Genomic DNA, 552,947 nt, shown 5'->3' on the forward strand with positions numbered 1-552,947 from the left:
TTCGTGAGTTACGCACAGTGTTCGATGCTCCCGGCCGGTCTGCATCTGCCTCCTCTCGCTTGTTCCAGATCCGCCAAGGTACACGTTCGGTGCCAGAATATGCCATCGAATTCCGTACTCTGGTGGCCGAGACCAGCTGGAACAACGATAGTTATCACGCTGCCTTCTACAACGGGTTGTCCATGCGTCTGAAGGACGATTTGGTTTCACGTGAATTGCCTACTCGTTGGGAAGATTTGGTGGCGCTGGCAGTCAAAGTGGACACCCGCCAAAGAGAGCACCTTGCCGTAAAGGAACGTGTGAGGAAGTTTCAACCTCCCCTGGCTCCTCGTTTCCATAGACCTGTTCTTCCCAGCACTTCTTCTTCTTCTTCTACTCCGGCTTCTTCTCCCTCCACCTCAGAAGAGCCTATGCAGATTGGTCGTGCCCGTCTTTCCGAACAGGAAAAGTTAAGGAGAAGGGCTGCTGGACTCTGTTTATACTGTGGGGGCAAATCCCACTTTGCCCATGAATGCCCTGCGAAGTCGGGAAACGCCAGTGCCTAGGTAAGTTTGGGGAAACTTACCTGGGCGGGATTAATCAACTTCCCCAGGCTTCTACTCATCGTTTCCTTCTCCCTGTACAGTTCCAGTTTCTTCCCCACAATATTGCCTCGGTGATAAGATTTGGCTGTCTACACGGAACATTCATCTTAAAGTTCCTACTCCTAAACTCGGCCCCAAGTTCATCGGTCCTTTCCCCATTATTGAAATCATCAATCCCGTGGCAGTTCGTCTTCAGCTTTCCCCCGAGATGCGGATTCCCAATGTCTTCCATGTCTTCTCAAACCGGCAAAAGATTCTTCTTCTTCCTCGTCTTCTCCTACTCCTGTTCTTATTGATGGACACCAAGAGTTTGAAGTCAAAAGAATTCTGGACTCTCGAATTTCCAGGGGTAGGTTACAGTATTTAATCGAATGGAAGGGTTTTGGTCCAGAGGAATGCTCCTGGGTGAAGGACTCTGACGTCTGGCGACGGCGTCCAAGATGGCGACTCCTTCCTCCATGTGGATCCTGCTGGTCCCTGTGTGATGACGTCGGCTGCCTCCCACTCTCCGATTGGTCGCCGGCGACGGAACGTTCGCCGGCGTCAGAACGTTCGTCGGCGTCACAACGTTAGCGTCTTGACGCCGGCGTCAGCGTCATGACGTCATCGCGTCCAAATCTTGGCGCCAAAACTCGCCTATTTAAACCCCCTGGACATTGCTATCATTGCCCAAGTATAGGTTCATCTTCGTGATTCCTGGGTGTTATATTATTGACTGATTCTTGTGTACCAACCTTGCCTGTTATTCGGATTGACCCCTTGCTGCCTGGATTGAAACCTTTGCCTGTACCTCGACTATTCTTCTGCCTGATCCCTTTGTACCACGAACTTGCTGACTACCTGCCTCCTCCTTGGGCCGCACTTCAACTGAGCCTTCGGGCCCTTACACTTGTCTGTAGAGTTGAATGTAAACAGGTTAAAGTTTATTTTCTACATCCAATAAAAAAACACTTTTGGTTGCCCAAAACACAAAGCAAAGCATAAGACCGCAGCTAGAAATCTGAGGTAAACTGGCTCCTAAATTTTATATCCTCACATAACAAGCAAAACAACATTTTTCCAGCAAGGTAAGTTACATTTCTTTCAAAGCCTGAACATATTTTCCCTGACAGCCATAATTCTTATAGTTGTGTTGCAGAAGATGGTTTCTGTGCCCCCTTTGAAGCTATTGTTCTAAATACTGCTCAAGTATGTGCAGAACTTATATATTGTATATATTGCTGTATTTCTCCAGGCTGGAAGAAGAAGTTTCCAGTACAACTCAAATTTTGGTCAAGTGGCTCTCATTTTCTGTTCATAGCTAACCAGAGTGTAAGGGACTGGTAGGGGACTGGTAGGGGGCACAAGACTAGGACTAGGACAAAGACTCTGGGACAGAACTGAAAGGTGTGAGTCTAGAACCAGGTCAGGATGGGAATAATGCGGAGGATTGAAGCAGTACTGGAAACAAGGAGTCGAGCCAGATAGAACTGGAAACAAGTAGTCAGACCAGGCAAGGCTGGAAACAAGGCGTAAGTGTGGCAAGAGCACAAAAGCTGGAGCAAGGGTCAGGCCACAGTGCTCCAACAGTAGCTAATGCTTAGGCAATGAGGAGGGCTGGGCAATATATAGGGCAGGGTGCCAACCCACCAATAAAGATGCTGGGGTGAATAGCTAAGCCCAGGACCCAAATGACAAGGGAATGAGAACTTGCTGGCTGCTCTCCTGGCCTGGTGGTTAGGGGCAAGCTGCCAGCAACCAGGAAGTCCTGGGATCAAACCCCAGCAAAGCCTGACATTATCCCTCTCCTCACAAGGTGACTTCCAGGTGGCACAAAATTTTACACAGACAATAATGCCCTCTGTGAACTGCTGTAGAGGAGCAGAATTAAAGGCTGACCCAGACAAATGGAAACATGGACAAAGCCACACTTGTGGGTGCCCGGGAAACAGGCTGGAGTACAGACAGAGCCACCCTCGTGGTTGCTAGGGTTTTAGAGGTTTTGGTTAGGGTACCCTTGGTCACTAGGCTAATGCACGGCAGAAGCCCCTTTCCTGGGGCTGCTGGACCAAAGTGGAATTCAATAGCCGGCCCTGGAACTGCAGCAGGCAGCTACTGCTGGGGAAGGCCCTCTGGAGCAGTAGGCAGGTGGCTGCTGCTTGGAAACTAGCTCTGGAACTGAGAGCAGCAGCTGCTGCTGGAAAACTGGCTCCAGAACTGAGGGCAGCAGCTGCTGCTGGAAAACCGGCTCTAGAACTGATACTTGATCAATTGGTGCCAATTCTTGTTCATCGTACCGGGCTGTGATGCATTGCGCCAAGACACTCACACATCGGCATCTATGTGCACATGGGAATTTCTGAGGCTCACATTGACACACTGACATGACACCACTACTACAGAACAGGAGCGAGCCGGACAACAGTAAGTATATTAAAACACAACAGCACTCCTCTTAGTGGTTATTCCAGAAGCAGTTGCGCCCCCTTGTGCATCAGGAGACACGCCTAGCCATGCAGCAAGGACAGGGCCCTGATGTGGGCTGCGCCTACTGCTGCTTCATACACTTGTCTTAGGCACCATGAAGCTTTATGGAAAACTATACCCCCAAACAATGTAGATTTCTATAAAAAATATATTGCATAAAACAGCTTGCTTCATTTAAATAAACCATTTTCATAAAAATATACTTTTTTAGTAGTATGTGCCACTGGGTAATCCTAAATAGAAAATTTGCCATTTTAAAAACAAAGACTACCCCCTGAGATCCTATGATTCACAGTGCACACAAACAGACCAAAGTATTTCTGGTCAGGTAATCTCTGAGTATATCATAAAATGGTGGCACAAGGTAAAAGATGTAAAAGGGCAATATTAACTGATACAGTCATATGAAAAAGTTTGGGAATCCCTCTTAATTCTTTGTTTGAGTTTTGTTTATCATTGGCTGAGCTTTCAAAGTAGCAACTTCCTTTTAATATATAACATGCCTTATGGAAACAGTAGTATTTCAGCAGTGACATTAAATTTATTGGATTAACAGAAAATATGCATAAATTTGGGCACCCCAACAGAGATATTACATCAATACTTTGATGAGTGTCTGGATTCTGGATGGCGGTATTTTTGACCATGCGTCCATACAAAATCTCTCCAGTTCAGTTAAATTTGGACAGCCTGCTTCAAATCATCCCATAGATTTTCCATGATATTTAAGACATTCCAAAATATTGTACTTCTCCCTCTGCATAAATGCCTTTGTAGATATCGAAGTGTGTTTAGGGTCATTGTCTTGTCAGAATATCCAAACCCTGAGTAACTTCAACTTTGTGACGGATGCTTGAACATTATCCTGAAGAATTTGTTGATACTGGGTTGAATTCATTGACCCTCGACTTTAACAAGGCCCCCAGTCCCTGAACTAGCCACACAGCCCCACAGCATGATGGAACCTCCACCAAATTTGAAAGTAGGTAGGAGGTGTTGTTCTTGGAATGCGGTGTTCTTCTTCCGCCATGCAAAGAACTTTTTGTTGTGGCCAAATAACTGCATTTTTGTCTCATCAGTCCAAAGCACTTTGTTCCAAAATGACTGCGGCTTGTCTAAATGAGCTTTTGCATACAACATGCGACTTTTTTGTTGAGTGAGTGCAGGCTTCTTCCTCATCACCCTGCCATACAGATGTTCTTTGTACAAATTGCGCTGAATTAGAACGATGTACAGATACACCATCTGCAGCAAGATGTTGTTGTTTGGAAATGATCTTTTGGTTGCCTGTAACCATTCTCACAATCCTGCATGTGCCACTCCTGCATCTTTCTTGGCCTGCCAGACCTGGGTTTTACAGCAACTGCTTGTGGCCTTCCATTTCTTGATTACATTCCTTACAGTTGAAACTGACAGTTTAAACCTCTGAGATAGCTTTTTGTAGCCTTCCCCTAAACCCTGATACTGAACAAACTTTGTTTTCAGATCTTTTGAGTGTTGCTTTGAGGATCCCATGCTGTTACTATTCAGAGGAGAGTCAAACAGAAGCACAACTTGCAATTGGCCTCCTTTCAAGATTGGACACACCTGCCTATGAAGTTCAAGGTTTAACAAGCTAATACAACCAATTTGGTGTTGCCAGTAATCAGTATTGAGAGTTACATGCATTCAAATTAGCAAAATTACAAGGGTACCCAAATTTTTGCACAGCCAGTTTTTCACATTTGATTTAATTCCATACAACTGAATACTGCTTCACTAAAAATCTTTGTTCAGAAAACACCCCAGTACTCAGATGTTCCTGGGAAATGAAAGACACACCACTGTTATCTTTTTTGTTGAAAGTGGAGTTAATTATTATGCAGAGGGGTTCCCAAAGTTTTTCATATGACTGTATCTATATTCCATTTAAGTAATATTCTTTAATAAACTGTTAAATCTGTTAAATAAATCTGTTGCTTAATTATTCATTTTGGGGTAAAGTTTTCATTTAAGCCCATCCCTGACAAACTGAGAAAAAGTTATTGCCAGCTATAAGATTTATAGTATAGATAACTTGTAATATATTTCCTGTCTAAATTCCTTTAAATAAAAAATACGAAAGAATAAGATGTTAGTACAACAATTTGGCAAAAATATGTAATCTTATGTGCTATATCATGTTTAAAAAAAGATTGGATACTAGTGGGCTGGAAACAGCAGGGAATTCTCATCAAGGGCAATTTTAACTTCCTGACACTTTTGAGGGAATGTAATTAATGAAGAATATTTATAATTATGAGAATTTTTAATCCAATTTTTCCAATCTAATCCCAGTGGTGAATTAGAGCAGAAGATCTGTTGAAATGTAGACCCTTAAAGTAAATCAATCTAAAAGTGCTCCACCTGCTGGTCATTTTGGTTGACTAGCTACAGTTGGGGAAAAGATGAAAGGGGTCATTTACTTACCACACTGCAGTTGCAGGTCCTGTAGTCAGTTGCATGAAAAATCCGATGTCTGTAGTACATATATGAAAACACACAAACTGAAAAATCTGTTTGGAAGCTGAACAACGCCATAATTTCTAAACAGAGCCACTATAGGTAGTTTGCAAGAATGACCAGCAGGTAGCGCTGTTGTTACAATTTCTTATACGTTCGATATATTAAGCACTTATAAATCTTGAAAATTAACAGAAATAATAATTGTAAATTGCAAATGTGCTTAGAAGAGAGGTTTTAGCAATTTTTCATTCATTTGATTTTCTATATATAAAATGTGGAGACTAAGGCAAGAAAGAGAGTAAAAATGAAACATAGAAAACCTAGGATAAGGAGAAAATACCATAAAAGAAGGAGAAAGGGCAAGAAGGTAAAGCAGGTGAAAAAGAGAATTGCCATAAAAATAAAAAATGTGAAGAAAAGAAGGGAACAAGAGGAAAAAGGTTGATGCTTTCCAAAACCCTTAGCTTTGCCTTTTAAATGATAACTAAAGTATGAAGGGATTGTTCGCCCTTGAAATTAACTTTTTAGTATGCTGTAGTGAGTGATATTCTGAGACAATTTGCAGTTGGTTTTCATATTTTATTATTTGTTGTCCAAATTTCCCTAGGAACCATGCACTGATTTGAATAAAAGACTGGAATGGGAATATAAAAAGGTAAGTACAATAAATGTGCAGCCTTACAGAACATTTGTTTTTTGTGACCCCTATTTAAAAGCTGGAAAGAGTCAGAAGGCAAAAAATTCAAAATCTATAAAAAAGAAAAATTGAAGTCCAATTGAAAAATTGCTTAGAATTGGCCATTCTATAACATACTAAAAGTTAAGTGGACCACTCCATTAGCAGTAGGCTAGAAATGCTGCACATCATGTTTTGGGCTTCTGTACCAGCCCAAGGCACCCACAGCCCTTTAGTGGGGAATATCTGTATCTCCACATATACCCCCAGTGGCACATACATGAGCAATAATAAGAATAATGACACAAACTTCAAACTTTCTCCAGTTGTGCAGCCTTGCCTGTAAATAAAATATATGCAGATTGAAGTTGGTAATCTGAGCCAAAGTCAAAACAGAAACATGTTTCGCTTAAAAAAAGATATCCAAAAATGGATTATTCTGAAGAAAACAAGGCAGCTAAATTTAGAGTTGGTTTCCATATCACAACCAGAGCAAGAATGTTTTACTGATTCCGGGAAAGATTATAATGCAGTAATTTAAACAGGAACAGCAATAAAACGAGTGAATAAAAATAGTACATTATTAATGATACTTTTCCTAGGGATTTTTAGTATTACAAAAATAACCATCTCTGTGCATCCCCAATCAATACCTTTGTTTTGTGGTCAGCTTTTTGTTTTAATCTAAAACAAATAATTTTAAACACAGTGTAAACCTTCAAAATTAGTTAATGTAATATTGCTCAGAGTGGTCACTTTTATAATTTACATTCTGACTTCAGTTTCTTTTAAAAGGGTTGTTCACCTTTGAGTTAACTTTTAGTATGATGTAGAGAGTGATATTCTGAGACAATTTGCAATTGTTTTTCTTTTTTTTTTCTTTTTTAAGGTGTTTGCGTTGTTTAGCTTTTTATTTAGCAGCTCTCCAATTTGCATTTTAAGCAATCTGGTAGCGTCCAAATTACCCTAGCAACCATGCATTGATTTGAATAAGAGACTGGAATATAATTAGGAGAGGGCCCAAATAGAAAGATGATTAATAAAAAAATAGCAATAACAATACATTTGTAGCCTTACAGAACATTTGCTTTTTAGAAGGGGTCAGCAACGCCCATTTGAAAGCTGCAAAGAATCAGAAGAAAAAGGCAAATAACTAAAAAAAAAATAATAAAAACCAATTGAAAAGTTGCTTAGAATTGGCCATTCTATAACATACTAAGGGGCCAATTCATTAACTTCGAGTGAAGGAATAGAAGAAAAAATACTTTGAATTTCAAAGTGTTTTTTTGGCTACTTCGACCATCGAATGGGCTACTTCGACCTTCGACTACGACTTCGAATCGAAGGATTCAAACTACAAATCGTTTGACTATTCGACCATTCGATAGTCGAAGTACTGTCTCTTTAAGAAAAAACTTCGACCCCCTAGTTCGCCACCTAAAAGCTACCCCCATAGGCTTGGCTAAGTTTTTTTGGTCGATGGATAATCCTTCGATCGTTGGATTAAAATCCTTCGAATCGTTTGATCGAAGTATTTGCACAAAATCCTTTGACTTTGATATTCGAAGTCGAAGGATTTTCATTCCCAGTCGAAAATATCGAGGGTTAATTAACCCTCGATATTCGACCCTTGATGAATTTGCCCCTCAAATTTGCCTTAAAGGTGAACCACCCCTTTAACTGTAGCCAGTCGGCTAGAATGAACAGCAGGGGGCACTGTTGCTGTTAAATTCATTATACTAAAACTGATAATATCCTGAAAACAAGAAAAACATTTTTAAATTGCTGGAAATTAGGATCAATATTACATTCATTTGTGTTGAGGATTTACATTTTCTTTAATAATTAGACCAACTGCATAAATATATACTGTATATAAAGTAGTGGATTTTGCTTCCACCCACCTCTCTACTGATCATCATCCCCTGCTGTCTCCACTTGTTTTTATTATTATTCACAATCATTCATTTATTCTGTTGCGGCTGTAGCTACTTGGGAACCACCAAAGGATTTTTTGCTGGAAAAGGTAAAAAAAAAACCATGGATGGGTGATAAATTGAGTGTAATGTGCCAACTACATTTTTAGTGAATATTTGATAATGAATAGCACAATATATAAAAGTACTATCAAGCAAGGCAAAGAACCTTAGTCTAAGATATCGACCAACAAGCAGCACACACTGACACAAAGCTGTCCCTAATTGGGTACTGGAAGCTGGTGTAGTGCAGAGAGGCCATGAGGTCTAAAACAAGGTACCATGGAGTAGATGAACAGAGGTCAGACAGCAGCACAGAATCAGAGTTCGGCAGAAGGCTGGTTCAGGCAGTAAGCAATTATATTCAAATAGGCAGAAGTCGTAACAAGAACAGAGAGTCAATCAGAAATAGCCAGGGACAAGCTTAGGGAACTATTTTCATAGCCAAACAATGAGATGCAGGGCTTGACCCCTTTAAAAAGGCCTGGGATTGTGTCAAAATGTGTGCCATATCACAAAGCACATCACATCAAAATAGAACATGTAAAAATGTTTTCTTAGATCCTGAAATCCTACGTTTACATACATCAATACATACCGGTACATATTTCAAATTCATGAGCCCCCAAAATCCTAGCCATGTAGAATGGCAGCAGTTCTTAATCAAACAGAAATTATAATTTGACAGGAAGTAACACTTACTTTTGTGAAATTTGTGTGCCTTAGCATAGCAGATCTCCTAAAGGGTTGCCATATGGTGGCCAAGGGAGTTAATGGAATATTTAGACAGGCTCATTAATTTTGCAACTGTGCCGAGGTAATACATTACTTCCCTTCAGTACAGGACAACTTTGTATGTGAAACATTTTTAATCTGGCATAAGGTGCAGAGTGCATCAGTCCTGTTCTTGACAACTGGTAATGCTGGGTAATGCCAGAGTGACCAATGAATCAGTAGGGTAGCAGGTAGGGGGCTCACACTTTGGTAATGCAGGGTCTACTCTTAGTGATGTTGTCCCATTATGATCTACATCCATAAAAGCATTGTTAGCATTCTGTTCAATGGAAAATATTACTTATATATTGATTTATGGGAAAATGTATATTTCTATATTTAAAAAAACTCTCTTTCTTATGTAACCATAACATAATAAATATCTGAATGAAAAGTATGCAACAGGAGGATGATTTAGACAATTTGTTGACAGTGTCTTGAGATCTACTGATCACCAGCTAAAGGTCTACTGGTAAATCCCGATCTACCTTTTGGGCACCCCTGCTTTAAGAGGTCCAGAAATTCTGTTTTACACCAGCAGATGTTCAAGCGTTTTAAGAGGTTTGTCATTGTACACTGCCCCAGGAGAGTTTATAATTTAGTGTTCAGTTAATCACAAGGAGCCAATTAACCTGTTTGTTTCTGAAGGTGTGAAAACTAGAGCGCTTGCAGCAGGAAGAACAAAGAAGCTCCTGGTTGGAAGAAAATTTAAATACAAAGCAGTAGTACTAAACATAGTAGGCTGCAAGGCACAGAGCTAAGCAATGAGCCACTTTGCTCCCTCTGGATTGTGAAAAAGAATGTAATTCGTGCTTGTAATGATAAGATTTAGTGCTCACATATAGCAATACAACATTCATACTGTAAACAGTGCTCTGACTAGTCAATATTTCTGCTGATAATGCAAATGCATAATACAGGGGTGAGCAGGGTTCAAGCACAACAGTGTTTTATGCAAGATGTTTGTGTGATTTGGATACTCTTTTTAAAAAAAATATAATATACAATCTTATAGAGTACACTACAAAATATCCTAATAGGCTCAGCCACCCTAGACCTGTTGCCTGCTTGGACTGGGGTGGAGGGATCAGTTTGTGGTAGGTTGTCTGGGCAGTGCAGCATGGGGGGGGGCTCTGTGACTGTGGTGGTAGGGTCTTAATGGGTATAAATGCCTGGGTCAGGGCCAGGCCAAGCCGACAGGTGCCCTAGACAACCTGGCCAGCCAGCCCTCTCCCCCATAAAAGTGCACGCGAATGAACACAACCATTCGTGCGCCCGCAAACACAGATTTAACTATGTAACTATGTAACTCTGTACCTCTTGCACTAAAAATCCAGAGTGTACAATGTAACCCTGTACTTACTGCTTGCTGTAGGGAATGCATTAAAAACATGGCTCCTTTGCAACATGAATGACTCACCAGTTAAGGGCAGGAAGAGGACAGGATTAGCCCCCCCCCACCCCCGTGTCTCCCCTATGAATACAGCACTATTGAATGCAGGTAAAATGACACCCATTGTCTGGAGTTAGCCTAAGGCTAGTTGCTCAATAGATTCCTTCTCCACCAGTGAATTGCAGGTGGAGAAAAGGCTGATCGGCCCCCTGTTCTCTTTGTACTGACAAGTGCATATGGTATAGTTTTTTTGTAGAAATGCAAAAGAATGATTTTTTCTTGCCAAAATCTACCTCTAGTAGTCTGCCAGCCAGTGCCCATAGAACAGGGAGCAGGAGCCAGCAAAACAGACTTTTCTCTGCCTTTGTAGAAACACGATGAGGCCCATTGATTGGAGGTCGAATTTTAGTGGTATTAGAGCTTTTTGAAACAGAAACCACGATTAAACTTTATTTCTCTAATATCATGAATGCTGTGAAGTTATTTAAAGATCCAAATAAAAAAAAGTGCAGAAAAAAATCCGAATATTTCTAAAACCTCTAAAACTTCTAAAAATTTTAGTTTTTTGAAAAATTACTAGTGAAAAAGATCCAAAAACCTATACAAGTCTGAATGGTTGGATCAAATGGGACCTCGACTGCTTTTACTTGGAGTTTTACTTGAAGTTTTGTATTAATTTTTTTTGCAATTTTTACACTAAGGGGCAGATTTATCAAAATTGGAGTTTAACTTAATAAATAAAAACTCACCCACTTTCTTTTAATTCCTATGGGATTTTTAGAATTGTATTTATCAATGGCTGAAAGTTAGAACTCAACATCTGATAAATACGGTTCTAAAAATCCCATAGGAATGAATAGAATGTGGTGAGTTTTTGTTTATTAAGCACTAAACTCACATTTTGATAAATCTGACCCTTAATCATTTTTTTTAGTTTTATAGAATTTTTTTAAAAACTAAATTTTTAAGGAAAACAAAAATAAAATAAAATTTTAATAAATCGGCCCCCTAGTGTTGGACTCTAAATACCACAGTAATGTAAATAATGGGCTTCTGATAGCAAGCCTGAGATTTGCTTGCCATTGGTCTGTTGCGACTATTGACGATACATGCTTTGGGAACCCTGGACTTACCAGCACATACAGGACAGCAGTAATTCCAGGGTTCCCTAGCCTTAATTAATTACACTGATTTTGCTTTTTAATGGTTATGCAAGAACACAGCATAGTGCAATATACCAAATACTGCCAGCCAGCCTGCATGCTATAATAAAGATAACAGAAAATAAAAAATAATAAAAGCGTTATTAGAACAACCAGACGAAATCAATATTTAACAGGTATCCAAAGATCACTTCTTCGAGAAATGCAGGTTGTATAAAGTATATTAGATTTACCAATAACTGGAGTCAGACATATAAAACAAACACCACTGTGCAGAGAAAAATAAAGGCAGCTGATAAAACTATTTCTGCTGACTCTTGACTGAGAATGTGTTCATTTATAACAGTTGTTAAATGAACTGTGAACCCACACTGGGTTATTTCAGCTTTATTTGCCAGAGATGCCCATAACTCTAAAATATAGCTTTCTAAAATCACTTTTACAATTACATGCATCTCAACATTTGAATATTAGCAGGCAGGACAATTTAGACCACACCCAACTCCTTGACTTTTGCTCCCAGTAGCCTCAAAGCAGTTGCTTTTCTTTTATGGTTGGGAGGTAAATTTTGGTTGCATAAAAAACAAGTGTAATGCCAAAGAGACACTTGTAGCTGCCAGTCCACATAGGGGCTATGAAATGGCCAATCACTGCACTTCATGTGGCTCACGGGTAAAAAAGTTTGGGGACCACAGCATTAAAGCTTCATTTTATAATGCCAAGGGCAAGATTTGTACTTTATTTTAAAGTACATGAAATCAAACAGCCTTATAAACCAGAAGCACTGAGCATCATCTAGTTCCTCTGTAGGGGGAAACAGCTAGAGCCAAAGATTATTCTGCCAATGGAGCAGTGAATCGACTTCAATAATTTTCAATTCAAAGGCAGTGTCATTTTCTACAGGGGCAAAATTCCTTGGGTTATAGGTGGAATTCTTATAAACAAAAGGGGCTTTTTGGCGTGGGACCACTATTTTGTAGAGAGTGAAAAGCCCAACAAAACACACATTGGGCCAGATTCAATTCAATGAGAAAATTCTAATTCAGTTCCAGTTTTCCAGTTCCATAGACTTCATTAGAGTTTTCATGTGATAAACAGTGAGATGAGGTTTCCTTATTGAATTGCATCTGAAAACCTGGAGCGGGATTGGGAGATAAGATTTTTCATCATGAATTAGGCTAAGGGCACACTAGGCGATAGCGCCGCGATTTGACTCGCGGCGACTTTTCGCCGCGACTTTTAATCCGCAATCGCTGTGGAAACTTTGGCGCTGGCGTCTATGGGGAATCGCGAGCGTAAAAACACACGCAGCGATCTTTTTTCTATTGTCGCTCGAAATCGCCTCGCTAGGCGATTTCGAGCGACAATAGAAAAAAGATCGCCGCGTGTGTTTTTACGCTGGCGATTTGACGCGATTCCCCATAGACGCCAGCGCCAAAGTTTCCACAGCGATTGCGGATTAAAAGTCGCGGCGAAAAGTCGCCGCGAGTCAAATCGCGGCGCTATCGCCTAGTGTGCCCTTAGCCTTAGGCCCATTGTTCTCTAAAATCTGTAATCTTTTGGAATAATGAGTGTGCTGGGGATAAAACACTACAAAAGGCAGATAAAAGGAAGTCTACATTCCCTGCTAGAAGGTAATTATTACATTGATGGCATCAACTAGGTCCATGTCATCAGTAAGATAATTTCTGAGATATTTATCACCTTCGCTTTATACCAGCTGCATATGGGATTGGACTGGATGAATGTTTTACTAAAGACATGGAGTTATTTGAAGTCTTATTTATTGTGAAACAGATAAGATGCACAAACAAGACCTTATCCAAAATCCCAGCTTTCCGATCTCCTTAACTATTTGCCCTCCAGGAATCAGCATTATAAAAGACAATGTGTTGCAGTGAATTATTAGGCTCCATCTGTGCTATTAAACCAGCTGTTCTGTATGTATAGTTGGTCACAGGGGTATTAAGGTGTAGTTTGCAAGTCTCCACCCATAAATTTTATAAAACCGATGTTTGGTTCTTCTAGCGCAGGGAGTGGATGTGACGCAGCCCCCCTAAACCTACTCCAATGTAGGCATGGGACAGGTAAGGGGGGGGGCAGTCACATGTTTCTCATTTAAAAAATAGGAAGGGGCAGCAGCACATTCCGGTGCTTCTCTGCCATCTGAAAACAAGGGTGGAAAATATGGAATAGCCCCAAAAGCAAACAAGGATTTTAGAAGGCTTTAATTGTATTTTCCTATCTCTGTTGCTAACAAGATCGCTCAGCCATACAAGCTTGCAAGCTGATCTTTTGTCACTGTTGGCAATATCAGAGTGCAGCTTCTGAGTCAAACAGGCCAGTGCAAATGTATTGCAAAGAACTAAAGTATCTGACCCTTCCTCATATAAAAGAGAAGACAAAAATACTCACCCGTGCTCTCATCGTATACTGGACATACTACTTTAATTCACTGCTCTGTGAACTTCCCCTGTCTGAACTAACCCCACTTCAGTCTATCTTGAACAATGCTCCCAGACCCATACATCTCTTGTCCTGTTCCACAAGGCTTTCCCCTTCCTCCCCATCTAAGTGGACATTGCCAGAACCTCCAGGCTTTCAAGTGTGCACTAAAAATTCACCTCTCCATCTCCCTCACTATTGTTTAACAGATTATCAAGAAACGCATACTGCCCTTCCCTTTTAGACTGTAAGATTTTAACAGCAGGGTCCTCTCCTATTATCTCTTAACATGATGCAGTTTGTATGTGCTTCTATGAGATCTGTAGGTTGCATTGATCATTATGTATCTATTTATCTTCATTTCTTCACTTTATAAAATAACAAGACATGCAACTTTTATGAGATGTTGGTAGGCAGCAACTTGTTTATCTAAACCTTGTTATCAGGCTAAAATTACGTTCCCAGAAAAATTAAATATTTAACTAGGCAATTCCTTAAATAATGGATAAGCCAAGTAGGTCTAATTTCTGTTCTTTTCTTCATCCAGATACGTAGGAATCTTCTGCAAGGTCCATATTGTATTTGGTTCTGCAGTTAACAAAATAAGAAATAATTAGAATTATTTTAACCATTAAATGGTCAGTATGCCCACTCTTTTATTTTTCCACTTGTTATGGGCAACATGGTGCATTAGCAGATTATATTTCAAAACCTGTCCAATCAATTAAATTATATACATTGTACATAGATATCAGTTGGGATCACCAAGCCACCAAACGTATGAAAAACAGTACAAAATGAACATATCATTTTATAGGCAGATATATGGCCAGCTTTAGACTCCTCAATACTGCCTGTCACCAGAAGACATGGATGGATGGAAAAGTTTGTAACACTGATGATGGTTTTGCAGTGATTGTAGAGAGGAAATATTGCTGGGGTTCTTTACTTAGTGGTGCTCCAGCCACTAGGCAAGGTGGGAACTATATCTCAGGTGGCAGAGCCTCGCAGGTTACTGGGGCAGCAAAAAGCTCCTGGTAATTTTAAGTGCCGAAATTCTGGTTATTGAACCTGGAACTTTGTCTCTTCTAGCACACAATTGATTTCTACACTAGTGATGCAGTGCCACATCAAGCATAAGGAATCATTATTCCTTTACTGTCTGGAAGTGTAGAAACTGATTGACTCACAGTATTCACTTTGTGCTGCAGCTCTTCTGTTTAATAACTGCTATGATTTCCAATTGTTCTAGAAGAAACTGGGACAACCCAACTTGTTGTTGCCTATTAAAAATGATAAAAGTGCCACCCAATACATCTGTAAATGAATCCCAATGATGGCCTTTTGTTAGTCACTAGGGGGTGCCAAATGGGTTTTCCAGTGATTATAATAACTTACTAGATACGTCAGGCCGATGCTCCTGTTTGCTAAAAACTGCTCTGGCCCATGGTATTTCTAAAGCAGCTCCTTATCATAATCATCTTCTACTGTCTTCTCTTCTGTCAGGTCAAGAGGAACATCCGCAGTAGAGTGAAAGCCAAAGTTAGTCATAAAATGCTGACTTTTTTACTCTTTTGCATATGCACCTGTTTGGGCCTAAAGAAAAGACGACAGAAGAGGATAAATATCACACAAAAAGAGTTTCTGCTAACAGGAGCACTTGCCCAGGGTATTGGGTAAGCAATTATAATCTCAGGGGGAGGGGTGACAAACATTTTGCCAACTGTCAACTGCATGTTAAAGTTGGCAAAGCTGACAAAAGAGTTTATTTTAGTGGAAGAAGGAATGGGAAAGCAGAGTAAAAAATGCAATATCAACAAAAAGAGTCTTAAATAAGCCACAGGCCATGTGAGGGATTATTCAGTCTTAATTTGGTAGAGAATGGAAAATGAGGTATTAGTTCTTCCCCAGGAGCATTCACTATGTCATGAGTATTAAACTGTTGCTGGGAATGTTCAATCTTTCCTATAGCAAATAACAAAGCATACTTATTTGCACATTTAACTTCAAAGACAGAGAAGCTGATGTATGTGAGGTATGTCAGACAAGATTTTAACCATATCACAAATATAAAACAATGCACATATTTAAAAAAACTAATTTTGACACAACACACAATTGTGTAAGCTTACAAAAGGTCAAAACTTTAAATCTTGAGTATCACCAAAAAGGAAAATTTGACATTCAGCAATTTACTAATTTATAACATCTCATTGGCAAGCATTCTTTTTGCATTGAAAAAAATTTGCATATTTTGCCAGGGTTCTCCACTGAACCTTCCTCAATTTACCAAGACCGCAAAAACAATTTTTACAGAGAGGTTCAGGCTGGTGAACTGCCATTATAAAGATAAAGCAACCACTTTCATCTTGTCATCTCCTTCATGCTAATAGCAAACATACATAATGTCGTTATGGCAAACTACAGGCATGGAAGGGTACAGGCATCTGTATTAGAAACTGTCCCAATTGCTCGCAGACATGCCTTGAGAAACCCAGACGCAAACACCAACACACTTTCTTGTAGGCTCTACCCTTTTTGTGGACTTTATAACCTAATTTGGGGGCACTTGAAGATATATGTGTCTATGTTTATACATATTGAGAACCATTCAGATTAGTTGGGCTGGCTGAAAAATGTCACTGGTCAACAATCATATAGGAATATAAAGATATGGTTAGTGATCAGCAGCATGCATGGGAATTCCATATACTGTGATTGACAGGCCAAATGATCAGATCTTTGGATGGCCAAATCGGTCAGTGATTTCTCATTTTGTACCAAATCTCATATTACTCTATTCACAGGTTTGCAAACAATCAACTGAGCAGATCCAATTTCATTTGGGGGTAGAATAGGCACATGAGTACACAACCATACATTCCAGGCAGCCCTACAGCCATGAAAAGTTTTATAATGAACATTTATTTACTCTCCTAGATAGAAACTATAACAGGATGACTGTATTCATGTGTATTTATATTTAAGTGTAAGTGGCCCTAAATCAACGTTGTACAATAAAGGCAGGCATACACCTGCTTTCTAACCTATCCCTTTAAGATTTCACTCAAGTGGCACACAGGAAAGAGAATTAGTGTGTAAAAATGACAAATAGATCCCTTTTTTTAATTAAAGTATATTGGAGATAGATTTATTTTTCATTAAAGAAAGTAAAAATGGGATTTTATTTTTTTGCCTTAATAACCCCTTTAAGACAAGGCTAGTTTTAAAATAAATAATGCCCTGAAACACTATACAAGGTGCTTCCTTGTTCTACAACCTACTTTTAAACTATCCACCATTTAAAACTGGTTGTACTGTTATGGACAGAAATTAGAGTATATATAAATGGTTGTTGTGTGCAAGTGTTTATACAGAAGATGATGATCAGTCCATCAATATAGTACCCTGTGTGCATGCATTACACACACCAAAGTCTGGTCCTGCAGCAGGATTCTTAAAGGAAAACTATACCCCCAAAATGAATACTTAAGCAACAGATAGTTTATATCAAATTGAATGACATATTAAAGGATCTTACCAAACTGGAATATATATTTACATAAATATTGCCCTTTTACATCTCTTGCCTTGAACCACCATTTTGTGACTCTATCTGTGCTGCCTCAGAGATCACCTGACCAGAAATACTACAACACTAACTGTAACAGGAAGAAGTGAGGAAGCAAAAGGCAGAACTCTGTCTGTTAATTGGCTCATGTGACCTTACATGTGGTTTGTATGTGTGCACAGTGAATCTTATGATCTCAGGGGGCGGCCCTTATTTTTTAAAATGGCAATTTTCTATTTATGATTACCCAATGGCACATACTACTAAAAAAGTATATTATTATGATAATGGTTCATTTACATGAAGCAGGGTTTTACACATGAGCTGTTTTACTAATTGGCACCATATGTCTGAAGAGCAAACACTGAGAATATTATTTCATTTCTGCTTTCTGCTTTTGAAAATAACTGCTGCTTTGTTATGTTTGTCCTTGCCTCATTTTGAATCTGCATTTGTTTCACAGTAACTGAATATTTACATTGGGGGCTTGGGGCCCTGTTGGATTGGGTGAATTGAATGTTTAAGCTTTAAGCAGAGATGGGCAACTAGTGGCTCTCCATATATTGGTAAACTTAAACCCCCACCCTAGCAATACAATGGCATTCAAGGCATGGCAGGACATCAGTGGGGCCGATCAGGTGGGAAAACAAAGAGAAACATACAAGGTATATTGAGTAACTATTATTAGTTTTGGAATACACAGAAAAATGATTTTTGCTAATACCTTTCCCACATTATTCATCTAAGGTTTGACTATGACCTGTCAGGGGGGGCCTATCGGCTCCCAGCGAGAGTAGTCTGGACCAAGGAGGAAGCTTAGGGGTTAAAGTCAGAGCTTGTAGTAAAATAAGGATCAGGAGAAATCGTAGTCAATATCCAGGTAGGAGGTCAATAGGCAGGCAGATGGTAGCAAGGTCAAGGTTCAGGCAGGGTCAGAAATCCAGGAATCAATAACAGACGCAATATCAAGCACCCAGGTATGCACAAACAAAATCCTATTATCGGGGATGAACCCGTGACCTGGAAGTCCTTTTATTTTCAAAGTTAGCGTTGGGTCGCATGACATCATCATGCCGGCGTCGAGGCACTGGGATGCGCCGGAGACAGGAGCGCCAAAGGTCGCTCCTGACATGACCAAAAACGTTATGCCATACAAAAAAAAGAGTTAAAATCAGCAAAATACTAGAATGATATTGATAACTTTTACATTGGTACAATGCCTTGACAAAACAACACAAACTATTTTCAGATGGTAGTGATAAATGTTGGCAATGTCAAAAGAAAAAACAGGACACCTCTCCATTTCTTAATTTGAAATGTGCAGAAATGCAGTCTGAAATATTATTAAAACATTGATCCTGATCACCAGGAACCTCACTGGCAGATGACTAAATAACTTATTCCTTTGCATGGGAAATAAACTGCAACTCACATAATGGATACATAAAATCAGACAAATTGCCAGATTTGGTAAGCTCTCCTTGGCTCCCATGCTTACTCTTCACAGACACAGGTATATAAAAAAAATAACCTCTGAAAAAAGCCAAGTCTGTATTATTAATTTACAGAACATAGTACTTATTCCCATTCTCTCTATTCTATATGATTTATTTTTCCTTCCCTCTTGCCTTCCCATTTTGTTGTTTAATTTTTTCTTATTGCAGTCTAATATTACAACCAAGCATGATAACATGAGATTAAATACCGATAGCTTCTACTCATCAACGCTAATTTCACATTATATAAATGCATAAGGAGCTTCCCCGTGTATAAGCCTGCTTCAGTAATTAAAACAAAATACTGCACTTTATTTTATTTGTTTTTCCATGTGCTCTACATAATCAGATAATGAATATGTATACAATAAACAACACAAATGATTATAATCTGTTTCTCATTACATTCCTCCGTCAGTATTGCCCTAGGCCACAAGCCTGTTTATTGTCAGCCAGAGAGGAGCTCAGATATCATTCTAAACTGAAACTACATAAAGCCAGAAAACATAGCCAGCTGCAAAAAAAATGGCACGTTCAGACTAGCATTCTAAAGCTGACTATAGAGAAAGATATTAATGGCATGTGAATGCATAAATTGGTACATTGGCACCCATATCCATGGGTGCCAAAAGTTTCTCACTGTGCCATTCCACTCAGAACATCAAACAATGCTTCAGAATGCAAAAACATTCAGTATGATTAAGACAGTATGTTACTGCCTAGCCAGAATGTAAATGCAGCTTCAAGAAAAGTCATTTTGTTTTCCAAACCCTTGTTGTGTAAACAATCTCTAATGTTAGCCATTTGTGTAAAATGTAATACTAAAGTTCTGCAACCAAGAAGAAAAACCAGTGTATCGGGTATAAAAAATTAGCTGGCCCACCCCTCTTGCATTTTCATAGTATTTACTGTGTTTTCAACAGCCATATTGCATTCATTTGTATATCATTCATTATCCAGTTTCATCAAATTCCACAAATGCTAAGTTGGGTTAAGATCTGAAAGGTCAGGGCACTTTATTAACCTGCATTGATTGTCCTGGTTAAATTCTTGACAATTATAGCTTTGTGGAATGGGTCATTACCCTGATGAAAAAAATCCATTGTAGATGCATACTCTTCTGTAATAAAGCAATGCACTTGATAGGCAGTGATTATTTATACTTCCAATGGAAACACATCCCCGTATTGTCACCCACCAACCTGCCTTTGTGACACAAAGCACAAAAGACACACAGATTTTATGCAGTTTTCTCTATACCCTAGTTATAACATGTGTGAGAAACATCAGACTAGATGTGTCATTCACAAACGCAAGTGCTCCGAAATGTATACAAGAGGGAGCACGCACTGATGGAATTCAATTACTTACATAAAAACAGGCTACTGCACTTTGCTACATGGTTGCAAATGTCCATCCTGACTGTTCCGATGAATGTTGCACAACTATGCCTATTGATTTTGGGGAACCCTGGAGCATCTGCTTCTCTGGACCTGGTTCCAGGTTCCCACAGCCAGTTGTGTCAAGATGTAAACCAGACTTATGCCCAGTGAACTTAAAGCAAAACATTATTTTGAAAGATCCAGAAGTGATGCAACCTCCTATTCTGAAAATGCTAATGCTACTTGCACCCGCATTGTGTCAAAATGCAAGCACGGTCATTTGTAAATATTGGACTGCAGTGGACACAACTCAGACTTGGAATTTTACAGAAAGAAATGCTACATTATGGGTAAAAAAATGGCAACATGCATCTAAAATTGCACCTTGCACACTGCACTTGCCTCCAAAAATTGATGTATTCCAGTCCTTCAGTGCCCAATATTTGTGCTCTTGTCCACTGCACCTTCAGTTTATTTTTTCTGAAAAAAGAAAAACTTGTATGGTCATTGGGTCACAGGGTGCCATACACCATTTGTGTCAAGAAATTATTAGCTATGCACTGTGTGATTTATTTGGCAACAATGTAAATATATATGTATACATAAATAAACTTTGACTAAGAGTGCTAGCTGAAATGTTAGCTTTTTACTCCAATAAACACTGGAATTTCTGCATTTAGTCCTGTGAGTGCGATCCTCTGTCTACATCAGGGGTCAGCAACTTTTACTATCAAAAGAGCCATTTTGCCCCTCTCCCTCTCATCTGTTTAATGTGACTTCTGTTTCTGAAGCTCCATACTGATCGTCTCTCTCTTGTCTTGAGTGTGTGACCACGGTAAGGACCATGATGAATCATCTTGCTGTGGCTCAGTCTTGCCACTCCTGGGACGTCTATACAGCCCTCGCACCTGCTGGCGGCTTCTTGAGTGTGCTTACCGCGGTTGCACACTCAAGAAGCCACCAGCAGGTGCGAGGGCTGGAAATACGACCTGACAGGCAAAGCCGCAAGACTGAGCCGCAGCAAGCAGGATGAAGAGCCGCATGAGGCTCTGGAGCCGCAGGTTCCCTACCCCTGGTCTACATTGTACAGTATTTTCTGGCTATTGCACCCAGGCACAATATACCTACTAGACGAGCAGTGCCGGGAAACTATTACTATATACAGTATATATCAAATATCTTTGTAAAAACTTTTATTAATACATAGTATCAAGGTCCAACATTTTGGTCCTCATTAGGACCTTTTTCAATACAAAGTTTTTACAAAGGGAGTGCTGGTTTGAAGATATTTGATATATACATATAGCATTTACATATACATATAGCACCCCTATGCCTAAGGATTTATTAAGCCTTGGAGTGCGGATACTCATTTGGTTGTATATATATATATATATATATATATATATATATATATATATATATATATATATATATATATATCCAGAAACCCATTATCCATAAAGTTCCAAATAAATTCTTATTGGAAGCAAAACCAGCCTATTGGGTTTATTCAATGTTTACATGATTTTCTAGTAGACAAGATATGAAGATCCAAATTACGGAAAGATTGTTTATCTGGAAAACCCTAGATCCCGAGCATTCTGGATAACAGGCAGGGTCAGACTGGGCCCCGCCGGCCCAGATCCGCACCCTGCGATTCTTCCTGCCACTGCCGGCTGGTAGCGGAAAAAACACAGTGCGCACACGAGCGGCGGGGGAAGGCCAGGGGGGGGCCTGAGGCAGCAGCACCGGTGGGCCCCAGTCTGACCCTGATAACAGGTCCCATAGAGAGAGAGTCTAAAGAGCAGTGCACTCATCCCTAGAAAAAGGCAAAAAAGCCCAGGTGCTGCCGCAAAAAGTAATATCAACATAAAGAACACGGAGAAGAAACTTTAATAAAAGTCGACGTTTAGGTCCTGCACAGAAGAAAAGATTTGTCTTGATTAATATATATATATATATATATATATATATATATATATATATATATATATATATATATATATATATATATATATATATATATATATATATATATATTATATAACATGTCTGAGAAAGGAAATCCTGAAACATCACCTGTATTTTGGTATGCTGCTTTTAATGTTTTCAATACAAATGGACTTTTCATATTTAAGAAATGCTGGTGACTGTTGTTTTGTATATGTATAAATATCTATATATATCTATATATATCTATATAAGTGTGAAGTGTGTGCCAAAGCCTTCTACACTGTATATATATATATATATATATATATATATATATATATATATATATATATATATATATATATATATATATATATATACATGTATATATAAATATATATATATATTTATTTATATTTACATATGTATATACGTATGTATATTCTCCCCGTGACTGCATGGGTGTCCTCTGGGTACTCCATGCTCCTCTCACACTTTGTAACCCTGCAGGAAGGTTATGAAATTATGATATTTTTTAAATGACTGTAGTGAGTTGGGTGAATGTGATAGGGAAATTTAACTTTAAGCTTTGCTGGGGCAGGGACTGACTTGAATGATGAACAATCGCTGTAAAGGGTTGCATACATGTGTTGCACTATATAAATAAAAGCTAATAAATAAATACTAAAGTTTACTAACGGTTCACAAACTGTAAGCTGCAAAATGTCTTACCTTTCACTTCTTTTGATTGGAGGCTTTTTGGTGCTCTGCATTTTTAGGTACATGCCAAAAACCAAAATGGAATAATAATAGTATAGAGCTCAGTTTTACATATACTGTATATAGAATTTACAATAAAATGGGAAAGAACCGACACTTATGGAAGATATATACATACACGATATTAACAGTTTTGTTCTTTATAGAATACAAAAAAACGCCTTAATAAATTTCTAAAAGTAAGGGTAAGCATATCTTTCTTTTGGCAAAGTATGGTATGTTTTTTATGATCAAAAAGGATCCATAATTATTGGTTGTATCGACCCGGTGTCTAGTCTGCTGAAGTGTACAGCTTATTTTTTATGTTCCTCAGTGTTGTATTTAACTTCAGGGTGTAGCCTATCTAATATGTATTTACTTTACCAGGTTTACAATATTCGCCTAACTCCATTTTTTTGGGAATCTGAAATAAATCCAAATGGAGTCAATTCTTAGCAATACATAGCAACCCAGACTTTGTTTTTTTGTTCCTCTTTCTCATGTTTTGTAAGAAAATGTAAATCAGCTATTGGCAACCGTGGGCCACTACAGTCAATGTATATTTAGGAAATGTATATGTAACAAACTGGTTCCTCTTTAAGTTCCTCTTTTGTAAATTCTTGCAAAGAATTTATATTATTTCACAACCCGATGAAGTACAGCTCTGCTGTTTCAGTTTGATAAGGCAACTGTTATGTTACCTGCAAGGTTACTGAGTCTGCTTTATTTTATCAAATAAAACACCATGTGATGACTTTAAATCGTCCTTCAGTTAATGCTATACTCTCCAGCTAAAAGTTCTAACCTTGCAATTTATCATCTTGATTTCAGACTACTGGACTTTAATATAATGAACTGAATTCTCACTGAACTTTAATTTAATGAACTACATTCTATGTGTGAAGCATGATACAGCTAATGTATGGTGTTTTTATCTGTTTAATGATAATACATTTATACGATTACACTTTTGTGATGCTTATAAAATGTAATTTGTAAACTGTGACAAGGCCTGATGAACTTTTCCTCCTTAGGATGTGCAGCTGATAACAGCCATAAGCCTACAAAGGGGTTTTCTTCTGCTAGAACAGTAAAATCATGGAAAAGTAATGATCCATTGGTGGGATTTAAATGCTTGGATGGTCAAGATGAAATAACATTCAACGAGTCAATAAAATCAGCAATGATTGATCTAGAGAATTTGTTTTCCCCTGAGAACCACTGGCAGCATGGTTGTTGTTTTGTTAGCCTTCATCTGTATGAACTTTGAGAGTTGGGAATTGGCAGAGTTATATAATTTGTTACTACACATACTCTGTAACTAAATACAATTTATACATTTGTGGGACCTAATCTGGATAACGGATCTTTCCGTAATTTAGATCTTCATACACTAAGTCTACTAGAAAATAATTAAAATATTAAATAAACCCAATAGACTGGGTTTGACTCCAATAAGGAATTATTGAATCTTAGTTAAGATCGAGTACAAGGTACCTTTTTAATATTACTAAGAGAATCGGAAAATAGGAAATTGTTTTCAAAACTTTGGATTATTTATATAAAATGGAGTATATAGGAGACAGCCTTACTGTAGTTTGTAGCAGTTTTCAAGTAACACTTTTCTCTAAGAACCCACAATGCTGGCACTACTTGCATTATTGCTATTGTTGTGCTGTTAGTGCTACCTGCAGACTCAGCTTTTTATTATTTGTGCCACTAAGACATTCTAGATACAGTGGTGGGTGTCCCCTTTTTTGCAAATCCATGTTTCTGCGTGTTCACTTCCACCAAGCTTCCTGAATTTTTATACAGTATATATATTTGTTTTAATAAGACGTACGTGCTCCAGACCCTGTGTGTTTGTTAAAATCAATTCCCTTAGTATCAGTGACAAAAGTAGTGGGCTGCAGTATATCATTACATACTCTGATTATAATAGAGAATGGAATGTTGATAGTTTGTTATTCAAAACGCAATAGTTGTGATTTATGAAGAAAAGTAACAATGGCTGGTGCTAAATGACTTCTTTTAACTGAACTTGATATTGGTTTAGTCAAAAATCATGCAATGATTTCGCAATTTCCTTGCAGTAAGAGTTTTCACAGAAAAAAAGTATGTTTTAGGTCACCACCCTTTCTTTCCTTATATTCATACTAACACGTGCGTGCAACACTGTAAAGCCCATCAATAATCTCGTCTCTCATGAAAAGATTGCAAGTGAGCTCCCTCCTCCTACACTCTCATATAGCTTTTTCATATAAAATAAGATGTAAGCCCACTCTGTTACACTGTGGACTACAAACTGCTGTTTAATTAAAGGGGGTTGCCTTCAGAAGTCATATTTTCACACCATTGGTCTCTGTTCCCTTGGCCAAGATGACATATTAAAGCTAAATGTCATTTAGAAAAACTGACTTTAGCACAAAGCCTGCATGCAGAGACAGATTGCTGAAAGGGGCTTGCAAAGAATATCTAGTTTATTTCCAAAATGGTACATAATAAGTACAAGTGGTCTTGGCCATTTCTCTGCCAATGTTTTTTTAATGCCAGTCTAGAAAACGTGATGTGTGCCATTAGTGAGGCCTTAGAGTTTCCACCTTTTCTGGAAAAAAATAACCAGTCTGCTTATTTCTGCTGCCTCTGTTCCCAACAGATTTCTGCTGGTCATGCCTCTGGACAAGGGGAGTCTATTGTTTGAGCAATTAGCCATGTCTGTCATGTCAAAAATGGTATGAGGAACTGATATATACTAACTATTGCCAAGTGGTATGGAATCAGTCTCTCTATGAGTAAAGGTGACCATTCTCAAGTCAATAAAAGCTGCCAATTCAATCATTCCAGACTGAGTTGGCATGACATCTTATTGACCTGTTTATGGGGCCTTCCAATGGGCCTGCTGGGTCAATATCTGGCCAAAAATCTTGAAATATTGATCGGACAATTTTACAGAATCTCGTCAGGGCAAGGGCCACATTGACTTGTTGATGTGGTCCTTGACCTGACAAACTGTACACTTGAGTTGCTTTTCACTCCTGTTAGCGGCCCAATAGCTAGTCGTATTTGTCAGGATTTCAGCCCAATATGGTGAGCATATCGGCAAAACATATGGCCAGTTTAACTGCAGAGCTTACAAGGGGCTCTGGGGACACTGACAGTCATTGTTGACAATCAAAATTCAACAGGACTCACTGGCCAGAGGTAGGGTTGCCACCTTTTCTGGAAAAAAATACCGGCCTTCCTATATTCTTGACGTTTTTCCTAATAATAACATTGGCATCAAGCATAATTTTTACTGGTCGGGCTGGTAAAATTCCGGCCAGGTGGCAACCCTACCTAATGAAACAGCTTAGGGTAAGGCCTAGCAGTTTTCCTCTACTGGGTTGTACTTGACCCCTACTTGCTCAGTGCTCCCATTCAGTTTACTGCGGCTTTACTTTCCCTGTGTGTTTATTGCTAATGATATTGTTAAGATATTGTTAATAATGAGCCTAAGACTGAGGAATCTCACTTGGAACCCATGGAGGTAAACCACATAAAAAATCCCAGTGTTTCACTCCAATACAAGGTTCCCTAATTTGCCTGAACATACATACAGTTGCCGCCTTTTCAGGAAATAAGTAATGGTGGCGCCAGCCCTCCTATCTGTTACCTTCCCTATCAAACTACTATCTTTATTGGTTAATAAAAAACCTGTATAACTTGGTGGGTAACAATAGGGCTTGATGTTAATGTAATTAATAAGGAAGAATGTTAACAGCGTTAGAAAGACAATATTTTGTGAGAGACACCCTGAAAGAAACAAGCTTAAAACAACTCAGGTGTGTAGAGCAGCTTTAATATTTCAGCGTTTCCCGGGTGAGTGACAGTCACGTGACCAGTACGGCCGCACCCATCCCCCCCCCCTCTCAGACATTCGCTCGTGACACATTCCCAGCCCACGGGCCGCATTTTCTCCTATCAGCCACTCGGTGACCGTGGAAGTTTGGATAGAGTTGGGCGGGGCTTGTGAGTGAGGGGCAGCTGCCGCTCTGTTGGGAGTACAGCAGAAGTAAGGCGGGCAGTGAAGCCGCAGAGAGGAGGCGCTGTGATTGAGCTGATTGTGTGTGTGGGGTGCGAAGGTTGTTAGGAGGCTGCATGGCGCTTGCGGGGATTGGCTCCCTGTCAGTGTGAGGACAAGAAGTCCGGTGTAAGAGGAGCATCATGGGTTCCGGCGGGTGGTGGAGGTTGTGCGACTACTTGCAAGACCCGTGGAAGGTGGCTCGTTTCCAGCGGCTGTGCGGAGTGGAGGCGGCGTACTTTCCCAGCAGCAGCAGCAGCGAGGCTCAGCCAAACGGGGCCGTCTCCTCAGAAGCTCAGCAGCAGGACGCCGGGCCCAGGCACCGAAACAAGGACTGCCAAGCAAATGGCACCGCGCACCCTCCCGACTGCAAGAAGAAGCCCCAGCGCCGCAATTCACTCACCGGCGAAGTGGGCCAGGAATTCATTATCCGGAACCGCTTCTTGTATTTCCTTTTCTGCCTGGCCACCGAGCTGGGCAATGAGCTCTTCTACATCTCCTTCTTCCCCCTGTGCATATGGAACGTAGACCCGGTGGTGGGCCGCAAAGTGATCGTCATCTGGGTGTGGGTCATGTACCTGGGCCAGTGCACCAAAGACCTCATCCGCTGGCCGCGACCCCCTTCCCCGCCGGTCGTCAAACTCGAGGTGTTTTATAACACAGAGTACGGGATGCCCTCTACCCACGCAATGTCTGGCACTGCCATCCCCATCTCCATCCTCCTGCTCACATACGGCAGATGGCAGGTAACTCTCACCATCTCCTGACAATTCTACTACAATTCTACTACTTACTTTGTTCCTCAGATTTTCTACATTTTGGTTGTCCCCCTCCTACACCCAGATAATGTTTTTTTTTCAGACCCATTACTTTTAGAATATTGGCATTGACAAATATATAGTTCCAGTATATTGTTTGCTTGTTAACCCCCCCCCCATCCAATTTGGTTTGGGATCCTCAATAACTGGGATTTACTCTTTAAAACCCAAATATTTTCAGATTGAATAAAGTATCGCCTGCTAATTGTTACTGTCTGGTACATAAAGACCTCTTAAAGTTGACATTTTTGTGTACAAAATAAAAATGTACCAACGCGTTCTACTCGTTTAGATCTAGAAGAATTGTGGTTAAAAAGTAGTGTTTCAGGCTGATTTATTGAATATTTCTGCAAAACCCATAATAATCCCTCCCTTCTCTTCCACTTCCTGCTCCCTGAATTCCCAGGCTGTGCAGGACCTGATAGGGAACTGAATCATGTCTTTGCTTGTGTGACTGCAGGGCTGTGATTGGTTGTCCCCCCCTCCTACTGTGCTTCTGGCAGGTACAGTTAGAACATGCCTCATTTAAAACATAGACAGGGACCAGCGAACATCTATAGCAGGGGTCCCCCAACCTTTTTAACCCGTGAGCCACATTCAAATGTAAAAATAGTTTGGGAGCAACACAAGCATGAAAAAGTCCCTTTGGGTGCCAAATAAGGACTGTGATTAGCTATTTGGTAGCCCTATGTGGACTGGCAGACTACAGGAGGCTCTGTATGTTACTGGAATTCAAATAAGCACCTGGTTCACTGAGAGCAACATCCAAGGGGCTGGAGAGCAACATGGTGCTCGCAAGCTACTGGTTGGGGATCGCTGATCTATAGGGAGCTCAAATAAAGGGGCTATTTTTAAAGATAATATACATTTTTAGCACCATGTAAAAGCAATGCCATATATTACTTATAATTGCCTACAAAATGTATCCTATATGTCTCCTTTAATATATTACAGAGAATCACAATGACCCTTGTGAGACCAACACTGCACTCAGGAACCTTTGGTTTATTACAGGGCAGTGTTTTGGTTGAGTTCTTAAACTTGCATTGTCAGGCCTTTGAAAAAAAAAAAAAAAGGCAGTTGTTTAGATATTCGCACAGCAATATAGATGGATCTGTCCAAATATCTCTCTATTTACTTTTGCTTGTGAGAGTAACCTGAGGACACTCATGCTTGTTTAGGCAGGAACCTACATTTCATCATTTCCTATTATGAGTTCTAAAGTAGTGGTGTGCTGGCTGAACCAATACCCACGGGTCACGCAGGCTTGGCCTTCATTTTGGGTGTCCATGGCAGTCATACTAGGGTAGTGGCTATGTTTTCTGAGACATGGCACACCACTGATGTGCAAGTGTGGGTCCCATAATGGAAACATTTTGCAGGTCAGGGAAGGGTTGAGTTTTTCCTGTCGCGCACATCACTAGTCTAGCGTGCAATTTACGATGTACATTTTTGTTTTATGAAATATATAATACGTTTTTTAACAAGTTTCTATGAAAATTTAACATTTAATTTTTGCCCTCCCACCAAATGTCTCTCTCTTACTCCCTTCTCATGTGCTGCTGGGGCTGTCTTGACGTGTAGTCGACTGTCCAAAACTAGTTGTGCACTGGTGTCTATTGACGGCTGCACATCGGCACCTATGTTCATAAATTGCTGGGTGTGGTTGTGTAGTGCCTTGTATACTCTACCAGTATGACCGTGCGTTAAATGTAGTGTCTTGTAAACTGTTAAGATTATTAAATTGAGTATATCAAAAAAGAACCCGTTTGCTTCATAAAAGAACATATCTAAAAAGAAAGTTCTTTGTAGTTCCCCTTTCAATAAGGTTGCCGTGTTGCTATGGGTTATTGTAATTGTGCATTTGTATTTATGATGCTGAGTCCCAGTGTTGTAAACATGACCTGAATGGCACAGTTAGGGCGGATGGTGTTGCAGTTTGTGTAGTGTGAGAACTGATGCAGGCAAGACCTCATTTATTATGTAGAATTGAATGCCCTATATGTCTCTGACTGCAGCAGCGATTAAATCATGACGAATGTCATGTGATCGACACAGCCCAGCAAATCTGACTTTCATTTAAGAACTATGGAAATAGTTATAAATTGCATCCTACCACATAGATGGATATGAGATGTGCATCTTGTTTTCATGCCACTCGGTTGAGATAATGCAGCTGGTGTCAGAGTGGCCTTGTTGGCCTTTATTCAAGTACCTAAGTGCTGGCCATTGGCTTGCTTGTTGGAAGTGTGACCTGTGCATGTTCTGTTCAGTCTACTGATGATGATACAGGGCTTGAATTGGTTCATTGGGCTGCTCTGTTTTTTGTTTCATCCTGTTGGGAGATAGGGAGCTGCATTCTCAGGCTTGTGAATGGTTGGCATTATTAGAAAATTAATCTCATGCCTACACAGTGCCAATGTTGGTAGCCTCAGGGTTTTTTTTTTTCATTTCATGATAGCTTAGTTGCAGATGAGGCTTTTGCAAGCTGCGTAGTTACCTCCTGTCTGAACAGAGCTAAGGCTGCATTGATTAAAGCTGGCCATAGATGTACAGATTATTAGGCTATATTGGACTATCCACATTTCTGACCTGCAACTAATCATTCAGATTAAAATAAAGTAGTAAAGAGACCAAATCACACAATATCCATTTAATTGTCAGGCAGCAAACGTGCGAAAGTTATGTCCAACAAATAGTGACCGTCTCCCATTGATATCATCAGATAGGCAATACATGCAGAGATATTATCATCAGCTGATCTAAATCTTTTAACCTCTCCAATCGGCTGAACAACTGATTGCCATGGTATGATGTCGAGACAATACGCACACAGTCCGTAAATCGTATGATTGTTCGTTTTGTACGATAGAATCATTGCGGCTTTGTAAGTGTGCTTTTGGGGGTTATTTCTAAGGTCGAATGCTCTTGCCTTCACTGCTGTAACTGATTAAAGGGAACATATACCATCCTTTTGTAGTATTCAGTTGGGCTTGTGTAGGAAAGTTGCATAAACCCTATCTGAACTTTCTATAAATAAATATTAATATATAGTTAAAAAAATTTTTACACAGACGTACCTGATTTTACAGATTTGAAGTGAAGGATTCTGGGACTTTTCAAGTTCCTCTGATTTACAGAGAATCTGTGCACCTACCCACTATGAAAAGCAGAGGAACTTCAAGTCCCAGAACCAATAAATTCACAAAGGTAAAAGCCGAGGAGCTGAGTGTTTATGCAACTTTTTTTCCATAAGTTCACTTGAATGAGCACAAGTCAAATGTATACAGTAATCTGGTTACACGTTCGAATCCCCAGAAACGGTATGTTCCCAGGCCAGCAATTGATAGGGCTCTCCTCTGCCCGTTTAGAAGACAATATCCAGAAATAAATTGCTGTATACCTAAAAAATCACGGATTATTGAGGGGAAAATAGAAAGAAAAAACAGAAAAATGATATAGTGTAGTATTTTTTAAAACTATTATTAGCACCCTTAGTGTTCCGCTCAAAGTTTAAAAATATCCGTGTATGCTAGAGAAACTGTTCTCTCTTTTAGCAAGAGAGTTACTTAATCTAATAGTGAATTACTCAAAGTGAATAAAAAGTTCCCAAACAAAAACTCACACAGAAATCACACTAAAGTTTAATTATAGTTTTAATTATAGTGATAAAATAAACCGAAGTGAATAAGGTACAGTGTAACACACACTTTAAATCTAAAAATGATCCCAACAATACGAGTGGCTTGTATCCGTAATTCAATGGAGAGCCTTTAAGACCGCATTCCTCCCGGTGGTATATCATACTCACAAGATGGCGGAAATTACAGGCATTGAATCTAATTAGTAATTGGCTCTGTTTTCAATCTTCTGTTGTCCTTACTTGGGCAGAAAAAAGTGGCATGTGCAGAAGCGCTTTTAACACCTTTAATAAATAAAATAATTAAAAAATGTACTCACAAACGTCCTTGTAAAACCCGAATTTAAAATTAATATGGAAGTCTCCGTTTTCGACTGCCGGTTTCTCAGCGACTGTGATTTTTGAGGTATACAGCAATTTATATCTGGAAAATGTATACAGTATATTTTTTCAGCTGTAGTGTACATTCAGATTTAATCTTTGTAGGTTTTTCCCTCCAAGAACCAAATTAGGTACATTTCAATTTCACTATCTGATTGCTTTGTTCTTGGAAATTACATACTGTTTGATTGTTTGGATACAGCTCCAATGTCCATTGCCAACTGGCTCTCAGAGCTGCTGTCAATGAAATATAAACCTTACAATTAGGGTTGCCGCCCAGCCGGTATTTTACCAGCCTAGCCGGTAAAACACCTGCCGGGGAAGGTATTACAAATGTACCGGCAATGTAGCTGCCAGTAATTAGTAATACCATTTACAAAATCTCTTGCCCGCCGGCAGTGGCCCCATCCCCTTTGTGCTGCCACCCTGTGGCCCGCCCCTTTTGTGGCATCCCTCATTGGTTCCGCCCCTTTTTGCATCAAATCCGGCCCCTTTATTTCCCGCCCCCACCACTGGCTGGTAATTTTTTTTTTTAAAAGGTGGCAACCCTACTTACAATATAGTTGCATTTATACACAGCTTACAAAGAATACTGTGTGTTATTTTCATTTATGTGCTCTTGAACCATAAAGGGTCAGTCTACACGTTTGTACATCTTTATTCAGCATGAGCAAAATAAATTTGTGTAGAAATCTGTCTAGGATCAAGTGCCTGAGTGGTAGTGGCCTAGATTCTGTTTTCCAGGGTCTTGTTTGGACTATGGGAAAAACGTATTGCCTTTCAATTTGAAGTCATTCTCATGGTCACCGTGAATAAAGTTAATAATCTAAACAAATCCCTTCTTCCCTCCTAGTTTGTGTCTTGGATTTAAAGATAAGGAGGATTTCATTTTATATAGCGTTTAACTCTGAAGCATGTTGCTCTGAAGAATCAGGAAGTTGGGATTGTATAATGTCCCTTTAGCATTGCCAATATAAAAGTAATTTACTAACATGCAGTCAAGAAAAGTCCATGACTCCTAGACGCATATGGAGAGGAACTTGTAATTTTGGATAGGTGGAATAGAGTGTTTATAAAAAAAGGGGGTGGGGTAGGAGAGTAAAATAATGCATTTTTGTGCACTATATTAAATCAAGTAAAAACTACAAACTGCTGCTGAATGGTAAAATGGTTGTGACCTTAGAACAAAAATGGTAAAAGTTTGGAGAGGTTTTGTTTTCTTAGACACAATTTAAAATTCACCATTTAAATAACAGCACTTTTCACAGATTGTGTCTTAATGGATATTTAAAGATTGCTTTTCTAAATGGTTATTCTGTTGCTTATATATGGCTTTACAAATATCCTAACAGTTTTTCTTTCTCCCCCTTAGTATCCATTTACATATGGGCTGCTACTTGCCATAATTTGGTGTTCCTTGGTGTGCCTTAGTCGTGTTTATATGGGAATGCATTCTGTACTGGTAAGGTTATTTTTTTTTTTTTTTATTCTAAGCATGAAATGAGAGGTTTTATCTCAGAATTACCTTCTCAATATATAGTGAATAAAGTACCCCCTCTTGTAAAATATAAGGATATTATAAGTTATTGAGGAGTTTCATGACCATATAAAAGCACAAGGCCGAAGGCAGAGTGTTTTTATACAGGTCATGGAACCTCGAGGTAACTTCTAATATCCTCATATTTTGCAACTGGGGATACTTTATTTATTATAATACATACGTTTCAGTGAGTCATGTGACAGAAATGACATCAGAACTCTGTTTATAAGGATATAATTTACAAGATATTCATAGCTTTTGTGTAATATAAATATATATATATATATAGTGTAGTAGAACCGGCACTCACCCTCAAATCATCGAGCCCCGGGTGCTGCTTCAAGGGTTTGCATATTAGATCATTTAAGAGCACTCACGGGTGTTTGTGAAGAATACTTTTTATTGGAGTGTTACAATCTACCCCACATCAACGCGTTTCGGTTCTTTCTGAACCGTCGTCAGGATGCACCCAGAAGTCATCACGTGATCCATAAATACAAGCATAAACCAATCAGTGAACAGAGTTAATTAGTGAGCAGAGTTGGTTATATATTCACAACAGTGTTCTGCATTAAAGTGTTAGCATAAATTACTGAATCCATTAACAAAAATTCCATATACATGTTAAAAATTCCAAATACATGTTAAAAGATTTTTTATATAAAAAGTGTGAAAAAAGTGAAAAAAGTTAGCCTTGTTAAAACCTTAAAAAATATATGTATATAGTGACTCATATAGTTTCTTTGAGACATAAGGACTGTACAGATGACACATCCTAAAACAAAGTTATCAAAGGTATCCATGTGTTAACACATGGATACCTTTGATAACTTTGTTTTAGGATGTGTCATCTGTACAGTCCTTATGTCTCAAAGAAACTATATGAGTCACTATATACATATATTTTTTAAGGTTTTAACAAGGCTAACTTTTTTCACTTTTTTCACACTTTTTATATAAAAAATCTTTTAACATGTATTTGGAATTTTTAACATGTATATGGAATTTTTGTTAATGGATTCAGTAATTTATGCTAACACTTTAATGCAGAACACTGTTGTGAATATATAACCAACTCTGCTCACTAATTAACTCTGTTCACTGATTGGTTTATGCTTGTATTTATGGATCACGTGATGACTTCTGGGTGCATCCTGACGACGGTTCAGAAAGAACCGAAACGCGTTGATGTGGGGTAGATTGTAACACTCCAATAAAAAGTATTCTTCACAAACACCCGTGAGTGCTCTTAAATGATCTAATATATATATATATATATATATATATATATATATATATATATATATATATATATATAATCTGTTATTGATTCCCTGACATTGTAGTTACAGCTTCCTGCACCCCAAAACTAATTTCAGCATTGTGAAAGTAAATGTAGTCCTAAGCTTCCTTCCAGTATACACTTATTAAATAATCATTTTAAAAGCAATACATTATATCATAGTTTTCATTCTCTATACTCTTGGCTCTGACTCTTGAAACAATGTTACAAGTTAGCTGATTAAAAATCTAGAGGAGAACAAACTCCTGTTACATTGTTTTAAGAGTCCGACCCAAAGAACCGAAAGTGGTGAACAAACGCTGCTTTCAGTAGCAATTGCTTCTACAAATCATTTAAATCATTGAAAATCTATAATGAATGTATACTGGAAAGTTGCTTCGACATATTTTCTTTCATTATGTAATGCAAGCTATGAATCCTGTAAAATGTAGCTTTTTATAAATGATGTGATATTGCTTCTTTGACGTAACTCATTGTAGTTGGTGTATAATTAAAAGAAAAATGTGATCCCCGTTGCAAAATAATGAGGATAAAGGAAAATGGTATCATACTTACTTAACCATGATTTCCTTCCTGGATAACTCCCATGTCATACTTACCAGGATAGCCTCCTCCCTCCAGAGCTTTAACCCCAACTTCATTGAAAGAGAAGAATAAAGTAACACAGAGTATCACCTTCACACTTCCACTACTTACCAACACAGCTGTACCAACCATGCGCCCACCACAAGAGCACTATTGGAAATAGCTCAAAAGCAAAGGCACCTGCATACTACGTCTTAGGAGGGGAAAGAAACATACCATTACTAACATTCTACATGCACCAGATCTGTATAAACATTGCAGATACATAACATCGCCTAGTGTAGATCACAGTTTCTTCTAAGTCTACAGAGCAGATAAGGGATCTGTACTTATCCTGGACCATAACCAATGCACCATGCAAGAAATCACTTGGCGTAAGCCACTAGCCAAGAAAGGAAACACTAGTCCATAAATTCCTTATGCCCCCTAATCAGGTTTCTTAACGATTGCTGCATGGTAATTCTAGAACAACCAGAAAAAGAAATCCTTGTTGCACTGTAAATAACCTACCGTAGTTTGGAATCAGAACAAAAGGGTATACCTGGAAATAATACGGTATATACAACTGGATAAACAGGACAGACAAGGGAAGTACCATATCTCAGCAGAGTATACATCCACAGATTCCTACCCATTCATGCTGCATATGAGATGGTGCTCTGAACACACATTCTGCAGGTTACTCCGTTTGATATGCACACACCCTATTAATGAAAGGTTTGCAGAGACTTAACTGGCATACCTTACTTGCCCTGTGAGGTATCCAGTAGCATAGCAGCCTAAGCAAATCTTCCTACGCGGGCTGAAATTGTTCTTACTACCATATGCTCATGATCCCCACCAAACTAGTTTGGATAGTATTAAAGCATCTGCATGCCACATGGAATGGGCATCCTAACAGAAATAAATGTAGACATGTATAGCCTTTGCCAAGATACAGTCCTCTTGAGTCCTTAAGGATGTCACCTGGACAGAATCAAAGTTTTCATACCCCGTAGATTGGGCCTAGAACCAAAAATCTGTTTGGCATGCTCCAACATGAGTCTACCAAATAGCAAGGAATAAGACTGATGCCAAGAAGTACAACTAGTCCAAGTAATACTGCTAGAAATTAACTCTTCTTTGACTATGAATTACTTTCTTATTCTAGGGCTCCAGCCTGGAACATCAGATAGTTTCTAAGACAATTCTTAAGCATCCAAGATAAGTAAGAATTAATCTAGGTATGGGGATAAAAGTTATCCACTTATTGTTATGGAATGAAATTCCCCTACTACCTATATACCACAATGTCCAAGTCCATGACTATAACCAGGGCCCTACCTAAAGGCAAACACTGAAGCCTTGGTCAAAAAGTATAATCTCCAAAAGACAACCTTTGTAAGGTAACCTATATGAAACTAAACCTCAACTAGCAAGGCAGGTCTATGGCAGTCTGAAAGGCAAATTACAAAGCATTCAAGTAGCATAGGCCCTAAAATCCTGCTGCATGCCGTGATTACATGCCTCTCTGGCTGCCAATTCCCAGCTGCTAAGGAAGGGAGTGGAAGGGAACCTACCTACTCATTACCTGCACCTGACACTGGCCTCCAGGGAAATTACTTACAGCTGCTGTCTATACCCACTGGCATTGGACTATCAATGCTCACGGAACCTACAGACCAGCATTGGACTTGCACTGCTCACAGCATACACATACAAGCATTACATCTGCACTTCACACAACAGCGTGAGTTAAGAGACTTCGGAATCCAGATGGCACTCCGCTTAAAGGGAAACTATCGCGAAAATGAAAATTTAATATAAGCTTCATCATATTGAAATAAGAAACGTTTTTAATACAATCAATTAAATAGTCAGCATTGTTTCTGAAATAATTTAAGTTTATCTTCTTTCTCCTTCTCTCAGCATCTGTTTCTCTTCATTCTGTTTTCATGCAGGAGTTGGGAGTCAGATATTCATTGACCGTTAAATATAATATATATTATAGGGGGGCTTCCTTTCCTAGCAGATGTATTCGAGCTCACTCAAATAACTGATTCCAGAACAAATAAAATCTAACAAAATAACTGCCTTTTACACAAATCCTGCATGTAGAGAGACATGATCTCTGATGATTTTAATAGAGTTCTAATACATCTTCTAGGCAGAAGGAGCTACTGGGAAACATGGGATGGGGGGGCGGGATAATAAACTAATTTATTTTAAAAATGTACATTTTAGATAAACATAAACTAAACATAGTCTTGATAAATATGATACAAATATGGATGTACTAATGGAATGTTGTTTTATCTTTTCCAGGATGTCATTGCTGGCTTTTTGTACGCAATTCTTATTTTAATTGTCTTCCATCCAGCCCTGGAGATAATTGATCATTTCAATTTAACTTACAAATATGCCCCTTTAATTATAATTAGCCTTCACCTAGCATTGGGAATCTTTTCTTTCACTCTGGACACCTGGAGTACTTCCCGAGGAGACACCGCTCAAATTCTGGGTAGCGGCGCTGGAATTGCATGTGGATCAAATTTTAATTACATGCTGGGCCTAATGGTAGATCCAACCCCTGAACAACTGCCTTTCATTCCTCCATCTATCACTGTGACATTGATAGGAAAAGCCATGCTCAAATTTGTGATTGGAGTGGTGGTTCTCTTAATGCTTAGGGCAGCTATGAAGAAAATTTCCATTCCTCTAGCTTGCAAGGTGTTTGGCATTCCATGTGATGATATTCGGAAGGCAAGGCAAAGAATGGAGGTTGAGCTGCCCTATCGCTATATAACATATGGATTTGTTGGCTTTGGGGCCATGGTTATTGTCCCTTATCTGTTAACCTTGATTGGTCTCCATTGACTTGGATGAATGTCTTCTTCAGGCAGAAGACTTTTACAAAAGATGGAAATGCTTGTAGCAAGCAATTCTGTTTCTTCCTTTATACAGACTTAATTCTATTTCCTAGGAAAACTATTTTATGCAAAGGCTTGCTCAAACCTTCCAGTTGTCAAATGCTTCACAGAGCAGGTATATTCCAGACCAAATTTTCAGTTTAATTACTTTCATGCGGTTCATTACATGCCTTGTGTAAAAAGCTACATATTGCTAAAAAAAAATAATATGGATGTTTTTAGATACAAGTACTATATCTATACATATATTAAATTGCTTAATAACTGTGCCTTTTTATAAACAAAAAAAAAAATGAATGCCATGCAGACTGTGATGAAAAGAAATATTCCAGAGAATAATTTTAAAAATGGGTATTGTGTGTGTGTGTGTGTGTGTGTATATCCGAGGAGCTGTGATTTTGTAATGTAACTTCTGTGCAATGAGTTATTATGTAGGAAATGTGCCTATCAGTGTCTACCCACATGCTGCACTTTTCAAATGATTTCCATTTAACTTCCATATTTCTCCAGGTACGAAGGAGTCTGCTTGCTCTTTATTTTAAGCCTTCTGTTCTATAACAAAAAGTAAATGTAAAGAGAAGCTAAAGGTGTAAAGTGCACACACCAATGTGTGTCTATAGTCTTGAAGCGTTTTGGTTAAACGTCTTTATAAAGAAAAAGAAAAGTTAAAAGCAACATGAAAAACTTGAGCTGTAACTACCTGACCCCTGGAATTGTGAGGTCCTGTATACTAGCTGCTTAAAATAATATTCAACAGCTATGAATTGTGGACCTCAAGTTGTGCATTTTTTACAAGGTAATGGTCAAAATGCTCCTATTTCTTTTGCTTCTCAATTATATTGCTCAGTGGCAGGAGTAATAGAACTTTAGTAGAGAAGCATGGGAAGATGCCTCCTACATCAGCAATATAAGGTTTGCCCTTCTGTCCAGCCAAATGCCAGGACAGAACAGCAGGGGGCAATTGTTATACATTCATGATATTCGCTAATGATCATGAAAACAAAAAGAAAAACAAATTGTAAAGCTGCTCAGTGTTCTTTTTTTTTTTTTTTTGAGCACTTTTTGCAATTTAACTTTTTGTGTGGTAATGACCCCTTTAAGGAATCTAGTTGTAGAATCTAGTTGTAAAGGCACACAAGGATACTGTGAAAGGGTCCAAATTCTCAATGCAAAAGGCAGTCTCCTGCTAAGGAGGACCATTTCATAGTCCCTTTATTTTAAGGTACTCTAGAACTAAAAACTATGCATGGTCGCAATATAGTAGGTTGTGACTGAATGTTTTAGGGCTGATCCTCAACAGCTGTAATGTCAGATAAAGCTGGATGGAGTATTTTGTTTATACGTTTACATCCGACAGTCACTGTATTTCAGTGAGGAAAAGTAAAGTTTTTATGTTTGATGAAGACGCCGTATGCCTGGTTCCTATTTGACAGGCGTGTCAGATATCAGTCCCATTATGTTTTAACCCATCTGACTTGTAGTATTTGTTTTAGTGATCGAATACCATCCTACCAAATCCAATGTGGAGTTTAGCCCTTAATCATTACTTGCTTGCTCTCACTGTCACTTGGAAGCACGTTGCCCCATAACACATGCACGTGCCCCATAATACATAAAACATGCACTTACGCAGTATAAACACACACAATATGCTTTGTTTTTGTTTGTTTCTTCTGGTTCTTGATACAAATGGACCAGTCATGGGGAACATCTGCTTTAATAAACATGTTCCAGCGTATGGTTAGACACTGATGTAGCATTTTCTCAATTGTTTGTGACATGTATGGTACGTTAGCATTTCTGAATTTAAACCTTTTGCTCCTAGTGTGAAGACAAAATGTTAAAGAACCACTATGGGCAGTGGCACATTGGGAGATTAAAGGCAAAATGTGCCCCTTCTTTGTCGGCAATGGCAGTCACCCAAACTCACTAGTGCAAGCTGTTGCCAGGTGACTGTGGCTTGACAAATTGGAAGGTGGCTATCAGACCATTTCACACAACCGCTTGATCTACTAATAGTAGCAGGAACTAAATAATGCAAAATCGACTCTGTTGCCATTGCCCTAATAGCTCGTAATTTGTAACTACATTTATACTGTTTGACACACCTTTTCTTTACCCCCATTTTTTGTTTTGTTCTTATCTGCCTTTCAGTTGCTTAGATTTTTTTTACAAAGAATAAGCAATATTTCTTTGTGTTCAATAAGCGGCTTTGGAGAAACATGACTATAAGACAGTAATTTATGGTACGGTTATTTTGAAAAACTTTAACCGCTGTGGTTTACCCTGCAAGCATTTTGGTAAGCTAAATGTAATGTGCTGTCAGCCTGAATATGTTGCCTTAGTCAGTGTCTGTATGCACGTAGCCTTTACCAAAATACTGTTCTGCAAATTCTTGGCTTTGCCAACTCACTTTTCTAGCCTTATGTTATTGGGATTTAATTGCTGTCTTTCATTTCAATATATTTTGTCTAGACCGCTTTTAACAAAGTGCATCTTGAAAGAGATTTCTATATTCTGTGTGTTTGGGAGTGTTCAATATAATTGAAATATGTTGGGTTTTACTGTATAAAACACTGAAGTATTTTTATTATGTAAAGTTTCCTCATCCATTTGATTTGGGGGGGAAAATGCACTCTGGGTAACAAAGGTCCTGCTTTTAATAATCACAGTTGAGAATCTGTTCATTTTGCATAACGATATATTGCAATTAAGTCCATGGATTTGCTATTGTAGGTTTTGTAGAACACCAGTATTAATGCACTGTATGAATAAATTATATAACCATTTATTTGAATATAGCTATGATATTTAAGCACAAACCAGTTAAAGCTCCATTTGTTTCATCAAAGGATAACCCCACTTATGCCCAGGGCGGTCTGAAGGGATATGAGTTTTTTTTCAGCTTCAGTGGTCATTGGGGAGCATTGTCATTGGAAAGGGATGTCCAGTGTTTTGAATACATGCGCTGCATGGCTGCGATGAAAACACTAAATGTGGCATATTTTTAAAGATCTATAGGTGGCCATACATGGGCATCTTATCTGTGTATGGACCTACCTGAACGATATCTGGGCAAAAATGACCCAGTGTTGATCAGGCAGGTTTGGATTTTCCTGTTGGATTGAGCACTTTGATGCGTTCCTTAATCCGATGGCTTGCATATCGTCAGATCAACCCAGTACTGTCCACCTCACAGTGGCTTTCGTTTTCCAGGAGAATTAGGTTTGTCATTGAGCTGAGGGAGATTTTATCCTTAGACTGTAATACAAACAGAAACCTTACTCAAGCATACTATATAATGGGGCCGTCCCCAGTACAGCGTAATTGACTGTACCAACTAAAGTGCATAAAACTTCTAGTGCAGAATAGGAGGCTTAAATCACGGCAGGGTGGTTTTGAATGTGGTTTTTGCTATACTGGATAGCTGTGAACAATGTTTTTATAATGCATAGCATATCCAAGTTGCACTGTAACATATTTATATTTCTTGGAAGCTGTATTGTGTGTGTGTGTATATACACGAGTGCGTAGTTTGCTTTCACAGTCTGCATTTCCTAGTTCCTTATTCTGTGATACGTGCTTCTTTGCTATTGTCCATCGTTTGCTTTCCATTCAGTCCAACAGGAAGAAACATGGCTCCCTTGTTTGAAGACGTTGGTTAGTAGGAGGTAATGGTAGCAGGTTGTTAGTTTTCCAGTGGATATTTACCCATAACTGTTTAAATTTATATCTACGTGAGCTCAATTAAAGGTGTGGACTAAAGCCCACAAACAAAGGTTTCCCTGTTAGTGTGATGTTTCTCGGTGCAATTTAATATATGCCCCCATGATCTTAAGCACACATCTTGGGTTTCATTCATCCAGAAGGCAGTACAGCTACCATATGCAGTTATTAGAGGATATAGTTCTCCTTAAATTTTTATATCAAGATCAGCTTTCTTTGTTGGGATTCTTACAGAGGAGCGGCTATTTTTTCCCTTGTTCCCTGCAGAGGGATATATTTGCATTTTACCACAAGGCAAGTTAAAGGGTAGTTCGCTTTTAAGTTAACTTTTAGGGCTCTTACAGACGAGCGTTTTTACCTGCGCTCCCCTGCGTTCCGTTTTTCTGTGTTCAGCCGCAGGGGAGTGCAGGAATAGACGCATTACATTTTTTCCAATGGGGCTGTATTCACACAGGCGCGTAACGCAGGAAAAATGCAGCATGTTGCGTCTCAACCTGCGTTCGGCGCCTACACGCGCCTGTGTACAGCCCCATTGGAAAAAATGTAATGCGTCTATTCCTGCGCTCCCCCGCGGCTGAGCGCAGAAAAACGGAACGCAGGGGAGCACAGGTAAAAACGCTAGTCTGTAAGAGCCCTTAGTATGTTATCGAATGGCTAATTCTAATCAACTTTTGAAATAGTTCATTATTTAATATTTTTTAACTATTTGCCACCTTTTTCTGACTTCATTTCATTGACCCCATCTAAAAACACATGTTCTGTAAGGCTACAAACGTAGCCGCTTTTGTTCAGCATATTTGTATTCAGACCCTCTCCTGTTCATATTCCAGTACCTTATTCAAATCAATGCATGGTTGCTAGGTTAATTTGGACCCTAGCAATCCGATTGCTGAAATTGTAAAGAGCTGCTGAATACAAAGTAAAATAACTTGAAAACCACAAATAATAATAAAAATGCAAACCAACTGCAAGTTGGTGCAGAATAAAACATTACAAAAAATGTAATGCAGCTATGTAGCTTTTTGAAATCCTATTGATATGTTTAATAACAATTCTCTCATTTTATTGCGTTAAAATTACAGCTAGATTTAAACCCCTGTTTTCTCCCAGTGTAAAGTATCCACTTTGTACCAAAAATATATGCAGACCTGTAACCCTGTGTTCTGCTCTGTTCTTCCATAAAGGTGGTCTGTAAACGGAAACCTGCCATGAATAATACAAGCTGAATATAATAAACAAGTGGCAGCTTATTTAACAGAATAGTAGAAATTCAGATTCCTGCTACCAACCTGTAATGAAATAATAAATGGCTTTGTAACAAATGCATTTCAGCATCTGCCTTGGCTCCTCAATAGAAGCATTGCAACTCTATAATAATATGCCATGGTACAGGCCTAAGCTATGAATGCTCCATATATATGACCGCAGCTTCTGTATGCACGTCTCCATGCATTAGAAGAGCTCTGCTCACTCCAGTCCCTGCTGCAATTGTTCAAGTATGGTACATAATTGTCACTGCACCCAGTCTGGCATGCAGGAGACCTCTTTATTGTTAGTCATACACTGATTTCTGTGGAAAGTCTGAAGCATGTATGATCAGCACTGCACTGCTTAGTAAATGAAACCTCTGGCCTGAAACGCTTGGCCTTTGCTATAGAATGCACATAGGAAACACAACTGCAATTGCATGTTTCTAATATAAAAACCACTTGAAGAAGAGTTCATGCTTTGTGTTTTTTTTTGCTTTACACCTCTTCAGGACTGCTCATTGCTACTGGGGTGATATCCACTGCAATATGTGAGACGTGTGAGTGTTTGTCTGAGGGTTAGCAATTCTAGTTATTGGAAAATAAAGGATGTATTAAGTCTTTCACATTTCTTGTGCCGATGCTTCTTGTCTGCTAATGTGCTTCTGCTGCAGCTTATGAGACCACTGTACACAAGTATAATATGAATACTGGCAAATGATTGTGTTCACTCAAAATAAACTTGTTTACATACATAAGTGGTGTTCTTACAATTATTTACGCCTTTTATTATACACACTTTAATTACAGAACATTAAAGCACTTTGATACAAGAAATCTATAGTTAATTATAGGTACAGCCAATTAGCTCACAGTGACATGTCGACAATGTTTTGGTTGATAAATTACTCCACGAGGCTGAGCCATGGGGGTGTATTTATCAAAGAGTAAAGTTAGAGCTCACCACAGTCCTCTAGATATATGCCACTGTAAACCAAGAAATCACTTGTGTGCAAAACAAAAACCCAGTGATATATAAATATATATATAAATATATAATAATATATATATATATATATATATATATATATATATATATATATATATATATATATATATATATATATATATATATATATATATATATATATATATATATATATATATATATATATATATATATATATATATATATATATATATATCATGGTACAGGTATGGGAGCTGTTATCCAGAATGTTCTGAACCTTGGGTTTTCTGGATAATGGATATTTCCATAATTGCTATCTTAAGGCTACTGGAAAATCATGTTAACATTAAATAAACCTTATAGTCAGGTTTTGCTTCCAATAAGGATTCGTGATCTTTGTTTGGATCAAGTACAAGAAAGTTTTTTGTTTTTTTATTACAGAGAAAAATTAAATAAATAATTTTTAGTAATTTGAATAAAATGGAGTCTATGGGAGACTGCCTTTCCATGATTCAGAGCATTTCTGGATAACTGATCCCATACCTGTACCTACAAAAAAGGTTCCTATGTTCATGCTGCGAATTCCTGGGGACAAAAACATCATTTTTTGGACAATGTCCAAATATTCTTGAATTCCCCCCCCCTCAAATGTTTATATTTTGCAACTTTAGTTTGTAATTCTAACTGCTCTCCGGTTTATAGGGTTTATTGCTATTGTTTAGTGTATAATCTCTAACATTAGACCTGAGAGGGCTTGTCTCCACTGAGAACAATGTGCTGGCCCAGGGTTTCTTTTTTTTTTTTTTTTCTCCAGGCCAAAAACTGTATTATAGTGAGCCTGTTGGGAGAGGCGCATATCAATAAGCCAATGTGGTCCCCACCCAATGGTATTTTTAAAACTGCCCAGTAGATACCTTCCCTATTCTCAGCCAGATATATATGGGATAGGCCCTTGGGCAGGGTCCAGATAAGATGATGTCTCCTTTTAATGGAGTCAAATTGACAATTTAAAGCCCCTTACACAAAGGTGTTTCTGCCTGCGATTCCTGTGCTGTGGATCTTGTCTGTGTTCCAGAGCAGGGGAACATGGGAACAAATAAATAAGGGTGGCTAAATGCACTGCCAATTTATCTAAAGCATGGATTACCCAAATCTAGGTGGTGCTAAGACAAACAATTAGTAGAAATGTAACTTTTGGTCACCAGCGACCAAACAGAAGCCATAAATACAGCACTCTCCAGGGTACCTTTAAAAGCTATTTTTATCCATAAGATGCATTTAAAGCATAAACTCACCACACTTAAAAGGACTGTTCACCTTTTAGTATGATGTAGACCGTGATATTCTGAGACAATTTGCAATTGGTTTTCATTTTTTATTATTTGTGGTTTTTGAGTTTAGATTTTTATTAAGCAGCTCTCCAGTTGCAGTTTCAGCATCGTGATTGCTAGGGTCCAAGCAACCATGCATTGAGTTGAATAAGAGACTGTGATATGAATAGGAGGGGGCCTTAATAGAAAGATGAGAAATGTAAAGTAGCAATAACAATAACTTTGTATCTTTATAGAGCATTTGTTTTACATGGGGTCAGTGACCCCCATTTGAAAACTGGAAAGAGTTAGAAGAATAAAGCAAATAATTCAAAAACAATAAGAATCAAAAGAACCATATTAGAATTGTCCACTTTATAACATACTAAAAAGTTAACTTCAAGGTGAACTATTGCTTTAAAGTGATAGTCATGGGAAAAAAATGCATCAGTTAATAGTGCTGCTACAGCAGACTTCTGCACTGAAATCCATTTCTCCATAGAGCAAACAGATTTTTCTATATTTAATTGTGAAATCTGACAGGGGGCTAGACATATTGTCGGTTTCCCAGCTGCCCCAGTCATGTGAAGGTGGCCATACACGGGCCGATAAAAGCTGCCGACAGACCGAGTCGGCAGCTTATTGGCCCGTGTATGGGGGCCCCCGACGGGCTTCCCCGATCGAGATGGGGTTAAAAATCCCGTCGGATCGCGGCCGCATCTGTTCGTTGATGCGGTCCCGCGATCCGACCGCCCGTTTGCGAACGTGAAGGATCCGATCGTTGGGCCCTAGGGCCCACGATCGGATCAGCCCGATATTGCCCACCTCAAGGTGGGCATATCGGAGGGAGATCCGCTCGTTTGGCGACATCGCCAAACGAGCGGATCTATCCGTGTATGGCCACCTTGAATTGTGCTATGACAAACTTCAGTCACTCTTTAATGCCGTACTAAGAACAGCACTCAATGGTAAAATCTAGGTCCCACTGTGACACATTCAGTTACATTGAGTAGGAGAAACAACAGCCTGCCAGAAAGCAGTTCCATCCTAAAGTGCTGGCTCTTTTCTGACCAGGCAAAATGACCTGAGATGGCTGCCTACACAACAATATTACAACTAAAAAAAATACACTTGTTGATTCAGGAATGACATTTTATATGGTAGAGTGAATTATTTGCAGTGTAATTTAAAAATAAAAACTACATCATGAAAATCATGACAGAATCATTTTAAAACATTAAAAATACATAATACCTTTACCATAAATAGAATCTATATTGGAAGCTTCCAGTGCACACTTAAACTCAAATTGTCACACCAGCACCCAAGCTTTTTTTTTATATATGTAGAAAACAAGTTAGCTTATATTAACTCATTATGTTAACTGCAATTTTTCATGATATGTCCAGTCCATACACCCACAATCAAATGATGTCCAGATAACGTGCATTAGCTAGTTATTGTGCATGTTGTGTCTCAGTATGTGGGAGTTGTAGTTGCAGCCAGTTCAATCCAAAGACACAATTCAAACTGTCTACCAAAGTGTTGCCATTTTTTTTATTGGATACCACTTGGGTCATCATACAGAATATGGAACTATATCCTTGTGGTACCCCCCGTCCATCATAAACGTTGCTGCCAGATATAATTACACAGAACTAATTGTAACTAAGCAAACCACTGAGTATTTAATTGCTATTTTAAAAAATGTTTGATCAAAAGTGTCACTGTTTTCAGAGAAATCATTGTGGCCCACCCAATACAACATGGGAACCTATTATTGAGTCCTGACTAGTGATGATTGAATCTGACCCTTTTAGTTTAGCTGATAATTGGCCGAAGTGCATCAAAGTCTATTGGCAACAACATTTTTTTGTGACACAAGACAATTTTTTTCACCCATAGGAGTCTATGGGTGTAATTTTCGCAGCTATATTTGGTGAAAAATGTCACTCCTCACTAGTACCGACCAACAGTTTCAGTGACAAAGAGTCTCTGAGTGACCTGTGAGCCCCAAACACAGTAGACTTGTTCCCTTCTGACAACTACCTCTTATAGTGACTGAGTATGGTACCAAGCTACCAGCGCCTTCTGGACCTACAAGCTTTAAAGGATAACTTCACCATCCTTTGCCAATCAGCAACTTTGGGCAGTGTGCTAGTGAATGGGGAAAAAGGCTAAGAAGCTTAAAGGAGAACCAAACCCTTGCTAATTAAAACCCTACCCCATACCCTACATTGACCCCCTCCCTGCCCCCCCCCCAGCCTAAGTGGTACCTTTGGTAAATGCCCCAACTCTTTACTTACCCCTCAGTGCAGATTCAGGGCACCAGAGTTCACGGGTGCCATCTTCTTCTCTTCGGTAATCTTTGGGTCTTCTTCTGGTGCTTCGGCAATTTCTGTGACTTTCAGCGCATGCCCACTTGACAAAAAACAGACGATTGCCCCAAAGATTACCAAAGAGAAGAAGATGGCGCCCGGGAACTATCATGCCGTGAATCTGCACCGAGGGGTAAGTAAAGAGTTAGGGGTATTTACCAAAGGTAACACCTAGGTTGGGGGGGAGCAGGGAGGGGGTCTATGTAGGGTAGGGGTATTTATTAGCAAGGGTTTGGTTCTCCTTTAACAAAGAAGTAGGCTAAATATACGCACATAACTAGAGTAGAAGAATTATCCCGCTTGATCCACAGCTCGTTATATAATTTTCAGTTAGGCTCTACAATGTAGACTAAGCAACTAGAGAGCCTTTTCAAATCATTGTGTAGTTTTATTTGAAGCACTACATGTTTCGGACCACACAGGTCCTTCTTCTGGTGCAGTTAACAAACAATCAAAAAAAAAAACAGTGAACTTTTAAAGCAGTTACTTTCCCGGAATTCCCAAATGTGCATCCCGAGCTCCATCTAGTGGCCAGAGTTAGAGACATCTGGCTAACATGATGTTAAACCCTATACCCTATCAGCAACATTGTTATGTTTGGAGCCCCTAACCATTTGTAGCAAGATGTTACTATAAAATCGACTGCACTGGCTATGGAACCAGCATTGGGATGTGTAGTGCTTTTATGGTGTTATGCACATATTTCACCAGCAGGTGGCTCATTGCCCCAGATAATCATTGTGACAATGCTATGCACTTCTGTCTGACTCTAACAGATGATACACTGACTTCCCACATTATGTAAGCTCAGGGCTAGTTACACAGCCTTCCAAAACACATTTATATTTCATGTGGGGCTGCAGTGGTGAATATTGTCTCATCTGATGTTACCCAAGCTGCAAACAAGAAGCAGTATTCAACAATGCAAGCAATTCACAAGGGACCAAATGAAAAATAAAATATGCATAAATATTAAGGATTTTGTTTCCTTAAGTCCAAATGTTGTTACTTAGTCTATATTTTCAGTATTAACATGCGATAAACATCACTAGTGATGTCGCCTATAGCAACCAATCGGATCTTTGCTTTTGTTTTCTAACTTCTAGGTGACCAAATCTATTTGCTGATTGGTTGCTATGGGCAACATCACTGGTTATGTTTGTCTCCAGAGCTAATAAATACGTCCCTTACTGTTTTTCTTGTCTCCTCCTATTGTATAATATAAAAATAAAAAACGTTCCACAAATAGTTTATATAGTGAATAAACGACCCCCTCTTATATAAATGTAAGGATTTTATAAGTTACCGTGGAGTTCCATGACCATACAAAAACACCAGGCCGAAGGAACAGGCCATGGAAGTCTGAGGTGACTTCTAATATCCTCATATTTTGCAATAGCGGGTACTTTATTATAATACACAAGTTTCAATGTTTCAGTGTGCAAACAAGCTGCCGACTTTTGGATTAACCAGTTAAATTCTTTTCTAGCCACACTGCATGTTGTGTGTGAAGCATTCACCTACATTGCAACATTCCTTGTGTGACTTTTGTTAGGAAGATCCTCTGTTTCCTGTTTGTCTCATTTGTACCTACTGGGGCTGCCGCTACAAAGCTCTCCTACTTGCTCCTCTTAATAAAAAGGAAGAACAGGCGCCTGTTGCTTTTCTTTTTTTAGGTCAGATTGTTTTTGTGTTTACATCATCAAACATATTACTGTATATGCCGTAGGGCTTTCAGACGATTAACCACTTAACTGCTGCAGATTGTAAACTATGCTATCTACTGCAGTTCAGGGTTAGGAAGCATTTGCCATAGACAGTAAGCAGAGTGGGAAGCAAGTAGCCTCCGCCATTTTTGGCCCCATAGCGGTTCTCCTCCTGGACCTGCAGCCTTTCTGCATCAGGTAAGAGGCACAAACAGCCTTTTTACAGGAAGTACATTTCTTATCTGCTTCTGAATTTTGGAACCAGAGACACAAGTATAAGTAGCTGGAAGTACAGCTTGAAGGTGGGATCCACAATGACAGCATTTTACAGGTTAGGGTTGGGGGTAGGTTAAAGATTTGCTGGTTAGGGTTAGCCACAGCTTGAGTTTTTCTTGATGTGCACATCACTAACACCAATCCCCAACACCAATTTCAGTGTTGTGATCGTCTTTCCTGGCTGACAATTTTTCGTGTTCTGGTTTTCTTGTTCCTGATTGACTCCTTCAGCTTCTTCCTAATTCTTTTCCTGATTGACTCTCTAGTTTGACCTAGACTCGCCAGTCTTCTGCCTACCCCAAACTCAGCCTGTTCCTTGTCTTGTCTGGCTAAAGGATTTTGGCTTCCAGATACCTGCAGCAGATTTATTGGCACCTCAATGGACTTATTGGCTCCTCTACTTCTCCTTACTTGAGCTCACCTTGTTCACATCCCAGCTCCTCAGTACTTAGTACGAGACCGTCTAAGGTTCCTGTCCACCAGTGAGGTAAGCCTGACATTTATTTGGCCAAATTCATATCTGCATTTTAGCCCAGTACAATTCTATTGTTTTTGCAAATTCTATGTGCTGGATCTTTATGTTTGATGCACTAAATGAAGTACTCTTTGCCAAACTTAGCTGAATCCACGCAGAGGTATTTATTTTTATTGATGAATAAACAACTTTTGATGATGATTTAACTTTTCAAGAGAAGGGAATTCCCATCTGGAATGGTTCTGCATGTACATTATGCACAAACCCATTCCAGTGATATGATAAATGGATATAGAAAGTAGAAGTGACACAGGAACACAGCCAATAACCACTTTGTACAGCTCTGACTTTTGACATCATGTACAGGGAAGTAGAGCCCTCTTTGGAAGTCTGGATGGTACAGTTAGAAAGGGGTCTTGTATTTGTCTATATGTATTTTGTGGTCACACCCTCATTGCACCCCTGCCTAATGATTTTAAAAACTAGTGGTGAGCACAACTTTCCCTTGTTTGTTATAGTTATACAGGAGCAGTGACCAGCTCCATGTTGTAGCTCCCACCCCTCCCAGCTATAGTCAGGTGATCCCACTGGTGTCTAATAAAAGGGCAGCCAAGTTTGGGAGTTTTACTTTGAAAGCAGCTAGTAAGTTGCAGGTAAAACGTATTCGTCCCTTTTATAAAATGTATAATGAAACTATAGAATTCTTAATGAATCAAATGAAAATTGAGCATAGGACTGGCCAGATATGGGATGACTTTGACGTAGTTGGCCAGCTTAAATATATTGCAATATATGGACAAACAATCCCTGTTTTGTTTAAAGGGTAAGGCATTTTTCAGTAGCAGTCTGCACAAAATGTCTCTGTCTTAAATATATTGATAATGGGATGAGTGCAGAGGAATCTTGTATTTGGCTACAGTTAGAAAGGGGGGCCTGTGCAGGGGCGCTATGCTTTACAATTGACTTTAATATGTAATTCCATTAATTTAAGTGTACTGCTGTGACTGACTGTGGAAACCATGGAGCTACCACCTGTTCAAGAAGTGGCGGTGGCTCCAGGGTTCCCCTGCGTCAATAGGTGCAACAGTACCTGATTTGGAATGGAAGGAAGGGCTGGTAGGTGGCAAGCATAATGATACAGCAGCGCAAAGAGTGTATTTTGACAAGTAAATTTAATGAAAGTGGTTTTATGCGCAACTGACTGCAGGGAAAGTGCAAGTTGCTCATTGCACTTGAGTTCATAAATGAGCCCTTTAGTCTAGTCACAGTACATCAATACAAATACAATCTACCTTTTCCTGAATATTTTAGACTTGCAGACTAGCTGATATCAGCTGGGTACATAGGTATGATGCAGTATTAGCCCTAAAGTGGGTATCATAATGTACAGAGCACTAGAGAATGTGTGTCCATGTTAATGGTGTTATTCACTGCCCAAACTCTTTTTTTCAGATTCTTTACCAGATATAAAGATTTTATATATTTTATTATAAGCATATATCAACAAATGAATAAAATCATAGAAGTATATAAAAAAAAGTAGATGAAAAGTACAGAAATAATATAATCCAGACTAAACAAAGTCAGTTACCCCCCATCCGACCAGAGCTGCTTTAGAAAGACACAAGACATTGAAAGTTAAACTTCAGTATTAAAAAATGATCACAAATAGAAAATGATTGAAAAAAAAAAAAGTTTTATTTCCGGCAAATGATCTGAAAACAACTGAACTAAAAAAAAGTGTTGGAAGGTGAACAACCCCTTTAAAATTGCCTAAATCGTATGGTCCACAGTGTGTGAAACAATAATTTTGACATGAACAATAAAATGTGAATTTTAATAGGACATTCTCTGGTGCTCCATATAAGTTTATATGGATTTCTGTGTTGTCTGGGAGCTCAGTGGTTACCCAATACTTGCTACTACTAGTCAGGCATTCTACTTCCTGTAGGTTACTTTCCCAAACTGCTCGGGAGAACCACCAGCATTTATTGCTTTGCAGTGTAGGAGTTCTGACCATCATCCTGAGGCAACAGCTTGGTAGACCTGACAGGGGACTGCAATTTATATTCCCTGCCTGAGAACAGAGCTGAACTGGCTACCCATATTCTTCTGGAGATTTATGTTGGCATTTGCCTAAACTTTTTTTCTGACACAGACAGGGACCAGAGAGGATCTATGAGAAGCACAAATAAAGGTGTAATTCTCAACTTTAACTATCATTTTATCCCATATATAAACCAGGTACCATAAATGTATTATGACATATGATAAGGGTGATTAAAACCAACCTCTATGTCCCCTTTAAGGGCATTTAATATTTTATATATAATATTACATTTTTGTACCAACAATGTCTTTACCAGGTAACTTTTGTTACTTGTCAGTGTTTAATAGTAAAATGTCCCAACACTTATTTTACCAGGTGGTATGTGTATATACGTGCTTGCCAGAAAACACTTTAATTCTGGCAGATAGATGAAGCAGATAAAGGGAGCAAGAAAATGGCATATGTAATGCATACTGTGAGTCTAACATTAGCTCCAGAGTCACCATGGCCTGACCTCAAGCTGGCTCAGAGCCCAGGCTTTTCCTAAAGTTGAGGTGCTCACATTTCATGGCAAAAGGCTTGCTATGCACACTTAGCAAATGTTTGTGGTTGTAGTATTTAACTGCTAAGTTCATCATACTTTTTACCAGTATAGAATACTTTATTTTAAAGAATGGTTCCGGTAGAGCATTCTGCTGCTAAACACATAAGCATTCCAGAATTCTGCATTTCAGTCACACCTTTCTCTTTACAAAAGTTTCTGCTCCTTTCTCGTTAATCCCTACAGGAAGCCAGGGTGTCATGTATCCCTTCTTATTAGCAGTTGCCTGGCATCTATATTTCATGTTGCAGAAACACTGGTCCCATTTCCTATCTTATCAGTTATCCCTTCCCCCAGAATATATGTATATCTTTATTTAAATATGAATATACAGTAATGGTTGTAGGATAATTTGCAATTTTTTTGATTTTACAGGATTTTTGAAAAGAGTACTACACTTATTGGCAAAGTCATCAAAATGTGAGTTTAATGTATAACATCGGAAAAAACAGCTTCAAGGCAGTATTTTCAAACTGCATGTGTTTCTTTTATTAGCAGTACAAAAAACTACATGTTTCGGGTACAACCCTTTTTCAAGTGTATTTTTATACACTTGAAACATGTAGTGTTTTACACTGCTAATAAAAGAAACACATGCAGTTTGAAAATACTGCCTTGAAGCTGTTTTTTTCTGACTTTATACATTATCCTATTACTTTTGGGAGTGTGACACAAGCTCCTTGGAATTTACAGCGATATACCTCCTGAATTTATACGCTGGAACCAGCTTCATCATACTGAAATACAATCAATTAAAAATTCTGCATCAATTCTGAAATAATCAAGTTCATCTTCACTATTCCTCTCTCAGCATCTGTTTCTCTTCATTCTGTCTTCATGCAGCAGTTGTAATCACTGACAGTTAGATCCAATATATCTTATAGGCGGGTCCTCATGCCTAGACAAGGTATTCAAGCCCGCTCTATGAAAATTACCAGAAATCCTGTCTCTCTACGTGCAGAATTTGTGCTAAAGGCAGTTATTTTGTTAGATTTTGTTTGTACTGGAATCAGTTATTCGAGCGAGCTCTAATTAATCTTCTAGGAAAGGAAGCCCCCCTATAAGATATATTGGATCTATCTGACACACAATTGCTGCATGAAGACAGAATGAAAAGAAACAGATGCTGAGAGAGGAATAGTGAAGATGAACTTGATTATTTCAGAAACAATGTGGAATTTTTAATTGGTTGTATCTACAAAGTTTCTTCTTTCAGTATGCTGAAGCTTATATTAAATTTTCATTTTCGCAGTAGTTCCCTTTTAATAAATAAAAACTAAAGTGTTGGAACACATCATGGGTACAATTGTGTTCCAATGGAGAACATTAGAAAACGTATGGATTGATAATGTAGTAAAGTCTTTGGTGTGGGTAAAGAAAATCCCTTTCCCAATATCTGAACACCTCTTTATTGGCAGTGGTCTTCACGTTTAGCATTCCATAAACACCCAATACCAACTAACCCCTATCCATCCCCTCTAACCCTAATTAGAAACAATGTTGAGTAAATACCAGGAATACTAGGCGCTGGCTGCAAAATGGCATTTAGACCCAAGAACGTGCAACTTAGACACTTCCTAATTTCTGAGAATGACCCCGTATTCCTTTGCAGTAAAATGAAAGAACTGTGGTCAACTAGAGATCAACGGACGTACCCTACAAATACAACATTATGTGAATGACAAACACCTCAAAGATGCTTAATGTAGGCATTTAACATCCTTTATACAGTATGCCTTCGAAATTTTCATTAGACATGGCCTATCCATTTTATACAAGATTGTTTTGGACTATAAATATCCAATCCCACCTTCATATGTGTGTAAATGGTAATCAAAATGAAATCCTAAACTCTCAGGAGAAGAGCAGAGTTGTCGGGGGGGGGGGTCACTGACTCTCTAAACTGTTCTAAATTGATACATTTAGTTGATACCTTTCTTATAGTGTTGTGCGGCCCGGCATGAATTTCCTAAAGAAAGAGCTTTTCAATGTAAAGCAGTTACATGAACTGACTGCTACACTTTTACCTGACAGCACTCTCACAGTCAAATATGCTACATGCACTATAGTCCTTTGCCAAATAAAACATCCAAACAGCTTGTGCCTCAAAGTAAATGTTTCTCATTAATTGTGGGAAATTAACCGATTCATTACAACAGAGAGATCCCTTCTGTATATGCAGTTTCTCTGAATGGCTTATTAACATGCACCACTCACCAAAGCAGCTTGAAACCACACAATATAGGCATATATACAATGTATATATATATATATATATATATATATATATATATATATATATATATATATATATATATATATATATATATAATATGTTCAAGGGTACCAGCACTCCAACCACTTAGATGCTTTCACGGGTGCTTGGTCAAAAACGTATTGTATAATAGTCGAAGGATGGACCAGCACTCCAGTTCAAATAAATAATCGTGCTTTTATTTAAATATCACCGTGCATCCAACGTTTTGGCCCACATCGGGGCCTTTATCAAGGAGGCCCCGATGCGGGCCGAAACGTTGGATGCATGGTGATATTTAAATAAAAGCAAGATTATTTATTTGAACTGGAGTGCTGGTCCATCCTTCGACTATATATATATATATATATATATATATATATATATATATATATATTAGAGAATATATATACAGGTATGGGACCTGTTATCCTGAATTCTCAGGACCTTGGGTTTTCCGGATAACGGATCTTTCCGTAATTTGAGTCTTCGTGTCAACTAGAAATTCATTTAAACATTAAATAAAACCAATAGGCTGGTTTTGCTTCCAATAAGGATTAATTATATCTTAGTTGGGATCAAGTACAAGCTACTTTTTATTATTACAGAGAAAAGGGAAATCATTTTTAAAAATTTGGATTATTTGGATAAAATGGAGTCTATGGGAGAAAGCCATTCCGTTATTCGGAGCTTTCTGGATATTGGGTCTCCAGATAAGAGATCCTATACCTGTACTGAGTGTATTAAACAGAAGAGCTATACAGTTGCAATCTTTGGATCAGAACTGATTATCTGAGCTAAACACTAGAATACATTGAATGTTACAGTGCACCAAGTACTAACCAAAAGCTAGACGGCTCTTAATTTTCATAGAATCAGTATAAGCAGCTTCAGGAGCTACAAATGCTGATCAGCATAAGCACATTTATTGGCTCATAAGTAAGCAGCAGTGACATAAATCTAGAATAGGGAGTATGTACAGTGTAGACAGCACATACAGCTGTAAAAAAGCTTGTACGTTTTGTTACTTTCCTATTGTACTTTGGTTCTTCAGTGCTGTCCCACCTTCCTCCTCGATAGACTCAAGCCAGGATACTTGATCTTTATAGCTGGGAGATTACACTACATTATAACAGCCGAGGCTTCCGGACACTGCAAAGATACAACTGAAGCTGGCAGCTGTCAGAGAAAAAGCAGGTTGGCTGAGCTAAAACCTCTATAGACATGCTTTGTGAAACAGGAGTCACTGTCCCTCTTAGGGTTGCCACCTTTTCTGGAAAAAAATACCTGCCTTCCTATATATTTATCTTTTTTCACTATTAATAACATTGGGATCAGCCATCGTTTTTACTGGCCAGTGGCAACCCTAGTCCCTCTCTTCACTTGTCTGTCCCAGCCTGCTAATGTTGCTTCCACCTGAACAGGGCCGCTTCTGCCATCAGGCGGCAGCGAGCAGCCAGTTACAAGGGGCGGCAAAAAGCTGCCTCTTGTAACTTTAAAAGCCCAACTTCCGGGTTTTAACCCAGAAATTCGGCTCCACTAGTGCAGAGAGCGCCATTGCACTTAATGCACTAGCGATACTGCCCCCTTAGACCCGCTCTGACGCTAATTTTTAAGCACAGAGCGGGAGAGAAGGGGGGAAGCATCTGGGCTGCTGCCTCAGGCGGCAGCAGCCCCAGAATCGGTGCTGCACCTGAAGTGCAGCCAGCTCTTTCCACTGCTTCCATCTCTGACTGCACTTGCTGCCCTAGAATAGCCGAGGCAAGATTCTCACCTTGCCTCATGGCCAGGGCGGCCCTGCATCCAAAGTATTGATCTGTGTACAGGCCCGACTAGCAATCTGTGGGTTCAGGCAAATGCCAGAGGGGCTGCTGTAAGGTGCCACAGAAAGTGACTATTATGTGGGCTGGTGGGGCCTCTGTATACTAGGAATGCCAGGGCCTATTTTGAATCCCAGTCCAGTCCTGTCTGTGTGTCACTGACAATAAAAGTTGCTTGTGATCAGGGCCGGATTTACACAGTGGGCGCCCCTAGGCCCACTCACATTCATCTCCCCCATCCCCTCCCTTATATTCCCGCAAATTTTCATCATCGGGACTGCAGCAATGGGGATTGGAGCACGGGAAATGTTAAAAACGATTTTATCTCCTGTGCATCCCGGGTGTTTCTGAATCAATGTGGGTGTGGCTGGGCAGCATGCCGCCCCCTAAAATCCTGCCGCCCTAGGCCCGGGTCTTTCCACAAATCTGGGCCTGCTTGTGATTATATTACATAAGCATAAAGGATTGTATCAAGTTAATGTCTTCAAACTCAGATCTGAGATCATTACTGTAACTGACAATGGTCAATAAACGTGGCATAAATATACCACAAACTAAAATGCTGACAATTTCACTTGGCCTTAGTCTGCACAAAAAAACGCTTTTCTATTTGATCAAATTGTGAGAAGAGGTTCATATTGCAGCAGTTACTACTGGCAACAAGGGAAAAAAAGATTTTTATTAATTTCTTGCCACACAGGTGTAACTATAAACTGAAATTGTAAATGACTTCTAATGAAATGGGGAACTGAGGTAGCAGAGGGCACAGTGTAAATGGAACACCAAGTTACGCAGGCTCGTCACGCCCACAAGGCGGCTACGTGTTACGTCACTGCGCCTACGTGTAATCGTGACGCTAGTCTCGCGCGATGAGACTTCCGGCATTGGAATTTTCTATCATGGAGCATGTGGTTTAACAGTTTTGCTTGTGATGTAAGTAGCGATCCGGGTCTGCGGGCAGTGTTAGCGCAATCGGGCATAAAAGCTGTGCAGGGGGGAGAACATGCGGGTACCCTAATAGTCGCCTTCCTGAAGTCTGCAGCTCACTGACAGCAGGTGGGCCGGTAATCCGAGTACGTGCAGTCTGCCTCGCTTTAGACTCAAAACCCACTGGATCTGGGACTGTCCCCACTGATAGCGGCCCTGGCAGCATTTCTTTAAATTTAGTTCTCCTTTAACTGTGATGAATTAACCCAAATAAGAGTCTTTTCATATTTAGCTATAATAACATGTTTACTAACATTGAAGATAAATATCTGGAGATGTTGGCCATGGCAACCAATCAGTAATTAGATTTAAACAGCCTATCAGTTAGAAAACAAAAGCAAAGATCTGATTGGCTGCCGTGGGCAACATCTCCAGATATCTATCTCCAATGTTAGTAAACACGCCCCTTAAAAATGTTCTTTTGAGACACAATATGGGTCTATGTGCCTTGTTTAAAGATTTAAATAGGTAACCTTTAATTTTATCTTTTTTTTTTTTCTGTAGATCGAAAAACTGATCTGCTGAGTGAATAGAACCATGGAAGTTTTAGAAGAAAAGCTTTCTCATCTTCACCTGGCCAGGCGATGCGCCGTAAAAGATAAGGTGACTTATGTTGTTGGCATTGACGTGTCAAAACCTACAGAGGGACAGAATGATGAGAAGATTGCGATTTTATGCTCAAATAAATCAGTTCAGTTATATGATAAAGGAACTATGGATTTTATCCGAGAATATAATGGGCATCCTGCGGTGCTAAGTGAGGTAAAATTCTCTCACTCAAATAGTCATCTATTGTCTTCAGCATGTAGTGATGGTACAGTAAAAAGCTGGGATACACGGGTGTCTGGAACAGATGCCATGCAAATATTTACTGGCTACCCGTCCAATGCCTTCATCAGCTTTGATATAAGTTGCAATGATTTTGTCGTTTGTGCTGGGACAGAAAAAGTTGAAGAGGATTCCTTCCTCGTTTTTTGGGATGCCAGATATAATTCTGGAAACAAGTCTGCACTCCAAGATCCTCTTGGAGTTTATGCAGAGTCTCATTTTGACGACATCACTAAAGTGTGCTTTCATCCCACAAATCCAAGCATGGTAGCATCTGGATCCACCGATGGCCTTGTCAATATATTTGATATCAGCAAAGATAATGAAGATGATGCATTAGATGCTACATGCAACTCCGACTCTTCGGTGAGTTTCCTGGGATGGGCAGGACGAGATTCTGACCAGATTTATTGCCTCACACACGACGAAGGTTTTTATTGGTGGGATCTTGCTCAGATAGATACCGACAAACCAATTACATTGTCCAAAATTCAAGATATGAGAGAGGAATTTGCCACACATAATATTGATTATATGATTGGTGGAATCTATCATAAAAAGGAAAATACATTATTTCTTCTTGGAGGATCTCACAGTGGCAGTGTTAACCTGTTAAAATGTGACAATGATGGTGTCAAGCACGTAAAAACCTCACATGGAGGGCATTCGTCCACCGTACGATCTTTTTATTGGAATTTTGAAGATGACTCTCTCTTGACTGGTGGAGAAGATGCACATTTGCTATTCTGGAAACAAGGAAGTTCGGGTACATCACCCCTAAAAAAAGAATCCATGAAAATCGCATCGTCTGTGCAGCAGCGAGTACGAGTGCACAATAAGAAGTCTTACAGGACTAAGTAAAAATGCCTGGAATTGTTTCACAATTTCATTTACATTTTTGTAATTTAAAAATATTGGCTTGTGGTTTTTAACATAAAGTAATAAAATCTGTTGTTACAAATAATAGTTTGCCAATTTAAAATACAATTATTGTTCACTGCTTCGACAAGTTTCATCGTATTGTAATTGTATAATTGTCTTTCTGATTTCAGAAATGATTTTAATATTTACAGGGGCACGTCACCTTAAAATGTATTGTTTTCAAATTGTTCACTGCAAATTACTTTCCCCCCACAATATATCCATTTTCAAATGAATTGGAGTCATTTTTATCCATCCTTTGTTGCTCAGTAGCAGCTCAGTAAGCTTTGCTGCTTACTCACCAAACTAGGAATTTGATACATTCATTGATACATTTTTCAGAAGCACATTCAGCACCTAGTGAGCATGCACCTTGAGCTTTACTAAAGTCTGTAACAGAGGAGCATCACACAAAGTAATGAAATGTATCAGTTGTAACAGTATAGAATGTCCTATGACCAAAGAGAGCTGCCACTGGGAAAAATATGTGGGGCAGAAATGAAACTATTTATATTAAAGCTTTTTAGAAAATAATGTGAACTGCCCCTATAACATTTCTGATTTAAATCTTTAGGGTCAATAAAAAAATCCCACTTTTATTTCTCCAGTTTAACAACAGCTGTAGTTCGACACTCAATTTTTTTTTAACAATTATTATTATTGGAGTTTTAAAGATACAGGCATACCTGAACATGATAATGTATTAAAAGGTTACAACAATGAGTTATTGTCTGAGTTTTCTTGTACATAAATGTTGAATTACTCAAAGACACATCTGTTGTGGGACTTGAGTACAAGGCAATCTTTAACAATACATGTGCATGTTTTAGATCCTTGTCCTTAGTTATCTGTGTATTGTAGGTAACCCTGTTCTTTGCCCTTAGAAATATCCCAGTTGATTACTCAAATTAGTAATGTACCAACCAAAATGGATAAGGCTGTAAGAACCATGATATCCAGTCTGGAGTCCAGCAGCTATTTCTCAATATACAAGATTAAACGTTTTGGCGTTACTGGTCCATTAATACAGTTTTGTTGCTAAAGCAATGCCTATTCTTGCAATTGAAACATTTGATTTTTAAATATACCATATGGCCATAGAGTAAGCTTACAAGATCTGTCAACAGAAGTATCTTTGGTAAGTGGTGAGTGATGGAAAGGGATGGTAAGACTGACACTGTTCTCTGTCTGATGGCAGCAGTGGTTAGAATACCCCATTTGACAGCCTATAGACACGTGTACAGTATACTTTTACAGTGCCTGCTCTTTACTCAACCTCAATCCCTTTTGTTGGTAAAGACTGTACCCTTTTGTAAGTGGTTTGTCACATGTTGACAAGAGCATAAGTGTTTGATGCATAAATATGTGTGTGGCCAAATGAAATGCATTGAATTTGTGTCCTCCTTCACGCTATTTATGGTCCATAAGATTTCACTTACCAGCAGTCTGCCAGCAGATCCAAAAAAACATAACAGAGATTGAACAAAAGATAAGCACTGTCAATGCATTTATTCATATGTGGACTTAGTCATGTGAGAGAAAAATCCTCTCTTACATCTAAGGGCTTAAACAGAAACTGCACTAAACCTGGCTTTGTATTAAAATTATATTATGTATCAATGTTTGTTGCTTTTATGCTAATATAGTGGAATGTTTCTCTTAATTTCATAGTATAACAAAAAAATGTAATTTTTAATTTAATATTAAATATTTTCCTGTACATAGAATAATCTTGCTATGACATAGATGCCTTGGAGTTTGTTTGCCAAGAGTTTTGTTGTGTTAGGCTAGTGCCACACAGGGGCAGAAATCAGCCAGCGGGCAGTAGCCTTCTCTCTCTTTCTCATTGAATCCGCTTGGCGCAAACAGACTGAGCAGGTTTTGGTGAAGAACTGCATATTGAGCCAAAATCCACCTAAGTTTGATTGCAAAAAGCCAATCTGAAGAGGCAGGAGGGCAGAAATCAGCCTGTTTTTTTGTGATAAATTAAACTGACAGAAGCAATACAGGTATTTTTATAAAAAGTCTCTTGTTTTCTAAAAATGGTGCCACATTTATAAAAGACATGGAGGAGCACACCCTTCTACTTTAGCAACTTGTGCTGGTAAATAAAGTGACATAGTACGGCACTCAACGGGAATACTTGTGAAAAAAATCAAGATTTATTGAAAAATAAGAAAAAGTCTCTTGTTTTTAGAAAAACAAGAGACTTTTTATAAAGTTGAGTGTTGAGTGCAGTATATATATATATATCTATATATATATATAGTGAAAAAGGATTGCGGCACTCACAGGGTTTTAGTGAAAAAACAAAAAATGTTTTATTATTAAGCCTCAACGTTTCGATCCCCCACAGGGATCTTCGTCAGGAGCAAAAACAAACAAAAAATTTTTTTTTTTTTTTTTTGCTCCTGATGAAGATCCCTGTGGGGGATCGAAACATTGAGGCTTAATAATAAAACATTTTTGTTTTTTCACTAAAACCCTGTGAGTGCCGCAATCCTTTTTCACTGCTTATTTCCCATGCTGGCACCCAGGTATTAATTTTGTCTACGTAGTGCACCATTCCTTTGGTTATATAGATATATATATATATATATATATATATATATATATATATATATATATATATACATATACATATATATACACACACACAAACATCTTTTAGGGCCCTTTTGGTGTTATTGGCCTTTTAGATATGTTGTTCAATGGATAGTAGACTCTTAATATATTTATATAAGTAATACTTAGAGTAATGGCAGACCGAGCTTCTTGTTTTTTAGCACAAAAAACAGTCAAAGCCCCTTAAACTGTCCTTCATAAAATTGTAATTGGCTGTGGGTGCCTCTGTACACATTGGTCAGGGGATAATTGGCCTGGTAACACTTACCACTGTTTTTTCTGACAAGCTGGCACAACTGTTTACTGGTAATAGTCACTGTAATCCATGTATGCAGTTCTTTGGTGTAACCTTGGTCTGTTAGAAAAAGCAATGCTTATAGCACCAACAATTGAACTGTGTAACACTGGTCTTAATGGGCTACTTAAAACGCAGCAGCAAAGTGCCCAAAATCACCCCACGAAGACTTTCTGAGAACAAGCCCTGGCACAAATATTTGCAGGAAATTTAATTTAAAGTAAATAGTGCAAAGTGCAATTTTAGATGCAAAGCATCATGTTTTTCTATTGCAGCTGTGCATCAGTTGTGCTCGATCCATAAATAAAGGCGGTGTTGTGCGTGCATTTTCAAAGAAATCATGTGAGTTGCGTCATTTACTTAGGGCTGAGCATTTCGGGTGCCAAACAGATTAAATGACTGGGGCAGTTACTTTTAGTATATCTACCCCAACTCTTCCCCCTAATTGGTCTTAAGGATGGGCCCTAGGATTGACACTTTTTCAAAAGTAAAGAAGATTACACTTTTTTTCTAAAAAGTAGTTTTTTCTAAAGTAGTTTCAGAAGTCCAGCTGCCCAATGGGACCCTCACTCTTTATTTTCCACAAGCTCAGAGATGGTAGTAAGTGCACCATAGCAGCATCATTCATGTATAGTTATATCTTGCACATCCTTTCACAAATAGGTGGTTGCCTGACAAAACATTTTTTTCTATGGTTATATTTGAAAACTGCTGTTTCCATTTTAACCTCCGGAGACCAGAAAACAATAGCATAACCCCTCCCCCTAAAAAATAATCAGTGAAATTAAGAATAAACAAATTCTTCCTGGAGAGTCCCCTCCTCTTGAGAGTACAGGATGGAGAATCCCATTCTATGTAAACAGTTGGGTAAAATCCCTCTTATAGTAGAGGGAAGTACTGTATTTTTATGCAATACTTTATGAAGAATCAAGGGTGGTGTGTGTGCTCTCATCATACATGTACAAGTTACTGTAGATTAATGTGTTTCCCATACCTGTACTGAGTTCATTTTATTTTGCTAACAATGTTGTGCACTAACAGAAATATTAAACTATTTCACTAAATTAGGAATAATAGGTGAGAGACCATTGCTTTTTGGCAAAATGAACAGCTAGTTCCAATAAATAAATAACATTGCAAAATATGCAGCATATATGTTTGTGGAGGTTGAACGTTTGAAATGTAAAAAGGAACAGCTATTAGCATGTACTGTTATTTGAAATTTAATCTCACTCATGGTCCCTTTCAGCTATTCTTGGTAGAAATCAATACTGACAACATCTCATTTTACGTGTGCCTCTTTTTATAACATAAGGCTGGCTTGAGCGTCTTTTTTGAGAATGCTTACTTTGGGTTGCACAGCAATATATTATGTATACATGAAATACTAACTTCTGCTGCAGCAACTACTACAAGAATGCTAGCTCTCTCTGTGCCTACACCTTGTTGCTTTCTGCCCAATATGCCACCACCTTCTAGATGGGTCCTAAGAGATCAAATCTGACTCATCCACTGCTTTATAGTGGCTCTGTTATGGGGCATTTTTGTCCAGGGCTAAATACAATTGTATTGTTAATTTTATTAAGGAATAAATAAAGGCAATCTTCCACCAGGCAGTTAAATCAAAGTGAAATGGTTTATTGTGTCCACAGCCTTATCCGTTTCAAGTTACAAACACTTACAGTAGTCATGTGCCTATGACTAAGTGTTTGTAACACAAAACGCGTAAGGCTGTGGACACAAAAAAACATTTCACTTTGATTGAACTGCCTGGTGGAAAATTGCCTTTATTGAGTGCCTATTCCAAAGAATGTTTGGTTGGTCCGCTCCCCGTGCTAAGGGCTCAGGGTGGTGCACCTGGGCTCTTCCTTGATATGGTGAGTTACTATATACTATTTGGAAACCCCACCTTTAGATTTTATTATAATTTTATTAAGGGTCTATCATATTGCTATGTAGACAGAGGCATAACTAGATATCACTGGGCCCCCACAGTAAATCATTTTTCAGGCCCTATAAAACCTATTTTACCAATATTTATTGAAATCGTATATTAATTAGGGCCTCATTGGGCTCCTGGGCCCTCCTGCAGCTACAGGGTCTGCTTTATCTGTAGTTACGCCCCTGTATGTAGATATTAATATTGTGTTTGTATAGTTCGATGCCATTAGTGATTGGAGCTCAACGAGCTATAGATAATACAAGGGACAGAAAAGCAAGATAGGACTATACTATACTGTACATGTGCAGAGCGCCTTCCATAAACCATAGGTTTTATTACCATGACATGAGTTTGAAAACATTAAAGGGATTCTTTCGTGATTTTTATTTCTAAATTACACTGTTTACACTGCAAATATAAAATGTCATTCCTAAACCAGCAGTGTATTTTTTTTTTTAGACCTCTTGTCAAAGGAGAAATACAAATGCTGTACTTGAAAGATAAGGGTAGACAGAGGGAGTGGCATTAAGAAACTGATGGTGACTGAGGGCAGGTCAGGAGTGAGATTAAAAATAGGTCCTGGCATTTCAGTATACAAAGGCCCAATAAAAAGTGAATGTCTATGGCATCTTAGGCTCTTGCCAGACGAGGTTAATTATTGGCTTGAGTGTACACAAAGGTTAGAATTAGCCCAGCTGCTGACCTCTGCTTCCTCCTGTGTCTGCACATAAAGGCAAAACTATGCTCTTGGCATGTCTGCATCAAGGCCAACACAGTGCCTCTAAGTGCAAAAACAAGAGGGAGCAGAAGTCAGTGGATCGACTAATGCCTGGCCTACATTTATATGCAGGATGAGAATCCACACCATTTGGCAGCAGCCTTTCTGGTATTTGCCAGAATCTACAGATTGCCAGTTAGGCCTGATTGGGGGTGAAAATTAGAGGCACAGGGTAGAGTCCTGCAGCGGGTCGGGTACCCGCAGGTTACCCACAAAAACCTGCGGTACCCTGCGGGTTGCGGGTAGAAGTTCCGAGTGCGGGTAAAGACACGGGTTTGCAGGTCTGGGTTGCGGATAAGGTACTGGTGGGTAGGGTCGGGTAGCGGTTCAAAGCGTGTAAGAATGCGGGTCCGGGTTGCGGATTGCAGGTTGCGGGTCCCAAAAGATTGACCCGCGCAGGACTCTAGCACAGGGACAGATCTTGGGTGTATGATTACACCTTTCCAAAATTACAGGCTCAACAGGTATTTTCTGAGGCTGCTAATTAGCACAAACTAAGCATTTTGACCTTCAATAAACAGATCATGGTCTGGTACCAATATTAAAGTACTGTAATTATGTAAATTATGTAAAGCACCTTTTCGATGTCTGCAGATGCTATAGTGTCAGAACATGGAACAGAGATAACCTGCAACTGTTCCACTAAAATATAATGCACTCTAGGGGGTAATCATTTTTAAAAATGTGAATTATTTGATTAAAATTGAGTCTACGGGAGACTTCCTGTAATTCTCATGTATGGCGCTGCTGCTACTTTCGTACCTCCTCCACGACGCACATCCGCCCCCACTCACTTCCTGCGGCGCAATATCTCCATCGATTCCAGTACAGTAAAGTACATTTATACACACACAATTTTAGCAAAGATTTGTATTTTTTTGATTTTAACACACTTGGTCCCTTTTGTACACGTATTTGCACACTCGGACAACTTTTAGAAGTGCACAAACATGTACACAAAAACTCACAAACAGGTGTGTTTTTGTTTTTTTACTTACTCATTGTACTCTTATCTTTTGTTTGTTTTGCCTAAAAACTTATTTTGACAGCGTGACGATTAGATAATCGATATTGGCCACTAATTACGATGTCGTATTAATTATTTTATTTCATTGATTTATGCTATTTTTGTGCTTTTATTGCAATTTTATTCCTAAACTTTCAGCAGGTTATTGAATGTCCGATTCTAAGAAACTTTTCAATTGGTCTTCATTATTTAGTTTTTGGGTTATTTGCCTTCTTCTTCTGACTCTTTCCACCTTTCAAATGGGGGTTCACTGACCCCATCTAAAAAACAAATGCTCTGTAAGGCTACAAATGTATTGTTATTGCTACTTTTTATTACTCATCTTTCTATTCAGGCCTCTCCTATTCATATTCCAGTCTCTTATTTAAATCAATGCATGGTTGCTAGGGGAATTCGGACCCTAGCAAACTGGTAAGCTGCTGAATAAAAAGCTAAATAACTCAAAACCCACAAATAATAAAACATTAAAACCAATTGCAAATTGTCTCAGAATATCACTCTTTACATCATACTAAAAGTTAACACAAAGGGGAACAACCTTTAGCAAAATTATATCGGGGGGTCTTTTTATAGTTTGGGGGTCTTACGGCACATAACACACAGTTGGGGATCTATACCAGTGAGAAATCTCCATAAAACTATATATATTTGGTATCGCCGCGTTCAGGAGACATAGACCTTTCCAAATCGGCTTGTACATAAAATAAATGATGTTGCTGACATATGCGATTTTTCTTTGTAAACATGTTTTGTTTTTTGTTTTTTTTAATTTTATTAGACACTTAGAAGCCTATTTTTTTTTTTGTTTTTTTTTTTTACAGAAGTAGAATAACGCCAAAATTCTTACATATTTTCAAAGCTCAGGTTGTCCTGAAAAAAAAAAATATATTATTTTCCTGGGTAAACTAAAACCAGGAAAGGCCCTTAAAGTGAAAGAGTACAAAATGTCTAAAAACTTGCCAGTAGAGGTTTTCAGCTAGGACAGAATGGCTGGCAGGGAAAGGGTTAACTTATGCAAGTTAGGTAACATTGTCTAAACGATATATGATCATTGGCAGAGGACTCCATTAGGTCTCCTTTTTTCTCTAATATGTTAAATAAGGTGCAGTTCTAATTTACATTTTTTATTTAGTATATTCACTTCTATATATAAATTAAGTGCTATGCATGCTGTGTTCATAAAGATATGTGTAGAGAGTGTAATTAACTGTATCATGAACAATTGTTTTAGTAAAATATAAAGCTTTGTTCATTTATTGCATTTTGTTATCTATCATTTATTTTGTCCTTGGTTAGTGTCAATTTACATTAATCTTTAAAGGTTTATTTATATTAAACAATCTTACATATTTTTATTGAACAAATTGTTCAACAATCTTTGTTCTGTATTAACATTTTCCTATAATTAATTTTTCACAAAGGGTCGAATATCGAGGGTTAATTAACCCTCGATATTCGACTGCGAATTAAAATACTTCGAATATCGAAGTCGAAGGATTTTAGCGCAAATAGTGCGATCGAACGATTATTCCTTCGATTGAACGATTAAATCCTTCGAAGCGAAGGATTTTAATCCAACGATCGAAGGAATATCCTTCGATCAAAAAAACTTAGGAAAGCCTATGGGGACCTTCCCCATAGGCTAACATTGAGTTCGGTAGCTTTTAGATGGCGAACTAGGGGGTCGAAGTTTCTTCTTAAAGAGACAGTACTTCGACTATCGAATGGTCGAACGATTTTTAGTTCGAATAGTTCGATTCGAAGTCGTAGTCGAAGGTCGTAGTAGCCCACTCGATGGTCGAAGTAGCCCAAAAAACACTTCGAAATTCGAAGTTTTTTTACTTCGAATCCTTGACTCGAAGTTAGTGAATCGGCCCCTTGGTGTTTATATTTGTTTGTATTTGTTTAATTGTCCGTACCTTTTACTTATCAACACTTATTTTTATTTGTAGGAGAAGAGATCATAAGAGGCCTATTTTGCAATGGACACACACAGAAAGAAATCATTTGGATACTAGACAAAGTTTACAGCTACACAATATCGTTAGTAATAAATGTGTATGTATGTGTGTGTGTGTGTGTATGTATATATATATATATATATATATATATATATATTCACACACACCATTTTGTTGTTTTTAGTCAAATCTAGATAATTAATTTATTGAAATTTTTTCTACATCTGTTTAAAGTGACCGTCATTTACGCCGAATTTTAAAATCGTATTCCTTGTGTCGTCGTGCACTCTATTGAAGTCTTTACAGACATGCCTGAGGCACCACACGTCATCAGCACTGATACAGCGGGGACCCACATCTACCCCCTGCCTATCCATCACGCAGATCTCTCTAAGGGAGATTGGCCATGACTGACACAGCGGAGAAGGCAGTTCTAGTCAAATCCTCTGCACCTGCCCATATACCCGGGTGTCTTTACCTTGCCTGTGCAGTTTTCACAACCAAATTTTCCACTGTCTTGGCTGACCCTATGCTTCCGGCCTGCAGACCCATAATTGCTCCCCCATTCCCGCACCCACTCGTTCAAAGTCAGTATCACAGATGGAAACAGACAGTGATCTAGTGCGGGCATTATCTCTATCCCTGGCGGGGTTACAAAACCTAGCTTGCATTCCAGAGACTTTGGACAGGGTCCTAGAGCAACTGTCAAACCCATCACAGGCACAGGGCAGACCCCAGCTGCGTACAGAATGCATTTTAGGACATCATCCGTGGAAATCATTATCCTGCATGCGCTGTCCTAAGCAAGAGGAATGCGACATTGCATGCTTCTTTACTCCCCAATCCCCCGTGGCTGATGTCACACCTCGCTCCACACCTCCCTAGTCAGCCATCCATTGTCGCTCCTCACTCTTCCCTCCTGGGTTCTAGCTTCTCCTTCCTCAGTCATCTGCTCTTGCTCCTCACTTCTCGGGGTGTGCATATTCAGCCCTGCACCCCGATTACAGTTACTTGTTTTTTCCATCTCTTTTAGCCAATAGGCTTTTTTACGTTTTTTTTTTTTTAATTGCAGCAATCAAATTCTAGCTACAGCTGAGGAGGGAGAAGCTAGGACCCAGGACTGATGGCTGAGGAGGGAGGAACCAGGACTGATGGCTGAGGAGTGAGGAACCAAGTTGAATGTCTGAGGAGGGAGGAGCGAGGAGCAGGTCCTGACAGCTGAGAAGGGAGGAGTGATGTCTGCTTTGAGGAGGGGTGAGTGAAAAAGCAGGAGACGTTGCATTCCTCTAGTATAGGAGATCACATACAGGAGATGGATTTGCCCTGAAGATGTCCTAATATGCGTTCCGTAAGAGGTAGTCGTGACTCCACTCCGGTGTACAGCAACTTTGGCTGGTGACGCTTCACTGCTTTTTTGTTCAGCTCGCCTATATGAGCGCATCCACAGGACTCTCTTGTATGCACTGCACTCTCTAAGCTGCTCTCCAGGCACATGCCAGCAGCAACCAAGTGGTGACAATGCCTGCAGACACGCTCCAGGCTCTGTGGGAAGCTTCTTCCTTTAGACAGCAGCATCCCACTACCTACAACTACCTGGACCAAGTTCCCTGCGTAACATGGTGGAAGATAGGAGGATAGGGGCACCTTCAAGGGAGAGGGGAAGAGTCCCAGCCACAGCTCCCATGCAAGTCACTTATTTTGCCTTCACCAGATGCCATGTTAAATTGTCATTGGGACAAAGTGATCTCCTCTGCAGCTCATGCTCTCTGGCAGAAGGAGGGTCTTCCCCACAGCCACTAGCAACCAGGGCCCTAATGGCAATATTTTTAGGGGCTTCCTCCCAGGTCACTGCAGGTAAAGAAGACAACACAGAGTGGGGTCCCTACCCATTCCTCAAGGAAGTGGTAGACAAATGGAATGTTGCTCCAGCTGTGGATGCACCGGTGCCTATGGTGTCTAAATCAACCACCTTGTCATTCACAGATGCAGTGGCCTTCAAGGACCCTAGAGACCAGCGCCTGGAAAGTAGATTTTTTTGTCATCAGGATGCAGCCTCTGACCGGTCCTGGTTGCGGCTTAAGTTAGCAGAGCCCTGGAAACATGTTCTGAATCCTTCATTAAAGGCCTACAAGAAGGGACTAGCAGGGCTGAACTCCTTAAGATGGAACATCAGAGGCCAGTTCCTACATATCCTAATCTACTCTTGAGACTGCCCAAGTTCTAGCTAGAACATCATTCCTAGCAGTAGCAGTCCAGAGGATGCTCTTGCATGAAAAACTGACGTCCCTTACTTCTCTGCTATTCGAGGGTCTTAAGCCATTTTGCGAGGAACTCGAGAAAATAATCTCCCAGACCACAGTACTGAGCAAAGTCAGCCTTCTAACTCGGCGAGAAGAGGGAGATTTTTTTCGTAGCTCCAGCACAAGAACATGCCAACTGGCCAGCCCTCCCTGTAGATCTTGATTTGGCCTCCTGACAAGGGCAGGTCAGGATGGAGATCCAGCAAACCTCAAGGCAAAGCCGCATCAGACAAGTTGACCACAGCCGGATGGGGCACCCCCTGCGGAGTTGCAGGAGCCAGTAGAGGGGAGGCTTTTGCGATTCTGGGAGATATGGCTTCTCCATTCTTCAGACACCTGGGCGCAGGAAGTCTTCAAAAAGTAATACCACCTGCAATTCCTGTCATCCCTTCCCGGAAATTTGTCATGTCAAGGGTACCCGTCCAACCCATTAAAGGCTCAAGCCTTCCGGGATTGCGTGCAGGACTACAAAGAGAGGGAGTGATCGTTCCGGTTCCTCCCCAGGAGAGTTTCTAAGGTTTCTACTCCAATCTCTTTATAGTCCAGAAGAAGGAACTTTATGACCCATACTGGACCTGAAGGGAATAAAAAAAGTTCATCAGATCAGTCCGATTCAAGATGGAAACGCTTCGATCGTCCATTAGAAGAATGTAACCAGGACAGCTCCTGATGTCCCTGGACGACTCGTATCTACATTTTCCGATACGGCCACGTCACCACCAATACCTCAGATTTGCCTTCTCCAATCAACACTTTCAGTCTGTGGTTTTACCTTTTGGCCTTTCCTCTGCACCGTGCATCTTCATTAAGCTGGTGGCAGTCACAGTAGCTACCCTCTGAATCAACGGAGTGTCAGTTACTCCTTACCGTGACGATCTCCTGATAAAGTCAAGGACAACAGGGCAAGCTCACATTGACCTGAGACAAGCCACAAATTTGACTCTCTACAATCAATTGGCGCAAATCCACTCTTAACCCCAGCCACAAGTTTACTTTTCTGGGAATGGAATTCAATACACCGAGCCATCGAGTAACCCAGCTGAATGAGAAGCAGAAGCAATTGACTAATAAAATACAGATGCTCCTGTCTGAATTATGGACCCTTTCCTGTGCCCCACCCTTCCTGGTGTTTCACTATGACAAGGCTGTATTACGCACTGTACCATTTTTCCTACTTAGGTGGTCTCTGCCTTCCACATTAACCAGTACATCAAAATTCCTTCCTTGTGGCCAGATCCGAGGTACCACAAGGAGAGGAGACTCCACAAATTGGATGTAGGTTGAGCATTCAAAATGTATCTCCGAAGCTTTGTCCATTTGACAATCCGACATGTTATTTGTCATACCTTCAGGCCCTCACGCAGGCAGGGCTGCTTCTAAAACCCAATGGATCTGAGATGCCATCTGCAGTTTCTGTGGCCTAAGTGAAGCCCTCTCCAATACAGGTACGGGTGCACTTCACTAGAGCACTGGGAGCTTCCTGGACCTGGTTCAACTTTGCCTCCCCAGAGCAGATCTGCAGAGCGGAGACATGGTCATGCAAACACACCTTCACAAAATCAACCCAGACGCTTCCTCAGATGCGGCTTTTGGCAGAAAAATGCTCCTCTCAGTGGTGCAGTAATTCAATGCTAACATGTTTAAAGGTTTACCCTGTTGTTCCTGCAGAAAGGTTCCTTTGTTTTATTCTTCCGTTATTCTGCCTAGGGCCACTTGGTCTTGGGTACAAACTAAAGAGGAAATGATAATGCTAGGTGGTATAAGCACCCTCGGCATGCCTACTTTTGATTACCTCATCTTTCTCCTGTGTCCCCCTGTCGACGAGAGAAATGGATTTTACAGCGAGTATAATAAATCCCATTTTTCTTACGGATAAGCATAAGAAAATCTATATTTTTGACCAAACATTTCTATTGAGTATCCCACATAACAATACATCTTATTGTCTTCTTAGAATGAAATTCAAATTTGCTCCCCCATGATTGGTGTAAAAGCAATGCATAGGAAAATCAGAGATCTCAAAGGCATTCGACCATGCTACAGGTTAGTTTTTCTGAAATTATAGTTACTTCTATCTTTCACATTTGTAATCATGTTCTGCTAAGATATTGTCTTCATCAATTCCTTTTGTTTTAATGAAAAGTCCTTCAAATATGAATGAGTTTCTGATTTTTTTATATACAGGTATGGGACCTGTTATCCAGAATGCTCGGGACCTGGGGTTTTCGGATAAAGGATCTTTCCATAATTTGGGTCTTCGTGCCTTATGTCTACTAGAAATTAATTTAAACATTAAATAAACCCAATAGGCTGGTTTTGCTTCCAATACGGATTAATTATATCTTAGTTGGGATCAAGTACAAGCTACGGTTTTATTATTACAGAGAAAAACGAAATCATTTTTAAAAATTTGGATTATTTGGATAAAATGGAGTCTATGGAAGACTTTCCGTAAATCCGAGCTTTGTGGATATCGGGTTTCCGGATAAGGGATCCTATACCTGTACTATAAAATGTTTTAATTTTTTTATTCATGTTTGGGAAAAATAGATATAAATTTCTTTGCACATCCATGTTTGTGAGATCGAAAATTATATTTATAACAAATGAATTTCTTTCTTGGATATATTTAACTAGTAAATATTAAAGTTAGCTGTGATAGAAATTCAGAGAAAGCAAGAGAATTTTTTTTATTGAAGTGTCATTAATTTACAGTTTTAATTAAACCAATAGGAATGATGTAAATCAGGTAATGAGAGTGCTCGACCCATATGGACTACAATTTCGGCGTCCAGGACAGTGTCGTATCCCTCGAATTGTTTATAGCTGCAGAGGCCCAAACGATGTCTGGCATATTGATGGTAAAGTGTAAGACATTTTTCACGTTTCACTGTGTACATTAAGGGGCAGATTTATCAAGGGTCGAATTTCAAAGTAGAAAAAGCTCTGAAAATTCTACCATCGAATTTGAATACTTTGACTTTGAATATCGAAGTCGAAGTTTTTTTTACATCAAATTTGGCAATTTGCGGTCGAAGTAAAATCGTTCAAACAATTTCATCCATCGATCAAACGATTTTTCTTGATTTCCAAAAGCTTAGTAAAGTGCTCTATAAGGTCCCCATAGGGCAAGGCTAACCTAGCACGTCGGCAGGTTTAATTTGGCGAAGTATTGAAGTCGAATTTTTAGTTGGTTCTCTACAAAAGTTACATTTTGGGTCGGATTTGTAAATTGGAATAATTTTTTTCTTAATAATCTTGAAATTTTTTTTTACTGTCATAGCCTGTATAAAAAAAGTACTCCATCTCAAAAATGCAGAAGTCAATGGCAGATTTCCCTTTTACACTTGCAAGATATGATCGCACTGGGTTTCGTAAAATTTGAAGATATCCTTGTTTTCAGTCAATATTACAGAAAAATCACACAAATCAGATTTTTTTTACTCTTAACCTTAGTGATTAACTTATTGATTATATTTATTGATATTGTGCATACGAGTTTGCACAGTGGTTTTAAGAAACTAGTGAGACATTTTCTGTTTTTAATAAATAACCCCCATAATGTCTTTTTATTAAAAAAAACAAAATAACACTCCTTAAAGGGATACTGTCATGGGGAAAATTTTTTTTTCAAAATTAACCATTTAATAGTGCTGCTCCAGCATAATTCTGCACTGCAATCCATTTCTCAAAAGAGCAAACAGATTTTTTTATATTTAATTTTGAAATCTGACATGGGGCTAGACATTTTGTCAATTTCCCAGCTGCCCCTGGTCATGTGACTTGTGCCTGCACGTTAGGAGAGAAATGCTTTCTGGCAGGCTGCTGTTTTTCCTTCTCAATGTAACTGAATGTGTCTCAGTGAGACATGGGTTTTTACTATTGAATGCTGTTCTTAGATCTACCAGGCAGCTGTTATCTTGTGTTAGGGAGCTGTTATCTGGTTACCTTCCCATTGTTCTTTTGTTTGTTTGCTGGGGGGGAAAGGGAGGGGGGTGATATCACTCCAACTTGCAGTACAGCAGTAAAGAGTGATTGAAGTTTATCAGAGCACAAGTCACATGACTTGGGGCAGCTGGGAAATTGACAATATGTCTAGCCCTATGTCAGATTTCAAAATTGAATATAAAAAAATCTGTTTGCTCTTTTGAGAAATGGATTTCAGTGCAGAAGTCTGCTGGAGCAGCACTATTAACTGATTCATTTTGAAAAAAATTTTTTTTCCCATGACAGTATCCCTTTAACAAACCTTTATTTCAATATATTTTTTTTACAAAAATTTGTAAAATATTTATACATCTTTAGTTTATTGTACAGAAACAGAAGAATAATTAAATATTTTTATTTTTGGAAATGATAAATTAAAGTTCTATGGAATTTGGATTCACTTATGTATTGATGGGTAAGCATGTTATTAACCAAATTTGTAAAGAAATTCATTCTCATATGTATCTCTCTCTTCCATTCTGGATGTCCTAAAGTATATTCAAAATCAAAATAATTTATTACAAATATTTTAAGCCACCCCTAATTTATTATAACTTTTACACGTGCAGTGTAACTAATGTTTGAATAAAAGTATTAATGGCCAATTTAATGGATGATCCAGATTAAAAAGTATGGCCCTATTATTTATAATATACAGATTTAAAAATGTAAAGTTAAAATCAAAATATACTTGTATTATTTTTAATCATAGTCATGTAAGGATAATAAACATGTAAACAGCTATGTAATGCTTCGTCTTAATTATGTTTATTTTGATATTTTTTTAGGTTGTCCAAGACTAGTAAAATCGGATCGTGGGATTGAGAATGTCCTGGTTGCTATATTTCAGACATCTTTTCGGTACTATCATAATGACTCATCATCTGGTTCCAAGAGTTTTCGCTTTGGAAAATCTGTTCACAATCAGGTAAGCAATCAATGTTGACATACATCACATTAACGCTGTACGTATGTAATCTGCAAATACAAGTCTTATGACCATTTTATGTCATCAGTGTTAAAAATGCACTGTTACACAATGTAATGGCAATATATTTTAATTTCAATATATTTATTTGTAGCGCGCAGAATGTTTTTTTGGCCATCTTAAGAAGTCGTGGATATCTATGTGGCAACAAAATTTTGAGGTACTGCTTTTATTGTAACATAATTTCACAGTGTAAACTAGATAGGGTACACAGGGCCGTTTCTGTAGTGCCGCCACACATCACCCACTTAACTATCCTGTGTGGGGTCTGGGGGGAGGCTGCAGCACTTGTACAGAGAGCTTAATTGTGCTCTCACACTAGTAAAGCTGAATTTTCAGTTTTAAAAATGGAATTTGGCTCCTGAAGGTACCAGGATAAACTTTTTTCCGCCCCGGTAGCCTATTTGTCGCTGATGCCTGAGTAGCGTTTTTCAACTTGCCTCATTGGAGCAGTGTCCCTGATGGTGCACTAGGATTTTAACTAGATAATACAGGTCTGACCTGACACCGCACTGACATATTTTTCAGTCCATGGTGGAGATTTTAAATAATGAATGGCACGTAAGAAAATTGTAGAAAAATGTCATTTAATTCTAACATATTTTATATGTTTTTACATATTTAACATATTTCTGATTTTATATTCCTAATGAGGCAGTACTATTTACAGTTAGGGTGCATGCAGAGAATAAAGTTATAAATAGTATGTATATATGACTTAAGCTGAGGGAAGATGGAACATTGGCTCACCTCGCCAAAATGTATGGCTTCTGATTGCATACAAGCAAACACAGTGCACTGGAGCAGGTGCTGGCCTAAAACACAATAGCATTTTCTGTGCTAACCTCCATTCTGCGACACGTTCCTGCATACAAGTATATTTTTGACTTTTAATATATCAACAGATTTGGAGCACGGAGTGGATCCTCTTCTCTTGGCTGCATTAAAAATAGCATTTAAGCCAACAGTCTGTGTGCCCTGGTCCTTGTGGAGCATGTAGAGCTTTCATTTTTTCCCTGTGGATTTCCTAAAATCATCATTTTTATGCTTAGCATTACAATAAGATGCCTATGATTAAGGGAGTGATTCCCGAAGCGCATAGGGCGTTGGATCCTTGCAGGAGTACGTAATAAATCTGTATTCTTTTGTTCGGAATGCTGTCCATCTTTTTAGTGCTACACGGATTTCAGCAGTGGGGACGCTGCGGACAGAGCACCCGACAGGAACAGCAATGGGGGGGTGAACTTTGAGCGGTCCGTTGTTTTTGAGCGACATTACAATAAGATATCTATATATTGTACTGAGTCTCTACACAAAAAAAAATTTAAATTATTAAAGTCCATATATATATATATATTATAATATATATATTCAATACACAGCAATATATGTATACTGTTTGCATTTGTGTTCTAGATGATGTATTCACAGAATTAATATTTTTTGTTACTGTTGTATTAATTATTTTTAAGCCAATTTGTATTCCACATTTTTTTAATTAAAAATCATTTAGAATCTAAAATGTTTGGTATCTTCCTTCAGATTGTTAGGGGGGTTCTTAAGAGTAACAGGATTATTTCATGTATTGTAGTGTACTTTACAATCATTTCTTTCCTGTATATATATATACTTATTTTATTCCATATTTTTTTAATTCTATGTCTAATTTTTTTTTTCCTGTAGACAATGGTGGCAGCAGAGATACTCGATTTGTCCAATCCAGTTAATATGTAAGTCTTTTTTAATTTCTAGTTAACCAGTGCTGTGCCAAGTCAGCCAGGCTCCTGTGTCACCCCCTTCTAATGCGTGCAGACGCAGAAACGCACATGCGTATTTGTGTCCAAGCGGACAGCCAGAAGCTGTTTGTGTATGCAGAAGAGCACATGCAGCTTTTGCAGGTGGGGGAACCAATCCCCTGAACTTGGGGAATGCAACAAAGGTGTACAGACCACAGTTTTTTCAGTGTTACCCTGTTTATAGTTCCTGTTATATAAAGGTGCTTTTGTACATTCTTGGTAGTTCCAGGCCCCCAAGGTGGTGTAGCCTGGTCCCCTGGCAGGGCTGACAATTTTTTTTTCTACTATTCCTGTCCTTTACTCCCAGAAGTTTTTGTTAACCTTTCGGTGCCTGGGTTCAACTTTCGAAGACTATATTCTACATTTCAATAGACCCTATGAGAAAAACCCATCTTCATTATTTTAAATGTTCTGAATTTTTATTTTATAAAACAAACCCATTAAAGTCATTCGATTTCATACCTATTAACTGTTCTTATATAACATAATGGACTGTTGGCCTGGCAAGGTTAAAGGGGTTTGCGTAGGCACACAGGTGTCTTCACTTTCTCCCCTCCATTGCAATTCATTTTCCTAATTGCTGGATGGTGTGCATAATTTTTAATTGTGTGCTCAGAGCAGAGCACAGTGTTGTAGTTTGGGGAAAGAAAAGCAGTACTCTTGTACTGTATGTACCAATTATACCAAATTGCTCTTGCATGTGTGTCCCCTGTAAAAGATGCCCAATGTACATTGTAAATGTCAAGCATATTTTCAAGTATAAAAAAAGAACTGTATGTGAGAAACTACACTGTACTTCCTTGACTTACAAAATATTGTTTTTTTTTTTTTATCGATACAGACATTGTCTCCAGTTCTGTTTTCTTCCTCTCATTGATCAAGAATTTAAATTTGAACAGTGTGAATGGAATGGACACCTAATTAGAAAGCAGAGAGGATCTCAAAATTTTTGTGCAAAACCAGATGTGCTTTACTTTGCTCCACCCAACGGTTAGTGACTTACTTATAAAAAAATAAATGTATATTTTTACAACTGTTATAGTAATATTGAATTTTTTAAAATAGTCCTATCACATGCATTTATTTCTTCATTTGTATACTTTATTATGAACTCTATATAAATTTTTTTGGCTACAGTTCACTCATGAAAAACTATAATAAAACAACAGTGGCGTGTTTCATATAAGTTTGTCATATTGCTCACAGTTTAGTACATGTCACAAAAGAACATGGATAAAGTTTTGTTTTAGTATAGGATGCAAATGTTAGGCACCTCCAGTGAAAGAAATATTAAATTCTTTTCATAAGGGCTCTCATTGAACTTCTCGTGTTAAAAATTAACCACCCATGTATTAAAAATCATGTTGAATTTTAGTGAACTAGTTCAGAGCACTGACACTATGGAGTTGATTTATCAAAGTGTGAGATTAAAATTAGAGAGAAAAACTCACTTTCTATTCATTCGTATATGATAAAAAAAACCCCCCTAGGAATAAATACAAAGTAAATGAGTTTGATTTTAGTGAGTTATAATCTCACAATTTAATAAAGCTGCCCTTATATTTTCAATAGAAGAAACTTATCAGTTTACTCTACTATAAATCCAACAATTATTTTTAAAGGAGAAGGAAAGGTAATTTTTAATAGCTATTCTAAACTGTTGGTTGCATGCCCCCCTCCTGAAACGCCATACTTGAATTTCCCAATTCGAGGTGGATTTCTTGTACTGACAGAAGTAAATCCCAGATGCTGAGTTTGCGGCCGTCATTTTGATGTATGCGTCACATCCTGTGCCTATGTTCCGAAAGTATGCATGCGCAAAATGTATTCCTCCCCCGCGACAACTCGCGTCATGCTTTCAACGCTCCTGAACGCTTACCTGGGGGATATACAGAAACTGTTTGTACATGCGCAGGGCTTGGATGATTGATTCTGTGCATGTGCAAGCCTTTATAGAAGATTTGGATTGGCAGAGGGATGTCTTCTATTTTATAAGCACTTTAGCTGTATTCCAAGAGATGTCAAAAATATTGTAAAGGGGAAATCGTATAGCAGCAGCATTTCCGTAAGTAGCTCTTCACTCAAGGCGCAATATATATAACTGTATTTGTATTTTACCTTTCCTTCTCCTTTAATTAAAAAAATGGCACTCCTATTATTTTTCAACTGTCAGGTTTAGTATTCTATTAACAGCCCTTTGCAAAACATATACATATTACTAATATTTGAGATGTTTACATTTTAAAGTTTAATTTAATGTAAACTAGATTTAACACATGCAGATTACATTAAACTTAACACGATCTTGTAATGCACATCCACATTAAAGAAAATACTTATGAAGTGGCAGCAGAGACATCTTATCTGTAAGGGTTGGTAGGGGTGACCCCTATGTGCCTCACACATTTGCCCCTTAACAATACAGACCTACACAACTTGTCCTATAGTTTTAGGTAAGGGAGCCTCAGATCTCCATTCTCTAGTGTAATTTGTTTATGTTCACCATGTGGTTATTGTCAATAACATAATTTAAATGTTTATAATGCAATTAGTTCAATAACATTTGTTTTCTCTTTTTTTATTTAGGGAAAGAAAACAATATTTGTTTGTTAGATCCAGCACTGAGAAATTATGCTGAAAACTTTGCAGCAGTAGTGGGACAACATCTTGTAGCCAGTGAAGAGTTTAGAAATTTATCTTGCCAATTATTGCTCCAGCGTGGATATACTATGCCAAAGACACGTTGTCAAGCTTTTGACTGTTATCAAATACTTTCTGCATCTTTTGACTTCATTATAAATAGATTGCAACTGTGTCCACCCCAAACTTTTGTGCAAGCTATTAATGTCTATCATACTATCTTTCATTCATATGATTGGTCTCTGACATCTAAAGGCTGCTATTCAACTATTCCTACTATATAATCAATAGTGTTGAATCCTGTCAAATATTTATCTTACAATTATTGCTCTCTTTAATGTAGAGGGATTTTGTATTCACCGCAAATTCCCTTTCTAGTAGTCCCAAACTGTAAGTGCAGACATTAGTGGTCTTGTCTTCATTTATCTCTGGAGGCACTACAGAGAATTAATTTTTTTCTTGTACCTCCTGGTTTCCTCAAGCTGTATATATAGTTAAGTCTCTACCTCCTCATATCCTTTCCGTTGTCAAGCTCAAGATAGAAAGATGTCCCTGTGCCCAGACTAAAAATCAGCCTGGGTGGGACTTACTGCACTCACAGTTTGTGCCTACTAAAAACGTTTTTTTCTGGTGAGTACAAAATTCCTTTTTATATAGTCGACCCTACTGTCAGTACAGATGTTAATGGACATCCAATAGCTGTCTTCGGTAGTTAATTTTAATTTGTGGTTGGATTTATGTTTATTGTGCCACTGTCACAAGTCTGCTCCAAATAGGGACTCTCCTGTGAAATTAAGAGAAGTCTAAAGCTGGCCATAGACGCAAAGATCTCATTGTATGAATCAAGGATTCGTACGTTTTTCTTAACGTGTGTGGAGAGTCCCGACATTTTTCGTCCGGCGGAGATCGGTCGTTTGGTCGATCGGACAGGTTAGAAAATTTCTGTCGGCTGTGGGTAATATCTCTGCATGTATTGCCGATCATACAATTTTCAGTGGGAGACTCAGTAGCTTTGTCTATCGTACGATTGCTGTCAGGGGCAGAACATCGGCTGATCTGTTCTAAACTACTGTTTTTTGGTCGGAATGGTAAGACTTTGATCTGAATGGTTAGTGGCAGGTCGGGAGATGGGAAAGTCCGATTGTACATTGATTCATACGATCGGATCTTTGCGTCTGTGGCCAGCTTTAGTTTGGATGCGGTTTCTCCTGTCCAGTTTCTTAGACACGGCTCCTGATGCCACCACATTTGCTTTGGTTTAGGCTAGCAGTTTGGTGACCTCCATTGCGGCCTCTGCTAGAAATGTTAAGGCAGCGTATAGCTTTGCTACCTCGTTTTGTAGTTGCTGTGTCGGTGGACATTGGGCTAACTCTTGCACCCAATGTCTGCTTCTGCGGGTTAAGCCAGTCCCACTTCTTTTGTTGTTCCTCGGGTTCCAGATACGTTTCAAAAGAATTTCGGTGTCAAATCGATCCTGTGTTCCGGTTGTGACCACTCTGTCAATCGCATGAGTGATGGAGTTCAAAATTTGAAAGGCTTGTTTTTTTCCAAAATCCTAGAAGTCTGGCTGCCCTTGACAGTGCAGCTGTCTCGTCCTTCATCTCTCTGCATCATCTCCCTTTAGTAGCCTTTTAAACACCTCAGGGGTTGCCACTGAAGTACCCCTCCCTCCTCTTCCTGTCTGTCTGAGTCTGTTTGGAAGTACTGTTGTTCTGAACTATCTGTATCCTGATCTGTATCTTCCCCTGCTGTAGAAGCCAGTCCCTTTTCAGATTCTGAGTAAAGAGTGAGTGTGGTTGTAGCCCTGTGTTTCACATTATCTCACTCCGCTTTGGGCCCTCCTTTTCATAACCCATTGGAGAAATTACCTTGTCTGATGTTTGGACAATCGGATCAGTCTACCAGGCTATTGTTATAGGGCTCTCATCTATAGGCCTCTGGGGGTCGTTTTGTGATGAGGCCAACTCCTGTCAAGGCTGTGTCTGAGTAGTATGTGGTGAAAGTACAGGAGGCTCTGGTATGGTTGCTTCCTTTGGAGTATGTTGCAATGAGGGCAATAATTATGTTTTGATTTTTTTGGGGAATGGCTGCACACTCTACATGTAGTTAGCTTATTATGTTTCTCTTGCTTTTTAGCTGACTGTACTAACTCCATGCTGTCTTTTTGTGAGTCTGTCTGCTCCAGGGTTTGACATGTTGCCCAGCAACACGATTGTGTAGTTTTTTTTGTTTTGTTTTTTTTTTACCAGTTTCGGCATTTTCACACCACGCGTCTCTGAACTAACCAGCTCTCCTTTCCCTCTTTACCGCTTCCTGTGCATTCTTTTAACGCATCTGGTGTCCGTACCACCTATGTTTTATATTACATATATTTTTCCTAGTGGACAGCTCTTCCTGTCCATGACCGTCCGGGTGTCTTATTCCACTCGCTCTTATGGATACAGTTCTAGTAGCACAGCTCTGCGTGCCCTTCACTCAATCCACACTCCATTATGGGATAGGTGCTATTAAAACAGCTCTGCATGTCCCTAGTACCCAGGGAAGGTCTCAATCCCTTCATGATCCTGACTGTTATGAAGTAAACTTCTGCTTGTCCCCTGTCTGAAGTCCTTTTTGTGCCAGCAGACACTTGTTTTAAAAAGGTCAGCACTGTGTGACACTGAACAAGTCCTTTGCGTCTAAAACAAGACAAAGAACTTATGAGATATTGCAGACTATATTTACAGTGTGAGGTATCAAAACTCAATTGTCTGTCCTTCCTACAGAGGTGAATGAAAAACGAAAACACCTAACATCTAGACTGACACTAGGGCAGACAAGAGAAAGCTGTGCACATCTAACATTGTCTTAAACCCTCCATGCATTAAATTAATAAAAATTTGTTTGACACAATAGTATGCATTTCTGTATAAGGACAAATACATTATTCTAATTGTGTATGCAATGATGAAAGCAATATTGCACTGAGCTACTAGTATGTGATTTGTAGATGCCCCAAAATGTACCTTGTGCATACTAATTTAATGGGTCACATCTACACCGCTTCATAAGACAACAACTGATTCACATAGTAACATAGTAAGTAAGGTTGAAAAAAGACACGTCCATCGAGTTCAACCTTTTTTTTTTTTTTTGTTTATTAACTACCTATCTGCCAGTTGATCCAGAGGAAGGCAAAAAACCCATCTGAAGCCTCTGCAATTTGCCTTAGAGGGGGAAAAATTCCTTCCTGACTCCAAAATGGCAATCGGACTAGTCCCTGGATCAACTTGGACTATGAGCTATTTCCCATAACCCTGTATTCCCTTACTTGCTAAAAAGCCATCCAACCCCTTCTTAAAGCTATCTAATGTATCAGCCTGTACAACTGATTCAGGGAGAGAATTCCGTGTGGTAAAAGCCCAAAAAAAGTACAGCAAACTATTTTAGTAAAACATTTTTTGTATACATGGGTGTATACTTGTAAGAGATGGGACACTGTGTATAAGTATATATTTAAATGTACATAATGTAAAAAAAGAAATATTATTTTAAAATAAAGTCAACTTAGACCAATCCTGGAGCAGGAGTTACGCTTGCCTGCACAGGGTCATGGATGTCCATGAGTGCAAAGCTGCTGTTGGAGATTAGGCCTGCAAATATTAAATTGCAGAACATAAACGACAGCCACCAGACTCGTTGACAAGGGTGCAGTCACTGCTGTTTCCTCTGCGGTTGAAGCTGCCAAATAAGAGAGACACTCATCTGAATGAGAACATTAATAGTACGTTCTTGGTAGATAGACCACCAGTCGACCATTGAATTGGTTACTTCGACCTTGAATTGAACGTTTCGAACTAAAAACCGTTCGACTATTTGACCATTCGATAGTTGAAGTACTGTCTCTTTAAAAAAAAAAAAAAAACTTCGACCCCCTATTTCGCCACCTAAAACCTACCAAGGTGCAATGTTAGCATATGGGGAAGGTCCCCATAGGCTTCCTAACAATTTTCTGATTGAAGGAAAATCGTTCGATCGTAGGAAATGCGGTAAATCCTTCGACTTCGATAATCGAAGGCTTTTACTTAGACAGTAAATGTGCCCCTAGATGTTACACTATTTAGCAGCATATTTTTAAGTTAGGTAATATTGGAATTTTCATGTAACTTAAAGTTCAGGCAACATTATTCCTTAGGATACTCGCAATTCCCTTTATAACCCATCCTGTAGACTTGTGCCTTTATATGGTGACAGAACAACCCCTCAGTGACTTCTAATATCCTTATTTACAGTAGGGGGTACATTATCCCTTAAAATACAGGAGCGATACTCAAAAGTTCCCTGTATAACTGAGCCTGCAGCCTTGTGCCTTTAAATGGTGACAGAACAACCCCTCAGTGACTTCTAATATCCTTATTTACAGTAGGGGGTACATTATCCCTTAAAATACAGGAGTGATACTCAAAAGTTCCCTGTATAACTGAGCCTGCAGCCTTGTGCCTTTAAATGGTGACAGAACAACCCCTCAGTGACTTCTAATATACTTATCATTTACAGTAGGGGGTACATTATCCCTTATAATACATGAGTAGTGATACTCAGAGTTCCCTGTATAACTCAGCCTGCAGCCTTGTGCCTTTATATGGTCACATTACAACCCCTCAATGACTTCTAATATCCTTATTTACAGTAGGGGGTACATTAATCCTTATAATACAGGAGTGATACTCAGAGTTCCCCGTATAACTGAGCCTGCAGCCTTGTGCCTTTATATGGTCACAGAACCCCTCAATTATTGAAAAATAAATATCAAGAAATAAGGTAAAATGACAGGTCTTCTAGAGATTTTAAAAATATTGTGCATCGTTTAATCAAATTTTATGTCACCTAAAAAGGACAGAAAATCTAAATAAGAAAAAATAATGTTTTTGTTTTAAATAAAGCAGTGTGCAATTTGTGTAAAATAGTGGATTCTGCAGTTAACTGAAGCAAATAATCACATAGCAAAATGGGAAAATTAAATTTTAATAAATATAGTGCAAAGAAAGTTAGGTATATAGTTAAATACAAACAAATATAATAAATACGGAGAAGTTACAGGTAAAAAACTTAGCGAGTAATTGATGCAGCATGAAATACTTCCTGCCAGGGCAAAAAAAAAATCAAAGCAGCCCACATATAAAGACGCAATGGTCTGACTTGTTGTACACATCCACTCATATATTGGGGTAAAACTAAAAAAATTTATGCGCATAAAGAGCTGCCTTTCTCACTTAAAGGGGTTGTTCGCCTTCAATTTAATTTATAGTATGATGTAGAGAGGGACATTCTGAGACCATTTGCAATTGGTTTTCATTTTTTATTATTTGTGGTTGTTGAGTTATTTAGCTTTTTATTCAGCAGCTCTCCAGTTTGTAATATAGAGCCGTCTGGTTCCTAGGGTCCAAATTCCCCTAGTAACCATGCATCGATTTGATTAAGAGACTGGAATATGAATAGGAGAGGCCTGAATAGAAAGATGAGTAATAAAAAGTAGCAATAACAATAAAGTTATAGCTTTACAGAACATTTGTTTTTAGATGGGGTCAGTGACCCCCATTTGAAATCTAAGAAGAATCCAAAGAAAAAGGCAAATAACTAAAAAACTATAACAAAAATAAATAATGAAGACCAATTCAAAAGTTGATAATTACTGTCTATTCTATAACATACTAAAAGTTAATTTAAAGGTGAACCACCCCTTTAAGTGTAATTCAGAGAGAGGGACAGAGAGAGACAGAGATAAAGTGCAGAGAGAGAGGGAGAGACAGTGCAGAGAGAGGGACAGAGTAACAGAGAGTGCAGAGAGAGGGAAAGAGAGAGGGACATAGTAACAGAGAGTGCAGAGAGAGGGAAAGAGAGAGGGACAGAGTAACAGAGAGTGCAGAGAGAGGGAAAGAGAGAGGGACAGAGTAACAGAGTGCAGAGAGAAACAGAGAGTGCAGAAAGAGAGAGTGACAGAGAGTGCAGAGAGAGCAGAAAGAGACAGAGTGACAGAATGCAGAGAGAAACAGAGTGCAGAAAGAGAGTGACAGAGAGAGAGAGAAGGGGGGAAGAGAGGGACAGAGTGACAGAGAGAGAGAGAAGGGGGGAAGAGAGGGGGACAGAGTGACAGAGAGAGAGAGAAGGGGGAAGAGAGGGACAGAGTGACAGAGAGAAGGGGGAAGAGAGAGGGACAGAGTGACGGAGATTGCAGAGAGGGGGACAGAGTGACGGAGATTGCAGAGAGAGGGACAGAGTAACGGAGAGTGCAGAGAGAGGGCAAGAGAGAGGGACAGAGTAACGGAGAGTGCAGAGAGAGGGCAAGAGAGAGGGACAGAGTAACAGAGAGTGCAGAGAGAGAGGGACAGAGTAACAGAGAGTGCAGAGAGAGAGGGACAGAGTAACAGAGAGTGCAGAGAGAGGGCAAGAGAGAGGGACAGAGTAACAGAGTGCAGAGAGAGGGCAAGAGAGAGGGACAGAGTAACAGAGTGCAGAGAGAGGGCAAGAGAGAGGGACAGAGTAACAGAGTGCAGAGAGAGGGCAAGAGAGAGGGACAGAGTAACAGAGAGAGGGCAAGAGAGAGGGACAGAGTAACAGAGAGTGCAGAGAGAGGGCAAGAGAGAGGGACAGAGTAACAGAGAGTGCAGAGAGGGCAAGAGAAGAGCAAGAGAGAGGGACAGAGTAACAGAGAGGGCAAGAGAGAGGGACAGAGTAACAGAGTGCAGAGAGGGCAAGAGAGAGGGACAGAGTAACAGAGTGCAGAGAGAGGGCAAGAGAGAGGGACAGAGTAACAGAGTGCAGAGAGAGGGCAAGAGAGAGGGACAGAGTAACAGAGTGCAGAGAGAGGGCAAGAGAGAGGGACAGAGTAACAGAGAGTGCAGAGAGAGGGCAAGAGAGAGGGACAGAGTAACAGAGAGTGCAGAGAGAGGGCAAGAGAGAGGGACAGAGTAACAGAGAGTGCAAGAGAGAGGGACAGAGTAACAGAGAGGGCAAGAGAGAGGGACAGAGTAACAGAGAGGGCAAGAGAGAGGGACAGAGTAACAGAGAGGGCAAGAGAGAGGGACAGAGTAACAGAGAGGGCAAGAGAGAGGGACAGAGTAACAGAGAGGGCAAGAGAGAGGGACAGAGTAACAGAGTGCAGAGAGAGGGCAAGAGAGAGGGACAGAGTAACAGAGTGCAGAGAGAGGGCAAGAGAGAGGGACAGAGTAACAGAGTGCAGAGAGAGGGCAAGAGAGAGGGACAGAGTAACAGAGTGCAGAGAGAGGGCAAGAGAGAGGGACAGAGTAACAGAGTGCAGAGAGAGGGCAAGAGAGAGGGACAGAGTAACAGAGTGCAGAGAGAGGGCAAGAGAGAGGGACAGAGTAACAGAGTGCAGAGAGAGGGCAAGAGAGAGGGACAGAGTAACAGAGTGCAGAGAGAGACAGAGTGCAGAGAGAGAGAGAAGGGGGAAGAGAGGGGGACAGAGCGGCGGAGATTGCAGAGAGGGGGACAGAGCGGCGGAGATTGCAGAGAGGGGGACAGAGCGGCGGAGATTGCAGAGAGGGGGACAGAGCGGCGGAGATTGCAGAGAGGGGGACAGAGCGGCGGAGATTGCAGAGAGGGGGACAGAGCGGCGGAGATTGCAGAGAGGGGGACAGAGCGGCGGAGATTGCAGAGAGGGGGACAGAGCGGCGGAGATTGCAGAGAGGGGGACAGAGCGGCGGAGATTGCAGAGAGGGGGACAGAGCGGCGGAGATTGCAGAGAGGGGGACAGAGCGGCGGAGATTGCAGAGAGGGGGACAGAGCGGCGGAGATTGCAGAGAGGGGGACAGAGCGGCGGAGATTGCAGAGAGGGGGACAGAGCGGCGGAGATTGCAGAGAGGGGGACAGAGCGGCGGAGATTGCAGAGAGGGGGACAGAGCGGCGGAGATTGCAGAGAGGGGGACAGAGCGGCGGAGATTGCAGAGAGGGGGACAGAGCGACGGAAGAGAGGGACAGAGCGACGGAAGAGAGGGACAGAGCGACGGAAGAGAGGGACAGAGCGACGGAAGAGAGGGACAGAGCGACGGAAGAGAGGGACAGAGCGACGGAAGAGAGGGACAGAGCGACAGAGAGAGGGACAGAGTGACAGAGAGAGGGACAGAGAGAGGGACAGAGGGACAGAGAGAGGGACAGAGGGACAGAGAGAGGGACAGAGAGAGGGACAGAGAGAGTGACAGAGAGAGTGACAGAGAGAGTGACAGAGAGAGGGACAGAGTGACAGAGAGAGGGACAGAGTGACAGAGAGAGGGACAGAGTGACAGAGAGAGGGACAGAGGGACAGAGAGAGGGACAGAGTGACAGAGAGAGGGACAGAGGGACAGAGGGACAGAGAGAGGGACAGAGGGACAGAGAGAGGGACAGAGGGACAGAGAGAGGGACAGAGGGACAGAGAGAGGGACAGAGAGAGGGACAGAGGGACAGAGAGAGGGACAGAGGGACAGAGAGAGGGACAGAGGGACAGAGAGAGGGACAGAGGGACAGAGAGAGGGACAGAGGGACAGAGAGAGGGACAGAGAGAGGGACAGAGGGACAGAGAGAGGGACAGAGGGACAGAGAGAGGGACAGAGGGACAGAGAGAGGGACAGAGGGACAGAGAGAGGGACAGAGGGACAGAGAGAGGGACAGAGGGACAGAGAGAGGGACAGAGGGACAGAGAGAGGGACAGAGGGACAGAGAGAGGGACAGAGTGACAGAGTGACAGAGAGAGGGACAGAGTGACAGAGAGAGGGACAGAGTGACAGAGAGAGGGACAGAGTGACAGAGAGAGGGACAGAGTGACAGAGAGAGGGACAGAGTGACAGAGAGAGGGACAGAGTGACAGAGAGAGGGACAGAGTGACAGAGAGAGGGACAGAGTGACAGAGAGAGGGACAGAGTGACAGAGAGAGGGACAGAGTGACAGAGAGAGGGACAGAGTGACAGAGAGAGGGACAGAGTGACAGAGAGAGGGACAGAGTGACAGAGAGGGGAAGAGAGAGAGAGAGTGACAGCGAGAGAGACAGAGAGAGGGAAGAGAGAGAGTGACAGAGAGAGGGGAAGAGAGTAACAGAGTGAGGGACAGAGTGAGGGACAGAGTGAGAGAGAGAGGGACAGAGTGAGAGAGAGAGGGACAGAGTGACAGAGAGAGGGACAGAGTGACAGAGAGAGGGACAGAGTGACAGAGAGAGGGAGTGACAGAGAGAGGGAGTGACAGAGAGAGGGACAGAGTGACAGAGAGAGGGGAAGAGAGAGAGACAGAGTGACAGAGAGAGGGGAAGCCTAAAACCTGTTGGGCCTGGGACTTATAGAAAATATACAGCAGCCCCTCGGGAATTAGCCCGAATTGAGAGATTGAGAATCTCTGCTGTAGGCATAACACATTATGCACAACTAATGCTGCACATGCAAAATATAGCATGAATGTGGCAACCCCACAGCAGAGAGTTAGTATCTCATGTCCAGTCCAAGCTTACACTAATTACAGATACAGCAGCTGGGTTGTACTTGGAAAGAAGATACAGTACAATGGCCTAGCCGTGTAAATTCCACCTGACTCCTGTTCCCAGAACACTATGTCTGACCTTTAACCCACAAATGCAGCTCGTCTTCTTACCACATCGGCTCAGTTCACACTTTGGGTCTTCAGCTTCGGGTCTTCGACTGGAGCTTCAATTCTTAACACCTCAGCTACATTTGAGCTTCGGGTCTTCACCTGTAGCGATGTCCACACTCTTAAGGAGGGCCCAGCTAGTCCAGAATGCGCATCACAGAACCCTCCTTTAAAGCTAAATTTTGCCAGGCCGTGGACAACGGTCGCCCCATGGTGGCAGGCCTGCATTTACGATCTGAGGTTACTTTAAAACTCGTAAAAACAATACTTACATTTTATTGGTTGAAAAACTCATTATTGAATTGCTATTGGATATTACGTAAATATAGGGAACACGACTGATAAGAAAGGAGGGCACAAGACAGAAATATAGATGAAATTAGATGAAAGCTGAAAACTAAAATGGCAAGCCTGACGAATGAAGGAGGAGGGCAGAAGGCGGAGATATGTACTGTACAAGAAGTGAGGGGTTACGGATAAGGGAGGAGGGCTGAGAGGGAGTGGAGGAAATTAAATTAGGAAAGCTTAGATGTGAAGGCTGATTTACGCGACAGGAGGGGTTAAATTGGAGCATTATGTGTGGCCAGGACAAAGGTGTGACTACAGCTTTTTTGGATATGTGAGTGAGGCGCGGCCGCATTACGGTAACTTAGAAAAGCGCATATTGGAGAGTTCTCTAGAGGATGTACTTAAATGGTTTCAGTACTCTATAACATACTGGTTTTATTGATAGCAGCAAACTTCCTCTCCTAGACGTAGAGACCTAATTCAAAAAGAAGAGACAGTTGATGAACATAATGTAATAACTTTAATTTCAAAACCAAGTTCGAACAATTCAGCACACATTAAAACCACACTAGCAGGTCTGGACTGATAATTAACCCTTTCCCTGCCAGCCATTCTGTCCTAGCTGAAAACCTCTACTGGCAAGAAGTTTTTAGACATTTTGTACTCTCACACTTTAAGGCCTGGTTTTAGTTTACCCAGGAAAATATAGTTTTTTTTTCAGGACAACCTGAGCTTTGAAAATATGTAAGAATTTTGGTGTTATTCTACTTCTGTAAATAAATAAATAAATAGGCTTCTAAGTGTCTAATAAAATGAAAAAAAAAACAAAACAAAAAAAAAAAAACGTTTACAAAGAACAATCGCATATGTCAGCAACATCATTTATTTTATGTACAAGCCGATTTGAAAAGGTCTATGTCTCCTGAATGCGCAATACCAAATGTATATAGTTTTATGGAGATTTCTCACTTGTATAGATCCCCAACTCTGTGTTAAGACCATGGCGCATCGGCTACTTTGAAGTTGGATCTGCGACAATCGCGACGTAGATCCGACTTGATAGCCCCCCAGCCTGGTTGCCCAGGGGGCTGTCAACCCTCCAGACTCTCTGCAGAGGCGGCAAAAGCCGCCGATGCAGAAAGAAGGGCTCAGCTGCAGGAGAACGTACGTTCTTGGCAGCCTGAGCCCTGAACCGCCAGCACGTACGCTGTACGTGCTTGGCAGTTGAAGGGTTAAAATAGGCCCTGGCATTTCCGGTATGCAGAGACCAATTCAGCCCACACAGAAGCACAAAGAGCCCCCACCAGGCCACCAAATACTGACTTTCTACGGCACCTTATAGCAGCCCCTCTGGCATTTGCAAGAACCCACAGATTGCCAGTCCGGGCCTGGACACTACAATATCTGAAATGGATTGTTCACCTTTGATTTAAATTTTAGTATAATGTAGGGTGTTATGTTCTGGGACAATTTGCAATTTGTTTACATTTTTTAATCTTTTTTTTTGGTTATGTAGCTTTTAATTCTGTAGCTCTCTAGTTTGCTATTGCAACCATCTGGTTGCTAGGGTACAAATACCCCTAGCAACCATGCATTGGATTTGAAAAAGGTGGAAAATCAATGGGAGATGCCTGAATAGGAAAGGGAGTAAACCTTAGCAATGCATTTGTAGCCTTACAGAGCATGTTTTTATTTTATTTTTTAGACGTGGTCAGTATTTGAATGATAAAGTTAGAATAGCGCAAAAACTATAAAAAATAAAAGATAAAAGGACAAGTAAATCGAACATGGGTAAAAACTGTTTTATAAAACAAACGAGCAAGCTGCAATGCTATGGTAAATACCTGTAACGACAATAAAATAAATCAAATAAAAAAATTCTACCGACATTTCCGGTATGCAGAGACCAATTCAGCCCACACAGAAGCACAAAGAGACCCCACCAGGCCACCAAATACTGACTTTCTATGCCATCTTGTAGCCGCCCCTCTGGCATTTGCAAGAACCCACAGATTGCCAGTCCGGGCCTGGACACTACAATATGTTAAATGGATTGTTCACCTTTGATTTAAATTTTAGTACAGGTATGGGACCTGTTATCCAGAATGCTCGGGACCTAGGGTTTTCCAGATAATGGATCTTTCCGTAATTTGGCTCTTCGTGCTTTATGTCTACTAGAAATTAATTTAAACATTAAATAAACCCAATAGTCTGGTTTTGCTTCCAATAAGGATTGCTTATATCTTAGTTGGGATCAAGTACAAGGTACTGTTTTATTATTACAGAGAAAAAGGAAATCATTTTTAAAAATTTGGATTATTTGGATAAAATGGAGTCTATGGGAGACAGCCATCGAAACGCAGCCTTTGCAATGCATTTGTAGCCTTACAGAGCATGTTTTTTTTTAGATGTGGTCAGTATAAAGTTAGAATAGAGCAAAAAAATAGAAGCTAAAGGACAAGTAAATCAAACATGGGTAAAAACTGGTTTATAAAACAAACGAGCAAGCTGCAAAGCTATGGTAAATACCTGTAATGACAATAATGGCAATAAAATAAATAAAATAGAAGAAATTCTATTAAAAAATTAAAACCGTATAAAATAAATAAATAAAATTAAGGCAATAAAACTAGAAAAATATTATATATTATAAAATATAAAACTAAAACACAAAGCCATGGAAGGTAATTAAAGTACAGAGAACCATGCTCTCTCTTGTGCAATGTAAATTATTTGCAAACAGCAAACTAAATTATTTTAAAATATAAAAAAAAACAACATAAACACGAATTAATTAAAGTATATGCCACATTTCAGTTCATTAATTATCTAATTACCAGCACAAATGGGGGTAAATAAGTGAAGCCGGCCGGCGTGCCTTGCCAAACAATGTCTGTGGAACGAAATGGCGACGCCTACAAGTGGCAGCTTTAACTTAATTGGTCAATACCTAAGACTCCTATTGGCTGGGGAAAAAATGCGCCAAATAGAAAACCGGAAGTTAAAAAAATGTGTTAAAAAAAAAAAAGTGAATAAAGCAGCCCAGGACAGAATACGGTCGCCCGATGCCCGATGCCCGATGCCCGATGCCCGATGCCCGATGCCCGATGCCCGATGCCCGACAGCTGAAGGAGGAAGGCTGAGGGCGGAGCTATGATGAGTGACGTCTGAGGAGGGAGGCTACAGAGCGGAGGTGTGACTACGCATGCAGCAAAGGTAATTAGGCGCATGATGTCCTAAAAGGCGTTCCGTAGTTAGTGCAGCTGTAGAGCAGGACTTGTGTCCAATCGGAGAGCGTCTTAGCTCTTTCGTCAGCGAACCCCGGGCGGGGCCATGCGTAAGCAGGTTAGACAGTCTCTGTGTTGTGTGTGTGTGCCATGGACTCAGCCCAGTGATATTGACAATAGAGAGAAAAAGGGAAAGTGACCGGGGGGAGGCCAGAGTCACCAGTTAGAAACCGAAGCTTTACACCCCCACCAGCATCCCTACGAAAGTAGCCGGCTTCCCCCACAACTCACACAACACAGTCCCCCCTCCCGGTTCGCCGGGATATCCATAGCCCAGGCCGCTTAGGGAATGTGAATCACTTCTGTATGTAAGAAAGATCTCGAGGTAATTGGAAGGGAACTCCCGGGATTATCCCCAGATTCGCGGGAAAAAGATACCGGTTGGGATCGGTGTGTGTTAAGGCCTAGATTCTGCTCACCAGGGGAAAATACTCCACATCTCTAATCCCTATCAGGAGCTCCAAGGTAATCCAGCCACATCCCTTCCTTCCTCCCTCCACACAGCCTGACCCACGAACAATCCTTCTATATCCTTATGTAATGCTCATAAACTCACATTTACTGTCTCCCTTTATACCCACACAGCCTCATTGATATCTTCTTCTTTATCTTTCTACCAATGGCAAGCTCTCCAAAAGAAACAAGACTTACCTTCCCCCACTCATTTAATATAAAATGTATTACATATGGTAATGTGCCAGCGCTCACCGTATGCACCCCAATATGTAATACATTTCATGTTCAAAGGGGTTACCCCTGAATTTCCTTCTTTATTAGTATGTGACCTTAGAACACCTAATTTGCAACTAACTTGGAAGTTGTGAGAGAGGAATGTCTACAAATTGTAGCAGTCTTGTCATGTGTAATGAGCTTTAATGGCACGATACAAATGCATTATCCTGCAATTGTTAAAGCCCAACTTCCAGAATTCCTCAGGATATTGCGAGCCCTAATTTAATACCTGAAGAGCAGTAGGAGGAGGAAGCCTGATCTTGTCATTAATATTTTATGGCATTTGATATACTTTAAATAATCTTATGCTTTACTATAGTTCTTATGACTGTTTTACTTGGTAAAATTAATGTTTTATGCTAGATTTCTGTTTGTACCACTTACATATTTCATAAATGCCGATACACATCGCTGGATAACTTTTTAACATTGTTAGTATGGGGCCTTTGGTTTCTTAGTTGTATTCCTATTACTGGGCCCCAGTTTGAAACTGTCAGGCCTAAAGCCTTAAGGGCTATTATACGTGTATATATAGTGAATAAAGTACCCCCTCTTGTAAATTATAAGGATATTATAAGTTACTGAGGCGTTTCTTGAACATATAAAAACACGAGGCCGAAGGCTGAGTGCTTTTATACAGGTCATGGAACTCCGAGGTAACTTCTAATATCCTCATATTTCACAACTGGGGGTACTTTATTTATTATAATACACAAGTTTCGGTGAGTCATGTGACAGAAATGACATCACTACTCACCGTTTATAACTGATTACATCAGAACTCACCGTTTATAAGGATATCATTTTCAAGATATTCATAGCTTTTGTGTGTTATTTATATATATATATATATATATATATGATATATATATATTTTTTTTTGCCTACATTATGTATTTAAAATCATCACAGAAGTTTAGTCATTGGAGAAGCAACCTTTGCTGGCTGAGGGAAAGAATTTGTGACAGCGTGTAGTTAAGGAGGCGTTAATTATTGATAACACCAGTGATGCTTCTAAGTATACAGTAAGGAATAAGGAGCAGCGACACTCCCGGTCCTGCAGTCAGCAGTGAGATTCTGGCTCTTCCAGTAAGATGGTTGTACTACGGTGAACGAAGCCATTGCGAGACTTTATTACAAAATGTTCAATTTTATTTTTCCCTGGATCCTGCAGTGATGAAAGGTAGTGTTTGCTCTTGGAGTTCTCTAACATTTTAAGGCCTGTGGTCCAATAGGTGTTTGCATACCTTTATTGGGAAAAAGGGGGTTAATATTGCTAATGAACTTTGTGTTTTTATTGCTTTATTAACAGAAAATAATTGGAATTAAAGCTGGAACAACAATTGGTGCAAGGAGTCCACTGAATAAAAAAAAATGTTTTTGTTTAACTTTTCTGCAAAACGGTGGCCCAGGAAATTCTAAATTGATGGAAATTGTATGTTTTTGTTTTTCCCCCCCCCCCCTCTAACCGCACTTCATATTTATACAAGCATTGAATTCCTAGAAATAACTAATTTCATGTTAACTGTAGTTGGTATTTGGTTGAGCGGTGTTTAAAGTAAAATCCTAGAGTTTATTTATTTTTTTTTTTCTTACATCCTATTTTTGGATTATGATTTATATGATTGATTCATATTGATGCCTTGGCTATATTAGTATTGTTTTTTGGTTATTACTTATTGTGTCAAAATAAGTTTAGCTCTCAATATCTCCTGGTAATCCACCTGTTTAAACTCGTACGATACATATATTTTTTTTTTATCAGGAAAGGGCAATTTAAATATCCTAAATTGATAGAATTCAGGTTTGAAAAGTCTACACAGTTTTCAAATATGTGCCTTGTTCCTATTATAATGTAATAATTTTGGTCCAGCCCTTGCACTCGGAAACACTCATTCATCTCAGTGGACTTGTATAAACTCTGATGCACATGAAGTAGTCTGATACATTGTTTTAAAGTAATTTGTGTGCACGCATGCACTGTTTTTATATGTACAGCAGCCCCATCCTGTATTGTATAGATTTGTAGATGCCCATAATAAACCCTATCAATGTCTCTTGTTCTCAATGAAAATATGTCCTCTTCCACAGACATAGATCTGCCACAACAGCTATACTTTTCTTTCTTCTTTTACTATAATAATAAAATAATAATAAATAGGCATTGATGAAAATGGCCTCTTATGAGAGTACATTGGTTTGAATGTATTTGAGTCCATGGCTGGTGAGTGTCTGCTATAGTTTTCCAGCCTGCAAATAGACATGGATAAATGTAAACATACTGATTTTCATAAATATATGTCTTCTTAGACATGCAGCATCTGGCTTTATTCTATATTAATATGCTGGACGTTGGGCCCATAGAAAGGGTGAATATATTTCATATAAAGTTAGAAGCTTAATAACACATTTACAAATATAAGAAAGCATTGATATATCGGCCATAGTTCCAAGACTATCTATAACCGCAGAATATTCATTACAAATAAGTATATACAGGTATATCTAGAAAACAGAGGAAATCTTCCCAGGTATCAATCCAAAGTGCTGTTTAGACTGACTCCCACCAGGAGGGCCAGGCTCACAGTAACCTGCCTTAAAGGGAAAATGCCCTATTTCTAAGGATAAAGCACACTCTTTTGAAGATTACAAGTATTACAGTGAAACCCTGCTTTTACATTGTCCCGGGACGGCAAAAAAGGTGTAAAACTTGAGTATGAAACCAACACAGCTTACCAAGTGAAATAGTAATTTCCATGGACTTTACATGAAAGCTAGGTGCAACTGTACATATACATAAACCAAATTTATGTGCATAATTGTATATATAGATATGTGGGAGTCGTTGCACCCCACATTTAAAGAGACGGGCATATGTGGGTTTTTGGTAATCTGCATATTCTGCCAATGTGAAATAAAGATTTAAATGAAGAAGTGCCCCAGGGGCCAAATGATTATATCAGTGGCAGAACACCATTTTTGCATTAGGTTTGCTTCTGAGTGTCATACTCAAGCAAGCGTAGATATCTAAACATTATCTCTACCATATTAGATATTTGCACTAATGATCCCACCTTATTTCAGGGTTGTGTGTAATGGTGGCCATATACGGGCAGATAAAGCTGCCGATATCGGTCGTTTGGACCGATTTGACAGCTTATCTGCCCGTGTATGGGGGCTTCCGACGGGTCTTCCTGATCGATATCTGGCCACGATATCGATCGGGAAGGTTGGATTTTTACCCGACCGACCCGTCGGAGCCCCTTGGCGCATCGTAATTCGATAGTTCGGCCATACGGCCGAACGTTCGAATTACCCCCGATATAGCCATGCAGTTAGTGGCATATCGGGGAAAGATCCGCTCGTTTGGCGATGTTGCGAAACGAGCGGATCTTTGAGTCTATGGCCACCTTAAGTCAATGTGTCAGGAATCATGAAAGCGACACAGTCAGATATTAGTGAACCCTACATATGGAGTCTGCCATTCCATTACTAGTGTTGCTGTAAAATTTAGGCGGATCTCGTTGCCAAGGTAATGTTAAAAAAGTATTGTTATGATGCAGTTATTTTAAAATTCGGTTTGATGACATTTTCTGCCAGTGTTTACAAATCTAATTTGTGGATTTCAGCAATGATATGTTTGTAGCTGGCCCATGGGTTAGGAAGGCTTCCTGAGATAACATAGACATTATAGGGGGTGTATACCCAGTTTATAAAAAATTTTACATCCAGGGATTTCGTTTTCAGTAAAACAAACCGTGTTGTATTCACAAAGTATTTCTTTTTATTTGCTTTTATAAATGAGTTTGAACTGCAATAATTCTAGCTCAACATGCATATAAAATGGTCTTTGCATATAGTAAACTATTTTTGGTAACTTATTGCATGCCCTAATATCTTGGTTATCTCATATCTTTCTCTTCAGGGATATGTCCTCAGCACCAACCACTCCTCCATCAGTGGATAAATTAGACGGATTTTCTCGGAAGTCCGTCAGAAAAGCCAGGCAGAAGAGGTCACAAAGCTCTTCTCAGTTCAGATCTCAGGGCAAGCCAATAGAACTAACACCTCTGCCGCTGCTTAAAGGTAAGGCCTGAATAACACTGTGTTGAAAGGCAACATTTTCCTGTGAACTTTAATTTACTGGACAAGGAAAGTGTTTGGAAGGCAAACAACCCCTTTAACTCTTTTTATGATATAGATGAGTTTAAAGGGATACTGTCATGGGAAAACATGTTTTTTTCAAAACACATCCGTTAATAGTGTTGCTCCAGCAGACTTCTGCACTGAAATCAGTTTCTCAAAAGCACAGATTTTTTTATATTTAATTTTGAAATCTCACATGGTGCTAGTATATTGTCAGTTTCCCAGCTGCCCCAGTCATGTGACTTGTGCTCTAAAAAAACTTCATTCACTCTTTAGGGTTCAAGCACGCGGGGAGATTTAGTTGCCTGGGACTAATCGCCTCTTCTGCGGGGCGATAATCTCCCCGAACTGCCTTCCCCCTGTGTGCCGCCTGCTATAAGGACAATACACCAGCGCCAATGCACTCGTGGCGCTTTGATTTCCAAAGCCGCCCGAAGTTTCCTCATGAGGCGACTTCGGAAATCGAAGCGACGCAAGTGCATTGACGCTGGCGTCTTGTCATTTTTGCAGGGGGAAGGCAGTTCAGGAAGATTGTCGAACCCGCAGAAGAGGCGATTAGTCGACAGGCGACTAAATCTCCCCGAATCTGCCGTGTGCTTAAAACCATACTGCTGGAGTGATATAACCCCCCCCCCAGCAGCCTAAAGGTCACCATAGACGCAAAGATTTCTCTTGCCGAACGACCGATTTTAGCGAAGTCTGACCAATCCTTCTAAATTATCGTGCGGATAGTGGGTTTCGAACGATCGTACATTTTATGATTTTTCGGCCGACTTCTGTCAGAAAAAATTCTTTATCGGTCCCAGTGCAATCTATCTGTTGCAGGGACAAGCAGGCAGCTACCCTTTGTTTTCCTGGCAATATTGCCTGAAATGGTCTTTTTAGTTGATGGACAATTCGTACGATCGTACAATCATTTTGAGATAATCGTGGTCTTACGATGACGATCGGATCTTTTAAAAACCTTAACATCTATGGCCAGCTTAACAACAGAACAATGGGAAGGTAACCAGATAACCGCTCCCTGGTAGATATAAGAAAGGCACTCAAAAGTAAAACCCACTAATACATTCAGTTACATTGAGTAGGAGAAACCACAGCCTGCCAGAAAGCAGTTCCATAGTGCAGCACTGGCTTTTTGTGAAAGCACATGATCAGGCAAAATGACCTGAGATGGCTGCCTACACAACAATATTACAACTAAAAAAAAATACACTTGCTGATTCAGGAATGACATTTTATATTGTAGCGTGAATTATTTGCAGTGTAAACAGTGTAATTGTAATTTAGAAATACAGGTATGGGACCTGTTATCCAGAATGGACGAGACCTGGGGTTTTCCCACATAACAGATCTTTCCATAATTTGGATCTTCATACCATAAGTCTACTAGAAAATCATGTAAATATTAAATACACCCAATAAGCTGGGTTTGCTTCCAATAAGGATTAATTATATCTTAGTTGGGATCAAGAACAAGTTACTGTTTTATTATTACAGAGAAAAAGGAAATCATTTTTTTCATTATAATGGAGTGAGTCTATGGGAGACGGCCTTTCCATAATTCGGAGCTTTCTGGATAATGGATCCCATACCTGTATAAACTACACCATAAAAATCATGACGAATACCTTTTAAGTTCCTAAAATGTGGGAAGCTTGGGCAGCAATGGTCTGCAATCATGCTTACTTTCAGAAATTAAAATATATTTTTGTAATATTACCTATGCTGTAGTTCCAGGAGTAACCAGGGCCTTCATTCTTATTGTTAAGGCTAATGACTCATGGGTAGGATGTACTACAACAGAGAAAAACCGATACACTGCATTCCTCTACCTAAAAGTGTGTGGGATCTGCCAGGCACGGGATTAGCCCGTTGGAATACACACTGGAGTGGATTTTGGCATGGAAACGCATACTTTAGTGTTTGCGAAATCCATGGACACACATTTCACTAACGGGTTGACTTTTCACTATTCATATAGAAATGCCAGCAGAGAAGCTGACTGGTGTCCCATTAGCCTAAATGACCTTCGGACTGGGCTGACCTTATCCATTGCATTGACCCTGCTCTGCCACTGTGATGGAATGAAAACAGTGAATAGGTCAGCCCAGCCTGAGGGGCATTTACACTGTGATTAGTGGCCTTGGACACTCATAAACAATAGCAGAGTTAGAAAAACGACACATGGAATTTTCTCAGCCGGCAGCGAAATGCCTCAATACTTCCCCTGACGTCCTTCTTCATGGGAAGGAAGTGGCAGCACTGAAACATTTGAGCTGTAGCTTCTTTGCACAGAAAAGATGCTGCTAGGTGTTTCTAGATAAAATGAATGGAAGGCGGTAGGAGCAGTTTTAGGTATTTCTGCCTGCAGAGAAATGTAGCATTAGCTTTAGTGTTTAAAAAAAAAAAAATTTTTTATACCTGTAATTTAGCTTACAGGTGCTTTGGCGAGCCCTGAAGCTGCACTGATGTAGGCTGTGGTATTCCAAAACAGTGCACAAAGATTTAAAGCTAACTTTAGAATCTATGTTCTAGTTGGTTAGATTGTTCCACATTAATCTCCTTTTGATTCCATCTTCATTCATATCTAAATGCTTTATGGTTATTTGTAAAATCAATTGCTATTGAAAGCAGCATTTGCTTAACTCCTGGTTGTAACGTTTTAAACAATGTTGCAGAAGTCTTCGTTCCCCAGCAAAGACAGGTCTGTTAATCAGCTACCTTGCCCTGAGCCACCAGGGCAGAGAATAGACAATAGACAAAAAAGGGACAAACACTGAAAATTTGTTATAAATGTATATTACAAAGTTACTTAGAATTATGCTTTCTTTTATTAGGCAAAAACTTCCCTTTGAGCTTATACTTAATGCCCGGCTTTATGATGGAACAAGCAGTTTACTTTTAACACATTATTGATTTTGTGATGGGCAGTAATGGGATGGTATGTTTTTCGTTCCCCGTACATTTATGAAACTGAATGTTGCTTATCTTATTGATGTGTTTTCACATTAGTAAGTGTTGATTCAAATACAGTTACAAATAGCATTCAGAGACTTACTAGAGACATATGTCATGGAAATTCATGATGTGTCTTTACCTATGGTTTTGGGTGGGTTTCGGTTGAAATCTGGGCGACACCATCATCTCATTCTATGGCAATGCATGTGATGAAATTATGGCGTTAACTGGTAAAATGGATTGTGGAGTATTTGCCACGATTTATATGTTTTAGACACAGCCAACAAACTATTGGGCTTGAAGTGTTGATAAAAAGTCTGACAAAAAGTCTGAGGAAGTGATGGCTAAGACACTCCCCTGAATATTCTGAGCATTATTTGTTTTGTCTTTACATTCTATAATGTTTCAAGCAGTGACAGGCATGGTTTGACCACTGCTGTTTTTCTCCCCAGAGAGCAGCAGCGGGCCACAACATATGCCATTAGCCTTAACGCACAAAATACTGGAGCTACATTAAAGCTGCTGTTTGATGCACATATAGATGTGTTTGCACCCTTAAATAAAGTCTCATGCCTTGCATGTATATAACCTAGCTCGAAAAGCAGTGTCACAAGGAGCATTTAGCCTTGGATGACAACACTAAAATGTTCAACATAAGTGAGTACATCATTTCAAATCTTGCCATTTTCTTCCTCTCTTTCCACAATTCAAATGAGCTGTAATTAGAATTCTAGAATAAAAGGGTATCTATGTACATCTATGTACATATATGTCTGTGTATACTTAAATTGGACCTATCACCCAGACATAAAAAATCTGTATAATAAAAGTCCTTTTCAAATTAACGAAAATAAATGTGCACGCACTCCTACAGCCATGGTAATTGAGGTTAAAATTCGTAACTTTATTCCATCTTGTTAAAAAGTATGCGTCCTTAGGAATAAAGTTACGAATTTTAACCTGAATTGCCATGGCTGCAGGAGTGCGTGCACATTTATTTTCGAAGATTTGTTTAGCCTAAACTACGGGTTCGGGGCACGGCACACGGGCCACCTAACAGATTTGGTGAGTGACAAGCTCTGCTGATTTACTACCACATTTGAAATAGAATTGTTCATCCTTTAAGTGAAGGGCCTGGGGCTTGGACACCAAGGTCACCCCTTTCCACTCGGTGAGAATTACCCAGTGGCTTGCTTTTTTCTATTGATGTGTTTAGGTATCTAACAGCACTTAAAGGAAAACTATACCCCCCAAACAATGTAGGTCTCTATTAAAAGATACTGAGTAAAACAGCTCATGTGTAAAACCCTGCTTCATGTAAATGAACCATTATCATAATAATATACTTTTTTAGTAGTATGTGCCATTGGGTAATCATAAATAGAAAATGGCCATTTTAAAAAATAAGGGCCGCCCCCTGAGATCGTACGATTCACTGTACTCAGATACAAACCACATGTAAGGTCACATGAGCCAATTAACAGACAGAGTTCTGCCTTTTGCTTCCTCACTTCTTCCTGTTACAGTTAGAGTTGTAGTATTTCTGGTCAGGTGATCTCTAAGGCAGCACAGATAGAGTCACGAAATGGTGGTTCAAGGCAAGAGATGTAAAAGGGCAATATTTATGTAAATATATATTCCAGTTTGGTAAGATTCTTTAATATGTCATTCAATTTGATATAAACTATCTGTTGCTTAAGTATTCGTTTTGGGGGTATAGTTTTCCTTTAAGCAAGTTTATAATGGAGGTCGTTAATTAGTCCATATAGAGATTGGAGCCAGCCATTCATTTTGTGTGTATGCCTTTTCAAATTAAACATGAAATACAGTTTCTATTTTTTATTAAAGCATTCGTAGCTATTGTAAGCTCATTTAAAAATCAATCAAATATTGCCTGCCCCTCCTCTATGGCTTAGGCATAGAAGTGGGGAAGACAATTACTTTCACTTTCCATTTAGTGCTTCCTAGCTGTCCTTGCACTCCCCACATTCCCCTGTTCTCTTCACCATTTAATTGTGTAGCCAGGGCATGAAGATGGACATAAGGTCCCCCGTTCTGGTGCACAAACAAGATTTTGAGATGATGCAAGGCTTGCCATAATCACAGTGTCCACACAATGGCTCCTGCCTGCTTGCTATAATTATGAATTCCCAGACGGAAGGAATCCAGGTTCAAATAATTTATATAGTGTAATTAAAGTTCATTTTGTTTGACTAATGTGATAAAATAGGATTTTAAATATTTTTTTTTGGGTGACGGGTCCCCTTTAATAATAGTTAAAATAACTGCCCTGTGTTACTTGCGACCCTAGGCTCTCTTGCTGATTACTGCAGATGAGCCCTGGAATCTAGATCCAGATTGACCTGGCACCTGAAGTACATGACAAAACACTTTGGCTGCCAACTCTGTTATGCAGTTCTGTATTTTTCAGGCTGGTACTGGGAAACTGCAGTTTTCGGGAAGTGCTTTGATGCAATTGGGGAGGGGTAAAGGGGACTGTGCAGAACCCATACTGGTTACAATGTTATGGGGGGGGGGTTACAAAACCAAAAAAAGCACTCTACCAAAACCAAGCTATTTCATTAACTAAAGCAGAGTTTGATGTATACTATTGAAAAAATGTTTTAAACCCTACCCTAACACTTCTAGGTGGTTGGTTTTCCTTTAACACCAATTAATGTCAAATATGACACCCATATCATAGTTGGCGGACCAGTTGATCAAAAAAATAAAGTGCGACTTTTTTTTTGCAAACAAAAAGAATATTAATTTCTGAGCCACTTTCCCATATATTAATTAAAAATCAATAACTGTAGATGTGTGTAAATTAAATTGCAATTGAGAGCTGATTGTCTACTCTTTGGTATCAACTGGAAAGACAAAAGCAATGTATCTGAAATAAATTGAAGTACAAGACCTTTAATTACCACACTTAGAATGACATTGATTTCATTAGAATGAATTCTAATTGTCTAAGGAAATGAATGTGTACAACTAACTTGCAATTATTGGGTTTTGAGAATTATATTGGTTTCAACATATTGCAAAACATTACAACTTAAATGTTTCTTTTTATGAATTACTTGTTAAATAACGCTTTTGCAGACATGTTTTGTATTCCGCAAATAAAACTGGCTCTTGTATTTTTAATTTTACCCTCCTAACGTACCTGTAAGATCCAGGTACCACCTTGGCCCATTGGTTCTTGATATAATTAAATTTCTGGCCCAGCATATACGGTACTATTTATATTTAGTAGGCCCCCTAGTAAAAGGTGTGGTGGTGGTTGTTGTGGGAGTCTGCTGCCTTAACTTGCTGCTTTATCTAGTACCACTAGTTTTACAACTTTACCGAATACTAGTGTGGCGTTCTGCTGATCTAGAATTAATGTAAGGAATATACACAATGCATTCAATGGATCACTTCATTTATTTCCTATTGATTTTGGGAGTTGAGTAAGAATAAGCAGAACAAATTCTCAAAGTAAAGTATCCTAGTGGTATTACTTAAGCCTGCTTCATCATAATTTCTGCTCTGCTGTTTACAGTGTGACGAAGCCATTGTTGTTCATCTATTTGTTAACTACCGTAATCTCAATTTACCTACTGAGGCTTTTCTTTTAAAAGTTTCATTACTTACGGGCAAAAAGCTACAGCTATGCCATCTGATATTATCCTTTATTTTAATGTGTTTAGCAGCACTTTACAGAGATTATACATCATTCACATCAGTCTCTGCATCACTGGATCTTACAAAAACAATTTAACTTAAAACTACCTAGTCCATGGTTTTACATGCCCCCCCTTTAGTAGGCGTTTACTGACCTTCTGCTCCACTATCGTGCAGAGCTCAGCAACACGCCATCTACTAACAGCCAGGGCAGCGTGAGCTTCTAGTGCTACAGCGTGTGCACTGTCTCATCCTTGATCATTTGCAGAGTATTTAAGTTGTGGTTAACCTTTAAATTAACTTTCAGAATGTTATAGGGTGGCCAGTTCTGAGCAACTTTTCAATTAGTCTTCATTATATATATTTTTACAGGTTTTTAATTATTTTCTTTCTGCTTCTGACTCTTTCCAGTTTTCAAATGGGGGTCACTGATCCCAGCTAAAAGACAAATGCTTTGTAAGGCAACAAACTTATTGTTATTGCTACTTTTACTATTTTATTTATTCCTATTCATACTCCAGTTTCTTTTTTTAAATCAATGCATGGTTGCTAGGGTATTTTGGACCAGATTGCTGACATTGCAATCTGGAGAACTGCTGAATATAGAGCTAAATAACTCAAAAACTACAAATGATACAAAATGAAAACCGATTGCAAATTGTCTCAGAATATCACTCTCTACATCATCCTAAAAGTTGACTTTAAAGGGAAAACCCCCTTTTAATCATATCAATTTTATTGTGGAAGATAATGTTACCCTGCGTCATCCACAGTCATCGGCAACAAGAGCCCTTGACCATTGGACTTTGTTGGAAATGTGGCTCCCTTTAAAACAGGCATGTCCAAAGTGCGGCTCAGGGGCCAATTGCGGCCCGTATTCAAATTTACAATGGCCCTCAGCCTCCGTCATGAAATTAATGATAATGAGGCCCCCAGCACAGTGCGATCAGGAATCACCTAGCCGTAATATTTGGGCACATTAGTGAAATGATCTGCCACTCGGTCCATACTCCTGCCTGTGTACTGAAGGTGTTAGCAATAGACACGTACTGGCACGTAGAGACGCACTATTTTTGCATACTTCTTTAGGGCTGAAGGTGCAATAGACGTACTGACGTGCCAGTACAGTAAAATAAATTATGGCGTCACTATGTTCCAGTACGTGTCTATTGCTAACTAAGTGGCAGATCATTTCACTAATGTGCCCAAAATATTACTGCTACGGTAACTTGATTCCTGTAATTTAATGTTAATGGTTCAAAGAATGTCAGGCTGAATGGTCGGCCCCCACACATTTTCACCTAACCAAGTCTGGCCCTTGTTGCAAAAAGTTTGGGCACCCCTGCTTAAAAATAAATTAATTGAAAAGCCTGTAGCCAGTATGTATTTTTTACCAATACACAACATGAAGACAATTTTTAAAAACCTGATCTCCCCCCCCCTGAGTTACTAAAGTGCTGTGTGTGTATGTAGAAGCATTGTGACATGATACATGCACTTCTCAAACCTCTACCTTTTGTCTCCAACGTGAAAATTACTTTTTAAAGTTCTTTTGTACTTTCCAATACTAATGTGTTGATCAATTTGTTCGGCTGACAAGCTATTGGCTGGCATGTGGTTGGATTGCTTTATTATATTGCAGATGTACTGGTTAACCCGGTTATAATTAGCTATGCAGAAATGAGAAACAAGCCAGAGAGAAACAAGCAACCTGTATTTCAGAAACTGTCACCACCAAACAATTAGTAGTGAGGTGCAGTGATAGCTCATGTATGTCTTCTATTTGGGCGTACATTCCCTTACTCCGTGTAGACTCCCTAGGCACTACATTGTGTACCCCTTCCTTCCTTCATTCATTCATTCATTCATCCATAATTGAAATGCTTTTACCCTTTAATGAATCTAAAAATTCTTTCCTGACTCCAAACCTGCAATTGAACATGCCCATAAAACAGCTTAGTACTAAAAGCTAATTCCTGTATCCTTGTATTTGCTAGCTTTCTAAAAAGGTATCCAACTCTTTCTTGTGCAAGCAAAACCACTTCAGATGATAAATTCCACACCTTTATAGATCTTTCCAGATAAAATCCTTATTCTTGGGTATGGCATTGGGTTCACTGAATAAGGCATCGGTGTTTATTGTACAGTCCTTTATACATATCAATGATTATATCACCTTTAGCTCTTTTCTGCAGTGTAAACAGCCACAACTTGGCCAGTCTTTATTCCTAATGGAGACGTTTCATAAGCATTATCCAGACCCCTTTCTGGGTTATAATTCAGTAATGTCCCCTTTGAATACTGGAGACTTGAGTGTCTGTTTATTGTAAATGGGGACTTGACAGTGCTTTGTAATGTGGAAAGATTAGCTTCTCATCCTTTGAGTCCCTAGTCCTTTTAATGCAGAAAAGCACCTTGCTAGCTGACTAATTGTATTACCTACAAGTACCGCTAGGTCTTTCTGCGTCACAGATATGTCTTAAGATGCCCATAGACGCAGAGATCCTATCGTACGAATCGACCCAACCCGACCGATCCCACTGGAGCCTATTGCACATCGTAATTGGATCGTTTGGCCATACGGATTACCCCCGTTATAGCCATGCTCGTTATTGGCATATCGGGGAAAGATACGCTTGTTTGGAGATGTCGCCAAACGAGCGGATATTTGCGTATATGGCCACCTTTAGTCCTCTCTCAAACGTATAAGTAGCCTGCATATTTTTTTCCCGTCAGGACAGGCCCTGTAGTCCTGCTGGTTTGAGGAGATCAGTCTCTCTATATAGAACCAGTAAGTTATTCAGCACTTTACAATAATTTGTAAGAAAACATGGGTTTTAAAGTAATTTAAAGGATAAAGGTTACAGAATGAAATTAGGATCACATGGCCCTGCCCTTCAATCCCTATTGCAACTTTTTTTTGTGAGATGCTAAACTTTCTTGCATAATCCATGATGGGAAGAAATATAGGGATAGCAGGAATTGTTTACACAATATTTGCTTATTTCTGGAATGGGTTTTCCCAATAAGGGATCTCTCTGTACCGATACCTTAACTATGTTAAAAATCATTTAAACAATAAATAAACTCAATAGGATTGTTTTGGCACTAATATGGATTCATGCAGTTTAGTTAGCATCAAGTATAAGATACTGTTTTATTACAGCAATAAAGTAGATCATATTTGCTTATAATGGACTCTGTGGGAAATGGCCTTTCCCTAATTCCGTTTTCTTCATGATGTATCTGGATAAGGGATCCCATATGTGCCTTTTGTCTATCTGCCCATTTATCTAACTCTTTGACTGAGGAAAATAAGCTGAGCTGTGATGGTGCTTCCAGGCAAACCATAAAAACTTGCTTGTCTGAAGCTCTGCAGAAGGCAACAAAATGCATTTGATAAGCAAGACTTGAATTGCTTTTCTTTTAAAATAAACATAATAAAAAAGATAAATAAAACAAAGTAGTTTAAATGGGAACTGTCGTGTTCACATTTTTTATGTTCTTTCAAGTTCTGTCTTAATATACATGGTTTGTCACCTTAAGCTATTCTGCATTTTGCTCTTAAATTGACTAATGCAATAATTAAGGTCTTAAAAAAACTTATTACATGTATTGGAACTCTCAATTCGGCACCCAAGTTTTCGAAAGGCTCCAAATACTGACATTTGCGGGAGCCTGCTTCAAAATCTGCCATCGACTTTTTAATCTTACCAGATCTAGAAAATCCCTTCCAAAATGCAGAAAATTAATCAGACATCAGGTCACCAACCCATTAATAAAAAAAAAACAACAAAAAAAAAAAACAGAATAATACTGGCTTTCAAACAACCCTGGATTCTAGTGGTATGCACTGATGGGATGAAAGGAAGAATGAGTTGGGCATTCTGGCTGCAGGTCAGCTCTCTATGTAGCATGTACTTCCTCCATTACAGCTGCAGCATAGCTTTCTAAAGAAGAAAACAAACCTAGAAAACCTAGACACTTAAAGGAAAACTATACCCCCAAAATGAACACCTAAGCAACAGATAGTTCATATCATATTAAGTGGCATATTAAAGAATCTTACAAAACTGTAATATATATTAAAGTAAATATTGCCCTTTTACATCTCTTGCCTTGAGCCACCATTTCGTGATGGTCTGTGTGCTGCCTCAGAGATCACCTGACCAGAAATACTTCAACTCTAACTGTAACAGGAAGAAGTGAGGAAGCAAAAGACACAACTCTGTCTGTTAATTGGCTCATGTGACCTAACATGTATGGTTTGTTGGTATATTTGTGAGTACAGTGAATCCTACGATCTCAGGGGGCGGCTCTTATTTTTTAAAATGGCAATTTTCTATTTATGATTACCCAATGGCACATGCTACTAGAAAAGTATATTATTATGAAAATGGTTTATTTACATGAAGCAGGGTTTTACATATTAGCTGTTTTATGCAATATCTTTCTATAGAGACCTACATTGTTTTGGGGTATAGTTTTCCTTTAAGTTTCATCTCTTGTTGCTAGCGCACTTTACAGATGAGTATAGCCACTATTTCTAAAAAGTGGCATTAAATTATAAAGCTCACCTGTTGCTGGCACAGGGGTACAAGCACACAGATCAAAATAAAAAATGAACTCTGGAGAACCACATCAGATTCTGTGTATTTTATTCAATCACTGAATTCAAGTGATTGAATAAAATACACAGAATCGCATGTGGTTCTCCAGAGTTCATTTTTTATTTTGATCTTGGATATATTGTGGCTTGGACGGTGCAGAACCTTGATACATTTGGAGCGAGAAACCACCCAACAAACAATATAATTATCTGTACAAGCACACAGCCTTTCCATCAAGCGACATAAATTAGATTGTCCATTGGTAAGCCACAAAACTTACAGCAAAAGAACCACTGGGTACATAATGAATCTCATGCGCTCTGCTGAATACTTGCTGTAAGCAGTGTCCGCACAAGGACTATTTATTACAAACTTAACAGGAATGGTTTCCATGGGTGAGCACCCACACAAGATTAACATCATCATTTGCAGTGAAATAAACTGATTGGAGTTGTGCAAAGTTTGATTACATTGGACTCCGGAGCAGTGAAAATGTATTTGTTGGAAAAAAATCACAATGCACCAACTAGTTATTGGGGTTTGGTGAAAGCAGTTATAGAATGCCTTAGTCCTAGCAACTTTAACTTTATTTTTGCATAGTTTTGTATTATTAGCCTTCCTGACCCCAGCAGCCAAAATCTATTGCTCACTGATGCTATGACGTTAGTGTTACTTTTTTTAAAAAAAAATTGCAAATATCAGTGTCTACATCGTTCTTAAATAGAATCCCATCTCATTCGATATTGATATTGCTTTAAAGAAAGGAAGCCAACAATCGATTAGTCTCTGGATGATGTGCAGAACAGTATGGTGTGAAATAATTTTTATATTTTTCTTTTGAGACCATTAATCCTGAAATCAGTACAAATGTAGATGTTTCATGTCTCCAAATCACAGCCTGTGCTTCAGTCCCTTATTTTTTTTTTTTTTTTTAATGTCCAAGCGAAACTCACCAGATTTGTTTGCATCCTGGATATGTCTCTTCTATTGTTTTTAGACAGTGCCACACTTCCTTCCTATGGCTTCCTATGTGCTGTTAACTCTCTCACAATGATAACCATCGCTTGAATCCGTCTTACAGGGTTTTATGTCCTCTTTTTCACGCGTGTGAAATGTTAAATTGTGTGATGAGCCGCATTGCTCTATTTACATGTGCTGCATTAAGGGAAGTTGTTGAACTTAGAAAAAGCAAGAATATAAAAGGTACAGTGTAATTTGTTCTAGGTCATGAAAAGTCGACACAGGAAGGCTTTCCCAAATGAAAGCATGACATCATAATTCCATCTACTTATTTAAAGGGGATGTAAAGTGAGATAGAAAAAGTAAACTTGTTCAGTGTGTTAGTATCTCTACTTTGTTAGCAGATTTCTAGTACAAGACTGGGAACTTTAGGTTGAGACTTTCATACAACATTCAAGAGCAAGTCCAGGTTTTCCTCATTGATTCTACATTCCCTTTAAAGGAGAAGTAAAGCTTAACAAAAGAAGTAGGATAGAAATGTTGTACATTATGCTTTGAGCTTCTATGCCAGCCCAAAGCAACCACAGTCCTTTCACGATATAAGGCTGGTTAGTAATTAATACAGATAATTACTACAGATAATTACTACATGGCAGAACAGAAACCAGTGCAATTAGCATTATAATTTAATAATCAGCCTTGTAGCACCTGCTTATATCACAGGCCAACCTCATTTTCTGCTTGATAATTTGCGACGACCCCTAAGCTTAACTTCTCAAGAGCTGCTCAGAGCCCACTGAGCATGTGAGTGTCGCAGACACTTTCCAAGATGGTGACCCCCTGTGACAAGTTTGAAGTCCTGGATCATTGCTGCTATTGGGAAGCTGAAACTTTAGGCTGGTGAAATAAGTGCAATTATTAGGGTTTAGTTCTCCTTTAAGCCAAAGAAACTGTGCACGCTCAATTTAGAGTAGATGATAATACCTAGTGCCACACGCTTGTCATAATTTTTGGACTCCAGGCTTTGGCTGCCACATGCCATATTTGCTTTAATATTGATAATTTCCCTGCATTGATGGCCACCAATCTATTCCCACCTCAAAGAAAATTAGGGATGTACCGAATCCACTATTTTTGGATTTGGCCGAACCCCCGAATCCTCCCCGAAAAGATTCGGCAGAATACCGAACCGAATCCGAACCCTAATTTGCATATGCAAACCAGGGATGGGAAGGGGAAAACATTTCTTCCTTGTTTTGTGACAAAAAAGTCAATGCTTTTCCTCCCTGCCCCTAATTTGCATATTCAAATTCCGTTTGGCTGGGCAGAAGGATTCGGCCGAATCCTGAATTCCGTGCATCCGTAAATTTTGGAAATACCTAGCCATCCACATAAAAATATTCCTATGCCCTAAGCCCAATGTAACTCGGTGAGCGTTTTGAGCTAGCATTTGGACATTGGCAGAAGCTTGCAATGTTCTAGACCTCTTTAAAGAATGCTTTTTGTAAGTCCTCAGGTTGATGGGAAATATCAAGATTGCCCTAGAAAAAAGTAATTAAAACAATGTGAATAACTAACAGCAAACCAATTTTTGGCTCACCAAGACAATTTTGTCAAAAACCCAATGTATTTTATGTATAACTTGATAATGATTCAGTTAGCAATATTCAGGTTCTTCCTACTTTTCCTTTTTTTCCCTCTTTGACCGTCTGACATGTTTTTTCTCTTAATTGAGCTGTATTGCTATGTTTGCCAAGTTGCTAATGGTATTGTGGTGGTGCGTGGGAGCTACAATGGCTTTATTTATTAACAAGGTGCAGTAATCTAATCTACCATTCAGCATATTGGCTCAGCATGTGTTACTGATCGCTAAAACACTACAGCAGTAGAAGCCATCCAATAAATAATGCACACATCATTGTACGGTTTTACTGGCTTTGCCTTAGTTTTGAGAATCAGCTGACCTCTTGGACTTTCCTGTTCAAATTCCAAGAATTTAATGCTGGCTGATGTTTTGTAACAAATTGCCGAACTGGGCTTTCACTGAAAGTGAAATAAAGTGTAGATATTGAATACACAGGTATTTTATGTTCCACTGGCAGAAAAAAAATTTCAAGCCACTGGTCATTTAAATATTTGATGGTAATTATTCTAATCTGTGCACATCTGAACAGGTGGTGAAGTAGTGGGAAGTTGCCAGAAAAAAAAAATGTATATAGGGTGGACAAATAACAAGTTCTATTGCGTATAATACTTCCTGTGTGGTTCCAAACCACACCTTTAATTTCACATAAGCAACACTTGCATTTAATTTTGAGATTAACTCAAAAAAGATAAAAGAATACACATAATCCATATTTGTGGCAAAACAATCCTATTGGATTGATGTTTACATGTTTTTCTGGGCTGTGGAGTCGGTACATAAATCTTTCCACTCCAACTCTTTATTTTATGCCACCCCTTGAAGTAGACTCCTTGGTTTTTTTAAAGGAACAGTAGCCTAAAAATTGAAAGTGGGTCAAAGTAATTAAAATAAAAAATAAAAATGTTTTTTTTGCTTCAGAAAGACTCCTATAGTTTGCTTCAGAAAGACTCCTATAGTTTATATAAACCAGCTGCTGTGTAGCCATGGGGGCAACCATACAAGCTGAAAAAAAGGAGAAAGGGCAAAGGTTACATTGCACATAACAGATACTCCCTGTCCAATACAATTTTGTTTTATCTGTTATTATTTAACCTGTGTAAACACACAGCTTTTAGCAGTGCATGCTAACAGTATATTATATGTAAATTACTTTAAAAAGCATTCATATTTTGGTGTAACTGTTTCTTTAATTTACTAATGTATTTTCCATGTTGATTGCAAAGGACACAACATACAAAGCATTTTATCACTGCAAAAGCTCAAAAATATAAACCACATCCTTTGGTAATTCTAACCTCAAACAACTTATATATTAACGGAACCTGTCATATAGCTGTAGAGTATCTGTTAAAGGGATGCTGTTATGGGAAAACATGTTTTTTTTGTTTTTTTTTTAAACACATCAGTTAATAGTGCTGCTCCAGCTGACTTCTGCACTGAAATCCGTTTTTCAAAAGAACAAATGGATTTTTTTTATATTTGATTTTGATATCTGTCATGGGGATAGACAGTTTACCAGGTACCTCCAGTCATATGACTTATGCACGGATAAACTTCAGTCGCGCTTTACTGCTGTACTGCAAGTTTCAGTGTTCACCCTTCTCTCCCCCCCCAGCCGATCAGCAGAACAACGGGAAGGTAACGAGGTAACTGCTCCCTGGTTATCTGACTTATTTATATTTATATACAAGGTTATTCACTTTGGTAGAAATAATATAAATGCTAATATTGTAGTGTTTTGGAGACATGCTTAATTGAGGAGATTGGGGAATTTTGTGGGTAACAAACTGTGTAAAGCTAGGCAGTGTTGGTCCATGGCTACCAAAGCCAATAAAGTACTGTCTTGCCTTAAGGCATTCATTTGAGGTATGAAAACGTAAGTTTTAGAGATCACTGGAAAGGCTCACCTTTAGTATTGATTGCAGATGTGGACAGTCTGGGCACAGACTGGATAAGCTAATGATCTTACTTTCAAGTGGGGGGCATTTGCAGTCCTTGTTCATTCATTAATCCCCTACATATATGGGGATTGGGCACTTCTTTTGGTTAAATTGTGTCTTACTGAGAGAATGTTTTAGGCTACGTACACATTAGGGATTTAAACATTACCATGAAGTGCAGTTTTTATGTATTCTTCCACATGGCCGTGTTATGTCAACTCTGACCAACCTTGTCACACGCTGAACTTTTCTCTGAAGAAAAGGAGAAATTATACCACCTGTACAGTCTACCGTTGACTTTGACTGTCTGCCACAGCGTATACTAGCAGATTTGATCCCCAAAATATTTAATGTGTTGAAATTGTGGTGCGCTTGTGAGACTTCGTATTTTTCTAAGAGAAAAGGAGACGCATTAGATAGTGTATTACCCTTTAGTTAAAAATAACCGTAATTTGAAAAAAACCTACTCACATTCTGGGACAAAATTGGCATATAGATGGTGGCTTCCTGAGGTTGTGGAACGGAACCTGCACCTGTTGGTAAAAAGGGCTACTATAGTGAAGTACCGCAAGTGATCCCTTTCAATGGCCCAGTAATTTTATACTTACAGGATCGCAGTTGTCATTGGTGTATTAAAGCTGTTGCGGATGTTAGCGGTCTTGGATAGCGGTATCCTTTTGTGTTGGCCCTGGGGCAGTGATGTTCTTTGCGCAATTTCACCAATAGCCAGTTCCAGTTCACCAATAGCCGTTTTCGGATAGCTTCCACGTGCTGTATCCGAGTCTCAGTAGGGTTACTCTTACGAACTCGGCAAACTTTTCTAAGTTGTTTCGTGTGAGTGGTAGCAGTGTACGGTTAATTAATAAAGGGGACTCATTCTTCTATTAATAATTATAAGAAGATTTAATTTATTGCATGTGAAAATATTCTTCTGTACACACACGGACAGGTGGTTGACATTAAATTCAATATTAGGCTGCACAAGGCAGTATTGGGAGTTTCTGAGCCAGTAGAAATACTCTGTATAAAAGTGTTTATTGGAATAACATCTCTAACAGAGCCTTATGTGTTTCATACTAAGTGTAGTCATAGACTGTGATGGTTAAGTGCTCTTCACACAAATTTTGTAGGGCCTCAGATGTTTTTTCAATAAATACTTTTTGTGCTTTATTTGACCTAAATGTAGATATCATGGGAGCACACCTCTGTTTTTGTTTAATGCAACATTACATTTTCCCCAAGAAGAAAGTTAAAAAGACTGCATGATCTGGGCTTTGCCATGGCAGCAATTTATTCCATGCAATTTTTATTCTGTGTAAATATAAACTATAAATAATATGATTCTCTAACAAGAACTGTGGAAAAGCGTAAAATAAATCAAGGTTTTCTGTTTTCTCTTGCAGACATCCCAACCTCAGAGCAACCTGAGCTATTCCTTAAGAAGCTTCAACAGTGCTGTGTCATTTTTGATTTCATGGATACACTGTCTGATCTTAAAATGAAAGAATACAAGCGCTCCACTCTGAATGAACTGGTGGATTACATTACAATAAGCAGAGGGTGCTTGACGGAACAGACTTATCCTGAAGTAGTTAGAATGGTGAGTAATTATGAATACAGAGGGGAACTGGGAAACTGCTGTAATAACAAAAATGGAAGAGTCAAGCTTTTTCAGGAATATTGATTTTCATTAAACGTTCACTGTGCCTCGTGCTTTTCTTGCATCACTGTTCTTTGTGGGAAAAAAAAACACTTTTTAATATTAAAAAATGTACGATATGAGAGACCTATATCCATAACACACCCTTAAGATTAAGGAGTCCGTTTACTAAAGTGCGGTAAATTTGACATTGTTTCCGCATGTTATCGATGTGAATATCTTTCCGCCAGAATATTCGCAGCAACTAAAGTTTACTAAACAGCGATGTGCTCAGAAGTCATTGCGGTCACTTGCGGTAACTACATTAATGAACCAACTTACGTTAGCGTAATTTTACCGAGTTGAGAATTTTCTACCTGCAAATTACGTTACGTGGTGGTTATTGAAGCAATTTTTACTGTGACATTTATGGCCAGAAATGCATCTTAAAAACTCATAAACTTTATTGACTGATGATAATACCATCCAACAAGATTACCAGAGTAACACCAATCAAACATGTCTGCATCATATAAACCCTTCTGCCAATATGAACAAGAAATCATACCAGTCAATCTCTTTGCTTCATAGAAATGCACAGTTTAATGTAGCCAATCACAATGAAACAAAAAAGCGTAGAGGCTGACAAATCCTTGGACTGTGATGCCGCTGCCAATAATACATCTCTGAGCTGAAACTGCTGCTTTTGCAACAGATAGAAGCAGAAGCCAAAACCTCCTGTCAGCAATAGCTACAGATCTCTCTCCTGTCAGCAATAGCTACAGATCTCTCTCCTGTCAGCAAAGAATGATGGGTAAAACAAAAAAGTATTATGGGATATTTCCTGCCCCTTGAGAATTTTCTGGCCAAAAAAATACTTTTGCGCCACTACATAGGTGGTGGTAAAATTTTGTGAATATTCTTGCGTAAATTTTTGTCTTTTGCCCATTTCGCTGTTTAGTAAACCAGCCATTAATGTGTACGTAGCGTTATATTCTTGCGCAAGAGAATTCGCAAATTTATATTTACCGCAGGTTGGTAAACCGGTGATACATTTTCTGTATTTTGTGCGCATATTTTTAGTGCGCTTTAGTAAACGGACCCCTAAAAGCTATATAGCACATAGTAAGAGAGCTGGGCACTACTCCCCACCCCCTCACACACCCAAGTTAATGGTAAGTAACTTTAATCCCTAATCAGCTGAATCCTTGGTTCCTGTTTGATGTAAACTGCATTAACATGGCTCTGGGAGAGGATGGGCTGGCTTGGGGCAAGCAGGACAGCTTCCAGAATGTCATTGCTATGCTGATGAGCTGGCAATACCCTTATAATCAACATTCCTAGCAGAACTTGCGGCTTCCTATATGTTGGTGACCATTGTTTCCTATATTTTGATCTGCAATTAAGTCAGAAGGGTGTTCTAAGCCCTATAATTTCTAGCTACAAGGAACATAACACCATTATTGCAGCCAAAGGTTCATGAGGAGCTAATGGCTCCCCTCAGCACATTTGGAATTTCATTTTTTTTTGTTGTCAGCGATTATGATAGTTAAATAGTTCTCTCAATAACCGACACTGTGATATTGTGAAGTGCAGATGTTATGTAAGAAAATGATTGAAGGTGTCCAAAACATTGGATCCTTAGTCATCACACCCTGTGTGACTATTCCATTTTATCAACAGGGTAGCAGTCTGTTCCTAATGCTGTACGTAAGGATAGTAGCATACAAACATGCTATTGTGAGAACCCAGCAATTTAGTATCCAGCTGAATGTCTGACGCATCTGAAGTTGCTACTCTACTTGCCAGCTGATGGAGAGGAACAAACTTGCACTTGCATCAAAACCAGAATTCATTTTACCCACATGTTTGCTGCAACTTTACTCCCAGGCTTCTCTTTCCTGAACTTTTAACTATTGATGGCTTTTCCATCCTGTGCTTTGAAGGAGGAAACACCCGTGCGTTTATAATTAAAATGGGACTTCCCATCCTATGAAGTGATGATACATGGAATGGTGATGTGGAGCTGCCTTTTTTAACATTTGTTTGGGATGCCGCTCACATTAACCATTGAGAATGTATAAATGTTTAGTCCTGGTCTCCAGCTGTGCAAATACAAAAGGCTAATATACTTTTTACGTTCAAAATGTTTGCTTTTTAGCCATCATTATTGCATTATATAGCACTGTAAGATTAAAAACTAGTATGCTGCCTTTTGTTGCACCACCAAGTTCTTGATAGCAGAATAGCACTCAGTAGTAAAAATCCAAGTCCCACCATGACTTTCATTTACAGTGAGTAGGAAAAACAATAGCTTATCTGAAAGCAGTTCCATCGTGGGGGCAAATTCACTAAGCATCGAAAATATGCTAGCGACGCCTTCGCCACACTTCGCCAGGCGAATTTTGAATATGTTAGGAAATGTAGGGGGGAAGGAGGGTACTCCCAAAAAAATTTACAATCTTTTTCAGCCTATCACCCTTAAAAAAGGAAAAAACGCCAGCGTTTTTTGGGACTTAGAAAAAATTTCAACAATTTTTGAAGCAAGCCCTAGCTACTCTATTGCACTTCGGCTGGTCTGAGGTGGCGAAGGCAAGTCTGGCGCAAGAGGTAACATTCAGTAAAATGCGCAAGTTAGTGAATTAGCGTAGTTATGTCCCATTCGCCATAGCGCAACTTCGCCTGGCTTAAGGGTGCGAAGTAGCGCTAGAATAGGTCTACTTCCCTAGCGAACTACTAAAAAATTTATATATAGATATATATAAAATTTTATATATTGTACAGTGAATTATTTGTAATGTAACAGTGTAAATTAGAAATCAAAACTATACCATAAAAATCTTGACCGAATCCCTTTAAAGACTTGCTACCCTAGTTATTCTTGGAACAGTTGCTACATGGCTGCTACGCTAATGTTTAGTGAAACTGAATAATTATTTTTACAATTGACATATGAGTGGAATGTTTGTACTTTTGCTGCTACAATAAATGCTAATATGTTCTTGTATGCTGTAGGTATCCTGCAATATATTTAGAACTCTTCCCCCGAGTGACAGTAACGAGTTTGATCCTGAGGAAGATGAACCCACGCTTGAAGCATCATGGCCACATTTACAGGTACTGTTGTGCATTCACATGACAACTCCATTATCCATAGATCTGCTGTGCACTCATGATAATAGTTGTAAGTCAAGTTTTGTTAGTTTTGTCTAAAAATAGGCGTGCCACTCCCACTTATGGCTACTGATTTTGTTGCTTTAGAAACGCATTGTTGGGCCTTTCAATTTGGAATTGAAACTTTGTTCTTTATTTTCACTGCCTAAAGTAATAGTCAAGGCAAGTTGAAACATTACTTGCCTACATAGTAGTACAGGAAGTACTACTTGACTACATAGTAGTACAGGAAGTAGTACACCACATATTCAATTTAGAGCCTCAAAACATTGGTTAGTTGAATTTTACCAAGATTTAATTTGTTTAATAGTTAAGGCCTTACTGGGCACCCTAAGCTCCTGACCCCCCCCCCTGCACTCGTAGGGTCTGCTTCCTTTGTAGTTGCGTCCCTGGGAGAAAAATCCATAAAGCAGGGATTGCTAATTTACTCATGTACGGCTATTTATCGGGCAAGAGCATGCTGCTGTGAGATTGGGTTTGTGAAAGCTAATCTTGTAAATTGTATATTCATGGCTTGAAACACTTCTCTTTGTTCACCTTTCTTTCAGCTTGTATATGAATTTTTCATACGATTTTTGGAAAATCAAGAATTTCAACCCAGTATTGCCAAAAAGTATATAGATCAAAAATTTGTCTTACAGGTAAGCATAAACATTTCGAAAAAAGTTCTATAAAATGTACTTTAATGCAAGGATTGCCATTTTTCAGACCCTGTAGTGTAACTTCTAATAAATTAACCCTGACATTTACTCTCATTGTAAAAGTTGGATCTGGTCAGATGTTGAGCATTCAGGAACTAAAGACATAAACTGTTAAATACACCCACTTTGGTTGTAATATCTACAGGGCATCCTTAATCTTTTATCTCCTGCACTTCCTATTTGTTACATGTATATTTTTATCTGCACAATTCCTGAAAATAAAACGACACCTACACACAATTCTGTGAACTGGAGCCCTCCACCCTCCTGTTGTACATTCACCACAATGGGAGTGACAGTGTTGTATCCCTGAGCCCATGTTGAGCTGACAGTAGTCTGCCAGGGCTCTGCACACATAAAGCAATATAGAGGTAGCTTGAATCTGAAGTAAGATGTTACTACCAACTAGTGATGAATGAAACTGACCCATTTCATGTTATGCACTGCAAGGACTTTACTGAGCAGTATGTAAGGTCGGCTGTAGGTTACAAAAGGTTCAGACTGGCAACAGGATCTCCCAGTGGGCCTCCGTGGCATCAGTCATTTCTTATTCCCAGCACGGGTCTATATAAGACCCATTACATTTAGCACTATCCAATTGTTAGAGTGGGACCTCAATGTTGGATTATCTGGAGCCTTAAGACACTAAGGGGCAGATTTATTAATGTTCGAGTTGTGTTTTCCACAAAAGAAAAATGGAGTTTTCTAGGTTATTTATAGTAAAAATATATTTTTTTCCCCCAAATTTTATTATATTAGATTTATTATACCCCAACCTTGGAAATAGATTGAATCAGAAAATACACATCTAAAACCTGTCATGGTCATGTAGAAGTCAATGGCAGCGGTCCCTTGAACCATTTGAAAATGTATATATCCTTCATGATGATGTTTTTTTTCAGAGGGTTTCGCCTGAAAACTCAATCAGTTCAAGAAATTCTATTTTTTTTTCTCTGAAAACTCGATCAATGCAAGTTTTTGGGTTGGTAACCCCCCGATACAAGTTTTTCCATTCATGTTTTTTCTTAAGTTAGAAACCATTCAAGTTGAGTTCATTTGAAGTCTAAAAAACTGTAAAATGTGACCTTTGATAAATAAACCCCCTAAATGCCTCTCTCTGATGGCAGAAGTGTTTATTAAAAATGTTATCAATTACTGAGCCTCCATTTAATATATTTAGAAATAGAAGTTATTCTAATATAAATGGCTCTTGTGTGCAGGGTATATTTTTTATTTACACTTATTTCACTTGGTAGATTTCCCTATAACAGTTCAAAGCAACCAGTCATTTTCTTTTCAGTTTCTCCTCACTATTAAATAACCGTTATGCTTTCTCTTGTAAGTTTATTTGCTGAAACCACATATATATATAAAGATGGGGTTGCTAAGAGACAAATATTTTTAGAATCTCTTTTCTCATGTAGATTTTAAAACGGCTGCTGCTGACTTTGCCTTCACTTTCTCTTTACAGAATGTTCTATAAATGGCATTTAAGTTATTCAGATGCCTCGGCCAACATTAGAAAAAAATTATCTTTCCATGAATATTTAACTTACATGAGTTTTTTCTGCACTGACTCCACTGATTCTTATACATTTAAGGAGGAAGTTTATATGGGATGTTATTATATTACAAAAACAAACAAAACATGAATAATATGTAATACAGGTATGGGACCTGTTATCCAGAATGCTTGGGACCTGGGATTTTCTAGATAACTGATCTTTCCATAATTTGGAACTTCATACCTAATGTCTACTAGATAATCACGTAAACATTACGGTAGGCTGGTTTTGCCTCCAATAAGGATTAATTATATATTAGTTTTGAAAAAGTACAAGTTAGTTTTATTATTAGAGAAAAATGAAATCATTTAAAATTTGGATTATTTTGATAAAATGGAGTCTATGGGAGATGGCCTTTCTGTAATTCGGAGCGTTCCGGATAACGGGTTTCCAAATAACTGGTTTACGAATAACGGATCCTATACCTGTACAGGTATTAGGACTTGTCCATTCCTCCCTCATGTGTAACCAATTGCTGTTGTTTTAGTATATAATTATACAGTTATTTAAATGTTACCCCTTTAAAGAGAGAGAACAATAATGATACATTATTTATAAATATAAAGCTTAAAGGGATCCTATCGGAAAACATGTTTTTTTTCAAAACGCATCAGTTAATAGTGCTACTCCAGCAGAATTCTGCACTGAAATCCATTTCTCAAAAGAGCAAACAGATTTTTTTATATAAAATTTTGAAATCTGACATGGGGCTAGACATTTAGTCAATTTCCCAGCTGTCCCTGTCATGTGACTTGTACCTGCACTTTAGGGGGCAAATTCACTAAGCGCCGAACGCTAGCGTCAATTCTCTAGCGTTGGGCATTTTCGTTACTTCGCAGATTCACTAACGAACGCTGGCGTAGATTCGCTAGTGTTACTTCGCACCCTTACGCCTGGCGAATTTTCGCTACGGACGTAACTACGCAAATTCACTAACGCGCGCAGTGTACTGAACACTACCTTTTACGCTAGACTTCCTTCGCCACCACAGACCAGGCGAAGCGCAATAGAGTAGATAGGGATTGCTTCAAAAAAAGTTCACATTTTTTCTAAGTCCCAAAAAACGCTGGCGTGTTTTCTATATTATGGGTGATAGGCTGAAAAAGATCGATATTTTTTTGGGGCTCCCCTCCTTCCCCCCTACATTTCCTAACTCATGGCAACTTAACTATACAGTGCGCACATGTGTAGGGCAAAATAGAAATTTTATTTGATGTTTTGAAGGTTTTCTAGGCATTTGTAGTGCTGATACGTATTCCTCCATTGAAATTTGAATTTGGCGCCGTATGCAAATTAACCTTCGCTAGCGTAACTTCGCTTCACTTAGAGAATCAACTCTAGTGCAACTTCGCAACCCCTGTGCGCAACTTCGGATTTTAGTGAATTTGCGGAGCGCTGGCGAAACTACGCCTGGCGAAGTGCGGCGAAGCACGGCGAAGTTGCGCCTGGCGCAACTACGAATCTTAGTGAATTTGCCCCCAGGAGAGAAATGCTTTCTGGCAGGCTGCTGTTTTTCCTTCTCAATGTAACTGAATGTGTCTGTGGGACATGGGTTTTTACTATTGAGTGTTGTTCTCAGATCTGCCAGGGAGCTGCTATCTGGTTACCTTCCCATTGTTCTTTTGTTTGGCTGCTGGGGGGGGGGAAGGGAGTGGTGATATCACTCCAACTTGCAGTACAGCAGTAAAGAGTGATTGAAGTTTATCAGAGCACAAATCACATGACTTGGGGCAGCTGGGAAATTGACAATATGTCTAGCCCCATGTCAGATTTCAAAATATGCTCTTTTGAGAAATTGATTTCAGTGCAGAATTCTGCTGGATCAGCACTATTAACGGATTCATTTTGAAAAAAAAAATTTTCCCCATGACAGTATCCCTTTAACCGTGACAAGTCGTAGCAATACAATACAGCTTTCTTCAGGCAAAATTTATGGGAAACATAATGTGTTGGCAACTGTCTCCCTAAGATGCAGAGGTCAGCATTCAAAATGCATATAGAATCTCTGCTCAGCAGCCTTGGTAGATGTCATACTAACAAATCTCCATATGCTGCATAAGCCTTATACTGGATATGGGTGAAACATTTGAAACCCCGAGCTGAATGCATATTGATCTTGTTACTAGTCTTATGAGGCTCTTGCTCTGTTATAAAGATGTTTAGAATCTGTACAAACAGCAGGACTCAAGTGTTTTTGTCCGGCAGATAATAGAGACCATACCATGATTAAAATAAACTACATTTATATTACAAAATAATACAGGTATGGGACCTGTTATCCAGAATGCTCAGATACTGTTTTTTTTTAGATGAGGTATCTTTCCATAATATGGCTCTCCATACCTTAATTCTAATAAAACAATATTTAAACTTTAAATAAACAGTATTGTTTTGCCTCCATTAAAGCTGAATTATATCTGGGATCAGGAACCATATACTGTCTTATTATTAAAGAGAAAAAGGAAATCATTTTTAAAAAAGTAAAATTATTTGATTAAAATATTTGCAGCTTTCTGCATAATGAGTTTCAGAATAATGGATACCTGGGGTTTTCCTGATAACAGATCTTTCTGTAATTTGGATCTTGATACCTTAAGTTTACTAGAAAATCATTTAAATATGAAATAAACCCAATAGGCTGGTCTTGCTTCCAATAAGGATTCATTTTCCCGTAATTTGGAACTTTCTGAATAACTGGTTTCCGGATTACGGATCCCATACCTTTGGCAAACTATTCAAGGTATGAAATCACTTGGATATTTATGGATCATGGACTGGTCAGGTGTGTGTATTTCTACAGACTCTGCTGTATTTGCACTCTATTTCATCTCTTGTATTCTGGTTTCGGCACCTTTATTTTGGAAAAATGTCCGTACTGGAGCAATGAATATATTGGTGCAATTTCACCCAATTTTATTTTTTTGGGAATGGCATGGGGCTGATATATAAGATTTGAATGCCCTTCCTGCCTTTACAAATACATGACTTTGCCAACTACTAGATGTAAGTGATCCTATACTGTGCTAAGCATGTGACGGCCTGTGCATTCTCTGAATAGCTTGGTGCATTCTGTGAATCTTTAAAACTGACAGCGTAATTCCAATCAGTCACTGTAAGGCTACAGATAATGGCACACAGGATTCTCATGCTTGGCTTTACTTCGCCAGCATTTTCCAGGCAATTGTATAGAGTCCAGCAAGTTAATTGTAGGGGTATGTTATAGACCCCCTAATGTAAGTGAGAAGGAGGAGGCTAAGCTCCTGATGCAAATAGAAAAGGCTGCTAGTTTGGGTAAAGTGATGATAATGGGGAATTTTAATTACCCTGATATTGACTGGAGCAACAGTACTGCCAGATCAGTTAGTGGGAACAAGTTTATAAACTTGTTGCATGACAATTTTATGGCACAGGTTGTTGAGGAGCCAATCAGAAAAATGCTATTCTGGATCTAGTGATCTTTAATGACCCAGAACTTATAGCAAATGTGCAAGTTATTGAACCCCTGGGTAATATTGACCATAATGTTATATCATTTAATGTCTGGTGCAAAAAACAAATATATGGGGCAACAAAAACCATGAATTTTAGAAAAGCTAATTTTAGTGCCTTGAGGGCTGCCGTTCAGAGCATTTTTTGGGGCATTACGTTTTCAGCTAAAACACAGAACAGAAATGGTTGTCATTTAAAATATTAAATCATTACTTTTCTCAATTTATTTCCTTAAGGAGTAAATGTAAAATCTCTAAGAATCACCCTATGTGGCTTAATATAGAATTAAAGTAGTTACTTGGAAAGAAGAGAAAGGCATTTAAAAACTACAAGTCTGTGGGGACAGAAGCTGCATTTAATGAATATAAACACTATAATAAATGTTGTAAAACAGCAATCCAGAAGGCAAAGAAAGGAAATGAAGAGTGCATAGTGGCAGAGGCTAAGACTAACCCCAAAACAGAGTGTTGCTCCTATAAATAATGGTACCAGTATGGTTGTAACAGATACAGAAAAGGCAAATGTGCTAAATCAGTTCTTTTCTTCAGTGTATACAATAGAGGAGTCTGAGTTCCCAGGCTCACTTCATAGCTGCACTGATGGCTCAGCTCAATCTAATCAGTGGCTGATTCAGGATAAGATTCATAAAGCTTTAATAAAAATGAATGTAAACAAGGCTCCAGGGCCTGATGGCATACACCCCCGGGTTCTAAGAGAGCTTAGTTCAGTTTTAGACCAGCCCCTATTTCTGACTTTTTCCGATTCGCTTTCATCTGGTATGGTACCTATGGATTGGAGAAAAGCTGGATCAATTAGCAGTTCAGCAGGTTAGAATAGAGTTTAAAGGCTGAACTTATGGACTTTTTTAACCTAACTTACTATGTATAACTTACTATGTACTATGATAACCTCCCATCTACTGCTTCCAATATCTGTACTGACATACACATCATTGGCGTGTATGAAACACATTGAGCAGATGTCACTTCAGAAATTTGCTCCATGTGTCTAAACACAGGCTGACACTCAGCCTGTCGGTGCAGATACAGACAAACCAATTATATTACAGGTATGGGATCCATTATCCGGAAACTCTCCAGAAAGCTCCAAATTACGGAATGCCCATCTCCCATAGACTCCATTTTATCCAAATAATCCAAATTTTAAAAATGTATATCGTTTTTCTCTGTGTTAATAAAAACGTACCATGTACTTGATCCAAACTATAGTATAATTAATCCTTATTGGAAGCAAAACCAGCCTATTGTGTTTATTAAATGTTTACATGATTTTCTAGAAAATTTACGGTAAGAAGATCAAAATTACAGAAAGATCCATTATCTGGAAAACTCCAGATCCCGAACATTCTGGATAACAGGTCCCATACCTGTGCTAAACTTTTCTGTGAAAATGATGTGCAAGGAAAACAGATTAACGTGTATATATATATATATATATATATATATATATATATATATATATATATATATATATATATATATATATAAATCCAATGTAATGTTTTTTATTTTGTCCAATGTACTATAGCTGCCAGTAGAGATTTATGCCTGGGATCAGTGGTTTTTAACTCACAAACTTTGCTAAAAGCCTATGCCAAGCCTCAAGGCATACATATTGGAGTAGTAAATGGCAAGGGGTCCTTTCTATTCCCTTTTACTTATGCATAAGGAACACACACACATATGGGACTGTAAATATTTGAAAACAAAACTTAAAGGGGAAGGAAACCTAGTCGGCGCAAACCCCCCACCCCCACCCCCGTTTGTTGCCCACCCTCCCCCCTTGCCTACCCGTCCAGCTGGGCAAATGCCCCTAACTTGTTACTTACCCTTCTGCGCAGGTCCAGTCCAGGGAGTTCACCGACGACATCTTCTTCCACGCGATCTTCTTCCTGCTGTGAACGACGCATGCGCAGTAGGATCGTTTCGCTGGTACGATCTACTGTGCATGCGCGTGACTTTCGGCGCATGCGCAGTAGATCCGTACCGGCGAAATGATCCTTCTGCGCATGCGCCAAAACGCCGTTCACAGCAGGAAGAAGATCGCGTGGAAGAAGATGTCGTCTGTGAACTCCCTGGACTGGACCTGCGCAGAAGGGTAAGTAACAAGTTAGGGGCATTTGCCCAGCGGGACGGGTAGGCCAGGGGGGAGGAGGGAGGGTGGGCAACAAACGGGAGGGGGGGTGGGGGGTTTGCGCCGACTAGGTTTCCTTCCCCTTTAAGTCCTGCTGTGAGTGGAAACATACTGTAAGTGATAAACAATGCTGATTTTAAAACAGGTACATAGTTGTGCTCTTTGATATATGGCTGGGATGTTTCTTACGTGCATAAAACACAATGTTGCCGGAAAACCTGTTGGCAAATCTTATTGTCTGAGTTTTCCCATGTAATATTGTCTGCTGACAATGGTATGTATTTAAAGGACCTTGCACCACACTAACTCAGGATATTTTTTTCTACATACTGTACAAACAAAACATAAAAAAAAACTTTATTTAGATTTAAAGCCTAATAAAATTGGAGCAACAAGTGGGATGCAGCAAATCCAGGATTTGGTTCGGTATTTGTCCGGTATTCAGCCCTTTTCAGCAGGAATCCACAGAATCCTCGTGCCTTGCCAAACTGAATCCAAATCCTTAAAACCATGTGATTTTCATCATAAAACAAGGAAGTAAAACTGTTCTTAACGGCACGCTGCTGGCACGGTTCTCTCTCTTTTTTTGCCTTTTTTCCCCCTTCCTGTCCCTGATTTGCGTATTCAAATTAGCAATCAGATTTGGTTTGGTATTAGGCCGACTGTCATGAAAGATTCGAGGGTTTGGCCGAATCCAAAATAGTGGATTCAGTGCATCCCTAAACAAGTATTTGCACATATACATGTACATTACTATTCATGCAGTCAATGTACTTAATTATGTTGTTTCCAATATTCATATTTAGTCTGGACTATGATACTAATTACTCCTCCTTTTAGCTTTTAGAGCTGTTTGACAGTGAAGACCCACGTGAAAGGGACTATTTAAAAACAGTCTTGCACAGAATTTATGGCAAGTTTCTGGGACTCCGAGCATTTATTCGAAAACAGATTAACAATATTTTTCTACGGTAAGTAGGATTTTACTGTATAAATATATAATCCATGAGGTTATATTAACACAAATTGACCTTTAAAAATGAAGTGCTTCAGTAAAGGCCTCACTAGACTGTGTTCCTCACTAAAAATGTTAACTTTTGGCCATACTACGCAATTTTTTTTCACAGGCTTACAAATCAACTTGGTAATTACCTTCACATATCGCCTATATATATATATATATATATATATATATATATATATATATATATATATATATATATATATATATATATATATATATATATATATATATATATATATATATATATATATTAAATATGCTTTCTAGAAGCGTGCAGACTAACTTAATTCTAAGTTCCTATATGGTGTTATGTTTTCTGGCCCCTGCAATTCAGAGTCCCTATTCTAATTATCTTCTGCTTTTATTTGCTAGATTTGTTTATGAAACTGAACACTTTAATGGAGTAGCAGAATTGCTGGAAATATTAGGAAGGTAAGCTCTAATAATAAATGGAATGCGGTGGTGGGGGGGGAAACGTGTGGGCAAATGATAACTGAATTAAAGTGAATGGTGATATTCTTGTGGCAGAAATAAGTGTTGCGATTATAATGATAATACCTGTTTTCTCCATCATCTGCTTGGGGGACACAGGGAACAGTGGGTTATAGCTGGCACCACTAGGAGGTAGGACGCAACATGAAACAAACTAGCTCCTCCTCTGCTGGCTATATATTTATGTTCAGTTGATTTCACTGACATTGGAGATGTTCAGGAAACCTACACTGAGTAGGTTGCCACATTGACATCTTACAGCGTGGGAGCCTGTCATCGGGGTTATGTTATACTTGACCACCAGCCTAATTCCCTCTCCTTCTCCCTCAGGAGGAGAGTTGGCTGCCGGGAAAACAAAATGGCACAGAAGGGTCTTGGGGAAGGCGAGTATACTTTACTGAAGAAACACCCACTACCCATGCATAGCCTTCTTGTGCATCCACCACTGGTTGACAGTCCATTGGTGTAGTGTTGGGCACCAGAGGAACAGCCCTTATGCCTTAGTGAGATACAAGGGGAGCAGTGACTGCAGATTCACTCACTACCATCTGGCAGCAGATGCCCGTTCACGGTGTGGAGACCGCAAGTCCGGCAAGCAGAGAGGGAAAATGTATTTTCCTCAATCTTCTTTTCGCGCCGCCATTTCGAGATGAAGCATTGCATGAGTGCGAAGGCGGCACGTCGCATAGGTGCCATTTTATAACAGCACATCAAGTAAAAAGAGTTCAGCAAAACGGAAAGAGCTATATATCACTCTCACTCCCCGCATAGTGCCAGGCAGACCCCTCGGTTCAGTGGAGACCAACTGCAGGGAGTTACATCCCCCTCATATACGTTTTTCCTGAGGAGGAATTAAAAAAAAAAACTCATTTTCATAAGTGAGACACGTTTTCAAAGGGTCATCCAGCCTTTATATCTTTGGCTACCCCTCACACTTGGTACACCTCTCACCATGTCCAAAGGATCCAGTGAGGTACCTTTTTCCAGGGGGCCAGCATCTGTCACAGTCAAATTCTGGCAAGTGCCAAATGCCACAAAAGACTGCCAGCAGGCCACAAAGAGGCTCTCTGTGCAAAATGTGAACCAAGAGAGCATAGCCCTGAACACTCAGGCTCTCCTCCTCCCCAGGTGCATCAGCTCCACTGGAGAAAACAGCCCCTCTCTAAGAACTTCAGCAGCCGTAGGGGCGCAGGCAGCACATCTAGCCTCAGGTATCCCAAAGCTAGCCCTATCCTTGGATAAGCTTCTGGCTAGACTAGACACTCCCAACACCAAGGACTTCCAAGCGCAGAGCTCCTTCTTCTTCGGATGAGGAGAGCGAGGGTATGTTGAGAAACCCTTCCCCACCACTGGCAGAACCAGAGGAGGAACCTTATCTCTCTGAGGGGGAACTCTCCCAGATACGCAGGGGGAGGAATCCACAAAAATTTCTTCTAAGGCAGGAGGCTCCTTGATTTTATCAGTCATAGAGACACTTAACCTGCAAGATCCGGGAGACAATCCGGATATCTCTAAGACACTATTCAAGCGAAATAGTATATTTTCTCCAACGTTCCCCTCACATTCGCAACTAGATCAAAGAGTTCAACAGGAATGGGACAAACTGGAGAGATGTTTTCAGGCAAATCGTAGATTCCTAAAAATCTTTCCATTCTAATCAGATCTGGTAGAAAAATGGTCATCACCACCCTCCGTGGATGCCCCTGTTTCCAGACTTTCCAGGAACACAGCCCTCTCTGTCCCGGATGCCTCTTCATTAAGGATTACATGGACAAGAAATTAGATGGTCTCATTCGCTCCTTATTTTCAGCCTCAGGGACCTCTCTCCGCCCAGTTTTTAGCCACAGCCTGGGTGAGAATGGCTATCCATTCTTCGACAGAATCCCTACTGCAAGCTACTCTTGCAGGAACACCTTGACATGAACTCCCCCAATGGGCATCACAGATCAAGGAGGCAAATGATTACATTTGTGAGGCTGCCCTAGATGCTGCTCAAGTGATTTGCAGAACATTATCGGTAGCAGCACGAAGGTCTTTGTGGATGAAGCTCTGGTCTGCGGATTTTTCATCATAAAAGTCCCTGACCCCCCTGCCTTTTGAAGGAACTCTTCTCTTTGGCCCCGATGTTGACAAGATCATTAGTCTAGCTACAGGGGATAACGGTACTCTCCTACCTCAGCAGAAGGTTCGCACCTTTTTTGTAAAGGAAGATTTTTCGTCCATCACAAAGTAAGACCAACAAGTCATTTCCTACAAGACAGTCAACTTTAAACAGAAGACATTTTGGAGGCTAGCCCAGATCTTAATGGCAATCCCGCAAGTCTTTCGCTGGACCGATGGACAAACAGGCCTCGGCTTGACGGGGTGCTTTCTCCATCAGATCACAGACCATTGGGAGGAAGACTAAAACACTTTGCGGATACTTGGCTCACAATCACACAAGATTCCTGGGTACACTAGGTGGGAAGCTGGGGCTACCATCTAGAATTTTCCTCCCTACCTCCCTATCGCTTCTTTGGTTCTTGAGGCTTCCTCAAGAACCTAGAAAAAGAGCTTTTCAGGAGACGGTCAACAACCTCCTGTACACAAGTAATTATACCAGTTCCAGCTGGAGGAAAATTCAGGGGCCACTACTCAAACCTATTCGTGGTACCAAAAAAAAAAAAAAGAAGGGTCGGGATGTCCGGTACTAGACCTCAAGGCTCTCAACAAGTTTATTCGGCCATGAAGGTTCAAAATGGAGTCCCTCAAATCCATCATTGCAGCAATGGACCTAGATGAGTTCTTGGCTTCCCTCGACATAAAGGATGCATATCTACACATTCCATTTTCCCTTCCCATCAGAAATACTTACTCAGAACCAGCATTTTCAATTCATGGCCCTCCGGTTCGATCTGACGTCAGCCCAGCGAGTATTCACAAAACTCATGGCGGGATATCCATCAATCCCTATCTCGACGACCTACTAATAACGGCACCCTCCCTCACGGAAGCCTACCATTCACTCTTCATCTGTGAAGCAAAAATCTCTACTGCAGAGGATCTTCCTTTCACGCACAACTCGAGAATCTCTCCTCTGGGTGCTTCAGAACCATCATCTTTCCGTGGGCAGACCTCTGGGCGAACCCCAGTGGCGCCTGTTGACAGATGCAAGGCACTTCGGATGGGGAGCAGCACTGAACGGACATCCTGTGCAGGGTCAGCGGTCCCAGAAAGATCTGACTGGGGCTAATTCACTGGGAAAAGGACTTGGCAAGACAAGTGATAAATATCCAGTCGGACAATTCTACGGCAGCAGCCTATATAAATCATCAGGGAGGCACAAAAAGCAGAGGAGCCCTGAACGAAGTAAACCTCATATTTCATGTGGCAGAACTTCACCAAGCTCAACTGTCGGCCATCTACATTCCGGGCCTCCAAAACTGGGAGGCAGATTTTCTCACCCGGAGAACACTAGATCCAGGCGAATGGGCACTAAAAGAAGAAGTTTTCTAGAAATAACACAAAGATGGGGATGCCAGAGGCAGACCTCATGGCAACCCGAGAAAACGGAAAGGTGCCAACCTTTTTTGCACGGTATTGGGAACCTCTAGCATCGGCGGTAGACGCCCTGACAGCCATGTAATTTTCGCCTAGCCTATGCCTTTCCATCATTTCAGTTGATTCCCAGAACAATCAAGAGAGTATTCCGAGAACAGGGCAGAACCTGGTTTTCCGATCTCCTAAATGTTTCCATAGAGGAACCATGGACGCTAATATCTCAACCGGATCTCCTTCAGTAGGGTCCAATCCAGCACCCGAACCCAGCAAGTCTACGCTTGACTGCGTGACTCTTGAGACCAAGATTCTACAGAAAAGGGGGTTTTCGGACACTGCTGTTGTTAACATGCGGGCAGCAAGAAACCTTGTTTTTCTGCCTAAGCATACCATAGGGTATGGACCACTTACCAAGAATGGTGTCTAAAACACAAACTAAGTTTTGAAGTTTTTCCCATTACCAAATCTGCTATAATTTTCCAGGAAGGATTGACCATTGGTCTATCTCTCGGCTCTCTCATATCTCAAGTGTCTGCTCCTTTGGTTCTGTTTTCAGAAGAGTTTAGCTCTATTACTGGATGTCAACGATTTTTTCAAGGGGTAACTCACATGAACCCCCCGTTCAGGGTGCCAGTACCTACGTGGGACCTTACACTTGTACTTAAGGCATTACAGAAAGCACCGTTCGAACCCATAGCCTCGGTCTCCTTCCAAGTGGGTCACTTGGAAGACGGTTTTCTTATTGGTGATTGCATCAGCAAGACGCGTATCTAAGCTCATTGCATTATTGTGTAGGCCTCCCTTCTTGACCTTCCTCCACGATAGAGCAGTGCTCAGGACAGAACCTTCCTTTTGCCAAAGGTAATTTTGACATTTCACCTGAATCAGGAGATAATTGTTCCAACATTCTGCCCTTCCCCGGCCAACCCAAAGGAAGTGGCACTCCAGTTAGAGCTCTAAAATTCTATCTGCACAGAGTGCAAGATGTTCGCAAGTCAGATTCCCTAGTTATTACATTGCCATGGGACTGAATCCTCCATTGATAGTTAGAGCTCATTCCACCAGGGGGATGATCACATCCTGGGTTTTCAGAAAGCAAGCTTCAGCGGACCAGCTATGCAAGGCCACTAAGTGGACTTCCATCCACTCTTTCTCAAAAGTCTATCATTTCGATACTTTTGCGGCATCTAACGCACGCTTTGGGAGGAAAGTCCTCCAAGCGCCTGTGGCTATTTCTACTTAGGGCCTCATCCCGCCCTATTAATCGGAGACAGCTTTGGTACGTCCCCATTGTTTCCTGTGTCCCCCAAGCAGATGATGGAGAAAAGGAGATTTTTTGTATTCACCGTTAAATCTCTTTCTCTTCAGTCACTTGGGGGACACAGGGCTTCCCTCCCTGGATGAGGGCCCTCTCGGTTTTTTCTGACAGGGTTACCCGTTATTACAGTTAAGTTTCTTACTTCATTCTTTGGTACAAACTGATTAGGCTCCGCTTACTGCTGAGGGGTATAGTCAGCGGAGGAGGAGCTAGTTTGTTTCATGTTGTGTCCTACCTCCTAGTGGTGCCAGCTATACCCCACTGTTCCCTGTGTCCCCCAAGCGACTGAAGAGAAAGATATTTAATGGTGAGTACACAAAATCTCCTTATTTCTCATACATATCTTACTTTTATACTTGGGGCCACAGACTGGTCGGCAGTCGGATTTAGGATGAAATATTTAGTATTTCTTTAACCACAATAGCATTTGATCTGTGAACAAATTCTGTTATGGATCTGTTCTAGGAATAAACATTTTTCCTCTCCAGAAATAACGTTACAATGAGTGTTATGTTTGTTACACTTCTGTTTTGCAGTATTATCAATGGCTTTGCATTGCCCCTGAAAGCAGAGCATAAACAGTTTCTTGTTAAGGTGCTGATACCTCTGCATACTGTCCGAAGCTTATCCCTCTTCCATGCACAGGTAAGCTTTCTGCAAACTGAACTATCAGTCTAACCTATAAAAGCAATTACGCTCATCGGGGCAAAATAGCACAACTGTGAACTAAGACAACAAAATATTTCAGTGGAGATGATTTTCAGATTTTCAGGACACCATAGAGATTTTTTATTTATAAGAAACCCTTATTGAGTTTTCCTCTGTACTCCTTTGTAAATGACAAGTCATCCATTATTATTAGCAAGTATTACCAATTAAGAACCCAATGGAGGTTAATTTGTAAATTGCTATAGTGGAGAAATTTGTTTGGTTTGTCTGTTATAATTTAGACATAGAAGCAAACATCTGATATGTTGCTATGGCCAACTTCATGAGTGCGGTCTAGCCAGTACATTAATACAACACCCCGGGGATCTTTCACTGTATATGACTATGAAATGTAAAACTGTATAGCATTCCCATTTATAATTGTGTTTTCTTTCCTTTATTACTTTTGGTAGCTGGCGTATTGCATAGTACAGTTTCTAGAGAAAGATCCTACTCTCACAGAACCAGTAAGTGTTGCCAACTAATCCTAGAACTAGGATGTTTTGCCTGTTTTCATGCAGAAGGGAAACTTAAAAATGTTTGCTTTTTCAACCTTTAATAGGTCATTAGAGGGCTTATGAAATTTTGGCCGAAAACATGCAGCCAGAAAGAGGTAAGCTGCTTGATGATGTGTAATTGTGAGGGTTTTGTCTGAAGCCTTTATAGATGTCTTTGTAAGATAATCAACAGATTTTCATGTAGCTTTTTGAAGCACAGTTTTTTGGAGCATACTATGTGATTCACTGATAACAGAAAGTAGTATTAATAGGCTGTATGTTTTTCCTTGCTGTTTATGATACAATTCCTGGTTATGAAGTAGGTGTAATGCTCACATGTATTTTGATCATCGTTTGTAGCCTCTTCATATTGCCCCAACATTGTTATGCATCAGCTCAAAACCAGACCAACCAATGAGCCTGATTTGACTCATTGCTCAGACACATATATGCACAGATCTCACTTTCCCCACCCACTCAACTAAGTAATATTAGTCCATGGGCTGATGCAATGTTTCCCAACCAGTAGCTCGTGAGCAACATGTTGCTCTCCAACCCCTTGGATGTTGCTCCCAGTGGCCTCAAAGCAGGTGCTTATTTTTGAATTCCAGGCTTGGAGGAAAGTTTTGGTTGTATAAAAACAAGTGTACTGCCAAACAGAGCCTCAATGTAGGTTGACAATCTACATAGGGGCTGCCAAATGGCCAATCACAGCCCTCATTTGGCAACCCAAGAATATTTTTCATGGTAGTGTTGCTCCTCAACTCCTTTTGCTTATGAATGTTGCTCACGGGTTCAAAAGGTTGGGGATCCCTGGGCTGATGTGTCAGATCTGTGCCGTTGGTGTTAGTAGCCACATTGCAGTGACATTCAGTGTCCGACTGGGACACCAGGGGCCCACCCAAAAATCTTAGAACAGGGGCCCACCAAAAGACCTTAGATCAGGGGCCCACTCTCAGTACTATTATAATTCCTCTTCTCACGCAACCTCTATTCTGCTATTATCTTTTCTTTACCTGCTATAATCTATTATTCAATCTATTTAGTCTCTTTGTTTTCATAGAAATAGGTAATGCCCATGAAATAGACCAAATGTTTTGAAGCAGGAGGGCCCACTGATACATGGGCCCACCAGGAGTATCCCTGTGGGCCAGTCCGACATTGGTGACATCTGCCAATTCACCTGGCTCAGTTTTATTGCTCAATTTGACAAGAGTGATAGAATTGAGCAGGAAAGCATCAGGAGGGGCTTCCTGCATCAGTAAATTGTTAATTATGTTTTATTGTTCTGTCCAGTTCCCACCTGTACAGAACAATAATAGTGCTTTTGTTACACATTCATAATATAAGCAATTTAAATCCCCAAAAATCACATAAATTGTGGAGTAGCCTATATGGTAGGCACATTATGACATTATGTTGCTGACATCCAACAGAAAAAAGTAAAATCATGGAAATCCCCCCTGTCTGTCACTTCTCCTAGTTTATTGGACTCCATTTGGGTCAGCCAGGGCAATTTCTAATAAACACTAGTGTATTGGCTTCATGAGCCAATACACTTAAAACTAATCTTGCCAAAAACTAGGTTAACTTGCTGAATTAAACATGCCTGTATTAGAAAGCAGAGAGCTACATACGAGTCTAAGGTTATGTATTAAAATCCGAATGCTGCAAATCCAAAAATCCGCTATATCAGATCTGTCGAGGTCATGTATAAGTCAATGGGAGTGGCACCTATCTCAATTTGAAGTTTTTGTAGTCTGTGCTTTGTTTAGCCTGAAAATTGGCCTTTTTCATGCAAAAACTCAATCATGCAATTCAAGGAAAAAGCCTGAAAAATTAGATTCTGGTTTTTGCTTGATTTTATTGAGTTTTTCCGTGATCCATTTAAATCGAGTTTATTAATAAATAAGATAAAATCGGGCATGGGAATTTGGTCGTAGTTTTTTTTTTTAAACAAAATTAAATATAAAATCAATTCGGATTTTAGTAAATAACTCCATTAGTATTTGAAGGTGTTGAAGGGTCTAACATTTAATGCTAATTTTAGAGAGTTAATTGTGGGTTCTTTAGTTTTATTGTTCTGTCTGTAGGAATCAGAGCTTGCCAATCTCTTATCTGTGCTAAAGTTTAAATTCTTTCCTTTTTGAAATGTTCAAAGATGTTCTGCTTTATTCTGCTTCAGGTTATGTTCCTAGGAGAGCTGGAGGAGATTCTCGATGTGATTGAACCCTCACAATTCGTTAAAATTCAGGAACCTTTGTTTAAACAGATTGCCAAGTGTGTATCAAGCCCTCACTTCCAGGTGAGTGTTTGTATGAGTGGCAGTGACAGCTGAGAGCAGATGCTTATATTATGTGATTGCCAGTGAAGAAGTACAGCTGAGCACTTCTGCATTTCTATTACCTTTGTTTTTATTAAAGTTGAAGCTAGTCCAGTCCATCGCTAAACAATGTGTGACATATATTCTTGCCCTGCTAGAACTGGCATGTTTTTGTTAGTAGCTGTTGCCATTTTCATGCTACTTCGGCTTTATTAGGGAATATGCAAAGCTGGCTGTTTCACTCTCTACTAGTGAATGATTTTAGATTATACATTTTATAAAACATTCTTATTATGTAGAGTTTATTGGTTTACAGAGACTCTTTAGAGAGTCTATAAAGGAGAAGGAAAGGTATAATCTCTGTGGGTGCCAAATGTCAGGACCCCCCCCCCCCCCACACACTGAACATTATCACTTACCTAATACCCTGGTCCAATGCTCTATTTGGCTGACAACTGCACTGGCCCAGGGTACGTCTCTACGAGCACCACATCTCAATCTTCTGCTTCTTCTTTTTCATCGGGCCAATGTATGTACAGTAGATTGAAAATGGTGGGTCTTTGCTTTAAAGGGGTTAAGAAGGGCTAAAGAATTGCTAATTCTAAGCAACTTCTCATTTGGTCTTCATTATTTACTTTTAATAGTCTCTTCTGACTCTTTTCAGCTTCCAAATGGGGGGTTACTGACCCCCATCTAAAAAGCAAATGCTCTGCAAGGCTAAAAATGCAGTGTTACTGTTCATTTTCATTACTCCTCTTTCTATTCAGGTTCTTTCTTGTTCGTATTCCAGCATTTTTTTCAAATCGGTGCATGGTTACTAGAGTAATTTGAACTCTAGCAACCAGATTACTGGAGAGCTGCTGATTAAAAAGCTAAATAACCCCAAACCCACAAATAATAAAAAATAAAAAACAATTAGAAATTGTCTCAAAATATCCCGCACTACATCATACTAAAGTTAACTCAAAGGTGAACAACCCCTTTAAATTCACCTCTTTCACTTTATTTAGCATGCACACTCGGCAAGAAGAATAATAGGAAGAGGATCAGACTTGAGGTTTATAGGGTTAATGAACAGGAGCACCAGCCTGTAGTTTCAGATAAGGGATTATAATCACAGGAGGGGATCTTTACATTTGCACCTCCCAGTGATTATAACGTGCCTTCTCCTTAAGGGCAGAGAAACACGGTCAGATTCGGGGAGATTAGTCGCCCGACGACAAATCTCCTCTTCTTCGGGGCAAGTAATCTCCCCGAACTGCCTTCCCGCCAGCTAGAATGTAAATCGCCGGGCGTGATGGCACTCAGAACGCTTCGATTTCTGAAGTCACCCAAGTTGCCTTACGGGGAAACTTCGGGCGACTTCAGAAAATTAATCGATCTGAGTGCCATCCTGCCGGCGATTTATATTCTAGCAGCCGGGAAGGCTGTTCGGGGGCATTACTCGCCCCCAAAGAAGAGTCGATCTGTCGCCGGGCGACTAATCTCCCCAAATCTGACCGTGTGTCTCTGTCCTTCAGATGAAATAGCATTATACTATTCTGCTAATTAAATAAAAACAATTCCTGCCTAATTCTTTTCATTTGAATGGTGGATAGGCACATGTTATTTTCCACTAAGTATGCAGACTTCACTTAATTCCACTTGCGGGCTTTACTAACACACACAAGTAAATAAGTGGTGTTGCTTTTATCCTCCTGGATTTTAGTTTTATGTGATTGCAATTTGTAAAATGGAATGTTCTAACAAAAGGTGCAGTCTGGTGTCTGCAAAACCAACATGGCACTGTTCACATTCAGAAATAGTTGAGTACATTTTTAGCCAATATTTACTTTGCCTTTGAAAGATATATATTTGAAACTGAATTTAAACCTCTGAATTTAAACCTGGTCATTTTTTTTTTTTTAACCTCTTTTTCTGTCTGTTCAAGGTGGCTGAACGAGCGCTTTACTATTGGAACAACGAATACATCATGAGTTTAATAGAAGAGAATTCAAATGTCATCCTTCCCATAATGTTTGCAAGTCTTTACAGGATTTCCAAAGAACACTGGAATCCGTAAGTGTATAATGCCGTTCATATTCCCGCTCCCTGATAAGCAATGTTTGCTGTCGTTGTCTGACCTCTGCTGGATATAGCAGAACCTTGCCAACATGTGCAGCAGTGTAGTAATGTAACTTTATTTAGTGCTTGCCATGAAAACTAACATTGGAGTCTGTCCTGTTTAGCCCAACAAGAATGAACATAGATATTTATTTATGTGCCTTTAGTCAAAGGCAAAATGGTTTCTCTACAGTAAACTACCCCTCCTTATATCATTGAGTGATTATAAGTTATCTCCTAATGCCGTCTATCATTTAGTAGTAATTATTCCCAGACAAGTCTGCATATTTATCTAAAGCTGCCATTAATTACAGCCAGCAGCCAATGGATGTCTTGTTCAGCTGGGAATTCTAGTTCAGTAGTGTTTAACTAAACACACTTACATGTTAAGCTGCACACACCTATATACCATTCTACAAATATAATGATGATTACATTTTTACCATTATTTCTATACTAAGATTTAAAGGAATGACGTTACTTTGAATGTTTCTGTCGCTCTAGGTCCCTTAGGATGCCTGTGATTTTATTATAGAAGTAGTTGTGGGTGCTTGTTTCTAACCCAACTCCATCCCAACTATGGATTATCACCTTAGAAACATGACATTTTAGTCAGGGGCTATAGGTACAATAGTTTACAATCATCCAGTTAGTATTACCCCGATTGAATCTTCTTGTCTTCCCTCCAGGGCAATTGTGGCTCTCGTGTACAACGTGTTGAAGGCCTTCATGGAAATGAACAGCACATTATTCGATGAGCTGACAGCCACTTACAAGTCAGATCGCCAGCGGTAACTCTTAATAGTTTGTTTTTTTTTCTTTTCAGTCAGCAGTTGGGAAAGCTTCTGATTAGCTTCCTCGGCTGCGACGTCATCCCTTGCTGCTTTTACCTCTACTGCACTTTCGTTTTATTGCCATATTATGCATAGACATTACTCTGCTTTTATTTAGCACAGGGGTGCCCAAACTTTTTGCAACGAGGGCCAGATTTGGGGAGGTGAAAATGTGTGGGGGCCGACCATTCAGTCCAACATTCTTTGAACCAAATGAAATTACAGAAATCGCGTAAACGTAGCAGTAAATATTTGGGCACATCAGTGAAATGATCTGCCACTTGGTCTATACTGCTGTCTGTGTGCTGAAGGTGTTAGTAATAGACACATATTGGAACGTAATGACTCCATACTTCTTTATTTTACTGTACTGGCACATCAGTACGTTTATTGACACCTTCAGCCCTAAAGAAGTATGCGAAAACAGCGCGTCTCTACGTGCCAGCATATGTCTATTGCCAACACCTTCAGCACACAGGCAGTAGTATAGACCAAGTGACAGATCATTTCACTAATGTGCCCAAATATTACTGCTACACAGTAATATTTCACACTGTGCTGTCGGGCCGTATTATTATTAATTTCATGATGGAGGCTGAGGGCCAGTGTAAATTTGAAAAAGGGCCGCAATTGGCGCCCGGGCTGCACTTTGAACATGCCTGATTTAGCACAATGGTTAAACGATGGTTTCATCTGAACATAGATCATTCAACGATTATTAAGGACATTAGAAGGATTTGTGCTTAATTCAATTATAACTATATAGTACATGGCACCTTTACATATTTTTTCTATCATACTTATCATTCAATAATTTGCAAATGCATTTGCATAAATATACATAAACAATATATTATTTTAGCTTCAAATGAATTTATTCTGTATACTGGATATCCTTCATTGTGGTGCATTGTCTACAGAAGAAGGGTCATGTATACATTGTCAAGTGTGAGATACAATAATATTAACCACCGTAAAAAGGCGGCACGGGATACAAAATATGTTGATCACTCGTCACGTGGAACTGGAGGTCCAGTTGCGCTGGCCCCAGAACTTCAGCTCAGGCAGCGGATAAACCAGAAAAGTACAGGAAGAGGGGTATTGCGCACTCAAAAATACTTCACAAGGGGCGCTAAAAATAAAGTTAAAAATGTAATTTATTGTAGATTCATTAACAAAGGAACAGTATCTCCACTGGCCCTACGTGTTTCGCCCCCCCCCCCCAGGGCACCCCTCTTCTTGTACTTTGCAAATGTGATACACACACATAAAATTACACACACACGTATATAAAATTACACACACGTATATAAAATTACACACACACAGGTATATAAAATTACACACACACAGGTATATAAAATTACACACACACAGGTATATAAAATTACACACACACAGGTATATAAAATTACACACGCACGTATATAAAATTACACACGCACATATAAACTATACACACACACACACACATATAAACTACACACACATATAAACTACACACACACATATAAACTACACACACATATATAAACTACACACACATATATAAACTACACACACACAAATTTAAAGCTGTTGAAAATGTCAATTTTTTTTTATATTTGTTTATTTCTCAAAATCATTTATTTCATTAGGCAAACTGAAATTGTACATTACTCTTCATGTCTGCTTATCTGCTCACTTTTATCTGCCAGGACTGTGTGTGTACGTGACATTTAACATGCAGTGTTCACTTAAGAAGCCAGGCATGGGTTAAGCTGATCTGACAGTATCTGTTCTTTGCCAAACAGCTTTATATTAGCAGAGGAGTCAATTGCTGTCTGTTCACACATGGGCCACGTGGGGAACATTAGCTCAAGACGAAAACAATGAGTGCTTGTATTAGGACGTTAAACAAATTAACCAGCAGAGATAATTTATGAAGGTTGTATAAAGTTATTGAAGCATAGAAAGGCTCAGTTATAGGGTCACACATACTTAAAAGTGTCTGATTATTAGAATATTATTTCATACTTAACTTTTGGAAATACAATACATAAAGTGAGCACATGCTAAAAGCATGTTTCTGTTCTTCTAGAATCACATTAGGCATCCACAGCAAGCTTAATTTCTAACAATGATAATAAATCTTTGTTTCAGACTACTCCTATTTGTAAAGGCAATGTGCTTAAAGGGATATTGTCATGGGAAAAAAACATTTTTTTCAAAATGAATCAGTTAATAGTGCTGATCCAGCAGAATTCTGCACTGAAATCCATTTCTCAAAAGAGCAAACAGATTTTATTATATTCAATTTTGAAATCTGGCATCTGACATGGGGCTAGACATATTGTCAGTTTCCCAGCTGCCCCAAGTCATGTGACTTGTACTCTGATAAACTTCAGTCACTCTTTACTACTGTACTGCAAGTTGGACTGATATCACCCCCCAGCAGCCAAACAAAAGAACAATGGGAAGGTAACCAGATAACAGCTCCCTAACACAAGATAACAGCTGCCTGGTAGATCTAAGAACAACACTCAATAGTAAAAACCAATTCCCACTGAGATCCTTAATTTACATTGAGAAGGAGCAGGCACAAGTCTCATGACCAGGGGCAGCTGGGAAATTGACAAAATGTCTAGCCCCATGTCAGATTTCAAAATTAAATATAAAAAAATCTGGTTGCTCTTTTGAGAAATGGGTTTCAGTGCAGAAGTCTACTGGAGTAGCACTATTAACTGGTGCGTTTTGAAAAAAACATGTTTTTCAATGACAGGATCCCTTTAAACTTTGTCTTTTTTCCAGAATTAAATTTCTGAATTAAAAGTGCTTCCTTGTACAGTGTACGTAGAAAAAAAATATTATTGACCTTGAACATGAAAGAGTTATTCTTGGTACTAGTGACTATTTCTATTTGCTTTATAGCAAAGCATGTTTCTTTGTGGCAGGGATTTTAAGTATAAGATCAAAACATATGTATTCACAGACACACAAATCAGAATAAGTTGCCCTTTTATAGGATTCTCTTCTAAGGGCAACAGGGTGGCTGAAATGAATTAAACACAGAAGAATTGGGATTCACACATTGCCATACAGGTTTTAAGGGGTTGTTCACTTTTATATTTACGTTTAGTATTATGTAGAGAGTGATATTCTGAGGCAATTTGCAATTAGTTTTTATTTGTGATTTTTGAGGTATTTAGCTTTGTATTCAACAGCTCTCTAGTTTGCAATTTCAGCAATCTGGTTGCTAGGGTACAAATTGCCCTAGGAACCATGCATTGATTTGAGTAAGAGACTGTTATATGAATAAGAGAGACTTGAATCAAAAGATAAATAATAAAAAATAGCAATAACAATAAATGCGCAGCCTATTTTAGATGGGGTCAGTGACCCCTATTTGAAAGATGGAAAGAGTCAGAAGAAGAAGGCAAATAATTAAAAAAAAAAAAATGAAGACCTATAGAAAAGTTGCTTAGAATTAGCCATTCTGTAACTTACTGAAAGTTAATTTAAAGGTGAACCGCCCCTTTAATCACTGGGAAAATGTGGACATTGCAAAAAAAACAGTTGCCTGCCAGTACATTAAGGTTAAATCATGCTTTTATTTACTGTTAAAAAGTGAATACGTTTGGTTTGTTTAACAATATCTTTATTGCCAATACTATCTCGTCTTTGGTGTGTATATACAAAGCACCATCTAGTGGTCACAATTTGAGTCCAAGTTCTGTTCAATTCATACGGTCTTTATATAAACCAGCAAGCTTCCACTGTGGCTGAGTTACAGGATACTCTGGTATCCTAGTGAATTTGGGTTAAAATAGGATGTCTACTTCCTTGTGAATATTGGGTATCCTCAAAAAGTAGTTTAGGCTTATGATAGAAATCAACATATAGGCTTTTATTAATGGATTCCAGACTTATGTAGGCTGGTTGACCACAATCTTGATTACTTTCCATGAACTTGGGTATTAAAGGGAGTATTTTTCCTTTAAAAGTAAGAATTATAGAAGGATTCTTTCTGTACCCACTCCCCCATACTAGGCCCTTATTCTTCACTTTGTGAAGCACCATAATGGAAATGTATCTGTAGTAATACAGCACTGCTTGCCTTTTAAAGAACTCGTTTCTATTCATATTTCTGTTAATGTACACCTGTAGTTTATTGGAAATAGGTCGCCATTTGTTTGATCCTGTTAACAGGTTACTTCTATTTCTTAGTGAGAAGAAGAAGGAAAAGGAAAGAGAAGAATTGTGGAAAAAACTTGAGGACCTGGAATTAAAGCGAGGTCTTAGGAGTGATGGAATTATCCCAACTTAACAGAGGGACCATCTTCTTCCTTTCCTGTGGAGTCCCATTTATGTAGTAGAAGATGGAGCAACAGTTTCTGTATTGTGCAACTTTACAGTAGATCACATTTGTTTCATTATTACAGCAGCACTGTATATAACTGTCTAAAAACAAAAATTATATGGACTTCAATCCAAAGTTTGGACAGTAGATGAACTCTTCAGAACTTTGCAAGCATAATCATTGTTTTAAACTTTCTTTAAACCTTTGGATTTCTTGATAAAAAAAAAATTGACAGTGTCGAATTCCCATTTTAAGGCACTTGGTATCTATGGCATAAAGTATGTTGGCGTTTCTGATCAGACGACCTTGTTCAAATTAACTTCTCTTTCTGCTCAACAGGTGAAAACTATTTATATAGAAACAAACACACAAACCTTTAATAGCAGAGTTTGTGGAACAACCTCCTCCTCTGGAAAACGTTCTCATTGTTCTCCATGACTTTCTTTGCACATCTTCAAGAGCTGAATGTCTTTGCAGGACTGTTCCTGGCAACGGTTTTGTATGCTGGTGATATGTTTTGGCAATGCCAGCCAAGCTCTGGTGCTTTTTTTTTTTTTTTTAATTGCAGTTTGGGCATGTATAAGAGAAGTGTATGGATAGGTGGCGTTGAATATAAGATTGCATCCCATGTACAAGTCTATCGCAGTGCAAACCACAAGTACCCAACCAGTATTAGTATTTGCGCCATCCTTAAGACACGGCTGTTTTAGAGACTCCCATTTTAACCATTATTATCCTTCAAAATGTTATTGGAACATTTTGAAATAAAGTTTAAAAAAAAAAACACTTTACGAACAGGATGAGTCCTTGAACGGATAGGATTGTATTCAGAGAAGGAGAAAGAAACTGTTTAGCTTTGTTTTAGAGCATAACATGCTGTTACCAAGTATTCCAGCAAATAAAATAGGGAGGGTTTGTTTCTTAAAACCCATAACATTGTTTCTGTGGACTTTAGAGCTTATCCAACCTCACAGTGCCTGCCCTCTGGGAAAAGGCCTCCATCACACCCTTCTGCATTCTGACCTGGATGCACATTCTTAACTACTGTATTTATCACCCAAAGTGGTTCTGCAAATGCTACTGAACGAAATCCTGGAATTCCTGTTGTCCTGAGTATTAATAATAAAGTTTAAAAATGCTTTTATATCAAAGGTGCATTGTGACCAAATTGTTTAAAGCAAGAGAGAGAGGGCTCTGTTATAAGTATCTAGCGTTCTGCAGAAGAAGGAGTAGAAGAAAGCAACACACACATCATCTGACCTCTTGGTGGGTAAAAGTGCTGTCAAAATTTGTGTACAGAATATATAAATATATATATTTTGCTGATGCTGTCATCAAGATTTTTGTAATTTCAGGATGCTGTTAAAAGAAACTTGTCTGTAGCTGTATCTGTATTTCTGTATATCTGTCTAATTATATAGGTATACAGATACAGCCATATCAGGTGAAATTGATAATCCTTCAGACCAACGTATTTTACATATATATGTACTTTAATTAGTTATCGAAGACATTTAATAGGCCTCTTGTATTTGTAGTTGTTAATGGTTTTCCTTTATATGTTTAGAAACATTAGGCTGGCGTTTTTCTTTCCATTCTCCGCATTATAAATAACTATGTCTCTTATTTTAGTGTTCCAGGATTATCCGCTCACCCTCTCTGTACAATTTTACTTTAAAAAACAAGATGGATATTGTAAGCTATTTCACTTTGTACATAAGGCTGTTCATTCTGAAAACAGCAGCTATGAGCAGAAAATGTAAGCATACACCTGATGTATGGCGTAATATAAATATGTCTTTAGGGGGGGGAAGCAAAGTAAAGATTTTTTTGCAGCCATATTGGCCTTGGATAAAAGTGAATATTTTGTAGGGTATGTGGTCATGAAGGAAAGGATTTAGAGCATGGGACATCAATGCTTGCGGCTGTTGTGAACTGCCTCTCCTAGCATGGTGACCGTAGGAGTCAACAAGAGCTGCAGAGTTGACAGTTTGAAACCCCTGTTATAGGGCACTGGCATATGGAACATTTTGCCACTTACACCAAATCATACACGTGGTTGGGCAACTAAAACCTGGAAATGTAGTTTGTAACCTATAATCTCTGTATCCAGCCTGTGCATTTGTGTTTTCCATCAATAATATGAATGCTCTGGCCAAAATACAGCAATAACCATATTCAATTGAAAGGTGTTTCCAGGAGCTTTGTTGTGTGTCCACATGAGTGATAAAATGCCCCATTTGCCATAACCCTTAGAGCAATAAATTAGAATTCTGTATCCGATATACCTTAGCAGCCGAATAGTGAAAGGCTTGTTTCTGCAAAGGCTCTATGATTTGTTTGGCTCTCTATTGGTTACAGAACTACTCCCCAAATAAAGTACAGTGGTATGGAATTCTGAAACGAGAGTGCTAAGGGATTGTAACACATGCTTTGAATTATTATGAACAACCTCAAATGCTCTTCCTACAAAGATCTCTTGAAGCTAACTTTTACGGATTTATTGCAGTGGAGCAAGAGCCATTGTCACGGGTGATTTGTTTAGCGTGATTATACTGTTAAACAAAAAATTTTAGACTGTCAAATGTTTTCATTTACATTGCAACTTCAGTGGATGCAAGGTCATTGAAAAAAATAAAATAAAATAGGCATTGCAAAATATATCGTCCCGTAAATGTCAGATATTGTCCCATCACAAAAATTAGCTGCGTGATATTTTAATAAAAAAATGTACATTCAAAAAGTTGTGTTGTGGCTTAAAATACAAATGTGATGTTTTCTTGTTTTAATATTTGTTGCGGTCTAGTGAGTGATTTGTATAATTTGTACATATACAGTTACCACAAAGCACCATGGGGCACAAAGTTAGCAGAGATCTTCAAGATGTGAGATATATTAGCTTTGAGACCTTCCAGAACTCCTATCTTCTGCATACAGATGGCCCCTTAACTGAAATAAGGGGCAATTCACTAAAGATAAAACTGTTACCCTTGCATAAATGATCACTTAAAACAGGGCTGTGCTGGTGCAAGTCCATGGGTGAGATGGAACCCTATCGGGTCTATACTGGCATCTTTGTATATGTTGACATTTATTATAATATGTCTCACAAACATGCTATATAGTGGTTAAACAGTCATCCGCATATAGCAATAGCCCTCACTTATAAGGAGCATAAAGATGGCAGTATAGGGTACTATTCCTGAGACTGTTGCTAAAGTGAAATGTAAGCTGCTAGTGCTCTCTTGCACATCCAGCACTTTAATGCTTTAGCTGCATTAGATCTGATTCAGCTGGTGGCCAAACCCATTAAATCCTCAAAATCCAAAGCTTTGGTTCTTAAAGGGATCCTGTCATCGGAAAACATGGTTTTTTTTGTTTGTTTTTTTTCAAAACACATCAATTAATATTGCTGCTCCAGCAGAATTCTGCACAGTATCCCTTTAAATTATATTAAGGCAGTGTTCCCCAGCCAGTGGTTTGTGTGCAACTAGTTCCTCAACAACAACCCTTTGGATGTTGCTCCCAGTGGCCTCAAAGCAGGTGCTTATTTTTCAATTCCTGGTTTGGAGACATGTTTTAGTTGTATAAAAACCAGGTGTTCTGCCAACCAGAGTCTCCTGTAGGCTGCCAGTCCACATAGGAGCTGCCAAATAGCCAATCACAGCCCTTATTTGGCATTACCAGGATCTATTTTCATGTTTGTGTTGCTCCCCAACTCTTTTTACATTTGAAAATGGCTCAGGGGTTGAAAAATGGTTGGTGACCCCTAGATTAAGTGATATCTCAAGACTGGTTGTCATGTGTTCACCCTGAATTTTAAGTACTTATCCCTGTTCTACTACTTGGATGCCTAACCCCTTTGTTCCATTAATAATGACTCTACTCGATCGGTCAGCCTACCTAATTACAAACTCTTTCTCTGGTCTCTATGGTTTATGGACTTTATGCACCAGGCTGCTGTATAAAGCACAAAGATCATCAAGTTCTTCCTATTTGTGTATCCCACAGTATCTCTAACCCACATCTTGGACTATACTGTTGCCATGTGACAATGAAAGGCCCTCAGAAACTTTTGTTTAGAAAGTATCCCTCCGCAATAAAGGCCAGATATATGCAAATACTCAAAATTAGAAATGAGGGTGCACACCCTTAAAAGTATGTAATGCGAGGTGCTCATCCATAGGGAGACTCCCCATGTGGGTCTCCAAATCTCGCGTATAAAAAATCAAGAAAGGATTGCAGTTTAAAGAAATTAAATTATATAAAAAATATATTTAATTTCTTTAAATTGAGTATGCAATCCTTTCCTGATTTTTTTATATATGCAAATACTCGTTCTGAATCTCTAACATGGTAGGTTTGTTGTCAGAATATTTCCAACAAACTAAAAATGTAAAGTAAATATATAAAAATATAGTAAAATGCATGCTTCTCCCCCCCTCAATTTTACTCATATTATCATTGATTCCTTGACAATCTGAATATTTTATTTGAATATTTTTTTCCTATGTTCACAATCCTTGCCAGTGATCTAATTTTTTAAATATAGTTGAAGTTGCTAATTTATTGCCTTTTCCACCCTTCACGAAAACCACCAATTTACATTTCAGTGAATAATGTATTTATACGGCGTATGAAGATTGTACCTATGGAGGGTATTCCATCTAATACTCTGGATATAAAGCAATATTCAAATATATTGGCATGGTAAATGGATAAGCTGTTCAGTGTATGAATGTTTCCATGAATTCATATAGTTGAATGATGTAAGATATAGTGATAGGAGAGGAAATGACTTCACTTTCATCCAGTATGGATCATGGGTTCAAGTGGAAAGAGGGATAGTGGCAAAATCACTTTAATGGGCATATTTGTGACCCCTTTATATATGTCTGTATGACACAACAAGAGGATTTTACCACCATTAGTTTCCACAGTGGTAAATGGATGCAATGCCCCATTTTGTTTTATTACTTTCAGAGTGGTGGTAGTGTGGGCTCATCTGAGAATCTTACCCCTGGGGTGAACCCAAATGAGCCCTTTCTCTTGCCAGAAACCACTGAAGAGACTTTTTTTGTGTTCCTCTCAAACATATTCAGGGCTGCTATTTGCAAGAGAGAGTGAGAGTTGACTCTTCCATTGCTTTTTTTTCTTATTAAGTGTGTCTGCACCATAATGTGTTCTACAGTATGTTGTCTTATTTCTCTCATACATAGTTTGTCTTGGTTCTACCGTGTGGCCTCCTCAAGAACCATCTCTGTTCACCAAGTGCCTGTTCTGTGTCCCACAAAATGCTATGTTGAGCCTATTGGCAGTTTTTTGCGTAGTGCTTCCTCTTGTGTATCTGCTGAATTGCCAATCACAGTGTATTCTTGAACAATCATACAAAATCATGCAGTTGTACAAATTGTGCCTACAGTTGGTTTGTCTTAGTTGGATACAACTTAGTCGATCCTGCAATGTGATGCTGTATATTTTCTGTAAACCAATGACTTGACACTGCAAGGTATAAATGCTTCTCTTCCCAACAGATACAGAAAAGGCTAATGTGCTAAATCGGTGTGCTGATGGCATACACCCCCGGGTTCTAAGAGAGCTTAGTTCAGTTTTAGACCAGCCCCTTTTTCTGATTTTCTCAGATTCACTTTCATCTGGTATGATGCCTATGGATTTGAGAAAAGCTGATGTCATTCCAATATTTAAAAAGGGATTACGATCTCAGACAATAAGTTATAGGCCAATAAGTTTGACATCTGTGGTGGGCAAATTATTTGAAGGCTTATTAAGGGATCACATTCAAAATTTTATCCTAGTGAATGGTATTATGAGCAGCAATCTGCATGGCTTAATGAAGGAAAGGTCATGTCAGACAAATTTTATGTAGATCTGATGTTATCTATTTGGATTTTGTTGATACCGTGCACCACAAACGACTACTCTCTAAACTAAAGTCTGTTGGGCTTAATGAAGTCGTTTGCACATGGATAGGAAACTGGCTACAGGATCTGTACAGAGGGTGGTTGTTATGGTAGATTCTCTACTTGGAGTAATGTTATTTGTGGGGTCCCTGTAACAACTTACCCTGGTGGTCCAGTGGTGCGGCGGGGACGCCCGCCACATGCTTCCTCTGCCATTGCTGGTTGTTAGGGCGAATACTTGTATAATGGACAGCACCACTCACGATTCTCTTTTTCTTTAAAAAGCCTTTATTCAGCCATGGGCTCTGACCCCAAACAATTCGGCAACGTTTCAGACCGCCATCGGCCTTTTTTATGGTTGTTAGGGCGCGCACGTCTCGTTTCCTTTATTGACGCGGACACGCTGGCGTGATGACGCCGATGCCCAAAGGGACGCAATGGCGCGAAAACACCAGGGTATAAAAGGGGAATTCAGTCTGGTGCAAACTGCCCATGATAGGATTTGTTTCCTGGTGCTGTAAGTTGTTGCTATTCCGTTTGAACCTGATTCTGATTACCCTTGCCTGATTACTGACTTCGATTCTGCTTAACCCTCTGATTGACTATCTGGTTTGACCCTTGCCTGCTATGATTATTCTCTGCCTGCCCCGGCCTGATCTGACTACTCTATTGCCTAACGCCTTGTACCTTGACCTTCTGCCCAAAAGACTTTATTACAGTTATGCCCCTCCTATCCAGAACCTCTAGCCTTGCACCTCTCGTTTAAGTCCTGGTGGCATCCAAGTAGCTGAGGGCTCCTCCCGAGGCCAAAGGCGGTCACACTACAGGTGAAGCACGAGCCGAGACCAGGGTGCTTGGCATTTGTTCTGGTGTTGGGTGCCAACCATTACAGCTCCTCAGGGTACAGTATTGGGTCCACTTTTATTTAACTTGTTCATTAATGACTATGGGGAGGGTATTGTAAGTAATGTATCAGTGTTTGCAGATGAAACAAAACTATCCAGCCCAATTAATTCCATCCAGGATGTGGCATCCTTGCAACAGGATCTTGACAAACTGGCAATCTGGGCAGCTAAGTGGCAAATGAGATTCAATGTTGATAAATGTAAAGTCATGCACCTGGGATGTAAAAATATCCAAGCCACTTATACCCTTAATGGGACTGCACTAGGCAAATCCATAATGGAAAATGACCTTGGAGTCCTTGTAGATGATAAACTTGGCTGTAGCAAGCAATGCCAGTCAGTAAAGGGCAAATAAGGTCTGGAGCTGTATTAAAAGGAGCATAGATTCCACTGTATAGAGCACTGGTAAGGCCCCATCTAGAATATGCCATACAGTTTTGCTCTCCATCACTCAAACAGGACATTGTTGTATTAGAAAGGATACAGGGAAGGGCAACTACGCTGGTAAAAGGTATTGCAAATCAGCTTTATAAGCTTTGAAGAAAGACTGGCCAAATTGGGGTTGTTCACGCTGGAGAAGAGGCGCTTAAGGGGAAATAGGATAGCTATGTATAAATAGATAAGGGGATCATATAATAATCTCTCTAATGCTTTATTTACCAGTAGGTCTTTCCAGCTGATGCAAGGTCATCCATTCTATTTAGAAGAAAAGAGGTTCCGCCTAAATATTGGGAAGGGGTTTTTTAGTTGTGAAGATGTGGAATTCTCTCCCTGAACCAGTTATACAGGCTGATACATTAGATAGCTTTAAGAATGGGTTGGGTGGCTTTTTAGCAAGGGAGGGAATACAGGGATATGGAAGATAGCTAATAGTACAAGCTGATCCAGGTACTAGTCCTATTGCCATTTTGGAGTCCGGAAGGATTTTTTTCCCCCCTCTGAGGCAAATTGGAGAGGCTTCAGATGGGTTTTTTTTTTGCCTTCCTCTGGATCAACTGGCAGTTAGGCAGGTTAAAAAAAGTTAGAAGGTTGAACTTGATGGACGTGTGTATTTTTTCAACCTAAATGCCATTAAATGAGGTAAGTCATTTTAACTTAAGGGTGCCAAAAGTTCGGCACCACCAAGTGGTTATATTTACTTGCCTGACATCCGGACCGGTGCTCCTGTCAGCAGAAAACTGCACCGACCTGGGTTTCTGCCACATAGCACTAAGCGGTCATCTTCTTCGCTTCTTCATTCTTCAAATTTCCTGGGGCAGATGCATGCGCAGTAGAATGAAATAGATGTTTTTTTACGCTAGTTCGGCTTTTCGCTCTACTGCGCAGGCGCAGCCGCGAGAAGAAAGAAGAATCCAGAAGAGGATCACTCCGTGGCGCTCACTGGAGTTTTCTGCTAATAGGAGCGCCAGCCCAGGGGGGTCAGGTAAGTACATACAATCACTTGGGATTGCCTACATTTTGGCACCCCAAGCAAAAAAATACTTTCATTTTCTTTTAATTTCTTGAAATATGTTTTAATGCTTATAGGTAGCCTGCCATGCATAAAACCATAGGTTGATAGATAAGCTTGGAATAGGGAATGGGAATCGGCTCTTAGTGGCCCACATTAATAATATGGTTCAAATAGCTTATTGGTTCATCAACCCAAACTGTCATGTTATGTAAGTGCAAGAAATTTCCTCACCCAAGCTTAAATCTTTAGATTAGTGGTTTCCATGATGGTTTGAGGCTGGCTCCCAAGAAGGCCTGGAGATTAGTTTGAAAAAGATTTGGGGATAATGCTTCTATTTTAATCTCCTAGATACACCTTAAAACAAGCTTTTGAAGGCAAGATCTGGGGCAAACACTTATTTGTTGTCTTGATATTCTTGGAACTATGACTATTATGCCAATGGTATCCTGCATGAGTAACCTTGTTATAAGCTTAGAGAGGCTCAACCACTGCTTTAGATAATGCAGCAAAGACAACTATGCAGCACTAGACTTTCTAATTACCTTTCTGGAGCCTAGCGTCTGAGTTGCCCTTACTGAATTCCTACACCTTTTTGGCACAGCTCCATTTATTTTAATTACTGTATTAAGCAGTGTTACCAGAATTAAAGGACTGCTAGAAAAGACTATTTTTTTGTATTCAAAATTATATGAATTCTGTTGGCGATGATGGATCTTCTAACAGAATCTTGCCTTAAAAAAGGGAATTTACATTTTCTGCTTAGTTTAGTTTACAACTTGGTAATAAAATGCATCTCCGCAACCTCCAGATAGAGACTGCCTAAAAACCACCTGTCAAAAGTTGCTTAATTCAGAGAATAAAACCTCTCAAAGCCTCTTTTGTAATGAGCAGACACAGCAGCGAACAAGTCTCTGAGGGTGGGATCATTAGACAGCCGTACCTGTGGCCAGAATTTTGATTCACATATTAGTTACCCCTTTTACAACAAAGTGTGTGTGTTTTTTTTTCCCCTAAATTTAAGGGGTCATTTATGTCCGCTGATTCACTGAGCAAAGCTCAATTTTGAATGCAATGGCCATTTTCCCCCCCATAAAGCAGTTTTTTATCCCAGCTTTGTTGCAGTCACAAGGGGGTGATGTATCTGGCGTGATTGCAGCCAATTAGTCAATGGACCCAATTAGACACAGGTGCACTGCTCCTATTGACTTATGGTGTTGAGGAGTATCCTGGGGCTAAAAATCAAAACTGCCCACGCACACCCAGGCCTTCTCGAGGATATACTAACCCTGGTGCTCGGAAAAAAAGGGGCTTCGGTAACCCCGCAACTGTACAAAGAAAAGATTCACCGGCACACAGGTATTGCTGGCAGGGTGAAAAACCCTTGCTTTAAAGTTTAATGGTGCGACATGCAACGTTTCGGGGACAACCCCTTTATCAAGCATACTGAAACAGAATGCACGAAGCAATTTAAAGCATAGGTCAGTGACGTAACAATTACATACATGTGCAAATAATTAACATCATGAATTAACCATCACAAGTGAAAAAGAATTAATAAAAAACTAAAAAACTTTCCAAAAAGAATATAGCAAGAAAATATTAAACACCCAAAAAAATTTTTTTTATATAGTTAAGTGTCCAATTAATCGATATCCAAAAGTTCATTAGAAAAAATCACTAAAAAATAGAAAAATGATTACAGACATTATTTCAAATCCTTAATTAAAAACCAGTTATTCAAAAGTCTTAAAACATGAATGTATTACAAAATATACAAAAGTTAAAAACATAGTATCCAGTTAATCTAGAAGGGAGTAGCAAAGTGATAAGCAAGTAAGTAACAATTTTTTAGCTATTTTTTATTTCTTGACAATAAAGGAAACAAAGTTACTAGCTTACCCTACGTAGGAGAAGGAAGCTGTCCCTGGCAAATAATCTGGCTGTAATTATTATCTACAAAAGAAAGTATCCTGGGGCTACCACTTTGCCTGGAGTTGGTGGTAACTCCAGGGTTCATTGGGTCCATATGTGCACCATTGCTTGATTCTGTAAACCGGAAGGACTGAGCAATGCTGAGTGCAACTACAGGTGTGGGACCTGGGGTTTTCCAGATAAGGGATCTTTCGTTAAATTTTTATCTCCATACCTTGTCTACTAAAGAGTCATTTAACCATTAAATAAACCCAATAAGATAGTATCGTATTATAAGATTATGTCTTAGTTGGGATCAGGTAACTGCTACTGTTTTATTATTGTAGGAACAAAAAATCATCTTTAAAAGTTAGAATTATTTGCTTAAAATGGATTCTATGGGAGATGGCATTCCTGTAATTTGGAGCCTTCTGGATAACGGGTTTCCGGACAAGGAATCCCAAACCTGTATCTAGAAATGCAAAGAGAGCAAGTACATTTAATGATTGGGGTTTAACCAGCAACTGACTGCAGGGAAATTTGAAGGGACACAGCTATGGTAGCCGCCATTAGTGACCCCTTATGTTGTTTGAACCCTTTAATTGCCACACAATGTACTTTCTGCTGCACTTCTGTGTCGCAAGTAGCGTTCTGTTCTATTTTGTTAAATATCCGCTCACTCCAGCCTTTATACATTACATTTGCGGCTAACTAACTATATAAGATACATTTTTTTATTTTGTGCAACCTATCTATTTACCCAGTTTTTATTTTTATACTGAACTGTTCCTTTAATATAACTTAACTTTTTTTTTTACATATGAGTGATAAATGATATCCCTGCAGTGAGCACCAATCATTTGGTCTTTTGGTTTTTATTTTTACATTGAACTGTTCCATTAGGACTTACCCATATGCCTCCTCCCCTGTGGATAACACAGCACCCCCCCCCCCAGCACATGATTAAACACCGTAGGGCTTCCTAACAATAATTTTCAAATGCTAACAAACCCCCAGAACAAATACCAGCCTTATATTCAACAAGCAGAGCAGGGCACACACAGGCAGAGTATGTCACACACTGGGGAGAGTAGGCCAGGCCAAGATTATGTCACACACAGGGAGCATAGGGAAGGCAGAACAGAGCAGGAGACAGGAATCAGGACCAGTCTAATATGTACTACATACAGTGACACAGTGCTGGTGCTCCATTAGCATTTTGTATATAAAGTGTGAACAGATGAACAATGTGGGCAGTTTTAGTCTGGGTCTCAGGTGTGAACAAAACACAGGATTACAGTCTGAATTTGCAATGCAGGTGGGTCCAGGCTTGTGCCAGCCTCTTTTCAAGTTTCCTGGTATCTGCTCCCCTTGCTGAAGGTGTGGGGCGTGTGCACCCGGGCCCACAGCGGTAAGCTCATTTAACGCATTTAGACTTAGCACATAATGGTTATATATTAGTATAATTTAAACAATGCGGGGGCCAGTTATCTCTGTACTGATGCCTATTAAAGCTTATACATGGTAAGCAGACACAGCAGGCAGACTTTCATGTGGAGGGCCACACAAGGGGGGCGCGCGGGCCGCCAGTTGGACAACCCTGATTTAGGTATTTAAAATATATATGATATGAAATGAGTATGCACTTACTTCATTTTGGGGTCCCCAAGCACCAGATACTTTGGTAATCCTATGCACAATTGGCATCAGACTATTCAGTGGACCATTGGTGTTCATATTTAGGATGTTTTTTCTTGGTACCTTATGCTATGTGGGAGATACAATGCTAGCAAGTGGAAGCTTAGAGGCGATTTTCCGGTATTTCATCAAACTGCCTATTTTGGAAAAGCGTTTGGAGTAGAAAGACATGGTTACCCATTTTGGATTTGTCTGAATGTGTACTTTACAAAAATATATAGTTTTTGGGGGTCAATGTATTGCAGTAAATGTGTTCATTTTTCAGTTGCTTAAAGGAGAAGGAAACCCCCAGGGCGCTAAACCCCTCCCCCCCTCCCCTGTGCTGCCCCCCCTCCCTCCTCCCCCCTGGCCTACCTGTCCCCCTGGGCAAATGACCCTAACTTTTTACTCACCCCTCTGCGCAGGTCCTGTCCACGGAGTACGCAGTCGCCATCTTCTCCCACGCGCGTCTTCTTCCTGCTCTGATCGGCGTTTTCTGGCGCATGCGCAGTAGGAACAGGTACCGGTACGGCTCTACTGCGCATGCGCCGAATGTCACGAAGTGAAATCGGAAAACTTCGTGACATTCGGCGCATGCGCAGTAGAGCCGTACCGGTACCTGTTCCTACTGCGCATGCGCCAGAAAACGCCGATCAGAGCAGGAAGAAGACGCGCGTGGGAGAAGATGGCGACTGCGTACTCCGTGGACAGGACCTGCGCAGAGGGGTGAGTAAAAAGTTTGGGGCATTTGCCCAGGGGGACAGGTAGGCCAGGGGGGAGGAGGGAGGGGGGGCAGCACAGGGGAGGGGGGGAGGGGTTTAGCGCCCTGGGGGTTTCCTTCTCCTTTAAGTGACCTCTGGCACAATTTGCATGCACTAACTTCATTTTTGGGTTTCTAAGCGCCAGATACTTTGGTAATGCTATTCGCTATGGTCATCAAACTGTTCAGTGGACCCCTGCATTCATATTTAGGATGTTCTTTCTTTGTATTAATGTTATGTTGAAGACAAAAAACTAGAAAGTTCAAGCTTTGAGGTGATTTTCCAGTATTTCATCAAAACCATCAGTTTTGGGAAAGCATTGCGACTCAGTAGTTTGGAGTAGAAATAAATGGTTACTCATTTTGGATTCATCCAAATGTGTACTTTCCAAAAATACATGGAGTAAATGTGTTGAATTTTCAGTAGCGGAAATGACCTCTGAAACAATTAGTATGCACTAACTTCATTTTGGTAACCCTATGGACAATTGGTATTAAACTGTTCAGTGGACCCTTGGCATTCATATTTAGGATGTCTTTTCTTTGTACCTTATACTATGTGGCAGATAGAAACTTTCCTTTCAGAAACATGAGGCTTTTCAAATCAGTCAAATGTTTGTGCATAAAATATTTTTCTGGTATAAATCCCTATATCATGAAAAATAGCAATTATTAATTTTTCTTTGGTATTTAGAGCTAAATTGCCATTTTGGAGTTAGGAAGGATTTTTTCCCCCTCTGAGGCAAATTGGAGGCTTCAGATGGGGTTTTATTTGCCTTCCTCAGGATCAACTAGCAGTTAGGCAGGTTAAAAAAAAGTTAAAAGGTTGAACTTGCCCGAAGTCCCAAATGTGTGCTGGAGATGCCAGATGGATGTTGGGACTATGCTGCACATTTGGTGGGCGTGCCCGATTGCGCAAAATTACTGGTTTATGGTTAACCAAATAATAACGGACACCACAGGTATTTCCCATAAGCTTTTGCCGGAAATGGCCCTACTTAGCTTGTTTGCGATTCGAATGGATAAACCATCTAAAAGACAAACCATCCAAATATTGTTGGCCAGTAGAAGCCTGCTGGCTAGGAGCTGGAAAAGTGCCTCATTGCAACTGCTGAGGAAGTACGGATGGAAGTGGAACGCATACAACTATATGAAAGAATAGCTTCATGGACTGTTTAAGTCATTCTTGCACTGCAGTTATATCCCTTTTATTGCTTTTTTTGTTTTTTAAAATACGAGCATGTCCGCAGTCCAGTGTATTGAGCCTTTGCCGGCAGTGAACCGGTATGCCAGTGACTTTTCCCCAGGTCTCTCTCTCCTCCCTCTCCTCTTCTCCCTGCTCTCCTTCGTCTTTTCTTTATACTTCTGTTTGAGAAATGTGTTAAATCACTTGACAAATTGTTAATAAAAAAAAAAAGGTTGAACTTGATGGACGTGTGTCTTTTTTCAACCTAATATACTATGTAAATCTTGCTCCAGAAGTGGAAATACACAAAAACACAGGTTTGGAAAGCTCAAGTTCTCCTAAAATAGTAAACAATGTATCATTTTCTTAGATAAACTATAATTCCCCCCAGGAAATGCCCCTAAAGTGAGAGAGCACAAAATGTTGGAAAAAACTGCTGGCACTTAGTGCAAATTAAATGGGAAATTCTGCTGGCACTTAAAGGGTTAATGTGTTTAACTGCATGTGCTATGTTTGTACACAATGACCATAACAGAAAGTTTGATGGTTTTGTTTATGTTTTTTTGTCCTTTATGTGTTAGGCTCTGTGTTAGTGCTGCATTTACCATGTGGTTATAGAACATTCTGTGAATGGTCTTCTATTCTAATAGTCCTATTAGGAGCCCCTGCCTATAATCACCTTATGCACCGAATCCAGGATACGGTTCGGTATTCGGACAGGATTCGGCCATTTTCAGCAGGATTCGGAATCGGCCGAATCCTCATGCCTGGCTCCACCGAATCCAAATCCTTAAAATCAAGTTACTTTTCGTCACAAAACAAGGAAGCACTTCATGCGCGGCTATCTTTTCCCCTCCCCCTCGCTGTTTTGCATAGGCAAATTAGGGTTCGGATTCGGTTCAGTATTCGGCCGAATCTTTCACAAAGGATTTGGGGGGTTGGCCAAATCCAAAATAGTAGATTCGGTGCTTTCCTAATTTCCGTTTTCTCTGTATTAATAAAACAGTACTTTGTGCTTGATCCCAGACATGATTATTGGATGCAAAACAATCCTATTTGGTTTAATTAATGTTTTAATTGCTTATTTTAGTAGACTTACGGTATGGAGATGCAAATTACAGAAAGATCCCTTATTAGGAAAACGCCAGATCCCGAGCATTCTGGATAACGGGTCCCATATCTGTATGTGGGACATTGCTCATGATTTATGAATCTTTCTACATAGCCAGTTTCTGGATAAAACATCTGATATCTGACATATGCTGTATTCCTAGACAAATATATCTCCATGATTACAAAGAGTTAATCACTATAGAAAGAGAGAGCACAGCTCATTTAAAGAGTACATTTGTTTGGATTATTTGCCAGGGAAAACATAATGTACAGCTAAGCCATGGAAAGCCGCACTCACATTTTTCTTTTGAAGACCATTCATGGAGCCACTTACATTTAGGAAATCCTTGTTAAACTAACTCCTTGGGATGTGCTGTGGGATAAAGTCAAGAGTGCTGCTATTAAACCTTGGAATGAGAAAAGAGAGTTTTCAAGATCTATTAAACAAAACAATTACTTGCACAAAAGTATCTTTTTTTCTGGGTTATTTTGAGAGATGAAAAGATCAAACAGGATGATCAGATCTAAAACAGGGACTGTTTAATGCTTAAATACAACATCATGATCACGGCATCCAGATACTGAAACATGGATCCTGTCCCCACAAGGTATTAACTGAGCGCTTCTATTTTCCAAAACAAAAACATTTTTTTTTTACATTTTTGGAAAGTAAAATATTAAAACGCACTTTTATGCTACAGAGCAAACCTAGAGACTTTTATTAACTATAGTTTTATTAACCTTTTTCAGAATACACAATGGATTTCCATATAAAAAGATATAAACCATTGTTCTCAATGATCCATTTCAAATGGGGGTGTGGGGAGAAAAGAATGTAGGGAAAAAAGGTAAGGGGAGAGAAAGCTCCTCTCTCATTCTAGTATCCTTATAAGAGAACTAAACCCCCTTTTAGGCATATTTTTTGTTCAGTTATTTTTTGAAATTTTCTCAGAAAAGATAGTCTTTTTTTCACATCATTGTAAAAAGAAAAAAATGTTCGTAAATATATATTTTTTTCCTGTTCATGATATTTGTTTATATGATGTGTTGCTATTTTTATAAAAGGAAGCAATTTTGAGGAGGTGTCTTGTAAATTCATAAACATCCTATAAACAATTCCAAATCAGATCTGTAATATTTTTAAATCACGTGGCGCCATAGTGAGATTGGTATTGGATCACCATTATTCCTAAAAAAAAAAACCTCTCCTCCATTCTATGCACATTTTCTTGCACCTTTTATTTTATTTTCTTCTATATGGAAATTCTATGCTCAAACTGGAGACATTTAGGGGGTTATTTGCTAAAATCTGAATTTCTCATATCATATTTTATTTAAAAAAAAAAAATCATTACCAAACTGCCATGTCAGATTTGAAAAAACTCAAAATTGAGCGAAAACCTGAATCTTTCGATTTTTTTCAGGATTTTACCAAAATTTTTTGAATATTTTTGGGCTTTTTCCCCCCGAATTTTTCAAGCCTTAGCCCGAAACCACAGAAAAAGTTGGATTTTCAGGCTAAACCCATCGCAGACCACGAAAACTTCAAATTAAGATCATAGCCTCTCCCATTGACTTATACAGGACTTCAACAGGTCTGTATAATGACTCTCAAAAAATTTGAGTTTTTTTTCACTATAAAAATTCTAGATTTTAACATTCGGATTTTAATAAATAACCCCCTTAATTTGTAGTTTAAAACAAATAAAGTATTCGGGATTAGTGACAGCCTTACCAATCGTTCCCTTTGTAATTCTATGATTAACTCTCCAGTCACCAAGGCAATGTAGAACATACCATTCTGTAAACTCTCTAGCACAGGGGTCCCCAACCTTTTTTTACTCGTGAGCCACATTTGAATGTAAAAAAGAGTTGGAGAGCAACACAAGCATGAAAAATTCCATGGGGATGTCAATTAAGGGTTATTGTTGGCTGTTTGGTAGTCCCTTCATGGACTGGTAGCCTACAGGAGGCTCTATTTGGCAGAACACCTGGTTTCTATGCAACCAAAACTTGCCTTGAAGCTGGGAATTCAAAAATAAGCACCTGCTTTGAGGCCACTGGGAGCAACATCCATGGGGTCGGTGAGCAACATGTTGCTCGCGAGCTTGCTCTAGCACATAACATAGGCATATAATGGGGTTTCCAGGGAACTGGGCACAAAGAATAGGCAACATTATAAACTGTAGATACAGAAAACTGTGAAATCAAGGTTCCACCACAAGCATTGTGCCTAAAGGATGATGGGATTAATCTGAATCACTCATTAACAGTCAGGCTTTTAATAAGCTTTACTTAAGAATCCATCACAGTCAACTGTAATAATTCAAAATTGTTTTCGCTTAAACAGTTTATTGTGAAGCCTGTGGAGTTTATATTCCAAAACGGATGCTTCCTTCCAAGTTGATTTAATCAGCAGTGCAACAGAAATTATGTTAATGCAGCAGCAGATCCCTGGATGAACAAAGAGTCTACAGCAGCTATTTTATTACAGGGATGATAAGAATTATTTGATCACATTATACTGTATTCTTATAGATCACTTCAAGTTCTGTGCTTCTAAACTTATAAACTTCCCTGTTCTCCTATTATACACTGCCCTGGTCTCCTATTATATACTGCCCTGTGCTCCTATTATACACTGCCCTGGGCTCCTATTATACACTGCCCTGGGCTCCTATTATACACTGCCCTGGGCTGCTATTATACACTGCCCTGGTCGCATATTATACACTGCCCTGGGCTCCTATTATACACTGCCCTGGGCTCCTATTATACACTGCCCTGTGCTCCTATTATACACTGCCCTGGGCTCCTATTATACACTGCCCTGGGCTCCTATTATACACTGTCCTGGGCTCCTATTATACACTGCCCTGGGCTGCTATTATACACTGCCCTGGTCGCATATTATACACTGCCCTGGTCTCCTATTATACACTGCCCTGGGCTCCTATTATACACTGCCCTGGGCTCCTATTATACACTGCCCTGGGCTCCTATTATAAACTGCCCTGGGCTCCTATTATACACTGGCCTGGTCTCCTGTTATACACTGCCCTGGGCTCCTATTATACACTGCCCTGTGCTCCTATTATACACTGCCCTGGTCGCATATTATACACTGCCCTGGGCTCCTATTATACACTGCCCTAGTCGCATATTATACACTGCCCTGGTCTCCTATTATACACAGCCCTGGGCTCCTATTATACACTGCCCTGGGCTCCTATAATACACTGCCCTGGGCTCCTATAATACACTGCCCTGGTCTCCTATTATACACTGCCCTGGGCTCATATTATACACTGCCCTGGGCTCCTATTATACACTGCCCTGGTCGCATATTATACACTGGCCTGGTCTCCTGTTATACACTGCCCTGGGCTCCTATTATACACTGCCCTGGTCGCATATTATACACTGCCCTGGGCTCCTATTATACACTGCCCTGGTCGCATATTATACACTGCCCTGGGCTCCTATTATACACTGCCCTGGGCTCCTATTATACACTGCCCTGGGCTCCTATTATACACTGCCCTGGTCGCATATTATACACTGGCCTGAGCTCATATTATACACTGCCTTGGGCTCTAATTATAAACTGCCCTGTGCTCCTATTGTACACTGCCCTGGGCTCCTATTATACACTGCCCTGGGCTCAAATTATAAATCACACTGTGCTCACGTTATACTCTGTATATACTGTCCTCTACTCATATTACACGATTACTTGTACTCAGAATAATATGGCACTTTAGAAGTCTGGAATTTTGAAAAGACTGTATTTAGAGTTCACAGAGTTGAGTTTCAAACCAATAAAGCATTCTCATCTAACTTATTGGGCTTGTGGACTCAGTTTCATTGGCATCTGTGGAAATTATTTCATTTTATATTGCCACTGCAAGTCATATACAGTAGCAGCTCTTAGTGACATTTCTAAATACAAGTTAAATCTTTCATTCTAATAAAGCAGTTTATATTTTGTCTGCAAGGCTTAATTTTAAATCCCTTAACTAGAGTCGCTTTAGCTAATGGCAGCTTATTAGTAATTAGTTGTGACCTGTCTAGTGAATTATAGAAGGAACTGTCTGTTTACTATGGTAACTACTTTGTTCAAGCTACTAAAAACAAAGTAAAAAAAAAATATTTTGGTGGTCGTGTAGTAACATGAGCAAGTTTTCCCCAGCCCAGTTTGCTAAAGAAAACAGACAGTTCCTTTAATTATTCTAGATCAGGGGTCCCCAACCTTTTTCACCCGTGAGCAACATTCAGATTTAAAAAGAGTTGGGGAGCAACACAAGCACAAAAATGTTCCTGGGTGGTGCCAAATAAGGGCTGTGATTGGCTATTGGTAGCCCCTATGTGGACTGACAGCCTACAGGAGGGTCTGTTTGGCAGTACATCTGGTTTTTATACAACCAAAACTAGCTTCCAAGCCAGGAATTCAAAAATAAGCACCTGCTTTAAGGTCACTGAGAGCAACATCCAAGGGGTTGGAGAGCAACATGTTGCTCACGAGCTACTGGTTGGGGACCACTGTTCTAGATCAATGGTCCCCAACATGCAGATGTACAAGGAGTTCAGGAGCAACACAAGAATGAATAATGTTCCTGGGGGTGCCAAATAAGTTTTGTAGTTGGCCATTTGGTGCCCTTATGAGGACTGGCAGCCTACAGAAGGCTCTTTTTGGCAGTACACGTGATTTTTATGCAACCAAAACTTGCCTCCAAGCCTGGAATTCAAAAATAAACACCTGTTTTTGAAGGCACTGGGAGCAACATCCAAGGGGTTGGAGAGCAACATGTTGCTCACAAGCCACTGGTTGGGTCCACTGATCTAGATCATTGATCCCCAACCAGTGGCTCAAGGCGAGCAACAAACTGCTCACCAACCAGGGACGTAACTAAAGAGGAAGCAGACTTTGCAGCTGCAGGGAGGCCCAGCAGGTATAGAGGCCACATGAGTCATATACAAATTTAATAAATATTGGTAAAACGAGTCAACCTCTAGATATTTGAGGGGCCTGAAAAATAATTTGGATGTTGCTCTCAGTGGCCTCAAAGCAGGTGCTTATTTTTGGATTTCTGGCTTGGAGGCAAAATGACAACGTGTACAGCCAAACTGCACCCCTTAGGAACTTTTTTCATGTTTGTGTTGCTCCCCAACTTTTTTATATTTAAATGTGGCTCACTGGTAAAAAAAAAAAGTCTGTGGACGGCGATTTTAGACCCTAGACTGTAGGTGTTGGGAGATCTTCATACTCCTTGCGCAGCTGCAGCTCTGGGTAGGATTAATGATGCTCAGTAAGTATGGGAGGGAACGTATCAGATAGGTAAGTGTAGCACGACCTGCAGCCAGTTCTACTTAATATGAGTAAATGGGTATTTGCAACAAATTAAGACAAACCTGCCTTCAGTTAACTAACATATTTTTGCCCCAAAATTATTTTATTCATAATCTTACCTTGCCGTGCCCACCCTGACAATGTACTTGTACGATCCGATCCATTGTGATCCCTTTCATTTATTCACAGGAGGGTTAAGTTAAATCCCTCACCATCACTCTTTCCCCTGCAATTATGTCACCATTCGATCCTGATGTTAGCATGCTTTGTTTCCTATGTGTTGTTAAGAACGGATGCCCTTAATATTGTTAATGGGTTTAGACAGGAGCCTTTCCCTGTGTGTGTGCAATCTTTGATGTTCTCAGTAGTTCATGTAAGGATCTGCCTTTGTATGATTTGATTGACAGGACCCCCTGCACCTATATAAAACAACAGTAAGTGAAGAGTTTCTGCAGAGACAGAACAAGGAAGATACGGAGACTGGATTAAAGGTCTGTATGTCTTTATTTGGTAACATATTTCAATATTTTGGGGATGTCAATTTTTATACATATATTAGATAAGTGAAGTTCTTTCTGTTAGATATACAGGTAAGGGATACGTTATCCAGAATGCTTGGGACCTGGGGGTTTCCAAATAACGGATCTTTTTGTAATTGGGATCTTCATACCTTAAGGGGGTTATTTACTAAATCCAAAAATCACGAATAATTTGTGATCATTTTTATAAAATCAGATTTTTAAAAAAATCACAAATTTTTCAGAATTTATTAAACCCTGAGAATGGAAAAGTCAGAATCTGAAAATCCGGCATCTCAGACCTGTCGAGGTTGCATATAATTCAATGGGAGAAGTCCCAATGATTTTTTGGCGTGCGCTGTTTTTTTGACAATACACCGAAGTTTTCTGGCAAAATTCGGAGTTTTCGGTTGAAAGATCCGAAAAAATTGTGATTTTTTTCCTGCAAACAAAATTTTCAGGAAAGTGTATTAATAAATAAGCCCAAAAAACCTGTGCGTATTTGGTCGGAGTTTTTTTCAGAAAATATTGAGATAAATTTGGACTTTGATGAATAACCCCCTAAGTCTACTAGAAAATTATGTCAACATTAAATTAAGCCAATAGGCTGGTTTTGCTTCTAATAAGGATTCATTATATCTTAGTTTGGATCAAGTACAAGCTACTGTTTTATTTTTTCCGAGAAAAAGGAAATCATTTTTACAAATTTGGATTCATTTATTATAACGGAGTCTATGGGAGACTCTCCGTAATTTGGAACTTTCTGGATTACAGGCTTCCGGATAACGGATCCCATATCTGTATATATAATATACACACTTTGGTCTATTTAATGCAGTGCAAATTCCAGTATTCTATAATAAGATGCTGTTGAGTGTTTCAACGGGTAAAGGATGCGACTTACACATACGTATGCCGGATATTTGTTTATCTTAGTAAGTGGTTACATTTAAATATTCCCCGTGATTTCATTTTTTGATTAAAAATATAAATTATTGTTAAGATCAAATTGAATATTCACAAAATGCTAGTATTTTCAGGAGAGGTATATAAAAATAATATGAAGTTAAATTATGAGAAATGCAACAAAACAATAAATGGTTTTAGGGCCTGATACAGTCCTATGGAAGCAAATCAAGATGATTAAGGTTGTAAATAAGGTTGTTAAAGAATGAATGTACTTTACATATAATACATTTGGGGGCACATTTACCTAGGGTTGAATATCGAAGGATAATTAACCCTTGATATTCGACCGTCGAAGTAAAATCCTTCGACTTCGAAGTCTAAGGATTTCGTGCTATTCCTACGATCGACCGATCGAAGGAATAATCGTTAGATCGAACGATTAAATCCTTCGAAACGAACGATTCGAAGGATTTTAATCCATCGATCGAAGGATATTTCTTCGATCGGGAAATTTTATAGGAAGCCTATGGGGACCTTGTATTTGGTAATGGCTGCAGCCTTAACTTTTTATCTTTGTTATGTACCGGTATTCAAGAAGAATCTCCTGCTTATAGGTAGCAATTAGATTTAATTAAAGGAAGAAAGTAATTGATAGTTGGTCTGTTTACCTAGATAACTTATAAGATGTGGACAGAATGTTAATCAAATAATGTATGTTTACTGTAATTACCCAGGTGTGAATTAAACTTAATTGACTTCTTAATTGCACCTAATTCACTAATTCACTAATATTCTCTATTTTGCTATTTCTTGACTATTCCCTTAACTTTCCGCTACTGTACTTCCCTGAATTCAGCTTTTTGGTTGCAAGTGGAAAGAGAGATAATTAAATACTTTTTCAACCTTCTATATTTTGCTGTAATACACTGCTGTTTTATATTGGTTCGTTTAGTCAAAATATTCTGCCGTATACTTTAATGTTTATGTTAAAAGCTCAGTAACAAGTATTTGGAAAAAAAAATTGCTTCTTAACTGTACAGGGTATGGATTTAAGATGGGTCCAGGTTGAGAGGGGGTAGGTGAAAACTTGTGATCATACGTTAAAGGAGGTACCAATGACTTCTTCATAAACGACTGAAACATTAGAGGCACAGCTGTGGAAAGTGACTAAAAAAAAACACTGAATTGTGATGTACAAGAGTGCTGTTTTTCTGTGCGTGTGTATAAAATAACACATCTTCATATATATGGGCAATCTCATGATATACTGGAAACATCGCAGAACTTTCAGTTTCCTTTACATCACAATGAATTGAGAAAAGGTACAAAAGCAACAGACTCCTTTGTTCCCCCTGTTATCAGCTTGCAGATAAAAATTAATAGAGTATAAATCAGCAATTTTTAGGGCTCTTACAGACGAACGTTTGAAGCTGCGCTCCCCTGCGTTCCGTTTTTATGCGTTCAGCCGCAGGGGAGCGCAGGAGTAGACGCATTCAGTTTTTTCCAATGGGGCTGTACTCACACAGGCGCATGTAGGCGCCGAACGCAGGTTGAGACGCAACATGCTGCATTTTTCCTGTGTGAGTACAGCCCCATTGAAAAAAACTGAATGCGTCTACTTCTGTGCTCCCCTGCGGCTGAACGCATAAAAACAGAACGCAGGGGAGCGCAGCTTCAAACGTTCGTCTGTAAGAGCCCTAAGCCATTCAGCAAAACTGGACTGAGAAATAGGCTGTTTTAACAAGCCCTAACGCACTTTATAGGGAAACAGATGGTCCAACTAGTTCTTTCCAGAATGCAATGTTTATTTAACTACTATTCAGTGAATTATTGATTGTAGATCATGGAATGGAAACCTACATTTCTCACTGCACTGTTATCAGAACAGAGCTATTTAGTAGCAGCTACCTTAAGGGTGGTGGCAGACGTGGCTACTCAGGGGGATTTGTCGCCCAGCGAGGTGACTAATAGAGATGTCGCGAACTGTTCGCCGGCGAACTTGTTCGCGCGAACATCGGGTGTTCGCGCGAACATCGGGTGTTCGCGCTCGCCGGAAGTTCGCGAACGTCGCGCGACGTTCGCCATTTTGGGTTCGCCATTGTTGGCGCTTTTTTTTGCCCTCTCACCCCAGACCAGCAGGTACATGGCAGCCAATCAGGAAGCTCTCCCCTGGACCACTCCCCTTCCCTATAAAAACCGAAGCCCTGCAGCGTTTTTTCACTCTGCCTGTGTGTGCTGAAGAGATAGTGTAGGGAGAGAGCTGCTGCCTGTTAGTGATTTCAGGGACAGTTGAAAGTTTGCTGGCTAGTAATCGTTTTGATACTGCTCTGTTATTGGAGGGACAGAAGTCTGCAGGGGTTTGAGGGACATTTAAGCTTAGGTAGCTTTGCTGGCTAGTAATCTACCTTCTACTGCAGTGCTCTGTATGTAGCTGCAGTGGGCAGCTGTCCTGCTTCTGATCTCATCTGCTGACTGCTGCAATAACAGTAGTCCTTGTAAGGACTGCTTTTATTTATTTTTTTGTTGTTTTACTACTACTACTACTACTACTACTATAAGAGCCCAGTGCTATTAGTCTAGCAGTGTTGGGGAGTGGGACTGGTGTGCTAATCTGCTGCTCCTAGTAGTTCAGCAGCACCAACTTTAATTTTTTTTTTTAATATTCATTTTTTTTTATTTTACTTTTTTTATTTTACTACCGCTGTAGTAGTGTATAAGTTGACCTTTTAGGCATTATTTGCCCTGTAGGCATTATTTGCACACTGTTTTCTTCAACCCGCCATCGAGCTGTGTGACCTTGTTCACATTCTGTCTAAATATCCATAATATTACCGTCTCCAGAAAAAACACCGGAGTCACTTTTTTCAAGCAGCCATAATATATTTTACGTAATCCGTATCCACCGCTGTAGTAGTGTATACGTTGGCCTTGTAGGCATTATTTGCACACTGTTTTCTTCAACCCGCCATCGAGCTGTGTGACCTTGTTCCCATTCTGTCTAAATATCCATAATATTACCGTCTCCAGAAAAAACACCGGAGTCACTTTTTTCAAGCAGCATTCATATATTTTACGTAATCCGTATCCACCGCTGTAGTAGTGTATACGTTGGCCTTGTAGGCATTATTTGCACACTGTTTTCTTCAACCCGCCATCGAGCTGTGTGACCTTGTTCCCATTCTGTCTAAATATCCATAATATTACCGTCTCCAGAAAAAACACCGGAGTCACTTTTTTCAAGCAGCATTCATATATTTTACGTAATCCGTATCCACCGCTGTAGTAGTGTATACGTTGGCCTTGTAGGCATTATTTGCACACTGTTTTCTTCAACCCGCCATCGAGCTGTGTGACCTTGTTCCCATTCTGTCTAAATATCCATAATATTACCGTCTCCAGAAAAAACACCGGAGTCACTTTTTTCAAGCAGCATTCATATATTTTACGTAATCCGTATCCACCGCTGTAGTAGTGTATACGTTGGCCTTGTAGGCATTATTTGCACAGTGTTTTCTTCAACCCGCCATCGAGCTGTGTGAGCTTGTTCACATTTTGTCTAAATATTGATAATATTATCGTCTCTAGAAAAACCACTTGAGTTACTTTTTTTCAAGCAGCATTCATATATTTTACGTAATCCGTATCCACCGCTGTAGTAGTGTATACGTTGACCTTGTAGGCATTATTTGCACACTGTTTTCTTCAACCCGCCATCGAGCTGTGTGAGCTTGTTCACATTTTGTCTAAATATTGATAATATTATCGTCTCTAGAAAAACCACTTGAGTTACTTTTTTTCAAGCAGCATTCATATATTTTACGTAATCCGTATCCACCGCTGTAGTAGTGTATACGTTGACCTTGTAGGCATTATTTGCACACTGTTTTCTTCAACCCGCCATCGAGCTGTGTGAGCTTGTTCACATTTTGTCTAAATATTGATAATATTATCGTCTCTAGAAAAACCACTTGAGTTACTTTTTTTCAAGCAGCATTCATATATTTTACGTAATCCGTATCCACCGCTGTAGTAGTGTATACGTTGACCTTGTAGGCATTATTTGCACACTGTTTTCTTCAACCCGCCATCGAGCTGTGTGAGCTTGTTCACATTTTGTCTAAATATTGATAATATTATCGTCTCTAGAAAAACCACTTGAGTTACTTTTTTTCAAGCAGCATTCATATATTTTACGTAATCCGTATCCACCGCTGTAGTAGTGTATACGTTGACCTTGTAGGCATTATTTGCACAGTGTTTTCTTCAACCCGCCATCGAGCTGTGTGAGCTTGTTCACATTTTGTCTAAATATTGATAATATTATCGTCTCTAGAAAAACCACTTGAGTTACTTTTTTTCAAGCAGCATTCATATATTTTACGTAATCCGTATCCACCGCTGTAGTAGTGTATACGTTGACCTTGTAGGCATTATTTACACACTGTTTTCTTCAACCCGCCATCGAGCTGTGTGAGCTTGTTCACATTTTGTCTAAATATTGATAATATTATCGTCTCTAGAAAAACCACTTGAGTTACTTTTTTTCAAGCAGCATTCATATATTTTACGTAATCCGTATCCACCGCTGTAGTAGTGTATACGTTGACCTTGTAGGCATTATTTGCACACTGTTTTCTTCAACCCGCCATCGAGCTGTGTGACCTTGTTCACATTTTGTCTAAATATTGATAATATTATCGTCTCTAGAAAAACCACTTGAGTTACTTTTTTTCAAGCAGCATTCATATATTTTACGTAATCCGTATCCACCGCTGTAGTAGTGTATACGTTGACTTTGTAGGCATTATTTGCACAGTGTTTTCTTCAACCCGCCATCTAGCTGTGTGTATTATCGTTTCCAGAAAAACCAACTGAGTTTTTGTTGTTGTTGTTGTTTTTTTAAAAATAATGCCAGGCAAAGGCAGGCCGCCACGCAGAGGCCGTGCTAGGGGCCGTGCTGCTATGCAATCCTGTGGCCCTAGCAAATTTCCCAGTTTTAAAAAGCCAATGACCCTGAACTCCCAAAATGCTGAAGAGGTAGTTGACTGGCTTACACAGCACACCCCATCCTCTACCGTTTCTAACTTTACCACAACATCCTCCTCATCCTCCACTGCTATGGCCACCCCACGTAACACTTCCTCCACCACCGGTGCCCCTTCTTCACTGGGGTCAGAGGAGTTATTTTCCAATGAGTTTCTTGAACTGAGTAATGCGCAACCATTATTGCCAGAAGAAGATGAAGGAGATGAGGACCTTACACCAGATTTAATTCTGGCAGAGAACACGATAGAGATGGACATAATGAGTGATGAGGAGGAGGTCCCCGCTGCTGCTTCCTTCTGTGATGTGTCAGAAGAAATTGATGCATCTGAGGAGAATGATGATGAGGAGATTGATGTTTTGTGGGTGCCTAGTAGAAGAGAGCAAGAGGAGGGTAGTTCAGATGGAGAGACGGAGAGTCAGAGAGGCAGTAGGAGAATAAGACTTAGAAGAAGCAGGGAGGACAGCCCGCAGGGATCAGCAGGGCAACAACATGTATCGGCACCTGTGTTCAGCCGGCCAACGCACCCGCCATTGCCGCCAATACCGCCAACTCCGCCAACTTCTACTGTTACCGCCAGATCGCACACTTCCAAAAAGTCAGCAGTGTGGGATTTTTTTAATGTGTGTGCCTCTGACAAAAGCATTGTAATTTGCAATGAGTGCAGTCAGAAACTGAGCCTTGGTAAGCCCAACAGCCACATAGGTACAACTTCTATGCGAAGGCACATGAGCGGCAAGCACAAAGCACTTTGGGAGCAACACCTCAAAGGCAACAGGCAAACTAAAAGCCACACTCCTTCTGGTCCAGCATCTTACTGCTCTACCTCTGCTCTCCTTGACCCGTCTGAACCACCCTCCACTCCGCCTTCCACCTTGACCACCTGTTCCCATTCCCAGTCATCTGCCACCAGCCAAGTTTCTGTGAAGGCCATGTTTGAGCGTAAGAAGCCAATGTCTGACTGTCACCCCCTTGCCCGGCGTCTGACAGCTGGCTTGTCTGCACTCTTAGCCCGCCAGCTTTTACCATACCAGCTGGTGGACTCTGAGGCCTTCCGCAAATTTGTAGCAATTGGGACACCGCAGTGGAAGGTACCCAGCCGCAATTTTTTTTCTAAAAAGGGAATACCACACCTGTACCAACATGTGCAGAGCCAAGTTACCGCATCTCTGTCACTTAGTGTTGGGCCAAAGGTCCATATGACTACTGACGCATGGTCCTCCAAGCATGGTCAGGGCAGGTATGTCACCTACACTGCCCACTGGGTGAACTTGGTAATGGCTGGGAAGCAGGGAATGGGTAGCTCAACAACAACAGTGGAGTTGGTGTCACCGCCACGGATTGCACGCGGTTCTGCCACCACCTCTACTCCTCCATCGCTCTCTACCTCGTCTTCTTCTTCTTCTTACTCTGCTGCTGGGTCCTCCTTCTCCTCCTCCACACCTGTGCACCCCCAGCTCCCCCTAGGCTATTCGACGTGCCAGGTACGCCGTTGTCACGCTGTCTTGGGGATGACGTGCCTGGAAAGCAAAAACCATACCGGATCTGTACTCCTGTCATCTCTGCAGTCACAGGCCGATCGGTGGCTGACCCCACACCAACTGCAGATCGGAAAAGTGGTGTGTGGACAATGGAAGCAATCTGTTGGCAGCGTTGAGACTAGGCAATTTAACACATGTGCCCTGCATGGCACATGTGTTAAATTTAATAGTCCAACGTTTTGTCTCCAAGTACCCAGGATTCCAGGACGTTCTCACCCAGTCCAGAAAGGTGTCGGCCCATTTCAGACGTTCCTACACAGCCATGGCACGCCTTGCTGACATTCAGCAGCGCTACAACATGCCAGTCAGGCGTTTGATTTCTGACAGCCAGACTCGCTGGAATTCAACGCTCCTTATGTTGGAACGTCTGCTGCAACAACAAAGGGCCGTCAACGAGTACCTTTTTGAACTGGGTGGTAGGACTGGATCTGCACAGCTGGGGATTTTTTTCCCCCGTTACTGGGTGCTTATGCGCGATGCCTGCAGGCTCATGCGACCTTTTGAAGAGGTGACAAATATGGTCAGTCGCACCGAAGGCACCATCAGCGACCTAATACCCTTCGCTTTCTTCCTGGAGCGTGCCGTGCGACGAGTGACAGATGAGGCTGTAGACCAGCGTGACGAGGAGCTGGAAGCGCACGATTTCTGGTCGGAATCACCAGAACGAACCCAGGCACCTGCTGCAACGCAGGGAGAGGTGCCAGAAGTGGAGTCAGAGGAGGAAGGTGGCTTTGTGGAGGAGGAGGAGGAGGACCAACAGGAGCAGGCTTCCCAGGGGGCTAGTGGTGACCTTTTGGGGACCCCTGGTCTTGTACGTGGCTGGGGGGAGGAGACCGTGGATGATGCAGTCCTTGATAATGAGGAAGCGGAGATGGATAGCTCTGCATCCAACCTTGTGAGAATGGGGTCTTTCATGCTGTCATGCCTGTTGAAGGACCCCCGTATCAAGAGGCTTAAGGAGAAGGACCTGTACTGGGTCGCAACGCTACTAGACCCTCGGTACAAGCATAAAGTGTCAGAAATGTTACCAACATACCACAAGTCCGAAAAGATGCGGCATTTACAAACCAGCCTGCAAAACATGTTGTACAATGCTTTTAAGGGTGATGTCACTTCAGGAACTCATCAACATTCCAGGGGCAGAGGTGCCAGTAATCCTGCCACGAGCACACCTGCAAGGACAAAGCCCTTTGGCCAGTCTGTAACGTCAGACATGCAAATGTTTTTCTGTCCAAGGCAGCGCCACAACCCTTCTGGATCCACCCTCAAAGAACGCCTCGACCGGCAGGTAGCGGACTACCTGGCATTAACTGCAGATATCGACACTCTGAGGAGCGATGAACCCCTGGACTACTGGGTGCGCAGGCTTGATCTGTGGCCAGAGCTGTCACAATTTGCCATGAACCTCTTGTCTTGCCCAGCCTCAAGTGTGCTCTCAGAAAGGACCTTCAGTGCAGCAGGAGGGATTGTAACTGAGAAGAGAACTCGCCTAGGTCACAAAAGTGTCGATTACCTGACCTTTATTAAAATGAATGAGGGGTGGATCTCGGAGGGTTACTGCACGCCGGAAGACTTGTTCTGACTTCTATGCAGCTGTCCTTCTCTTCAAGCCTCATGACTCCACACACAGCTGTCCTTTAGCGTCCTCCTCCTCCCTCCGCCACCGTTACAAACTAGGGTGCAAACCCTACTGGTTTAATTTTTTCTGGCCTCTGTGCTTCAGTGGCTGCAACCAAAAAAACTGGGCAAACAATGTCTACAAGGTCAACGTATGGCAAAAAATGACTATTTTCAGCATTTATATGGCATATTTTTTCTGGCAACTGTGCTTCAGTGGCTGCGTCCAAAAAAATGCATATTTTCTGCATTTATATGGCATAATTTTTCTGGCAACTGTGCTTCAGTGGCTGCGACCAAAAAAATGCATATTTTCTGCATTTATATGGCATAATTTTTCTGGCCTCTGTGCTTCAGTGGCTGCAACCAAAAAAATTTATATTTTCAGCATTTATATGGCATAATTTTTCTGGCCTCTGTGCTTCAGTGGCTGCAACCAAAAAAATTTATATTTTCAGCATTTATATGGCATAATTTTTCTGGCAACTGTGCTTCAGTGGCTGCGACCAAAAAAATTACTATTTTCAGCATTTATATGGCATATTTTTTCTGGCCTCTGTGCTTCAGTGGCTGCGGCCAAAAAAACTGGGCAAACAATGCCTACAAGGTCAACGACGTTGACCTTGTAGGCATTGTTTGCCCAGTTTTTTTGGCCGCAGCCACTGAAGCACAGAGGCCAGAAAAAATATGCCATATAAATGCTGAAAATAGTAATTTTTTGCCATACGTTGACTCAACGTATATGGCAAAAAATGACTATTTTCAGCATTTATATGGCATATTTTTTCTGGCAACTGTGCTTCAGTGGCTGCGACCAAAAAAATGCATATTTTCTGCATTTATATGGCATAATTTTTCTGGCCTCTGTGCTTCAGTGGCTGCAACCAAAAAAATTTATATTTTCAGCATTTATATGGCATAATTATTCTGGCAACTGTGCTTCAGTGGCTGCGACCAAAAAAATGCATATTTTCTGCATTTATATGGCATAATTTTTCTGGCCTCTGTGCTTCAGTGGCTGCAACCAAAAAAATTTATATTTTCAGCATTTATATGGCATAATTTTTCTGGCAACTGTGCTTCAGTGGCTGCGTCCAAAAAAACTGGGCAAACAATGTCTACAAGGTCAACGTATGGCGAAAAATTACTATTTTCAGCATTTATATGGCATATTTTTTCTGGCAACTGTGCTTCAGTGGCTGCGTCCAAAAAAACTGGGCAAACAATGCCTACAAGGTCAACGTATGGCAGTTGTTTAAAGAGAACAGTAGATTACTAGCCAGCAAAGCTACCTAAGCTAAAATGTCCCTCAAATCCCTGCAGACTTCTGTCCCTCCAATACAGAGCAGTATCAAGCAGATTACTAGCCAGCAAGCTTACTATCATCTGTCCCTGAAATCACTAACAGCTCTCCCCCTACACTATCTCTTCCAAGCACACACAGGCAGATTTTTCAGATACATTTTTGCCCTTGATCCCCCTCTGGCATGCCACTGTCCAGGTCGTTGCACCCTTTAAACAACTTTAAAATCATTTTTCTGGCCAGAAATGTCTTTTCTAGATGTTAAAGTTCGCCTTCCCATTGAAGTCTATGGGGTTCGCGAACCGTTCGCGAACCGCTCGCATTTTTGCGCAAGTTCGCGAATATGTTCGCGAACTTTTTTTCCGACGTTCGCTACATCCCTAGTGACTAATCTGCCCTAAATGCCTTTCCGTCGGCTAGAATCGAAACCAGCGGCTGGATGGCACTCGGAACGCTTCATTTTCTGAAGTCGCCCAAATTTGCCTCACGAGGAAACTTCGAGGCAACTTCGGAAAGCTGAGGGGCCTAAAAGGGATGTACACTTTCACTACTTTTTTCAGTCCTGTTGTTTTTAGAAAGCTCACCCAGAAAAAGACTTCTTCGCTTATTATCTATTTTCCATTTGTGACCTTTTTTATAATATTGAAGTTTAACATGTCATTATTTCTGGTCAACAATCTGAAAACAACTGAACTTAAAAGGAGGTTTGGATGGTGAACAACCCCCTTTAAACCCCTGAATAGGAGAGTCTGGTTATATATAAACACTGTGTATTACACTGGGGGCCCATTTACTTAGCTCGAGTGAACGAATAGAGGAAAAAAACTTCGAATTTCTATTGTTTTTTTTGGCTACTTCGACCATTGAATGGGCTACTTCGACCTTTGACTTGACTTCGAATCGAACGTTTCGAACTAAAAATCGTTCGACTATTCGACCATTCAATAGTCGAAGTACTGTCTCTTTAAGAAAAAACTTCGCCCCCCTAGTTCACCACCTAAAAGCTACCGAAGTCAATGTTAGCCTATGGGGAAGGTCCCCATAGGCTTTGGTAGCTTTTTTAGGTCGAAGAAAAATCGTTTGATCGATGGATTAAAATCCTTCGAATCGAACAACTCGATTTTTCGTCCGATCGTTCGATAGCGTTAAATCCTTCAACTTCAATATTCGAAGTCGAAGGATTTAACTTCGACAGTCGAATATCGAGGGTTAATTAACCCTCGATATTCGACCTTAAGTAAATTTGCCCCTGGGTGTTTAAAAAATGTAGAAGACTTGCCAATCACTCACCGTCGCTGCTCTGCTTCTACCGGGAGAACAAAAATGAGATCTGCATTCCTTATGCAAATGTAAAGACAAGAATTTATTATAAAACTAAACACATACAGTGCTACAGTGAAACACGCTTTTGTTTTTAACTTTGGATAATGCAGTGCGGATCTCATTTTTCATTTTCCTGTTTAATGGGAATTTTAGCTTGTAGTGCTGCTTATTGTATTTATTTATCTGTTAATAGCATTAGTTCAGCTCAATGCTAACAAACTGTTTCTTGTTTTATAAAAAAAATCTGATATTTACCCAAGATTGCTGACTGTCTGATAAATGTGATCATTAAAGAATTTTTGCAATGCAAATATAAAGCTAGAGATGTAACTGGTTTTAACTTCCTATTCTGTTCTCTTTATGATAGAAGCAGGCTCAATAAACGGCAAAGGCATTACAAAGAGCAAGAGGTAAAATAAGAACAAAAAAAGAATAAATAAATCTCTGTTTCCTCAACATCAGCATTACTACAAGGAATTGCACTGGGGCCATGGGACTTGTGTGCAGATTATTAGATTTTTGGTATATAACTAGAACTACATTGCAATTAGTGGAATAAAATGAGTGAACATATTAAAGATTAAAATATTAAGGAATAAGGCAGCTGCCTGACTCAGAAAACCAAATATAAAGGTAGGTAAATAAAAAAAAAACAACATTTACCAAACTGGGAAGTTTCTTTGTTTTTGAGTGTGATGGAAGGTTTTATTTTAATGGATTTAACTTATTAGCAATCTCCAAAACTGCACTGATAGGATATTGCAGAGAAATCATTATAAGCACCCATAGATGTCTTGCTGTCTGCAGCAGTACAACCCTTTTTTGGACACAAAATGAATTTTCCATAAAATATGTAGCATTGTTGGCAGACAACGATGTTTATATTGGGAGGCACATTTATCAAAGGTCAAATTTGATTCTGGGTTTATTTAATAAAAAATCGAATATATAAAACTTGCACAAATTTTATCGTCTCAAAAACTTGAAAAGAATTTGAATCGAATTCAACAAAAATCAATTCGAGTTTTTTCTCCAATGTCAGAAAGGCTACAAAGATGTCAACATGCTACTAAATTGGTCTCCCATTGACTTATACATGAACTCGGCAGGTTATCGGTGGCGAATAGTTAAATTCGAGTTCTTAAAGGGACACAGTATGATAAATCTAGGAATCCGAATTAAAACTCGAATCGAGTTTGTATAATTCACAATTAGAATTTGAGAGTTTTGACCAAAAAAAAAAAAAAACGAAAATTCGAATTCGAATTTTTAATTCGAACCTTAATAAATCTGCCCCTAAATGTTGGTGCTATTATCCTATAGGGGCATTAATAGAAGTAATACATCTCTGTGCTGGGTGGCAATGATTTTATTGAAGTGGTAGCCATAAATGCAGAGAACCTGCTGCCAAACCAAACAATAAACACCAAAGGAATCCTCTTATGCTTATTTTACAGCAATAGAAGTGAGTGGAACTGTTGTGTTTGAGAAGAATGAACAAGAAGAGGGTGATGTTCCCTGTCCTGCAGCTTCTGGTTTTAGCCCTGTGTCTCAGCACCGCTGCAGGATCCAATATAAGTCTGAGAACGTTCATTGGATGTGCTGTGAGGGAATTCACATTCTTAGCAAAGAAACCTGGCTGCAGAGGTCTGCGTGTGACTACTGATGCCTGCTGGGGGCGCTGTGAGACCTGGGAGGTGAGATCTTTTTAAGTTTTTATCATTTTTCGAAAAGTGTCGAATGAGCAAACTGCATCTCTATTATATTAGATTTTAAAGGGGTGGGCAGGTTCACCTTTTTGTTACCTTTTAGTATGTTACAGAATTGCTAATTCTAAGCAACTTTTCAGTTGGTCTTCATGTTTGTTTTTCTTTATAGTTTTTGAATTATTTACCTTCTTCTTCTGACTATTTCCAGGTCTCAGATGGGGGCCACTGATTACTCATCTTTCTATTCAGGCCTCTCCAATATATATTCCAGTCTCCTATTCAAATCACTACATGGTTGCTAGGGGAATTTGCATCCTAGCAACCAGATTGCTGAAATTGCTAACTTGAGAGCTGCTGAATAAAAAGCTAAATAACTCACACTGAATATTACTCTCTACATCATACTAAAAGTTCATTTAAAGGCAAGCAACTCATTTAATTGCTAATATAAACTCAGATAAAAAATAAAGTAATTTTAAAAATTTTAATTAAAAATTTTAATTTGACTAGCCTTCGCCTACATATCAATTAATTTTGTGTATGCTGCATTTACTTTAACTGTGATGCCCATAGAATTGGAGTTATACTACTATATGCATAGGATCAATTATCCAGAATGCTTAGGAAATCATTTTTAAAAACTTGAATTATTTGCTTAAAAGGGTTGTTCACCTTTGAGTTAATTATTAGTAAGATGCAGCGAGTGATATAAGACAATTTGCAATTGGTTTTCATTTTTTATTATTTGTGGTTTTTGAGTTATTTAGCTTTTTATTCAGCAGCTCTCCAGTTTGCAATTTCATCTGGTTGCTAGGGTACAAATTTCCATAGCAACCATGTAGTGATTTGAATAAGAGACTGGAATATAAATAGGAGAGGGCCTGAATAGAAAAAGGATTAATAAAAAGTAGCAATAACAATACATTTGTAGCCTTACAGAGCATTTGTTTTTATGTGGGGTCATTGACCCCCCTTTGAAAACTGGAAAGAATCAGAAGAAGAAGGCAAATCATTGAAGAACTATAAATAATAATACAATAATTAACAATTAATGAAGATCAATTGAAAAGTTGCTTAAAATTGACCATTCTATAATATACTAAAAGGTAAACCACCCCTTTAAACTGGACTCTATGGAAGACGGCCTTCCAAAAATGTGGAGCTTTCTGAATATCAAGTATCCAGATAAGGGAGGTTAGATATTTATATGTAAGATATTTTTAGAGGTTAGATATTTACCTTTATGTGAATAAGAAACAAATATTTTGTTGTAATTATTTAAGGGAGAACTAAAGCGTAAAAATGATGGCCTGGAAATGGTACATTTTATATACTGAACCAGCAGAGAGCTTCAGCAGCCCTATAACAGTTATGATACAAGAACATTATTAATCATGGAGCCAGTGTTGGCCTTTGGTTGGTACAGAAGCCCAACATATTTGGTGTAACGTGTGTACATTCATTTTTATGTCGACCTTTAGTCCTGCTTTAGGGTAGGGACACATTGGGCGATTCGGGGAGATTTAGTCGCCTGGCAACTAATCGCCTCTTCTTTGCGGCGACAATCTCCCCGAACGCCTTATCTCTGTCTTGCGCCGGCTATAATGAAAAATCACCTGCGGCACGGCACATGCGGCGCTTTCCTTGTGAGGCGACTTCGGGCGACTTCAGAATACGAAGCGACGTGTGTGCCATGCCGGCGCAAGACAGAGGTAAGTCGTTCGGGGAGATTGTCGCCGCAAAGACGAGGCGATTAGTCGGCAGGCGACTAAATCTCTCTGAATCGCCCAGTGTGCCCCTACCCTAAAAGTGGACCTGTCACCCAGACATAAACACCTGTATAATAAAAGTCCTTTTCAAATCAAACATGAAAGCATTCATAGTTGTTGTAAACTCATTTAAGAATCCAATCAAATATTGCCTTTGGCATAGAGGCGAGCACTTACCAGATGTCACTGCTCTCCCCACATTCCCCCGTTCTCTTCACCATTTAATTGTGTAGCCAGGGCATGGGGATGGACATCAGGTCCCCCATTCTGGTGCACAAACAAGATTCTGAGATGATACAAGGCTTGTCTTAATAACAGTGTCCACAAAATGGCTGCTGCCTGCTTGCTATAATTATGAATCCCAGACTGAAGGAAACAAGATTCAAATCATTAAAATAGTGTAATTAAAGTTCATTTTTGCTTGACTAACATGATAAAATAGGATTTGGAAACATTTTTTTGGGTGACGGGTCCCCTTTAAGAAGAGGTGGTTGGTAATGATTACTTTTGCTATATTCAGTAAGACAGTTAACGAAAGTTATCTCCCCTAAATGTAAAAATATTTTGTGACAGTGTTGCTTCTTTTTCTCCCCCCTAACAGAAGCCATCCCTAGATCCTCCGTACATAGAAGCCCACCACAGAGTCTGCACTTACAATGAAACTAAACTGGTTACTGTAAAACTGCCAAACTGCAGCCCAGACATTGACCCATTCTTTACCTACCCAGTTGCCATTAGATGTGACTGTGACATTTGTTCCACTTCTACTACAGAATGTGAGACATTTTAAGGTGTGTCTTCTAACAACAGCTTTCTCTAGTGGCTTTGGATGGAGCAGTGCTGGAACCCCATATACAACTGATAGCGGAAATAATTGTATTCTCTATTTGCACAAAGTTATATTATAAAAATATCTAATGTTTATACTGTAACAACCAAACATGTCTCATCGTTGTTATGTGTTTAGTCTGCTGACTCAATGTATTTACATATAATAATAAAATCATCATGAATATGTCCCCTCCTCTGAGTACAATTACTGCAACGTATTCATCCGTAACAGAACATGTTTTTTAAAGGACCAGCAACATCCAAACTCAAGAAAGGTATTGCATGTCAAAAGGCTATTTGTTTTTACGAGTAAAGGTTTAGTTTTCGTCTTCCTATAGTAGAACCTTTAATAATATGGTAATCAGATCCTAGCCCAAAAACCCTGAAAAACAAAATATAAAGGCATATTTAAATACGATTATATACTTTTATGATGCAGAATTTTTCAGGGGTACAGACTTGGGGATTGATTTATTATTAATGGAGGGTTGGGACTGGGTAAAACAAGGTATAGAAAACAGGTATGAGACCTGTTATCCAGAATTCTATGGACCTGGGTATTTCTCGGATAAGGGATCTTTCCGTAATTTGGATCTTCATACCTTCAGGGGCACATTTACTAAGCTCGAGTGAAAACTTCAAATTTCAAAGTTTTTTTTTGGGTACTTCACCCATCGAATAGGCTACTTCGACCTTCGACTTCGATTCGAACGATTCGAAGTAAAAATCGTTCAACTATTCGACCATTCGATAGTCGAAGTACTGTCTCTTTAAAAAAAACTTTGACTACCTACTTCGCCACTTTAAACCTACCGAGCTACAATGTTAGCTAATGGGGACCTTCCCCATAAGTTTTCTAAGCTATTTCTGATTGAAGAAAAATCGTTCGATTGATGGATTAAAATCCTTCGAATCGTTCGATTCGAAGGATTTAATAGAACGATTTTTACTTCGATCGTTCGAAGTATTTGCGGTAAATCCGTCGACTTCGATATTCGAAGTTGAAGGATTTTACTTCGAGGGTCGAATATCGAGGGTTAACCCTCGATATTCGACCCTTAGTAAATGTGCCCCTACGTCTACCAGAAAATCCTGTAATCATTAACTAACACCATTAGGCTGGTTCTACTTCCAATAAGGATTAAGTGTATCTTAGTTGGGCGCAAGTAGAATGTACTGTTTTATTATTACAGGGAAAAAGGAAATTATTTAGAAAAATTTGGGTCATGTGATTATAATGGAGTCTATTGGAGACAGCCTTTCTGCAATTCGGTGCTTTCTGGATAACTGTTCCAATGCCTGTACCAGAAATTAAACCTTTTTTTTTATACATCTATCATAACATTGCCTTTGCATGCTATTTATAATTATTTGTATTTGTCTGATGCTTTTACATTACTCATCTGTAGAATTTATTTAGCAGGTGCGAACTCATGGTGAATTTTCGGGTTTCGCCGCCACCGAATAAATTTGCGAAATTACTGTGAAAATTAGACTGCGCCGAAATTATATGATTAATATAATTAATTATATTAATTATATTAAATATATTTTGACACCAGGAACAATTTAGACGCCGGCGACAATTCTAGATGCCCATTGACTTTAATGGGCGCCGGAATTTTCGACAGTGTCAGAACTGTCACTGGCATCGGGATTCACGTTTCGGACGAAGCGAAACGGAAGAAATTCACCCATCACTACTCATGTGATCCCCCCAAGTTCCTCTATGAGGAGGCTGCCATATTTGTGCAGCAGGTTGACAAAAGACAGTCAGGTTGGCAAAACAGTCAGGTTTAGGAACTTCAAGTAACAATTACTTACAAAAGCAGTAAAAAATGATCAACGTGACCTACAGGTGACAATAATATTTTGAAGAATAATTTTTTAGTGTCAGTATCACAATGCTAAATATGCAAGTAACAGAAAAAAGTCACTTGTGGTGTATTACTTTGTTTTACCCAATCCCATCTCTCAATTAACATTAAATCAACCTCTAAGTGAACATCCCAAGCCTATTTAAACACCGTTAATGATGATGCAAATCTTTCTTCAAGCATGGACGTATGGTGAAATTTCATGGTTCGCCATTGGCTAATTTATTTGCAAGACCGTGGAATTTAATTTGACTGCCAAAACTTAGGTCATTAAAGAAAATGCAGAAAATACAATAGACACCAAAAAACACCCTTTGACTTCAAGGCATTTTTCATGAAAAAATGCAGCAAAGAACGTACCAGGATTCACTGAATTTTGTGCAGAAAAACGCCAAAAAATAAAAATGATGCGAAAAATGCCCTGGAATGAATGTGTTTTGGAATTATTTTGGTGAAAATGGGACAGATTTGCTCATCACACTGTAGCTGGAAAGATTTATTTTGATATGATTTTTAATGTGACTTCAACACCCCTCTGACGTTGCAAAGTTGATTCCAAAATCCTTTCCATCCAAATGCTACAAAATAATAATGACTTACTGGCTCCTTACATGTAAATAAATTGCAGCAGTATTCACTCTCTGCTCCTAGTGGCCCTTTAATGAGAATTTTGACTTCTCACACTGTCACTGTTCTTTATTTCACAGGGCAGTTTAAACCTCACTCGTCAAATAACCAATCAAAGCAACACCCGATGTGAACAACTTTATATACTGTACAACTACAAGTCCATATTTCTGCAAACAAAAGTTTTTTATTGTTTCATTTTATTTTTGCACACTTTATCTAGGCAAAGTCACACATCCATACAGTTATGTAGGAAGCGCAGAGCCTTCATATAATGTGTGTATATATATATAAAGATATCATAGAACAATAATAGATCCTGATAGCATTCTTACATTAGGGATAGAGTATCTAATGTATGTAGTTTAACATTTAGTTGCTGGAAAAAAACAAACACCACCATTGTGACATCAATGTTTATGGTTGAAGTTATTGGAGATTAGGTCTGACATGATTTATTAAGTTTTATACAATAATTAGTATGATATAACCAAATCATAATTCTCAAGTATGTGCACTCAAGAACATCCTGTGCAATTGTCCTGTGTGGATCCAAAAGTCCAGACATTTCTCAATGAAAGTGATTAGCAAGGCTGTTCCCACAATGGGGATCTCTGGCAAAAAGCAGTGTTCACTTTCATCTGCGCCACACTTGAATACATCAAGCTTTTTTTTGTGTAAATGATCAGGTATTATTTTCAGCAAACATTTTAGAAAATAACTGTATAATATTGTATATTGCCGGGAGCAACTCATGAACGACTAAGCTGCTTTTGTAGGCTTGTCTTCTCCAAACAATATTGTAGGGGAAGTTTTACCCTCTAAATCAAGATGGATTTTACATTTCCACCTCCCTGAGCTCAAGGGAAATAAATATTACCACTATGGTGTTTTAATTAGGCTGTAGGCCACACAGTATGAACACCATTAAGACCAAGAAATAGAATAGAAATGTTGTGTATGCTGCCATGTTTGATTAAATACAGCTTTCCTGGTTCTTGTGTCCGGATGATGTTGCATATGATAAAGCAAGCCTGACTACACTGGCTGTCTCACTTGTTCTTCTAACATTGCTTGCTGATACAGTGTGCTGAAGTTTCGGTAATTATTAGGAGTTCTTAGGCATTTCCCTAAGCAATGTCAGAATATGGCACAACAAGGCACATGAAGTGGACAGAAGGTTCCCACGGTGACACTTTGGCCGATGCACAAGGCCCCAGCGATCACTTGCTTTGCTTCTGTTTGGATGGAGGTTGCTAATCACAGGTGTAATACAAATGTTGCACCTTCAAATAAACCTACTTACCTATGATTTTCTCCAGTGTAAATTAATGGGTTAGTCATGTTGTGTCTACCCATTCCTACTATCAAAGCAGCACTGGAGGTGGGAAATACAGGTGACCTGCTGGGCTAATACTGCTTCAAAAGTGGTTTCTAAAAGATTCAACTCCTTGAACCCCACCCAGGATTCCCCCTATGCCCATGTCTTCCTTTGCCTTTGGTACCGAGCAACACTGAAAAGTTCTATCCTAATGACATGGCCATACATCAGACATACACTTATCATGTAGTCCAAATGTGGCCTGGAGAACATAAACAGAAAAAGATACAAAGCAGAGGATTAATGGGGTGATTCACCTTAAAGTAAACTTTTAGTATGTTATAGAATGGCTAATTCTAAGCAACCTTTCAACTGGTCTTCATTTATTCTTTTTAACAGTTTTTAAGTTATTTGCCTTCTTCTTCAGACATGTTCCAGCTTTCAAATGGAGGTCATCAAAAAGCAAATGCTCTGTAAAGCTACAAATGTATTGTTATTGCTACTTTTTATTCCTCATCTTTCTATTCAAGCCCTCTCCTATTCATATTCCAGTCTCTCATTCAAATCAATAAGGGGGTTGCTAGGGAAATGTGGACCCTGCTGAAATCGAAAACAGGAAAGTTGCTGAATAAAAAGCTAAATACCTCAAAAACCACAAATAATAAAAAATGAAAACCAATTGTAAACTGTCTCAGAATATCCCTCTCTACGTCATACTATGAGTTAATTTAAAGATGAAAACCCCCTTTAAGTTTTATTTAAAACATCTTTCCACCATATAAAATTCACTTAGGTTTGTGCAGAGTTTTATTTTTATAAAAAGCAATTGTCAGCTGGAAACTGACTACAATAGGGAACACTTACTTTTTCTGTCTGTCTGGATTTAAATCCCATGGGGAATATTTTCCATTGGCTGTCAGCGTGTATTTCATTTATAAAACAAACAATAATTTTGGCTTAATATAGATTTAAATGATTTCCTTCTGAGAATTCAGGTCTATAATAGCTGTGCTTTATACTGGCTCATCAACAGTATAATACAATCCCACTGAAACTTTCCCTTTTCTTATTCACATATTTCTACCCTATACCCCTTCTAAATACTACGCACATTTTTTGTCATGTGTATTAAAAAAACACATGAAATGGCAATGTTAGCTGTAAAGGGTTGCATAGCATATACTGCCATCATGAGACGTAATTGACAGATTGTATAAAAAATGGCAAAAAAAAAAAGCAAAATATCAACTGTATTTTCCAGTACTGTAAAAAAAGATGAGCGGAGCTTCTGTGATGTGTCGTAACATGAAAGCAGTATCAGACTGGCCCTCATTGGACCCACCAGAGAATCTGGCATTTAGGGCCCAAGAACAGTTTGATAAATGTTTCAGGTGTTGTATTGGCCCATGGTGGAATTATGAAGGGGCTGATGGGAAGTGTCCTAGACTGGGGTTCACCAGGAGATCCTCTGGTAGGCCAGTCTGACCCCACGTGAGACATGTAAATGAATAAATGCCTGTTAATATGAACAAGGGGACATGGCTTAAACGGACCACCACCGGACCTTCAAACATCAAATGAATAACATAATTTAATATTCAACATTCTGGTCCAGCTTTGAGAATAAAAAGTCTTTCAGGACTGAATATACAAAAATATTACAAGGATTTGTACTAAATTGCTAGGTGAGTGGTGGCGCAGCTTCTCACAAAACATGGAGCTAAAATAAGAGAACATGGAGATCACAGAATGATACAACTGCTCAAGTGAAATATAGTGTTCTGAGTGCTTGCTGTAGTGTAGTTTGTGTCATGTCAACATTTCTCTTTAGTTTGTTAGTGTTTAGAAGATTATTGCCCAATAAAGACAAACAGCAGTGGGCAGTACCATTTAGTTACATACAACGATGCATTGTGTGGTCTCTAGTTTGAATGCCCTGCCAGTAACAGTGGGGTGGTACCTCCCTCATTCTCAGCTCTGGGTTGTACAAGAAGCATTGGTAAATAACCAAGAACAAAGGAGACTAGGGAACCCCATTCTGCAATGGCTTTGCACATGCATGGAATTGCAATCAGTCTCAAGGGCTTCAGGACAGACTTTATATAAATGCACTACAATGGTTATACAATCCCATTCCCCACACGTCATAAGAACATTATAAAAGTAAAAAGGCACATATTGTGTTTTATCTCAGCTCAGTGAAATATATCACAGTGTGTGAGAGAGAGACAGCAATAAACATCTTGGCATCGTCCCAGGTCCTAACCACGGGGCTAAGGAATATGCACTGCTCATATACTCCATTATGATTGGTTCATCACAGACAAAGCCAAGTTTCCAACTTGTGATGCTGGAGTTTCGAGTCTTTGCTCCCATTTATGTACAGTAGCACCAGTTATCCCGTAGACGATGACCTTATACTATTGTGCAGGAGTTGCGACATTTAACACAACGCCTCTTCTTCTTCTTCTTTGGGTGGAACACCGTAAGGATTGCTTCATCAAAAACGTTCTTTAGGCCCTTTTGAGTCAAGGCGGAACACTCCAGGTAACACTGAGCTCCGATCTAAAATTCAAGACAAAATATAGACACATTTTATTACCTTCCCTTGCGCCATTGTATTAGACAGGGTGTACAATACACAAAACTTAAGTGCAGTATGGGCACAAACCATGAAGGGTTTGGCTAACACTGAAGGTGTATCCCCCTCAACACTCAATAGTGTAGTACACCTACATCTTGAGGATACTTCTTTTATAGGGGGTGCTTCATAAAAAATTGGCGAACTTGTTATGCCACAGACCTGGGGATGTATTAACATTACGCTTTGCTACAATTAGATTGGATATCAGCATTGGACTTTTCGAGACCACTAACCTACTCATAAATTGAGACTACTGTTCTTTATTGAGGTGCTCTGGTCCAATCCTAAACACGCTATTTCATACTATAGCACTAATTGTCTTCTATACTGTTGTACTGTATGCATATAGATTATAGCAAGGGATCCCTTTTGCACATGCAGCGCTGCCTAGTTCTATTTTAATTGGTTTTAATTTTGACAGTGGCATAGTGTTGAATAAATATTGCCTTTTATTCCATATCTAGGTGCATTTATTTATAATTGAGCTATTTGGGGTCACATGTGCAGGGGGAGAAGTCCCATTCTTGTTGTGTATATATTAGACAGGGTGTATTTTTTATGTGCTATGTAACCTGAGCCTTTTCTCCTTTTTTCCAGCAGCTTGAATGGCTGCCCTCATGGCTACACAGCAGCTTATTTATATAAACTATAGTGTTTCTGAAGCAAAAACACAGCTTTTACCAGTGCATGCCAACAGTATATTAAACAACATTTAAAAATCTTTCATTTTTTTGCTGTTACCGTTCCTTTAATGAAAGACCCAACATAAGTGAACCCCTTCCATAACTAAGGTTAATGTGGGACATCCTACATTGGGAGCTGATGTTCATGATGATAGAGACACCCATATTATTGCATTATCGTTGCATTATATGAGTGAAGCAAATGCTCTTATGTTTTTGCCTTGTTTTAGTACTACGGTTCCCAACCCATCAATGCTGATAAAAAATATGTAAATTATAAATGCATAGGTTTCAGCCATGCTGTGACACAATGTATTATCAGCAATTAAAGGCAAATAAAACCTTTAGCATACTAAAGGTACTGTAGCAAACACTGGCCTGAACCCATTTTTGACTTTACGTGCAGAAATTTGCAGGAACAAGGCTGCCTTTGTTTGGATTTGCCCTGTTAGGCATCAGATTAACCCAACTGGGCTAACATATCTAAGGCTCTATTGCTAATGAGATCTAGCAGCTTGTTTTCTGACGTGGCCAAGGACTCCTGAAACATACCATTTTTGAAAGCTTCATTCCCTGTTCTTGGGTGATTGGTTTCTCTTTCATATGGAGAAGTCGAGCCAAAGTTATAGGGTCATCGCGCAGATCAATCTGTAAAAAAGATGTTTTGAAAAAAAAGTGAGTCTTTTACAGGGCAGCATGAAGCAAGCCTTAGCTAGGTAGGAATATACATTATTTATTACAAGACTGGAGACCAGGGCGATATTTTATTTATATATCATTTAAGAGGTCTCCTAGAGATTATAGATGTATAATTGCATTGGGCGTTACATTCTGCTCCTGGATGTGAAACAATCTGTGCATGTTACAGCATGTGTGAGGCACTGACATTCTAGCAGTTTTCGTAAACACCAAATGGAAAACTTCAAGGTAATCAGTCTTCGTAGAGTGGTCTGCACTGATTGTTCCTCTGTCATACATTATATCATATAATATAGACGGGTTTCTGTTTCTCCAGGTGACATGAGGCTTGACAATAAGGCCTGATAAAGTCACATAGTCAAGTCTCAGTTTTAGCCACCCATTAATTAAAAACTCTCAGCTTCGTTTTCAAGTTTTAAAAAATTGCTTTTGGTTACAGTTCCCTTTAAGACAGATCAGTTCCACTTATAACATCAATGCTTTCCAACAAGCGACCCTTTTATAGGCAGCTTTGGTGCTCCTTCCACCAGGAAGGCTTATTTGCTGCCTGCAAAGATTTTATAAAGAGCCTAGAAATGTTTGTATGAATGATCAACGCGTTAAAAGAATGTGAAGCGATGAAACTTCATTTAGTAATTGCTTGAAAAATCTGCCATACTGTAGACACATTACTTACATTTACAAACACAGTTGCAAAATTCAGCGTTCAGTTCCGGCTATGGATACAACACCCTATGGGAATGTAGGAATTACTGCCAGGTCCAGACTACCAGTAATTCCAGGGATCCCTTGCATCCATGCACAGAATTCAGCAATAAAAGCTGCACAGGTGCATTGGAGCTCACCATATGTTGCAAAGGAACACGTGTGGGTGCAAATATCTTTGCCAATATCATCAATACACGCTCAATTGTGCATCCATTTTAGCACTTTACACATCTTGTATTTGTAAAAAAATCCTTGTTCTTTCTAAAACGATGGGCAATATATTGTGTTTGATAAAATGTATTGTATAGAGGCCTCTTCAACATGAGATATAATGTGCATACGTGTCCTTTATCTATGGCAGTAACATTCATAACTTCCAATAAAGTTAGGGAACTATACTATATACAGTATTATTACATAAGGCCTGTTTGTTTGGCCGGAGTTTGGACAGAGGCAGGAGGACTAGTTATCTTCTGTTAAGTTTCTTTAAAATAATAAGCTGCATCTAGTGTCACAAAAAATAGAACTGAATCTTCTGTGTTTGGGTCACACAGTGTAGATACTTCCACCATGAGCACTACCTGTGTTCCTATGAGGACATATGGAACATGTGGCATACAGGCCCTTAGCTCTGAAACCCATTCCTCCTGGACATTTTGATAAGAAGCAGGGTTGACAACAGAGAAACAGATTAAGAACACGTCCGTGTTGGGATACGACAGTGGTCGAAGTTGATCGTAGTCTTCCTGCAATAAAGGCAAATGCAAGGTTCTGTTATCACAACAACTCATGAATAGACAAAAAACTTTAAAGGCATAAACAAATCACCCAGCCACTTAAGAGCGCAGTTGTGAAAGTATTGGCAGAAGATGAATATTACACTAAATAACAGTCTGATTACGGTGTGAAGTATTATTGCTGTGTGTTGAATCAGTTAGTGGTAATTAGTGATTATTATCGGTGATTAGTAGGAAGACTGTAAATCACAATCCTCTTGATGTGTTAACAGTAGTGATTGGTGAATAAATTAGCCTGGCGCAAATTCACAGCGAATTTTCGCCGACGGCAAAAAAATTTTGGCCGCTCGTCAGAAAAGTCTCTTGCTTCAAAATTGCCTCGACACTATTTGCGGCCGTCAATTTTGAAGTTTCACACATTTTTCTCAAATATTTTGCAGTTTCGTGAGTTTCCCGGGAAATTCACAAATTTTTCCCTGCCCTGGTACAGTACTTGACAGTATCACACAGCACCACAGTTTTCTTTTCATTGGTCTGTGGACTGGAGCAGTTAAAGTGTCAATAAAAGATTAAGAAGAGGATAGAAATGCTGAACCTTGAAGGTAAGGTCACACTGGGAGTTCGGGAAGATTTAGTTGCCAGGCGATTTTTCATTCTAGCAGGCGGAAGGCAGGGGAAAGCAGTTCGAGAAGACTAGTTGCCCCAAAGAAGAGGCGATTAGTTGCCGGGCGACAATCTCCCCGAATCTCCCAGTGTGACCTTACCCTAAAGGGATTCTGTAATGATCTTTATGGTGTCGTTTTTATTTCTAAATTACACTGTTTACACTGCAAATAATTCACTCTACAATATAAAATATTGGTGTGTAGGCAGCCATCTCAGGTCATTTTTTCAGAAAAAGCCAGTGAGCACTATGGAACTGCTTTCTGACAAGCTATTGTTTCTCCTACTTAATGTAACTGAAGGAGTAGTCACAGTGGAACATGGATTTTTAAGTCACATGACTTGGGGAATCTGGGATCTGATAAAATGTCTAGCCCCATGTCAGATTTCATACTTAAATGTAAAAAAATTAGTTTGTTCTTTTGAAAAATGGATTTCAGAGCAGAATTCTGCTGAAGCAACACTATTAACTGATGCGTTTTGAAAAAAAACATGTTGTCCCAGGACAGTATCCCTTTAAGCACACAGCCTTCTGTATTCAGTTACATATATAACAATCATATCACAATGAAGATCCACACATAACTCTGATGTGATCTCCCCGGCTTGCTGATGTTATTAAGGACTTTCTATATACCCAGTGGCCTTGCACATGCTCAGTGGGCTCTGCATTCTTTGCTTTGGGACTGAGGCCAGAATTGCTGGTAGAGAATTGAGCTAGGTTAAATAAATGTTTTACCTAATGCACTAAAATGCAGGTCTAAGCAACAGTCTAATGTACATTAGTTGTTTTAGCAACCCCCCTGTGTGGCTGTGCAGAAAGCCTGATCTATTTACACTGTGAGTATCTGAACTGTTTGTGCTGCCAGTAGGGGCACTTTTGGGCACTTACAGTAGATGTTGAAATTTTGTATTTGAACATACAAAACATCACAGATAGTTATAAAGCTGTGTAATGAAGTATAACATGTGTATTGAGGAGTAAAACAGTGGTGTCGAAAGTGGCATTTGTGATTCTTATACCACTTTATATGCACCACTTTATATGCACCACTTTATATGCACCACTTTATATACACCCCTTTATATACACCACTTTATATGCACCTTTTTATATACACCACTTTATATGCACCCCTTTATATACACCACTTTATATGCACCACTTTATATGCACCACTTTATATACACCACTTTATATGCACCACTTTATATGCACCACTTTATATGCACCACTTTATATGCACCACTTTATATGCACCACTTTATATACACCCTTTATATACACCACTTTACATGCACCACTTTACATACACCACATTATATACACCACATTATATACACCACTTTATATGAACCACTTTATAGACACCACTTTATATTCCATAATTTCAGTGCTGTCTGATTGTGTCCCATTGACTTGAATGTGTTATGTCTGAGGTGCAAAGTAATGATGTAAATAATATGTTGGTGAGGCAAATCTTTATTAATATCAGTCCTTTATAAATACTGTACATCATTCATTTTACAGCAGCCTTTACAGAACTTGTATCTGGGGTTATATATTGTACTCAGCAATATAAATATGCCTCTTATTGTATCAACAAAAAGAGCTACACGCCAAAGACCAGTTTGTCAATTCAATGAAATCCCTTACTCTGGGACCCCTAGATGAATTTGGAAAGAAAATGATAGCGCAGTAATAGTAGAGTACATTTATATATTATTATTTATAATTCTGCCAGTAGATGGCAGCAAATAGACATACATTCCTGGTTTTCCTTCAGTTTTTGGTTTTGTTTACTAGCATCGTTGTCGTCATTGTTTGTAAACAGAACATTCCCAATGTAGAATTCTGTAGGCATGAGGGCATGTGCTGGTTGACTTGTACTGGGCTAAACCTGCCAACTGCTCAGGGTGACAACTGACAAACCCAGACGTGGCAAAAACAGGACTTGGCTTTTCTTGCATCACTCCATCCCTGAATGCTGGGAATAGGATTGTCCCGAGATGATTTTACTGCGTCTCACTTTGGATATCATCACCCAGGGCAGGAACTAGGGGTAGGAAGAGTAGGCACCCGTCTAGGGCACAATCATGGGGGGGGGGGGCACACTTTTAAAGGGAATTTTATTTTCTTTTTTTTAAACCCTGGTTTGTTTCACCTTTAATAGTTTTTAAATTTTCTAAACTGCCTGTTCCAAACCCCTCTCGCCCTTGTACTGCGGGCAGAAACACTCCCCACCTCCCTCTTGGCTCCTGCTGGCAAAAGTACATATTTGGGGGACATTTTGTGGATTTTTTGGCTGCTGCTGGCACAGGTATAGGGGCAATATGATGGCTGGGGGGCAAAATGCTGGCACAGGTACACAGATGTTTGGGGCAATATGATGGATTTTTGGCTCCTGCTGGCACAGGTACAAATTAGGGGCAATATGATCTTTTTTTTTTAGCTACCTCTGGCATAGGTACAGATTGGGGGCTTGGGAACAATCTGAGAGATTGTTTGCTGTTGGAACAGGTAAAGATTGGGGCAATATGATAGGTGCTGGCACAGGTACATGGGGCAATATGAATGTTAAAGTGGGAAATGGTAATGAATGACCGGGTGGGGGCGGGGGAGCACTGAATCCCTTGCCTAGGGTGCCAAAACACCTTGGCCCGACATCACCCACTGCAATAGCTTAGCCAATCTGCAAGGTCTCAATGTATAGTCCGGCATACTGGGCCAGGGGACAACTAGCCAGGCATCCACTCACTGGAATACATTCACTGAATGTCTAACAAACTTTCCAATAATAAACTGAAAATCATAACAATGAACTCTGGAACTTTGTTTATCATCATACTGTACTGTACTGTACTAAACCACTGCATTCTAACTAGTTTAGTACATTTTTTTTAGTAAACACTGGTGCAAACTATAAAATGTACGATCTTTTCTCCACTGGCTGATGGGATTGCTAAATACCAAATCTATATTAATTATACTTCTACTAAAAGAAGGGTCTAGTAGGGAACATATATTTTACTGGCTGGTTAAAGGGAAAGGAAAGCCCACAGCCCCTATCCCAAAACTTTCAATCATTTTAAAACTTTCCCTGCACAAACTGATTGATATTTTTAGTGAGAGCTTTCAAAAGCAAGTGCCCTGATAATCACCTTGCAGGGCCCTCTCCCTGATAGGCCTATGATATCTATACCAACAGGTAACTTCACCGGTAAAGGTATGGGATCGGTTATCCGAAAACCCGTTATTCAGAAAGCTCTGAATTTCGAGAAGGACTGCATTTTAATGGAATAATTCACATTTTTACAATTGATTTTCTTTTCTGTAATAATAAAACAGTAGCCTGCACTTGATCCTGACTGAGATATAATTAATCCTTATTGACGGTTTAGGGCAGAGACACGCTGAGATTCGGGGAGATTAGTCGCCCGGCAACAAATCTCCTCTTCTTTGGGGCGACTAATCTCCCTGAACTGCCTCTCCTGCCTTCCCGCTGGCTAGAATGGAAATCGCTGGCGGGATGGCACTCGGAGCGCTTCGTTTTCCGAGTGCCATCCCACCAGCGATTTTCATTCTCTGCCAGTGGCGGAACTACCGGGGGAGCAGGGTGTGCGAGCGGGCCAGGGCCCTCACCCCCTCAGAGCCCCCCGGCAGTCCGCGCGGCGCATATTCCCAGCCAGTTCCGGGTGTACGGAGGGGGGCGGGGGGCCCGGCTGCGCGTCCTGCCCCAGGGCCCGCCCCCTCTAGTTACGTTTCTGTTCTCTGCCCTTAAGCCTTATTTCTTCTTAGAATACTTATTTCCAATTATTCAACATTCCTTTTCATCTTTAGCTACCAGCAGTATTATACTCTTGTAACCTTTCAACTTAAAAAGAAAAACCAAACCGATGTTGGTCCTTCATTATGCCTTTCTGCTTCATCATATCCATGCTACTGAGAGTCCCATGTCTCTCCTCCTCCTGTGTCTTAAGAACTCTTTCCTACACAATCTGAGACGTTTTCACTTCTCTCAGATTTTCTCTGCTTTCTTAATACAACCATGGCTTTTTTTTTTGCTTTTGCTGAACTAGACCCTGCAGAACCATTTCTATAATAAGAAAAAATAAACAGAATAATATTAATTCACAGAACCGGGATACACTTAAAGTGCAATGGACACAGACACACACTATTCAATTCATTTGTTCATAAATGGCTGGATGCATTAACCAGATATTACACAGAGAATCAGCAAAAACGCCCCTTTATTAGCATATTTAAACACAGCCTGAACCAAACAACCATTGTAAATAAAATTGACTCTACATTGTATCCAAATAAGCTGAGAGGGGCTGGATTAGTTCAGTTGGGATAATATTAAATTAGTAGCCTATTATTTAGTATAAAATAAGTTAAATTATTTATGCAGTTTAAAATTATTTTAATGTATTTTTTTTACAAAGGACACGTAAAACTATGTGTTGTAAATAGGAACGTCACTTTCCTGTGTATTAGAAACTGAGCAGCTGTGGGAAGTCCCTTGGTTCATTTTCTCTTGCTGTAACGTTGCTGAGCACTCAGGACTAATTGTGACTTCCCTGGCTAACACATTTTATTTAGAAATCCCTGACTCTATCTAATTTAACACCATGCCAAGGTGTAGCTTGAGTACTGATCATTACACAGAACTGCTTTTCCTTCCAAATGGGAAAATGCTAATATAAACTTAGTTTTTTTGGCTTTTGTATTCTTATTGTGCAAAACATGAGTTCTGGGAGCTGACACCATCTTTTCCTATAAACAAGAGGATGTTAAGGCAGCAATACACACGTAGAAGGGCTGAAGCATTGGCGCCAGGGTGTAAGTAAAATTAGTCTCAGGAAGACTATATTTGCTATTTAATCCATCCGGAATCAGTTACACTAATGACCTTGCACACTTAGAGGGTTGCTGTCCATTGTCCTGCTTTGCCTTATGCCCTTGTCCATTCCATGAGTATGAGAGAACACAGTGATATGTAGTAAATATCTATAGCCCAGGAGGGCCCTGGGTTGATATTGTCTAAAAAATGTATTTGATGGAAGGGGAAGCACATGGGTGGACCAAGAGGGAAGAAATAAACAATTCTTATAAACCATTATAACAGGCTGCACTATGGGAAGGATTGCCACTTGCCCAGTATTTTACTGACCCAGCTGGCATATAATGTACTTGATGGCAGTTGTACTGATATGGAAGGAAAACAACAGAGATACAAAGGGCAGCATTTTGTTATGGTGGCAATCGTATACTGGCACATGGGGTGAAATTTCAATACAAAATAGTGTGTTACCTGTTTTTTCATCTTTGATCTTTATACTAAACAGGTACTGCCAAAATAATTCTGCTCGTCCAGTTGCAGTTACAACTCTTGACAAACAACAGTGTATTGCAATCAGTGCTAAATTTTGCATCATAGTAAGAACATTCAAGATAAGTTTTGTCATATGTACAGAGTACAGCATATACAGCACATTAAAATTCTTACTTGAATGCCTTCTTCACTGACAATTAATTTATTTATTCTTGCTATATAAAATAAAGTTACAAAAATGTCTGTCTTTTAAATACAGTAAAGTTACAATAAGTCCTATCTACTCTAGCTAATGTACTGTTATCAAAATGAGCATAACCATAAAGTATGAGTGTAAAATGTAGTGTTTAACAGTATTTGCACTATATTTTAGCAATATTGCACCGCTATCTAAATCCGGCCCTGTTTGTTAAATTAGTGTGTGTTATACAGTCTGACAGCACTCGGGTCAAAACTGTCCCTGAATGAGGACAGGAAAGAGAAAAGTGGCAGTACAGGATGACTAGAGTCCTTCATGATAAGCTCTGTCTTTCGGAGACATTGTGTGGTGTAAATGTCTTGAATTGCTGGAGGGGTAGTGTCAATGATCTTCTGAGCCATTTTCACCACTCTTTGCATTTTCACCACTCTTTTCTTGCGTGGAGCAGATGCTGTACCAGGATGTAATACAGCCTGTGAGGATGGACTCCACAGTGCACCTGTAGAGAATGGTGAGGACTGTGGTGGACAATCAGGATTTCCTCAGATGCTGGAGAAAGTGAAGGCATTAGTGAGCCTTGTTGATGAAAACAGCTGTGTGCTCTGTCCACTTGAGGTTAGTGCTGAGGGTGACCCTCTCCACAGCGTCTCCTCCAATGTAGATGGGAGCATTAGCTGCACAATGTTTCCTGAAATCCATGACCAGCTCTTTAGCTCTCATCCTAAGTCTAATAATATTTGAGTTGTTATGCAGTTCTGGATTTAGTGGGCGGCCGCCCCGAGGCCGCTCGGTCCTGGTGCCCGGCTGCGTGGTCCTAGCACCCACCCACATACCCCCCTCCGGTGCGAGCATGTATGTGTGCCTGCAATGGAGTGCTGGGGAGCTGGGCTTGCCGCCCCTTATATTCTGCCGCCCTAGGCCCAAGCCTTTGTGGCCTCGCCAGAAATCCAGGCCTGTTGTTATGACTTCTGCTGCTCTCTGGCTGGGAACAATGGTGGTCAAAATGTCCCTATCAGCCTCTCACGGCTCCTGATAGTACAGAATGTAGAATGGCCCACTGATTGCACACAGAGCAGTGATATGTGGAACTCAGAGCCCAAATGATCAAGTGTTTTTCCTGCTACAAGGAAAAAGGAAATGAGTAGAACCTGGGGATCAGAGGAGAAAGAGGCCCTGGCACATTGAAACGATTTTCTTAAAAGGAGTGGTTCACCTTCAGGTTGACTTTTAGTATGTAATAGAATGGACTATTCTTAGCAACTTTTCAAATGGCCTTGATTTTTTATAGTTTTTCCTCTTCTGTCTCTTTCCAGCTTTCAAATTGGGGTTACTGACCTAGGCATCCAAAAACCTATTGCTCTGGGAGGCTACAATGTCTTTGTTATTGCTACTTTTTATTGCTTATCTTTATATTCAGGTCCTCTCCTATTCCTCTTCCAGTCTCTCATTTAAAACACTGTTTGGTTGATAGGATAAATTAGACACTAGCAATGAGATATAAGTGGAAATGCCAAAGAGCTGTTGAAAAATAACGAAATAATTCAAGGCCAAATGCAAATTGTCTCACATTATCACTGTCTGCATCATAATAAAAGTCAATTTAAAGTTAAAATTGAAAGATTTTTTTTGCTAGTTGGTGTTTCATATGTTGGTGGCCATATCTCAGGAAAGATAGAATATTATACTAAGAAGTGAAAGTGTACACAATTGCACACATATGTACACAAGTACATTCTGTCTTATAAACAAAAAACCCTGTATTTTAGTATTTCAAGGCTTTTGGGGGCAAAAAATAAAAGGCTCCATTGAACACAACTGACCAGGTAAAGCTTTGTTTGGAAGAATTTGTGTGGAGTGTTTTCTACACCAAAACACTGTAGAAAACACAATTTTCCTGTACAACATAGAAAAACTGGTATATAACGTACATTTACATTATTTGCATAACTGTTGCTTTAAGTCAAACAAATGATTTATTGTAGTTACATAATTTTATACATTACTGTCCCTTTAAATCCAATAATACAAAGATATTTGGAGACCCCCTACCTGTCCTGCAGTGTCATAGAGTCCCAGGAGATACTGCTTCCCTCCAACGTTTACTGTTACTGAAATGCAGAAAAGAAATACATGAACATCAGGAGCTGTTTGAATGGAGGTTAATACTCATCCATCATTATGTTCGGCTTTTAAGTCTCCGCAAGTCTGTGCTACAGTATATTTCCTTGGATGGTGACAATTAAACCAAACTGACAGATATCGTCTTTAACCAGAGACACTAAAGGCCACACTTACAACAGATGGTCCTAGTCAGTTTTTACAGTGACTGGAATATAGATTGAGTCGGTTTGTCATTTAACACACTCCCGAGACATCGTGTCTGGTCTGTACAAATCAGCTTGAGTACAAAACAAAAAACTCATTAGTCGACTAGATTAAAAATACAAACGCAAAACTGCCCATCGGAATGGAAAAGGTAAGGAAAAGAAATGATGCAGAAGTGCTAAGTCTCCATTTCAGGATAACCGTAGCATGCATTCCTTTCTTCTTGGGTATCCTTTATCAGCCTCAGCCCCTACACTAATAATCCATTTCACTTATTGATTCTACTTTATGTTTACTAAGGTAATATCCATTGAAGGAATTATGTGTTGGAGCCATATTGGTGCCATTGTAAGCACTCTGGCTTGGGTGTACTTCTAGTTCTGTCTTTGAATATTACATGAAGCATAGAATGGAAGACATCTGGAACTGGTAAAGCAACTGATATAAAGTAAGAATTAGCTCCATATTCATCTTTTGATTGTTTGGACAAGAACAGCAGAGCTCATATTTATTATATTAAATAGACCATCTCCTGTAAAAAGCATATTTCTTTCAGCATAACAGGTGGACTTTTAACTTTTATCTTTCAGTGTGTCACATTGTGGAAACAACGGAAATACAAATACAAACACTACAGACTTCAAAGTTTAGGAAAATCCTTAAAGATAATAGGCCTTAATTAACACTGTCCCAGTCACAAGTTCTAGAGCACTGTGTTAAGTAAAATCGCTCCTCTTAGGGGCCTTGCATGTAGCAGTTGCTCTTGGATCAATGGTCCATCAAGGCTGTGCTTTGCACTCAGTACTGTCAAGTGGAGGGGAGCAATAATGGCTGCCATACACAGGCAGTAAGTACAGAGCTCTCCTGTCCTTGCAGGTCCTGGCACCCCATAGTCTGAGCATCTGAAAGTTAAGTGGCTTTCTACATGCCACTCTCAGCCCACCCTCTCTGATTGCAGAGCTGCCAAATGCAGAGCAAGATGCAACTCTATGCATTCCATTTAAGGTGCACAGAGTGTTGTTGCTTCGAGGCACAGCATACAGGAAAGTGCAAAAACAGGAAGATATGTATCCTTTTTTGGCACATTGCTCCATATATTGTAAATAAGCCCTCATGTATGTTGTGTCAGTGAATGAAGGTTTAAAATCTGTGAATGCCCCTTTTTAAATCAACATATGAATCATATTTCGGTGTTTTTAAAAAACAGTTAAATAGGGGGCATATCAGCTTTCGTATGTTTGTAAAGCTCCTCTAGCTGATTAAAATGAGGAATGTGCAATTTGTGGAAGATTTTGTCCACTGTTCAGTTGCTGCCAATGACAAAACTGTCTGTTTCCTGAAACTGTTTACAAAGTGCTGCTGCACAGAATTAGATCAGACCTAGTTTTCAACTTTTATCTGCAAAAATTAAATTTTTCAATAGAAAATATGTTATCTCAATAAATAACTAGTCATTCTATTCACCTCCATACATTGGTGGGCACAAATAAAAGTTCCAGTGGGAAGGCAGAGCTGGCAGTTCAGGGATTAGTCTCCCTAAAGAAGAGGAGATTTGTCGCCGGGCGATTCATCTCCCTGAATCTGCCTGTGTGCCCCGACCCTTAGACCCCACACTAAAAATGCATAAACTTGTAAGCTCTGTAAGATTCTGTTTTCTATTTGTTCAGATTGATTTTGGACAGAGCTCCCTAATTAGTTGAACTGCCAATTATTTTCTCCAATGAGATGAATAAACTTTAATGTGTTTAGTTTGAACAAGCAAAGATCTGTTTGGATGTTTGTATACCTGTCTCTTATCTAGGGCTGGAACTAGGGTAGACAGAAGGTCGAAATGGTGGTGGGGGCCACTAGGCATGTACCTCCTCTGTCTGCCTTCTCCTAGTTTTGACCCATCTGAAACTTTGGGTGCATGTGTGCGAGTTGTACCCACATGGCGGGGAGGGAGCGTGTTGGGCCAGCCGCTTGCCTTGGTTGCCATTAAGCTGAGGCCCAGCATTGCTCTTATCACTAAAAAAAGGGCTGCATCTACAACCACCTTAGTGATTCCCCAAACATGATCTTGTTCTTACTGACGTGTTCAGTGTCAGGTATAAGTTTCTCAGTCCAGTGTGAACCTGAAGGCAGCAGGATTAATGTCACTTCACTGTAATCTAATTTCTGTGTGCTGCCTGTGCTATGCAATGATATTTATGAAGGCTGCATACAGCCTTTCCATACAAAAGATGTCTAACAGTTTAGTACAGGGGTGTCCAAACTTTTTGCAACGAGGGCCAGATTTGGTGAGATGAAAATGTGTGGGTGCCGACCATTCAGCCTGGTAGCTAGCTTGCAATCAGGATCATTCACTCCTGGAGATGGACGCGTACACAGCGTTTAGGAAGTGGAGAAGTGGAGTCTGTTTGGATTTATTCTCCACGCCTCATTTAAACACGGAATCGCATAGCCGTAATATTTGGGCACATGATTAGTGAAATGATCGTCTATACTGCTGCCTGTGTGCTGAAGGTGTTAGCAATAGACACGAACTGGCACGTAGTGACGCACCGCTCTCACATACTTCTTTAGTTTACTGTACTGGCACATCAGTACTTCTATTGCACCTTCAGCCCTAAAGAAGTATGCGAGAATGGTGTGTCACTACGTGCCAGTACATGTCTACTACTATCACCTTCAGCACACAGGCAGCAGTATAGGCCAAGTGGCAGATCATTTCACTAATGTTTCCCAATATTACTGCTACAGCTACACGATTCCCGATTGCACTGTGCTGGCGGGCTGCATTATTATTCATTTTATGACAGAGGCTGAATGCTGGTGTAAATTTGAAAATGGGCTGCAATTGGCCCGCGGGCCAGACTTTGGACATGCCTGGTTTAGTTCATACAGATAGTTTTATTAAATAAAACCCAGAAAGGTTAAAATAGTTTATATGTTTCTCCAGGTTTTCAGACGACATTCACTGAAACCCAATGCTCAATTTATGCTCAATATGAGTGATTTGCTACAAAACCCACAAAATAACATTTATATAACTTAATTCAATACAGTACATTCCAGGAATTGAATGCTCATCAAAATAAATACTCTTAGCACGGCAGAGTATTTTAAATGTATGTTCTAAAGGCCCTCATACATGGGCAGATATAAGCTTCCAGCAGATTACGTTGGCTGCTTATTAGGCAGTATATGGGTCCCTCTGACGGGCTCCTCAGACCAATATCTGGCTGAAAGTTGGTCAGATGTCAATAGGGCGGGTTTAAAAAACCTGTTGGACCGAGGACCACCTCGGTTTGTTGATGCTGCCCTCGATCCGACCGCCCTAGTGCCCACGATTGTGTCAGCCTGATATCGCCCACCTCAAGGTGGTTATATCAGGGAGAGATCTGCTAGTTTGGAAACGTTGCCAAAAGAGTGGATCTCCCTATGTATGGCCTGCTCAAAATACACATTCAAATACACTTTTAAATACATGTGGATTTTTTTATATTATTAATTAAAATAAAAACCTTACAATAGAATACAATAAAAATTCATTAAATATCTGCTCATTCATTATGTATTGAACATCCTTGGAGACCTCTAGTTGGTGTGAAGATCATGGGTTGCGTATAGTCTAATACACATGAACACCAATCATTCAATCTGCACCTGCATTCATGGATTTAACTTTTTGTACACATTTATGATTAATTTAGAACATGGTGTTATAACACAATTCTATAAACAGGACAGCTACAAAATTACTACATGTGGGAAAACTATGCCTTTCTCTGACACCCAACACCCAAAAAAGGGCAAACTAAAAATCCCAAAAGATTCCTCTTGAGAATGACTTACCATCTGTGAATTCTAAATAACAGTGCATTTAAAATAAGACATATATCCGAGTTTGAGGGTAGACTGTCACGGTTGGGGTTGTTTTCTCTGGAAAAAAGGCGCTTGCGAGGGGACATGATTACACTTTACAAGTACATTAGAGGACATTATAGACAAATAGCAGGGGACCTTTTTACCCATAAAGTGGATCACCGTACCAGAGGCCACCCCTTTAGACTAGAAGAAAAGAACTTTCATTTGAAGCAACGTAGGGGGTTCTTCACAGTCAGGACAGTGAGGTTGTGGAATACACTGCCGGGTGATGTTGTGATGGCTGATTCTGTTAATGCCTTTAAGAATGGCTTGGATGATTTCTTGGACAGACATAATATCAAAGGCTATTGTCATACTAAGCTCTATAGTTAGTATAGGTATGGGTACATAGAATTTAATTAAAAGTAGGGAGGGGTGTGTGTATGGATGCTGGGTTTTCATTTGGAGGGGTTGGACTTGATGGACTTTAACTATGTAACTATGTAACTATGTAACATAAGTTACCTTGCAGAAGGCACTGAATAGGCTGTAAGATTTTCCATAAGCTTTGTTGATTTGACATTTGCACTCTCATCTCATTCATAGCATTTACCATGATGTCACTTGTGCACAGATACCATCACTTCACTTGATAGATTTATTTTTGAGGGAAGTGCTCTTAAGCAATTGTTTTGCTTCGGGTGTGTTTATATGATTGAGATTCAATCAGCACTTCATGTTGCTGGCCTACGCAAAGCAAAGTGTGTGCCAATATAAACAATCCTGGGGATGCTATGAAGACTGATTTGTTTGATCCATGCAAACCATTCATAAATAACAAAGGTTAAATGAGTTTCTAACTGTGTGTTTTTAATTATTAAACACCTTTGTTTTTAAACACCTTTAGAAAGTCAACTATTTGAAGCAACGGTAGAGTCTAAAGTTAAGAAGCCATTGAGCTAAATTCGTAGTTTTTTAATGAATTTTTAGGAATAGATTATGGATTAAGCTAAACAGTCATTACTTCATGGATAACTTCAGACAAAAATCTTACAGCAACATTATAGGTGTAACTAGAGGTCATATGTGCCATGTTTGGTGCAAATCCTGACATTCCCACCTACGGAGATGGTGCTTAATACATAGATGATCTTTACTGGTTTCGGCATGAAGGATATTTATGACTTTCAGGATCATTCTCCACAGAGAAATGCTAAGGCTCATGGTAAATGCACTGGTTTCAACTCCAGTTCTTTGCGCTGGAGGAAAAACACCTGTACCCAACAGTGCTGTCTGTCATTGACTATGATGGAAATCTGAATAACACCAATGGAACCAGAAGATTTCCACTTCCTCTGTGATGTATATTACATATTACAGCTCTCGTGCTGTGAGATGTTTACCCACCTTTTTGCAATTATCTTCTTGAGGAACCATCACAGAATCATCACAGACTAAAGCTGAGACAGCTGCACACAATCAATGCCCATTTCAAGTGGGATTTGTACTTAAGTGAATGTCTACTATAAATAAAACATCTCTATTTCCTGCCAAAGATGTCTGTCACTGGGTTGACCTGTTAGGGAAGGTGCAGGCCATTTGAAATATGGACCTCTTTGACAGTTGTTAGATATAAAAACTGAAGGGCACTGTATCAAAAGTCATTTACAGAAACCTCCTATATACATGAGCTAGCTGTAGCTACAATTATTGAACAAGAAGTTAAAAGGTGTTTATGGAGGATCAAATGTTAATTCTTTTGAAGGCTAGACTAGGATGTTTGAAAGAATTTGGGGGTTAAATTGTTTTCTAGTTAGCAACAAGGTCGTTGTTGTGTTAACTAGGTGCAATATATAAGAGGCAGATTATAAGAATATTTCTTATAATGAATTGTTATTGTAGTCAGTAGCTGTTAGGTAGGAGAGTTTTTAGGTAATCTATATAAGGCTGAACACAGTGAGTCACTTGTTTTTGTTGACCTAAAGAAAACAAGAGTGGATGATGCTAGAAGTCTGTTACCTCAGAGAGGTGCCAAGGTAAGCCAAATGCAGGGCCGGTGCTGCCATGAGGCAAGATGAGAACCTTGTCTCAAGCATCAGTGAGTGTCAAGTTACCAGGAGCTGCAAAAAGCCACCTTCCGCAACTTTAAAAGCTGAATTGCTGTTTTTTTAACTGTAAATTAGACTCTGCTAATGCAGCAAGCGCAATAACACTCTCTGCATTAGCAAAACGGCCCCCCTTTGACCTGCTCTGATGCTAAAGTTTTAAGAGGGGGTGGCATTGAGGCTGCTGCCAGAATCAGAGCTGGCCAAATGCTTAGGTTAGCTAGTGGGAGGCAATATTTGTATAGCTCACTGAAGATGGTGACATATAGGGTCTAGTTGAAGAGCACGGAAGGTGGATCAGCTTTCCGGTGGTACCTCACCAATCAGGGAACCAGTGTAGGAATAAGAAGGTCCTGTTGCCAGATAGATAGAGCCATAAAGCCAAATTCTGTGGCAGAAACCTGAAAGCTGTATAGCTACCTGATCTGAAGAAAAAATATCAGGACGGTACCCTGCATGAGAGAGCCAAGTCTGGGAATCCTTGTACTGTGATTTATAATATTATTATTGTTGGGAATTGTGAGAAGTGGAGAAACTGTGTGTAGAGACCCTGAGGGTAGGTGTTTTACTCAGCAGTTTCCCCTACATGTTGGGCACCTAAGTGTCCTTTTAATCCACCCAGGCAGCTATTGCCACTTTTCCTGGGTCATTTGTTAGTTGATTTAATTATGGCTTGCCCAGTAGGTGGCAGCGCTTAGAGTGAGAAGCAACGCTAGCGTCTATCTCCTTCGCTAACGAAGTGACGCCCGTTAGTAAATCGGCGAAGTAACGAAATGCCATTACGCTGGCGAATCATCGCCAGTGTTAGTCACTTCGCCCTTTAGTAAATGTGCCCCTTTATATTTACTACAAGCAGTCTAGGTTATAATAAAGACAAAAATCAAAAGCAGACCCAAATGCTGATGGAATTAATTAGGAAAATCCTATATTGGTCTTTTGTGTGCAATCACCTGCCCTTTCTCCTAACTATTTGTAGGGACCCATAGAGTTAAATTTGTCTCTATGGCTTTAATTCCCTATACTTCCTGATCTCCCTTGTTACTGGGCAAAAGCTCATGTATCTAGTTTAAGTATTTGCATATCCCAGCTATTGGCCAGGAAGCGCTTTGACCACCTCTGCCTCACTTTGGTATAGTACTGGGAAAAGAGTCGCACTTCCTCTTTGCCTTCCACCTGAGGAACAGGGGGGATGTGTGTTCTGAGCCTGGGCATGAGTCCAGTAAAGTCGGGGTACAGGGCCCCGTGAATGAGGCATTTGATAGTGGCAGGTGTAGCTCCTGTAATAGTACACTCTAGGGGGTATATTTATCAAAGAGTGAAGTTAATAGTGAAGTTCCGCCACTAGAGTGAAATTCCGCCACTTTCCATTCATTTCTATGGGATTTTTAAAGGCGTATTTATCAAAGGGTGAACTTTCACTTTCACCCATTGATAAATATGCCTTTCAAAATCCCATAGAAATGAATTGTGAGCTGCGGAATTTCACTCTAGTGGCGGAACTTCACTCTTTGATAAATTTACTCCTAGGAGTGTAAGTCAGTTAGGGTTGAGCTAAAAAGAGCAGTTCTGAGCTCCAACATAGGAGTGGCAGTTTGGAGGTATCTCTCCCAGGCCATATCGCCTGTAGTAGAGTAGAGTAGAGTACCAGTGGAGAGGGAATCAAGACTAGAGGATTTACCTGAGGTGATCCAAACTACTATGGGGATATCTCGCAGAGGTGAAGTGAGATTCCTGCCAAGTCTGTCCCCAGGGAGTGTCAGCCTGTGTTACACTCTGTATGTGATGTGCCTGTACCACTTGTCTCTGAACCACTGTGATGTGAGTAAGCCCTGTGGATGTTCAATAAACCCTTTTTGTTATATTATTTTCAAGAACCTCTGGCACCCTCTGTCTTATTTTTCTGCATAGCAGCATGAGAGGTGTAGTTGCACAACACCGTTACCTTCCTTTTCCACTGTGCGAAGGCCCACTCTGGGTGAGAGAGTCCAGTGTAACCGGTGTTCTATTTGTACTAGTCCGGGAACTTTTTGAGCCCAAAAACGTTTTACATATTCAAAAAATTTGGCAGAGATTCAAATACCATTATTCTTTATATGGAGGAACGCTGGTGGTTCTGCTGCCCCAAACACATATGCTCCTAATAACTGCCATTTCTAGTTCCAATCCTCTCAGCCTATCCATTACTGTCAACCCATGAAAGTGAAGCTGTTTAAGGCCCTTTCATGCTTCGAGTCCTGGGTTCAGTCAAAACCCCTGTATCCACTGTAGGGCCCCCTTTCAGAAATCTTCTTAAAGGAATAAGGTTAACTAAAGAAGTAAGGCAGACATGTTGCAATGTTTTGGGTTTTTGTACCAGCTTGATGCAACTACAGCCCTTTAGCAGGGAAATTTTGAAAATTTTTACGTAGTTTTGTGAATTAATTTGCGAAATGCGGATTTGCCGCTAATTTGTATCTATCGCATTTATTCGCCCATCACTACCTGTGACAGCTGTGAAGATCGAGATACTGAACCTTTAGGCTGGTGCAGTAAGTTCATTATATAAAATATGGAATTTCTAGCCATACTGTATTCATTTTTTAATATACATTTCCTGTTATTTGCATAAGTTCTGCTATTGACATTCACAGTTGCTGTACAGGAATCTACAAGGTTCTAACTGAGATTTATATTCCAGATATCTCCACCAGAAGCTACAAAGTAATGTATTATAGTGTCCCCTTGCTGTTTTGGCCAGCCAAACACTAGCTAGTCTGTATATTCCTTTCAACTATAATTGAAACATTCCAGAGCATGCCATCATCAAACAGTCCTTTTTAAAACAATACAGTGAAAATGGAACACAATGGCAGCATAAACACACTAAGTTTGAACGATAATGTAATTATTTTCTGTTTCACTGTTGCTGCAAGTATGCTATTATAACAAAAGCCATATGGTCAAGTGTGTTATTCGGATCAGCTAACTGAGACAGATTAATGATGGCTGGGAAGGAATGGAGCTTTTATACATGGTATATTATTTGCATGAAACGCTGGAAAAATGAAAGCCTGTGAAATGCTATTTTGCCAGCTTGGATGAAATAGCAAACTACCTCCTGTGACGGGGCGTCAGCTTGATCTCAGGGAGATCTCAGCTGGATATTCAGGGAGCCACTAGAGAAAATAGAACCATGAAACACAAAAAAAATGCTGAACTGCTCTGTGATAATAAACTTGAAGGATAAACACATAATAAAGGTTTGCATCTGTGAGTGCAGAACTAGCAGTTTCCCAGGAGGAGCATTGAGGTTTGGGAGTTACAAAAAACTGGTCCCATATGACTGCTTTCCTATGCTTGTGATTTCCAGTATCTTGAGGTTTACAGTCTCTGCCATTTCTTTTGCAGGTGCCTCTAGTAGGCAATGGTTAAGAGGACTTGCAAATAGCAAGTCTTGGGCAAGCTGATGCACACTGCAACATGACTTTGCTTCTGTCTGACAAATAGGACATTTCTAGTTTCTAGAGTTCTCAGAATAACTTGGTCTGCTGTGTTATTTGGTAAAGCAAATACAGAATGTTCCCACAATCAAGAAAATTTAGCCTCATGGGTTGTGATCTTTAACTAAATGTATTTTTTTTACTTTTACATTGTTTTCTAAGGAAAGAAGAGGAAAGGAAAGAGGGAGAGGGTGTATAATAGGGTGCAGAGAGCACTCATATTATATAGTGGTAGGGAGTAGGCACCGCCCATAGATTGATGAAGAAAGTGAGGTTCATTTGCAAGCATAGACAGGTATAGTTCAGTGGTCTTTGGAGTTTTTGCATATGAGTCCCAAAAGGTAAATTTAGCATTTAGCTTGGCTTGTTGACAGGCATCCAAGGTCTTTGCATTTTTTCAAAATCAAAATTTGTGTTTTTTCAAAATCAATAGTTGGAGATTTCAGGCATTACCCAAGTGAAGTCCAGGAGTTGCTTTTGCTTCTGATTTCTAGATAGGATATTGCAGCATACAAATATCATGAAGAGCATGATGGAGCATTGGTCCTTTTTGAGAGATTTATGTAGCTTGTTCTTTAACAGGCATTGCCTAAAATGTTTTACTAAGACTGAGCTACCAGCTTAACTACACGCTTACATAAAGTAGCTGGTTAGTAGGAATCACATTTCTTCCACCAATCTCACACTGACTGGTAGATAGGCTTGAAACAAATATGCTTCCACCTTCACTGCATAAGAATTTACGACACAGATTATAGGTTCTTATGTGCTCAGCCACACAGTGTCTTTATCGCCAACAAGCCAAACAGCTGTTTACTGGCAGTAGTCAAAAGGAGTAGAATTAAGGATATATTCACATCATTTATCACAATCTGTTTAGAGAGAAAAGAGTGTTTTGGAATACTAATAATTTAGACAATTACTTTTCTCAGTATCAACAACTTCTTCTCTTAGCTCTGTTTTTGTTTTATCTCTATAGGTTCTATGGCACACACAGCATTTCGACAGGCCCTACTAGTAGCTTGATCAAACAGGAGTTGGTAGACCCATGGCAAGTCCCACTCAAGTGAGTAGCAGCTGTATAACTTTGACTCCTGGTGTAAACTATTTCCAGCCTTCTTTACAACCATGTATCTCCAATACTTATCTCTGCTATTACTGATAAATCTGTATCCCTTCTGGCCATCTATTTACCTAGTACATGTAGTATGTATTCATAAACTTTAGTTTAAACCCCATTTGGGCTAATGTAACCTCAGAAACCAATTAAAAATGAGTTGTGCAGAAGAATGCTCTGGTTAACTATTCATGCCATCGCTCCTCCATTTAAACAGTACATTTTCTCTATTTCAAAATACTGCTTGTTTTCTTTCATTATTTTGCGATAAAGATAATCTTGCATTCTGGCTTTTTTACTAAAGCTTGACAAATAAACTCTTGCACAGAAAGGGTTTGCATCAATTCTTCTGAGTGGTGGAGCAGGAGGCCTGGTCTTTGGGCAGATCATAGATATGTGTACATATTCCTAAGATGTTGTATAGAATACTTTCTGTGTTGGCTGTCTCCACTATCCTTTCAAAGCAATAAATAACCAGGCTTAAGGGAGTTCAACAGAACAAGATAAAGGAAAATATACTACTATTGAGAGGGTTTTATGGTGATAAATATCTAAGCATGTAAGAATACAGAAGTTAATCGTAAGCTGATATAAAGGAAGGCATTCTGATTTAGTATGGCCAGGAATTCCCGCTGTACTGATTTATTCCATGGAAATCCCCTTCTCTTAAATAGGAGAGTCTTGTCTAAAGTTTCCAGAACAACACAGAAATCAGAGCTACCTCCTCCAGAGCTGATAGGGAAGAATGCCAGGGGATGTAGCACCATGCTTTTAAATGCTCTACTTGCATTTATACATTCTCCCCTAAAAGCACAAATTGCTTCCACTTTTCTGAATAAGGTACAACTGTGCAAGGTTCAAAATATCAGGAGTACAAACACAAAGGAGCCCAAGTTACCACCTTTAGTAGATGTTTCTTTAGTTGAAACTACAGAGGCCTAGATATTACAAGCTAGTGCCATTTCCAGCTTCATGAGCATCATCCATGAACACAAGAGATGCGTGATTTATCAGTGTAGATGCTAATTAGAGTTCATGTTGATAAAATGGTTGAGTAATTATACTAACGAGTGCCTCGAACACATCTGATACTCATTTCACTTTGCCCTAATGAGTTTTTCTTAAGCATGCTCTTTTAGGCATTATCTGAATCTGGCCATTTAAAAATGGGGAAGATTTTTAATTTATTTGCTTAGTGGCACCATTAGGTAGTAAGATGTTGCTTGCTATACTCATACATCCCATCACAGCATCCATTTAGATTCTCTGATATCCATTGAAATTAGGGATGCACTGAATTCAGGATTTGGTTTGGGATTCAGCCAGGGCTCAGTCTTATTCAGTAGGATTCAGCCGAATCCACGTGCTTGGCAGAAGCAAATCCGAATCCTTAAAATTATGTAAAAGTTCGTTAATCAAACAAGGAAGTTACATTTTTAACCATAATTTGCATATGCAAATAAGGATCCAGATTCAGTTCGGGATTCAGCCAAAACTTTCATGAAGGATTCCGCTGAATCCAAAAATAGTGGATTTGGTGCTTCCCTAATTGAAAATGCTTATCCTGTATATACTGTAACAGGATTCACCCATGAGGCGTCATCATATCCACATAATAGCATCATGTTTCTATTCATGCACTTTTATTTCCTTATATTACAAATCACATTTTAGTACTTTCTTGCTATTTAACTGTGAGCTAATATGAGTGGTTTGTGCAACATTTATGCCACTTTTTTCATCATTTGACTGGTGGGCCCCAATTGCCCTTGTCCGATATTTATTCAAAATTCTTTTATAGCCTTGGTAAAAGCTAAGTGCCATTCGTATATATTTAAAAGTGTTGACACACCCATAACATAATTAACAACATACAGAAGAATACAAGTTGTACTCTAAATGCTGGACAGACACTAGGGGTCATTTACATCTACTACAGCAATTGTGGTTGTGCAAATTTCCCAACAGTCAGTTGCACATAAAACCCCAGAAGGTATCAAATGGAGCTCTTTCAACTCCTTATAGTTGCGCTTTGCATCATTCAATCCTTCCTGCCTCCTGACCTGAATCAAGCACATTTGTGCCTATTGATGCTCCCTGGAACTACCTCCACCTCTGGACCAGGCAGCAGCTCCAGGGTTCTCTCTATACTCTGCATCAATAGGTGCAAAGCCCTTGTGTGTAAAGAATCAGGTGCACGTGTCACTCTTATACTGAACACTGGATATTGTGCCAACTGGTGCAAAAATCTAGCTGTAATTGCATTCGGCACAATGCCCCCTGGGGAGCACATTGATGCTGGAATTCTAGGAAAAAAAACTGTATTATGGGAAAGAAACATGGTGATTGTGCTTGAAATTGCACTTTGATCACTGCACTCATAAGTGCCCCCCTGTAGTACTGGAACTAATCTAACATGTTTTTCATTGCTACAACATCTAAAAACATTTCCCAAACCATATCATTTAATGCAACCTGTAGTTCCTGCTCATGTGTTAAAGTTAATTGGAAGGCCAGAAGAAACCTAAAACAAAACTCAATTGAAAATGATTGTTTCCTGCAGCATGCAAATGGGCTGCAGCTTATCTAAATAAGGAAATAGGCAATAGTTATTGAAGTGAGAGCTCAAACTTCCCAATGGTGAAAGCAGGACTACTCCTACATTGAGTAGGACTTCCAGGAAACAATAACCTCATTTTGTGCGCAACAAAGAGGGACTTCTGACCTTCATGAATTTACTGAACTAATTACATTAACACATGACTCCTTGTAAAAATAACTATTATTGGTACTAAGTCTAAAAGACACAAGCTACAAGAGCATTTGACAATGCAACATCTTACAGTACTGGTTATATAGTAAGCATGTATGTCTTTATTTATATAGTGCTACATGTATAGGCAGTGTGGTACAATTTTAGCTGCACAGTAACACTACAAAGAAGGAAAACAAAGGTTTGCCCCCATTTCTAATAAATGGCACAAAGTTTGCCCAAGTGCAGTAATCAATAACAATCACGAAAATGTTTTAAATGTTATATGTGTCAAAGTTAACACATTTGCTTTAAAACAGGTGACCAATAAATGTTACCTGGTTGATATAGGTTACTGCATCCGGGCAAACCTAGTGGGGCTCATTTATAAACACTGGGCAAGTTTGCTCCTGGGCAGTAACCTATGGCAACCAATCAAATGTTTGCTTTCATTGTTCAACTGCCAGCTGCCTGTAAAAAGCCATTCACTGATTGGTTGCTAAGGGTAACTGCACAGGTGCAAATTTGTCCAGTGTTTATAAATGAGCCCCAGTGGGCTTTCTTATTACATAACCCCATAGGTGCCTTGTATTAGGAGACACAGGAGGAAGGAATTTTCTTCTCAGTAGAGCTGAGTATATGAGTTATTTTCAGTACAGGTATGAGATCCATTATCTGGAAACCTGTTCTCAAGAAAGGTCAGAATTACTATAAGGCCATTTCCCATAGCCTCCATTTTAATGAATTAAAAAGCATTTTCTTTTTCTCAGTAATAATAAAATTGTTCTTGGTTCCAACTAAGATATAATTAATCCTCGCTGGAGGCACAACAATCATATTGTGTTAATTAATGTTTAAACTTTTTTAGTAGACTAAAGTTATGAAGATCCATATAATGAGAAAATCCCAGGTCCCAAGTATTCTGGATAACAGGTCCAATACCTGCATTGTATTGAATATCACAGAGCAGTATGTAATGCTTGACTAATAACTAGCGCTTTATTGGGTTGTTTTGAAATATGCATACATACAATTTGTAAAACAATTTCCCCACAAACTTCTTTTTAAAGATTAAATATATTCTATTTATATAGTGGTTGTTCTGATTATTAAGTACCATGAAGTCCATTACAGCAATGAATATTTGCAGGGTTCTTACAGAATTCCTCTTTGGATGAACGTATTAATTCTCCTCTTTTCCATGGTACTTCCAAAAGTCTTTGCCTACACAAAAAGTTCAGAATGGGACCCTGCTCTGCTTCATTATGTTATCTTCCCTTCTCTGGTGTTCATTCCACACTCCAAAACATACAGGCAGGTTGATTAGCTCCTGTGTACAGCAGTATCCATAGACTGTAAATTCTAAAAAATCTGTACTAAACAACTGTATACTTTTCTGTGGACTAGTCTGAATCAAGTACATAGTACAGGATGGGATCCGTTATCCGGAAACCCGTTATCCAGAAATTACGAGGCCATCTCCCATTACTACTCAATTTTATCCAAATAATCCAAATTTTTAAAATTGACATTGTACCTGATCCAAACTCAGATATAATTAATCCTTATTGGAAGTAAAACCAACCTATTGTGTTTATTTAATGTGTAAATGATTTTCTAGTAGACAAGGCATGAAGACCATGGAAAAGATCAATTATCCAGAAAACCCCAGGTCCCAAGCATTCTGAATAACAGGTCCCATACTTGTACTGTTTTATTATTACAGAGAAAAAGAAAATAATCTTTAAAAATCTGGATTATTCGGATAAAAAAAGAGTCTATGAGAGACAGCCTTTGCTTAATGCAAAGCTTTCTGGATAATAGGTTTCCAGATAATGTATCCCATGCATATTTTCCTTTAAACAAGTATTTTTTTTAAGACATTAGAAACCCAGTATGGACCAAGACTTTTTCGATCCTGAACATTTGTATAACAACATCCATGCTAAATACAGAATTTAGAGTCATTTTGAGCTCTGCAGGGCACATTGTATTTGGCTTGCACTAGAGCTCTCACCTTAATGGCTTATGTCTACTGTATATAACAATTTGAAATGCAAAACCATAAATTACATTTTCACATGTTTTACAACTCATTTACTGTATGTTCCATAATCTTTGTGAAAAAACTCTAGAGGAAACCCCATCTTTACCCAGAAGCCTCAAAAAGCTATAACATTGGACCCACAACTGAAATGAATTGTACTTTATGCACCAGAAACATACATGCTCTAAACTTCAAAAGCAACGGTTTGATTATATTCGCCTAAAGTACCGTGAGAAAGCTAGTTTGCAAGTGATGTTTGGGCTGTTCCAAGAGATCAGGGTCTGTGTGGTCCTTGACCTCCACATTACACAACTCTCATGTAAAACATTGGTGTTTATCCAGTAATACAAAATGTAAAAAAAAACAATTGGACACAGTAGGGTTTTCCCGTGGAATGAAATAGTTAGATGTGTGAAATAAATGATGAACTTCTAACTTTTTATGGGTGGGGATTAGGCACACAATGAAGACACTATGCTCCTGTAAGCGGAGAAGGCCAGTTTCACATATCATGCAGGAAGCACATGTTGCTGTGATTGTGCAAGCAGAGGGGGTGATAGCTCTGTCCCTAGATGTTCCAGCCATAACAGTGTTGTTGAGAAAATAGTGGAAGGCAGAAACACGGATTGTGATGGCAGACAATCCCCAGCTGGCTTAGCTAGCCTACCCAGTCTTTTACTTTCAGAGTTCAACATATTTAATATCATTTGAAGCCAACATGGACAACATCAGATAGTTTCCACCTCTCTGCACTATAAGTTCTTACCACATCCAGTCCTTCCTGCTTTGAGAATCATACCTATTCTTACATAGAAGTATGCCTAGTTCTTTCATAGTATCCTCAAATCCTTTGGCTTTGTCTAGCAGCACAACTGCATCTCCTGAATGCCAAGGGCATATGGCTGATAATGACAGCTGTACAGTTGGAATAGAAATTGCTGATGTGAATTCAGGCCGTTGACATACAGATAACTTTTGAACTATTTTACAAGCAGAGCTATCAAACATCTATAGAAGATAAAAAGTTATACCTAAATTTCTAACACCGATTTTGGCAAAGTTGCTAAAGGGACATAGCAAATGCATTCATTAAACAAGTAAACACAGATTGGCAAATCTGTCAGTGACATTGTGATTCAACTTTAGCTAGATAAGCGATTCAGCGTTAGTTTTAGGTGCCCATTTACTTAGCTTGAGTGAAGGAATAGAGGAAAAATAGTTTGAATTTCGAATGGTCGAATATGGCTACTTTGACCATCGAATGGGCTACTTCGACCTTCGACTACGACCCTCGACTTCGAATCGAACGATTCAAACCTATATTCGTTTGACTATTCGACCATTCGAAAGTCGAAGTACTGTCTCTTAAAAAAATTCTTCGACCCCCTAGTTCGCCACCTAAAATCTACCGAGGCCAATGTTAGCCTATGTGGAAGGTCCCCATAGGCTTCCTAACAATTTTCTGATCGATGGATTAAAATCCTTCGATTGTAGGAATAGCAGTAAATCCTTCGACTTCGATATTTTACTTTGACGGTCGAATATCGAGGGTTAATTAACCCTCGATATTCGACCCTAGGTAAATGTGCCCCTAAATGTGTTTTGTTGTTTTTTTTTTCGTTTTTACTGATTTATGGTAACAATGCTCATTTTACAGAATGAACACACAATGTATGGCCTCCTAGTCAGTGAACAATGCACCCATGTTTTACACTTTGCACACTGTCTTCCAGCCTACCAAATTGTTCTGCTCCTTATTTTAAAAAAATATAGCACTGACTGTGCTATATTATTAGTTATTATTATTAGTACTCTTTCACAGGGGAAATTGTAAATCACCCCACAGTTTAACATGGTTTTCAAGAACAATGCTATGGGAGAGAAATCCATATAACTATAGAAAGAGTACCAGTAACAGACTTAAGTAATATCTTTAGATACAGTCTGCTACCATTTCTCTAATACATCCCTCCTACTCTTATGTTTGATAATATGACTGAACATTTCATGTCTAATAATTTCCCACTTTGCACCGTCTGTAGATGTATACCCCATGCTGTCACAATAGTCATGGATTCTATTGCTCATCAAAGGGCATGCAAGAGGACACAGGCAAAGGAGTTAACATTTCACTCTTCTTTGAGTTTGCAGTCTGTAGCATGTTCTCTTTGTGCTTGGATGGGATTCCTCCGGGTACTCCTGTTACAGTCTAAACTTAAGCATAATGGCACGTTAATTAGCTCCTGATGAAATCATTCTTTAGAGCGTGTATAAGCCCCACTGGGGCAGGGACTGATGTGAATGACTAAATATTCTTTACAAACTCTCAGTTTGTGCTTTTTGTTTGTCTTTCTTTCCTTCTAGATGAGATTTTGTTAGAAATTGTATTTGATTTGTTATTTACTTCAACCATAGATACACTTTATAGGAAATACACCTCCAGAATGCATTTTTCTAGTGAGATAATTTTTGTGATTGAGCCAGTTTCTTTCCAAAACCTTTGTGCTACAGTTTGATTTGTTTTTTCTTCATTTAATTTTCTTGTTTCAGTATCAGCTTCTCATTAAATGCAAGTTCAGGGTTGATGGACTATATTATATTCGTACTCACTGCGATCCCTACAAAACTGTGATCAGGTTCAGTTCTGTGGGGGAACGTCCATGCAAAATCCTCAGACACAGCATCGGCTGTGAGCACACACATGAAGTTGATTTTGCAATTAAATTTTTTCTGCACAGAAATGCCGTACGTGCTCCCAGGCTGTTGCAGTGCATTGATAACATGGAGCTAATGGGAGTGGATCAGCCTTCCCTCCACCTACATTTATATGCAGTCAAAAAATGCCTAGTTTGCCATTGGCCCAAGTGTTTTTTTTTATTCAATAGATGTCTTTTACCATTTGATTTCTTTTTTGATTTTCTTGGTGAAAACATAGCTAGACCTAATAAAACCACAACCCATGGGATTATCATTCCCTAGACAGCAAATGTTTTTCAGTAAATTTCAGCATCTCAGGATTAGCAGGCAAATAATAATTGCTTCACAAAAGAAAAAGAATACATTATACAGTATTAAATGGGATTTATATGCCCGCATGACAACATCTTTGTCTCGGTGATATATTCATTGGAGTATTCAAAGCAAATCTCTACTTTTAAAAGTATCTATGTATTAAAGGGGTTACAGAGATTTTAAACAGTTGATGGGCTATTTAAGTCCTTAAGTACAGTATGCAAAGTATAATTTGGGAAGCAATTCACCATGTTTTTACCCAGAATGCAGCATTTCTTTCCAAAATGGAAATATGACATATGCAAATGGGTGGAGAATGGGAGGCAGAGGTGCAACTGGCTTTTCAGTCACTTAATTTGTGGAGGGTGTAGCTAGAGGTCATTTGACCCAGTACAAAATTTTATTCAGACCTCCTCCGTAGCACCCCCAACAAATACAAGTTGATAAACTCATATTCCTCAGATCCTTCTTGTGAATTGGCCCCTTCAGACTACAGCTGATTTTTCTTTTGTAGTGAAAGGTCAAATTGTAAGTGCTCATGCTGCCCATGGTACTTGCATCTGTGGCAAACCTTCTTGAATTATGTATAGCTGTTTCTCACTAACACGGTACAAGAATGAGAGGAGATCAAGGTCAATGTCAGAATTGTGTTGGTAGCGTTAAACCACACTGTGTTAGTATCAGACCAAGCATATACCCTTGATAATGTCCTAGACTTATTGGGTCACCTAGTGGTTCTAAACACCCAGTCTAAACCCTACTACAGTCTCTTATTTTGTCTAACATGCTATTTAGTGGTTTTGCCTTCCCATAACATTGTATAGCTTTCATAGATTTTCCTAGTGTATACATTTTGCTAAACTATTCTTTTAGAATACATCAGGGTAACAAAACAGCAGTGCTGCAGGAATGTTGTGCTTTAGAAATGTGCACATGGTTTTCCTGTTGTTTTTAAAATGACTAATGTCTAAAGCTGATTGTACTGCTCATACTAAGACTAAATGTAAATGAATTTCTTGGAATAGAAATGTTATAACAACACACTTTTTACCATTAAGGGAATACTTTTCAAGCTTGTTATAAAATAACATTCCCTGAATGTGTTCTGTGTTAAAGTACCGGTTTTTACATGCAGTGGCTGTAACTTCTGGTGAATGCACTTTAACATACATGTTATTCTGTCAAAAGTGGCTAAAACACAATGGCAACATTTAGAGCAGGCAGTGGGAGTATTTTGCATACAGAGCTGTTTGCATTCCCTTGCAACAAAAGAGACCATAGTCTGCAGCATTTGTGCCTGACCTCAAATGTATACTGTACATCATCGCTTGGAACGGCTCTGACTTGAATCATGTAAAATGAACCCATATGGGTATTAGAATTCCACAGAAACAATAGCATGCTTAATAACTGAGGAATCATTTGCTAAGGATTGCACAGTGCAAAAATCTGGCATATTGAGCTCAGCATTTTCCCCCAAAATTGAGGCAGAAAACCAGAATAATTGCACCCACTGCAATCAGGCACAAACTACATTTTATGTCAGATACTGGTGCACAAACATATATGCCAGTTACCGAGGCATAAGACATGGGTGTTAATGTACATGCCCTTTAATTTACACTTGATTCAGCCTCGCCCCAATAGGCACTCTTCCATTTACTGCTTGTTTAGGTAGGTATTAGTTACCCCATGTACCAAAGTAGGTGCAATGAGCAAACTGACAAGCACAAGTCTGTAGAAGCTCATTATAAATGGCAGAATCATGTACCAATTCTAGAGTGAACAGCAATGAAAAAACAAGCCTTTGTTCAAAGTAAATCCAAGATTTAAAAGAAGAAAAAAAAAAGTAATAAACAACAACAAACAAGAAAAAGCATACTGTATGTTTATGTACCACAGCTGGAGCCTTTGTAATAAAAGTAGCAGGTTTTATATTCAACTGCCTGATAAATATTTTAATTGATTCATGATGGAGAGCGCAAGAAACAGATGCAGGAAAGAGAAAGGAGAACATTTTTCTGGGCTAAATTTGAGTCTCCTCCTTAAGAAGAGAACTAGTGGCTTAAATGAGTGCAACAGGCAAGTAACTACAAGTCATTTACTGAGGTGAGATACCTTTCTGATGACTCGTGGCTTTGCTTGCTTCTCCAAGATTTGAAGTAGCTGTCAGTGCTGTCTATTCTATATCTTTTTAGAGCTGTGGTAAAATGTGTAATAGTTATAATTATTATTTATTATTATTAATGATAATAATAATAAAAAACAGGCATCCAAGTGCCCAGGCAATGAGACAGCTATTGAAACTGTACATCAATCAGGACTCTAGTCTCAACAGCTGCTCTATATTTCATGGCACCTCAGCAGATTTAGTTAGTTACACCCTAATTATTCATATGTAGCCTTTATGGAGAGGGAGTAATGTGGTCCAAATGCATCTGGGCCACCTGATAGGGTCCCATGAGGACAAAGAATCAGACAAACTAAAATTGTAACCCACCTCCAGGAGGTTTGAGCCACACTTTGAGAAAGCTGTTATACTGGACACTCAATGCGATACGAATAACAGGGTCAATATCCCTGGGAGGGATGCCCCTGATGAAGTATGCACCATATGAAACACGTTGGGCTTGTATGATACTATAAAATTACTTTTAAACAAATACTGGGTCTTGCTGATTACGTGATCCCTAGTGACCAAAGACGAACCACTGCCCAAGCTACAGAAGGAGAACCCCCACGAAAGAACATCTGTTTACATGGACCACACGAGAATCAGAGATGCCGCTTGCGGTCGTCACAAACCAGCTGAAACTGGCAAACCTGGGGAAGAACCTACGATTCAAATAAGGCATTTTTCTTCTGTACAGCTTGGTAAGTTTAACTATCTAGGAACCTAGGAGGAAGCAGCGTACCAGCAGTCAGCACACCAAACCCCTAAACTACCTTTGTTTTTTAAATTGTGGATGAGAGGATCCACATATACATTTGGTGCTGCTAATTACCTCTAAGATCGGACCTCGTGTGGAGCTCACACCCAACTGTTGCTTTTACTTAATCCCTGGGAGGGAAGTGATGCTTTATGGCACCTAATAACACAGTCAGACATGGTAACTGATTGTGCTTATTTTGCTGTTTTCCTCCATTTGCATACAATGCATTTTCCCCAAATAATTTTTTTCTTGTTTCATTGGATGGCCCCAGAATAGTTGCTTCGCTTGGACCATGAATGCATTTTGTAGCACAGACCAGTAAGTATGACTAATAGGCTCTATTTGTAGCTATTTTGAATTGCCTGTCTGAGCATGGTTGGCAAGCGGCAATACTGTTTGTGTGATGCCAGTGGAAATCTTGCTTAGCACCAGAAATAAGATATCACTCTCTGAGAAACTATAGGCAACTGTAAATTAACAGCACCTGTCCTGAGTATCCGCAGCACAGTACTGTATTTAGCTAAACAGACTATAGCATTACAAGGGGTGGATTTAAAGTGTTCTATATTGCTTATCTTATTCTTCCCCCATCTCCATCAGTTATTTATTAAAACTTGATTTTTTGGTCGAGTTTTTAAGGGCTATATTATACCCCAAACTGCTAAAAATCCAAAAATACTCCAGCTAAAACCTGTCAAGGTCATGTAGAAGTCAATGGCAGATGCTCCTGAAGATGTTTCTTGACATTGTGATCTGCGCTGGTGTTCGTACAATAATATGAAAAAGTAGGGATTTTTGGGGCGACAACTTTTTTTGTTTTTAATAAAAAATTAGATAAATTAGTTTAATAAATGCCCCCCACATGGTTTGTTAGTGTGATTCCTCATAGAACAGTTTTTTCTGTTGCAAACAAGTCAGCCATGTTTATTATATAGGTATTTTCCTTTGCCATCTTATGCTGAAATTGAAATCAGTTGACTTCTGCTACACCGTATCAAGAGTCAGAAAATATAAACAGCCAGACATATACTGCTTTAATTAAAAAATTAATTTACAAATAACTTAAAAATGTATAAGTACAATGTATTGGGAAGTTACATAAAAACTCATTTTCTTTCATAATGCAAAGTATTTGGGTAGAGACCACCTATAATGATGATTTTGGCCAAAATTTTGTTTGCAGTTAGCCATTGCACTTCCTGCTGGTTTCCCAGGCTTTACAGGAGAGAGAGAACACTTTCTGCACTTTGAATTCTATAATGTCAGCCAATTAGCAGCTAGGCACACCTAAAGAAAACTGCAGCATATGTCCCCCCAGTGTGAAGGCAGAGCTGTGATTGGCTACCCACACCTTACTCTGCTTATGGAGAAGTACCATTAGGCTTCAAACATGCTTGGATTCTTTCTAAGCAAGTGAGGCTTCTGATATTAACACTGTTTAATATTTATAAAGCTGTGTAAAAAAAATAAACATATTTTTATACACAAAGCAATGGCACATTGATGCCAAGGTACACTGTGTAGAATCATGTATATTATAAAAATGGGTTATGGTTTTATGCAGTTATGGGCCCTAGTGTAAAATTCTGTTATTAAAGAATACCTGTTTGTCCCATTGATTTAATAAGTCTAGAGTAACAGAAAACATAAACCACAATTAGCAGGGTGTATTACGATTTATGGTTACATGGGATAAAGGCTGAACTTGATGGATTTCTATTATTTTTCTATTGTATAACTGGCACAGTCAGTTGTTTTTAATTCATTGTAAGATATCAACCCCATGTATATAGTACATAGTAATAAAGCCTCAGGATTCCTGCAGGTTGTTTCTGTGTGTATGTTATATAGCAATACATTGTGGACACTCTAGGTTTTATTAAAAAGTTAGTTTGTTATTTTAATTTGAGAAAAATCAATTGAAACATGAAATGACTGCACTGTGGATTAATTAAAAAAACACAAAAGCTATAACAAAGAGTGAACCAGGGCCAATGGAAAGATCCCCTCAGGTCAAGAGACACTGCTAAACCTGCTAAACTACTTAAAAAAACACATGCCTTAAAACAATCATCATGGCTAACATGAATTAACATTGTTTGTTGACAAAATCCCCACTCAATCCAGACAATCCAAAACCACAGCATCTGTGAACACAATATGGAGTTCTAAAGACATACCAATAAAATACATTGCTCTCATTACAGAAAAATGCTCTTCATTACATAATTTTCACCATAAGTCATACAAACTACTTCAGATCCTGTCAAATTTACCAAGTTAGAAAATATTCTAACTGCTGGGAATCCTTTAACCTTTACAGATAGATCATAGGCCAGGTGGGTGCATAAGAATGGTATATTGATGGGCAGTTGGAGCTTACGGCTTTACTTTTAGGATGGTATTAAGGGTTAGTTTGTTGTTAAAACTGAAATAGCATGAGGCATTCTGGTAAAGTTAAGCCCAGAAAAACCTAATGTGCCAGAATATGATTTAACCTTTTAAAAGAGAGGTTACATCAATGGGGGGTGCCAAAATTTAGGCACCCCCAGTGATATAATGACTTACCTGATACCTCATGCCAGGCTCCTGTTATCAGAATATTTGGCTTCTGATAAACCTGGCCCTAGTGTGTAAATGTGATAAGGACTTTAGCCTGAAAGCTCCACTGGGATATAGACCGATATGACTGATGGACAATTTCCATCATGTAAAACAAAGGAGAATGCCATTTTCTTTTTCTGCTTAAAGGAGAACTAAACCCTAAAAATAAATATGGCTAAAAATACCATATTTTACATACTTATTGCACCAGCCTAAAGTCTCAGCTTCTCAATAGCAGCAATGATCCAGGACTTCAAACTTGTCACAGGGGGTCGCCATCTTGGTAAGTGTCTTTAAAACTCACATGAGCAGCTGTTGAGAAGCTAAATTATCCAGCAGAAAATGAGGTTGACCTGTAATATAAAATGATGCTACAAGGCTGATTATTACATGTTGATGCTAATTTCATTGATTTCTGTGCTACCATGTAGTAAATATCTGTATTAATTAGCAATCAGACTTATATTGTAACATTTATATTCTGTGTGTACTGTATATTGTGAGTGGGTCCCTAAGCTCAGTAAGTGACAGCAGCACAGAGCATGTTCAGTGAATCAGCAGAAAAGAAGATGGGGAGCTACTGGGGCAACTTTGGGAGCACAGATCTTCCCTGTGCTCCCAAACATAATGTACAACATTTCTAGCATACTTCTTTAGTTAAGCTTTAGTTCTCCTTTAAGAGGTTTACTGCAATGCAAAGGAATATACTTGGTTATGTATTGATTTCATTACCCCACAACTGGGTAATTTCCAGTTGAATCAAAATAAGTCTAGAAATAGTGCTATAAATATAAAAGACAACACACTTGCTAAGTACAGTAACAGAGCAACAAATTTGATGTTTGTTTTCATTATGCTAGCCACATTGGACTAGTGCAAACGATTCCCTTATTGGTTCCTATAGATTTTTGTGCAAGAGCAGGGCTTGTCCATATTCAGCACAACACCCCAAAACAGCCAAAAGAAATAAGGTATTCTATATTATTTGCTGCATGTTTTTCAGACATAAGACTTTTATATATATAAAATCAATTCCCTCACACATAAATATTTATCCATTTCCCTTTTAAAAAAAAGTCAGCTAGTCTAAAAAATGTCTGTAATGGGGGTCGGGGATGCTAATTTGCTTTTCAGGGACCCCACAAGGGAAGCAGTGCCCTGTACATTTGGACTGTGCAAATGAACTTATTACCTTATGAATCATTAAATTACTTTGTTTCTCCCATCTGAATTTTGGAAGCAGTTGCCAACATAGCTGGATTTCCTCATTTCTCTGCAATCTGGTAATTATTCTAATTGCTATGTTCTTAAGGAATCCAGATTCTTGTTCTGAAATGCACAGAGATTAACTTGCTTCAGTGCAGTGCTTGATATACGGTGGGGAATTCCACCTACATATACTATAAGTCTATGCACTTTGGTGCTGCAGCTCAGGGTCTGCATAATGGGAAAGCATTGCAATGAGATGAAATGATGGTATTAAAGGGAGTTTGTTGCACCAAATTAATAGATCACTCTGAACTTGAATGCTTTTGTGCATGTACAACTGCCATTGTTGAATGAGGTGTTGGTTATCTGGATTGTCTAACACAAGAATTGTGTGTATTAGCTTTCTAGCAACTGATATATGCTAGAGACTGTTCTAGTAGCTGACTAGTATTCATGGTGGTAAATCAGTTCTCTTACTGATCAGTTCTCTTAGTAGTCATCTGATAAATCATTTACTAGAGACTAGTAGAATTACTTTATCTTCAACTGAACTGTCCATTTCTTTGTAGCACTTCCCTTGTGTTGCCCATTGCTTCCTTCTCCCTGCTACAGGCATGAACAGAGGGAAACTAACCTTTGTTTACTACCAGTGGCCTAATGCTCTAAAGTCTAAGTCCACCAGACGCTTCTCTGCATTTTCTTGTCTGCATGTGCTTTTCAGATAAAGCAACAGATAATCTGCCATTGATCCTTTTTGAAATATGAACCTTTCCAGTCACTTTCTAAAGAACACTCAATTGTTTTTCCTGTTGAGCTCTATCTTCATCACTTTGCTAATGTTCTTCTTTACCATTTGGTTATACAGTCGGTGACATCTGTTCTATAAATGATTTTGCTTATTTGTAACAATCTCTATACTGCATCTAGTCTTTGAAAGGGGAAACCATCGTGTGCTTGGCTTCTTTGGATTCCACCTGCTGAAGATGGTGGATCGTACTCAATAAAGACCTTAATATCTGAAGCATGCTTAAATTATCTGTGTTATCTGACATCAACAACTATTAGTTCCTGGGTTAAAGTATTCTCCTGGCAATTATGTAGCTGGTGTCATGGGTCTAGTCTTTAAAAGGGGAAGCCAACATGTGCTTGAGTTCTTTGGATTCCACCTGCTGAAGAAAGTGGATGGTACTCAGAACCCAGGCAGAGGTAGGTCCAGTAGGTGTAGATAGTATGAAGTGAATTCTATAGTAGTTCACTCCAGGATTGACAGATAGGTTCAGGTTAGTTAGTAAGCAACCTGAAGCTCCACCAAGGAGAATTACAAGTCCTCGGTGTACTATGCTTAGATTAGGGATTCAAGTGTACAGATTTAGGGACTACTGTAGGTTTTCTAGTTTTCACTTGAAGGACCTGATATCTGGGAGTGGAAACTTCTGAGTTGATTCAATCAGTTTTGATTTTGACCCCTGAAGATTAAAGCACTGTTATTTGTACGTGAGTAAATGGTTAACAATTGTACTGTGTACTATTCTCCTGGTGATTGTGCTATGTTCTGTAAATAAAGAGTTATAATTTGTTTATTGCCCATTGATTTGTTCAACCTGAGGGCTGAAGCTCTGCAACACCCTTCCTCCATTAAGTCCATGAGGACCAATCCCAGAGATCAAGAGTCATATGTATTTGTATGGTTAATGAATAGTTCTGGAATACAGTACTTACATCTGGTTAAAGGTGATTGCCCCAAAGTAAATCTGCATCATGTAGTAAGTAAACAAAAATAACATTTTATATAAATGATGGCTTTTCATTATGTCCTGTCACTAATATAAATGCACTGCATGGTCAGTTTGTTCTGTGGGTTACTGGTCTACTTTCATGAGTGTCACACAAAGTGCTGAGCTGCTTTTCTAGAAGCATTCCTAAATATTTTAGCTTTATAAGCAAGTGTGCCTTAATGGACATTATCATTAGTTTGCTTTTTTTGTCTTATATTCTTTCTTATATATTTTGAAGGGATCCATGTATTTTATTGCAATGTTAAAACAGGGTTTTTTATCAGGAGGTCAGTGAGACAGATGTGGCCCTCCAAGATACGTTTATGGCCCACTGGCAGCCAAATAGCTCAACTGCATTGTTTGTATGATATTATTTTCATATTATCTGCCCAACCCAAACATACAGTATAGCAGCATCTTTTGTTATACTGTATGTTCGGTTGGGGCAGATAAAATGACAATAACATCGTACAAACTGTCTCACTTTCTTCTAGAAGTTTCTAGAATTTTCAAAAAAACCTTCTTACAGTATTATTCTCTGACATTTGACTATAGAAAAAGATCAAAAGTCACACATGAAAGCTGCTTTTTATTGTATTTTCCATATATAAATAATACATTGAAAAATAAAGTGCAAAATGTTATTGAAAGTCAAAACTTTGTAGACACAAACACAAAAGGCCTTTGTACAGTACTGGAAGTATACTGTTTTTCAGTATATTTGAGTGATGGTTTTGCTCTTTGCAGAAAGAACAGTTATACGTTACATATATTTTTGTATAATATAAACTGCACTATTCATGAAAGGTTTTATTAAAGAACAAGGATGCATGAAGTGTAATCTGTCAAGCCAAACGCTTGTGTATTTTACCTCTACTTCCATGCTTGAATTATTTAGTATTTAAGGTACAGTATTAAATTGTGGAACAACATTCAGCCATGAAAACTTCAAAATATTATATTGTCATCAATGTCTATGACTCACAGGACAGATGGAAAAATACTGAACTGTTATCTGAAAAGCAGACACCCTAATGCAAAAAGCATAAGAAAGAAACTTTATAGTTTTATTTAATGCTTTAGTGTGGGGGATATGGTGGGAGAAGAAACTTGGGCATTTTGGAAAAACAATTCCATACAAGATAAAAAGCGAATAATTAAGCGATGATTAATACCATGACGATGCTACCTCCTACACGGAGTATTACTGATTCTGACCTGGTCATTCTGGGGAAAGCTAAGAATGCTCTTACTTATCAATTAAGAATGTCTTTTTTTCAGCAGACAATATGGTTCTCTTTCTGCACACAAGAGACGCTTAGAGGAAAGAATGCAAGTCAATGATAAAGGACAATGGACAGAGAAAAAACTGACTTTTTAGAGTAGTATTAAAATCAAAAAGAAAGACAGATTGAAAACTGAAAGCTTATACATTCCTCTGTCTTCTTATAATTGGATCCATTTCGTAATTACTTGATATATAAAACCTTTAAATAAATTTCATCTGACAAGCACTCTCCTGGCCCTTGTTTTCTACAAATATAAATTAGACATCTGGTTTGGTAACAGAGAAACATATCATGGCCCGCACTCCCTGAATACAGTTTGCTGAAGTTATACTTTACAGTGCACAGACTTCAGAGAAATTCAAACTTTAATGTCTCGCCCTGGATCTTATGCATGATGCCGATTAGATTTATGTAGTGTATGTGTTTTGCAATGCATGGGCTCCCAAGACACACTCCAAGCATATGGTTAAAGCAAAAAAATAACATTTTGCAGCTGTAACAGCAGCTGAAAGCAATATTTGTCCATACCTTATTGCATAGCTGCTTCTGAGTCTTGAAACAAAATAGCAGAAGTCAATACTCCTCCAGCCAAGACTCCATTTTCCTCAATGCTTTGCATTCTTCTTATCAGGTTTGTTTTCAGCTTGCTTCTGCTGCATTGTTTCCTTAGCCAGAACCAGTAGGGGGTTATTTACTAAGCTCCGAATACCTGAAATTCCCTGAAATCTTTTTTTGTGTTAAAATAGGCTTTTAAAAAAATCACAAATTTTTCAGAATTTATTAAACCCCGAGCGCTAAAAACCCGAAAATAAAAACACGGCATCTCAAACCTGTCGAGGTTGCATAAAAGTCAATGGAAACAGTCCCATTGATTTTTGGTTGTGTCGGGGGTTTCGGGCAACTTCACAATGTTTTCAGAGCTTTCGGTGAATACTACGAAAAATTCTGAGTTTTCGGGGAAAATTCACGAACAAATCGTGAAAAACTGATCTTTTCCCGTAAAGGTAATTTTCGGGAAAATGTAATAATAAATAAGCGTTAAAAACCCGAGTGGGTTAGATCAGAGTTTGTAGCAGCCCATATTGAGATAAATTCGGAACTTGATAAATAACCCCCGTAGTGTACAGAATAGGCAGCTACAGACAGATACTGCTTCCAATACCAATTACATTTACAAATAATTTTAAAACCACTGAAAAATTGTAATGAACATATAAAGAAAAGTTGCTTTGAACTGCAAAATTTTCCAGTGATGAGCAAATGTAATAAGCACTTGCAGACATCTATTGCTCATATACTGCCATTATGCCACATATTTGTCATTTACATAGAAATGCATTTCAGTAAACAAGTTACATAAATACAGCAGATGCTAAACCAAACTTAACCACCTAATTATATCCACAGAACGAATCATATGAATCAACATGAAGAGGTCACACAAGAAAGTGTACCGAACTAAATGGCAGATTGAAAATTATAATAAAACTGGCATCCAGCTCCTAAGTGTCAGTTGGACAGCCTTTACTAAACAATTATGTAGTTAATCAGCCTGATAAGCAGAGCATATGCATGTGCTATGACAACACTGCATGATAATGTCATGTGGCTAATGCTTCATCTACGAACACACAAGCCAATTAAAAATCTCTTCTGCCCTATGAAATTAATGTATATGTTAGTCACAGGAATTACAGTTGTATAGAATAAAAAGAGAGTTCTTCACAAAACTACTTTATGTTATTTATTATTTTATTATACTTGTGTTCATTATAAAGCCTCACCCAATAAGACACTGTCAGTGAGGCTAAACATTAATATTAAAAAAAACTATATTCTTCCTAAAAGAAGAATGTAATTTACACACAAAATTATTTTTTTAGTATATAAAAAAATTCTGTTCCACACCAGCCAAGAAAAATATAAATTTTTAGTGTTTTGAGCTCAAGCTCCATTATTAGCTTCCCTTAGCTAATAAACTGTTACAGATATATGAAAATAACCCTGTAAAAGCCAGCCTGCTATGGCATTAGAAGAAATAAATTACAATATTAAGATATTTACACCAAGTCTCATTGTATTGGCCTTTTATCAGATAACAGTTTGGGAAATGATGATGCAGTCCATAAAGAAAAAGATTAGACGCGCAGAGAAGGTCAAATAGTTGTGTTATATGTAGATATATACATATATATACAGTGTCATTCATAAGTTTGGGCACCCCTGGTCAAAATCCATGTTTTGTTAATTTTGTAATAAAAAGTAGGAAATAATAACTGCAGAACTCAGTCTATAAATAAACAACATATCTGCAAACAGTTATATATTTTATTTCACAAACAATAAAATATAAGAGTAAAGAAAAAAACAATTGTGGCAGGTGCAAAGGTTTGGACACCCTTCCGCTCGTCTAGTGACTTTTTCACTGACCATAATTCCCTCATTATTCCTTAATATCCATTAGGAGTTGACACCTTTGCAGAGGTTAATAAAATCTTTGACACTCCAAACTTTGAGCTGTCATTCAATAATCATGGGTTCCTCAAGGCAACTGAGAGGATCTGAAAATGAAGCAAATTGATTCCTATAAAGTAAGGGAAGGCTATAAAATTTCTTGCAGATATGCAAGACAGCATCTAGACAAGCCAAAGGCCTTTTGGAAACATGTACTCTATAGTCACAATCACCAAAGGTTTGTTTGGAGAAAAAAAGGAACAAATTTGAAGAAAAAACTGTAAATGCTTTTAAAATCTGTTAGGGCTCAATTTAAGGATGATCTAGCCTTTGTGTATTAAATTCATGTGAGTCCCTAAACTCTTGCATGGTTTCTTCATCCGAATACCTCAACTCCTGCCGAGCAGATTTTTTCTCCCGAGCAGGTTTTAGTACCCAAATGCAGAGACTGAAAGCATGAGCATGAGGGTCCTTAGAGTCCTCTATAAAACTGGGGAAAAAGAGCTTGAGAATTTATACACGTTCTACTACTAATTCCTGAACTGTCATGTGCCTTCGACTGATGTAGCCACCAGCTCTCATTTGTTATCCAAATCTCCTGTCCAACTCACTGTAAAAGTGAAGTTTTTTGTGTTACATTTTTTTTCTTGTACAAAAATATGATCTGTTCTTGTGTTGTCACATCTCTACACAGAAGAACTCTACTAAATAATAATGAATCAACCCATGGCTGGAACTAGGGGTAGAAAAATTCACTGGCACACGTGGCAGATTCAAGCAGGGCCAAGCCCTTGCGATTTATTCGTGAAAATCAGCTGAATTTTTCTACCTGTTGGATTGGAAGGGTGCTGATCCCTCCATCATTGTGCACCGGGCTTCTATGATTTTTATAGTCCAAGCCCTTGCCCCCCTGTGGCAGGTAGCTGCCGTGCAGTCTTACCCCACCCACTTGTCCACACGCACATGGGGAGGGGTCTCCCAGGTTGTCTAGGGCGCCTGACGGCTTGACATGACTTCCCAAATATGCTGTGAGGAGCGCCCATTGGCGATCCCTTCCTCTTTAGCGCCATGGGCAAGATGGCAGTGTCCAGGAATCCCACTCGCTACATTGCAGAGCTATGACACCAGCACATCAGTCCGTCAGCGTGCAGCATCATTATGTCAGCGCCTGATGACGGCCTGTCCATTTTTGACACCAAATTTGAATTTAAAAAGATGACAAGTTACTTGCCCAAAAGTAGGTTCTACTTCTTGTACGTTCCTGGGTTTGATTCTTCTGCTTACTAATTACTGCTCCTGACCTCGGCTTTGTTTCTCAAATACGTTCCTCTTCTGCCTGAACTGACCTTTTGCCTGGATACGACCACAAGTTTCTTTAACCCCTTGGATATCTCCAAATTGGACTTTATTGCTACAGCTTCCTCCTTGGTCCCTACTTCCCTCCTAGACCTTGACACATGCCATCATTACCTTCTACAACTGTGAAGATTTAGCAAAGTGTAATTGTAATCATCTGCATTTCAGTTTTCATAGTTTTATTATCACTCTTCATTCACTCAAACCACAAACATTCCATTTAATGACATCTACATTTATTCCTTTTACTTGCATTATTTACAGTTTTCTTATTATAGACTTATTAACTGAGAAAGAAAGTTAAAATCACTGTGGGGGTGCCAAATGTCAGGTTACCCCCCAGTGATTTTAATAGCTTAGCTAGGTTGTCACTCCATAGAAAACTGCACTGGCCTGGGATATTTCTGTGCAAGCAGCGATCCTCTTTTTTCCTCTTCTTCTTTCTTTTGTTGCTGGGGTCCGTTTCATACATGATACAGTTTTGTGCTTTCGCTCTATTGCATACAGTATGCAAGACTGAAGCAAAGAAAGAAGATGTGGAAGAAAATCGCTCCATGGTGCTCCTCCAGAAATGACTTGGACACGAAACCCACCACCCCAGTGATTATAACTTTCCTTCCCTTTAATGCACTGTTAATACACCCTATGCACTAAAGGTGGCCATGCACAGGCTGATAAAATCTGCTGACAGAAGATGTTGGCAGCTTATTTGTCTGTGTAGGGGGCCTTACGACAGGCTTCCCCAATCAATATCTGACCCAAAATCGGAAAAATATCTATTGGACAGGTTTAAAAATCCCGTGAGAGCAAGGACCGCATGTGGCTTTTGCTTTGACCTTCTGTATTCCTGTTATTGTTATCTGATCGTTGAACCCACCTCTAGGATCTTTGTGTGTATGGCTACCTTAAGGGGCTTATATAATCCATATCAACTAATAAGCAGTTAGTTTGGGCTGTTGCAGTAAGAATGATGGAAGCAAATTTCTGGTTACTATTTATTTACTTAACTTTTACTCATTTTACTGCATAACTTAAGAAATATGCTGACTTGCATGTTCCACTGTTATTACTGGAGATATTATTCAGATAAAAACTAAAGGAATTTCCTCAGTCTTTAGCTGATTAGCTGAATGCAGCTGTGCAGCTTGTCAATTGTATTTATCATTTTTGGGAAACAAGCACAATCACTTAAATTACTGAAATATTTATATTTTTTTCTTTTTTCGCTTTCTGGAAGGTAACACTTTCCTAGTACAGGATGACCAAGATGGTTCAACTTTGAGTGCAAAGCTCTGATTGTGGCCCATGCCAACCTGGCAACATCTCTAATAGGATCTTTTATCTCAAAACCCATTATCTAGAAAGCCACGAATTACAGAAAGGCCATCTCCCATAGACTCCATTTTATCCAAATCATTAGTGATGGGCGAATTTATTCGCCAGGCGCGAATTCGCGAAACGGCTGCGAAAAATTCGCTGGCGTCAAAAAATAAATTTCGCCGTCATCCATTTTTCGCCGTTTTTCAAATTTCTCAGGAAATTCGCAAATTAGCCCATCACTACAAATTTTTAAAAATGATTTCCTTTTTCTCTGTAGTAATAAAACAGTACCTTGTATCTGATCCAAACTAAGATATAATTGATGCTTATTGGAAGCAAAACCAGCCCATTGGGTCTATTTAATGTTTAAAGGCAGCTATTTTGCTCAAATGCGCAATCGTTTGCCCCAGGAAGAAAGAAGAAGACGGAAGTGGATCGATCTGTGGTGCTCACTGGTGTAACTACGGGTTGGTGCAGTTTTCTGCTGATAGGAGCACTGGCCCGGGGTTTCAGGTAAGTCAATACAATCACTTGGGGGTGCCTAACATTTGGCACCCCCAAGTGCTGCAAGCCTTTCCTTCTCCTTTAAGGTATGAAGATCCAAATTATGGAAAGATCCATTATCCGGAAAGCCCCAGGTCCCTAGCATTTTGGATAACAGTTTCCATACATGTATTTGTTGTAATGTTGTAATATCTGGCTCCAAATATGCCATATGTTAATTTCCAAATATTGCTCTAACCTAGTGGCCACCAGAACTTCTCTGTTATACACCACCAAATAAGCAGGTCAATTCACTAAGAAGTTTAAAGGAAAAGATACAAAACACTAACCCCCCCATTAGTAACAAAATGCCACAGTTGGAGTAATCCATTATTACCAATAAAATGTTTTCTATTGAATAGGTGAGCAGTAAATTAAACCTGTGTATTGTTGTTATAGCTTACTGCACCTGGGCAAACCTAGGAGCATATTTATTAACATTGGAGACAAACATCACTGGCGATGTTGCCCATAGTAACAAGCATAGTAACAAGCATAGTAACAAGCAATTATATTTGAACAGTCACCTACAAGCAAACATCTGATTGATTATTATGGGCAACATCACCAGAGAATGGTTTTCTCCAATGTTAATAAATATGCCCTAAAGTGTGTTTTATTACATAACCCCATAAATACCTTATATATCTATAAAGGGGATCTAAACCCAATAAAATGAATTGATGCAAACTTACTCAGTGTGAGTCTCTGAGCAGTTTTTGAAATATTTCTCATACCAGGCTTTAGGCTCAACCGAGAGCCAGCAATCTGTGGGTTATCTGACTGCAGTTAACTGAATTAAAATTAGATCAAGACCAATATTTTTTGTGTTAATGTCTGTTTCTGTGGGTATAGTACTGCAGGACTAAAGTAAATTAAATTAAAAATAAACACTGGTTATGCCAGTGATGCCACTACACCATGCATTCCATTACTGGCAGCTAAATGAGAGCTTGTAGCTGAATTATTTGTGCAGCACTTTGGGAACTACATATTCTAGTTTGTTTATAGCACCACATGTAGTCATTAGACTAATTCACTACTATGGATCGATACTCTCAGGGATTAAGATGTAAGATAAACTCATAACAGAACAAATAATTAAGACCCTGCATCATTACAAAGCGGGAGGGCTGAATTGGAGAAAGTACTACCTGTGCTGCCATTCAATGCATTTTTGGGTATGAGCTCTTAATGCCACTGACCTCATAAATATTGCAGTGCACATTAAATGGACTGGTTAACAAATTAATATTTAAACAGGCTTGGAGTTCACAAATCTGATTTTGCAGTGTAACACCCCCCCATCCTTTATTTGGCACACCAGGACTTTTTGTGGGCCTTGTCCCATGTGGCGTTCACAATCTAACTGTGATTTTTGGGGGCATAAATATCATAGAGTAAAAGCTCACCACAGTTCCCCAGAGTAAAATTCCATCACTCTTTATTCATTCCTATAATCCAAAGGGCCGATTCTCACTTTCACCCATTAATAAACAGATCTTTAAAAATCCTATAGAAATGAATAGAGTAGGGGAATTTCACTCTGGTGAACTGTGGCAACATACCATAGCTTGCATGTCATTCAGACGCATGTTACTACACAAGTTGCTACTAAAACCTGTACTTACCACCTGTCTACTTGGTTAAAGGAACAATAACATCAAAAAACAAAAGCGTTTTAAAGGAGAAGGAAAGTCATGCTGCACTTGGGGGTGCCAAATGTTAGGCATCCCCAAGTGATTGTATTGACTTACCTGAAACCCCGGACCAGTGCTCCTATTAGCAGAAAACTGCATCGGCCCGGGGTTATAACAGTGACCACCACAGATCACTTCTCTTCCGTCTTCCGCTTTCTTCGCATGGCTGCGCATGCAAAGTAGAACAAAAAGCTGAACTTTAACTAAAAAGTCGTCTATTTTGTTCAACTGCGCACGCGTTGCCCTGGGAAATTTGAAGCAAGAAGAAGCTGGGTGAGGATTGCTCAGTGGTATAATCCCGGGCCGATGCAGTTTTTTAACCTGTGCCATTTAACCCTATTTCAACTGTCTCCATTGCTACCTGCACTAGATTTTTTAATTGACACAAACAATCCTGCTGTGCAAGTCTGAGCCATATCATTTTTAGATGGGTAAGGAAAGTTGAACTCTTGAAGAAAAGGCACAACATAGTAGTGTAACACTGTTATACTTGCGCACAAATATCTGCACTTTATATACTAGTAATTATTCTGAGATCTGGTTTCCTGCCCCCTTTACTTTTATGCACCATTCTGAATGTGGCATGACTATTTGGAAATAGATTATTATAGATGATTATGTCTTGCCAGCTTTTGACATGTTAGTTCACGAATAGTTGCAAGTTAAAAAAAATAATAATCCACACAGCTGTCAGTGGTAGTGTGAAATGGACTTAAACCACATTTATAAAACCACCAATGTGTGTGAGCACACAATAACAGTGGTAGTGTTTCCTTACCTGCATAGTGGTCAAATACAGTGGGAACGTATTGCTCAGGGAAAGCATCATTGGCATAACTCATCAACAGGCAGGTTTTGCCAACTGCGCCGTCTCCAACCACCACACACTTCAGCATCCTCTTCATGCTGCTCATACTGCTGCATCCCGTGCGCTCATTTTCCTCTCTCATATTCATTTCTCGCTGCTGCTGCACACGGCTACCACAGCGCACAAACACCAACTCCAAGTTCAAGTTTCTATTCCTGGGAGACTGAAATTTCAGGAAATCATAATAAACTGTTATTTGCTGTTGCAATATCCTCTGATCATGGTTGTGTTTCAGAGAGGGCTGTGATGTGGGGGGGATACTTTTTTCAGACACTTCATTGCTACAGTTACTTGCAGGATGATCTCATTCTGACCCACGCAGCACACACATTATCTGTGCAAGAAAAGAAATACACAAATGCAATCAACCTCTTGGATATAGGGCGTCCCTCCTGCTGTGTAACCCAAGAGATCACAGCTTGCTGTTAATCCACTTCATCCTTCACTTGTGTTTGGGGGACTAACATGGAGGAGCCCTGAAGATTTTAATGGAGTTTTCCCCCCTGCCTTTCTCGGGTTCGCTCTCTGTCAGGAAATCATGGGTTTCCTGCTGAATTCCATATTAGGATCAGTGGGCTGGTGAACTGCTAGAAACAATGGAAGCTCTGTGTGTGTTTGTATTGTACAGGAACTCTGCCAGGACATAGAGTTAGAAAAACACTAGAGGTCTCACTGCAGGCTCCACAGTGAGACTTCCTGTTCCTTATCCTGCACACAGAGCTGGCTGGAGAGAGGCACATGATGTCACCTCAGTGCGGCTGTTAAACTGGCTTTGTTCTACAGGCAAGGAGGGAACAGCACACACTTTATGTTTAACCCCTTTCGCTGCCAGAGCAGGGGGATACTAGCAGGTGTGCTCCCTTCCCTCAAATTAATTCTATAAACTTTCATTCCTAGTGTTTCTCTGGTAATCACTGACCTCCCCCTCATTACAAAGGGCAGATGGTGTGCTTTACTTTGCCTTTATCTTGTGAGGTAACTGGAGGTTAAACCATGCACCACACCAGTACTCGAGTATTTAGATAGGCTTGAGAGAGTTGCATATATTTGTGGCTCCCTGTGTTTCACAGCAGAGTTTATGCCTCCTCAAGTGATACAAGAGCCACAGTGACAGCTGCATTCATCTACTTTCCCAGGCTCCAGATCCAGTGTGCAACAGGGGTGGGGGGAGAATGCTGATAGGACTGCGAACAGTATGGCACACATCTGGCCTCATAGGTAGGGTTGAATTATAGAAATGCCTCTGGGGATTGAGTCAGTAATATGAAACTGGGAAGGGAGAGATCAGGGCTGTACTCTGTACCCCCTCCAAAAAAACAACAGCCCCTCAAATCTGTTGCAAAAACTGCATGTTCCAAAGCTGCACGAGTGAATAAAACCTAACCAACAAAAAGCTAGAAAAGAAGCTATAAACACAGAACGCATGATAAAGCCAAATAAAGACATAGCTCAGCATAGAGCTGAAAGGATACGAACAAATGTATTCATCTGAGCTCTAATAAAATGAGTAAGCAAGTACTGGAAGAGTTCCTTTTTTATCAGCTTTCCATTTATTTTGTAAGTGGGTGAGTGCAGTAGATTAGCTTCCATCTGAATTGCTAAAATGGGGCATTAATTATAATAATCTGAAGAGAAGAACATTTTGTTTATCCAGCCTGTTGACACAGACATTCAGTCAGATGAGGTCTGGCCTTGCTTTGATTCGATCCAACCTCCCCTCTGGTTCTGGTCCAGCCCCCACCCAGGTGCATTTGCTCAGTTATTAATTTAGTATCAGAACCTGTTGAGTTTTTGCACTTCCTGACCATGTTCCTGGCTTCCAGATTCAGCTTTGTGTCCTTTCTGTGCTGTACTTCGTGTCGGACTGTCTCTTGTGTATAACCCAGATTGCCTTCAACTGCTGCATTTGTCTCAAAGTTACAGTTTAATTCTACTGTGTGTAATATTTGTAACTCCTGCTATCAATCAACGCTTGCCATTATTTGTCCTACTTGGTGTGGCTACTTAACGTGAAGTTTTTGTGTGTCAGCTCCAGTTGTGCTTCTTCAACCTGCAAATGTAAAGGCATTGCTCAGACTACTGTGAGTTATCACTTATCTATTTCAGTGAACTACAACTCCCAGCATCCTCAGCCATCTGCTTACAGTTGTTTTCCTGCAAATTATCCTGTTGCAATTCCATTATTTTGAGCCAACAGAAGAACTTGTTATTAATGCATATTGTTACCTGTAGCACTGTTTCCAGTTACCAGCTCAGTTTCCTATTCTCTGGCACCTTTGTGGAATAAAGACTATCTTCTGAATAATTCCTGTGTTGCAAGTTTAAAAAGACAAATTACTGATACTTACCTAATACCTAAAATTTGAGCCTGAGTTCTTCTCTTGTCATGGCTGCCGGCAGCCTTAAGGCCTCTAAACTTTTGGCTGGTCTGAACCTGGCACATGCATCACTTTAGCAGTTTCTGGTAAGTGTACATTTCTGTTAAATCTAACATAAGACCCTGTGAAAAAATGCTATATTAACCAAAGAGAACATTGATATAAATCTTTACAGTATAGAAGATCTTTTAACTGGGTAGTTCATGTTCTATGAATCAGCTTTGCAATCAGACATTATTTTTTTAAATATGTTTAATTATTCACTTTTTGTTTTCTGCATCTGTCCAGCTTTCAAATGGGGGTCATTGACCCAACAAGCAAAATTCTATTGTTCTGCGAGCTTACAATTTTTTTGTCCCGTTATTTCTTATATCCCTTTATTCAGTCCCTCTCCTATTCATAATCCAGTTTTTATTTAAACTTCTGCTTGGTTGCTAAGGTAAATAAGACCATAGCAACCAGCACCATTTAAGGATATCTTTTACATTTGTGGCTCCAATGTAAGCCTTTAAAAGGTGCTTAGTGATGTCACATATCAAATTACTTATTGAAACTTATAAAAAACAATAGACCCTCTGCTTTAAAATATATTAATAATCACTTTATAGTTCCGTGACGTCAATAAAATCACAAGGCTATTGGCTTTGTGATTTTACATCGTCCAGGGACTCCTCACTTATTACGATAAAGTTGCATTATTCTGAATATATTTCTCATTCTGTGTTTTACGTCTAAGTATATAATCTGCTCCTTCACACAGTTTATCTATACACTAAATAACCTTAAGGGTAATGTAAGGAAAGAAAGTGGGCCCAGGTCTAGTAACCCAGCCTTGTTTTCAGTTGCTCTCTGATGTTACACATTTTATTACATCCATGTGTTAATGGGGTAATGTAACCCATACTATAAAATATAAGGATATGAGGAATTACCATATAGTGTTTTCTGATATCCTTACTTTTCACTGCAAAAATACACCACATTCCTAGAGAATAAGATTCTGCATTATTTTGGTCAAAGTTATTTTATAAATGTATTGCTTCTGTGCATATACATTGATTTATTTAATGATAGTGGGGTGTCTTCCTATGAAACAGATAACTCTCTGCCAAAAGTAGAAGCATAATGAAATCACACCATACTTCTAAATATTGCACTCAGTATGCAACATTCTTCATTGGAAAACATCTTAGTGCTCATCAGTTCTCATGCCTGTGTCCACAGGAGGATCTTGGCTAAAGCACTTTGTCCTCTATTATAGGTCATTGATAATGACCACAGGCTATGATCAATGTGCAAGGGACTAGTTTCATCCTGTGGTTCTTTTTTTATTTTTAATGACATACTGTATGATACTAATAGTTAGCTTTTATCTTTTAAAACTGCTGACAACCTAAAATTACAAGCAGAAGATGGATATAGACATATAGTAGGTGCTGCCATAGATGCAGGAAAAAAGTGCAAGTACCATTTCTCTGTACTCCCTGCAGGTGGTGATTTATAATAAACTGTAATCTCATTAAAGGGGTTGTTCACCTTAAAATTAACTTTTAGTACAGAGTGTGATAGTCTGAGGCCATTTGCAATTTGTCTTCATTTTTTATTTGTGGTTTTTAAGTTATTTAGCTTTTTATTCAGCAGCTTTTCAGTTTGCAGTTTCAGCAATTTAGTTGCTAGGGTCCAAATTACCCTAACAGACATGCATTGATTTGAATAAGAGACTGGAATATGAATAGTAGTGGGCCTAAATAAAAAGATGAGTAATAAAAAGTAGCAAGAACAATAAATGGATAGCCTTACAGAGCTTTTGTTTTTAGATGGTGTCAGTGACCCATTGAAAAGATGCTTAGAATTAGGAATTCTATCATATACTAAAAGTTTACTTAAAGGTGAACCACCCCTTTAACATACAGGATGGCAACAATAACATTGTGCTGTCCATGATCCTTGAATTACATATAAGTAAATGTGGAATAATTGTTACTTTAAGGCAGTAGTTTTTTTATTTATGCCCCCTTGGAGGAAAAAGCTTTGGTCAGTGTCCCCTTTAGCTCTTAACACAGTAACATATGTAGGAGATCATTGGTGTATCGGCCAGTCCCTATAATATCTAGAACAGCAAATAAGAGTTCACCCAAAATTTAGCTCCAAACAATCTTCTAGCTGAGAATTATTAGATATTATCCTCCAAATCTCACCCTTAGGTACAGATTTATCAAGGGTCGAAGTAAAAATTAGAATTTCAAATTTTCAAGTTTTTTTTAAGTGAAATCCGACTAGGGAATAGTTAAAATTCGATTAGAGTTTTTAAAAAAATTCTACTTAGATTTTCGAAATTTTATCATGTATTGTCCGCGAGTACCATTTTGCGAATGTGCACCATTTCGCGCTTGAGTGCCATGAGCGCCATTTCACGCATGCGCGCAACCAGCCTGGCCTTGCTCTGGGGGGATGTCCTGGGATCAATTTGGAGTTGTTTGCAGCCTTCCTGAAAATCTCGTTTTTTCGGAGAAAAAACTCAAATCAAATTATTTTCTAATATGATTCGAGTTTGCAGGTCGATCCCATTCACCCGAGTTTGAAAAATTAGAAATTGTAAATTGCAGTTGGTCGAATTTTGGTCAAATGTAGAGTTTATGGGAGTTTTAAAAAAAAACTCCCATGAACTCTAAATTCAACCCTTTATAAATCTGCCCCTTAGTGTCCTTCAGGCTGAGTCTCCACCCCCTCCAACTGCTTTAGTCCCCTCCCTAAATAATATTTCTTGTATTTTCCTTGAAACAAAGGTAAGTAAATTGTGCTAATAAAGTAAAATCATTAAAACTCAATTTCTATTACACATCTGCTGAAAACATTAGTGAGTACTGAGTCAGGCAGCCAAATGTGAAATCACCCACGACAGACCGATCTAGAAGAGCCAGATGTTGCAGCCTGGAGAATGAATTTTATAACTTGGAATCGGTAAGCTGCTGCTTTAACATATATCATGTGGCTTCAGGTAATAATTTTCAAGAGCATTGGGACAATGATGGTGAATGTACATGTAAAGCAGCTGCAATATAGATTACCAAAATGTGCGCTCTGCTATACATACTCACTGTGTGACATTAATAGGCATATATATCAAAGGGCAAGTATCCAGATACCACCAAATTGTCTTGCAGTATAACTTGCTCTTGTCTTCTCTTTTTGTTCTGTATACTCCTAAGACTTCCTTTATTGTAGATGATTGCACTACTGATATTTTAAATGAGTTTTAGAAAGAAAGCCGTAACATATTTATGCTGTGGATTGACTGCTGTATGGGGAAACTATGAGTTTTCAGAATGACCAGAATACTTACAGTGGAACCTATTTTTGTCAGAGTGGACCTTCTGAATATGGTGGCAACGTAGTTGTCTCTCCAAAGTCTCCATGTCTGCCACGTTTTGCTTTGCTTTGTATTTGAGTCAATGGGAGAACAAAATCACATGCATTTTTGCTCCGTATAGTCTGCTAAACACATGCCCTATATTGCTAGAGGGCCTCCTATCCACTATGCTACAATTGCTTTTTCAATAGGAAAAAAGGCACCCATGTTGCCAATTTCTTAAAAACATTTCTGATTTTTACTGGATCAGTAATAGTATCTACGTACTAGTAACCCTGTTGCTGTTTAACCGAAAATTACCTTTTATAGTTTATATATTACTGCCTTACAAACACAGGCACACCAAATACATCCTACCACAAACAGATCTGGGTGCTCCAATCCCATTGTTTAATGTGGAAGGAGATGGGATGATTTGATGTGTGACTTTTTACTCCACTACGCAACTTTTTTGTTGACCATGTAGCAAATTTTTGGTAATGTTACGCCAAACTTTTCACCAGTGGCAAAACTCAGAAATGTACAGAGCTGGTATGCAGACCCATGAGACTTATAACTGCCGGCACCAATGTGGCTAGAAGAGGATGGGGGTGTTGGGGGGTTTAGTTCTCCTTTATTGGACATACACTTGATAAGTGGTCCTTTTGCTATTTAGTTTGTGCCTAGTTCTTTCTACAGGGAAGAAAATGAATGCATACCATACCAACTTGATTTTCAGTAGATGTTAGTGAATGCTCTCCATTGATCTTCTCTTTGTTCTTCCTTCATAACGTATAACTGGAGACACCCACACTCCTGCACAGATAGAGATTCAAGTATAACATGTCATGAAAGGCTTAATTGTTACTGTTCCTTCAGCAGGCAACGACAATTTTTTTTCACTTTAGGATTGCTCTTTGCTATTTATAACAATGATACTCTCCACATTTATAAAGTCCATTCAAAAGGACCCATTGATAGCTTCTCAGCAAACCCACCTGATGTCGCTAATATACACTTAAATGTTCCCACTGAATCTTATCACAGGGAGAACCCATCCTGGCACAGCTTTATCACCATATTTCCTTTAAATATCTGTGGTGTAAATAATCCTCCTGGGTAGCCAGATCTGTGCATTTGTGACTACAAATTGGGCAACATTTTTAATGTTAAAAGGGTTAGTGTTCAATTTGTATTCTTTGCAGATTTCGAAATTATTTAAGCAGTTCTCCGTAGGTTTGTCACCTTCCGCTTCAGTGAAGTGGGGCAGGGTGGTGTGGGTGACACTGGGGGCATGATGATGACATGACAATTGGCCGATCATTGCATCAATCTAATCCCACTCAGGTTCCCTAATTAGAAAAACCGGGCAGGCAGTTTTGACCGGGCTGTCCGGGTCAAAACTAGTCACGTGGCAACTAGGGTTGCCACCTGGTCGGTATTTTACCGGCCTGGCCTGAAAAATTTTGGTTAAATCCCAATGTTATGAATAGGGGAAAAAAGATAATTATATAGGAAGGCCGCTATTTTTTTCCAGAAGAGCTGACCACCCTAGCTCTCCAGTTCAAACTATGCAGCCTCAGGGTTTAGCAACCTTGCCAGATGAGTGAATATTCACATTTATGGCCTGCTTAAACATTGTAGTCTCACAGAACAATACTTTTTGGCTTTTTGTTTTTAAAGGGGTGGTTCACTTTTATATTAACTTTTACTATTATAGAATGGCTAATTCTAAGCAACTTTTCAATTGATCCTCCATTATTTGTTTTTTAATGATTTGTCTTCTTCTTCTGACTCTTTCCAGCTTTCAAATGGGGATCACTGACCCTAGCATTAAAAAAGAAAAAAAAGATTGCTCTGTGAGGCTACAATTTTATTGTTATAGCTACTTTTTATAACTTATTTTTCTATTAATGAATGCTCACATTCATGAATCAGCCTTGTATTCAAACCATGCCCTGGTCGCTAAGTTAATTTGGACCCTAGCAACAAGATAGCTTCTGAAACTCCAAACTGCACAGCTGCCAAACAACAAATGAAATAATAAAAAAACTACACATAATAAAAAATGAAGACCGGTTGGAAATTGTCTCAGAATATTACTCTCTACATCATACTAAAAGCTCAAAGGTGAACAATCCATTTAAAGTTAATTGTAAAAGTACCTGTCATACTGTTTTCATTCTTTGGACTCCTGGCTCTGACTCGTTGTCTATCAACTTTTAGTATAACATAGACATTGATAATCTGAGACAATTTGCAATTGGTTTTCATCTTTTGTGTTATTTCAGTTACAAAAAACATTTCTTCCTTGGTGGAGAACCCCTTGCAGTTTTCTGTATATGATGAACATTGAGACTGCATCCTGTATGACAAAGCCTTTGTAAAACATATGATTCATATCATATTGTTTCTGAAATTATCTTCAGGGGCATAACTTCGAGGACCCCCATGGGAAAAAATTCTAGGCCCCTCTGTACAAAATCGGTGTGACCCACAATGGGAGCAACTTTGTGGATAATTGCTCCCCCTCACAGAATCTTGGGTGACTACCAAGAAAGCAGACTCCTGCAGGCCCTCTGTACCCCCACACACCTGTCGAGTCTGCTTCGTCGGTAGTTAGACCAATGATCATTTTGTATAAAAAAAAATTCATTGAGCAGGTACTTTAACCGAAATGTACAGATGTGCTTATATTAATGGGAGTTCTGTGAGCTAGGGCACTGACTGTTTTTTGTATCCTACTTTGATTAATAATGTATTTGTAGGATTCTGCAAAGATACTGTATAGGAACCTACATTATTCAAATATAGTAATTTTATTTAAAAATTGTAAAAAGCAAGCGGAGAGAGGAAGGACACAAAAACCACGAGCCACTAATGGCCCTCCACTACACCCCCATCCTATTAGGCAGTTTGATGGGAGTGATGCTATGAGCTTGTCCCTGAGTCTGCACGCTGACGAAGAGGTCGAGAATTACCATACTATTATGCTAAAGATACAAATTTCTCGATTGCAAGGTGAAATCATAAGCAACCTCTTCCTGAATCTGTCTGAATGTGTAAATGTACAAATAAAATGTGGAAGCCGTCTGCACTGTTTGTTCTGTGTTTGTGTGGTCTCCAGAACAATCATTTTATTCTTACTGAATAATTTGTTTAACAAACTATTCAGTAAGAATAAAATGATTGTTCAAACATTTGTGTTTGTTTGATAAGAGCTATTTGACTGAGATGAAATGTCAGCATAAAGCCAATGTTCTAGTACACCAGTCTGATGTGCTTTATTAAATAACACTGTGCACATACGAACACTAGTGTTATTTAGTGCTTTCTGCCAATAAGTTTTAGAAGTAAGATTACTTTTATTTAGGAAACACTGCCCCCTGCAGGATGATATTTCACTTGATTGAGTTGGGTTTTTCTTTCACTTGCCTTCATATGAGCTCAATGAATTATCTGTGCGTCGTGGCTATACTAACCACTACTATTTTAAGTGACATCGCTTTTGAAAAAGCTTAAAAAGCCATTGCATGGTGATGACTGAGAGCCCTAAGGGTACTCTATAGGTGACCACACATGAAACAATGATCAGTTGGCCAGGATGCAAGACAAGCAGATCTTTGCCTGTTACAGTGTTTTGGGGTAAATCAGCCAGGTTTGAAAGTTCCACCTTCAAGTGGTAAATTGTTAAAGGGTGCTGGTAGGTGACGATCAATAAGTTGCACGGTGCAAGACTTGGAATGGCCTGTGAGAGTGCCAGACCCTAGTATGCCCCAGCAAAAGACATTTCCCGGAAACCCTTTCTTATTACCACCATAGCCCTATAAATACCTTTTGAGTATCTACACTTACATACTGTAAACATTGGCACTAAATGTCACTTTTTTATCTATCTATCTATCTATCTATCTATCTATCTATCTATCTATCTATCTATCTATCTATCTATCTATCTATCTATCTATCTAATTAATATATCTATCTATCTATCTATCTATCTATCTAATAATAATACATATATATAATATATATATATGTATTATTATATATATATTAGTCCAATGAAAATTAATCCGCACTCCAATGAAAAATTAATGTATAATTGGGGTGCACCAATATATTTGATATACATCGACAAAATTGAAAACCGGCACACCCATACAAATCTTCTGTTTATTTTAAAACATCATATTTGAGTCCAACGTTTCGATCCTCATTAGGACCTTTTTCATACATGTCACTGCTGAAATACTGCTGTTTCCGTAAGGCATGTTATATATTAAAAGGAAGTTGCTACTTTGAATGCTGAGCCAATGATAAACAGAACGCCAAAGAATGAGTATAAGGTTCCAACGTTTTGGTCCCCATTAGGACCTTTATCAAGGATCCTTGAGAAGGATGCTGTTCTGGTACAGTACTAGGTCCCACTATTCCAGATGTACTCCAGAAACATAATCTGAGTCCGCTGCACGCAACAATAGGCCTCAAGGGGAATAGCCTGTTGCAAGAGAATTTTCTTTAAATTTCTTGATTATTCTCTTTCATTTTTCAAGCTGAGGAAATACACATAAACAATGGGCCTGGAATAGGACCACAGCATCTGTTAGGAATGCCTTAAAAGTGCTGACTCTTAATGAATAAAATGGCTGTATTTTTTCATTCTTATCATAGTGCCGTATAATTGGGTTAACATTCACCCAATGTTAAATAAAATATGAGATATAATGTACACTTAAGTGGATAATTAATCAAGCTGCATACCTCGCTTAAGAGGAAAAGCATAATTTGCTTAATCTGCATAATGTTTCCCATTCATAAAGCTTCCAATGGAGCAATTAATGTAAAGTCATTAAAGCCATTGTGACACAAGAAAGGTAACATGTCAATTTCACTTTAAAAACTTTTCTGGTGCTATTTTTCCATTTTAAAATGAAACTTAACTGACCTGAGGCTGCTGTAGTGTATATTGGAAAAGCCACGCTGCCTGGAATCTTTTAGCCGTGATAAGAAACGGACATGACTTTTTAATATTCCGGCATTATTTCTGCCTATATTATTTTAGATGTGAAATATGTTTTACAAGAAGCACCAGGGGACATGGCAGCAATGAACTGGAAACAATCTTAAACAATTGTAGACAGAATCTCTGTGTGGAAATTCTTGGGAAATCGTCCATGCAGCCTAATATATTAGCTAATAGCAATGTGTTTAAATAATTATCTAAATTGGATCCTAAAGGGGCTTCACTGTTTAAGGTATAGTATTAACAAGACACAGCATGACAAAGACTTTGTACGAAACCTCTTATTAAAAGAGCATTACATGAGCCAATAATATAGCAAGGCATTGGGGAAAAAATATATACAGTATACAGTATATGTTGGCTTGACCTGCCATCATTTGGCAAGTATTACTTATTTTAGAAATAAGTCCCCAAGTTGTGTAAAGATGTACTCTTATTTATTTTTATTTCATTCATATTAACAGTACATGTATCCCTTAATGTCTTGGAATGAAAAAAGAAATGAATTTCAAAAGTACTTAGAATAGCACACTCATCAGTTTCATATTCACTTATTTTAAAGGTTTATTTATCCTATAAAGGGATTGTTTAAGTTAAAACTGTGCTGAAAACTCCAGGAAAATAACTTTAATATACTTTCACAGTGGTATAGAGTCCCTTCCGCTGTGGCTAAGATGTATGAGAATTTGACCGATAACTGTTGGAGATGCAATCATTTAAATAGTAATCTAACCCATATGTCCTAGGATAAGACCATATTGGCTGGAGATTCAACAATTGTTAACCAAATTTACGGATATGGAGATCGAAGAATCTTTTTCTCTTTTACATAAAAACAAATCGACTACATCTCAGTATAAAAAGTCTGCAGTTTCCATTATGATCAATGCAGCTAAGTCATTAATACCAAAATATTAGAAATCTCTGAATGTTCCAATGACTAAGGAATGGTTACTCAAAATACAAGAAATTTATAAGTTCGAGAAGTTTAAAAGCAATAAACTGGAACAAATTCAGTTTTCTCAAAAATGGCGATCCTGGCTCCTCTTTATAGATTCTAGTGAATATCGAGAATTACTCAATTCCAGATAGAGTAAATAAATAAGGTAGAGCTGAAATTTAAAAAGTGCAATGGGAGTATAAGAATAAGTCAATCCTTGGTCCTTTCTGATATCTAATTGTATATTAAAAAAAAAAAATTTCTTTATATAGATACGTTTTGTTCTCTATATGAAGCTGTATAAGAAAATCAACAGCAAAAGCTAAGATATTTATGTGTCTTCCTGGAAAAATACAAATAAAGAGTTCTAAAAAGAAAAAAAAAACTGCTGAAAAATACGCTGCCCTACATTAGGCTAATATAATTTTTCCATTTTCATTTTTATCATGCCTGCAGGATTCCTAGACATCTGAATTCTGAAGGAATTTTTTGCCAGTTCAATAAATGTCTATGTATCATGGTCTCTGCCTCAAATTCCATTTTATGGTCCATGATGATTTTGCCTTATTTATGGAATGATTGCTTTCCTGTTCGATCAATCAAAATTAGAACTATTCTGGTGTAATGCGATCAGATTTCTTACAGACATGGTAAATGTCAACTTTCTTTTTATTGAAATCAGATTTCACTTTTAATACCAACATTTTTAAGGATTACCAAAGTATCTGGTGCTTAGCAACCCCAATATTAAGTTAGTGCATGCACATTTCATAGCATACTGTATATTTCTACTACCAGAATAAATACTGCCTGATTTATGTAGGATAAAAGTGACAAATTAGTTAGTCAACCCCAGAAAACCATATATTTTCTGAAAGTACACATTCTGAATACAAAATAGGTAAATATGCCTTTCTACAGAAACTACCTAACTGCAAGGTCATGCTAAACATAGCAGTTTTTATGAAATGTCTGAAAATTGTCACAAAATTGTCACAAAGCTTGCAATTTACCCCATTATGTACTACAGATTTCATAAGATGCCAACATAAAACATCCTAAATAAGCACACCAGGAGTCTAGTGAACACTTTGATGCCCAATATGCATAGATTTACCAAACTATGTGGCACACAGAGACCCCCAAAAGGATATATAGCAGACACAATTTCCATGGCCAAAAACAAGTAATAGAAGAAGGCGTATATACAAAAAGATACGATATCGCTCAGCTCCAATGTATCAATTATAAATGATAAATTATGTGAAGCGTTGAAAATATTCACTTGATTTTTAGGTGGGCAGCAAATAAAAAACTCTCTTTTCCAGAAGTATATATTCTTTTCTAAATGTACATATACGTATACATGCTCACCCTGTTTTTACAATGACCTGGGTGTATATACCCCAGGTCTTGCACTTCTGGATAACCAAATGTTAACAATCACGGATTAAATGAGGGCATGCTTTTAGGGAAGCACTGTGACACAACTTAATGTTGGGGTCTCTTAACAACAGATACTTTGGTAATCCTGTACATAATGGGTATCAAGCTGTTCAGTGGACCCCTGGCATTCATAGTGAGGATGTTTTCTCTTGGTACCTTATGCTATTTGGGGGATAAGATACTAGAAACTGGAAGCTTTGAGCCGATTTTCCAGCATTTCATCAAAACTACCAATTTTGGGAAAGCATTGCTCCTAGTTTGGAGCAGAAATACATGGTTACCCATTTTGGATTTGCCCAAATGTGTACGTTACAAAAATATATGCTTTTGGATGTCAATGTATTTTTTGTGTTTTTACCCCCCAAAAATGCAGTAAATTAATAAGTTATTTTTTTTAGTAGCTGAAGTGACTCTGGGACAATTATTTATGCACTGACTTCATTTTGGGGTCTCTAAATGCCAGATTCTTTGGTAATCCTATACAGTACACAATGGGCTTTAAATTTAAACTGTTCAATGGACCCCTGGCATTCGTGTGTAAGTGTGTGGTACCTTATGCTTTGTGGGAGATACAAACTTGCAAAGTGAAAGTTTTTGGGTGATTTATCAGAATTTTCACACATTTTTATATAAACTGCTAAAGTCAGAACTAGTGACGGGTGAGTAAATTCGGCAGACACAAATTTGCGGCTGAAAAATCTGGCACTCCAAAATAAATTGTTGCGCATCAAAATTGCATCGTTCATAAAAATTGACGCTCGTCACAATTATTTGGACGCCCACTGACTTCAATGCATTTTTTTTGCCCAGATTCACCCATCACTAGTACAGTACAGCTTTGATGTTAGGTAATTAGGAGTAGAAGGACATGGTTATCCATTTTGGATTTGGCAGAATGTGTAATTTTGAAAAATATATGGTTTCCTGGGGATATTTCCAGGATTTTTTAGCATTGGAATCGAAAGTAGGCCGTATTCTGCTGTAGTGCTTTGAAAATTCATTTATTTACGGCTGTGAGTTTTTGATCTATAGAAGTCAGAAATCTCCATAAAACTATACATATCTGGTATTGGCACATTCAAGAGACATGAGGCTTTCCAAATTAGTCAGATTTTTGTGCATAAAATATTTTTTTCATTATTATTAGTAAAATATTTTTCTGGTATAAATCCCTATATTATGAATAATAGCAACTTTTTATTTTTCTTCGGTATTTAGAGCTCTACATTTTGCTCCAGAAGTGGAAATACACAAAAACTCCAGCAAATTGAGAAAGCTCAGGTTCTCCTGAAAAAAAAAACCCAAATATTATTTTCCAAGGTAAACTTAAAACACCCCCAAGGAAATGCCCCAAAAGCGAGAAAGCAAAAAATGGGAAATTCTGCGTGTACTTAAATGGTTAATCCTTATTTGAGGCAAAATAACCCTATTGGGTTTATTTAATGTTTAAATTATTTTCTAATAGCCTGAAGGTATGTAGATCCAAATTACAGAAATATTAGTTATCCAGAAAACCCTGAGGTCCTGAGCATGTAAACATGTTCTATAAAACAGAGATCATGCTCATATATTTTATATATTCAGCAATGTGCAGTAAAAGCATGTCATTTATGTGGTTAGTAGTAAGTTTAAGTCACGTTAACACCAACAAAAATGTGTCTCCAAACATGTATTGTAAAGTATTAATACTTCAGTTTATGAATACTGTTCAGGTATACTGCATACACAATTTATAAAATACAGGCATGTGATTGGTTATCCAGAAAGCTCAGAATTAACGGAAAAGCTGTCTCTCATAGGGGCAAATTTACTAAAGGGCGAAGTGACTAACGCTGGTGAAAATTCAGCAGCGTGACATCATTTTGGTACAAAGCCGATTTACTAATGGGCGCTAGCGTAAATTCGTTAGCAAAGGGGATAGACTCTAGCGACTTCGCACTCTTAACGCCAGGCAAATTTTCGCTCTGGCAAATGTATGTAAATACGCAGATTCACTAAGATAAGGATTTTACTGAACGTTACCTCTTGCGCCAGACTTGCCTTCGCCAACTCAGACCAGGTGAAGTGCAATAGAGTAGAGTTTTCTTCAAAAAAAAGTTAAAAATTTTTGGGCGCTGGCGTCTTTTACTTTTTACAGGGTGATAGGCTGAAAATGATCATAATTTTTTTTTTTTTTTTGGTTCCCTCCTTCCCCCTACATTTCCTAACATATGGCACCTAAACTATACAGTGGGCACATGTGTAGGGCAATATAACACCTCTATTTTATTTTATTAACGTTCCCTGGCCTTGTGTAGTGTAATGTAGTTACTGCAACAGACACATCCATTGTACTTTAACTTCACGCCGTATGCAAATTAGTCATCGATAGCGTAACTTCGAACTGCTTATCGTATTATCGCTAGCACAACTTCAAAAGCGTTCGGAACTCTGGACGCAACTTCAGATTTTCATAAATTAGCATTGTCCTGGCGATTCTATGCCTGGCGAAGTGTTGCGATGTCAGCGAAGGTGGCGCAATTTTGCTGGTAAGTAAACTTGCCCCATAGACTCCATTTTTAAAAATACTTTTTTCTTTGTAATAATAAAACAGTACAGGTATGGGATTCGTTAACCCTGGAAACCCATTATCCAGAAAGCTCCGAATTACGGAAAGGCCGTCTCCCATAGACTCCATTATAATCAAATAATCCAAAATTTTAAAAATAATTTCCTTTTTCTCTGTAACAATAAAACAGTACCTTGTACTTGATCCAAACTAAGAAATAATTATCCTAATTGGTAGCAAAACCAGCTTATTGGGTTTATTTAATGTTTACATGATTTTCTAGTAGACTTAAGGTATGAAGATCCAAATTACGGAAAGATCCATTATCCGGAAAACCACAGGTTCCGAGCATTTTGAATAACAGGTCCCATACCTGTACCCTGTACTTGATAGTAATATAATTATATATAGATATAAAAAAAATAATCTCTAGATGAATAACAGCTGTTTTGGGTTACATTAATGTTTATATTTTTTTTGTAGACTTAAAATAGGAAGAATCAAATTACGGAAAGACCCCTTTTTCGGAAACTACCAGGCCCCGAGCATTCTGGGTAACAGGTCCCATACTCCTATTACCAAAATATGTTAAAAAATTTTATTTTGCTCTAAAAGCCTAGTTTATCTAAATATTGTGTTTATTTATGGAAATGTTGCAGCTAAACTGTATATCCTTATTGGGGGGGTCTGTTCAATCCCCACTCTGGGGATCACATTTACGTTAACATTGTAGAGTTATTATTTTTAACGTTGCTTTTGGATTCAGCACCTCTAGGGCATGGGTGTGGTATTGTTTTACTCAGCAAGAATCTCAATAGCATTTAATTGTTTTTATTGATTAATCAGCATAATATTTCTCACTGGTAATACCATATGGCTTGTGGGGAAATTGACAGAGTTTTGGTACTTGCATCTTTTAGTAGCTTGGGGAGATGCACAAATTAACTTTCTACAGAAATTTCCTAAAATCTTTAAAATCTCCTTAGGGGGTGTCCACTTGCCAAACAAGACTATTATTATTATCATAAAATAAGACTATTATCATATTGTATATCTGATATGATATTATTAATAAAGCAGTGAGATAGTTTATTAATGTTATCTTTTGTGATGTTACCCATGATGTGAAAGAGGCAGCTCAAAGTGAATTAATACAATACAAATTTGCTTATGAAAATAAATGAGCGTTATCCTATACCCATAAATTTATGTATCACTGTCCCTTTAATATAGTTGCTTCCTAAGCAAGATATTGCAAGTGTGTTTTTATATGTTTATCTATATGCCATATTTACACTGCAAATAAAAAGCAATGTGCTTGGGTTTTGTTGATGGGAAAAAATGATGGCTTCTAGTATTATTACAAATCCTGTTTCGTGTTTTGCTAAAGATTTGTTACAGTTTCAAATATTAACATGTTTAGGGATAAGAATTTTGAAACCACTAAAGATGATTGATTTAGGATTTTAGAAAGCCTCACAAGAGGGGGGTTTAAGTAATTAGAGCTAGTGGGGAAAAAAGTATTGAAAATCTTGGCTTAGGACCAGTCATGATAGAACCTTATGGCCACAATACAGGCAGCTTAGGTTATAAATATAAGGTATGAGAAGGAGGCTATTAGAAAGAATTATAGTTAATGATCTACTTCTTTATTGACATATTTTTGTCCTGTTATAAGAACACAGTGGAACAACATATTCTCTTCTTTTACAACTATTAAATATTTTAAACATCCTTAGCACAATACATTGCCAGCAAATAATGCAATTCAAACTCGGATTTCGTGCTGGCTGTAATGGACATAATGTTGTTTTACAGAATATAATCACCAATGAACTGTAAATCTTCTTGGTTAGTCTTCCACTTTTAAAAGACATGCAGTGTTCTTATGGAGTAATGTAAATTATATTTAACCCCATTATGGCACTTGCACAGAGACACTAAACTCTCAAAATCATAGGTGTACCAGTACCCTTAAAGGGGACCCGTCACCCAAAAAAATATTCCAAATTCTATTTTATCACATTAGTCAAGCAAAATGAACTTTAATTACACTATATAAATTATTTGAATTTTGTTTCCTTCAGTCTGGGAATTCATAATTATAGCAAGCAGGAAGCAGCCATTTTGTGGACAGTTTTATTAAGGCAAGCCTTGTATCATCTCAGAATCTTGTTTGTGCATCAGAATGGGGGACCTGATGTCCATTTCCTTGCCCTGGCTACACAATTAAACGGTAAAGAGAACGGGGGAATGTGTGGAGAGCAGTGAAATCTAGGAAGTGCTGAATGGAAAGTGAAAGTAATTGTCTGCCCCGCCTCTATGCCACTGGCATAGAGGAGGGGCAGACAATATTTGATTGACAGCTGAGATTTTTAAATGAGCTTACAACAACTATGAATTCTTTAATAAAAAATAGAAATTGGTTTTCATGTTTAATTTGAAAAGGACTTTTATTATACAGATTTTTGTGTCTGGATGACAGGTCCACTTTAACTCCTGTGTATATTCTACACCTGTGAAGTATAAGATCAGGTAGAATGAAATGTGACTGTGTAAGACTCAGTGCCACATTACATTTATTACAGTTTATGATGATGAGGTGTTACTTATTTTAAAGTTAACCAATAATAAATCATCTCTTCTTACGGGAAAAAGAGAATGTATCCGCGTATATTTTTATTTATGCAGTTGTTATAGGATTGTCTGCTAGAAAATCCACAAACTGATTAAATGGAACATTGAATTAATTGCAGAATTAGTCATTTCTGAAGTACTGAGTATTAATTAATCCCCAACTGTCATGTATGGATTCTTACTGTATGTGACCGAGGGAAGATTATATCAAGATTAAAATTTAAGATTAAAACATAAGAAGGAAATTTTCAATCCATGGGTGGTATCAAATGTTAGCGCACCTCCTAAGTATTGTAATGACTTACCTGATACCCCAGGCTGGTTCTCCTGTTAGCAGAAAACTGCACCAACCTGGGGCACTTGTGAGTGAGCAATCCTCTTCCTTCCTTCTTTCTTCATACTGGTGTGCATGCCCAGTAGAATGAAAAGCCTGACTTTAAAGGGGTGATTCACCTTTAAGTGAACTTTTAGTATGTTATAGAATGGCTAATTTTAAGCAACTTTTCAATTGGTCTTCATTATTTATTTTTGTCGTTTTCGAACTATTTGCCTTCTTCTTCTGACTCTTGCCACCTTGCAAATGGGGGTCACTGACCCCATCTAAGAAACAAATGCTCTGTAAAGCTACAAATTTAATCTTCTTGATACTTTCACATACTTATATTCCTTTCTCTTATTAAAATCAATGCATTGCTGAAACGGCAAACTGGAGAGTTGCTGAATAAAAAGATAAATAACTCAAAAACCACAAATAATAAAAAATTTAATCCAACTGGAAATAGTCTCAGAATATCACTCTGTACACCATTTTACTATGTTAACTCAAAAGTGAACAACCTGTTAAGAAAAAAATGGCTTTTTTGCTCAACTGTGATAGAAGAAGAAAGAAGATTGTTTTCTGCTAACAGGATCACTGGCCTGGGGGAAAAGGTAAGTCATTACAATCCTTGGGGTTGCCCTAACATTTGGCATCCCCGTGGATTGGACATTTCTTTCTCCTTTAAACAGGGTCGGACTGGGGGGCCTGGGGCCCACCGGGACTGCTGTCCAGGGCCCCCCAGCCCCCGCGTTCCCTTGCTGCGGCGCCAGCGCCGCGCTCCCCTTTGGCGTTGTCCCACGCCGGCGCGCATACGCAGACGGCACCCGTGCCGACGAGAATGCGCAGACAGCGCATCGCGCCGGCTACGTTTTTTTTTTTTTAACTACTACGATTGGGGGTCTGGCCCGGCGGGGCCCCTTGAAGGTCGGGCCCACCGGGTATTTTCCCGGTGTCCCGCCGGGCCAGTCCGACACTGCCTTTAAAGTTAGGGTAATCTGATCTGCCTATTCTAAGAATGTATTAGCCCTGGTCCTTCTGCAAAAGAAATTAAGAGGGGTTCCCAAGCTTTTTCATTTGACTGAAGTTGAATCCTGAGGGGCATAGACAAATACCATGATAATCTATATATAAAACCCATGTTATTTTTTCCACTGTTCGAACCAATGGTTCCCAATGTAAAAGGGAACAGGGTTTCCAGTTTCTATCTCACAATGCACAAATGTCTGACTCTATTCTTATAAATATCTCATTGTTGGGTTGTATATAGCTTCCAGCCTGAAACACTCATCATAGGAAACCACAGGTCATATCATATTAGTTTTCCTTCTGTTCTGAAATGTAATTTTTTAAAGTTGTTTCTTTCTGTCTTTTTTGCTGGGGCGTATTCAACTGTCAACGCATATACATTTAGCTATGATCTATCATTATGCATTCTTTTTTGTTTATGGGTGAAGAATGAACATTGTTTGCGTTAAAAAAGCTCTCTGCTTTATCTTTCCAATAATTTGTATTGGACTGGGGGATTCTGTAGAATTTTAAAAATGGTTCAGACTAAGAAGATGATATAAAAGAGCAATGTATGCACAATATTTGAATACACCTGTATGTAAAACCTGTAAAAGTGAAGGGTGCTTCAGTGGGCTAAAGCAACCTTTCGTGCATGGCCCAAATTTTTCTATCGTCGGATCACGTTGACCTTTTGAAAAAGTCACTTTAACTCCCTGTGCCTCAGGATACATCAATATTAGTTTTAGAACAAAGCAGAGCTCAATAGGCCTGAAGTTATTTGTGTACAGATGTTCAAAAATAATAGCTTTATTATATAGTACATTCTAAAGGCCCTTTATAACTAATTTAGTTACATATACTTTTACTGCTAAGTCTAGTGAAAAGAAGGAAAATAAATAGGTGTCTGTTTTCTCTATATAATACATCCCTAACTTTAATTATATGGTGCATAGATGATGTTGGCTTTAAAGAATTGATTACGCGGTTTCATACTATATCCATATAGTCTGGTCATTTCTTTACAGTTTTTTTTTTTTTTTTACAGCAAAATGCGTTTATGGCTTAGAGGCATCATACTTTAAATTGATGTTGTGACTGTATCATATTTCTTGCAAAGCCAGCAGTAAAATCTAATATGCTACCAAACAGCAAATTACACTGGCCTTTATGCAGGCCGTCACAGCTGTTTTGGATCAGGGTGGAAAAATCTAATTTTTTTGTTATATCAAAGCACTCTGCTTGCAAGTGTTAAATCACATTACTGGCTTACAGAATCCTAAGGTATCAACAATGCAGGGATTTATGGAATACTTTACTTACCATATTGCTAAGGAGGCCTACAAAACATTGCAGCATTTGTTGGCAGAGGGTTTTGATCTGAATAATTTAACAACTACTGGTTGAAGGGATTTAGGAACTGGCCTAAATATGGAAAGCAATTAAAATAGTAGTCTCCAAGCAAACTGTTCCCTTGCTTGGAACCCAACATAATTTATTAAATGGTATCGGTTTAAAGGGGAGGCCAGACTTGAAACTCTGTATAATAATAAATGTTCTTTTCAAATTAAACATAGAACCCCTTCCATATCTGTTATGAACCCATTTAAAAATGTCAGCTGTCAATCATATACTGCTTTCCCTGCCCTATGCCTCAGGCAGAGCAATTACTTTCATTTCTGCACTTTCTCTGTGTCACCTCCTCACATTTCTCCTTCTTCCCCACTGTTTATTATTTAGAACCAAGGCATGGGTATGTGCAGCAAGTACTCATTTCTGATGCATACATGAAATATTGGGATGATGCAAAGCTTGTCTGGATAACAGTTTCCACAAAACAGTGCCTGTCTCTATGCTGTAATTGTGGATTTTGAAAGCGTGAAATGAACAAAATGTAAATAATTTGTACAGTGTAAGTCATTGTTCCTCAACCTTTTCTACCTGAGAGCCACATTCAAATGTAAAAAATGTTGGGGAGCCATACAAGCATAAGAAAAACAACCACAAGTTGTTAAATAATGGACTTCCAGCTTGCAGCAGGCTCTCTTTTGACATAAACATTTGTTTTGATGCCTCCAAAACTTGCCTATAAGCCAGAAATTTAAAAATAAGCACTTGCTTTGAGGCCAATGGAAGCAACAATGAAGGGGTTTGAGGGCAACATGTTGCTTAAGGACCACTGGTATAAGTAAAATATATTTTGCTTTACAAAGACCATAAAATAGGATTGGGAATCATTTCTTAGGGTGACAGGTGACAAAGATGCACTAGAAGTGGCGTGGCATAATATGTGGACTATCATTGGCACCTTTAGAGGCTAACAGAGGAGTCCAGAGAAGATTCTGGGTTTTTAATTCTATTTCTTATGTTATTATTATTCATTTTTGTAACATTTTCAGGTCCATTAAATAACATAGCGCTCTACACACATTAACTTCGACCCTCCAATTGTTTTGTAGTGCTGTGAGCAACAACTGTTACTTTAATGTAAGGAAGAAAGGGTTGCTAATTCTGCCTTTAATTAGATCATTAATTATACATCTCCTATTTTCCAGTATTATATAAATTACCACAAAAAGATAACATTATGGGGGTTATTTACTAAAACTTAAATTTATTTCATATTTTTATTAAACCAAGCCCGACCAAAATCCCACCCGAGATTTTATCTTATTTATCAAAAAAATTACTTGGGTTGGGAAAAAACTCGAATTTCTCGAGTTATTAGGTTATAGCCCAAAAACCCCAACATTTTCAGACGAAACCTGGTGCAGATCACATCTTCAAATTGTTAAAGTGACATCTGCCGTTGACTTCTACATGACCTCGACAAGTTTGAGATGGCAGATTTTCAGATTCTGACTTTTTGCAGCTTAGGGGTATAATTTTTTTTTTTTTTAGAGTTTTAGTAAAGAACTCCCTATGAATAATACACTGGATCGAGGCAAGATCAGAGCACTGTCACCTACTGTATCAGCAGGAAGATGATTGTAGCAGTAGGTCAGAGAGGCAGCAATCAAAATAATTGCCAATGGGATCACTGCAAAATATGTGCCACCCCTTCCAGCAGTACTGTTCTTGGAACCTGCACATCCCCCCCGACCCCAATTCCCAAAAAAATTTCTATGCTGTTCTGGGTTTAGGTTGGGGTAGGGTTGCCATCTTTTTTGCACGTCTAACATCTGGGCAGGGGGGCGTGATGGTGATGATAGCAGTGTCGGACTGGCCCACTGGGATACCAATAAAAGTCCATGTGGGCCCAGGTGTCAGTGGGCCCTCATGCTGCTAAACATTTGGTCTATTTCATGGTCATTCCCTATTTCTATGAGAAAAAGAGGCTAAATAGTTGGAATAGTGGATTATAGTATGTAAACAAAAGAGCCTAGGAGAATAGAGGTTGAATGAGTAGAGGAAGACTAATAGTACTAAGAGTGGGCCCCTGGTCTAAGATTAATTGGTGGGCCCCTGGTCAAAGGTTTTTTGGTAGGCCCCTGGTGTCCCAGTCTGACAATGGATGGCAGGGCTATAACTGGCTGATCAGTGGTTGGCCAATCGCTGCATCAATCATGGAAAATCCTGCCCAGTTTTCCTAATTTGGAAAACCGGGCAGGCAGTTTTGACCCGGACAGCCATTCAAAAATCAAGACAGGTGTCAAAACCAGACAAGTGGCAACCCTAGGTGGGGGATAGAAGGATTTGGGAAACACACAAGTTCTGGTGTTTCCTTACTTAATTCAATGTGATGGCAAAGCATGTGTTACAATCCCTTAGCACTCTCATTTCGGAATTCCATACCACTGTACTTTATTTGAGCAGTAGTTCTGTAACCAAATGCACCTTTGATATAAAAGCATTTTTAAACTTTATTATTAATACTCAGGACAACAGGAATTCCAGGATTTCGTTCAGTAGTATTTGCAGAACCACTTTGGGTGATAAATACAGTAGTTAAGAATGTGCATCTAGGTCAGAATGCAGAAGGGTGTTTCTAAACTATTTCTTTCTGCCTTATCTGAATACAATCCTATCCGTTCAAGGACTCATCCTGTTCGTAAAGTGTTTTTTTTAAACTTTATTTCAAAATGTTCCAATAACATTTTGAAGGATAATAATGGTTAAAATGGGAGTCTCTAAAACAGCCCTGTGTCTTAAGGATGGCGCAAATACTAATACAGGTTGGTTACTTGTGGTTTGCACTGCGATAGACTTGTACATGGGATGCAATCTTATATTCAACGCCACCTATCCATACACTTCTCTTATACATGCCCAAACTGCAATAAAAAAAAAAAAAAAAAGCAACAGAGCTTGGCTGGCATTGCCAAAACATATCACCAGCATACAAAACCATTGCCAGGAACAGTCCTGCAAAGACATTCAGCTCTTGTGAATACCATCCAATCAGCCTACCCACAGCTAAAGTAAAGTAGAAGACCAAGAGGCAAATGAGATCTGTATAAATCATGCCATTAAATTGCAAAGTATACAGATCTTTGTTTTAAAAAATTATAAACAGCAGATGCATGGACTTTGATATCGTATAAATTTAATAGGAGTTCATTTTCTATAGAAACCTGCAAAACCACAGTCCACTAAAATTATTATGACATACTCTCTCCTGCGCTGAGCTTTCATTGTATGGTTTTCACCACCAAATATTCAGCTCAATTGTTGGCTTGTTTGTTATCACTTGTTGTTTTTGCTTTTATGAGAGCAAATGTATCTATGTGATGAAAACAATGTATAGCTTACAAAATGCAGCCCAATAAAAAATGTCAGTCTCTTAGAATATTTCTTGCCGACCCCTTCACAGTCTCTCAACCGTATGTAAATCCAAAAAACAAGCCTATATATGCCCCCAGAAAGGGATATATATAAGAAGCGATCAGCGCCTGTGGCAACAGAAATAAAAAACAGACATAGCGCAGTATGTTCACAATGTGGAATATCACCCTGTGCATACACTGGATGGTAAGTAGATGTGTTCTTCCCTTCTCCTTTAAATGGCCACTTATAAGGGTGTAGAGTGGCAATACAGGTGGACAGAAGAAAGGAAAGGTATTTTTTTCAATGAACTTTCCTGTGAAATGGAATGTGTATGCCGAAGATGCAGATGCCTTCACCTTATATATAAAAAATGCCTACTTACAAACCACTGCCGTGGTATGGTGTATTTAACATGAAGCTCTTTCAAGTTCCTCCTTCAGCGTTCACCACTCCTTCCGAGTTTCTCAGCAGGAATACAAATCGATAATAGTATAACACCGTTTATTTAAAACATAATTAAAACCAATTAAAAATTCTCACTCACATTTCCCTTGCGGGTTTTTGCGCATTGAGTCCAAATAAAAGTCTTTCTGGGGTCCCCCAAAGGCAATCCTGTCCGCTCACTCCAAATTCTTGCCAGCTTGCTTCAGGTGCCTTGGTCTGGATTGTTGTGTCCCCCAAACTCTGCCTAACGCGTTTCGCTGGGTGTTACCAGCTTCCTCAGAGGCGTCTCTTGCCATTTTCGTTTGTATCCTTCCTTTTAAAGCCCATTCCAGCGTGTTTGTTCGACTTCCGCCTTCACTTCCGGTTTGTGCGTTCCAGCTTATGCGTTCCAGCGACTTCACTTCCGGTTTGGCGCATACAACTGTCAGTCTTCTCAGCATTATAATGAAGACAGTATATTTCTCTCCTACACATTCTTTTCATCACCCCTCTAGCTTTGATGCCCCACCTAGTCCCAATACAACATCCTGGCTCAAAAAATATATACAAAAACAAGGTACATTTTTAACATTATACAAGGGCAATGATCAGGGAGGATCATGGGAGATGTAGTTCTCCCTTTTTTTGTTCTAAATCAGTGAACTTCGTTTTTATGCAAATAATGCATGCTTTTTAATAGCATATAAAAGCAATAACTCAAGGAGAATCATGGGAAGTGTAGTTTTTTTTGAGTTTTTGCATAAAAAACTTTTTTTCATATGTTTTTTCATTAATTTCTTCTCCATGTATTTTCCTTGTGTTATTGTCTTGCTTTTCAATTGCCTGTTTGTATTTTGTATGTTTTTATATTAAGTATTTTTCATAAAAAAGCTCTCAGATTGATGTCTATGTTTAACCCCTGTGGTATGAATGTGTGCATTTTATAAATCCATTTGCTTTCTTCTTGTAATGTTTTCCTTGTTAAGTCTCCCCCTCTCCAATCTTTTTGTACTATGCTTACACCCCAAAATTTCAAACCTTTGGCTTTCTGATTGTGACACTCTTTAAAGTGCTTTGACACACTATGGTTCATAACTCCCTTTTCTATGTTTCTTATGTGTTCGTTAATTAACGAACACATAAGAAACATAGAAAAGGGAGTTATGAACCATAGTGTGTCAAAGCACTTTAAAGAGTGTCACAATCAGAAAGCCAAAGGTTTGAAATTTTGGGGTGTAAGCATAGTACAAAAAGATTGGAGAGGGGGAGACTTAACAAGGAAAACATTACAAGAAGAAAGCAAATGGATTTATAAAATGCACACATTCATACCACAGGGGTTAAACATAGACATCAATCTGAGAGCTTTTTTATGAAAAATACTTAATATAAAAACATACAAAATACAAACAGGCAATTGAAAAGCAAGACAATAACACAAGGAAAATACATGGAGAAGAAATTAATGAAAAAACATATGAAAAAAAGTTTTTTATGCAAAAACTCAAAAAAAACTACACTTCCCATGATTCTCCTTGAGTTATTGCTTTTATATGCTATTAAAAAGCATGCATTATTTGCATAAAAACGAAGTTCACTGATTTAGAACAAAAAAAGGGAGAACTACATCTCCCATGATCCTCCCTGATCATTGCCCTTGTATAATGTTAAAAATGTACCTTGTTTTTGTATATATTTTTTGAGCCAGGATGTTGTATTGGGACTAGGTGGGGCATCAAAGCTAGAGGGGTGATGAAAAGAATGTGTAGGAGAGAAATATACTGTCTTCATTATAATGCTGAGAAGACTGACAGTTGTATGCGCCAAACCGGAAGTGAAGTCGCTGGAACGCATAAGCTGGAACGCACAAACCGGAAGTGAAGGCGGAAGTCGAACAAACACGCTGGAATGGGCTTTAAAAGGAAGGATACAAACGAAAATGGCAAGAGACGCCTCTGAGGAAGCTGGTAACACCCAGCGAAACGCGTTAGGCAGAGTTTGGGGGACACAACAATCCAGACCAAGGCACCTGAAGCAAGCTGGCAAGAATTTGGAGTGAGCGGACAGGATTGCCTTTGGGGGACCCCAGAAAGACTTTTATTTGGACTCAATGCGCAAAAACCCGCAAGGGAAATGTGAGTGAGAATTTTTAATTGGTTTTAATTATGTTTTAAATAAACGGTGTTATACTATTATCGATTTGTATTCCTGCTGAGAAACTCGGAAGGAGTGGTGAACGCTGAAGGAGGAACTTGAAAGAGCTTCATGTTAAATACACCATACCACGGCAGTGGTTTGTAAGTAGGCATTTTTTATATATAAGGTGAAGGCATCTGCATCTTCGGCATACACATTCCATTTCACAGGAAAGTTCATTGAAAAAAATACCTTTCCTTTCTTCTGTCCACCTGTATTGCCACTCTACACCCTTATAAGTGGCCATTTAAAGGAGAAGGGAAGAACACATCTACTTACCATCCAGTGTATGCACAGGGTGATATTCCACATTGTGAACATACTGCGCTATGTCTGTTTTTTATTTCTGTTGCCACAGGCGCTGATCGCTTCTTATATATATCCCTTTCTGGGGGCATATATAGGCTTGTTTTTTGTATCTATGTGATGCACAGCTTAGTTTTTGTTTGTAAAAGATTAGTTTTTGTTTGTAACAGATTAATGTGGCATTTTCTGATTTACTTTTCATATGATTCCATTTTTATCTATAACATTAAACATTAAACACCCATTCACAGAAAATGAAATGGTTATAGTAAAAGGTTATGCGTGTAATATTATTATTGTGCTATGATCCAGCAAGCAAATGTTGGTTTATGTTGTATAAATGTTCCACAGCAAAACAGAATGCAAACCATTGCTCCCATTTATATATGCAAGAGCTCTCTTACACAAAGGTGGGACTAGGTAAAAAAAAGTGTAAGAAAATGTTTTTTATATATTATTATTTTACTGTTATATACTGATATATAATTGATTATGAATGTTTAATAAAGGGGTGAACACATATTGTAATATGTCAGCACTACTTATGTAATCATTAAAATGGCATTTGTAGATCATGGATGTCCAACCTGTGGCCGTCCAGCTGTATTTGAAGTTAATGTGTTTTATAAATGCTTGTTAATGATAAATTGTCATCATCCCACCACCATCCTCAGCTATGGGACCATTGGTTGGACATCCCTGACATGAATAATAAAATCCTATGCATATTCACCAGGGGCCCTAATAAAGAAAAACTTGCTCCGTACAAGGCAGAATTTCACCCATGTTTCTGAGTTTCTCTTAGGACCTCAGGGGTCCCCAATCCTTTTTACCCGTAAGCCACATTTAATTATAAAAAAAAAGTTGGGGAGCAATACAAGCATGAAAAAAGTTCCTAGGGTGGTTAATAAGGGCTATTTGGAACTGGCAGACTAAAGGTGGGTCTGTTTGTAAGTACATATGGTCATTATACCTCCAAAACTTGCTTTTAAACCAGGCCTTGATAAGCAACATTTTGCTCACAAGCCATTGGTTGTGGATCATTGCCCTATTACATTGAGGTAAAAGAGGAAAAAGAGAGCAACAGACAATGAGAAAAACGTTTAACATTGGACTATCTCATATCTTTATTTATAAAAGCTACACATCAGTGCCACTTGTCAAAAAATAATTGTCGTAGGAATGTAAAAGAGAGATCAAACTGCTTGGCATTCTTCAGGGTTTGCCTGTTAAATCTTGTTGAAATAAAATGTATCCCATTGTACCATGCACCCCCATTTTTTTTCTTTTCCTATTCCCCCTTCATCCTCTCATCCCAAATCCTACACTGCCTTACCCTAGTTCCCCAGTTAAATCAGATCATTTGTTTTGTTTTTTTAAACAAAATTTCTGGACAATGGCAAGTATGACACTTGTTTGCTTGCTCCACTTCCACTGACGTTTCCATTCTGCCTATGTATCTTAGTCTGATAAATATAAGAAAAAAAGAATCTGCTTTTTAGCAATTTGGCATTAAATACTGTGAAAAGCAGACCATAAAGGAAGCAGTTCTCCTTGAAACAAACCTTCTCTGTTATGTAGACAGCAGTCATCAATGGATACTTTATAATTAGTTAATTTTATGGTGAACATAAATTAAAAACATATGCTAAATCTATGCAATAGCTTGCTTATTCTCATTATGTGCATGAAATATAATGTATGGAATAGAACTGCACTTAAGAGCCCAGACATTTCTAAAGTAGTGTTTATTTTCTGTTCAAAACCCCAGAGCCGCTACAACTTGCTATTTTTCCACTGGGTAATAAAACTGCTGTGATAAACTGCATATCTACAATTACAGAACTAAGCTATTTGCTTCGTTTTTCAGAGTAACGATAGCGGTGATCCCTAAAGGGAGATCTGCCCACTAGATAAGAACCACGGAGCCAAACACATTTCCAGGCACAGGGACTCTGCCCTATCATTACAGTGATAGTAAGGGATTTATATTAAACTTTGAAATACAGAAAGTAGCTGTGGTCTGACTGTTTATCCTCATTCACTAAACTAACTGTATAGACTATGTTGGAATGGGGCACCAAGGGCTCACCAGAAAACCAGATATCAAGGAACTTTTCCTCTTACTGAAAAAACTCTTGTAAGAAGAGTACAGCATCTGTGTGCATACTTCTAGTTCTACTATACCTTTCACATGGTCATCACATTACTGCTGGTAGAAGCAATACAGTGGATACAGAACAGACTGCCAGGATAGCACAAATACAATGTGCAGGATAAACCTCTCTATCTCGTGCTTTTTACAGCTTAGGTTATATGGCTGTGCTGCATAATCTTCGAGCATTTGTTCTCTCAATTATACTGTATAACTTCTTCCTGAGAACTCCCCCCACCACCAACACCAGCACTACAAAATTAACAGCCTTCCTGGATTCTCCTGCTTCTCTGTGGCAATAAATTTGGCCTCTGTCAATTCCCTGATCCCATCATAGCCTCCTAAACTAACTCTTCTCTTTCTTACTCACTGCTGGGAATAAATAAAACCCAAACAGAACCTGTAAAAGATAGTTATGATTAGACCCACTAAGATCAGGATTCACCAGGAAAAATCATGGCATTCCAGCAGGCCAGTTCAACACTGATTAAAAGGAAAATTTTTTCTTTAAAAACGATGGCGGTGGCCCATTTTAGTCATTACAGTTACATACATGGACATAAAAGAGCAGCAGTGCTAAGTTGTTAGCAATGTTGCCCTGCAAAGCAGGGGTCCCAGGTTTGATTCCAACAGAACTGCAAGGAGCTTGTATTTTCTAAGAGTGGTTCCATGGTTTTTCTCTATGGAACTCCAGTTTCTTCCCACACATTTCAAAACATAAAGCCAGGGTAATTAGCTCTAAAACAAATAAGCAGGGCCGGAACTAGGGGTAGGCAGAAGAGACAGAAGAGAAGAGCCACAGCGAATTGTGGGCGCCAAACACTTACCTCTTCTTTCACCTACCCTTGGTCTGGAGCCTTGTTCCCCCACTGACACTTGTCTCCGGTGTGCCTCTATTCTGACTCCCCCCCCCCCACGCATCATCACCTCGGCGCACGTTTGCGCACACTGGGTTGGGTGCCCGGGCTTGCAATTAACCATACTGTGGGTTAATGTGATGGGGATATACAATTTGTTTGGCACACCACTTACTTTATTCAGGTGCATTCAACTCCTCAGGCTACTTCCAAACCAGTCATCATATTTGATTTCCCAAAGAGAGGAAGCACACCAATACCTTTGGCAATACCTTTAAATCAGTTATTCAGCAGAATATGGCACATATGATTGAATTGAATGTGATGGGGACCTTAGCAGGGTTGGGCTGGGCCGACATGGGGGGAAAAACTCAGTGGGCCCCAGCTCTTGTGAGGGGCCTGCCGACCCAGACCTGCTCCTGGGCAGTTATGCAGCTCTCAAAGTTCCCAAAGTTCCCTGGCCCGGATTGCGCTGCAAGAGGAGAAGGTACGCACAAGCATGCAGGGAGTGGAGATGTTGCTGGAGGTTGCAGCTTGGGGGAGGTGGCCCAGAGGAGTGTGAGGGCCCCTGTGCTCCGATGCTGGACCTTAGATTGCAAGCTCCACTATGTAAAGCCCTGCAGAATGTGAGCTCTCTATTTCATAAAGGATAAGAATAACAGATAACTGTCTCAAATGTTTTCTAGTTTGTCCCTAAAACAGCACTGTTTTTTAAAACAGTATTATAGAGGTTAATTTTAAAAAAATTAGTAGATTTGAAAATAATGGTGACCAAGGAAAGATCTACATCTGGTGTGATAAATTAGCAACTTGCTTAGGCAGAACTGGTAGGAATTTCAAGCTCTTGCGATTAACAGCCAAGCTCATTCTGTGGCCGGTTTACTGTATATGCAATAGTAGTGGTGAACATTGATGATCAAGGTGAGTTGTTCCTTGTTTTTCACTTTTATTAAATGTGTCCTTGGGTGTATGCTCTTTATATCATACTTTAATCATTCAGCTATGTTGTAAATAGTTAGTGAGTCTCAGCCCTGCTACATCATCTTTTTTTTTTTTTAAGTTCAAGCTATAACATTTTTGATGAGTCTTGATCATAGAAGATTTGTCGGCAATTTCATGTTTGGTCCTTTAAAAATCTCCAGGATCATAGATTTTTAATATTGTCCATATCTGTTCTTTTCTTGCCCAAAACTATAAATAGACAATTATTCAGAAAAATGCACTTATCTAAATGAGAAGAGAAGGCAGATGGATCCAAAATACAATTGTGCTGACTGCACCAAAAACCAGGCAGAATCAGTATTAATGGAAAATCAGCTGAGCAGATATAATCAATTACTGGCACTGATAACTGTTTATCAAACAATTCATGACCAACAAATGGGAAATAATATAATATTGTTTCCAATAAATATTACATTACATCAGAGTGTGGCTTATTGGGTGATCTGTTATTAGTCTTCCAAGTGAAAATGTTCTGTAACAATTAAAATGATATATTATTTAGAGTATGCAGATATATTATTATTTAAAAATTAAAGAATATTTAAAGGAAATTGCTAAATATTGTATAGATGGTAGAAGTCATTGCATAGCCGATCAAAGGTAATGTTTAGTATGCCAATTAATCTGTGTTCGCAACTTGTCAGAGAATAATCACTTTATGGTCTGGAATGTTTAGGACCTGCTGCTTTCTGGATTAGGAATCTTTCCTTAATTTGAATCACCATACCATGTCTCCTGAAAATCATTTAAACATTATATAAACCAAATAAATGCTTTCTGGATAAGGGATCTTTCCTTAATTTGGATCACCATACCTTGTCTGCTAAAAATCATTTAAACGCTATGTAAACCAAATATATGGTACAGGAATGCTCTGAACCTCGGGGTTTATGGATAAGAGGTCAATAAGATTGTTTTTCCTCCAATAAGGATTACTTATATTTTGGTTGGGATCAAGCACATGGTACTACTGCTTTTTAATTACAGAAGAAAAGGAAAAAATTTAAAAACTTTAATTATTTGATTATAATGGAGTCTATGGGAGATGACCATCCTGTAATTCGGAGCTTTCTGGATAACGAGCTTCCAAATAATAAAACCCATACATATATGTATTTTTTATATTCATTGTTTGTGCCTCATTTATTTATTCACTGAGACTCTTTTTATCTAGATGTCATAATTTGATATATTCTCTGCTGTGGTAAGACTAAATATTATCCACAGACCCACTTTATTACTGTGCGGCCAAGTTTGTCCTTACCCGAGTTAACCCACAAATCCAATCCAAGGACAAAATATTTACAAGGATGATGCACTAAATGTTATTACCTGCTCTGCATTAGCAGAAGGACCAGTTATGCTACTTTCTGTAGGGAACTTACCTTATGTAAACCCACTTTAATGATCTTCATGGTATCACCTTGGTAACTAGATCAGTAGAAAAAGGTCATGAAATGACAATATTGTTCTGGCATGCCACCAATTTAACAAACAAGAAGACAATATTTAGGTAGAGAAAGAGTGACAAGAAGTCAATTGATCTTAAGATGTAAACAAATATATGTTTCAGTAACAATTACCCATACATGTTGTGCCATAAAACAAAAAAAAATCTGCAGGCAGTTCTAACAATAATCTTAATCATAAAAGGGAATTTATGGACTGCAAATATAAGGCCTTGTGGACCTTGCTAGCCCAGATTTGCTCCCTCTCTCCAGATTTTTGTGGCGCAGATTAGTAAAGTATGCGGTGGGGGATCCCGGGCCTGAGGGGTTTGTGGCTGGGGCTGCATGGGCCAGATTGTGGTAGCAATATCAGGAGGGTACACATGGGGGCAGGAGAGTTGAGGCTGGTTGGGGTGGGAAAGTTAAGGCTGGTTGGGTCAGGGGTCCAGGGGGTGTGGGGCCCCTGAAATAGCAGCCCCGGTGGGCCCCATGCCCCAGTCCGATGCTGATTGTAAGGCATGCAGTCTCTTGCTAATTGTTGATTTAAAGCCTTGATTGATAGATCATTAGCATCAGTTTCCCTTTTTGACAATCCAGAAGTTACTCGTTAACAGATATTCACATTGATTTAGCCATACATGTAAAACAATGGTACGAGTACTTATTTCTGAAGTGAAAAAGAAATGAAGTTCACAAATAATGTCAGTATAAAAATCAAAGTGTCACATTTTAATAAGCATTTTAAATAGAGAAGTCATGGCTATTCCATCCTCTAAACCCTTCAGCATTGGAGTAGGAGGAAGCTGAATTATTATTAAATGTGATTTCCTAGGGCCCAGCAGACTCTACTCTACTTGGATTTATTAATTTCCAAACAGCTATAACTTTGCACTGTACTTGCAGTGTGTCTCATTCCTCAGCTGAATTTTCAGATACAGTACCTCGTAGACCTTGACAAACACCTGCTTTATTTTTTAATTGTCTGTCATGGAGTGGGCTATTATTTGGTTGCTGTACACTTTTTACTTAAATTTTCTGCATATTCTTTTACACGTGACTGTGAATCTCAGGAGACCTCTGTTAATACAGTAACTACAATAACCCTGGCTCACATTTTGTTTATGCTGTTTGCTTTTATAAAAATGACATGCCGTATATACTCGAGTATAAGCCGAGTTTTTCAGCATCCAAAATGTGCTGAAAAAGTCTACCTCGGCTTATACTCAAGTCAGTGGGCAGCAGCTGAGATTGCAGTCATTCCTATACCAACAGTTCGCTTTAGGAGAGACTGCAATATCACACAGCGCCCTCTGTTGGTTATATGAAAGAATAACAGTGCGCCCTCTGTTGGTTATATGAAAGAATAACAGTGACTGCAATATCACACAGCACCCTCTGTTGGTTATATGAAAGAATAACAGTGACTGCAATATCACACAGCACCATCTGTTGGTTATATGAAATAAGAACAGTGACTGCAATATCACACAGCGCCCTCTGTTGGTTATATGAAGGATTAACAGTGATGGCAATATCACACACCGCCCTCTGTTGGTTATACGAAAGATTAACAGTGATGGCAATATCACACAGCACCCTCTGCACATGGTAGTGGGACAGTGGGACAATGCACACAGTAATCCGTTTGGCAATTCTCTGTCACCATCAACTTTGCAAAGAAGTCCGGTTGATCGCTGGTGGGGTCGCTTTGGCGGAATGTGCCAAACATTCTCAACATTTTGTATTATAATTCCTATTTCAGGACCAAACTGGCTTGCTTTGCACTAGTTAACTGGAATTTACGAGACCACTCCAGTGGTGTCTGTTCTGGAGACTGCACCCTCCATTAAATCTAATACGGTCAAGGCTCCCTGTACAGAGCAGTAATCAAGGGTCCAGGTTACTATTAAGATATTGATTTTCCCACAGTGGTGTATTTAACCGATATTAATGGAAAGATCAGTTTCATCATCCTAATGCCTCCTGCCATGCATATAATGGAGTCAAATATGCCTTTAAATGTAAAATTGGCTCTATAGGTTCTTTGGACCATTCTTATGTATCTCAGACTTAAATACCCCAATAGTAGAAAACCGCTAAAGATCCAACATGCATTCAACGCATGGTGGGAGATTATGATTATATAATTATAGTAATATGGCTTAAACTACTGCCAAAAATGAAGAATGGAAACATGTTGTTTCGGTTAACGTGGTCAGACATATATACAACTCTTGGGAAACCGTTCAGTTGCTATGCTATTCATATAACATTACCACCGTAAGTGTAACCCAAATATAAAATAGCTGGGCTTTTACACTAGCTAAGTGTCCACATTGATTTTTGTGTTTAATATAGAGATCAGCCTTAAAAATTTCTCAGGTAAAAGCCACTTCCTTTAACTGATATTGCAAATCTTTAAAAATAAAACTGCTGCGCATCTGAAATCCCCCAGCACCAATAAATGTCTGTCTGTTAAGTCCTCATTTGGCTCTGTTAATGATGCAGTTATATTTATTGATCTGTTTGTGCTCCAGTGGAGGTATCTTGAAAACCTTGTGTAAAACACTAAATCAATACTGTAAACAATATCCACACAAATACAAGCACAGACATAAACATTCATAATCCCATTGATAGTTTACTGCACTTCTATAGGTCTATCAAACAATACATAGAAATCCAATTATTCATTTAATTATCAGTGTATTACAGTCTGATGCGCCAACAAATGTAAAACCAACGATTGTTGTAGACATGGATATCTATTTGCTTTATTTATATTTGTCTGATTAAAGATGGCCCCTTTAATGAGGATAGAATGAAAATGTATTTTTTGAATATTGACTGCGCACCATGATATATAAAAACTGCACGTAAAAAGAAAACTTGCGGCGGAGGGCAGGGGTCTGGAGGGGGGCCATGGGACAGCAGCACTGGTGGGCTCCGGGCCCCCCAGTCCGACCCTGATACTATAATGGGGGGGTAATCGTTTGCCATTATGGGAGACCAGACACGCTGCCAAGCGTGCACATCATTCCAGGTGCCCGTGACGTTGCAAGATGAGGAGGGTATAAGGTTGCCACCTTTCTTCTGGTTAAATTCCGGACTGGGAGCGGGACAGTGACCTTGTGGGGGTGGGTCACCAGGGGGTGGGGCTAAGATGTGGCGGTTAGTTGTAGGGTTGGCAACCCTACGAGGGTAAGCGACTCCCCCTTTTATATCAGCCCTCCCTTAGTGACCTTAACCAGTCCTTTCCCCCCACATAGCCAGTCCTAGAGTTCCCTCCACTTCCAGCACCTCCCCACAGTCCCGGGCACCCTTGTATATTATATATATATATATATATATATATATATATTTATATATATATATATATATATATATATATATATATATATATATACAGTATATATATATATATACAGTCATATGAAAAAAAGTTTGGGAACCCCTCTTAATTCTCTGGAATTTTGTTTATCATTGGCTGAGCTTTCAAAGTAGCAACTACCTTTTAATATATAAAATGCCTTATGGAAACAGTAGTATTTCAGCAGTGACATAAAGTGTATTGGATTAACAGAAAATATGCAATATGCATCATAACAAAACTAGACAGGTGCATAAATTTGGGCACCCCAACAGAGATATCACAAAGATACTTAGTTGAGCCTTCTTTTGCAAATGTAACGGCCTCTAGATGCCTCCTATAGCCTTTGATGAGTGTCGGGTAGTGGTATTTTTGACCATTTTCTATACAAAATCTCTCCAGTTCAGTTAAATTTGATGGCTGCCGAGCATGGACAGCCTACTTTAAATCATCCCATAGATTTTTGATGATATTCAAGTCAGAGGACTGTGATGGCCATTCCAGAATATTGTACTTTTCTCTGCATAAATGCCTTTGTAGATTTCAAAGTGTGTTTATTGGGTCATTTGGGTCATTTGGGTCATTGTTTTGTTGGAATATCCAACCACTGTGTAACTTCAACTTTGTGACTAATGCTTGAGTGTAGAAAGGGCTTCTTTCTCATCATCCTGCCATACAGATGTTCTTTGTGCAAATTGAGCTGAATTGTAGAACGATGTACAGTACAGATACACCATCTGCAGCGAAATGTTCTTGCAGGTTGTTGAAGGTGATCTTTAGGTTGTCTAGGTTGTTTAGGTATTTTTCTTGGCCTACCAGACCTGATTACAGTTGAAACTGAAAGTTTAAACCTCTGAGATAGCTTTTTGTAGCCTTCCCCTCAACCATGATACTGAACAATCTTTGTTTTTAGATCTTTTGAGAGTTGCTTTGAGGATCCCATGCTGTCACTCTTCAGGGGAGAGTCAAACAGAAGCACAACTTGCAATTGGCCACCTTAAATACTGTACCTTTTCTTATGAATGGACACACCTGCCTACGAAGTTCAAGGCTTAATGAGCTAATCCAACCGATTTGGTGTTGCCAGTAATTAGTATTGAGCAGTTACATGCATTCAAATTAGCAAAATTACAAGGGTAGGTACCCAAATATTTGCACAACCAGTTTTTCAGATTTGATTTAATTCCATACAACTGAATACTGCTTCACTAAAAATCTTTGTTCAGAAAACACCCCAGTACTCAGATGCTCCTGAGAAATGAAAGACATACCACTGTTAGCTTTTTTGTTGAAAGTGGAGTAAATTATTATGCAGGCAGTTTTCATATGACTGTGTATGTATGTATGTGTATATATATATATATATATATATATATATATATATATATATATGTGTGTGTGTGTGTGTGCTAATGTTGGACACCTGTATCTTGGCTGTCCAAGGTTGCCTAATTGCTCTACAGCATCTGTGAATTACAATTTAAAAAATTTAAAGCAAGGGTATTTAAAATCCCTGGTTTAACGTGTCTCCCTTGCCAAGAACTAAATGCATTTAGCATATGTGATTTTACTTTAGGACTACCATGGAAATACAAATATTTTACAATTATTTGAATGAGTGCAAGTATTTGGTGGCAATGACTTACAAATTATATATTTAATAAAATTCCTAAAATAAATTGGATTGCACAGCTTAAAAATACTGTACATTGAGATTAATAATGTTAACAGTTCACTGCATCGCTTGCACCCATGGGTAGTTTTTGGAGACTTGTCAAAAGACTTGATGCCAGTGACAAAATTGATTTAATTATAAAATAAGGCTGAACGTGGATGGCTGTTTTTGAATGGACAGGGTATGAACCATATTATGTCTGCTGTCTCCAGCCAAATGATCTTGATGGCTAACTGTGTAGCATGGGATGTAGAAAATTAGCTTGGCAACAGACTTCATGATTAGTTGGTTGGGATCCAGAGAAAAGGATGGAAGGCATGCAAATACTGCATTGCAAAAATCAATCAACAGCAAACCAAACCAGAAATAATTTGGAAGTGTGTCACTGATATAATTTATAGTAGAGTATCATATTTACTGTGATTTTTTTCCCCTTCCTGGACTAACTCCATATCAGCACTATTAGAATAACCCAACCCCTATGCTCCCATCAGATTGACCCTCCTCAAAGCTTTAAATGGCCACCCCCTCCAGGGGTCATAGTGGCAAGCTTTTAGCAAACCACAGAAGGGATGGGAAAACTCACTGATGTGAACCATGCAAGGTTGAGGGATATGTGCACCACCTTCCAGAAAGTAAAGAACACACAAAAGCACTCAACATAAAATGGTCTTAGATCTTGATTAAGAGCCTGAAACATATGCATAGCATCACTAAACATATCCCACGTACTCAGTGTGTTCACCAAAAGAGCAGAGAGAAGCCCCTGAAAAATATATTACAGTGTAGGTGAAGAAAATGGATAAAACCTTCGTGACAGAAAATTACAGTCACTAAAAAGGTTTTTCATGTTAGGATTAATGGCTGCCCAGTCCTCTTCGGCATGAAAATAGAGAGAGATCTATTGCATACCATCCTTTTTTTCTACTCTTAGAAACACCAGTTAATGAAGAGAAGACAGACCTGAAACACTCCACACTGAACGAGAACAACATTTCTTATGCCCAATACTGTAAACTAATTTCATTGTGTCCTGCCTTCTCAGCCTTTCTATCAACTTTTGTGTAAATAGAAAGTATTCTGAACAAGATAGCCAGCATGTAAGATAACCAGGTACCAATTAAGCAAATATATGCAAATATTGATTTGTATACCCTCTAAAGAGTGAGAAGTCTTATGCCTGGAAAAAGAAACGTCAAATAGTCTACTCACTGCAAATTAAAAAGCGTTGTTTTCTCAGACATCAAATTGTGAGGTTGTACAGCTATTCTCATAGAAAAAGCACTTGGTTTAATGCATCTATTAAAGGGGACCTGTCACCGTAAAAAATAATTCCAGATTCTTTACTATCACTTCAGTTGTGCAAAATAAACTTTATTTACACTATATTTATTATTTAAATTTTGTGTAAAATTGTGTATCTCCCCAAAATTTTGTGTATGCACCAGAATGGGGGACCTAATGTCCATGCACAGTGCCCTCTACACTATTATATTGCCTAAGGAGGGAAGGGGAAATGTAAGGAGTGCAGCGACATGTAGGAATTGCTAAATAGAAAGTGAAAGTAATTGACTGCCCCACCTCTATGCCTCAGGCATAGAGGCAGGGCAGATAATATTTGATTGACAGCTCAGATATTTAAACACCTTTATAACAGGTATGGATATTTTACTGAATAATTTGTGTTCCATGTTTAATTTGCAAAGGACTTTCATTAGGCAGCTTTTTATGTGTAGGTGACAGGTCCGCATAAGTGTGCTTTTGCTTTAAGAAATTATGGTTCTATTTTAGAACAGTGTTTCTGTATTGCATCATAAATGGACATAGGGCCTTAGTAAGCCATCATTTGAAACATGGTACTGTAACAGTTAGTGGTAATGTGTAGCTATTCACAGAACAATAAAAAAAAAAGATTCCTGCCCTTCTGATCTTGTATTCTAATTGGTAGTGTAGACCTACATCAAGGATAGTGGTGATAGGACAGCTGAGGTATTTAAGAAAATGAGAAGAAGAAAAGCACTTGTGTACCTATATAGTAATCTCATGCCAAAGGCGAAACCAGGAGATGGTTGTTTTATCGATGAGTATCAGATTAATGTTTACCTTTTCCAAGGTGGACAGAGAAATTAAGAATTTATGATTCATGGTTGTGTTTTATTAAACTGGTCTAGAAACAGAAGTGTCTAACTTTGCCAAAATGTATTATCTACAAGTTTGGAATGATAAAGTTGCTGACGTATATGAGGTCTAGTTGATTACATAAATGCTTTAAATTAAATATGATGTAATAATATTAGAATGGGCAGTTATCCAAATGGGGAAATACTGTGTAAAACTAGATGCACTGGAATCATATTGCAGCCTTAAAGGGGATGTAAAGGCAAAAAAATAAAATCCCATTTTTACTTTCTTTAATGAAAAAGGAACCTATCTCCAATATACTTTAATTAAAAAATGTGTACAGTTTTTACAAGAAATCTGACTGTATGCAGTGAATTCACCCTTCGTTTTACTTGCTCTGACAGACGCAGTTAGGTCGCTAACTGCTGTGCGGGGAAACGATCATACTTTCAAATGACAAGGGGAGCCCCCCCACCTTACTTCCCAGAACTCGAGCAGCTTTGTTTGTTTCCTTGTAACAACTGTGTAGATTTGTATCCACAGACCCAGTGCAGTCTGTATATTCTGATTAATAATCAATCTTGCTGTATCGTCTTCTGGCAGATATTATTTGAGTAAGTGCTGTTTTGATCATTTATGACGATCCCTAAGCTTAACCTCCAAACTGAAGCCTTTAAAGAGCCATTTTGAGTAAAATTTGTAGTAGTTCTGGATTACACTGGGAGCATTTCTTTAGTTCTTTTAGGAGTTTCAGACCCATTATCATGAATGAAAACCAAAACTTGGATGGTCACACTGTATATACAACAATTCAATTTACTCTATTTGTATATTACAATAAAACTAAAAGGGGAAAGACGTGATTTTGATACCTCTGTCCAAATACAGAAGGGGATCATGCATTGCCATACTCCTTTAAACATTTACAATATAAACCTTGACTGTATGTCAAAGCAGACTTCATGATTCTGAGAACCTACCTACTTCTTCTTAGGAAGACATTTACTGTATACTATAATCTTTATATTGAAGAATTTTATAGAATGTTTTTGCACAAGGCAAGGCACCTGGTAGTTAATTTCACACTCTTGGATAATTTAGGAAATGTGTTAGTCAATACCAAGTGTAAGAGCTATGCTATTTATATAGTATTTTTCATTTGAATAGTGTTTCAGTGACAGGGAATGCCTGTACAGACAAGAGTATGAATCTCTGATTCCATATCCTTACATTCTGTTGCAATTTTTACTACAGTCTTGGTAACCTGGTATTCTGTAACCTTATGAGTCATAGCAGTTCATGGCAAGCTTGGATCCACACATTCTCATATCACATTTTACAAACTATACAACATATCAACAATGTGAAACATCAAGAATAGGCTTTATATCTTGAAAAAGTAGAGGTATCCCAAAGTATGTGCTGACAGGTATGTGCTGACACGTATGTTGTTTCTAAAGATTAATACTGTTTCATATTTGCAGAAAAGTGCTTCATGTACTATTACATGCTGTGAGGTATACTCTGTACTAAACATTGTGCTGCTGTTTTGAGTTTTAAGATATTTTTCTAGAACAGCATGAAAAGATCTTGCGTTGGTGGCAGGGGAGTTATTCAAGACCTAACGCTCTTCTTTAAAGCCTTCTAGAAAGTGTCTCTTCTGGTTACCATTTTTCTTTCTTTCATCAGCTTTTTACGGGGGAGTTTCAGCTTGATGATACAACAAAAAAGCAAAGGCCTGTTTACAAAATAACACTGAAGACCTGCTTCTGAATATCTTTCAACTCATGTTTTCAACACACAGGGCATTTGGAAATTCTGTCATGAGGTACCGTATAGCAGGGTTATTGTAACAAGGATATATTTTATTATGTGTCATTGGCAAAGTAATGGGATTTGGTTCTCTTCCCTCAGAAAAGAAAGAGAATATATATGAAGGCAATAGAATAATTTATTTTTTAAAGATGGAGCCCACAATTGTATCCTTGCATAAACAAAGAGAAGTCACACCAGGGAATCTATAATGCATAATAATACTTTTGACACTCAAGTGCAAGCTATTTTTATAGAACTGATTGCTGTGTTCAGCTAAGCCCTGGCACTTTTCAGGATACCTTTTTTTGGACCTTTACTGTTCAGCCAAAATCTAATCTAAAGCCAGAATCTCACAGGACATTAATGCAATGGACAGATAAAAGCTAGTATTTTTGGAAGAATTTTTTCTTAAATTTAAATACGGAATTTAAATTTTTTTTAGGATTTAGTATTTGACCAAATGTTATATGGATGATTTGGTATTCAGTTGTGTGCAAAATTGATTAATGTGTCCCTATTAGACACCGACTATCTAGAATTGCTATCAGTTATTCACAGTTACCTTCAGATCCTTCTCAGTTATGTATGTATGTATAACTTTATTTGTAAAGTTAAGGAGCCACAGCGCTGTACACTACATAAAAGCACAATATATATAAAAGTATACACAGGGAAGACAAATCACATAATAAATATATACATTTATATTAGGACAAGGAGCTCAAGTGCTATGTGGTAAGAGACATAGTGGGAAGGAGGTCCCTGCCCCTTAGAGCTTACAGTCTAAGTGGATGGGAGGCTAACATACAGGCACAAATTGGAGATGAAAAAGTGCATAAGGTAAAGCATAAGCAGTAGGCACAGGACTAGGCTAATGTTTTAGTGCTCCAAAGGTAGGCTCTTGGTTATTTCTCAAAGAGATTGAGAGAGGATTCCTTACAGAGGAATTCAGGGACGGAGTTCCAGAGCTAAGGAGCAGCAATAAGTGATGGGTGAATTTGCGCCGTTTCACCGAAAAATTAGCGCGAATTTTGCGAAACGGCGAAAAATTAGCGAAACGGCGCCGGCGTCTCGTTTTTTGCCGCCGGTGCCCGTTTTTGATGCCGGCGTCCGTTTTTTCGAAAACATTTTTTTTGACGCTGGCGAATTTTTGACGCAAATTTTCGCGGGCGTTTCGCAAATTTATTCGCTGGCGGCGAATTGCACAAATTCGCCGCGAATTCGCACCTGTCGAATAAATTCACCCATCACTAGCAGCAATATAGAAGGGTTTGAGACGAGAGGTGGCAGTGGATGTGAATGGTGTGAAGACATGGTGGCTCTGAGAAGAGCAGAGAAGACGACTGGGAACATATAGCGAGACAAGAGAAGAAATGTAGGGAGGAGCAGAGGAGTGAAGGGCTTTGAATGTTAGTAGAAGGGTTTTATATGCTATCCTTTCCTTAACAGGCAGCCACACTAAGGATTTTAGTTGGGGTTGAGCAGGTTCCCTTTATAGAGGCTTTATATTTAGAGTATAACTAGCATTCATATTATATTTTACAAGTGCATAATTTTTTTTCCACACCCCATATTTCCTAATTTTGGTACTGTATCAAATGGTTTAATAAAATCTAAGTTGACAACATTTACTGCAACCCCAAGGTCTAGTTTTATGCTCATTTCCCTCTAGAAGGCAATTTCATTTGTTTGGCAAGATCAATCATGGATAAAACAATGCTGACACAAACTCATAATATTGTCATTTTAAATTAAATGCAATGTGCTTCAGTAAAGCATCCCTTATTAGAATCTATTGTGACAAGTCTAAACTAGTTTCCCTTTTTAAATATTAGCCCCACATTAGCACACCATGCCAGATATTAAAGAATCATAGAAGCAACTTGGCAACCACAGAACTTAAGTTATTTTAATACCCTGGGGCAAATACCAGGTTTACATTCACATGTTCCACCAGCAACGTTTTAGATTCACAGGTGGTGAAGATATTTTGACTACTTTGCAAAGTATTGGAAAGGCCTCATCTAGAAATACTATGCTCTCCAGTATTTAGAATGGCTTATTGTAATAGAGATAGTCCAAAGAACTAAGCCGATAAAGTGTTAGCAGAGTATCTGTGTAATCTGGAGGTGCAGTGACAGTTAGGACTCTTGTCAGTCAGTATGATGCCGCAAGCATGGCTGATACTTTATTCTCCTTACAACATTCAGAGGAAAGAAGGAGAGACTCTTCCCAGAATTACACAAGAACATGGACATTGACATCTTCTGGCAGAAGTCATCAACAGTATAACACAGTATATGAGTGAGAAGGTTTTTTGTTGCTAATTGATAATGTACACACACTAGTCTAAAATAAAGGGTATGGAAAGTCTCCATTATGAAGACAGGTTGGCAAGGTTGGGGTTGTTTACACTGCAGAAGAGGCCCATGAGGCTGCATATGATAACATGTAAAATATGTATGGGGACCTTACAAAAAACCTCAAAAAGTCATGTTTTACAAAATGTAGAACTTGATGGACCCGGTCATGTATCTACTATGTATAAATGTTTCTGGAGCTCATCTGGAATGAATGCCTACAATAAGGCTGTCTGTATAGATGAAGCCATTTTTAAATCTGCATGTCAGATCTCCTACAGAAGCACAATCCAGTAAGCATTTCTAAGGTTATAAAATCTGGAATCATACCAGTAAAGTATTTTAGTTCTGTAAAAGTTTTTCATTTTAAGGTTTACAAAATCATCATAAATGCAATGCATCCATAGATTCTGGATTACATAGTATACCAGATGCTCCTATACTGTTCATACTACCAAGGCCATAGCTAAACAGTATTTGTCAATGTGTCACAGTACGTAACGTCAAAAACTACTCTTCTGTATTGTACTATTTTCTCTCTAATACTCTGATACAACTCACAACAAATGTGTAATATTATTATGGTACCTGTATTGCTTTTTGTACACATTATGTTTGCAAAGTCCTGCTAACACTTTATTTTGTTAAAAGCAAAAAAAAAATATTGGTAACCCTGAAGTCAAAATACTCTAGAAATAAATACTTTATTTTAGCAGTAGACTTTCTTTTCTTTGGATTTTCAAAATAACATAATAAAAATTATGGATTTGATGTGCATTTGCTCTTCAGTGCTCTGTTGGCACCAAGCAATTTAAAATGCCCTCCTGCAAAAAGTAATGGGTAAAAAAATCAAGCTGGTATGTATCTACAGCCCAGGGGAACTGCTGAGTGGGAGAGATTTTTATTTAAACTAAAAGTAAAGGTTATCATATAAAAGAATTCTATTCGTCTTTCAAACTGCCCTCACAAATCCTGTTTTCTATACAGATTTAACCTTTATTTTTATTTGGAAAAACATTCTTAGTTGTAATTAGAAGCATTTGAATTATACTGTTGCTTTAGCAATGAGATTTATATATTAAAAATAATTATGCATTACCAGAAATTTTTAGTACGGCACAAACAAAGGGATACTACTAAAAATTCGGTAATGGGCTACAGTAATATGGAGTTGTGGCACTGGGTAGGGCAGGGGGTTCAATCCTACGGGAAAGGCTGCACTGAGAAGATTAAGAGGGCATGCATAAGTAAAATTTAATGAACATGCAGTACCAATTATTTAACTAGTGTTTTTTTTTTGAACTGTTAGTCCTGTAAGTATTACACTGTATTTTTATCTACACTGATGTCTAGAAATATAGTCATGTGCATTAATCCGGTTTCCTCATGAGCTGATTCTTGTGAGTTTTGCTTGTAGAATTGACATGGCTCAGGCAGGCTCCTTGCTCTACTCCCTGCCAACATGTTACATGACCATTACTCTGCCTTAACATTAAGGGACATTTTCATAGTGATTTGACACATTGGTGAGGCCTGGCTGTTAGCGATAATAAAATGCAAGGCCTGGGAGAAAAATCAACTTCTGCTGTTCTTGAGCTAATAGTCCTTAAAACTGAATTTTGTCATTCTTCCATCTATATATATGTTATTTGGCTAAATTGTGCAACACTTACAAAACACTATAATACAATACATTACACTTACATTTCTGTACAGGTCACAGTGGTTAATTATTATTGTCTCTTTGTAATACACCTCCTTAGGCATTAATCTTTAACGCACCACTTTCCCTTTCCTGCCTCATCTGCAACACTTTTGCCCTTCATCCTTTTTTAAGTGTAAACTGTCCATTTAGCTGGTCAATACTTCTTTAGACTTGACAAACTCATTGACATATTGGTCTTGCTGAAAGCATCTCTCCTGCAATTGACTGTTTGTCCAATAAGACGTATTAATAATTACTGCTACTCTTCTTTTGGGAGGCAAGTAACTCACTGCACAATCTTAGGATCGTTTATCATTTCCTGCAACCCTACCCTTGTCCTTTCAGCAGGAATGTTGATTAATCCCATCAGAAGCATCTGTTTATACTAATGTTGTTCTTTTTCTCTCTGCTTGATCTGGTACAGCCTTCATTATTTAAATAGCATTTTAACTTACAGGCCATCGAAAGTCTTGAAACAACATAGGATTCATGTGCCCTGTGCAGATGTACTGCATCCTCTCTAAACTGCTTTTTGTAAGTACTTTCCAGTCATTATAATGACATGTATAGGCACATGTGCACTGGGGTTACCGCAGTCCAGGAGCACCCAAGCAATAGGGAGGAGAAATAAGTGCAGGCACCCAGAAAATGTGCTGGGGAGATTAAAGAAGAATGTTGTCTATTGCTGCTAACATTCAGTGGGCTATTTATCAAAGGTCGAGTTTTAGAGCTTTGTGAACTTTTTTAAACCTCGAATGAACTCAATGAACGAATGGTTTCTAATTTAAGAAAAAACTCGAATGTAAAAAACTCAAATCAGTGAATTTGAGTTGAGAAACCCGAAAACTCAAGTTGATCGAGTTTTTGGCGGAAAAAAACCCCTCAAAACTATCTAATTGATTGAGTTTTATCAAACATCATGAAAGCTATTCAAATGGTTCAAGCGACCTCGGCCTTTGACTTCTACATGACAGGTGTTTTTTTGGATTTGAGCTATTTCCAGGTTTGGGTTATAATAAATTTAGACATTTTTTTGTTTTTTTAACCTGAAAAATCTTTTTTGACCAAAAAAATACCCTCAAAAACTCACATTTTTCGTTGAAAAAAACAATTGACCTTTGATAAATAACCCCTTCAATATTGAATAAAGTGTGTGACCTCTGGGGGGTAAATGGTGTGGGGGGGGGGATTGCTAACTGGTGAAAGTGTAAATTGCAATGCAGAGTTGTGAGCACACACACTTCACCTGGGGGAGTTTTACAGCATGCTACGTTTGTTGACCCTTGATCACTCAAGCCAATGGAAACTCTCAATAAGCGAGTCTTTGTGCACATCACTTGAATATTTGTCCTTCTTGGAAATTTAAGCACCTTGAAATCTCATAGGGAATATAACATTGTGCCTTAGTCAAATAACCGTGCACCCACAGCAGAAATGCAAAATCCAATAGATGTTACATTTTTCATGAGGTTGATTGTTTTTATTAGTTTTATGCCACTAAATATAAATAATAATCTGCTGGACTCTTAGGCACATATATTAAACTCCTGAAAATCTGAAAATAGCATTTCCTTTAAAAGGGAATGCCTTTTATTAAAAAAGGGAAATATGGTAGCCATTTATTGGCTTTGTCTATAAATAACTGCACCCATGCTGTGTATATTGGACTGCAGCTGACTGACACAAGGAGAGATGTTCAGTTAAAAAATGATTGCAGTTTTTTTGTGTAATTGTGTAACTTGTGGTTCATTACAGTACCATTTCTACCACTGGTCAGTAACACCATGCCACCATTCTTATTTAAAAATATAAATGTGATATAAAACTATCATAAGAAAAAACCTTCATATATAGCAATGCCATTGATAAGTTGGGAATGTTATGCAATAATAATTTCCGCAACATTCTCTGAGAAATACTAAGAACATAAGTGAATTGAGTGTGGGGGTTCTTCTGGTAAATTTTGTGAAAATCAGTCTTTTTAACCTTTCTGTTTTTAAAAAAATTGTTCTGACAAAGCACTTTCATAGCACTAAAATTGCACTTTGCCACATACGCCTTGGGCTTCACTTATAATTAAAATGGAAGAATATTGCTGACTGCCTCTGATAGGGTAATATTTAATTAAAGGTGCAAATTATCTTGCGGATCTAACAATCAATCAGCAGTTGTCTGATTAAAAGCAAGCATCTTATTGGCTGCAATGCGTTACTGCACCTAAGCAAACTTAGTGCCTTGTTAGCGTGTGTAGTGATGTGCAGGCCAGGCCAATACCTGCGGGACCCGCAAGGCTGGTGGGTTCGGGCAGACCTCGCACCCCCATTTGCGGGTGGTGGGGTCCGGGCTGAGCTCTTCTTCCTTCTCTCCCCGCCTGCCACCTTGCACTGCCCGGGCTTCCGACTTCCGGCTTCCTTTTTTTATAGACGCACGCCTGCTCACCCGGCCCTTTTGTGGCATCATCGGTGGTCTATAAAAGGAACCGGAAGTCAGGCACAGGCGGGCGCGGGCTGAGGGCGGGTTAGAGTCAGGTGCAGGTCAGATTTTACTCGACCAGCACATCACTAGTGTGTAGATTTTAGCAATGAGTGCATGTTAGGAACTGTCCTTTTAACAGTGATGTGAGTGTTTTTTTTTTCTATTAAAACAAACCCAAGCCTGTGAGTGTGACTCCCAATAACAACATACATGTAACACTTATTTTACATTCCCTGACTGCAGGAACAGTAAATCAGTGTAGATAAAATGATGTCCCTGCTACTGGCAAAAGCACAGGCAGCTCAATAAGGAAAAGCAGAGTTGATCTTCCACTCCCTTTGCTGTAATGTGTAACAGAACATTCCTTATCTGCAGTGTTATACATGAGCTCCCATTTATAGTTATAAATACAAACATGCATAGAATGCGTTCTGTGTGCACAACTGGCTATGCCCACATAATGTCTTTTGTTCAGATTAAATTAAATGAATAGGAGTTTGTGCTGAACTTACTTTTTTTCCTATTGTGTGTCTTGCGCTAAACAGGGCAAATTAAAATCAAAAGCTAATATCTCTGTGCATGGATATTGCAAGGTTGATACTTGAATTACCAGTACACAGATAATTTCCCTGCATAATGGACTTCTGCTAACAAAATAGTCACAACTAAGGGTGAATGGAGGAGGACATGTACTGGTAATCTAATTATCACAAACATGGAGTAGCTTCAGTTTCCGTGTTTGCTCTGTTTGGGAGATTTCTTGATTAAAACAACAGGCAACATATATGTCCACTGCAAACCCTATTCATTGAACTCATGTTGCACATGGAGGTATACTGCCTGTTTAAAGTCACTAACTCATGGTGGAGATAACAGAAGAGATCCTCCTTCAGCTAAACAATAGTTACATAGTCCAGCCAAGTGCACATGCCATCAGTCTGGAACCAATAACATGACTGGATTATTTGCATCAGGTAAATAAAGATTTTATGATAATAACTGATCCCCCCACCCATTTATGCACTGCTTTCCATTTAGTGTATCTTAAATTACAAATTAGGGTTTTCATGCATTGAATTAAGGTGCAAATAAAAACATTTTTTTTAAAAAAATTAGGTTTTAGTAGGAGCAAAGTAAAATAAATAAATCATAGGTTGAAAAATCTAGACACGTTTACTAACAAAAAATGGGTTGGCCTGTCTTTGACCTTCAGAGAAGTTTCCCTATATCATGGAATATCTATAAAATTCTGATCTATTGCTTGCTGGATATTAGATCTTTTCTCTAGAGGAGCAATATCCATTATTCGAGAGGTGAAGAAAGTAGAAATATATTTCCAAGCCCATGTTTCAGAACTCCATGCTTTACTGTGTTTGGTGTAATCCCCCTTAGTTTATAAAAGACAGTTCAACTTAATCATAAAGTGCCAGAGCTGATTTTTGGGTGGACATAAGCAAAGGTCACTGCCTTGATCTACAGTTGTTGTAGGCTCCTGGAGAGCATTAGCTGCATGCAGAAAGAAAATGTAATTTTATTACTACTAACAGCTATTATTAAACAACATCCAGCTGATGGTTGCACAGACCTACTACAGCTTAATGGGCTGTAAATGGGAACCCGATGCTTGCTCTGTACTACGTTGTGTTGCTTTAAATAATGATGCAACCTCTTTATGGTCAGCTGTGGCCCTCATGGTCAAGTCTCGTGTAATAAAAGGCACTAAGTTTGCCCAAGAGCATTTACCCATAGCAACCAATCAGCAGGTAGAATTTAACGGTCACTAAACGTCTTATTGGCTGCTATCAGTTACTGCTCCTGGGCAAAAATAGTGCCTTTTATTTCCTATGGGTTTAATGCAGTGATCTGATTGGTCAGCCATCATACCACACTATACACGTCTATTTCATGGTCATTCCCTATTTGTATGAGAACAAAGAGACTAAATAGCTGGAATAATAAATTATAGTATGTAAAGAATGAGACTATGAGAATAGAGGTTGAGTGAGGAGAGGAAGAATAATAGTACAAAGAGTGTCCTTAGACCAGGGGCCCACCATAAAACCTTAGACCAGGGGCCCACTCTCAGAACTAATATTCTTTATCTCCTCAATTAACCTCTATTCTGCTAGTTTGTTTTCTTTACATACTATAATCTATTATTTCATCTTTTTAGCCTCTTTGTTCTCATAGAATAGGAAAAGTCAGGACCATGAAATAGGCCAAAAGTTTAGCAGCATGAGGGCCCACTGACACCTTGGCCCACCAGGAGTTTTCCTGGTATCCCGGTGGGCCAGTCCGACACTGAATTAGTGGGCCCCTGGTCAAAGGTTTTTGGGTGGGCCCCTGGTGTCCCAGTCCGACATTGGCTGTTACATATGAGGATGCTTGCTGTAGAGCTGCAACTAGTAGCAATACAGTAACTGTCCCTATTTCCCAATGTAAGGTTTTGCCTTTGCTATTTGTACAATGCTCTGGGCAGTTTGCTTTGATCCCTTTGATTATTTTTTCAATTCATTGTGGGTACCAGCTTCTTTAGAAACCTGTTAGATCTCGATGTTTCTTTGGATAGTCTGACAATAAAGGATTTTTTCAAACCTCATTCATTGCAGTGATACGTGGATATGATTACATTGATATTATAAATATAAGCAGAATGCTCTTTTATGGAAATTTAGTTACTTTAACGTACAAGACTTTTTTTTTTTTCATTATATTATCATTTCCCATCAGTGGGCAGATTTACTAAAGGGGCGAATAGTCGCCAGCAACCGTTTCGCACACTTTGCCAGGCGCAAATTAGTTACCACTACGCTAATTACCTAAAATGCGAAGTTGCGTCCTGGGCGCCAAACGCTGGCAACTTTTTGCTAGCGATACTTCTTCAGTGCGAGCATTACATAGCGAAGATTTGCTAGCGTTGGTTTATGCCTAGCAAAAAGTTGCTAGTGATCTTATGCTTAGATCAATTTGAATAGGATGGGTACATTAAAATTGTATGGATGTCTTTATTAGAGATGTTGGTGCAAATGCATAAAGGAGAAGGAAAGGCTTCGTACATTTGGGGGTGCCAAATGTTAGGGATCCCGAAGTGATTGTATTGACTTACCTGAAACCCCAGGCCTGTGCTCCGATCAGCAGAAAACTGCACCAGCCTGGAGTTATTCCAGTGAGCACCATGGAACGATCCTCTTCCGGCGTCTTCTATCTTCAAATATCCCAGGGCAAGTGCATGCGCAGTTGAACAAAATAGCCAACTTTTTAGTTAAAGTTCTACGTATGCACAGCCGCGGGAAGGAAAGAAGAAGACGGAAGAGGGTTGCTCTGTGGTGCTCAATTGTATAACCTTGGCACGGTGTAGTTTTCTGCTGATAGGAGCTTAGGCCCGGGGTTTCAGGTAAGTCAATACAATCACTTGGGGTGCCTAACATTTGGCACCCCCAAGTGTACGAAGCCTTTCCTTCTCCTTTAAAGTGGCCACTTTTTATTACAAATGTCCAAGGAACCTAAATAAAGACAAAATAGTTCATATTATGCCCTACACATAAGCCCACTGTAAAATGAATGTTCCATGGCCCTCAAATGTTAACCGAAAAAAGACTTAGGTCTTTTGCAGCCAATCCTGCTTAACAAAAGGAAAAGTCGCCAGCGTTTATTCAACTTTAATGCATTTTCGGCAGACAGGATATGATGTAAATTACATAAGATTGAGGAAGATCTAGCTTCATTTTAGCAGTTCGCCTGGTCCGAGGTTGTGAAGGCAACTCTGGGAAAGAGAGAACGTTCAGTAAATTCTGCACTATAGTGAATTTGCGGAGCAACGACCATACGCCTGAGCGAAATGTTACCTGGCGATGGAGTGCGAACGAATGCTAGCGAAGGTCTCTTTTGCTACCGAATTGTCGCCTGTGCCTGTTAGTGAATTGGCGATGTCTCTGTGGATTGGATTTCTGGCAAAATTTTGATGGCGATGGCCACTTCACCCTTTAGTAAATCTGTCCCAGTGTCTCTTGCTAAAGGGTTAAATTTGTTACCGTGTTTGGGCAGTAACGTAGACTTGGTCTCTAGGGAGATGCTGCTGGGTCTGTAGTTGTTCAGGTGTCTGAACATTGTCCACACATTTATTAGAAAGTGATGGAAGATTGGAGGTGTGAATGTCTGCATGAAACACAAGGCTTTTACCATTCCTTTTCTTAACGAAACGGGTGATAGAAATGGTTCTGTCATTAGGGAGGAGGGGTGGGTGTGGATTGTGGGAGTTTATCCTAAAGTGGGGTGTGGCTTAAGTGGGAGGGGTAGCCTTGCTGATACTGGGACTATACTGCAGAGGAGGAGGGCGCAGTATTAAAGGCAAGGCAAAGAGTGACTAATGTAAATGAGGATACAAAGTAGCAGACAGGAGGAATGGGAGGGAGCTGATTGTTACATCAGGGGAAGAGAGCCCACAGGACTTACAGTAACTCAAGAGTCAGAGTGTGTAGGAGAGTGCGAGTGTATGGGAGAGTACATTGGTGTTTTCCACAGGTGCTCTGGGGAGCCAAAAAGGACTTTCCCAAATTGAGCTGGGGAGGAGAGCGCAACACATGAGCCCCTTGCTTGGAATGTGATGAGCACAAGAAGAAGGCGTGCGAGCAACTGAGCTGGAGTTGAGCAAAGTAATGCCGGGAAAGACGCGCAGACCCGTCAGACGGTGCCGCTAACCGGGCAGCAGAGGGGCAGGTGCAAGGCGCGTTGGGACGCTGGCCATGGTGCTGGCGGGCAGCCACATTACGCAGGCGCACTGTCTCCTGAGCCTGCAGCTCCTTAGCCCTGTGTGCAGCCCTGTCACAGTCTCGGCAGCAGCAGCCAGAGGAGCGTTACCATGAACTGCTTCATCCCACCCAAGTCTATCAACCCGGACTCGGTCACAAACACTGTCACAAGCTGCACCGCGTCCCAGCCCAGGAGCTTCCCAAGCGCAGGATGCCGGGGGGAAAACGAGGGCTGGTGGCACCGCAGAACACGTTTTTGGAGAACATTGTCAGGCGCTCAAATGGTAAGCGATCCCTCTCTAGCAGCTCTTCCCTAGTCTTTGATTTGTACAACTTTGTGGGTTTGATTGGGCTCAACAACAATTAGGCACACATTCATCCATTATAAGTTGAATATTATATAGTGGTTATCTCTAACTATTTAATGACCCCCAACTGGATATAATGGTATGCTCCCCTAAATTCTAGGCTCCTTCAAACTATTAATATCCCCATTGATGCCACTGGCTATGCACCCTGCCTCACAGAATAGCTGTACATATTATAACTACTCTGTTTTGGCAAATTAAATCTGCTGAAACCGGTTTCCCTTTGTGACTCCAAAAATGATGGGGTCCTGTATGGCATTGACTTCTGTGCTCCACGTGAGCTTGGCTTGTGCACTAGAAACCTACCAACTACAGGGTCATTAGTGGTCTTCATATTATTTTATGGGGTATTACTGTGGTTCCTATGCAAAGTTTTCTCCTCCTATGGATAATCCAGTATTTTGTTGCCAGAACAGACACTGTTGACTATTCCTATATCACAAATAGGCAGTTTAATCCTCTAGCAGTTTTAGACCATAAAGTCCTACATCTTTTAGCAGGAGATGCTGCTGATTGTGGTCCTGTAGCTGGAAAGCATAGATTTGACACAGAGCAAGCTTCATCTTCTGCATCTTTTCACTGGACACTTTTAAATATAAAGGTACTAAGAGATCCCATTTAGATCCCAGCTTGTATCCCAGTTTTGCTTATTCATGTAAATAATCCAGGAGCAGTGTATTTGGGAATGTGTATTAGGATCTGTAGCATGGTGACTGCTCAATTCAAATTACTTTGTATAATAATTTTTTAAATCTGTGATTATTCCATATGTGCATTTATGGAGATAGTTTGATGTACGGCTGTGTCTATTACTTTTTTTGGACAGATGCAGACAGAGTATGGTTGTATTGACTAATTAAATTTTTATTGGGAGCCAAATTATGTCTTGGAACTGGTAATATGCTTGTACGGTCAGCGTAGCCTTCCATCTGTGCTTCAGATCAACTGCAATCCATATGCTGGAATGAGATGGCTTCAGCAGTTTTATTGCACAAAAGTATATGTATTTTTAGGGATATACATAAATGGCAGTCGCTTTTTTGCAGTAAGCAGGTACAGGTATGCTGAATGTCAAGGTGAATATACTCCAGAGAGGACAGACAACCTGTCTACAGACTGCTGCTGCTATATGTCCCATTTATAGAGACAATTAAAACTAAACTTTAGGTGACCAGGCTTGACAGAGTTTCTACTGTTTTTAGCAACTGATACATAGAGAGACTGGAGAAATCTATTTATTTCAGATCTGTTATTTGTATAACGCCAACACTTATAAATTGAAATGTAGTATTATTATGCTAATAACCTATAACCAGAGTTTTAACCATGAAAAAGCCCAACTGTTTGCTATACATCCTAAACAAGTGGATATATGGCTATGTATGAGCTAAAACATTTCCTACAATCCCATTACTTTGTACTACTTTTATTGTTTGCCACAAGAGGTCATCATAAGGCTTTTTTTTTTTTAAAGTTGGAAAACACTTTTGCCGTAATTCATACTGCGTTAAATGCTCTACTCGTTTTACAGATCTCTGCGATAGAGATGAATAACACTTCCAAACTTCTATAAATTCAAATTAGTATCAAAATGAAAATTAGCAGAAGTCAATCTTTTGGGGTAATGACTGTATTCTGTTATACTAGGAGAAACAGGAGCCCACAGCATATAAACTGACTTATTGTGTCAAATAGCAACTATATTTATAAATATATGGAACATTTCTTAGAATTACATTTTATTTCCCCTTTAACTTGGAAATGGACTTTAAACCAACCAAGGTGATAAAATGCATTCAGATACATTAACAAAACTCTCTCTGGTACATGGGATTTACATTTTTACTAGTCTGGGAGATGTAATGGTTATTTCTTTACTATGGCATATTAGCAGTAACTTTCCCCAGACTCCTGAAAATATGTTTCATGAAACCCACCAGACACTCTTACCAACATAAGTACTTTCTTAAAAAGAAACTGGTTTAGGTTACATTTCATTTTTATTTGTAGCGGTTGTCCGTTGTGGTGCAGAGCTTTCTGCATTAAACTGTGTTATGTAATGCTTGTTTCCTTGCATCTGATTAATAATACACCAGGCTGCTTAATATACATCTTTTATTTATTGATCAGACCTAGATCACAAATTCTGGAGCTTATAACCTTATTTGGCAAAAACTGGCAATTTTGACGCAACAATTTTTTTTGTTGCAGCAAATTTTTCACAGAGAATTAAGGAAATTCGCAGCAAATCCATGCCTGCCAAATAAATTCACACATTACTACTTACAGATTCAAGCTCTCAATTTATTTTAACTGAATGTCAATTTGGCTGATGTCCTGTTTGTGTTACACTGTGTCATACTGATAAAGACTTCATGCATCTATTACAATGACCAACTTGAGGCCCTCCAAGAGATTTTTATGACCCCCCCATCTGATTAAGCATTTAATAGACCTTTTCAAGTTAATATGGCCCTCGAACCTGCAGTATCATAAATAATTGGCCCACTATAAATTTGGACAGCACTATGATGTAGGTTTTTTTTTTACTTGTATGAAGGAAGTCATTTCACATTGCACTCCTGGTAATTTTTGTACTATGCAGCTTTTAAACAGATATTTAGTTCCTATTAGGTATAGTTAAATGTTGTTTTATTTATCATTTATAGATCTCTGCTGGGTTTATGCAGTGTTTTTTACAGTCGAAAATCTTAATCACATTAGATTCAGTTTCATCAGGTACCAGTTCACCAGCAGTTACTGTATGATTTAGAGTGTGGGAGTAAACTGACAGAGATAAGGCAAAAACATACAAACTCCATGCATATTGGGCCCAGGTTGTAATTGAACTGAAGACCTCAAAGGTGCAAGACAGTAGTGCTACCCACAATAAGATAATTGCAGGGCTTTGAATGTGAATGTTATTAGTTTGACTTAAGTTGAAGCTCTGGCTTCAGGATTTGTTACTGAAAGCATAAACTCTATTATCCAATAGGAACAAAAAGTTAGATTCCTTTGTTAAATTCATGTTTTAATAAATATGGAAACTGGAACTGGTTGGTTCAAATATTATTTGGTTTGTAGCTTCTGCATGGTTATGCAATCTTCCTTTGCCTTATTAATAATACACCTATGTCTGTTTATAGTATATCTTTTATTTACCGAACAGACCTAGATCACAAATTATAGAGAATATATTTTTAATGGCTTGAAGCGGCAGTAGCCGAGGGTCACGGGGCTATTATTTATTGGCTCACTGTACTGTATCTGTATGTAACTTGTGGTGTTTATACAAATAGCCTGCGGGTGTCACTGTGCACATGACTTGTACTATGCATACACAGGACTTTCTGTACAGCTTAAAAGTGAAAGGGAAAGCTTACTGTTGTGTAAGGCCTGCATGAATCTGCTAATAAAGCACTGTTATACTCTACTTATCCTCGGCTGCCCAAAACATAACATAGCTGGGACGGGCATAACAACTGGGAAGCCTACACAGCTCTGTTAACTACCTTTCCTAGGAGATCCTAGCACAGGTTCAGTCTTGCATGTGTGCATTAGAGTTAAATATGAACATTTTACTCTACTATGTTTGCATGAGTCTACCTGCCAAGGAATGCCTGGGATAGGTTCGTAAGATGGTGGTACCAGTGGAAAAAAAAATTATACTAACAGCACTTGGGGCTTGGGTCTGACTGAGCTGTGAACCTAGCAGCTTGTTGGAGAGAACAGAACTGGTGGGTGCAAGGCAGCTCCCTTTCTATGGCAGGCTGTAAGTACAGGTATGATTTAGATCATTATCCAGATCTGAATTACAGGAAGGCTATCTCTGTTTTAATAAAATGCTTTTTTTTTTTAATGATTGACTTTTTCTCTATAATAATAAAACAGTTTGTTCTTCATCCTAATTAAGATATAATACATCATTTTTGGAGTCAAAACAATGTTTAAATATTATTTTAGTAGCCTTAAAGTGATACAGACACTAACATTTTTCTTTTCAAAATATTACTCTACATTGCTGATAGTTCTGCTTTGTAAGTAATTGTTACTTGAAGTTCCTAAACCTGACTGTCCCTTCTCAGCCTGTCAGTTAGAGTTTCTAATGTTAGCCGTCTACTGCTGCACAAATATGGCAGCCCCCTCATAGAGGAACATGGGAATAAGAAAGGTAATATAAAAGGCTTTCTCCTCACCATACACAAGGCAGTATTTTAGCATCCCATCCATGATCATGCATTCTGTGCATCAGTGTGTAATGTATTTACAGTCCTGTTTAAAGAACAGAACGGCTGGAGAGAGGGGGTAAAAAATGTATAATAAGAGCTGTGTTACACTATTCCAGAGAATATACAGCAAACCACTGGGTGGTAATATGAGTATGAATCGAAGAAACATATCTACAGCAGACCAGGAAAACAAAGAGTAACTTTCACTTGCTGTGACTTACAATCTTTCTCTGAAAATAAATTAGGTTCATAGAGTGTGAATCACATTGATACACTGAAGCCTAGGAAAAAACTTTTCTATGTTTCCAAAGTGTTAGACCCTCACAAATTCTGCCCTATAACAAAGTGCAGCAAGATTTTATTAAAATACATACAGGGGAATGTAATAAGAGTCTGTAATGGGGAAAAAATATTTGCAATGCGAAAATATAAGCCTCTGCATGAACAAATTTTCCTTTGGTCATACTTAATATAGTTTTTTAAAACCTGGAATCTGTTCAATGGCCATTTCCGACAGTGGAAGAAAGATTGCAAATTTTAGAGTTTGCTCCAGTGCACAGTCTATGTAAAAATATGGGTTTGCACCAAAATATTACACCATCTTCAAGCATGCCTTAAAGGGTTGGTTTACCTATATAAGTTAACTTTTAGTATGTTATAGAATTGTGAATTCTAAGCAACTTTTCAATTGGCCTTCATTTATTTTTTTTGATAGTTTTTGAATTACCTCTTCTTCTTCTTCAGACTCTTTCCATCTTTCAAATGGGGGTCACTGACCCCATCTAAAAAACAAATGTTCTGTAAGGCTACAGATGTATTGTTACTGAAGCTTTTATTACCAATCTTTCTATTCAGGCCCCTCCTATTCATATTCCGGTCTCTTATTTAAATCAATGCATGGTTGCTAGGGCAATTTTGACCCTAGCAACTCGATTGCTGGAGAGCTGCTGAATAAAAACCTAAAAAACTCTCAAACTAAAAATAATAAAAAATTAAAACTAATTACAAATTGTTTTAGAATATAACTCTGAGTCTACACCATACTAAAAGTGAACTTAAAGATGAACAACCCCTTTAAAAGTGCAGAATTAACATTCACAATGCAACAATAGTCTAATGACGATTATTACATTGTGAAATGCAGAATTTTAATCCTGTTTGTGTGATTTTCTTTCCTTTATTATTACATTTCCCACATTGTGTTAACGATTAGTTAAATCATGCAGATATTTAAAGGTCTATGATAAGATTCACACAATCTCTGCCTCTTAAACTCTGCAGAAGTTCTACTGTAACTGAATCATTCTATTTTGTGGTCATATAAGTTAATGCTTAGAAGAAACTGCCTATAACTGTTTTTATTCATCTGAATCATCCTTTAGTAATAGTTTGTCTAAAAGAACTACTAGTGCTAAACTGAAGCACCTATTATATTTACAAGGAAAGGGAAATAAAAAAAAAAAAAAGAAACTGGTTTTGTTGAAGTGGAACTCAAGGCTTGACACAGAACTCATGTAATGCATTATTAGCAAAGCTACAATCCCTATAGCCTTGTTCTTCAGTCCTATGCGGATGTAGTGGCACTTCTCCAAACTGCCTCCATCTTTTGGACTCTGTGTGCTTAGCTTGCTGGGTCCACACCCTTGAGGATAGCACTCAGATATTCAAGAACTGCAAGAAGTTTTGGAACAGAGACAATGGGCAAGTGATCAGTAGATGTGCCAGTATGTACAGCTGTAAGGATAGAGGCAGTCAGAGGCATGTTACAATTGAATTACTACAGAATTAGAAACAGAAGTTATTAGACATTACACACATACAATTTATGAATAAAATATCCCAATCAATCAATTATCATTTGCTAGTTGTACCAAAGGGTTAAAGGAGAATGAAACCCTTAAAATTAATGTGGCTAAAAATGCCATGTTTTATATACTGAACCTATTGCACCAGCCTAAATTTCAGCTTGTCAATAGCAGCAATGATCCAGAACTTCAAACTTGTCACAGGGGGTCACCATCTTGGAAAGTGTCTGCGACACTCACATGCTCAGTGGGCTCTGAGCAGCTGTTGAGAAGCTAAGCTTAGGGGTCATCATAAATTATCAAGCGGAAAATCAGCCTTATATTGTGACATTTTATATTCCATGTGTACTGTATATTGTGAATGGGTCAGTGACTCAGCAGAAAAGAAGATGGGGAGCTACTGGGGCATCTTTGGAGACACCGATCTTTACTGCTAAAAGGCTGTGGTTGCCTTGGGCTGGTACAGAAGCCCAAAACAGAATGTACAACGTTCCTACCATACTTCTTTAGTTAAGCTTTAGTTCTCCTTTAAGCTTTATCCAGATCCCCCAACTCAGAGGATAGCCTCGTTTCAGCTTGATCACGGGCAGTGTTTTATAGATACTGTCGTGGAACAGTAAAAAATATTTTACACATCCATGTAATTGCTATCAAATGCTTACCGTTAAACAATCTGGACCATAATAAGGTACTGGGTTAGTTCAGAAGAACTAACCATCTTGTTTTTACAATGGCTTTCTAAATGCAAGTATGTGTATATTTCTCAATATCCTTCATATGAAGAGGCAAAGGGAATTGGATTTTATTTCTATATTTCAATAAGATAATGAAACACTAATGACTAAAGTTGATACTTCTACACAATTGCAGTAAAACGCTGAAGAATCACTAATTTGCGAGTAATTAAGTTACCGTTGTGCCAGCTAAATGTAACATAAGAAAAATGCCTACTACCTGTAAAGTGTAGCACTTCCACCATCATACTTAGTTATTCTGTGATAAAAACATTAGAATGAGAAAAATTAGACTAGAGAATGTAAAAAATCCTTGGTCCAGAAATATTTAAATTAAGTGGAAAATGATACAGTATAGGATCCCTTATCTAGAAAGCTCCAGATTAAAGGAAGTTAATCTAACATAGACTCCATTTTGATCAAATAATTCCAATTTTTAAAAAACAGTACCTTGTGCTTGATCCAAACCAAGCTATAGTTAATCCTCAATAACGGCAAAACAACCCTTCTGGGTTTAACTGTGTTTAAATTTGTTTTTTAGTATGGAGATCCAAATTATGAAATTATGAATTATTGAAAACTCCTGGTCCTGAGCATTCTGGATAACAGATCCCATACCTGTATTTGATTTAAGTTTATTAATGCCATATATTCTCAGAATGCTTCAGTAGTGATATTTGTTTCCAGTTCATTGTGAACAAAGCAATAATGCATTTTTATGTTAATTTTACTGCACTTTTCAGTAACACAACAGCTGGGAATTGTGCCATTGCCATTCTGTAAACAAAAGATCATATAACATTAGTTGTATGACAATTGCTGGATATTTTTAGTAAATCCGCCAAGTGGTACTGGGAGCTTTAACACAAAAGCAGCTGGGGAGTGGCAGGTAAATGAATGCTATAATCTCATGCTTTGTTTGTTGTCCTTTCTACCCCACTTTTCCATGTGCGGACCAATCATCAGACTACTGAACTGGGATATAAAATAGAACTGACTGTAGATGTACTCTATAATCAACAAGGCACAGAGCCAGGCCAACTCAGATGACCACCCAAGGCAAGCCCTGGCCTCATCTGTGCCTCCCTGAAACTTCCACCCCACCCCACTCTGCTCTCTCTCTCCTAACAAACCCTTCCCCAGTTACTGCCACCACTGCTACTGGTCCCTGCTGCTCTCTTCTCTGTAGTGTCTCTCTCTTCCTACCCTCTACACTTGAGCTGATAATGTGCAAGGTTGTAGTTAGAGGAGGCAGGAGAGGTATATACTAAGGGTCCTTTGGCCCCCTGCCGTTGCCTCTTCTGCCTACTTTAAGTTCCTGACCTAGCATGGCACCTCACTGAGTAGGGTCTATGATTAAAATGACAGTAGAACTCATTGTAGCTTAATCTGTAAAAACAAAACCTGTGGAATCAGGTAGCACTTGTTGGCTGAAGATGAAAGCCTTGGCCTTCTTACACGAGGCCATTGTTGGGATCAGTTACATCCGCGTTGGGTGCCCTAGGCATGTGTGTGGCGAGAGGTAAACTACAAGGGCCCAGACTAGGTAGGTGACAGAAAAGGTACATGCCCAACAACCCCCACTGTTGTGCCCTAGGCACGTGCCACTTCTTTTCTGCCTAGTTCCGCCCCTGGGTTATCTACATTGCTAATTCCACTAATACAAACTAACATTTTCCCTAAGGAGGATCAACTGAACCATTTTTTATATAATATTATTACAGTCTGTCCAAATGTGTGTTGTTCTTCATCTTTTCACCATTAATATCTCAATGTTCTTTATACTGAGACATGATGTCTAGTTTGTCCTTCCAAATATTCTGAATTACATCTAAAAAGCAGACTACATATGTATTTTAAGTCTTAAAAATACTTAAACTTTTCAATTGTGCAGCTCTAATTCCTAACTCCTGTGTCATAAACAGCATCATTTCAGCATAGCTAGAGGTCAAAATATTGACATTTTACATGAGTTAAGACCACTGGACTCTGCTTCTCCTATTGAAACTCCTCTTACTACCATGCAACACAATGGAAGGCAGCTTCCATGTTTTAAGATTATGTCAAAATGCTGTGTTTTTACCTTATTATAAAATCTGCAATTTTCATGAAAAGCTTTATTTATATGAAAGTGTTTTTACATGTGGTCTGTTTGTGTAATATTTTTATAGAAACCTACAATATTCAGGGGTATAGTTTCTGTTTAAATACTACAATGAGTAGATTGTGATCATGTGGAGCATAGTTATGAACATGATTTACTCCAAAAAAATTGGAAACATGGTGTTGCATTATTGGTGATATTATAATGATCTGTTGCTGTCTTTACACATGAATTAACACCATGCAGCAAATGAATGCAATCATTGCACCATTATTTTACTCCACCTGAGACCTGATAATCATTAAAGTTATTGGGACATATAGGGGCAGATGTATTAAGGGTCGAATATTGAGGGTTAATTAACCCTCAATATTCGACTGGGGAATGAAAATCCTTCCTAAGGCATAGAGGAGGGGCAGGCAATATTTGATTGTCAGTTGAGATTTTTAAATGAGCTAGCAACAGCTATAAATACTTAAATAAAAAAATAGAATTTGGATTTCATGTTTAATTTGAAAATTATTTTTTATCATACAGATTTTTATGTCTGAGTGACAGGTCCACTTTAAGAGCTGCTGAATAAAAAGCTAGATAAGTAAAAAACCTTAAATAATAAAAAATGGAAACCAATTACAAATTGTCTCAGAATATCCCTCTCTACATCATACTAAAAGTTATCTCAAAGTTGAATAACCCCTTTAAGATATATAAATGTTCCAGTATAAAAGCATTGGAATCCAATTTAGGACCATTTGTGGTTTCCATGGAGCTGGTTAGATGATGCTTTAGGTACAGTATATGGATAGTATCCAGTTTTCGCAAAGTAATGGACCATTTCTGAGAGAGCTCTTAACCTATGAATAAAATGTTCTCAATACAGAATGACAGTGCGGCCCGTGGGAAGCCCAATACACTGTATTTTTTTGGAGGAGCAGGGAGAGAGGCAAATGCCCTAAGATATGTTCTATCATAAGGAATAGGCAACAGTTCCGAATTTAGTTAAAATCATACATTGCTTGTAGAACTGGCATATTAGCAATGTTGTTGTTTGCTTAGATTAAAGGGTGGTTCACCTTTAAAGTAACTTTTAGTATGTTATACAACAACCAATTCTAATCAACTTTTCAATTGGTTTTCGTTATTTATTTTTTATAGTTGTCTTTTTCTTCTGATTCTTTGCAGCTTTCAAATGGGCGTCGCCGTCCCCTTCTAAAGAAACAAATGCTCTGTAAGGCTACAAATGTATTGTTATTGCTACTTTTTATTGCTGATCCTTCTATTCAGACTTTCTCCTGTTCATATTCCAGTCTCTTATTCAAATCAATGCATGGTTGCTAGGGTAATTTGGGCCCTAGTTAGCAGATTGCTTAAAATTTAAATTGAAGCGCTGCTGAATAAAAAGGTAAATAACTCAAAAACCACAAATAATAAAAACCAATTGCAAATTATCTCAGAATATAACTCTCTACGTCATACTAAAAGTTATCTCAAAGGTGAACAACCCCTTTAAGTAGCAATAGTAAGCACTACTATTTATATTTATATTACTTATATTTATATTATTTATATTTTATTTATATTACTTTAATCTAAGCACACAGCAACATTGCTGATATACCACTTCTGTAAATGTTACATTTTCTTCTATGAAATATATATCAAAACGTTCTTGATTTCAGGCTTGTTTGTATCAGTAATAGAGAAGCACAGCTACAGCAGATCCAATCCCTATAAAGCATCAACTCATTTACTAGATTACATAACTGAAAATGTTAACGCAGGTCATCAAAGCAATATTACATTAGAAATGTTCTTTCTATTAGAAATTGCCTTTTCTGTATTTATTTCTTTAGCACAAGGTGAGGATTCTCTGCTTAATGGGAATAGTTTGCAAAGGCATAAAGAAAATGTCCAAAAAACTCTCTTGCATTGTGTAAGAAAATGTTATTTTAAGCACATTTCCTAAATGTATTAATGGGGAACTAAACAAATTGAAGTAAAGTTATTGAGCCTGGTCCTCTGTACACATTTGCAGTTAGCTTTAATTTTCTGCTTTTAGTGTTTTTTTGAGATTTCAGCAGATTTAGACTGCTAATGTCAGGCTTCTCCTGTCTATGCCCTTTTTTTCTCCGTTAAATGGGCAGTTCACCTTTAACTTAACTTTTTGTATGATGTAGTGATATTCTGAGGCAATATGCAATTGGTCTTCATTTGGTGTGGTTTATTATTATTTAGAATTTTGTTTAGCAGCTCTACAGTTTGAAATTTCAGCAGCTATCTGTTTGCTAGGGTCCAGTTTACCTTACTAACAGGCAGTGGCTTGACTAAGAGACTGGAATATAGATAAAAGAGGGACTGAATATAAAGATAAGTCATAAAACATAACAACAATGAAATTGTAGCCTCACAGAGCTGCCAGGGTCAGTGTCCTCCATTTGAAAGCAGGAAAGAGGCAGAAGAGTAAGGCAAATAATTCAGAAACTATAAAAAACAAATACTAGTTTCTATGAATAGGTCGTCCTATATACTAAAAGTTAACTTAAAGATGATCAACCCCTTTAACCCTAGAGTTGCTAAATCAAGAAGTGCCAATATCTCAGAAAAGTATGTAAAGTATTCAGAGAGGAACTTTACATTCATTTCAGAAGCAAGTTTACGTCAATTCAGTTTTTGACTTTAGATCCCATTTAATTAACAATTGTTTCTGAATGTAATTGCCTTTGAAAGCAATATGTGCCTGTACTTTGCTGTTCTTGTCATTGTTTGAAAGACTTCATGAATATCTTCAGGATACCTTAAATCATTTTTCATCCAATTTCTCTTTTATTAATGAAGAGAGAACAATATAGGGCAAAATGTGCATAGAACACTTCAAAAATCTGTCTCGAGCATCACTTAAACAAATGACTTAATAAGCCGAGTTCTAAAGTATGCACCAGTTTCACTATTTAATATGTTTCTCTTTGTTGTAACAACTTGTCAGCCCAGATCAGTTGTTTGCAAACAAGCAAAGGGAGAAAGGCAGGCACAGAAGCACTTGAGCTGACATTTGAGAAGGCACCTTCTTAGTTTTTCAGTGCCCCAGTAACACCTCGTGTTAAAACCAAATAATGGACTGCTCATCAATATTGTACAGGATAACAGTCAAGGCCAAAGCTAAAGAACACCAAGATCCTGAATAGAATAACAATACATTACTCTTGTTTTAATAGACTTAATTGTACTCCTTGCTGGTTGCTTGAAAAGCATCATTCATGTGCCTTTGTTGTATAAAAGCCACCCCATCTCAAGTTGCTTAAGTACATTGTGCTTTTAAATAGAATCCATTTGTTTAGTAAGCTTTTTTGCCCTCTCAGCGTGTAAGCTGTGTTAACTTACTGTGCTAACTGAATGAGTGGTTCCATCACAAGCACTAATTCCATCTATTACTATATACATAATTTATAAATGAATCTTGCTTTAGTCGGTCATGACAAAGCTTTAACACCAGCTGCTATATATATGCACATCTTTGAACACTAAAAGGAAGCTGTGGTTAGACATAGATGTGAGTTTATTTAATGCACCTCAGGCTTTCTGTTAAATAGTGGGTAGGATGCTGACTTGGCTGTAAGACAGGACATTTTATGCATCATTAAAAAGGCCTTCAACACCATTTGTAGTGGTATGTGACAGCCATATGCCCATCACAGACTAGGCTGGTGACTGGTAAGTCATTTGTGATACAGTTGGTAGTGATTCTGTTGCTTCCATTTCTCTGTGCCAACTTTCTTTCTACGTTTTGTCTTGTGTAAAGCTCACCATACACTGGTAGATCCACTTGTAAGAGTAATCCTTTAGCCATCCTTCCTAACTGGTATGTTACCACCCTCATGTGATAGGTTGATTGGGGAGGCCATTATTTGGGCCCCACAATTGAATTATGCTTTTTTGAATGATGTTTTAGTGCATAGGAATGTTCATTAGAATTAAAATTTAGAACAAATTTAAACCTGTTGCCCTCTAGTATACATAGACATACATGACACACATATATATAGTCCGTGTCCAACTGAGGTACTTTGGGTCCATCAAGAGCCCAACCTCTAGAGCCCCCAACAATTACCATCCCCGACGCAACTACTGCTGCTGGCTACTAGCCACCCGCAGTTGTTGACTTTGGCCAAGGCCCCCTTTCTAGGATCTAGGCAGAAGGACTAGCAAGGGGCAAGGGCCCAGAAGGACCAGTGGGCCCCACTGGGAACAGCCCTGGTGCAGCTGCTCCCCCATCCCCTCTGTGGTTGTTTCACCACTGCTTGCAGGTATTTTTTTTACTCTAGCCTGTCCATGGACTACAGAGACATTTTTGTATGACATAACATTTTAATATAATGTGACTTAGCATAATTTTATTCAACAGTCACTTGAATCATATATTGTAAGATGTCTTCAATATAAACAATAAAGAAATTGTAAAAAGAATCTAGGTGCTCAGTATTTTTGAATGCGGGACTCAATGTCTCTTTTCACCAGAGTGCAGTTTAAAGGGGTAATGTTTAAACAGGTGTGCAGTTTGTAAGGCCACTTGTTTTATTTTTTTTTATTTAGTACCTGTGTCTATTCCTATGGATACAGACAGGACAGAGAAATATTAACTTAGTGATGGCATTGCTGTGCTGTTTTAATGAAATGTGGCCATTTTAAAAAAATATATATATACAAATTTTGTGCTCTCCATGGTGTTTGCTTTAAGGTGGTTCATATATGTTGCCATTACTATGGAAATCACCAGAAACTGTCATTTCCCTTGGTCAACACATGTTATGCAAACTGGGCAATCAGGGAGTGCAGTTTTCTATTCATGCTTTTAAAAAATATCAGGAGGCTCATCTTCTTCATTTCTAGGTAGAAAGTAGGCTAGGGGATGCTTTACATTGATCACAGAAGTCAACTGGCGCAGTTTAAATTTACAATTATAGACCATTAAAGTGTTTTTTTCTTTTGTATCTGAAACTGCTTTATGCAGTGGCTTAGATGTTTATTTGAAATAACCAATTCATATAAACTAGGCCTTCAGAAAAGAGGCAGCTGAAGATTTCTTGTGTTTTTCAATAGGTATTGAGTTGACCCCTTGTGTTCTGCAGGGTGTGAGAAGGCACAGCAGCATAGTCGGAGTTGTTCTTTGGCAGCCTCATCATTGATTGTTGGGTTGTTTCTAGACTCTTATTACATTAGGCTCCTTGAATTGTATTGTATTTTTTAACACATGACAAACATGTTGCTGACACCGCTGGCTTGCTGTAATACAAGAGTCAGCAAAGCTTAGTGAATTATCTATTTTATTCAACATAAAAGCAGCTTCTATTCCTCTTGCATACCTCCCAACTGTCCCATTTTGGGTGGGACAGTTCCGCTTTTCTGTTATGTTTAAAGGGTAAGGCATTTTTTAGTAGCAGTATGCACAAAATATCGTTGTCTTAAATATATTGATAATGGGTTGAGTGCAGAGGACTCTTGTATTTGACAGTTCCGCTTTTGACTGCTCAACCTGCAGTCCTGCTTTTGTATTGGAAAGTCCCGATTTCTAAAAAAGATACAATGTTTCTAACTTAATTGGCTTAATTGGAAATGTGTTCAATCTTTCATAACCTGGCAAATTTTGTAAAATGGGCATGGTAATTAGGAGGTGCAGCTGCAAAAAGGGGCGTGGTCAAAAATTAGCAGTGCTCCGCGCAGCAGCTTTTTTTGTCCATCTTTACATTTCCAGAATGTTGCTTTACTGATCACCTTAGCACATTGCTTATTCACTTCCTAGCAAGAATCTCACTATACTTAGTTCAGTTAAAAACCCAATAACTTTTAAGGCCTTGATTATACAGGTATGGAATCTGTTATCTGGAAACCTGTTATACAGAAAGCTCTCGATTACGGGAAGGTCATCTTCCATAGACTCCTATAATTCAGAATTTTAAAAATGATTTCCCTTTTCTCTGTAATTATATACAATGCCTTGTACTTGATTCTAACTGACATATAATTAATTCTTATTGGAGGCAAACAGTCCTATCGAGTTTATTTATTGTTTAAATGGTATTTTTTAGTAGACAAAGTAATAGAAAAATCCCTTAAGTGCAAAACCCCAGGTCCTGAGCATTCTGGGTAACAGGTCCCATACCTGTAGTTGATTTCAGTTTATAAATGCCGTATATTCTCAGTATGCTTCAGAAGTGATATTTTCCAGTTCATCATGTACAAACAGTTATCTCAGTGTTTGTTCAATTTCTCATTCATATTTATGTATAGCAGCAAAATAAATACAATGGACAGAGTTTTACCATACTGCAGCTTTGATCCAATGGAATAAAATTTGACAGCTGTATGATTGTAGTCACCCTTTTGGTACTTATAAAGGACTTCAGTGCCTAATGGTTTTATCAAATCAAGTGGTATCCAAACATATCTCATCAGATTTATGCAAACAAGGATTATTGAAAATTAGGAACTGTGTACTGGGAACTGTTTATATCCAAAGCCAAGTAGGAACCATCTGTAGCATCACTTGCAGAATAGTTTCTCAAATAGTTTACTTTGTGCCATAGACATTGCTAATGCTATCCCTTCCCTTCTGTAGTTTCCTGTTGCTATCATTCTCATTCCTCTACCTCGGCTAATGTCAATGCCCCGCCATGTCATCCTTCTGAATGCCAGTTGTTGTATAGTCTCCAAGAACAAAAAACAGTGATGAATGAGCTGTAAGAAGGATTATAATGGTTAGAAAACATGCATAGATGGAGCACATTGTATACAAGTGTGCACAAGTGATAATTCTGAGAACATGGCCTGCAAGAAAGTATAGTGAATGCTAGGAGAATGTGCAGGAGGCACATAATACCTGCTTTGCAGAGAAAGGAGTCCTCCATAAAGTGTTACTTCATTTATTTCAGAGCTTTATTCTACCATGTATTATCAGACACTAATGCTGGAAGAATGTGCAGGAGGCATATAATACCTGTTTTTCAGAGAAAGGAGTCCTCCATAAATTGTCCCTTCATTTATTTCAGAGCTTTATTCTACCATGTATTATCAGACACTAATTTTGCTGAACTGTATTAATATCTGTATATGTATTCATCATCATTTGGTTTTGTATTAAACATTTTCCCTTAGCAATTCTTTTACTAACCTTAATTCTGATTAATAAAATTGAAGTGTTATTAAGAGTGCCGTTTGATTGTTAAACCTTTCAAAATATTGCTCTGCTACTTCTACTCTGCCATCCTTATTATCTCCCAGTTGTCTGTCTTGTTCATACTGTAGCATTCTCCCTTTTTCCCCAGTTACCTATTACCAACCCTACTATCCTTGACTGATGCTCACTGCAAACCCCTTTTGCTATCTGCCCTGTTACCAATTATCCGAACTACCACCCCTCTGCGCATCACTTACAATTTGATCTGATCAAACTGTCAGTCGAAAAAAAAGTAGACATTACTCTTGTGCAAATGAAGTCTAAGACAAAGAATTATGCACCATCGGCTAAATGAGAAATCAATATAACAAGCCATTGCAGCTCTTTAACTTTCCAGTTGCTTCCTGTGTGGTTAAATGAGTAGTCATCCTTTGTTGGACACCTTTTAAGGTGCTTTTGGGTTATGTCACATAATAATAGGGCTGTAAATAAAACAGTTTTTTTGGTTTTGCTTTGTCCCAGCCAGTACATTGTTCTCTAATCATATATTTTTTATATATATATATATATATATATATATATATATATAGATATGTATAGATACTGTATGTATAGATATGTATAGATAGATATATATATATATATATATATATATATATATATATATATAGTGAAAACGTTTCGATCCCCCATAGGGATCTTCGTCCGGACGAAGATCCCTGTGGGGGATCGAAACGTTGAGGCTTAATAATAAAACATTTTTTGTTTTTTCACTAAAACCCTGTGAGTGCCGCAATCCTTTTTCACTGCTTATTTCCCATGCTGGCACCCAGGTATTAATTTTGTCTACGGAGTGCACCATTCCTTTGGTTATATAGATATATATATATATATATATATATATATGTACAGACTGTCTGCTGCAGCATAACTACTTTACATTATCTTAGACCGATGCCTGATGAGTATTAGTAAAAACAGTATCAGCAAGTAATAAGGTTTTAGCAACTTTGTGGAGTTTTCTTAGAGTTTTTTAAGCATTTTCTGCGCAAAGAGCATTTATTTCTTCATATTTGAAATTAAAGGCAACAAGAACTTCCGAAATGATCTTGGCTAGCCCATTCTGCATATGTTTTTGTAAAATATTGTAATCTTTGTTTATGGACATAAATGATTTGAGGATTTTTTTTCCAGATGTTTAGCAGCTGCTTCCTCTGCACGGGTAATAAGGGTATGAAGTCCATCTCCCTTTAGTGTTTTCTTTTAGCTGCTTCCCAATTATGATTTATACGTACCTGTATTTCTGGTATTGTTGCTTGCAGGAATTCAATGTTAAGTAGGAGAATATCTGAACAATGAGACAAAACCATAATGACTAGATGCTTCTCTTCTCAAAATGCAAATGGTTTTCTGTGACATATAAAACTTGTATTTTAGTGCAGCTCATACGTTTTAAAAAATGAAGAAAAGCAGAACTGCTGCTGATAAATAGCTTCAAAACTATTTGTTTATATTCTAGCACTTTTCTTTTTAAAGGCTTCCTATACTGCATTGAGAGACCCCTTTATAAATCTACATCAGTAGAGAAGTTAAATTTCTTTGGGAGTAATGTTGCATAATTATTTTATTACAAAGGGGCTTTGTTTCTTTGTGATGCAGAATAAAGGAGGCAAAGGTTTCTAAGTGACTAATGGTTGCCTGTGCTGGGATTCCTTTGAAACTGTGGAATTGCAATCTTGCACAATGTCTGTTTAGATATTTGTTCTTGAAAGACTGATATTAACTGAGAATTTTCTTTAAATGACCCCTAGCTTGTGTTAAATGAAAAGACCCTACAATTATTTTTTGCATAGGAAATAGGCTAAGATGGGATAGGAGAGCATCTGTGCAGTTTAACTGCAGAATTACAACAATTGACATCATAGGCAGGAGTTTGCAATCACCCAATGAAATGCACTTTTGTTGTGATGTACTGATGGTTACTACTGACCAGTAATATATGGGATCTATTATCCGGAAATCCATTATACAGAAAGCCAGAGTCGGACTGGGCCAGCAGGATACGGGAAAAAACCCGGTGGGCCCCGCTCCCCCTGCCAGACTGAAAATATCACCCACCCGGTTGATAGTAGAAATGCAGAAGAAAATCAGGTGCTTTCTGGGGAAGGGGGGTGAAAATAGGTGGAGGAGGGTTGTGCCTGTCATGTGGGGGCTATGGAGTTGGTGGAGGGGAGGTCAGGGGCCCGAGGTGGCCGGACCTTTTCAGTCCGACACTGCCGCAAGCTCTGAATTACAGGAAGGCTTTCTCCCATAGACTCGATTTAATCTAAATAATTCAAAATTTTGAAAATTATTTAATTTTTCTCTGTAATAATAAAACCGTACCTTGAACTTTATGTAAACTAAGATATTAATCTCTATTGGAGGCAAAACCAGCCTATTGAGTTTATTTTATGTTTAAATTATTTTTTAGTAGTCTTAAGGTATGGAGATCCAAATAAGAAAAGATAAATTATTTGGAAAACCCCACGTCCTGAGCATTCTGGATAACAGGTCCTGTACCATTATAGCGGTTTTATACTGTGTCAGTTGATACAATATAATTGTTTTTTTCATGTGAGTAGGATCATCAAGATGAAATATGGTAATTAAAAAGCTAAAATTTCATCAGAAGGAAAGTAATTTTATAATTGGGGGTGCCAAAAGAAGGGCACCCCCAAGTCTATTTACTTAAAGGGGAACTATCGCGAAAATTAAAGTTTAATATAAGCTTCAGCATACAGAAACAAGAAACTTTCTTAGTACAATCAATTAAAAATTCTGTACCGTTTCTGAAATAATCAAGTTTATCTTCACTATTCCTCTTTCAGCATCTGTTTCTCTTCATTCTTTCATTCAGGAGCTGGGTGTCAGATGAATGATCCAATATATCTTATAGGGGGGCTCCTTTTTGCCTAGAAGATGTATTAGATCTCACTCTATTGGAATTACCAGAAATCCTGTCTCTCTACATGCAGAATTTGTGCAAAAGGCAGTTATTTTGTTAGATTTTGTATGTACTGGAATCAGTTATTTGAGTGAGCTCTAATACATCTGCTAGGAAAGGGAGCCCCCCCCTATAAGATATATTGGATCTAACTGTCAATGACTCTCTGACACCGAACTCCTGCATAAAGAGAGAATAAAGAGAAACAGATTCTGAGAGAGGAATAGTGAAATAAACCTGATTAGTTCAGGAACAATTCAGAATCTTTAATTGATTGTATTTAGAAAGTTTCTTCCTTCATTATGAAGAAGCTTATATTACATTTTCATTTTTGTGATAGTTGCCCTTTAACTGACACTCCGGGCCGGTTCTCTTATCAGCAGAAAACTTCACCGGCCAGGGATTCTTCCAGTAAACATCAAAGAGCGATCCTCTTCCTGCTTTTTCTTTAAACTTTCAGCATGCGCAGTAAAGTGAAAAGCTGACTATTTTGTTTTACTGCAAATGCTGAAAAGCTTAAAGCAAAAGCGTCTGCCCTGGGAAATTTGAAGAGCAAAGAAGCAGAAAGAGGATGGCTCCGTGGTGCTCATTGAAGAACCCAGGCCAGTGCAGTTTTCTGCTGATAGGAGCGCCGGCCCAGACTGTCAGTTAAGTAAATACAATCACTTGGGGGTGGCTAACTTTTGGCACCCCCAAGTATAAAATTACTCCTTTAAGTCATCACTTTAAAATGACCTCATATAGAAATTGCATATATATATAACTCTATTTGGCTTAACACAGGAAATGTAGGGTAACATGATAAGTAAAAGTGAAGAGTATAATATCGAGTTTGAACATCTTTAGCATATGTGAATGCAAGCTTTAGGACTCAACTGTAGGTACTTATGTCACAATCATGCTGCATTATATTGGTGCATGGAAACATAAGGAATAATTGCCAATATTAGGTGTTAATTCATATGCAGTGTATCATAAACTGTTTGGACAGATAGACCCCATGATTTTGAAACTGTTAAATTATGTGAATATATGCCGTGATTTTGATGGGTTATCTGAAGCTAAAGGTTTACATATTCTATTTAATAACATATATATTTGTATTATATGCAAATATCGTGCTTACTCATTGGGTGAATACAGTCTGTAGAGAAATGTTTGCTCTCGAATTCATTTATTTAAATTACACTGATAATTGGCTAATGTATTGCAAAGTTTGCCACAAAGTCTTTAGTTGGCATCCATTCTTGTTTACTTCTTTACAAAGCTCAGACCTTCTGTTGCATCATGTTTAGGATGAGGTATTCTTTAAACACATTACTAATGAGCAACTGTTGAGCTTATGAAACAAACAGTACAATATTGGCTCCCCATGCAATTTGTTTGTTGGAACTTTTTCTCACCAGAGATTTAGTGTTGTACATTTTCAACCTGTTGTACATGTTGGTTTAAATTATTTAAAGTATTAATGAACAAGTTCAATAAAAGTGTAACCATGAGGCACCCCACTAAAAACTCTACAACCACCCTGTGTAAATAATCCTGTAGCCAGTTTCCTATCCATGTACAAACAGTATAAAGACCAACAGCCCTTAGTTTAGAAAGAAGCCATCAAAAGCTTTGGCAAAATCCAAATAGATCATATCTAAGTTCCTAATTAATTCATCCTAAAAAACAAAAGTTGTTTGGTGTATCGGCCCTTCACAAGCTCTTGCTATTACTTTGTTGTAATTCTCCAGAACGCCAGAACTATGCTCTAAAATGGAACCAACTGTGCTTCTACTGATTGGTACTTGAAACTCTGAATCTTCTATTGAATACACTGAAAAGAGCTGATTAAGCACATTTTCGTCTTTTAAGTCCTTTATAACCAAATGAATAACATTTTTTAATTGATCCACCATCTTAACCTGCATTTTTTTACTACTTCTATACTTAAACATTTTGTGATTCGTTTTTGCCTGCGAATCAATCAGTTCCTCATTTTCTATATTTTCCTTCCTGATTGCTGTTTTACACTTACTCTAGTTTTTACATACACTATTCTTCATTCAAGTTACCATTCTTACTTCTGAGTCAAGCCACATAGAGTGGTCCTTAATGCTCGTAACATTTCCTTTTTTAAGAGAATAAATTGAGAATCAGAATTATCATATTTTTAAAATGACAACAGCTGTAGTTCTGTGTCAACCAGTGGCCCATATTATCCCTCATATTTGCAGTTCTCCTCAATTTTGCAAGCTGAACCCTTAGATTTTCCAGTTCAGATTTCAAGAAGAAAAACCACCTGCATCTCACAAGTGAATACTTCCTGACAAGACGTCTCCGAGATTGCACACATGCAACAAGATGCCCAAGATTACACCAACAAACCCACTGAAACTCATCCTTAAACGACATTCTTACTGCAGACTCCCAAGTGCAATTCCTACCATGTGTGACATCTTTTTGCTTCTAATGCCTGCTAAACATGTATTTACATGCAACTTTTTGAGGTTTCAAAATCTTATCCTTATTTTTTTTCTTTAAAAACTGGTTGCTCTAGTTTACCTTAAAATATTTGCTACAAAGAGGGTTATACAATATGTGCCTCTTAGATAATTCTTCCAGTGTTAGGAAGGCATTCTCACACGTCTAAACCTACAGTATATCGTAGTAAATGTACCTCTATATGGAAATCAGAAATGCCGTAGGCTGTGTTTTCATGAGTGATTTCATCAGTCACAGTTTGTTAGAAGCCACTGTCTCATTGTGTTTTAGTCATTTTGTTCATACAAATAACAGCTGTCTGGGGTGGGGATTGTGGGCTCCCATATAGAGCTGTAACATGCTGCATTTTTTGGACAGCTAGCTGAAACCCAAGGATAATACATATCCAGTATAGAGATAGCATACACAATTTTGTTATATTGATTTTTCAAAAATGAGACTGATAAAATCATTAGGGTAATAAGCACCCTGCTGCACATAAAAATGCATTGGCACATTATGCAATGCAAAAGAGGAATTTTATAGCAAAGAAAAAACAGGGTTATATTTATCATGGAGCCCCAGCTCTGTATTAAATTTGATAAGCTTTTTCGAAACCCTTAAATAAATGTTCACCGTAGTGTTGTAACTGCTGTGATAACTGCTTGACCCAGTGGCACATTCTTCCCTTGTATACTGTGTAGGACGTTTACTGCCTATGTAACACTTAAGTCAATATTGTAAGGAAGGTGACTTGCCTTTGGCACGTAGAAGTAGATGGTGCAGACATTCAATGAGACTCCTCAATTGACACTTTACCAACCCACTGAACCCCATTGTTACATAACTTAATGAAACACCAGGAGCCAGAAATTGGCCACAGCATTTATTCACATTTTATTAAATAAATAAAACCATGCCAGCCTAATCCAAGGCAGCATTCAAAAGCCAAAATTTCATAAGAGATCTCTACTATGCTCTGCTATTCCTCACTGAAGACTTGAGATCTGCACTATGTCATTATATCAACCACTAACTCTTAGGCTGATGCATTCCCCTGATCTCTGACGATTTCTAAATATTTGCTGCCAAAAATCTTGTGTGCGCATGTGCAGAAAATTTCACAGTGTAGCAAAATTGCTCATGCACAGTGCAGTTTCGGTGGGTGGTAGCCAGATTTGGAAGATACTGGGCTTTGCTGCCTTGTGTCATCGAAAGACCAATAATACCCCCTTATGAGAAGATTTGTGATACATTTTTTTGTATACTATGTCAAAATGATAGTAAGCTTACAATGGAAATTTATAGTAAGCTTACCTACTGCAAGACAGCCTTGGCAATTTTCAGTCTGGCCCAAGTTTTTTCATCTGAAAAGAAAGGCGTTGGTTTGTAAGTACAGACCTCTCAATCCTAGGGAGTTCAATAACCTTTAAGATAAACACAATTTTTAATTTCTGTGGTTTGATTCCTTAGGTGTTAATCAAATTTAATCTGAACTCAGCCCCCACTGCTCAATCCACAGTAGGCTGGAAGAGTTGTACTACATTATACTACATAATACTGTCTGAATTATTCTGTTCATATCTGTTCAGTATGCTGCTCCTTATCTGCCTTGTTTTCCATTTGCCTGGCCTTGGTGCTCAATAATACACATGCACCCAAATGAGCACTTTGAATCCTCCATTATATTTCAGGGGTGCTGTAATATTTATATAGCATGGCAGGGCTCGGAGTACTTTGGACTGAGAACTAGCTAAAGAAATTTTTACCCATTGACCACTGATAATTAATCCATACGACAAAGCCAGGGCTGAAGTAAGCCCAGCTATATGATTGTTTCTGTTTATACAGGCAACTGGAGTGGCCTTTATGATGGACAGTATTTATTTTTAAATTTGGCCTTTAATGCAATTTGTAATTGACATTTTGTTGCTAAACTACAATTCATAAAGCAGAACAAATGCACATTATTCACGGTATTATTAATAAAATATAATACTTAACATCTTGAAAACACATACTGTAATGCTGTAAAAGCTTGCCTGAAGGGTAATCTGTGACTACCTTCTGCTTCAACTAGTCAGAATGTATGGTTTGCTCACTGCATTTGCAGCAAACTCACCATAACATGCAAGTCTAGAGGCAGGTGTTCACCCTAGGGTAATGTGCCCCCAGTAATACATACTGAATATAATGTGAAAAGCTGAGGAGCTCTTTTTATGCTAGTTCTGATACTTATAGCTTTTTTGCCTCCTTTATGTTAAGAGTAATACCAGCTGTTGATAGCTATAGGCCCGGCTGGTGGCTTAATACTGACTGGATAGGTAGGCTTAGCATGGATAGTGCTTTCTCAGCTCCTGCATACATGCAGGGCTTTATTATCATCAATTTATCATGAATGTGCACATTCTCATATTCCCCATCTGGATTGGTAGCTTCTACTAAGCTGTGGGTTGTGTGTGTTGGAGTCCTGCAAAGGTCCAATCGGGCAGACACATGCTGACTCAGACCCACTGAACTGCAAGCCGACCTGCACCCCCCAACCCATTATGCTCAGCTACGCAGATCCGCTACCCAACCCGACCTGCAAATACATTACCCCCAACCCGGCGCCTGTGAAACTGGAAGTGACTTCACTGGTTACCGAGATGGGTTGCCCACAGACTACCCACACAATAAGGCAATCACAAATTTCTGCCCAAAACCTGACCACCTTTTGGGTATTCAGTGGATACCCAAACTGATGCAGGACTCTAGTGTGTGTACACATTGCAGTTGGCTGCACACAAATAAGTTTTTTTTTTTTTTTTTTTTAAATGGTCAAAGTCAGGTTTTTGGGTACCAGATCTACCACAAGGAGTTTTAGCTGTACCCCCAGGCAAGCCATATTCAATCTACTAAAATACTGGGCATGCCTGCACAGACCTGTTGCTCTCATTAGGGTTAGGGAGTTTCATAAGTTCTTATGTAGAAACAACATTTTTGGTGCTACCCCATGTTCATATATGACCCCACGAGTTCACTTAGTGCGTGAAAGGCTGTGTCAGTGCACATTAATCACATTTCTCTTGAATCCTACAAATATAATCTTGCTAATTATGACTGTAGCCATTTCATTAAACATGAGCTGGCATTGTTTTGTACACAATAGAGCTGAAAGCCCATTGAGCTGCTTAGGATATTTTGATGAAACATGCAAAAATGAAATTAAATGAGAAACCATTTAGAAGTATAATATAATGCTTTTGTTTTGTGAAAATCCTGGTACTACGAGGCATAGATATATCCTCAAAAGCTAAATTTAATAATCTTAAATAAACTTAATAATCTTTAGCAATTTTGCTGAAATTAATCAGGAAAGAAACTCCTGCACTTGAAAAAGGAAGATTTTTACCAAGTTATGTTGCCTAAGTATTTGTATTTCATTCTCTTGCAAAATAACTATGGCGTGCTGTACTTTTACCATTTTTCTCTATTACCTATAAAAAATTACTGGTATCTCTGTTTCTTTCTTCTGTCCATCTATTCATATTTATTTTTTCAATATGTGATAATATGGCAAGATATAACTTCAACAATTCTGCCTCCATCTGTAGGTTATAATATTAGGAATTATATGATACTTCCATAGCATGATTAATAATAAAATTATCTTTTTTTAGAATCAAGCTTCTTGCTGGGGAATGCACAGATCGTGGACTGGCCTGTAGTTTATAGTAATGACGGATTTTGCAAGCTTTCTGGATATCACAGAGCAGACATCATGCAGAAGAGCAGTACTTGCAGGTATGCATTTGTCTTTCTTTTAAAATCTTTATCCAGTGGCTTTTTGTTTAAACACAAACGTCCACATGCAATAAAAGGACAAACAATCATTCTTTTCTCTGAGTCATGGAGCTCTTTTACACTTAGCCTTATGCACGATGAACATGCACTTCATACTTGCTCATAAGATTGCTGCAGTATTAGATTTCAGTCACTGTATTCCTATTGCATGTTTGTAGTATTAATATCCATACCCAGTCACTAAAGATTAAATAGTTGTTGAGAAAAGGAAAAACACGTATACATATACACATATACTAACAGAATAGAAAAATGTGTGTGTTTGCTTCAGAAGACTACTATAGTTTATATAAACAAGCTGCTGTGTAGCCATGGGGGCAGCCATTCAAGCACAAGATTCACAGTAGATAACAGAAACATTCCAAAGAATCCCATTGAATACAAAAGCACTTATCTGTTTTCTGTTGTGTATCCTGTGCCTTTTCTCCTTTTTCAGCTTTGAATGGCTGCCCTAATGGTTACACAGCAGCTTGTTTATATTATAAACTATTGTATAGTATCTGAAGCAAAAACGCTGGTTGTACCAGAGCAGCGCAACAGTACATTATATTCCCATTACTTCAAAACACTTAATTTTTTTGGTATAACTGTTTTAAATGCCTTATTGAAAAACAAAAATTGTCATATCATTGAATCTGCTAGAGGAACAACTGAGTATGTTAAATTAAATCTAACATTCTGCTTAGTTGGTGGTGGTGGTGATAATGGATATGTCTCTTCCAGACCACTTGGATCACTTTATATTTTCTGTGCCATGTACATTTGTCTGTTGCCAACGCTCCAGCCTTCTAAGGGTTAGAAAGATTACAGTTATTTGCAACATCTGTAGCATGTGGATATTCCAACCAAGTATTCTGTTTTAATCCCTTCATTAATCTTAATAGCTTCCGATTTAAGCCTTTTTCCCCCCACCAACCATTTATTATGTATTACTTTCTCATGTTTAGTAATCCTCAAATTTATTTGAAAATTTAGCTCATTACCATGTTTTTTTTATTTCATTTCATCTGAAAACACCTTACAAGAACTAAACTGTCCCTTATAAAAGCTTAGAAATAAAGAGAATGTCCCCGTCAATTAGAAGGGTCGGCCTTTCCAGGGTCACAATTATAATATTTAGGGGCAGATTTATCAAAATGTGAGATTAGAGTTTACCACAGAAATGCACCCACTGTCATTTCCTAGAATTGTAATTATCAGTGGGTGAAAGTTAAAGTCCCCCATTTGATAAATGCATTTCTAAAAATCCCATAGGATTAAATAGAAAGTGTGGGAATTTTTCTGTGGTCAATTCCTGGTTGGACCAGGCTTTCGTGATACAGAGTAAAAACCTGGGCCCCACTGACCCAAACCCACACCTGTCCCAGAGGGGGTTCCAACTGGCACAAGGGGCCCTGAGGGGGTGTAACTGGCGTAAGGGGCCCTGAGGGGGGTGCAACTTGGGTGGGGTGCCTCCAATCCGACACTGGGTAAACTCTGATCTCATATTTTGATAAATATGTCCCTTTATGTGCATCTAGGCCTTTTTTTTCCTTTTTTATGACATGAGTTCCCCATTTAATAAATACACTTTAAAAATCCCATAGCCATGAATAGAAAGTGGGTGAATTTTTCTGTGTTAAATTCAATATCAGACTGGGACGGCGGGACACCAGGTAAAAATCTGGTGGGTCCCACTGACCCAGACCCACACCCGACTGAGACCCTGTTCTGCCCTATGATCTCCCCCCATGGCCCAATAGCTGCAGAAACTAAAGAACAGTTATGTGTGGGGGGTGCGACTGGGGTGGGTCGCTTGGTGGAGGGTTGTGGCTGGGGTGGGAGGGGAGGGGCATAAGGGCCCCTGTGGCAGAAACCCCCCTGTGGCGGAAGCCCTGGTGGGCAAACTCTGATCTCACATTTTGATAAATCTGCCCCTTAATTTGCATCTGGGTCTTTTTTACATTTTTGATGACATGCAGCAAATTAAATTATGATGCTTTTAAGTGTCACTTAAATGTGTAGTATGTCACTTGTTCTTTCTTGCCAATAAACAATAGCTACATAGAAGATCCTTTTGTTTAGAGGTAAATCCAAAAACAGCGAGCAAGACACTGTTTTGAATAAATAGAATGTGATTCTCAATGTTTCTTTTGGCATGGGACCCTCAAAAGTATTTAGAGCTTTTATCAAATACCTAACAACTACTAATTGTACAACAGTGGAGGTGGCTCTTCACAGTGAGGACAGTGAGGTTGTGGAATGCACTGCCGGGTGATGTTGTGATGGATGATTCAGTTAATGCCTTTAAGAATGGTTTGGATGATTTCTTGGACAGACATAATATCAAAGGCTATTGTGATACTAAGCTCTATAGTTAGTATAGGTATGGGTACATAGAATTTATGTGAAAGTAGGGAGGGTGTGTGTATGGATGCTGGGTTTTCATTTGGAGGCGTTGAACTTGATGGACTTTGTCTTTTTTTCAACCCAATCAAATTATGTAACAATGTAATTGCAAAATAGCTATACAAAATCTGTACTTGCCAGTGCTTATGAAAAAGAAGCACTGTAACATGCTGACATTTCCTATAATATCAGAATCCAAAAGACATGAGACCTGATCTGTTTTAGAAACTCTGCACATACAGTAAATGGGCTGGAAGTGAAGAAAAACAAACAGAGTAAACAAATAGAAAGAGAAAAAAGAAATGCAGAAGGGAGTCTATGGATGTTGACAAGGGACGGGGTAAAAAGTACTCTACTTTTAATTACTAAAATATAAAGGTACTTGTGACACTTGGGGAATACTAGTTCAAACAACAAAAGAAGCAGGGAAACCTCATAATGAGCACAAAGAATTCCCTTTGGCCGACAGATCTGTGATAAAGCATTATAAAGCATAGACAAATGCAGCAGCCAAACAGCTGAAACTGCTAAAGGTTCCATAAGTCTAAAAAAAAAGACAGAATCACAGATGAAGTTAAAATAAGGAAGTGTTTTAAACTGTTGCAAATGGGCAAAATGCAAGAAAGATTGCCATTGTTTTATTCTACCCCCACCCCAAGATATTTTAGTCTAAGTTGGGTTTGCTCAAAATAAAAATTTGCCTTTCCTAAAAATATATATTCCCAGCAGTTTGACACAAACTCTACTTGCTAACCCACACAGACGCCTTAGGCATAATGTCAACTGTCAAACAGCAGTGCATTGACTCTAAAATCATCTGCATTTTCTAAAATTGAACGTTTGTCAAGACTACATCTTCCGATTGTACAAGAAAAGTAAAAAAAATAAATAAATAATATTCCAAAAATACTTGGAGCATTCAGCAAAATGCCATGAAACATGAAGCATCTGTATAAATGCACATGATCTATCATGTTAACCCCTAGCAAAAGGTTTCCAACCCACCACTGAAAGAGTTAATATCTGTGAACATGGCTTTACTTAGAAGCAAGTGGAGATCAGTTGGAGATTCTGTGCATTAGTGCGAGATCAGTGTGGATATGGTTCATTTAATAGCCCCTGCAGCCACATTGACAAGGAGGTTAAAATGGCTTAAGATGGTGCCAGAATGTAGTCTTCAGATGTGTTGCTGGGCAGGAGCAAATTATATAGTTTTTAATATGCCTTTTACATGGAGGGTTTTTATTACCATGTTAATAAAATGGTAAATTGGTGTGTTTGTTTTTTTCTAATGAGATTGTCTTCTACAACAATTATTTACGGGGCAAATTCCAATCCTATTGTTCCTAATGTATACTTTTTATTCCAATAAAGATAATTGTATTTTGTTGTTCTAAGGATCATTTTGACTGCATTTGTCTGCTAGAGAAGTGAAGCCCACCGTGGAAGAATAGGGGTGGAAAGTAAAAGATTTTCCTTAAAGAGATACTGATTGATATAGGCAACATCACCGGTGATGTTTTTCTCCAGCATGATAAATAGGCCCCTTAATGTACTCTTATATTTTGAAGAGTAGTTTTATTAGTGTCAGTATCACTTTAAGCTATGTTGAATTTTTTTTTTATTTTATCATTGAAATTTGGTGTTTAATTATTCACACTCAAAAGAACTGACTATCATTGGCAGGGTGAGCTATTAAATTAAGAACTTTCCTGACCAAATTTGTCACCCATCGGATTGTATATGGAACTAAAACCATTGCCTCTCCCAGTCACTGTCTGATCAGGCCATTTAAGTCAGGTGGAAATTCATTTTTGCTAAAGACTACATTGGGTTTTTGTAAGTTTGTTGACAGCTGACTCCATATATATATCCACTAGAGTTATCGAAAGATTGACTGATCAGTCCAAAGCAGTTAATAAAATAATTATTAACAACTTTTCAACTGATTTTTGGAATTTGCAGAGTTGTAATAAGGTTAACAGAAGACAAAAAAGACCACCTTGATATCCCTATGTTTATAGATTACATTAGTCAAGAGCAAATCAAAGTAGACCATTTACTTGTCAGCATCAGTAGTCTTGGTCTCATTCCAGCAATACAGTGTGTATACTAATATAAAGGGAACTTGCTTCCCAGCCTGAAAACATAAGGGTTTTAGTTTAAAATAGGCAGACATGGTAATAGAATGTAAGTGTAAAGATGTTTGTAGCCTATGAAAGAAAATTGCTGTCATGTGTTTGGCACATGGCTGATAGCACGTTGGTTGCTTTTGTGATGAAATAAAGCTTTGTCAGGTTATAAGACTTATTACCTAGGTGATGTGTCAGACTGGTTATAATGCCAATACACAGATAGAAAGTATTTTGCCCTCTCAAACTGGAACACCAAATTTGAAATTAACCACTACACTCTTCACTTAACACATTATCAGTATATTAATGCCATTGTGACATTTTGTGCATTAAGATACTAAGCAAGTTTAACTGCAACTTGCTTGCTTTCAATGTTAAAACTTAGTTAAGTTTCAAAGTTAACCTTGAAAGCAAGCAAGTTGCAGGTAAATCTTAGTCCCTGTGTAGAAGCTGGAAAACACAAAATATAATATTTAAATTGTTCTACTTTGTTCTCCAATGGGTGGTTACATTGGGGTATGGATAAAGTAGATTGGGGAAGGTTATCTGCTGTGGTAGTGGGGACTAGGGCAGATTGGGGTAGTGGCTACATGGATGGGGGGCATAACTTGGTTGGATGATAGAATGGAACTGAATTTATGGTAATTGCCCATCTTTAGATGTTACACTGACTAAGCAGGTAAAATAATGGCTGACGACCTTATGTGCTATTCTGAAGAATGACTTCCTACTGTTGTATTTTAAGAGAGTTGTGTAATAGCAGGCAGCATTTATTGGCCAACCTTTTGAAAGCAATCATCTGGTTGATATAAATAGATATGGCGCAGGCCCGGACTGGCAATCTGTGGGTTCTGGCAAATGCCATAGGTGCCATAGAAAGTAAGTATTTAATGGGCTGGTGGGGGCTGATTGGGCCTCTGTGTACCTGAAATGCCAGGGCCTATTTTAATTCTCAGTCCGGACCTGTGCCCTATACATTCAGTGGATGGAATGTAGTAACAGTCTAGGGTTTCTTTGAAAGGACAATCTGTTCCTAACAATGTATAGGTTTTGTCCTGAGGCCCAAAAAGGAGCATAAAAATTGCACAAATGTATATTTTACCCATATACTTATTCAATTATAGAATTACAGCAAATATATTTAAATTGTTTAACTGTTGCTGTTTGTGATGCTACATTAAACAAGAATTGACTTTTTAACTACCCACTTTCAATCTTAACTGCATATTGCTTTTTTGTTAAATTGCTATCAAACAAGTGAAAATGAGACTGCAGGACATCTCTTAATAGATAATTATTCTGAAATTAGAAAACCTGGGCTTTAACAGCCCATCACCTATCTTAATGGCTAATTACTCTTGCTTATTCCCTCAATTTTTCTGCTTGAACAATTGGATGTAATAATAATGAAACAAATCACTGACTGTAAACAGCCGCCTTTGCTTTCTCATTTTTTTGTATTGTGCATCTGAGGCCTGCAGCATAGGTGTTCGACATGCCCAGGACAGCTGGATTTTAGGGAGGGAGACCATTGCTATTTTGATATTAGTTCAATTATGAAACTGACAAAGTGCCTCTCTGCAGGATACTCATTACTTAGCAATATTTTGCCTGATTTTCATCCCACGCTTCCATGCTAAAAAAAGATAAAACATTTGTGAAATGGAATTCAATAATATGTCAGGTTGTTATATATAACATTTTATATAGGATATTACTTGATCTATAAGTCAAATCACAGCAAGGGGACATTAGAATAGAAGATGAAGTTCATGTTGAAATTAACTTTTAGTATAATGGAGAAATAAAGCATTTTCATCAGGTTACGCTGTAGCACCCATAGACTCCTGTGATTGAAAAAGTCACCTCAAAAGAAGTTGCAGCGGTGAAGAAGAAGTCACCACAATAAAAAACCCATTGAGTTCAATACATTTTACATTTTGAACTCTTCTTCATATGATAATCATTGCTTTTTCCTCATTATACACAATCTAAGGATCAGTACCTTTATTATATAGGTTTACTCTCAACAGACGATTTAAGATATTTTTGGTAGGCTAGCTATTCTCTTTAACTATCTAGAAAAGGATTGCCCGTCTGCAGACCTAGTGGCCGGATATAATCATTTTAATACTCATTATGCCAGTGCCCAACTGAATTGAGTGCTCATAATGACTGACCTCTTCCTTACCCCTTCCTTGAACAGAGTCTTCATGAGTCCTCCCACCTCCTGGACTTTCCCAATCAATAACTGCCCTGTAGCACCAACTCCTGCCTGCCAATATCTACTCATCAGCTACAGTGGTTCTTCTTAAAGGAGAAACAAACCCTTTATTAAAATAAACCCTACCCCACATAGACCCCCCTCCTTCCTCCCCCAAGCCTAGCTGCTACCCCGGGCAAATGCCCCTAACTTTTTACTTACCTCACAGTGCAGATTCAGGGATCGGAGTTCATGGCAGCCATCTTCCGGGTCTTCATGTCTTCTTCCGGTGCTTTGGCAATTTCTCACAGTTTCAGCACATGAACAGTTGTCACGAACCGGGAAATTGCTTCAACTGCATATGCGCAGCCACAATGGTCTCATTCTCAGATTACCGAAGACCCGGAAGATGTGCAGTTTAAGGCTCTGACAAAGTGTTTGCTATGGGTAGATACTTGGCAAGACCATAAGTGAGTGTAGGGTTCATTTGGTTACTTGTAACAACATTAATTGAATCTATTAAGAATGAAGGCTTAGCACCAGTGAAAGGAAATAGGAACTTGTAAGTGGTGAACCTACTAAGATGTACCCCCATGTAAGACAAAGTTTGGAGGTTCAAGCTGGTAGCTTGTGTACCTGCTGAGTACAGGCAGGTGGGAGTAGCATAATTGGGAAGTGAGACTCCAGTATGAAGAGTGCTCAGGGATAGATCCTGAGGAAATTGTCGTACTGTAAACGGAGGTGCCTTTGATATTTCTGTATTGAAATACTAAGCTTGTAATAAAACCATTAATTCAATCAGTAGATACAAGTTTCACTTTTTTTCAGTGAACTGTTTGACCACAAGCAAGAGCTGTTGGGTTTGATAAATTAAACAACATTTTGCAGAAACCCCGCCCCCTATATCAGGTCTGCTATAAATCTAGCCATTATAATTCTGCATAGATTAGGGGATACATCTGATTTATTGCTGTATTGGTGTTGAATTGCTGCACATGTTGTACATGGGTGGTATGGTGGTGCATGCATTGCTGCCCTGAAGAACTAAGGTTTGGAGGTTGCTTGTTCCTGCATGGGTTTTCCCAAGAGTTTATATGGTTTCTTTCCCCAATCTAAAAAGATACTGGTACTTTAATGATCTTCTAATTAAAATGTCTCTAATGTTTGTGTGTGTGCTAATGGGAAATTAGTTTGCAAGCTCCACTGGGGCAGGGGCTGATGTGAATGATTAAACAATCTCGGTGAAGCGCTGCATAATATGTCTCTGCTTTTTAATTAAAGGATAATAATAATACTTGCTGCACAGACCAACTGTAGATGCTGCATAGCACAGCAGTCTTCTTTGCACTTTTATGTGGTAAAAAAAAGAACCAGAGAGCACACAAGGAATGCCCTGAGGTGAATGTAATCTAATTACAAGTACATGATATATGAGGAGATACACATATTCTGACATTTGTATAAAGACAGAATTTGACAGCAGATAAGAACTGCTGATCCTAAATAGCTTTCCACTTTGCTATTGGATTTGACCAGTTAGGCGCCAAAAGACTAGAAATCTCCCACTCATTCTGCATACACTGCCTGAGTTCTCCCACCTTGTCTCATTGTTAGACAAATAAAAGAATTGCAATAATCTACTCTTGAAGCAGTTCCAGAAGAACCATAGTGTGTATATCTATAAACACCTATGCTAAAAATGTTCAAGCTAAGTGTTTTACAACTTCACCCTTATCATGTCACCATAAATTCCAAGACATCTATTTGAACTCTTAGAGCAAAGGCACATGAAGCAAAGGCTCTGCTGCTCTCAGCCTGCATATTTTTGACAGGCTGAGAGACGTGAATCCATTCTTTTCTGCACCTCAGAAAACTGCACTGACAGGTACAGCTTCCACCTCTGTTCAGATGCATGAAGTGGAGCGGGGATCAGCCGGAAATCCAAAAGCAGGCATGAAGCCTACATAAGGAGCCTGCCCTCCATGTGCCTCTGCCCTTTCATATCATGGCAATGATCATTATGGCCAACCAGTTCTGTTTTTATTTCATTGGACCAGGGATCCCTCATCCAGAAGGCTAGCTATTTGTCCTCATAATCATTTGCAAATTTCTGTCTGGCATATTTTGCAGGGCCACAAGTAGGGTTTGGTCCCTCCATCTCCTTCACCAGTTCCTTTGTTGTTATATTGGGGTTTATTGGAACCTTTTGAAGTGATTCCTGGGCATTAATGCCTCCTTCCTGTATGATACATATAATTGTTTGTATAGGTCCATAAGTTTGTTTCTGAGAATTGGCTGAGCTGCTTGGATTTTCCCTTGGTATCAAGGGCAAACAGGAATTGGGTATATGGGGCATATCCTTAAAAACAGCCACAGGTGCACTCTAATTAAACAATAATTAAGACAATTGGACAATCATCAGCTTCTACAACTCATTACATTACATTCTGGAATCTTCAAGACTGTTTAATGACACCTGGTGAATATTCATATTTGATTGAAAGGAAATCAGATACAGATGTTAAATACGTTGGTCTAGCTATTACTAAGCTATTACTTATATATACCACATATAGAAATAAAGTAGTAAACAAAGTACTGTTTGATGTAACATATACAGTGTATGGTAACAGTGTGGGTATGTATGCAATGGCACCCCTTGCCAAATTACATATTTGGCTTGAAAAAATAAATGCACCATAAACAGTATAAATTCAGCTGACAGGATCAACTACGAGGTACTGTTAGAGAGAAAAAAGACATTTTAAAAATGATTAATGAGTGGCCTTCCCATAATTCATAGCTTTCTGGATAACAGGTTTCCTGATCTCATACTTGTAAGTGTTGGCTGTGTTGCTCCTGTAAGCAATTTATAATGTTTGCCTTGAAGCCAAAGTTACAAAACAAAAAAAGGTTCAATTAGATCAAACTTTTCTTTCGGAAGATGCCTTTATGCAGATATGTTTTAATGATCTGCTATTTATTTTCATTTCTAGCTTCATGTACGGAGAATTGACGGACAAGAAGACCATTGAAAAGGTCAGACAGACGTTTGAGAACTACGAGTCAAATTGTTTTGAAATCCTTCTTTACAAGAAAAGCAGTATGTATACTTCAACTTTGTGAATTTCGGATAAATACCATTTTAAGTGGACCTGTCACCTTAAATGAAGTGCATGAAGTTTGTTTCCTTACCAAAGTCATTCAGGAGTGCCAAATTAAATATTGCTAGCATTAAGGTGTGTAGAGTGAAGGCTTGTCTGTACCTTGTTGTTTTGCATGGGGTTCCAGACCTGTCATTATTGGATGTGTTGAGGGGTGAGACTGAAACTTGAGACTTTTGCAATAAAATAGGTGTTAATTATGCATTTGGTTGATGATAAACATATGAAATGTCAACTTAGTATATAAAAGCAATGTCATTTTTTAACAATGGAACAATGGGTTTGCATATATGTGTAGTAGACCCTGTGATTGATGACAGCAGTGCCATACCTGTCATAACACTTGTGATTGTTTTGGGTAAAGCAAAGCCGATGAGGAAATACATGCTGCGTAGAAATATATTAGTTCAATAAATGATGCGTATTCCTCAATATTAACACAGGTTTGTTGCATCTGTCATGCTGGTACTGCTTTAATATCTAACGGAGGACTACAAAGCCTTAACAGTAAATCATTATAAGAAAGCTCACGTTATTAAAATTATACTCCGTGTAGTAATCCTAAGGGAGGGTATGTGACCTCTGACAGCCACGAGATGGTGTTGTGTTTAGCTCAACTAAGATGTAGTGAACAGATCTCCAGTTGTTTTCACAAAGCCCTGAAGGGAGATTTAATGGTCACGACATTTCGAAACTACTCTTGTATTGATCTATTCTATGGTGTCACACTCAAAATTGAGTCTGCAGGGCCCTAAGGACATCTGGAATGGAACACTAAATAAGAAAGGTTATTAGACAGCTTGTAGGAGTGTTCAGAGTTGCCTTTAAATTATGCCTGTTAATTGATTTTGTTGAATTTTTCTCTGTGTGCGCTAATGCTTTTTGAAGTTGATGGTAATTTGTTTATTCCCTGTGTACTTTATTAATTTAATAATATGAGTAAACGATCTTAAGCCGATGACTCTTAAAACACATTGGTGTATCTGATTGAAGATATACGCATCGCAAACCTCCAAGATATATTATTTTTCACAACATTCTGTACCACAAGATAGCCTTTTCCCTCTGCAACATGTCAAACTTGTTTGATACATATGATAGCAGTAAAGCTGTGCATATTTGGGGATCCACTCAAATGGCCTCTCTTTTTCAGGGAGACAGCAACACCCAGTGTAATGTCAGACAGGTCTGTGCCAGTATTTTATTCACAGCAGGGTTTTCCACAAAACCGAGTACTTTTTACAATTCCATACAGCACATGCAAACAAACTGATTAAAGTTCATTTTTCTAAAACCAGCTGGTCCACAGGATGTTCGAATATTTAGAAAACCTGCTTTTTTCAATGTGTCTCAGTCATTATTAGTGAGATTATTTTTGTTGTTTTCTCTTTAGCTCCCCAAGCTACACCACTTCCTATATTACTTCTTGAAAAGAGAGTACACTCCCAACCCTAACAATTTTCCAGGGTGATGACTAATTCCAACACCTGTACTGCCTTTTCAGCCTGAGTAAACACAGCCCCTGTTGTTCTCAACATCTGCTCTATCTCATACAACATTGTGTCAAAGACATAACTTGTCTCTAGGGTTTTTTTTCCTGTTACTGTGCTACAATATATATATATATATATTTCTAACATTCTTTAAGGAGTGGTTCACCTTTAAATTAAATTTTTATTTTATAGAATGGTCAATGCTAAGCAACTTTTCAATTGGTCTTCATTATTTATTTTTTATAGTTTTATAATCAATTTGCCTTCTTCTTCTGACTCTTTCCAGCTTTCAAACGGGAATCACTGACCCCATCTAAAAAAAACAAATGCTCTGTAAGGCTACACATGTATTGTTATCTGTACTTTCTATTCAGGTCCTTTTCTATTTATATTTGTTTCTTATTCAAATCAATGCATGGTTGCTAAGGTTATTTGGACCCTAACCACCAGAAAAAACGCTGAAAATGCAAATTGGAGAGCCTGAAATACATAACATTACCTTTTTTACTTTTTTGTTTTCATAGGAACTCCAGTTTGGTTCTATATGCAGATTGCTCCTATAAGGAATGAACATGAAAAGGTTGTGTTATTCCTGTGTACTTTTAAAGACATTACTTTATTCAAACAACCGATTGAAGATGAATCGACTAGAGGTAAATTTTTTAATACATATGCCTAATTATTGGAATGCTGTAGCATATACACCATGTCATTAATGCGTATGTTTAAATGCGTAAGTTCAGATCTTTATATCTCATAAAGTATTTTTTTCATACCCTGCTAAAAATGCAACAGCGAACCTATAATTCTGTTTTAATAAGGTTACCTGGGATCTTAAAAGGATATATAGGAGCCTATTTTTCATGCTGTGTAAAACATTGGAGAAAACCATCACTGGTGATGTTGCCCATATCAACTAATCAACAATTAGATATCTGCAGTCACTACAAGTTAGAAAACAATAGCAAAGATCTGATTGGCTGCTATGCACAATACCACCAGTAATGTTTGTCTCCAATGTTATACACAGCATTATAAATATATCCCATAGAGTGCATTGATTACAGTTTCTGCCCACCTTCAGAGGGGCTGCAGCCCCCGGCATATTCAGACATTAGTCATACATTCAGTCATTAGCTATAGCTAGTTATGATTATGGGAGCTGTTGCTCATAAATGAAGCAATATGTTTTATTAAACATATTAATGTATATTTTATTATTTATTGATACCTCATGAAAAACAAGATATCATAGTTAAGGAAAATATTTTAGAACTTAAAATATAAACGGGGGAATGTAAAAAAAAATCGTTAACGGAAAAACTATTCGCAATGCGAAAAGTTATGCCTTTGCGCGAACAAATTTTGCTTTGTGCGAATTTAATATAGCTTTTGCGAGCCTGGAAACTGTTTAGCGACCACTTCCGACAGTGAAAGACCGTTTGCGAATTTTATAGTTTGCGCCAATGCGCAGTCAATGTAATAAAACTTCTTACTGAAAAAGTCGTTATGTTTGCTCCAAAAGATTACGACACCTTCAAGCACTTCTTATGATTGCGCAATTAAAATACGCAATGCGCAATTAAAATTCGCAATGCAATAACAGTTTAAGGAACAATATTACATTGCGAGATGTGGATTTTTAGTCTTATTGGTGCTCTTTGCGACTTTTATTACATTCCCCTGAAAGAGAGGAATTTTGCATACGTCGAGGGCTTTTCAAAGACTGGTACAATTGTTACAAAAAAGAGACATTCTCTGCTATGGAGAGCATTGATTGGCCATGCCTCCAACTGTCTTATACCAGCGTCTACAATGCTATTTCCCTTCTGGTTTCTTGTTTCGAGAGTTTTAGAACAATAATGGGTAGTGATGGTCGAATTTATTCGCCAGGCGCGAATTCGCGGCGAATTTGCGGGATTCACCGCCAGCGAATAAATTTGCGAAACGCTGGCGTCAAAAAATTTTTCCCAAAAAACGGTGTCAAAACGGTGGCCGGCGTCAAAAAAACAGGCGCCGGCATCAAAAACGAGACGCCGGCACCGTTTCGCGAATTTTCCGCCATATCGCGAATTTCGTGCGAAATTTGCTAATTTTTCGGCGAAACGGCGCAAATTCGCTAATCACTAATAATGGGACTATGGCTGGTGATAAAAAAAAGACTATGGATAGTCAGCTGGGACAGCACCTCCATAGAAGGATAAAGTGGGCAAAATAAATGAAAATACATTCAGGTCATGAAAAAAGTGAAATAAAAAAATGACAGAAAGTAAATTTTGACCATTTTTAGCTTAAATGCAAGCCATTCAAGCAAGCATCCTTCCTTATACTACATGTAATGTAGTAATACAGATGGCATACAACATTTTTAGCCGCAAGTAGAAATATTTTTTTCCCATGTCAACTTCCTTCGAATAAATCAGGCTGACGGAAATGCCTGATTTCTTTAATGTTTGTGCTTTTATAGATACCTGCTAGGGATGTAGCGAACTGTTCGCCGGCGAACTAGTTCGCGCGAACTTCGACTGTTCGCGTCCGCCGAATGTTCGCGAACGTCGCGCGACGTTCGCCAATTTGAGTTCGCGTTCGATTCGAATAAAAATCGTTCGACCATTCGACCATTCGATTCCTTCGACCGCTAAAATCGAACGATTTCCATTCGTTCGAACGATTGTAAGCATTCGATCGAATGGCTTCGATCGTTCGATTCGAACGAAAATCGTTCGATCGAACGATTAAAATCCTTCGATCGTTCGAATCGAACGATTTTGCGGGTGTTCGAAGTTCGCAAACTGTTCGCGAACTGTTCGCATTTTTGCCGGTGTTCGCGAACGGCGTTCGCGAACACCAAAACGGCAGTTCGCTACATCCCTAATACCTGCACACATAGTGCTGTGGTGAAAGCAAGAGCTGCAGAACCAGCTATTTATATGTAGACTTTGATTTTGCTGCAGATAGCTGCATGTTGGTTTGCAGACCCCCCTTCTGTATCAGGGAATCTGAACTCACTTCAGACCCCTAGCTGCAGCCAATGTTCTGTTTCCAACCTCTCCAAACAAGTTACAGCAAATGAATGTGTACAAAGAATTCTGGGAGATTATTGTATTGATATTATTCTGGTCTGTACATATGGATAGATGGGCCCAGGATATATTAATTGGTTAATGTGCAGGAGGTAAATTTTGTGGCAGGTCATGTTGCCCAAACCTTTCTGGTAGTTGGTTGTCAGTGTTTCCTCTGTGTGTGTTCATATAATTATGATACCTATGCAAATTTTGCAGGGAATTTTTTTTAAGTACACATGTAATTCAGCATAAGTCACAACCATTGTGCACACGAAATATTGTTTGCAAGGAATTAGACAGAATATTGCTGCCTGCCTCTTATAGACCAAGGAAATGTTCAGGACTGTTAAGGGAACCTGTTAGGTGAGCTCAATTATCCTTGTTAAAGGGGTGTCTCACCTTCCAAACACTGTTTTCAGTTCAGTTGTTTTCAGATTATTCCCCAGACATAAAGACTTTTTTCAATTGCTTTCCATCTTTTATTTTTTTTTTTGCAAAATTGAATGTTTAAATTTTAATGTTACTCCCTCTGATGTTTTAGTCTGGCAGCTCAGTAATCCAGGTGCAGAATCTAAACTGTTACAATTTGTTAGATTAGTCGATACATTTCTCAACAGTATCTGTGGAATATTGGCAAATATTGTATCAATTATAATAGCTGCCTTTAATGAAACTAATTTCTCCTCAGCAGGGCCAAAGATAAGAAATGTAATAACTCATGTATCAATTTAGAACAGTTTAGAGTCTGCGTCCCACTTCCCAGAGCTGCTTTAGAAAGACATAAGAAGGTGAAAAATGGAGCAAACTACAGTATTAGAAAAATGCTCACAAATAGAAAATACAAGGTAATTTTAAAAAGTCTCCATTTATGGTGAACAATCTGAAAACAACTGAAATTGGTGTTAAATAATTACTTTTTAACATGTAATTGCTATGTGGTACTGGCAAATAAATAATCTGCATACGTCTTTTTACTTTTAATGTTATGTGCTGGGGTTTTGAATAGTGATGGGCGAATTTGCTGAGACTTCCCGCGATTCGCCACTGGCGAATAAATTCGCAAAACTGCAGCGAAAATTCGCCGGCGTCAAAAAAATGGATGCCGGCGCAATTTGGCAAAAATGGACAGCGGCGTCAAAAACAAGAACATTGCGAATTTTTCACCATTTCTCGAATTTCCCGGGAAATTTGTGAATTTTTTGCCGAAACGACCCAAATTCGCCCATCACTAGTTTTGAATACTGCCCTCTGCCTAACTGAGAGAGAACTACATGGGGTCATATGGGGTTCCAAGTAACTACATATTGAAGTGTCTAAAAAAGACACATGTTCCCTGATGCTTGGAGGCAGTTGGGATATTAGTGTAGAAGACTAGCTAGCAGGAATATAAGCAAGTTGTTTTTGGGGTGATTATGGTGACATTATGTCAAAATGAATTTTTTTTTAATATAGTGAAAAACACATATTCGTACTGAATATAAGTAGATAGGAGCATAGCGCTACAAGTATAATACATTCACCAACAGTACAAGAGGATGTCACATTGCTGGTTAGAAGACACTTGATTTCGATACGGGAATCTTTAGAAAGCAGCGAAGATTCATTATGATACCCTCTAGCTATTTTGCACTGTTTGATAAAACTGACATCATTGTAGATTCTTACATTAGTTCTGCCTAAAGTGCTACGCAGAGAATGCAATTTTGCTGACTTAAAAGTACAATGAATTGTCAGTTTTGCGCTGAGTCTGCAGCGTGCCTTTGTCTCATACATCAAGTGATGGAAGATCTGATGAGGCACATGGCTTGTATCCATGGACTAAATTATGGAAGTAGGCCGGTGTGCCTCTGCAGCCTCTACATATTATATGTACTTGAGATCTACATTGATGGTGTAATTTTGCTGAATCTGCTTTATTTCTTCATTAAAGTGATACTGTCATGGGAACATTTTTTTTTCCAAAATGAATCAGTTAATAGTGCTGCTCCAGCAGAATTCTGCACTGAAATCCATTTCTCAAAAGAGCAAACAGATTTTTTTATATTCAATTTTGAAATCTGACATGGGGCTAGACATATTGTCAATTTCCCAGCTGCCCCAAGTCATGTGACTTGTGCTCTGATAAACTTCAATCACTCTTTACTGCTGTACTTCAAGTTGGAGTGATATCACCCCCCTCTCTTTCCCCCCTGCATCCAAACAAAAGAACAATGGGAAGGTAACCAGATAGCAGCTCCCTAACACAAGATAACAGCTGCCTGGTAGATCTAAGAACAGCACTCAATAGTAAAAACCCATGTCCCACTGAGACACATTCAGTTACATTGAGAAGGAAAAACAGCAGCCTACCAGAAAGCATTTCTCTCCTAAAGTGCAGGCACAAGTCACATGACATGGGGCAGCTGGAAAATTGACAAAATGTCTAGCCCCATGTCAGATTTCAAAATTGAATATAAAAAAATCTGTTTGCTCTTTTGAGAAAAGTATTTCAGTGCAGAATTCTGCTGGAGCAGCACTATTAACTGATGCGTTTTGAAAAAAACATGTTTTCTAATGACAGGATCCCTTTAAGGAAAAAGACACCTACACAAATTTTCAGTGACATTAATTAAGAATACAGTAATATTCTACAAGTGTTTCTGAAGCAATACTTCTTCAACCTGTTCTAATGCTTGGTGATGTCACTTTTTTCTGTCAAAGTAAAGGAGACGTGATGGGCCCCAGTATGTATGAATTAGAACTAAGGCTGCGTGATCAGAGCCACAGTTGATTAGGGCGACCCATTGAAATCATTGACATTTGGAGGTGGCAGATCCAAAGAAGAACTCCTTTTTCCCATTAAAATGTTGATAATCTAATTTACTGTAGAAGGCTTATGAAGCTTTGTAGGGTAAACCCAAAAAAAGGCATACCTAGTGATTTTTAGTAGCTTACTTATAGCAGATATAAAGTAGGGATCCACCAAATCAGGATTCAGCAAGAATTTGAATCCTTAAAATCATGTGACTTTTCGTCACACAAACAAGGAAGTAAAAAAATTTTAACCATGAGCTGCATGCGCAGTTCTCGTTCACCAATCCTTGCCTTAGTTTGCATATTTAAATTTGGTTTCAATTTCAGTTCGGTTTTTGGCAAAATCTTTCAAGAAGGATAATATTGGGGGATTTGATGCTTCCCTATTATTAAGATCCTTACAAACAGTATCACAATTCTAGTTTCACACGACTAAATTAATTTCATACGAGCCAAGCCCATAAGCAGCTACTGTATATAATGCATTTGTGTATTCATTGATCTACCATTCAATTTAATTGTGGATGAAGGGTGGCAAGGCCTTCAACACAACGAAATGGCTTACTTATAAAGTAAACTAGAGTTTACTTATAGAAACTATTAGAATTTATTTGCAGGTATCTATATCAGGGGGGGGGTTATAATTTCACCAATTATAAATTCAAAGCATATATTGAGATTTGATGTTATTTTGCACTAAGTAATGGAACGTGTTCAACCTGAGACATTGTTTTGAGGTTTTAGGTAGGATGCCTGCTCTACCTATCTATCGATCCATTGATCTATCGATTTCTAACTTTCTATCTATTGCTCTCTCTTTTTCTATATCTGTATATAACAGGCATACAGTACAATTGTGTCTGGTTGTCTTTGATAAATTTGTTAGCTTCTGGGTATTAAATCTATATTTAAATGGCTGCATTTATAATGCCAAAGAGAACCACTCTCCTCATTCTCTCTGACATAAAAATTAATTTGCTATGTTATGATCACCAATTAAAATCTTGTATCTTGCTTTTAGTAGAGAATCTCCCATAATAACATCATCCCTCTCTGTCCAGTCCCATTTTGCAAACACATTTTACTTTACTTTCAGCCTCCCTGCTTTTCCATGTGTGTGTGTGATTCATATTGCAGGATAACTAACAGTAAAGCACAATTTATTTTTGCATTTTACTTTAATTCAAAAGAGAATGCATGTTAGAAAGGACAGAGATTTAGAAAATGGAAATTAGGGAACCCCTAGGCCATTTTAATGAAAACATTAAAACACAGCTATTGCAGTTAAACCTACTCTATCTGTAGTTGTTAAATTGTTGACCATTGGAGGGTGTGTGCTGTTTCTCCCATGAATGAACCGTTGATCAAAACCTGCAAAATTTAATGTAACCATGGTGCATATTTGCGCTTTTTTTGCAGTAGGTTGTCATTTTTTTCATTGCCACCCTCTTCTTTTGGACCTTTGAAATTAGAATAATATATATACTGTAGTATAGGAATAATCGATTATTTGCAGCTTCTCCTTTTACTGGGTATTGCAATCTTCTGCTGATCATATACACTGGAATACCCCATTTTACATTTTATAGGGCACTAAAAAAATGGTATAAATTCTGGGAAAATGTAAAATATTTTGGAGGAACTACAAAAAGATTAGAGCAAAAAGAGGTAAAACTTAGGCTATGCAAAATTAATGTTTCACTGTATTGTAAAATGCCTTCTTTTAGTCTACAACTTTTCAATTGTGTACTTGTAATGAATTTATGCTAATGTGTAATATTAATATATTTGTCAATGAAATAAAGACAAAGAAAAACAAAACAGGACTTCTTTTTTACACAGCTACCCTTGGACCACCTCCGCTAAATAATCCTCAAAGTAAGTTTCCGTAGCTACGAGTATTTGCAGAATATGATATTTTCTTCATGGTCTGTGCAGTAGACTTTTTAAGGGTGTGTGGTGCAGTGCTTCCCTTCCAGACTAGAAATATCTCTTGGCATGGCATATTTGAAGTAAATGGTGTTATCTCCAAGACTGCCTGTGATTCCGAAATCAGCAATAATTGAAAGTCAGTGGAACTCTGAATTGAGAAATGTTGAAAGGTCACAGAAAGGATAATGAATGAGATAGGGCACTGGGTTTATTCTCTGAACATGAAGAGTGCTTGGAAAGCTGATGAAATTTGATGAGACTGGAGGATAACCGACCCTTTTATAGATAACCCATTTCCTGCAAATTGACACTGTCTTTTCTATTGTGTGGTGCATAAAATAGTGTGGATAAGCAATGTAAAGGTGTGTTGTGCTTTATCCTATCCTAGAGTAGCATATAAAAGACTTGGTTTTCATAATGACTTTTTTTCCCCAAGGCATGGCTAAAGTTGAGAAAAACTTCCCCAAGGAAATTGACTTGTACTCCAAATACTTTAACTTATCAGTTTTACACCCCATAGGACAAGTTCATCGCTATCCTCTAAGGGGCTTATTTAATAAAAGCTGAATTTAACTCATATTTTATTAAAGAAAACCACCACCAAACTCCCATGCCCGATTTTAACTTATTCATCAATAAAGAACTCGATTTAATCGGATCACGGAAAACTCGATAAAATCTAGCAAAAACCCGAATCGCTCTAATTCTTTGGCTTTTTTCCTGAATTGCTCTAATTTTTCTGACTTTTTCCCCTAATTGCTCAAAACCATGACCAAACTCCCATGTCTGAATTTAAAGTATTTATTAATTAAAAAAACTTGATTTAAAAAAACCAGAGTTGCTCAAATTTTTCAGACTTTTTCCCCAAATTGCTGGATTTTTTTGCGTTTTTGCCTGAAAACTCCCAAAAAAGTTGGATTTTCGGGCTAAACCCAGCGCAGACCTGGTGCAAACCACGACCAAACTCCCATGGCAATTTTAACTTATTTATTAATAAAAAAACAAATTCAATCAGATCACGGAAAAACTCAATACAATCGTGCAAAACCCGAATCGCTCTAATTTTTCAGGCTTTTTCTCTAATTGATCGAAGTTTTTGGGCTTTTGCCTGAAAACCCTCCAAAAATTGGATTGTAGCGCTAAACCCAGGGCAGGCCATAAAAACTGCAAATTGATATAGGTGTCTCTCGCATTGACTTATACAGGTTTGAGATGGCATATTCTTGAATTGGCTTTTTGCAGCTTTGGGGTTTAATAAATCTCAAAAAATTTGAATTTTTTTTTCCTCTAAAAATTGTTTAGTGAAAAAAAAACTAACATTTTTCAAGTTTAACATTTGGATTTTTAATAAATAACCCTCTAAGGGGCAGATTCACTAAGCTCGAGTGAAGGATTCGAATGAAAAATACTTCGAATTTCGAAGTATTTTTTTGGTACTTCGACCATCAAATTGGTTAAATTCGTTCGAATTCGAACGAAATCGAACGAATCGAAGTAAAAATCGTTCGACCATTTGATAGTCGAAGTACTTTCCCTTTAAAAAAACTTCGACCCCCTACTTCGGCAGGTAAAACCTACCGAAGTCAATGTTAGCCTATGGGGAAGGTCCCCATAGGTTTGCTAATCGCAGGATTAGCGCTAAATCCTTCGACTTCGATATTCGAAGTCGAAGGATTTCAATTCGAGGGTCGAATTTCGAAGTATTTTTAACTTCGAAATTCGACCCTTAATGAATCTGCCCCTAAGTGTTAAAAGTAAAATAAACCAAGGTGCAAATTTAAAGGTTAAGACACATCTTATCTACCTGTATACAACTTTAGCCATTCTTACATTCATTTGTGCATTTGTTTATTATATGTTTGGACATTGCCTTTACACATGGTATGTATTTCAATACCCTCATTGTATAAGCCTGGGTTTTTACCTACTTTACCCAGTCCAATGATGTTTTCACACTGTGATTTAATGCAGTTCTGTAATAATTTGCCTTGTTCTAAATTCTCTCCTATAATAACAATCAAACCATTTTCTCACGCTGTTTTGTGCAATAACCTCATGTTGCTTTAACATTTGTAGTGAACATGTGCTTAACTATGTATTTTTTATGTGTATTACATTTTGTCTTTAATTTTTTCTATACTTGTCATTTGTAAGGCAATTGTCTGTGTTAAAAGGGTGAGAGGCTATTTTAAAACCAGGACCCATGGGATTACCTTCAGGGATATTATAACTTAAAACAAAGCATTCTTGTTTTTAGTTAATTTTTTATTTCTGTTTTAAAATGGATTTTTTAAAAAACCCTATTTTTTCTAAAACACGCAGCATTAGATTGATGTGATATTGGTAGGAAATGAATACACCCTTTTATTATGCTCTGTTACAGATGTAAAACATACATACAGTTAACAACTCTGTAACAATATTTACTTAGCATTAGTTTGTTGATTCTAGCTTTGCAGATTTGTTTGGAGAACTCATTTTTAGATAATTAGCAAGGCTAGCAGTTTTACTGGCAAAGCTGTCTCTCTGGTGCAATATGTTGTTCCAGAGCATAGTTCAGTGTGCTGAATAGAGCAAAAAAAGAAATGCTTTTGTTTAAAGGAGAATGATAAATTAAAGCAGCTAAAGATAGTGTACAGGTTGCATTTTTAACCCCCTTAAAAGTTGACCATCACAGGTTGGTTGTAATTTAATAAAACACAATCTGTTTAATAATATACCTCTTGGCATTCCCAATGGGAATATCCAAGAAACTGGACTGTCCTAAAAAAGAGAGCAACTGTAAAGTATGCAGCTAAATTTTCTGTTCCATGAAAGCAAACATATATTTTTTATTAGTCAAATGCAAATTATGGAACCTTGATATGGCGCACTAGTCTAGATGATTAGATACTGAAAAGGTAAAATGCTCATACAGGCATGAGACCTATGTTATCCAGAATGCTCGGGGTTTTCTGTAACTTACTTTTCTGTAAATTTAAAACATTAAATTAACCCAATAGGATTTTGTTTTGTCTCCAGTAAGGATTAATTATAGTATCATCTATAGTATAGATTAATTATAGTACAAGGTACTGTTTTATTATTACAGAGGGAATAATTGTTGAAAAGTTGACTTATTTGGATAAAATTAAGTCTATGGGAGATGGCCTTCCTGAAATTTGGAGCTTTCTAGATAATGGATCCCATACATGTACTTTAGTAGAAAAGAGTAGAAAAGAATGGCTGTTTATGTTAGACTAGGGCCAATCAGAGAACCTAAATTTGAGGACCTCATCTCTGTACAATCAGATGTAGTATTTAAAATAATGTGTGTCATATTGACCCGTGGTGGATGGGTTGGCTGGGGTTCACTAAGGCCTGGGCCCACCAAGTGATAATTGGATTGGCTGGTTTGGCAAACCAATCTATCTGGACTGGAAAAATAGAACCTATTTTAACTATTTGGAAACCGGAAATATAGAATGAAATTTGTTTCCCAACCCAGGATTAAAAATGTCTTCTAACCCTGCTGAAAATATCACATACATATCCATATCTTACATTTAACATTTGTAAAATGTAATTGCTAGCTTGTTATTAAATTGCTAGCATGTTATTGAAACCATGGTGTGGGGATCTCAATAAAACTTCTACCATTTAGCACGAATGCTTCTGTGTGTGCCATCTGATTTTCTATGAATATATGCCCTATACAAATGATGCTTGATAGCAATGTTATTTATAGGGTAGAAAGATAGAAATAATAGAAAGGCTGATGTTTTTTGCAGGAAAGATGGCAACCCAGTCTGGGGTTGTTCCTTGATTCCAAAATGACTGACTTCTTTGAAAAACAATGAGGAATAAATAATAATGAGGAATTCTTATTAAACTAATATAACATGAGTTTTTCAATTAATAGTACAACAGTATATATTGCACTGTATGCTAAATACTCCTAAAAAATGTCTTTATTATTATTGTTGTGATTTTTCTCCCCCCCCTCTCTCAAGGATGGACCAAATTTGCGCGGTTAACACGAGCTTTGACAAACAGCCGGAGTGTAATGCAGCAGTTAACTCCAATGAACAAAGCCGAGGTGGTCCATAAACATTCCAGATTAGCTGAAGTAAGGATGAATCATTTTGTTTATGTGATGTTAACTGAACTGTATGTAAATGTATTTAGAAAAAACACTATAAAATATATTTGTATTTAATGTTAGTGACTTTATGGATCTGCAGAAAACAAAAACAGCATTTGTTCTTAAAGGAACAGTAACGTCAAAAAATAAAAGTGTTTTAAAGTAATGAAAATATAATGCAGTGTTGCCCTGGACTGGTAAAACTGCTGTGTTTGCTTAAGAAACACTACTATTGTTTATATAAATAAGCTGCTGTGTAGCAATGGGGGCAGCCATTCAAAGGAGAAAAGGCTCAGGTTACACAGCAGATAACAAATAAGCTCTGTCTAATGGTGTTATCTGTTATCCATTAGTTAACCTGTGCCATATAGCCATTTTTCAATTTCCGCCATTGCTCCCCAGCAGCTTTTTTATATGAACTATAGTAGTGTTTCTGAAGCAAACAGATCAGTTTTACCAGTGCAGGGCAACACTACATGATATTTTCATTACTTTAAAACACTTACATTTTTTGGTGTTACTGTTCCTTTAATCAAGGCAACCACCAGAAAACATGTTGTAATGGCAGTGGTAGTCAGATCCTTCCTAGCTGATGTTATAGGTTATACAGTTTGGTGCAGGCAAGTAGTTAATAGCCAAAGAATGGGTTTGTTTAGCTGGAATACTCACAGGTTGATTGTACTGAGGCAAAAGGAAGGGTCATGTGTCTATAGACTCAAATATTTAAGCTATATGTACCTGAGCTCTGGAGCACCCATTTGATGTCTCATAAGGTGAAATCAGACCAGTAAGGATCCATGGGGTATATTTATCAAAGAGTGAAGTTAATAGTGAAGTTCCGCCACTCTCCATTCATTTCTATGGGATTTTCAAAGGCGTATTCATCAAAGGGTGAACTTTCACTTTCACCCATTGATAAATACGCCTTTCAAAATCCCATAGAAATTAATTGAGAGCTGCGGAATTTCACTCTTTGATAAATTTACCCCCGTGTCTTAGGTTCTTTTTAAGGAGAAGGAAAGTCGTTTAACATTTGGCACCCCCAAGTGATTATATATACTTACCTGAAACCCCAGGCCGGTGCTCCTATCAGCAGAAAACTGCACCGGCCCGGGGTTAATCCCATACCTCCCAACATTTTAGAAGTAAAAAGAGGGACAAAAAATTTTTTCCCGCACGTAGCACAGCAATTTTTTACCACGCCCCTTTCTGTGGCCACACCCCCTAATTACCATGCTTGTTTTACAAAATTTGGCAGGTTATGAATGTTTGAAAATATTTCTCCTTATCTAAACTGTGTTTTTGTGTCTCAAAATTGTTACAAAGTATCTTATTTGCACCTGTTAGGTGTTCTGGGCTCTCTGCTAAAAGCCAATTAAGTGAGAAACTTTGTTTCTTTTTCTGGCTGTTCAGTGCAGAGAAAAGAGGGACTTTCCAGTACAAATGAGGGACTGCGGGTTGAGCTGTCAAAAGAGGGACTGTCCCTCCGAAAAAGGGACAGTTGGGAGGTATGTAATCCAGCGAGCACCACAGATCGCTTCTCTTCCAGCTTCTTCTTTTGTCGCACGGCTGCTCATGTGCATTAGAGTGAAAAGCCGAACTTGTTAACTAAAAAGTCGGCTTTTTCATTCTACTGCGCATGCGTCTGCCCCGGGAAATTTGAAGAAAATAGAAGCCAGAAGAGGAGTGCTCCGTGGTGCTTGCTGGAATAACCCCAGGCCGGTGCAGTTTTCTGCTTATAGGAGCACAGGCCTGGCATTTCAGGTAAGTAAATTACTTTGGGGTGCCTAACATTTAGCACCCCAAGTGGTAAACAACTTCCCTTCTCCTTTAAGCATTAAATAAACCCAATAGAATTGTTTTGCCACAAATATTGATTCAAGCAGCTTAGTTACCAAAAAGCTGCTCTTTTATTATTTCAGAATTATTTGCTTAAAATAGACTCAATGGGAGATGGCCTTCCTGTAATTTGGATGTTTCCGTATAATGGATCCCATAACAGTATTTGCCTTTGTTTTCTGCCTCTTTACATCTTAAAGTATTGCTCTGTGAAAATAAAATGTTACTGTTATTTGACTTTGTATTGCAAAACCAGGGCTCAAGTTGATGATGTTAAGTAACAAACCCTTTATAATCATTTGATCACATTGCCCCAGAGGCCTCGGTGATCAAGATTCATACATCAAAGTTTTCCTTGCATAAAAATAGAGGCCATCGTTGCAGCTGTTGGGCTAATGAAAGCGATTGATCATATTCTCTGATTAGGATTTTGAGAATTTTTTTCAGTGCAAGGGGAATGCTCTTGTTAACAAGCACAGTGTAGATCACATGTTCCTTTTGCTCCAAACATATAAGGCCTAAAGGGTCTTCAATCAATAAAGCTATGTACTGCTGAATATTAACATTTTCCCTACTAAAGAGCTATTTCTACTGTATTGCTACCTGTTGAGATGGCTGAGTGCATCAGGTTATATAGTACAGTACCTCCTGTAATTAATCCCTCCTGGATTTGGGTTACACTCCCAGCCTATCTTTCTCATAGTGTGTGTGTGATATGATGCTGACTGTCCTTTCCTGCATGATTCATCTGTTGATGAGATCTTTAGATTAACCCATTAAATAATTCAGTGAGCATTATTAGCCCTTGGAACCTCATCAAAATGTGAGATAAAAGGAGCTGTTTTGTTTTCTTTTCACACAGCCAATGTGAGAATTGTGTGCATGTGCTGTACATAGCAGTCTCTAAATATTTAAAGAAAACAACCATAATCCATATGCTTATTTTCCCTTTGAACAAACAATGTCAGTTGTGCTGCTTGATAATTAGGGATGTAGCGAACGTCGGAAAAAAAGTTCGCGAACATATTCGCGAACTTGCGCAAAAATGCGAGCGGTTCGCGAACGGTTCGCGAACCCCATAGACTTCAATGGGAAGGCGAACTTTAACATCTAGAAAAGACATTTCTGGCCAGAAAAATGATTTTAAAGTTGTTTAAAGGGTGCAACGACCTGGACAGTGGCATGCCAGAGGGGGATCAAGGGCAAAAATGTATCTGAAAAATCTGCCTGTGTGTGCTTGGAAGAGATAGTGTAGGGGGAGAGCGGTTAGTGATTTCAGGGACAGATGATAGTAAGTTTGCTGGCTAGTAATCTGCTTGATACTGCTCTGTATTGGAGGGACAGAAGTCTGCAGGGATTTGAGGGACATTTTAGCTTAGGTAGCTTTGCTGGCTAGTAATCTACTGTTCTCTTTAAACAACTGCCATACGTTGACCTTGTAGGCATTGTTTGCCCAGTTTTTTTGGACGCAGCCACTGAAGCACAGTTGCCAGAAAAAATATGCCATATAAATGCTGAAAATAGTCATTTTTCGCCATACGTTGACCTTGTAGACATTGTTTGCCCAGTTTTTTTGGACGCAGCCACTGAAGCACAGTTGCCAGAAAAAATATGCCATATAAATGCTGAAAATAGTAATTTTTCGCCATACGTTGACCTTGTAGACATTGTTTGCCCAGTTTTTTTGGTTGCAGCCACTGAAGCACAGTTGCCAGAAAAAATATGCCACATAAATGCTGAAAATAGTCATTTTTTGCCATATACGTTGAGTCAACGTATGGCAAAAAATGACTATTTTCAGCATTTATATGGCATATTTTTTCTGGCCTCTGTGCTTCAGTGGCTGTGGCCAAAAAAACTGGGCAAACAATGCCTACAAGGTCAACGTCGTTGACCTTGTAGGCATTGTTTGCCCAGTTTTTTTGGCCACAGCCACTGAAGCACAGAGGCCAGAAAAAATATGCCATATAAATGCTGAAAATAGTCATTTTTTTGGTCGCAGCCACTGAAGCACAGTTGCCAGAAAAATTATGCCATATAAATGCTGAAAATATAAATTTTTTTGGTTGCAGCCACTGAAGCACAGAGGCCAGAAAAATTATGCCATATAAATGCAGAAAATATGCATTTTTTTGGTCGCAGCCACTGAAGCACAGTTGACAGAAAAATTATGCCATATAAATGCTGAAAATATAAATTTTTTTGGTTGCAGCCACTGAAGCACAGAGGCCAGAAAAATTATGCCATATAAATGCAGAAAATATGCATTTTTTTGGTCGCAGCCACTGAAGCACAGTTGCCAGAAAAAATATGCCATATAAATGCTGAAAATAGTAATTTTTTTGGTTGCAGCCACTGAAGCACAGAGGCCAGAAAAATTATGCCATATAAATGCAGAAAATATGCATTTGTTTGGTCGCAGCCACTGAAGCACAGTTGACAGAAAAATTATGCCATATAAATGCTGAAAATATAAATTTTTTTGGTTGCAGCCACTGAAGCACAGAGGCCAGAAAAATTATGTCATATAAATGCAGAAAATAGGCATTTTTTTGGTCGCAGCCACTGAAGCACAGAGGCCAGAAAAAATTAAACCAGTAGGGTTTGCACCCTAGTTTGTAACGGTGGCGGAGGGAGGAGGAGGACGCTAAAGGACAGCTGTGTGTGGAGTCATGAGGCTTGAAGAGAAGGACAGCTGCATAGAAGTCAGAACAAGTCTTCCGGCGTGCAGTAACCCTCCGAGATCCACCCCTCATTCATTTTAATAAAGGTCAGGTAATCGACACTTTTGTGACCTAGGCGAGTTCTCTTCTCAGTTACAATCCCTCCTGCTGCACTGAAGGTCCTTTCTGAGAGCACACTTGAGGCTGGGCAAGACAAGAGGTTCATGGCAAATTGTGACAGCTCTGGCCACAGATCAAGCCTGCGCACCCAGTAGTCCAGGGGTTCATCGCTCCTCAGAGTGTCGATATCTGCAGTTAATGCCAGGTAGTCCGCTACCTGCCGGTCGAGGCGTTCTTTGAGGGTGGATCCAGAAGGGTTGTGGCGCTGCCTTGGACAGAAAAACATTTGCATGTCTGACGTTACAGACTGGCCAAAGGGCTTTGTCCTTGCAGGTGCGCTCGTGGCAGGATTACTGGCACCTCTGCCCCTGGAATGTTGATGAGTTCCTGAAGTGACATCACCCTTAAAAGCATTGTACAACATGTTTTGCAGGCTGGTTTGTAAATGCCGCATCTTTTCGGACTTGTGGTATGTTGGTAACATTTCTGACACTTTATGCTTGTACCGAGGGTCTAGTAGCGTTGCGACCCAGTACAGGTCCTTCTCCTTAAGCCTCTTGATACGGGGGTCCTTCAACAGGCATGACAGCATGAAAGACCCCATTCTCACAAGGTTGGATGCAGAGCTATCCATCTCCGCTTCCTCATTATCAAGGACTGCATCATCCACGGTCTCCTCCCCCCAGCCACGTACAAGACCAGGGGTCCCCAAAAGGTCACCACTAGCCCCCTGGGAAGCCTGCTCCTGTTGGTCCTCCTCCTCCTCCTCCACAAAGCCACCTTCCTCCTCTGACTCCACTTCTGGCACCTCTCCCTGCGTTGCAGCAGGTGCCTGGGTTCGTTCTGGTGATTCCGACCAGAAATCGCGCGCTTCCAGCTCCTCGTCACGCTGGTCTACAGCCTCATCTGTCACTCGTCGCACGGCACGCTCCAGGAAGAAAGCGAAGGGTATTAGGTCGCTGATGGTGCCTTCGGTGCGACTGACCATATTTGTCACCTCTTCAAAAGGTCGCATGAGCCTGCAGGCATCGCGCATAAGCACCCAGTAACGGGGGAAAAAAATCCCCAGCTGTGCAGATCCAGTCCTACCACCCAGTTCAAAAAGGTACTCGTTGACGGCCCTTTGTTGTTGCAGCAGACGTTCCAACATAAGGAGCGTTGAATTCCAGCGAGTCTGGCTGTCAGAAATCAAACGCCTGACTGGCATGTTGTAGCGCTGCTGAATGTCAGCAAGGCGTGCCATGGCTGTGTAGGAACGTCTGAAATGGGCCGACACCTTTCTGGACTGGGTGAGAACGTCCTGGAATCCTGGGTACTTGGAGACAAAACGTTGGACTATTAAATTTAACACATGTGCCATGCAGGGCACATGTGTTAAATTGCCTAGTCTCAACGCTGCCAACAGATTGCTTCCATTGTCACACACCACTTTTCCGATCTGCAGTTGGTGTGGGGTCAGCCACCGATCGGCCTGTGACTGCAGAGATGACAGGAGTACAGATCCGGTATGGTTTTTGCTTTCCAGGCACGTCATCCCCAAGACAGCGTGACAACGGCGTACCTGGCACGTCGAATAGCCTAGGGGGAGCTGGGGGTGCACAGGTGTGGAGGAGGAGAAGGAGGACCCAGCAGCAGAGTAAGAAGAAGAAGAAGACGAGGTAGAGAGCGATGGAGGAGTAGAGGTGGTGGCAGAACCGCGTGCAATCCGTGGCGGTGACACCAACTCCACTGTTGTTGTTGAGCTACCCATTCCCTGCTTCCCAGCCATTACCAAGTTCACCCAGTGGGCAGTGTAGGTGACATACCTGCCCTGACCATGCTTGGAGGACCATGCGTCAGTAGTCATATGGACCTTTGGCCCAACACTAAGTGACAGAGATGCGGTAACTTGGCTCTGCACATGTTGGTACAGGTGTGGTATTCCCTTTTTAGAAAAAAAATTGCGGCTGGGTACCTTCCACTGCGGTGTCCCAATTGCTACAAATTTGCGGAAGGCCTCAGAGTCCACCAGCTGGTATGGTAAAAGCTGGCGGGCTAAGAGTGCAGACAAGCCAGCTGTCAGACGCCGGGCAAGGGGGTGACAGTCAGACATTGGCTTCTTACGCTCAAACATGGCCTTCACAGAAACTTGGCTGGTGGCAGATGACTGGGAATGGGAACAGGTGGTCAAGGTGGAAGGCGGAGTGGAGGGTGGTTCAGACGGGTCAAGGAGAGCAGAGGTAGAGCAGTAAGATGCTGGACCAGAAGGAGTGTGGCTTTTAGTTTGCCTGTTGCCTTTGAGGTGTTGCTCCCAAAGTGCTTTGTGCTTGCCGCTCATGTGCCTTCGCATAGAAGTTGTACCTATGTGGCTGTTGGGCTTACCAAGGCTCAGTTTCTGACTGCACTCATTGCAAATTACAATGCTTTTGTCAGAGGCACACACATTAAAAAAATCCCACACTGCTGACTTTTTGGAAGTGTGCGATCTGGCGGTAACAGTAGAAGTTGGCGGAGTTTGCGGTATTGGCGGCAATGGCGGGTGCGTTGGCCGGCTGAACACAGGTGCCGATACATGTTGTTGCCCTACTGATCCCTGCGGGCTGTCCTCCCTGCTTCTTCTAAGTCTTATTCTCCTACTGCCTCTCTGACTCTCCGTCTCTCCATCTGAACTACCCTCCTCTTGCTCTCTTCTACTAGGCACCCACAAAACATCAATCTCCTCATCATCATTCTCCTCAGATGCATCAATTTCTTCTGACACATCACAGAAGGAAGCAGCAGCGGGGACCTCCTCCTCATCACTCATTATGTCCATCTCTATCGTGTTCTCTGCCAGAATTAAATCTGGTGTAAGGTCCTCATCTCCTTCATCTTCTTCTGGCAATAATGGTTGCGCATTACTCAGTTCAAGAAACTCATTGGAAAATAACTCCTCTGACCCCAGTGAAGAAGGGGCACCGGTGGTGGAGGAAGTGTTACGTGGGGTGGCCATAGCAGTGGAGGATGAGGAGGATGTTGTGGTAAAGTTAGAAACGGTAGAGGATGGGGTGTGCTGTGTAAGCCAGTCAACTACCTCTTCAGCATTTTGGGAGTTCAGGGTCATTGGCTTTTTAAAACTGGGCAATTTGCTAGGGCCACAGGATTGCATAGCAGCACGGCCCCTAGCACGGCCTCTGCGTGGCGGCCTGCCTTTGCCTGGCATTATTTTTAAAAAAACAACAACAACAACAAAAACTCAGTTGGTTTTTCTGGAAACGATAATACACACAGCTAGATGGCGGGTTGAAGAAAACACTGTGCAAATAATGCCTACAAAGTCAACGTATACACTACTACAGCGGTGGATACGGATTACGTAAAATATATGAATGCTGCTTGAAAAAAAGTAACTCAAGTGGTTTTTCTAGAGACGATAATATTATCAATATTTAGACAAAATGTGAACAAGGTCACACAGCTCGATGGCGGGTTGAAGAAAACACTGTGCAAATAATGCCTACAAGGTCAACGTATACACTACTACAGCGGTGGATACGGATTACGTAAAATATATGAATGCTGCTTGAAAAAAAGTAACTCAAGTGGTTTTTCTAGAGACGATAATATTATCAATATTTAGACAAAATGTGAACAAGGTCACACAGCTCGATGGCGGGTTGAAGAAAACAGTGTGCAAATAATGCCTACAAGGTCAACGTATACACTACTACAGCGGTGGATACGGATTACGTAAAATATATGAATGCTGCTTGAAAAAAAGTAACTCAAGTGGTTTTTCTAGAGACGATAATATTATCAATATTTAGACAAAATGTGAACAAGCTCACACAGCTCGATGGCGGGTTGAAGAAAACAGTGTGCAAATAATGCCTACAAGGTCAACGTATACACTACTACAGCGGTGGATACGGATTACGTAAAATATATGAATGCTGCTTGAAAAAAAGTAACTCAAGTGGTTTTTCTAGAGACGATAATATTATCAATATTTAGACAAAATGTGAACAAGGTCACACAGCTCGATGGCGGGTTGAAGAAAACAGTGTGCAAATAATGCCTACAAGGTCAACGTATACACTACTACAGCGGTGGATACGGATTACGTAAAATATATGAATGCTGCTTGAAAAAAAGTAACTCAAGTGGTTTTTCTAGAGACGATAATATTATCAATATTTAGACAAAATGTGAACAAGGTCACACAGCTCGATGGCGGGTTGAAGAAAACAGTGTGCAAATAATGCCTACAAGGCCAACGTATACACTACTACAGCGGTGGATACGGATTACGTAAAATATATTATGGCTGCTTGAAAAAAGTGACTCCGGTGTTTTTTCTGGAGACGGTAATATTATGGATATTTAGACAGAATGGGAACAAGGTCACACAGCTCGATGGCGGGTTGAAGAAAACAGTGTGCAAATAATGCCTACAAGGCCAACGTATACACTACTACAGCGGTGGATACGGATTACGTAAAATATATTATGGCTGCTTGAAAAAAGTGACTCCGGTGTTTTTTCTGGAGACGGTAATATTATGGATATTTAGACAGAATGGGAACAAGGTCACACAGCTCGATGGCGGGTTGAAGAAAACAGTGTGCAAATAATGCCTACAAGGCCAACGTATACACTACTACAGCGGTGGATACGGATTACGTAAAATATATGAATGCTGCTTGAAAAAAGTGACTCCGGTGTTTTTTCTGGAGACGGTAATATTATGGATATTTAGACAGAATGGGAACAAGGTCACACAGCTCGATGGCGGGTTGAAGAAAACAGTGTGCAAATAATGCCTACAAGGCCAACGTATACACTACTACAGCGGTGGATACGGATTACGTAAAATATATGAATGCTGCTTGAAAAAAGTGACTCCGGTGTTTTTTCTGGAGACGGTAATATTATGGATATTTAGACAGAATGGGAACAAGGTCACACAGCTCGATGGCGGGTTGAAGAAAACAGTGTGCAAATAATGCCTACAGGGCAAATAATGCCTAAAAGGTCAACTTATACACTACTACAGCGGTAGTAAAATAAAAAAAAGTAAAATAAAAAAAAAATGAATATTAAAAAAAAAAAATTAAAGTTGGTGCTGCTGAACTACTAGGAGCAGCAGATTAGCACACCAGTCCCACTCCCCAACACTGCTAGACTAATAGCACTGGGCTCTTATAGTAGTAGTAGTAGTAGTAGTAGTAAAACAACAAAAAAATAAATAAAAGCAGTCCTTACAAGGACTACTGTTATTGCAGCAGTCAGCAGATGAGATCAGAAGCAGGACAGCTGCCCACTGCAGCTACATACAGAGCACTGCAGTAGAAGGTAGATTACTAGCCAGCAAAGCTACCTAAGCTAAAATGTCCCTCAAACCCCTGCAGACTTCTGTCCCTCCAATAACAGAGCAGTATCAAAACGATTACTAGCCAGCAAACTTTCAACTGTCCCTGAAATCACTAACAGGCAGCAGCTCTCTCCCTACACTATCTCTTCAGCACACACAGGCAGAGTGAAAAAACGCTGCAGGGCTTCGGTTTTTATAGGGAAGGGGAGTGGTCCAGGGGAGAGCTTCCTGATTGGCTGCCATGTACCTGCTGGTCTGGGGTGAGAGGGCAAAAAAAAGCGCCAACAATGGCGAACCCAAAATGGCGAACGTCGCGCGACGTTCGCGAACTTCCGGCGAGCGCGAACACCCGATGTTCGCGCGAACAAGTTCGCCGGCGAACAGTTCGCGACATCTCTATTGATAATGATATATATCAAATACAGCCATTAACAGGGTGCTGTCAGTTTAAACTTGACACCTCAAAAATGTGCCAAATTTCTGCTACATTTAAATAGCACTACCTAAAGGCTTTTAATCTAATTTAATGAAGATGTGTTAGCATTTCTATTCCAAGAGAAGCCATTTATTGTATCTGGATTGCTGGTCATGTAGTATTTCTTAACCTCCTATGCCTGCCTTAATACAATATGTTCTTTAATTCACTTAAAGTATTTGCCTATGACTTTTAAAGTCAGGGGCTGATATATGAAATTAGCACCATTTCCAAATATAAGTACTAGTACTATAAATTGTATTTGCTTTATTGTATTTGTACTAGCATTTGTTGTCTGTAAATTTAAGGTGCAGGTATAGCAGTATTTTGTATTAATTTGCTGGTTGGCTGAGATTTTCATTGGATTACCTAAAATGATTTACTACAGGTATGGATACATTATCTGGAAACTATGCAGAAAGCTCTGAGGCCAGACTGTATTTTAATGAAATAATTCAATTATTTAACAATTATTCCCTTTTTCCCTGTAATAATAAAACAGTACCTTGTACTTGTTCCCAACTAAGATATAATTAATCCTTAAAGGAGGTAAAGCAGTCCTATTGGGCTTTATTAATGTGTGAATAATATTCTTATAGACTTAAGGTGTGGAGATCCAAATTACAGAAAGACTCCTGTTCTGAAAAACCCCAGGTCCGAGCATTCTGGATAACAGTTCCCATACCTGTAAATGTTTTCTTACTGCATGCTGGTTGTGGCATATTCAAACATTATCAATTAGGCCCATTTGGAAGGCAGATTAGTCTTAATTAGAAAGTGAAAACAAGGTGTGATCACTAGAGATTCTGTTTTTAAATGCCTCTATTGTGGCAAAAATAAGGGGCAGATTTATCAAAGGTCAAAGTGAATTTTTGAATTTATAAACTTCGAATTTTGAAGTATTTTTTGGGTACTTTCGACCATTGAATAGGCCAAATTCGACTTCGATTCAAATTGGAAATACTTCAAATATTTGACCATTCGAAAATCGAAGTACTGTCTCCTTAAAAAACTTTGACTTCGCCACTTTAAACCTGCCGAATTTCTATGTTAGCCTATGGGGACCTCCTAGAACCTAGAGCCAAAATTTGGCTAAGTTTTAAAAAGTCGAAGTTTTCTTTTGAAAATCGTTCCGATCGATTCAATCGATCAAATCAATCGATTCAAACGATTGCTACGATCGATTGAACAATGTAACTTCAACAGAAAACAGCCAAAAAATTCAAAAAGAAAAGTTCGACTATCGAATTTGGCCAATTCGATGGTCAAATTTCGAAGTTTTTTAACATCGAAAATCGACCGTTGATAAATCTGCCCCTAAGTGTTTATGGACAAGCACTTGTAAAGCAGATTATTAACGTGTTCATTCAAATAAACTCTTTTTTTTGTTCCTGCTGGGATGTGATAGAACGTTACCATAGGGCAAAAGTGAGGCTTAGACCTGATGTCAGGACTATGCTACTTATGGGGTAAATTTATCAAAGGGTGAAGTTCCGCCACTAGAGTGAAATTCCGCAGCTCTCAATTCATTTCTATGGGATTTTGAAAGGCGTATTTATCAATGGGTGAAAGTGAAAGTTCACCCTTTGATAAATACGCCTATAAAAATCCCATAGAATGGAGAGTAGCGGAATTTCACTCTAGTGGCGGAACTTCACTATTAACTTCACTCTTTGATAAATATACCCCTATGTTGTTTGGAGTGAGTATACTGTATATAGTAGACTGGAATAAACTATCAGCGTTACAGAGTGTCTACCCTGTCCTACTGCCGTTGTCTTGCTGCCACAAATTACTTCCTTTTATGAATCAGATAAAAGTGGCAAAAGGGTAGCAAAGCTTTTTAATGTGGCCTCACTTTTATACTTTTTTTATGGCAATTCTTGGTTAATTGAATTCTCTAATATGTTTAACATCTATATTTTCTAATATTTTCTTGATGAAGGTACTTCAGTTGGGATCAGATATCCTTCCCCAATACAAGCAAGAAGCACCAAAAACACCACCACACATTATTTTGCATTACTGTACATTCAAGACAACATGGGACTGGGTCATCTTAATTCTGACTTTCTATACTGCAATTATGGTCCCCTATAATGTCTCCTTCAAGACAAAACAGAACAATATAGCCTGGCTGGTGCTGGACAGCGTGGTGGATGTTATTTTCCTGGTTGACATTGTTTTGAATTTTCATACAACTTTTGTTGGACCTGGAGGAGAAGTCATTTCAGATCCCAAACTCATACGAATGAACTACTTGAAAACATGGTTTGTCATAGACCTTCTCTCTTGTTTACCTTATGACATCATCAATGCCTTTGAAAATGTGGATGAGGTAAGTTTTCCTTGGTTATGGTCTTTTTGGAAAAGCTCTTTATGTTGATATCACCTTTAACAAAATCTTGATGTTGGGTGGAGACCTAATAATTGCTTATGACACTAGTCAGACATTAGTGTGCTAAATCTAGTATAGTCAAACTGATGGTTAATTAGAACATTCAAACATACTTGTTCCTGTTTTTAAAACAATAGAACTAGCAGTGGGGTTATATGAAAGTGTCCAATATTATTCTTCTTTATTAAATAGCACCGTTACGTAATAAAAATAATGCTTGATTCCTTACAAATATAAAGAAAAATATCATTAGTCCTCCAAAAGAAACATCTTGCATATACAGTCCATCAGAAACTTGAATTCATTAGTGAAATACAAATTCAATAAAACACCATTAAACATATCTATATTTATTGAGAAGGGGTGTCTTAGTGTAACATTTAGAGGCCTATTTATTAAAGGTTGTGTTTTTAGAGTTTTTGAAAACACAGCTAAAAGCACTTTCTTTAAAACCAAAAATGTCATGACATTTCTTAAAAGATCCGAACAAAAAAAGTATGAACAGACAATAACACTGAACAATCTGAAAAATACGAATACCACTGAAACCTTTGAAAATTCGAGTTTTTCAAGCAATTCTTGAAAAAAAATCCAAAAACCTCAAAGTCCAAATTGATTTAAGACTGCCATTGACTTCTATATGACCTCAACAACTTTTACCTGGCAAAGTTTTGCATTAGAGGTTTTCATGGTTTTTACACTTGTATTTTTAGAACTTTAAAAAGAATAGAAAAAGCACAAATTTCTATTCACAAAGTCTCCTGTGTTAAAATGGATCAACTTTTGCAAGTTACTAATAATCTCCTATTTTTTAAACCTTCTTATTTTTATCATTTTTAATTTTGCATAAGGTTGTGTCACACATTTAGTAAAGTATTTGTTAGAAATACACCTATATCTTTATCAAAGTTGTGCTTTAAAGGGCAAGTCAACCCCAAAATAATAATTTGCCTAATAAAAGAAAACATAGTTCTAAACAACTTTCCAATATAAATCTATAAAAAATGGTCAGTGCTTTTAAATTTGTTTGTAAAAATAGTTGCTATTGAAGCAGCATTTGCTCAACTCCTGGTTTTTACTTTTTAAACAATGTTGCAGAAGTCTTCGTTCCCCAGCAAAAACAGGTCTGTTAATCAGCTGCCTTGTCTTACATTGTATCAACAGTCTGAGCCACCAGGACAGAGAATAGAGAGGGACAACACTGCTTTCAATAGCAAAACATATACAAATAATAAGTTCAACTTTTGCTAGTGATGGGCGAATCTGTCCTGTTTCACCAACAAATTTGCAAAACGGTGAACAATTATCAAAATGCATTGCAGTCAATGGGCGTCAAAATTTTGACGGGCAACAATTTTTACACGTACAACTTTTTTTGTCCAAATGCAGTAAAGTCAATCGACGACAAAATAATTTTGACGCGCTACAGTTTTTACACGTGTGACTTTTTTTGGTGCACCAAATTTTTTCGCCGGCGAATGTTTCCAGCAGTTTTGCAAAACAATTCGTAGGTGGCGAAATGCTGAAATTCAAATCCATGCCTGGCAAATAAATTCACACATAATTGCCAATAACTCATACCAACCATTCAGCAGGTATAATTTACTGTATCACAGTCTGTATGAGTCAGCGCTAAAAGCTAGGAGAAATAAGAATACTTGGATACTTACAAACGTTTATAAACTTTAAAGCATTCAGATATACCAGGAATTGAGTATTTTATGACTTTTCCATGCTGTCAGAGATATAAAATATAATTATAAAAAAAGAACAAATATTCCACTCACATTTGAAAAATTATTTTAAGGCACATCAAATCTCCGTTTAGGGTTTACAATTATGCGTGTTGGTATCACGGTTTCAGCTACGACCCGCGTTGCTTCCACCTGCCATAACACCCCTTGGCGCCTGGAGATGACATCACCGCCCTTGCCTTACGCGTTTCGTCGCTATGGGACTTCGTGAGAGGCTTTGTATCTCTTTTTTTTATATATAATAAAAAGGTTTTACACTATCTTCTGTGCTTTTCCTATTTGTTACTTGACGTGAGCAATCTTAAGACTACATTACACCAAAAATGTTTTAAGCAGCTTAAGGGTGTTGTGATCCACATTACAGAAAGCCCCCTTACCACAAAAACCCAAATCCTAATCAGTCCAGAAAATTGATATCATGCTTAACTGTATAATTATTTTTTCATGATTACATTTCAGTTTCACTTATTCTATCTTTATATTGTGTCCCTTCCCTTTTTAGCTTTCTATGTATTTAATTGCTTCTGTTATTTTACCTCTCTCTCTCTTCCCTGCACATGCAATATCATTGTTAAATGCTTGGCTATTCAATCCCATTATTAATAAATAAAGGAATATATCTCAGACAAAAATAATGCTATAATCACAAACACTTAGGGGCACATTTACTAAGGGTCGAATATCGAGGGTTCATAAACCCTCGAATTCGACCCTCGAAGTTAAATCCTTCGAATTCGAAGGATTTTAGGGCAAATCCTTCAATCGAACGATCGAATAAAATCGTTCGATCGAACGATAAAATCCTTTGAATCGAACGATTTTAAGAGATCTATCGAAGGATTTTTCTTCGATCAAAACAAACTTTAAAAAGTGATGGGGAAGGACCCCATAGGCTAACATTGTAACTCAGTAGGTTTAAACTGCCGAAGTATGTAGTATACGTTTTTTTTTTAAAGAGACAGTACTTCGACTATCGAATCGTCGAATAGTCAAGCGATTTTTACTTTGAATTGTTCAAATCAAAGTTGTAGTTGAAGGACGTAGTAGCCTATTCGATGGTCGAAGTACCCAAAAAAATACTTCGAAATTCAAAGTTTTTTTCGAAAGTGAATAATTCACATATGTACCCACACACACACATATGTCGGTGACAAACATGTCAAACATTGTGTTTAAGACTACAATGAAAGAAAGAAAAGTTTAAATGGAGTTGTTCAATTTTCCGTTTTTCAGTTCAGTTGGTTTTGGTTCACCGGAAACATTTCTGTCATGAGGCAAGTAAAGCACCTTGCCTCGGGCAGCGGTTCCACAGAAGTTACCAGGGGCAGCAAAAAGCCGCTCCTGGCAACTTTAAGGGAACTAGCACACGGCCAGATTCAGAGAGATTTAGTTGCCTGGCGACTAATCGCCTCTTCTGCGGGCTTCAGACGACTTTGGAAATCGAAGCGACATGAGTGGATTGGCGATGGTGTTTTCTAATTATAACAGGTGGAATGCAGGAGAAAGACAATTCGGGGAGATTGTCACCCCTGCAGAAGAGGCGATTAGTCGCCAGGCGACTAAATCTCCCCAAATCTGCCCGTGAGCTAAAGCCCTAACAGCCGAATTTCCAGTTATTAACCAGAAAATTCAGCAATTTCTCTCTCTGTATTAGTGATGCGCTCCCCCCGACTCTGCTGGAGATGTTTAAGGAATAATATACCCCTCGAACAATGTAGGTCTCTATAAAAAGATATTGCGTAAAACAGCTCAGATGTAAAACCCTGCTTCATCTAAATAAACCATTTTCAAAATAATATACTTTTTTTAGTAGTATGTGCCATTGGGTAATCCTAAATAGAAAATTGCCATTTTAAAAAATAAGGGCTGGCCCTGGGATTGTAGGATTCATGGTGCACACAAACAAACCAAATAAACTACACTTGCTAGGTCACATGAGCCAATTAACAGAGTTGTGTATTTTGCTTCCACACTTCTTCCTGTTACAGTTAGTGTTGTAGTATTTCTGGTCAGGTGATCTCTGAGGCAGCATAGATAGAGTCACGAAATGGTGGTTCAAGGCAAGAGATGTAAAAGGGCAATATTTACTTAAATATATATTCCAGTTCGATAAGATTCTTTAATATGCCACTTAATGTGAAACTATCTGTTGCTTAAGTGTTCATTTTGTGGGTATAGTTTTCCTTTAAGTTAAGCGCGAGGGGCAGGGGCGGCAGTATTAATGCTTGAGACTCCCCTGACCAGAAATAATAGTTCCTATTTTTGACAATTTTTCTAACATTAAAGTATGCAGTTTATTTTTCACCTTCTTATTTCTTTCTGAAGCAGCTCGGGGGGGGGGGGTGTCACCGACCCTATAAACTGTCCTAAAGTGATACATTTCTTATCTTTGTCCCTACTGGACAGAATGCCTGCGTTTCATTAATGGCAGTCCTCATAATTGAAACAATAGTTGCTAATAATCCACAGATACTGCTAAGAAATGTATTAACTAATGTAGCAAATTATAACAGTCTGTGCCTGAGTCTGGCAGGTCAGTGATCCAAACACCCGGGGCAGGAACATTTAGTTTTGGAAAACCATCAATAATGGATCAACAATAAAACATGGAAAAAGTCTTTGTATATAGTGAACAATATGAAAACAACTGAACTAAGAAAAAGTGTTTGGAAGGTGAACAACGCCTTTGATATCAAGGGCAGTGGTATCAGAAAATATTTTAAACTTATGGTCTGCCTTTGTTATCTAATATCTTGATAAATAGTAGTGGTAACATTATAGTATAGTTCCCTTTTAGATTATGGTTCTGGTTCTGAGTTGCTAATGGTTTCTGAAGTCATTAGGGACAAAATATAATGATGATCAGAGACATACGTTGGACTTTTTTTTAGAAGTATGGTTTTTTAAAGAAAAAAAAAAAAGGTATTGATCATGCTCTTTCAGTATGTCTGTAAATATTTCCATGAACAAACCTGTTAATTAATCCAATACAACTATTTTCTTTGAAGTGGAAGTCATACTGTTTGTTGCAGTGCTTTTGATGTCCTTTCAGGCCAATTTGCCAAGCTTTTTGAATGGTTTGTCAAATTTATTCTGGATATATTTGATATTATCGAGGACTGATTTTTCTGTATACATTAGGAGGCAGATTTATTAAGGTTCGAATGGTAAATTTAAATTTGAATTTTTGAAAAATTTTTTGTGTGAAAACACCAAAATTTTAATTTAAAAGCACCAGCTCGAATGTAAATTTGAATGTTAGATTTATCACACCTCGACCATGAAAACAGTTATAATTAGAATATTCGCCATATTCACCACCTAAAAACTGCAGAATTCATTTACAAGTCAATGGCAGTGGTCAGTTGAACCATTTTAATATGTTAATTACCTTTCTGACATTCAAGTTTTTTTTCAGTCTAGTCAATTCGATTCAAATTTTCGGGTCGGGACTATTCGATCAAATATTAGAAATTCAAGGTTTTCCACAACTAACCTCCGATTCAAGTTGTAAGTACATTCACAATTACTAGAGTAAAAAAATAATTCACATAGATTTGAAATTCGACCTTTGGTAAATAACCCCCTAGGTGATGGATGCATCTGTTTAATTGGATGGCTGTTATATTGAAGGTCCTGATATAATATGGACTTTGGGTATTAGTTACCAAATGAATGTTTCCTTGTCTGTTGTATTAATTGTTCTTAAAATTCCACCAACTGCTTGTGAAAGCTTTGAAAATGAGACTCAGCTGTTGCTTACATTTAGCTAAATGCCGTCTTCAGCACTATACAGATTTCGTGGATGTAATAGTTGCTGCTAATAAAGCTCAAGTCCATTCAATAGTGAGAAGTTGAAGCAGAATGTTATGCAAGCAATTTGTTCAACACCTTGGAGCTTACCCAATGTTAGAAAGTCTTCACTAGTTTCTTTGCAAGTGTTCATTTTTGTTCAGACCTAAATCATTCTCTTTCTGCATCAAAAATCCACATTAGATAAACAATAGTGGGTCAGAGCATATGTTCTACAAGAGAATCCCATTCAAGCCTAGAGCCCCTTTAGACACAATCAGAAAAGGCTGTAAATTCCCTTTAGATAGGGATGCTTGGCTTCAAGGTTTTAACTGAAAACATGTTTCCATATATCTGACAATTGTATAGAGCACAATATAAGCTAACACAAAAACACTGACAAAGTATTATTGCTTGCCACATAAATTAGTGTTAATAAAAGACCAAAGTCCATCAAGTTCGACCCCTCCAAATGAACCCCAAAATGTTGCTTGAGAGAGAAAGGGAAGAATCTTGGAAATGTGCTTTATAAACATGGTTTAATGAGCACGCCATTGGTATTAGTAATAAAAGATGAAGTAAGATTAGTTGAATAAAAATAGTTTTCTATTATTCCGTTTGATATGGTATCAATTCTGAGGATATATTTAGATGCAGAGATTTTACTGTTAATATCAGTTGTTATTTAAGAGATGTCTAAATACTGTATATCTTAATATCATCTTCATAGAAGTATACAAGAATTTAAAGTTAAGTGAATGGATGTGGTCTCCCAAACATAGAATATACTGGAAGAACAACAGAGACATAATTACAGAACCTCGAGGAGGAGGAATTGTTAGCATAAAGCCCAGAGAAGGATTATTTAGTACAGTGTTGATCCAGAGGTGGGTTTGATATTTTGGAGTCAGAAAGGGACAAGACATGTGACTGTTTTTCAGTCTAAACTACTATGTTGCTTTATAATGACTGAAAATAAAAGAATCCATTGGAAAATGTGCAATTCGTGAACTGAAATCAGATGGAGGCCAGTGAATAAAATTAAAACTTTATTTATTTAGTCCACATTGATGAAAACGTAAATGCCCAATGCATTTTGTACAACACATACTTAATCCTTGGCATGAATGTTATAGGAGACTGAGCAGCATTATTATAAACTCTTAAAGCACTGCATGTTCCTGGAAATTACTTTGTTGAGCAACACATCCACTGAGGTACAAGGGAGAAGCAGGCCAATCACTTTGATATGTCAGACTCCACATAATGTAACCCTCAGGGAGAGCATAGTTGGCGCTTAATATATCAGAATAGACATTTTTAATATAGTTGTGGAGTCTTTGGCCACTGCAAGCCCTAGCAGTTAGATACTAGATACAGGGCTGAAATTAAAGGTCCAGTATACCTCCTTACAACATGAGTTTAATGAATAGGACTTGGGTTGATACTTTTTTTTTTTTTTTTTTAAAAATCTATGTCTACCTATGAAAAAGAAACAGGGAATCTGTCTTAAAAGAACTTGAACTTCTGGCAATTAGACAGGATCCCCACTGTAATACTGGAGAGCTCCATTTGCAGCACAGCCCAGGTTCTTTTGGTGTATGAGCACTAGCCATGATCCAGCACCGGCCAGAAACATTAGGTTCAAATCAAACAATAATGTAAGTCTTTAAATGCAATACACTTTTTGCAGAGTTCATTTCCAAAATGTCCGTGCAGAGTTTAGCTGCAAATGCCTCATATTAGCAATCACTTAAGTGGGAATGTGCTTTGTATTGGTATTTTACAGAACATATGAAGTTTTCTGTAAAGCGCAGAAATTTCACTTCTCCAAATGATTCCAAATGTAATCAATGCTAATTTTTACCACACTTTGTTTATCTGAGATTGACATAAAGAGCTTTCCTGATATGAAGTATTTTCCTTCTATTTTTTGCCTGTTGTGTTTCAGAGAGTGTATATTCTTCACCTCCCTGTGTCCCTGTATTTATTGGTCTTCAGCTATAGGAGTCAGTTCAAGCTTTTTAAGGGCCACTGCAGATACCATTTCATATTTGTTCGTATTCTCAAGAAAGTTCCCACAGATGACTAAAACTTTCCCTTGCTTAGCTAGGAAAATAAACTACTCATTCTCTACAAATTATGAAATAATACAATGTGCATGTACTGTACTGCACTGTGCAGGCCATATAGTATAGATTTAAATAATTGTAGATGGGGTCAATTTAATATACATTTGCAAGATTTGCACGTTGTCTAGTAACCCAAAACAGTCAATAAGCATGTATTATTTATTGGTCACCTACTTGAGACATGTGATTCCTTGTTATGAGTTAGTAAATGTGGCGCAAATGCAGCAACATTTATCACATTACCCTATTGCAGGGCTGTGTCATAAAAATAACATGGAGGATTGTAATAAAAATAGTTAAAGTAAAAAATATGTGCAGTGCAAACTATTTATTTGATGAATGTATTTATTAAAATTTTGCAAGCCATGAGCTTTTCCTCTGCCAACATGAAAAAATGCACCAATGTGTAAGACCCAATTCTGAAGAGCTTACACTCAAATGCAGGATTCCAACACCAGTAACTGGAAATAGGATTTATTGGCAGGGGAAAATTGTACTCACATTCACTGACAAGATTACATCCAATTTATCACACCCAGTTTTCAGGCAGACTCACTGTTCAGGCAGATTCACTGACAGGCATGCAGAACATTCCACTAGTGTAAACACAACCCCAGTTGCCATGGACCCACATCCCTTTCCAGGACCTTGCACCACCCCTCTGTTTGACTCCGGGTAGGAATTTTCTAATTTTCCAATGTGCCACCTAGCAGTCCGGCTTACGGTCTACACTCCTCTGCCCTACTGTGGGTAGGAATTTCCATGTCCCTGTTTAGGATGTAACCACTGGCCCTACAACTATCAATCCAACCCTATCTCTGGCTTAGCCATGGCCTCTCGGCCACTACCTCCTCATTGGGGTCTGGGCTACCCACACTAGATTACCTGTCTAAATGAAGTACCTAGTACTTCTCACTAGGAGATTCTCTCTCTCTACCTGCACCTGTCCAGCTGATGCCATTAAGAAGAAGAACCCTGCCCTGGTTGTGGCCTTCCCTTAAATACCCTTTGCACTCTATCCCCCTCTAGTGGCTGTGGTCTGAATTACAGTTAAACAAATTATCTTAAACACTATTGCCACCTAGTGGCCACATTACAACTATTCCCACTACTTTTGTTTTGTATTTCAATAATTTTTTATTGTGTTTTACAGAGAATACAATATATATATATAGTTAGCAGACATCAACATAAGGGAAATGCAGGTCATTATACAGATTTGAAATAAAAATGGCTGTCAATCATAGTACATAGGTACCTACAATCATCATGTAATAGGATAAATAGGGCCTCATCCATACAAATAAACCTGACATAAAATCTAATATAAGATAACCAGTCCTGCATGATTAAACATGGTAAGAACACATTGTAAGTTTTCATAACAATTAACAAACTGAAAGACAGATCTACCAATGTGACTGACTGTCCTAAAAAGGACGGCCAGTAAACAGATAATTCAAATTAAAAATTAAATACTAAGCAGTGCCAAGTGATATCCAGGCACATACCTGTATTCCAGCCATGGAGCCCAGGTTTTTAGAAATCTACTGTGAGAATCATTTAAGATACTGGTCATTTTTTCTTGAGTCATGATCCAGTCTATTTTATGTTTAGTACCCACTACTTTTGTTTTAACTGAACATACATGAAATTAAACATTCACTTCACATCATTTTCACACATTCAATTTACAGTCATGATCTCATGAATTACCCTACCCGGTCTACCCCCTTACAAGCTGACAGATTTACAAATATAGGAACTAAAGTGTAAAACTGCAGTTGCCAAGTTGGAAAATGAAAGGAAAGACCCAAGATAGTTGCTATTGGGAACTGCACTTGTGCAATTTAGGACTTATGCTCATAAATAAATCCTTGTATGTTTTAAAATGTCTTTTTTGCAAAAAAAACATTTTTAATCTTTATTTTGCTAATGTTTTTCCTTCTGCAACTTATTAAATTCTATGCTGCAGTGTAATATTCTTAATTAAGAATGAATTCCTTTCCCATTTTTATTGAGCGATGTAGGGCTTCTTAAAGCAGCATATTTTTTACACAAGAAATACATTTAGTTACATTTAGTAGTTTTTTTACGTGCGTTAACTTAACATGCAAAATTTAAATACAGTTGAATCATTTACATAAGAGGCATTGTTGGCATAACATATTTTTCAACCAACAACTTTAATTACTCCCGTTAGGCCCTTCTAGACTTAGAAATGTCACAATTTTACTTTTTCTGTATTGGTAGTTTCTGTAAGTCCAGTGATAAATCTTACACCTTACAGGTGGGGAGATTGATGCCTTGACCAAAGGCAGGCCAGATATATTTCAGATATCCTTCGGCCTAGCCATTGTAGTTGAACACAAACTAAATACCTGTACATAAGTGGTTTTTAATTGATCACAGTTTATAGGGTAATGAAGCATATCAACTATATAGCGGATGAACATTTGTTTTAGTCTAATTAACAATGCAACAATGCCTTTTCAGTAGTTTAAAGGAGAAGGAAAGGTTAAAACTAAGTAAGCCTTATCAGAAAGGTCGATCTAAATATACCAGTAAACCCCCAAAGTAATGTTGCTCTGAGTCCCCTGTCAAAAGAAACACTGCATTTCCTTCCTTCTATTGTGTACTCATGGGCTTCTGTATCAGACTTCCTGTTCTCAGCTTAAACCTCATTGCCCTGGGCAAGAGCATGCTCAGTTTGCTCCTCTTCCCCCCCTCCCTTCTCTACTGTAATCTGAGCCCAGAGCAGGGAGAGACTCAGGCAAGAAGTGATGTCACACCATGTTAATACTGCAGCACCTATTCTAAACAAACAGAGAGTTTCTAGAGCTTTTTACTGAGGTATGGTAAAACATTCTACAGAATAAATATAGCATTCTAGCTTGCGCTATTGCAGCTAATCTATTGGCAATAAAATGCTTCCGTAGCTTTCCTTCTCCTTTAAAGTAATTCCTTTAAAATATTTGTTCTAGTTTGTTGGCCCATAGTTCTTTCACTAGATGGCATGTTTCATTAATGTCCTTATGTCAGCTATAACAGTGCAGGCACGTATCTTTCTCAAGCACAGCTTTGCACTTACCTGTTGTTGCACAGTTGACTCTTTACAGTTCTTCAGCAAATAAAATGCCTTCACGCCTGGACTTTTCTATAAAAATGCTTAGCAGACCCAACTGCCAGATACTCTGGTTACCAGATCCAAGATGTTTTGGACTACAACTTTAGACATGCTTAAAGAGTTTTGGCTACCCAAGGTTAAGAAACAGGCCTACACAATAAAAATAATTCATTGTGTTATATAGGATGTTGGAGAACATTTTTTATAGACTAGACTAATACAAGACTGCTCAACATGCTGGGGTCATTTATCAACACTGGGCAAATTTGCCCATGGGCAGTAACCCATGGTAACCAATCAAATTGCTGCATTCATTGTTCTGCTTGCAGCTGGTTTCAAAAAGCTAATCACTGATTGGTTGCTATAGGTAACTGCCCATGGGCAAATTTGCCCAGTGTTGATAAATGAGCCCCACTGCTGTTTTACAAGAAACCTGGGTAAAAATAATATTGCCATATTTTAATACTTATCACACTTATCTTGGTACACTGTCCAAGGTAAAACATATTGATGATTCTAAATCAGATGACTTAAATCCAAAGGTCATTTTGTCTTTTGTGCTAAAAATGTCCAGACATTTTGAAAACTCTTTCTGATCTTTCCAGAATTAAAAAAAATATATTCTTTGTCTTTAAGTACTCAAAAAACATATTTATAATAAGGCCCAAAACCCTAATTTGGCCGAGCTTAAAACTCCAGAAATATTTTTGACGCTGTGGGAAAACCGATAATGAAATCTGTGGGAAATCCTACAACTACATTTTTTTCCACCAATGTGGTTTATCACTCAGGAGAAAAATGCTAGGGAGCATGGTTAAGATGGAAAAATGAAACTGTGGATAAAGTGTGAATAATTTTTTCCCCCAGCTTAGATAACGCTTCCATTTTTTTTATGGTAGTTCATGTGATTGTAAGAGAACAGCTATAAAAGTCTTAATATACCTATATACAGATAAAAGTTTGACGTTACCAACTAGGAAAAAAATATATCTAAAATTGTATAGGATTAAAACATTATAATTATAAATCATCATCCTTTTACGTGTTCTTTCCCCTTTGCATTATATAAATACTGCATGCGCCTGTTGTGTTTCTATGAGAAGTTCCAATATCATCTTTTCTTTTGAACATTCATTCTGAGAGCTCACTGTATATCTCTGACTTTACCGCTGACTGTGTGCCTGCTGTTTGCCTCTGCCGAACTGGAATTTTGTAGTTTGTTTTTTAAGAGCTTATTTGTGAGACTTTAAGCTCCTCTTCCATGTCACCTTGTATTTTTTCCCCTAGGAGACTCCAACACAGCATATTCATGCAGCTCTGGAAGTAAGTTTGAAAATGAATAAGTTTAGTCTCTGCTTTTGCAGCTACTCTTAACGTGTATATATTTTACTACTGTAGGGAGATTTAGGATTGAAGAACTGCCAAACAAACATTGAAATGCAAATAAAGAGAGATTTATTACTCAAGATGAAGATTTCTTTGTGAGACCTTGAACCTTCTGAGATGTTGAGTGATTTTGTAAATCATGGGACAAAAAAACTGGCGGCAAAACAATCATATTGGGTTTATTCATGTTTGAGTGACAAGAAAAAGGAAAGTCTTATTTTTTTTTGCTTGGAGTGCCGAAACATAAGCACCCCAAGTTCTTGTATTTACTTACCTAACACCCCAGGGCGGTGCTCCTATAAGCAGAAAACTGCACTGGCCTAGGGTTTCTTCCGGCGAGCACCACAGAGCGATCCTCTACCTGCTTCTTTTTTTTTCTTGCATCTGCGCATGCACATTTCATTAAAAAGCTGAACTTTAACAAAGAAGACGGTTATATCATTCTACTGCCCATGCGTCTGCCCTGGGAAATTTGAATAACAAAGAAGCAAAGAAGACCGTCATTCTGAGGTGCTCATTGGCAGAACCTTGTGCCGGTGCAGTTTTCTGCTGATAGGAGCACCGGCCAAGGGTGTCAGGTAAATAAATATAACCGCTAGGGCAGTGGTCCCCAACCAGTAGCTCGCGAGCAACATGTTGCTCTCCAACCCCTTGGATGTTGCTCCCAGTGGCCTCAAAGCAGGAGCTTATTTTTGAATTCCAGGCTTGGAGGCAAGTTTTGGTTGTATAAAAACCAGGTGTACTGTCAAACAGACTCTCCTGTAGGCTGCCAGTCCATATAGGGGCTACCAAACAGCCAATCAAAGGCCTTATTTGACATCCCCTTGGACTTTCTCATGCTTGTGTTGCTCTCCAACTCTTTTTACATTTAAATGTGGCTCACGAGTAAAAAAGGTTGGGGACCCCTGCGCTAGGGGGTGCCTAACTTTTGGCACCACCAAGTTAAAATTACTTTCTTTCTCCTTTAGGGCATGGTCATCCAAATTGCTGAAAGCTCTAGAAAGATCTGTATAACCCCAGGTCCCAAGCATTCCAGATATCATTTACCTTTAATATGGTTGGCTTACTCAATAACAACCCAACATTTATTTTTCTAGAAAGAAATACCCGGACACTGATTGAAAATATGTGTGCTGTATGTGGTTGTCATGGCTACTATCTTTCCAAGAACTGTAGTCCATTATATACCATCACTCATACAGTGCAAAATATTTTGTTCTCGCCAACATATACATTCACATTCCGTTTAATCTAAATATTGATCCAGATTTGATCCTGCCATGAGATAAGGGGAATCCTGGTGACCTTCCTCTAGTGTCCACATTTGTAATGATACCCTCCATTTCTCATGCAACAAATTTCTTTAACATCAACATGTTTTTGCCCATTTACCATGATCAGAAAGTATTTGATAACCTAACACACTCCAGTCATTGTAAGGTTGGAGAAGAACTGGACCCACTTCTACTTAATAAGCCAAAGTACTAACAGATCTGAAAACTGCATGAAGGATTTATATGTTTTAGGGATGCACCGAATCCACTTTTTTGGATTCGGCCGAATCCCCGAATCCTTCGTGAAAGATTCGGCCGAATACCGAACCGAATCTGAACCCTAATTTGCATATGCAAATTAGGGGTGGGAAGGGGAAAACATTTTTTACTTCCTTGTTTTCTGACAAAAAGTCATGCAATTTCCCTCCCGCCCCTAATTTGCATATGCAAATTAGGATTCGCATTCGGTTCGGCTGGGCCGAAGGATTCGGCCGAATCCGAATCCTGCTGAAAAAGGCCGAATCCCGAACCGAATCCTGGATTTGGTGCATCCCTAATATGTTTGCGATATTTAAGTAATTCTAATTGAATAATCTATTTTAAAGAACAAGAAGGTCTTCCCCTTATACACAATTAATTGTGATGCATTCAATTATGGTTCGTAGTTAGGTATTTAAAAGCGCTCTACCTTGTTTTAACAAGTGGGCACTGATCTTTCTTTAATTCAGGAAATTGTAAAACCGTTGATGGTAGGCTATGCAGAAAATTTGGAAATTGGTATTAGAAATACCTTCAGTTCCATTGTTCAAACACAAGTGCAGCCATTTATGTCTACCGTGGTCTGTCAACTTGATTTTGTTCTTAATTCAAAGAGTAACACAGGTTGAAGCAGAATATATGAATTAGGTAATAGTCAGTAAATGGTAAATCTGCTTAATAAAGATGTAAAATAACAGTTAAAACATATATGAACGCATTATCTTTCTTGTATATTTCTTATAGTATGTTAAGTTCACTGGCTCTAAGTGAAAAAGAATGTACATTCTGGTGCATTTCCTTTACATATTTGCATACCTGAATGTAGAAAAGAATGTTGCAGTTTATTTAGAAGAACAAAGTTCAGCTGCAGGCCAGTTAACATTAAAAACTTAGATTACTCATGCTCCAATAATCCAACTCGGTATTTCACAAAAAATCTTAATGTTTTCTACATGGGCAAGGCCTATGACTGAAATTCTAGCTACTGTATCTTTTGTTCATAATGCAGAGGCACAGCCCTCGTCAGAATATATTGGCAAAATAACATTTTATTATAAGGAAAAGCTGATATATTTCAGGGTTAATCAAAGGAAATATATAAAATGGGATATTTGGTAATGTGATATTCTTTAAAATGTACAAGGGTTTACAGAGCAGAGAAAGTAAAAATAGTTTATTCCACACCTTTTTCAGTGAAGAAAAATGTAAAAACAAAATTAGCAAGTATGTAGCAGTATGGTGAAAAACAAAACACTCTCCACTTCCAAAGAGTGGAATTGCAGAGAAGAAGTATGTTTTAGAAATATTGACTAGCTGGCCTGCACACTGCCTGGGAAACTTCTCTGCATAACACAATTATATAAAATATCTCATACACCATTATAATTGTAGGTTGCTTTTTGAGCAAGCATCCTGTTGCAAAACACATTGCACCACTTTTTACACAATATATAGTAGCAACACCTTGTGGAAAAATAATCATACATCCCATAGGCAGCCACATATAAAGGAAGACCAAACTTTATTGCAAAAAACATTAGAATTCTTACACTTGGGGGCACATTTACTATTGGTCGAATATCGAGGGTTAATTATACCTCGATATTCAACCCTCGAAGTTAAATCCTTCGAATATCGAAGTCGAAGGATTTATCGCAATTCGTTCGATCGAAGGAATAATCATTCTATCGAACGATTCGAAGGATTTTAATCCATCTATCGAACGATTTTCCTTCTATCCCAAAGTGGCTAGAAAGCCTATGGGGACCTTCCCAATAGGCTAAAATTGATGCTCGGTAGGTTTTAGGTGGCGAAGTAGGTGGTCAAAGTTTTTTTTAAAGAGACAGTACTTCGACTATCGAATGGTCGAATAGTCAAACGATTTTTAGTTTGAATCGTTTGATTCGTAGTCAAAGTCGTAGTCGAAGGTCGAAGTAGCCAGAAAAATACTTCGAAATTCAAAGTATTTTTTATTCTAATCCTTCACTCGAGCTAAGTAAATGTGCCCCTTATAGTGCACAATACACAATCTTGGTATTAAGTGCATTTGTTCAAGAAATGCATGAGGCTGTTGTTGTTTATGCAGTAAATTATACTTTTACTTTACATAAGCCTGGTTGTAAAATCAGTGAGGCCAAATAAAACAATAGCCCCTCTCTGTTCATCATTGCTTCCCATGTTTATCTTGTGGGAGACTCCGATTGGACCTGAGTTGCATTTCTGGCCCAATCAGGTGTTTAATAGGCTTAATGGAGATCAACAATTGTGGCAGTAGAGAGAGGGGTGTTTTGACTATCCCTGTTTGATGACAGTGGCCAAATTTGACATTATTCACATAAGTTACAAATTACTACGCACTTTCATTACCAAGATATTAGTTGTTACCTTGGAGCAGAGCTGCACAAAATAGTATTGGCACCCTAGATAATACTACTTAGCCTGGTGCCCTGCCTAGCTGGAGCACCAGCTTCTCACCTATATGTTGATATTCCCTGCTACCGCTCACTCCCCACTGCTCTTTGATCGCTTTTCAATTGCACTTTCTCTGTAAATCAAAAACAAAAAATGGAAGAGGAACTCTAGCAGATTTACTGCAAATTATTTATTCCAGGTTGTGGTTACACGACATGCTTCGGGTCAAAACCCTTTATTTTACCCGAAACTTGCCGTGTATCCACAACCTGGAATAAATATTTTGCAGTAAATCTGCTGGAGTTCCATTTTTTGTTTTTGATTTACAGATACATCAGAGTTGCACAGAGCAACTACATGAAAGCCGAACATAACATTTGACTGGTATTGTACAGATGACCACCAACCCTTCTGTTTTCAATTGCACCTCCTGACTGTGTCTGAGGCACATACTTCTGCTCTCTACTCCTAGTTCCAGTCCTGTCATAGAGTTCCATAGCAAGGTCTGTAGCTTCTTCCCTTTGCACATTCAAGGAAACCCTCAGTCGCATGTATAACCCTATAGAACATTTTCTATTCTATATTAAGTTTTTATATTGTATGATAAAATAGTCCATATTACACAGCAACATTTTTGTCAATGAAGTTCTGCTAATTTATTTATAGAAGAAGCAATTCAGTCTCTGCTAAAGGTGTATACATGATTGTAATATATGATGGAGCCCAGCGCTAAATCCCTATCTGTATGTGTGCCTCATTAGCTTACCAACAGGGCAAAAGAGAGAAATATCGTTTTATACACTCAAAGCTCAAAGTAGCTCCACCTCACTCATCATAATGCCATTCTGGTGCCATATACACAGTATATTCAGTTTGAGGTTATAGCTTTCAATGCACTTTATTATTTACAAATGTTTTATTGTGTTGAAAAGCATAAAGCATCTGTCTTTTTATGAGGGTTTCACTATAATTGTTTATTGGTTTTACTTTTGAGAGTCAACTGGGAAAAAAAAGTTTGAGAACAAGAAAATGTTTCTAGAACAAAAATACAGGCGAAGAAATAAAATGGCAATTTATCTTTTTTAACCCTTGCAGGATAATGCAATGACTGATGATAAATCAGTGGAAATGAGGAATTTACAGTTCTTTCCACTTAGTTACATGCACAGTAAACTGCAGCAGTATCTTATAGTAATGATCACATTGCCAATAAACCACACTTTCAAATAAACACGGCAATCTATTTCATTTTATCATCACCAGTGTTTCTGGTACAAACAAAGCAGACACTGCTGTAGCTCAAACCAGTGCATTTGGAATTAAATAATGAGATACTTGTACAAATGTAATATATGTATAAATTGAATAGTCTTTTTTTTTTTTATAGTTTGTTGATTGTGCTACATTTATTTATTTGCACCAGCAGCCTTAGTGGCCGTTGGAAAGATGCTGAAATAATAAAAAGAGAGTGAAATGGAAAGCTGATAAATGATAGGGTAGGAATGGAAGTTAAAGATATGTTTTATTTATAATACTTTATCTATATAGTGCCAGCATGTTTACACAGTGCTTTTCAGAGTTTATTCACCCCTGCCCCAAACAGTTGTCATCAGACCATGACATTGAGTGTACCCAGTCTGGCTTTGTCTCCTATGACTTGTGAGCAAGAAGGAATGGGTAGAACTTGCCATAAAACTATAATTCGTCTTTTTCCCTTCATATCTGTTATGAAGTCCAATTGTGATGCATACTAACTGTAAATAAGGGAGATCTTTCTTTCATTTGACATGTCAATGCATTAAGAAATTCTCTTGATGGCATTGTCCATATACCAAAATCCATCATGGAATGACATCCTCAACTCCTAATGCTGCCACTTTTTCATATACTTGTATGCACTCCACCTCACTAGATGGATGGCTTCATAGTTCAGTCCACAGGGTGCTCCCATTGCAGCCCCCCTCATTTATAAAAAGTATTTGTCATATACAACACATACTGTAGACAAATCGTAGCAGTGCTAGAAGTAACTTTGTATGGTTAATACCTCCTTCCTTTTCTAAATACAATCTGCATTCCTCAATCCATGTTTCAGGGGAGGAGTCCATATCCTTAATGTACAGGACAACCAGTAATACATTTGACCCAACTGGATCTTATCTAGGCACAAGCTCCAGGAAAAAGTAGTAACTAGGCCCATAAATTTCCATTTTTTGTTACGTGCCCTTGAAGAACTCACTTATATATACATTCAAATAATTCATAAAGTATTGTGGATAAAACAAAAATTCAGATTATGTTTTGACAGTCTACTATCTGCTATAAAGAGAAAAAGAAAACCTTAGTCTGCAGTTTTGGCTTATCACATTGGTAAGCTTATCAGCAAATATGCCTTATAGTCAAATGTTGCAATAATCTATTCTTTTCACCATCGGAAAAGAATTGTAAATATTATATTTGCATTCTATATTTCTACAAGACTTTGGAGTGTTCTTACACTTTATATTTTTTTTTATTCATAGGGTATGAGTAGTCTCTTCAGTTCTCTGAAAGTAGTACGCCTATTAAGACTGGGTCGTGTGGCCAGGAAGTTGGATCATTACCTGGAATATGGAGCTGCTGTTTTGGTTCTTCTAGTGTGTGTGTTTGGTCTTGTAGCCCATTGGTTGGCCTGCATATGGTACAGCATTGGAGACTATGAAGTCATTGATGAAGTGACAAATACAATCAAGAAAGACAGTTGGCTGTACCAGCTAGGACTAAGCATTGGTACTCCCTATCGGTATAATGCCAGCGGCTCAGGGCAATGGGAAGGAGGACCCAGCAAAGACTCCTTGTATGTATCCTCCCTCTATTTTACCATGACAAGCCTTACAACAATTGGATTTGGAAACATAGCTCCAACCACAGATGGAGAGAAGATATTCTCTGTTGCAATGATGATGGTTGGCTGTAAGTAATCTAAGTAATCATTTCCTTCTTTTACTGTGTAGGAAGTGGTGAATTAATTAGTTCTTATAGAAAAACCACACAGAAGTTTACATTATTTTTTTACATCATGGGGAAGAATTTGAAAACTGTATTCAGGTGAATAGTCACTGCTATTTTACAAATTTTGGCTAGGCATAAAATGAACAGAGAAGGGTTGTAAAAAATAATAATTATATTCATTAATATAAAAAATAAATCATTGATTAACCCTTCTCATGAACTGCTAGTAAGGCATAACTTACACCAGGCATGTCCAAAGTGTGGCCCAGGGGCCAATTGCGGCCCTTTTTCAAATTTACACCGGCCCTCAGCCTCCATCATGAAATTAATAATAATGAGGCCCCCCAGCACAGGGCAATCAGGAATCCCATAGCAGTAATATTTGGGCACATTAGTGAAATGATCTGCCACTTGGTCTATACTGCTGCCTGTGTGCTGACGGTGTTAGTAATAGACACGTACTGGCACGTAGAGACGCGCTGTTTTCGCATACTTCTTTAGGGCTGAAGGTGTCAATAGACGTACTGATGTGCCAGTACAGTAAACGAAAGAAGTATGGCGTCACTATGTTCCAGTACGTGTCTATTACTAACACCTTCAGCACACAGACAGCAGTATAGACCAAGTGGCAGATCATTTCACTAATGTGCCCAAATATTACTGCTACGATTACTCGATTCCTGTAATTTAATGTTAATGGATCAAAGAATGTTGGACTGAATGGTCGGCCCCCACACATTTTCACCTCACCAAATCTGGCTCTCGTTGCAAAAAGTTTGGGCACCCCTGACTTACACACATACAGTACCAGTAATAGTAGAAATAAATAGATTTGCCAAACTTAATGTGTACACCAAGGACATTGGACTCCAATAATCTGCTGAATTTTACTTGCTGAAACAGGAACGTATCACCACAATGGCCGAAAGCTTACCATTCAATGTGGCATTTTTAGTGTTTTGTTGCAAGTGATTGACCTGCTATGCAAGTTGTACATCTGTGAATACTAAACTTTAAAATGAATATGGCTAGAAATGCAAAGGTCTACAGTATATACCGAACTCACTGCACCAGCCTAAAGGTTCTGCATCTTTATAACAGTAATGATTCAGATCTTCCCATCTTGGATTTTGTTAGTCAGTGACACGCACATGCTCAGTGTGATTTGGCAACTGTTATTAAGAAGCCAAACAGTGCACCTGCAAATCATCAAGAAAAAAGAATTAGGTTTAACTATTTTATTAGCTGATGCTACAGGGCTGATTATTAAATTCTGATGCTAATTGCACTGGTTTCGGAACTGCCATGTAATGTGAATCTGAACTAATTCTTAATCATCCTTGTATCATTAGATTTATCATCTATATATACAGTATATTGTGTGTTTGTCTCTAAGCTCAGTAAGTGACAGCGGCACAGAGCATGTGCAGTGAATCAGCAGAAAAGAAGATGGGGAGCTACTGGGGCATCTTTGGAGACACAGATCTTCCCTGCTAAATGGCTGTGGTTGCCTTGGGCTGGAACATAAGCACAAAACACAATGTATAAAATGTCTAGCTACTTCTTTGTTGAGCTTTAAGTGTGAAAAAACATTTTTTTTCATTCTTCATGCAAATCTAGTTTACCAGTCATTCCATATCCCCAATATTAATAACAGGATATCGCTGAGGGTTGTGGAGCATCATCAAATTCAATTAATAATTACAAATGGAGCTGTGAGAATCCCCCAATCTCCTGTTTTTGTGTGCTGCTGGGAGGGACAGAGGGTCCCTGCCATTTCTTTATAAATAGTGTACAATGGCCACAAAAGTATATTTATTTTATATTATTAATGCTAGCTAGGGATGGGTGAATTTTTGACCCATTTAGTTTCGCAAAAATTCGCCACCGGCGAAATGTCGCCGACGCCCATTAAAGTCTATGGGCGTCAAAAAATTTTTGGACACGCGCCCATTAAAGTCTATGGGCGTAATTTCCGCAGCTAAACAAGATGAAAAAATTCGCCCATCCCTAATGCTAGCATCAATCGGAAAGAATGAGGGAAACAAGCAATACTCAGTATATTGTTGGGGAAGCATTTTCTGTTTTACTGTGGTTCAGCAATGCTTTCCATTTCCCCACAAAATAAAGATTTTTTTTAAAATTAAATTTCATCTTGTCGCTTGGGACAAGATGAAGGGGGTCAAAGGGGTTTGCATTTACACTGTACTAAGTTTTTTTTATGTATTTCACTGCATGGCATTGGAAATAATTTAATTTAAGATGCTTTGTAAGTCTGTATCCAGAGAAGCAGACACAGGCCAAACTGAAATCATGGGAGAAAGCAAGAGATTGGCACAATTTTTCTCCTGAAGGAGATTTTACAGCTCTATTTTCCTTTATATGGATTTTTTTTGGAGAGATATGTATCAAAGGGAAAAAATGCAACTTTATTTTTACCTCTTGATAAAATATGTCCCTAAGAAACCTGTAATGCTACCAATTTTGCAGCTAGTCAAAATAATGGGATTGGTTTTATACAATGTTTATAGTTCAATAGACCTAGCATAACCTACCAGGCACGGCAGTTCTGTGTATTTTTCTTGAGGCTTAAAACAGTATTTTCTTGCTGTTGTGTGCACCTTATATGCCCAAGGCCAATGTGCAAAGGATGATACTCTCAGTATTATGTTTTATCCATTTTACAGGTTTGTCAGATTATGGTAAAGTTTGAACACATTTCTGGGAGTTTTAAGGCCATATTGTGTGTGTTATTATGGTTTTGTTAATGAAGGTGAACTTGCCCTTTAAGCTGCAAGTCTCCATTCTCCCAAGAGACCGGCTTATATTTGTCACAATTGTATCTAAGTGCAGGTGCTGAGTATTTTTGCCTCTCTGCCAAAAGCCTCTTATTTAGTTAAGTTTAAAGGAGAAAGAAAGTCCTGTTTACTTGGGAGTGCCAAAAGTTAGGCACCCCCAAGTGACCACATTTACTTACCTGTCACCCCAGGCCGGTGCACCTATCAGGAGAAAACTGCACCGACCCAGGATTCTTCCAGCGAGCACCACGGAGCGATGGTTTTCCTGCTTCTTCTTTCTTCAAATTTTCCGGGGAAGACACTTGTGCAGTAGAATAAAATAGCCGACTTTTTATTAAAGTTCAGATTTTCACTCTAATGGGCATGCTGGGCGCGAGAAGAAAGAAAAAGCAGGAAAATGATCGCTCCGAGTTGCCCACTGGAAGAATCCCAGGCTGATGTAGTTTTCTCCTGATAGGAGCACTGGCCCAGGGTTTCAGGTAAGTACATGCGATCACTTGGGGGTGCCTAACTTTTGGCACCCCCAAGTATAACAGGATGTGCCTTCTCTTTTAAGAAACCTTTTTCTGGCATTGGTTCAGATCAAACAGAAACTCTGGACATTTCAGAAAGAAACTGTGACTGCGGACTGTGCTGTTAAAATCGGTACTGCACCGTGAAAAGGGGGGGGGGTTGAGGGGTATGTAATTATCATAAAGCAACATCTAAATAGTACTGCTTTTTGAGGTCTAAAATTTGGTTAACAAGATATTTATAAACATAGAAATACATTTTTTGCCCCATTTCATACCCTCAATGACTTCCAGACTGGCCTTCCTGGACTATTTGGGAGATCAAATAGACATTCATCCAAAATAACCAACCACCATCACTATCACACAGCTAAGCCACTTAGAGGGCCAGGCTCAGTTTGGACTGTATAGATGTTTATAGCAAAGAGTGTAAGTTATTTAAAGCAAAAAACAATAGGAAATACATTTCTTGTATGCCAGCTGAGTAAAAGAAGAATATATTTTTGTATCCCATTATGTATTGTAACATTTATATGCTGTAACGGTTAAATTCCTTCTTGTGACACCACTACCATGTCTCTGGGAAGCAAGATGATTATACCAATTTTTTTCTGTTAACCTGCATGAAAGAGTAGATGAATAGCACAGCTACTTGCATATTTGTATGCAGAGTTCAGTCTCCAGATGAAGATATAAATACAGATTAAGAGTACAGTTCTAGCAGGTCTGTGTCAGCCAGAAGGCATTGATATAAACTCGGTTCCATGGAGGGCTGACAATTGTGTCTATTATTGGAATGCTGACCCAAGCTTTCTGCATTAAGATGAGCTGAGCATGTCACAATTCGGGAGGTGAGGGAGCCCTAAGGGTTTAGAGAGATTTTTCACAGTGTTAATGTTAGCAAAAGTCCAATTTCTTTCTTTTTTTGGAAGAGTACTGAATTCTACATATGTTTATATAAAACATCTATCTATATAAACATTTGCTAAAAAGGGTTTGTTTAAAGGATGTAGAGTTGCCATGTAAGCTTTCTGCTTGAGCTGGTTCCTTTTGTAATAGGACATAAACAGCTGATGTTCCCCTTAAAGAGCAATACACAGTGTTTAATGATTTATATACAAAAGAATCTATGTCTTCATAGAACAGAAAAAAAGGGTTTTAAATATATGGGACCTATTGGCCACTTGAAAACTCAGAGATATGACAATGCCATTCCACTTATATCACAATAAATTCTTCATTGTCAACTGATTTGTTTTCTCCCTGTAATAATAGGACAGTACCTGCAGTGGTAGAACCACCGGGAGAGCTGGGGGTGCGAGCGGGCTGTACGGGGGGGCACCCCCTCAGGGCCCCCCGGCAGAACGCGCGCTACTGAAATGCAGGCTGTACGGAGGGGGGCGGGGGCCCAGCTGCGCGTCATGCACCAGGGCCCGCCCCCTCTAGTTACGTTACTGAGTACCTGTATGTAAGGTTAAATGAGCATATATCTTAGTGCATGGGAAATCAATCATGGTTTCATTTATGTTTTAATGCTCTTTGGTATAGGGGTAAATTTACTAAAGGGCGAAGTGAAAATTCTCCAGCGTGACGTCATTTCGGAACTTCGCGATTTACTAGCGGTCGCTGGCATAACTTCCCTAGTGAAGGAGATAGACTCTAGCGCTACTTCGCTCCCTAACGCCAGGCAAATATGCGCTCTGGCGAATGGACGTAACTACGCAAATTCACTAAGATGCAGATTTTACTGAATGTTACCTCTTGCACCAGACTGGCCTTCGCCACCTCAGACCAGGCGAAGTGCAATAAAGCAGATAGGAGTTCCTAAAAAAATTGTTCAAAATTGTTCTAAGTCCCAAAAAATCCTAGCGTCTTTTAAATTTTTCAGGGTGATAGGCTGCAAAAGAGCGTACATTTTTTTGGGGGTATGCAGCTTCCCTCTTACATTTCCTAACATATGGCACATACACTATACACTGGGCTCATGTGTAGGGAAATATAACAACTTTATTTTCTTTTATTAAGGTTTCCATGACTTGTGTAATGTAATGTATTTGCTGCAACATATACAGTATGTCCATTCAACTTTAATTTCCCGCCGTATGCAAATTAGGCAACGCTAGCGAAACTTCACTTCGCTTGGCACAGTAACGCTAGCGCAACTAAGCCAGCATTCGGCACCCAGGACGCAACTTCGGATTTTAGTGAATTAGCGTTGTCCTGGCGAATCTACGCCTGGTGAGTGAAGCCGTTAAAAAACAGCATCCTCCACAATCTATGGCAAACGCTATCTAAATGGGGTAAATTACTATCACCCAAAGGCGAGTGCTATAGCAAAAACTCACCATTAGCACTCATTGAAAAAGCTCTTGCATCAGGGGTCTGACTGCACTATTCCTATTCCTATAGCACCAAACTGAAAATGAATGCATGCCTTATAGAGGCTTTGCTGCAGCCTGCGGGGGGGGGCAACTACAGCACCTGTCGAATGCAGGAACACGCAGATCCCTGCACTGTAGGGTGCAAAAAGCATGGTGGATTGTGCCCTGCATTCATAAGTTACCTCTTATAATGTCTAATATTTGCTAGATATTTGATGCATCAATTAGCGCTAAGTCTCATTCACAAAGAAGGCACAATGTGCAGTAAAAAGTGGACTGTGCAGATGTACCATTATATATGGCACACAAATAAAAAACACATACATATACACATGATAGATTCTTGTGATCCCTGCTGTCACAATGCCACGCATTTTGTTGCAGTACCTCTCACTTCATCTGTAAACTGCACTGTATTTAAAACACAAAACACAATATTTTTAATATAGGCAAGCACATATTGTTCTAGTGCAAATCTCAGTGTCTTTCTCCTGTGGTCTCTCTTGGAGTTTTGCCTGAAGCATGAATAAATGCAGTTCTACTGTTCTTACGGTGAATTAAATAAACCATTTTGTCATTTACACTCTCCTATACTGACATATTCATATAGTTATTCATGTTGAAAAGTGGCACTAGCTTTGTAAAATTAAAAGTTGTTCCCAAATCCAGGGTTGGAATTAGAAGGGGGTGCTCTGGCGCTGCCAGAAACCTCGGACCCTTTATTTGGAAGATATTCATAAATAAGAGCACTTTAGCTATAACAAGATTCTTGCCATTGCAAATCGATTTCAGGGCAACAGCCTCGACATTGCATATATGGCATTCTGAAAATATCCAACAACTGTTCTAAATTATATTTTGTATTTTATATATTTTTTCCTCTAAGGGCCCCCCTAACTGAACTTAAACCCAACCCTGACTCAACCAGTTTGTGATTGAGACTTCAAAGAAGGGAAGAGAAGAAAGTTCTGCCAATGTATTATATAGCTCTATTCAAGCACTTAATCACCCAGTGTTCCCATGATTTAATAATTGGCATATCATATTTTGCCATGCTAATACCCTGACTGTGTTAACAAACAACTCGGCCTTGCTGGGTGTCAGTAGTACATTGCGAATTGCTGATTCATGCTGGATTCAGCCAGTCAAAGCTAGTGAAATCTATCGGAATGTTTTGTTTGCAGCCTCAAATAATTGTTAGCTGTGGACGTACTATTTGTTTAGAAACAACTGTAAACAAAGAAATCAAGACTTTTAATTAAACAGATTCAATAAACATCCACTGCATCCTCTGAAAACGTGTGTACTACACAAAAATGATATACCCTCTGTTGTAAAATATGAAGCTATTCAAAGTCAGCTTTGCTTTCCATGAATTGTATAAAAGCACTTGATGGCTGCCTTATACCTTTATATGGTCAGAGAACTGCTCTGTGACTTTTAATATTCCTATATTTCATTGTAGGGGAATCATTATTCCTTATTTTATGAATGTTCCAACATGTTAGTTTTGTGATTTGGGTTTAAAGCCTTTATTTACAGCAAAATATTGTTGAACATAAAATAGAGATTATTAATGAGCCCACAATAAAGACTTGTCTGTTTGCAGTTACATTACTCAATACCAGTGTGATGTAAGGATTTCCCTGAAGGGTCCGGCTACCTGCAGTTTTCATTTATCATCATTTAAAAGGTTCTTAACAATAGCATCAAGTGCAATAATCACTGATCAGCTTCATGATCAGCATCCGATATAGAGCAGTAAATGGCCAATAACACTTCAGCTTTCCCCAAGCAAATGTCTTTGGTTCTATTGGTATTAACAATGATTGCCTTAAAACTTTTATTCATCCTTCCAAATAGATAATTTGGCAGATGTACCCTGTGAGCTTGCAGTTACAGAGATTCCACTAGTTTAATACTCGATGGACCATAATGCTACATCCTATATAACTACTTTGGGCCTCTGCTTTAGTTCATTAAAACACAAGGACCCATCAAATGTTTTATAACTATACTAATCAGCTAAAGATTATGCTGCCACTTTGTTGCTATTGATTACTGTGCTTGAAGAGACTGTAGCCATGTCATTGCATAGCCCCTATGTCCAAACATGCTTGTTATTAACTTGAGTTGAGATCCAATAATTCTGAGAACTGTGCCCAATGCAGATAATTAATAAACTACGGCTAATTTACAGCACAAGCCTTTTTCCAAAAACATTTGGACACTGTAATTTAAAAAAACAAAAAACATGTTGAAACATATGCTAATTTTAGATGTGATGCCATCAATGTGTTTCAAAAAACTTGGGACAGGGGCATGTTTCTAATTTTAACAACACACTGTAACTCTTTGGGAACTGGGGAGGCCAGTTGCTGTAGTCATACAAATAAAGGGCTGTCCCATTCTTGCCTGATATAGGACTTCAGCTGCTAAGCAGTTTGGGGTCTACTTTGTCTTATTTTTCCATTTCATAATATGCCAAATATTTTCAGTGGGTGACAGATTAGGACTGCAGGCAATCCAGTTTAGCACCCAGACTCTCTTACCATGGAACCATACTGTTGTAATAAGTGCAGAATGTGGTTTGGCATTGTCTTGTTGAAATAAACAAGGTCTTCTCTGAAAAGACATTTTCTGGATGGCAGCATATGTTGCTCCAAAACCTTTATATATGGTTCAGCATTAATGATGCCTTCCCAGAGGTGCAAACTACCCATGCCAAGTGCACTAATGCACCCCCATACCATCGCTGGTTTTTGAACTGTGCGATGATAACAAGCCAGATGGTCCTTCTCCTCTTTAGCCGGAGGATGCAGAATCTGTGATTTCCAGAAAGAATTTAAAATTTTGATGTGTCAGACCACAAGACAGTTCTCCACTGCCTCAATCCATCTAAACCCTTCATGAAAAAAAACCCTACCCATCAGAGTTCACGGCAGCCATCTTCTTCTTTGGTAATCTTCGGATCTTCTTCTGGCCATTCGGCAATTTCCGTGAATTTCGGCGCATGTGCAGTTGTTTGGGACCGGCAGACTGCTCCAACTGTGCATATGCCGATACGGCACTTACTTCCTGAAGATTACTGAAGAGAAGAAGTTGGTGCCCGTGAACTCCGCTGGACAGAATCTGCACCGAGGGGTAAGTAAAAAGTTAGGAGCATTTACCCGGGGTAGCAGCTAGGCTGGGGGGAGGAGGGAGAGGGGTCTATGTAATGCAGTAGTGCCTGAGGGCCCAAAGATCACATCCATCCAATACTGGCTTTCAGCATTATGTGTGCAGAGATTTCTTTGGATTCTCTGAATCTTTTAATAATGATTTTATGTACTGTAGATGATCCCCAAATTATTTGCAATTTTTAGTTGACAAACATTAGTCTTAAGTTATTGCAATATTTGCCCACACAGTGTTTGACAGAGTGGGTTACCCCTTCCCATCTTTACTTCTGAGAGACTCTTCCTCTCATGGATCCCTTTTTAGCATCACACAACTTTTCCAATATTTTGCTGCCCCTGTCTAAACTTTTTTTTAATGTTTTGCTGGCATCAAATTGGAAACAAGCATGTATTTTTCAGAAAACAATAACATTTCTTAGTTCCATTGTTTGATATAAATGATTAGCAAATCATCCCATTCTCTTTTTATTTACATCATGCTTATATTTTTCTTTTTATTATTTCAGGAATTCCTCATCTGGCTGCTGTGTAAAAAAAATAAGCTATTAATACCCTTGGTAACTTTACACATAAGAAAGCAAATTCTTTTATTCTGATCACAGTAGCCCTCTAAAAAACACTAAAACTAACTATGGAGTAGTGAACTGAATCATATGTTGCCTAAAACGCATGCAACAAAACGTTTAGTGCAGTTTTATATTATCTTATTGATTCTTTTAATAAAAAACGTATGCTAAAGGAAATCAGTATCACATTCTAGCACTCCATGTGTGCCGCAAGCTTCTGTCTAGAATTTCCTACAGTTTCCCCAATATACATGTTGAATTTTGTCCAAACACAGCATTAACCAGTTGTCTGAGAGGCTACACAGCCATCTGTCAGCGGCTTGATAAAGACTGATTTAGTAATAACTACATCTCACTGAAAAACATCAAACTGATATGGTTTTATTTTTATAGGAACTCAATGTTCATGTTTTGCGGATAGTTAAATTGCATTGGGATTCTTATCCACCTACACTAATATTCCCATGTTGCTCCCATGAACAGTATGTAGCAACGTTTGGCTCCAGTTGCCAGTGTTTAAGATTTAAGGATTATCTACATGACTTCAGTGTATTGGAATCTACTCTATATGTGTAATTTAGCTGTAATTCCCTTTTGTTATGGGTCGTTGTATGTGACCGCCAAAATGCTCCCAAAGGCTGTAAATCATTAGTTTTACTGCTACAGGTAGCAAATCAGCAGGAGTGCCAATTCATTCTGCCAAAAGATACAACAACAAACATATTCCAACCATTCTGGCTCTTTTACAGCCAGTGCCTCTATGGAACTTTGTTATAGACTCATGGTCACTATATCAAGCAGCAATCATTACACAATATTAAAAGTTATTGCTCTGCTGAAGAAAAAATGTGCTTAATACTTGCAGGTTGATTTCCTACTGCAGATGTTGACTCTTATAGCCAGACTAGTATGTATCTGACCCCTGTGAATGCAGAGGGCAACTACAAAGAGAATAGACATAAGGCCATATACACCATATAATATATATTATTCTGTATGAGCATATAGTGAAGGGAATTGCTATCCCTCAGCTCTGTCCAATTGTCCTTTGATGCAAATTCTTGCTCATCCCCACCATAGTTTAATGTAATCGCGGCAGGGTTTGATGTTTGTGATCTTTGCAGACTAAGCTGTCAAGAGACAACGGTGTGTGTTGTAAGGCAAGCCTTAGAAGTAGTGGTACACTGATGAACTTTGATGAAACTTGATAGGACTCATTCTGCATACAGTTTTGCAGATGGTGACAACACTTGATGCAGTCTCCAGAACCCTATATGTACTTATTAGCTTTAGTATTGTTAACAGGATCTTGGGTGGGGATGAATACTGAGCTATTTGGCACTTCCTCCCCTTACTAGTAAGAAGGGAAATTTGTAGTTAGAAAACTTATGTAGGATGTAGTTTATGAAGATTGCCTGCTAAAGGGATTTGCTGACAAGCTGTTGGTGGCCCCTTAAATCAAATAATTTTAATTTATTCCGCAATCAAAATCTTTTGTTTTAAAGAGTTTTAGGGGCAGAGTTCTGAAGAAAAGCTGAATCAGCAGTTTGGATTTGGTCATAGTTATTAATATTTGCGGGACAAGCCTGTGCTATATAACATAACATTATCTAAACTCAATTTGGCATACATTAGCTTCATAGATGCCAACAGCATTTCCATAATTAATAATCCGTGCAGTTGGACTGGGTCTGAAGGTGTGGGTAGGAAGAGTCTAGGAATTGCAATGGGGCCAAGGAAATTAACTATTGTCCTAGGGGTTCCTTGGTGGTTTCCACATAAAAGGTAGGGGGGGGGGAACCATGTTTCGGGTTCTTTGCAAAGCAATCATGGGTGGATGGTGCCAGGAACCTTAGACATCAGGAAGCATTAGCAGAAGAAAGGTGGACTTTCAGGTAGGACTAACTTTGTGAGGTAGCTAAAAGATCAGTAAGAGACTGATAGACCGATAGATCACCCACCAATGTGGGGATTCAAGCAGATAGACTCACAGAGGCATATTTAATAAAGGGTGAATTTTCTCCTCACTTAACTCCTTCAAAGTTTGTCTCAATTCCCAGGCGTATTTTTGCAACAACATCTCATATAGATATTAGAACTCATAACTGGTGAATTTAAGCCATAAAGAAATAATGTATGTGCTAAACCTGAACAAAGGGGCTGATGTCATTGGGTGGGGGGCAAGTGATACTGGGAGTGGTCATTATGATGATAGGGGTGGACACTATGATGTTGGGTGGGGCTATGATGCTAGGGCTGGTTATTGCATCAATTAGACACAATTGGCCGAATTTCTAGTCTTCTCAATAATTTTAAGCAGACCAAACTTTTTGAAACGGACAGCCTTTTGAAAATCTGTGATGTTTGGTTCAAAATCAGACAGGTGGGAACCCTAGCTATGTCTATATTCTGCCTGATGAGTAAGTCCAATACTTTAATTAAAAGTATGGGATCTATTATACAAAAAATTGTTATTCAAAAAGCTTTGAAATAGAGCAATGCCAATTCCTCATTTGTGACTGATTTGCTTTTTCTTTTCTGTACTTGATGATAACTTTGATAGAAAAAAATCAAGGTGCACATTTTAATATTTAAATGTTTTTCATTTATTGGCCAAATTATTTTTCTGGTTTCACATGGCTGAAGTCCAAACAGGCGGTTGAGACCTGAACAGGCCTAATAAAAACCTATCTGTTCGGGTCAAAACTGAACAGGTAGCAACCCCTGATGACGTAGATCATGAGATGCAAAAATGACTGCTCTGTCTTTATAATGGCAGTTCACCAACCTGAACCTGGTGAAATATCTCTCGGTGAAAATACACTCTTGTTCTTTTGATAAATTGGAGATATTTCACCGGGTGAAAATAATATTTGCCAACACAAAGAGAACGTTTACGGATGCAAAATAAATTCACCAAAATGTTTTGTACTCTGCATTTAATAAATTCATGATTGGTTGTGACAAATTTTCAATTTTGTCTGGTGAGAAAATTATCTATTTACTGGTATGTAGAGTAGATTGATTAAAAAGGGATCAGACTATATAGTCAGTATGTAGAAAATTAGTAGTAAGAAAAAGATATCCCTTCTTTATCAATTATAACATATTCACAAAGGGCTACAGTAACTAAAAAACGGCTTCTATATAGTGACCTAGATGATTAAACCAAGTACGGATAAGCAAATTATTAATTATTATTAATCATTATAATATAATTGATAAAGAAGGGATATCTTTTTCTTACTACAAATTTAAAACTTTGGTGAAAATACTCCAAATTCTATCCCTGTGAAAATACTCCAAATACCCAGCCTGTGTCTGTAACATCTGAGAAGAAATTTACTCTATAACATCTTAGAGGGATATAGTGTAACCTCTTACGAGATTGACTTCCAGAGATAAAGCTGATAAAAACCAAGTTATTAAGATTTGTGAGGTGTGTGAGAAATCTCTATGAAACCCTTTCCTCCAACATTACACTTAGGTTTTTTTTTTTATCAAAGTCCAATTTTTGGCTCAACATTTTCTGCTACAAACTCCGATCAAATCCAATATGATTTTTTATGCTTATTTAGTATTACAGTTTCCCAAAAATTTGCTTTGCAGGGAAAAAAATCAGATTTTCAAATTTTTTTTAGATCTTTCACCCGAAAACTCTGATTTCTTATGTTTTTTGCCCGAAAACTCTGGGGTATTGGACGAAACCTAGTGCACATCAAAAAATCATTGGGACTTCTCCCTCAGGGTTTAATAATTTCAGAAAAATGTGCGATTTTTTTAAAAGTCCGATTTTATATAAAAAAAAAAAATTCGGGATTTTCGAATTCGGAAAGCAATTCAGAGAGCAATTTCAAGAATAGTATTATGACACCTCCATGCAAAATAGCTGAATTTTGTACCTCTTGTCTATGTTTAGTTTGAGATGTAAAAAATAAAAATTCTACACTTAATTACTTGGATCAGATAACAAGGCTGATTTTGAGAAGCCTTTGTTAATAAAATAGGTATGCAGCAGAGAGCAGGATGTCAGAGGAATACAGTTATGTGCTAATTGGACTGAGAAGAGTTCTTGGCAGGTCTCCAGGCAAACATTTGAAAGGCTCAACAGGATTTAGCTTTGATCTCTGTGAAAATGCAGTACACATAAAGCAACTCCTTGTTCAGGTTCTGAGATTTAACCATTATTCAGCACACAGCAAGCAATACATTACACTACAGATACATTCACTCATACTGTGTGCAACTCTATTACATGTACATTGCCTTTCAAAACTGCACAGAGCATCTATATAGTCATCCAGCAATAGACAGTCCAATTGTAGCTTTATAACTTTCACAGCCTATGGTGCCTAGAGTTGGATGTTGGAGAGGAGAGAGGACTCTTTATATCAGTTATAAGACCCACCAACCGAAGTGTATTAGGGGTGAGCAATTTAGCAATTCTTACATATTTTTAATTATTCTATAACACTTAAGATATTGGTATGACAAGTAAAACCTTGTTCCATTGGGAAGTGATGGATGCTTTGACTTACAGGCACATTTATCAATAGTCGAATTCCAAATCCATGTGAGTTTTTAAAAACTCCCCTAAACTCCCATAAATTCAAAATTATTAAAAAAATAGAATTTCTTAAACTTGGATGAATGTAATCGACCCCGAAAACGAAACAAAATTTGATTTGAATTTTAGAAAACTCAATTAGAGTTTTTTCTCTGAAAAAACTCGAATGTCAGGAAGGCGGCAAACAACTCAAAATTGATCCCTGGACCTTTATCATTGACTTAGACAACAATTCGGCAGGTTTTAGGTGGCAAATAGTTAAATTCAGGTTCTTAAAGGACCAGCGTATGATAAATCTCAAAAATGAAAATCAAATTTTTTAAAAAAACTATAATCGAATCTGAATAACTCCCTACTCAATTTGACAGTTTTGACCATAATTGCATTTGCAGTTAGACCCTTGATAAATCTGCCCCTTAATGTCCCTCTGATTTTTTTTTTTTTTTTTTTTTTTTTACATAAACCTGAATGAGCTCATGTCAAAATGAGGGGGGGGGGTATTTTTCCCTTTAAAATAATTATACAGTAAATGCCAGTGGAACTGTAAGACATAGTGGAGGACAAGCTACACTCCTTGATGACTTCATATAGTATTTAGCTAGGAAAATGCCTCTATCTAAGTATTCTTGGCAGGGATCATTCTGATTTTTCCATGGGCAAAATAAAGCTGGGAAGAATTTGGCAGACTGAAAGGATTCTGTATAATTTATGTTCTCCAAAATTCCATCCTGACTTGCCTATTACAGCTACTTTTTGTTTTACCAGTGTGAAAGTGTAATATGTTTTTTTGTTTTTTTTTTTAAAGAATTTGCAAATATTTTGCAGTGGTTGGCAAAGAAAGCTAAGCGAGGAAGCAAAGAATTGAACTTGTCAGACAATTTGTAATAAGTACAAGCTGTTTCCTGGGATATATCCCATGTGGAACATTTGCATAATGCAATTAATTTGAAAATGAGAATGTTCTACAATTGAATAAAGTTCTGATGTGTGAAATCTCAAAAAACACAAATGATCTATCATCTCCCAGCATCAGAAATTGTCATTTACATCCAGGAATGTCTCATCTCTGTGTAATTTGCACCTTTCTCCCCACAGCTTTGGGAGTTTTAGTCTGATATTTATATAATACAGGAAGCATAATACAGGTCTTCTTGGTGGACTTGCTTACTGGCTATAAATGCTAATCTGTAATATATACCGCCATGCTTTAAGGTTACTAAAAATATTAAAAATAAAAAACCCATTTGTTTTACCACCAGTATGGATTAATGCAGCTTAGAATCTGTCCGACACCATTTATGGAAAGCAGAGGTCCCACTTTTTTACATAAAAACTGAATGAGCTCATGTCAAAGAGGGGGTCAAGCTACATTCCCTTATGGCTTCCTCTAGTCTTCATCTAGTATTAAGTTGGACAAATCTGTCTTGCCAAATCATTCTTCCATGGACAAAACCAAGCCGGGAAGAATTTGCCTTAAAATATTCTGTATAATTTATGTTCTCCAAGATTCTGTCCTGTTTTTCCTGTTTACTACAGCTTATCTTTCTTTTAGTAGTGTGAAAGTGTATTTTTTTTTAAAGAATTAAAGCACAAGGTATTGCTTTATTATTAAAGAGAAGAAGGAAATACTGAAAGATTTTAACTTTTTTTGCTTAGACTGGTTTCTATTAAAATATCAGGGCTATATGGATAATGTGTTTCCAAAAAGCAGATCCCGTACCTGTATACAAAATGGTAACAATACATTTTAAGGGGCAGATTTATCAAGGGTCGAATTTTGAGTCTGTAGGAGTTTTTAAAAACTTCCATAAACTCTCATAAACTCAAAATTCTAAAAAAAAAAAAAAAAGACTAATGTATTAAAAACACTTGACAAAGGGCGCTGCCCGAAACATGTTGTGTATCTCTACCCCCAATAAAGAAATTATTGCAGTCCAGTTGCTGCCTTGGATTTGTCCCACACCTTCATATTTTCTACAGTTTGAAAAAAATAAAGTCCACCAAATTGTTTGTAAGAGGTCCCCCATAGGCTAAAACACCATTTCGGCAGATTTTAGATGGCGAATAGTCGAATTCAAATTCTAAAAGGGACAGTACATGATAAATTTGGAATTTCAAATGTTTTTAAAATCGAATCAAATTTGGACTATTCCCTAGTAGAATTACACTAAAATAAACTCGAAATTCCAATTTGAAAATTCAGATTTTCAATTCGATCCTTGATAAATCTGCCCCTAAATGTACTAATGTTTATAATAAAGGCAGGTCTATAAATTTATCGATAAAAATGGAGGCAGAATTATAGAAACAGATTTGTTTCCTACATGTGTTTCAGAACTCACATTTGATGCCACTTTCAGCTCTTAAAGAGCATTCCTTCATAGAGTACAGGGGATTTCTTCTACCCTGAGAAGTCCAAAATGCTTAGGTTCTTCTCTACAGTAAAAAGTCAAAAAGTCTACCATGTTCAATTTCCCTTGGCCGGTTGATATCACTGCAGTACCCACCACACTGTCAGCCCCTGGGTTGCTGAAACACACAGACCTGACTATTTTGTGCTGATACATGTAGGAACACTTGCTGATCCTCTTGTTAGGGTCACCTACCCAGGCCTAATGTGGGACTGCCTTAAGCTGGCTATAGACGCAAAGGTGCCATCACCGTTCGTAAAATTTTTGGACCATGTGTGGAGTGTCCTGACATTTTTTGTATCATGGAGATCAGTCGTTCAGTAGATCAGACAGGTTAAAAGATTTATATCGGCTAACGATAATATCTCTGCATGTATTGCCTATCTGACTATATCAATGGGAAACTGTCACTAGTATTTGTCGGACATAATTTTCATACGATTACTGCCTGTCAATTAATGGCCCGAGCATCATGTAATTTGTTCTCTTTACTACTTTATTTTAATCTGAATGGTTAGTTGCAGGTCGGAAGATTGGAACTGACAATCATTAATCCACCATAAACTATAATCTGCATGTCTATGGCCATCTTAACATGGATACCACTGCTAGGACTGTCTTAGATCTATTACTGTCAATTCCCCGGGGAACCACTCTTCCCTTGCTTTCTATGGTGATCTTTTTAGGAGCTACACATACTCTATCTTACCACATTCCTAAGTACAGTATTCAACCAATTTGCTCCTCATGTACACACCACTCTATAGCTGTAATTTACAAATCTCGAATATCCTATATCAATTATTTATACAAATATGTAGTTTAAAGATAATTTTATTTAATTTTACACTGTCATTAGCTATTGTTACTCTAACAACCTGTTCCACGCTTACAATATTGTTTTAATGCATTTCAGTTTATTGATGCACACATTAATCCTGCAATAAATCTATATTGCTGCTGGAAAATCACCTTGGTAACGTTCATCTATAAATTGTCTTTATTCACGCTAGAAACCCATGTGCATATTTAATGCTTTGTAACTGAAAATGCTGAGTGGCCAACTGTGAGGGAGTGCTCTGTATTCTGCTTGAGAGGGTACAATATAAAATGTTCTTACTTGCTCCTGAAAGTGTAGGCAAATGTGTCACACTAAATATAGCCTTTCTCTGTCCCATTTTACAGTCCATTGAGTGAAAAACCCATGAAAACGCTTGTCACTCTTATGTCTTTTGTATTTTTACATAGCAAAAGGGACACGTGGACCTGTCAGACATCTAGAAATCAGCCCTCTGTTTGTTTTAGCTTTTATCGTGTTTGACTTTCTTCTTTCACTGTGGAAAGGCTTTTAGTTTTAAACAGAATTTCTAGGTACATGTCATTTATTTCTAAATATGCAACCCTGGCACGATACAAGTAAAATACATTAAGTCAAAGCCAAGCTGACTGGCACAGAAAGTGTTATGTAACAGAGAGTGCTGCAAACTCTGCATACTCACCCAGAAATAACACATTTGAAATCAGCATTTGCATTGATTCCAACTAAATTTATACTTTCGGTGGTGAAATTTTTAGTTATATTCAAAAACATATACAGTAGCAAATACTTCAAAGTTATTGCATTTGGTGTGCTTCTCTCCAAATACACATACACAATATCTATCTATCTATATATATATATATATATATATATCGCATGACTTTTTGTCAGAAAACAAGGAAGTAAAAAATGTTTTCCCCTTTCCACCCCTAATTTGCATATGCAAATTAGGGTTCGGGTTCGGCAGTAATTCGGGGGTTGGGCCGAATCCAAATCCAAAATAGTGGATTCGGTGCATCCCTAATATATATATATATATATATATATATATATATATATATATATATATATATATATATATATATATATATATATATATATATAAATTTCTCCTGTGTCTTAAAGGAAAACTATACCCCCCAAGATGAATACTTAAGCAACCAACATGTTTGGTTTGTTTGTGTGCACCTTGAATCATATGGTCCCAGTGTGCGGCCCTTAGTTCTTAAAATGACAATTTTCTATTTAGGATTAACCAATGGAACATATTATTATGAAAATGGTTTACATGAAGCAGAGTTTTACATATGAGCTGTGTTATTGCAATATATTTGTATAGAACCCTGATTGTTCAAGGGTAATGTTTTCCTTTAACATTTACCCCCATATGTAATATAAGTTTGCCCAGGAGCAGTAACCCATGGCAACCAATAAAATGCTTGCATTGAAATAGGTGACTAGTAAATTCTACCTGCTGATTGGTTGCTATGGGCTATTGCCCCTGGGCAAACATAGTGCCATTTATTACATAAACCCATTATTGACTGTATATTTATGTAATAAAATAATTACTAATTTTTTTTATAGAGGTGTGCCCTATTCCCTTGAATCTAAATACTATGGGGACTGCCAGGCAGCCCCTACACAGTGACGACCTAGCTTTTTACTAATGCTTCTTTTGGTATGCCAAATGAATACACTATTGCATTTAAATGTTGATGTGGCTGAATTTCATGTCTACTAATCAGGCAGATAAAAAATAATCCAAAATGTTGACTTTGTCCATTTAGATATATCCCAAGCTACTGGGACCACACTGCAATAAAGGAACAGTATGTCATAAAATAATTACTAATTTTTTATACTGGTGTGCCATGTTCCCACATCAACATTTTGACTGAGCAACTGTGTATTTAAATTCCAGGTAAAGGACATACGTACGATATGTTAGCCAGTCAAAATTTAACTTTTGAAATCAAACTATGAAAGTCGTGTAAAGGTGATATTATCAAACTCATGACAAGCTTTCATAATATTTCAACTTCAAAAAACTAAAAGAATATTCCAAAGTGTGCAGTATTAGGGTGATCTGATTCTTCAGCCCATGGGCCAATGATCAGATTATAATGAGGACCTCTGGATGCCCATTAAGAAAAAACTGCATACTTGCTTACATGGCTCTTGTCTGGCAGGATTTTCAAACCTGACAGATGTTGCAAGGACAAGCCCTTCAAGGACCCCAAACACAGGCCAATAAGCTTCCAGCATTTATTATACTATATATAGCCACCTGGCTGATTTCCATTTTAGAAGTGTTAGCCTGTTAATCGATAAATCAAACCTTACTTCATTGAAATTAACCCAATTCAAAATAAAAGCAAGCTTGAAATTCAATCAAGAATTTGCCTTAACTAAAGCAAATGATCGGGAAGGGCAGGAGATTGAAGTGAAACTTGAAGGTTTGAATAAAATGATGTTGCTAAAAACATTTCCCCATCATACTCATTATATATGTCTCCAGGTGAGACCTCATGTATGTTGTTTCCCATGGTGTGAGTATTTGTATAATGAAAGTCTGCATGCAGGCCCAAATGACCAGTGCTAAATGATTGCATCAGACCAAAATCGGCCCGCCATTTTCACAACAAGGATTGGATCTTCCTTTGTATGATCAGCATATTGTAGTACTGTGAAAACCCTCATTTGAAAAAAAGACTTTTGCAAAGATGAATACACCTGAACATTTTCTAGCCACAACTTTGAGCCTTCAATGTTCATAAATATTCTAGATATTCTTTTTCTTCCTCTTGCATTCATACATGATGATTAAACTCGGAATTCCCAACAGCACACTTGCATATGCAGCGGTCCACATTCAAATACATTCTTCTAAAAGCTATTTAGCTCTGTTTTATCTGCTGTAACTTTTTTAACACTGTTTCCCCCTATATTTTGCATGGAAATACGGAATTCTTTTTTAGGAATTCTTCCTAGGGAGAGCAAGGAACTTCATTTCTTCATCATTTAGCCAATAACAGACCTGTTATGCTATACTGTTGTTTTCTGTTGTAAAGTAATGCATATTTTCAGATTAAACAATTTGTCTTGCTTGAGTTTATTTAACCAAATTTGATATATAATTGCCTTGCCACTAATAGTCACTCGGCCACATTAAATCCCAACAGACTTATGATTAGGGCAAAGAACAATGCTGCAGTTGATAAAACACCACAGGCTATTATTGCATGCAATATTTTATAAATTGGCTGTATTTTACTATAATAGTGGTATTCTATTAATGAAAAATTAGGAAAGCTGCTGGAAACCTACAGTTGTATGATATATATTTTTTTAAAATAATGCCATAAGAGGACTGGCATTGGCCCTGAGTTATTATTCTTTTTATTCTTTTATTCTTTCATATATGTTCCTGCCTCAGTGGAGCTTAGTCAGTCTATGGCCCCTATCACATTCACACACAGGAGCCAATTAACTGGGTGAAACCCACCCAGACATGGAGAGAACATAATAATTCCTTTTGATACCCACTGTGCAGCCTATATTTGAGCCCATGAAAAGGGCACTGCTAGGATAGTGGATGCAAACATAAGACCAGTAGGCTGTGTCTAGCCCTCTAATACCAAGATGACTATAAGTATCCTACTTATATGTTTTATAAGGAATAGAGTTGTAAAGTTAAACAGTTCTATAAATGGGGCTCACTCGGTTAATCAACTTGACAGGCAAAATTAGGCATTTGTAGTAATAATAATATACAGGAGCACAATTAATTTAGAACAGAGTTATGGTCTTCCCAGGCAGCTCTGCGTTTGTTGGTTAATTATTAGTGATGAGCGAATTTGTCCCGTTTCGCTTCGCTGAAAGTCGCTGAAGTCAGTAGGCTAAAGTTTTTCTCGCTCCAAATGCATTAAATTCAATGGGGTATGTCCTTGTGGCAACTTTTTGCAAATTTTTATGTGACAATTTTTGACACCGCTTCCGAAAAAATTTGCAGATGGCTAAATGTGGAATTTTGCCACGAATCCATGAAGAAAAAAAAATCGCTCATCACTATTCATCATAAATTGATATAGAAAGAAACGAGCATTTATTTTGATCAGTTCCAAGACTGCAATAAACAATACACTAATTCTGTGAGCAAGGCAGATAAGGTAACCTCAACAAAGCTTTGTTCCATGCAGCAAATGAGAGAAAATAGCAAATATCTTAAATAAAAATATAAGATAAGCAAAGATACAACTGTTTAAGATAAGCAGGACTTTTGGGGAAACTGTGACTTGTCGCTTAAAGGGCAATTTACCTTCATTAGCAAAACTGTAATAGTATATAAAACCTGACCCTAAAACCCCCCCAGAAATGTGTTGAAACCTTCCACAACCTGCCAAATTGTGTAAAATGTATGTGGTGTTTAAGGGTTGTGGCCATAAAATGGGCATGGTTAAAAATATTTTCATCCCGCATGACAGATCTTTTTGTCCCTCTTTCTGATTTTCAAATGTTGGGATATATATATACGAATATAACAGTTGTTATATTCATCAGTAAATATAAAAAGAAATACAACATGAAACAAACAATATAGAAAATAGATACAATAACAAATATGGTGAACTTCATCTTTGATTGAGGCATAATGTATTTGTTACTCGTCAGCAGGGCCACTATATTTTCCAGGCAGCAGCATGCCTTGGAGTTGCTGCTGCCTGTGTTGCATGCATTGAGCTCAGCAATCGACACTTGTTGGTTAAACAGATGCCAGGCAAAGGTCTGAATTTGGGAGAAGTGAAGCAGAGGTGCTTCATGGGTGTAACTCCTATACTCTACCCTATATGTTTTTCTTGTTTTTTTAATCATATTTTCTGCCATATATGTTTTTCTTGTTTAATCACATTTGTTAAAAATCAGCCTGTAATATATCATGAGTATATTACATGAACAACACCATGCATTGTAGCTGCATAAAGAATGTGATAAACTCATTGCGCTACTGGATTTAGTATGTAGGATATAGCCCATTAAAATATGTGCTGATTTTATTATGTTTAACTAGAATATCTCGTACCTATTAGTACAGGTATGGGATCTGTTAACCGGAAATCCATTATCCAGAAAGCTCCAAATTATGGCCACCTCCGATAGACTCCATTATTATCAAATAATCCGAATTTTAAAAAATGATTTTCTTTTTCTCTGTACTAATAAAACAGAACCCTGTAAGAACCCAGATAAGATATCATTAATCCTTGTTGGAAGCAAAATCAGCCTATTGGGTTTATTTCATGTTTACATGATTTTCTAGTAGACTTAAAGGGCAAGTCAACCCCAAAATAAAAATTTGCCTAATAAAAGAAAACATAATTCTGAGCAACTTGACAATATGCATTCATTACAAATGTTCTATTATTTTAAAGTTATTGTATTTGTATTGCTATTAAAAGCAGTGTCTGTCCCTTTCTATTCTCTGCACTGGTAACTAAAGCTGGCCACAGATGCAAAGATCTTATCGTTCGATCCTCGAACTTCCCCATCTCCTGACCTGCCACTAACCTTATTGGGTAAGTCCACACGGCGTTTTGGGGAGATTTGGTTGCCTGGCGACTAATCGCCTCGTTTTTGCACGACCAATCTCCCCAAACGCCTTCCCTGTTCCTGCGCCGGCTAAAATGAAAAAAACGTTGGCGCTAATCACATGTCGGTTCCCTTTCCGAAGTCGCCCGAAGTCTCCCCAAAACGCCCTATGTGGCCTGCCCCTAAGATCAAATCAAGTAGAAAAAGAACAGATCAGATGATGTTCTGCTCCTGACAGCAATCGTACGAAAGTTATGTCCGACAAAGCTGGTGACAATCTCTCACTGATATCGTCAGATCGCCAATATACACAGAGATATTATCGGCAGCCGACAGAGATTTTCTAACCTGTGCAATCCACTGAACAACCGATCGGCATGGCACGACAGATGTGGGGACACTCCACACACGATCCAAAAAACATATGAATCACGGATTCGTACGATCGGATCTTTGCGTCTATTTCCATCTTATGTTGATACAATGTAAAACAAGGCAGTTGATTAACAGATCTGTCTTTGCTGGAAAAAGACTTTTGCAACATTGTTTAAAAATTAACAACCAGGAATTAAGCAAATGCTGCTTTCAATAGCAAGTGTTTTTACAAATAACTAAAAATTATTAATTAATGTATATTGGAAAGTTGCTTAGAATTATGTATTTTTTTTATTAGGCAACTTTTTTTTGGGGTTGGCTTGCCCTTTAAGGTATGAAGATCCAAATTACGGAAAGATCTGTTATCTGGAAAACCCCAGATCCCAAGAATTCTGGATAACAGGTCCCATACCTGTATTATTATATGAGGTTTAAATTTCAGGGTTTTTTACGCTTTTTTCGTTTGTTTACGATATCCCATTAAAAAGCAGGATACTGCCAGTATTATTTTTTTCCCTTAAGTCCTTGTAAGACTAGAGAAATGAAAAGTAAGAGCAGTCTGCCAAGATTAGCTTCATTTGTGTTTTCCTTTAAACCCTTGCTTGGTTTTTTTGGAAGATTACAGGTACACCCCTCAAAATGAAATGTATTGCTAAATGTTTATGAAAGGGCACTCTGTACAAAGATAAATATATGAAGTTTTTAAGCGAATCGTTCTTTCAAGCAAAATCCCTTAAATCAGTTCTTTTGTTTGGATGTTTTGCAGAAAATTCATTCAGTTACATTTATAGATAACTGGTTCTATTGACAGACTATAATTGATTTTAGCAGAGTACATAATGTATATGTGTGCATATGTTAAATGGAGATGTCAATAGAAAGCTATAGACCTTTATGAATCTTCTGCCTAGTGCAGAAAGGATCCATCAGTTCAGGTTTTAAATTCCTTGTTCCCTTTGAGTGTCTTCTGGTGCATTTAGAACATCTGAGAACACTCTAGCCTTCACGGTTCTCTTATCTCGTAGCCTGTTTCACCTGATCTACTCTTTGGCCTCTGCAGGAGTTAACCTTAGCTCCCACTGATAAGCCTGAAGTATGGTGTTTCAGTTTCATGGTTTTGAATACAAATGCCATGCACTGGCAGCTGGGACAGGTCAAATCACTTGACATATATTTCAGACTCACCTATTTCCAATTAATAACATCTTGCCTGTAGGAATAATCATATTTATAAATGGAATTGGGAGAACAACTCCCTCGGTTTAAATGATGATTTATTGAAGAGCTTATGGGAGCAGGAGCTGGGGAGTTGAGCTGATAAGAAGAAAAAGCCAGCATCTAAAGGTTAGAGTATAATAGCTCCTAACTGTTCTATAAAAATAAAGCCAGCACTGAGCTGTCATTGGCAGTTTCTGGATTACTATTATTATTATTATTAACATGTATTTATATAGCGCCAACATATTGCGTAGCACTGTAAAGTAAATGTGATTATATAACTAAATCACACGAATTATATACATAGAACATATGGCGTTACATACATCACAATCAATACAGGTACAAAAAGGTGAGGAAGGCCCTATGCATAGGCATACAGTCTAAAGGGAAGGGAGTAATACACAAGGTGTGGGAGTGGGCAAGATCGAATTAAGTAGGTGAGAAATGAGGTATTGTATGTGGTGTTGCGTTTAAGCAGAGTGAGGGTAGGCTACTTACCCTTGTTATGTAAAAGACAAAATGCAAAATAGAGAAGTCATAACGACCTTAAATTCTAAACCCCAGTCAAAAACTGGTTGTCAAATTCAGTTGTACAATAACTCAAGATGCGTGGTTTGGATTTAATAACAATAATTATATTTTGAATAGTTTTATTTTATATTAGCAGTGGAGGAAGTAGAAATCTTCCCATTAGTGCAGAATATAAAATATTTCTTAACATGAATACAGTAGTGCTCCCAAGTCTCCCACAATTGTGAAAATCCAGATATTTTAACCACAACCCTCTTTGATCTACCATGGCCCTGCCCATTTAAGATCAAAATTACACCATTGGCCTAAATCTCCCTCTTTTTGGTTCTGTAAAGATTTATACAACCTAAAGGCAATATGAAAGTATTCTTGAAAACAGTTTATTATATACAGTGATGCCACTTAATATCTGCTTTTTCTGTGACTGTCCTGTTTTGCCTTATGGCAAGTATTCTACGTACAGTAGTAACCTGATTTTTTTATTTTCCCGGGGACCACTAAAAAGCTGCATAAATTGTGGGAAAACATAAAATGCAGGAAGAAAAGAACACCGATTACACGTACAGGACTGCAAATAAATGACAGAATTTCTACGAAGCCGTAACTTCCACACATGTGAAAGTGGGTTCTACTGTATACACTCAAGATAAAAATTAGTGTCCTACAAGATCAATACCATTTATCTGAAAGGATCATATGCACTTCTTGCCTTGGGAAGTCTAGGTGTGAATTGTCTTTGAGAGCAAAAGAGAGGAGAAAACTTACCCGAGCTACAATAAATATATAAATTCTGAATCTATATATGTACACAAAGGGACTTCACCTCCAATTCAAATAGCCAACCAATATTACTTTACAAATTCACAACTTAAATGTTGTATTTAAAATTAAAAGGCAATATTTATTTGTCACCATGCCACAAGAAATAAAAAACATTTAAAACCAGCATCGCTGCATGTAAGATGAGGGATCCCTCTCCACTGAGTGTTTGCTCACCAGGCGATTCAACCGAGTCGCGTGTGAAAAGTGCAACAAAACAAAGAAATAAACTAAAATGGATATTGCAATTACTGTGTACTGTGTGACCACTGTAGATGGCCTTAATTATATTATACTATTATGCTATAAATAGGTGTGCATCTGGAAAAAGTAGAATCCATATGTTGGTGAGGACGATGTCCCAGTGGCACCAAATGAGAGACTTTGTTAGGAGAATAATGCTCCCAGTTAAAGCTCCTGAGTCCACGGTGCAATGGTTATGGTTCCTGTGGTGATATAAGATAATCATCTTTAAATGAAGTGGCAGGGTCGGTGAGGGGCTTTTTTATATATGTAGATATCGTTGTATTCGATATTGTGCTGAGTAGGCTTCTGGTCGGGTGAAATCCCCATATAAAGATTTGTGTGCCAAAAGGCCCTTTTCGCAACTTAGCAGTCGCGTTATTTCAATTTATGGGTTATATAATGTCCCGTGGGTAATCCCAAGATCTGCCACAGCTAGCCCCAAAAAGATGAAAGTATAATTATCAATCATAGTGCATTCTCATTCAACACGGGCGTCCCTTTATCCTACTCAAGGTGCTTCTGCGTGCCACATATCCGCAGTGCTCCACGCATACTCAGGGAGAGAGGAATCCTCAACGCCAACAGACAGCGATGTGCCTCGACAGCTGTTTCGCCACCAATCGTGGCTTTGTCAAGAGTTATCTAGTGTTTTCTAAATTCTGAATCTCTCAGAAAATAACACAACACTGTTAAAGTTCAAAAGTTATGTATAATGGGAATCTCAGTGTCCACCACAAATATTGAACAATTACCTTTTTCCCTATATAGAATAAAAGAAAAAACAATGACCTTTTGCCCTGTTGCCTTTATATTTTTACACCATAACAACCAACACCTTTATTTGTGGTCTCCCTGAATACAGAGAAGCTGTAGGTTTATCTCTGTTTCTCTGCACCAGCCGGTTATTACTGCATGTTAAGTCTATCTGCCTGTGTGAAGAGGACACATTTTATCCCAAATGTTATGAATTATTTATAAATTCACAGGAAAACATTATCTCATAAAATAATAATTCCTCCTTACCATATGCTTCTTTTGTTTTCCCTGGCTTTAAAGGAACTAGATTAATTGAGGCATACCTTATATGGAGAACAAAGTGATGTATATTTCAAGGAAGTTTCAGTGTTATTTCAACCACCTTTATTAATTGTGCCATGTTAATCTCCATCATTGTTCCTAAATGCCTTTGGCTGATTGTCTCTGTTCCTGTAATATAGACAGGTTTAGCTGCTTCATTTCCACTTCATGTGCATATCAAGATAATGACCTCTTTAATCTTCACTTGGTAAAGGCATTTATTACAAGTAAGTTTTTCTTTGTGAATTAACTTGTACTATACAGACATTTTTTTTTAATAACTGATATTTTAACTGAAATTTAAATGTGCAGCATTGCCTACCATGATTGTGGAATGAAGCTTTAGTAGCACACAAGAAAAACATATGAAAGTTTAGTAATGATAAGTGAAAACACAAGTAATACATGCAACCTTTTTAAATAATTGTTGAAAACCACAATAGGCCATCATGCTGCCAACTTTCACGGAAGGTGTCGGATGTGTATGTAAGAGCAGGAAACCATAATAGCTCCCTTCTGGGACCATTTGCCCATGGAGACCATACAATACCATTTTTATAATTACATCTAAAGCTGGGTCGTAGACTCCCGGAACCCATGGCAAGTATTGATGGTCCCCCCCTGAACTAATTAGTACTCATTACAATCCCCTGCCTTAGTTCCTTCTCATCATTCCACTCACCAATCACTCTTATCCACCCTACATCCTTCCACACAAATACCCATTTAACTTCCTTGCTTACCTGCTTTTGCCACATCTTATACTTTGTGTGCCCTACTTTTTAGCCCAGTCAAGGATGCTTCTTTCATTCTCTAAAAAAAAAAAGCCAATGTTCTTAGACCCTTAGGCATTATTGACTTCTGAAGTCAACATTCTCATCTGCAGAGCCATAGAAATAATTGTCATGCAGCATTAGTGTTGAAGTAAGTGGTAGAGAAACTTTGCTGTGAATGAGAGTTATGAATGGATCATGGAAGAACATCTGTTATGAGTACTGTCTGGTAGAGATGGCGCGAACTGTTCGCCGGCGAACTTGTTCGCGCGAACATCGGGTGTTCGCGCTCGCCGGAAGTTCGCGAACGTCGCGCGACGTTCGCCATTTTGGGTTCGCCATTGTTGGCGCTTTTTTTTGCCCTCTCACCCCAGACCAGCAGGTACATGGCAGCCAATCAGGAAGCTCTCCCCTGGACCACTCCCCTTCCCTATAAAAACCGAAGCCCTGCAGCGTTTTTTCACTCTGCCTGTGTGTGCTGAAGAGATAGTGTAGGGAGAGAGCTGCTGCCTGTTAGTGATTTCAGGGACAGTTGAAAGTTTGCTGGCTAGTAATCGTTTTGATACTGCTCTGTTATTGGAGGGACAGAAGTCTGCAGGGGTTTGAGGGACATTTAAGCTTAGGTAGCTTTGCTGGCTAGTAATCTACCTTCTACTGCAGTGCTCTGTATGTAGCTGCAGTGGGCAGCTGTCCTGCTTCTGATCTCATCTGCTGACTGCTGCAATAACAGTAGTCCTTGTAAGGACTGCTTTTATTTATTTTTTTGTTGTTTTACTACTACTACTACTACTACTACTATAAGAGCCCAGTGCTATTAGTCTAGCAGTGTTGGGGAGTGGGACTGGTGTGCTAATCTGCTGCTCCTAGTAGTTCAGCAGCACCAACTTTAATTTTTTTTTTTAATATTCATTTTTTTTTTATTTTACTTTTTTTATTTTACTACCGCTGTAGTAGTGTATAAGTTGACCTTTTAGGCATTATTTGCCCTGTAGGCATTTTTTGCCCAGTGTGTTATTCAACCAACTGCCATCTAGCTGTGTGACCTTGTTCACATTCTGTCTAAATATCCATAATATTACCGTCTCCAGAAAAAACACCGGAGTGACTTTTTTCAAGCAGCCATAATATATTTTACGTAATCCGTATCCATCGCTGTAGTAGTGTATAAGTTGACCTTTTAGGCATTATTTGCCCTGTAGGCATTTTTTGCCCAGTGTGTTATTCAACCAACTGCCATCTAGCTGTGTGACCTTGTTCACATTCTGTCTAAATATCCATAATATTACCGTCTCCAGAAAAAACACCGGAGTGACTTTTTTCAAGCAGCCATAATATATTTTACGTAATCCGTATCCATCGCTGTATTAGTGTATAAATTTACCTTTTAGGCATTATTTGCCCTGTAGGCATTTTTTGCCCAGTGTGTTATTCAACCAACTGCCATCTAGCTGTGTGACCTTGTTCACATTCTGTCTAAATATCCATAATATTACCGTCTCCAGAAAAAACACCGGAGTGACTTTTTTCAAGCAGCATTCATATATTTTACGTAATCCGTATCCACCGCTGTAGTAGTGTATACGTTGACCTTGTAGGCATTATTTGCACAGTGTTTTCTTCAAACCGCCATCTAGCTGTGTGAGCTTGTTCACATTTTGTCTAAATATTGATAATATTATCGTCTCTAGAAAAACCACTTGAGTTACTTTTTTTCAAGCAGCATACGTAATCCGTATCCACCGCTGTAGTAGTGTATACGTTGACCTTGTAGGCATTGTTTGCCCAGTTTTTTTGGCCGCAGCCACTGAAGCACAGAGGCCAGAAAAAATATGCCATATAAATGCTGAAAATAGTCATTTTTTGCCATACGTTGACTCAACGTATATGGCAAAAAATTACTATTTTCAGCATTTATATGGCATATTTTTTCTGGCAACTGTGCTTCAGTGGCTGCGACCAAAACAACTGGGCAAACAATGCCTACAAGGTCAACGTATGGCAAAAAATGACTATTTTCAGCATTTATATGGCATATTTTTTCTGGCAACTGTGCTTCAGTGGCTGCAACCAAAAAAACTGGGCAAACAATGTCTACAAGGTCAACGTATGGCGAAAAATTACTATTTTCAGCATTTATATGGCATATTTTTTCTGGCAACTGTGCTTCAGTGGCTGCGTCCAAAAAAACTGGGCAAACAATGCCTACAAGGTCAACGTATGGCAGTTGTTTAAAGAGAACAGTAGATTACTAGCCAGCAAAGCTACCTAAGCTAAAATGTCCCTCAAATCCCTGCAGACTTCTGTCCCTCCAATACAGAGCAGTATCAAGCAGATTACTAGCCAGCAAACTTACTATCATCTGTCCCTGAAATCACTAACCGCTCTCCCCCTACACTATCTCTTCCAAGCACACACAGGCAGATTTTTCAGATACATTTTTGCCCTTGATCCCCCTCTGACATGCCACTGTCCAGGTCGTTGCACCCTTTAAACAACTTTAAAATCATTTTTCTGGCCAGAAATGTCTTTTTTAGATGTTAAAGTTCGCCTTCCCATTGAAGTCTATGGGGTTCGCGAACCGCTCGCATTTTTGCGCAAGTTCGCGAATATGTTCGCAAACTTTTTTTCCGACGTTCGCTACATCCCTACTGTCTGGCAATTAACTCCATACTAGCTTTACACATGGGCTTAATATTCATGCATGCTTCCAGAAAATCACTTTACTTAGAAGAGTCACCAGCATATTTAATAAGTTCTGTTATGTTTTTATTTTAGTTCAGCTTTATTAGCTCACTTAAGTATGTGCCAGCTTCAGGTATGGACTTAGGGCTAAGGGGAGTCATAGTAAAATGACAATTATTATGATAATGTATCTAACTAGCATCAGCAAGTTATAAATGCTTTCACAAAGGTTATAGCACACAGGGGTTTTAATTAAATGAATTAACAAGGTAATGAAATAGCAAGAGGGATTGGTAACAAGAACCTCCAATTTAAAGGGATGGGAAATAATTGAAATATAAGGTTGATTGAAAGGAAAGGATTGGTGGTTTATGGTATATTGATGAGCCTGGAGTGTGAGTGATAGTTTTAATGTAACAATAGTTCAATTCATGGAGTTATTAAGTCAGCCTTTAGAAAATACTGAAGTTATGGAAGGCAGTAGATAAGAAAACCAATAAGAGTAAGTTGCACTAGTCAAGACAGGAAATATTAAGGCGTTCTGGTTGTTTCTTGATTAAAGTAATAAATTGGGCAGGGCTGGACAGATTAAAGCAAAGAGATTTGGCAAGGGTTTGAATATTGGGTGCAAAAGCAATTCAGTGTCCTAGAAAGATTCAATCTGTATTTTTTTAGATTTGATATTTGCCTGTTCTAAGGTGCAGAAATGTGCTTAGATAAAGAGCATATTTTTTTACAAGTGTAGTTTTACACAGATTGGCTTCTGTAAATAGTCCTAATGATGACTAATAGCTGTAAATGTCTGAATAAAATGTCAGCACTTTATAAAGGATAATTAATTGTTGAGGAAATTATTTAATGCTTGAAACAAAAATGTTTTCTAGAACATAGATTGGAACCCGTTGCAAATTATGATTGCAAATTGAATGGAATTATGATTTTAAAAATAAACTATTACCTTTTTCGTAAAGGAAAGAGACGTTTATGTAAATAAATAAAGGAACAAGCACTGAAACAACATTTTTACCATCAATAGCATTATTTTGTGCTTTACATCTTTCAGTAATAATGAACCAACTGCATTAAAAGAACATCAGAAGGCATTATCTGTTTTCAAGGAATTGTACTAAAAATAATTAAAGGCATTGAAATGAAATGACCTTTCTGAAGGGTTATTCCTTACAATTTTTCTAAATTACAAAGATTTGAATACAATTATCTGTGCTTTTATTTTTTGAACAACAACCTTTTCATGACTGATGTTTGTAACTTTCTGTATGTCTGTCTATGTACATATATAGATATACACTATTGGGATACCAGCACTCACGAAAAAATGTGGAACGACTGCCTGTGTGCAATCCTTAAACTTTAACATGTATCATCCTTAAAAAGGAGCACTCACAGGCCTTACAACTCATCAAAAAAATTTAATATAGTGTGGGCACAAAAACTAGTTTCTGTGCCCACACTATATTACATTTTCTTGATGAGTTGTAAGACCTGTGAGTGCTCTTTTTTGAGGATTATATATATATATATATATATATATATATATATATATATATATATATATATATATATATATAATGCTGTTAAAATCACAAACTTACATAGGTAAAAGAGAAAGCACTCACCCAATTGTGTGCATTCACATTGAACATGTGACCCTTAGAGGAACCCTGCACCAAGGAAACAAAATCACCTAGGTTATAGAGTATACAGAAAGAGGAAAGACACATTGATAAAAACAAATTCCAAAGACTTCCTGAAACAATGTAGCAGAAACTTGTAGCCATACTCCATAGAGTGATACAGAAATAACTTAATGATTGTACCAGGGAGATTACTAAAGCAATAAAGGCCAATTGGCAAATTATTAAAACTGATCCCGATTTATGTAGACTAGCCCCTGAGCACCCTATGATTTGTTATAAACGGGGTACTAATTTACGGGACTTATTAGTAAAAAATGATCTGGTTCCATGCTATCAAAAAACAACCACAGGATGGCTAACAGGTAATAAATTGGGATGTTTTCGCTGTCCCAACTGTACATCTTGCAGATATGACACCAGCTGATTCTTTTTTTCACCCACAAACAGGGAAACGCTTAATGATAAGACACCATATCACCTGTACTACCACACATGTGATTTATCTGATTACTTGCCCATGTGGCTTATCATATGTAGGGAAAACCGACCAGACGTTGCATTTAAGGATGGACGGACATCGATCTGCAATTGTGTTGCGTTCAGGGATGGTATAACTATTAAACCAGTTGCGAAACATTTCCTAGAGATGGGACATAGGCTACCGGGTTTAAATATATAGCAATAGACCATATCCCCCCCCTGAAACGTGGGGGTGACAGATCTAAACTTCTTCTCCAGCGTGAGGTTTTCTGGATGAAGAAACTAAACACTATAGCTCCCTTAGGTCTAAATGAACACTGTTCCTTCTCATGCTTTTTGAACCAGAGATGAATATACTGTATTATTACTATAAATTGTCATTTCTAATCACTCTATGGAGTATGGCTACAAGTTTCTGCTACATTGTTTCAGGAAGTCTTTGGAATTTGTTTTTATCAATGTGTCTTTCCTTTATCTGCATACTCTATAACCTAGGTGATTTTGTTTCCGTGGTGCAGGGTTCCTCTAAGGGTCACATGTTCAATGTGAATGCACACAATTGGGTGAGTGCTTTCTCTTTTACCTATTTAAGTGTGTGATTTTAACAGCATTATGGTCTTGATAAAGGTCTGAGATGGAGACTGAAATGTTGGCCGTCTTTTAATGTATTAAATAAAAATATGAATTTTTAATTTTTCTACTATAAATCCTGGTGTGCACCATTTTTTCTGAGGAATTTATATACAGCAATGTTTGGTAGCATCTTGGTCAATTTTTGAGAACGGAGTGCGGAAGGTACAAGGATTGTGTGTATATATATATATATATATATAGTTGCAAAGATGAAGCCGCACTCACAGGACTTAAGAAGCAATAATCAGATTTATTTATTAGTCGTGCCAAATAAATCTGATTATTGTGCGGCTTCGTCTTTGCAACTTTAAATTTTTCCTTGAAGGACAGCACCCAGGCAATTATAACTACGATTTTGTGAGTGCCGATACTTATACCGCTGAGATATATACAGTGGTGTGAAAAACTATTTGCCCCCTTCCTGATTTCTTATTCTTTTGCATGTTTGTCACACTTAAATGTTTCTGCTCATCAAAAACCGTTAACTATTAGTCAAAGATAACATAATTGAACACAAAATGCAGTTTTTTAAATGAAGGTTTACGTTATTAAGGGAGAAAAAAAACTCCAAATCTACATCGCCTGTGTGAAAAAGTGATTGCCCCCCTTGTTAAAAAATAACTTAACTGTGGTTTATCACACCTGAGTTCAATTTCAAAGGTTATAAAGCCATTTCTAAAGCTTTGGGACTCCAGCGAACCACAGTGAGAGCCATTATCCACAAATGGCAAAAACATGGAACAGTGGTGAACCTTCCCAGGAGTGGCCGGCCGACCAAAATTACCCCAAGAGCGCAGAGACAACTCATCCGAGAGGCCACAAAAGACCCCAGGACAACATCTAAAGAACTGCAGGCCTCACTTGCCTCAATTAAGGTCAGTGTTCACGACTCCACCATAAGAAAGAGACTGGGCAAAAACGGCCTGCATGGCAGATTTCCAAGGCGCAAACCACTTTTAAGCAAAAAGAACATTAAGGCTCGTCTCAATTTTGCTAAAAAACATCTCAATGATTGCCAAGACTTTTGGGAAAATACCTTGTGGACCGACGAGACAAAAGTTGAACTTTTTGGAAGGTGCGCGTCCCGTTACATCTGGCGTAAAAGTAACACAGCATTTCAGAAAAGAACATCATACCAACAGTAAAATATGGTGGTGGTAGTGTGATGGTCTGGGGTTGTTTTGCTGCTTCAGGACCTGGAAGACTTGCTGTGATAGATGGAACCATGAATTCTACTGTCTACCAAAAAATCCTGAAGGAGAATGTCCGGCCATCTGTTCGTCAACTCAAGCTGAAGCGATCTTGGGTGCTGCAGCAGGACAATGACCCAAAACACACCAGCAAATCCACCTCTGAATGGCTGAAGAAAACAAAATGAAGACTTTGGAGTGGCCTAGTCAAAGTCCTGACCTGAATCCTATTGAGATATTGTGGCATGACCTTAAAAAGGCGGTTCATGCTAGAAAACCCTCAAATAAAGCTGAATTACAACAATTCTGCAAAGATGAGTGGGCCAAAATTCCTCCAGAGCGCTGTAAAAGACTCGTTGCAAGTTATCGCAAACGCTTGATTGCAGTTATTGCTGCTAAGGGTGGCCCAACCAGTTATTAGGTTCAGGGGGCAATTACTTTTTCACACAGGTTTGGATTTCTTTTCTCCCTAAATAATAAAACCCTCATTTAAAAACTGCATTTTGTGTTTACTTGTGTAGATTTTGTATAATAGTTGTGTAATAGTTAAATGTGTTTGATGATCAGAAACATTTTGTGTGACAAACATGCAAAAGAATAAGAAATCAGGAAGGGGGCAAATAGTTTTCACACCACTGTATATACCGTATATATATATATATATATATATATATATATATATATATATATATATATATATATATATATATATATATATACACATATGTGTACAGTATATAGTATTTGATGAAGGGGGCTGGTACTGGGGAAAAACGGAGGCAGGAGGCCTTGGAAGGAGATTGTCAGGAGAGATAGGGGGCACTAAGGAGGAAGAGATAGGGAAGGTGAGTTCTTCAGGCAGAAACTGATAATGTGATGAGAGGACGGAGTGGGGGAAGAATCTGTGACTGGACAGGGAGGGACAGCGAGGTCGAAGAATCTGTGACTAGTTGTAGATGGGAATGAAGCTAGGTTAAGAAACTGGGACAGAACAAGATGGTGGGGGACTAGAACCAGGTCAGGACAGGGTGTAATAAAAAAGACTGGAGTAGGAGGACTAGAACGAAGACTCTGGGACAGAAAACAGGACAGTGCAGGCCAGAACCAGGTCAGTATGGGGGGGACTAGGGTTGCCACCTTTTGGCCCAGCTAGGGTTGCCACCTGGCCAGTATTTTACCCGCCATACCGGTAAAAAGGATGCTTGATCCCAATGTTATTACTAGGAAAAAAATCTAAATATACAGGAAGACTGGTATTCTTTTCCAAAAAAGGTGGCAACCCTAGGCCCAGCTAACCCTGGGCAGAGGTGGGGCCATGATGTAATGAGGGTAGTGTTGTGACATCAGGGGCGGGGTTATGGCATGGCGATTGGACGCTCACCACATCAATCATAGGGAATCCTGCCCGGTTTTCCTAAGGAAAACCGGGCAGGCAGTTTGACCTGGACAGCAGGACCGGGGACAACCCTAGGGGGGACCACAGAGGACTGGAACCAGGAGCAGGATAGACAGAACTTAGGGACACAGGAGACAGAGCAGGGAGATCCAGGAACAGTGCCTCAGTGCTCAAGTAAGGCCAATGCTTAGGCATGGTATGCGAAGAGGGCTGGGCTTATATAGGGTAGGGTCAGCTGATTGGATGACCCCCAACCCACCCATAAGGATGCTGGGATGAATTAGCTAAGCCAGGGACCCAGATGAAAAGGAAATAAGAGCTTGCTGGCTGCTCTCCTGGTCTGGTGGTTAGAGAGAGCTGCCAGCAACCAGGAGGTCCCAGGATTAAACGCCAGCAGGATCTGACAGAGATTTTGATACGTTTGATGCCATAATTGTTCTGTTTTTCTAAAACCTTACCTAATTTTGTTACTTTATAATTGTTAAAATGAAATATATAAGTTGCAGGCAATATTTAAAGTCAGGATGCATGTTCAGTAGAGGCTTATGCTACTGCTGCTGAGAAATGGCAGCAATTCACGTGCAGGTATGGGACCCATTATATGAAAATCCATTTTCCAGAAAGCTCCAAATTACAGAAAGGTTATCTCCCATAGACTCCATTTTAAGCAAATCTAATTTTTTAAATAATAAAACAGTGCCTTGTACTTGATTCCCACTAAGATATAATTAATTATTCATGGACTAAAACAATTCTCTTGTGTTTATTTACTGTTTAAATGATTTTTTTATAGACTTTATAGACTTAAGGTTTAGAGATCCAAATTACAGAAAGATCCCAAGTCCAGAGCATTCTGGATAACAGGTTCCATACCTCTATCATATTGTTACAGTGTAGAGTGTCAATGACCAGATTTGTGAGTTGCTAGTGGGAAATCCATTAGAGCAATTTGTTTTTAAAACATACATTTTAGAAAACAGTGAAAAATAGAAAGCGATGGAAAAAAAGAATTATTTGTGGTGCACTGTTTCAAGACAGTACATTGTGTTAATGCAGACTACTGTATAGAAGGAAAGTGATTCATTCCTCAGGAACTGGAGATTTGGTGTAGCTTCATGTCAGGGAACATTTTCAGTAGAGAGGAGAGACTTGAGCTGTTGTTCTGAGAAATGGCAGGAACTGGTGTATTAAATTGGGAATAGAAGCTTTGTTCTCAAGGATTTTTTTCCTGAACAAAGGAGATCCTTAGGGGTGTAATTATCATCATGTGCATGAAAACAAGGTCTCAAAGCAATATCTTGTTTAACATACATACCATCCCTTGCCAGGTGCATGTGCTGAACATAGAGTAGAACGAAAGTAAACTTCACTGTTGGAGGGTATCTTCACTGTTGCCATATTATAGAATTTCCTATTGAGAAAAGCAGTAATTACCGATTTATCAGTGGAGATATAGTCAGCATTTGTATATAGTTTGATGCATGTATCCTCCTGTTGTACAGAGCTGTGTGATACTGAATGTTGGTGCTGTAGAAATAACAATTTCCCCTACAACTCTGAATTAGCACATGGGCTGTTGGGGGTTCATATGCCTCCATGGAATATTTAAAGAGGAGTTTGAGACCCTGACACCCCAGAACTACAAGCATTGGCAATTATCATTAATCTTAGCTTTTCCAGACTGAACAAGAATGTTGTGTCTGTACAATATACATGAAGTTATGTGTTATTTACACACCGTAGTGTAGCATGTAGAATATGTGCAATTCAAGAGATATGTAGGGGGAAAAAACACTGCATATGTTTTTTTTTTTTGCCCTATGTTTAAAATATGTCTAATACAGTTGCCTTAGAAATAGTTAAGTCTAGTTGCCTGGAACGAAATGCATTTTACTCCATCTGCTCATATCAGTTGTCCAAGGCTAAAACCCTAATACAGTTCTAAAATATTTATGGAAACATAACAGTAAATGAACCAATACATTTTTAATCAGTAGCCATGTTTCTTGTAAGCATACTGAAGTGCTTCCTAAAATTCCAGATAGTTCTTTTATTGTGTGTTGGAAAGTAGCCAACATACATTTTCACATTTTGATGCATTTATTTATGGCTCATACGAATGACACACTGCTTCATAAAAGTTCTTCAACATTTCTCTTAAAGGATAAGTAAACCTTTAAAATAATTAAATGTAAAATTGATGCGTTCTACTCTTTTGCAATGTAAATTCATTATTTATTTTTTAATTCCAAGATTTAAAGGGATACTGTACATGTAATGTTAACTTGAATATATTTTGTTACAGTGCCACCTGCTGGTTATTTTCCAACCAGTCTGACCACCAAGTAGTCAAGGAAGTTGTCAGGAGAAAGAAAGAGGGCTGCTCTGATGTTCTTACGGTTAATACCTTATTAACCATTAGGGATGTACCGAATCCACTATTTGCGATTTGGCCGAATTCCCGAATCCTTGGTGAAAGATTCGGCCAAACCGAACCCGAATCCTAATTTGTATATGCAAATTAGGGGCAGGAAAGGAAAACGTGGAAAAAATCTTCTTTTGTGATGAAAAGTCAGGTGATTTCCCTACCTGCCCCTAATTTACATATGAAAATTAGGATTCGGATTCGGTTCGTCCAGACACAAGGATTCGGCCGAATCCAAATCCTTTTGAAAAAGGCCGAATCCCGAACCGAATCCTGGATTCGGTGCATCCCTATTAACCACAACCATCCATTAAAAATGCCATATTTCTATATAATGAACTTTTTGCATTGGCCTTAAGTTTCAGCTTGTCAATAACATCAATGATCCCGGACTTGTCACAGATGGTCACCATCTTGAAAAGTGTCTGCAACACTCACATTCTCAGGGCTCTGAGCAGCTGTTGAGAAGCTAAACTTAGGGGTTGTCACAAATTATCAAACAGAAAATGAGTCTGGCCTGTAATATAAGCTGATGCTACAGGGCTGATTATTAAATTCTGATGCTAATTGCACTGGTTTCTGTGCTGCCATATAGTAATTATCTGTATTAATTACTAATCAGCCTTATATTGTGACATTTCTATTCTATGTGTACTGTATATTGTCAGTTGGTCCCTAAGCTCAGTAAATGACAGCAGCACAGAGCATGTGCAGTGAATCAGCAGAAAAGAAGATGGGGAGCTACTGGGGCATCTGTGGAGACACAGATCTTTACTGCTAAAGGATTGTGGATGCCTTGGGCTGGTACAGAAGCCCAAAACATTATGTACAACATTTCTAGATGCTTCTTTAGTTTAACTTTCCTTGTCCTTTAACTCAGTGTAAAGAGTACAAAGTAATTACTGTTATACTAGGGTATTCTCTAGTTACAGGGCCCATTTCAGCTTGGTATTTCCCTGGTTGGTCAGTTCCACATGTGGTCCAGCTTCTGTGCAGCTACCTGGTCATTTGTCCGGCAGTGTAGTCTAAGCTTTATACTAAGCTCAGTTCTGAACTCTTACAAACTGTCACTTTACCTTTCTAGTTATTACAAATATCTGATTAGTTCCAACGTTAGTAGTGGCCATTGTGCTATTGCTGTCTAAAGTGTGCCTTTCTACTTCCCTAGGGTCCCACAGAAATGCAAAACAATCACCAGAAAAAAAATAAAAGCTGTCCCCGTTTACTTTCTAAAAAATATAAAACCAATAATTTTCCTTATTTATATTGTCACTGCAACTGAATTTAAAGGCATCATTTATTTTTGCAGTACCCCCATGAATAGTGAACATAGATTGATCTGTAATCATTGGGTTCTGGCATATGGAAAGTAGTAAAGCATTTACAACTGTCATCTTGTGCTTATTTAGATCATTTATAAATTACAAAGTTATAACTAGTATTTCCCTATAATACGAAATCTTGTTGTTTGTTTAGAGCCCTAGAGACTTGTAGAAAAAAAAGCTCAACAACATGCTCTTATGCTAATTAGTGTGTTCATTATAATAAATGTCAGCTTCAATATATCTAACTGCCAGTGAGGATGGTCGGCTCTCACCCAGATAGGGATGCTTTATTTGTATAGATAGCTGATCAGAGGATTGGGCATAATTGATGTAGATTTTTTTCACCTTTGCATTGAGTTTGTTAATAACTACTGTCTATAGAGTTGTGCTAACTGTTTGGAAAATCTGTGTTAAGGACACTGAATAGGGTCTATGGGTGATATGTTTAGCCTCATGTGAACTTACTTAAATATAGAATTGTAGGCTAACCAAACAAAAGGATAGTTGTTAGAAAAATGGACTCTGTCCAGATGCATGCCAACAAGCAGGAGACTAACAATAAATCTGCATATTAGCACTGTAATGAGAAATGACTGGCTAAAAGCTTTTGTAATTGTTGCCTTTGCTGATACATAGATTAACAGCTATTTGTGGAATGTTCGGTTGGATATTTGATTTCTAGACACCTAATGGCATTATTAGTTCAGTCTTTCCCTTCGCTGTTTATTTGCATCATTTGAATTTTATGTGTGTGTGTTGAATGCTCGCTTCAGCTTTACAACATAATGATAGTGGGATAAGGAAGAGGAAAATGAAAACGGTAAAATATTCAATACAATAAAATGAGTCCGAGTCTTGCACATTAGGCGGTTTATGAGATGCAATAATGTTGGGGTTGGATGAAATAACTCCTTAGAGATCATATATGAATGGAGGAACAACGTGCAAAGTGCAAATTATCTGGAGCAGAGTGCTATTTTCTTTTTTTCTGTTCTTGAACAACACATGGGCATTTCTTCTGTAAGTCTGGCTTCTTTTATTTGCTCCCTTCTTTTCTACTGTTCTATCACTTTTCTTTCTGCTTTTATCTTCTTCTTTTTCTTATTTCAATGTTTATTTATTTTTGTAAAGGTAAAAATGGGCATGAAAAAAAGAATATCCTCTTATTTATTATTTTACTCCATTCCTTTCTCTTATCCAATTTTCTCCTCCTCATGGACCTCATTTTCTTGTTCCTCTATTTACTTTTGCTGTGAGCAGAGCTACAGTAAGGATCAGGAGGAGGTACATTAGTATAAAGACTAATGATTCCCTGTTTCAAAGATATTTTTTGCAACTATCACCAATAATAAATGATAGACTTAGCTTGTATACATGCATAGGGAGCTAGATTGTGAGTTAGGATTGTGATGGTGGACATTTTCAGGTGTAGACCATGCTATGACTGGAAGCAAGTCCAGATCTGAAACTATATATATATATATATATATATATATATATATATATATATATATATATATATATATATATATATAGCTCATTTATATGTGAAATGGATACCTCAAACTCATAGCAACAGACCAGCAATTTTTGACGCACTGCAGTTTGAATAAAATAAGTGGTGCTATTGGTTAATAAACATAGGCAAAAGCTACAGTGGTTATTTATTTGCACCCATTGCCCCACACACATCCCTCCTCCATTTTCTACTAATATTACTCATTAATGATGTCAGGACATTTACAGCAATAGCTAATATTGCATTTCTGTCTGGATCTTTGGATCTATAATACAATGAATGATTGATTGAACTCTATCCATTTATGTTGCTGTCAGGCAGTGTACCATTTACTTTCAAGGGAGAAGCAGCTTTCTGCTAAGGGGCTTTTATCATTATTTTTTTTAAATTATTCGAATAAAATCCAGAGAGGAACTTCCCAGACCAGAGAACCAAGTTCTTGATGGGGTAAAGCATTAGTGTTAAAGTATCATATTAAGAAGTAAAAGGCATATTATTAGAGCCCTGTTTGCTAATAATAGGGAACAAATCAAGTTCACGCTTGCCTCCTGGGGGCAATGTACATAATTCCTTTACCAGCTCAAAGAAATGTAATTTACCAGTAATCAGGAACCCTGTGGGACTGTATTACAGCTATAGGGACATTCATCTGTCTCAAACGTGAGATGAAAAATCCTTTGATTAAAGCTAATCTAGAAAATTGCTACAATGTTGATCTGTCAGACATAACTGAATAATGGTTATCACTGCAATCTCTTATATATGTTGAGCAAGAGCATTGGCTTCTACCTTTATATCAGCTTTGTAGTTGCACCCATCCCCAACTACAGACATAAAAAATGTATATATGCTTCCTGAAATTTGGCATGCAATGATTAAAAATTAATTTGTTTTTTTTTTAATGACCATTCTCGGTTTTCTGCCTCTACATACATATGTTATGAGTCAAGGCTGAGCACTTTGGCGTTGAAGTTGTCTTGGTTTCCAGCTAAGCCTGGTCTCTGGGATAGGGATGAACTTATACATTGACCTGTAGTACAATGGTCCCTTGCGTTGCGTGCCAAAGCCTCTCAACACTATAACAAGCCAGTGCTAGCTGAGGTGGCCTGTGTTTTCTGGGAGTTTGCAAATAGAAGTGATCAACCTTTCAGCTATGGAAGCCGTATTGCTTTGGTAGCAAATAGTTGCTGTGTTAATTAGAATTTAAGTATTTAGTAACTGGGTGGTTATATGTTCAAAAATGAAAGAGCAATTGACTTGACAGTACAAGTGCTATTGATGACACCAGTGGCTGTGCTTTGCAATGGTATCAGTGTTGCAACAAAACAATTTTGCAAAGACCTTTCATTGGGACACACACTTTCCTTCTCCATAGGGATGTTCCCAGGCAGCAGAGCTGCAATACACAAAACAGAGAGATCAAAGCAAATGTCTGATGAGTTTGAATGTAAAACTCTTGATCAAGCTTTATTACAGAGGGAATGTGGTTAGACGTTGTGAAAGCTGCTAAAAGATTTGCAAACTTCAGACATTCCATAACAAATGGAAAGAGAACTGTTTTCTGTGCAGCTTGTATTTGTGCAGTTAATTAAATTGTGTTTTTAAGGCAGGTTTTAGGCTAATTTGTACAATACATGTGGTAGGTCTGTTAAGTTATTTATATAAAGGTACTTTGGCTTGGCTTAATTAGGAGAGGTAACAGCATGTAAAAACAATTAGCTGCCTTTGTACAAAGCTGTTAAATTACTGGGCAGCTTTGATAATTTGGCAGCAATTATTTTAATTGCTGCCTCCTGTATTTTACAAGTTTTAGGAACCTTAAGAAACTTAACACTTGTGTGTCAAGATAGGTATGTCCGATTTTAAACATCTGAATGCTGTCCATATAACAGACTGGATTGGAATTATAAATCGCCAATATTTTCAGAGTGGTGTACTTATAGCAGGGTGTTAGTTGGGTGTTAGCTGCTCTCCTGACCTGGTGGTTAGAGAAAGCAGCCAGCAACTAGGAGGTCCCAGGATTAAACGCCAGCAGGACCTGACAGAGATTTTGATACGTTTGATGCCATAATTGTTCTGTTTTTAAAAACCTTACCTAATTTTGTTACTGTATAATTGTTAAAATTAAATACATAAATTGGAGGCAATATTTAAAGTCAGGATGCATGTTCAGTAGAGGATTAAGCTACTGCTGCTGAGAAATGCCAGCAATTCGTGTCCAGGTATGGGATCCATTATCTGAAAATCCGTTATCAAGAAAGCTCCAAATTGCTGAAAGGTTTTCTCCCATAGACTCCATTTTAAGCAAATCTAATTTTTAAAAAGTATTCCTTCTGCTCTGTAGTAATAATAATTATAATAATAATAATTATAATAATAATAATAAATAAGTGCCTTGTGCTTGATTCCAATTCCAATTGTTCATGGACTAAAAGAATTCTTTTGTGTTTATTTAATGGTTTTTTTTAATAGACTTAAGGTTTAGAGATCCAAATTACAGAAAGATCCCCAAGTCCAGAGCATTCTGGACAACAGGTCCCATACCTTTATTATATAGTAACAGTGTATTGTGTCAATGACCAGATTTGTGAGTTGCTAGTGGGAAATCAATTAAAGGAGAAGGAAAGGCTGTTTTCACTTGGGGGTGCCAAATGTGAGGCACCCCCAAGTGATTGTATTGACTTACCTGACACCCCGGGTGGGTGCTCCTATCAGCAGAAAACTGCACCGCCCCGGGGTTATACCACAGAGAGATCTTCCGTCTTCTTCTTTCTTCAAATTTCCTGGGGCAGACGAATGCGCAGTAGAACGAAATAGCCGACCTTTCAGTTAGAGTTTGGCTTTTTGTTCTACTGCACATGAGCAGCCGCGCAAAGAAAGAGGAAGACGGAAGAGGATCTCTCCGTGGTGCTCACTGGAAGAACACCGGGCTGGTGCAGTTTTCTGCTGATAGGAGCAACTGTACATGGCCAAGCAGGTCAGCTTCCAACCTCCCTCCCTGGACCCCAGTGCGTCCACTAGAGGAAGCAGATAGGCGGGGGGGGGGGGGTTGTGGCTCAGCAGGGGGACTGGAGGGGGCTTTGTGTCTGAGGCACTGGCTGGGGGGATGTGGTGGGCCCGAGGCAGCAGCCACGGTGGGCCCCGGGCCCTCCAGTATGACACTGCATCCAGGGCTGGAACTGGTAGAAGACAGAAGAAGCATGTGCCTAGGGTGCGATGGGATGTGAGGGCAGCATGCAAATCCACCCCCTAAATGAAAAAAAAGCCTGACGATTATGCAAGGGGTACTTGCTTTGAGTGCCAGTACCTCTTGGCCTGTCAGTGGCATGGTTGGTGAAATAGCAAACTACACAGCAACCATTTATATGGTTAGGTCAGTCAATTTATAATGAAGTGCAGGTCCAGGTGGCTCTCAGAGGGTAAAAATAAATAATATAAATTACTAATGTGCTACACTGCCTTTGCCAAATGGCTCGCTTGTCCCTCATCCCCTTTTTGTTTTACACGTCTTAGATACATTTTAGAAAAATGCCATCTGCTACATTTACGTTTAAATCATGCCCATGCTTCCAAAATCTCTATTATATCTTTTGGGCAAATAGCCATGCATACTAACATTAATTACTTCTTAAAATACCTAATATAGACTTTCTGTATCTTGGCCATCTTCCATCATCCTAAATATTTTGACAGCAGGAATGAGGGTGCACATCTTGAATATCTGGCAGGATGATTTGTTAGTCCATAAAAATGTGTTTTAGGGGGAAACAAACCTAATAACGTTTTTGGATTAGGATTCGGTTTAGCCAAGCACTTGGTTTCAGCCAAATCTGAATCCTGCTGAAAAAGGCTGAATCCTGGCTCAATCCCAAATTGAATCCTGAATTTAGTTCATCCCTAAAAAGCTGACCACTAAGCAATTTCAAACCATTAGTTAATGGTGAAATAAATATATTTGTCTTTGGGGGGGTGTCACTGACTGTTAAATTGATACATTAGTTGATACATTTTTTATTTTTGGCCCTGCTGAGTAGAAAACATGGTGTTTCATTAAAGGCAGATGTTACAATAGTTGCTAATATTCCAAATATACTGCTGAAAAATGTATCAAATAAATGTAGCCACCGGAAACCGTTTAAAATCTGCACCTGATTTACTGAGCTGCCAGACTGATTCACAAGAGACAGGACTTTAATCTTCAATCTTGGAAAAATGGTAAAAAATAAAAGATGGAAAGTAACTGAAAAAAGTTTTTATTTCTGGTGAACAATCTGAAAACAACTCAACTGAAAAAAAAGTGTTTGGAAGGTGAACAGCCCCTTTAAGGTAATTGATCAATGACATTGGGGTATATTTATCAAAGAGTGAAGTTAGAGATGGCCACAGTCCTCTACAGTGAAATTCCTCCACTCTTCATTCATTTCTATGGGATTTTTAAAAGAGTATTTATCAATGGGTGAAAGCGCACCATTTCATAAATACACCTTTCACTCTACTGTGGCGATCTCTAACTTCATCTTTTGATAAATATACCCCATAATTTTAGCAATGACCATTTATTAAAATATATAACAATCACTAGAGCCTTATTGTAAGATCCTAGATTTTTCCAAAGGACAATTGGATGGGTCTGATTGTTGCTTGAACTAATTATTAGTTTTGCTTCTAGAGCTAGATTCAATTAAAATGAAATTCCACAGGAGAGAGGCTTGTGCTTACTAAGGGGCTATTAAACTACTTCAGTGAATTTATTTGTAATGAGTTGGGAAGTGCAACTGTTGATGGACTTGTAAAGATGCTTTTCTTTAGACAGAGATAAACTTCAGATAATGCATAATCAATTTGACATAATGGTTCTGTTATCTGTGTCAATATTCTAAAAGGGATATTGCTTCTTTTATGGCAAGCTAAAACTATAAATGGTCATGATAACATTTAAATTACAGACTCATTATTGCCACTTAGTTTTTTTTGGAAGCAATGAATACTGTTTAGGCTTTCAGTTCATTGATTCCATTTCACACATTCCATTAAGGTATCTGAGCCAGTTCCGTTGCTGTAACCATGTGCTGCAGTCAGTGCAGAGCCATTGCTGTATAAGACTAAACTAGACTAAAATATTGTTATCCTATTTCTCCGAAAGACCTCTTACTACATGAACTTGCCTATTTATTCTGAGTAAGTTGCAATGCCTGATGGACTATATACTGTAGATGGACTGGAAGTTCTTCATGGAACAAAGGCATTATCAAGCTTAGAAATCTGTGGTGTTTATCCCGGTCTCATGCATAATAGATTTTTCCTTGATCTCGGACAAATCAGGCTAAATTACCCAATATTCTCCAAGTGGCAAGCACTTCACGCTTTCGTCCATTGCTCTTAGTATGGTGCTTTCACATTGTAGCTGCTAAACTACAGAGTAATCTAAGGGGTTTCAGCCATGTGTATGACTGGTGATGCTCAACTGGTGGGTATATTGCAGTGTTCCCCAACCAGTGGCTCCCCAACCCCTTGGATGTTGCTCCCAGTGGCCTCAAAGCAGGTGCTTAATTCTGATTTCCCGGCTTGGAGGCAAGTTTTAGTTGGCCAAAAAATAGCTGTACTGCCAAACAGAACCTCCTGTAGGCTGTCGGCCCACATAAGGACTACCAAATGGCCAATCACTGCACTTATTTGGCATCTCCAGGAACTTTTTTCATGCTTGTGGTCCTCCTCAACTCTTTTTACATTTGAATGTGGCTCATGATTAACAAAGGTTGGGGACCCCTGGTATATTGTAATGTGCCAGACCTTTTCTCTTCTCTATTAACTCATAAAAACCAAAGAGGTGTTTGTTATTACTGATCTAGACCATGCCATTGTCTATTCCCCTGTTGTTGCTTTCTGGACCTGGTACACATTGCAGTTAGTGCTACAGAATGCATGTCTGCAAAAAGAATAAACCATATGTGGGGTTCTTCATTGAATGCAGATTCCCAACTGTGCTGTTACCTACCAGATACAAATCTTGGAAATCCACCATCAGACACAAGAGTTAACCAAAATATTTTGTGTCTAGGAAACCATATTTAATGAGCACTGTACTATTTTAATATGTGTATTAGGGAATTATACATTTTATATAGGCACTAGTATGTTTCCTAAGTTTGTATAGCAAATCATACTGTAGTTTATGATATGAATTCACTAACAAATAAGATGGAAGAACTAAATAAAAAAATACAGGTTTCCATCAGTCTCCCACCTGACCGAAATAAACCCAGTGTTGGTATTACCAATAAGGTGCTATATAAATGATCTGGTACTATATTGTGGCAAAATCTTCCATTCTCTGCTTAATCCCTTGAGGTTAAAAAGGCCTTTTCAAATCACATTTTTATTCACTGCGGGACTGCAAAAATGTATTTAATGAAAAGCTTTATGTACCTCTAAGTATCTATCATACACCAAAAGGCCCTCATACCTTCTGTCTGCAGTTTTTGCCATCCATGTATCTCTATTTTTGGTTCCATTTCATAGGATTTAATTGATAATTTACAGAACCTTTTGTTTTCATTCCTCCTCTAAATCTGTAGTTCTTTGTCTCTTTCTGGGAAAAATAATGAAATTTTTCAATTGAATGATTTGTCTTTATCAACTCTTCATTGGATTCATACAAATATCCTGAGGCAAACATTCTTTATACCCCTTTTTTTCTTGTACAGTAGGCTTATCTACTGTTTTACAGTAACATAAAGCATAGGCAGCAGATTTGTACACATGTCCTGGAATAACAGTAACCTTTTCTTTCTTTAATTGAAAAGGTTTATTTGCTCCTTGAAAATGTGAATGTGTTTAAAACTAGAACATGGACTGATTTAAAGTTTTAGCTACTTCATGTGCTTGCAAAAGGAGTATGGGATCTTCAGCACCTCCAGTTTTATCAGATAATGGATCTTTCAAAAGGTGGAGCATGGCCTTAAGGTTGGACGAAACATTTGGGGGATTGATTTATTTCTCGAGGATGGTGATCCGAGCCTTGTGTAATAATAGCCCTTTAAACCAGTAACACTCAGTAGGATTGGTTTTCTACCAATTTGCATTTATGTTGGCTTAGATATTGTTAAGAACTAGGTACACTCTTATTATTACAGAGAAATGGAAAATCAAATAAAAAAGGGGCACTGTGGAAATAGAGTTGCTGTATTTCTGAGCTTCTAAATAATGTTTTCCCAGATTCCATAACTACACTGTATTTTATTATTCTCATGTGGCAATGCAGTTATGTTTTAGCAAATGAGTGATATTTTGCTGCATTAAAATACAGTAAGAAAGTCAACTACCATAAGAGTCAACTAAGACACAATGTGGTGACTGCAATAGATTGTTGCACTTGCCTGATGCTGGCAAAAACTATGCTTTTTTTCTTGGTCTATTCTTCTCCTTTAGGCAACAACTGCCCCAACTGTGTCCCTTCTATGTTCTTCTTTGTTCCTGCTTTCCTATACCTGTATTCCTTCAGTCAGTCACTACATCTCCCATAGTACTCCATCATTTTCCCATGGAGGTCTAAACGAATTAGATTGCACTAAATAAAGCCCAGTGGAGACAGCATGGCTGATAAAGTTTGAGCTTGAACTGAGATCCCTTTAAAAATTAATCTATGTCCCATGCATAATACATGCACCAAAGACAGTGCTTATGAATAAAGTAGAGAGAGTCATTTTAAAGTGATACTGACACTAAAAAACTACTTTTTAAAATATGAAAGTACATTAAAAGTTACCTATAGGTCATGTTGATTGTTTTTTGCTGAGAGGTTTGTTTTTGTAAGCAATTGTTAGTTGAAGTTCCTAAACGTGACTATTTTGCCAACCTGACTGTCCCATCTCAGCCTGTCAGTTAAAGTTTCTAATGCTAACAGACTCCTGCTGCACAAATATGACAGCCCCCTCATACAGGAACATGGGGGATCAGACAGGTAATGTAAAAGCATTGTGCAAATACTTTATGGAAAAGTTATACGTAGCTTTCATAGGCAATATTATGATAGATGTAAAAAGGAGTTTAATTTTTGGTGTCAGTATCTCTTTAAGGGAGATACTTCATTTAATGCCTAGAGGGTATCCTCCAATGATGTCTTGGACTAAGGTACCCAGGCCAGATGGATTTCTTAGAAGGACATTCCTTCTATTCTTCTATTATAGTTGTGTGATTTATATCCAGTTACTCTTGTGGCAATTTGCATGGGCAGATATACCATTAATATTATTAATTACTAGCCAGTTGTGTGGGTGCTGATGTATTAAATACAGTTCCCACCCATAATGCCTTTAGCTTTTATGCTGATCCTCAGAATATTTCATTATCTATAATATGTTTTAACTGATTATAGTGTAACCTCATAGTCCCTTTATATTATTATATAGTAGGCAAGAAGGTATGGTTGAAGGGAGGGTTATTACCCTATTTCATATATATCTCTTTTGAGGTGGTTCGGGGATCTAACAATTGGTCAATTCGTATCCTGATTTCTGCCACAGGTGGATAACTTTTTCGCAGCATGTACACTATAAATATGGCAGTCCTCTACTTATTAATTAGGTGCAGCAAATGGAATTTGTCCTTTCACATCTGTGCGCCCCAGCTATGCAGTGCTCAGCCTTCAACAGAATCCTTTGCTGTCCATAAGAAATTGCAATCTACTTTAAAGGCAGTTTGTGTCCTGCTTAAGGTCTGCTAATAAGAGCTAAAGAGAGAGAATTAATTACTAGTTTAATGCAAGAGGCAGTGTTATTACCTCCTATATTCCTATAACAATAGAAGGGTGTGACCAAATATTGGACACAGGGAGGTGCTTGTATCACAAATGTTTAAAAACTGTACGGCATATTTTAGATGGGGCCTTACAAGTGCTCTATACAGTGGAAGAATGACCCCCTCCTCCCGTGACTCTATGCCCCTTTTAATACAGCTCAAGACTTTATTTGCCCTTGATGCTGCTGACTGGCATTGCTTGCTACAGCCAAGTTTATCATCTACAAGGACTCCAAGGTCCTTTTCCATAATGGATTTGCCTAGTGCAGTCCCATTAAGGGTATAAGTGGCTTGGATATTCTTACATCCCAGGTGCATGACTTTACATTTATCAACATTGAATCTCATTTGCCACTTAGCTGCCCAGATTGCCAGTTTGTCAAGATCCTGTTGCAAGGATTTATTGGGCTGCATAATTTTGTGTCATCTGCAAACACTGATACATTACTTACAATACTCTCCCCATAGTCATTAATGAACAAGTTAAATAAAAGTGGACCTAATACCGAGCCCTGGGGGACCCTGCTAAGAACCTTACTCCAAGTAGAGATATATAATCGCCTGAATCCAATATTCTGTTTCCTATAAAACAAACACCATTTATTTCTTTAGACCTTATTTGCTCTTTGATGAAAGCAATTACTGTACATTATAAGATAGATAGAGGCTGTATTTCAAATACAGAATAAAAGCTTTGCACTGTGTTCCGTTACATTACCGTAGGGGAAAACCCCATCCATTTGTAATAAAGCAAAAGCATATAATGTAAGGGTCAATTAGGAGCAGGGGTGAGCCTTTACAATCTTTCATTCAGGGACTGCTCTCATAGAGAGAAATGCACTTAAATCTCCCAAAGTTACCCAGAAGCCAAACCTTATGAACAAAACCATTTATCATGTCTTTTGCTACAATAACCTCTCTTAGTCGCATATGATATGTGCTTCCCACTCAATCTAAATGTCAAAGCAGAGATGTAAATAGGAAATCTTGGTGAATTATGTTTCTTCATCTGATTTCCTTTTCAATACATACCATAGCATAGTGAATTCAGCTTCTTGGAATTTTTTTTTTTTTTGGCATCTCCTACCTTTTTCTAACTTTATGTTCAAATTTGAAAGGACTGATCAAAACAAATTGCTGGAAGTGACAAAATGTAGCCCCATGAACCCTTCAGTGTTCTTCTTTGGGCATGAACTTACCCTTTACCCTTGTTTATTGTACATTGTAAGCTTTTGTGGACCTCACACCATGGCCATATTTTCTATATAGGCACTCAAAGGCACAAGCTTAAAGTGACCGCTTATGTGGGGGGGGGCATGAATACCTATATATAAAAAAAGTTGCAACATTTTTAAATATCCAGCAGCCTGCTGCAGGACTGGCAAATGCATAGAACTGTACTGTATATCCAGCAATTGCATAGCTATGGTGGCAGTATGGGGGCACCAATGCCAAGGGTAATGCAGAGTGTTAATACAATTCATTCTTATTTATAGCTTGGCTCCGTTCCTTTTTTTTTTTCTAAGGATGCTTACCATAATTTATCTCTCTTTCAGCTCTTCTTTATGCAACTATTTTTGGAAATGTCACCACCATATTCCAACAAATGTATGCCAACACCAACCGATATCATGAGGTGCTGAACAACGTGCGTGATTTCCTCAAACTTTATCAGGTCCCGAAAGGCCTTAGCGAGAGGGTCATGGATTATATTGTGTCCACGTGGTCCATGTCCAAGGGCATTGATACAGAAAAGGTATGAGTGTATGATGTTAATTGCTATTCATCTCCGCTCCTTTTTAATTCTCTATTGAAACAAACCCTATCCAGAAACATAATGGCTTTAACATGATAACAATTGGCTCCTTAAAAACCGAACTCAGAGTGAATTTGTACTGGACTGTATTATCTGTATTCTTGTTAAAAAGAAGAAAAAAATGAGTTGTTCTTGACATTGGTTATAGAAACTTTATTGTTCAATGTGGCACCCATCCAGGCAGATACATTTCAAAGCTTTTAATGCCAATCTTGGCAGGCTGCCTTTGAATTAATGTTGGCTTGAACCAGAGATAAATAATGCAAAGACATCCCACTGACAATTTCAGGATCACCCTTTGTTCATTTTATGGGGTATATACTGTATATCCAGAGTAGCAAGACAATAATATTATTTTTGGCCACATTAACACTGCATGAATGCTCGGTTGCATTATTTGCATCATATGGTGTCTCTGCTACCAATGCTCTTTGCCAGTAATCCTTAAAAACAGCTGTCTTCATCAAAACCCTTAGCCCAAATGTCCTCTGTCCCAGCAAGTCCCTTTGTCTTCAGTATGGAATTAGTTATGTGCAGGCCAATGTATTTAATTCACCTGCCTGCAATGAAGCATGGGTCATGTGAAAAAGATGAGTAGTAACAGAGTGGGGATGAGCACTGACATCACCCAAGCCATTGTTAGTTTATTAATCGACATATTGGTGTGTCTATTATATGATTTGGTAGAGCAGAATTTGTGAACCACCGGTGGAAGAACCATAGGACAGCTGGATTGTTTCTAGACTTTATTTCTCCTTTAAAATTAAAAGCTTCCCATTCAAATTACATAGGTGCATTGTTGTATCTTTATGTATTTATTAATTACCTCTTACATTTAAAGTGCAAGCAAGTTACACAGCATTTTGCAGAGATTATTCATCAATCCCTGTCCCAGTAGACCTAACATTTAATTATTTCTCTATCCCATTCACACAACGAACACATTCTAGGGTAAATTTCATCAGGAGCAAAATAAACAACCTATACTCTATATAGTTAATATAGGTTGACACTGTAGTGTACAAACTGCCATCTTGATACAGAGAAAGGGAAGGAAATCTTCATACATTAGCTGTTGTTTATGGAAGGCTAGCAAGAAAGACCTGTCTGAATCTAGCTCTGCATTAGGGAAAACTGAAAATATGTATATACTTGAAAGTTTATCTTTTATTGTCCTTAAAATAATGATGGCAATAATGCAAGTAATAATGAGAACTTTTGGCAGAGAGTTATAGAACTGCTTTGCCACTATAGAATTTTCTGTCTCTCTCGTGGCTTGTATTTTTTTCATGTTCTTGTAGCAAATAAGTTGTATAGAAATGTATGGCATATATTTCTGCTCATTAGCCTGTGTAGTTTCAGCTATTGTTTTCTTTTCTTACTTAGTGTTCTTTCCCACAATATCAGAGCAATATGCAGCGGATTAGAAACAGAAAACATTTGCAAGGCTGTTATTCAATAAAGTCTGTACTTTAGAAAAATCTCTTGCGTTATTAAATGTGGCTGTCAGTCATTTTAATGGTTTGGAGTCATCTGATTTATGAAACGATCGAGAAACCGTCTGTATTGACAAAGTTGCTCCAGACAATATAGCACTTGGCAAGACATAGCGATATCCACCTAGGTTATAATGTGTTCCCTGTAGTTGTTTTCCTTGGTTAAACGGCACATGCTGTGAAAGAGGTTATAGTACCAAAGTATTCAAAAGCAACTGTCTGCAAGATAGAAGCCTTCGTCTTAGGTGAGATTAGGGTATTTAGGATTTGAATAAATAAGGGAGATTTATAGAGCTTTCCTTTTTCTTCAATTTCTCCTGTCCTTCAAGAATAGCATCTTTATTTGTAAGTGAAGGGTTTCAGTTCTACAGTTGCTTGATGAGCAAAAGGGCAGTTTTACTAAAACAGGGGAGTTTGGTGGCTAAGCCCCATCTCAGTATATAATGGTTCGGCGTCTATTATCGTGACCTGGCAAAGGCACCAAAGTGCAGCCACAGAAATACCTCAATCACTTATAATATAAATGTCAGAGAGTATATATATATATATATAGTCTATGTAGTATCACTTCTAGCAATTTTGGGTATGGAGACTAGTCAGGTTAGTTCTGTTAGAACATGTACTACATTTGGTCTTTGCTTGTGGGAACCAGACCTTGCTTAGGGGTATTGTGATTAGATATTTCATCAATTATATTAAAAAGTATTTTATTGTAATAAATTAAATGTTCTCTTCCACCTCCACCTCTGCACTTCTTCTCCACACACCATTTTCCCCTTTGAATTGTGTGCTCCAACTCCTGAAAGGGATATTGGTAACTTGGAATATAACAAACATTGGGGGAACAGCATACATCTAATTTCCAATCACTAGGCTTATTTTTAATTAAATTGGTAATACGTATGGGCACTGATGGTCATAACCATGTCTTATTGAAATAAAGGAGAAAGCCTCAGCTGTCTTCCAGCCCATACTCTACTTCCCACAATGCATTGTGTGTTCTGTGGTTAACGGACCTGTAAGAATCACAGAAGTGTGCAAGGTCTTGTGGCTGTTGGAGAGCTAACACTTGCTTTTAATTTCAGTATTGCCTGCAGTCAGGCCCGGATTTGTGGAGAGGCCATCAAGGCCCGGGCCTAGGACGGCAGGATTTTAGGGGGCAGCAGGCTGCCCAACCACACCCGCATTGGTTCAGAAACACTGGGAATGAGCAGGCGATACAATAGTTTTTTTAAATCTTCCGTGCGCCAATCCCCATTGTTCCTGTCCCGATGATTAAAATATGAGTGAATAAATGGGAGTGGAAAGGGGCAATGGAACGACAGAGGGCCTAGAGGTGCCTGCTATGTAAATCCCGCCCTGCCTGTAGTCAGGACTTATGATGTAAGGAGAATAAAATCCTTCTTTCAATTACATTTTTAAATAAACTGAACATTTCTAATTATTATATATTAGAACTTTATATATTTGAGTACTTATCTGGAGTTCTTCTTTAAGTCAACATCACACAACACAAAGGGTTGGACTGTAACAACTCATTGGGGTTGGGTGAATCTTTACAATTTGAGACATATTATTTATCTGTAAACAACATAAACATAACTGCAATAATACAATTCCAGCCACTAAGAGTGGGTACTGTAGCCTGGCATTAAGTGGATTATCTATTCACGGAGATAAATAACTCTACATGCTACACACACAGGGCACCAGTCAGTGATTGTTGATTTGGGGTGTAAATGTATTGCTGTATTAGGTCTGATTTCTAGAATAGTGAAAGACTAATACATATTTTGGCTGTAACAGGGTTAAACATAAAAACATCACATGCAAAAAGTTTATATGTGAATATTATAGAAAATGTAGCCCAAAGCAGTTTAGGAAATGCCCTCTGCTCTAGTACTTAATTGAAGACTAAGCTTAGGTGACCTCCAAACTTCTTGATGTTCAGACATGATCTTATGAAGAGGCAAAATGAATAGCCTTGATGCACAAATGGCTTTGAAGCAGTTCCTTCCACTCAACCCTTGTCATGGAAAATAGGCTGGATTTATTGAACTCTTAGGTGACCCTAAAAATGAGGATGTGAGGCTCATCCATAGAGTTAGGCTGAATAGATGGCCAAGTGTCTACAGCCAAATCAAAGAAATCTCAGAGTTACAGTATGAGACGTCTTACAAAATAGTGTCAGGAATAACATTTTAAGTAATAGTGAATAAAGAACAAAGAAATTTTGAAGTTCTAATAGTGTAAATTACTGAATAATGTTTTTGAGCAATTCATCACATCACATTTTATTGAGTAAGGCATGATTAATTTCTGTGAATGTTGTATGTACAATTTGTGTTGCTTGAATAGGTTACATACTGTAGCAGGGACTGGAATTTTGTTGGACTATAAGGACCAAGCTATGGAAATCTGTGTTTATCAGACCTTACCCAAAATCTTGTCTGTAATGCTGTGTCTTTGGTATTTATAGTAATCCCAATCAGGAAAGAGGATTACAGAGTCATTTTTGGCCAAACTAGTGTCTATTTGTTCCCTATTGATCAGTGATAACCAACATACTGTCTATGAGCAGCTGCAGCTTTTGTGTTACTGGACCCACTAGGAAGCCTTTGTGCTGTCTGCACAGGTTTTATTCAGAAGTGTTTTTATGCACGCATATACAGTAACATAATATAGATTGGCAAATTTGTTGGCAAACTTAATGCATTGATGGTTCATTCGGGTGTCACCGCTCTTTACATTTGTTCCATGGGGTGCCAGACAAGAGTGTGAATATAGCTAGGCATAGACATAATTGGGCTGCTGTAGGTGTAAGTCTAAAAAGCTTATGCTGGCATGTTTATTAGTAATATTTGCCTAGTGGGTTATTTAACTGGGACATAATCTGCACAAGAAGCACATCTTGGTATCCCACGTAAGATAACATATACAGGGCACCATTTCTCTCATTCCTACAGTGCATGCTTTTTCCCTGCTTTCTTCAGATGCTTACCAGCCTTTTCATTTAATTACACTTCTGCTTGTGCGTTACAATCTTTTCCTAACCAGGTGATCTTCCCTTCATGTGGCAAATCATTGTTTATTGAAGGCTTCTTTATAGCCATACAAACCTGGATGTATGATGTATAGCTTATTTAAAGGTAATTAATGGAAATTGTGTGTGGTTGCTGGAAACATTTTTAGTGGTCAGTTTTGGAGAGGGTAAGAAACTGCCTTGGTAGAAAAGTACATATTATGCCCCATTTGGGTAATATCTCATAACTATTTCCAGCATTTACACACAACTCCACCAAGAACATGAAGGCCACAGGTTAAACATCTTCAGTTTACTATTTTTTTCCACTAGGAAAAAAAAGCAGAGAAAAAAGTAAAGGGGGTTACTCCATAAATAAAGTGGAAAGGTAGTTTTGATACTCAAGCCTTCTAGTGGAATGTTCCCTTCAGACTAGCTCAGAGCATCCCTATGGATGTGGCAAGTTTGCATGAATGCATATATTGCTTATTCCTATTAAATAATTAGATGCCCAGGGCTTCATTTTACAGGACTGAGAGCTTTGCTTACTATATGCGAGGAACCCAAAAATTATGGAAATCCTAGGAAGCGAATAGTCAATGAAACAAAATCTGTGGGATCCACCAAGTGCAGCAGAATTTGACTGGCCAGTCAGGTTTCTCAGTGGGCTAAGTCTCTAGTTGGCCCCAAGTTAGTATATCCGTGCTTTCCAGTATAGACCTATGCAATATGTATGTTATTTAGCACTTATTAAATTGGCTGTTAGAATAAACCCTCAATATCAGACTATTCCTTGGGTCTCAGGGGGCTTTGGTTATGAGATTGGGAAGAATTGTGAACACTTCTAAAAACTCCAGCTAGAAGGGCTTTACTTGTAATCATCTCATATTTCAATACAGGCTCCCATAGACCAGTGCATAGGGCATTGGAGCACAGGTGCCTAAAGATGGGGGAAATGTGTTTCTTTTTTCACACTCATCCCCGCTGCCAAATTTTGCTGCAAGTGTATGGCGTAGCAGAGGGGGTGGCTGCTCTACTACCCTGCCAGGAGGGGCAGGGTATATCTTAACATGCATAAAAGACCACTGATCTAATTAATTATTCCCATAGATAGAGCAAATTAGAAGGAGTAATATATAGATTAATAACATGTCTATAGTAATGTAAAGCATTTATGATGTGTCATTTGCAAATCACGCATTAAACAAGTATTGCAATTCTGCTAGACTCTCCCACTGCAAGATACAGAAAAGGTTTGAATACTTTTTGCAACATTCTGCCTAATATTTTGTGTGTTTTTAATTAAGCATCTTTGACTGGAATAAAACTCATTTAATGTTATTAAAGTGATGGCAGTGTCAAGTCACCTTGATGCCCTGTCCATTTGGCACATACTGGCTTTCTATTCCCCAGCACCTCAATATATATCCAGTCTTATAGGAACTGGGCATATTAAATTCATTTGTCAGATTTAAAATCATTTACCCAGGAGCCTTATGTTTTCTGGGCGTCATTCCAAACGACTTGCTAAACTTTTGAACGTGTATTTTATTTATCTTATATATGCTCTGGAGCATTTTCTGAGGGGAATTGCAGTTCACATGAAAATAGAATACTAGTAATGAAACTGGAGAAAGATTATGCATCTATTTATTATTGCAATTCCTATTATCTTAAAGACACCAGAACATATATGCTGCTTGACTTCCCTATATACCTATCCAGTGCTATACTGTAAGCTTTAAATGTTGGCTCGAAGATATTAATTGTAAAACTTGCTAACTTTATAGTAAAGCATTTCTTCATAGTTCCAAACAAAAAAAACCAACCAGGAATATGGCCCCACCCCGGCCCTCAAGACCGCCCACTCCACATCACAGTTAAAAGACCACACAGACATTAGCACTATAAAAGGTAACCCTCCCCCCACATACAAGTTATAAAAAGCTATTGAGGACCACGGCCCCCCTATAAGTTAAAAATTATAAGTATAAAAATTGGTGCCAGGGCCCCCCATAAAAGTTTATTTATTTTTTTTTTTAAAAGCATTGGTTCTAGGGCCCCCCTTCCAAGTTAAAAATAAATTGGGGACCCAAACAATATTTTTTTTAAAAAAAACATTCGTGGCAGGGGCCTATAGAATATTAAAATAATACATTGGTGGCCAGGGGATTAAAATAATTTAAAAAAACACACATTGATGTTCAGAGGAATTGAACTCATGGCTTCAGGACTTCAACTTCGCCTCCTTTCGTGACTTTGGGTCTTTTCGCCTTTTCAAAACTTCAATTTCGGGGGTTCGGGTCTTTTCGGCGCTTCAGGATTTAAATTTCTGCTGTTTTTGTGACTTTGGGTCTTTTTCGCTGCTTCGGCTTTTCAGCACTTCCGCATTTCGGCTGTTCGGACCTTCAGGAGGCGGCACGGCTTCGCGGCTGTCAAGGGCCCGGTACACTTGTACCCCCTGTGCCCCCCTGATGGCGGCCCTGGTTGTACATAGGGATGTAGCGAACTGTTCGCCGGCAAACTAGTTCGCGCGAACTTCGACTGTTCGCGTCCGCCGCAAGTTCGCGAACGTCGCGCGACGTTCGCCAATAGGCGTTCGCGTCAAAATCGTTCAACCATTCGACCATTCGGTCGCTAAAATCGAACGATTTTCGTTCGATTCGAACGAAAATCGTTCGATCGAACGATTAAAATCCTTCGATCGTTCGAATCGAACGATTTTCGGATGTTCGAAGTTCGCGAACTGTTCGCATTTTTTGCCGGTGTTCGCGAACGGCGTTCGCGAACACATACTCGGCGGTTCGCTACATCCCTAGTTGTACATAGTTTCATAGTTAATTTGGGTTGATAGAAGACAAAGGTACATCAACTTCAACCAATAACCCCAGTGCATATATATAGATGTAAAAATATAGAACTATCAATACAATAAAATATATCAACTAGCTCTACACATACTGTATCTATACTAAACTAACTGTAGAATAACAATAGTCTTGATATTATGCTTATTCAAGAAATCATCCAAACCACTTTTAAGGGGAATTAATAGAATTTGCCACTGCAACATCACCCAGCAGGGCATTCCACAACCTCACTGCCCTCACCATGAAGAGCCACCGATGTTGTATCAAATGAAAAATCTGTACCTCATGTCTAAACGTGTGGCCTCATGTTCTTTTGTCTTTTGTTTGAGAAAAAAGATTGCTCTTTATCTGTCCATTATCATGTTTCCTCACAAAGAGTTTAGTTGCACGTCTCTGCACTCTTTCCAGCTTATTAATATCCAGGCAGAGACACGCTGCTATTTTGGGAGACTAGTCGCCCTGCGAAAAATTGCTTCTTCTTCGGGCGAATAATCTCCCCGAAATGCCTTCCTGCCCGCTAGCATGTAAATAGCCGGCCGAATGGCACTTGGATTGCTTCGGCTTTCGTCCCGAGTCGCCCGAAGTTGTGTGTCAAACCACTAATAATTTGATTTGCTAAATCCATTTGTTGAATTATACATTGTAAAAATAAGCTGATGCTGATATTGCTAGAGAAACACTTCTTGTGTAGAGTGTGTTTGGTGCCTGGGTGATAACAGCAAAGCTGTAGAATATCCAGAAGAAGGCGAGCACTCACAGCTCGCCTTCTTCTGGATATATATATATATATAAGTATATATATGTATATACACACAAACAGTACGAGTTGAAGCAATGATAAGTGCCTAGTACTGTAACTGTGGTTAGTGGAATGTATATCCATACTGCAATCTTGTTTTCAGTTTACCTGAAGAGCTTTTGAATAGTAGAACTGATCCATCAAACTGAAGAGGTTGATTTTGGAAGTTATAGGAGAGATGGGCATACTGTGTAAGCTGTACAAAATCAGCTACAGAATTTCACCTTTTCTGAAAAGGTCTGGCAAATTCTTCAGTCTCCAGATAAAAGAAAAATCACAATTGCCAGGAAAACTGAAGTGCGGATCCTATAAGTTATGTAATCTGTCTCTTTGTGTTTGTAGTAAATATGAAGTCTGACTCACAGATCTTGGGCTTGACAGGCTGTTGACTTGTTGTTAATCCACAGAGTTGTTGTCAATAGATTTCCTACAGTTTGAAATTTATGTTCGTTAAAGAGAACCACATGTTTCTTGCCAAATGTTATACAAGATATGTAAATGTTTTTTGGAGACACTACAAAACCTTGATCCTGCTACTGTTCCTTCAAAGTTAGTTTCTAAAGACCACAGTGTCCAAATAAATGAGGCATCCACAGGATTATCTGAGAGTTTAGAGGAGGGTGAAATTTGGGAGGCTACCAATGGCTTTCCATGGAAAAGTTTATAACTGTATACTTGTACTTGGCAGCTGGTCTCCTTTTGAGAGGCAAACCCTACATTATTATCCCCAAAGAAGCCCACTCCACTTCTATTGGGTGGGCTGTGCTGTACTCTACTAAGGGTTTAGTTCCCCAGGAGATCCCCTGCCAGAGAGTAAAAATACTGTATATGTATAATATCGCTTCCAAACTCTAAGATGGTATGGTGTACAGTGTCATATTTGGTCTTGTGCACACATTAAATGAGCAAAGAAGATTCAATTAGAACATCAAATCAAAAGCTAATTTTCCATGTTTTCCATGTAGGTGTTCTTTCTGGGGTGTAGGGTAAATTAAGCTATTGTAGTCCGCAATAGTGAAGGTCCTTGGATGTGTCCATCTTGGTCGCTCAACTGACCAACTTTGTTACCCACATGAGATTTGTCAACATGCTACAGTACTTCATGCTTGTTTCATGTTGGGTGGCTGTCTACAAGCCAGTTGCTGGAAGCAACATTTTGGTATTCATAGGCTTTATTCCCGCATTAACCAGCCAGTGTGAGTTGGTGGGATGGGTATCTGACTTCTTAGGGGGGGGGGGGTGTATAGGCATCTCCCATCACCATTCCACACACTTAGTGAATTGGTGGGAACCCCCTATTAGCCCAGGGTTGTCAGGTTGTTTCCCATAGTAAATACTGTAAATGGTAGTGGATCCCAAGCCTAGACCTCCTTCGTGTCCTTTCCATAGAGAAGGGTGGATGATACAGAGAGGCTGAGCCAGGAGGCTTCAGTAAAGATAAAGTGCCCTAAGGTAAACACATCAGTGGATGCTGTGAATAAGGACAAGCTAGAGCGACACTTAAACTAAGAGATACTGTATGTAGATATAGATTGGATAATAAAGACTGTCTACTGAGGTGTAGTGTGGGCTTAGTTCCCCATGATAATCTGCTGTCAGACTAGTGGCTCCAGTGTTACTTACTTCATTTATACATTTTAGAGACCGAGGAATCATTCAAAGGTTAAAAAAAAACTAGTTTAATATTTGCATTATGTGAATGCATTTTGCCTCAGGAGGTTCTGCAGACATATATAGCATCCTTAATTTACTGTATACAAAATGTTTTGTTACCTTTTTCTGCTTACTAGCAACTGAATAATTTATATTATTTACAGCTGCTTTCCAAATAACAAAAAATGTAATCCTCCTGTTTTCACTTACTGCTAATGAGTTCTTTTTCACATAACTTTGGCAGTATTCTTGCTTATTCCTTTTATATGTGGTTTATAGTTTTTTTAATTTCATCCCTGAGTCTTCTTTCTTGTTTTATAAGAGGAGAATGTCTGTGGTGATGTGGAGCGCTTTGCTTTTCCTGTTCCTTCACATGGCAGTGGGCACTAATGGGTTAACCCCTTGTCATTGGAAGGACAGGAAATGACAAATAATAAATTACAGTCCCCCTACTGGTCTCCTTTTTTTGTTTCCTGTCATTGTCAGGAATGCTCATCCCTCTCATTGGCGGACTGGGCTCCCCGCAGAATCTAAAGGACCAACGTTTAGCTGTGTGTCTACTTGCAGTTGCCTTCTCCTGAGCTATGACCTTTCATTGCCTGCAATGCTATAAGTCTGAATGCTTTGATCCTGGATGGAGGCACATGCGCAATAAGACGTTGGTCTCCATTGCCGGCTCTCCCTGCTGTGACTAATGATGTTGTCAGGAGCGCACAAGTGGGCCACTCTTGGGACAAAAGGCACTGCAGTAAGTGCAGCCCAAAGATGCCTGAGGAAGGTGAGGGAAGACAAGGCAAGGTAATGCTAATTGCCAAATGGTGGCCCAGGAGATTCTGGTTTCTACAATTGTTCAAGCTTGCGGAAGCACCCCCGGTCAGGATTCCAGTTTTATCCAACCTGATGTGTCAGGGGCCACTGGTACATCCCAAGTCAGAAGGCTGGATGTACCAGTAGTCCCATGACAGTTTAGCTACGGAGAGCCTGAATATGGAATTGAGGTCTTTCTGAATAGACTCAACATATTACTGGCTGTCAGGAAGCCTTCTGCTTTAAATAAATATTACAAGATCTAGGAAACATACTTAAACTGGTGTGTTGACTCGATAGGTCTGTTGATCAAGCTGGGGCTGAAGACATTGTGGAATTCCTGCAGAAAGGCTGACAAAAGGATTAAGCACTTCTACCGTAAAAGGTCAATTCACTGCCTTGTTGGCTTTGTTTAATGTTTCTTGGGCTCAAAACTCCCCAATTATCAGATTTTTTCAGGCTGGCCAGAGATTTCTTCTAAGGATAAAGTCTAAGGTCTGTAGGATTGTGTGCTTATGGCATTAACCAAAAAGCCTTTTGAACCTATGGAGTCCACAAACTTGAAGTGGGTCACTTGGAAAATGGACATGTTTCCTGGACATGGTCAAGGATATCAGGAGTGATGCTAACATTCTTGTGATTCCATCAGGATCCAGAGCTGGTCACAAAGCCTCCAAGTCTACTATTGGTCGATGGATTTCATCTTGTATCACAGAAGCTTATAAGTTTGGCAGCGCCAGTCCCTTCAAATCTCAGAGCCCACTCAACACGTGTGATAGCTGCTGCCTGGTCATCTTTGAATACATTCATTAAATTCTACAAATTAAAAGGTTGACTCAGCAAACAGAGCTAATTTTGGGAGGTCCATTCTTCTGCCTGCAGTGGCTCCCAAGGAATAAAATATTTCTCAGCATCCCACTAATTGTCAGTTTCTTACTGTTTGGTAAGGTCCCGTTAGTGCCCACTGCCATGTGAAGGACCAGGAAATCGGAAAATCCTGTCATACTTACCAAGATTTTCTTTTCCTGGACTGTAACATGGCAGTGTGCTACTTTCCCTGCCCATGGGAGAGTGTATATATCATCCAGAAAACAAAAGGAGACTGGTATGGGACAGGGACTGTTATTTATTAGGTGTCATTTCCTGTCCTTTGCGTGGAGGGGTGGACTTGTGCCCACTGCCATGTTGTAGCCCAGGAAAAGAAAATCATGGTATCAAGTATGATAGTATGTTCCAATTTCTTAGTCAAATGATGCAGATATATATGGGTCAGTATATGCCAAGTGCATTAAAAAAAATCAGGCAGATATGATACATGTCTGTTCAGAAGAACTCCGCTAGGTTTTACTGTGCTATACTGTTATTATAACATTAAGCAAATATGTAATTTTATGGTTATTAGTATACTAAAATGAGGTATTTTATTTTTATGATTTAAGCAAATCAGATTTTTGGTTTACTGGGGAAAATGCAAATAAACCAACTTATAATTGCATTGTATCCAAAATGTGTATTGGTTGTGAATTAAATCATACAATTTAAGAAGCTGTTTTGATCTGACCCATATAGCTTGTACCTTACAATTAGGGACATGTTTATTTGAAACCAGGGTCAAAATCAATATCTTAAAAATGAATAAAAAAAATACAGAGTGTGAAAAGAAATGTGCTTGTTGAAAAGAAAAGAAACATTTCCATGCATTTTTAAGCCAAAAAAAAAGATTCAATTTGCTCTAATGGTGAATATTCCCTTTCCAATGACTATAATGGCCATCTCAAGCATAATGTTAATTGTTTATTTTAATAAATCACACACAATCCAGATAAGAAACTTTCTGTGCAATCATGTTTTGACATGCCCCTTTATGACTTATATCTCTATCTGCCACCTATCAATGATATTTCTATAATGTGTATTTTCCCATTGCTAAAGTATATAGTAATTCCTCACTCAAGTCTCCCTTTTGTATTCTGAAGGTTCTCGCAATATGTCCCAAGGATATGAGAGCTGATATTTGCGTGCATCTGAACAGGAAGGTTTTCAATGAGCACCCAGCTTTTCGTTTAGCCAGCGATGGCTGCTTGCGATCGTTGGCTGTGGAGTTTCAAACAATTCACTGTGCTCCAGGAGACCTCATCTACCATGCGGGTGAAAGTGTTGATGCCCTCTGCTTTGTGGTGTCAGGATCTCTGGAAGTCATTCAAGATGATGAGGTGGTGGCAATACTAGGTAAGATCATGTTTTGTAAAATATATAATAGTTATTTATTTCCTGGTATTTATATAGCGCCAACACATTTCTGCAGTGAATTACTAAGATTATACATCATTCAAATCAGTCCCTGCCCCAGTGGAACTTACTGTACAGTAACACCAAAAAATGAAAGTGTTTTAAAGTAATGAAAATATCATATAGTGTTGCCCTGGACTGGTAAAACTGGTGTGTTTGCTTCAGAAACACAACTATAGTTCATATAAACAAGCTGCTGTGGAGCAATGGCAGAAATTGAAAAAAGGCACAGGTTAAATAGTGGATAACAGATTTTGAATGGCTGCCCCCATTGCTACACAGCAGCTTATTTATATAAACAATAGTAGTGTTTCTGAAGCAAACACACCAGTTTTACCAGTGCAGGGCAACACTGCATTATATTTTTATTCCTTTAAACTTTTTGATGTTACTTTTCCTATCACATTCACAATGGTCAATTTTATCAGAAGCCAGTTGGAGTGTAGAAGGACACTGGAGTACCTGGAGGAAATCCACGCAGACAAAGGGAGGACATATATGTACCTGCTACTGCTTTTCTAACTTATGTAACTGTGGACATCTTCCCTAACTTGCTTGTGTATGTAGCTATTTCTTGAGGGAATAATAAATAAATGTAGCATTAGAGTTTTCCTATGTGTTTCAAAACCTCACCAAGTATCAGTAGGTTTTAACCTTGGGGTTTGTACCTTACCAACCAAATACTAAGGAATGTTTATTCTGTTAATACTCCAACCCTTAGCTTGGGTATAGTTCACATCCATTTCTACATATATCTCTGTGGTGGGGGCTTAGTAAATAAAAACTATGCACACATCTAGATGGGGGCACTCGTTTTTTTATTCTTTATTGCATGGGTGCTGTAAATTAAATACTTTTATTGTACCCTGACCTATGGTCTCTTATGCCTTACTTGCCAATGGTGTAAAGGTTCACGAGCTGTTTAAAACAAAAAACAATAACAAAATTATTGGAGGTACTTATTCACACCCAGTGGGCCCCGGCTTCCCAGACCTGCTTCCCACCTGTAGCCTTGTGTGGCTCTGACCTCCTGCCCAGCTGTGAGAAGAGGGAGGTAAGCGCCAGTGGGTGGAAGGCAGTTGTGGCCGCAATCAGGACTGGGCAGTTAATTTAGTACAGAGCTTCAACTGGAGTGTGGCCTTCCAAAGGATTTTATGGCCCCCTATCTGCTTAAAGGCTTCACAGACTTCACTGTATAATATAATAATTTTAATTTAACACGGCCTTCGAACATAATATATTAAAAATAATTGGCCCACTACATGTAATAAGTTGGACAGCACATTTAGTGCATATTAAATTAAATATTAGGGTGATATTAGGGTGCTTTTAGATACTACCCCCCTAATGTAATAAAAGGCACTAAGTTTGCCCAGGAGCAGTAACCCATAGCAACCAATAAGATGGTTACTTTTAAACAGGTGACCAGTAAATGCTTTCTGACGATTGGTTGCTATGGGTTACTGCCCATGGGCAAACTTAGTGACTTTTATTACATGACTCCCTACATCTTTCTTATCCAGTGTTTATTTTCAAGTCATGGCACTTAGGTGAGAAATGCAGTAGATATGTAATGTCGTATTAATGGCCTTTCCAGAAAAGGTGGCAAACCCCTAGTTATGTAAGAGAATACCCATGTACCCATTTATTTGTTACCATTTAAAGGGGCAGTATTGTTCAATGAAAAGGACAATACAGGGATAAGAAAATGCAGGGGGGAGGCAGGGACAGATCCAGTGGGGACTTCTCACAATGGGGGGTTTGGTTCTCCTTTAAAGAGCTGGGGAGGAATTATAAAAGTTCAAACAGGAATTCAGCATTTATTAACAATTCTTTATTATTGGGTGCTAGAGCTCAGTGGCAGGGCTCAACTGTAGCACCAGATTTATTTGACGAGTCCCCCCCAAAAAAAGTGTGAGCCATTTAGTTTTGGAGGACCTAAAGAATCAATACAAATCATGATTTTAAATTTCATGATTTTATGATAATTAATAACTATTTATAAAAAAGAAGTAGCAGTTATAAATCTGCTCCCATGATGTGTTTTCAAGTTTGCTTCATCTCAGCAGGCTTCCCACCGATCCTTCATTTTATTAGCAATTTATTTTGTATTCGATGTTGTTAGCATGTCGAAACAAGATAAAGTGTTAGGCAAGTGTTAGGTGTCAACAGAAAATGTATCTAATCAATGCACTTAACATATGTCTACTCTTTGATGCACAAGTGTCTAAGGTTGGATAAATGTGAAGACATGAAAAATATACTTGGAGGTTGGAGCCCATTTATTTTTAATGGCATAAATCATCTGAGTGGCAGAAAGTGTATTTCTAGACATGAACAGAACAAATTAATCTATGGTTGGGCCTTTTATTATTACAGTAGCTAAGTTTCACAATTTATATGTTTATGAAAATTACGAAAGTGTGTAAACAATCAACATAGATATCCAATTGATTTTATCAAACTAAATTGAATTTATACTGTGCAATAAGGACTATTTGAACACCATGAGAGCTAAAGATGGCTCTCAGCTGTTACCTATAATATGAGCTACATTTCCTAGTGGGGGAAAAAAGTAACTATTGGAATATCTTCATGCCATGGTGGAAAAAGTTCAAGTTGGGTGAATTAATTCTTCCTTCATGCTCTTTGGAGTTTCTTTTATTTATTTAGACATATTTAATCCAACCCATAACTGATAAATATTAATCTTTCTTATCAGATTCAACACCTCTAAAAGAGTAGCACAACAATGGGCCAGGTTCAATACAGTGAAAAAAAGGTTTATCACAAGATTTGAGATGCAATTCAATTGAGAAAAACTTATCTCACAGTTTATCACGTAAAAACTCTATTGAAGTCTATGGGGAAAAAACGGGAACTGAATTTGGAGAAACGTTTTTTCTCCTCTAATTGAATCTCTTCCATGAGTATTCGAATGATAAACCTTGAAATAACATTTTCTCACAGAATTGAATCTGGCTCGTTGTGTAGTGCACATTGAGGGGCACATTTACTTAGCTCGAGTGAAGGATTAGAAGGAAAAAAACTTCGCATTTCGAAGGTTTTTTTGGCTACTTCGACCATCGAATTGGCTACTTTGACCTTCGACTACGACTTCGAATCGAACCATTTGAACTAAAAATCGTTCAACTATTTGACCATTCGCTAGTCGAAGTACTGTCTCTTTAAAAAAAACGTCGACCACCTAAAACCTACCGAGCACCAATGTTAGCCTATGGGGAAGGTCCCCATAGGCTTTCCTAGCAATTTGTGATCGAAGGAAAATTTGTTTGATCGAAAGAATTGTGGTAAATCCTTCGACTTTGATATTCAAAGTCGAAGGATTTAACTTCGGTGGTCGAATATCGAGGGTTAATTAACCCATGATATTCGACCCAAAGTAAATGTGCCCCTTAGAGTAAGCACACACAGGGTGTTTTGGGGAGATTTGGTCGACTGGCGACTAATCGCTTAATTTTTGCGGTGACCAATCTCCGGCTAAAATGAAAAAGCCGGCACTAATTACACGCAGCAGTTCGTTTTCCGAAGTCGCTCGAAGTTGCCTCACGAGGAAACTTCGGGTGACTTCGGAAAATAAACTGCCGCGTGTAATTAGCGTCGGCTTTTACATTTTAGCCGGCGCATATTCAGGTAAGGCGTTTGGGGAGATTGGTCGCCGCAAAAACGAGGCGACCAAATCTCCCCAAAACGCCCTGTGTGGCCTGATCCTTAGTAGTTTTACAAGTCACATATCTCCATTCAATATATAATTAGGTAATTACTGTTTATATTAAGGGAAATGTAAGAAACTTGCAGACTTTGAAGAACAGCAGTTTCTTCTCACTTATATGATGAGTTGTCGAGTAGCGCTAGCAGAAGACACAAATTAATGCTTGACTCATATGGTTCCTTGATCTTATGCTTAATTTAATTTAGAGATTAGCATTATGCTAGCAAAATGGTTACCACAGACCAATAACATATAGAGGTAATGTAACCCCTTGCAAAAAAAAAAAAAATGTAAACACTAGTGGGTTTTTGCCTAATGTATAATTCATTCCTATGGAAAGGTAGTGATCTAGGAATCTTTTTTTTTGGTGTCCAGTGATGCCCTGAAGGACAGTGCATTAAATTATAATTTCCAGAAACCATATATGCTAAAAGCAAAATTGCGCACAAACCTTACATACAGTATGCCCTGCATAGGCCAGCAAGACATTATTGGGGTTTTTTTATTATTGATTTTATTTTATTTTACCTTGGCACTCTATTTCTTTTTTACTAACTGGAATGAGGTTATTTTTCTTATAATTTAGAGAAACAAGCTATTTGCATAAAGCCTATAAATTAAACACATTTTGTTAATGTTGTGGTGAGGCATATGCTACATTAAGGATTACTTTAAATGTCACAAAAATACTACTGCTACTTTCATTAGCTTAATGTCTGTTGGTTATATATTTGGAACAGCTTTCTTTATTATTTATGTTATACTTAACAGCCCATATTTCCCTGCTGTTTGTTTCATTACAATCTACCTCCTGCAGAACAGGCCCTCACTTCACTCCACTATTTTTAATTTGAGGTTTTTGGGGTGGAAAAAATATATGACAGAAGCTAATAATATCCATGATTTAAACCATAAGGATTATTGGAAATAGTTAAAGGTAACTGCTTTAAATCAGTACATTCTTTTGCATTTAATCCTATTTGTCGGTTCCTGACTCAGAGCCGGCTGAGATCACTGATTCAACTGAAATATAATGGTCGATTAAGACTGTAAAGCCAATTAAATGCTTACTAATGTATCTTCTAATGACCACTGGTGAGATTTCAAAAATGACAAACTTTCTTTTGAGGTTTTGGAGCTTCTAATAGTTTTTGGACAGACATAATATCAAAGGCTATTTTGTACTAAACTCTATAGTTAGTATAGATATGGGTATATATAATGTATGTGAAAGTATGGAGGGGTGTGTGTATGGATGCTGGGTTTTCATTTGGAGGGGTTGAATTTGATGGACTTTGTCTTTTTTTAACCCGATTTAACTATGTAACTATCTAAAAATTGCTTAAAAGGAGGTTGTTTTTTTTTAGATACTTTTTATTTAAGTATAAATCTTGCCTGAAGTCATGTTTATATTACACTCGTGGAAAAAAGAGGATTAAATAATTTGTTTTATGTTTCAAAGATTTGTTATTCAACTCCTTGTACAAAGGCTGAACTTCCAAACTTCTAAAATAATTTGTTTCTGCAAATTTCTATACATACTATAATTGTCCTTTTACTTGATTCCAACTGAGAAACTATTTCATTAAAATGGAGCCTATGGGAGATGGCCTTACTGTAATTTGGAGCATTCTGGATAATAGGTTTCCAGATAACTCATTCCATACCATATGACGTTTCATCTAGGTTATCATAGTAAAAAATCCAGCAAAGTACTAATTTGTACCAATATTCTTATACTGTACTATTATTTGTATATTTTCCAGAAATTGTAACCAAAAATATTTTATTTCTGCCATGTAAAAACAGAATTCCCATTTCCAGGGTTGGGCGGGGTGTTGCTAGCTACAGACACCCAGGACATGTGGGTGAAAGACAGAAGTGATGGAAAAGCAGAACAGGACAGGTTAGGAGGGATAAATTAAAAAAGAAAAGGAAAGATGATAGATGAATGGAGAGAATGGGAGAAGTTGTGGTGACATAAAAAGGAAGGGAAGAAATGCACACAAGCAAGTAGTATAACAAATTAGTAAGTAAAAGGAAAGCAACTGAGATGAGGGGACAACAGTAGAGAGAAACCATGGATGGAGGTATATGCCTATTCAGCATCAGTCAAGTTTACTGTTATGTATATCTAACCTTTGTGATAATTGGCCCTATGGTCAGGTTTTCTGTTGGCCCCTATGGGTCCTAGTTCTACATTTCCTGTTTTGAAAAGATCAAATAAAAGAAAGATAGGGCAATGCAATAATAGTCCAGACTGACCTGGAAATACATGTAGTAACTAGTGATGGGCGAATCTGTTCCATTTCACTTTACCGAAAAATTAGCAAAACAGCAACATTTTTGCAAAACACATTGAAGTCAATGGGCATCTGAATAATTTTGATGTGCAACATTTTTTATGCACGCGCCAATTTTGATGCGCATCAAATTTTTGCTTCAGTTTGCAAAAACATTCACAGGCCGCGAAACGTGAAAATTCAACGCTAATCTATGCCTGCCAATAAATTTGCCCGTCACTAGTAGTTACCAATGACATCTTTGGGGAATTGGTAGAGATAAAAATGTTGTAGCAAAACAATGCATCACATTACGGCAGGCTATATACTTACTGATACCACATTGCCCATATAGACCAGCATTATAAAATATTAACATAATTAAGAATATCAGCCCTGTATGGCAGCACGATGTTGCTACTTTCACTTACTGTACATGAATAAACACAGATTAAAAGTCTTACCATCATTTACAGATAAAAATGAAGTCTTTCACATACATTGAGCGTATTATTCTTGTGAATGTACTAATGCCCCAACAGCAAATACATTTCCTTCTTGCAGCTGCAAAATAATGTGCTAATATTTCTGTCTTGTGCGGTGTCTTCTTTCTATTGTAATTGCTGAAAAGCTGCTAAATATTTCAGCCACAAAGCAAATAAATTATATAATTGCATCCTTGAAGAGTGATCCACTTTAAACAGTAACATCATGTGTATAAAGTGCAAATGTTTTGTGAATGTTAAATAAACTATAGAAATTATACATTAAGCAGCTTTTTTTCCCTTTAGATTGTTCTTCCCCTCGATATGTGTTGAATAATAGCGATATAAATTAGAAATACTTGAAAGCGAACAAAAGACTAAAACCCCACTAGGACAGCAGTAACCTATTGGTAGGAAAACGGTTATTGCTTCTTCTTATGGGCTTTTAGATTATTCATGTGCATCCCAGTTTTACCTTTCAGGCAACATCTGCCTGAAGCATCCAATAACAGCAGAATTCCACATATACTTTTGTCAAATAGTTGAGGTGAAAAATCAATAAAAAGAGGGGCACTTCCCCGACTACAGATACATAGAGTGTGTGCGGATCCGTGAATCTTCTACTCTTACTGCTGCCGACCCAATGTTGCTCCCCTCAATAAGTATTGCTAGAACTGGTCAACCACTAGACATTTTGGGGGCTGGAAAATAATTTGCTAAGGTACTCCAGTTATAAGCATATAATACTGTAAATTATAAAGTGAATAAACTTTTGTGAATAGCTTTTGTGTATTATATAGTGAATAAAGCACCCCCTCTTGTAAAATATAAGGATAGTATAAGTTACTGAGGAATTCTATGACCATATAAAGCCAAAGGACTCGTGTTTTTTATACAGGTCATGAAACACCGAGGTGACTTTAATATCCTCGTATTTTGCAACAGGGGGTGTGTTCTTTATTATAATGAGTTTCAGTGATTCATGTGACAGAAATGACATCACTAAGCTTCAATTATAACTGATGACATCGCTAAGCACTGTTTATATAGTGAATAAAGTCTCTTGTAAAATATAAGGATATTATAAGTTACCGAGGAGTTTCACGACCATATAAAAAATGTTTTTATACAGGTCATGGAACTCTGAGATGACTTCTAATGTCCTCATATTTTGCAACAGGATATGTTTTTTATTATAATACACAAGTTTCAGGATATAATTTACAGGATATTCATGTGTATATAATACACAAGAACCATCAATATCCTGTAAATTATATCCTTATAATACACAAAAGCTATGAATATCTTGTAAATTATATCCTTATAAACGGTACTTTATTCACTATATAAACTTTTGTTAGTAATGTCATCAGTTAAAATCAGTGATTAGTGATGTAATTTGTCACATGACTCACTTGTGTATTATAATAAATATTGTACCCCTTATTGTAAAATATTTAGATATTAAAGGTCACCTTGAAGTTACATGACCTTTATAACAGTACTCAGCCTTCTGCCTTGTGCTTTTATATGGCCATGGAACTCCTAAGTGACTTATAATATCATTATTTTCAACAAGGGGTACATTATTCACTATTTATTTTACAGGATAATCATGGCTCTTTGGTATTATATTCTCTTTCTGCACTCTTATAGATGACCTACAGATGGGAAAAAACTATATTTAGACATTTGACTCATATGGCTGAACAAGTCTCTCCATGTCACTGTTTAAATCAATTGATCAAATACTTTTATTGCAATTATCTATAATCTAGATCTCTTTTTTTCTTCATTTCTGCAGGAAAGGGTGATGTCTTTGGAGATGTATTCTGGAAAGAAACCACACTTGCACATGCCTGTGCTAATGTTCGCGCACTGACATATTGTGATTTACACATCATTAAACGGGAAGCCTTACTCAAAGTACTGGAATTCTATACAGCCTTTGCAAACTCTTTCTCAAGGAATCTCACACTAACTTGTAACTTGAGGAAACGGGTAAGGGGGAGTCAGCTTTTTATTTACTGCTAATGACTGTGGTTCTAATAAGTGGAATGCATGTCCTCATGTGGATCACAACATTTTGATTTTCAGGGTAACACCATGGTTCCGCTAGGAGAATTAAAGTAGTTTAAGCTTGGTAAGATGTAAATTTTGCGGACATCTTTTTCTGCTTAGAAATATACCTTTCATTGCGACTGAGCAGCTGTTCCATTCCAACTTTGCATTACCATTCGTCTTATCCTGTTTCCATGCACTAGTTACCAAGACAACTTTTATTATTTTTATATATTGAGATTAATTTACTATTTCACTTAGTCTCTCAGAACTTCATATATAGATTTTCACAGCGATTTATCATTTTTTAGAGGTAAGTTTCTCTTTAAGCTTAGGGTAATTTGAATAGATTTGTCACTGTTCTGGTTTTGGTGTTTAAGTACTTTCAAATATTTCTGGCTGCAAATGAGCTGAAATTTAGTGATGCAAGACGTTGATTTGATTAAACTTAAATCCCAAGGCTATACTACGGTTTTAGTTTAAATATAAAAACTTCTGCATTATGCAGTAAATCAATCTTTCGTCAGTTTTTCATCTTTTTTTAGTGTGTTTCAAACTGATTAAAATGCTAAAACCAGCATTTTGTCTAACTTGGGAATAAGATCATAATATTTGCTCCAGGGGACGAGGCAGATTGAAGTGGGTTTAATTAATACTTTTTTTTTCTCAACGGATATTGTTTCCTTTGACTTGTAACAAAATACATTTACAATGTATAAAAAGCACTGTTTCTGCCCTACAACTTGGAGAGAACAATTGTGTGTTTGCTGATGGGGCAGTTTAGGTTGGGACAAGAGAGACCACAAAGTAGGCTGTGGAGAGACCTTGGAGATTAAAGGACTTGTAAAATGATATAGGTACCACTAGAGTTGTCCCATGTAGATCTAAAATTTTGAAGAATGAGGGTGGCCCTACAAAATGTATTGAGTCACTTATGGTTATACCACTAATGCTGATGAGACTAATGTTTTAGCGGTAAAAAAAAAAAAAAAAAGTAGCTACTATGACCTTATCCAATAACTGGGTCTATAGTGGTGTATTGCAGAGTAACCACCTGCCCATTTGTTCTACTATACATATGTAAATAAATTGAAAATAAATTCTAATAAATGTGGTTGTTTCTAATAAGGGAGTGAGTCTTCCTTCACTACTCATCTTCCTTTATTACTCATGGTCAGAAATAATCGAAAGTCACCAAATGCCATGTTCTCACTTCATAGATATCTAGAGCATCCTTTTTTAGGAATGGAATTTTGTTTATGAGGCATTCGTTTTTTTTTTTTTTTTTTTTTTTTTTAAAGTACGACAGTTCTCTTTAGCATTTCTACAGGACATTGAGAAAAGGAGAACAGAAAAGAGTGCGCTGAGAGCAGTGATTTCATTATGTGTTTCCATTGTGCTAGAAAACAGGGCTTTGTACAGCACATTGTGGCTCACACTTGGGTCAAATAAATCAGTTTCTCTAAATGGACAGAGAAGTGCTGACATTTTTGCAGAGCTGGACTTCCCTGAATTAGTAATTGATTTTGGCTTTGATCATTATTTATCTTAACAGCGCATGTTCCCAATCTCTTTATTTGGAGCAAGTCAACATTCCCGTTATATAAGAAGTGACCAGTCTAAGTGTAGTATAGACTTTTCTTAAAGAGGCTTTGGGCATCATAGGTCCCAACAAATATGGTTTATGTTGGATAAAGTTCTGAGATATAAAAATAAAGGATAATAATGATACAGGTATGCAATCCATTCTCCGGAAACCTGTAATCCGGTAAACTCTGAATTATGCAAAGGCCATCTCCCATAGACTTCATTTTATTTATTATTTATTCAAATAAACCAATTTTTTAATAATGACTTCATTTTTTCTGTAATAAATAAATAAAACAGTAACTTGTACTCAATCCCAACTAAGAATTAATAAATCCTTATTGGAAGCAAACCCAGCCTATTGGGTTTATTTAATGTTTACATTATTTTCTAGTAGACTTAAGGTATGAAGATCCAAATTACAAAAAGACCCGTTATCCGGAAAACCCCAGGTCACGAGCAGCATTTTGGATAATGGGTCCCATACCTGCACTTGTAATCAAATATTTATGCAGAACATAGGCTTTTATGTCCCCGTTAAACCCCCAGTATTGACCCTGCACCTTCACTTTTTGGCTGCAAAATTGTGGGAGTAATTTTTTCGAAGCAATTGAGGGATAGAAATCCTACACTAATGTTGCCCTTTGCTTGGATTGATGCATACGTTAGCTATGTGGTTTTGTTTACCTTCAAAATAGAAGGTATGCTTGACAGCCTGTAATGGTTATTGAGCAAGCCCTGGATATTTGGGAAAGGGATGATTACACTTCTTCCAAAATTATTTGTTTCAACATCTGTCAAGCTCAGAAAATCATTTCCAGTAAGCATTATGCGCAATTATGAAAGCAATGAACATCCAGGTATCCATCCCGGCAGCAAGAGGCATGTCTCTCTAGACAATCATCTCTCCATTGTCTTTTTACTTGAGTACAAAATATTATGATTAAACATCCTTGCACTGTCAGGATATAGAACTTATGACTGACAACGTGGTCTCAAAGAAATACAATGTACCTACATATCTGTTCTACAACTGGGAATATGATGACAGAATATTCATCTAAAAAAGAGTAATATACAGTAATGGCAGGTGGCAAATAAGTCAGTGACAATCAGAAAATAATTGGGCCATTTTTAGTAGTTGTTAAGTAGAAGGATGTGTTTAACTCCTTAGTTGTAAAATATCATCCTGCATACTTTTTAAGATATATTATTGTTTGCATTCCTTCCCTTCTTTGTATGTGTGACCTCCTGAAGGTGTCTGGTGGAACAGTATTTTTTCATGATTGACACAGAATAGAACTTTGTCATTTGCCTTTGTCCAGAACAATCAGATTCTAAATACCTAAAGCCAGTTATGGAATTATTATATGGAATTGTTATTTCTAGTATCGTCTTGGCTGAAGTGGCTTCCCCATTTGAAAGCTGGAAAGAAGAATGCAAATAATTATAAAAACGATAAATAAATAATGAAGAATTGGCCATTCTATAACACTAAAAGTTAACTTAAATGCAAACCACTCCTTTAAAGGAGAAGTAAAGCTTAACTAAAGAAGTAGCTAGAAATGTTGTACATTATATTTTGGGTTTCTGTATCAGCCCACGACAACCACAGCCCTTTAGCAGTAAAGATCTGAGTCTCCAAAGATGCCCCAGTAGCTCCCCATCTTCTTTTCTGCTGATTCACTGCACATGCTCTGTGCTGTTGTCACTTACTGAACTTAGGGACCCACTCACAATATACAGTACACATAGAATAGAAATGTTACACTATATGGTTGATTAGTACTTAATACAGATAATTGCTACATGGCAGCACAGAAACCAGTGCAAAATAGCATCAGGATTTAATAATCAGCCTTGTAGCATCAACTTATATTACAAACCAATCTCATTTTCTGCTGGATAATTTTAAACGACCCCTAAGCTTAACTTCTCAACAGCTGCTCAAGAGCCCACTGAGCATGTGAGTGTCACAGACACTTTTCAAGATGGTGACTCCCTGTGACAAGTTTAAAGTCTTGGATCATTGCTGATATTGAGGAGCAGCAATAAGTTCAGTTGGTGCAATAAGTTCAGTTTATAAAATATCGCATTTTAACCAATATTCATTTTTAGAGTTTAGTTCAGTTCTCCTTTAAGTGCTTACAATACAAATTCATGTTTATTTCAATAAAGCACTGCAGCCTTGCTTGTTTTGTAAACACACATGGATACCTTCCACTAACTACCCTGCTTTTTGTGGGATAGTTCCCAGTTTTGAAGCTCATAACTCATAGTCACATCAGTTCCCTGCTGGGCCACCACATGGCAAATAAATCCTGCGCAGCAGCAAATGCCAATGAACCAGTATCACAATTTGTACAACATTCCATTCCATTAAATTTGGAAGTTCATTAGTTACACAGTAGATGGGTATGGTAGAGACATGAAAGATTAAGTTCAGCCTTTTGTGCAGGTAACTCCTAAATCACAGGTAACGTCTAGCTCACCCAGATGAAAGAAAAACAAATCTTCATCTAAAGCTATTTTCGATTTACTTTATAAAGAGCACAATCCTTTCTGACTCCAAAAAGGGCAAATCAGTCCCTTAATTATTATTATTTAATTATATTTTGTGCTATACAGTAAGTGCTAAGATGTCTGTAATCTTATAGTTCTGACTTTGTAAAAAGGCATCCTTCCCTTTGTAATGTATCTGCCAGTACAACTGCTTTAGACAATTCCACTGCACCACAGTAAAGCTCTTTTAAGCCTCCTTTCCTCGTGTCTCAAGAGATACCCTCATGTTCTCTGTAGGCGTCTACTGGTAAACATTATTATATTATTCCTTATGTAGGGTAGGAGGGTCTATTTTTTTTATTAAGGGTTTGTTTCTCCTTTAACAGGATAAACGTGAAATTCAGGGTTTTAAAATAGTTAATCCTTTGGCATCAAAATTATGCATTTTCTTCAAAATACACACAGCAAATTTTATTAGGTCTAAAGGGGTTCTTAGCTGAGCTAAAGTGTCTAAACAATTCTGTAATATGTGATTGCCGGCAACAATAACAGGACGCCCATTGACTTTAATGGGCCCCTGTGTCAACTTTGATTCTGGCAAATTGTCGCCGGCGTACTCAAGAGCCATTTCGTGACTTTTTTGCCAGTTTCGCGGATTTCGTCGCGAAGTGAAACGGGACAAATTCGCCCATCACTAGTTACTCCACCTGTATATATGGTTCAGCATTAATATTATTCTCAAGCACCCTCTAGTACAATGAAGAATTCAAAGTGGATGTAGAACTGTTCAGGTCATGATGCAGTAAAGCAGCCCCAAACTGTAACATTTCCATGTATCCGGACATTTGGGTAAATGCTGTGTTTTCCCCAAACATGTCTTTTGGTACTGTAGCCAAATAACTCTTATATTTGCCTCATCTGTCTAGGTCACATGGCTCTTTGCCGAAAAGTCTGTGGGCAAAGTAAACACTTACCAGATGCACACCTGCCATGTAGACCTTCTAATGATAGACTGTAGTTTCTGACATGAATAGTAATGAGCGCCACCAGTAGATCTCATAATAAAATTCAGAGGTTCTTGGAGACTTCTTTAAGCATTGTGCATTCTGCTTTTAGCTAGACTTGTAGGATGGACTGGCCAAATTGGCAGGTGTGACATCATCTCTACTTGTAGGTGATCTTCCAGTGAAATGAGTTATGTTGAATGTTTGGTCATTTTTCTAAAACATTTTTGATTATCTTCCCAAACTCATAGGAACCTTTAACTTTCTTTCTAAAGGCCTTGAAGAACTCGCAAACAAAGACCAAACCAAACTTAATGTCTTGTTCAAATAAGACCGATTCCATTAAAATCCTCTTTAATAATGTTCTAATCATTTGAACTTGATCCAGTGCACCTGATTCTACTGCTTGCCTTTTCTGTATGCCAAATTTTAATTGATATAGGCTGCATAATGTAAATGATGCATGCTGTTTGTTAATTACATATCCATCAATATTGTTGAAATAAAGTTCAAGTATCTATTTTAAAAAAGACATTGTCATGGGGTATACTTATCATGCACCCCCACAAGTTCATTCTCAATAAAGGATTTTTCAACCTTAGTCCTATTAAAGGTTTTAGTAGCCTGCCTATTTTATATTCCACAGTGCCTATCTCTACAACTGTTTATTTTTACCTGAAAATATATAAATATTAAAATTATAAGGCAAAGTCTTAAACTGTGTTGTAAATAAACTCTGGGATCTAGAATTAATGTTTCTCCAAAACCTCATGCCACCTGCAGACCTGAATGCCTGCACAAAATGTACCTATTTCCATATATACATGTATACATACATTCTTGGGCTTTAGAATTACATCAGAATGGTTTTTTGATATTTAGAAAAAGTATCAGGAAAATTGGGCAGTGTGATATTTTTCACTGATCTAAATAAAAGCATGTGTACTTTGATGGATTGCTAACACAGAACACTGAAATATAAAAACAGGGAATTTACCTATTCTGAATATCTTATTTTTTAGTATTTAGTATTTTAGACCCTTTCTGCTTCAGCTCTAATAACTCATTGCAACCAGAATCAGACGTTTGGTGTCCCTCAAAAGTATAGTAAGTGCTGCCTGCAAATCTGTTTTGTTATGGGTTCCTGGAACTGGACGTAACTTTGCACCTGTTATTTATTGCCATGAACAGGGTGTTTATATTTCATAAATGTTCCACTTCCAAAGAATGTGTATATTGTAACCATATGTCTACAGCACTTTCTCTACGTCTCCCGCATTTCATCATTGATTATACTAGTTCGTTTCTTGTAGTAGAGCTTGTTTTTGAAATGCAAAAATGTGTTTTTACACATGCCCGTTGAATTTATGCCATTTGCCCATACCCAGCTGTAATTTCAATACAAGCCGATTTCAAGCAGAAGTATTATATTTTATACAGGACACGTTCACTTTGTTTTTGTTTTCATTAACGGTTGCATAATCAGTGGCCAGAAAGGAAATCCCACAGTGAACAGTTTTTCTTTCCAAGCTCATTAAACACTTGGCTTCTGACCAATATGGATAGCCGCAAGTTATGGTTATTAGTAAAGTGCGAGCAGTTAGCAACACAGTGCACGTATGAACCTCTCTAAATTTATATATAGATGTAGAACGAATTAATGTATTGTGTATATATAGCTTTTCTAGGTTTTCTTGTAATTTTGGAACAAACTGTTGTTAACAATTTAGTATTTTTTCTGATAAGTGTCTATTGGCAATTCTGTTTGATATGATCTACTTGTATATAACCTTCAAGGTTAATCCACACGAGGAGATTCGGGGAGATTTTGCTGGCGACTAAACGCCTCGTCTTCTGAGCGTCAATCTCCCCGAACTGCCTCAGCGTGTTTTCCCATAGGCTACAATGAAAAGTCGCCTGCGCAATGCGTTTTCAATAGTCGGCCAAAGTTGCCTCAGTGTGGCCTTACCCTCAATGTGCAGAGCATGAGATGAACAAGCAATACAAAGTTTGGTTCTGCAACTGGAAGTTTGAGGGGGTCATACAAGAACTGCAGTTGGATTTACAGAGCTTGAAGCAATATGTGCATCCAGTTGGCATTGCTTTCTGTACATTTTTGTAAGCTGTAAAATGGTCATATTCACTTTTCACAAAATGAAGGACAAAAGCCTGACAAAATGCATCAGCTGATTGGGGAGTGATGAGCAAAAGGAGTCAAAAATGCAATTTTTTACACAGCAAAGCCTGGTGTTTTATATAATACATAATAAATGTGCCCTTTTATATGACCCATAGCTAACCCTGTCAAATTGTCAATGTTATTCAGTTATTCAGTGCAGTGGGTTGATTCTCCCCATACCACATGATCAGGACCCAGATCTTAATATAATGATTGTTGCCTAAAAAGTAATATGTACCCCAGCTTGATCAAAGCCTCTGTAATTCTGTGGCTTCAGTTAGACAGCACTAGCCTTTGGGGCCCATTTACTAAAGAGCGGTAAATATATGCGCACAAAATATAGACAAATGTATCGCCAAATGTGTTTTCGCCAGTTTACTAACTTGCAGGAAATATTCATTTGCAAATTTTCTTGCGCAAGAATATGCGTTCGCCAGTTATCGTATTTGCTGAAAATAACGATACGTACACATTACTGACTGGTTTACTAAACAGTGAAATGTAGGTAAGACATAATATTTAATTATATATAAGGTAAGAAAAAGGTCATACGCAGAATTGCTGCAAAAATTCCAGGTGCTCTTTTATTCCACTACATGTTTCGAGCTGGCGCTCTTTGTCAAGTGTCAACTTGACAAAGAGCGCCAGCTCGAAACATGTAGTGGAATAAAAGAGCACCTGGAATTTTTGCAGCAATTCTGTGTATGACCTTTTTCTTACCTTATATATAATTGTGGATACAAGGCTTCAAAGGACGGAAGCAGTAAGAAGTGGTCGAATTTGGAGGTGAATCAATTTTTAAACATATGAGAATAATATTTAATTAACAGTGTTTGGTTTCTTTGTCAATTCCCCTCAACCTCTCTAACCTATATCTGGGGGCCCATTTAGTGAAGGAATAGAGGAAAAAAACTTCAAATTTCGAATGTTTTTTTTGGCTACTTTGACCATCGAATGGGCTACTTCGACCTTCGCCCCTCGACTTCGATTCGAACTAAAAATCGTTTGACTATTCGACCATTCGATAGTCGAAGTACTGTCTCTTTAAAAAATACTTCGACGCCCTAGTTCGCCACCTAAAACCTACCGAGGCCAATGTTAGCCTAACAATTTTCTGATCGAAGGATAATCCTTCGATCGATGGATTAAAATCCTTCGAAATGTTCGATTCGAAGGATTTAATCGTTTGATCAAACGATTATTCCTTTGATCATTCGATCGTAGGAATAGCTCTAAATCCTTCAACTTCGATATTCAAAGTCGAAGGATTTCAATTTGGCATTCGAATATCGAGGGTTAATTAACCCTCAATATTGACCATAAGTAAATTTGCCCCCTAGTGTATATATGTACATGTATAACCTTAATGCTGGGTGATGTGATGCCAGATGCTATGAATCCCATAACTTCTTGGACAAGCATTATTTCCAAGGCTATAGTGATCTCACAATCTACATTTTCATATATATGTGTACTGTATGTATATATGCAGAGAGGGTCATTTGTAAAGCTTAAATTTGAGGCACTATTGTCTTTGTTCCATCCCAAATGAACTACACGTATATAGCACAAACGGAAACAAGGATATATGCTGAGTCTTACAATGGCTATTACATGTTTATTTTGTAACATTCCATCTTGAAGTTTGTCATTAGAAAAAGGGGGGATAATTACTAATAATAATTACTTTATTAAGCAAACATGTGGTATGTTTCTATTTAAAGCTTACTCTGGTATTTCCATGTGTATTTCTTTTGTAGTGCCTGTTCTATAATTCTGTAAATTTGTGTATCTGCATTAAGACACTGTTCTATTAACAAAACAATGGCTAAGCTAGAATGCTTAATCCTCAATTATTCATTGACTTACTTATCAATTATACATCCGCACAGAACCCATTAACAACCTACTTTAACACCCCAAACAGAATCAGCAGTTTTCCTTCAAATCAAATGCCTTTGTGTGTGACAAGCAGAGTCCAGCAGCTACACGTGATGATTTCCATTGCAGTAACTAGGAGGCTTCCCCCAGCATGCTAAGGGGCAGATTTAATAAGTTCGGGTTCAAGCATATCAGTTTAGATCTTACATCAATCCTATTTAACTTCATTTTCTTATTTTCATTTTCTATTTTTCTGCTGCTAAACCCAACCAAGCAATATGGTTGATCTAGGTTCAGTTTGTGTGACACATATTATAGCTATATACTGTACATAGAATAGATGAGGTCACGGTCAATCACATCCTTAATCCTTCCATTAAACGTACAAGCAATCTGCATTTTATGAAATCCCAAATCCATACATTTATGAACATTACATCTCAGCTGTCACTTAGCCCCCAGGCTGCCAGCGTGTAGGGAACCCCTGCAAAGATGCCACATCCTAAATGGATTACATTTTCTTAATCAGTTTATGCCATAGGCAGACACAGAGATGCATTGCTTTCAATTACGTAGTTTGTTTAAGAAAACCAGAAGTCCATCTACCGCCCTACTATACACTCACAAATATAAACTATACATACCAATATCTATCTAATTGTAGATTTTAATATTACAATTGCCTTGGATATTATGCTGGTTAAAGAAATCATCCAAGCCTTTCTTAAAGGCATTAAAAGAATCTGCTATCACAACATCACCCGGCAGTGCATTCCACAACCTCACTGTCCTGACTGTGAAGACCAATCTACATTGCTTGAAATGATAGTTCTCTTCTCCAAGCCATTAAAGGAGAACAAAATATATTTGACTGCTCACAGGTAGTGATGGGTGTGAATTTATTTGCCAGGTGCGAATTCGCGTGATTCGCTGCCAGCGAATAAACTTGCGAAAATTCACCAGCGTCAAAAAAATGGACGTGAATTTTTCACTGTTTCGCGATTTTCATGGGAAATTCGCAAATTTTTCAGCGAAACGCCCCAAATTCGCCCATCACTACTCACGGGTATCCCTTGCACTGGCTTAGACCATGCATAGTATGCGAATTCTTGGGAAATCAGCTTCAATATGCGCAGTGGATACATGAGTGCACTCAAAAGATGGTGGCACTGTAATTGTTAGGAAAACATCCCAAGCTGATTTGTTTTTTAAAGAGGAGGCAAATCAGCTGAGGGGTAAAAGGTGAGTGATTTTAATGACTCAAGAGTATCTAATAAATTACTTTTTTGGATCCAAAGGAACATTGTCACTTTGACTTAACTACCAAACATTTCTTATGTTATTCGCCATACACTGATCACCAAAATATAGCTGCAAAAATGTTAGCTTTAAAAACATTATTGTTAAGCTATGAATATTGCCTGGAATAATAAATTGAATGTGTATTTATCAACACAACACAAGGCTCAGGAGATCTTTGATTATAATCATATGCATAAATCTATTCATTTTTTTAACACTTTCCATTAATGTTGTGCCATTTGGCAATTTCCAACAAAACAGCTGAAAACTATTATTAGATAAAAATGATTGATCATATACTCAATTGTTACACCTGTATTAATAGCTTGTGCTATTGAAATTAAGTTTCAAGCCATTGAAGGCTATGGTCTAAAATATTTGATACTCTAGTTCATTGAATAAGGTAGAAAACATATTCAAAATAACTATAGAACCAATGTAATCAAAGTGCAAAGCAGGCAATATCCCCAGCATTTCGATCTCTAGACTTTGCAGAACTATTGCCTGAAGACTGACATCAATAACATCGCATGTACATTATTTAGAGACCAATTTATCGATGCAAATATTTGAGGGTCTTCACTTTTATGAGTTTTATACTTCCTCTATCCAACGTAATATGTTTCACATAGCAGCAATTGCATTCAGACAAATTGTATGCTAGAACAAATTTTTATTTTCTAGTCTGATTTCCTATTTCTTATCTACTCTTAGTTCAGGCCAATCTTCCACATGGTCATTTGTTTATTACACGTTAAACAAAACATATATAAAAGTTGGCATGATTGTAAAATAAGTAGCAATGTTCTCCCTATGACTGACAATATTTAACTTTATTTTCCCTGCAGAACAATCTACAAAATATACTTTATATCTTATTGCTTAACAATACATTGAGAGTTAATATTCTTTTACTAACATTTTTCCTCCTCCTTCTAGATTATTTTCCGTAAAATCAGTGATGTAAAGAAGGAAGAAGAGGAACGGCAAAGGCAAAAGAATGAAGTGACCCTTAGTATCCCGGTGGACCACCCTGTAAGAAAACTGTTTCAGAAATTTAAACAGCAGAAAGAATTAAGAAACCAGGGTTCTTCAAACACTGATCTGGAACGGAACCAGCTCCAAGTGGAGCACTGCGCTATGCACAATGGAGCAGTCCTTACTGGAACCAGCGTGGTGACTGTGTCCCAGATAACGCCTATTCAGACATCTCTGTCTTATGTCCGAACCAATGAGTCTATGAAACAGAACAATAGGGATGCTATGGAGCTGAAGCCAAATAGCAGCAGTGACACTAACAGCCTCAAAGTGACCAGTCCCGTTCGCCTTAAGAACGGAAATGGCAAAGGTTGGCTGAAATTGAAAAACAACATGCAGGTGCAAGAGGAAAAGAAAGAAGACTGGAATAATGTGACAAAAGCAGAGTCATTGGGTTTGCTTTCAGATGACCCCAAATGCACTGACCCAGAGACCAAGGTTTCTAAAAACTCGTTGAGAAAAACGGATTCTTGTGACAGTGGGATAACTAAAAGTGACCTTCGTTTGGATAAAGCAGGGGAAACACGTAGTCCACTTGAACACAGTCCCTTGCAAGCTGATGCAAAACACCCTTTTTACCCTATCCCAGAGCAAGCCTTACAGACCACCCTCCAAGAGGTCAAACATGAGCTAAAAGATGACATTCAGTCACTCAGCTGCCGAATGACTGCTCTTGAACAGCAGGTTACAGAAATCCTAAAACTTTTAACAGAAAAAAATAAAGCCCCCCCATCTCCTCCCAAAATCCCAACAAGTCCACTCCAAATTCCATGTCAAGATATATTTAGTGTATCCAGACCAGTGACACCAGAGTCTGAAAAAGAAGAGATCCATGTTTAAGAGGAACTGGGCATTAGTAGACACAATGTGTGTTTGTAATTCAACATACACACATAAATGTCATGGGTGTGACTTGAAAATCATAGTCATTTTATTAATTTTGATGTGTAAATATTGCATGTCCAGCTGGATTCTGGCCTGCCAAAAGAAGATCCATGAAATAGATAGAGCTTGTAAAATATGCAGTTGACTGCATGCATTCTTTACATTGACTTATAGTCTTCATTACACAACTTATTTGTATAATAAAGGCAAAGTTCGATTTAACTATCAGGGTCCAACCTGCCAATATCGCTATACCAGCTGTAGATCTCAGGCTTGTTCTTTCAACTATTTAATGCATCTGCAGAATGCTGTAGGATTTAATAAAAAAAAAGCTTTAATATTCAGACATACATTCACTTTGTAAGAAACATTGAGCATTCTATTTTAGGTCGCATCAAGGACAGAATAGTTCTCTTTTTAAATAAAGCAGCATTTTTAAAAATAATTTTTCAAATTCTTCCATCAACGTTTATAAAGTCAAATGATTACAACTTTGTATGTGTTAGCATTACATTTTAGCTGCACAATTTATTTTCTTCCCATAGGCTTTATTTGCTATCCAGGGAAAGGTAAAACAAATGTCTGAAGATGAGCAGACAACTGTGGCCAAGGCACTCATATACTGTAGCATGCAACTTTCGCAAAATGCAGCAGAGTTACTTGCAGCCAAGGAGTTACCTAAGCATGATAAGGCATTGTAGCATTGTAGCATTGTATATGTGGATCTGTAGGGCATTGTTTGGTGGATCTTTTATCTGATAAGCTTGTTTGGTCGTTCTCTTATCTGATCAACTAAAAAATTACAATATATATGTCAATGTCTAAGACTGTTATGACTTGAGTCGGAGTGGCAACTTATTGACCCATGTATTGAACCAACACCATTGCCTGAACAAATAGTATCTGATGTAGTGTTCTCCCTTATAATTTGGCTTGAGTGGTCATATTGGAGCAAAGATTGGCTTGTTTGGTTGAAATTGTCTAAAGCCTCATTGTCCAGGGGTTCCTTATTGAATAGAAAGTGGCTCCAGATAGCAAAATCACCGTTTTTCCTTGCATAAACTGTAAAAGAGCCAAACTGATCCATAGGAGAGGGACAAATATCATTCAGGTTGCAGACCCCTCAGCCCCTAATTGGACAGCCTTGCTCCAAACCTTTGCACGTCTCTGATTTAGGTAGTTAGGTAATTCCAAAAGACCAGAGAATCCATCTTGTGATACCGTGTTTAGTCCAGTATTCCTTGGTATCCGGCTTAAACAAATATAATGTTTAAAGTATTTTAGTACTAGAGATTACACTTGTGAATTTTACATTGTACTCATTTTAATTACCTTTAGAATAAAATGATCCACAGAAAATATGATAATTATATCACTTTTGACTATACAGATGATACTTCTAAAAACTGCTATTTTCATAGGTGCTAAGACTGTAAATAGACATTCAAGTTACCGAAATGTTTGCTAAACCCTAAAATAGAGCCTGGCTATACAATAATACATTAGATATGCCCACTCCCTGTCGTGTAGGTTTGAGGCTATAATAAATTAAATCAGTAACAGAACTTTGTTAGTTATGTTAGTGCTCAGGATGTTTTCCAAGTTCAAATGTATTTTAATATTGAATTCATGGGTGATTTACCTGTCTCTGTAATACTGGTATAATACAGGTTATGGGACCCTCCTTCTGGAAACCAAAACATGTTGAATTGAATGTTCTAGTTTGTGCAGTTGCTGCCTTATTAACCCAATGACGAGGCCTACATTTGACAAGTTTTAAGATGACCAGTGGCCTGGGTATGAATCTGTCAGTTTTCATATTTCATATGGAAGCTCTTATCATCACTACAGGCAATTCAATGACTAGATTATGGAGAAAATTACTAATCGTTTCAGGTGCATTTAAGTATGAAAACACCTACTGTGTTGGGTATCGAGCTACCCATGTTTGTATGTAGCAGAATAACACTGAAATGATTGGTGTTCAGTTGTATGTCCATATGGCTCTCTACTAGACAATAATATATTAGTAAAATACATCTAATATTGATACAGAATCTAATCTATTAAGAAAATGAAGAAAATACCTGCACACAAATTATACTACAGGGTAACGGTCAGTACCTATTGGTATGTATTGGGGCCTGGAAATGAATGGCTGTTTCTGAATTTTGTTTTGATAGTTTTAAGATTCGAATGACTGCAAATGCAACAGGAATAAAAAGGGCCACAAATCCATAGCATAATCCAACAAGCTATCATGGTGAAGGTATTAAGGTACAGTAGCTGAATGGAAATTATAGTAAGAGAATGAATGCACTAAATAGGCAGACACGTTTCTTTCTAATGAATATAGAACACTATTTGGGTTAGCAGAAATCAGCGAGAAACTGCACTGGAATCGCATGCACTTTAGGAAGAAATTATAATGCTTTGCACACAATAAACAGTTAGTTGCAGGTTGGCAATCCCACAAGTGCCAGAGCCTTAGTATTCTTACCCTTTCATATACCCCTTTAGCTCATGGCAAAAGAGTAGTAGTTTCACCTTTTTTAAAAATTTGGTTACGTGTTGACAATTTGTACTGTTTTACCATTTTTATGTATCATTTTTATCTGAAATAACAAGCAGAAAACTGATTTGAGTTTTCAGTAGTTTGATTTTTCAAACAAACTGAACAATATGAAGTAACCAAAATCCTGTTTTATAAGAAATTAAACCTGGATTTGCTAAACTACAGTACAAACATACCTGTTGTGTTGATCCAGCTTTTGGGAGCTTCAGTAAATAGATTGTAGCTTAGCTCTCTGATCATCTTTTACATCTTTATTTGTATTTTGCCCTATTGTTTGGTTAGCCAATTTGTTTTCCATTCCGCGAAAAAGCAAAATATACAGCTAATGGTTAGGCGTATGGCTGGCAGTTATATATATTACATGTGTAACATTACTGTATATGCCTTGCATTATTACATTCATCTATTAACCACCCACATTTTACATCCCATCAACTCATCAGAATGAGATGCAAGTGTTAAAACGACTTTGCCCTTTTCCTTGTTTTTCTATGTATCCTACACATATATATTCAAGAATCAAGACTGCATGCAAAATAATGTGTTGGGGATTTTGAAGGTACAGTGTTTTGTATATATGTCAGCTATTTAATGGCAGCACTCATACGCTACACTGAAACTGCAGTTATGTACATTTACATACTTAAACATTTAGCTCTTTTCCCTAGACAGTTTCTCCCTCTTCAGATGTGTGTAATATACTTCACTAGCGTCATACAGAAGGCAGTTGCCTTTCATACGCCTGCGTTCTTTTAGGAAACCAAACTATTTGTCCTTTAAAATCAATGGGTACACTCTAATTAGTCTGGATAGCTTGCGGTTTTCAGTGGCGCAAAGTCATGATAATGTCTCAAAACCCAATTTAAACCCAAAAAAGAATGATGATTTTTATTTCAGATGCAGGAAAGGGTAATAATCTTAATAAGTCTTGCAATACATCTTTAAAAACGTCCTCTTGTATTGCGATCCATGCAATAATTACTGTGAAGAGTCTAAATTGTACATAATGATCTCCAGCAGATGAAATGCATTAACTTTGTAGCACTAGAAAACTGGGTTCCCTATAATTGGGAAACATTTTAATGAACTATGCAAATATTCAATGACCTGTTAAGTTGCTTATATCATAGTCGCTAGGACCCACCCACCCTGATGCATTTCTCGGGGTAAATAATCCTTCCATGAACACAACGGATCAATACAAAGAAGTTTAGCAATGTCAGGATCTACTTTGGTTATAATAGCCAACCAAAGAAAATTTCAAATTGCATTATAAACAAAGATCAACAGATTTATGAAATAGTCGCAGTATTGTAGGCAAATAGAATGATAATGTAATATTTTAGCATTCTGTTTTTAAGCAAATTTTTTTAATAAATCATGACGCCCCCACAGATTTGATTAATCCCTTCATTCAATGCCAAATTTCCCAACCGACATCTATTGACCAGATTTAATGAGACTCTTTTTATCAAATTGAATCTGATCCTTTATGTAGTAAACATTGGAATTAAGCTCTAATGTGTTTATATTTCTCAGCCTGTTTTATTGCAGGTTGTTATGTTTGCAAGAAAGGCATTTATTAGCAATAATATTATGTAATAACACACAGAAATCAGGTAACAGTAGGGCAGGTAATAACCCTGCTTCTGCATCTTTACTTAGCTTGAACCATCCTTTGCTTTTAGTTCAGTGATTTACTGGTAAGGCATAAGGGAAGAACTACACAAGTGCTTTACCTGCGATAATATTCGTTCTGATGCGCTAAGATGAATCGCAGGCGTCGGGTCAGATGCGCCGAATCTAAGGTGAGTAATAGGAATGTCGGACATTGTCGCTGCATCAAACACAACATGAGTATTGGATGAAGACGCAACATGAAGCGTTCGCAACCAACAGTCGTTTTGGATGCACACTGTGACAACGTCCGACATTCCTATTAAAGGAAAACTATACCCCCCAAACAATGTAGGTCTCTATAAAAAGATATTGCATAAAACAGCTCATATGTAAAACCCTGCTTCGTGTAAATAAACCATTTTCATAATAATATACTTTTCTAGTAGTATGTGCCATTGGGTAATCATAAATAGAAAATTGCCATTTTAAAAAATAAGGGCCGCCCCCTGGGATCGTAGGATTCACTGTACTCACAAACATACCAACAAACCATACATGTTAGGTCACAAGAGCCAATTAACAGACAGAGTTGTTTCTTTTGCTTCCACCCTTCTTCCTGTTACAGTTAAAGTTGAAGTATTTCTGGTCAGGTGATCTCTGAGGCAGCACACAGACCATCACGAAATGGTGGCTCAAGGCAAGAGATGTAAAAGGGCAAGATTTACTTAAATATATATTCCAGTTTGGTAAGATTCTTTAATATGCCACTTAATATGATATGAACTATCTGTTGCTTAAGTGTTCATTTTGAGGGTATAGTTTTCCTTTAATTACCTTAGATTCGGCGCATCTGACGTGACGCCTGTGCTTCCTTGCGTCGCGTTGAAATGGAATGTATCGGATGTCAAAATGCCAGCGTAGTTCTACAAGTTCTGAAACTCACCAAACTTAGGGTTTCAGTCTGAAGGATGAAACACAACCATATGTTAAATGTCACTTACGCCAAGTAATAACACTGGTTAGAAAGATGACTGGTTTAACCAAATTAAATTTAAGGTCTGTATCATTTTGCCTTTTGATGAGCAACCAAAATATTTAATTTCATAAATTTAACATTTAAACATAAAAAACTATTGATGGGGTTCTCCTACTTTCTTATAAGACATTTGACTGGGCCTTTAAACCGGGTAAGCCACTTTGTCTCCTTTCATCTTAAGCACCAAAATGACTTTATAATGCTAGGACAGACACATTTTTAGCCACTCACTGCGGCTTCTCTTTTCCCCTTCCCTCTCCTAATTTGAATATGCAAATTAGGAATCAGATTAGTTTTGGTATTTTGCAGAATCGTTCACGAAGGATTCAGGGGTTCGGCCGACTCCCAAAATAGTGGATTCCCTAAAAATTATTAGCTAACAGATTCTTCACAAATGAGACAAAAATTTAATTGGGTGATTTGCACTGGACAACACACACTATAAAAGAAATACCGTGTATATGTTTTAAAAAAGCACACACTTAATACCTAAATGAATTTTTAAATAATGATTGCAGCCCTTTATTTAATTCAAACCAGTGTTTAAATACATTGTTAACAGACTGCATTTTACAGAGAAAATTATTTGCAAAAATCTTAACAGGGAAGGTTGCAAAGGTTCCAGATTAAAATAACACCAGCCCTCTCTGCATTCTATTCACACCTTTCTTGTAAGAAGAAATTCCTTGGTGCAGACCTAGATACTGTGTTAACAGACATTAAGGGGATTATTTACTAAACTCCGAATGCCAAAAAACTGAAAAATACGTGTTTTTTTATATAAAATTAGAATTTTTTGAAAAAAAAACCAAAAAACACCACCACATTTTTCGGGATTTATTACACCCCGAGGATGGAAAAAGTCAAAATCCGAAAATCCAGCATCTCAGACTGCCAAGGTTGCATATAAGTCAATGGGAAAAGTCCCAATAATTGTCTGATCTGCACTGGGTTTCGTGCAATAAACAGAAAAGAGTTTTTGTGCGGAAAATCCGAAAAACTAGTAGGATTCGTATTTTTCACGATTTTTCAGGTTTTTTTCCCGCAAACAAAATTTTCGGGAAAATGTATTAATAAATAAGGCGAAAAAACCCATGCGGATTTGGTCAGTTTTTTTCAAAAAATATTGAGATAAATTTGGACTTTGATAAATAACCCCCAGAGGCTATTTGCTTTGACATCTTCCTTTATGCAAGAAAAATCATATCATTTCAATAAAAAAGTGATAGTATCCCTTTAAAGTATGAGGACAGTATACCAACTCTCCCATTAAAAAAAGGCACCAATGAGTACACACAATAATTATATTTGAAATCTATTTGATCAAAACCTTACTCAGAGCCAACAACTAATCTATTTATCAGCCCTGCTCATCTGAACGTTTAGATTCAAACACATTTAGATTTACAAAAAAAATGTTTTTTGATATGCTATTTTCTTAATCTTTAATGGTACAGTATGGAATCGGTTATCAGAAAACCTGTTATCCAGATTCAACATTACGAGAAAGTTTACGCTCCATTTTAATCCGATAATTTTTAAGTTAATGATTTTTGTAATAATGAAACAGTACCTTGTATTTGATCCTAACTCAGATCTAATTGGAGGCAAAACAATCTTTAGTTTATATATTGGGTTTATTTGGCATTTAAATTGTTTTTTTGTAGACTTAAGGTATGCAGATCCAAATTCCGGGAATTCCCAGGGAAAACAAGTCCCATACTTGTACTCAGTAAAATTGCCTTTATCTATTTAGCGTAGACTATCATTCTTACTTGACCCGTTAACCCCAAATTCATTAGACTATATAAGCCACTGAATCTAAAACCTATCAAGGTAAAGGAAGTTTCCGAATTTTACAGATGTTCAGGATACGGGTGCATCCTGGTGAAAATACACATACTTACGGCAAAACGACACAGTTTGACTTTTCATACATTAGGAGACATGGGCCAAAGAATAACCGAGTCTGGGGTTGTTATAACCATGTCTTCCAGTTGGATACAAAGAATTTCACAGAATAAGTATTTGGTAATGGAATTCTGCATTTCGTAATGCTTAAATGTAATACTGATACATTTGGCCAATTTGTACTCAAGCTGTGTACTCTATAAGCTTTTTTTCATCCAGAGTTGTTACTTCGAATGTATTCACAATTGGATTTACTATGTAAAAGCATTTTGGTAACAACCAATTGCAACGTAGAATTTCCTACAGATGATAAATAATGAAGTGATATCAATATATTACCCAGTTCTGCTTGTTCAGCATTATGTTTTACTTTCAGACAGACATTCTGTTCTTTGTTCATATTTTTGATATTTTTAAGAATTTAAGCTTGAGTTGTAAAAAATGGATACACTGTAATATATTGTATTTAATATTGTACAGCTTTAATAGTAAAGTACTTTGGGTATATAAAGATATAAATTTATGCTATACAAATATGAATAACAAAATATTTATGATATGCAGAAGCTTTTTTTTTGTTAAAAAACGGAGAAATTATTTATGGAAATATTTTTACTTTGTAATGGCATAATATACAGTGTGCCCCCTACGTCTGGAAATGACAAATTCAACTGCTATTGGTTGTAATACTGAAACCATTGTCAACTCTAGTTTTGTTCAAAAGAGATCTATAAAGGAAAAAAGGTCATTGTACATTTCTGACAATAAGGATAATGGGTATTAGCACAATTAACTGTAATTTATCAGGGAGTGTGTTTTGTTTTGCCACACGTCCTTGTGTGGATATTTTTTCATTAATAGAAAATAATTAAAACAAAAATGCATTTTATTCAAAACGAGTGTTTGCAGTATTTTTTTATTGGCCATGTTTACTTTATTTCAAGAACAATCATAATCAGAGCATTATTTTTGTGTTTGGGCAAATTAATTAAAGTCGTTTTCTATGCCGATTCCTTCTTAATATTCCAGAGTAAATTCCATGTGCTATACCCTAAAACACACGGCAGGATAAATGCAGCGGCAATGTCATATAAGGCACTCGGAACACTTTGAATGATTGATAAATGTAGAGCCAGAAAAGTGCCAGATTTATATGGAGTCGATTTGATACATAACAGAATACTGCATGAGAAAAAACCAGAACACACAACAAGATAAATATGGTGACAATAATTCCCTAGAACACACGGCAAGTTAAATTGGGAGGCCCATTTATTAAAGGTCAATTTTTAAAGGTATTAGAGCTTTTTGAAATCACGATTAAACTCCTTTTCTAAAACCACGAATACCATGACATTTATTAAAAGATTCGGAATATAAAACGATGAACGATTGCTAAATCCAGAAACCTCTAAAAATTCTAATTTTTCAGACAATCAGCGCAGCTCCCACAGCTGTTTTTACACTTAACAAATCTCAGATTTTTCGAATTTGAGAAATTTTAAAAGCCTATAAACTGAGAGAAATAGGAATCTGAATTTTAGTAAATTGCCCCCATAGTGTCAGTATCATGTATTCTACCACTGTGGCAATTTTGTGTACAATAACTCAAAGTGGGAATTCACAAAAGTGTCAGGAACGAAAAAATTCAACAGAGCATTTACTCGCCAATTTTGAAATAGTGTTGTTAAATGTGGGTGTGGTTTTTATGGCACCACTTTTCCCGACATTTTTATAAATTGCTGGTTCTCATTAACAAAATTGTTGGCAAAACAAAACTAATTTGTTTTGTCAACAATTTTTCCGAAATGTCGATCAAATTGTCTTTTAAAAGTGCTCGGTAAAATGTCGTTTGTCCAATGAAAAGATATGACATTTTAGAAAATTGACGGCCCACGAGACATTCAGAGGAGGTAACATCTGCCTTTGGGAATTTACCGTTTGTGCGACATTTTACAAATTTGTCAACTGCCACTTCTGGGTTACTTATTTTACAGACACTTTTGTGAATTCCCCCCAAAAAGGCATAGCAGGAAAAATGTAGGACCATCTTCATATATAATACCTCCAAATTCTGTATTGTTGTAGCAAATTGACTCATTCATGAGCCTCCTCCAAGCCTCCATTAAAATCCACCCATGCACACCACTATATAAATTAATACATGCCCCCAAAATATAGCGGAGTAGTGTTAAATCACCTAGATGGAGTCGTCATAACTTTGGTAAAGTTTGAATATAGGGAGCATTGTGCCACCCTGTAAAGAGACTGCATGTTTCTGTAACTGGTTCAGTTCTGGTTCTGCTGAGATTTCAATTAACTTTACATCTGAGTACATAGATAAATGGGCTGAATTTCATTTAAAAAAAAAAAAAAGGCAAAAGGCAAAAGGTTTCCTGTTTTGTGATTTTTTTCAGAAATGCTCTTACTACATGAAACTTATATTTATTTTAGTCTAACAATAAAAGAAAACTCCAGCTTTTACAGTAAAGACACCCTCATTTCTCGTGTTTTAAATACTAAAACGTTTATATTTGCATTGAGAGCTCTATTTTTGAGTAAGACTATGGGGCACATTTATCAAGGGTCGAATATCGAGGGTTAATAACCCCTCAAATTCAACCCTCGAATTTAAATCCTTCTAATTCGAATATCGAATTAAAAGGATTTAGCGCAAATCCTTCAATCGATCGAAGTAAAAATCGATAAAATACTTTGAATCGAACGATTCGAACGATTTTTAGTGAACGATCGAAGGATTTTTCCTCGATCAAAAAAGGTTAGAAAACTGATGGGGAAGGTCCCCATAGGCTAAAATTGTACCTCGGTAGGTTTAAGCTGCCGAAGTATGTAGTCAAAGTATTTTTTAAAGAGACAGTACTTCGACTATCGAATGGTCGAATAGTCGAACGATTTTTAGTTTGAATCGTTCGAGTCAAAGGTCGTAGTTGAAGGTCGTAGTAGCCTATTCGATGGTCGAAGTACCCAAAGGAATACTTTAAATTCAATGTTTTTTTCATTCGAATCCTTCACTCGAGCTAAGTAAATGTGCCCCTATGTGTTATATCAGTGTTATTCCTTTAACTATAATGAGAAGGATCTGCAGAGATACAGTATTCTTTGGGGTTTTCTAATCCAATGTTCCATTACCTTCAAGTCATTTCCTTATCTATCTTGAGGGAAGTTACTTATACAAGGATCAATACATTAATCAGTGTGAACGTATAGCTGGAGCTATCAACTGACATACTGTAGTGTATACTGACAGTGAGCTGATGTCTGATATACAACTGCTACACCTTCCACTACCCACAAGCTAATGTGATGTTCTAAAATGCCAGTCTGCTCAAACTATGGTTTCTTTGGACATTGTTCTTTTCATCATAAAGAAAATCCTAGGCCTAATGTTCTGGCACAGACTTTCCTTTTCTCGGCTTCCTCTTTTATCACATTCGACCTACAATTATCAGGTGCCAGGTTTGCCGTTTGGAAACAACCCAACCATGCTGTGCGTTAGTGGAGCACTGCAAATTGCTGACTCGGTTAAAGCCAATTAGAGCAGGTGAAATCTGTGAGCAACTCAAAGCACAAGTGTGTTTTTGTTTTGCAGCCAGAAAATATACAAAAATAAGAAAAAAAACAAAGACTATTTGTTTAAACAATTTTTAAAAAATCCATTATAGCTTTTTGCTTTTTTTTTTAATAGCAACAGTGCCCCTTTAATGTTATGTTATCATGCATACTAATTTGTTGTATACTGGAGAATAAGTAATGCTGTCACGGTGAATGGGAAAGGTACAGAAATGATGAAATACAATTTTTTTTTTTCAAGCCACTTTAACCTGCAACATTCTTGGTAAATTGCAACAATGCATGGTTTGGATTGCCTGGTTATGAGAGTATTTAAGCTACATCAGCACATTGGCCTCCACAGTCAAACACAATAAGCAACACTATGGGGCCCATTTACTAATAATTGAATTTGGATTTTTTCCATAGATCTCTAAAAATGTGTAGTTTTCCCATTTTTTTAAAGCTCTAAAAATTCAAGATTTGTGTAAAAGTGTAATACAAAACTTCAAGGAAAAGTTATCGACGTTCTATAGAAGCCAATAGGTGCTGCTCTGATACTATTGGACTGTTTAAATCAATTTGGAGGTACAGGATTCCATTATTCAGAGTAATTTTCTGTTCTTACTTTTTTTATTCCGATCTTTTAATAAATGTCACAACATTTGTGGTTTTAGAAAAAGTGAGTTTAGTTGTGGTTTGAAAAACCTCTAAAATCACTAAAATCCTACCTTTAATAAATAGGCCTCCACGGGTCAGATCTATCAACATTCAAATTCATATTTTTATATTGTGAGTAAAGTTATTTTGCAGCAAAAAATAGCAAATTTAAGTTTCTGCAACTTTAATATTTACGATTTTTTAAGAGCCAAAACCCCCCAAAAAATTCAACAACCTAATTTTAGGGCTGGAAATAGGTGTAGGCAGAAGAGGTATGCGCCTAGGCTGTGAAAGTAAGTACCTCTTCTGCCAACCCCCTTTCTGTCTGTCCTTAACTGTGGAGCAGGGTGCAGATGGTATTTGTTGTGCCCACAGTCGGGGATTGAGAGCAGGGAGAATGACGAGTGGGGTGTAGCTGATGAGATGGAGGGGCTGTACTGATGTCAGGGTGGATGACACTAGGGGGCTTGTCTAGGGCACCCTCCCCTGTTGGTTCAGCCCTATCTAAAAGCTGGTGAGTATTTGTAGAAAGCCTGTAGAAATGGGAGTTGTTTTTTTTAATTTGAAGCTATTTTTAAAATTAAGATAGTCTTGTTCCTGTTGTTTACTTAACGAGAAAAAATCCTTATTAGCCTTCCACATTTTTATCTATTCCAGAGTAAAGGAAGATCTTTGTGGTGGGCTATGTTTCGGAAAAAAATACCATCTACTATTTAACATGTTAACGAAATCTGGTTTTTCAGCTAATGCTTATGGGAAGGTCCAGGGAATAAAAGATTTATACAATGAATTTATTTTTAAATCAACTGACAAATGGGCATGTCTGCTGTCAGGGTATTGTTAAGGGGAACTCCAGCTTCCAAACCAAAAGAGGCCCACATAACACCGAAACCCCTAATATACCCATCACAGTTACCTGTTTCTAAAAAAAGTATGAATAAATACCATTTTCTATGCTGAAATCCAGCTGTTTAACAGTTCACTCTTTCTGCATCATTCGAAATCCTAGCAGGGAAGGAGGGACTAAACACTGATGTTACAATTGTAACAACCTCTCCACAGCTTACAGACAACATGCAGGAACTACATCACCCACAATACATTGCACCGGGATGTTCCTTTCCTTATTGAAATCACGCGTGCAGGGAATTGTTGGGTTTGGAGGATGCAGGCTGAGGACAGATGGCTGTTGATACAAAGTAACGGTAGTCAGTCAGCTCAGCAAAGTAGCCAGACAGATCAGCTCGAGAGCAGGGGGCTAGGCTTAGGGAATTGTTCCAAACCATTAAAAATCATGAAAAATCAGCTTTTTTTAAACTGATGTATATTGTAAAGTTGCTTGAAATTATGTTGTTGTAAGAGTTGTTTTTTTTGTGGAGTTCCATTTTTAAGGGCAACTGAAGTCTAAAATAGAATAAGGTTAGAAATGCTGTATTTTGTATACTTAACCTAGAACTTGAACTTACTGCAGCACAAGCCTAATCAAACAAAAGATTTATGCTTTCAAAGTTGGCCACAGGGGGTCACCATCTTGTGACTTTGTTAAACATCTTTGCAAGACCAAGTCTGTGCACATGCTCAGTGTGGTCTGGGCTGCTTAGGGATCATCATAAATTATCAAACAGCACGAGGCAAATATATCTGCCAGAAGCCGATACAGCATCAGAATATACAGACTGCACTGGGTCCTGTGTTCTCATGTAATCTAATGTGGAGTTTATAGTTTTTGTATTGTTTAATACAAACTTTCTCCAACTCTGCAGAACCAATGGCTGCAGCAAAATAATCCTCCAAATAGAATCCCAGTTTATCTGTTTACATCTGGCTCCATGATCTTTGTTGGTGTATGCAGAGAAGAGTTGATGGCGGAGCTCTCCCCACACCCTCCGTCTCACCTCGTCCACCGCAGCTATCGCGGGATCTCGGTAACTTCAACCGAGTGCTTGAATTCACTTAGAAGATACTACCCGCTGGCAGCGCAGGTGGACATATCCACGGGAAGCGGTAGGGTTAATATCAATTTGCGGCTTTATTTAAACATTCACAGTGGTACCACTGTGTATGTACATTGGACATTAAAAGACTTATGAAATAGAATAACCACTCCTCTTTTTTTCTTAAAAGCTTGAAAAAAAAACATTTACAACCCAATTTCTCCAAAGCTTAAATAATTCCTTATCAGAACGGTGGGTCTTATGGAGCATGGCTACATCAACGACCATTTTTTAGAGAACTTTTTTCCTTTTAATACAAGAGTTTAACCCATTAACATTCCAAGATAAAATTTTTAAATTATTCATTAAGAATAAAAGAGAAGAATCTTAATAATGCAGGAATCCAACTCAATAAATAATAAGGATGTTATCTTGCCATACAGAGAGATAATGCAACTTGAATAAGAAAAAACAAATAGATAAGACAAAAATAGAAATATAAAATCCTGAAATAAAATGAACATTCCGAATGTTGGGATAGCAATTACAGTCTATATGACTTTCTTATCTTTACTTAAAGGAAGGAGACAAAACACTTTTCTCACTCACAGAAGTAACCATTTAAGCAATTTAAGTTTAGATTTAAAAATATTAGCATCTAATGGTAACCTTAAACATGTGCAATAAATAGAAATTAAGTCAAAACAGGCAAATTAAGTTACAGTCAGGTACATAACATCACATACAGTATCACTCTATAAATGAAGTCAAAATCTTGATGAGGTTCAGGCAGAAAATTAGTCCAGCGTCCAAAGCAACTAATGAACAAAAGCTTAAATAAATATGGAGAAAGTAACTCCAAAAATTAGGGCATTAAATGTGTTGCCTTAGGTCAATGTTTTGCAGAAAATTGGAATTTTCACCTAATCTTTTTTCCCCAACATAAACTGGTAGACCGCAATTACAGTTAGGTAAAAACTCCAGGACAAGCTAGCAGAAAGATTGCAAGAGAGAAACAGTCCGGTCATTGAGAGCGCTCTCTCCTGTCTCCCTCCCCGAGCCTTCAGGGCTCTCTCCCACCTGCCTCCCCTTTGGCGCTCTGCGCAGGTGTGCGCACACTCAGTTTGTGGGCATGCACGCTGGGGGGGGAGCTTGGTGGCCGGCCGTGTCACCCGGTCAGCTTGGCCAGGCATTGATTAGATGTGCAAAATTTGACAAGATGACAAAGTCCATCAAGTTCTACCCCTCCAAATGAAAACCCAGCATCCATCCATACCTTCACATAAATTATATATAACCATATCTATACTAACTATAAAGTTTAGTATCACAATAACCTTTGATATTATGTCTGTCCAAAAAATCATCCAAGCCATTCTTAAAGGCATTAACGGAATCAGCCATCACAACATCACTCGGCAGTGCATTCCACAACCTCACTGTCCTGACTGTGAAGAACCCTCTACGTTGCTTCAAATGAAAGTTCTTTTCTTCTAGTCTAAAGGGGTGGCCTCTGGTACGGTGATCCTCTTTATGGGTAAAAAGTTCCCCTGTTATTTGTCTATAATGTCCTCTAATGTACTTGTAAAGTGTAATCATGTCCCCTCGCAAGCGCCTTTTTTCCCAGAGAAAACAACCCCAACCTTGACAGTCTACCCTCATAATTTAAGTCTTCCATCCCTCTAACCAGTTAAGTTGCACATCTTTGCACTCTCTCCAGCTCATTTATATCCCTCTTAAGGACTGGAGTCCAAAACTGCACTGCATACTCCAGATGAGGCCTCACCAGGGACCTATAAAGTTTTCATCCCTTGAGTTTATGTAGTTTTTTATGCAAGACAGAATTTTATTTGCTTTAGTAGCCACAGAATGGCACTGTCTGGAATTAGACAACTTGTTATTTACAAAAAACAATCATAAAAACACTGTATTGCTTAACCCATGCAGTGGCAGGCAAATGCAGCAAAACATTTCATGCTGTTGAAGTATCTTATCCGCATAACCTTCTCTCATAGGCAGTTTCATTACTTCTGGACCCAACAAATACAATTGTGATTGATTATAGGGCTCATTTAAGTGAGTGCAGTGAGCAAAGTGCAATTTCAAGCACAATAGCTGTTTTTTTTTGCCCACAATGCAGCATTTTCCCCAGAATTCCAGCATCACTGTGGGCACAAAGGGGATAAATACTTCCCATAGGAAAGACTAGAAAGTGGGTGAGTTTTTCTGTGGTGAGCTCTAATCTCGCTTTTTGATAAATCTGCCCCTTAGTGTATACAAACATGGAGATACACTTCCGACATGCAACAGCTCACTCCTGTACAAATAATAGCATCAATAAGGTTCTGCACTCTCCAGGCCTGATGAAAAATAATTTCTTTCATAAGCTACATTTCTTAGGCAAAGTAAAACCACCCCAGTGAAAATGTCACCAGTAGTGATGAGTGAAACTAACCAAAAAAGTTTTCTTTCCCAGTGAAATGAATTGCATGGAGAAATTGTAATAATGCCATTGGCGTTTTTACCCTTTTGCCGAAACAAAATGCACAGCAAAATTCAAGTGTAGACAAAATATTTGCCACTGGTGAATGCACAAATTTCACTGCAAAACTGTACCAAGCTGTGATTGCTTTCAGTGTTCAACCTGCAGCTACCTGAAAAAAAGCTAATCACTGATTGGTTGCCATGGGTTGCTGCCCAGGAGCAAATTTGCCTAGTTTATAAATGAGCCCCAACTTTGTGATTCACACGTTATTATTGGCATTGGGTGCATTATTGGGTATACCGTTGGCATCATTTTAACTGGGAGTGGGCACAATAAGGAATAGTTTCACATAACCAGAAGACAGGACTATATTTAGGTCCAGTGCCACCCTAGGCACCATACCGTACAGTCGACAATGTGCAGAGGCCTATGCAGATGTGTTTCAGCTATTTCTGCCTTACCTAGAGATCGCCGACGGGGGTCCAGAGGGGGCCGCATCGCTAAAATTGAGCTCTCTACGATAGAAAAGCTGGATTTCCGGTTTAATAACAGGAAATTCGGCTCTTAAAGTTATCAGGATCAGCTTTTGCCGCCCCTGGTAACTTCTGGGGAGCTGTTGCCTGAGGCAAGGTACTTTACCTTGCCTAATGGCAGAAATGCCCCAGGGCCTATGCCCCTGACCCGAAAAAAATGATATAGGCAACCGAGGGCTGCCCCCAAAAGCTGTTGCCCTAGGCACAGGGTGCCTACATATAAATACACCCCTACGTCTGTTTATGGTGAAGAGATGTCATGAAAATAAGCATTTCTTCTCTCTCCTTGTTTGGAATGCACTTATTGCATGTTAAAGGAGAATTCAACCCTTAATTTAAAAAACCCTTCCCCCCTACCCTACATAGACCCCCCCTCCCTGCTCCCCCCCAGTGTTACCCCGGGAAAATGGCACTAACTCTTTATTTACCCCTCGGTGCAGATTCAGGGCATCAGAGTTCACGAGCGTCATATTCTTCTCTTTGGTAATCTTCAGAATGAGAGTGATGTATCGGCGCATGCGCAGTTGGAGCAATCTTCCATTTTGTGACAACTGTGCATGTGCTAGAAGATGGTGCCGGTGAACTGTGATGCCCTGAATTTGCACCGAGGGGTAAGTAAAGAGTTAGGGGCATTTAGAATAGGTAGCAGCTAGGCTGGGGGGGGCAGGGAGGGGGTCTATGTAGGGTGGGGGATTTTTTCATTAAAGGTTTAGTTCTCCTTTAAGTATGGAGGCTTGCAGTTAAACTACTTTCTCTAGAGCCTTCATTACATGTAGAGCAATTAGCAGCACTGGATTTTGTGTTTTAGCATTTATTTAATTCAGAAAATCCCACACATGTAACTGGGTGAGTTGATAACTGTGAGAAAACAGAGAATTCCTAGCAGTACCACACGCAGCGCAAGCACCGCTTCCTAATGAGGCCACAGAAAGGACTAATGTCTGAATTTAGTTTGCGGTGGGTGGGTGGGTGTGCGTGTGATTTTTTTCCCAGTAAAATAAATAAATAAATCTCACGTTAAAGGTGTCTCGGTGTGAATGCCTACTTTATCATTCCTCTTGTAACCATGGAAACCATTTAAGCAATCTGTATTTTTGTTTCCGAAAGTCATGTACCAAAAGATCTGTACAGTGTCAGCGGGGAAGCGTTAATAATGCTGAGCGGATGAATACAGAAGAAAAGAAAGTTTCCACTTTTAGGTTTTTTTCTGCCTGTGATTGTGCAGCAACGTTTGTTTACTGGGATATGGCTAATCTGCACGTGGACTGCGATAGAAATAGCACAAACGAGGTGCAAGAAGCCTCACGCATACTGAATTTCTTGTTTAAACCAGGCTTTTAACATATGGGTTCCCATTAGGAGTATTTATAAATGTAATGCTGTTCATTATTGCAATGTATTCTTAGGCTTAATTCTAAAAATGTGGCAGTTTGGGGAGAATGTTTATATATATATTGTGCTTGCAGAAGAGTGTGTATTGTGTTGTACAGGTATGGGACCGGGTATCCAGAATACCTTAGACCTAGAGTATTCCGGATAAGGGGTCTTTCTGTAACTTAGATCTTTGTATGTTAAGTCTGTTGAAAATAATGTAAACATTGAATAAACCCAATTCGCTGGTTTTGCTTCCAATGAGCAACTTATATCTTAGTATACAAGGTACTGTTTCATTATTACAGAGAAAAAGATTGTTTTTATTATTTTCTTATAATGGAGTCTATGGGAGCTTTCTGGATAACTGGTTTCTGAATAAGAGATCCCATACTTGTACTTGTACTTTGAAAACAAATCCACTGTTGCATGGAAAAACAATATTCTTTTAAATAACAGAACTAAATAAAATATGAACCTCTAATGTGTAATAAACCACCTCATCTTACTGTAGGTATAACATTAAATAGAATAACCTGACAACAGTATTTACTGTATGTATAGACAGATGGAAGTTTCATTTTAGTACTAGAACTATACTTACAATTTATATATATATATATATATATATATATATATATATATATAACCTGTTCCAGATAACGGATCCTTACGTAATTTGGATCTTCATACCTTAAGTCTATTAGAAAATCATGTAAACATTAAATAAACCCAATAGGCTGGTTTTGCCTCCAATAAGGATTAATTATATCTTATTTTGGATCAAGTATAAGCTACTGTTTTATTATTACAGAGAAAAAGGAAATTATTTTTTTAAAAATGTGCATTATTTGGATAAAACGGAGTGTGAGATGGCCTTTCTGTAATTCAGAGCTTTCTGGATAATGGGTTTCCAGATAACTGATCCCATACCTATAAAGGTATAGGGATCTATTACCTTTGCATAGTTTGGATGTTCACACCTTAAGTCTGCTAAAATAATTTAAACATATAGAGGCCCATTTATCAAAGGTTAAATTTCAAATTCATGTGAATTTTTTTTAATTCAAATATACTCACAATTCAACTTTGAGGTTATTTAAAATAAAATTAGAATGTCTAATATTCAATCGAATGGTTCCGATCTGAAAATTAGAATCGTATTCGATTTGTACAAAACTAGTTTTTCTCCTTAGAATAGAAAGGCTATTAACATCTCCAAATGGCTCAACAGACCTCTGCCATTGACTTGTACATGAACTCGGCAGGTATTTGGTGGCGATTATTATAATCAAGGCTGTTTCCATGGTTGAGGTGTGAAATCTCACATTCGAATTTACATTCGAATAGGGGGATTAAAATTTGAATGTGTGAATTTTGACACTTGAAAATTCGAATCTGCTCCTAAATAAACCCAATAGAATTGTTTTGCCACCAATATGGATTCATACGGCTTTGCTACTATAAAGTACAAGATGCTGTTTTATTATTACAGAGAAGGGGAGGGAATCATTTTTAAAAATCAGAATCTAATTAGAATACACTCAATGAGAGATGGCCGTCCTGTAATTCTGAGCTTTCAGGAAACAGGATTTCGTCTTAATTTAATGGCAAAACATATTTGAGTTCTGACTTCTGAAAGGTGGCCATTGCTAGTTCAATGAGTGCTATAGCAGAAACCCAGAACTTTAGCTCTTAAATGAGAATTCAACCTTAAAGTTAAAAAAACCCTACCCCCCTACCCTACATAGACCCCCTTCCCTCCCCCCCCAGCCTAGCTGCTACCCCAGGCAAATACCACTAACTCTTTACTTACCCCTCTGTGCAGATTCTGTCCAGCAGAGTTCACGGCCGCCATCTTCTTTTCTTCAGTAATCATTGTAATGAGACCGACGTGGCGGCACATGCGCAGTTGGAGCAATTTTCTGTTTTGCGACAACTGCGCATGCACCGAAACTCACGAAAACTGTTGAAGCGCTGGTCTCATTCCAAAGATTACCGAAGCGGCTGAAGATGGCGCCCGTGAACTCTTCTGGACAGAATCTGCACCGAGGGGTAAGTAAAGACTTAGGGGCATTTGCCCGGTGTAGCAGCTAGGCTGGGGGGAGGGGGGTCTATGTAGGGTGGGGGTTGGGTTTTTTTAACTTTAGGGTTCAGTTCTCCTTAAGAGTTACAAGAGGAGGTTTTATGTTGCCCCATGTAACTGGCCACTCACTGCCGCCTGAGGCAAGGTTCTCACCTATGATTAAGTGCCTACTGGCATGAAACGGGCAAGGCTATGTATTTATCTACTTTGTGGCCTAAATAAAGTTCTCCGTTCTTTTACAAGCCTGTTTGTGGGATCTGTGAGTGCCTGACATTTCTCCTTTGGAAGGTTCTCACATTGCCTCATGGCAGGAGTGGCCCTGGATGAATGTGTAAGGTTTACGTAGGCTTTTTGAGCACAGACACTACTTGGAAAAAGATGGAGATGTATCTAACCTCTTTAAAAAATGTCTGCCATAGGTTGTTAGCTATGTTTTTATGAATGGATATTATTAATCAGTTTATCATTACACACTTTTTCTTATGTTCTTTATTTATCTTCTATTTTTAATCCTTGGCTCTTTGCTGTAAAAAAATCCATATGGCATTTTATTCTGGTTTCCTTTTATAGAAAAATATTCTTAAAAAGCATGCTGTTGCGCTTCATGGAGGATTATTGCCATGGTGACAAGCCAAGAGTCTGTTAAATGAAATAAGCAAATGAAGGAACTTGGGTCACCTCAACGTAGGCAGAAACTTTATATAAACATAACTACAAGCTGTATTGAAAGGTACCAGAGCATTATGGCTTTGCACAAAGCACATCTGATGGAACAGGGAAAATATATATATTGGGCTGAATTGAATTTATGCCCTAATCCTGGAAAAGGGGCAGCGCTAGAGGCACTATACAACCCATGCTTTTTGCTTTTGTGCTTCATACAGGTATGGGACCTGTTATCCAGAATGCTCAGGACCAGGGGTTTTTTGGATAAGGGATCTTGCCGTAATTTGGATTGCCATACTTTACTTCTACTTGAAACATACATTTTTTGTGGATGGGCAAGAGATGAGAGATGTGGCACTGTGCATTGTATTTAGCAGCATTTAGTGTACACTGTGACTGAAGCTCTGAAAGTCTGGATTAGGGTAGATTTATGTCTTTGGGATCATTTAAAGAGAGTGATTGTGAGAAAGTTGCATGAAACATGGAAGAGAATGCGAGAGAAAGGGTTCACCTCCAGAAAATAGCACTATTAGACAGCAATCAGGAAGCACCATATAGTACAAACTCAATCATTTAGAAAAGGAATATCTTGCTTCTCATTCATTGTCAGGGCAGATCTTGGACCACTACCCTCCTCCCTGCTGGCCAGAATCTGTGAAGCCAAGTAGAAGAGAGGAGGTATGTGGCCGGGTGTTAGGGGTGAGGGTGGTAGCCCCTTAACGTAGTGGCTTCAGTCCACCCTGAACACTCCAGTCCAACACTGTTAATTGCTATCGAGGATATATATATATATATGTAGAAAAATGTTCAGTGTCAATGCAATAAGCAGTCATTTTGGGGTTAACAAAACCTTAACAAACCTTTAGCTCAGGAAGGCAATACAGCAGACAAGAAATAGTGTTGGGCTGGCACAAACCGGATCACACTCCAAAAATAGATTCAGTAAAAAAGTATTTTTATTAGAGCAAAAACATCACAACAAAGGCCATACGCGTTTCGTGCCATAGGGGCACTTAGTCATAGGCTAGGCTAGGCACTTAGTCATAGGCTAGGCTAGCCTATGACTAAGTGCCCCTATGAAACGAAACGCGTAAGGCCTTTGTTGTGATGTTTTTCCTCTAATAAAAATACTTTTTTACTACATCTATTTTTGGAGTGTGATCCGGTTTGTGCCAGCCCAACACTATTTATTAAATGTTTATTGCTGCCTTATTGAAATACATCTTATATAAGAAACATTTTCCCATTACAAGCCTTTTAATTACCTTATGTAACGAGGCAGCTATTGCCAAGTCCTTATCTATCTACACACAGTTCATGACTGCAGAGATTTTGTTCCACAAAAAAAAGATTCTAAAAATGCTTACAGTCTTTTGTACAGATGTTTGTCCCCCCCACTACTCATGAATTAATTTGAACTGAAATAGTTAAACGTGACAGCATAGCAGCATTATATATATATAAAATGAGGGTGGCTTTTTATTAACCCATGTCACTCTGTGCGGCGGATCATTTCCATTAGGTCGGTGACAGTTGCGCTGCCTCTGTTTCCCTGCTCTGACAGGTAATTAGTCTTAAGGGAATATAAAAATGAGAACTGAGTGGTTTCTATAGTAATGCATCAAATATAGCCAGGTGATGTTCCCGTGGATAACCTTAGCTTGACATCCACACAAACCTCAACTCGCAGGCTCCGTTTCGTGTTCATATGCTTTCTGGGCTCGTTCAATTCAGGCTGAATACAAATGGGTCACTAAGAAGCTAATATAGAGTAATAATATCTCAGGCAGCCTATTCCCTGCTAATTGCAGGTGGGAAAAAAAGCATTTTCTACAAACGAATACAGCAAGCAGGCAGTCTATCCCTTGCAAATGCAGCTCCTTGCTACTAGCACTAATGCATAAAAAGTAAACATGTATAATTCATTTTTCTCTTACTACACAGGTTTCTTACAAGAATGAGAGGAATGTTATTGGGATTTTAAAATCATAATTTTTTCCAAATACTTTTTTCAGGCACACATGCGAATTATCATTTTTTGATGATAGTGTGAAAGGGTAGGATAAATTATATTTTATATATATATATATTATTTGCTGATGTTATATAAGGAGAAGGCAGGGAGCCTGAGTTAGACCACCTCAAAGAGGCTGGGTCACACTGGCCCAGTGGAACATCGGTGGGGAAAAATCAGGTGGGCCCTGTCACCCACCTGAGACTAAAGATGCTCCCCTCTGGCCTCCCCCAATTGTGTCCACAAAGGGAAAAGTAAAAGTATACCTGAATTGAGCGGGAGGGGCTGGGAAGTGTGTGGCTAGTGATGGGCGAATTTGGGGTGTTTTGCTTCGCCGAAGCCGGAAGGCAGGAGCAGGAAAGTAGGCAGCAGGCAGGGGCCCAGTGGGCTGGAGAATCTTAACTGTTCAAGTTTGTTGTTGGAAGAATTAATGTGAAAAGTGTTTACACGGAACTGTGCTGATGTCTGTTAATAAACTGTTCCTGAGTTCAACGGTAGTGTTGAGTGAAGCTCAAGTTATTCATATGTAGAGTGGGTATTGCATGTTTCCTGGAACTGAGACTGTGTTATGTTACTCGGCTAAGTATCCCAGGAAGCCACGGGACATTACTCCTACTACTATTCCATAAGCCATGCTGTCAACAAAGGTTTATTAAGCACATTATCTGGGTCTATAAAGCTCCTTACAGATACAATAAAAATTAATTGACATATGGAAAACTACATTTTTAATGTTTGATTTATTTCTGTGCTATTGTAACATAACTAATTATGATTCATTTAAAACGCCTACAAAATGCGTCAAAACATGTCAATAAACTCTGAATTGTTTGGTAAATGAGATGTCAGATGCAGCTCAATATTTCTGTTAATATGCCATCATAATCATGTAGGAGCAATGGAGCTTTACTTCTGTTCATAACATAGCAAAAACAGTCACCTGTTTAATAGCAAATATCTTATTGATTGCTATTGGTTACTGCTTCTGGGCAAACATAGTGCCTTTTATTACATACAGAGGTAAGAGGTTTAAAAGAGACAGAACAGTTTTCAACTCCCCGCTAATATGCAAGTGTTTTTACCAACAACAAAATCGGTTATGCTAAAAAGGAAAAGATGACCCCCAACATCAATTTGTACTTCAATCAGGCAAGTAATGCCATCGTTGGTGTAATGATAATAATGAATAATCTGATCATCTTCATCATTGATCAGTGAAAAGAAGCCAAATGACTTGTGATGAATAAAGGCAATTGATATTTTCCTATCAATAAAATGCTTTATATTTTGTGGTTGCACGTGGAAAAAAACTAACTTGTAGAATTGTCCAAAGTTAACAGACAGAACTTTGCCTATTTTTACAATAATTCATCAGAAATATTTCTGTTGGATACAACTTCCTTACTAGGGCACCAGATGGAATACAGAGGTGGAGGGGAAGTACGTATACATATATATCTATATAATACACAAAAGCCATGAATATCTTGTAAATTATATCCTTATAAACGGTGAGTTCTGATGTCATTTCTGTCACATGACTCACTGAAACTTGTGTATTATAATAAATAAAGTACCCCCAGTTGCAAAATATGAGGATATTAGAAATAACCTCGGAGTTTCATGACCTGTATAAACTCACTCGGCCTTCGGCCTCGTGCTTTTATATGGGCATGAAACTCCTCGGTGACTTATAATATCCTTATATTTTACAAGAGGGGGTACTTTATTCACTATATAATACACTATATAATACACAAGAGCCACGAATATTCTGTGAATTATATCTTTATAAACGGTGCTTAGTGATGTCATTGGTTATAATTGCTGCTTAGTGATGTCAATACTATCACATGACTTACTGAAACTTGTGTATTATAATAAATTATACTTTTTTTTTTTCAGCAGGGGGGCCCTTCACAGTCTTGTTTCCTTTCTGTCCAAAAATACATTTTGACACCAGTCAGTCAAACAGTGGCTACAGGGATTCACTAACAAATCACTAGGACTAGGCTAGGACAACAGCTCTTGGTTATCTTTCTGTAGTAAACAAAAGACCCTAGTCATCACGCGCAACACAATTACATTTAATACACTGTGCCCCACCCAGAACCTGTTTCACCTGTTTCATAATTTCAAGAAATATGAATCCCACTATCTAAGTAGGGGAGTTTGCTCTAGATTATGATCTAGATCAAGAAAATGGGAGGGATCATTAGTTTGTTCTGATAGATCCCTATGTACAGGCGGAGTTAGCCTGTTTAGTTTGTGAAGTTTGATTGTTGATACCCAAGAAATGAGCTTTCACAGGGACTGCTCAGTGGAATCTCACGTAGGACTTCGGAAATGCCTGGACAAGTCATCTTGCATGGAAGGAGGCCATTTGGATCCAGACCCCGGAGAGTCCACTTTCCTGCACAGACTACAGTTCTTCAGGAAGCTCTGTTAAACTTCACCTCCTAAACAAAGCTAACTATTAAGTGTTGTAACTGTCTTACTCATTGAAATACATTTAGTATTGTGTGTATTGATAAGGATTGCTCATCAGAAGCCATTTGTTTGGTAAAGTAGTACAATGAGGAAGAATGTGGAAGTGACGTCACACGCATGATATGCTGACGTCACTTCTGCTGAATATGTTGCGCAATGTCAGCACGCACGATGCATGACGTGACTTCGCCGACATGTGATGTCAGCCTAGGGCGCCATCGGACCTAAATTTATTTAGTTTATTTCCTTGACATTGACACTGCAATTTCTTAGCTTAATAGTGCCGTTAGCACTGCAGATGCCAAATTTTTATATTGCGTTTTCTGCTCATACTAAATCTCGAAAAGTTTAAAGTTTACCCTTTTCACCTTCTCATGTCTCCCTGGATTACTGAGCTGCCAGGCTAAAACTTCAGAGAGAGAAAAAAAAGCAAAGTTTAAACTTCAGTTTTAAGAATTCAATAACTAAGAATTTTAGCTAAATGATGTTTTTATTTCACAAAATATAAAAAAAAAAAACATTTGCAAAGAACCAAAATGTTTTTAGTTAATAAAATGCAAATTAAATACTGTGAGCGTCAGAAATAAATTTGTGTATATTTTATATTAGCAACAGTGATTGTATTATGGACAACCCATGCCATTACATTTAATCTGAGAGTTTGTTATAATTAGGCAGATTTTTCAGGAGTGTAAGTCCCTTTTGTAAATGTTTGAACCGTCAGAATATTGCTAATGAACGTAGCAGAAACTGCAACATTATGAACATTACAGGTGTCAGTTATGACTTTGTTTGGCAGCACCGTATTCATGAGCAGTGGGGGGAGGGAGGAGAAACATAGGGGGTGGGAAGGCATATGCCTAAAGTTGACAAACAAGGGAAAGTTGTGCTCACCACTAATTTTTAAAACCATTAGGCGGGGGTGCAATGAGGGTGTGACCACAAAATACATATAGTCAACTACAAGAGGTCCTCTGCACTCAACCCATTATCAATATATTTTAGACAGCGACATTTTGTGCATACTGCTACTAAAAAATGCCTTACCCTTCAAACAACACAGGGATTGTTTGTCCATATATTGCAATATATTTAAGCTGGCCAACTACGTCAAAGTCATCCCATATCTGGCCAGTCCTACGCTTAATTTTCATCTGATTCATTAAGAATTCTATTGCTTCATTATACATTTTACAAAGGGACTAGGGGACCTCTTGTAGTTGACTATATGTATTTTGTGGTCACACCCTCATTGCATCCCCGCCTAATGGTTTTAAAAAATAGTGGTGAGGACAACTTTCCCTTGTTTGTTATAGTTATACAGGAGCAGTGACCAGCTCCATGTTGTAGCTCCCACCCTTCCCAGCTATAGTCAGGTGATCCCACTGGTGTCTAATAAAAGGGCAGCCAAGTTTGGGAGTTTTACTTTGAAAGCAGCAAGTAAGTTGCAGGTAAAACTTAGTCCCTTTGTAAAATGTATAATGAAGCAATAGAATTCTTAATGAATCAGATGAAAATTAAGCATAGGACTGGCCAGATATGGGATGACTTTGACGTAGTTGGCCAGCTTAAATATATTGCAATATATGGACAAACAATCCCTGTGTTGTTTGAAGGGTAAGGCCTTTTTTAGTAGCAGTATGCACAAAATGTCTCTGTCTTAAATATATTGATAATGGGTTGAGTGCAGAGGACCTCTTGTAGTTGACTATATGCCTAAAGTTGGCCATAGACACAAAGATCCGGACTTCCCCATCTCCTGACCTGCCACTAACCTTTAGTTTAAATGAAGTAGTAAAAGAACAGATGAGCCGATGTTCTGCCCCTGACAGCAATCGTACGAAAATGATGTCCGACAAAAGCTGGTGACAGTCTCCCACTGAAAATCGTTCGATCGGCAATACATGCAGAGATATTATCGGCAGCCAACAGAAATCTTTTAACCTGTCCAAACTGAACAACCGATCTCCGTAGGACAAAAATGTCGGGACACTCCACACACTGCCCAAAATGGCACGAATCGAGGATTTGTACAATCTGATCTTTGTGTCTATGACCATTCAAGCCTGACAGGGAGTAGGGTTGCCACCCTGGCCGGTATTTTACCAGCCTAGCCGGTAAAATACCTGCCAAGGCCGGGGCCGGTATTACAAATTTACCGGCAATGTAGCTGCCGGTAAATTTGTAATACGATTAAAAGGAGCCCTCGGCCTGCCCCCAATCCCCTGCAACTTACCTTTTCTTTTGCCTCTTCTAGCGTCCGTGGTGTCCGTGGCCCCGCCCGTTTTGGCATCACGTCCGCCCCTTTTGACATAACAGCCCGCCCCTTTTGACATCACGGCCCACCCCTTTGTGTCCCCGCCCCCCAGCAGCCGGTAAATTTTTTTAAAAAAGGTGGCAACCCTAACAGGGAGTGATGGAGGACGCATGCTCTTGCTCCCCTTAGTGCTCTTGCTCTTCAACCTAGGTCACTCAGTGCATGTTTTATGTTGTTTATGTGTGTGTTTTAGAAATATTGTCTGTCTTTTTAACTGACAAACATTTAAACCATAAAATCTTTATTCTGTCTTCTGGGAAACAGTGGATGCATTTTTCTAGTGATAATAAGACAACTTTTAAAATGATAAACATCCCCTCATGTTACTTCTAGCAAAGGCTCTCGCTCGATTCAGAACAAACAGAACCATGGACAGAGCTGTATCCTTATTAAGACCAATTGCCGTAGTGTGCGAAAAAAAAAAAAAGACAAACTAAAGTGAAGATAAAGATGATAAATAATACCAGACTTGGAAGTCCTGGTGGGATTCTAATTATTTATGAAATGAAAAAGTCTAAAGCATTAAAAGTGGAGCTCTGTTTTTCATTCTGTTTATACCACAAGCCTCTTACATGCTCTGAAAGTTATGGAAACCCCCATATAAAGTTTGCCACGACCACACAACAGGGTGCTGTACATCATGTGCCAATAAAAAGCCTGAATGAACAGCATATAAAATAGCATATACAGCCAGCTGTACAGGATCTCTTTCCACTAGTGTCTCTCCTGGGGGTTTAAACCTACAGCTTTAGTATCTCAGAGCAGCTTGGAATTGATAAGCACTATATAATTCTCTCAAACCATAAAAACAATGGACATGGAAAATGTTGATATCTTTAGTCGCCATTTAGAACATTTCTAATCTAACATGATGCCAAGACTCTTTAGCAGTAGTTTAAAAACCAGCCCACATTGCTCAAAATATAATCCTGAATCTTTTTTTATTATTAGCAGTGTATCAAACATGTATCTATCCTTCTAATAAATGTCCACATGGTTAAAAGAAGATTTTGGAAAGAAAAAACCTTTTGGCTCAGTGTTTAGCAGCAAATTTATTAAACTTTTGTAACGCTATCCAGACCACAGATAGTTAAGTGTACAGCTATGGTAATGAGCATGGGTTACATTGGACTCACACATCAGGACCTTCGCTAAGTGGAAGTCTCCCAATAAGGTGTAGTGTAACTATAACACACAGGCTACTATACATAAAAATAGGAAAGATTGATTGGACGCCAGGAGGTTCTTATGATGAAAACAGAATGGATGGTTTATTAGCACAAGCAATTGACCACAGGTTTACTCACGTATGAGGATGGTGTAACATATCACTGTTTCAAGTGGATAGAGGAGGATGATATAGAAATTACAGATGTGCCTCCCATAAGTCAAATAGTCAAGCGTACATCAATTCCCTCAGGCAGATACATCTTTAAGTGGTCCGGATCCCATCCAGTGGAGTGGTTAGGGAGAAGAATTCTAGCCTAACACCCTATCCACTGTGATCCCTTCACTAAAGGCATACAAGGAAGCCTCTTGGGAAGCTACTTCCTGCTATTATACTTGATGGAGCACACAACTGCTATTTCTATATAAACTGTATCTTACTCTCCTAGAGAGTCTATTAAACTACCTGTGCTTGTTAACCTCGTTCACGGGGTTTCCTGGTCCCCGACTTAATCTCTAAAGACGCTGTCCTTTTAGGGCGGTGGCTTTACTGGGCCTTGGTGTACCCAGGCTCAATGGAAACAACCTAGCTGGAAGGACACCAGGAGCCAAAGAGGAAGATCCACCCCTTTCCACACACTATATTGAAGTGTGGTTGGAAGTGGTCATTACACCCTTTGGTCAATAACTACTGGTTATGCAAATAGAACTAGAAATTAGATACATAGGCTTTTGCCTAGTAACTAGGAAGTAAAGGAGAAGAGTATGGATTTAAAGCCATAGGATCATAGTAAAACCTATGGGTCCCTACACTTTGTTTTAAGAACTTTTTTTTTTGCAATTCCAGATAATTCCAGAAATTTGATTGCAATCAAATTATTCTGATTTGGTTTATTTTTCTTAAAGTAAATGTGATAGTCGAGACAAAAACAAAATGATTGTTGCGAAAAAGCTCAGTTTAAGCACAATTTAGAAAAAGCATTGTGCAATGTGTTGGCACTGTATACACAAGTGCCCCCATTTTACATTGTTCAGGGGACCAGAAAAAAAATGATGTATAATCCATTAAAGTGTAAAATTAATTAAATGCATTATATTGATGGGACCGCAAAAAAAAAATCTGTAAAATAATTAAAAACTTAAAATCAGGGTATTTAAAATTGAGGTTTCACAGTAAGAATGCACTGGTCTCTTATTTATTTCAGATAATATAAAAATAGATTGTAGTGAAGGTATTATTTACTTTAAATAATTGTTTTGACCATCAGATTTTGTTATACTCTTAATACAATGCATTCTTTAGACGAGTGATCCCCAACTAGTAGCTCGTGAGCAACATTGAATGTTGCTCTCAGGATCCTCAAATTAGGTGCTTATTTTTGAATTCCAGACTTGAAAGCAAGTTTTAATTGCTTAAAAAAACAAGTATAGTGCAAAGTAGAGCCTCCTGTAGGCTGCCAGTCCATATAAGAGCTACCAAATAACCAATCACAGCCCTTATTTCCCTTATTCTTGCTTGTGTTGCTCCCAAACTCTTCTTACATTTGAATGTGGCTCATGGGTAAAAAGGTAGGGGATCCCTGCTTTAGACAGACACTGAAGTCACCTAAGGACAAACACGGAGCTCAATCATCCCCAGTGCCCCTTTTAATGTAGCCAGCAGAGAAGGTTACTACTCAGCATTTGGAAGAGACATTTTAGCTTTCCAATTAGGTGCATTTCATTTTCCATCAAGCAGAATTGATAGCAGTTAAAAATAACCTCCTGTAAGTGCTCTCCTTTGGCTTTTATTTACCATTTCCAAAGCAGCAGGACTCACTGATATATGAAACATTTCCAAGACAATTAACACGTTCTGTCCGTTAATGGATTCACATAATCCTATTCGAGGATGTGTTAAAAAAAAAAAAAAAAAAATCATATATAGGCCAAGCAATCGTTTGTTTTCACGTGTTAATGACTACCTAAGGAATTGTGGCATTTGGAGATATTGCAGAGCTATAGAGGAATTGATAACATAGATTTATGGAAGGAGCTCATTAGGCAACACAGAATTAAGTAATGATTTTTCTTCTGCATGGTGAGAATGAATATGCTGTTAGTCACAGAACTGTTGCCAGTATTCATAAGGTATTGCATAATCAGCTTTTAATATTGCAATCATTTAATACAGATGTCAATACTACACTGCGGCAACCAGATTTTCTTAATAAAGCTAATAACTTGATGTGGAGCATACAGGGGAAAAGAGAGGTCAAAGCATCTGTATAATGCAGTTATAATCCCACGTCTTGGTGAAAGCTGAAGGCTGACCTACGGGACAGTGATTATACAGTACAGGTATGAGATTCGTTATCTGGAAACCCATTATCCAGAAAGCTCCATATTACAGAAAGACTGTCTCCCATAGACTTAATCTTATCCAAATAATTTAAAAGTTATTAATATTAACAAAACAGTAGCTTGTACTTGATCCCAACTAACATACAATTAATGCTTAGTAGAGGCAAAACCAGCCTATTGGGTGTATCAGTGGTGTAACTATTGGGTGTATTTAATGTTTATGGTACATGATTTTCTAGTAGACTTAAAGGAGAACTAAACCCTAAAAATGAATAGGGCTAAAAATGCCATGTTTTATATACTGAACTTATTGAACCAGCCTAAAGTTTCAGCTTATCAATAGCAGCAATGATCCAGGACTTCAAGCTTGTCACAGGGGTCACCATCTTGAAAAGTGTCTGCGACACTCACATGCTCAGTGGGCTCTGAGCAGCTGTTGAGAAGCTAATCTGAGGGAATTGTCATAAATTATCAAACAGAAAATGAGGTTTGCCTGTATTATAAGATGATGCAACAGGGCTGATTATTAAATTCTGATGCTAGTTGCACTGGTTTCTGTGCTGCCATGTAGTAATTATCTGTATTAATTACTAATCAGTCTTATACTATTCTATGTGTACTGTATATTTTGAGTCAGTCCTTAAGCTCAGTAACTGACAGCAGCACAGAGCATGTGCAGTGAAATCAGCAGAAAAGAATAGCTACTGGGGCATCTTTGGAGACAGAGGCTTTGGTTGTCTGCGGCTGACACAGAAGCCTAAAACATAATGTACAACATTTCTAGCCTACTTCTTTAGTTTAGTTAAACTTTCCTTGTCCTTTAAGGTATGAAGTTCCAAATTACAGCAAGATCTATTATCTGGAAAACCCCAGGTCCAGAGCATTCTGAATAACAGGTCCCATACCTGTAAATATAAACATACATATACGTGTGCATAATATACTGTATAACACACATATGATCTGATTTATAAAGAAAAATGTTTCATTTTGTTTCCACACAGCAATGAAAGATGAATCCACTGCCCAAGGCAATTCTATATATAAAGAAGAGCATTTTGTGTTTGTTCTTTATGTGTTGAGACACTGTATGAAAATCAGGGACCATTCATTCATCCATGAGGAAATCAACAGGTACTTTTCATCAAAATAATATTGTTCCTCCAGTTTGCATTATATATATTATATGTAATATGCAACATACAGGCACATTTATCAAGGGTCTAATTTCGAATTCATGTGAGTTTTTTTAAACTCCCATAAATTTGAAATCCGCCCAATTTGAAATTTATTAATAAAACCAAATTTTGTAAACCCGAACAAATTTAAAACAACCTAAAAACTCGAGTAGAATTCAATTCAAATTATAAAAAGTCGATTCGAATTTAAAAAAACTTCAAGTTTTTTTCTCGAGTCAGGAAGACTGCAAAAATCACCAAATTGATCCCTGGACCTCTCCCATTGACTTATGCAGTCATTTGGCAGATTTTAGCTGGTGAATAGTCTATTCCAGTTCTTAAAAGGACAGAGTATGACAAATCTCGAAATTCTAATTCAAATTAAAACTCGAATTGAGTTTGCATAATTCACAATTCGAATTTGAGCGCTTTGACCCTTAATAAATCTGGCCCTATATGTATTATTACAACGTGTGTATTATGTATATAGGTGTAGAAAGAAAGAAAGAAAACGCAGGGGCGTAACTACAGAGGAAGCAGACCCTGCGGCTGCAGGGGGGCCCAGGAGGTATAGGGGTCCCATGAGGCCCTTATTAATGAGCAATTTCAATATATATTGGTAAAAAAGGCCAACTTGTGGTTATGTTGGGGGCCATAAAATGAATTTGCTGTGGGGCCCAGTAACATCTAGTTACGGCACAGAAAGAAAGAAAGAAAGAAAGAAAGAAAGAAAGAAAGAAAGAAAGAAAGAAAGAAAGAAAGAAAGAAAGAAAGAAAGAAAGAAAGAAAGAAAGAAAGAAAATGTGACCACAACTCAATAAAATCAGAAAACTCACATCAATTTAATATATTGTATATATTTGAGAAATACAGTGCAGTAGCTATAGTGGAAGCAGATCCCACGGGGGGGGGGGGGTCTGACCAGGAATTCAGCTTCCACTATAGCCGCTCTACTCACTGAAAACTCGGGCACTTGATGTCTATGTGGGCAGGGGCCCGGGGGTAGGTGGAGGGGTGGCTGGGTAGGTTGCACTGCTCTCTATACCCCTCTGAAGATTTTTTTGAAGGGGGGAGGGACTGCGTTGTGATGCCACTGAAGGGATGGTTTTAGATAAGTAAGAAAGGTGTTTTTGCCCCTGGCCTTTAACATTAATAGGGCCCCTTTATGAATCAATATAGAGAAGTGTAAAACTTCCATATTATTATGTATTTTCCCAGTTATTCAACATTTCCAGCATATCCTTCAGGTATGTCCAACGTTGCCCCAAAACCTTTGCCAGTCTTAGTAAAACATTACAAATTTTACACAGTCGTGTCATACAAGTGCCATTCGTTACATGATCAACCTGCAGTCTTCCAGTTGTAGTCGCACTGCAGATCTCAGCATTTCATTGACAGGTGATAATGGTCTCAGGTTCAACACGCCTGGTTTATGCAGCCAAGCCAATCACCTTCCCCCACACAACACCAATGATATCCCCCAGCCCTAATGCATTTGTGCCCTGCCTTACAAATATAGGCCCTTGGAATAAATCTTGTGCACTTGCCTGATAACATGGGTTCTGTATAAATGCATAACAGGTTAGGTTGTGTGGACAACATCAACAGGCAGGCTCCGGGGAAACCAAACTTGGTTAAAAAGTCCAATCTTTATTGAGCAGTAATAAAACACACTGTAGGAGCAGGCAGGGGAACAGCTTAACGCGTTTCGTGACCCAATGTCACTTCATCAGAAGCTAAAGCGCCCCCTACAGGGATCTAGCATATAAAACCATATCAATTAAAAATGCAAATTAATTTAAGACCAAAGAAGGCCACTAACATATATCAATACGTAAATGTGAAAATATCTATTAACATATGCATCTATAATTGTATCCTGGGAAAGGAATTGGCAAAATGTATTCACAAAATAAAAAGTTATGTAAAGTTATATAAATATGAAAAAGAGTTGAGAAAACAACTGAAACACAAATGAAAATATGAAAAATATGAAAAATATGAAATATAGATATATATTTTTCTATTTTTTATTTTCTATATTTTAGTTATATATATATATATATATATTGGTGGAAAAGGGAAAAATAGAGAAATGGGAGGTGGAGCTGACGAGTAAATGGGCCAATTCCAAGGTATCATATGAAATTTATATAAATAGATAAGTAAATACACAAACAGATTAACGCCCAACAAAACAAGTCAATTCCCACTCTCTATTCAAACCCTTTGGAACAACAGTGTCTACATTATAAATCCAAAAAGCCTCTCTACGTGACAGAGAGATCTCATTAAATTAATCAATTTATACTTAATCTTACTCTGATGAGGCATTTCAATATGGGCCGCTCACATGTGAGTGAAATTTCCCCCTTGGAGTGCAGTCCCAACAGAGATGGGTTGGGTACTTCCCCGGTTTTTGAGACTAGTGAGGGTAATTTAGACACCATAGTTTGTAATTTGCAATCCACTGTCTTTTCATTTGAAGAACTCTGCACGGTTAACACCCTGCAGGATCTGTTGTTTGAATCCAATACTCACGACCCATCTGGGAGTTCTGTAACACACACCACATTTGGTGAGAAATCTACTTTTTACCCGGTACAGAGTAGAGGTATATATATTGATATGTTCCAGAAGTTGGTGATCAACGATTTGACCAAACGTAAGCAACCATTAAATAATAATTGTCGGAATCTCAGTAGACAAGAATGTGAAGCCGTTATGAGTTTACAGTCTAATGAATCAATCATTATTAAGAATGCGGATAAGGGGGGGTCTGTCGTGGTACTAGACACTGAATATTATAAATCGGAAGCCTTAAGACAGCTTCGGGATTCAGAGACCTATCGGACTTTAGACAGTGACCCGACTAGGAAGTTCCAGGACATTTTGTTAAATTTACTACTCTGGGCCAAGGGTGAATCTATTCTGACTGACCGAGAATTTAATTATATCTTTCGTGAAAACCCGCGTATTCCAATCTTCCATTGGTTACCTAAAGTCCATAAGAGCATCGACAATGTACAGGGACGCCCCATAGTTTCTGGTATTGGGTCTTTGAACGAACATTTATCTGAATATGTAGACCGTCTTTTATTACCCATTGTCCTGGAACTTCCCAGCTACCTTAGAGATAGCACTGACTGCATTAAGAAACTTCAAAACATTCCTTGGAAACCATCATATGTATGGGTCTCTCTTGATGTAAGCTCACTTTACTCCTCCATTAATCACGATCGGGGGATTCTGGCTATTAAATTTTGGTTGCAACACACCAACTTATATACAGATATTCAAAATGAATTTCTCCTACAGTCCCTAGAATTTTTGTTGAACACCAATTACTTTATGTTCAATGGGGTATTTTACCTCCAGAAGAGGGGGGCAGCCATGGGCGCACGATTCGCGCCATCGTATGCCAACCTCTTCATGGGACTGTGGGAGAGATTGCTTATTTATGATGACAATAATCCCTTTCGGTCACAGATTGTTTGTTATTATCGTTATATAGATGATTTGATTTTGATCTGGGATGGTGAGGACCCTGCTATTAAATCATTTATTGATTATCTTAATGATACTGATTGGGGCATTAAACTCACCAGCGATATTAATTTCCATGAACTATCTTTTCTTGATATCCAATTCAAAGTGGATGAAGGAATTATTGTCACGGATCTCTATCGTAAGCCGATTACTCGTAATACCTTGCTCCATGCCAACAGTTGTCATCCGGCTAGTACTTTACGAAGTGTACCAATTAGTCAATTTTTGAGATTACGGAGATTATGTACAATTTGGGAGTCCTTCAATACCCAAGCTATGATTCTTTGGGACCGTTTTACTGAACGAGGTTACTCCCTACAGGACATTAAGTCGGCATATGATAGAGCTGTAGGCACTAGTCGTGAGGATCTTTTGAAAGACAAGTCCCGTGGTGTGCACGGACACGACATAGGAATTTGAGAGATTCCTCCAATAGAACATGCCCCCGCATCATTACAACCTATTCTAAAGATACACCCTTTATTCGGAAGACCATTAACAAATATTGGAAAATTCTAACACAAGACCCCCATCTCAAAAATCTTTTACCGTCCCAACCTAATTTCACATATAGGAAAGGACGCAGTCTGGGATCTAGACTCTCTCCCAGTCTATACATGGATACCAAACACACACGACCCACACATTGGCTGGACATTAAGGGCTGTTATAGGTGTGGGGTCCCTCGATGCGGCTCGTGTAGATACATGAGACCCTTGAAGTATTTCACTGGTAATAACAGCCCCAGACGCTATAAAATCGGCTTTTATGCTAATTGTGGCACGAAATTTGTAATTTACTTGATTACCTGCATTTGCGGCTCCAAGTATGTAGGCAAGACGAGCAGACCTGTTAGAAAACGGATATCTGAACCTTTAAATTGTGTGTCCAGAGGTGACACCAGGTCTGCTGTGGCTAAGCATCTTTTTGGGAGTCCGTGCATATCTTTTCAGATAATTGATAGAGTGGTTAATGATGTGAGGATGGGGGATATTGAGATCTCTCTGTCACGTAGAGAGGCTTTTTGGATTTATAATGTAGACACTGTTGTTCCAAAGGGTTTGAATAGAGAGTGGGAATTGACTTGTTTTGTTGGGCGTTAATCTGTTTGTGTATTTACTTATCTATTTATATAAATTTCATATGATACCTTGGAATTGGCCCATTTACTCGTCAGCTCCACCTCCCATTTCTCTATTTTTCCCTTTTCCACCAATATATATATATATATATATATAGATATATATATATATATAGATATATATATATATATATATATATATATATATATATATATATATATATATATATATATATATATAAAATATAACTAAAATATAGAAAATAAAAAATAGAAAAATATATATCTATATTTCATATTTTTCATATTTTTCATATTTTCATTTGTGTTTCAGTTGTTTTCTCAACTCTTTTTCATATTTATATAACTTTACATAACTTTTTATTTTGTGAATAAATTTTGCCAATTCCTTTCCCAGGATACAATTATAGATGCATATGTTAATAGATATTTTCACATTTACGTATTGATATATGTTAGTGGCCTTCTTTGGTCTTAAATTAATTTGCATTTTTAATTGATATGGTTTTATATGCTAGATCCCTGTAGGGGGCGCTTTAGCTTCTGATGAAGTGACATTGGGTCACAAAACGCGTTAAGCTGTTCCCCTGCCTGCTCCTACAGTGTGTTTTATTACTGCTCAATAAAGATTGGACTTTTTAACCAAGTTTGGTTTCCCCGGAGCCTGCCTGTTGATGTTGTCCACACAACCTAACCTGTTATGCCTTTGCGCTTCCGCAGCCAGAGCGGCTTTGGACGGATCGCTGTGAATGCAGGCCCAGTAACGCTCTTGTAGCTCCAGTCGCAGGGATGGCGTCTGCCCATGTGCGTTCTGTATAAATGACATTCTATTTTAACTTTTTAAATGTAAATAACAATCAGGCATAGACAGGCTCACCATGGAATAATCACTCCCTGGCCTGTGAAAACCGAACTGGATTGCTTCCTGCGAGACAGACTTTTAAAAGTTGCATTACAATGCTCAGCGATAAATAAACAACTTTTAAACAAATGGTGTTATTTTGAGCTATTTAATATATGGCTTTCATTAGCATTGCATCTAGACAATATACTATTTCTTTTCTCTTTGTTCCTCAGGGATGTACCACTCTAACTCCCACGCGCTCAGCTGGCATTTGGACATGTTTGTGTGACATAATTGCTGTGCCTGGAACAGGATTTCTTTAATTCCGCATACATGTGAATGCTAGCAAAACAATAATACTGCTGAATGCTTAATAAATGGTTACTAAATGTGGTTAAATTAAAGGGGGTGATAAATGGTGTGACTTTAATTGTAGAAAAAGTTTTATCAGATACATTTAATGTATTATATCTCATTGATCTTAAGGGCAGTGATCAGCCTGGGCAGACCATGTATTGTTGGAAAAGAAATCCAAATAACAGTCTCCAGCATTTGGAGTGCACATTACCCTGATATAGGTACTCACCACTATAATGGGGAAAGTTATAGCACTGTGACCAAGCCATGAGTAGAATAAAGCACATAGGAAGGTTCCTGTAGATCTGGGGGTATCACTTGTGCTGCATGATAACCCAGCCAATAACTATCCAATCTGCCACCCTATATATAATAAGAAGGACAAATGTGATCCTGAAGCAGAATAAACCAGCAACCCCTCCTTGCCTTCTCAAACATGGCTGAACAATAAGCCATAAGATGACTGCTGAATCAGACAATATGTTTTTTACAGTGACACTAAAATAACTAAACCTGGTACAGATACGGGATCAGTTATCAGGAAACCCTTTATCCTGAAAACTCCAAATTCTGGAAGAGCTGTCTCCCATAGTCTCCAATTTATCCAAATTAAAAATTTATCTCAAATTTTTAAATTGAGTTCCTTTTTCTCTGTGATAATAAAACAGTAGCTTGTACTTGATCCCAACTGAGATGTAATTAATCCTTATTGGAAGCAAAACCAGTCTCTATTGGGTTTATTTAATGTTTACAAGATTGACCATTTACAGGCAGAACCATGGCAAAATATACTCTACATTTGGTTATTATTTTAAACCTCTTTATTTCACAAATAATAACATTCATAGTGGAAAAAAAAGCAGTGTTTGGGAACACCAAAATTTTGATGTCAAATCCGGGAAAACATTAGTTAAAATCAGGGAAATGCACCCATTTAAATGCATTATAAATTGGTGAGACCACAAATAAAAAATGTAAAATCAGGGTACTTAAAATCGAAGTTTCACTGTATTGAAAAAAAAATATATATATATTTTTTAATTTTTGTAAATCTAAATGTGTTTGAATCTAAACCCTCAGATGAGCAGGGCTGATAAATAGTTTAGCTGCTGGCTCTGTGTAATGTTTGGATGCAGATTTCCAATGTAATTATTGTGTGTACTCATTGGTGCCTTTTTTTTAACCCAATAGGCTTGTTTTGCTATTTGATTTGATTAAAAAGGAGTCTGTAGGAGATGCCTATTCTGTAATTTAGAGCTTTCTGGATAAAGGATCCTATACCTATACCACTCATAAGACCAATGAGTGAGAATTCTTTTGGGATGTCGATAAACACCTGCAAACTGCACCTGGGAGTAAGTGGACTTAACTACAGTAGATATATGTCAACGTACCTTGAGGTGCACATTTCGAGTCAGATATAACACAGGCTATTATGTTTGTCATGTGCAAAAGCTTTGTTCAGGGATTCTTAACCACTGAGCTGGGACTCAAAATATTAAAGTAAAAATGATTCCTATAAGGGAAAATAGCAACTAAAATGAATTCTACTGTATAACTGGTTCCATTGGGGAAAGTGGATCCCTGAATTTAATTTGGGACATTTGAGAAACAAGTTAAAGGAGAACCAAACCCTTGCTAATAAAAACCCTTACCCCCACCCCACATAGACCTTCTCCCTGCCCCCCCCCAGCCTAGGTGTTACCTCTTTGGTAAATGTCCCTAACTCTTTACTTACCCCTCGGTGCAGATTCAGGGCATCAGTAATTCTTCTCTTCGGTAATCTTCGGGAAGAGAGCGGCGTGCCGGCGCATAGTTGGAGGAATCTTCTGTTTCACGACAGCTGCACGTGCGACGAAAGTCACCAAAATTGCTTAAGCGCAGGAAGAAGACCCGAAGATTACCAAAGAGAAGAACATGGTGCCTGGGAACTCAGATGCCCTGAATCTGCACAGCAAGTAAAGAGTTAGGGGCATTTACCAAAGGGTACCACCTAGGCTGGGGGGGGCAGGGAGAAGGCCTATGTAGGGTAGGTGTATTTATTAGCAAGGGTTTGGTTCTCCTTTAACAATGGCTTTGTGAAATACTTCTAGAAATATTGCAGTTTTCCTTCCAAATGTGGCAACAAACACGACATTAAAAACGGTAGGAATGGAGTGATTAAAAAATGGCAAAACTAAAAAAAATTATAAAAAAAGATTTCTAAATAAGTGTAATATGTAAGGTTGTGATAAACTTCTCCCTCCTTCCTCCTGCCCATTCCTGTTTGTTACTATTAAAGTGGTGTCAAACAATAAGAGGAAATCTTTAATCCTGAAAGGGTCATTCAAGCAGACAGTGTACAATTGGTTCATTTTGTGTATACAGCGGCAGCATTTTATTTCACAGTTCAGGACATTTGCATCATATAAGACTGAGCTATGTCTTTTATTACAGAAATCTACAGATGTTTTACATCATCAAAAGCCATCAACGTAGGCATCTAGTTCAAAGGGATAAAAAAAAACAAATCATGAAGATGAAAGTGGATTCAGTGTTTGAAAACATTTCATTTTTGTTTTAGAACTGTTTGTAAAAGCAGATACTTTTTTCCCATTTTCTTATAATTACTATTTTTGCTAGTTTCATGGGGCACAGATATTGCATTAAAAGAGAACCAGATCATATGCTAATTTTAAAGGTAAAGGTCACCTTTAAATTAGCTTTTAGTAAGCTTCTAAAGCTTTTCATTGAGTATACTGTATGCTTTTTGAACTATTATTCTTTCTAGCATGTAGCTGGAAATGCGCTCTGCTTGTCAGGAGGTCACTGACCCCAGCAACCAAAAAGTAGACTTACCGCAAGGGTTCATGTTTAGCAACATTTACATTTTTTATTAGTTATTTATTTTTGTTTTTTACTATTCATGTTTAAAATCAACCCCTGACAAATAGATAACAGTTTAAATTCCAAGCATGAGAGCTGCAGAACAAAAAATGAAAAATAATTAATGAAATCTAACCTTACAATTGTTCATATTATACTAAAAGTTCATTTTAAGGTGCACTACCCCATTCAAGATGGTCCTCTCCTGTGCCTTGTTTTTCTGCTTTTCACTATTTAACAGCAGCGGCATCCTCAGTCAACAACAAAGACTACTTCTAAGGGGAGTGGCTGACGGATTGTCGCCCATGATTATTTATGCAAATCTGTCAGCAACAAATCTCCTGAAACTGCGTCTCCATTGGAAATAACTGAAATCACTGGCAGTTATACCAACATATCGAGAGCAAACTTTAGGCGACTTCGCAATATGTTGCTTTTACCACCAGCGATTTCAGTTATTTCCAGTGAAGACGCATTTTCAGAAGTTTTTGTCGCCTGCCGTTGCTCATAATTAATCATGGGCGACTAATCTCACCTTCGGCCACTGCCCTTACAGATCAATGTATAGTACCCAGCATAATTTTAATAGTGAAATGTGAAACTTTTGATCAAAGCACTGCTCACTGAGAGCTGAAGAAACACACATAAAAAAAAACCTCAAAAGTCAAACCACCCACAACTAAAAATGGAAGTTTACAGAATTGAGCTTATCTTCATATTATTTGTTTTTGATGTACTTGACCCAGGCAAGCTGATTTATGAAGATATAGCTCCCTCAGTGCAAAATCTTCAGTAGCTGTTATGTAAAGTCAAATTCATGTGTCTATACAAATGCACCCGTAGGATCTCAGACTATTCGCTGCAGTTAAAGCAGGTGCTTTTTGAAGATCTTATACCAGAAAAAAAAAAATCTAAGGTTAAAAGATGACAGCTGTGAGAAAATGAAGCAATTCTCTATAGAGTTGTTGTTTTGTGAATAGACAAGAATGTAACCTGGAAACAATTCATTCTGCCATTCATCAGTTGCATTACAACAGTGTTTGTTAACCCGATAGTCATCAGTTGCTTGAATTACACTGCAGCGCCAATTAGATCAGTATTTTTGAGTACATGTTACACTTCAACTCTTCTTTAATTGTTACATAGTTAAATAGTTAAATCGGGTTGAAAAAAGACAAAGTTCATCAAGTTCAACCCCTTCAAATGAAAACCCAGCATCCATACACACACCCCTCCCTACTTTCACATACATTATATTTACCCATATCTATACTAACTATAGAGCTTAGTATCACAATAGCCTTTGATATTATGTCTGTCCAAAAAATCATCCAAGCCATTCTTAAAGGCATTAACTGAATCAGCATCACAACATCACCCGGCAGTGCATTCCACAACCTCACTGTCCTGACTGTGAAGAACCCCCTACGTTGCTTCAAATGAAAGTTCTTTTCTTCTAGTCTAAAGGGGTGGCCTCTGGTACGGTGATCCACTTTATGGGTAAAAAGGTCCCCTGCTGTTTGTCTATAATGTCCTCTAATGTACTTGTAAAGTGTAATCATGTCCCCTCGCAAGCGCCTTTTTTCCAGAGAAAACAACCCCAACCTTGACAGTCTACCCTCATAATTTAAGTCTTCCGTCCCTCTAACCAATTTAGTTGCACTTAGTCTCTGCACTCTCTCCAGCTCATTTATATCCCTCTTAAGGACTGGAGTCCAAAACTGCACTGCATACTCCAGATGAGGCCTTACCAGGGACCTATAAAGAGGCATAATTATGTTTTCATCCCTTGAGTTAATGCCCTTTTTTATGCAAGACAGAACTTTTATTTGCTTTATTGCCCACAGAATGACATTGCCCAAAATTAGACAACTTGTTATCCACAAAAAAACATAGATCCTTCTCATTGAAGGAAACTCCCAACACACTGCCATTTAGTGTATAACTTGCATTTATATTAATTTGCCAAAGTGCATAACCTTGCATTTATCAACATTGAACCTCATTTTCCAGTTTGCTGCCCAGTTTTCCAGTTTAGACAAATCACTCTGCAAAGAGGCAGCATCCTACATGGAACCTATAGTTCTGCACAATTTAGTATCATCTGCAAAAATAGAAACAGTACTTTCAATGCCCACCTCCAGGTCATTAATAAACAAGTTGAAAAGCAAGGGACCTAGTACAGAGCCCTGCGGTACTCCACTAACAACACTGGTCCAATTAGAAAATTTTCCATTTACCACCACTCTTTGTAGTCTATCTTTTAGCCAGTTCTCTATCCAGGTACAAATACTATGTTCCAGGCCAACATTCCTTAATTTAACCAGTAATCTTCTGTGTGGCACTGTATCAAATGCTTTAGCAAAGTCTAAGTAAATCACATCCACTGCCATCCCAGAATTGAGGTCCCTGCTCATGTTCTCATAAAAAGAAATGACGTTAGTCTGGCAAGATCTATTACACATAAAACCATGCTGGCACAAACTCATAGTATTATGATTTGCTATGAAGTCCAGTATCTTATACTTTATTAACCCTTCGAAAAGCTTTCCTACCACTGACGTCCTTTTAATTGTCCTTTATATAAGAATAAAGTGTTTTGAAACCATACATTGGGGAATGTTTAGTTACAATAAAATAGGCAAAATACCCAATTATGTGCTAATCCAACATAATTTCTCCGCTGGTCATGTACGGTTTATATATGGAACTCTTTTGGTCCTGGTTATAGAACTCAACCAGGTCATGTGACTTGTGCCTGAAATGCTTTCTGGCAGGCTGCTGTTTTTCCTTCTCAATGTAACTGAATGTGTCTCAGTGGGACATGGGTTTTTACTATTGAGTGTTGTTCTTAGATCTACCAGGCAGCTGTTATCTTGTGTTAGGGAGCTGCTATCTGGTTACCTTCCCATTGTTCTTTTGTTTGGCTGCTGGGGGGGAAAAGGGAGGGGGTGATATCACTCCAACTTGCAGTACAGCAGTAAAGAGTGATTGAAGTTTATCAGCACAAGTCACATGACTGGGGGCAGCTGGGAAATTGACAATATGTCTAGCCCCATGTCAGATTTCAAAATAGAATATAAAAAAAATTGTTTGCTCTTTTGAGAAACGGATTTCAGTGCAGAATTCTGCTGGAGCAGCACTATTAACTGATTCATTTTGAAAAAAACGTTTTTTCCCATGACAGTATCCCTTTAAGGTTTCGGTACATGTGGGTGGATAGTGCAGGTGAAAGTGTTATCTGAAAGAAAAGAAGATGATGGTCTAATAGAGAGTTATTAAGGTTGGATGGTTGGCACGAGTGGCAGAATCTAAGATCAAGAGCATGACCCTCAATGTGAGTAGGAGTCCACTGAGAGAGACCAAATTAAGTTGTTAGCCAGAGGAGTTTAGAGGTAGTTGTCAATGGGAATAATGAAGTCACCTAAAATGAGTGCTGGTGTGTCGCTTGAGAGAAAGTATGCAAGTCAAGCAGCTAAGTGATCCAAGAAAGTAAGCAGGGACCAGGGGTAAGATATATGACTGCAACTTGCAGATAGATTGGAGAAAAAAAGCGTATGCTGTGGACTTCAAAATAAGTGAAGGAAAGGGAAGTTGGTTTGGTTAAAGTACTTACATTTGGGGGAGAGAAGAAATCCAAACCCAACGCTGTAACAATCTCCTGGTCTACAGGTATGACTAAATGAGAAGCCTCCATAGGAGAGGGCAGCAGGTGAAGCAGTGTCGGTAGGAGAGAGCCATGTATCAGTGATAGCCAGAAGGTTAAGAGATTTGGATATAAAGAGATCATGAACTGCAGTGAGTTTATTGCAAATTGATGCCGTAATTGTGTTGAGCAGCTTACCAGACAAATACTTGGTGCATAACCACTCATAGAATCATAACCCTATATCCTTTGCTTATTTCCAAAAGTAATGCAATGGATGAGGAGAAGATGTAATGCAAAGGGGCAAAGAGAAAGAGGAGCGCAAGAAATAATCCATGTTTACAGTTTAGGCAACATTTGCCAACACTAAGGGGCACATTTACTTAGCTCGAGTGAAGGATTAGAATAAAAAATACTTTGAATTTCGAAGTATTTTTTTGGCTACTTCGACCATCGACTACGACTTTGAATCGAACGATTCGAACTACAAATCGTTCGACTATTCGATAGTCGTAGTACTGTCTCTTTAAAAAAATCTTCGACCACCTACTTCGCCATCTAAAACCTACTGAGCACCAATGTTAGCCTATGGGGAAGTCCCCATAGGCTTTCCTAGCTTTTTTTTGATCGAAGGAAAATCGTTTGATCGATGGATTAAAATCCTTTGAATCGTTCGATTCGAAGGATTTAATCGTTCGATCGAATGATTTTTCCTAGGATCGTTCGAACGAACGAATTGCGGTAAATCCTTCGATATTCGAAGTCGAAGGATTTTACTTTGGCGGTCGAATATCGAGGGTTAATTAATATAGTAATAGTTTTTTTTCCATATTCGACCAAAAGTAAATGTGCCCCTAGGGGTAAGGCAAGTAACCTATGGGGGAATGTAATTAAAGTGAATATATGCCAAGTGCAAACATTGACCCTACAATATTAAAGGTAAAAAAAAAACAGGGCTCTTATTGTTTCCTTCATTTTTTTTAATGTAGCATATTAGAGTATAAGTGTATAAACAATGGGAATCAAAATGATAAAATCTGCTGCACAAAATTGTTCAAGTCTGGATACCTGAACAATTATTAGTATTATTATTAATGTGAAAGATAAACAGGATTATTTTTTAATATACGGTTCTTTAAATATATTGCTTCCTATTAGCAAGACAGAAACATTTGGGCAATTTGCGGCTACAAACCAGTGATGGGTTTTCCATCTGTACCCACACATGGGAATTTGATGAATGATAATTCTCTTGTCATTGGGACATAACATTTATCAACAAATTCAGTAATGTTGTTTCTGAGTGTGAGTGATTTCATTGGCTGGCTCAGTAAGTGGGCATGGGCTCATGTACTGCTAAATTAGATTTTAACCGCAGACTTCACGATGGCTGAGCTTCAAGCACTCTGTCAAATTTATTCAGTGGGAGTTTATCTATCAGAGTATAGAATTATATTATATGATGCATTTCTCCATCATATTCTATATTTATGTGCCTGTCAACTATTCTGTTACTTCGATTTACAAAAATGCCCTGCATATGAAATGAACTCGATAACTTATCTGGAACAAGAAACTTCCAGTATGGCAACAAGATGGATTTGTTATCAGTTAACTTATGAGCCATAATAAATGTATGGGTAGAAAATATAGTTATTTATATTAAAAAGTAAGTACAGAAGTGGGTTTCTCTGCCCAGAACCATAAACTGGTCTGCAAATAACCAACACAGGAGCTGGTGTTTGCAGAAAAGCACTTATTGTGTCTCTGGTCGTAGCCAAGTTACAATAAAGGTTTTTTATCCATGATACGGTGCTGTCCATTTCTGAAATTTGATCGAATTTGGTGGATTGTGGCCACTATTGGAGCGTGCACTGGACAACTTGAAGGAGTGTGTGCTGACCCAAGTACTTCACTGCAGAAAAGCACTTAGACTAAGTAGGAATTACTGGAACCTGTAACGAATTGAGATAAAGGGGCTCATTTATAAGTATGGACAAGAGAAAGCATGCAAATCATCATTTTTTACCCACGTGTAGTCTATTTTTTAAACAGGTTTCCAGAGTAAAAGCGTTCATTCAACTTGCATGTGTTTTACTAATTCAGGTGCATATTAGCTTATGTTTTGCACTAGAACTTAAAAGCAAGTATTTCTGACCTTGTAATATGTGACAAATCTTTACAAACGGCAACAGAGATGGACTTCCAAGCCAGTAACAGTTTGGCTCACTAGGACACCATAAAATCACCTGCCCCCAGAGTTGAGACATGACTGAACTGTGACTCTTTCACTTTTATTTGAAAAAAATGCACAATTTCGACAAAATTTCAGCAGAGTTAACCATGTTTTTCTTGCCACAAATGCACTGACTTCAATAAGTTTTCTCTTGTGTTTTTTTCCCATGTGAAATTATTTTCAGCAAAATAAGGAGTATGCTGAAATTCTAGTACAGATACACGAAAATGTAATACCATTCAAATTTCCCCATGAATCTGGACTAGCCAAAAGAATTTGCTATCAAGCAGAGATACCAAATTGCTCCCCAGCCATCATACCGAAACTAGAGATTATTTAGAGAGTTGGGTTTTATCCAAAATAATAAAACACATTTTCCTGTAAAATGTATTTTTTAAAGGGAAACTATACCCCCAAAATTAATACTTGAGCAACAGATCAAATTAATAGCCATATTAAAGAATCTTGTCATACCAATATATATATACTTATATATTAATAAATATTGCCCTTTTACATCTCTTGCCTTGAACCACCATTTCGTGATGGTCTGTGTGCTGCCTCAGAAATCACCTGACCAGAAATACTACAAATCTAACTGTAACAGGAAGAAGTGTGGAAGCAAAAGATAGTACTCAGTCTTTTAATTGGCTCATGTGACCTTACATGTATGGTTTGTCTGTGTGCACAGTAAATCCTACGATCCCAGGGGGCTGCTGTTATTTTTAAAATGGCAATTTTCTATTTATGATTACCCAATGGCACATACTACTAAAAAAGTATATTATTATGAAAATGGTTTATTTACATGAAACAGGGTTTTAAATATGAGCTGTTTTAAGCAATATATATTTATCGAGACCTATATTGTTTGAGGGGTATAGTTTTCCTTATAAATTTGTTTAATAAAGGACTAAATGTAAAATATTTTTCACAAGCTTACAGTACATATGGTCCATACAAAGCTAATAGCTTTTTACCAAACATTGAGAATTTTGCAATCTGTTTGAAATAATTGTTTTACTTGAGACTGGAATGGAATGGAATTTTACTCATGACACTAAACACATTTGCTTTACCATATTGGTGCAGGAGATTCTGGGAATGATGGCACCAACTTCTTTATTGCCGAGAGGCGTTAGTGCTGTGGGAAATATTTTTATTGCTTTATAATAAGCAACATATTAAGCATGTAAAAGTTTTGGTGTGCAAAAAAACTAATAGAACTGAACAATTGGCTCAAATGTATTCTTGTCCCAACCATGTTGTTATAGGTAAATCTTGTGCTTACATTAGCATCAATGGCAATGTGCTTGGAGCGTACAAACTTTACTGAGCAGGTTTCAGAAATCAGAATCTATCCTAGTAGGTAATCTTTCCACATCTCTATAGTTATTCTTAGCCAGCGACAGCGCATGTGCACACAAGTATTACCGGTGCTATCACCCCCCCAAAATTTCCTTCCTTTCCATGTTCATTTTTTCCAGCGCAAAAGAGTGAAGAGTGTGGGGGAAGTACATTAGGAGGAAACATTAAACTATCTCTGTTGTACCTTTCCTTCTCATTTAAACAGTACAAGTTTAGCATCAGGAAGGTGATAGCCTATAACTATCCCCTGGAAACTGTCAGTATGTATGTATACCATGCAGAAATAAAGCAATAGCACTTTTGACAATTAGCCTATGTCATACTAGATTTCCTTGCAACTCTTTTCTGTTGTTGGGTAGTGATGAAAATTCGCAAATTTCCCACGAAGTTTGTGTATCAACACTGGCGTCTCATTTGATGCGCCTGTTTTGCGAATTTATTTGCCGGCAGCGAATCACGCACATTCGCCGCAAATTCGTCCATCACTATTGTTGGGGTGTTCTTCATGTCAACCTGATCTTCTCTACTTCTACTTCTTGTTGGGCTAAACTTCTCAACCCACTACAGGACTTGCTGTAAGATGAATGCTGACAGATCTGCTGTGCTGCACATCAATTCAAACCACCGCTAGTCAAGAAGAATAAGGAAATATAAATGTGATCCTGCAAACCACTATAAGAGAAGAGGATGTGCAAGACAGAACTATGCAGACATATGGTATAAAAAGCAAATGTACTAAGGAAAAAAAATATATCTGTCACTTTACTCAAATAGATGTTTCTAAAGCAAAATGTGTTCCGAAAACTCATTTAGAGTGTGCAGCAGTGACCATATAGATATCCTCCATATTGCATTTCTTGGTAGAATGTTTTATTCTGTATTCAGGGTAACTATACAGCCTGCCTTAATTGTCTCACTGCCTGGAAAATGGACAGCTATGAGCAAAGTCATAAAACATTCTCTCTCAAATGGCAGTCTGGGATATTTTCAGTCTAAGGGCTATTCCACACGGGGAGATAGCGACGCGTTTGCGGTCGCGGCGACAAAGCGCCGCGACAGTCGCCGCGACCGGCGCAGGCGACAGTTTTGTATGGGCGCCTATGTAAAAACGCCTGTGCTAACCACACGAGGCGATGCGCTTTTCAACAGTCGCCTGAAAATGCCTCGCCAGGCTTTTTCAGGCGACTGTTGAAAAGCGCATCGCCTCGTGTGGTTAGCACAGGCGTTTTTACATAGGCGCCCATACAAAACTGTCGCCTGCGCCGGTCGCGGCGACTGTCGCGGCGCTTTGTCGCCGCGACCGCAAACGCGTCGCTATCTCCCCGTGTGGACTAGCCCTAAAAGCAATACAACACATACAAAAGAAAATAATGTTGCACCCAAGTATTATTATTATTATTGCTACACAGCTGCTAAAAACAAAGAAAGAGTTTTGTGCAAATAAATTAATCTCATCCCCAAACAGGGAAAATTAAGTTCTTCTTTATTTGGGGTCCCTGCATTTTTTTCATTTGCTTTTTTGAATCAACCCTGCCCTATTCCATCAGGAAAGACACATTCACAATCCAGAGGTTTTTCCCAGTCTGCCCAAGGAATATTTCAAGACAGCTACAGTACTGTACTGAACTAAAATATGTGTTGTGTTTCCTTAGGTAACATAACAACTGTGGTCCTAATATTATGTGAGTTAATGAGCCGCGTGATTGTGTATGTTAGAATCGCAAAGGCTTAAATTACTTCAAACATTTTAATGAACTTGGCTTGGTAAGGGTCTATCCAAGAAATAAAAACAAATTAAACCCTGTAAACGAATACGTGAACATTCTGAAAAGTTTTAGACGTCAAGTAAAAAAAAAAATTTCAACTTTTTTTTCTGAACAGGGAAAAAAACCCCACAAGGATGGGTTAAATGTTTTTACAGTTATTGCCATTAGAAAACAACATACAGAGCTTCACAAAATGTAATTTGTTGCATGTTATGGTTCTTATTTTATAATAGATTAATGCTAAAGCAACTCCTGAATAAGTAAAGCTGAAGTGTGCCTTGCTCTGGTTGGATACAATGAGATGAAATACAGGCCAATGAAATAAAGAGCGAGTTCTTAAGAATTAGTGATGGGCGAATCTGTCCCGTTTCAATTTGCCGGATAATTTGTGAAACTACAAAAAAATTAAGTCAATTGGATCATTTTGATGCGCGACAATTTTTGACGCAATCACAAATTTTCATACGCCTGACTATTTTGTCCAAATGCATTGAAGTCAACGGGTGTCCAAATAATTATTTATCCACCAAAAACGCATGAAAGATGTCCGTGTAGTTCTACCCTATTTCATGCAGATAATATTAAAGGGTTCTTCACCTCACAACACCTTTTTCTGTTCAGCTGGTTTTTGATAGTTCACTAGAAATAAAAACTTTTTTAATTACTTTCTATTTAATAGTTTTTCTAATATTAAAGTTGAAATTTTCACCCACACAATTCTAATCAACCTTGCAATATACATTTATTAAAATGTTCAGTGTTTTTAAAGTTATTTGTAAAAACAATTGGTATTGACTTAACGCCTGGTTGTTAATTTTTAAACAATGTTGCAAAAGTCTTGGTTCCCCAGAAAAGACAGGTCTGTTAATCAGCTGCCTTGTCTTACATTACAATTACATCAACAGTCTGAGAAATCAGAACAGAAAATAGACAGGGACAGACACTGCTTTCAGTAGCAATACATATAGAAATAACTTAAAAATCATAGAAAATGTGTTATGATTGTATTTTGCAAAATTGTTTAGAATTTTGTTTTCTTTTACAAAGCAAAAAATTTTTTTTTGACATTCCCTTTAAACAACTAATAATATAAAAAAGGATCAAATAATAGAAAAATAGAAGGATAAAAAAAGGTAATCAGTTGAAAAATATAATGATATATTGTAATACTATCAATACTAATAATATTGTTAGGACTCACCCTTATGGTCTAGTGGCCGGCAGGGACGCCCGCCACATGCATCTGATTCCTTTGGTGCCGGTTTCCTCTATGGCGCACACTTCCGGGTTTTACGCGCTGGAGTGATGCCGTCATAGCGCACTGGCGCGAAATTCAAAGCTAATTAAAGAGATTCTGGATTTGAATGAGTTGCCTGTTGATAGGTCTAACTTGCTTAGTTCCTGGGTGCTTATTCCGTGTGAATCTTGCTTGTTTTTGCTGGTATTAACCCTTGCCTGCCTGTCTGTCTGTCTATTCCAAACTCTTTAATACTGATCCCTGCCTGCCTGATTATTCTGAGCTCTCCAATCCTGATCCTAGCCTGTCTGACCTTGCTTGAACTCTATTCCATTTGGTTCCTCCTGAGTTGTGGTCTTCCATCCAAAACCCTTGGTAAACAATTGTGCCCTTGCAGCATCCGATTAGTGGAGGGCTCCTCCCGAAGTGAAAGGCGGCTGCTACAGGCGGAAGCAGAGCCGAGACCAGGGAGCCTAGCACTTGTTCTGGATTTAGGGTGCCGATCCTGACAAATACTATCATGTCCTTCTGTATCTAAGACAAGCTTCCCTAGTAACCATTGTGTAAACGTTTCCACATGTGCATGTTCAAAACAAAAAAAAAAGGATGAAGAATATAAAAGAGAGTATAATAATTAAAAAGATGAAATATAAGTGGTATAAAATGAGCTTAATCATACAGTCTTTCACTTCTCTGGCTTACTGTATGCAACAGGTTTATTTATAATGGAAACTCTATTCCTGAACCTCTGTGGTTGCGTGGGTATATGACAGACTGCAAGGAATTGCTGTAACTGTTGCTTTATCAGCATGTGAATAAACTCAAGACCAAAGCACTGATCCCTTGGTGTTTGTGGCTTGAGCCGATTCCCATTGATCAAAAATCAATCACCAGTCATCCTATATATTTCTTACATTGCATACACCACACACAGAACATGACACTTAATTCCCAGACGTCTGGAAAGATCAATAATTTCCCTTACGGCACTTGTGCTAGTGTTTTCTTCCTGCCATTCGGGAAAGAAACACTTTGTAGGACAAGATTGTGTTTCATTAACTGAAGGCAAGAGAGAATAAAATGACATGTCCCAGTTCAAGGAGAATTTTTTGCAATCTTAAGCAGCAAACTAAAATAATGACAATATTAGTGTCAAATGTAGTGGTTAATAACAACACAGAATGGCTGGTGCCATTATATTGTAATCAGACAACTTGCTTGACAAGCCACAAAGACACAGCCAGGTGTCTGCCTGAAAAACTGCATTTTACAGAAAAATGTATGCTATTTAGATCCAGTTACTGTGCATTATGTTCAAGGGGTTTAATTCTATTAAATAAACAAAGATTTAGACTAAGCATCAGACCTACAACTGCCCCTTTCCCTCTCCAAACCCCCAATGAGATAACATTTGCTGATGTGATATATATAATATAATGCACTCTTTGATCAAACCACCTAGGGTCATAACAGAGGTACCAAGCCATTGCCATTGTTTCATAAGTATCTATGGCAACAAATCCCTTTGCACCCTAGATTGGCCTCACTTACTTACTGCTTTGGTCAACCCCAAAGTGAGGACAAGGCAACCCCAAGGTGGTGTGGGAAACTCTGTCTAAAATTATTTTGTAATGTTTTGCTTGATCCCATATACTCTATTATAATTAGAACAAATGTATACTGTAGGTTTCAAAGTATCATTTACTGGTGAATAGTGATGAGCAAAACAGTCTCATTTATTTTGCCAAACAATTCATAAAACCATGGGAAAATCTGCATAATTGTGCTTAAATCGTCAATGAGCAGCTTTTCTTATGCCAAAGACAAATGTATTTAGTTGCACCAAATGCACTGGAAATCAGTTGGAGTTTTTACTTGTGTCAAATGAAATGGAGTAAGAGAGTATTTTTTCTTATGCCAAATGCATTGGGGTCAATGGGCATTTTTATTTGCACCTAATGCACTAAAGGCAATGGGCATGTTTTTGCACAATATTTTACTTAAATGCTAATTTTGCCCCAAACCAAAAAATCACTCATCCCTAGCGGCGAACTACATGATCAACTATATAGAAACTGAATCAGACCTAAACTTTGTATGCTCTTATATGATTTAAGATGGCTGTTTTTTGGGTACAGTGGAGTGATATTTTCCCTTCTCCTCTAAGAAATAGTAGAAATGTGTTTTCTATCCTTTACAGCTGAACTAGAGCTGAACTAGAGCTGAATGACCCATAAACCTTTGTTGTAATTCATAAAACATCAGCTGTGCCTATATTTAAGAACCAATGTGAAAGTAAGTGGTAATTTAACAAAATTTCGAAGTATTGGGTACTTCGACCATCGAATAGGCTACTACGACCTTCGACTACGACTTTGTTTCGAACTAAAAATCGTTTGACTATTCAGCCATTCGATAGTCGAAGTACTGTCTCTTTAAAAAAAACTTCAATTACATACTTCGGTAGTTTAAACTTATCGAGGTACAATGTTAGCCTATGGGGACCTTCCCCATTGCTTTTCTAAGGTTTTTTTGATCGAAGAAAAATCCTTCGATCGATGGATTAAAATCCTTAGAAACGTTCGTTTCGAAGGATTTCATTGTTCATTGATACGTCTCAGCAACATCTCTAGAATATTAGCAACTATTGCATCAACTGCCAGACTAAAACAGAAACATTAAACTTCACGTTTCATCCAGGGGTAATGTACTGTATAATAGTGGGACAATCTCAGATGAGAATGATTATATTGAACATGGTGTTATTCAATCTGTCAGTAAACAATGCTGTTGTATTATCAAGTAGAACTAATACTTATACTTATTCTTCCTTATAACCAAAGTAGACCCCCATTTTACGTTTTCAGGGGACCAGATAAAAATGGCATAAAGTCCAGGAAAAAGTGATTAGAAAAACGTTTTTAGACAAAATGAATGTGTGTTACAAAACACAAGTACAGGATAATGACCCTGTTTAAACCATCTCTGGGATTTTGTCAAGGCCAAGGCTGTGCAGATCTTTTCTATATCATCTTTTTGTACCCCTGATGCAGAGGGATTCAAGAATGCAAAAATCAGTATTGGAACCCCAGCTATTATGTCCACTTAAAAAACTACTGCTGAATGCTGAAAGGTGCTAAAGAATTAAGACATTGGCAGAATACTGTATTTAATTTACAATAGCTAATGCTCTATGTTGAAGTTGTTATGCACAGTGTACCTTAATATAGAAAAAAGCTGTGAGCTATATACATACCTGTTATGTTTATCACAATATATTCTCCCTATAAGAGCAGGTTACGTGTTTGAATGTTCCATCTCGTTTCTAAAAAAATCACAGACATGTGCAGTCTACAGAACTATAGTTTTCCAGCATTTAGTGAAAATGCATTGCAGTTGAGTCGTTGAAATGAAGCCAGGGAATACTTAGGGTTTGGTGAATACATTTTTTACTGCACCATGAGTCAGTATTATTTGTAATGTAATTACTATTCAAGAGAGTAAGGGGAGTGTTAAGACAAATGAGAAGATACAGTAAGCAGAGCAGGTTTTGGTAAAAGAAAACCTATTAGATAAATGATGTAAAAAAAATAACATTATCGTAAAACGTAATGATTAATGCTCAGAGCACAGAAAACAAATACTTTTCCAGCACTTGGCAGTATGTACAATATGCTTAGTTGTTGCTGTTTTTCATAATTATAATGCATCTCCATTCTGGGAAGCAGTTTTGAACTGATCCGTGGGTGCAAATTTAGGATTGCTGTACATAGAAGAGATAAACACATTAGAAAAGTATCAGGAGCGCGGCAGAACAGGGAAAAATAAAAAGGAAGGGTAGTATATATACTCCGTATATTACATGCCTTACTTAGTGTTTTTATGTCACTGGTTTCAGAATTATACATATATTCTGTGTTTAACATGTGGGTATTACTAAAGAGTTACTTGCTTTGCTTACCATAGAATAAATGCTAACTAGTGGTGGAGTGTCTAGTTTGTAAACTATTTATTCAGTAACCCACTATTATTTATAGAAACATATTTCCCTATTTTGGCCTCTCCTATAATTCCCTGTACCCAATGAATATATGTGGGTGTGTTTCCTATAATATGTGCCATATTACATTTCCCAGGGAAAGGATAAGCTGTAACTGTCTCAGATGATTATTGTGACTATTGTCACTTGGTCACAACATTCTGCTGTGCAATTCCTTAGAAACCTTTCAGAAAGTAAGACAAATACTATAGAGACTTAAATGACTGCTGGGCATGTTTTATGGAATATTGATTTGTTTTCCTTTTCTTTGTTGCCCTTCACTGCCATATTAACATATAGAATATCTATAATATGTATATATGTATAAACTCCCTTAAGTATTCCACCACTAGAATATTTTGCTCTGTGTAATGGACATTTGATATTGCTACCACTACTGGACTAATTTATTTATTTTTTTGCATGGATAGTTCTTTGCTTTTCTAGATAAACTGAGATTAACTGCTGTGTACAGTGCATTGATTTACGAATAAGCTGCAGATGATTTTAAATGGAATACCTTTTTACACTACACCATCCAGAAATTAAAGTAAATGGATAGGCTGTACATAATAAAAAATGTTTCTTATATAGCTAGTTAGCCAAAAATGTAATGTATAAAGGCTGGAGTGACTGGATGTCTAACATAATAGCCACAACACTACTTCCTGCTTTTCTCTAACTAGTTAGAGTTAGTTTAGAGCGACTTTAAGGGGGGTCACATGGGACATAACTGTTCAGTGAGTTTGCAATTGATCCTCAGCATTCAGATCAGATTTAAAAGCAAACAGTTATTACCCATGCGCCCCTCCCTCAAGTCACTGATTGGTTACTGCCTGGTAACCAATCAGTGGAAACCAAGAGAGCTGAAAAGCAGGAAGTAGTGTTCTGGCTATTATGTTAGACATCCAGTCACTCCAGCCTTTATACATTACATATTTGGCTAAATAACTATATTAGAAACATTTTTTATTTTGCACAGCCTATTTACCCAGTTTTTATTTTTATACTGAACAATACCTTCATTTAATAGCAACTTAATAGTAGCAAAATAAATCACATAAGTAGTAAATAAATGCGCTTTTTTTTTTTAAAAGAGACCATAGTCCATGTGAAAGACAATCTATGTATAGTTGCCCTAAGAGAACATTATACAAAATTATAATCACCTGACTTGTGCCAGGTATAACAATTATGCCAAATGGTTGTTTTGCGAGACTTTTTGCACATCTTAAAAGCCTTTACCTGAAAGCACTGGAGTAGTATTTAAGCCTTGGTATTGTTTTTTTTTTTTTTTTTGCAGTAAAGCACAGTTTGGAAGACAAATACAGGATCCTCCTCATGCTTAGGCCCAACCTATGCGCCAAAAGGGCAAAACATACTTTTGGTATCAGATCCCCAAACCTAACTGGCATCTAGTTTGCTAGTCCAGCTTACTTTGTACCCCTCAGCCCATTTTACTAATACATTGGAACCTCAATTTAAAATCCCCTAATTTTAGGTTTTACATTGTTGTTTTGTGGTCCCACCTACTGTATATATTATGCTTAATACATTTTCCTGATTTTACATTTTCCTGGTCTCCCGAAAAACGTAAAATAGGGGTTCTAGTACCTTCAAGAATATTGAGGACATCAAACTTTTCACCCCAAAATCTTGATTATTGACCTTGAAGCTGAGCTACCATGAGTATCTAGGACAGCAAATAGCCATTCACCCTAATTCTGACTTATTCTAGCCTGCCAGACAAGGCTGTGATTCCAAAAAAACTTTTTGGGAAGCAATGGACCCCAACCAGTGACCAACATGTTGCTCACTAACCCCATGGATGTTACTCACAGAGATTACCGTAGGCTGCAAGTCCTCATAGAGGCTACCAAATATCCAATTGCAGCCCTTCTTGGCACCTCCCTAACTATTCTCACATTTGAGTGTGGCTCACAGGTAAAATAGTTTGGGGACCCCTGCTTTAGATGAATATATGAAACCTACAGGACCAACAAACCCTGTGTAACTCACTGCCACAACTCTACTGAGATAAACTAGTAATATTCATACTTTGGGTCATAGAAAATAAAATAAAAGCTAACTTTTTTTCTACAGCAATGCAGCTTTTAATACAAAGCCCTCATTATAGGGAATACCCAGCCTTTCTGTTTTTTTAGCTGCTTCTTGAGAAGGAGGAGGATACATTTTATCTGAATTAACTCTGAAATATTAATGAGGTGGTTGTTACTTGCCGATGGAAGCAGGTCAACACAGGAAATGTAATTGATTCTACTCAACATGAAATCAGAAAGATAATCTCGTTGCACCTTCTAACTGTGTCATTACAGAAAAACATGATAAACAACCAATGGCTCAAATGAGTGCTCATCCCAACACATTGTTTCTAGTGATCACTGCAGCCAAAGCACAATAATTGGGACTTACCCGAACCGAAGCACAGCAAATGCCAAGTGATATAATTTAATTTCAAGGTTGATAGCAATGTGTACGTTTGTATTCCAACCTAAGCCATAAGACGCATAATGATTAACACTTAACACCTCGCCTTGTGAATTATAGCTAGCAACAAATGAGCTCTTTTTACAGCATAATAATCCACAACCACCAAGCATGGAGAGCTATAAAATTTCTTTCATTAATTAAATCTGTATTATTATAGGAAAGCATTTAAATGGCCTTAAATACTGTTAAAGGAAACCAGGCATATAATACATATTACATATATTTTCTGCATCAGTGATGAAAACCAGACTATCACTATCACTTAATTTGTCTAATGTTATAGTTAGGGTCACAAAAGGAGAATGCTAAAAAGTGCTTTTAGGCCAAATTTTTGGCTATTCCTATATATGTATCAGAATGAAAGCAAATGATGACATATTATAAATGTATACCCCAATACTGTATGAAGTAGGGTGCCTGGCTTACAGCACAACCCTGTATTAAGCACCTCCCTTGACTTGGGCTCCATTTCAGTGCTGAGCCTGTAGGTGCTCAGTGTTGCAGTTTTTGGATTACATACAACTGTAAGTAATGCACAGTGTCAGTCTGGGCCAGCAGGCCAGTTGGCCCAAGCCTTCATGGCCTCACAGGCCCCGCTCCCTCTGCCTGGACCAAGGGTCACTCCCTCCTGCCTGGACAGTCAAGAGGTAAAGAGTACGGGGCGGGTGCACGCATGGGTTGAAGGGGGGATGGAGGACGCCGGGATGAGGGCCCTTGGATTCATGGCCCCAGTCCAAACCTGGTAATGCAAATGCACACAAAGTCCCATCCAGCAAGAGCTATTTGCACTCGTAGGCAATTCACAAACCAGCCCCCTATAGAGCTCACTTATTAAAACAGCATAAAACGAAAAACAAAATAGCACAAAATAGCCATATATTTACTTACACTGTATAAATACTTCCCTGAATGCCACAATATGGCTAACCTAGTGCTAGTGAGCGCTGATTTTTTCTTCAATATTGGTTGGATTCATATATTCATGATAAAGCCAGAGTTACAATTATTTATGCTGGGTAGTAAATGGCATATATATATATAGGTCATTTACTAAACGCAACAAGAGTGCCTATAGGAACCCTCTGCCTGCTAAAGTTAGGTCATAAGTACAGTGCACTGGGCAGTCTAGGTAAGTGCTAGAAACATTAGGGGTCAAGAGTAAAGACATTTAAGGGTGGAAGCATGTGCTTCTTAGTACTCATTTAAGTAGCACTTGCACCCAGGGGTCTGCTGCTTTCTGCAACGAACTGCAGTTTCCTGTTTAGCGTGTGTAAATAAGCAAGTTATGGAGGGGGTATGGGGACACTTAAGTGCCTCCCCCCACCCACCTCTGCTAGATACTGTGTGGACTAACACAGTCAACGATGGTTCCAAGGGCCATGCCGTAGGTGTCTGCCCCCCGAAATGGAGCACAGAGGCCTGCTTCTCTTTACACACAGCTGAAAACACAAAAGAATGGCTGATTGTACCTTTTTTGCACTTTGCATGCAGTGTTCGGCTTCATACATATTGTATTTATTGTATAAAATCTCCCGCCCATTATTGCATCTAGCACTGCACCTGCCATTGTTAAATAAGGTAATTTGCTAGATATAGATCATGCTAGCATGGGCATGTCACAAATACCGTAAGATATATCGTTTTTACACAATACGTACAATTGAATGAAAAATACATTTTATTAGGCCTTTGTGATGATTGAGTGGGCTGAAGCCCATACTATTAAAAACATTTTGGAAACCATTAATTTTCAGCTATTTTGTGCATGAAGACTGATGCATAAACAGCAGGAATATGTTCTGCTTCCTCATATTTATTGAATGCTATAGGGACCATTTTAATTTGAAGTCGTATACGAAGGAATTGCTGCGTATCTACTAAGCACATCTGTGTACCATACGTCAATGGTCAGGTTTGTAAAACAGTTATGCTACAGTTAGTTGTGCAATTCTCTAAAACCATTCATGCAGAGCATATTAAAATCATAATCTCACAATAGTAAAGCATCTAGAAAAATCTGGTTATTACCACTCTCCTGGAGAGAGTGGAAACTGTATACAAAACCTATTCAAAACCTCTGTTTACTGGAAAGCCAGGTGTGTGTGCTCATGGCTTATTGTTGCTTATTTGGCATTGAACAAGTCACAGTACCATAAACTACGTCATTTGCTTACCTACTGCCAGTTTAGTTAGCATTTGCAAGCTCAGGCTGAGGGATTGATGAGCCAATGATAACTACAGGTATGGGACCTGTTAACTAGAATGCTCAGGACCTGGGGTTTTCCAGATATGGGATCTTTCCATAATTTGCATTTCCATACCTTAAGTCTACTAAAAATGAATTTAAACATTATATAAACCCAATAGGCTGTTTTGCTTCCAATAATGATTAATTACATCTTAGTTTGGATCTAGTATAATGTACCATTCTACTATTATTACAGAGAAAAAAGGAAATTATTTTAAAACATTTGGATTTATTTGGATAAAATGGAGTCTATGTGAAACAGCCATCCCGTAATTCGGAGCTTCCTGGATAACTGGTTTCCAGATAAGGGATCCCATACCTGTATATGTGAATATAGGTCACCATATGGGCTAATGTGAAAAACGCATCAGCAAGTCATTGTAATACGTTAATATTAGTGATGTGCAGGCCGCCCCGATACTCGCGGGTCGGGCGGGTTCGGGTCAACCTCGCAGTGCTCCTCGCGGGTGGCGGGCGGGTTGAGCTCTTTTCCTGCTCTCCCCGCCCGCCACCTTCAAATGCCGGCATCCGTTTTATAGTCTCGCGTCTGCTCGCCCTGCCTCTTTTGTGACGTCATCGCCGGGGCGGGTTGGCGCGGGTCTATAAAAGGACCCCCAGAAGCGGGTGCAGGCGGGCGCGGGTCATAGCAGGGCGGGTCAGGGAAACCCTGACCCTCACATCACTAGTTAATATATTGGTTATATATTTGTATATCCATCAGGTTGGACAATAAAAGGTCATACATTATAATTAGCACTTACACATTTTTCTATCCTATGTAACTAGGAAATATGATTCTCATTAAAGGAGAAGGAAAGCTACGGAGGCATTTTATTGCCAATAGATTAGCCGCAATAGTGCAAGCTAGAATGCTATATTTATTCTGTAGAATGTTTTACCATACCTGAGTAAAAAGCTCTAGAAGCTCTCTGTTTGTTTAGGATAGGAGCTGCAGCATTAACGTGGTGTGACATCACTTCCTGCCTGAGTCTCTCCCTGCTCTGGGCTCAGATTACAGTAGAAAAGGGAGGGGGCAGGGGAAGAAGAGCAAACTGAGCATGCTCTTGCCCAGGGCAATGAGGTTTAAGCTGAAGGCAGGAAGTCTGATACAGAAGCCCATGTGTACACAATAGAAGGAAAGAAATGCAGTGTTTCTTTTGACAGGGGACTCAGAGCAGCACTACTTTGGGGGTTTACTGGTTTATTTAGATGTACCTTTCTGATAAGGCTTACTTAGTTTTAACCTTTCCTTCTCCTTTAAGCATTTTGATAAAGCAATTTCCTTGTCAAACAGGAATTCTACTTTTATAAAGATCACTTGTATTTTATCTCGGCTGTAAAAGCCCATTTAGTAACAATGTTCTATTTGTCCCAGTTTAACCCGTAACATTTCAATGATCAATGAGCTTTTTTTATTTGCCAAGTGGCATTAGATTAATAAGAGCAAATACCCAGTTGCTATAGAATACTTTGCAAGCAAATATGCCTCATAATAATCTGCGAGCAGACTTTGTTTAAACAGAACTTCTGAAAGGTCAGGCCAAATATTTCTGCTGGTACTTGTGTTTTATACGGAAAATGATTGATGCCGGGATATTAATTTAATTTCACATTATGTTATTGCTGTTCTACATAATCTCCAAAAATTTGGGAATCACTTTGTGCTGACTTACAGTACTTTACTTCCGTTACGAGAGCTTCGCTATGAAATTATGCATTATCACTATCACAATACTACTTTTTTTTTTATTATTGTTGCTTGGCAACAAGTTCTTTGTTCTTTCCAGAGTTATAAACTTGAGGAGCAGGAAAAAGTAGAACATTCCTTATTAGCATAATATGTCAAATCAAATTTTCTTGCCGCTTCACAAAAAGCAGCATATGTTCCTTTACAATATCTTATTTTTATGTTCTAAGTATTTTCTGGGTCAGTTTTCTTTGCCAGCATCTTCTAGGGAATTCTTACAACATAGCCATAGAGGAGGAAACACTGATATTTATATACATATAATGGGCCGGTAACATCAAAAAGAAAAAATCATTAGTTCACATTTTCATAGCAGTTATTTCTGCCCTGCATTTGTAAAAATGTTTTCATTGACACTGTAGTTCAAATGATTATTGCTATGTATTTATTTGATCCACTGCACCTTTGATCTATTCACTAGGCAACACCCACTCAATCCATAGCATTTTAATTGCTTTATCAATATTAAATTGATCTATCCACAGCTTAACTGGATAAACTATATATCCCAGGTGAGATTTATCTTTGATGGTTTTGCCTTGGATAGCAACAATATGCACTCTTGTATGGTTGTATTCACCCCAAAATACTCACTTTTCAAATCAATGCAGCCGCTAAGTAGCACCTTCATTCAGACACTCAAACAAGTACAGGTATGGGACCAGTTATCCAGAATGCACAGGACCTGGGGTTTTCTGGATAAAAGATCTTTCTATAATTTGGATATTCATATTTTAATTTCTAATAAAAAATCAACTAAACATTAAATAAAGCCAATAGGATTGTTTTGCCCACAAAAAGGATGAATTATATCTTAGTTGGCATCAAGTACAAGGTACTGTTTTTATTATTACAGAATAAAAGGAAATCTTTTTTTTTTAAAAAGGCAGTTTTTTATTTGAATAAAATGGAGTCTATGGGAGATGCCTTCCTGTATTTTAGAGCTTTCTGGATAATGGCTTTTTGGATACCTGCACAAGCCAATCAGTTCAAAAGCCATGCCTTTTCGGGTCACTAATTGACACAAAACACAGAGTTTTTTGGTAAAATAAAACATCCAATGATGAACCGTTAAGAAAAAAACTGACAAATGCCTACTATGAGTCTATTATATCCAGCTAAGAGCTAGTAATATCACTGCCAGCTTTTTCTTCTTCTTCTTCTTCTTCTTCTTCTTAAAGCTGCCACGAGAATAAAATCCTGTGTCATATGTTTCCATTGAGAAGGCGAACAGCAATTGGCTGGGCTGCCAAGTTCCATGATGTAGTCAAGCACCGATGCATTCATTAAATGTCTAACTCTGGACATAATCCAGCAAAGGATAAATGAACTTGATTTTTTCGCACAAATGTCAAGTGCTGTTACTGTATAGAAAACATGTTGCTCACACCCACTTTGTTGATGTACACAATGATCTTAAAGTGGGTGTTAATTCTGCAATTCCTGTGCTCCAGACAAGCCTGGGGTGTAGTGATGTGCGGGTCGAGAATTTCTCAACCCGCCCACTCCCTACCCGCACCCGCTGCTCTCCTTTATTTACAGACCCGCGCCCGCAGTGACGTCACAAAAGGGGGCGGGCCGGAAGCTGGCAGTACCAGGTCGGGGGCGGGGAGAGCAGGAGAAGAGCTCGACCCGCCCGCGACCCACGCATTTCGTCCAGGGGACGGCCCGAACCCGCACATCACTACTGGGGTGCACATGGGGCTAACCAGTAGACCTTAATAGCCTTATAATACACAAGAGCCATGAATATCCTGTAAATTGTATCCTTATAAAAGGTGCTTAGTGATGTCATCAGTTATAATCAGCGCTTAGTGATGTCATTCCTGTCACATGACTCACTGAAACTTGTTTATTATAGTAAAAAAAGTACCCCCTGTTAGGAGAATATTAGAAGTCACCTTGGAGTTCCATGACCTGTATAAAAACACTCGGCCTAGTGTATTTATATGGTCATGGAACTTCTCAGTAACTTATAATATCCTTATATTTTACAAGAGGGGGTACTTTATTTACTATATCTGGCAAACCGCAGTAACTACGAGAACTACATACTAAGCAGGCTCCCGAATTTTAGGAACTTGGGAACACTGGACCTCAGGGCTCCTTGATGACTATCAGGACACATTTCAAAAATAAGAGTTTAAGCAACACCTGTGAGCCACCATAAGCCAACCCACTACAAAACAATGCCTTTTGGAGTCTATATTTGTCAGTAAAGGAAACATTGCACTTAAAGAAGATGCCAATAGAGAAGAAATTAGTAGGAGTTTGAGAGCCCAAGGCTATGCAGTAACCAAGACAAGAACAGAAGATACCCAGAAATCTGGTGTGGGGGTATTTGACTGAAGGACGTTGTGTGCATACTATGAAGCAATCACAAGCCACTGTAAATAATGCAGGAAGATGAAAAGATAAAAAAAAAAGAAAAAAGAAATGGCTTGGAAAACAATAATATTACTTTGGAATTTTGCTTACTATAGCATCTAATAGATGTTTTTTTTTCCTGGAGACTAAGCTTCCCCTTTAATTTACATCTGGATTTTATACTTATTCAGCATTTCTTAGTTTTAAAATTAATAAGTCAGCTATCTGCAAATGTCCCATTAGTGCAAACTGAATGATCAAATAGGCAACAGAACACATAAATAATATACTACATTATGCTGTTTTGCCATCTTACAGATAATAGGAAAGGTAATAGGAATCTCTGAATCAGCATTAAATTCAGTTTTGCCAGTCCGATTATTACTGGCTTAACACTTTGGGTGCTATTCCATTTCAGAGGCATTCCTCTGGGCATTTTAAAGTGTTCATACACAATGTAAAAATATGTCTCATTTAAAAATAAAATCACAATACTTTATTAAAATATAAAATAGGGTAAACATAGTCTCTCTTTTATGCATGAGTATACAATACAGCTATTTTGAAAGCAAAGTATCCCTAAGCATTCTAATAGCAAAAATCATGTATCACTTTATGAAACTACAAAAAATACATTTTCAAAGCACTGCATTAGTAAAAAGCATAACTACTGCTGAAAAACCAAAATACACTTGGTAAAAATCTGAAATATAGCTATAACATGACAACCTAAAGATTATGAAAGTAGGTGATATACTGAATGCAAAACACCACAAAATTACTTACTGCAATGTACTTCATTTTTAGGGGTAAACTGTGGAAACTATAAAGTATTATTCATGTCTCTATTCATAATGTAATGTGGGAAATCCTATTCACAACACAGTATTTAGAAGACTTGTGGTACTCATATCTATGCTATTTTGTGGACATAAAATAGCAGATTTCTGAAAAGAAGTCTGAACATATCTGAAAATATCTGAAAATATTTGCCATAGTTTTGCGTAGCAACACAGTCAGTCATGTCAAATAATTCATAAAATATATATACATTTTTCTGGGTTATCTTACCTTAAAGGAATTTATCGACTAATAAAAGACATTTGGGCTCATTAAATATAAGTAAGGGAATAAGTTCTAACCTCATCAGAATTTGCACCATTTGAGGTCTGTAAGGAGTAGGATCAAGTGTAAGAACACTTTTTTTAGTGTGGCCACCAGGTGGCAGTGTTAGGTAGGAGAAGCAATATAAAGGCATATAAAAGTGAAAACACGTGGCGATTGGTCACCACGACTTTTAAAATGAATTGCAGGATGCTTGCATTAAGGTTTACCAGTAGCCTTGATTTGTTTCAAAAGCCCAAGTTAAGCCACCTCAGAAAGGGATCTGTAAGAACTAGATTTGTTGGAGCTTACTGCAGGTTGTGAGAGTTAGTACTAGGCTAGATAGTGGAGCAGTTTATGCTCCAACAAGGGGAGAGAGGGAGAGAGGAGAGGGGGAGAGGGAGAGATGTCCTGGTAGTACCTCGCCCAGTATGTGATCCAGTGGAAGAGGGTCTAGGTGAGATATGGCTTAGTGTGCCCTAAAAAGTCTTTAAGAAGGTACAGTGTCTCTGAAGGAACGAGCAAGGCGAGTAGGCACCAGAAATTGGGCCCAGTGGCCTGGGAAACCTTAACTATCCAGTGTGTTGTGGGGAGATTTATTGTGGAAAGTATTTATATAGAACTGTGTTGGTGATTGACAAACTGTTCTTGAGTTCAATGGAGGGGTGTGTGAACATCCAGAGTGTACTACAAATTCCCTAGCGCTGTGGTGGTGGTGTGCGTTACTTGGCTAAGTATCCCAGGTCCCATCCCAGTGTCCTGGAATGGAACGCATATACCTTTGACAATTTGGTAAAAAAAATGGCCTACCACTTGTGTCACAACCCCCCCCTGGCCCTTAGGAAAACAGTGCTGCTGAACACATGCAATGATATATACATGGTGGCAGCTATAGGTCTCAGACAATTTAGCAATGGCGGAAAACAGTACTCAAAGTGCAACAAACTTGCTGACTGCAACTGTTCTTCACGCACTGCCTCCCTTGATGAAAATGGATCCTACAGTGTGTTTTTTTGTGCTGCTAAACATTTGACCTGTTTCATGGTCATTCACTATTTCTATGAGAACAAAAAGGCTAAATAGATGGAATAATAGATCATAGTATTAGGAGAATTTTGGGTGGGCCCCTGGTGTCCTAGTCTGACACTGCATTTACCTATTAGTAAGGTTTACTTATAATTTAAGGGGGCGAATAAGCAGTTAAAATTTTCCCACATGACCACCTTTACACTGTCCCAACTGTATAATCAAAGGAATTGTGTGATTACTTGCTACATTAATAGAAAGGTTACTTACATTTGTCAGTCCATCAAACTTAAACTGGCCCTTATCCATAAATGCCACACACACAGTTAAAAGCTATACGTGTTATTTTGGGTCATACACCTCTCACTAAGCTTGCAACAGATTTTACTATCGTGTGGCAATGCATGCTGTAACATCCAGCGACAGTGAATGGCACAGTTCCAAACCTTTGATAGAACTTAAAAAGAATGTTGTTGCATTTGTTCTGTTTCAGCAGGTAGGGAGAAGCGGCTTGTTTTGTAATACTCACTTCATGCTCTGCCTTACACTGAAAAGTACATGCTCCACGCTAAAAAAATGATGAGATAAAAAGAAATTGCTTCTTGTCTGTGGAGGAAGAAATACAACAGTATTTATAATGCTACACCCATAAAGAAACTCTTCTCGAAAGCACATTCATTTGTATAGAAACAATGTATATATTTTATCCTTACCTGGTATGAAGTGTTGCCTAAAGGGGTTATTTTGTCCTAGTGGAGTCACCTGTTAGTGTAACTTCAGATCCCACTAGGTGGAGGCTCGGCACCAGATTCTACATACAGTATAGGTATGAGATATATTATCTGGAAAGGTAACTTGTTTTCAGAATGGAGTGTATGGCTTTGGGATGAATACAGTTTTGCCTGGGGCAGGCTGGAGGTGGCACAAAGGCTTCCCCAGTCCTTCTCCATCTCTCTATCTTATGAATCATTCATACAAACAAGTTAGGGAGTGTGTGCTGGTGCATGATGCAAAGGAACCCTCTCCTTACCATGTTCTCACCAGAGCATGTTTTTAAGCATAAAATGCTAGAAATGAAAATATAGAATTTTATGGATTCTAAAAAAATATGTATATGAGAACAAAGAGAAGAAATGAAGGGAAGGATAGATGATTATGTGTATGGAGAAGTGATTATGAGAATGAAAAAAGCCAGTGAAGAGAGAAGTAAAATTAACAAGACACTGAATTTTTTCCATTAATCGAACTATATTATATACTATTATATTTGCTAACAAACAACATCTAGAGTGCAATAGCTGTGTTTTATTTTTGCACTGTGGCTTAGATGCAGATTTACTAGAGATTGAACTTGAATGTAGCATCAATTAAATTTCATTATATTTCCAGTATGCCAGGACAGTGTTCAGAATGGACATATTCCTCAAAACAGATAGATGTGTCAATTAGTCAGATTTTGTTTGCCAGCTTTGAGCAGTTAAATACATGTATTGCTAAAGGTGTAAGGTGCTTAACAGCAGTGCTGAGTGCCAACGTTTACCCCTAGCCCAGGTGCTGCAATTAATGATTTGGATAATTATTGGTTAATGGTTTGTATCAGTACCACTTGTAAAAACAACTATCAATCGAAGCAGCCACATAATCTCCTTTTTTGTTAAAACGACTGCCATTGGAACACTACATATAGGCTCATACATTATATTTAGATGCATCATGATAAATTATACCTTAATTACTATTGGGGCAATTAGAAATATGGTGAATATTTAAAAAGCACAAAAAAAACCCCAAACAAACCTTGTGAAGGTTGTAAGAATTGTTAACAGGTGTGGTGCTATACCGGAAATTAGCTGAAGGCAATAGAAGTGTCAAAATATGGTTTTGCCTTATTAAACATTTACTATGTAATTTTATAATAAATGCGGTCTCAGATCCCGAGGCAAATTAGGACAAACACTGCAGTAGTTTTCTTGGCAGGAAGTTATGAAAGTGATGAGGGCTGAAGGCTACTGCAGACATTCTATTTCATATTAAAATATGCTGCAATACGTGTATTCATTAAGATACAATATGAAACTGATATAATGATAGGAGAAGTAAACATGAAGGAATTACACAATAATTGGCAATTAGCATTTAGAACATTGTAACAATACAATAAGTAATTATGTTCTTTGTGTTGTGGTGGTGATTCGTCAAGACGCTTGCGAGTTAACCATTAACTGCAGGTGTTAATAGAAGCTTTGAGATATTCTGTAGGGCAATGTGCTAATTGTGCTTCTCAGGCTGGTAATGCAGATAGATCTGGGCTACAGTACAGTGGTTTCCTTACTGTAAATCTTAATTCTGGTCTACAGTACCTACTAATTACAAACCACTGTATATTGCTGTATATTATGGAATATTGCTATATCTGAATCACTATCTTTCTGCAATACATTTAAGAAGGGCTTATTTCAACTGTGAATAGAATAGTGTTCTAGTTTTGGTAGGACTTCCTTAAAGGGGTTGTTCACCTTTGAGTTGACTTTTAGTAAGTTTTAATCGGAGACAATTTGCATTAATTTTTTTTTATAGAGTTATTTAGCTTTTTATTCTGCAGCTTTCCAGTCTGCAATTTCAGCAATGTGGTTGATAGGGCCAAATGACCAGGGGCGCTCCGCCAATGAGGCGAGTTGAGGTAACTAAGAGCTGAATTTCCCGTTTTAAACCCGGAAATTCGGCTCTTCTAGCGCAGAGAGCACAATTGTGCTCTCTGCACTAGCGACGTGGACCCCCAACCGACCACCATCTGGCGCTGAAGGTGAGTGCCATGGGGGCGGCAAAAACGAAGGCCACCTCGGGCGGCAAATTGGGTAGGATCACCCCCGCAAATGACCCTAGCAACTACACATTGATTTGAATAAGAGACTAAAATATGAATAGGCCTCAATAAATTGGATTTGGTTACATAAACCACAAGTACCAAGGCGACTAAATGAAGACTTCGATTTATCCTATTATCTATCATATCTGGGGAGACAATTCAACTGCCACAATATTCCCTTTTTAATATGTACCTAAGTTGGTAACATTTTGGCAACTGTATCTGTTTAATCAATTACTTACATTGTATCTTTTTATCTCCAGATAACTTTAATCTTTTTATCTTCCAGATAACTTCTGAATATGAAATTACTTCAAGGGAAAGTGTAATTGTTTTTGTATCCTGCTTCACTCTGCGCCTTATAATTAATAATATAATTTACCTCATAAAATAGCTCAATTAATTGCTTTACTATTGGACTTATGGATCTAAATCGACTTTTTTGCAAAATAGACGTTTATCACATATTTTTTCAAAGTATTCCTTCAACGTGGTTTTTTTCCCTTTGGTGGGAGGGCCTTTAGGCTATTTAAGGGATATGACGAATGTCTGCCACATCACCTGATGAAGGGGCCAGCCCCCGAAACGTTGTGTATCATTTGACACATTAATCCCCTTTTGTATTCATTCCTGTGTGCCGGTTCCTCATTTGATGTTTCCAGTAGCTTTGTCAGGCGACCCATTGGCATTTTTGGGTGGGGGCTGTAAACATTGTATATACCTGGCTGTGATCCACGAGAATCAACGTTGGCTTCAGGGTAAATAGTATCCCGTGCAAAATAATAGAGTGGGTAATAAGCGGGCCATGTTGGTTTGTTTACACTGTAAAAGAGGCACTTATATTTAATATTTAAAAGGTTGATTAAAGTCTCTGATCTTTCCAGGACACAAGGACATCTCTTCAGAGTAGAAGAAAGGAAGTTTCATCTTAACAAATGCTTTTTTATACAATGTTATTATGTCATGTATGGAAGCATGCAATTAGTGTATGAATGTAATTACGGTATGCAGTATATTTATAAAATATAATACGTTTTGTAGATTGTGGCAGAAAGGAACATAATTTACCCATCAGGCCAGAGGCATATACAACATGCCCAGTCTTCCCACGTCTAATGTGTTCGCAGTATTACAGACTTGGAGGCATCCGAGCACTAAAAGTGAAGTCTTCTGGCAGATTTACTGCAGACTGGAGAGTGTACTGTTGTAAGTCTATGGAGTGATCTGTGCCATGTCTCAAGTGATAAAGATTTCTCTGTGCATAAAGGAGAATGTCACTGCAGCTGCATTGTACATTCTGGGCAGGTAGATATACTTGGTACAGAGGTCTCTGTTTCTGCACATAAACAATGTACATCCTCAATACCTTTTCTTTCAGACCCCACTTGGTGCCATATATTTACACTGATCATAATTTTTGTGCAAGCAGAGAATCCATATCATTCTGTCATGGCTCTGAAAGTGGGGCACTGGCCAGGTACCTATCTTCTGCTTACCCCTAGTCCAACTTTCAAATGGGAGTCACTGACCCCATCTAAAAAAAACAAACAAACAAAAAAAAACAAATGCTTTGTACGGCTACTTTATTACTTTCTATTCAGGTCCTTTCATATTACAGTCTCTTATTCAAAGCAAAGCATGGTTGCTAGGGTAATGTAAACCCTAGCAACCAGATTGCTCAAACTAGAGAGCAGTTGAATATAAAGCTAAATAACTCACAAATAATAAAACATGAAAACCAATTGCAAATTGTCTCTGAATATCACTCTCTACATCATACTGAAAGTTAACTCAGAGCTGAACAACCCCTTTTAATGTGGCCGTCTCTATATACAGCGCTGCTTGTGCATGCCAGTGTGGCATATAGGAGGTATATGCCCTGGAATGCTGCTTCATTGCTTATAATTCAGAAGGCCCAAGAAAGCAGCCACTCAGAAATTAACACTGGATCAGGATTCGCCCATCCCTATTTGTATCTCCTTAAGGGTATTGCACAAGTGCTTGGAGTACGGTAGTTTTGCAGCAGGACTGGTAGCCATATTCAATAAACCCTACAATGTTTGGAGGTTCCAAATGGGTGGAATTATCTTGTGAATGTTGAACAATTACAGGAACACACCTGCGACACATTCTGTCATCATATGAGGGTTTTCAACCATAAACAAGGAACTGAGTTGCAAGCAGTGATTTATTATTCCAGTTGATGTGTCATAATGCTGCAGAGTTCATCACAACGCTAGATTCCCAGTACACATTGACAGCAACCTGCCATGATGCTAGACAGAGATACGCCACATGACTTTCTGTTAATGAGAGGTAACTTGTCACAAAGTCATAACGTGCAACACCGGCACAGAAACGAGTATAAATATTTCATGGGCACGTGCACAAATAACTCCATATACCCAGACTTGTGGGTTATCATAAAGAGAAGTGTTAGCGAGCGACATCAAATCTTACAGGAAAGTTTATATGGAGATGAAGAATGTATTGCTGTTTGGCATGGTGCATTTTGTCAAAAAGTTTTACCAACCTATTACTGAAAAAAAGTTAATAGGAACTGTATCAATTGTTTCCTTTGCAGCATTCATAAAATATTTATCATCCTGGTTACAGTGCTCCATTGTCTTTTAGTCAGAAAATCAATACTATAAGTGAACTGATTTATGGATCTTCTGATACCTAAACTGAAGGCGTGTCTACAGTTTATACAGTCGATGGGAATATATTCAGCATATTATGGTGCTGTGTTAAATAACATTCAGCTGTCTGTACACTGTAAAATGTGATAAGACAAATAGCTATCAATAGCCAATAATCCAAACGTCAATACTGAGACACTATTAGCTAACATGATTTTGCACTAAACAGCCAATTACTATTGTTGTGAAACTAAAACTATATGAATATACAGGTATGGGACCTTTTATCTAGAATGCATAGGACCTGGGGTGTTACAGATCATCATACCTTAAAGGGGTGGTTCCAGGGGCGATCCTGGCCCCTCCGCAGTTGCTGCTGCCCCCCCTCCCCCAGAAATTTGCTCTTAAAGTACCAGGAGCAGCATTTTTGCTGCCCCTGGTACATAGTGGGGCGCTGCGGCCTGAGGTGACAGCCTCAACTCGCCTCATTGGCGAAGCACCCCTGGGTGGTTCACCTTTAAGTTAACCTTTAGTATGTAATAGAATGGCAAATGCTAAGCAACTTTTCAATTGGTCTTCATTTTTTCTTTTTTATAGTTTTTCCAGCTTTTAAATGAGTGTCACTGACCCCATCTAAATAACAATGCTCTGTAAGAGTACAAATGTATTGTTATTGCTATTTTTGATTCTATCCAGGTCACTCCTATTCATATTCCAGTCTCTTATTCAGATCAATGCATGGTTGCTGGGGTAATTTGGATCCTAGCAACCAGATTGTTGAAATTGCAAACTGGAGAGCTGCTGAAAAGCTAAACAACTCAAAACCCACAAATAATAAAAAATGGAAACCAATTGCAAATTGTCTCAGACTGTCACTCTCCACATCATAGTAAAAGTTAACTCAGAGGTGAACAAACCCTTTGGGTAGTAGTACATGGGCATTTTCCGCAATCCGACCCGCTGCGCAAAAATGCAGGTGTCAAGTCGGATGCAACTGAAATAAGACAAGTTATACATATGTCGGTTGAAGTTGCACCATTGATCCGACGCGATCCGACTCGCGGATGCAGACGCAGCGCACAGCATCCAACAGTTGTGTTGCTTCGGATCAACGATGCAACACCATCCGACATTTGTATATCTTACCTTATTTCAGTCATATTCGACTTGACGCACCGAAAACGCCTGTGTAGTCCTACCCTTTAAGTCTACTAGAAAATCATGTAAAATTAAATAAACCCAATAGGCTGGATGTGCTTCCAATAAGGATCAGTTATATCTTAATTTGGATCAAGTGCAAGGTACTGTTTTATTATTACAGAGAAAAAGGAAATCATTATTTAGATAAAGTTGAGTCTAAGGGAGATGGCCTTTCTGTAATTCAGAGCTTTCTGTATAACAGGTTTCCAGATAACAGATCCAATACTGGATCTCAGTATTGAGTTTTCTCAGATTACAAAACACAAACGATTACAGCTGCATAAATGACCTACAGCTTCAAGCTACCCCTCCCTTCACATCCTCCATAGCCATCCAATAAGTTATTCTACATTCCCTAGCACCCCTCTTACTAGCCATACATTTTCAAAGCATTCCCTGATTAACTTAATTTTCTCAGCAGCCTCCAATTAGTTATGTATAGCACACATTGCCCAAAACGGCCTCATTAACCATGCACATTACACACTTTTAAATTCTCCGAAAAACACCTTTGGACGAATATGTCCCAAATTGGGTGAGAGTGCCAATACTTGGGTGAGAGCTTGGTGGCTTATGTTTAGTGGTTTTCTTTATAATCAAAAACTTTATGAATAGTGTAAAGTAGCCGTATCCCTTTATGGAGCCTTGGAATTTCTTAATAGGGATGGTGTTGGTAACTGTAGTACTGCTGGCCTAAACCTGTAGCCTATCTAAATGGATTTTTTATAATGTCTGTGATTTTTCACATGATCCAACAAGCTTAGTTTGGGATGGAAATAATTCAGATGAATGCAGACTTCTGGGCTATTGAATATACAGTATATTGGTGGCACTGAAACCAGTATGAGGTGGTTAGTCACTATTACAACATACGCAATCTCGTGCTGTTCTAATTATGTGCTGTCATATCATTGTGAGTGAAAAAGAGATGATGTACACAGGGTCTCTCAAACATGACAGCTTTTCTTTATAGTTGACTGTGAAATATGTGCCATTTTAATTGCATTGCCTTTTCTTCCCACACTCACTGGGGCTGTAATCCCTGTCAATAAGCCAACATGGACTAGTGCTCTGGGCACTTTCACCTTTGTAGTTATGTGTTTGTACATTCTAATAGTATTCACACACAAATATTCCCTTATTGCTGCCAACATCATTCATCTCTTTCCTGACAAGAGAAATCAATGAGAGAATCCTGCTGATCCCCAAGTGGAACGCAGCTCTTTCAGGTGTCTTGTGGAGGAACAAAGAACATTATCCTCTATGTGTTGGAGGAACTCATTAGTAACAGAGTGTGATAAAGCGAAAAGAGTGGTGTCAGTTGTATCTTTCTTAAAATCCAGTTTTTTCAGATTTTTATTTTTAGATATCCTCATTGAACATGCAGAGGAGCATATGGCATTTCTCAAATTTTCAGGAAAGGGAAGTGGGGGTGAATAAAGATCAACGCTAAAGCACTTTAATATGGAAGATGATTCTAAATATAAATACATACAGATAATACATTATCTGTAAGATTGTAACATTTTCGTTTTTATTAGTGAGAAGCATTGTAACAAAGTTATAAGTAAAGATAAGGCCAGTAGATGGCGTATTGCCTTCTGTGTATAAAAGGAAGTTACTTTGTAGCAGCTGGTAAGATTGAGAAAAGGCCATAGGGTTGTACCCAGATCGTTGCCAAATGTGCTTCATAAAGGCTTTTTATTTTTAAAAGTAAACCGGTGCTGTGCTTCAAGTCTTCGATAGTATACGAATGGATGGTGACCATTAACTGCACCTGTACTGGGATTTTTCTGAACGAAAAGGTGAGAACAGAGCTCACTATTAATGACAGACTGCATACTCTATGAGAAGGATTTCCAATCTCAAATTAAAAAGAAAAAAAATGCATAATCCAAAGTAATGTCGCTAACTGTCACTCTGTGGCTTCTGGCATCTTCACTTGCCCAAAGTTGTGCGCAATGGAAGAGGCAGTGTACTTGTACGCAATGGAAATCACTCAGAATATACAGTAGAGAAACCCAAATATATATTAAACTATACTATGGATGGATTAAAAGCACTTAATTGTTAACCGAATGGACATATTGAAATGTCAAAAGTGTTCTACCTCAATTACAGATTAAGACAGTCCTACCTGTAAATTCGCTCATCAGTCAGTGTCGGTGGGTTGTTAAGAATAACAAATAATTTCTCAACCATAAAAGCAAGACAGCTGAATGTCTACTTCATTTAGATGTCCCCCAACTAGCAAACTGGTGATTCTTTGAACTTAAGGAGTCGGATCTATTAATTCAAAGCCCTTCAGTCTCTAAAAAAAAAAATCCCAAACAAGATGATAGTATATAGAATTTAGGATTACGTCGAGAGAGGGACCATATATACAGGGTTCTGCTTCTGCTTAACTCAATGCCTCAACATCTCTCTGAAGCAGGATATATAGGGGCACAACATTTACTAAGTTCGAGTGAAGGAATAGAATAAAAAAAAAATTACAATTTCAAAGTATTTTTTTGGCTACTTCGAATCGAATGATTCGAAATAAGAATCGTTTGACTATTCGACCATTCGATAGTCGAAGTACTGTCTCTTTAAAAAAAACTTGACCATCTACTTCGCCACCTAAAACCTACCGAGCATCAATGTTAACCTATGGGGAAGGTCCCCATAGGCTTTCCTAGCAAATTCTGATCGAAGGAAAATCGTTCGATCGATTAAAATCCTTCGAATCGATCAAACGAATTGCGGTAAATCCTTCGTCTTCGATATTTGAAGTCGAAGGATTTAACTTCGATGGTCGAATATCGAGGGTTAATTAACCCTCGATATTCGACACATAGTAAATGTGCCTCATAGTGTTTGCAATATAACGTATGTATTTTAATGATGAAAGAGGGAAAAGTAGACACTGCACAACTGTTAGAGGACCAACCAAAAAACTTCTAGCAGCAATAAATGATTCCTAATATTGCTGAACTGTCTTTTAAGCAGTGTTATTATGATGTGGTAAACAGCTCGGCTGAGGAAATAACCCTGCATGATGCTTAGTCCCACTGGTTCACTTAAGTATTCTAATTCAAATAATGGATATAAAAAAAAAAAGAATAGTTTAAAAGTTCACTGTTTACAAGTAGAAAGTAGTTTGGCAATGCTCTGGAATCTGTGGTAAGAGGCAAGTCAGGCCCACTCCCATTGTTTGACCTGAGGAAGTTATGGAATTGAATTTATTTATTAATGTATCAATATACTGATGCACTCTGGACTTATTATATAAAAATGGCAAAAGTCTTACTTTATTGGTCCACATTTTGAGACCACAGAGGGGTGTTTTCCTCTGGATAAAAGCACCTCACAAACATTTTATAATTGAACAACTGCAAAGGAACCCCCCACTTTTGTTGGTCCCAACTTATTGAACAACATTTCCCTCCCCATGTTTAAAAACACATTCAAAACACGTATCAAAGCATATTACCTGACACTTAAAAAGCATTTAAAGGACAAGTAAGTATTTAACCCTTTTGGCTGAACTGTGTGCAATTTCTCAATCCAATACGATTCATGACACAATCATTTCCTATCTCTATCACCTCCTCTGTTATGCTGCTTTACCTGCTCAGTTACCATGGCTTTCAGCGACTAACTGTAAAGGAGAATTTAACCCTAAAATTAATATGGTTAAAATGGCATATTTTATATACTTAACTTATTGCACCAGCCTAAAGTTTCAGCTTGTCAATAGCAGCAATGATCCAGGACTTCAAACTTGTCACATGGGGGTCACCATCTTGGAAAGTGTCTGCGACACTCACATGCTCAGTGGGTTCTGAGCAGCTGTTGAGAAGCTAAGCTTAGGGGTCGTCGCAAATTATCAAGCAGAAAATTAGGCTGGCCTGTAATATAAGGTGGGCTGATATAACAGGGCTGATTATTGAATTCTGATGCACTTCTATTGAATTCACAGAACATGTGCAGTGAATCAGCAGAAAAGAAGATGGGGAGCTACTGGGGCATCTTCAGAGGCACAGATATTTACTGTTAAGACTGTGGTTGCCTTATGCTGGTACAGAAGCCCAAAACATAATGTACAATATTTCTGCCCTACTTCTTCTGCTAAGCTTTAGTTCTCCTTTAAGTTCTCCCATAACAACCCTCTCAAACACTGTCTTAATATGGGATTTGTTTGTTGAGAATCTTTTTTTAAAGGGCATAACTGTTTTTCCTATATATACTGTACAGAACTACAGAACAGGAACACTTTAATAAATAAACAAAAAAAGTCTTTGTGACATGTATACCTGCCTTTTAAATAAAAAAAAAAATCACCTGTATACGGATGTGCAAAATCTATCCCCTATTGCAGGTCTGAACAGAGGGACCTCCCTTTTGTTCCCACTTTGTTTTTGTGTTACCATTATTAACTATAGACCTTGCCTTCTCCAAGCACTTCTCTTGTAACCAATTTCTTAACCAAGGGCTGTAACTCGGTTAATGGGCTAAATGTTGCATCACCCAGTCAATGGTTCTCTATGTAATTGCAAATGTCACCATCCGATAACATTTGCAGCATACTTGCCCTTTGATCTGAATAATTTAGCACCACAAACCGCCCACACACACCTTTATCAGCCATCTTAATTATGATGCTTTTATCCTCTCTCAATGTTTTTTTATCCTCTCTCAATGTTTTCAAAGCATCCCTCTGACCACTAACAAATTACTCCTGACCACATCACCTTTTTTTATTTTCGTGTCCACGTTCTGCTTAATAACTCTCATAAATGTTTCAATGCTTTTTTCAGTGTCATTAGGAAAATAATGTAATTGTAATTCAAAAGGAGAATATATGTTATCACAGTTTAACTTGCAAAAGCCTCTCAAACTTGAAACAAACAGAAAGATAGTCCTGTAGAAAGCAGCTCACATTCGCCCACTGTTGGGGGGCATATTAATCAAGGGTTCGAATATCAAATTTGAAAAATTTCTAACTTTGAATTCAAAAAGACCAACCAAAATTAAGTTATAAGACTGTATAAGTCTGTTTTTGATCTAGTAGGTCCGTATTGGGCCGAATTTGAACTAAGTATTAGCGCATTCGAAGTCGAATCAAAGTTTTTCCCAAATTTCTGTAATTAAATAGATTGTATAGCACACCCTAGCTTAATATAAAACAATAAGGGGCACATTTACTAAGCTCGAGTGAAGGATTAGAATAAAAAATACTTGGAATTTCAAAGTTTTTTTTGGCTACTTCGACCATCGACTACGAATCGTTGGACTATTTGACCATTCGATAATCGAAGTACTGCCTCTTTAAAAAAAACTTTGACTACCTACTACCTATATTCGAAGTCAAGGATTTTACTTTGAGGTTCGAATATCGAGGGTTAATTAACCCTCGATATTCGACCAATAGTAAATGTGCCCCTAAATATATAAAAGGTGTTTTCATAAGAACAAATAGGTGATATTTCTCCTTTAGTAAACCTTCATTTTACCTGAATTATTTTATGGGATTTACACAAAAGCTATAAGATATCAGTGACATTTAACATACACATAAAATGCAGACAAATTTGCTACAAAAACTTCAAATATAAATATTTTAAATGCGGATATTAAAAGCTCAACAATAAAATAAGATCTCCAATGGTTAGCATAGATTATTATAAATATTCCATTTTGGGCTAAATATGCGTGGCCATTATATGAAAAGTTTTAGTAAGCATCTTCATATTGCCAACATCTGCTCTGGGGGAAAATCATCAGTATAATATCCAGCTAAAAGGCACACGCATCCACAAAATATAAAGTCATTTGCAGAACATGCAGAGCTTGTGCTGTTTGCAAATCACAGATTAATCAAAAATTTAAGTAAGAATATTTTTCTCCAGATAACAGAAAATGCTTATTAAATATGCATTTGCCAAATGTATTAATAGATTCAGGCAGCTAAAATCATGTTCAGCAACTTATAAGGTTATTAGGAATTCTATTACATTGAAACGCACAGTCAAGAGATATGTACTTTTCTAACTCTTGGGAAAAATAACTGCTTTGGGTATTATTTATTCTTAACAACCCCAAGGGCCTCGGTTTATCATTTATAGGTGGAAAGGAACGGTTACTGCTGATGGTAAACGATTTTCTACAGAGATATGGTGGATACAAGCTTGGGTATAGGATAAATTGTAGTAGGAATGACAAGACAGTATTTAATGAAGTAGAGTCACTTTTAAGTATGTTTCACGGAGGTGTGGTTGCCCATAATAATCACTCTCTTGTTCTGTTACTAACCTACTTCATCACAAAGTTTGAAATCAAATGGCTTTTTTTGCAAATATTTGCAGTAAATGTAATAAAATGTCGCCATTTTTATTTTACAAACTGCTCTGACACAGGGTCACATCTGTCCAATCTTGTATACATAACCAATAATTCATAAGGATCCAGTTTCCATTCCAGGTTGACCGATAGCAAGTGCAAAACCTAATGTGCAATGAGTACTTACATACATAGTCCAAAAGAGATATGGAAGGCTCAACATCTTAACCAAGGTTTTACTTTTAATCAACACAAATCCAAACTTCACAACCCAAGATCCTCCTTTCTTAAAATGTCCTCACACTTCTGATTCTTTCCCTGACTCTTCTTAACTCACGTCTCATATCCTTTTTCCTTCTCTATGACCCTCAAAACCTTTAACACAGCAACAGTAATCCCGACAGTCCCCTTAGACATAATAATATCAAAAGGTATTGATAATTTATTTTTGAAACTGGGAGAAAGAATGCCCATATCACTAGAGAAAAGAAAGAAAGAAAGAAAGAAAGAAAGAAAGAAAGAAAGAAAGAAAGAAAGAAAGAAAGAAAGAAAGAAAGAAAGAAAGAAAGAAAGAAAGCGTGAGTACAGGTATGGGATCCATTATCCAAAAAACGCATTATCCACAAAGCTCTGAATTATGGGAAGGCCGTCTCCCATAGACTTCGTTTTATCCAAATAATCGTAATGTTTTAGAACGATTTTCTTTTTCTCTGTACTAATAAAGTAGTACCTTACACTTGATCCAATCTAAGATATAATTAACCCTTACTGGAAGCAAAACCAGCCTATTGGGTTTATTTAATGTTTAAATTATTTTCAAGTGCAAAGTTAAGATATGAGAGATCTCTTATCCGGAAATCCCCAGGTGATATACCTGTAGTATACATTTGCCAATCTCACTCTGAACTACCCCAAAAATAGATCAGATCATGTTTACGTTCTAGTTTAGTGATACAGAGACTGAAACTGTATAGAAACAGTGTACTGTGAGCTTTTCTTGATGGGTAGCTCTTGCTTTTTCTTTTACACTCAGAATAGTTTAATTTTCTTTACTATTTTAAGATCTGCATGCAATAGTGTATTCATTTCTATTATCAGGAGGATATTCCATGATTTGAGCATATTTTTGAAAAGTACATCACACAGTTTCAACTGAATGTGAAACCTTCATGCTTTAGAGCCCAGCCATCTGCTCATGGGCTTATTTTCTTCTAAATACACTTCAATATCTTACATTTGCAGCACAACAGCATGCAGCAGAATAGGCATAATACTGGGAAGCCATAATTCAATATGATTTAATTAACTGAAATTAAAATCCAGTCAACCTGAGTTTTAAAGAAGCAGAAAGCCTTGTTTCAATTTTTGTAATAGCAGAAATGCTAAGATTTTAAGATATTGTTCTGCATCTTAAGAAGGGATTTTTCCCACAAAAGCTTGTACTTTTTGCCAATAAAAATGGTCATAACAAATCTCTATGCCTCTCCTTTTTTAAACTGCAACACGTACACCCAACCAAACGCTGGAAGGTAGAGAGTTGTTAGATGTGTAACTAGACAGGAATGTTCAAGAGCAGGGAAGGAACTACAGGTAGGCAGCAGCGATAAATGCCTAGGACACAAAGGTGGAGTTGGGTGCAGTAGGACCCAAGGGGTATTTTCTAACTTCAGACCAGTGAGCTGGTGAGCCAAGACTCAGATGGGATGAGTGGCGGGTGGCAAGTGGAACAGAAGGTGGGTGAAGAGGAGACTAAGACCAGCAGGGGGTTGCCTTGGGTGCCTTTAGTGTTAAGCCAACGCTCTTCAAGAGTCTTTCCAAAAGAGCCAATATTCGCAGTGCATTAACATTTATTGTAGTTCACTTTTTCTGACTAACCAACATTTTTCTTAAAATACATTCACCTTCCTCCATGAGGGGAGCCCAGAAATATAGTGTATGCTTTGTGCACTAGTCTTATATGCACTTCATGTCTCTGCCTGTCACTTGTGATCCAAACCCCAACCTTCCACCATCATAAATGCATTATATTGGAAGTTCTTTTGAACTCTTTACCTCTTTTATTAGCCATATTTTTGTCTGTAATCTTTAAATTCAATGTATACACCCTCCATCTTATCCAGTGTGTCTTCTTTCCTTCAGACACGCCGACAGTTTGATGCACCCTTTGTCGTCACTTCCCAAGACAATGCACTGCGGCATGAATGATGACATCACAGTATTTGTAATCACACATCAGAGTGGCTGGTTTGACATTGGGCATTGCTTTGCTTCATTGTCCGTCAAATACGGCAATTGGTGCCTATTCGGTAGTTTCTCCAGTTTTATACTTTGCTCAGGCTGGCTTCTGGTTTCCCAGATCCAGCCCAAACTGCCTATTGTGCACATATATATTATGTATAAGGTTATATATATAGATATATATATATATATATATATATATATATATATATATTTATATGGTTTTTGACTTCTGTCTGTTTATTGACCTTCTACTAGCTAGGAGTCCTGACCTCTATTCTGTCCCAAACTATGATTTTGCCTCATTCTTGTTGGTACTGCATCCAATCTGTGTACTGGCAGGTTCCTGGTCAGTCCCAAAGGTATAGGGCCCCAAAAGGGTGTCATGTAGTAGACCACTACTGGCTGGGGCACCCCTGTTTCTAGAAAGAGTAAGGAATAATGTTTTGCCCCATTGTACCTTGGCTGAGCTAGATTCTAGTTGCTCACCATCTGCTCAAGATAGTTATTTTGTGTCCATCGCCTGCCCTAACCTTTAGCCTGTAACGGATCACAATTTTGCCTCATCCTTGTCTGCACCACGTGTGATCCTCGTAGTGCGCAGGTCCTGTCTTAGTTATGTCTAAGCTCTCCCATTACTTCATCAGTACTGCAGGATTGATGCTTTTTTTCCATTACTTCTTACTGAACCAGGAGGCACATTCGGAAGGGACACTCCGTTTACTAAATCCCTAGCTTTGTTTCCCACCATTTCTGTATGAAGACAACTGCTATTTGTTATAGCACTGAATAGCAATACACTGTAAATGTTTCCTCAGAACGCCTAGAATCTGCATATTGCACTATTAAATAATATACTTTTGTTTGCAGAAAGCACATTATGTGGCAAGCCTGACACAATGATTAATTGCTAAGCTGGAGTCCCTACATTCAGCATTTGCCAAAGATGGCAAAAATCAAAGAAAGGGGTTCATTTTGGATGACAGTTATTTAACAGCCAGATGACTGTTTCATTGTGATTAAGGTGCAAACCAAATTACAAGAAGAAAATGCATAAAAAAAGCTTTCATTTGCCTTTTCATTCCCAATGTTTGTATAGTTGTTATTGTATGTTTTCCATTTTGGTGCTATCGGATAAATGGCAGAAATATCGTATGTTAAATACGTGCTTGCAGTATTTGTATGTGTGGTTTTAAAAAGATAAATGAAGAGTAGTGATGGGCGAATCTGTGCTTCGCAGAAAGTTTTGCAAATTTACAGAAAAAATCTCAAAATGGCAAAAAATTCACAAAACGCATTGAAGTCAATGGCCGTCAATTTTGATGCGCGACAATATATACGTGGCAATAAACACTTTTGAGCAGATAATTCCTGCTTGAGTGCCTTATTCTTGTATACTATATTTTTTGGACACAAATGCACCCATGGCTGAGGTGTATACAAGAATATTGGCTTTTTTTTTTCTTACACTAATTCAAGGGAAGATTTACTATTTTTATTGACACAGGGGAGCTCTGGAGCAACTACCATCTTTAAGATGCTGGTAATTCAATGGTTCCCACTGCAGGGAATATCAATATGTTCAATGGACTTGTGCCTAAAGACTCAGGCTTGTCATGTAATGAGTAAAAAGATACTAGACGTTCCTTTTCTAATAACTCAGTTAAATTTTGGGCACACAAAATTAGTTCTGTGCCCACTGAGGCAGAGCTCTACATTTGTAAACTTAGCTTGAACCTCAGTCAGTTTAAAAATGTCCATTTTTCTAGATTTCTGGGATAGTGTCCCTTTAAAACAAACCCTATTGTCTGAACTTCAGGAGAGTAAGATTTCTTGCCCTTTAAAAGCTCCCCATTGGAAAGTTTCAAATAGCCACGTGAAATGGCAAGAGAGCCTGACACAACATCTGGTAGCAAGCAGGTGGCCTGCTACTACAAGGTTTGCTCTGATGGCTAAAAATCCCACTGCTTTTCTAACATATTGCATTGTACTCTTCTGGTGTGAAATTATCTTGGATCAAAGCGTCTACATCATCACAAAGCAGCCGAGCATCTGCTTCTTCATGACACAAATTTGCTTATCCCAAAATATGAAGGAGAGGAGCAAAAATTCGGTATAAGTTGACCCAGTGCTTTATTTTGCGGGGACATATAAAGCTACAGCTGCATTAACAATATTGCCAGTGACTTACATTTGTTCCAGGGACACAGTCAAAGTACAGACAAAATGCTTTCTTTACGTAATATGTTACTAACTTGAAATGGGCAGCAATATGGCAAAATAAATGCATGCCTTCAAACAAATCCATTGATCAAAACGCAATTTTTGCAGCATAAGAGTTACTATAACATACAGTTACAACATTAAAATGAGAATAACATTTCTTTATGACGTTGTTCGCGAAACAGCGAAAAATTCGCATTTTTGACGCCGGTGTCTGTTTTTTGGACGCCGTCCATTTTTTTATGCTGGTGAATTTTCACAAATCACGGGAATTTGCCGAGAATTTGCGCCTGGCGAATAAATTCGCTCATCCCTACTCTTTATGGTCTTACTATCTCTTCAAGTGCAATAACCACACTCACTGACACTCAGACTGTAGTGCACATGGGGGTATTATGCTTTGATATTGCTATGCAGAGTAGAGTACAAGCAGGGAGTAGAGTAGTTAAAGTACATTCATTCCACAGAGCATAAAACAACTCTATAAATGTTCACTGGATTCAAGCAAGCCTTTTGTACCACAAATACTACCTCTGCTTTCTACTACATTTATATATCCAGGAAAATCTACACTAAATCATTGCAACTTCTGTGTCCAGAAATATGGTATGAAGGGGTACAGCTCCCTAAATACTAAAAATGAGGGGATAGAATTCCCGGGTGATGTTTTATTGGAGCATTTAGTCAATACATTGTCTGCAAACTGAACAATGGGGGGTGCCTTTATCAAGTCCAAATGATCTTATATGATTCACATATACTACGCTTTAGTGGTGGAAGACTGAATTACATACATAGAATTTCAGTTGTAAAGTCCATATATTCCTTAGGTTTTGAGTATCCATAAGCATTTATCAATCCATAAATTTAGAAAATAGTCTGTTTGTGTTAAGTGTCAAGTTTTGTGTAAATTACTGCTCTGAAAATACCAGACAAAGAAATAACAAACTCTGTCTTACCGTTTGGAGTTGGTTGATGCCATCTTGCTTCAGGTGTATCTAGCCATTTCTCCATCTGAAATAAATAAAATTCAAAAAAAGTCAAATTTGAATTTGAAATTATGTCCCAATTTACCTGCAATATTCTAAGTCCATGGTAAGCAAACCAGGCAGGTTCTCGAAGGTTTTCATACTATGGGATCCTTTTGGGAGTACTGGTCTATACAATTTCAAAAATGTATTTTTACACTTTAATAATGAATGTTATAGGATTCAAACTTTCCTTATTTCAAACCACAGGGTTGTATGTTCTGTACCAATTATTTAAAGGGGTGATTCACCTTTACGTTAACTTTTAGTATACAAAAAAAAAAATTAAAGGAATAGAAAGAAACCCCGTCTATGACAATTAATTGGTGTCTGGTGATAGATTCAACCCCTACCAATAAGATAGGTGATTGACTTAAATTAAAGTGCAGTGCGTGCCTATTCTTGTTAGTTCATCAACGATAATATATGAAAACCAATCACTTCCTGAATCAATTAATTCCAAGCCAATTCATAAATAAATAAATATAAAGTGCAAATTATACCCAATGACTGCTGCCCAGTTAATGGTAACAACCAGTTCATTGACAATTCATGATTGGACTCGAATAAATTAAGTTAAAAAATACCAAAATTCATTAGGAAGTGCCCAAAGTCTATACACACGTGCTTAATAATAAATTGATGTTTTTTTAAAAAAAATATTTTTCTAGGTAAAGTGCCAGGCATACAATTATCTATTACTAAAAAGATAAGTTAATGAGAAAAGTTTAAATCTAATTATGACCAAGGATTGGGTAAAGGTCAATCAGAGAGCTACGGTCTTGAGAAAAGATAGAAGGATGTAATGAAAAAATAGAGGGTGGAGCTGTCCCAAAACTAACTGCCTATTAATTTATAAGACTGGGACACCACAAAGAGAAGGCAGGACAGGGCAACCAGGACTGTGGCCTTGTAAATTAACTTGCCCTGATCTTGTTGAAGACTAAGTTAAACCTGAAAAGCCACAAATCACTGGCCCCTTAGAATGGAAAGAAGATTGTGTAGATAAAAGGTCGACCGTAGCAACAGTGGATGAACCCAGCCCAATTAAATAACCCAAAGATAAAAGTTTGTTAAAAACCAGAGAAATTAAGCAGCTTGCCAACGCGCGTTTCGCTTAACAGCTTTACCAAGGCATTACTCCAAATAACTCAAAAACCACAAAAAGAAAAAAAAAATAGCAAATTGTCTCAGAATATCACTTTCTACATCATACTAAAAGTTAACTGAAAGGTGAACAACCCCTGCAGTCCCTATGAAAAAATGGTTTCCAAGCCTGGTGAAAAGACTTCTGCAACATGTATTTTAGTGAGTAGAAAACACTATTCCAGGACATTTTGCAGTTGGTCATACTGTATTAATGATTAAACGTTTTACTAATTTTTCAGCTTTCTGTTCAGTTTTTCCTAAATCTTTGGGGTCCAGTGACACAATGCACTATAGAAAAGGGCAGTCGCAAAAAAAAAAAACCAAAAAAAAAAATATGAAAAAATGTGAAAACAAGTTGAAATGTGATATTGTACTAAAAGTATAAACTTTCACTTTAAATGTTTTTCCAAAACATTTTTACTGCAATAAAGTATTAAGCAGGGATGAGTGAAACTCGACTGTTTCACTGCTAAATTCCCCAAAGCCACAGGAAAATTCACAAAAGGGCAAAACCTTGCCAAATGCAAAAAGGTGATGGTTTTAACCGACAAAACAAAATACTGAGATGCCACAGGCATTTTTTTCCCATGTTTTTTTTCCCAGCCCAAATAAGAGAGCACTGGCAAGGAGCACTGATGCTAGGTTCCTTTCTTAGCTAATGTTAATGCGGACACTAACATAGGCATACTGTAGATTATATAGGAAAATATATACCCTACTTTGACATTTTAAAACACTATTAGAGTTCTATATCTATATAAAATCAATCATGTGTTAAACTCATGCTTTTATATTGCTATGGACTTCTCAAACACAGTAGGGGGTACATTATCCACTTTTTATGATTCTTTCATCACAGTTCTATTACAAAAAGCAATTCAATCAGATACTTGTAATTGCGATTGGAGTAGCTATCACAGTTGGATTGATCTACCGGAGGGTCAGCTGATGAGCCCCACCCAAGAACCATTCAGTTCTTTCCTTTATGTATCTAGAGGACTGTGTGGCTCCTATAACATTTAGCAACGTCTGCATTTAGTGGGCCCTAGATGGCAGGTTCTCTCGTTTGGATATTGGAGGTCGAACTCAGCCCAGCACTGTTTGCTATGGATGGTGGTGTGACAGCACATATATCTTAGTGCTATAGCAGAACTGGTAAAGTAACATGAACATGCACCAAGAGGATTTTGGATGTCAGTATTTCTCTTAGCACTACTTAGCATTGTTATAGATGCTGCTTTGAAAGATTAGCCTTGTTCATGCTGATATCAGTGCATACATGGGTATATTGTCAGAGCTGTGAAGGTCTGGGTGCATGTTCCTTAGGGTGGTGGCAGATGGGTATGCCATCCTGCCGGCGATTTGTATTCTTGATGTGGAGACCAGTGCATTGTGCCCATTTTGAGCTTTGAGAAGGAGCAGGCATTTCAGGATGGAACTGCTTTGAGACAGCTATTGTTTCTCCCCTTCCCATTGTACTATACCAAAACCCTAGCCTAGGCAGTGTTTGTAGTAATAAAAGTCCCACCTAGTGGTAGACATGAAAATAGCAGGAAAAAAAGCAGGGGTTTTCCTGCTTTGGTGCTATTCTTATGTCTACCACTAGGTGGGACTAGCATTGCAAACAAATCCATCAGCAGAGGTGTCAGCTGCTATCTGGTTAACTGCCCATTGTTCTGTTGATAGGCTGCTGCGGAGGGAAGGGAGGGGTGAAATCACTCCAGTTTGCAGTGTAGCAAGTGACTGAAGTTTATCAGAGCATAAGTCACATGACTGAGGGCTCCTGGGAAACTGACAATATGTCTAGCACCATGACAACTTTAAGAATTGAATATAAAAAATATGTTTGCTTTTTAAAAAACTGATTTCAGTTTCTGCAATTCTGCTGGAGCAGCACAATTAACTGATGCGTTTTGAAAGAAGTGTTTTGCTGCAACAGTATGCCTTTAAGTTAAGAAGATTGTCCCTGAAGACTTCACACGCAAGTGAATTTAGCTGCCCTTCAAACCCAGTTTTGGTAATGTTACATGTATAACTGCTGCCACCTTATTATCACTTATCACTACTATGCATGTCAATTGTGTATAGGCTGGAGCTCCATATATCATCATCTTTATTCCTTACAGTAGTAACAGCAACACTAAATGGCCCATTACCTTACAGCACACTGGAAGTCCTGTGTCAACTTTATTTCTTTGATGCCAACTCTCCTAACAAACACATTTTAATAGTCAATTTTCATTTGTTTATTTTTCCTGCCCCTTCTTAAAATTCTGTAGTTCAGCATTGCTAGAGACATCAGTGAATTCTGCAGAGGTCTTGGGTGTTCTGTGGTTTAACTACTATTTTAATTTGGAGTTGTCATTAAATATTAAAGTGAAATTACTTTTCCTAATATCAGCAAGCGCTATACATGAATCAAGCACTCTTGTCACAGTGCGTCTAATTAAATGTCCCTTCTTCCTGTTTATGTTTTTTTAATGACTTGTACTGTGTGAGAAGGTCGCACATTTCCTTTGCTACAACAACTATTGCTCTTATGGACAAATCCTTCATTTCAATAGCAAATGCTTCTAAAAGAAATGTTTCACAGCACAGCAAACAAAACTTGCAAGAGTAGAAGGATGTAGGTTTTAAATAATACACAAATAGTAATATTCTCCTGGCATGATTCTTCAGAACAAGACCCAACATTGCTTTAACACTCCAAATAAAACATACAGCATGAATGTATACAGCCCCAGGGGAGATCTCTGCACTAGTGACATGGATCCCCCCCTCTGGCACTGAAAAGATGAGCATGGGAATAGATTGGGGGCCGCAGAGGGTTCAGGATCACCCCTGGACAGCTCCACCACCAACACCATAGAATTTGGAGAGTTGAGCTTCTCTGTGCATGAGGTGCTGCCTGCATGTAGCAGCAGGGCTGAATTTAAATATGCTGCCCCCCTAGGCCCAGCCACCACCTGACCACTCCGCACCAGACCCTCCTGCTCCCCCTCTGCACTCCCCCAAAAATGGGCTGTCTGGCTAAAAATCGGATAGGTGGCAACCCTACCTACTTCCCCCACCAGCTCTGCTTCTTCTGGCCCATTGCAAAGTCTTCCACTGGTGACTGGGAAGGCTGGAGATTCAAACGGCTGTCAAAATCTCCTGTCCAGTCCCCAGTGGTGATATGGCCAGCATGCTGCCCCCCATTTTTGCCACCCTAGGCCTGGGCCTTTGTGGCCTGCCCCCAAATCCGGCCCTGTTTAGCATACGAGAAGGGATGAGGTGAGTGGCACATGGCTAGATGGGTGCCAAATGGGTGTTTCTAGACATACCCCTAGCTTGAAGCTCATTTAAACTGTGCAAGCCAGGAACACTGGTGGACACCAAACTTGTAGGAAGCTCTATATTTACCAGGTTTTAAGTACATGGATCCAGGGCCATTCCTGCAATGAGGCAAAGTGAGAACCTTTCCTCAGACCCCAGTAAATGGCCAGTTACCAAGGGCAGCAAAAACCTGAAATACCTTTCTCTGCACTACTGATGTGGCACTCCTTTGACCCACTATTAAAGATAAAGTTGTAACCATAAAGCGGGAGGGGGGTGGCATTGGGGTAGCGGTCCCAGTAATGACTCTGCATGGATCCTCTGCACATGCATGGGCTAAGTGATCTTTCAGCCATTCCCATTATTTTACTTCTGTCTAGCCCTATATAAATAAGGCCTAAACGTGTTTGTTTCTGAAAACAGCTTGGATGTACTAATGAAAGATATTAGATTAGAACTATTGTTTTTTCAGAGTGAAAAACATGGGGGAGTCGGAGTATGTTACCCTCTGTGGGCAGAAAACAAAGTGCTCTATTAAGTTTTATGAATTTTATCGCTACCAAGGATTGACTCAGGCAGTTGTTTCTCAGAAACATGGCAGTCAGCATTTCCAAGCTGCAATCTTCTGACAAACGATTGAAATTCTCCCTTCATTTACTGCTGTTGATAGGAATTGTCAAATGGTCCCTAAATGCTCTGCAGGGAAACAATCGTACTTATGAACAGCAGGGAGAGCCCCTGCCTTACTCCCCAGCTATGCAGAACTCAAGCAGCTTTCTTTGTTTCCCTGTAGAGCAGTCAGCGACCGTGTAGAGATTTGTATTGGATTTTATTTTTGCCTTTACATCCCCTTTACTGTTTCCAACTCCAGCTGCAGGGACAAAGATCATGGAGCCAGATTTAAACAGATAAACTGAGATTCTATTTGGAGAATTATTTTGCTGCAGCCACTGGTTCTGCAGAGATGGAGAAAGTTTGTATAAAATAATACAAAAACCGTTAAACCACAGCGAGAACTGCGAGTCAAAATATACCATAAGCTTAAGAGAATAGAAAATGTATGTTTCCAGCACTGGTAGCTTGTTCTGTGTCATTTTGACAGATTCTCCCATGAAAAAGATTGATGGACACATGCTGCAGCACTTGAGTATTTGGTTAGGAGCCGCTAATTTCAAAAGAGTGGAATTGTGACACTGTTCTACTGGTTATCAGTAATTCTTTCCTTTTGCTCCTTTACTGTTTGATTGATGTAATACCAACCATCACCTATTCTTATCCAAGCGTGGGACTATTGCTTGTATCTTCATAAATATTTATGGGGAGACTCCAATTAGGAAATAAGAACTGTCGAAACAATATTAATTAGAATTACTAAGCAGAAATATGGGCAGTACATACATGTAGGCATTTTCTTATCAAGGTCTTTACATGGCTTCAAATGCCAAAATATTTAATATTTAAAATGATTAAAACTATTTCTGTTATTGAATTTATTTGTATTATCTCATGTAAGAATAGCAGCTACAGCCCAGTTGTCAAATGTCCTGCAGCAATCAGTGTGCGTCGTGTATTTGACACTCCTGATTTAAAGAACCAACTAGTCCCCCCAGGGAAGGGTTTCTATATAATTGTATGGCATGCTACAAGCTGAAATATCTTAAAGATGAGATTTGGGAACAGAAATCTGACATACAGTCTTGTAGCAGTAATTCTAAAAGTTTCTAAATGATTCAGATTTTGTTGGTTCCTCGGCAGGACAACAGTTTGTAATTGTTTGGTTTTGTTAGAATTTGGGAAACATTCTGAAATGTCTCATGGTCTCATAAATTGCAAATATTTGCGGTTTCCCTCTACAAGCTGCTTTAATTTTTTATTTTTGAATTATCTGCCTTCTTCCTTCTTTACAGCTTTTACATGGGGTCACTGATTCCATCTAAAAAAAAACAAATGCTCTGTAAGGCTACAAATGCATTGTAACATTCATATACAACATATTACTCATCTTTCTATATAGGCCTCTCCTATTCATATTTGGGTCTCATTTAAATCAATGCATGGTTGCTAGGGTAATTTGGCCCCTACCAACAAGATTGGTGAAACTGCAAACTGGAGAGCTGCTGCATAAAAAGTTAAATAATTAAAAAACCACAAATAATGAAAAATGAAAACCAGTTGCAAATTGTCTCAGAATATCACCCTCTACATGATACTAAAAACGAATTCAAAGGTGAACAATTCCTTTAATTATTTTACTACTTTTTTTGAAAGGGAAAATAGTGAAGTAGAACTATGAACAGCACAGCGTTATTAGCCCTTGTTTTATAAACTTCTGGTGCCCAATAGGGTTATGTACCCATTAACCAACTCATTTCTAATTGCAGCTCATAATAAAAGTACAGAACTGTATCTGATATTGTAATCAATGTGGCTACAAAAGAATGGAAGGTTACCAAATAAGAAATGATTGAAGTACACGCATTTCTACCAGTAGGAAAAGAACAATTGCATTTTCCCCCAGGACGCTGGGACAGTGTGCTCTTTGGTAGTCGAATGCAAATTTGCTGAAATGTCTTTAAATTCTGTGGGGAGAAAGACCAGAGCAGTAGACTGTGCCTCTCCCTCAAACTGAGCTGCAGCAGTTAAAGAGTTAAATGCTTCATTTCATTTCTACCTCCCATGGACCTAAAACAACAGCATCCAGAGGATATTTACCAAATGCAAAAAAACTCTTGATGTTTTCATAGATTTTCTGGACATGGCAAGAAAAGCCAAGTATCCTTCCAAGTCTGCTTTGTAATTAAGGGTGCAAGAGATGCTGGCTATAACTTTTACTGAACTGGACAGCCAAGGAATCAGAAATTCTGAACAGATTAATCTACAGACAGGCAGGGCATCATTAATGCAAAATGTCTATTTAAGAAGTTTACGCTGTCAGATTTCATTGTCACTACACTCCTTTGTTTGGGGGCAAATTGCGTTTGTACAGTTAATTATTCTCTGTATTTATTTTCTACATACTATTATATAATACTAGAGAATCTTTCCATTGGAGAGAGGTGTATAAATATAGCCATATAACCAGATTAGAACTGAAAAGGGTCTAAGAATATAATAGTTTTTAGCAACATCTACTGGTTGAATGCTGCATGACAGTTTCATTTAAGCCAGCACCTAGGAGAGCTCATTAAAGACTGCAAGTGCAACGCACTACGAGCAGAAAGCCGCATGTCCGTCTATTTTCACATGGTTTTCTGTATGGTTTTTCTTGCACTGTAAAACAGAAATACTGCAAATGCTTTTCTACAGCTGTGGTAAAATTGTCCCTGTAAGTGTCATTGTTTTTGAGCATTAGGAATCTAGCACATGTTTATGTCATGGTGAAACTTTAGGGAGACTCAGGTAGCTGCTAGTAGTGAGGTGCTCCTTAGTGGCAGTTTCCAAGAATATAGGAAGGGAGGGGAAGAAGTCTCTGCTGTAGTTTAGAGGGGTGCAGTTTACCTAGGAAAAGAAAAGCTGCAAAGTACTGCTTTTTAAATTGCAGTGTAAAAATAAAACAGGCTAAATAGATAAGCTGTGTAGTTAGTCAGCCAGAAATCTATAAAGGTTGGAATGAATGGATGTTTAAAGTAAAGAGTAAAACTCGGCTGGCGGGACATCAGGAAAAAACCCCAGTGGGACCCACTGGCTCAGACCTACTCCGGGAACTCTGGGGTGTTCTGATTTGACAGCCCCCTCCAGCCCAGGACTCATTTGCAGCTCTATACCTGTCATTCAGGGACTAGAAGGATGGGGGGGGCACATGGGACATAATTCAGTTAGCTTGCTTTTAAAGGGATTGTTCAGCTTTAATTTAACTTTTAGTATGATGTATGAATTTGCAATGTATTTTCATTTTTTATTATTTTGAGTTTTTGCAATCTGGTTGCTATTGTCTAAATTACCCTAGCAGTCATGTAAGGATTAGAATAAGAGACTGGAATATATACAGGAGATGCCTGAATAGAAAGATGAGGAATAAAAAGTTACAGAGCATTTGTTTTTAGATGGGGTCACACCCCCATTAGAAAGCTGGGACAGCCAGAAGGCAAATAATTCAAAAACTATGAAAAGAAAAAATGAAGACCAATTCAGAAGTTGCTTAGCTTTAGCCATTCTATAACATACTACAAGTTTAAATAATGGTGAACCAACACTTTAAATCTGACCTGTGTGCTCTCATGCAGGGGTATATTTATCAGTGGCTTATTCTTCTCTTTAGTATCTTGCTCTGCTCTGGTAACATGGTGAAAGCAGGGGGTCACAATATGCCATGCTATCATTGTGTTGGATTTAGAGAAAATAGAACCCTGGCAATATAGGAAGGTTGCAACCCCCCCCCCACCACCACCACCACCACCACCACCACCACCTTAGCTATAGCTGGAGGGCCATGATTGGACATCCTTGATGTATACAAGGAGATGTTCATTATCTAGTATAATGTGTACTATTATATACATTTTCCTCCAAAGGGCCACATGATGTTGGGGGCTCAGGGCAAATGCCCTTTCTGCCTTATCCTTAAACAGCCCTGCTCCCAATGAGGCGAGTTGAAGCTGTCGCCTCAGGCAGCAGCGTCCCACTAGGTACCAGGGGCAGCAAAAATGCTGCTCCTGGTACTTTAAGAGCGAATTTCCGGGGGAGGGGGGCAGCAGCAACTGCTGCTGCCTCAGGCGGCGGAGGGGCCAGGATCGCCCCTGCTCCCTAGGGTGCGATTAGGCTAAGAAGAGGGGTCAGAGTTGACCATTATAATCCTTTATTTATATAGCACTGACATTTATACAGTCTGCTTCATCAAGAAACAATTCACCTGCCTATAAGAGTAAGGGAGGAAACCAGACCAGAATAAACAAATATAGCAGATAGAACTCTGGTTTTTAACTAATCTAGAACATGCACTCCAGTGCAACAATAAAAATGTTTGTTTTTTTTTAATACTTGTTGATAGGGTGAAAACAGCAGGGAGACGGGTGGATGGAAGTTGCCTTCCCGCTCAATGCTTCCTAAATCAGGAAAGAAACTAAGATAAACCTTAGGAAAAGCTTCTGAATAAGGGCTCTTACACAAGGGCGTTTTTTCCTGCTCTACCCTGTGGCTGAACAGAAGAAACCGCAACGCAGGGAGCGCAGGAAAAAACACCGGTCTGTAAGAGCCCTGAGTGATATGCCCATACATATTTTGTAAATAGAGTGTAAGCTGCACAAGGCAGGGACCTCCAATCGTCTCTTTCATACTTAGCTCTGGGGAATCTTTAATGCAACTGTATTTTGTATTTGCATGTATTATTGTACTTTGCATTTATTTGTATCTATTATTATAATGGACCCATTTGTTTTATTAATTTATTGCGCTGCTGTACAGTGCTGTGTACATAAGTAACTATATAAATAAAAATAAACATACAATCCGACTTTCAAAACATTCAGAGGGCCATATCGCCATCCAGTGGCTGATGGAAGAAAAACAGTCATTATTTGTTGCTCTCATTTAATCAACTTCGCTGAGCAGAAAATAAGCATTTTGGATAACACCTCCTTGTATTAATCCAGGTTCATTATATTTTCCATAAAATCCAGAACACGGTTTATTCCCTTCATTCCTGAATTTGCTGATAAGTTATTCACCTATTTCTTATTAATTCATCCTATTCCCAGTCACATATAGCACATATCTACATTTTTGGTGGGAGCACAGCTCAGCTCTGCTAATGATAAGTTCCTTTACCTATATACCATGAAGAAGAGGACAGAGGTAACTGAATGAGCTTCACTGCTCAGCCTTCATCTTTTGTCAAAGTTTCTGCTTGTTTAACTTGGAAAAACAATAAAAATCATTTAAAACGAAGAGGACAGAGGATAGGATTTTTTTTCTTCACGTTACTGTTAGAATGATGACATTTTCACAGAAATCAAACAATTGCATAGAAACAGTTATAATAGGATTACCAGATTACTTTTAGGTTGTAAACTCTTTTGGACAGTGTCAAATTTACCACTTGTATCAGCTATTGGTTGCTTTATATGTAAAGCTGTATATTCAGTGTATACACCCAATTACTGCGCAGAATATGTTGGCATGTTATAAATACATGATAATAACTTGAAAAGGATATATCTAGAAAATCCATCTAGAAGCACAAGACAAGATGTAACTTTGGCAGGGTGGCTGTATTTCTTTAGCACATATCAGTCATTAAATATCAATGACACATGCATTATGAACAGATATACAATGGATTAGCAGGAAAGGACATCACAGTAGAATAAACTGCAGGAAAAATCCAATTTGCACTGATACAGCATTGTGCAAACTGGCAGTTGAAGGATCCCTGTGCATATTCAGTGCTAAGGGCTCTTACTGACGAGTGGTTGAAGCTACGCTCCTAAACATGGCTACAATGAGTCCCTCTCATAGTTCACCATTAAGTCATCATTTACAATGTGAGGATGTTGTTTTCCTAGCAACTTTTAAACTTGTCTTTATTTTTTAACTATTTGCATTTCTCTTCTGCCTCTTTCCAGCTTGCAATTGTAAATGCAGTCTAGCTTTTGGGGGTGCCTAACATCCACGGCCTACAAAACATCGCTCTGTGAGACTAATCATTTCATTGTTTTATGATATTATACTTCTATTCAGGCAGTCTGTGATTCAACCACTGCATCGTTGCTAGGGTAAATTGCTTAACAACCAGTAGCTAATGAAATCCTAAGTTGGAAAGCTGTTTAATGGTACAATACTCAAAAGCCACAAGAAAATTTTAAAAAATGAAGACCAGCTTGACAAATTACTTTTAAAGTGAAATACCCCTTTAACACATACGTACATTAGTTCTAGTCAGCCAAGACTCTATAGACTAGGTTCATAAAATAATCAGACAGAATTAACTTGTCTTTCACAATAGACATTGACACTAAAGAGCACAGGAGAAATTTTGTATATTTATTAAAATACATGTACGTTGAGATTAATATATATGTATACATATTATACATGATTTAGGAGTTCATAATCTCAGTAAATGTTAAACCAGACGTCTTCAGACTTCTGAGGTTCAAGCTGCCCTTTGCTTTGAAACAAATGGTTGTGCCCCACACCCAGCCTGGGTAATCTGCCAAGGAGGTTGTATGTTCACCCTGTGTTTGTGTGGGTTTCTTCCAGTTACTCCTAAAACATACAGGCAGGTTAATGGGCTCATGATATAACTGGCCCTATTGTATTGGAATGTGATGGAGCTTTAGATCCATTGGGACAGGAACTAATACAAAAAAAGTTCTGCAGTTTAATAACCATCTATCAGATTCTTTCTAAAAGGAGATTAATGCATATGAAGCTGTGAAGAACAAGGCTAAATACATGTTTGTAAGTATAGAAAATAACACATGCCAAATGATCCACTGAATGACAGCAAGGCTTTGCTTTAAGCGAGTAAATAAATGGTTGCAGTTCCCCTTGAAGTGTTTACCGTATGGTAGCCATGTTTAAAAAAAATGTAAACAAATTGTTAAGCCAGTAATTTCTTTCAACATTTAAAGTTTAAGATGTGCCCTGGGGGCTGCAGCTCCAAGTAAGGGTGCCAAACTAGTTTAACAGGCAAAAAGCAAGGGTAAATAAACCACAGACAGGACAATAACAGGTACTGACCAGAAGCTGAGAGTCAAGACAGAATTGACAGGAACGCAGGCATGACAAGGAATATAGCTCAGGAAGTGGATGCAGGAATAAGGACTTTAAAATCAGTATACATTCATAGCTCAGTATTTGCAGAGCAGTGAGTTCAGGGCAGGATTAGGGTGCACATGGGCAGTCTCTGCTGGGAGGTCTCTGGAAATGAGCTGCACCTGTAATTAATACAGAGCAGCTGAGACAGTAATCAGCAGATTCTGACAGTAGGGAGACTTCAATATAAAGAATAGGGGTAACTGCAGCCTGTTTTTATATCATAGAGGTAAAGGGCAGGTATGTACAGAACTGCAGGGCACAGGGTTAAATGCAGCAGTGCAAAGAGCTGTACTTATACAAGACGTTACATAGACAGGTTAGTGCTGTACTCTTAATAAACCTGTATGAGTTAAACAGAATCCTTGATACTGACTATATTACTGTGGTGACTAAGGATTAGAGCACTCGCCTTTTCTGATCACCCTAGTAACATTAAAGGTATACTGTCATGGAAAAAAGTTTTTTTTTTCAAAACGCATCAGTTAATAGTGCTGCTCCAGCAGAATTTTGCACTGAAATCCATTTTTCAAAAGAGCAAACATTTTTTTTATATTTAATTTTGAAATCTGACATGGGGCTAGACATATTGTCAGTTTCCCAGCTGCCCCAGTCATGTGACTTGTGCTCTGATAAACTTCAATCACTCTTTACTGCAAGTTGGAGTGATATCACCCCCTCCCTTTACTCCACAGCAGCCTAACAACAGAACAATGGGAAGGTAACACAAGATAACAACTGCCTGATAGATGCAAGAACAGCACTCAATAGTAAAATCCAGGTGCCACTGCAACACATTCAGTTACATTGAGTAGGAGAAACAACAGCCTGCCAGAAAGCAGTTCCATCCTAAAGTAATGGCTCTTTCTGAAAGCACATGATCAGATAAAATGACCTGAGATGGCTGCCTATACACCATTATTACAAATAAAAAAAATACATTTGCTGGTTCAGGAATGAAATTTGTATATTGTAGAGTGAATTATTTGTAGTGTAAAAAGTGTAATTTAGAAATAAAAACGACATCATAAAAATCATGCTAGTATCCCTTTTAGGAATGATTGTAAGGATTCTTAGAGAGGAACTCCACAATGCGGCTGGTGCCGACACGTCGCCATGCGGTTTGTCGCATGGCCACGTATCGGCACCAGACGCATCTTGGAGATCCTCACTTAGACACAGGCACCTATACTTGAATTCTGAATGATTAACTGCACCTTTCTGTTCTACTGTGCTGGTACCCACTGTAATGCACTGACCTGATGATGGATCACTGCTTGTTTCACTTTGGTGTTTGGTGGTTCAGCAAGATGGCATGGACACAGGCACAATTTGTGGGCACAGGCACAACAGAAATGGGATCTGTTAACTCATCTGCTCCCCTACACTTTCCAGCAGGGACACAGCTTAGGTAAGAATATAAGATTCGGTTACTGTAAAGAGTTTTAAATAGGCTTCTGACAAAAAAATAATTTTTGCATTATGTCCCTTCCTCA

The 552,947-nt window shown here is 38.4% G+C and overlaps 7 protein-coding genes and 1 long non-coding RNA gene across 22 annotated transcripts; 6 read left to right on the plus strand and 2 right to left on the minus strand.

Annotated features, from left to right (window-relative positions):
* The first annotated feature begins 27,002 nt into the window (after window positions 1–27,002).
* On the plus strand, window positions 27,003–42,114 carry LOC101027287 (sphingosine-1-phosphate phosphatase 1). The gene is made up of 3 exons (XM_018230646.2): window positions 27,003–27,910; window positions 33,376–33,465; window positions 37,736–42,114. Exons 1-3 carry the CDS (start codon window positions 27,308–27,310, stop codon window positions 38,285–38,287), a joined length of 1,245 nt encoding a protein of 414 aa, XP_018086135.1. The 5' UTR covers window positions 27,003–27,307; the 3' UTR covers window positions 38,288–42,114.
* Window positions 42,115–58,030: 15,916 nt separating this feature from the next.
* wdr89.L (WD repeat domain 89 L homeolog) lies at window positions 58,031–60,612 on the plus strand. 2 transcript variants are annotated; one of them, NM_001092217.1, is given in 2 exon segments: window positions 58,031–58,086; window positions 58,645–60,612. In NM_001092217.1, a coding segment is annotated over 1 exon segment (1,152 nt). In that variant the 5' UTR covers window positions 58,031–58,086; window positions 58,645–58,677; the 3' UTR covers window positions 59,830–60,612.
* Window positions 60,613–72,279: 11,667 nt separating this feature from the next.
* On the plus strand, window positions 72,280–80,668 carry LOC121397093. The gene is made up of 8 exons (XM_041573098.1): window positions 72,280–72,860; window positions 73,551–73,678; window positions 75,168–75,219; window positions 75,593–75,732; window positions 75,887–75,952; window positions 77,476–77,522; window positions 78,430–78,578; window positions 80,175–80,668. Exons 3-8 carry the CDS (start codon window positions 75,189–75,191, stop codon window positions 80,510–80,512), a joined length of 771 nt encoding a protein of 256 aa, XP_041429032.1. The 5' UTR covers window positions 72,280–72,860; window positions 73,551–73,678; window positions 75,168–75,188; the 3' UTR covers window positions 80,513–80,668.
* A 12,518-nt stretch (window positions 80,669–93,186) lies between these two features.
* Window positions 93,187–146,714, plus strand: ppp2r5e.L (protein phosphatase-2A B'epsilon subunit). Of its 7 annotated transcripts, none has more exons than XM_041571953.1 (14): window positions 93,187–93,341; window positions 98,070–98,230; window positions 115,479–115,675; window positions 118,730–118,831; window positions 119,437–119,529; window positions 127,638–127,768; window positions 128,194–128,253; window positions 133,705–133,813; window positions 134,290–134,343; window positions 134,439–134,489; window positions 136,559–136,678; window positions 138,627–138,754; window positions 139,489–139,575; window positions 143,839–146,714. In XM_041571953.1, exons 1-14 carry the CDS (start codon window positions 93,331–93,333, stop codon window positions 143,936–143,938), a joined length of 1,404 nt encoding a protein of 467 aa, XP_041427887.1. In that variant the 5' UTR covers window positions 93,187–93,330; the 3' UTR covers window positions 143,939–146,714.
* A 6,316-nt stretch (window positions 146,715–153,030) lies between these two features.
* Window positions 153,031–180,995, plus strand: gphb5.L (glycoprotein hormone beta 5 L homeolog). 3 transcript variants are annotated; one of them, XM_018230650.2, is made up of 5 exons: window positions 153,122–153,606; window positions 164,655–164,738; window positions 176,870–176,912; window positions 177,960–178,199; window positions 180,582–180,995. In XM_018230650.2, the coding sequence occupies exons 4-5, from the start codon at window positions 177,996–177,998 to the stop codon at window positions 180,768–180,770; spliced, it is 393 nt and encodes a 130-aa protein (XP_018086139.1). In that variant the 5' UTR covers window positions 153,122–153,606; window positions 164,655–164,738; window positions 176,870–176,912; window positions 177,960–177,995; the 3' UTR covers window positions 180,771–180,995. The 3 variants fall into 3 exon arrangements, with proteins under 3 accessions (XP_041429033.1, XP_018086141.1, XP_018086139.1); XM_018230652.2 differs by lacking the exon at window positions 176,870–176,912 and having other exon boundaries at window positions 153,036–153,606; XM_041573099.1 differs by lacking the exons at window positions 164,655–164,738; window positions 176,870–176,912 and having other exon boundaries at window positions 153,031–153,606.
* Window positions 180,996–185,086: 4,091 nt separating this feature from the next.
* rhoj.L (ras homolog family member J L homeolog) lies at window positions 185,087–235,249 on the minus strand. The gene is given in 5 exon segments (NM_001092656.1): window positions 185,087–187,201; window positions 188,516–188,611; window positions 189,952–190,116; window positions 198,361–198,419; window positions 234,959–235,249. Coding segments are annotated over 5 exon segments (648 nt in total). The 5' UTR covers window positions 235,137–235,249; the 3' UTR covers window positions 185,087–187,051.
* Window positions 235,250–236,776: 1,527 nt separating this feature from the next.
* kcnh5.L (potassium voltage-gated channel subfamily H member 5 L homeolog) lies at window positions 236,777–455,064 on the plus strand. 6 transcript variants are annotated; one of them, XM_018230657.2, is made up of 14 exons: window positions 236,777–237,512; window positions 276,709–276,847; window positions 313,648–313,771; window positions 323,554–323,660; window positions 325,739–325,867; window positions 332,915–332,950; window positions 336,997–337,112; window positions 349,502–349,894; window positions 362,047–362,082; window positions 368,612–369,041; window positions 420,606–420,805; window positions 433,489–433,741; window positions 442,109–442,305; window positions 453,760–455,064. In XM_018230657.2, the coding sequence occupies exons 3-14, from the start codon at window positions 313,749–313,751 to the stop codon at window positions 454,696–454,698; spliced, it is 2,859 nt and encodes a 952-aa protein (XP_018086146.1). In that variant the 5' UTR covers window positions 236,777–237,512; window positions 276,709–276,847; window positions 313,648–313,748; the 3' UTR covers window positions 454,699–455,064. The 6 variants fall into 6 exon arrangements, with proteins under 6 accessions (XP_018086146.1, XP_018086147.1, XP_018086142.1 ...); XM_018230658.2 differs by lacking the exon at window positions 276,709–276,847; XM_018230653.2 differs by lacking the exons at window positions 236,777–237,512; window positions 276,709–276,847 and adding an exon at window positions 287,710–288,406.
* On the minus strand, window positions 396,175–406,403 carry LOC108698821. The gene is made up of 3 exons (XR_001932720.2): window positions 406,300–406,403; window positions 396,916–396,985; window positions 396,175–396,301 (listed from the first exon to the last, which is right to left on the minus strand). It is a non-coding gene; the product is annotated as an uncharacterized LOC108698821 (long non-coding RNA).
* Window positions 455,065–552,947: the final 97,883 nt, after the last annotated feature.

Source organism: Xenopus laevis, chromosome 8L (assembly GCF_017654675.1).
Source record: "Xenopus laevis strain J_2021 chromosome 8L, Xenopus_laevis_v10.1, whole genome shotgun sequence".
Lineage (NCBI taxonomy): Eukaryota > Metazoa > Chordata > Amphibia > Anura > Pipidae > Xenopus > Xenopus laevis.

What these genes read in the sequence shown, in the direction of transcription:
- LOC101027287 (XM_018230646.2), top strand. Translation starts at nt 27,308, where the DNA reads ATGGGTTCCGGCGGGTGGTGGAGGTTGTGCGACTACTTGCAAGACCCG. An exon ending in TCACATACGGCAGATGGCAG is followed by an intron (nt 27,911 to 33,375) that starts GTAACTCTCACC and finishes TCTCCCCCTTAG; the next exon opens with TATCCATTTACATATGGGCT. An exon ending in TGGGAATGCATTCTGTACTG is followed by an intron (nt 33,466 to 37,735) that starts GTAAGGTTATTT and finishes TATCTTTTCCAG; the next exon opens with GATGTCATTGCTGGCTTTTT.
- LOC121397093 (XM_041573098.1), top strand. Translation starts at nt 75,189, where the DNA reads ATGGAATTTGGATTCACTTATGTATTGATGG. An exon ending in ATTCACTTATGTATTGATGG is followed by an intron (nt 75,220 to 75,592) that starts GTAAGCATGTTA and finishes ATATTTTTTTAG; the next exon opens with GTTGTCCAAGACTAGTAAAA. An exon ending in TGTGGCAACAAAATTTTGAG is followed by an intron (nt 75,953 to 77,475) that starts GTACTGCTTTTA and finishes TTTTTCCTGTAG; the next exon opens with ACAATGGTGGCAGCAGAGAT.
- ppp2r5e.L (XM_041571952.1), top strand. An exon ending in ACCTCTGCCGCTGCTTAAAG is followed by an intron (nt 98,231 to 115,478) that starts GTAAGGCCTGAA and finishes TTTCTCTTGCAG; the next exon opens with ACATCCCAACCTCAGAGCAA. An exon ending in TATCCCTCTTCCATGCACAG is followed by an intron (nt 133,814 to 134,289) that starts GTAAGCTTTCTG and finishes TACTTTTGGTAG; the next exon opens with CTGGCGTATTGCATAGTACA.
- kcnh5.L (XM_018230653.2), top strand. Translation starts at nt 288,334, where the DNA reads ATGCCGGGGGGAAAACGAGGGCTGGTGGCACCGCAGAACACGTTTTTG. An exon ending in CATTGTCAGGCGCTCAAATG is followed by an intron (nt 288,407 to 313,647) that starts GTAAGCGATCCC and finishes ATCTTTTTTTAG; the next exon opens with AATCAAGCTTCTTGCTGGGG. An exon ending in TGAAGATGAATCGACTAGAG is followed by an intron (nt 325,868 to 332,914) that starts GTAAATTTTTTA and finishes TTTTTTACACAG; the next exon opens with CTACCCTTGGACCACCTCCG.
- wdr89.L (XM_018228890.2), top strand. Translation starts at nt 58,678, where the DNA reads ATGGAAGTTTTAGAAGAAAAGCTTTCTCATCTTCACCTGGCCAGGCGA.
- gphb5.L (XM_041573099.1), top strand. Translation starts at nt 177,996, where the DNA reads ATGAACAAGAAGAGGGTGATGTTCCCTGTCCTGCAGCTTCTGGTTTTA. An exon ending in GGCGCTGTGAGACCTGGGAG is followed by an intron (nt 178,200 to 180,581) that starts GTGAGATCTTTT and finishes CCCCCCTAACAG; the next exon opens with AAGCCATCCCTAGATCCTCC.